The following is a 549,238-nucleotide window of genomic DNA, read 5'->3' as shown; positions in this document are numbered from 1 at the left end:
TAGAAGGGCACACTGGTGGGGCAGCAGGAGGGGATGGCAGAGCACCCCATGCTCTGTTCTGTCAGCAGTGAGGTTCCCCATGCTGTTCATGGCTCCTGTCCTGCTGTGGGCTCTCAGCCTCCCCCTCTGCAGCTGGGACCCGCAGGGACAACTCACCCGGGGCCTGTCACAGGCAGCAAAAGGCACCATGTGGAGGCAGCTGCCTGCGCAGCCATGTGCTGATAGGGAAAGCAGTGCTGAGTGCCCCCACATGCCAGGCTCTGCTGGCAAAGCACACACCAAGGCAGCCTCGGGCAGGTTTTGGGGTATCCCCGGCTGGCTGCCTTCAGCCCGGATAGCACAGCCCTGTTTCGTACGGCCTGCCCGCCTCCCAGCCGCAGGCAGCCTTAGCAAGCTCAGCTCTTCAGAGATTTCAGCTCTCAGTCATTATCAGCTCATTAGGTGATTTCAGCTCTTGGCTTGCCAAGTGCCTTTGGCAGACGCAGGGAGAGAGAGGAGAAGGCTGTGTGAGGTTCCACAGAGGTGTCCTTTACTGGTCTTCTGTGAAGGTCTCAGGGACAGCATCTTCTAAACTGGGCAAAAGTAGCTCTTTATATAGGGCACAGGGGTTTTGGGGATTGTCCTGTAGTAAGGGGCAAAAGGAAAGTGACCTATTGGTCTTACAGAGAGATAAGCAAGGGTCCAAAGGCAGGGAGAGGGGCTTCTAGGGTCCAGTCATCATCTAAGGTCCAGGCATTTCCTATCTTAGGCTGCTGAACACCATGGTGGCCTTGCCCGCCCTGTGCCTGCTGCAACACACAGCAAAGCTTTCCAAACCCAGAGAACACCAAAGCAGAGCTCTCCAGTGTCAGCTTTGTGCCAAACTGAGTCACCTCCCTGTGAGCTTCACGCAGCCCCAGCCTGACTTTATCCACGCTAGATCCCTTTACAAGAGGCAAGGATCTGGCTTCCAGAACACCCAACTAAGAACTTCTGTGCAGGGGGGACAGAGCCCCAGCAGCCTTCCACCCTGCAGAGCAGATATGCTTGCTCCAGGCCCTGAAAGGACTCTGCCCTGCTTTTGACTTGAAAAACGTCTCCTGAGGGGTGGAGGTGGCAGCAGGCACATCTCAGTAACCATCAGCTTTTGCTTCTCATACTTGAATCATCTAGAAGGGTGGCAGCAGGTTCATTACAGTGGAACAACTTCACAGCTCTCTGCAAGTTCCTGCTGAGACACTCCTTGTGGTGGTGCACAGCTCAGGATGCCCAGCAAGTCACAACAACTCCTCTCCTTTCCAGGCCACTCAAGGGCACCTGGAGAACTCATCTTCTGCACAAATTATCCCCACCTCTGACTGTACACGCCACTGCAATGTGAACAGTTAGCTTGCTTTGATTTTATAGCTGGCATAGTAGGCTCTGCAAACATGTTTTAGCAGAGCCACAACACTTCAAGATACCTTCTGTTCCCCATGGATACTTTGCAATTCAGCTTAATGATTACTACAACTTCACATGATAGGATTTTATTTTATTGACACAAGCAGTGCCTTAAGAAGGGGGCCCTCTCAAGCATTCTGATACCAAACCTCTGTTGTGGAGAAGAGAAGAATCTGCTCTTCCTAGCAAAGTAGGATAGCTCACAAGTGGCTGCTTGTGTGCGCTTCTGCCTGGCAGTGGTCAGTACAAAGGTACTTTTCTAAAGGTGTTGGAAGCTTGCCACATATACAAAACACAAGGTGTCAGCTATGCGTATGAGGAAAGAAAGGACAAAAAAATCTCCCAAACTTAGAAAAATACAAATAAAACAAATTAAACAAATAGCTGTCTCCTTGAAACCCAGAACCTGACACAGCTGAGACTTAAACAAATAGCTGTGGCCCTGAAACACAGAACCTTACACAGCTGAGACTTAAACAAATAGCCGTCACCCTGAAATCCAGAACCAGACACAGCTGTAGGGTACAGCACTGGCTGGCATGTTAAGCCCAGACAGCAAGTCCTCTGAGGATAAATTAATCCTGTGCAGAGAACAAGTGAGGGACAGCATATCTTCAAGGCAGTCACATTCTGTCCACACACTTACTATTAACCTTTATTGTCCAATTATCTCACTGGTCTCAGGTCTTAAACCAGCCAAGTACACAAGAGTGTGAAAATCCTGCTCCTCTGGTGTCCCAGAGGCTGCTGTCTGCCTCGATAGCTGAAGCCAACAATGCCACAGCAGAGAACATCCAGCAATTCCGATTTCCACCTCCCACAGCAGATTTACCCTAAAAATGCTAACAAATATCCTCACCTCAAACAGCCCGTGCCTGTTTCCTATTGCACCCAGCAGCCGGTACACAGAGAAACCACACGAGTATGGACAAAGGTATGAATACATTTCTTCCAGGAAATGCACACAGCTTCCCAGATTTACCCTAAAAATGCTAACAAATATCCTCACCTCAAACAGCCCGTGCCTGTTTCCTATTGCACCCAGCAGCCGGTACACAGAGAAACCACACGAGTATGGACAAAGGTATGAATACATTTCTTCCAGGAAATGCACAAGTTGTGTCATCAGCTGTACCGATGCCCACCCTCTGCGCATTTGTTAAATTGGCTCTTGGAACCGCGCACATTTCCCTACCAGCCCGAGGCAATGAACTCCGCATGCAGCTGCACACGGGCACACACAAGCCTGCCTCTCTGCTTTTCCAGCCTCTGTCCCAGCTCCCCCCTGCCCAGCACCTTTCCCACCCCTCAGATCCCTCGCTCAGCCTCCCAGCACCATCCGCAGGGCGTGTCCGCCCCTCGGGGCAGGCACCCCCGCTGAACACGCTCCGGCCACATGGTGCAGCAGCAGCACAACAACGGGGCTGATCTGGTCTCCTTGTGAAACTTCCTTCCTTTATTTCCCCTCCTGACCACTTCTGAGCCCCGATCTCTACGCAATCTGCAATGACCTCAGGTTATTTTGCAAGCTGCCCCTGGAGCAGGACTAAACCCACCTGAGAGAGCAGTCTCTTCCCCTGCTAGCAGAAGCTTCCCTTGCCCCTGTGCTGCCCCAGGATCACCAGAGCCCCCGGTTCCAGCAGCCCCTCTGGTGACAGAGAGCCAAGCTCAGAACTCAGCCCTTCCTCCTCTCCTCTGCAGATCCCTTATCTGGATTCATCAGTGGGGAGCCCAGGAAAGCCCTGAGGGCCTTCTGATGTTATGAAACCTGACCTCTTGCTTTCCTACCTGCTAGGCAGCCACCAATCCAGGACAGGAGCCCTCTCATCCCACCACAGCTTAGGGTGGCCTTTTCTGAGGTTTGGTGAGCATTCTCACCAAAACCTTGAAAACTCAAGGTTTCTCTCTCTCCATGCTCACAACCTTCTGAAAATGACAGAAGAATGTAACCATGTTCACGGGGTCCAAGGATGAGGGAAGAGACGAGGATCTGACTCCATGTTTCAGAAGGCTTGATTTATTATTTTATTATACACATTACATTAAAACTATACTAAAAGAATAGAAGAAAGGATTTCATCAGAAGGCCAGCTAAGAATAGCGAAAGAAAGAACGAATAACAAAGCTTGTGTCTCAGACAGAGTCTGAGCCAGCTGACCGTGATTGGCCATTAATTAGAAACAACCACATGAGACCAATCACAGATGCACCTGTTGCATTCCACAGCAGCAGATAACCATTGTTTACATTTTGTTCCTGAGGCCTCCCAGCTTCTCAGGAGGAAAAATCCTAAGGAAAGGATTTTCCATAAAATATGTCTGTGACAGAAGAGGAAATACATAGATGGATTTGAAATGTGACCCTTCTGCAAACACATGATGAGACTTCTTCATTAGGTCTTACAAATCCTACAGGTGTCATTTTAATTACATTTACTGGTCTGAAGCAATGGATCCTACCACAGTCCCTCAAGCATAACCATGGCAAGTAACACCTTTAATTTAATTTAAATCCCTTGGGGATTACAGGATATGCAGGAATCACATCCACCTGGTCTACCACGCTTCTCGTTGGTCCTGCCATTCATACATCACCATAATTCAGCTGCAGTTTTCCACTCTCTGATGGATGCACAAAAGCTTTTTACTTTGGCAAGTTGTTCCTCAACCTTTTTTTTTTTTTTAGATAATGTGATAAGTATTTCAAATTTAAACTCAGAGCATTTACATTTCTTTCCACATTTCCTTCATTTATGCACATCCATCTGCACCTACAATTATGCTGTGCCTGCCCACAAAGTAGGAAAGCTTTGTTACCAACTTTTGCTGATGTATTCTTGAATGTTTTTATGCTGCCCTATATGAAGGTTTTATATTTAACTACACCTTCCTATTCTTTTTTTGATACATTCTCAGTGTCAACCTTTTCCTCCACCTCCAGATGTAAAGCATCTCTGAAAAGAGCAGGCTGGTACCAGAGGGTGAATGAGTTCCCATGTGTGTAGAAAAGAAGTAAGATATTGAAATGTATGGCTTGAATTCTTCTGTTCAAAAATAGCATACTCAAGGAAACCTAAGATGAGAAAAAAATGTGGATTCAAAAAGTAACCTCAAAACTCTATCTGCTCTTACAATCCCCTATTCCTGTCCTGAGGAAAAAAAATATTTATAAAGACAAAAAATAGTAATACAAACTATGCTCGTGCTACTTTGCAAATGAAGAAGCTGCAGTTTCCACGTGCAGGATACAGCAGGTGAAAGGTGATAAAACACTTTCCAAGCTCAAGGTTTGTCTCTCTGGAGCCAAATTTAGCCCAGCCTGCTAATTCAACTGTGTGTATCATGATTTTGTAAATACATAAGCAGGGAAGGTTTGCATCTAGCAATTCTTGGTTTCTTTCCAAAATATCACTGTGCTGTGAAAATAAAACATCTGTTAAGCCATACATTGAGGCGTTTCCAATGCCACCAAACAGAACAAAACAGAAAGGGGAACATGAGGAAACTTTACAAAGAGATTTAAAGGGAAAAAAAGCACTTTACATGAGAAACATGGTTAAATTTCAGGTGACACATTGAGGAGCTATAGAGGTCACTTGTAATGAAATAAATCATTCAGTTAGCCCTGCCTGCATTAAAAACCTCTGCATGTGGCACTGAAAATATGCTGCTGTCACAGCTGAAAAAAAAAATCTTCCCAAGAGAAAAGGAGAGGCAGATTCTGGGGGGAGGCACAGGGGTAAGTTTAGGCATGTGTTTCATTTCAGTTCTACATGTCAACAAACACTGGGATTTATTAAAAGTCAGAAGCCTTCATTTCTGATTGTGTCAGCCCTTTATTCTTGCTCTTTTCTACATGCCATGTTGGCTTTGGAGGGAGGCTGTGCCTAGCACTCTGCCTCCCCTTCAGCCCTCATTAAAAGGCAGCAGCTTTTTAACATATAATAATTATATACCAAGTATTTTATATGGATCTAGTACCTTAACCATGGTATACATATATTCGAGTTTTACCATGAAAGTATTTTAAATAATAATAATACTTACATGTTAAAACTGCTTTCTGAGCCACAGGACACCACATAAATCCAGGATATCAGATTTATCAGCACTTCATCTAATTAAAGGTTTATGTTTTAGCCTTGCTACAGAGGGTGCTTTTAGTGGCTGATAATAGGGATTCCAGTTATGAAATATACTGAGCCAAATAAAGAGTGAATGTAGTGGACCATGCTTAGCATCCTCTTTGCTGGGTTACTCACCCATGCCCATGGGGGTCTCACTCAGCAAGGTACCTGGAGACTCCTCTTGGCAACAAACCTTTTCCATTTCTAAAACTGCCTGTTTCACCTTCAGTTGGAGAGAAAAGTACAGGCATGAACAGCACCAACTCCTGAAAATGCTGCTTTTTCTTCTGCACCCAGAGCCTCAGTGTCAAGGCTTTACAAGTGAGGATTTCATCAGCAGTCAGCTTTATCACAGCCATTCCCACACCGAAGCCAGCAAAAATCCCCCTACCCTGCCCAGCTTTAAAGAGCAGGATGCAATTGCTCATTTGTGGCTATTTACATGGAACATTACACCTTCAATCCTTCCCCCCCAAGCATGTGTTCCTCTGTGATGTTCATCCTTCAGAATGAACGGGGGATGCTCCTTTATTTGGAATTAACAGCGTGTGGCAGGTCAACACTAACACCTCTGCAAAGATCAGGGCATGGCAAGACATGAAACTGCTGTTCTGTGGCCCCAGGACAGTAAATCCCCTGTGTGCCAGCTGCAGACACCACCCCTGAGGATAACACATCTGACACCAGCCCTTTGCAGGTGGGGACATCGTTATGGCTCAAGGACAATGCAGGAACTCTTTAGGACTTGCTCAAAGAAGACTAATTCAATTTAACTTCAGACCTAGTCTTTCACTAAGTGAAATAAACTTGCTCAAATCTGGCTCTACCAATGCTGGTTTTCAGTCCAATAGCACTGCCAAGATTTATTCTTCTCTACACACCCAGAGTTCATCCCTGCTGGGGAAGGCAGGGCTGGCACTTGACAAACAGCAGTGTTCTACCACACCAACTTCACTGCAAGAAAGCAGCAGTGTCAGTTCTCACCACTGACTTCAGAAAGCCCTAGTCAAACTACTTTATGTTAAGCAAAACACTTTCTGTGTTACGTTTAAAATGAATTGGTTTTCACTAAGAAATCTGCATTTTATAATGCAAAGACATCCAAAGCTGTGAAGATTGTTTATTAAAAAGTATCAGGTGATGAAAAAAAGGCAGGACCTGAGACACAGGCAACTAGAGGCAATTAAAAGAGCATTAGAAAGGACACCTACTAGAACCTAGTAAAGGAAATAACTACCAGAGAAAATGTAAACACAATTATGAAACAAGCAGTTCAATTATTTATCCAACAAAAATCAAAGCAGTTCCTTTCCATGCAAGGAACTTGAGGCATGGGGGACAAATGGAAGCTTCAAAATTAGAGTTAATTATTTTGTCTCTGATAAGAAAGGAGGAAGAAAAAAAACCCTGTGTTTTTCCACAAATCAAAACCAATTGGTTTTAGTCTCCATAACCACAGCAATTGGAAAGCTTAATTGATAGCACTTCTGCCTCACATCACCATTTCCACTGGTTAAAGTGGGACTGAAACAAGCAGAGGAGAGCCAGGTATAACTCAAGTTGTTGAGAAGCCCAGGTCCAAGCTCAGTGTCAGGCTGCAGCAGACACACAGAATCAGTGTACCCCATGATCCTGGGGGCCATTTGTTATTGAAGCAGCAGCCAGGCTCTCAAAAGTCAGAGTACCTGCAGCAGAGATGTCAAATATCTCCTGCCAAAGCACATCAAGTCACCTCCTCACACAGGGAGCTCCTGGTGCAGCTGAACTTCAGTAACAGCAGCAAGTGCTGCCCTGTTTTTCAAACACATTTGTCTGCGAACATGTGCCTCTGTATCAGCATTTCAAATATATCCACTGTCATTAACCCCACAAAAATATTGCCAGGGAAGCAACCCTGCTTAAATACAATGCAATTTTATAAATCATAGGCAATACAAATGCATAGCACTAAACTAGGTGCCTAGACATATTCAAAGACATTTAAAGAGTTTAAGACACTCCTCTACCCCTAAAGTTTCATGTACCTATTTAGAAGAACAGGAAACATTAATGCAACCTTCCTGAGAAAGGCTGCATTAAACCTTCCTGCATTTGAAACCTCTTTGCTATTTTCTTCCTCAGCATCCTCCCAGATGCTTAGGACAGAAAAGCAGGCTCAGCAGCACCTCCTACCCAAACCCAAGATTGTGGCCTCTTAAGGACCCAGCATGGAGAACACTTAGCAGGAACAAACAGGTGCCTCTCTGATGTGCAATCCCCACTTTTTGGTGGGATGGAGGACTAGCAAAGCCTAGCATCACCTCCAGCTGTGAGCACCCTAAAAGAGCATGCCACCCATCTGGCAGCTCCATGGTGCACATACATCACAGCCAAAGAATTCCCATTTTCTTCCCCACTTACACACGCTGCCAGCATCCCAGTGACAGATCAGTGGTGCTATGGCATGGCATGAATTGGTCTGACACATAACAAGTCTACATAGTTGCTGGAGGGAGGGAAACACCACGCTTGAAACACATGTAAAGCTTACTGGGGTTCTGAGAGGCCAGGAAGGCAATAAAGGCCACTTTAATGTCTTGTATCACCTCCTCCCAGTGTTTTTAGCTGCTTTCCTCACCACCAGAAAACCAGGTGTGAAGCCTGGAAAGCACTACCCAGCTCCTGCTCCCAAACACATCACTCACTCCCTACAGTCAGCACTGCAGAACCAAGTCTGGCAGCAGAGCTTGCAGATGACAAGTGGATGGATCATCATGGATCTGAACCACACCCCCACTCCCTGAGGCAGGCAGCTTTCTGCCCTCTGGTATTTAAGACATTTTATGTACGTTGGACTTTGAGAGATCTAGACAGATAACTCCAACAAAACCAGAAGTTACTCCCTAAAGCAGTAAAGGAGGTGCCAGACTTTTTTTATCTTCTCCATTCAATATTGGCTCTCATACTGCCTTTAGTACAACACATTTCTGCAGCCTCAAAAATAGGCTGCAAGACTTAAAAAAAGCTCTCTGAGCAATGAAAGGTCCTCATCTTCTCCTGCAACCGGGCAGCCCTTTGCTGGAAGGATGGATGGGATACGTGAGGAAGGATGGATGCGATATTTGAGGATGATACATGGAGGAATGGCAGGAGGATGTTACTGCCAAGGGCTGGACTCCTGCCCACAAGCCAGTTCCTTCTGGCCACCCAGAGCCACCTGGCCACAGAGACACCAGACTTCCTCCTTCAGAAAGGGAACTCTCCCCAGACACAGAAGTCAGGGATCTGTCATGCCTGCACCCCAGTGCAGAGCAGGAGGCTGCAGAAACCCAGCAGAGATCTTGCACAGGCTGGTCGTGGCTGCCAGGACACCCTGGGGGGACACCATGCCTAAAACTGCTTTAGAGCAAGAGCTGTTGGGTGTTTCCAACAGCAGTGATCTCACTCAGTGCCACAACATCCCACAGAGTTCCGGACCAGGAGAGGATCTGATGACATCTCTTGCACAAGGACATTTCTCATTGCTGCTGAACATCCAATCCAAGCGCAAACTGGAAAAGTACTGGGCTTAAAGTTCACTGAACATTAAACAATTTGATCTGACTTGACCAAGTTTCAGGTTAAAAGTTACTCATTAATTTTATTTAAACAAATCCATGTACCTGCTAAGAGACAAGTTTTTAGGCACTTCAGATGGGAAGTTCACACAGGAGCTGATCTCAGGTGACCCTTCATCTTCCCTTTCCTGCCTTTTCCTGCCAAAAGGATCCTTAACAGCAAAGTACCTCACTCTCCTCTCCACAACCTCCCCTCCAGGTTAACAGGATGGGAACTTGCCTGCTACCATACTGTGTTTTAAGCTTGCACAGGTATCTGAAGTCTTGGATGAAAAATTCCTAGATATCTCCTGACAAGTGGCACACAATTTTTTTCCCCTCCTCATGCTGTATCCCCTGAGGCTAAACTGACAGAGAATCCTCAAGCCCTGGATATGCTGGTTAGAATAACTCCTCATGTAAGAAGAACCACAGCACTTTAATATTAAAGCAAAGAAAAACAGCAGAGCAGCCTAGCAAAGTTGTCATAAACTATTTTAGGATTTTTAATTTGCATTCACTGGTCTATTTGTGTGGGGGTTTTTTTTAGCTTGGGGCTTTTTTCTAATTATTTTTGAAGAACCTGGCCAATTCAGCTGAAGTGGTTCTGTTCCACTGAAACATATACTCTCTCTTGGATTTGTAATGAATACATGTACTTACATATTTACATACATACCCTCCTCTATTTCTGAGTTAAAGAACATTGCATTCATAATACAGTGACATTTCAGAAATAAAAGCTTTTTCATAAGCTGTCCAACACACATATAGGCCAGAGTTGTGTGTTGTCAAGGGAAATTACTTTCACATGGCATTAGCTTTGACTTTTTCTTCCTCACTCTGAAGTAACAAATATAGAAATCACTAGTTAAAATGCATCAGCCTGATTAATATTTTCTGAAGTCTGCCAGAACAGCAATTTAAGGGTATTTTCCCCAAAGTACAAGGCTAAAAATTGTAAACCAGCCCTAGTTCATAGGTTCTTTATCTTGTCTGGATCTCTGTACAGCATTATCTGGAGGCATCTCAAACAGGGGAAGCACCAGCTCTTGCAGCAAACCTCCCATGCCATTTTTGGGAGGTCTTTAAAAGCTGACTGAACATCAGAGCACTTTCAGAGATCTCCGCAGATTACGGCCCTAAGAGGTGAAAAATCATTTGCGTGAGAGCGGGGGGAGCAGAGCAGAAATTCCCCACACACTCATCTGGAGGCGCCGGCTCCTCCCGAGCCTTGGACGCGGCCACGGCGCTGCTGCTGCCCGGGCAGATGAAAGCGCCGGGCTCTGCTCTGCCCGGCCCCGGGCTCTGCTCCCTGCCCTGCCACACGGAGCAGCGGCCCCGGGCTCTGCTCCCATCCCGGCCCCGCCGAGCAGCGGCCCCGGGCTCTGCTCCCATCCCGGCCCCTCCGAGCAGCGGCCCCGGGCTCTGCTCCCTGCCCGGCCCCGCTGAGCAGTGCCGAGCGCCCATCTCCAAGCACGACGTTCGTGAAGAGCCGCGTTCAGAGCCCAGGGATGCACAGGGAGCAGGGAAGAGAGGCAGGAGGTGCTACCCACGAGCACCTCCCTTTTCCTACTGTCCGCATCTCCAGGACTCTCTTGTTCCTCCTGGGAAATCTTCCCCTAAGGACTCTCATGTCCCTTCCAGCATCCACACAGCACAAGGGGATGCCCTAATTTCTGTGGCCTTTCCCCACACTGCAGCCAGAAGCTGCCTTCCTGCCTTGGTGAGATCCTACCTCCACCCTCCACTAACCTTCCTTCTTGGAAGTCCTTCCCTTTTCTTCAGTTTTGGTCAGCTTTTCCCCCCACCTCTCCCAGATCCACTGCATGCAGTGCCTGTTCTGGGCTCATGGCCTCTGCTCACCAATGCATTTCAGAGCTTGTGCACAAGTCCCACAAAAACCTTCAAGTGCAAAGCAGGGTCTGAGATGGGTGTCACCTGCCACAGCACTGACCTCAGAGAGAGGACAGGCCATGGGTACACAGAAAGAGAGTGGGCACCAGTGTGGAGAGAGGTCACAGAGCCACATACACCAACACCCAGCTCCTGACAGAGCTGCCCAACACTGACAGCACTGCTGGGACTCCTCTAAAGCACACATGAAACTGCAGTCAAGCCAAGTAGATGGGTTCACACTGCACTTCAGCACAAGTGGAATTAACTGTGCTGTTAATCCTACACAATACCATTCCATGTGCATCATCCCATTATCCTAAAGAGAAACTATTTCAGTGCATGGTCAAAGGCTTTGTTGCTGGTGTCCACTTGCCTGGACACCCACCTTGGAAAGCCACTCCTAAAGCTGGACACAACACACCAAAACACATCCCATCCTCTCCTCTGCCCATCCGTGTCCAACAAACCCTCTGCTCCAACAGGCAGGCTCTGCCCCTTTCTAAAGCAGGAGGGGGTAGAGGCTCCCACACAGCCCCAGGAGCACTGGGGCATGAAGGGGGCTGTGTGCCTATTTTTTGTTTTACTTCCCTATTTCAAAGGAAAGTCCCTTTTCCACTTCAGATATTAACATATAGAACAATGTAACTGCTGGGAAGGGGCTGGACAGAGATACAGATATTACAGACCAAACATATCACTTTGCTGGTTTTCAAACAGCCATCTCCTCCATCTTGCAAGCCAGGCCTAACCAGGTCTCCCTAGTCTGAAACCAGACTTAGTAACAGAGGGCTGGGTTTGACTGTTTGACAAGGAAGCCTTCTGAGCATTTCAAAAGGGGCTCAAGATTTAGTTCTGGCACAAACAGAAGGTGACTCTTCACTGCTACCAGTGCTTATTAAGAGAAGGAATATCTCCACACAAAAACTATCTGAGCTTGAAAAGTCAGCTTGGCCTTGGGTTTCAGCTGTCCCAACAGCAGGCACTCAATCAAGGCCAGCAGTCCCAGTCCAGGCTCCCTATCTGTGCCTTGCACACGCACGTGGACGTGCCCTGTGCTGCCACAGGCTCAGAGAGGATTGCTGCCATGGCCCCATGAGACCCAACCTCACAGCTCACCTGGCACATCTCAAGTCGTATCTTTCCAGTGGGCAGACCTCCATAGAGGAACAAGGAACAAAACCAGAACTGAAGAACTCTTTGTTTCTGTACAACAACCAAAACAAGAAGTTTTGCAGTGGAGGATTGGCTGACCTGCTTCTTTAATCCTGTATTGTCCACCCAAATCCCACCTAACCAGCAAGAAATCAAGCTGTCTCCAGCTTAGTTTCCTTCTTTCCCCATGAAAAGAACAGCTGCCAGAGTTACCCAAGGCAATGGGCTATGCTTTTTCTTTTCTACTCACCTACCTCCAGCAGAGCATTCCCACTCCTGCCAATGCTCCCTAGGCTCCACACTGCTCTGTCTTAACCTCTGTGCAGATTTTGGCTGCTCCCTGCCCTCTCTGGGATGAGAAGTCCAGCAGGCCCTAGGCAAGCAGCCTGCTGGAACTCCACCACCCTTGCCCAAGTGTTACAGTTTGCAATGCTAAAGGTAACACAACACTTCCACAGGGAAATGTTGCTCAGCCAGAAGGTAAGAAAGGGTGGAGCAGTTTCCATATTGAAGATCAGGTTTTAAGTGGAGGAGAGGACATTAGCATGTTTCCAGCAGAAGAGGAGGTAAGGAGCAACAGCTGGCACTCTTGATACCAGCAAGTTAAATATTTAGAGAAGCAGCTATACAATGAGGTCCTCCCAAAGCTTCTTCACACATGAAACAAGCCATAAACCGAACTTACGTTTGCAGTTATTCTAAAAGTGTTTCCTATCAAATTAGCTTTTCCATGCACGAGAGAAAGAGGGATCAGCATCAGCAACAGTCACTGCAGTGGCTCACATGATGCTCATCATCCTCCAGGGCACAGCCCAAGGACTGCAGTGCTGTGATAAGGGGCAGGCCAGTGGGGAAGAGTGATAGGAGAGGTATTGGCACCACCAGCAGCAGCACTTCAGGCATGATCAGCAGAGGTCAGCTGTAAGGAGGCAGCTCATTACTCTAACCTAGAGCCAAAGGCAATGTCCCCAAAGGGCTTCTAGGGAAAGCTTTACCAAAATGAGCCTCAGGACACATCTCATTCATGTTATGCAAGTCAGAATGAACACTGGATATCAGACTCTTATCTCTCTGGTGCACAACCAATACGTGGCAGCTTCTACAAGGGCTCCCACAAGAAGCAGAATAAATGTCTTATTTTGCTTTAAAGGAGAAATATAGGATATTTGCTAAGGGAGCATCAGGGAACCCTCCCTGTTTTCTTTATCTATCTTCTACTATCCCTCCAGATGGTAACACAAAATAGCCCCAGTGCAAATAGCCATGCCTCAATGTATGTGGCATTGTCACATACATCGCTGACAGCAGCCCTGGGGAAGTGATAAAAGGGACAGGGAACAAAAAAAGATTAAGAGCCATGGTCATCACCTTCATCTCCGGGTTCCTTTGCTATCCACAGAGGTTCCTGTCAGTCCCTTCCAGGCAGCAGCAGATTGCCAGGTGAGAGCTATAGGAGATGCCACCACAGGCAGCACATCTGTGCTCTCCATGCAATTCTTGATGCTCCCATGTCCCTTTTCATTGAGCTCTCCAGCCTAGGAAAGAAATTAGGGTGAAGATGTTAGACAGCCACATCAGACTGATCAGAAACCACTGGACAGGAGGCTACAACTACCAGCCAAGACCATACAGCAAATCAGCAATGGCACAGAAACACCCAGAGCATGCAGATAGTGCTGTGTCCACACCATGTGTGCTGGATAAGGCCAGCAGTCGAGCTGCTGACACCTTGAAACATTACTTGAGTAAAACACCCCACAGAGCCTTGTTCTGAAGGCAAAATCTGCTGGTGAACACCTGCTGGCTGCAGAACTCACCAGAGTCTAATGGCAGGAGCCAGGGTGAACTCATAATGCTGACATCAGGGCAGAAGAACTCACCCTTAGTGCTGGAGCTACAGGTCCCTAAGGAGATCTCAAGAATGCAGCCTGTACAAAAACATGTGCAAAGCTCTTCAAAGATCCCATTGAACCACTCATAATAAAAGCTACTGCCCACCCTGACACAGCAGAGCAGGGATGCACTGCAATTACCTGGTGACCCTTGCTGAAAACACAAAAGAGCCTTTACAGAGTTTATATTCCTAACCTCTCCCCTACTTCTGAAAGAAACTCTGTGTAACTGCAGCACATGTCCTAAAATCCTCTTAACTGAGATATTAATCACAAGACTGTTTAGCAAGCAGGAGCACACGGTCCACTTGATGAAACACTGCCTCCCACAATTATCCTGCCCTGGGCATGTTTCCAGTGCATGGGCATGGCCTGGCACATGCTCCACCTCGAGTCCAGCAGCTCAGCTCTCTGCTCTCAGTAGGGACCCCAAGCACTCACAGCTTTGTGAGAGGTCCCAATGTGTCCATATCCCAAATTCCTGCCAGCTGGAGCCATCCAAAGGACCCTAACCCACAGCAGCACACCATGGCAGGGGAAGCAAAGCAGTGGGAAAAAGGTAAGCTTAGGCTTGACACATTTTGTGCGGTGAAGAAAAGGAGGATGATGGGAGAAAAGAGAGGTAAAAAGCAAGAAAGGAGGAATATATTAAAAAGAGGAGTGCTGCCCATGCAAAGAGACATTGGCACACAATGCCCCACCTCAAGCACTGAGGTTGGTGAAGTTCCCTGCCAGGTGAGAGAGAGTGAAGCTAGAATTATACTTGAGGGTTAGGTCAAAAGGGAAAAACCAAAACCAGCTACCTGCTAGACTGAAAAATAACATTCTTGGTGTCTGCCAGCCTGCAGCAGTACCTCAGCATAGCTGCATCTTGGAGAAGCACTTCACTGAGCAAGAAATGAGGGAATGTGCACAGGCAGACCCCCAGGAGAGCTGTAAGGCAGCCCAGGAAGGCTGGTGAGTAATGGTGAGCCACAGCCCCAGCACTTTCACATGGCAGACTAGGAAGTCGCCAGCCTGCAAGCTCAGCAGGATCCCTTGCTGCAGGCTGTGCTCACACCAGCCTTTGTGGCCTGCAGAAAGGGTGCATTTAAGTGAGGAAAATGATGCAAAGGGGGGATAAAAGGGATGGAGAGAAGCACAGACAACTGAACAAGGCCAGCACACTGGTTATCCAGCCAGGCAGCAGTTCTTCAGGGGCAGCAGCTTTCAAAACATACAACAATCCATCCCTGGCTACCTGCTCCCTGCTGAAGTTCTGCCTTTACAGATGAATGCAAAGTGAGCCCAGAGATGCTACCAGGGCAATGCAATCTCTGCTGTGGCAGAGCCTGGGCAGCCACAGAGCTGTAAGAGGAAGCACAACAGCCAGGCTGGGGCCACGGGAGCTTCCCAGCCATCCACCCACTCCTTCCTGCTAACAGGGCTCAAAAATATTCACCAGCACCTCTGGGAGGCAAAAGGACCAAGGGGACATGTGTCCCTGAGCAAAGCAGGACAGCAGGAGTCCCAGCTCAGAGCACCCCTGAGAGCCCAGCACCTGCCAGGTGTGCACACAGCCTGTGCTGGGTGCTGAGAGCCACAGCTGCAGGGCACCCCTGAGAGCCCAGCACCTGCCAGGTGTGCACACAGCCTGTGCTGGGTGCTGAGAGCCACAGCTGCAGGGTGGGCAGTGTCCCTTGGCAGGGATGGAGCTCTCAGCACCAGTTCTGAAAGCCATGAGCACGAGAGGGATGAGTCCTCCTTGCCTTCTGGTGAAAACACAATTTGAGGAATTCATCAACACAACATTTCTATGTGGCAAGTTTAACCATCAGGAATATAGGCAGATAATTACCAAAAGAGGCAAAAGCTTGAAAGATGACAAGGTAAAGTAGGAGCCTAAAATTATCCCCAGATTCACAACAATGTAAAAGTCTTCATTAATTAATCATTAATTCTTCTTCCCTCCCAAGACAGAGGATCTATTGGAACCATCCTGGAGAGTGCTGCAAATTAAGTACCAGCCCAGAGTTTGTCTGCCTGAAGGCATTTAATACACTCTAGTAACATCCAGGCTCCAATGTAACAGGGCTGTGCACTATCAGCCAGTAATCACCAGACTGTGGGACCAGGAGGAGGAGGAGGCACCAGCTTCCTCTGTCATTCAGCATCCCTCCCACTGGCAGTCAACAGAGACTTATGACTTACCTTTTTTCTATGAGTGAGGAATTATTTCTCCTTCCCACCTTCCCAGCTACAGCTTAACCAACAGCCTGACGGATGCTTTGGCAGAGGAAAACATCCTGCTGTCTGTCATCTTGTAAAATAAATTGTATTTGTTTACTGCTTCCTTGTTAATGCTGATTCATCCCAAAGCTGGAAAAAAGAGTTGCCACCACAACTCTTCCTGAATGCAATAAGCAAAGCCCTGCCTGTCAGGTTAATCACAGCCAAATGGAAAATCATTAAAGCTCTGCAGAGCAGAGCACCAGCCAGGAATGCCCCAGGCCCCCTAGCCGGGAGGCTCAGACGGGGACCAGCATGGCTGGGGGGGGCACAGACACGAACAATGCCACCCCTGGCAGGGACAGCAGTAACCCCTGGTCACATCAGTCAGAGGAGAAAATGTGAGGAACAAGGAAGCCAGGATAGAGCAGGTCTGTCAGACACAGGGGAGCAGGATGTGAAACCCAGACAACATCACAGAGCAGAGGTGGGATGGGATGCTGAGGAGCTTCACACCAGGATGGTCCATGAAGACCACCAAGGCAAGGACTGGAAGGCAGGCTGGGAACAAGCCTGTAGAGAAGCACTGACTGGAGCAAATAAATACCTGCTCTCAGGTCACTGCCAGAGCCCATGGCTCCTTCCCCTGGTTGCTGGTGTCACCAGCCAACAAATCCTGTCTGCAATCCCTCCACAGGGAGGACAATGTTTCATTGTCCATGTTTCATCCCCATGCCTGGGGATGATTCAGGCAGGATAAGCCTGTGTGGTGGACAGCCCAGTTCCCTCCTCTCTCCATAAAATACACAAAAAAACCCTAATCCTGCCCCTCATTTTGTCACAGCATACTCCTCTCACTCAGCAGAAGCACTCAATGCATGACAGCACTGAAATAATGTTTTACCTGGGTGGGGTTTTTCCAGCAGATTTTTTTTTTAAGGTGTAGTGAATAAGGTACAAAAGCCAGATAAGGTCTCAGGAAAGGCAAACCAAAGTTGACAAAAAGTGATTCCTGCTTTGATTCCTTTAGAGCTGATATGAAATCAAACAAACCTTAAAATAAACTTCTCACATCCTTAGTCGCCAGTGGCAGAAGGACAGACCCACGATCAGTTCTGCACATGGGCTGAGCTCTCAGCCACAGAACTGCACTTCATGGACATCAGAAATGGAGAGAATCCCTGGCAGCTTCCCCAAGAAGCACCCAGGACTGGCTGAGTGCCCTGTGGGAGCCTCAGCTCCCCATTTGCAGAGCTGCTTTCCCACAGCTCACCATGAACTGCAGCTGCTCACACGTTTATGAGCAGCACCACGGAGGAGCCATTGGACAGCTCGGGTTTCTGTTCTCGGGGCAGGGCTGAAGCACACAAGCAAAGCACAACCTCAGAGCTGCAAAAAGGAAAATGAAACCCCACCTAACAAGTGCAAATACAGATCAATGATGCACAGTGAGCAAGGCAGCATCAAGCCAAGCAGCAGCTGTGGAACCAAGCAATCAGAACCTGCAGTGCTGAGGTCAGATTTGGGCTCTATAACTTAAAAACTCTCCTGCCTTCTGAGAGCCTGGCTTTGCAACTCCTTCTGTATTTCTAGAGAAAACACAGAAGTCCTCCCACTTTCACTAAAAATCTATTCTCTTTTATTAAAGCAAGTTCTAGGACAAGTCAAGGGCTACTGCAGACCACTGGCAGTTCATTCTGTAAATTGGCAGCTTGTGCTTAAACAGAAGAACAATCATCATCTCAGAGGAGTTGGCTCTGTGCAAACACTGGAACTTCAGCAGCACCACAGAAGAGCAAGAAACCCCAAACCATCCCTTCTGCAGAGGAGAGGCTTGGGAAGCAAGAGCACGGAGAGCAGCAAAGGCACTCGGGCAGTGCCTCAGTCAGGGATCTAAGATGTGATCTTAGATGTGAGACTGATGGGATCACTGCTGCCACACCTCAGCCTCTGCTACCCAGAGCAGGGTAGGAATTGAAAATGCAATTCCTGATTGCTGGCCTGGCCACAGGCCTGGGGAAACACAGGCCCAGTTACCAGGACATTACTGGGATACCCTAGAGAGGAAATCCCTCACTGCTGCACTTTGCTCCCAGAACAGAGAACCTCACCTGCTGCAAGGCAAGCTGAAGCAAGACTTGGTGTCCCTCATGAATCCAGGACAAATGCAGCACAAGGGACACTGCCAAGGCCCACAGCCACAGCCCAAGCAGGAGCCATGGTCATGGAGAAAGGTGACCTGTGCCAGTTATGGCTGAGCCAACCTCTCACCCAGCACAATGCCCCAGCAGGATCCTGTGCCCCCACCTCTCTCACTGCTTTCCTCAAGCACTGCAAATACCAATATTTCCATTTCAAACCCATCTTGCTCAAGATGAACTGAACTTCCTTGAGCCTCCACCCCAAACCAGAGACAGACAATCTCTTTCTCCAGTGAGCAACACCAACTTAGCTTCTCCACAGGCCTTTTTAAGGGGGTAGTTTTGCAGCTCATCTGCTCTGAACCATTACACCTACTTTTTGACATAAACACACAGCTAGTAGTCTCCTGGTAACTGGTTATAAAAAAAAATTCATTAGAGCTACTGATAACACCAACAGCTAAATTCAGTTTTGTGAAAAATAATACGTGCAACAACAGGGAAAAGAGGCAGAATGTATTTGGACATTTGGAGAGTGGGTAGGGGTTTTCACTGTGGTATTTTTGGGTTTGGTTTGGGATTTTTTTTTTCACAAGAGTTTGTTTTCATGAAACCTAAGAGAAAAGCCAAGGATGTGGGAGGGATAAAAGATGCTCAAGAACCAGAGAGACTGAAAGCTGTCTAAGAGATGGCTGCTTAGGAATCTGGCAGGAGCTGAAGGAGGCTCCAAGGAGCAATACCAGAAGGATGAGAAGGCTTCTAGGAGCATGTGCTTAGCCAGGAATTTGGCCACAGGAAATGCTCCAAAACAACTTCAAGACTGTAAGACACTGCATTAAAACACTCCTCTGGGGCAATCTCAGGGGAGGGGAAGCAGGATATGATCACTGTCTCACACAGCCTGAGTTCTTCACTTCAGAAAAAACAGTGCTGGAAAAAGCCAGCCACAAACGCAGCCTGTGGTAACTGAAACCATGGCAGGTGGGCTTAGGGCAGCCACGGTGGCCCACACTCTCCAAAAGTCACCAGCACCATCCTGCAGCCTCCAGCACCAGCTGGCCAAGGACAGCACAAGCACTCAGGGGAATGTGGGGGGCTGGCAACACACTCCCAGCTGCTCCCTCCACTTATGGGGAGCCCTGTAGTAGGAGTCCTTGTAAAATATATGTATTGTGTAAGTGGCTGTGCCCCAATCCTAGTTGTTCTAAATGAGCTCCAGCTGTGATGTCCTTAATTGGGCTGCAGCTGTAGCTAATGAAGATAACTGGGATAAAAGGGGCTGGGCTTTCTGGTCAGGGAGAGCCTTGGAGGAGCCCTGACGAAGCAGCAGGAACAACGCTGCTGAGAAAAACTGCTCGTAAGGTACGGGACTCTAGAAATAATATAACAGCAATACGAATGCAATAGAGCCCTGCCTAGCGTTTAACCACACCCCACGTTTGTTCTCCTCCCGATCAGGGAGCTGCAGCAACCAGGGGAAATCCACGTGGGCAGAATGCGGGCAGGAAGGCCAGAGCTGTCCTGGCAGCAGCGAGGCTGGGCGAGCTCAGCCCCGACCCGCTGCGGCCGAGGCGCTGGCACTGGGACAAGCTGGGACACACAGCGGGGACAGAGCCGGCCCTTCCTGCCCCCAGGAGGCACACACCCCACTCAGGAGGATGTTTCTGCCCTTGGTTCCACCCCACGGGCGGCAGGACGCGACCTTCACGCCCGAGAACACCTCACAGATGTTTACGTGCACAATTAAGCATCTGCAGCATCACCTGCAGGGTTTGACTCGCCGTCCTCACCCAGCGCGAAACCTCGGCTCAGAGGTCACAAAGGAACAGCGGGGGGGGAAAGGCATTTCTGCAATACCTCAGATAAGTGACGCTTCCACAGTGTTGTCTGCATGAAGACAGATGGGAAAAATCAAGGCAAATTAGTGCCAGAAATTAATTTTAAAAGTATGAGTTAATATGCATTGCTGACCTTGGTACACTCCCACATCTGTAGGCATGGTAAGGTTAAATTTCCTTCATTTCCATTCACTTCCAGCATGAATTTAACTAATTTTAATTAAGAGGGCCCAGGCTGAAACTTAGCACCATTTCTGACATCAAATTTTCTAACTATTCCTTAATTAACCTCTCTGAATTTTTCTCCTTAGATTGCAAGCATATGAGTATCTGTCTAATTAAACAATTCATCCATGACTAGCTAATAAATAGTTACCCAACTGCACTCCCCTAATAACAAAGCAAACTTCTTAACCATGGAACACGTAGTTCATTTGAAAGAGATGAGTCTTTTGCAAAGTGATTTACAAAGTGGTAAGAAGTTTTCAAAATTGAGAGGGGAGTGATATCACACTTGAAAATTAATTTGACTGTTACCCCAGGTGCAGACTTTAAGGAGTTCACCTCAATTTTTAAAAACACACTTCTAACCACATTTAAAATTGCTGAGCCACATCCACAGAACCTAAAATAATTGCCACTCCACCCCCACGCTATGTTATAAAAATAATAAAACAGAAGATACAAGTAACAACTGCTCTGAAAATCGGCAGATAAATCTGCAGAAAGTTCCACGGCATCCACAGGGCTCCCGCAGGGCTGTGCTGTGTGGCAAAGCAGCAGCCTGGCAGTGCTCCCTGCTCTCAGCACCGGGAGCTCCGAGGCTCCATCACCTTTTCATACACTCAGCCCACAGGCAGCTGCTCAGGCTGCAGCAGTCAGGACAGCTGCTCTCTAAACAAGCATTAAATTAAATCTGAAGAGCCAAAAACTGCCAATGATCTCTCACTTTGTCCCATCAGCAGACTGAGCCATCACACAAGGCATTCCAGCCCCTGCTCTTCCTTCCTGTCTGCCTGGGGACTCCCATGGCTCTAAAAATACCCTTTCATGTCACAGGCACAAGCAACACTTATTTCTACCAATTCCAGTTTTGCCTTTGGGAATCCCCCTGTCCAACTGAAAGCTGCCCCTGTAGCATCTGTTGGAAGCAAGTCACAACACATCCCTTCCTGGGGAGGAGGTTTCCCTGTTCACAAGGCAGCTCCCCAGGCAGCCACAGACTGCACAGAATAAACATTATCAGCACTGGAACAAATTTGTTAATCAGCCTTGCGGATGATCTTCCCAAGAAAGCAACACACTCTTGGACAGAAGCATTTGTGAAAAGTGCATTGCAAGAATGGCTGTTAATAAGAAACAAGCTTCATACTCACAGACACCATCATCTGGATGACAGCTAAACCCATCCAGCACCTTCCAGACTCTCATAAAACATATAAAGTATTCATCAGACCTGCCTGTGAAATACCAGCCCAGAGGAGCCAGAACACAACTTTTCCATCTTTGCTACATTTCTGCTAATGGACCTCACTCACAAAGTGTCCAATTCCTGACAATTATTTACACTGAAGCTCTGCTGGAGAAGGGCAAATACAAATCTATATAAAAATGTAAGCAACCCAAAAATATAAAGTAACATAGAAGGTTTTGGTTTGGAAGAGATCTTAAAGATCATCTTGTTCCACCCCCTGCCATGGCAGGGACACCCTGCACTATCCCAGGTTGCTCCAAGCCCTGTTCAGCCTGGCCTGGGACACTTCCAGGGATGGGGCAGCCACAGCTTCACTGGGCACCTGTGCCAGGGCCTCACCACCCTCACAGGGAGGAAATTTTCCTAATACCCAATCTGAATTTACTCTCTGCCAGTTCGAAGCCATTCCTCCCTGTCCTGTCCCTCCAGGCTCTTGTAAAAAGTCCCTGTCCCCCTTTCCTGCAGGAAGGGCACAATGAGCTCACCCTGATCCCTTCTCCAGGCTCAACAATCCCAGTTCCCTCACAGGAGAGGTGTCCATCCCTCTAACAACCCTGGTGGCCTCTCCTGGACTTGCTCCAAGAGGCCAATGTCCTTCCTGTGCTGGGGACCCCACACCAGCTGGGTGCAGCCCTCCAGATGGGGTCTCATGAGACCAACAGGGAGATCTTATCTAAACAATTACAATCTTGTACATCAAAATTTTTAATTTCTTTAAGACCCCTTGCAGGCACAGAGAATAGCAGGAACACAGGTCACAAAGATAACCAAGAAATAACACAGTGGTAATCTATCCCTGGACAAAAGTAAAATCTTGTATTTAGGAACAACTAAACTGTGAGGTAAGGAGATAAGAACAAAAACCAACCAAATAAATAAACTTTAACGCAACTTAGTTAACAAAGGATCACACCCAAATTTTCAGTCTTGCAAGGCAATGCAGCTCACAGCATGAAGACATTTTCTCTGAAAAGTTTTTTTATTAATTTATTCATTTAAGATATAAACTAATTGCTTCTGGAATGCTCTGTGCCTCCAGAAGAAAGCAGCTCAGACAGAGCTCTGCTGGCAGCCTTTCCTAAAGATTCTGCCTTACAAACAAACTTAGAACAAAAAAGTCATTACTCTGATGCTGTACATTAAACGTTATTTCAAGGTAAAAGCAGGTCCTTGAGATAACCAGGGGAAAACCAGGACCAGATGCCTTTTAGCCCACAGGAGATCCATTTGACAAAGCTGTCATTGCTGCAGAACTGCCACAGCATTTTCTATTGTCATTCCATCCCAGTGAGGGTCATCACACTGTCCCCACACATTTGGGACTCTGCTGGCACACACAGGGCATTTGCAGAAAATCCACTGAACACAGTCATGTTGACTGGAACCCCTCTGATTTCCTCATCAGCAAACACTGTACCACAAAGACACAAAGGGCAAGCTGCAATGCATACTAAAAAATTAAACACTGCTGTCAACAACTCTTCTTTTTCTGCAAAATGTTACAGCTGAAAATCCAAGCTGCTGCAGCCACTGGAAGCAGAGTGGATGCAATATGAAAGAAGGGAGCATTAGCTTGTTCCCAGGCACAGGCACAAGCTGGGCTGTGTGACAGACATGCCCACCAGTGCCCAGGGGTCAGTGTGGGATGCACAGACAGACAGACAGGCATCCTGTGCTGGGGGCATTGGGGTTCTCCTCAGCAGCACTGAGGTAGCAAGAGCAGCTTTGCTCAGCTCATTTTCAGGAGGTGCCAGCTCCCAGAGCTAACACACATCAGGAGCACAGAAACAGCACAGAGCTCCCTTCTGCCTGCACAGACAGACCATCCCCAGGCACAGGAGTGTGGGGCACGAGGCAGAACAGCAGAGGCCTCCCTGAACTTCAGCACACTGCTGTAAGAAGGTGAGCTACTATGTGCAATGTTTCCAATCTCACAAACAGACCTTTTTATTTTAGCTATTTATAGAAAAAGAAACCGCAAGATGCTGTGCTGCAGCTTTCCACACCAACCTCTGCTTGAGAGCAGAGGCTGTGGCAACTTGTGAGCAACACACCACAAGCAAACCCTGGACACCACCAGATGACTTGGTGGCAGAGCTCTTCATTTCAGAGACACTCCAAGCCAAGCACCCCAGGGAAATGCATGACCTTGCAAATGCTGCAGAGGGACCAGCAAACCCCAGCTGAGCAAAGGCACCTCTTGCAACCTGCTGAGACAAAAAACTACAAGGCAGGCTTCCTCTGTTCTGGTTTCACAGAAGAGCTCCTGGACACCCAGAGAGCCAAATTATGCTCCATACCCAAGATGGTCCTGGTACATGCTGGGAAGCACACACACACACACCAGTACATGGATTTGTCATTGCTTTGAGCATCCCTCAAACCGAAGACTCTACCAGAGTCTGGAGATGAGCTGGAATCATAGTGACAGAAATGGGCTTAAGTGCTGCCTTAAATCAGCCAAATCACTGCTCTGGACTCTCCTTTTCACCATCCTTCACCTCGTTGCTCTGGGAATCAGCAGGAAAACTCATCTGCAAGTGGAGCCAGCAGATGTGCATTCATATTCAGTGCCATCAGTGACCCACAGGGAGGGACTTTACAGAAGCTTTGGGTTCACAGCTCACCAAAGACTGAGCCACAGCACACATTCAGAAAGGTAATAAACCTTCATTTTTACTTACAACATGGAAGTTTTTCCAAGGTTTTTAATCACACAAGTGATTAGAGGATCTGATAACAGTGATCCCTGCTGGCTCGACATCTAAGAGCACTTTACACAGAAAGCATCTCATTTCATCTTCTAGTTTTTTTTAATCAGCACAATTATAATTCAAAGAACATTCAAAGGAACCACTTGTATTTCACACTTCATTGACAAGTTATCCAGTCAAGCAGCACAGACATCAAGCAGATCTGAAGCCACCAGGAATGTCCCTCAAACACAGACATGTCCAGCCACTGGGCCACCTCACACTGGGAAGCAAAGCCTGTCCTTAGTGAAGCAGCTACAGTGAAAGCTGTAATATCTAGGTCAGCGTTCTAAGAAGGGCTGTGACTAAGACAAAGTATCAGATTGATTCATAATGCTCTGTGATTGCTAATCCTGCACAGGATTGTGATTTACATCCCTCTTCCAAAATCTGAGGGCTACAGAAAGGTCTGGATACTTTGAACAAGATCATCAAAACAATTCTGTCAGACCTATTACAGTGATCTTTACAAACGTCGAGTCGAGCACAGGAAAATGCCATTTTCACTGGTGGCTGTGCACAGCACTGAAGCTCTCCTGTGGAAAGGGCTGAGCATCACAACTGCAGCAGCACTTCTGCCCCTCCACACACTGCCAGTGCAGCAGGGGGAGGGTGTGAGGAGAAGCCCTGGCGGGCAAAGAACTTGAGTTCAGTCATGTTCTCCACACCAGCCAGCCTGAAAGGGCAACACAGCCTGGCCCGGAGCAGGACAGGAGCTGGGTGAGATGCGCTGTGCCTGAGGTGCCTGTGAGGGTGTGGGGACACACCCCTGGGGGCAGAGCATGACACAGGACATGAACTCTGAACGCACAGCGATCAGCTCCTCTGCAGCACTGGCTCAAGGACAGCCAAGACACAGAACATGACTGGCTGCATCTGCTCTGCCCTTTGTTAGGCCACCCCTGCACCTCTAATTCCTCTCATGCATTCCCAGCCCTGCAGGAGAGCACTCTGCCAGCAGTCACTGCAAAACAAGCTTTAAGTACTCACCTATTTTGTCCCTAGGAAACTAGGTCTCCATGAACAACAATGCACTGCGTTTCCACTCTGGTTTTAACCAAGTTACAGAGCACACAAAGAGCAGCCACCAGAGTGGGCAGCCTGCTCAAAGCCACATCAACCAATATTTTTGTGTCCAGGAATTCAGTAGATATGATCAGATATTTTCTTTTCTGAAACCTAACCACACATTTGCTGCCAGGAGACACATGCACACTCAGCTGAGGCTGCAGCTCCAGTGACAATGGGGCAGCTCACTGAAGTGAGCACCTCCATTTTCAGGCCATGCACCACTTTGGCAGAGGCACACATTTTGGCAGAGGACCCCACAAAACACAGCTCCTTCCACTGTATTTAGCTTACCTAAGAGAAGCACCCATTCAATGAGAGCAGAAAAGCAGAGGACAGATTTCTCTGGAGCCAAGCTGCAGCCTTGCATGGCTGTCCTGTCCCCAGCACCAACAGGCCACAACCTTGGCACTACAGAGCTGCTCATCCCTGCAGCACCATCACCCAACCAATTTATTTGCTGAACCAGAAGAAAACAGATGATTTGTTTGACTCAGCAGCTGCATCACCTCCAGAGCAGTGGGTGATGAGGTGCCCAGAGCAGACCTGGGGATGGGCTGCCTGCCCCCTGACATCCATCCCCACATGGGCTCACTCCAACCCCCCAGGCCCTCACCCTCCCACAAGAACTGCAGCTAACAGGAAAAGTCTGCCTCATTAGACACTCTTGGCCTCAGTCCCAGGGGCCTTTTGGGGAAGATTTTTCCTGCTAATATTCTTCCTCCTGGGGAAGATTTAGCATCACTCATATCTATATGAGTGCCTCAGGCATTTGGAGCTCCACCTAAACCTTCCCTGATGCAGTGACCCAGGGCACTGTGATGAAACAGGAGGGATGAGCGTTTGAATATTTATATTTTGGACACCAGGAGATGAGGGGGACTTTCCAGGATGCACTACCAAGGTCAGTACAATACTCAGTTTTTGCAGCAAAAGCTGAGGACAGAAAGCTGTCCCTCTCCCCCTCAGTAACCCACCTTATGCACACTTACCCCATTCTGCTGGGGTCTCCTTCCACTCTCCCCTCTGAGAGCAGGAGGATGCAAGGAGCAGCCTTGCACCACAGCATTCCCATTTATTTAAAGTTATCCCAGCTCAGAAAAAGTATTCCAGGTTAGCTACCAGTGTTTAGGCAAGTGCAGTCCTGCGAGTGTGCCACTAAAGGAGGAGTCACACAGAGAAAGTTAGACTCATTCCTCACACATTAATAGGCAGCTCTGGTTTCTCACTCCCTCACAGCCAAGAAAATCTCCTGCTACATCCAGCTGCTCTGCCATGGCACCTTTCCCCTTGCAGATATTTCTGCTTTGACACTGTCAGTGATTAGATCCAGTTGCAGCAAGCAGATATGGAAACAGCATAAAGCAGCAGCAGCTCCCACTCCTTCAGCCCCTGGTCCGCATTCACTGCCCTGATTTACCAGGGGCTCGTAAATGCAGGAACAGAGATTTGCCCTGAAAGACTAATACACGGCAGCACATAAAGCACGCTACACATTATTTATTCTCTCTGCAGCCTGACCTGCTGTGCGCTAGTAGAGACGAATGCAGCTACTTCTAAAATTACTCACAGATTAAATCCCTTGCTAGGACTGGCGGGTCCCTGCGGGCTGACCCAGGCCAGCCGGGATCTGTCAAATTTAGGGAAGGGCGAGCACAAGCCGGAGGCAGGCAGGGGCCGGGGTCTGTCCGCCTCACCTCCCGCCCATCCTCTCTGCTCGGAGCCGCCACCGGGCGGGCTCCGCAGCCACCGGGGACTTCTGTGCTGCCAAAGCGCCGGCGAGGGGGGAGAGCAGGGGGGACAGGCAGCCCGGGCAGCCGCCGCCATACACATCTGGCGCTCTTGGAAGTTTATACTGATGGGTTATAAGCATAAATAATAAGAAATAACAAAAGTTACTCCTCAGCGGAGCTGGCGCTCGTCCGCCCCACGCTGCACGCCAGAGCCCACCTCACGCCACAGCCGAGACCCGCGAGGGCGGCGGGACCGGGCACGGCGGGGCACGGCCCTTGCCGTCCTCCCGCGGCACCTGCGACCCCGCGGCGCCTCAGCCTCGCCCACCGCCGACCCTCGGTGGCTCCTCAGGCACTCACCGCCAGCCCGGTCCCGCTGCCCCTCAGGCACTCACCGCTAGCCCAGCCCGGTCCCGCTGCCCCCTCAGGCACTCACCGCTTGCCCAGCCCGGTCCCGCTGCCCCCTCAGGCACTCACCGCTAGCCCAGCCCGGTCCCGCTGCCCCCTCAGGCACTCACCGCTAGCCCAGCCCGGTCCCGCTGCCCCCTCAGGCACTCACCGCTAGTCCAGCTCGGTCCCGCTGCCCCTCAGTCGCTCGCCGCTAGCCCAGCCCGGTCTCAGTCGCTCACCGCTACCCCAGCCCGGCCCTGCAGGCACCATGGACCCTCAGTCACTCACCGCCAGCCCCGCCTCGCCGACCCTCGGCCGGCCCCTCACTCACGGCCGCCGCCCGCCTTTGTTGCCGCCGCGGCCGAGGTATTTAAGGCGCTGAGCCGAGGAGAGGCGGGGGCCGCCGCGCGGGGGAGGCGCCGCCGCCAGCCCGGCGGGCATGGGGCATCCTCCTCGCCCTCCTCATCCTCCGCCCCTCACGGCACAGCTGCGGGGAGGAGGAGGAGCGGCTGCCCGGGAGCGCCAGCCCCGAGCCCAGCCCCGGCCCGGGGAACGGCGGATGGCAGCCCCAGCTCCATCCGCGGCGCTGGCTCGGGGCCGCACACCCTGCAGCACCCTCGGTGCGAGCCCCGGCCCTGCACTGCCCGACTGTCCCGGGGAGCTGTGTGTGGAAAGAAAACGATCGTGCCCCGTCACGGACACGGCAGAGCCCCGCGCTGGCAGAGCTGCCATCTAACTCCACTGTGGGCTCGTTTCGAGTTTGCACTGCAGATACATCAATAGTTCATTAGCGAGCCGCAGGCAGCCGCCCCAGCACCCATTTCAGTGCTGCCCAGGAGAGCCCTCGGGGCCATGGCTCCTTCAGCGCACTCCTGCACACCCAGGGATGCCCAAACCGTGGAAAATGGGGCGCATGGCTACTGCCTGCCTGCCTGCAGCTGGCTACTGCCTGAAACTGCTTCTGGCCTCTTCTCTGCCAAGCAAAAGCACAAGCAGGGAACAGTGCGTGCAATAGGCTTTGCCAAGCTATGAACTAATCGGGGTGCAGGCAAGGCAACCTGATTATTGTGATCATAAAAGCTCGGACTTAGAGTCATGCAAGCCAGAACAAATGCCCTGCTTAAATTAGTGCCAGTCCCCACTGGGGCTGCAGGACATGGTACCACTGTGCCTAACCAATGCTAACTAGAAAGAGCAAGTAAACTGTTTCTGGGGTTCATCCATGTTTTTCCAATTTGAAAGGAGTCAGCATCTGGTGTGGGGTTATATCCTAAAAGTTTGTGTCCAAAATCAGCATCTCACTGTGCATTACTCCCACCTTGGCTGCAGATGATGTTCCCTTGCACAATGTACCTCTCTCTGCTCCGATGGGACAGAGCAGGGTCTTCACAGGGGCTTTCCAACATCGGAGAACATGAAACACCTGCAAGGATACATAAGGTATTACAAAATAAACCCTCAGAAAATAAACACCCCCCAAACAGCTGTTGCAGCATTGAGGTTCACATTGCAACCCCATGCCCTCCCCAGGTACTCCCCTTACGGCTGGTACCTGTCTGAGCCAGGTGCTGGAGGGAGAGCTGTGCCTTGAGAATTGTGGCTTTCATGCCTCCTGGTGCCTCTCCCTGGCTGCAGAGGGGCTGGATGGGATGTTCCCTGCAAGCTGTTTGATGCACTGCCCGGGAGAATCAGGGAGGCAGAGCCTGCTTGCCTGGACAAGGAGCAGGACTGGGTCTTGGGTGGGTTTACACACCCTGTGCCCTTCAGAGCCCTTGGCTGAGAGTGCTGCTCTTGGAGCATGAGCACTGAGGCTGGGGGTTCACAGCAGGCAGACACTTTCCTGGACAGGCAAAGTGGTTTAGGGCATTTCCTGGCCTTTAAAAGCTAGTTAAGCCTTACATATGTGCTGAACCCGAAGGCAGATGAGTTCCTGTGGCTCTCTTGAGTAGGGAGATGGGCAGCTGGCCAGCCCACACTTACCACTAATTGGGGTATGTTTATGTGGATGTTTACTCAGAAAGGTCTTAGCCCGGGCTGAGATCCTTCACTCAGCATCTTCTCAGTTCTTTTGTACTTAAACCGTGTGGAGGTAGGTATTTGCTGTCAGTGCAAGGGGCTGCACAAAAGCCCCCTGCTCTCCCCTTCAGGTCAGGAACACACAGGGCCTGCTTGCTGTCTCTTCCCTCTACCCACTCTCATCTTGCAGAAGTCCCCTTCTCACAGCTCCTTGTCTCCATCTCAGATTCCCCTTGTGCTGCTGCTTGCAGGAAGAAGCACAATTTAACAATTTCCCCTGCCTGGATAGTACAGAAATCCCCAAACCACTGTAACACTTCCCCAACACACACACACACAAAGTGCTAACCCCCTCCCTTCTTGTTGTAATGGGGTTTCAGACCATGAGGGTACCTGAACAGGGACCACCCATGATGCAGACAGCCCTTCCTCTACCTTTGGAAACTCTTGGAAAATCTGCAGATAACCAAAAGCAACGTGCTGGAGCCCAGGAGCCTCTGGGGGTGAACCTCGCCCACTCACCTTGCCATGCCCCCGGGCAAGCAGCAGCAGGAGACCACAGGGGGAGTGAGGGAGAGCATCCAAATTCCAGAGGGCTGTGCTGAGCTGTGCTGGCTTTTTCAGGCTTATGACTCCTACCTTCCAGCACAGCTTCTTTCTGGAGAACAAAGCTGGCATCAGCATCTTCGTCCAAGTCATTTTTTCCTATGCTGCAGAAGGAGCAGTTCAGGGAAAAGTGCTGGGACTCATAGTCACCCCTGTGGATTTGTCACCCTAAAGAGATGGGCAGAGTCAGAAGAACAGCATATAAAGGTGGCTCTTGTCCTGTCCTAGCCACATCCCAGGCCAGCTCAGGGATTCCTGTACCACCCCCAGCATTGGCAGCTGCTGCTGCTGTGTGCCAGCACTACTGATTTTCTGGGCTATATTTGTGTGACTTCCAGTCATGACTGAATCATTGGGGAAGGAGCACACTTACTTGTGCAGTGCTGGAAACATCACAGCTCAATGAAGTGATTAATATTTATGCTCTGGGCCTGCTAATATTAGAAGCTCGAGAACAATAGATAATGTTTTTATGGGGCTTTTAAATGAAATCTTCCTCAAAGACTCCTTCTTTTACTGAGGGGCCCCTAAAGGTGGGTTTGAGTGGCTTTTACATGAAAAATACTTTGCTGCATCTTCAATTTCTTAGCTCTTTGCTTAAAGCTCTAACAGCTTTATGATAAAAAGGTGCCACCTCCCTGACTGCCTGACCTGACAGTCCTTGAACTTCAGGGAAAGCACACATGCTGGGCAGAGCAGTTCCAGGGAAGTCCCACCCTGTTCAGGATGTGCACAAATACCTTCACCCTGTGCCATGGCAGAAATTTTCTCCAGAAGCTTCTGGCTTCTGCACAGTGAAATCAGCTAACAAAAATTACTGAAATTAATCTTAACACCCCACATTGTCCTTCCTTACTGCCAAAACCTGCATTCTTGACAGAGGTTTGTCTAACCTGGTCTTAAAAACATCTCTGGATGGAGATATGCCAACCTGTATCTTTTCCAGTCCTTATTTATCCTGCAGTTGGAAAGTTTCTCTCAATTTCTTTTCCAAAATATTATTGTAATTTTCCCTTATCCCCAGTGGGAGGCCGATTTATTGCCTTACTCTGTGGTAGTCTTTGATACACTTAAAGGCTTAACTCATCTCCCCCATCCTTCTTCCTCAGGATTAACCAATGCCACTTCATTCCCCCTGCCCTCACAGGTCATGTTTCCAAGTCCTCCAGTCGTCCTTGCTGTCCGTCTCTGATCCTTCCCCAGTCAGGCTTTATCTTTTGACATCTGTCCTGAAGCCTGCCCTGCCCTGAGCAGAGTTTGGAAAGTCTTGCATGTTGTGCGCTGTGGCATTCACATCCTCTGAAAAAATCCCTTCACCTGGGATTTTCTCCTGGGAAGCTGAGAAAAGGAAAGAGAAAGCAATTCTTATCTCATTTGCTTCTCCTGTGTTGTGCTCCTGTGGAATGTGTATGGAGATTGTTTACCCACAGGTGATTGTTCCATTGGATTCTGCTGGGAGTTGCTTTCACTCTTTGGCCAATCAGGGCTGGAAAGAGTCAGGAGTTTTCATTATTATCTTTTTAGCCTTCTGTTACTATCCCTTCTGTATTCTTTAGTATAGTATAGTATTATTTAATATAATATAGTATAATGAAATAATAAATTACCCTTCTGAGAACATGGAGTCAAATGTATCATTCCTGCCTTCGTCGGGGCATTCCCAGCAAATACAACTGTGCAGAAGTGCACTTCTGTTTGAATTCTTCATTTCATTTACTCTTCTCTGAGTGGGAGTGTCGTTAGAGGCTCATGTTCAGCCTGACCAAGGATTTTTGGTAAGATCAGTGCCCTCCAGACCCTGGCCAGGCTCCTCAGGCAGCAGCAGCAGCCAGACCCCTCCTTGAAGAGGGATGTTGTGCAGAGAGAAGCGCTGTGCCACTTGGCTCTCTTGCCTCCTGCACATGCTTTTCCTCCTGGCCCGTTTAGGATCCTTGGATTCTTGCACAGGCAGGATGAGTATTGTTTTGTGAATTCCCTGGGTTGCACTTTGCAGGCAAAAGTGAAGAAAACAAGAGTTGGCCCACGGTGTTTCATCCCTTGGCCTGCTCCAGCCTCCTGGGGCTGAGCGAGGCCGCAGAGCCCATGATTCATTATGCCTGTGTTGTATTTCTCTCTTTGGTTGGGACGTTGCTATTCAATAAAAATATGACACATTTCAGTGTGGCAGAAACAGCACACCCCAGGCAGCGGGAGGAAGGGGAAGGGAGGCTGGATAATCCATGCTGGCACACACACTACAACAATTAGGTAGGTTCAATTGTCTCAGATCTCACTTGCAGACGTTACACATGCAAGTCTACACACAGCCCAAGCTAAAACAGGCAGATCCCATCTTTTGGGCTGGAAAATTCTGTGTCACTGAGTTGCCTCCCATGGAAGAAAGCAATATCTCCCTCTGAGCTAGGATCCTGCCTGCAAATGAACAGGTCACCTCAAATCCCAGCAGCCTGTGGGCCACGGGTTCTTCTCCAATTCTACCAGCACAAGCACAGAGTGTGGATGGCACAGCAGCTCATCCTCCCTTCATCTGTCAGAGGAGGGAGAGGGGGCCAGACCCTGAGCTGGGATGTGGCTCAGCAGGGATGCCCTTGTGCTCAGCTCCCTGTCAGCACAGCCCAGGTTTGCCTCTGTGCACAGCAGCAGGGCAGGGCAGGGGGGAAGGTGTGAGGTTGAGTGCACAGCACACATCAAACACAGCAGTCACTCTTTGCTCTGCCCAAGCACTGCACTGACCAGGCCCTGCTAGGGGGCTGGATTGTTTGCACAGTCCAAGGCCTGGCAGGATGTGGGAATCTTTGCAGAATGAACGAAACCCACTGTGGCAAGTCATGGCAGCTGGGGCTTTCTCAGGTGTGGTTTTTGGTCACAGGGACTGAGCACACTGCTCCTCTGCCTCTGGGCACAGCACAACCCCATGTCTGCTGCTTTATAACCTCCCAGGGCTGTGATTGTTATTTTACAGCAGTGAGGCAGAACAGCAAATGCAGACACAGGTAACCCAGCCCCACTCACCTCCCACCTCCTCCCACGCTGGCACTGGAAGAGGTTGCTCTGAAGCCAGATGATGATGCACAGCAACATGCCAATGAGAAAAATCACACCACTCCCTTTGCTGTTATATTCCAGTCAAGCTAAAAATAAATTGCAGGTAGAATTTTCTTTGTTTTCTTCACACGGTAGAGATGATTGAAGTCTCAACAATGAAGACCTAGAATGATTCCTGCAACCAACACTCATGATTATGTACATTGCTGATGTCTTCAGCCCTTTGAGACTGTGAAGTGGGGAAGAAAATGGCACTGGGAGTTACTTAGGCAAGAAAGGAACTCATATACTTTTAAGCTTAGCAGAATCAGATTACAAGTGACATTTTTTTCCTCAGCCCTGCACATTATCTTGATCACGGTCAGAAAAAAAAGGGAGGCAGCATGTTAACCTTCCTACAAAGGAAATAAGGAAATTCTTTTCTGCAGATCATGGAGGTTACACAACATCAGCAGCTGAACTTGAGGCTCTTGTTATTATGTGGTGGTTTTTCTTGGGAATCATTTACAGAAGTGATACAAAGCTTCCAGCCACTGGAAAGCTGTACACACTTCTGTGAAAAACACATGTTAAAGACAAAAGAAATGCAGGAACTTCCCTTTGGGGCAGTGACAGGTGACCATCTGCAGGCCCCAGGTGAGATATTAACTCCTTCAGTGCTTCCATCCTCCCTTGACTGAGAGAAGGAACAAGAATGCAAACAATGTAGAGGAGCAACATGAAGACACTGAGGTCAGTGAAAGAGAAGTCAAGTCCCAGATGGGAGGGATGAGGAGATGTCTTGATCTTGGGCTGAAATCCTCTTGTAAATCTATGGAGAAAAATGTAATGAATACATCAGGCTCTGTTTCCGTGTAACACATGAAACCCTGGAGAGATGAAGGAGTCAAACTGACATCAAGTAAATGCCTCTATGCCAAAATAAGCAGATATTAAAGTAGCTGTGATGCTATGGGAAGTTTGAACAGAGAAGGAAAGAAGAGTGATGAAAATCCTGTGCCCCCAGGAAGAAGATGATTTCAGAAACAGATAATGAGAACCTTTGCCTTTGAACAGCTCATCTTTAAAACACTACCCCGTAAGTTGACATCGCTCATAAACACACCTTTGGGAAAAGCTTGTGGAAAATGGGAGGTATTTCACAATTGCAGATTTCCCTAAGTGGCTGCTATTCATGAAGAGAGCCATGAGACAACTGTTTTCTTGTGGAGAAGTCTCCATAACATTTACAAGAGGGACTTCTCTCCCTAAGTGAACTGAAGAAATACTATTCTAGAGGTGATAAACTGACTGAAAGTTTAGATTTTTTTTTTTTTTACATCATCTTTGGGAAAGAAAAGATTGTAAGGAGAGGAGTAGTGTCCTGAAGGTTTTGTTCTGATGCTTATCACTCTTTCACTCTTTCTTTTAGTTACTGTTGATATTTTTTTTTATACCCTTTTAAAGTTTTGAGCCTGCTCTGCCTTTTTCCTGGTCCTGCCTCACAGCAGGAAATGGGTGAGTGCATCCTGGTGAGTGCACTGGTGATTGGCCAGCACTGAACCCACTACATATTGCCACAGAAACCTCCAAAGACCAGTCTGCTGACTGGTTAAGTTCAGAATGTGTCACCATGATATTTTCTGAAAAATCCTCTTTGCCCAGGATTTCTTCTCCTGGAAAGCTGAGAAGCCTCAGAGAGGAATGAAAACAAGAATTATCTGATTGCTGCTCCTGTGTTTGCTGCTTTGGGAATGTGGCTTGGACATTGTTTACTAACAGGTGAATGTTTGATTGGTACCATGTGAATTGATTTTAATTAATGGCCAATCACAGTCCAGCTGTGTCAGACTCTGAGTCAGTCACAGGTTTTTATCTGATTGCTGCTCCTGTGTTTGCTGCTTTGGAATATGGCTTGGACATTCACCAACAGGCGAATGTTTGATTGGTTCCATGTGAATTGTTTTTAATTAATGGCCAATCACAGTCAGGTTGTGTCAGACTCTGAGTCTGTCATGAGTTTTTATTATTCATTCTTGTTAAGCCTCCTTTCTCTTTCTTAGTATAGTTTTAGTATAGTATTCATAATATAATAATGTAATGTAATGTAATGTAATATAATAATAAATCAGCCTTCTGAGAATATGGAGTCAGATTCTCATCTCTCACCTCGTCCTGGGGACCCTCACAAACACCCCAAGAATGTAACTGAGACATCTTTAAATTCCTGCCTGCACATCTAAGGCAATGTGGAAGTCCAGTGTCACCTGCCCTGTGAGCCATAACCTGCTGAGGCAGCAGCAGGAGGCAGCTGGGATCTCCCAGGTGAAGCTGGTACAGGCAGAAGGGGATGGGGAGCACTGGGAATTTTGCACTAACACATTTCCTGGAAGCCAGGCTGCTGCAGCCCCAGCAGTGCTCTGGAAGAGGAGGAGGAGGATGTCTTCTTTGGAGCACAGCCAACAGTCTGGGAGGTCAAGAGATGAGCAAGGGAAATTTCCTTGCACAAGAACAGAGTTCCCCAGCCCAGGCTCTTGGGCAAGAGGAGCCTTGTGCAGAGTCTCATTTCTTTCTCTGGATGTTTGGTTTTTTGGGCTGGCAGGAAGAGTGCAGTTGACTGCAGCCAGTCCATGGTCAGTTTTACATTCCTGGGGGTCAGTAGAGGCCAGTGCCCATCCTTGAAAGATTTCCTGCCTGCAGAAGAGCTGCCCTTCCCCCTGCAGATGCAGAGTGCAGCTGTCACAGCCAAGACACCACCATCAGCTGTCCCCAGTCAGACTTTGGTTGAAGACAGTCCCAAAATTTTGCTTTCTTCGTGGCAATCCAGACTCTGAGTAGCTCTGGATTATCCCCCTTGCCAGCTCTGAGAGTGGCAGTTTGCTTCTCTGCAAAGCCAACCCAAATCTGCCTGACTTTGCATTTAAGTGAAGAGCTTCCACAGGCTCTGGTCTCTCACTCTCTGGGGTGTCTGAAGTGTTTGGGTTTGTGTTTTGGCACTTCTGTTTTAATTTTTTTGGGGCTTGTAGGGGTGGGGAAAGGAGTGACGGGGGAGGCAACTGCCTTCCCCATGAATGTGAACTGCACAGTCCTGAAATAGTAACACACCAAACCCCTCTCTTCTCTCCCTCTCCCTCTCCCTCTCCCTCTGCCTCTGCCTCTCCCTCTCCCTCTCCTCTCTTACTGTAATCCATCACAGGTCACAGTGCCCTGAAGTTGGGCAGGGTCTTTCTTTTGTTGTCCAGAGGAATATTCTGAGCCACAAGTTGCTTTTACAGGGATATTATAATTTTGTCCCCTGTGACATGCAGACAATCCACATGGCTCAAAAATCCAATGAGCTTGGTCTGGGGCTGGCTGAGTCATCCTGTTTGATTGTCAGCCTATAGTAATTAGGCTGTGCACAAAAAAAAAAAAACATTTCATTACAAGGCAGTCCAGAGTCAGACCCTGAAAAAAAATTCAGCCACTCTGGTCAGCACCTGCCATTAGTGGTAACAGAACATTTTAATGAAAACCAGAAACTCCAACATGAAAACCACTCAATTCAAAGTGCTTTTATTGATGGAATTTAATAAAAAATATTTTTCTTACATTTGTTAGGAAAAAAACCTCCACCCTAAACAACCAGCAAAAGGTTAGTTAATTGGAAAAATAAATTCAAGAAAACATTTTAAAGTCGTTCTCATCAGGACATCCAACTCCTCAGAATCCTGGACAGATAAAACCTCTCCTACAGAGGTGTTCCAGTCCAGACCAGAATTAAGAAACAGCATGTCCAGACTCCCTGTTTCATACCCTATCTGTTGTATGTTTGTGTGGAGCTGCAGAATTAGGATTATCTGAGCTGAACTCGGCCCAGTAATTCAAATAAACCTTTAAAGATGCACCAAAACTCAGCACACACGGAACAGAGAAAGGTGGCCTCAGCAGAAACTCCCATTTTCAGTGTCCTCTGGTCCATGGAGTGTTTTTGTACCCACCCTGTGACCCCAGCTTGTGCAGGGAGTGCTTTGGGCTGGGCCAGAGATTTTGGGCTGTGCTGACCAGAGGGTGACACTTGTGACAGCTCCTGCCTGGCCCTGGCAAACACACAGAGGTGGGGGCCTTGCACAGGCTGCATGCTCACTTCTGCAGGGTGCTCCCATCTGGCTGGCTCACCACAGCAGGGCTGAAATTAAAGCTTCTCTTAGGCAAAGTCTGAGAAATTCTTGCTTTCCTTCCCTTTTAGTGAACTCGTGATAAGCCAGCTCATGTCCAAGTACACACATCCCCACCTGCTTCTACAAGCACTGCACTATCCCTTCCTCCTGTAAATCAGAACTGTGCTTTGAACTGATGGAAGGGTGGCATTTCTTCCTGCAGTCATCAGATACCTGATGTTGAGCAACCCTGTGCAGGGTAAGAGTAAGGGTAAGGGTAAGGCTTTCCACCACCCCTAGCAGGGAGGCAGCAGGATATTTTTGCCATGTGTCACTCACATTAAAAGTCTGCAATTTCCCCTTGTTTCCCCTGGGTACAGTTTTATTCTCATATACGTACCTGCTCCTTAATACACTCTACACCTTAGGATGCAGAATTCCTCATCCTGAGGTATGCAAAATAAATAACTGCACTTTCAAGTCACAAATGTGCAAGTTCAGGGACACATTTTAAAGCCCTTACCCTGTTGATCCACACTCCTGTGGGCAACAAGCTCCACCCCACAGTCCCAGCAAGATGTTGCTTAACAAAACAATGTGCAGATTCTGCACTTTTAAGATTTCCAGAGAATTGTCTGGGGTAGTGAGAGGTATTTGGTTTCTCATTTTATGACATTTCATTGGAAATTCAAGTGTACTTCCTCCAAATTCTGGAGCCACCCATTCAGGGAATTTTAAGATCAACAAATAAAATCATTTCATGTTCGGTCTTGATGTTGGTTTCCTCAAGAAGTGCAGGAGGAAGTTATTGTAAGGGTGCTGTAAATACTGATTACAGCATGTCCTGTGCCCATGCTTTGAATTCTTGTTTGAGAAAAGACAATAGGGGAGGTATCCAGCAGGATGCAGCTCTCTGCTGTGCTGACTTTTTCAACTGTGTCCAAAATAGGCCCGAAAAGCGCTCACACAGCACCCACTTCAGCAGTGCCTGCAAAAGCACTTTCCAGGAATGACAATGCTTGTGAAGCTTGCTTGCATTGGTAGCATCACAGCGAAATTTACTCCACACGAGCCCTGATGTGACAAACTGGGGACTGGGACCATGCTCACCCTGGGCCCTATAGCTTCATGATTTAATAAAATATCTAGAATTTCTTCTGCTAGAGGCATACCATGGAGGTTGGTAGTCAAGAAAGCTTGTCAGTCTATTGCTATAATTTAATATCAAGATGCACTTTTTGGGGGATGATTTCCAAAATACTTTCAGGGGAAAAGTCTGTCACTGCTCCAGTGCCTGGCCACCACAGCTCCTGTGTGTCAGACCACCCCATGGCCACTGTCACTTGTATGACAAGGATAACTAAAGCTTTCTGTCTTAAAAATTCACAGCAAGATGCTTGTTTTAGAGAAATTGCTGTCTTTCACCATGCTTCTGGTGGGCTCACCCAGCAGCACTAGTATAGGTGACTTCTGATTTCTCATTTCAAAAACAGGAAAGAAAAGGTTGTTAAAAATGACCAGATAATATTGGCTTTAGCATTTATGTATTGTCATTCACCATAAGTATTTAGATATGCTAAAATTACACCTTTTTTAGCTGCTTAAAAATAATATGATATGATATTATATGTGATATATGATATGATACAAAATATAATATAATATAATATAATATAATATAATAATCCATCAGCTTAAGTATGCCCTGTATTGCTCATAGAAATAGTAATGTAATGAATATGATATCTATGTATCACTTATAGAAATAGTGGTGTCATGAACCAACTGTACTATAGACCTTAGCAAAACATAAGTGTCACCATGATATTTCTGAAAAATCCTCTTTGCCCAGGATTTTCTCCTGGGAAGCTGAGAAGCCTCAGAAAACAAATGTAAAGAATAATTATCTGATTGCTTGGAATGTGGTCTGGAGGTTGCTTACTAACAGATGAATGTTTGATTTGTTCCATGTGAATTGTTTTTAATTATTGACCAATCCCAGCCCAGCTGTGTCAGACTCTCTGAGTCAGTCAGGAGATTTTATTATTCATTCTTGTTAAGCCTCCTGATATCTCCTTTCTCTTTCTTTAGTATAGTTTTGGTATATAATTTCTTTTAATATCATATCATATCATATCATATCATAAAATAATAAATCAGCATTCTGAGAGCTTGGAGTTAAATTCTCATCTCTCACCTCATCCTGGGGACCCAACAACATCACAATACATAAGGTGTGAAAAGGATTTTGTGTAATTAAGAGAACAGTGCAAAGCCAGCCATGGACTGACCTCTCCAAGTGATAACAGTGGCACAAGACAGAGAAGACTCAAAGCAGAGCTCATTAACTCCTCTTATCAGAAAAGTGTGAAACAATGGGGATGAAACCACGGGAAGGAATAAAATTTATTGTCTTGATCTCAGGATGTCATGCAGATGAGTCACATGGGAAACCTAAACACAAGGAGTCCTAGCAACATCAAAAGCTCTCAGGAATGTTTGAATAATGTATAAACTAATGAATATGCATGTAACCCCAGCAATGTAACTGTATATAGAGAACATGATTTTAAGTTTTTTGCTGTGCTCTTTGGCCATTCATCAAAAGCACCCCAGCACTGGAAATATTGTCCTTTTTTTATTCTATTATCAAACTTTTAGAAATTCTAAGGAGTGAACTCTGCTTTTCACAAAGTGCAAAATCAGAATGAAAAGCAGCACATCCAGATAGATTTTTAGCCCTACTGTTGGAAGTGGGGCTCCGCTCATGCCGTGCACATGGTGCAGGACAGAACCAGCACTTCCTTGTGAAACTTCAGCAGTGTACCTTGTCAGAGTTGATGCCTTAAGTTTGAGCTTTCTTATTTTTCAGATTCTGCACTGCATTGGTGTGTGACTCTGAACTTCATATGAAGTGTCAGCAGTTCTCCTCACAGCTCAGTCACACAGAACAATCCTTTTCCAGCCCAGAACGAAGGGCACTGCTGCAGCTTCAGGGCCAAAAAGTGTAAACAACAGAGAATTGAGGAGAGCAAACTGGGAGGATGGGACTGTGTGATGATGGTCACAGGGGTTTTCGGATGAGGGAAGAGACAAGGATCGGACTCCATGTTTCAGAAGGCTCGATTTATTATTTTATGATATATATTACATTAAAACTATACTAAAAGAATAGAAGAAAAGGTTTCATTTGAAGGCTAGCTGAGAATAGAATAGCAAAAAATGATAACAAAGGTTTGTGGCTCGGCTCTCTGTCTGAGCCAGCTGACTGTGATTGGCCATTAATTACAAACAAACCAACAATCACAGATGCACCTGTTGCATTCCACAGCAGCAGATAACCATTGTTTACATTTTGTTCCTGAGGCTTCTCAGCTTCTCAGGAGGAAAAATCCTAAAGAAAGGATTTTTCATAAAAGATGTCTGCGACAGGACTGCATAACCTGCAGCTGTAATTGGACAATTAACCCCGACAAGGAAATGGACCAAAACTTATTAAAAGTGTGAAAACTTTTGACCCTGGATCCACCTTGGGTGGAGCCCGGGCCAGGCTCTTGCACTGCCCAAGGTGTGTCCTTTGAAGGCCTTTAAATAAATCCCTACTTTATTCCTTCAACACTGCCTAACCTCTGTTCCAGGCAGCCTCTCCAGGCATCAAAGTAACCAAAATAAAATATTTGAACTCTAGGTTCTACAGGTTACACCTATGGGCCAGGATCCACAAAACCCTTCCCTCTTCCCACTGTCCTGCACAGTGCAGGCTCTGCTGGTCAGATTATACATGTGCCCTGGTGCTGCCACATCCTTTGTGCTTCTGGGACCAGGAGGGACTGCTCCCTGTGCTGTACAGGACTCAAGGGGCACAGCAGAGCTCTGGCTGCAGGGGAGTGCTGTGGAAAGCTGCTGGTGGCAAACCCTGCCCTGCAGGATGCCCACGAGCACCAGAGCATTTTCTAGTACCCCAGAAAGCACCAGAATTACCCTGGGGACCTACAGCCCACTGGGAAGCATGCCGCTGAGGGAGGAGAGAAGGGATTTTATACTGCTGAAGGAAAACATGCAGGATTCTTCTCTGACCTTGAGATTTCAGATAAATAAGGAGTCAGGGTAAATAAAGATGTCACCGGTTGATAAGGCATGTACAGGAATTTCAGACAGTGATTTACACTGACTGCTACACTTAACTGCAAGACTACAGTCACAAGCTGAGCATTTGGGAGGCAGCACTCCTTCCTCCTCAGGCCACCCTGCCCATGCCATTTACTCTGGTTTGCTTTGGAAGTGGTTATATGAGGATGTGAGGGTGCCTCCCAAGCATCCACACAGAACCACCTCAACACCTCTCAGAATACTCAAGGAGCTCAGGTGTGACGGTGTTCACAGGGGTCTGAGGATGAGGGAGGAGATGAGGATTTGACTCTATGTTTCAGTAGGCTTGATTTATTATTTTATGATATATATTACATTAAAACTATACTAAAAGAATAGAAGAAAAGGTTTCATCTCAGAAGGCCAGCTAAGCTAAGAATAGAAAGGAATGAATAACAAAGGCAGCTGTCCCAGACTCTCAGTCCGAGCCAGCTGACTGTGATTGGCCATTAATTAGAAACAACCACATGAGACCAATCCCAGATGCACCTGTTGCATTCCACAGCAGCAGATAATCATTGTTTACATTTTGTCCCTGAGGCCTCCCAGCTTCTCAGGAGGAAAAATCCTAAGGAAAGGATTTTTCATGAAAAGATGTCTGCGACACTCAGGTACAGCCTTCCTGCCTTAGTGGGTACCTGTTCAAAGTGCCTGATCCAAAGAGGGGTCCAGCCCCCAGCCCTGACTGTCCCTGGGCACAGAGGGTTGTTCTCAGAGCACACCCTGGGTCTCCCCAGCTGCCCTGCCTTGGAAAGCATCACCCCTCTTCTCCTGTGCCCTCACTGTGCCAGCTCAGCTCTGCCAGATGTGCCCTATGTGCCCCTCAGCAGCTGACACACCTCTTCAGACAGAGCAGGCATAGCCTGGTGCAGGAGGTTTAAATGCAGTGTGGAAAATAAAAAAAAACAAACAGTCTCCTCTTGGCACTGACTTAAAACTGTCACCTCCTTCCCAGGCTGATGAGGAATACAGAAATCTCCCGCCCTGCACACGTCTGGGAGATTGCTGCTGCTTTCACTGTGATTTCACTGCTTTCCTTCCTCACAAAACTTAAGAGGGAACTTCCTAAGGTTGAGCAAAATGGCAAACATTTTCCATTCCCTGCTCACTTCCTACCCTGTTTCCTTTTCCAGCTGCTGAAGCACAAATACCAGAGGAACTTCAGCCTGTTCCTAAAACAGTCTCTGTCTCACTCACTGCTTTCTGCAAGACTGACCCCAGTTACTTTGATTTTTTTATAGTGCCAACAATAACCCCACTCCTCTACCATCATTTGGTTGGGTAGGATAATATTTTTTCACAGCTGTTATAATTATTTTCTTTCACAAGTTTTAATTGCTGCCTGCTTGACCTGTGCTTTCCTGATATATTTTATTTTTAATGCCCTGGCAATTTTGTTTTTCATGCATTTAGCACCTTGTTCCTATAGGTATTACAGCAGCCTTCTCCTCTTTCTCTTCCCATATTCTCACTTCTAACAAGAAACACTTCAGCCCCCATGCCCACACTGTCTTGCAGGGTGCCTTTCTCATACCTCCAACACTTGGGCTCTTTTGCTCCCATTAGATTCTGAACTCTTGTGACTTGATCCTGTCTCCATGCCACATAACCTTTCCACATGTTATTTTTATACCTGCCTGGCTGGGATCATGGCTTTCTGAAGCATTTCTGGAGCTGCAGGCTCCTCAGCAATGCCTCCCCTGCCCCATGCAGCCTCTTGCCCATGCTTTCCCTGCCAGACAGGCTAAGGGAAGCCAATCTTGGCCTCAGGCAGTCCCATTTCCATCTTTTCCAGGCATGGGCAGAATCCCTGGCACAGTTTCTGTCAATGGCACAGCCAAACCCCTCTCTGTGGGAAGCAGTGACTCTCCAGGCACATGGAAGCACATGGCCAGCTCTTCATGGCCAGCTCTTCATGGCCAGCTCAGGAGCTTGGCATCCTCTGAGCTCCTGCTCTGTGGCATTCGCATTCTCTGAAAAAATTCCTTCGCCCAGGATTTTTCTCCTGGGAAGCTGAGAAATGGAAAGAGAAAAGGAAAACAATTCTTATCTCATTTGCTTCTCCTGTGTTGTGCTCATGTGCAATGTGTTTGGAGATTGTTTACCCACAGGTGATTGTTCCATTGGATTCTGCTGGGAGTTGTTTTCACTCTTTGGCCAATCAGGGCCAGGCTGTGTCAAGGCTCTGGAGAGAGTCAGGAGTTTTCATTATTATCTTTTTAGCATTCAATAATTATTCCTTCTGAATTCTTTAGTGTAGTATAGTATTCTCTAATATAAAATAGTATCATAAAAGAATAAATTAGGCTTCTGAGAACATGGAGTCAGATTCATCATTCCTACCTTCATCGAGGCATTTCCCAGCAAGTACAATAGTGCTCTCCTTCATTTCCTCAGCTGTACAGCACATGAGGAGGTGCACAAGCTTCAGGCCAAGTCCTCTCCTCCTGCTTGAGAGGGCAAAGGCAGCACAGCCTTCCCCAGGGACTTGTGTGGAGACACCCCAAGGCATGGGAAGGGGGGGCAGGATTCCATGCCAGCCCTCACCCCCAGGGCTGTGGTGCCTTCAAGATCTGCTCAGCAATTGACCCTGATCTGGGGGCTGCCATTCCAAGGATGATTTATCTCCTGCCAGGGAGGTGGCTGCTGACTCCACAAGGTGGAGGGAGGCGAGCAGTGATGTGGATCCATGTGCTGCAGGAAATGTCAGAGAACTCACAATGCTCAGTGAACAAATGCTCCCCCCCAATCCTCCCAGGATGTCTGCAGGAGCACAGGGCCCCCAGGGGCAAGGCCTGCCCTCCAAAGGTAGCGCTGTGATTAACTGTCTAATTAAAGAAGGCTGCAGAGCATCTGCCCTTGCAGCCTGGCCAGCTCAGAACACAGGGAACACAGCCCTCCCCTCTCCTGCACCCTTTATACTTTTTCTAAGAATTCTAAGGGTCATCAAATCTATTTGCTTAGAATTTCCCCATGCCAGAGAAGATGATCAAATAGATGTTTCTTAACACTGAATGAAAGAAAAGCTCAGAGCAAGCTGGTTCCTCCAGTCTCCAGGGGTGTCCTTCAGGGTGCACAGCAGCCACTCCCTGGATGCCAGCACCCTGAGGTGTGCTGCCCCAGCCCAGGCTCTGCCCCTCCACGTGCCCATCAGTGCCCATGAGACTGTTCACTGTGCTCTCTGCCTCTTCTGGAGCTTTATCCTCCCATCTGTTTGTGCTCAGACAAGACACTGACTGCAAATCCCAAACCCCACAGCCCTAAATGGGGTTTATCCTTGCTCCCCCCAGCCCACCTCTCTGGCATCTCTTCTTTTCAAATACAACCTCACAGTCAGATGCGGCTGGAGAACCTTTTACACAATGCAGTGGGAAGGGGAAGCTGTGAACTGAGAAAAGATCTTGCAGAAATGACCTTCACAAAGGAAGATGACTTCTGCAATACTTACAACAACACAGGAAGGAAAGCCTCACTAAGATAAGAACAAATAACTCTTCACTTTCTCAATGGCCAACTGAGCTCTAAAAATAACTTTTGCCTCTTAACATTTCTGGTTTCCACGGCTGCAGGGTGCATCCCCCACTGACTTCTGGCAGCAGATTTGGCCCTGATTTACTGCAGGGTTGGTGAAGCTAAATGTCCCCAAGGGGAGGATGTGTGGCCACCAGCCTTTGCCATGCAGCAGGAGGATGAGCACCAGAGCCCTCACTATTGAATTTGCTGGCAACCCCTGAGGAGGGGAGAGAATGATGCATCTGACTCCATCTTATCAGAAGGCTAATTAATTACTTTATTATACTATATTATTCTACACTATATTACATTATATTACATTACATCTAAACTGAATCTGCCAAGCACTCAACCCTGCACAGAACTGTCACAGACATATTTTATGAAAAATCCTTTTGTTAGGATTTTTTCTCCTGAGAAGCTGAGAGGCCTCAGAGGAAAAGGAAAATAATAATTATCTGCTGCTGTGGAATGCAACAGGTGCATCTTTGATTGATCTCATGTGGTTGTTTTTAATTAATGGCCGATCACAGTCAGCTGGCTCAGACTCTCTGGTCAGTCATAGGATTTTATTATCATTCCATTCCTTTCCTTTGAAACCTTCTGATGAAATCCTTTCTTCTATTCTTTTAGTATAGTTTTAATATATCATTTTCTTTTAATATAATATATATCATAAAATAATAAATCAGCCTTCTGAAACATGGAGTCAAGATTCTCATCTCTTCTCTCATCCTGAGACCCGTGTGACCACCGCCACATAGAACTGCCCAGAATCTGGTGACTGTCACCCAACAGTCCTAACACACACACACACACACACACACACACACACACACACACATACACCTGGCCCTGACAGGCCAAGGAACCAAAACACCATCAGTGTGGGTAAACAATCTCCACACTGCATTCTGCTTTCGCACAAACACAGGCACAGCAAATGATAAGAATTGTTTTGGGGAAGATTTGTGCCTTGATTTTCCCTGTGAAGGGAAATGTGGGGCTACACCCCTGCATGTGTCTGGCTGGGCAGAGGGAGCTGGCCTGGGCAGCACCTTCCTTGGAGGAGAAGTGGAGCTTTCCCCAGGCTGCTGTGAGTGTGCTGGCAAAGGGCCACCTGCAGCCCTGGCCCCATTCTGTCACATGTGAATATTCACCCCCAGGAGCAGGGCCAGGCTCAGCACACATCCCTGGGCACTGAGCTGCAGGAGGAGCTGAGGGTTGCAGCCCATCTGAAAAGGGCTGGGACTGCAAATGGCAGAAGGCTGCAGCTGAAAGGTGCTCTGGGTTTAGAGCAGTTGTTATTTCAGCAGCTGCAAACAAAGAGACACCTTTCCCTACAACTTTCCCTTTCAAACTGAGAGAAATCTTTCCCTACGTTATATTAGTGACTTGTCCAAATCACATTGCAAAGTGCTTCCTAGAGATCACAATGCTGCAGGGGACAAAAGGAGAGGTTCTAATCACAGAACATGGCAACAGGTGGGAAAAGCAGGTATGGAATGTGGAAGAGAGTAGCTATAAAATCTAAAATACCTCAGCCTCCCCAAAATACTTGTGACAGTTGAAAAAGATTCAAGCAGAAACTTCAGCTTTTCAAGGAGGCAAAGGGAGCTGAAAGGGGAGATGAATGAAAGCCACATTTCTTATTGAATATGTCTAAATCAGAGGCAAGAGCTTCGCTCAAAAGTTAAATGGAGAAGAATAAGCAGGTTATTGTAGTGTGCCACAGAGATTTTAAAGATACTGCATTCATAGATCAAACTTTGAAAAATGTTGGATTTAAGAGAAACACCAGGAGCAGGAAACTTGTAAGCTTTTATGTACAGCACAAAAGCAACCAAATTATATGTTCTCCTCTGGAAGACAGGGGAATTCTTCACTCAGAGTAAAATGGGCTCAGAAATTTAAAAGAAGAGATTGCCAGAATATTCCTCCTCAAACACAGAATCCCCCAGCTAGAACAGGGCTGTGTGCACAGCACAAGAAGGAGGGGGGGCTGCATGGCTGGCTGGGGAGGAAGAGAAATATCACAGCAGACCACAGGAAAGCAGAGAAATATCACAGCATGGAAACCACAGGAACCTGCCAAAGGGGGCAGAAATAGGAGCTCTGAGAAAACACTTCCTGCAAAATCCACACCAAGCAAAAAGGCAGGAGGCAGTCAGAAGGAGCATGGAGATGGTGGGAATAAAGAGAGGCCAGAGCAGAGCCAACCTGTGAGCAGAGATGCCACGTGTGCAAGGTGCTGGTATAACCTGAGGGAATGGTTAAAATATTCATCTCAAAGAAAAGTGAGAGAGACAACAGAGTTGACTCCTGTTCTATGAAAAATCAAAGGCTGACAATGCTTGCCTGTGCTGAGAGCTAAACCAGTGTGCAGAGCAGACATTTCCCTATGCTTACTGTGAGAGGTTATATTGGTGGTGAGGCAGGCAGCAGGTGCTTTTCCACACTGGAGGCCTCAGCTGATTTCCTCCAGGGGTAAAAACAACCAACCTCATCCCACCCTGAGATCTCTCTGTGTTCTTAGGAAGGCACTGCTTTAGGAAACAGCCATTTGGGCTACACCCTGTGCCCCAGCCCTTCCACAGGCAGGAGGGACACCGTAAACCTTATAGTAATATAAGCAATACACTGATGTGCTGATAAGCAATAGAAAAACACTACCAGAAGCTTCTGAAAGACTGCTTCTGGTTTAAAAGCCAACAGCAGCATCTTAACAACCCTCTTAGAGAACAGAGTAACTGAGTGAGGACCTTCTCAGCATGCAGAAGGCCTCCACCATAGCCCTGTCACTGGCCGTGCAGGTTGGTTGATGCTGCCATCTGACACTAGCAGTGGAATGTCACCATGATATTTTCTGAAAAATCCTCTTTGCCCAGGATTTTCTCCTGGGAAGCTGAGAAGCCTCAGAGAGGAATGAAAACAAGAATTATCTGATTGCTGCTCCTGTGTTTGCTGCTTTGGAATGTGGCTTGGACATTGTTCGCCAACAGGTGAATGTTTGATTGGTTCCATGTGAATTGTTTTTAATTAATGATCAATCATAGTCCAGCTGTGTCAGACTCTGAGTCAGCTGAGTTTTTATTATTCATTTTTGTTAAGCCTCCTGATGTATCCTTTCTCTTTCTATAGCATAATAATATAATGTAATGCAATGTAATGTAATATATAATATGATATAATATAATATGATATAATATAATATGATATAATATAATATAATATAATATAATATAATATAATATAATATATAATTTAATGTAATGTAATACAATATAATATAATATAATATAATATAATATAATATAATATAAATATCAACCTTCTAAGAACAAGCACTCAGATTCTCATCTCTCACCTCGTCCTGGGGACCCTCACAAACACCACAGTGAAAAATAATATTCCAGTGCTGCCGTGTTCCGAACTGGCTGCAAATATCAAACTGAATGTGCAGAAGGTGATGAAAAGGCAAACGCTGCCCAAAGAGTGTCAGAAACAAGAGTAACAAAGCTGGGTAAAGTTATCAGGACAGGGACAGAAGAATATTTCTTTTGGGCAATGCAACATGGTCAATGCTTCTCTTTGATAAGCATGTATGAAACCTTCCTGCAGGTGACAAAGCTGCTCTGGGAAGCAGGAGAGCCAAAGCTTTGGACATATATGGCCCAGGAAAACACTGTGTCCCAGGTGAGGTGGTGGAAGTGTGTTGGGAGAAGAAGAGAACTTTGTGGTTAATTTAATTGTATTTATTCCTCTTCAAAAATCAGGTAATGTCATTATTGGAGAAATGCTTTGGCAACATTCTTGGGGCTACATTTATCTCTATTTCAGAGCATCAGAAACTCTGCATTTTGGAGTCTATGCAGTGCAGCCACAGCATTTTGCAGTCATTCCCTGTCCCAGAGGGAAGGGCTGGTATAATACCTTGTACTCCCAAACTGGCAAATGCTATCAAGGTAGCAAATGCTTTGCCAGGATGGTGGCAGGGTGTGCTGGGAAATGTAATGACATTTTTAATTGAACCATAAAGACACGCTGTGTGAGCAGCAGGCACCAGGGGACACACGCAGAGATGCTGCTTTCCTGCTTTCCAGACACAATTACAGAAAATGACCAAGGCATGAAGTCAGGTATTTTCAGAGGTGTCAGGAAAGGCACCATGCACTGAGGGGAGAGTGGGAGACAAAAGAACCCAGAAACAAAAGCGATGCAGTGGGAGATGCCAGAGCCACTGAGCACAAAAGCACCCAGATTATCTGTGGCACACATGCTCATCACAAACCCCCGTGGCAGAGCTGGGAGCAATTATTTCTGGTTCGGCTGCATACAAATATTTGCAGAGAGAAAGCCAAGACACAACAAACAAACAAACAGTGGGGTTCGGGGGCTGGATTTTGCCCCATGCTGCTGCACATGCCCCCAGAAGCCCAGCAGGGACAGGGATGGCACTGGCACGTCTGGGCACAAGTGACACCTGCATTTTGGGAAGGCAGAGCAGAGCTGCACAGCCACACAGGGCAGGTGAGGTCTCAGTGCCCACCAGCAGTCCCCTCCAACGACACTGGTGGAAGTTTGCCAAGGGTTTCCCTGCTGAGAGAGCCAGTGGGATGCAAAGGGCCTGGGGTCAGTGGGCACTGGTGCCTGCCCTGCTGGGGGAAAATGAGGGAGTGCCATTTCTGCCTCCAGTTTGCAGCTTTGATCAAGCACAGGAATGGCTTGTGCCATTATAGGAATTAAATTACTTTTTAGCTGAGCCACTTGCCCACTGCAGTCCCAGACTGCAGGCCCTGGGGTGTTTCTCATGAAGAATACCTGTATCATACCTCATCTGGATTCTCTGCATTTCCTTACTCTTTCCTCTTTGGCTGTGGGGAAAAAAGGCCCTTTCTCACTCCTCTCCTCCTGCCAGACACTCTCTCTGATGTCCCCACCTCCACCACGAGCCAGCAGTGCGCTTCACAGGCAGAGCCTTGTGGATGCAGGCACATGAAAAGGAAAAATCTAAAGCACTGGGGGGAATTTTCCATGAGGTGGATATGGGTATCATGAGGTGGATATGTGCAGCTGCCTGGAAAAAGAAAGCATTTAAGCTGTTTCTTTTTTGTTTTCTCTCTTTGCTATTCAGAGAACCTCTGTGTCATCTGAGCAGAGACACAGCAGGGAGCTGCTGCTTGCTTTGCCAAAGCAATGAGAAGGAATAGCCTTTGTTAAAGACACCACCCTCACAGGGATTATAAATACAAAGGAGATGAAATTATCCAGTTGAACCCAATCCACAGAAAACACTGCAGTGAGGAGCAGGAGGGAGGGGAGAGCCTGGCTGTGGGCACTGGGCCAGGCAGGGACATACGAATCACATTAAAAACCCCTAAAGGAGTACCAGGAAATGTGTTTTATATAGGAGCACTTTCACTCCCACCTGCCTGTCCAGCCCTACAGCTTTTGCAGGAGAGACTCCAGTGATGCCAAGGTGGCAGGACCAGAGCCCAGCACACCAGGGCACCCGAGGCTCACAGGCAGGGTACCCATCCTGCCAGGGGGACAGCCAGGGCACAGCAGGAGCAGGAGGCTGGGTGCAGGGGCAGCAGGGCTCAGGACATCTGGTTTTCCTGTGGCTTTGGTGTCCAGGTCTCTCGGGGTCTTTCAGGTCGCTGAGACCCCAAGACTGTTAAAAGTCTCTTTTCCCAGCCTGGCACTTGAAGAAGGAGTCAGAGCTCTTCATTTCTCGGTCTAAAGGTTGTTTATTGTATCTTATCTATAAAAAATTTCCTCCTGCCTTGCCCAGGTCCATCCAGCAGGACAGTTCCAGGCACTTTGCCTGCCCCCAGGGCAGTGTTATGTCTTTATACTAAAAACTAGGTTTACAATGTTTACAGTTACTTTCCAATATCTATCACCTATGTTAGACAGTGAGCTTCTACTCCAAACCAATCTGTCAGTGCCACCATCACAGCAGAAGATGGAGGCCAAGAAGAAGAAGAAGGAGAAAGGCTGGACATGCCCAGTTCCCTCCATCTTGCCTCCTGAACCCCCATACCAAAAACCCCAAAATCTACTTTTCCACCCTGTGATAACTTCATTATTATTCCACCTAAACTATTGTGGCTTGCTGATCTTCATCTAAGGTTGGTAATTTGCTCCATGGGTCATAATCAAACCCACAGGGGCATTCTGGGCTCTGTGCCAGGGCTTCTGAGCCCCCTGGCAGGGTTCTGGCCATCCTGGACAGCCAGAGGGATGTTCTGGGTTCCCACACAGGTCCCCCAGGACTGCCATGTGAGCATGGAAGCTGCCTCCGGCCCAGGGGAACAGCAGGAAGGGTCTCATGGCTGCTGTGTGCCCAGAACCCATGTTCTGCCAGGTCCCTGGCATCCAACCATGACTGAGCTCCAGCAGAGGGGCACTGGCACAAACCAGCACGGGTTTTGTGTGTGTGTTTGTACAGGATTTTCAAACATCAGGTCATAGCTCTGCCCAGGCCAAGCTGCAAGCATGAAGGAGCAAGCTCTCACCAGGCTGCTGACCATAGCCTGAGTGTGTCCTGTCAGTCCTCCAGAGCTCCTGCAGCTCCTCACATCTGCTGGGACAGGGTGTTGGGGCCCCCAGTCTGCTCCCAGCTGCCAGATCTGCTTGTCCAGCTCACTCCTGGCAGCCACAAGGCAAGGTGCTGCAGCCACAAGGCTGCTGGGTATGGCAGCTGCCACCTGAGCTGCCAGACTGCCTTCCAAAGGTGCCTTCCAAAGCCAGGATCATATAAAATGGGATGGCTGAGTGAACCACCATAGTTTTTCATGTGGAAGAGAGGCAAAGTGGAGGCAAAGTCATTTGACTGCAGAAAAAACCCCACAATTTACTGCTAAAACCAGTGACAGTGTGGCTTTGACTGCTCAAGTCAGGAGAACAAGTGCTTATAAAAATGAATAATTGAAGATACTTTATTAGTCCTACAGTAAACACAAACACCTCCTGGAAAGCACAAAGAAATGCCCTATCAAAAGTGCCACAGATGTGTCATTCTCTGTGACTTCCCAAAGACCACTTTGGGATGATTTATGCCCAAAGTAAAAACACAGGGTGATAATTTTTTAATAGATTTATAGTTTATTTCTATAAAAACATGCATCACTGAGAGTGAGCAATGATATTCCACTTTCTAGACAATGCAAGATTCCTAATGCCTTTAATTAATCACATCCTCATTTCTAAGTGAATAGATTTTGCAGATGAGAGAAACAAGCAAACTGGTATCCCTTAGCACCTCAGTGGTGTTTTCAAAGGTTATTGAATTTGAGCACAGACTCTCAGGAAGGCAGGCAGGAACTGATGTGAGAACACAGTGCCTCAGTCTCACTGGCAGCTGGATGAGAACACAGGAGAGTCCAGCACTGGGAAAAGAGCCCCAGGCCCCACAGGCCAGTGCCAAAGCCACCCCATGGCACATGGCACATCCCTCATCTGCAAGAGGCAGGCAGTCAGCTAGTGCAGATATAGCCTGAGGAAATGGTTAAAATAATCATCTCAAAGAAAAGTGAGAGAGACAACAGGGCTGGCTCCTAATGCCCAGCAGATCCACAGCTGGGGCTGGGGATCCATAACTGAGTGAATGGAAAATCCCTTGTGGCCAAAAACTCCTTGCACAATGCACAGCCAAGTGTGACAGGAAGGAGTGATGACCCCTGTGGGCTCCTGACTTCCACCCCTGTGCTGGGGTGACCACGGGCATGGAGGGCACAGGGCTGGCACCAGGCAGGGCCTCCAAACACTGCAGGTGAGGGCTGTGGTTTGTGGAGCCATGAGGAGCCCTGCCTGCTCCATGGCTGTTCCCTGTCTGCTCCCCGTGCCCTCCCTGTGCCCTCCCTGTGCCATGTCTGGGGGAAAGGAACAGAGAGAAGAAAGGAAAATCCCCTTGTGAGGAGTCCTGGCCCCAGCTGGCTGCTGTGTGTAGGGCTGGGGACACCCTGACACCCCAGTGCCAAGAGTTCCAGCATGCCAGGGCTCCTTGCTGCCTGCACTGGGCCCCAGCATGGAGACACCAGCTCCCCTTAGGTTCTGCTAAACCACTTGGGGTTTTGGGGATCCACGTGCTCCCTCTGCCATCAGACCCAGAGCAAACACACTCTTCTGGTTTGTGCAGTGCCCCCGGACACCCCAAAAGCACTGAGACACCCCAGACTGAGAGCAGCAGGTGTGGAGTCCAAAAGAAGAGACATGTTCAGTGATGGGAAGTGGTGAAAAGGGGAGATGATGCAATTTCTGTCCCTCAGCAGCCAAAAGTGAAGAAAAACAGGGGACTGGGAGCCCCTCTCTTTAAGAGCCCCTACCTCTTAAAAAAGGACAGAAGTGTGATGCAGTCTGGGAAGACCATGGAAATCGTGCTGGGATTACCTCCACCAAATTGCACAAATGTTGCAAAGCTCCAGAAAACTTCAATTCTCTTCTTCCACTTTGTTTCCAGCTGGCTGGGGTCATGTCTCCCTCACCCCCTACTGCTCACCCACCTGCAGAGAGAGGGCCTGGCTGTCCCCGAGGGTCCCGGGGCTGTCCCCGAGCTCGGGGGCTCTTTGTGGCCATCCCCGCTCGGGCATCTCCGGCCGGGCGTGCGGAGCCAGGGCACGGAGCTCCATCTATTGTCCGAGCAGCGGAGGGGCTGCCTCGGATCGCTCCTCTGGGTGAAGGAAATGCGCTTCTCCTTGCCTCAGTGACTCAGAAACGCTCTCATCATAAACAATTCCGGGGCTCTGTAAGAATGCGGTGCTGCTGAGGCTGCGTGGGGAGCTGCTGGCCCTGCCTGCGCTGAGCTGCTCTCGGGTAGCTGTTTGATAATCGCTGCCCTGAGATGCGCAGGATGTCTCTGCTTTGGCCCACACAATTGAAGAACGAGTCTGGACTCTTCACTTTTCGGTCTTGAGGTTGTTTATTAACTCTTATCTATAAAATTTTCTTTCTACCCAGCGGAGATCTGCTCAGCAGGGCAGCCACAAGCACTGTGACCGCCCCCGAGGTGGTGTTGTCTTTTTATACTACAAACTACATATAACATAGTTACACTTAATTCCCAATACCTATCACCTATGTTAGACAGTGCACTTCTACTCTAAACCAACCCCAAAGTGCCAGCATCACTGCAGAAAATGGAGGAGGAGGAGGAGAAGAAGGAGAAGGAGAAGGAGAAGGAGAAGGAGAAGGAGAAGGAGAAGGAGAAGGAGAAGGAGAAGGAGGAGGAGAAGGAGAAGAAGAGGAAGAGGAAGAGGAAGAGGAAGAAGAAGAAGAAGAAGAAGAAGAAGAAGAAGAAGAAGAAGAAGAAGAAAGGCTGGACACGCCCAAGTTCCTCCATCTTGTCCCCATAGCCCCCATACCAAAAGTCCTAAAATCTACATTTTCACCCTGTGATCATTTTGTTATTACACCATTCAAACCTGTGTGACTTTCATGTCCTAATACAAAGCTGGCATCTTGTTCCAGGGGTCAAAATCAAATTCCCAAGTGTTGTGGGCCGCATGCCAGGGTCTCCGAGCCCCCCAGCGGGGTCCTCAGCAACTCTGGACACCCGGAGGGATGCATTGAATTCCGACAAGCTGCTCATTTGAACGGGCAAGTGGCAACCTCATTAACAGTCGCTCATTAACAGCTCAGCCAGGCTGAGGTGCGCCCTCAGGTGCCTGGCGGAAGATGCCATCCCTGCAGGGGTGAAAGCTGGGGGGGTTTGGAGGGGAGGTGCTCACAGGGGTGACCCACACACGGAGGACTGAGCTCATTCTGCTCCCTGCACAGCTCCTTCCAGCCCAGAGGGAGCCCCGGACAAGCCCGGGCTGTGCTGGAAGTAATAAAGCACTGGAATGCTCTTCCCAGGGAGGTGGTAGAATCACCATCTCTGGATGTGTTTAACAAAAGCTGGACATGGCACTGGGTGCTCTAGTCTAGTTGAGGTGTTAGAGCATAGGTTGGACTGGATGATCTTAGAGGTCTCTTCCAACCTCATTATTCTGTGATTCTGTGTTTCTGTGGTTCTGTGATTCTGTGAAAGCAGCCAGTGCCTGGCTCAGTGGAGCAGAGGGGAGCTGGATGCCATCATGCAGAACCCCCTGGTTGCCCTGGCCAGCGTGGGGAGGCCAAAGCAGCACCCTGAGCTCAGAGAGCACAAACGAGCCCTGGGAACAGCTGTGACTCAATAACAGGAGCTCTGGGCAGTATTTACGGGGCTCTGCTTCCTGGACAAAACGTCTCAATATCCCTTTGTCATGAGAACTCTTGCTGTGCCAAGATCCCTCGCCTCACTGGGAGCCAAGCAGGGCTCCCCTGAGGCTAGGGAAGTTTGTTGGCAAGGGCCAAGAAGAGAAACGCGCCATTGCTCAAGCCTGGCAGGGAGCTGCTCTGTCCGAGCTGCCCATCAGAGGGAGGAAAAGAGCCCGTTTGTCTGTGTGAAATGGACCAGGAAAGGAGGAGCTGGCCCCGAGCAAAGGCAGAGCGTGGCAGTGGGTGCCATGTCCTCAGCCAGGGCCCGGGGCCCCCAGACCACCCAGTGCAGTGTGTCCCCTTGTCCCAAGACCCAAGGGCTGGCTCAGCATCCCTGGATGACAGTCCAGGAGAATCCAGCACTGGGAGAAGAGCCCCAGGCCCCACAGACCAGTGCCAAAGCCACGCCATGGCACATGGCACATCCCTCACCTGCAACAGGCAGGGAGTCAGCTAATGCCCAGCAGATCCACAGCTGGGGCTGGGGATCCATCCCTCAGTGAATGGAAAAACCCTTGTGGCCAAAAACTCTTCTGCTGGCCTTGCACAATGCACAGCAAAATGTGATGGGAAGAAGTCATGGCCCCCGTGGGCTCCTGACTTCCAGAGGCCTCCTGTCCCCCACCCGTCATCACTGCCATGGCCTCGGGTGAGCAGCCACCCTGGGCCTGTGTCACAGGCATCTTTCATGAAAAATCCTTTCCTTAGGATTTTTCCTCCTGAGAAGCTGACAGGCCTCAGGAACAAAATGTAAACAATGGTTATCTGCTGCTGTGGAATGCAACAGGTGCATCTGGGATTGGTCTCATGTGGTTGTTTCTAATTAATGGCCAATCACAGTCAGCTGGCTCGGACTCTCTGTCTGAGACAGAAGCTTTGTTATCATTCATTCCTTTCTATTCTTAGCTAACCTTCTGATGAAACCTTTTCTTCTATTCTTTTAGTATAGTTTTAGTATAACATATATCATAAAATAATAAATCAAGCCTTCTGAAACACAGAGTCAACATTCTCGTCTCTTCCCTCATCCAAGAACCCCTGTGAACACCATCACAGACCTGTGCCACCTCCCCACACTCATGGAGAAAAACCCAGGGGGAGCATCAGGGCCATGAGTTTGTAACTCATGGGAATTACAAACCCGTGAGGTGTGACAGGAAAGGCTGTGCCACACGGCATGGCCATGGCCCTTGTGCCTCCCTGCTGGCACTGCTGGAGACATGGATGGCCCAGGTGCACCCACCCAGAGCCAGACTCATGGAGAAGGGCTGAGCAGGCCCTGAGGGCACACAGGAGCGGGCTGCCAGCCTCGGCCCGGGCACAGGGAGAGCTCCATTGACAATTAGCCACTAGAGGGAAGTGCAAGGCTGTACAGGGATGGGGAGGATGCCTGGGACCGCGGGCAGTCGCGGTTTGGGGATGGCAGCTCAGGCCATTTCACTGCTTTCTGTGCGGAGCTGCCCCCTCAGCCCTCGTCGCTGTCCTGCCCCAGTGCCCATGAGGCGGTGGCAATGTGAAAAATGCATGTATTTTATGATTGGCTTTTCGCAAATATTAAAATGAATATTATATGTGTTATGTCAGAAAATTATGCTGTATTAATTTTCTTAAGTGGTGTGTTAAATATAGTTTAAGGTTATAACAAAATGTTAAAATAGAAACTATGCTATATAGGATACTTTCTTTAAAGAAAGGACTCGCAGCGAGATAGCAGTCACAGGACATTTAAATATTTCAGAGAGAGAATTTATTGCTCTCTTATCAGAAGAAATGAACTTCTCCCTACCTTGCTCAGCCATGACGATGCCATCAGGATTAAGAGGAAGAAGCTGACCCGCCCAGACAGAATCCTGTGTTTGAATGGAATTTATGCATCATATATGAGGTTATGAATATGCAACAGGCTGTTGTTTTTAAGGGTTAATCGTCTGTTAATGTGGGTCCCCTCTCAGGCTTATGTTGCCCAGAAAAAGGTACCCAGACTGTCCATAACTCTTTGTTTCTATTGTCTCATATTGTCCTAATCCAGATTGTCCAAATTATTATCACTCTAATTATATTACTATTTTTATAGCCATTTTATTACTATTAAACTTTTAAACTTTTAAAAACCAAGTGATTGGTGTTTTTCACAGCAGGAAGGGTTGGCCACAGCAGGGTCTGGCTGGCCACAGCAGTGGGCCTCGTCCCCAGGCTGCCCGTGGTGCCCTGGGCCGGAGCCAGCATTGCCCCTGGCATGGAGATGTGCACCCTGGCATGGAGATGTGCACCCTGGCACAGAGGCCGTGGTCTCTCCAGACAGCACCAGAATAGCAGGAGCAGCCTGCAAGGCCGCCTGCCAGACAGCATCAACAGTTTGGGCCATTTTTAGCAAAGTGGGGAATGTGTTGTTTCTGGGACATGCGGTATCCAGGGCCAGAGGGAAGATGAGGGGATGACCTGGCATCCCTGGGGACAGTGAGTGGGAGCACAGGGCTCACACAGATCCCAGTGGAGGAGCGCAGCTCTGGAGAGGAAGAGCAGGGACAGCCAGGGGGATGAGGGTTCCCATGGAACTGGGCTCCACCGTGGTGCTGGTTTGATCCTGCTGGGACAGGACAGTGTGGGCAGCTGAGGGCTCCTGGCCCAGCCCCATGGCACAGACCCTGCCAACAGGGCCTGCACTGTCACCAACCTCCCTCCGAGGCAGCTGTCCCAGCCTCCCTGCGACCAAGGCAGCTACAGGGGTCTGACAGAGCACAGCTGATAATGAGCCTCTGCTCTATTTTATTCCTGTTTATAGATGGCTAAATATAACCTTGTGCTTATATTTAATTCTTACTGAAAGATGCGAGCCACAATCCATCAAGTCAGTTGTGGGTTTTTCATATTGGCTGGCTTGCATCAGGTCCAAGAGAGGGAACATCCAGGCATGTTGGGAAGGATGAAAGTTTGACAAGAAAGTCTCACAGATATGTATACTTGGCAGAAAGATTTTTAAATGTAGAGCCTGATGAAGGAATAGAGATGGAAGCAAGTTTTGATATAGAAGAAAAGAATTGCTGAGCCAGTTTTCTTGGCTAACCAAGGAGGCAAAGGGTGTGTCAGTTAGAAGGGTTTTTATGACTTAGAGCAAAAGATAAACCCACCCAAAACAAGATGTTTTTACCAAACAGAAAGATAGCACTGACAAACAAGTCACCAAATGTTGCAAGTAGAAAAAAGGTCTCAGAATTTTCCATTGCAAGAAAACTGAAGAACAACTTGTAACTTAAACTGTAATGTACTAACTTTTAGTGACTGGAGAATAGTAACATGAATATGGTAATTATAGTAGTTATGGCAGGCTATAGATAATAGTTAAGGTATAGATTGGTTCTACTGTATTAAGATGCTCAGCAAAGAAAAGTCTATAATGCATTGTGACCAAAACCAAAGGGTCTCCAGGCCTGCCTGCAGCTGGAGCTGACAGCTGTAGGCACAGCTCTGTCACCCACCACCTGGGCTGCTGTAACTCTTGGATACAATAAACTGCATTTTGGATACAATAAACTGCATTTTGGAAAGTTGCCTGGAGTCCCACATCCCTCATTTAGGCTCTTACACAGGCTCAGCACAAGGCCTGTAGCCAAGGTAGGTACTGGCAGTGGGTCCCACACAGGAGGGCTGGTGACCACAGAGCAAAGCAGAGAATGCATTGCAGGACTTGTGAGCAGCAGCTTCCTCTGTGCCAAAACACCCTCAGTCCATCCAGAGTGCTGTCCCTGAGCACTGCAGCTGTGGGCACTGCCAGGACAGCCCACATTTGGTGCCAGGCTTTGCTTGTCCCCAGGCAGAGCCAAAGGCATTTGATTTGTTCTCCTATCACAAAGCCAGAAGCAGCTTTCTGCATTGTACAAGATCTCCCTCTGCAGCAGGAACAGGAGCCAGCACCAACCTGCAAACCAAGTATGCAACACAACAAAACTGCAAGCAGGTGTGCCAGGGGTTGTATCTGCTGGTTGTACCCCCAGAGATAAACTTGCACCTCTCTTCTGGGAGGTTGGGTAATGTTTGGGAAGATGTTTGATGGACCACTGAAAAATTTATCACTGTGCTACTTCCCTGACAACTGAATTGAAAGACCATGAGGTAATTGCAGCACTACCTGTAAAACACCTCATGTCCAATCCTCAGCTCCTGGCAGCCTAACAAATATCCCAGTGATACATTTTGGGGTTCAAGCCAAAAGTTGACTGGGGAAGCAGCCTTGTCTTGCTCCCACCTGGGGCAGGGGCAGCTGAAAACCTCTCACTCCACAGCAAAAGCAGGTCCAATTTCAGTTCCAAGGCCTTGCTCCTCCATTCGTTGCTCAGGAGACTTTGACAGAAACATTGGCATTGCATGCACACAAATGCACATGGCCCTAGATAATCACATTTATAACAAAACACATCCAACTAGAGTACTATAGTATTTTATTGGGGTTGCATGAGAGGTTGCTTTAAGTCTCAACATTGCATGCAATACCCACAATCCAACAAAAACTACAAATATTCTTCAAACGCTGGACTTAGGGCTTGACCAGAACAAGGCAGGCAGTTGTCCTGTGGCTCCTCCCTTCTGCACCTTCTCCTCAGGCTTTAGCATTCACTCATGCTGACTTCCAGCTCTCCATATAAAAAGTTATTTATGTGCTCATTTATCCATCTTTTTAGTCCCTCCCAATAGCCAGGTCTTGAAAACAACTCAGCAATTCAGAATGCTGCCATGCCAGTACTGGCATTCACTCAGATGAGTTTCCCCTCTCACAATCACACCAGCTGTGCATGCCCAGTTCCAACACCACACAATCTTTTCCTGGTATGATTTTGGGAACTCAGGTTTGCCAAGGTGCCACCTAGCTAACTTTGAACTGCCCCACAGCAGCTGCAGAGGAAGGAGAAAGATACAGGGAGAAAGAGATTTGGTTTTGGCCTAAAGCCAAAAAGCTTGATAGGTGGAAAGCCATCCTAGGGCTGTAATTACTCCAGTCATTTACAATAGTGCTGGCACAAGCTTAGGTGCCTTAAAAAGGAACTTTCCCCCAGTGCTGCCCTCCCCCTGGGGCAGCTTTGCCCTTCTTTGGTGTGGCAGCAGCCTCCAGCCTCCAGGAATGGTTCTTGCAGTTTAAAAGGAGAAGCTCAAACTTATTCCACAATAATTCATTTCCTAGCACACTGAAAGCCCCACGTGTGTGCATTGCTGTGAGCTGGACACACTTTCTCCAGCAGCCACTAAAGCATTTCCCAATTTGCAGAGAGCAGCCGGCACAGCCCTGGCTGAGCAGGCTCTCCCACAGGCTCTCCAGCAAACCACTGCTCCTCCAGTTCCTGTCCAATTCCCAAAGCCATCTTTTCCCTGTAAGGCCATCTTCCCAAGCTATCCCAGTGGATTATATATCTGTTCCAAAACTTAAGTTATGTCCAGGAAAAATTAATGGGAAAACCCAAGTTTTAGGTCAGCATGCGCAATAGCAAAGGGAGCTGCAGTGTCTGAGCTGACAGCTCCCTGTGCCCTCAGTTTAGCAATGCAATAGCCAGACTTCACTCTCTAAACAGACTGCAGCAAGCCAACCAGGACTCAAAGCAGCTGGTAAGCATGATTTTTTTTTTCCTCCCTCCTTACTAAGTTCACGAGTTTCTCTTCTTTTGTGCTGAATTGGACAGACTTTTCTGTTTGCAAAAGGTTTTCTTTCTCAGAGTTATTCTCGTAATAGCCAGACAGTATTTTAAACCAAGAATAGCTGATCTCCATTAGATTCATACTCCCCTTTTTGGAAACACTATTTAGAGAACAGAACTCCTAAATCAAAAAGTATTCAACAACAGTGAGAAACTGCATGGCTGTAACAGTGAATATTGCACTGGCACCTTTCGATTCACCTCTTTCCTCAAAGACTCCAGGGAAGATTGGGTTTGTCCAAATCTCCCAGAGTGGCGCCAGTTCCTCACCAGAAACCTGCACCACCCACATTTAAGGTGTGAGCCCTCTGGAACATCAGCAAAAATTACACTATGAGAATTACAAAAAGAAAAACTTTTGACGTAAGCCAAAGCCCTGGTTAATACCCTTTGGTAAATACCCTTTCCCTTGAGGGAAATTCTCCAGTGGGGAAACAGATGGACTTTTAAGTCTGTTTTGTGCAGAAGGATGTGGGGACTTGGAGTATATAATTTTTGATATGGTGCAATCTGAAATTTAAATTCTGAATTATTATGTAGCCCTTAGGAATGGCATTGTTCTCACAGATGCTACAGTGGTTTCTGCTGATAAATGAATAAGCTTCATGTAACAGATATGTGCCTTTAATACAGCAGCTGCCAAGGCGATCCCTGAAAGCCACCAGCAGCACAGAGCTCATCTATTTCTTGTTGATCTGTTTCTTGTCCAAAAGGTACGACTGACATTCAAATATAGCAGATTATGTCATGTTAAACTGATGCTAAGCATCAGATGGAAAACCAGAAGGAAATGGGACAGACCAAGTAAAGAGATGTCACTTCTAAACCAGAGCTTAAGCTCAGATCTGGTAGACACAGCTTAAAACTTCCCCTTTGTAAGATATACTTATGCCAGAGAACTGCTTGGCTTCTCGAGCACAGAAATCACCTGAGCTTGAGTTAGACTGTGGGGATAGAAGATGTTCTTTCCTTGCAATCACAGCACTTTTCTCCTGCGCAAGGAGGGCACTGAGTGTGTGATGTGTGCTCTGATGCTGGGGAGGGCATGGCTCTGAGCAGGCTGGCCAGGCAGCCCCCAGAAAAGCTTCTGCAGCCCTGCTTTGGCCCCTCACACCTGCACTGCTGGTGGCCTTACAGGAGGGGTTCTTTTGCACCAGGAGAAGACCTGGATGTGGGGCACATCGCTAAAGTTGAGTTCTAGGCAGGGCACCAGAAAGCAGAACTAACCCCAGCAAAATCACCAAAACGCAGCTCAAGAAACACAATTTTGAGCCACATTTCTATGGGTCACCACCATGCTTTAGCACAGTTAGGTGTCCCCAGCAGCCTGTGCTGGTTTGGAGGGGTAGTGCATGAGCTGGAGGGGACCCAGGCAGGGGGGACAAGGGTCCCACTAGGGCATGGCAAGGTGTGATCACTGTGCACACCTTGCTTAGCAAACCAAGCCACTTTCAGGATTTACAGACATCAGCTTCACTGCTCCATGCTGGTCCCTGGGCAATCACTACCTCCCTTGCTGCAAGGGGATGTTTCTTTTCCCAAAGTACAGGGCCACAGGAGCACTGCCTAAGGGGCTCAGGCTATGCCCACTGCACCTCACAGCACCCTCAGCCCCAAAACTGCCCCCAAGGCAGGACACTGCCATCTCAGAGTGCTGGGTGGCTGCTGGAGCCTGGCTGGGTGGGCACAGATTTGGGAGTTTCCTGATTTTAGGTGTTATGCACTGCCCACAAAAGCCATTAAAGAGAGCTTTTAATTTTGTTTTTTTCAAAGCCCCTTCAATATCTTCAATATAAATACTTTTTTTGCAAGAATAACTGAAATCATGGCAACCTCTTTGTTACTGTTGTGGTTTAACCCCAGCTTGCAACTGAGCCCCACAGAGCCACTCGCTCACCCCTGCTACAGCAGAATGGGAGAAAGAGAATTGCACTGGTAAAAGTGAGAACACTCATGGGGAGAGATGAGAACAAATTGAAATAAAATAGTAACAATAACAATAAGAAATTGTAATGGAAAGGAAAATAACAAAGAGAGAAAGACAAGTGGTGCAAATGAAGACAGATGCTCAGCACCAACTCACTGATAACTGGCCAGCCCCCGAGGAGCAGCCTGGGGCCAGCCTTACCCCTGGTTTAGAGCTGAGCATGATGCCATGGTTTGGAATATCCCTTGGCTCAGCTGGGCTCAGTTGTCCTGGCTGTGTCCCCTCCCAACTCCTTGTGCACCCCCAGGCTCCTCACTGGTGGCGTGAGGAGCAGAAAAAGCCTTGATGCACTTGAAAGCACTGCTCAGCAATAACAAAACCACCCCTGTGGCATCAGCCCTGTGTTCAGCACAAATCCAAAACACAACACATGGACAAAGAAAATTAACTCTGCCCCAGCTAAAACCAGCACATTTCTTCAGCTCCTTTTGAAGCAATTACACCAGAGCTAATAAGACATTATTTAAAATATGACGTTTGAATAGCTTGCCCAGGAAAAGCAACCCTGCAAAGAAATTGCTCCAAAATATTATTTTTCTTGAAAATTACAGAGCTAAGGGACTCTAATTGCCATGCTGTTGCTCACTTTTTATTGCCTATTATGCCACTTACAATGCTCCTAACAGGATACCTTTACTGTTCCAGAGTATAAACCCTGCCCAGGGAGCAGTATCACACAACAATGGTCATTTTAAAATTATTTTGTGTTCTAAAAGCCTGACTCAAAGCCCACCAGGGGCTGGGAGCATAGGACAAAGCCAGGCTGGCTGCAGGGTGTCACCACCAACCTGGTTTTGGGCAGCTGCATTAATTGCTCTGACCAGCAAAGCAGCCAGATTAAAGAGAAATGCAACCCTACAGTGCCTAAACACTGCACAATTTGTCTTCCCATAATCAAAAAACAATTCAGATGGAAAAAAACCTCCAGTATCACAATTTCAAATTGTGGCTCAGGGAGGCTGGGAAGCCTGGCTGTGGTTTCTGTTCATGTTAGATAGATCCAGATGAGCAGGGTGTATGTGCAGTGAGAACCCACCCCTGCCTGGGAGGCTGTGGAGGGTTTGAGACAACTCTGCCAGCCCCGTGCCTCCCATCAGCTGCTCACTCACCCAGGCAGGAGCCAGGGCTTTTTGTGGCTAATTGAGCAGAGCTTTGCAAGGAGATCTGCCGCAGATACCCTGGCATGTGCTGTGCTGGGTGCTGAAACATCTGTGCCTTGCACAGAGCCCGAGAGGGCTGGGGGGGTAGCTGGTCGTTGCTCCTCTCTGCTCTGGCTGAGCCCCAGGGGCCCATCTTGGCTCATGGAGCTCACACCAGCAGCACAAACTGCTTTCCTTCAGATGGACCGACTGAAATTTAGTCTTCTGCGCCTCTCTGTTATTTGGGGGAGGTGGGAAGAGTGTTCACTTTTTTTCTCTATTAACTTTTAAAGTTAACAAAGCAATTATCCACATCAGGAACCAGCAATGAGGGGCCTGGCAGGGTTCCTGCTGTGCTCGTGGCTGCTGCTGCTGGCCCCCCACTCCACAGGGGTGGCTGCCCAGGAGACCCCCCAGCCTGACCCCAAAATGCCGTGTGCCAACTGGATGGGAGGAGCACCCGGCTACCCTGGCCACAACGGTGCCCCCGGCCGGGATGGGAAGGATGGAAGAGATGGACTCAAGGGAGATAAAGGAGATGAAGGTTGGTGAGGAGCAGGTGGTATGTCATTGCTCAAGTCCCAGTCCCTGTCCCAACAGGTTCCATGTCTGGTAGGTCCTGATCTTTATCCATATGGCTTTTGATTATCTCTTGGGGTGGACATTCCCAAGTCAAAGAGTTTGGTGTGGGTTTTTCTCCAGTTAATGATGTTTTTTCTGATGTGCTGCTCTCAGCAGCTCTGCACACAGCCACGGTGGTGGGTGAGCAGGGTTTCCACTCTCTGCCTCAGCCCCTGGGGCCTCTTGAGATCCCTGAGCCCTTCCTCAGCTCAGTGCTGAGCAGGGCTCACACCACAGCCCCCTCTGCACTTCAGCAGCAGCTTCCAACACAGTGCAAGCGCAATTCCCAATTTCCACTCTGTCCCGCAGGTCCTGCAGGTCCCAAAGGTGAACCAGGCCCAGTAGGGAGCCGAGGCTTTCCCGGACCTCCTGGATCTCCTGGAATTCCTGGAATCCCAGGGCAGAAGGGCAAAGATGCTTTTGTGCAGCGCTCTGCCTTCAGCGTGGGGCTGACGGAGCACAGCCCGGCCCCCAACGTTCCCATCCGCTTCAGCAAGATCTTCTACAACGAGCAGGGCCACTACGACCCCAGCACGGGCAAGTTCCTCTGCAACGTGCCTGGCACCTACTTCTTCTCCTACCACCTCACTGTGTACCTGTCAGACGTCAAGGTCAGCCTCTACAGGAAGGACAAGGCCGTCATCTTCACCTACGACCAGTTCCAGAACAACAACGTGGACCAAGCCAGCGGCTCCGTCCTGCTGCACCTCAGCTCCGGGGACGAGGTCTGGCTCCAGGTGTACGGGAATGGGGACAAGAATGGGGTCTATGCTGACAACCTCAATGATTCCACCTTCATGGGCTTCCTCCTGTACCCCGACCCAGATACCTACTGAAGTAGGGGGTGCTGTGTGGAAAAGGAGGAGGTGGCTTAGCCCCAGACGTGTCCTGGGGCACTGGCGCTATAGCTCTAATGTATTTACCAAAAAAATTGCCTTTTGCCAAGAGGGGACCCTTTCTCCTGTGAAATCACTGAGGTCATACTAATACTTCCATGGAACCAAGAGTTCACTCCTACCTCTGCTCTTGCTTTCCTGTGGAAACCTCAGCCCACAGTCAGATACCACTCCTGTCATGTCATGAAAAACTCTCAACATGGCTTAACCTTCCTTTAAATTTAGAAGTGAGAAGAGAAAAATTGGTTGCATTTAAGTGTGACATTCTAAATTTCTCTTTTTTAGCCACCTAAATCCATTTAAACCAATTGTAGAAATTTTACTTTTCAGCTGGAACAGATGGCTCAATTTTTTGTAACTCCCACTTCTTAGGGCCTTTGACTTCCACTCCTGGTTTGTTGTCTCCCTTTTTTCAGCCTAGATCTTTGAATGTATTCAGGTTATTAACATCCACTGATTTTAATCCTTTGATTTTATTTTTATGTTTATTCCCTATTGTTATCTCTAATGCAGACAGCAGGCTGCTTTAGGGCAGGGATCTTCTCTTGGGGTTTATCTGAGAAGCCTTTTGAGCACCAGTGAGGCCACACAACAAAAGCAGCCCATTGACTGTGTGGTTTTGGGGGTTCTGAGGTGATCACAAAGATCCTGTCCCATCTCCCCTCTACACAGCTCCCAGGTGCAGGCAGAAGTTGAGATCTATCAGCTGTGTGTGTCCTTTTCCAGGCTCTAAGTGTGCCACAAGCCATGGTTTGCCCACCAGCTGGGCACAGCTTTGGGTGGTGTTGAAGGATCCCATGTGGAGTGGGCTCCTGGGATGAACACCCCCATCCCTGCCCCAGCTTTGGGCAAAGTTACCTGCATGCAGAAGAGTGTTAGGGCTGGAATTAGTGTCAATCCCATCAAACTGCTCCCCAAGGAGCTTGCTTGACTTTTAGCTAAAAGAGGATTTGATGATTTCTCAGATACATTCAAAGAGAACTCCTGCTACTGAGCTTCAGAGCCAGCTAACACAGAGCAGAGCTAATGCAGTATCACAAGCACAAAACGGCTTTAAGAGCTTCAGCTGAAATTACTTGCAACATCATTTTCCACACTCCAGTGAATTACCACACTGCAAATAAAAAACAATAAAAAGCTCTCTCAATGAGAATGTCTCCACTTTTTTGTGTGTGTATTGTTGGGAAGGGCTTGAAGAAGGGGATATACTCCTAGCCTCACCAGGCAACCCAGGAAATCCTTTTTTTATTTTTTTTTTCAGCAAGATGGGGACACCATAGGCTGGCAAACACAGGGCTATCCCCCTTTTGCTTTCTCAAGAAACTCCACACTCTGAATTTCATCAAGGCTTCAGCATCTCACCACCTTACACTGTATTGCATTCTTTTGGGGTAAAATGAGCTCTGGTTTTCACACTTTTTCCCAACCAAATTCCCTGAATCCAGCCTAAATGGCCATCCAGAGCCAGGGCCTCTGGTGGCCCTGAAGGCTCCAAGCACTCAATTTAGAAAGGGTGAAACTGGTGCTCAATCTGGTCATGCTAAATTCAGTCAGCTGGGAAAAACCCTGCTCTTATTGTGGGAATTTATTGGGAGGGAACAGGGCAAAGGTTAACAAAGCCAGAAATCCATTAAAAAAAAAGAGATTTAAAAATGCAGCATTTGCTGGATCAAATGGTGTAAGAGGCTTAAATTGAAAGGAGCAAGTCAGAGCTCTTGCACTGTTTTTCTCAAATGTTTTCAGATGGATCTTCAGAAGGCAGGGAAAATTGAATCAGCCAGAGTACTAAGAGGCATTTGGGATAAACATTAGGAGGCTATACAAGTTTAAAGACCAGTTCCCAAGAGGGAGCCAGAACAAATTATTGCTTTCTTTGCTGCCATGCAGCAGGAGCAAACATGCTTACAGCTTTATCCACAACACCAGTACTCAGGCTCAGACCTTGGGAAAAATGTTAAAGAAAGTCATTAAGGCAGTTCCATGTAGTGACTCTTCCCCCCTTCTCACAGACACAAACACTGAACTGCAGCTTCACCAATGCCAGGAGAGTGCCTGTACTGCCCCTGTATGTCCCAGCCTGGCACCTCAAAGCCCAGCAAACAGCAGCCCAAGGCAAACACCCACCATGGAAACAGGGCTCAAAGCCCTCCCTTCAGGGACTGGGACTGTTTTAAGAAGCCTTTCACCTCAAATCTCTGTAAGATTCTTGCTCAGCTCAGACCAGCACTTTCCCAGCAGGCACCAGATTCCAGTTTAAGCCACCTCCCATCTCTCCTAGAAGGCAACTGCTCGCAGCAGAGACTCAGTCCATCCAGGAAGCAAGCACAGACACAGGACAGGCAGAGAAGCACCTCTGCCCCCCTGCAGCCCCACAGCTCCCTTTGCCCCCTGTCCCTGCCTCCTGAGGGGTCTGCATGGGGGTCTCAGCCAGCCCAAATGTTCTGACAAGCTTTGGGAGCAGCAGCTGAGCATGGCCACCCATCACCCCGGGGATCCTGATGGACCAGCAGCTCCAAGTTCCTGCATGTGGGGTGGAGATCAGACCTGCACCTCGCCAGCTCTGCCACCTCAGGGGCACATGGCCAGGCTGAGCATGGGCAGGGAGCTGCAGGGCACCGTGCTGGCCTTGGGCTGCCTTCAAGGAAGAACTGCAGGTGGGGTTTGGGGGATAATGAGGTGTTGGAACCCAGCACATCCCTCTGGGTGTCCAGAGCTGCCAGGACCCTGCCAGGGGGCTCAGAGACCCTGGCACACAGCCCAGAACACCTGTGGGTTTGATTATGACCCATGGAGCAAATTACCAGCTTTGTATGGAGACCTGAAAGCCACAGAGGTTTAAGTAGTGTAAAAATAAAATTATCACTGGGTGAAGGGGTAGATTTTGGGGTTTTTAGAATAGGGGTTCTGGGAACAAGATGGAGGGACTTGTCCAGACTTTCTTCTTCTCTACCTCCATCTTCTGCTGTGATGGTGGCACTTTGGGATTGGTTTAGAGTAGAAGCTCACTGTCTAACATATGTGATAGGTATTGGAAAGTAATTGTAAATATGTTATCTGTAGTTTGTAGTATAAAGAGATAACACCGCCCCGGGGGCAGGCAGAGTGCCTCTGTCTGTCCTGCTGAGCGGACCTCGGCTGGACAGGAGAAAAATTTTTACAGATAAGATCCAATAAACAACTCTGAGACTGAGAACTGAAGAGCTGTGAGTCATTCTTCGAACGTGCAGCCCCAAACAGAGACTGTTCATGTGTCTCGGGGCTGCAATAAACTGCAGAACTCCTGAGAATGAGGTCCTGGGGGATGGGCACAGGGGAGTTCCTAAGGAATCCAGCCTTCTTCCACTATGGAGTTGTGGTTTTACTCTCACTCCATGCTTCCTAAACCCATGGGAGGGGAAAACCTGGCCAGCACAGGCACATCTCCAAGGCCTGGGCTGGCTCCTGAGGATCACCCTGCATTGAACACACAATTATCTTGTAACAAAAGAGCAAACACGACACTGGCATGCTGAGAGGGCACTGAATCACCTGCTCTCCAACAAATTTAAATGGTTTAGTTTGTGGTTTTTAATCAATCCTGACAGCAGACGCCTTGTACAAAGTTATGTCTCACTATTTACTGCCTCTCTGGCAGGTTTAAAAGGATGCTTTTCCCTTTAGAAGCTAATGTACTCTAAGAGGCAGAAAGCAAGAACATTCCCCAATGAAAGATTGAAGTCACTGCATTAACAATTAGGGAGAAATAACATGAAAAGCTGAAGACAGCTGGAGACAGCTAGAGAGACTGACCAGTCTCATCCAGCAGGGAAACCATCTGTGAAACCATCCACAGCCCTTTCAAACACAATTATAGGCTGGTCCTAATTGTACTTCAACCCCATGTAATCACTTGTGCCAGTAGTTAATTGGAATACAAATAACAGATGCACTAAACCATGAAGAGCTACAAGAAAAAGATAAATTGCTTGCAAGACTTGCATTGCTGAAGTATAAACTCACTAGAGGGTTTTCATCATGGAAGCAGGCAGAGGGATTAGGATCAAGTCTGACATTTGGCTAATCAGCCACTCTTCTTCCATACAAGAAATGCCATCAGATTTAGAGTCTCTAAAATACTGTGCAGGAAACCAGAGTGTGCCCAGGCTGCCACGTTTCTCTGACTGTGTTTGTGCTGGGTGTAGGTACCTGATGGAAAGACTCAGTCTCCATAGGACTGCAAATCAGCAAACCCATCCTTAGGTCATCCTGGGATGATCAGCCCAGCTCTTTGAGAACACTGGGAAACTTCCTTCCATGGAGGTGCACTTCATTACCCTCCAGCCAATCCAGGGGAAAGGAAAGGTTTATTCCCAGTGAAATGGAAGCATTCTATGTCAGTATCTACAGTAGGAGTCCTAGTAAAATATCTGTATTTTATTTGAATATCTGTATATAAGCCTTGCCCTGATAAGCCCTGGTTGTTTTGGATAGGCTGCAGCTGTGATGTCCTTAATTGGGCTGCAGCTGTAGCTAATGAAGATAACTGGGATAAAAGGGGCTGGGCTTGGCCAGTCAGGGAGAATCTAGCAGGGGCCCTTACTAAGAAGCAGCAACAAGCAGAAGAAGAAGTCAATGTTGTGAAGAACTGCCTCCAAGAAGTATCACCCAGAAGGTAGGGGATGTTAGAAATATGATTGTAACAGTATGGGATGCTAGAAATATAGTAACAACAATATGATAACAACAAGTATCTATTTCTTCCTGCGGATATTCCCACCCTTGAGGCAATCTGTGGAATCCCTCTCATAAAAGCAGGGAGGGAAGCAGGGAGATGACACTTGAAGGCAATCTCTAATTCCTTTCTGGAGTCAGGCAGGGAAGGACAGGGGGTATGTTCACACCCAGCTCCCTCTGAAAACTTGAGCATCTGTGAAAGTGGAGCTCTGCCTGCAGAGGACAGCACAGCTTCTCTGCTCCTTGACAGGGATTTCCAGAGAAGCCATTCTAGTTCTGTCTCGTGTTTTGGCAAGTGTTAAAGGCCAAGGTGGATCTGCCATCCTGGATGAGGCACAGCACAGGGAAGGTGATTCCACAGCACAGCACCTGTACCCCAGCCATGCAGAGGCAGCTCCAGAGCAGCAGGAGACCAGGAGGGCACAGCTCAGGGAGCTGCACTGGGAGCTGAGCATGCCCTGCATAGGAAGCTCTGCTCTATGACAGAACAGAGCCACTTGTGACAGTGTTCACAGGGGTTTTCAGGATGAGGGAAGAGATGTAGATCTGACTCCATATTTCAGAAGGCTTGATTTATCATTTTATGATATACATATATGAAATTATAACTATAGTAAAAAGAATAAAAGGAAAAGTTTCGTCTCAGAAGGCTAGCTAAGCTAAGAATAGAAAGGAATGAATGATAACAAAAGCAGCTGGCTTGGACAGAGAGAGAGCGCCAGCTCTGCTGTGGCTGGTCACTAAATCCAAACATCCACACGAGACCAATCCCAGATGCACCTGTTGCATTCCACAGCAGCAGATAACCATTGTTTACATTCTGTTCTTGAGGCCTCTCAGCTTCTCAGGAGGAAAAATCCTAAGAAAGGATTTTTCATAAAAAGGTGTCTGCGACAGCCGCTGTCCTGTGGCAGGAGTCCCCTCTCAAGTGTCCTCACCAAAGCATCCCCAGCTGGGACTCCCTTGGCGGGGCAGCTCCTGTCAGCACCAGGGATGCTTTGGGTCCCTTGCCCTGTCACCCACCTCATACACAGCATTCTCAGCTGTGCATCTGTTTATTCACAATATTCCAGGAGGCTTTACATTTAAATGAGTTCATACAAGGATTACCTAAACCTTTTTTCATAGATAAGCAAGCAGCATTCAAAAAATTTGTGAATTTTAAAAGGTTTAAAAGACACTGCTCCTGTCTCCCTCTGCTCTAAACTCCTTATAAGAGCTTGAATAAAAGGTTTGTAACATGGGTCAGGATTCTTACCCTGCTGCTTGGCAAAGGCCAACTAGAACAAATACAAAAGGCAAACTCAAAAAATAAATAAACTTGAAAGCAAAAACATAGAAGCAAATATTTGTGCTCAAAGCCATCCCTGCTGCCAAGGACTGACTTGCATTGTGCTTTTCCAAAATATCCCTGATGTGACACTGGCATTCCAGCCCCATCACCAACAGGGATTTCAGGGAACAGGGCTGCATTGTCTGTCATCTGCCCAGCACGTTCTCTTGTGCTCAACAACTGCACATTGAGAGCAGGAAGATGCCTGCCAGCTTCTCAACACCCCAGGGAAGCAGGAAGAACTCCACTTATTCATCTAAATGAATTCCTTCTTTATCAAGAAAAAATACCTTCCACTTCAATTACTGAAATAAAATATTAAAAGGAAAACTTTTCATTCCCTGGAAGTTAGCAAAAAGCCACCAAGGAAATCCACTATTGCCACACTAGGTCTGAGCTTGCCTGTTCCTGCTCATATGAAGGGCAGTGGAACCCTGGATACTGAACTGGAAACCAGCTCAGAAGCAGCACTGCAGCAGAAATATTATGCACAGATGACAGCCAGTTTCCTTTAGCATGGCAACTTTCCCCCACAATGAGTGGATTCTTTTCAGCTCAAAATAGATTGCACATTTTATTTCCAAAGAATGTACTGGGACAGTTTGCAGCTCCCTGAAGACAGAGCTGGGCCCTGTTGAGAGTATGGAAGGGAACAGGCTGACATTTAAGTGTTTTAAAGGAATTGCTTTTCATGTGGCTACACCCTTCTAAGGCATTTCAGCACTTAGGACCTCGTCCTGCCAAGTCTCAGCTTTATGGATTTATGGATTGCCAGCTGTCCCACTGCAGTCACTGGGACAATTCACAAAACTATTCAGACTAGAGCCTTTACTTGGACATTGAAACACTCAGCAGTACCCAGCAGCTTATAAATGAATACACACCAGCCTGAATGTGTGCATATTGCTGTTCAAACAGCCTTTTCCCCAAGAAACACTTCCTATGAGAGGTGTCAATCTCCACAGAAGGGACAGGAATCAAAGCTCAAGAAATGAATTGGCCAAGGCAGTGAAATGCTGTTTACATCAATTTTTATTAGATTATTAGAAATAAACACAAGATTTTGACATCTTGTGTTTATTTCCTGACAAAAAGCTGATTGCCCCAGACTAATTGGACCAAAAGCCTTGACAAATGTGAACACAGCAGCAATGTGAAGCTGAAGGGCATTTTGTTCCTCATCTACCACTGTTCCAGCAGGGACCCAAACAAACCACAGCTCCTGCTGGAAGTTTAACACACTGACAGCCCTCTTTGGAGAGATGATGTGATGCACACCCTCAGTCTCACTGTGCAGGAGGGATCTGCACCCTGCAGACAGCTCCAGGATGCATTTTTGGTAATATCCCAGCTCTGTTCCTTTCATTTCATCCCAGCCCAGGAGACCCACACAGGTACCAGACTGAAGGACTGGGAATGCCCAGAACCCCCAGGAGCTACAGCCAGAGCAGCACAATCTGCACACCCAGGCAGTTCATGGGATTCCAGTTTTCCACAGCTTGAGGACTTTGATGAACTCAAACACTTTTAAACACTGCACAGATGAAGTTCCCTCAGACAGACACACACACCACACCTCCCAGGGGCCAGCAGTACTATTAATGCTGCTTTTCTGTGTGAAACCCTGAGTTTCTGGAAATCTTCACAAAAAGGTGTGTTAGCTCTACCTACCTTGAGTGGATAGTTACATCCTACCAGGATGAAAGCTGCTGGACCCAGTTCCACAGAAAGAATTCCATGTTTTGATCAGGTGAGATGTTACAAAACCAGAATCACTCACCATTGGCACCTTCAAACCAATGTTCACTGAGGTTTCAGACATCTTTCAAGGAGAGAACACCATCCCTACTGAAGAGCAGCTGTTCAAGGTGGGTTTGTATCAAATTAAAGCTCAAGTTTCTTACAACTTAGGGAAGCAAATGAAAAACAAAGAAGCATCTACAAAATATTGACAAGGATGTATTCCAAAACCAACCATATTGAGGAATCAGCAAAAGTAGATAAAAGAGCAGAGGAGGAGAGTTGCTTCTTGAGTTTTATTTCATCTTTTGCACCTGCCCAAAATGCTCCATTTCCTGGTAGCAACTCATTTCTCAAAACATAGTTTGGAGAAAGCACAGCACTGTCACTACATTTCTCTTCACAGAGAAAAGCAAGGCACAATTCTTCCCAAGAATATTTCTGGGTTTCACATGCTCTGAACCTCAGCGAAAGGAAAAACAATTCTTATCATTTGCTGTGCCTGTGTTTGTGCCAAAGCAGAATGCAGTGTGGAGATTGTTCACCCACAGTGATGGGGTTTTGTTCCCTTGGCCTGTCAGGGCCAGGTGTGTGTGTGTGTGTGTGTGTCAGGGCTGTTGGTGACAGTCACAAGATTCTGTGTGTCCAGGGTTGAGTGCTTGGCAGGTTCAGTTTTAGATGCATAGAATGATATAGTATAATAAACTAATTAATTAGCCTTCTGATATCAATGGAGTCAGATGCATCATTCCTCCTCCATCAGGGCCCTCACAGCATTGCTGTACTCCTGCAGGCACAGTGCCTCAAAGCAGAATTTCCCAAGATCCATCAAGGTGTTCAAAAAAGAAGAAAACTCCATAAAAAATATCCCAGGTCTGCTTCCCTGTCTACTCATGATGAACAATATGGAGATTGTTTACCCACAGTGATGGGGTTTTGGTTCCTTGGCCTGTCAGGGCCAGGTGTGTAGCCCCTATTTCTCTTCACAGAGAAAAGCAAGGCGCAATTCTTCCCAAGAATATTCTTACCTCATTTGCTGTGCCTGTGTTTGTGCCAAGGCAGAATGCAATATGGAGATTGTTTACCCACAGTTATGGGGTTCTGTTTCCTTGGCCTGTCAGGGCCAGGTGTGTGTGTGTGTGTCAGGACTGTTGGTGACAGTCACAGATTCTGGGCAGTTCTGAGCTGTGGAGTGCTCGGCAGATTCAGTTTAGATGTAATGCAACATAGTGTAATATAATATAGAATAATATAGAATAATAAAGTAATTAATGAGCCTTCTGATATCAGTGGAGTCAGATGCATCATTCTCTCCCCTCGTGGGGGCTGCCTGTAAATTCCATACAGCAGAGAGCCCCAGACAGCCCAAGCCCGTTTGCCACCACTGAAATTGTTTTACCCCGGTCTCAATGAGGAAAACTGGAAAGCCCAGGCTGTCAGCAAGCACTAAAAGGGAAAGGCCAGTGCCTGAGCAAGGCTGTTCCTCCAGGGACACAGCACAGTCAGGCACCAAGCAGAGAGGATGTCAGAGTGCTGATTTACAGCACACTGCATGATGAAACACAGGCTCTGCAGAAATCCACAGCAGCACAACCAAAAGACACCTAAATCCCACGGGGTTTATTGTGCTTCCTTTTTTAAACTCACTGGCTGGAAGAGTTACTGTTGGATTTAAGATTTCCTTTTTGAAGGCAAACTAAAGAAATAAAAATGTGCCAGAGGGATGAAAGGGTTTCACTGCAGGCAACATTTAAGTAGTGTGAAGTGTTTAAAGGAAGATCAGTCACAGTATTTAGTCTGTGATCAATTTATAGAATACAGATTGCATTTGAGATTGGACAGGATTACACTCTTGACTCTGAAAAAACCACACTAAAAACTCACCTGTTCCTTTCATTCTGGGATTCAGTTTGGTCACTGAAGGGTAAGAATGAAACATTTTTATGTTCTGAAAAGCTTATGTCAAAATCTGAACAGTATTTCAACAGCCTGGTACCTACACAGTGTACCTCTAAGCACAAATAAGTGCATTAGCCTCTGCAAGAAAAGAAAATTTTACTGTTTCTTTTTCCATCAAGTACAATTTCAAGAATGAAATTATATTTTTAAATCCAAGCATTCTCCTAATCTGGGGTCAGAACATTTCTTTGCTTAACATGTCAAGGTGAAGTTACTTTTTCTTTTTTTCTGTGTTCCTTACATTTAAAGTGAAGTACTGATGGAAGCTCTCTGTCTTGAAACAAAAGACAACCCACACTCTTCTCAGTGTGACCAACAAGTGAATTGGACTATTCAGAACAAGCAACCATCTGATCCTGAGACAATCGTTTACTGTGGGATGAACAAAACTTTCCTGGGCAGCATGTACCCTACTGCATACCTTTCATGTAATATCCAAAAGCAACAATGAATTATTTAATGCCAAAGTATTCACTCTAAGGGAGCTCAGAAGACAGCAATTTCTACTTTTATAAGTCAGAGAGATCCGTGTTTCTTCAGTATTTTATTCAATATCATCAGCAAATAAAATTTCCAGGGAAATCTACACACAGCTTCCTAGAAATAACAGTGCATACTTCCCTCCTCAGTTATCTTTACCCATCTGGTTTTCATATTCCCCAAGCAGGTTATTCAGGCTTCCTTCCCCTCTGTGAGTTTCCCATTTTGGTTTATTTAATAAATAATGGACTGCAGGGGTGATCTTAGAGAAAACTCCACATCTCAGCTCTGCTGCACAACCAAGTTCACTGGATGTCATCGTCATCAAAGAGATCTTCAAAATCTAGTCAGGAAAACAAGACAAAAATGAACCTCAGAGGTTTCAGTGCTACAAATGCACATGCAAGTACAGTACTTTGCTCCTTGGATCAAGGACAGAAATAAAGGTGAATTCAAAGAATGAGAGTTACTGCACCATCAGTTATTAGAAATGTAGCATCAGGGTGATGATTTTGCAGACTAATGAACTGGGAGTTGTGTTAAAAAGCCCCTCCTCAGAAACATTTAATTGCTCAAAAACACTTAATTGTTTTGTATTAAAAACCCCTTCCTCAAAAAAATTTAATTGCTTTAAATAACATTTTTGTCTCAGAACACATGTCCCAGTAGTGAAATGGTTCCAGTCACATTTGGAATTACTCCTAACTACTCAGCCTTGCATCCCCTTTGTATACTGAACATAAACTAATCACCTGAGTGAACACAGTCTTTATTCTTACAGAAGCCAATTTACAATGAACGGAGGCTGAATCCTCATTTAGAAGAGCCCTAAATACCAATGGAACACAATTTCACAGTGGGATGGTAGAAATAGATGGAAACAGCTACTCCTGGATATGCTGGCTCCAACAGACAGCTGAGAGCAGAACTGCCTTCCACTCCTGTGTCCTAAGCCTTGAGCAAAATGAAAAATGTACTTTATTTTGGAATCAACACCACATTGTAATACTAACAACTGCCGCTGCAAAATTAAATAACATATAAAGCATTTAATAACATATAAAACTCACTGTTGCAATGTCTAAATGCACTTCTTCAGAAGCATAAAAACCCCTTTAGCCACCAGGTGCAGCACAGTGCTGTATATTCCACCCCTACGTGGAATATATGTAGCTGCTCTCCCTCAAAGCAGTTGTAAATACTTACACAGAGGCTGAGAGAGCTGGGATTGTCCAGCCTGGAAAAGAGAAGCTCCAGGATGGCCTTTTAGCACCTGAGGAGCCTCCAAGGAATGACAGACTATTGACACGGGCCTGGAGTGGCAGCACAAGGGGGAATGGCTTCAAACTGACAGCATGGAGGTTCAGGGAATTGATAAAAAAAATCTTCCCTGTGAGGGGCGGTGAGGCACGAATTGTCCAGAGAACCCCACATTTTTACTCGGATTTACACTGTTTAACATAAGCTACTTGTTACACGAACGGACCAAGGTATTTTTCCTTGTAGCCTAACACACTAAACTCCCCGGAGAGGAACACCCCGCTCCCAGAGAAGGGGTCAGGCCCAGCTTTAGCGAGCACAGGCAGCAGAGCCAGGGCAGAGAAGCCGGGCGAGGCTCGCTGAGGCAGCCCGGGATCAGGGCGCTCCTTACCGTTGAAGAAGTCGGCGTGCACCGCTTTCTCGTTGGCGGCCAGGTCCATCAGCAGCCCCGTGCTTCCCCCTGCCTGCGAAAGCGGCCGCTGAGCGCCCCCGCCCCGCGGCACCACGGCCGCGGCACCGGAGTGCCCGCCTCACCTCATCCAGGTCCACGTACGGGCCGGCGCCCTCAGGGAACATCTCGTCCACCGCCGGCTTCATGGCGGCCCCTCCGCGCCGTCACTTCCGCCGCAGCACAGCGCCGTGCGCAATGGCCGCCCCCGAGCGGGGCCGCGCCGTCGCCATGGCGACCAGCAATGGGGGCCGCCATCTTGCTCACCCCGCCCCCTGTCGCCATGGCGACCAGCAATGGAGGCCGCCATCTTGCTTACCCCACCCTGTCGCCACGGCGACCAGCAATGGAAACCGCTATCTTGCTGCCCCATGCCTCCGTCGCCACAGCGACCAGCAATGGAGGCCGCCATCTTGCTCTCCACGCCCTGTGGCCATGGCGACCAGCAATGGAAGCCGCCATCTTGCTCCCTCACACCCTGTGGCCATTGCTCACCCACGCCCTGTGGCCATGGTGACCAGTGATTGAGGCCGCCGTCTTACTCCCTCATGCCCTGTGGCCATGGTGGCCAGCAATGGAGGCCGCCATCTTGCTGCCCTCACGCCCTGTGGCCATGGTGACCAGCAATAGAGGCCACCATCTTGCTCCCCCGTGCCTCCGTCGCCATGGCGACCAGTGATTGAGGCCTCCATCTTGCTCCCCCACGCCCTGTGGCCATGGCAACCAGCAATGAGGTCGCCATCTTGCTCTCCCATGCCTTGTTGCTGTGGCGATGGCAGGCCCTGTGCCCCTTCAGGCCTCAGTGAGGCCTCAGCTTGCAAATGAGGTGAGTGTGACTGATACTGGCAGCCCCTCCAGCCCCCAAACTGGGTGCACTGGTTGAATAACTCCTGTACACATGTACTCCTCTGCACAGAGAGCAGTCTCCTGAGATGAAGCTGAGAGCATCAGCTGTTAAAAAAAAAGCTCCCAAAGCCATGCAGCAGAATGAACGAGTTTATTGTGTCACACATAAGCATAAATTGTAAAAAAGGGATTAATTTAAAGCCTGAAATGCTGCATGTGGCTTCAATGTCACTTAGTGGCTAAGGCACAGTGCAGCTGTATTTGCTGGCAGTCAGGTGTTCACGCAAACACCTTTACAAGAAATGGTAAAAAAGAGACTTACTGAAGCCATAAAATGCTGCACATGACTGTGGTGTCACAAAGCAGGTGAGGGCAGCCCAGGTGTGTTCAGTGGCAGAGAGGAGCTCACCAAACACCTGGGCAGCAGCTCTGGCAAAGCTGAGTGAGGCTCTCAGTGCTCATGGTCACGCACGTGGTAGCCAAGGTGGCTCCCAAAAGGGAACTGGGCAAAGAAGGCTCTGGCCATGTCATTGATCCTGTTGTAGGCTCCCAAGGTCCGGAAATATTCCACATAGGACCAGAAATCATTGGATGAGAAGGGCCAGTAGGGCAAGGCTGCAGCATCCTGGTAGGGATCTAAAGAACCCAACCAAAACAAAATATTGCATATTACTATAATACGAAGCACTTTTGTTGAGAGGTTGGGCTTGGAACCACCATGGTTTGGGGTTGTGAGTTCCCTTTGGGGGCTGGTGTGCTCCTCTGGCAGGAGGGAGGCAAGGAGAGCCATTGACCCCTCTCTGTGACCCACTCTGCAGAAAATGGAGCCGGTATTCCCTGCTCCAGATGCACCAGGAGTGACAGACTGGGACAAGATGGGGAGCAGGAAGGAAGGGACACATCCACATTTACACCAACTCAAGAATTCATCAGGCTGGTTTCATTTCTAGAACGCTGCTGGTTATTTCAAAGCAAGCAGCGATTGCAATCAAAAGCCATTACTCCTCATTCCACGTAATTTGCTTTGCCCCATAGAAAAATATAAGGAATAAGGCACCACCCTCTATGTTGTGCCCCTGCAGCTGGGCACACTGCCCACAGAACTCCCAGGACTGGGGCCATACTGCCCTGACACTGCCTGGAACTGCAGAGCTGTGCCTCTCCTCAGGGCACTGTAGGAAACGAGCCACAGGGATGGAGAGGAAAGCCTTTGCCACTTGGGGGACAGCTGCTGCATTTGGGCCTACTCTAGCAGCACCAGAATGTGATACAGACATTGAAACAAGATTAACAATTCAGCAGCAAAATAAAATCAGTTCTGAAAACACAAGAACCGACCACCCTGGGCCCAAATGTGGGCAAACAGAGAAGCATATATAAAATGTAAACAGCAGCTGAGAGCACAGTCACTAATGTCGTTCAGTGCAGTGAAGCTAAACACAGTATTTTATTTTGATTTGAGGCCCATTTAGATGAATGAAAGTCTTTGCACTCAGCTTGGGGCCAGGGTCTTCAGTAGGAATTAAGAGCCTTCAACAATCCTGTTGTCAGACTTTAATTTTACTGAGTAAAGTTTGCAGCGTGCAGGCACAGATGGCACATAACAAACCAAATGAACCAGCCAAATGCTGTCTGCAGAGAAGAACCCACTGTTTATACCAGCTGACCTCAGATTCACTTTGCAGGCTGCTGCTTGGCCCAGTGTGAAAGAAAACAATAATTGCTGGTAATGAGAGCAACAGGACACTGCCTGAACAGGGTTCTAATTCTAGATTGATGCAGCCTCTCCTGAATGCTGCAAAAGTTGCCACAAAAATATTTGCTGTACACAAACACAGATGATATAGTAAAAGATTTTAGAGATGATATATTAAAAAGTTTTATTTCTAAAGAAATAGAATGGAGCATAGGGAAAAAAAGGTTTGAATGATAAGTAATCATATTAGACTTTATTGTGTATTTGTTCTGTTCACATCTGTTATAGTGCTTTCTGCATATTTGTGAACTGGAGATGCTGCTGGCAGTGCTTGGTTATTGCAGATACTTCTCTGCAACTCTGTTTTCAGACAGAATTCTGTCTGAAAAGCCAAAAAAAGGTTAAATGATAGAATCATCAGTAAGCCAGTGCAAACATCATTAGGGTGTTGAGGGTTTTTTTAATCAAAGGCAAACACTAATCCAATGGACTAATCACACAAAGTGACATGAACCACAGGGTAGCTGTGCTAAGGGACTTATTCCAACATTTCTCTAATTGGATTTGTGGCAATTTGTAAATTTTAAGCTTTTTGTCATGAAAGCTGGTATCTCTTGCCAAAAAGCAGATACACATACAGCAATATGGTTCAGGACAGACCAAATTCTCAGATGTCCTATACATATCTAAGTCTGGTACATTCCAGTTAGGATTTTGTACAACAGAATTAGTGACTTGACTGTAATCCCTTTTCATTTTAAGACTGGATATTAGCTCTGTTATTATACATTAATATGTTACCACCTTTTAATAAATTTAAAAGGAATTTTTAAAATTCACGATTCTTTTTTTCACTAGAACTAAGCGAAAGCTTTTCCTCTGTCCACTGAGGTTAATAAGCATTCCTGCCAAAGTCATTGCTGGGCATCGAGTCTGGGAGTTACAAATTACTCCCCTAAGTATTAGTGACACAAAGGAAATAAAAAACCATTAGGAATTACCATCTCCATCCTGGATGGATCGGGCATCTGTAAGTAAAGAGGAAACACATCAGTACCAGCTCCTGCACAGAAAGACTTTCTGTTAACCAAACATTTTCCATGTATAACTAGAAGATCACAAGTCTTTTAATGCCCACATTGGCCCCTCAGTGTAGCCAAAGGATTTTTGTTTCTTGAACAACAGAGCAATGAATTCCCTGTTTGCAATCAGTCACTGCTACAAACCACCTCAGTCTGGCTGTTAGAACTCACAGCCTGAACAGATGGGATTAAAATGTCAGCAACACTAAATAGAAGATACTGTATTTGTAATAAAATATTTCTGGGGGCTTGAAAAAAATAAACAAGAATAAATTTGGTAGTAATCTTACCTGTTAGCATGTTCATCAGCATACAGAAGATAAAGAAGCCAGTAAATGTCATCTTGTCTGCAAGAAACTGCTTGTGTTTCTGAAAAGTAATTTGTACAATCGAGGATTATTACAAGAGATTAATAATTATGCAAACTCAATTATTTCTTGTTTTAATAGAAGAATACATTCCAAAATAGATTGTAGTTACAAATTTGGGCATGAAAAAATCCAATCATATTTTTTATAGCTTCTGAAGTGCAACACAGAGCATTAAAAACCATCAGTTGTGAAATGTGTATTGATATTTTGGTTTTAGATGGCATAAATCCAAAAGGTGCCTCTGAATCGACATGAAATCAACTGTCTTTGGAAATGTTTGATTTTGTGGTTAATTTAATTTCACTTTGGAAATTACCTCTCTGTTTCTTTTCTTTTCTTCTTCTTCTTTTTGCAGCTCTGAGTCAGCTACAAAACTCCAAAAGGGTTTTTATTGCTGTAAAATAGCAGTGCTTTGTAAGGAAGGGTGGGGGGAAACGTCACTGAGTTACTACACCAATCTGATTTTGTTTTCTTCAGATATTTTAACTGCTCACATTTGCATTATATTTCAGCACTGCCCATGGAAGAGACAGTGGACAGTTTCTGAGAGGAAATCAGAATTAACTTGGGCAATAACATTTGGTTTTGGAAGATAGAGGGAAAAAATACAGAAGCAAATTCAGTGAGTATTACAGTTTCTGCCCTCCTGATTTCTTTCTGCCCCTTCAGACAAATAGATTTTTTAAAATGTTAGCTGAGCAAATTGCTAAAAGGATATTGAGTTCCCTCTCCAACTCAGCCATAAACCCCAGAAATACTTGACAGTGCTTTATATTCTTACTTAGGATCCTTAAAATCTAGACCTTAAAATGTACCAGGCAGTGAGTGGCCACTGAAATCAATTGGGTTACAGAGAGTAAAGAAGGAGGTCCCTGAGGAGCACAGCCATGCTGATGGTGCCAGTGCCTTCAGAGGGTCGATAGGGTGCACTGAAATGCATTTTCACATTATACCCATTTCCTGGAAGGATTCCTCTCCCACACCCAGCAGGTGCTTCGGGCTCCAGCCTGTGCAGGTTGCTGTATAGATCCAGCACTTTGAGAAACATGAAGGGGAGAGAAGATTTGGAGAATATTCAGTTGTCACATACACCTGACTGATTTTCACCTAGCACACAAGCCCTGATGGCAGCGGGTGTGGTCAGGGACTAAGGTGCAGCAGAAAGTGTTCTGTGACTCTCAGGCAGGTTGGGCATCTCCATGCTTCTCAACAATGTGGCAGTTCAGGTCATCTGGCCAAACCTCCAACTTGTGAGATTCACATTCTCTGAACCTGAGAGAAGCAGTGAAAGAAGCAGAAAAAAGAATGATCAAAACAGTTCTTAGCTCATTTGCTGTGCCTGTGTTTGTGCCAAAGCAGAATGCAATATAGAAATTTTGAAATATTATAGATATATATATGTGTATATATATATACACTATATATATACACACTATATATATATACACACTATATATATATATATATATATACACACACACTATATATATATACACACTATATATATATTTTTTTTTTTTGTTTACCCAAAGTGATGATGTTTTGTTTCCTTGGCCTATCAGGGCCAGGTGTGTGCAGACTGTGGGTCAGCAGACAGTCACAAGATTCTGAGCAGTTAAGTGCTTAGCAGATTCAATTTAGATGTAATATAATATAAAATAATACAGTATAATAAAGTAATTAATTAGCCTTCTTGTAAGACAGAGTCCTCCTCCTCATTCCTCCCGGACATTGAACAAAATATCACTGATACCATCAATTTGCACATATTGCCTCTCTTGAGAGGAGCTCCTGAGAAACCAGTGCAGAGCTCACTGTGCACCTTCATGCTGTGAGATCTGACTGTACACATGCTGATCTGAGCTGCACTCTCTTGCTGGGCATTTTCAGTTGCCTTTATGATCTACAAAAGCATTTCTCTGTGTCACTTCTAGGTACCTGCATTTCCCAACTCTGGGCATGACTCCTGACATCAGTGCCTTGGCTGTACCACATCACCCATCTGCCACAGGAGCACAGGGGAAATCTGTGCACTCACAAAGCCCTGGAGCACAGAGAGCCAGGTGAGTGGCCTTGCAGGAGGACCCAGCTTGGCTGGAGTTTGTTCCTATCTACACACAGAGTTAGATAGTTTTGCCAAGAATTAATCCAAGATGTTCTGAGTATAGGGAAAAATGGGTGCTTTGTGCACACTAGGCTGTGCCAAGTCTTGTGGAGAGTGAAAAGAAAAATATTATGAAAGCAGAAGCAATTCCATCTTTGAAAGGCTTTAATCCTCCTGCTTAGTAGGTATTTCCTGGGCCTGTAGCAGGGCTCCCTACATAAGCCATGTTCTTGCAGCAACTCACCCCCTCACCAGGGCTGCAGCAGCTGCGGTGGGAAAAGGCACTTCCTTGGAGTTCTGTGCATCCATGTACCTGTGTGCACCCAGCAGTGCTCCCTGCAGAGCCCAGCTTTCCCTTTCACTGCCTAGTCTGTATATCCTGCTCCAATAAAACCCAGAAGCACTGAGGTGTGCTGATACACACACAAAGCAGTCATCAGCTGCAATTGAATAATTGCCATAAAGCTGCTTTTGTGCACATCCATCAGCAGCTCTTTTTTTGGCTGGTGACAAACCAGGTGTAGTTCCAAGTGGGAGGTGAGATAACGTGTTTTGGATGATGACAAAGGAGAATAATGATGCTCCTGATGCAGCCACATCCTGCTGTTCTCCTTTTGAGATATTAACAGCATTGTAGGAGAATGATAAAGTCCCAGAGATTATCAGATTCAGAGTTCATCTGATCACAAAATGATCTGCAACAACACTGGATGATCTTGGGAAGATTCCCATAGCTATTGGGCTGACACACACCTTTACACCTACCTCCTTTGCACCTTCTTATTCTGTCTTTTGAAGCTTGGAGTTACTTCCAGAGCCAGGAGGATTGCTGATCTGACATTGTGTGTCAGTCTTCTAACAATTACACACTTGCAACTTAATTCAAATCAAAATTTTCCCCTTGCTAGTGCACATATGAATAAATTCTCAGGGTTTCCATGCTAAAGCAGACCCAGGAAATGATAAAAAGAGGATATGACTTAGCATTGAAAGCAACTTGCATCACAGGTTACAACCTCTTCTATCAACACTTCTGTTGCTGTACATTACTGCTTGTCCCAACTGAGTCTGTTTAAAACACAATGTTGGACTAGAGAAAAACTGAGGAGTTCTCATCAGCTGATTGAAGGACTGTGTCTGGTGGGTTCAGTGTGCCAAACAGTGCAGTGTGTTCCTGGCTGGTCCCAGAACACATGGTGCTCTGACTTGCAGGTTTTCTAGCCTGCAAGCACATTCATTTAATCATATTTTCCTCCCTTTTCTTTCTCTAGGAGCACTTTTCCTTTTTTCAAACTCAGCACAGAGGGCAATTTAAATAACAGGACTGAGTGTCCAGCACAAGTGCTGGCCTGGATCAGTTAGCAGAGCCCTCTGCTAATAGCTGCTGCCCTGCAGGCTTCTTCACTGCTGAGCAGTAATTGGAGATGCCATGGTGCCCACAAATGCAAATCCTGCTCAGCAGCAGGCACATTTCAGCAGACACTACAGCACTTAACAGGGCAGCTGCTTAATGAGTTCAGTGTCTTAATTTCTACTTATTTTGGAAAGAAATTTCCTGTTCTCCTTTTTCAGAACAGCCCATTAGCTCAAAAAGCTGCTATTCCTGCTGACAAGAAGTTCTTCAGGTTCTGTACTCTAAAGTTTGCATACAGTTTTTAGCCAAGGCCATTCACTCAGAAAAGCTTTGCTACACGATAGAAAGGGCTGTTGTTTTTCCCTACCCCAATCAATATGTACTTTCTGTAGATGGCTCTCAATGCCAGAAAATCCCACACAGAGCCGTGCCAGAGACAGAAATCAATGGGAGCACAGAGGACATTCCCCTGGGGAATAGGGGAATGCAGTTTGGGCAGCACAGGTGTTTGTGTGGCTCAGTGGGGAGCAGTGCTGGAGTGCTAGCCTGCCTTCAGATGGGCTGGTGCTACCAGGGCTGTTTGACCAGAGCCAGCCCCTGTGGAGCAATCCAGCTCCCCTTGTCGATTCACTTGAAACAAAGATAAAGGAATACATAAAAGCAAGTTTATGGATGCCTTTCTTTTCTCAATAGCTATGTTAGACTGCTATCACACACACAAAAATCTATAATGCTCCAGGCACTGAAAAAAAAAACCTGCTTAAAAAGCCAGAATCTTTCTTATTTAATCAATAGACAAAAGCAAGTGCATGCAGAGCTCCATAGGAACTTATCTAAAAACTAAACAGGACTAATAGATGCATCTGAAGTGCTCTGCCCTTGAGCTGAGCAGACAAAATGTTCTCCACAGGGCTACAGCATTTCTGTACATCAGAAACAACTAATGACAGTGATATATTGACCACCCCTAAAAACAACAAGCAACAAATGTTTGATTATTTCCTCCAGCAATTTGTCCAAATAATACAGGTCAAGAGGAGATTCCTGTGACTAGAATATGCTTTGCTCAGACAGGTGTACGGAAGTACCAAGAAGCCAAGTAACAAAGTGACCAGTAAATGTAAAATGAGGTACTTGTGTAAATTTCTCCCACTTTCAAGGCATGTGGTTTCTGACCATTTCCACTCAAACTAGATTTGGAGCTACCAAAGAGACGTTTGGTATAATGTTCTTTAATGCTCAGTCATAGACAAAAAGACAAATCAAATAAGAGGACAGGAAACAAAACCCATAACGCATCACTTTGCCATTGTGCCAGTTAGTCCCATTTTGAATATTGCCTGCATTTTTGGTCTCACATAACAGAATGTCATGACTGAACAAGACAAAGGAGACAAAGAAGACTGTAAGGGGAATTAGCAGACATGGACCAGCTAAAGCAGACTGAGACTCTTCAGGCCAGCAAAAGGATGACAAGACCTTGATTTCTACCAAGAGATACCAAATTAGTCTGGCAACAGCTTATTCAAAACAAAAGGTAGTGGGGTTTGATACAGCTGTGGAATGTCTTGTCATGATGTATTATCAATTACACAGAGTCCTGGCTGCAGTGCCTGAGCCTGGCCTGGCAGCAGAGCTGCTCTGCACTTTTGCTCTATCTCACTGCTCTGACACCCTCTGCTGCTGGGCCAGGTGAGCTCCCAGGCTGAGCCTGGGCTTGATCTTACAGTCACTTTTACTGAAATATGACATATTTCCAGTTCTTGTGAACAGACAGTTTTCCTGCCAGAAAGTGGTTTGATCATCCTGATACTCATAGCCCCTGGAAACAATTGAGGGGAGACATAGCAGATGGATTTGGATATTGCAAAGCCATTAACAGAATAACTGCAGTGCAATTAGAGATAGCTCAGTGAAAATGAACCACTTGCAGAAGTACTAGAGCTAATTGGGAAGGTCAGAGTTACAAACCCAAGTTAAGGAGTAGCTCTGCACTTAATCACACTGACGAGCCAACAAGTAAATGAAACAAGTAAAATGATAGGTTGAAATAAAGACATTTATTTCACGTTATCATTTTAAGCTCTATCTGAAGGAAGGTTATATTTGTACACACAAATGAGCTGCCAGGGTTCACACGCATCAGGCAGTGCTGCATGCAGCAGCAGGTACTGAGAGCAAAGGAGGGGAGCAATCCTGCAGGCATCAGGGCTAGTGCAGCTTGGCTCCCAAGGAGCTGCTCCTGCCAGGTATCCCAGTGCCACTCCCCAGGAGGATCCTCAGCTCTCCCCCATTGCTACTTTGCCCTCCCAGGGCAGCACTGCCAGCTTCAAGCACCAGCTTTGGCTTTCTCTAGGGTCCATGCAGCATTGCTGGCACACCACAGCAGTCTGGTGCTCCTGCTCACCAGTCAAGGAGATGTTCATGAGCCAGCAAAGACCAGCAGCAGGCTGACTGCTCCCCTCCTATCCCCCCTGACACCAACAATCTTTTTCTACCATCCATCTACAAATTCTCATGTGTGTGATACCGTTCACAGGGGTCTTAGGATGAGGGAAGAGATGAGGATCTGACTCCATGTTTCAGAAGGCTTGATTTATTATTTTATGATATATATTACATTAAAACTATACTAAAAGAATAGAAGGAAAGGTTTCATCTCAGAAGGCTGGCTAAGCTAAGAATAGAAAGGAAAAGAATGATAACAAAGGCAGTTGCCTCAGACTCTCTGTCTGAGCCAGCTGACTGTGATTGGCCATTAATTAGAAACAACCACATGAGACCAATCACAGATGCACCTGTTGCATTCCACAGCAGCAGATAACCATTGTTTACATTTTGTTCCTGAGGCCTGTCAGCTTCTCAGGAGGAAAAAATCTTAAGGAAAGATTTTTAATGAAAAGATGTCTGTGACACATGTGAATGACAGGAACCTCACACCCCGCCTGCCACCAAACTGGGTTAGCATTTGGTAACATTTCAAGCTGTTTTTGCTATAGGCAAAATGGAGTATCAGAGCCAACAAGGCCACTTGGTTTCCTGCATGCTGTTTGCTCAGGAGACACAGTTGGCAGTGCCCATCAGCACCACAGAAGGTTCATGCAGTGAGGAGCACTGGCTGCCAAGCAATCCTGCTGCAGGGAGAGTGAGAGGCAGCAGCAGCAGCTGTATTCCAGCAGCAAGGGAACCAGGACACCCTTTCTGCACCCACATTAGGCCTAAGCTCATCCAAGGCACCTTTTTGGGTAAATTGGTCAGTTTTGTGCTTTAGCCTTACTCAGCTATTCAGCACAGCCACAGATGACTGGACTCAGGAGAGAATGTAATAAACTGGTCACAAACTGACAGGTTTATTCAAGAACTCTCAAGAGAGGATATATTTTTCCCATTGCCATTAAGGTTAGATGTATCATAGCAATAACCTCCACCATTTTGAAATATACTCACAATTTTTTCAGATTGATTGAACGCTCCAGCTACACTTAAGCTATTAAGCCAACAGCAGATGTTTATTGTTTTCATTTCATAGAGATGTTTCTTTAAAGAAAAGTGCATTAAATATTTCATTACCAAAGTTAAGATTTCAGTAGGATAAATAGAAGCTTCTTTACACCCAGGGTCTTTTCTTCCCTTTGATTCATATGCCAAGGCTGCTTCAATATCACCAGTTATACCTGTCCACAAGCAGCTCTGCCCTAGGGACAATAAAATTGATTAACCAGATTGATGAAGAGATGAGCTTGATTACAAAAAATCCATCGCAAACGTGAGCAAGCTGCCAGTGTCTTTGTGACCAGCAATCAATGAGATCTGTTAGTGGCTGTAGCATTGCAGACCAAAAGCCACACAGGCCTTGCTACAAGCAGAGCAGGTTAGCAAACCCAAGGAACATCACATGTGGGTCTGGAAAGAATTGTTCGGTTTATTCACCTTACAAAGTTTTGCTGCTTTAAAGACTGACAGGGTGAAGATAATCAGTCACCATCCCAAAATAAAACAGCACCTGTTGTGGTGTTGTGAGGGTCCCCAGGATGAGGTGAGAGATGAGAATTGACTCCAAGTTCTCAAAAAGCTGATTTATTATATTATGATATATATTATATTAAAAGAGAATGATATACTTAAGAAAGAGAAAGGAGACATCAGAAGGCTAGACAAGAATGAATAATAAAAACCTGTGATAGACTAGAGTCCGACACAGTGGCTGTGATTGGTCATTAAGTAAAAACAATTCACATGGAACCAATCAAAGAGGCACCTGTTGGTTAGCAACCTCCAAACCACATTCCAAGCAATCAGAAAATTATTGTTTGCATTTCTTTTCTGAGGTTTCTCAGCTTCTCAGGAGAAAAATCCTGGTAAAGGGATTTTTCAGAAAATATCATGGTGACAAGCACCTAGTTTTTCTGGGTAGCAGTGGTCAGTACTGACACTGCAGCTGGAGAGCAAACCCTACACAGCTCTAGGAGCTTGTAAATCATGGTTACTCAGATTATTGCCTTATACCCTGAAGGCAGAGATTACCCTTATATGTTAGTGGCCTTACCAAGCAACGTTGCAGAGATTATGTTTGATGTTCTAGTTTGGACTGATGTGCTAAACTCCAGTGCAGTTGAACAAGACTGAACCTGTTATATCAGGACCAAATAAATTAAACGTTAAAACAGCATTATTGACTCTCAAATTCCTTGATGCATACAGTTAATCATAGGGAGTCAGGGAACAACATTCAGTGGGGCACAGAGCCCGCACGGAGCGGGGACAGAGCCAGGTGCTCCGGGACAGGAGCGAGCCCGGCCCGGGGCTGCAGTGCGGGGCTGCGGCTCCCTCTGCTGTCCCGGGATACGGCTCACACACCGGGATGCTCACACATCGAGAGGGATGCTTACACACACACCCAGAGGGGGCTGTTCACACACACCGAGGTGCTCGCATAGCGGGACGGCAGAGCCTGCTCGGGTTTAGCACGCTTGCAATTTGAGGTCAAACTTCAGCTGCTGTCGCAGACATCTTTTATGAAAAACCCTTTCCTTAGGATTTTTCCTCCTGAGAAGCTGGGAGGCCTCAGGAACAAAATGTAAACAATGGTTATCTGCTGCTGTGGAATGCAACAGATGCATCTGGGATTGGTCTCATGTGGTTGTTTCTAATTAATGGCCAGTCACAGTCAGCTGGCTCAGACTCTATCTGAGACAGAGGCCTTTGTTACCATTCTTTCTTTTTCTATACTTAGCTAGCCTTCTGATGAAACCCTTTCTTCTATTCTTTTAGTATAGTTTTAATATAATATATATCATAAAATAATAAATCAAGCCTTCTGAAACATGGAGTCAGATCCTCATCTCTTCCCTCATCCTCAGACCCCTGTGAACACTGTCACAAGCTGCAGCAGGGGATTGTCACTATAGGACACGAAACAACGTGAGTGCACACACTGCTGTTCTCAAGGTGAAAAAAAGCAAAGTTATTTTCTAACATTTATAGATTTCTAAAAGTGACAGTGGATTGGAGGGTGAAAGTGCCACCTCTCCAATGACACTGGACAAACTAACAGTCTATCAAATTTCTCTTCTTCCATAAAAGAATGCAAAACAATAAGTTATTTACAGAAAGTGTGTGAGGAAGTTTCTTACAAGAATGTAAACATCACAAGGTTTAGAAAAGCTTAAAAAATCAGGGAGACAGGAGATAGATAAAAAGCAGGACCAAAGGCACAAAGGTGAAAACCCCATTTCAGCAGACTTGAAGGATATATCATTTTCTTCCATTACAAAATGGAACCAGGAGCAGCTTAAATCCTCTATGCACACAGCACTCACCTTTATGGCATCAAGGGGGAGGGAAAAACCCCTGCCACATTCCCAACCCTCTGCTCCCCCCAGTTAGGATCCATCAGCCCTTACAGGAAAGCAGCACTCACAGCAGCCTGCAATGGATTAGGGCCTTGAACATACAAGCAGGAGCCATAAAACAAAACCACTCATCACTGTAGCAGAGCCAAAGACTGACATCCCCACAAAAGAGAGTCGAGGATCTGTGACCCTGGGCTGAGCTTAAATGATTCCTGGGACCATGGGCAGGGCATGGCAGGAGGCTGCAGGGGAAGCTGCTGGAGGCCTTTAGAGTGTATTGGTGTTCTCAGACCCCAGCAAAATGTTTAGTTAAAGGGAAAACTGCTGACATTTTTGTAAAGAAGATAACAGATGAGTTAGGAGAAGAATGGTGAGGGCAATGTTCCTTTCCGACTCATGCTGAACAAGGTGCCAGAATACCCCTCACCCTTTGTATAAAATGTCCCTGCTCATTATGCAGCTTTCCTTTTGCTTAGCCTAAGGGCAGAGACTTTTCATTTTCTTCTGCAGTCCCCAGTGTCCTTCCTCCCCTCATTATCAAAAATTCCTGTGTGGGAGATAGCAAAGCCTCATCACCTTCTCCCTGCCTGAGCCAGCACAATTCCTAATCCCTCTCAAACTGCAAGGAAAGCCAGAGCCTGACACACATAATCCACTGCTGACCTTGCCCAAACCCTGCAGACATGATTAACCATGATTAACTATCCCCACCACACACCCCTCCCTCAGTCACAGAGCCAGAACTGCTCCACAGGCTGCTCCCACCCCTGTCCCTTTGCCAGCAGCTCAGAAATGTCAGCCCACCCTCACATCAGGGCTTTTGCCTTGAGTCAGGCGCACCTCTCCTCCATTTTCTTGTTCTCAAATGCTTTTTAATGCTTTTAGCATCATGCTGATGATTAGATGCCCATTTTCATCCTCGTGACACAGGAGGACCAGCAACACAGACTATAAATCCTTCAACATTAAATATTTTTCACTCTGTGTGTGAACTTGTTTACATTGGGTTTTTTTTATTTCTCATCTGGAAGAGGCACAGCTGTTATTTTTGTATAAACTCTGAGGCAGATAATAGTTTACATATTGCTTATTAAAAAAGAAGAAAAGGCAAATGTGGGTACATCACATTCTGCAGGGTTAGATGTTAAAGTTTATGGATAGTCACATTTTCTGGAGAAATCCCTTTGCCCGGGATTTCTTTCCTGGGAAGCTGAGAAGCCTCAGAGAAAAAGGAAAACAATAATTATCTGATTTGCTTCTCCTGTGTTTTGCTCATGTGGAATGTGTTTGGAGATTGTTTGCCTCTTGGGTTTGTTGTTGCTGAAATGGTTCCCAAGGTATTTTTCCCAGCCCTGTGACCAAAGAAGAAGTCGAGATTTTTCAGCTCTGCTTTTCAAGGTTGTTTATTCTCTCTTATCTATTCCATTCCTTCTCTGACCTGCTGAGATCTCTCCAGCAGGTCGGGTTGAGGCACAGTCCCTGCCCTTGGGGTGGTGTTGGCTTTTTATACTAAAAACTACATGTACTTTATTGACAGTAATTTTCCAATACCTATCACCTATGTTAGACAGTCTGTCTCTACCCTAAACCAATCCACCATCACAACAGAAGATGGAAGACAAGAAGAAGGAGAAGAAGGACAAGACATGCCCAGATTCCTCCATCTTGCCTCTTGAACCCCCATTCTAAAAACCCCAAAATTCTACTTTTTCACCCTGTGACAAATTCACTATCATTCTACTCAAACCCTTGTGGCTTGTAAATCTTCACACAAGGTTGGTAATTGTTTCCATGGGCTAAAATAGAAGGCACAGGTGTTTTTGTCTCTGTACCAAGGTCTCTGAGCCCCTGCCAGGGTCTCGAGCCCTCCAGGGCAGCCAGAGGGATGTCCTGGGTCCTGACATTTACCCACAGGTGATTGTTCCATTGGGTTCTGCTGTGAGTTGTTTTTCACTCTTTGGCCAATCAGGGCCAAGCTGTGTCAGGACTCTGGAGACAGTCAGGAGTTTTCATTATTATCTTTTTAGCATTCTGTAAGTATCCTTCCTGTATTCTTTAGTATAGTTTAGTTTAGTATTCTTAATTATAATATAGTATAATAAAGTAATAAATGAGCCTTCTGAGAACATGGAGTCAGATTCATCAATCCTCCCTGCCATGGGGCACCACAAAAATACAACAGCTCCCTGTGTAAACTTTGGTTTCATTGACACAGCAGTGCCTTTCCTCTGAAGCCCCAGAGATGTTGTAGAGATACAGGGGCTCAGTGTCCCTGGGCTGCCTCTGACCGTGCTCCAGCACAGCCCTCAGCACGTGCTTATCTCTGAACAAAGGCAGGGGGACTTGCTGAAACTGGTGGGCAAGAACATAGCTCAGAGTGCTCTGCTGGACTGGGGCCAGAGCCCAGAGTTAGTGAGCATGGAGCCAGAATTAACTCAGGCTCATTGCTCTGAGAGCTGCCTGAAACAGGGAAATTCCCTTCTGTGGGAGATTCTGTTGTTTGAATTTTTTTTGGCAAAGGGTAATGCTAATACGTGAGTGTGGTTTTTAAATAAGATAACAGCCTTTTTTTAAAGCTTTAAAATAGAAATTATTTAAATGTGCTCTCCCTCCTTCCCATTACCTGCAGCCTTCTTGTCATCCTTAACAAAAGATTAAAAAGAAATAACAGGAGTGTTACAATGGAAATAACAGGTTTAATGTAAAACCCTTGACTATCCTTATCTGTTCTGAAGCTGTAAAAGTAAGCCAAGATTTCGTCAACATATTATCCCTTTCAGGCCCTGTGTTTACATCACGAGGAACTCAGAAGATGATTTATGGAGGATAAAGAGGACTAAAAGGCAGCCTTGCTGAGAGCAGGGGTGGGGTGTTGATAGGTCCCCAGGATGAGGTGAGAGATGAGAATTCGACTCCAAATTCTCAGAAGGCCGATTATTATATTATATATTATATTATATTATATTATATTATATTATATTATATTATATTATATTATGAGAAAGGAGACATCAGAAGGCTAGAAAGGAATTAATAATAAAAAGCTGTAACTGACCAGAGTCCTGACACAGCAGAACAGGGATTGGTCATTAATTAGAAACAATTCACATGAAACCAATCAAAGATGCACCTGTTGGTAAACAATCTCCAGACCACATTCCAAGCAATCAGATAATATTGTTTGCATTTCTTTTCTGAGACTTCTCAGCTTCTCAGGAGAAAAATCCTGGTGAAGGGATTTTTCATAAAATATCATGGTGACACAGGGGAGACATTTCTGAGGGTACAGGAGTGTGTGATGACAGCAAGGAGGAAATGCCCTCACAGACACAGTAGTGAGGAGGGCACAGCTGCCAGAACCAGCACAGGGGGGACCCAGGGGTCTCCCCATTGAAGTATGGCCATAAATTTTCATTAATTCTGCAAACAGCTCCACAGTGGTGCAAAGCCAGGCAGAAAAGGTGTGGAGTACTTAGCTCTGGGTAACAAAGCAGGCAACAGCTAATCCTGGCAAGGCCTAAACACATTCACATGCCTGATTGCCCAGGGATGAGGCACTGGGAGGTTTTAATTAAGTACATGCTGTAATGTCTACTGAATGATGGCTTCTGGCAGGATTTAAGCCAGAAATTCAGATCTCCAATGTCTTCACCCTGTGTGACATCAGGTAACTTATCCAGATGATTGGTTTTAAGCCTTTGCAACAACTCCATTCCTTTCAGCTGGATTGCTCCTGCCTGCCAGCCCCTTGCAGGCAGCTGTGCCAAGCTGCAGCTAGGGGGGCTGGTGAAGATGGCACTAGGAAAGAAAAAACCAAAATTCAAATGAGCCCCAAGAGAGCCAGGCTCTGCTTTGAGTTCTATCCCAGCTTTCCTGGGTAACCACAGGCAGTTCATGCTATTGCTCCTAGCACTCAATTTGCATCAGTGTATGTGCTGCAAGATGAGGAACATGGCAGAAGAGTAATGAATTGTTATTAATAATGCAAGCAAGGGCAGAGCTGTGGCATTCACATTCTCTGAAAAATCCCTTTGCCCAGGATTTTCTCCTGGGAAGCTAAGACACCTCAGAGAAAAGGAAAACAATTCTGATCTCATTTGCTTCTCCTGTGTTGTGCTCATGTGCAATGTGTTTGGAGATTGTTTACCCACAGGTGATTGTTCCATTGGATTCTGCTGGGAGTTGTTTTCACTCTTTGGCCAGTCAGGGCCAAGCTGTGTCAGGGCTCTGGAAAGAGTCAGGAGTTTTCAATATTATCTTTTTAGCATTCTGTAAGTATCCTTTCTGTATTCTTTAGTATATTTTAGTATAGTTTTCTTCAATATAACATAGTATAATAAAATAACGAATTAGCCTTCTGAGAACATGGAGTCAGATTCATCATTCCTGCCATGGGGGTCCCTGCAAATTCAGAGCCAGCAGTAACTCAGAATGGTGGGATTACTCTCGACCTCATTCTGATGTGGATGGAGCTCTGTGCTAGCCTGCAGCAAGCACACAAGATTATTTTTAAGGTACTTTTGTTTTGCTTTGGGTCAAGGGTTGATGGTGTACTGAGAGGAGTTTCTCTCAAGTTCTGCAAGGGCAAGGGAAAGCAACCATGAACGTGATAAAAGGCCAGACAAGGACTAAGCCCCTTGCTGGCTTCAAACACAAACACATCCTTATAAAAATAAGGCCATTTCCTTGTAACTGGAGCATGCAGGAAGTTTGTTTTTATAAGTAGAAAACAGAACCTGTTCTTAATGAGGAACACTTGTCCATGACCAAACATCTTGTCAACAATGGTAATTCTTTCAAGTTCCTCTTTGCTTATGACATCCCAAAAGAATTATCTTCTAAGAAATATGATCAAAAAGTCCATAAAACCCAAACAAGGAATTTACTGGACAAGATTCTAAGAGCAGGAAATAGGGAAAAAAAATGAAAGCATAGTTAAAAAAGAAACCTACCATAAATGCTACTGAGCCATAGCAGCAAAAAGTGCTGTATTGCTGCTTACATCAATTACTTAGGGAAGGCTGGGAAACCCTTCCCAACAGGAACACAGATGTCTTTCATTATCTGGTTCAGCCATTGAGGAAGGCTGAACAGCCCAGTGACTGCTGGTGTCCTCCTGATGGTGATGTGACCAAATTGGGAAATGTGCAAGCCCAGTCTGAACTGTGTCCATGCCAAACACAGAGAGGAACAGTCACAGCTTCTGGGCAGGCTTGGGAGCTGTAGCTTTTCATCCTGGAAAGGTGCACACTGAAAATTCAAAGCACAAGCAGTAATTCAAGGCAGGGAAGGGTGCAGGGCAGAGTCTGTGCTGCCATCCCTTCAGTCTTCATCCCCTTGAGGAATGGTGCAGCTGGTTTTCTGTGCCACATCTGTGGAGCACAGAGCACCCACAGCTCACTGTGTTAGTGAGGTGAACCTCAGGGCTTTTTCTAAAATCTGTGACTTATGGGTGAAAGCTATAGAGCAAAAGAAAAATCATCACATGGGTGAGTGAAATTGGTAAAGGGCAGGGTACTATCAGAAATAATTTATATGATTGATTCTCAAGATTCAACACATTGCTCTTCTATTCTCTTAGAAATCCTTTTCAGACCTGCAGAAAAAGGGTAATCACTAATGCCAAACTCCTTTTCAGACCTGCAGAAAAAGGGCAATCTCTAATGCCAAACCAGTGGCTGCGCAGAGAGAGGTCTCTAGTTTGCTGCCACTGTATAACCAGTTACATTTGGTGATGTGCACTCAGGATTTATCACCTTCTTATTTTTGCTACTCCCTCCTCTCTCATTCCCTGCAAGGAAGGACAGACAGAAGTCCTGTTTATTCTGAAGCAAAAACATTTGCCATTAACTTTGCCAAGGGCAGGATTTTGCCCACTGTATGGCTCCAGTGCTTAATTCCATGTGTGTGTGACCTGGCCAGTGCCCCAAGGCACACTTTTACCAACAGGAGCACCACCAATGCCACACTTATTTGCTGAAGTAATTCAAATTTACTCCATAATGCAATTCAGGGAGAGAAAGATAACACAGGTTGAAGGCTGCAGCAACTTGATTCAGTTCAGCTCCAAAAATGACAGATAGCCCCATCTGACTTGGAATTCTATGGAACGTGCAGTTCTTTGAGTATTACACTGCACAGGCTCATTATTATTTCATGAGCTAGCTGGCCACAGTGTCACTGTGGATAAACAAACATGGGAAAATCACTCTGACCGCTTCTCAGAATCTTCTGCTGCAAAACATTTGTGAATGTAAATATCAAGGGTGGGAAAAGCTCAAAGTCTCTGACCCCCATTTCCAAGATCTGGCATCTTGTGAGAATTGGTTACACAGTGAGAAATTTGAAACCTTGACAACTTGGCTTCAAAAGTATATTTTTTAATATACATCATTGTCCTGTCACTAATTAGGAGAGAGAGAAGCCTCTTCTCAAAACACAGTTCAGGACTAAAAAGAACCTCTGTAACCATGGGGAATTGTGGACCAAAATACTGCTTTGATTTAAATAGTAATAAGTGTAATATTAAAATATAGAATAGGCATTTCTATCTTTAGACATCTCCCTGGATCTAGGATAGGGCTTATTCCTGTCCATGTATTTATGCAGAACTTACACTTATTTCTCTGGTTTCACCTAAATTGCTGTGTTCTGCTCCTCTTTCTTTAAAACTTTATGCTTCACTTCGTTATTGAGCTGCTTTGGGGTGTAAAAGGTGTATATAGCTGAATAAAAATCAAATATTTTATAGCTTTGGTTCTGCTTAAAAAAAACTGAGAGCAACAGAGAGTTCTACATTTCATCAGCACCCGGCAATCTGCTCCAGACCTCAGCCAGTCTGGAGCACAGGTCTCTGTGGTGAGGCTCTCCTGGGAAGGAGCAGTGACACCCTCTGTGTGTCACCTTCTTGGGAAAGGCACTTTTAACACATGCCACAGTCACCGATCCAGCACTGAAGGACATTTTGAAAGCTGCCAAACTGTGCTGCATTTCCTTGCTTTCACTGACAGTCTTGGCTGTGCCCTGCCCATGTGGGACACTCAAAGGTCCTGCCTGGAGGAAAGAATTTTCTATCATCAGGTGTGGTCTGATCTTGGCAAGGAAGGAAGGGAAAGAAAGAGAGAAAGAGAGAGGAAGGAAGGAAGGAAGGAAAGAAGGAAGGAAGGAAGGAAGGAAGGAAGGAAGGAAGGAAGGAAGGAAGGAAGGAAGGAAGGAAGGAAGGAAGGAAGGAAGGAAGGACATTAAAAAAGAGAAATTACATCAAAAACTGATGCATAGAACTGTTCATGATTAATCAGTCTTTGCAGAATTGGGAGCACTGGGCGATGCCAGCTACCATGTAGATTTTAGCCATTGTACTCTCCAGCCTCTGGATCTACTGTGCTTGTATGGGATGGGCTGGGGAGAAAAGGAGCAAAATGCTGAACAGCTGGGACCAGACCATGCTGAGAAAATGTCCCCTGTTCCCTGCTCAGGAATGTTTTGTAGATGACAATATTCAGGAGTAAACTGAGCCCACAGAGGAGCACAGCTGTGACTGTGTTCACAGGGGTCTGAGGATGAGGGAAGAGATGAGGATCTGACTCCATGTTTCAGAAGGCTGATTTATTATTTTATGATATATCTTATATTAAAAATATACTAAAAGAAAAGAAGAAAGGATTTCATCAGAAGAAAGGATTTCATCATTTTATCTGTGTCATACACTGCTGTGTGTGACACAGATAACTCATTGCACAGTGATGGAGCCAAAGGAAACAGCATCTGCCCGGCCTGCCCTCCTCTGTGCTATTGGACACTCCTTTGTTCACACTGGTACAGACTGAAACCAGATAGACTGAAAAACAAAAGCCTGTGCATGGCTGTGTGTAGCCATGATATTTTCTGAAAAATCCTTTCCTTAGGATTTTTCCTCCTGAGAAGCTGAGAATCCTCAGGAACAAAATGTAAACAATGATTATCTGCTGCTGTGGAATGCAACAGGTGCATCTGTGATTGGCTCATGTGGTTGTTTCTAATTAATGGCCAATCACAGTCAGCTGGCTCAGACTCTCTGTCCCAGAAACAAGCCTTTGTTATCATTCTTTCTTTTTCTATTCTTAGCCAGCCTTCTGATGAAATCCTTTCTCCTATTCTTTTAGTGTAGTTTTAATGTAATATATATAATAAAATAATAAATCAGCCTTCTGAAACATGGATTCGGATCCTCATCTCTTCCCTCATCCTCAGACCCCTGTGAACACGATCACACAAATGGAATTAAACCTGCTGCTCCATGGTGGTACAGAAGGAGTTCTGCACAAAAAAGTCCCTCTGCTGTCTGTGACCATCAGCCCCAGGAAAATGCTGCATTTTTACCCTCTGCAAGATCTCACCCTGTGGCTGCCAGGTACCCCCTGCTCTGAGGGCTGTTTGGAAAGGTCACAGCCAGAACCTTCTCTTCACCTGCCTCTCCAGAATGGGGTGGGTGTCCAGAGCATCCTCACTGGGCTCACCATGCCCGGCATTTGCTCCTGCTGAACTCAAGGTGCTCGTGAAATATTTTCCCTTTCCACTTTCAGTCAAAAGGCTGGCTGAGACCCAGTTCACCACCTGGGAAATGGGAAGTAGCCAGCACTCTGTTTCTGGGGATGGAGAGAAAACAGCCTTTGAAGCAGGAGCTGTGTTTGAAAGTCTTTCTGGCTCTAATTGACACAACAGGGTCCAGGCCTTGCTTGTAATATTTCTCCCCAGTCAAATTCAGAGTCAGAATAAATGCAATTAAATAATTAAGCTGTGATTTTGGCTCCACTGACACAGCAAGAAAATTGAGATGCCCAACAGATTGTTTGAAAGCTGTTAATTTTGCATAATCTCAAAGTGGCACATTTTTCTGTACAGGTATCTCAGGAATACATGTTTTTGCAAGAATGTGGCTCAGCATTTCTGTTCCCTTCTATGTTAATCACATCAAACTGGTATCTGAATAATAAAGCAAATCCCCCACAGGGTAAATCTGATGTATGAGAATTTGGATTTGGCTGACCTGGAAATATCTCCGTCATGGATTTCACAAGCTGCAGTGTCAGAACAGGGCAGAGATAATTGTGCCTCAGACTAAAGAGCAAGGAGGACAAGCACCCATGAGATGGTGAGGATGAAAATAAACATCCCTCTGTCACCAGAACAGCCCCACTGAGGGGTGCTGATTTTGAACAGGCGAAGGAAATCAGCCTGGTTGTGTATCAGTTCTCCTTGTGACCACAAAGCTGCTCTCTGGGAAGCCTCCTGCTCCCTGGCCCCCCAGCTGGGGCTGGAGAAGCCCCAAGGGCAGCCCAGAATATTCACAGAATCACAGAATGACCGGGTTGGGAGAGACCTTGAAGATCATTGAGTCCAGCCCCAACAGCTCAACTCACCCCTGGCACCCAGTGCCACATCCAGGCTTTGTTAAACACACCCAGGGATGGGGACTCCACCACCTCCCTGGGCAGCCAGTCCAGAGCTTTATCAGCTCTTTGGTGCCCTGAGCAAACACCCCTGCCCATCCCTGCAGTGTGCCTGTGCCACTGGAGGGGTCCTGGAGCACACAGGGCTGGGAGCACAGAGCTGTGAGATCTGTCCAGCCCCACTGCACAGGGTGCCACTGGCACCCCCTGCCCCTCCACAGCACCATACAAGTGACAATTGAGTTAATTTTGGTGATCCTGCCTTGCCTGCTTCCCCCAGAGCAGGCTGAGACTGCAGCTGGCACCCCAGAATTAGGCTGAGCCACAAGGCTGCTCAAATTACAAACCCCACTTCTCTAATCCTTGCTTTGGGGCTGTTATAGCTTTGTTTTTCCAGTGTCCAATCCTCATTAAGACACTAACTAAGAGCAGGCGAGGCTGCAGGTGTAGCTGCTCAGGTGTCTCCATCCCCACTGATGCCTCCCCAAGCCCTCAAACGAGGGGCAGGAGCACAAGGATCCTCTCTGCTGCTGCTCTCTGCTCCTGTGAGGAGCCTTTGCTGTGCTGGGTTCTGCTGAGGAGGGATTTCCTCAAAGGGAAAGCCCTTGATCCCTCCAGGGCCAGAAACTTCAACTCCTGTCTTGTGGCTTTGATCCGAGTCTATCTGGGATACAAACAGGTATTTTCCACATGCTGATTTTAGTGGAATGAGCAGAACGAAAGGAGGAATCCATTTGTTATGTGGGAGTGCTTTAAGGAAGGAATTTTCTGGGTGTTTCAGAGTTTTCTGTTGAATCTTTTGTTTTAAAAACCAACCAAACAAAAAGATAAATGAATGTCACTGCTATTTGTGGTAACTTCAGCCTCCACTTTGCAGGAGGGATATACTGAGAAACTAGTGGGACAATTAATCACTGTATGAAGGAACCTAAAGAGGTGGTTCCCTTCAATACTTCCAGGGCAGCTGGCTTCAGTTCCTGCTGGAAAAAGCTGCCTGAGAGGAGCTGGAGGCAGGGGGGTTAAAAGGACAGGCTGCAGTGGGCACTGAGCACAGGTGAAGATGTGAGCCTGCACTCCTGGGGAAGCAGGGGGTTGGTTTTATCCCGGTGGTCATAGCAGGCTGTTCCCCAGAGTAAACTGACTGACATTTTCAATTTAAAATTCTGTGGTTAAATTAATGAAGTTAAGGTTTTGATTGTGGAGATTTATTCCCTCTACGAGATGGGCACTGTAGTCATTTTAAGGTTATTTGCCTTCAATTAGGGGCAAAATAAAAATATAAAGGAGAATTTGCAGCTGGAGAAGGGAAGATGAGAATGCAGAGACTTTAACTGGACACTGGACATTTCTAGAGAAAAACACTTCTGTGGAGAAGTTGTGTTCACTGGGAACTGTGTCCTAAAGGAATTTCAGTGTATTTTGTAGGTCTCAGGGTAGCAGGTATGTGCATGTTTCTGCTCCTTGCAGAGCTCAGCCCTGCTGGCCCAGTGGGCACTGGAATACAAAGGGAGACATTGGGTGTGAAACCACCCAAGAGCTACACCATAGGAACACTCAGAGCTGCTTTTGGGAGGATCAGCAACTCTCTAAAGAACCCATCTGGGTCTGGGCAAAGGCCCTGTTGGTTTAATAATCTCTAATGAAACACAAGGGGTATGTTTGCCATTAAATTGTGAGACTTTGTGCAGTTGATGACTTTCAACGCTTGACACCTTTTTGTTTGGACATATGAGAGTTAATGCAAACCTCATGTACCACCTACCTGCATTCCAGCCTGGCTTGGTTTCCAGGGTGGGAAAGGGCTCCCTTAGAAGTTGTTAAGCTCGGGGACATAAGTATGGAAACAAACATTTTTTTGGTGGGGACTAATGGAGTGACTCCTATTGCAGAAGCCTGCAATAAAAATATGGGAGGTCTGGCATTCTGTGTTCCTAGAATTTGGCAGGCACTCTCCTTGCAATATTTTAACCCTTCACTGAGGTGTGGCCCCTGCGGCTTTGCCCTGGTTAATGGATATTTTCTAAAAAGTCTCTCTGGCTGTGCTGATCAAGGTAGGTGCTCCTGAAGCACACAATGAGGGTCCCAAAAGGAGCAAATCTCCTCTGCTGGGTCTCTCAGATGGCACCTCCTGCCCTGCTCCCCACCTCTCAGCAAGGGTGTCCCTTTCTCCTTCCATCACAAGGTGTGGATTTCCTATTTTTTAAATTTTCCCTTGATTTCTCTTCCAGAGTGGTATGGTGTGCTGAGGGGAGGGAAGACCAGCTGAATTCAGCTGGATGTCACCTGAAGACTGTCCGAATGTTGAAGTTTTCTCATTCTGCCTTGACAGTAAGTCCTCCTTGAGGAGCACCAGGCCACGCTGGCAGGAACGTGAGGGCTGCCAAGTTCCCCTCAGTCCCTTGGACCTTCCCAGACCTTGGGCTTGGAGACAACTCCCCAGGGTGGGAAAGTGGTACAGGTAGCCCTAGAAATGGCCATCTCAGGGCAGGGAGCCTGGTGAATCATGGAATGCTTTGGGTTGGAAGGAACCTTAATGACCATCATGTTCCAACTCCCTGTCCTGGGCAGGGACACCTTCCTCTAGACCAGGTTGATCAGAGCCACATCCAGCCTGGTCTTGCACACTTCCAGGGATCCAGGGGCAGCCATACCTTCAGGAAACCTGTGCCAGATCCTCACCACCCTCACAGTAAAGAACTTCCTAATATGTATTGAATACATATTCAATATATATGAGCCCAGTACTGGGCCCTTGTTGATTTTTTGGTGTTATTCCCTATATTCTGACCCAGAGGAGTGGAACGTTGAGGGTGCTTTTTTAGACTCTGTATTTCAAGTGTATCCAAGCCTACCAAGCTTTCACAAGGGGAGTGAGGCTCCTGCTCCTACAGAGCCCTGTGCAGCCCAGCCATGCTGCTGCTCTGTGCCCATGATGTTCCCAAACTGGCATTTCCCAGGGAAACTGGGCAATGAGGAAGGTGCAGGAGTGATGAGCATGACTGAGCCACCAAGGGCTGAGGACTGACTGTGTTTGCACTGTTCCATTCAAGCCTGTTCAGCTGGAGAGCTGATAAAGCACATTGGTCTCAGGAAAGAAAAATGTCACAGACATGTTTTATGAAAAATCCTTTCCTTAGGATTTTCCCTCCTGAGAAGCTGGGAGGCCTCAGCTGTCAAAATGTAAACAAGGATTATCTGTTGCTGTGGAATGCAACAGGTGCATCTGGGATTGGTCTCATGTGGTTGTTTCTAATTAATGGCCAATCACAGTCAGCTGGCTCAGACTCTATCTGAGCCACAAACCTTTGTTATCATTCTTTCTTTTTCTATTCCTTGTGAGCTTTCTGATGAAATTCTTTCTTCTTTTAGTATAGTTTTAATATAATATATATCATAAAATAATTAAAAAAAAAATCAAGCCTTCTGAAACATGGAGTCAGATCCTCATCTCTTCCCTCATCCTCAGACCCCTGTGAACACTGTCACAGAAAAAAAGGACCTGGCAAGGGGCTAGTTAATGCAAAAAGCACCAAGGAATGAGCCTGGAATACAAAACACAAGTTAGAAATGGAAAACTCCCCCAAAGCTTGTCCTGTGCACAACTCCCCATCATTCCCTCTCTCATCTCTGGCTCCTGGGGAGCAGGGCTGCTTTCCCTAGAGCACACTGGCAGGGCAAGGTGGTCCTGGAGGCCAAGGCTGTCATGGCTGGGCCTGAGTGAGGTGGGTTTGGAAGGAGAAATGTTGCTAAAGCTGTTGAGTGAGCTCATGAGGAGGTGGCTGGAATGTTTTAAGCTCCTGGGTTCACTGCCTGCCACCTCCTGTTTGCACAGCACTTTCCAGGGGAAGGGAATCCTCCAGGCTGAGCCCTGGTGGTGGTGGTGATGCCTGGAACCCCAGTCTGGGGTATTTGCTGGGTGCCCAGGACAAAGGAGGAATTGATGAATCTGACTCCATGTTCTCATAAGGCTAATTTATTATTTTATGATATTACTATATTATATTAAAGGATGCAGACAGAAGGCTACGAAGAATTTTAATGAAAACCTGTGACTCCTTCCAGAGTCCCAACACAGCCTGGCTGTGATTGGTCATTGAATAAAAGCAATTCACATGAAACCAACCAAACAACCACCTGTTGGATAAACAATCTCCAGACCACATTCTAAAGCAGCAAAACACAGGAGAAGCAAATGAGATATTATTGTTTCCCTTTTTATCTGAGGCTTCTCAGCTTTCCAGGAGAATAATTCTGGGCAAAGGGATTTTTCCAGAAAATATCACAGTGACACCAGTCCAGCAGGGAAAGCAGGACAGCAGCCTTGGGCACAGAGAGGCCTGGCCTGTGAGCTCACACAGGCTTTGGAGGAGCTACAGATGAACCCTGGCCATAAACATGTGTGGGAGTGTTCTTCCCTAAGCTGCACTGGAAGCTGATTAAGTTATGGAACAAGAATTTCTCTTTCAAAACTTGCTTTGCAGCTTCCAAATAGCTCTATGGAACCTGGGGCTGCAGTGCCTTCTGTGACCATTATTATTATTATTATTATTATTATTATTATCATATTATTGTGAGCACCTTTGATTGTGACAGCAAGCTCAATTATTTAATTATGGGTTCCTGATAACCTTGAATTCTGTATGTGTCCTCATGACTTTTTATTCATGAGCACATTTGAAGACTATTTTGTGCTAGTGATCTGGAATAAGAGTCCTTTTTTTCAACAACTACATGAGAGCTCTCTTGAAAATTCTCACTTGAAGTTCTGTTTGTGATTGCTTGTGTTAGTTGTGGTTGTAAGACAGAAAATATACAGTTTGAGAGCTAATGTGTAATTAATGTTCATATAATTAATACTGAAGGGACTAGTAAGTAGGCCAGTTCTAAAATTCTGCTAGTTTAAAAGAGTTGGAGATACACGTTTGTGTGGAGATGCAATGTTTGTGTATTAAATTGACTTCTATTTATAGACAGGAGGCAATGCACTTTTGGTTTAAATACCAAAGTTCTGTGTCTGTGAGCTGCTCCTGGGCTGTCTTGACCAGGATTTTACCAATCCTGCACAAATATTCAGTGACACTGCAATGTTCTTTATTGTAACCAGTAAATTGTTATTAAACCAGAGAAATAAATGTAAGTTCTGCATAAATACATGGACAGGAATAAGCCCTATCTTAGATCCAGGGAGATGACTAAAGATATTATATATAATATATTATTAGTATATTAATATTATATATTAAAATGTATTCTATATTTTAATATTTCACTTATTACTGTTTAAATCAAAGCAGCATTTTGGTCCACAATTCCCCATGGTTACAGAGGTTCTTTTTTTTTCCACCAGAGAATGATTCTTTCTGAAGGAACATGTAATCTCTGGTTTTAAATCTATCACTTGCACCTACATGTCCTAGAAGTAGTGAGCTAGTTCAGGGAGTTAACTCCCAATTCCAGGAAAAATTACCCAGGTCTCTTTAAGATAAATTCCGAGGAAAAAAAAATATAGATATTTGTGGTATTTGTTGAGGAGAAGTTCTAAAATAAATGACGGGCTTTTTACTAATCAGAAGTGCTTCACAAAAGTGTTTCAATTTTCTTTTTATAAGGTTAGGAAATTTGTAATCCAAATGAAGCTGTCTGTTCCTGTGGGAAGCTTGTTTCCCCAAGCGTGTTTATCTAAGGAAATCTATCGTTACTGTGTCAGTACCTGGTGCTCATCTGCTATAAAATTCCACATTCACGTGCACCATTTATTTACCTCATTTCCACACAGCGCTGACAGTACACTGAGCTATCCCACTGTCGGGATGTGGGCAGGATTTACCAGGTGCCAGGAGAGGGCACCAGACAGCAGTGACAGTGCCCGTGTCCTGCTGTGTGCGGCCACCCCTGCTGGGCACCTCGGCAGGGGATGGCGGGGCTGGGGTGCCCTTCCCCGGGATGGCAGGGATGGCAGGGCTGGGGTGCCCCTTCCCCAGGGTGGCAGGGATGGCAGGGCTGGGGTGCCCCTTCCCCAGGGTGGCAGGGATGGCAGGGCTGGGGTGCCCCTTCCCCGGGGTGGCAGGGCAGGGATGCCCTGTAGGATTGACGGGGATGGATGGACAGAGAGCAGAGATCTCTGCCGCCAGGTCGTGGAACTTGGGGTTTATTGCCAAGGGCCTGGGTGCAGGGCCCTGCTGGCATTTGGGGTTTATTGCAAAGGGCCTGGGTGCAGGGCCCTGCTGGCATTTGGGGTTTATTGCAAAGGGCCTGGGTGCAGGGCCCTGCTGGCATTTGGGGTTTATTGCAAAGGGCCTGGGTGCAGGGCCCTGCTGGGATTTGGGGTTTATTGCAAAGGGCCTGGGTGCAGGGCCCTGCTGGGATTTGGGGTTTATTGCAAAGGGCCTGGGTGCAGGGCCCTGCTGGGATTTGGGGTTTATTGCAAAGGGCCTGGGTGCAGGGCCCTGCTGGGATTTGGGGTTTATTGCAAAGGGCCTGGGTGCAGGGCCCTGCTGGGATTTGGGGTTTATTGCAAAGGGCCTGGGTGCAGGGCCCTGCTGGGATTTGGGGTTTATTGCAAAGGGCCTGGGTGCAGGGCCATGGTGGGAGCTGCAGCCACAGCTCAGAGCAGGCCTGAGAGAAGAGAGGGGGAGAGAGGATGAGAGGGTAGGAAGGGAAGAGTGTAAAAGGCAAGAGGTAAGAGCTAAGACAGCGAAGTTCCCGTTACAATTCCATAAATCCTCTGTGTTGAATATTCTGATTCTCACTAACCAATCTAGTACAAGATACAAATCCTATAGCATTTCCATACAGCCTATAAGAATCACTACATCACCATACTGTGCTACATTTTAAACCCTAAAAACTCCTCTTTGGGCCCCTTCTGCCAAGCTGGCAGGGTCTACTCTGACGCTTGGACCTGCCTGCAGGCAGAGGGTGTTGTTCCATCAAAAGGGGATTACCTTCAATCTGGCCATGCTATTGTTTTCCCGTTGTTCAGTAACTGAGGGATCTCAAAGCTTGCTTTCATTTCAATCTCACTTACAATTTCTGTATTCTCAAAATCTTTTGCCAGGCAATCATATTTATAAGGCTTTTCTGTTTCATCTTCCCCAACAATGCCCCTTCCCCGGGATGGCAGGGGCAGGACAGGGGTGACCCTCCTGGGATGGCAGCTCTTGGTGCAGGGTGACCCTGCCTGTGCCCAGTGCTTGTGGGTTCTGTTAGAGCTGCCACACCCAGGCCTTTGGGCACAGGGGTTTGTCTGGGTAGGGGTTTGGGAATGGGGTTTGTTTATGTGGGATTTTGGGCATGGGAGTTTATGTGGGGAACTTTTGGGAATGGGGGTTTGTCTCTGGGGGTTTTGGGAATGGGGTTTGTTTACATGGATTTTGGGCATGGGGGTTTGTTTGTGTGAGGGGGTTTGGGCATGGGGGCTCATCTGTGTGGGCTTTTGGGAATGGGATTTTTTTATATGGGTTTTGGGCATGGGGGTTTGTGTGGGGTTTGTTTCTGTGGGGGCTTTTGGGTATGGGGGTTTGTTGGGCGTGGGAGTTTGTTGGGCATGGGGGTTTGTCTGTTTGGGCTTTGGAGCATGGGGGTTTGTGTGGGGTTTTGGGAATGAGGGCTTGTGTGGGGTTGGTTTCTGTGGGGTTTTGGTCATGGGGGTTTGGGAATGGGGTTTGTCTGTGTGGGGTTTGGGACATGGGGGTTTGTCTCTGTGGGATTTGTCTTTGTAGGGTTTAGGGCATGGAGGTTTATGTGGGGGACTTGGAAATGGAGTTTTGGGCATGGGGTTTGTGTGTGTGTGGCTTTTGGGAATGGGATTTGTGTGGGGTTTTGGGCACAGGGGTTTGTCTGGGCATGGGGTTTGTTTATTTGTGGGCTTTTGGGCATGGGGATTTGTCTGTGTGGGGTTTGTGGGGTTTTGGGCATGGGGGTTTATGTGGGGAACTTGTGGAAATGGAGTTTTGGACATGAGGGTTTGTTGATGTGGCCTTTTGGGCATGGAGTTTGTCTGTGGAGGTTTTGTGTGGGATTTTGGGAATGGGGGTTTGTGTGGGGATTTGGGCATGGGGGTAGCTCTGTATGGGGTTTTGGGCATGGGGTTTCTTTGTGTGGGGTTTTGGGAATGAGGGTTTATGTGGGGAACTTTTGGGAATGGGGTTTTGGGCATGGGGGTTGCTCTGTATGGGGTTTCGGGAATGGGGTTTGTTCATGTGGGGGTTTTGGGAATGGGGTTTGTTAGTGTGGAGGGATTTGGGGCATGGGGGTTTGTCCATGAAGGAATGATCCAAGTCTGACCCTTCGCAGGAAGCTGAGGCAGTTAGGAGCTGAGCTCTTGCAGCCACAGGCCCTGTGTCCCTGTGTCCTGTTGGGCCCCACTCAGTGCCAGGCTGGGGCACAGCTGAGCATGGGAGATGTTGGCAGGTGAACCCTCCTGCCTAGGGAGTGCAGGAGTGCCCGGGGCCAGGGAAGGGTGACCCAGGATGTGTCCCCAGGGCCTGGTCTGGGGGACATCCCTGCCTGTGCTCTCCCATCTCCCTGCTCTCTCCTGAGGCTGCTCTTTGCTGCTTTGCCTTAATTAAGTGGATGAGAGCTTGGTGGACTTTTCCTGTAATCCAGTCAATGGCTTTTTGAATAAAATAGAGTATCTCTTTAGAACCCTATGAATAATTAAACTGTAATTCTGATCCTCTGTTAATGGAAAATAAATGTCTACAGAGACATGTCACAGTGGAGCCCTAATTATTGTACCTAGAGAATACTTACAGATGACTTTTTTCCACACCTATATAGAAACACATTAATAATATTTAGGCTGAAATACAGAATTTGACTGCCCCTGGTTTCCTCTAATTCTTTAGAATGAACTATTAGCTCCTATTATTGGCTACACATCCACTCTCCAGAAGCTTTAACAAACTGAATGTATCAGGATTTCATAACATGGTTATCATCCCTTCCCTAATTTACTCTGATCCTGTGCCTTCATGGATTCTTTGACTCTCTTGACTTCACTGGGAATTGAGGAGAGCCAGCTCTTCAAAGAGTTGGCCTCACAGCTAATTTGCATCCTGAAATTGGCATTTCTATTAAATTACAAAAAAGGCTGTCTTGGTGAGACCTGTAAAAGTTCCTGCACCATGAGCAGAGCTCTGATTCTGCTGCAGGGCTGAGATCTGACTTTGGGAGCTGATCTAAAAACACTTCTATGTAGACACTCTTACTCAGAGCTTTCAAATTCTGACACTGATTGCCAGCTACCTAAATTTCCTATTGGACATGTGGTTTTCTTTTTCTAAATACTTAGTTTGAAATTCTCTTTTATCCAATATATTACCTTCCTCATCACTTTGGGTGTGACCTGTGTCTAAGCTGCCTGCTTTGCTTCCTGGAACAGGCCCCTTTCACGTGTCACTGAGGGGTCTGAGTATTCCACAAGCTTCCAGAAACGGGTTACTCATTCACTTGGGGATGGATAAGGTCATCACTGCCTGAATCAAACTCCCATCATGTCAAACCAAGTCTGGGGAGCAGCCCAGTGGAGGCTGGTGAAGGCTGGCTGTTGCAGACATCTTTTATGAAAAATCCTTTCCTTAGGATTTTTCCTCCTGAGAAGCTGGGAGGCCTCAGGAACAAAATGTAAACAATGATTATCTGCTGCTGTGGAATGCAACAGGTGCATCTGTGATTGGTCTTGTGTGGTTGTTGCTAATTAATGGCCAATCAAGGCCCAGATGGTTTGCACAGAGAGCTGAGCCACAAACTTTTGTTATCATTCCTTCCTATTCTATTCTTAGCTAGCCTTCTGATGAGATCCTTTCTTCTATTCTTTTACTATAGTTTTAATGTAATATATATCATAAAATAATAAATCAAGCCTTCTGAAACATGGAGTCAGATCCTCATCTCTTCCCTCAAACAAAAACCCCTGTGAACACAGTCACAGCTGCCTTGGGTGGCATTCTCTTGCTCTCTCTGTTCTGGAGCAGGTCTGGAAATGGGAGCTGGAAGAAACCCTTGGCTGAGCTGGAGTTTTCTGTGCCTGCAGAGCTCCACTCTCCTGTCCTCAGAGTCTTTTGTTGGGTGTTTTTGCTGCTTCAAGTAGTGGCACAACATTTATTAACATGTTTCTGTAAAGATTTTTGTACCAGCAGGATTATTTTGATGGTCTTTGCTTTGCTTTTATCCAAAATAGGTGAAGAAGTTTCAAGCTGTTGGATAATTATTCCCAAAATTAAGTGTGTGTATCAGGCTTAATTGTTATTCTTGAAAGCACCAAGCAGCTGAAAAGAAAACTTCAGCCCACAAACTCTATTTTTGCCAGCTTGGGAGCCAAAAGCAATGGTACCATTGCCCCAGCCTTTGCTGTGAGCATCCTTTTCAGTCTAAAACAGGGTTGTGCACTCACAACTTTAATATATCAGGATGGAAGGGTCTCTGTTTTCTGTCCTTAAACTAACAGGTGCTCCCTGACAGCTTCCCTGTCCTGTCCCTCCCCAGCCTCTTCTGTGGTCTGGAATTTGTGCAGCAGCTTCAGCCAGCAAAGGCTGAGAACAGCCCTTGCCTAGATTTTTCTTGCATGGCGCTGATAAAGTATTCCTGGCCACAAGTTGTGTGAAATACTGCAGAGCACCTGCAGGAGGGAATTAAGTCACCCCTCCTGAGTTGTGGTTCTTCAATTAATCTTTACACTGGGCACATACATCAATAGCACACAGTTCATACAGGGTGACAACAATGCTAAGAAATGATAAGAAAATTAGGACTGAGGCTGGACTGAATTTTTATAAGGAAGCATAAAGGCAGGCATGAATATTTACTTGTTTTCTTTTGTATTGTGCCTGACCTTGGCCCAAGTTCTGAAAGTCTCCATGAGAGCTGAGATGGTCTTGTCAAACCCAAAGATCAGCTTTTGCCAAAGAGTTTGGGAAGGATTTTTGTTCCCTGTCACCTGTCTCAATTTTCTGCAACAGCTCCTGGTTTCTTTCATAATATTTTCCTGACTTTTATTTGCCACAGGGTCCTCAAGGCACCAGATGCTAATCCTGCCTCTGGTCCCAGTTCTCATCTGCAGGGCTGAAGCAGTGCAGGAGGTGCAGATGTGGGGGGCTGCAGGCTCTGGGGGTCTCTGAGTGTGAGGGAAGAGCTGTGGCATTTAATCTTGATAGATCCAAGACTGGAAAGGATGTCTGTGTTCAGCAAAGGCTCTGCACTCCCTGCTCAGAGTGACAAAATTAAGACTCTTTAATTAACCTGGCTGTTCTCCTTACTGCAGATATCAGGCAAGAGCCCTTTCTATCCACTAAGGGTAGGGGTGACAATGCTCCTGCTGCTGCAAGGGGATAGTCAGCCCTAGTGGCACCCTGGGGTGTCCTGGAGGATGATTCAGCCTCTCTCAGAACTGTGAGGGCTCTCCTGGATTTTGCTGCCCAGCCCCTGAGCTGCTGAAGGACTGGGGAACAGCTTTATCTGGCTCTGCTGTGCTCAGTTGTTTTCTGAAAAATCCTTTCCTTAAGATTTTTCCTCCTGAGAAGCTGGGAGGCCTCAGGAACAACATGTAAACAATGGTTATCTGCTGCTGTGGAATGCAACACAGGTGCATCTGGGATTGGTCTCATGTGGTTGTTTCTAATTAATGGCCGATCACAGTCAGCTGGCTCAGACTCTCTGTCAGAGACAGAAGCTTTGTTATCATTCCTTTCTATTCTTAGCTTAGCTAGCCTTCTGATGAGAAGCTTTTCTTCTATTCTTTTAGTATAGTTTTAATGTAATATATATCATAAAATAATAAATCAGCCTTCTGAAACACGGAGTCAGATCCTTGTCTCTTCCCTCATCCAAAAACCCCTGTGAACACGGTCACACTCAGTACGTTTTGTCTTGATTTTTGGGCAGGTTTTAACCTGGAGTACTCCAAATGATTGCCTTATGCCACCTCAGTGTGAGGATGGGATTATGCTGAGCAGTTGGGAGGAAGGTCAATCGGCAGGAGTGCCTTCCCTGTTTGTGCTTCCAGATAATCCAGGATCACCTATGTGTTTTAGCTCACAAACCCCTGTTTGTGGTTCCAGATTATCCAGGATCACCTCCCCTGCTTGGCTCTGGTGCTGTTTCAGTGGACACAGGTTTAGGAGGAGTTCATTACCTATCCCTCAACCTTCTTGCACCAGCAGAGCTTGGTGTGGTGAGGAAAGAGCTCGGCAGGTGAAGAGCAGAGCACATAGGCAGCAAATCAGAATAGCGGTGACCTGAGCTGCAAGGGCTCCTGCTGTAGTACCAGTCACACTGTGCCTTCTGCATGTTGGCTTTTGAGGAATATGTGTAACTCACTGGGGTTTGTCTGTCCTTTCCAATAAACTTTCTGTGCTTTCAGGCTCTGTGGCAGCATTAATTCCTCACTGACTCCATGGAAGCGCCTCCCTGTAAAATGGCCATATGCTGTCTGATTATCCAGACTACCTATGGAACTCCCACATGTTTTCTTCCAGCCTGGTAGCTTATTGCTCTTCCTTCTGCTGGGCTAATAATGCCACTTTAATGCCCATATTAATCTTTTTTTTTTCCTCTGCAAGTGTCACTGTTCCCTATTCTCACTTTTTTTTTCATGTGAAATGCTCCATTAACTGTGACGGTGTTCACAGGGGTCTGAGGATGAGGGAAGAGATGAGGATCTGACTCCATGTTTCGAAAGGCTTGATTTATTATTTTATTATATATTTTACATTAAAACTATACTAAAAGAATAGAAGAAAAGGATTTCATCAGAAGGCTAGCTAAGAATAGAAAAAGAAGGAATGGTAACAAAGGTTTTGTGGCTTGGACAGAGAGTCTGAGCCAGCTGACTGATTGGCCAATAATTAGAAACAACCACGAGACTAATCCCAGATGCACCTGTTGCATTTCACAGCAGCAGATAACCATTGTTTACATTTTGTTCCTGAGGCCTCCCAGCTTCTCAGGAGGAAAAATCTTAAGGAAAGGATTTTTCATAAAAGATGTCTGTGACAATTAAGTCCTTCCTTTCACCATCAAAATCCTTTCTCAAACACTTCTTTTTTGCCACTAATGCTGAATCCATGCTCCCCCTTTATGCACAGGGATGGCCACTGGGTCAAACCATGCCATTGTCATTGAGAAGCACCAGACCTGCCTCTCCTGCTCTGGGCTGTTCCTAGGGCTGCATTCCCACTGGTGGCTTCCTCCCAGTGTGCCCATTCCATGCAGGGCAGGAGCTCTGTGTCCCTTGTGTGATGTGCTGTGGCACTGCTGCTCTGCTCCTTAAGAGGACAGAGCCACTGACTTCAGTGGATTGTGTCACTGCAGAGCAAGAGCACTTCTGTTGCATGCTTTGGTATCCACATCTCTTGTTCTGACACCAGAAACTTGTTGGAAACTGGATGTTTTGAGAGAGTGAGGAAAAGGTGGAGAATGGCTGGAGAAAAGAGAAGGTTGTAAAGCTGGTGGTTGAATTATCTCATGTTGCTTCATGGGCACTTGAGAATGTTATTTTTACTGCAAGCTCCGAGGGGAAGCTGTGACTGAATTGTGCTAAATCAGCATCCCTGAACACTGTCCTTGTGAGCCAGGCCCAGTTTTGCCTTGGCTACCTGTGATTGACCCAGGGCTGCTCTGTGGCTGGAGAGCCCTTCCCTGGGGGAATCCATAAAATCAGAGGGTTTTGGGAAAGCTGCAAAAGGCAGAGAGACAGCAGAACTGTGATTGGAGGTAAGCAGCAGCCATGAGATTGGTCAGCAGAAAAATTATGTAAAATGTAGAAAAGCAAAGACAAATAGAACAATGGTCTGTGGATTAATGCTTGTCTAGAATAACTCCCTAAGCTACAGAAAAGTTTATCTAGCAAGATATTAGGAAGATTAAAGCTTAATAATGGAGCTCTGTGCATTGTGTTTTAAGGCTCTCAAGCATGTATTGTATTTGAAATAAGCAAGCATTGTTTAACCAAAGGTACCTGTGCTTATGGTGATTGGATAGAACTACTGTCAATGTGCTTTTGCTTTGTGTGCTTGGTCAAAAAACTTTTAAAGTCAGTTTTAACATTAAGTTCTGTGTCTGCTGCCTGGGATGTGAGCTGCTGGCATCTTCCCATTGTCATAACCATGTAATGAGACTGATGCTGGAAAATCAAACAGCTCAAGGCACATTCCACAGCAGTCCTGTCCTGTTGGTGATTTGTACAGAGCCCCTGGCCAGTGATATTCCCCTGTGTTAGTGCAGGGTGAGTTACTGGGCAGCCACCACCCAGGGACAGCTGCTGAAGGCTGAGGGGTATCTGGGGCTATTTTCAGATAAATATTGTCTGCACTGTCACTTTTGTCTTTGAGAGCCTGACTGAGAAACCAATTTTTCTGCAGTTGGTTGAAAATCACATTGCATCAAACAAATAAATGTTCTGGCTGTGCTCATTGCTGTCCTGGGGGAGGGAAGTCAATTAGGCAATACTAAAATAAATGTGGGCTACTCTGACCAAGCTGGCATGAAACAAGAGCTGCCCAGGTCTGGGTGTGTCACACAGAGCACTGCAGGCACTCGAGGTGGGGATGGACAGGCTAAAGCTGAGCTCTGAGCTCATCCAAAGGCAGATTCCATGTCCTGCCCAGGGCAGGCAGCTCTGCCAGCCTGCAGCGTGCATGCAGGCTGTCTGCAGCCTTGCTGGAAGAGTATTTTAAGTATGTTGCCCTTGGTTTTAGTTTCATGGATAATTTTAGAAAGCATATGCCTGGGTCTCTAATTTCCAAATTACTGCTGCTGTTCCACGTGTCAGATGGTTCTGCTCTTTCGTGACAAAATTTTCTCATCATCACCAGCGACACTCAATCCTTTTGCTCCAATGTTGCTACTTTTAGTTCCTTGGGGGCTGCAGAGCTGGCTGTGATGCCTGATGTGCCCGTGGTGGGGGAGGCAGAGGGACCAGAGGCACTTTTGGGGTACTTTTGTGTCTTTTGTTATGGCATGGCAATATCCATACCTCAGGATTCTGAAGGAGTGGAGTGTGGTATTTGCTGGATCCCCAGGAGGAAGGAGGAATTGAGAGTCTGACTCCATGTTCTCAGAAGGCATTATATTATATTACATTACATTACATTATATTATATCACATTTATTATATATTACATCACATTTATTATATATTATATAATCTATACTAAAACTATGCTAAAGAACAGAGAAAGGATACTTACAGAAGGCTTAACAAGAGACCAATGAAAAACTCCTGACTCTCTCCAGAGTCTGACACAGCTGGACAGTGATTGGTCATTGAGTCAAATCAATTCACATGAAACCAATCAAACAACCACATGTTAGATAAACAATCTCCAACCACATTCCAAAGCAGCAAAACACAGGAGAAGCACATGAGATAATATTGTTTTCATTTTTCTCTGAGGCTTCTCAGCTTCCCAGAAGAATCCTGGCAAAGGGATTTTTCAGAATATATGACAGCGATAGGGAAGAGCCATCCAAACACAACCAAGTGAGAGGTCTTAAGATGCTTTTCAGTCTTGCAGACTGAAATGATTTGGTTTGGTAGCTGCTTCCCAGTTCATCCTGACAATGCCTGGGCTTGGCTCCTAGGGTATGTAGCCATTTCCCCAGAAATGTGATTTTCCACACCCTTTTCTGTGGCTGTGTGACATCCTGCAACTAGAGCACAACTGTGGCTGGTCTGCAGAAAGGATAAAAGCTAAATGGAGAGATGGGGAAAGAAAACCAGGAGTGAAAATCTCCAGAGCTGGACATGGAAGAGCAGCTGACTTTAGGCCAGGCAGGCCTGTGAAACCACACAGAAGCAGGTGGAATGGTGAGATCTCAGAGCAGAAGGGGCTGTGCTGAGGTGGATGAAGGTTACCTTGAGAGCTTCTGTTGCCCCTGGAGTGCAGGATTGGGGGATGCCATCTCCCGAGTGCTCACCCTGTGCCTGGCTGCACCTTCTGCCACAGAACACTTTACCTGAGCCTGAGCTAAGGGGGTGCAGGGGCGGCTGGAAGCTGCAGGGAGAAGGGGTGAGAGTATGGAAGGGGAGTTTGAGCCTTGCCTCCTACCTGTGCTCACCCTGGGTTGTGTGGAAGGCAGTCAGCACCATCTGCTATTTGCACATCCAATATTTCCATCAGTTCTGCTCAGTGCCCACAGTCCTGGGCTCCCATTAAGGAATTTTGACTGCAAATTGTTCAGTGCCAAGAGCCAAATATCACTTCAAAAGTTCTGAAAGTTGCCGCTAGCTGGCTGAGATGGAGGTCTGGAGTGCATTATCTTAGGTGCAGAGTCTGTTTTGTATAGCCAGTAAAAGCACCTCATCTCCCTGTTTCATTGTGAGAATAATTTGCTTGGATGCAAGAGCTGAGCACTGGAAGAAGCCATAAAGAAATATTTTTTTCTTTAGTGCCTGCTTTTGAAGAGGAGCAGAAGGGGAAGTTCTGGTCATAGGAGATGAAATGTAATATTGTCATTTTTTTGTGTCTTGAATGAGATGGGGAACTTCTGGAGAAAAATAAGATGTGATCATGTAATTAGGCTGTATCATCATACAGACTTTTCAGGAAGCAACACAAAAGCTCAGCAGATCTCTGAACTGTTGAACACCTGGCTTTGCAACCTTGCTGAAATGTTGTTAATATAGATAGGTGTGATATAATACCTCAGACTGAAATAGCTCTAGTTGCTAGGATTGACCTTTTCATTACTTGTTCAGCATCCCAGCACCAGTTTCATGTGTTACTTCTATAAAAAGATTAAATCAGAGTGAAGAAGCAGTATCCAGAAGGATTTTAAGTACTTGTTGATAGGGACTTCAGTGCTTCTGAAAAATACTTTTCGCCTTTTTGCAAATGCCATGGTGGGATGTTCTGGCATTATAGAATGATTAGGGCAGTTAATTGCAGTAACCCACATTGCACTCATTTAAGAACCTGTTGTAAGCCCACACTGATACCAAAGTTTGCTGGAAATTTAAATACTTTGTGGTCAGATATGTGAAGAAAGCTGTGGAATGAGGGGTGTCCCAGCATGGCTGTGCTGTTCAGCTGGGCTTTAGAAGAGGGTTTGTATGGGAACACAGTATGGGTAAATGAAGGTGGTACACAATGTAATCTTATCCCCCAACAAGTTGCAGCTGAACCAATTACTAAAGATTAGGAGCCGGCCTGATGTTAACAGGCCATACCTGTAGCCAGTAAGAACAGTGGTATAACAGAGTGGATTGGTGGGATCTGGAGTCAGATGGTTGCTGCAAGGACCAGGAACAGTCAGTGCTTAGAGGAGCTGTCGATGAGAAACCTTGAGGATGTACGAGGCTCTGGTGACATGGAATCCTTGCACTATAATGATAATAGAACTCTTGATATATGAGACAACAAATGGTGACCCTGACATGATTTGGGACTAGACCATATAACCCTGTGGATTTGGGGAAAACAGGATCTGACCATGTAACCCTGTGGATTTGGGGAAACAGGATTTGACCATATAACCCTGTGGATTCGGAGAAACAGGATTTGAGTACTAAACTACTGGCAAAATATATCAATTACAGCTACTGGTGTTTGTCAAATATGAATATAAAAGACCTTGAAGATAAGTGCTTTGTAAACTAAGACAAGCTATAAAACTGAACTAATATTTAGAAATATATATCTGTACTATAATATGCTGTTTTAACACCTGTATAACTCTTAGTTCTAAATGAAATGTACAAATATGTCCTAATTTATTTGAATATGTACTTCTGGAAATGCTGCAACTCTGGTTAAAAGAAAAAGGGGGAATGGTAGGGGGACACAGTATGGGTAAATGAAGGTGGTACACAATGTAATCTTATCCCCCAACAAGTTGCAGCTGAACCAATTACTAAAGATTAGGAGCAGGCCTGATGTTAACAGGCCACACCTGTAGCCAATAAGAAAAGTGGCAAAAAGAGTGGATTGGTGGGATCTGGAGTCAGATGGCTGCTGCAAGGACCAGGGACAGGCAGTGCTTAGAGGAGTTGACCATGAGAAACATCGACAAGGTGTGAAACTCTGGTGATATGGAATCCTTGCACTGTAATGATAAGAGAACTCTTGATATATAAGACAACAAATGGTGACCCTGACATGATTCGGGACTAAACTATATTGCCCTTTGGAATTGGGACTAAACCATATAACCCTGTGGAGTCGGGGAAACAGGATTTTAATACTAAACTATTGGCAAAATATATCAATTACAGCTACTGGTGTTTGTTAAATATGAGTGCAAAAGGCTTTGAAATAAGTACTTTGTAAACTAAGAAAAGCTATAAAACTGAACTAACATTTAGAAATATATATCTGTACTATAATATGCTGTTTTAACACCTGTATAACTCTTAGTTCTAAATGAAATGTACAAATATGTAATAATGTTAATTTATTTGAATATGTACTTCTGGAAATGCTGCAACTCTGGTTAAAAGAAAAAGGGGGAATGGTAGGGGGACACAGTATGGGTAAATGAAGGTGGTATAGAATGTAATCTTAACCCCCAATGAGCTGCAGCTGAACCAATTACTAAAGATTAGGAGCAGGCCTGATGTTAACAGGCCACACCTGTAGCCAATAAGAACAGAGGTATAAAAGAGTGGATTGGTGGGAACTGGAGTCAGATGGTCACTGCAAGGACCAGGAACAGTCAGTGCTTAGAGGAGTTACCCATGAGAAACATCAAGGAGGTGTGAAACTGAGGATGTGGAATCCTTGCACTACAATGATAATAGAACTCTTGATATATAAGACAACAAGGGTTTATGGATGTTCTGTTGCTGAGCACTCTGCCTGTGTACCAGCCATGGGTGCTGCAGGAATTTCCTGAGCTGGAGCAGAAGGAAGGGGTGGCCTGGGTTGGGGACACAGGGTCACAGCAAGGTCTGATGCTCAATTCACAGCAATGGGTCCCTTCCTGGGGAAGAAAAGCCTGGTAGTTGGTGACTGCATCTCTAGAACCAGTCCTTAGGGAAGGAAATGTTGGATTCATTGGGTCCTTCCTTGAATACTCACTGTGGTCTGGGGTTGTGAAAGCCCTAAAGCTTGAAAGAAGATTGTTGCAAGGTGAAGTTTCCACTCTTGTTTTTTAAAGTATATTGAAAGTAGGCTTCAAAAATGTCTGGTGCCTTCATATGTGTAGTATGATCCTCCTCATCATTACAGGGGAAAGTTTGTCGTTTTTCAAAGAAACAATGTGAGATGATAATATTTTAATTGCAGGGAGCTCATTGTTTTCACTGTCTTCACTAGTTACCTTTGAAATTCTGTGTTGCAATCTGATGCAGGTCTCATTCTCATGATGTGCCTACAATTTCCAGAGCCCCACTCCTCCCATACCTTGATATCTCATAGCTGTTCTTGAGTCTCACAGTGCTTTTATACCTGCAAAAGGTGTACTGGGTTTAATCTGTGGCTTAGGCTTGGCACTACTTGGTTAACTGTTGGATTTGATAACCTTAAAGGTCTTTTCCAAACCTAAATAATTCTATGATTCTGCCTGAAGGAGGACAACAGAACCCAGCCAATGAACTTCTCTGTTGTTGTGCAGGCTTGCAGTTCTCGAGGTCCTAGATTTGTGATAACAGATTTACTACAGAAAGAAGTTGTTCTGTTTGCAATTCCTTCTTAATTTGGGTTTGCTGAGACACTCTTGTATAAGCTCATCCTGGCTTTTTGTGGCTATAAATAATGCTTGGCATTGTAGCTGGCATAGGAAGGACATTGCAGCAGGGAAGATGTCACACTGGCTTCTCTGCCAAGACGTGATTTTTAGGAAAAAACAGCAGGAACAGAACATTCAGTGGCCCTTAATTGTGACTTGAGAAAGTGCAGATGTTGGGAAGAACTTTTGGAGGAATGTTTTTATATTAGTTCTGCACAGCATGAGCTGCATCTGAACTACTGAAAACTGAGTTTTTGTAAACTAGACTCAGTTCTTCATGTTTTACTGTCCCAGTTAGATTTTTATGCCAGTATGGCACATCTGAAAGCCTTTCAGACCTCCAGACCTGAGTGCTCTTTGCACAGATAAGCCCCAAACACCTCACAGAGCTGGCTTGTCCTCTTCTGTCCACCAGCTGTGAAACATGGCAATGGAGAAGGACTGGGGAGCCCTCACCCCTCTGGTGTCTTTTCCCAGGGTGAAAATGCTGCCAAGAGCTTCCTTTGCAGGAATGTGTGATACAACTGTTGGGAGTTGGGCCTTACAGGCTTCAGCATTTGCATGGCTGTGTTGAGGGAAATTATGTGGGTCACTGAAAACACCGTTTTTTGTGCTCATTTGCTACTAATATTTGAAGTTCTGGAATTCAAAACAAAATTTTTCCTAGTTTTGAAATGGTCTGTGTGGTGTGCAGCTGACCACCTGGAGAGCAGAAGTTCAGTGCATCAACAGAAAGAGGGGTTTCTTCTTTTCAGAGTGATAAATATTTACCAGTCAGCACATCTGACAGGCTTTTAGTAGTAAATATCACTTGAAACCAACTGCTGGAATCCCTGACTGTAATAACAGAAGGGAATGAATGGAAAAGGGAATTCACATTCCAAATCCTTCCAGAGTAAGTTATTAAAAATAACAAATTTGAAGTAGGACTAGGAATAGGCTTATCAGCACCTGGAGAATGATGAATTTCATGATTGCTAAAAGCTGTTTGTGCTGTTTTAAGTCATGTTAGTGTCTGGCACATGCTGACCTTGGAAGTGGCCAGTAATCCCAATAAATACTGGGAGGAAGCTGACTCAGTTCCTTGGGTGTAAAAACCTGGGAATGTCAGCCCTGCACAGTTTTGACAGCTATCACATGCTGCCTTCTCTGACTTTACTCCCCACTGCCCTATTTTTCTTCCTTCTGTCACCCTCATGTGGACATTTATGTGCAGAAATGGTAACAGATAATTTCTATGGTTTTCCAATGGAATAACTGCAGATCCTATTGGAGACAAGAAAATCCTGTCTGAAGGAGTGGCTGGGAGACAATTCCTGAGCTCAGCCCTGGGCTCAGCTCAGACTTTCTGAGCAATCTGGAGGCCAAGTGTTTAATCTGTCTGTTCCCCACCCATAAGCTCAGGCTAATAATGCCTCCTCTAGACACTCAGGGGGAGGGATCTGGGGGCCTTGGTTTGAGCTGGGAAACCCCTGAGCTGCAGGAAAAGCAGCAAAACAAGATTAACAGGGAAGCACATTGTTTCTGCCACAGACTTTGACAGGGCAAAGCTTTGGCCCATTTTGGGGGACAGGAGGAGTGAAGGCAAGAGCAAATGCACTCACAAAATCTCCTTTTTTAGCTCTAGTCAGTTTGGCATCAGCTCTATCTGCTTTACCTTTGCAGGTGGGGTCTCCTGCTTGAGCTGGTTCATCACAGAGGAGCTCTTTGGAGCTGCTCCTGTGTCAGGGTGACTGCACTGCAGAGCATCCAGCTGAGACAGGCTCCAGGGACCAAAACCAGTGTGGAAATAACCACATTAATGCCTGCATCTGGTCTGGACCAGGACATGTTCTGGTTACTGTTCAGCATCCTGCAGCTCCAGCACTTCATCAAGCTGGAGCCAAGCTGGCCCATGCTTTAGAATGTCAGATGTGCAATTTCAGTTTGGGATTTATGTACCTAAAAATCCTAATTTTAGGCTGTGGCTTCCTGCACAGCAGAGTAGAAGGATTTCTGCCCCAGGACTCTTGAATGCTATGCTAGCTCTGTTTGCTGTAGGATAGAGATGCAGAATATGATTATGCATTTATATTTTGATCATGCTAAAGACCCACATGTTTAATGCTGTATAAATGTACTGAAAACAATGATCTCAAAGTCAAAATGAGAATAAAACAGGCAACAAAACAAAAATTAAGTGATAGGGGAAAAAAAATTAAGGAAATATTCTTACTTTGATAAGATCACTGACTGCAGTACATTTTGCACTGCTGCCAACTGAGGGTTTCTGACTGGTGCTTGCTCGTGGAATTTAATAGCAAGAGTACTCCTAGTTAAGATAAGTGTCTGTGAGAATCACTTGAATCCTCACACCCCTTGGTTCTCAGATTGTCTGTGCTTCCTTTCTAGCAATTGCCACTCATTATGTCCCAAGTGCAAATTGCCACAGCATGTTTTCTGCAGTTTGACGTAATGAGGAAAGAATTCAGATAGCACGGATACCTCATCATTTTGCACTGATTGTTAGTGGGAACCAACAAAATCAGACACAGCTTTTCTGTATTAAGTGTACAAACAATCCATGGGATCAAACCCACTGACTTCAGGCGTGTCAGATTTCATGATTGAGTCCATGTTTCTGGGACAAACAGCGAACAGGGTTGAGAATTTTGGAGAGCCCTGTTCTAAAGGGGCATTGAAAGGGGGACTGAGCCTTTTGGGAATCCCTTCTGCCGTGCTCTCTGCTTCCAGCTCTCCTGGGGAAAAGGTGCTGGGAAGAGAAAGTTTCACAGAAATCTTTTATGAAATATCCTTTCCTTAGAATTTTTCCTCATGAGAAGCTGAAAGGCCTCAGGAACAAAATGGAAACAATGGTTATCTGCTGCTGTGGAATGCAACAGGTGCATCTGGGATTGGTCTCATGTGGCTGTTTCTAATTAATGGACAATCACAGTCAGCTGGCTCGGGCAGAGATTCCAAGCCACAAACCTTTGTTATCATTACTTCCTATTCTATTCTTAGCCAGCCTTCTGATGAAACCTTTTCTTCTATTCTTTTAGTATAGTTTTAATATAATATATATCATAAAATAATAAATCAAGCCTTCTGAAACATGGAGTCAGATCCTCGTCTCTTCCCTCATCCTCAGCCCCCTGTGAACACTGTCACAAGGAAACCTCTCCCAGCACAAGAAACTGCCGAGCTCCAAAGAGCTAACACAGAAACAAAGCTTTTATTCGGGCGATACGCTGTGTAATTCTGACAGGAGGCATGAGATGGGGCTCTTTTAGCCCAATCGGCCCCAATTCCGCATCCCTGGATGGGGCAGCGCCGTGCCCGGAGGATGCTCTCGGCTGGGTGTGCCGTGTCCCAGCTCCCAGCGCTGCTTTGGGCAGGTTCAGCTCTGACTGAGCCTTCTGTGCAAACCCAGGGCACCACAGGGAATATTCCTGTGTCTGCTCTGGGTGCCCTGACCCCCAGGGCAGCACTGACTCTGACCCTCATCCATGGAGAAAGGTTCCCAGACTTCAAGACAGACTGGAACCCACAAAAGTGTGAAATAGATTATAAAGAGCAGTGCAGGTGCATCACTGGGTGAGAAATTGAGGATTTGGTGTTTTTAGTGTGTTGTGGATGGCAGCAAGATGGAGGGCAGAGGGTGCTGTCCTGGGTTTCTTCTTCAGCTTCTTCTTCCTCCTTCTCCATGGGTTTGGGTGGCATTTTGTAATTGGGCAGAACAGTCTGCACTGGGGGCTCTGTGGGATCAGTTATTGGGTTAAAAGGGAAAATAATCCAGGTGTCAGCTCTTAATTGGATAGTTTAGTCTTAGGAGACCTTGTACCAAGAGATTGTTGGCCATTTTGTGCCTTCTAATGCAAAGCTGCTGAACTCACAGCAGTGAGACTGTTTTACTGACAAGGAATAATAAACACCTGAGTCTGAACATGAAACTACTGCCTGGAGTGCCTGCAATGCAGAGCCAGAGGAACCCACAGCTGGGACCCCACTCCTTTCCCCTGGGCAGGAGCCCAGAAAAGGGTGTGGAATTTGCAGAAAGGGCTTTTCTTGTCTCCCACTGCTCCTGTGCATGGTGAGCCTCAGGGCACAGATTTCACCCTCAGCACCATGCCCCAGAATTCCCCAATCCCAGAATCCCCAAAATTCCCAAATCCTGGAATTCCCCAGCCCAAATATTCCCAAATCCTGAAATTCCCAGAATTCTCACATCCTCGAATTCCCAAATCCAGGAATTCCCATATCCCAAAAATCAGGATCCCAAAGATTTCTGGGAATTCCCAATTCCCCAATCCCTAAATTCCCAATTATTCCCAGAATTCCCCATCCCAAATATTCCTGAAATTCCCAAATCCTGCAATTCCCAAATTCTGGAATTCTCGATTCCAAATATTCCCAAATCCCAGAATTTCCCAGCCCAAATATTCCCAAAATTTCTAAAACCAGGAATTCCCAAATTCTGGAATTCCTAATCCCAAATATTCCTAAAATTCCAGAATTCAGGAATTCCCAAATCCCAGAAATCAGGATCCCAATATTCCCAGGAATCCCCAAATCCTGGAATTTCCCATCCAAAAGTTCCCAAATACTGGAATTCCCCAATCCCAGAATTCCCCAGCCTCAAAATTCACAAAATTCCTAAATCCCAGAATTCCTGATCCCAAATATTCTCAGGAATTTGTAGGGCCGGTGAGTTTTCCAAGGGAAATCTTCTTGTTCTTTTGGCAGATTCGTGTCCACACAGCCAGGAAAAGGTTAAAAGCACATTCAGCTGGTGTTCAGCATCTTTAAACTGTCATTTCTTCTTTTTGAAATGTACAAAATGCAGCTTTAAATAAATCCTCATTCTTCCACACCGTGTGTTCTTAGATGCAAACAAGCTGAACTTTCTCCCCAGGTATTGTGTGCCTCTAAAAAAAGGCTGAAATGAGAGAATCCTGTGACCTGAAACACCTAATTTAGGCACTGTGGGACTCTGCCATCCAATAATCTCATTGCTCCAGAGCTCAGAAATAATTTTTTTTAAAAATTGCATTAAAATAGCAGATGTTAAAAATATGCAGTTAGTGAGAGGGAAAGCTGCCCTCCCCCTTCCCAGAGGCACAGAATAATAGATAACATTAACACAGCATCTGAGTCTGCCTTTTGCAGCTGAACATCTCATGGTATCTGGACTAAATGATGATAAAGAAGCCAAATTGAATGTGGCTTGGAAGATTTTGTCTGCATCTGTAATTCATCTCCTGATTCCTTTTCTCTGTGAGGGAGAGGCACAGTGAGTGCTGTAACGAGCACCAGGCACTGCAGGTTGGATTTAGCCCTAACATGGATCCTCTGCGGGCACAGGAGTTGCACAATGAGAATGTGCCAGGTCCCTGTTATATGTAGATTAGCAGCTAATTATGCTAATTGCATTCCCAGTTGAAGTTCAGGATGGGTCAGTGCTGTTTGTTACTAAATATCACTCATTGAGACAAAGAAGTGTGAGGTCTGAGAGGCACCTGCAGAGATTTTTAGAGGATACTCTGAAATTGCTTCCACTTGATGGCTCCTGTTCTTTGCCTTGCTCAAGGAGTGAGCTAACACAGAGTTTACTGCAGGAACTGAAGATGTCCAGATATTCCTTTCTTTCTTTTCTGCTGGGCAGTTCATGTGTGTGTGTAAAAAAACTCCTCCAAACTATAGTGCCTCCAAAATAAATTGGGGTGGCCTTGTAGCTTTGGGTGTTTTGAAGTGTGGTCATTAACCCATATGAGTTGGGCAGCCACAACTTGTCCTCTGTGTATAAAAAACAGAAGAGGAGGGCAAGGCTGTCTCTAAAACTCTTGGAATGTAAATGTTGTGTAGAAGGGAGGTTTGGGTGAGAGGAAATGCCGGATTGAAAACAGGAGGAGACTCTGGAAACTGGAGAATTTGCTGTCTTGGCTTATAGCTTGGGACATGGGAATTCCAGGCTTCTGTCATGGGCATGAGTCATGCTCAAGTATGTGTGGTTACAGCAGAGAAAAGATGCAGACGGCTGCAGAAAATAATGTTTATACAATGCTCACTTAAAAATGTGTTCTTTTCAGTTGTTACATTGCTCAGTGCATTAGGGCTGAGAAACCTGAACATGCTTCAGGGTTTCTTCCCAAATATGAACTGATGGCTCCATATGAACTCAGGGTCTGTTCTTCATGTTCTTCATGCAAAAAACCCAGGGGTTTTTGCGGTTGGCTGCTCTTGCAAGAAGCTGGAGCACTGCACTTCTGGAGAGACCACAGGGAAGAGCAGATTCCTGTTCTGCCACTCCAGCCATGCAATGGAAATGAAGGGAAAATCCATCCTGTGGTTCTTTGTAGTGCACTTTGGGACATGGGATGTGCTGCCAGTTGTATGCCAGTACACAGGGCACTTCTGCCTCTGTAGAACCCAGAATCTTCCTGAAACTGGTTACTGAGTGTGTTTGGGATAGTGGTAGGGTTACCCCAATAACCCAGAAGTGCAGCATTCTCATTGCACTAATCTGCTTTCCCTCTTAAAATATTATTAAATAAAATGTTGTTATAAAAGTTTTTATAAGTTGAAGCCCTAGATATTTTCTGGAGCTCCTCTCTGACTTAGTTGCACTGTCAGAGGTAAAATTTCTGTCTGTAGTAGAAATCTTCCTAAGAAGCCTATTTTAATCGTTCTTTGCCAAGTACAAGCACATTTATCCACAGCTGCTATGATAACTCCTAAATGAAAGTAAAACTGACACGTTTGTGCTGGAAATCTGGGCTGCTCTTGCTGGATGCATGCTAGGGATCAGATGTGGAACAGCTGCCTGGTTTATAGCTTTTTCTAAAGGTGGATTTTCAGTGAAGTAATGCACAGTTCATCTTTCAGTGTAACTCTGTCACTACAGAGCTGCAGGACCTCCAGTGCAGGAGGAGATTCCATCTCTGAGCTGAGGGAGGGCCAAGGCAGTGCAGCGTGTTCCTAGAAGCTGTATTCAGGTTAGGTTAGTGATTAATTTTCAAATTTGATTGATTTTCCCTCTCTAGAGAAGAGGAGGGTATTGTTTGTGGGGTTTGGCTGTGGTCACTGAAGAGCCTGAAGAGCACAAAGCCCATGAGCAAAAACTGCTTGGGCAGGGGATTTGGTGCAATGGATGTGAAATGAAAATGAGGTGCTTTATAGATTGCCCCTTTGTGGTGGGGTACAGTCCTGATGGACTGGTAAAATCACAGGACAGCTCATTCTGAGCTTAGCCAAAACTGTATTTTATTATGCCATGAAGAGTGGTAGTGACCTCCAAATTCCCTTTTGGGATGCTGATGTAGATCTACTCTGACCTCAGAATCCCATAAACCTGAGAAGGTTAAATATTGTGTTGCATTATCCTTTAAAATGAGGATGAAAACAATTCATGTTTATGTGCTCAAAAATGGTTGTCAAACAATGCTCACTAGAACATGAACTTTCTTACCAGTTGCTGCCTTTGGTCTGGTAACCACTGGAATTATCCACAGACACCCAACTCAACCTGGCACAAAGTACTGCTTCTTTTCACAGAGAAAAATTCTCCTACTTGTTCCCGTAGAGTGTAAAAGATTTAAAATTGCATTTCCTCCTAGTGTTATATTTAGACTGTAGGGTGAGAAATTATTTCAGTCCTTTAGGATTCTGGTTGTACAGAAAGCTATAGTTATAAAGTGAATTACATGCAAAAAAGATCTTGTGAATGTGACAGGTAAATGACAGTTCTTGGGTCAAGAAATGAGAATATTCTGGTGTTCCTAGTGGCAGTTCTCTGCATGGTGGTTTATAGATCAAAGCTGCCCTGAGATGGGTCTGCTGGGCTGTAATTAGGACTGGAACAGAAGGGCTGCTCAATAAAGAAGGTAATTTAGGTAGCTCATACAAAAGGTGGGAGGAAAGAAGCAAAATAACCTTGTTTTGCAAATAAGCTCTGAAATTGAGCAAGGACCCCCAAGCATAACAAGAAGGATCAGAGCCACTGGGTTCCCTCCTCAGTGAGCAGTGCTGCAGCCACGTTTCCAGTCTCATCTCTGAGGGCTGTTTTCAGATGAGCCCCTTGAGGGAAGTTGTCTGTGACTTTAGCCTAAAATAAGAATAAATTTAGTGAATGATATGAAGCTGACTTTTTTTTTTTACCTGCACTTAGCACCTTGGGTTTTGCTCCTGTAAACTCTTCCCTGATAAACTGTAGGGAATGATTTAGAAACTTGACCACCATTTATTGCAATGGCAATAAATCTCATATGTAGCTTCCAAAATACACCTCCAAGGGCAATAAACTCACCCTGCTGCTAAAGCCTGTTACCCCACTGCACCCAGGACAGGTTCCAGGCCAGTAATTGATTGTTTAAAGTCACTGACAATTTGTCCAGGCTCAAGTCCCTTTCTGAAGCTCTTGCTGAGTGGTGAGGGCATGGAGCACGTGTTCCTCCACCTGTTTGGGGGACTTGGAAATCACCAGAGGGGTTTGTACAGACAGGTCAGGCTTGATACCGGTGAGATTTACTGGGGCTGAGCATTTCCTTTGTTTTTTTCCTAATCCCAAAGTGTGTCTTAATGCTGGTCAGTGAGACTGAAGTGCCTCAATCTGCTGAGGTTTGGCTCCATGTGTGTAACACAAAATACAGCCCTGGGTGAGCCCTAAGGAGACTCCAATTGCTGTTTGTGATGCCACGTGTAAAGAATTAGTAACAACAGTTAATCAGGAAAAATAATCTTAACAAATAAGGAGGTTTCAGTCTTGCATCTGTTACCTATAAATGTTTCATTCTTCTGGTTTATTGTGTGTTTGCTATCAGGCAATGGAATGAGAAAGGGAGGATATCAGACATTGGCTTGTGTGATGGTTCCAGAAATAATAAGATGACTCAAGTAAACATTTTTGCACTCAAGTGTTATCAAAAGATCTTCCAATTAGCAGTGTGTGCAGGCTAAGTTTTCTGAAGTTTTTATTGCCAATTATTTATGAAGCAAGTAGGACAAAATGTTCTTAGGAGCTCTCATCTTCTCTATCCACTCTGTAGGCTTGCGTTCTTGCCGCTTTGCATTTTTTCCTTCTTGCTCCTAGAAACTGGAGGCATTTTCTGAGGTATCCAGCACAAGCTTTAAAAACTGAAGCCAGGCTTCCCTAAGGAAAATTCCCACCCAGAGCTGGTCCAGCTGCACTTGCTTTAGAACCCGTCAGGACACTTTTTCTCAGGAAGGGAGGACAACATTGCCAAGGATATTTGCAATCCTTAAAAAAAGATTTACTGTGGTTCCAGCAAGCAAACACCTGGTTACAGCGTGGTTGCATTTGTCTCAAGGCAAATTGAAGCAAAGGGGACACTGCAAGCATAAAACCAAGAACTATAAAACCTATTGCTGAAAATAAGGTGAGAAGGGAGTAAGTTACAAATTACCAGACAAAGAATAGCTTACAAATTCCAAAGAATCTAAAATTAAGTGAAAGCTCAATAAATATAAATGCAGAAGCTATTGTGTTTTACTCCAGGCGAGAAATTTGTCTTGATATCAAATTATTGTGTACTTCATATGAAAGCAACCAAATGACATTAACCTTTGGGATGTTAATAATTTCCTTGGCTCTGTGAGAGTTTTAAGCTATCAGGAAGGTACTCCCTAAGAGAAGTTTACCATTTTCAGGTAGATTGGCATCCCCAGAGGAATAATAAGATATAATTTTGGAAACAATTCCATTTTTGTTGTGTTATCAGTGCAGTCAGAGCACCAAAAGAGTTTGCAGCATAACTGCTATGGTTTGATGTTGGTGTAATGCTAGTGCTCCTATGAAAATATATTTTGCCTAGTGTTTGCTGTGGGATGGGACCAGAAATAGAGCAAAGCAGGCTCAAGCTTATAAATAAAGAAAAAAAACTTTATTAACCTACAACTATATGTTAAAAGGAAGACACACATAACTTAGAATGAAAACTCTCCAAAAGATTTCTCTTCCCTCCACTCAATTTGTAATACAGCACAGTGAGACAAAACCTTGGATTTTCAATCAAGTTACTATCTCTCAAATAATCATTTGGCAGTTCATCAAGGAGAGAGGAGTCCCTCTTATACCATAGGTTTCCCCTGGAAATACAGTTGAACCTTTTGTAGTTTTATGTCACACATAAGAGAACATCTGCCATTGTGACATGTTCCTTCCTTCCATGTGTCTTCCTCACTGAAGACAGAGGGCACCACCACCCTCCTCATCCATCTCTGTTCTTGCCACTCCTTCATATAACATCACTGCACTCTCTTGGCTCCAAGCCTTTGCCTACCCCCAAATGCAGTCTTTGTGTTACAGAAAAAAAAATGGTTCTGTCTATGGCTATGCAAGAAAAGTCCAGCTAAAGGCCACTCCATCATCTCCTCCTACCTAGGATTCTTCCTTTTGAAATTCCTTATTCTTCCAACTATGAAATTACCATGAATGTCCCAGTTCAGAGAGCTGCTTTCAGTGCCTGCTCTGCCCCAGCCCCTGAGCACCTGCTGCTGCCTGGTGGGGAGCAAATGCACCTGAGCTGGAGCTGAAAGCAGGATTGTGCTGGGAGCCCTGGGCTCCCTTTGGCTCCAAATCCTCAAAAGCCAGGGCAGCTCTCTGCAGAGACATCTATACCATGCACCAGGGCCCACGTCCACTGAGGAAAGGAGATTTAAGGTGAGTAGACCTGTTTTGGTGTGGTTTGATGAATTCCACATCAGCTCCTGCATTACACTGGAGTCTTTAACGCAACCTGGAATGGTTGTGGGGCTCTCTCTGAGATGAAGCTCCAAAAGTGTTGACACAGCAGGTAGAGCCCAAACTGCTCTGAAGCTTAGAGCTTTAGAGATAACAGGTTTATCAAGGAAAGGCTGAAGGCACTGCAAGTGTCTCCACTTTTGACTCTGAGCTCTCCACTCTTGTTTTTATCTCTGTTCTGATGGAATCTTTTGCTTCCTTGGTGTGCAGCCTTTCCCCCACCCTTACCTTGCCATCTATTCCCCTGCCACTGTTGATATTTATGTTGAAGTCCTGATGTCTCCACCAGGAGACTCCAAGGGCTTGGATATGTCAGAGAAAAATATTTTCTGAAATGATTATCATTTCTGAAATGATAGGTGTGTTGTAGTTTCTTGGCTGAAAGATCTGACTCACAGGCTTGGCTCTCTCCCAGGATTACAGCATCCTAAATTGGGATCCCACTGAGTCAGGTGCTCTCTGTTTCAGCTCTTCTGATTCCTTTCATACAGCAACAAGCTCTCAGTATCTGAGAGGGCTTTCAGATGTGACTCAAAGATGCTCCTTTGGGTTTTTAATAGTGTGGCTTTTACTGACCAGTTTCCTGGGAAGAAAACACTGAAGGGTTTTTCCTTTGGTTTGTAGGGAAAAAAGTATGTGTCCAAAAGTTAGTGAGTGATTTGCTCTTGATACACCTTTTAAAATTATGTTATCTGTCAGCAGTAGTGGTAAGCATTTATCTGATGCTGACAGTATCTACTTGAATGTATGGAAAGTGTCTTAGACCTGTTACAGGACCAAGCTTAGGTCTTAATTTTAAAGTAAATTATCACCATTAAAACACCTAGAAGGGCAGGAGGGTGTGAGGTGGAACCCTGTTCTTCATAAACTTCGTGTAAGTTCAATTATGCTTCAGAATGAATTGAAAATTACTGTGAGGTGTTTCTTGTGGGAAACATGAAGGATTTTGAGTGTCCCAAAGAAAACATAATTTGCTTCCAGTAGGAAAGCTTTAACTTAAACCCACCAAGTGATACCAGGAAACAGAACTTGTAGGTGTGCACACCTTAAGAGCTGGGTCTGAGCCTTGTGGAGATGGGGTAGAAATGAGGTGGTTTGGGCACGTGCTGGGAAGTGAGACCATAACAAAGCCCAGCCCTTGGTCCCAGCTCCGGCAGCGAGCCCAGGCCCTGATCTCAGCACTGGGGTTGTTCTGTGGCACGTCCAGTGCCCTCCTGCCAGGGCTCTCCTTTTCCCATGCTCACCTGAGGGTCCTGGCTCTGCCCATGTCCCTTGGAACAAATGTCACTGACATATTTTCTGAAAAATCCCTTCGCCAGGATTTCTTCTCCTGGGAAGCTTTAGCTTCTCCATGTTCTTCTCCTTTGGAATGTGATTTGGAGAATTGTTTACCCAGCATGTGAATTGTTTTTAATTAATGACCAATCCCAGTCCAGCTGTGTCGGGACTCTGGTCTGTCATGAGTTTTTTATTGTCATTTCTTTGCCAGCCTTCTGATGTCTCCTTTCTCTTTCTTTAGTGTAATTTTAGTATATAATTTTATTTTAATATATTATATTATAGTATATTATAGTATATTATAGTATATTATAGTATTTTATATTTATAATATTATATGTTATATTATATATAATACATTATATACTATATATTATATAATACATATTTTATATTATATATTATATTTTGTATAATATATAATATAAATACATTATTTTAAGATATATTATTATATATTAATATATTAAATAACATAATTATATTAAATATATTAATGATATTTATATATTAATAATATTTTACATAATATATATTATAATAATGTTATTATCAATATAATATATTAATATATTATATAATCTATTAATAATATATATTATATTATATATTAATATTATATATTATATATTGTATAATGCATTAAAATAAATTTTTAGATTAATATATTATACAATATAATAAATCAGCCTTCTGAGAACCTGGAGTCAATTCTCATCTCTCACCTTGTCCTGGGACCCACAACAACACTACAACAATTAATAACCACAGAACAAGCCCTGCTGTTCCTCTGGGCAATCCCAATGTTGATCATACTTTGGAAAATGCATTCTCAGAAGTTGCTCTAGTGAAATTTGAAAGGAGAGTTGTGGCTAAAAATAAGCTTTGTTTTTAAAGAGATGAGGGGTTTTGTAATTTAGTTGTATGGTTCCTGGTCTATAAGAACTAGGTATAGACCTCCAGGATTTTGGGTTTTCCTTCAGAATTGGGATTTATGTGTTTGGAGCAAGCTGCCCAATGTACACAGAAATCCCTTGCTGAAATTTCTGTGAGTGAATAATTGTGTGAGGGAGAATCTGAGACAACATTCTGCTGCAAGCTGAGATATTGCTTAATGCATCTGCTCTGGTTTGGGGTTATTACTGGGCTTTCTCTGTGTGCTCCAAAACCCAACAAATTCTGCTGACAAAGCACAGTTGTTCTCTGTACAACATCACAGGAGAAGCTGCCAAATAAACCTTGTGCCAACCTATTTGATGCAACCAGTTGGGGAGTCATGTTTATTGAGCAAAAGTTATAAGCAAAATTGGGTTCTCCATAATTTTTTTTCCTTCTATTTAATTTCCAAGTTTAGCAGATGCATTTCCTTTAAACATGGAAGGTACCAGATGATAAAATCCTAGTTAAAATCTGAGGAGCTTTTTTATTTTTAGAATTAGTTTCCTCTAGAGCAGAGGAAACAGCACAAATGAGAGTGGATGAATAACATTTTCCAGCATGTTCATCATCCTTTTTCTCCCTCGATGGGAGTTGCTTCCTGTCACTTTATAGAACAGCTCCTCACACAATTCCTTTTAATAATGAGTAGCCAAATTGTTGCAGGCAGCCGGCATATTGCAGTTTCACTCACTGAGTATTCCCCACCATTCCACTTGGACCTTTTAGATTTATTCATTTATCAGCTAAATCAAAATGTCATTGGCTGTTCCGGTGGATTTGCTTGTTAGGTCAGACTCTAGAACTAAATATTTGTCTTTCAACTTGTTGGCAGTGGGCAGAGGGGTTTTAGTAAAGATCCAGGGGTCTGAGTGCCTGATTGCCCACCTATCATCACATATTTTGTTTCTACCTGATGACATGCCCATCATGAGCACAAAAGCTGGGTTGTAGGGTATTGTAGTGATTTTCTATATGGTTTAAAACTGTATTGTAGTGATTTTCTATGTGGCTTATAACTGTTACTTCATCTGCAAAGGCAATTATTTGAGGCTTTCCCTTATTTTAATGTCTCCTTTTTTAGTAAGGAAGCACACGCAAAGTAGAGAAGCCAAAATAATACAAATTCTCAGAAGCCCTAAGCATTATTTAATTTTCTTGTTACCTCTAACCTTTCCTTGATAGGCTTCTGTTTTATTTGGACACTGAGATCTGAAAATGCAGTTTTTAAGGTAGAGCTGTATTCTGGTGATGCCTCAAGGAGCTGGAGCAGAGGCTGGAAGGAGTTCAGAGCAATAAAGTGCAGATTTATTGATATTTACTGAGGTGCCTTCAGAGGCCTCACCCTGGCAGTACCAGAGGCACAGTCCTGGCTCTGCCCTGGGGGCTCCAAGGTGGGAGCAAAGGAGGGATTGGTCATGAGATCTCACATTTTTATAGGTTTTAGCCCATTTGCATGCAGGAGTTAACTGCCCAATTAAGAGCTTCAAATGATGAAGTTTCACCCTCCTCTTCTCACATTGCTCATGCTTTGAGCCTGAAGTTTCAGGAGATTGTCCTTGAGTCCCCAGTTGGAATAGGATTGTTTTGTCTCCAGCACCCTGTGCAAAGATCCCAGTGACACTTAAATAAAGCTAAGAGCTGGACACCAAAACAGAACAGAAACACTTAAATCCCAAGGTATCACTGATCTCTTACCTGCTTGCCTTAGGATGGATCTGGATTCCTGACAGAGGAGCTGGGTGTCTGCAGGTGGGAATCCCATGAGATCAATCAGGGCTGGCATTTTGCTGATACCTCACCTGAAAAGTGAGTGCATGATGAAAACTTGCAGCTGTTTGTAGAGCAGATCAGCAGCGTAGAAGCATGAGTGAGCTCTGCCATGTCATGGTGTTAGAGGGAAATTTCACTAAAGCAGATTTGGGGAGGAAGGTTGTTGCAGAAAATGGGTGGGAAACAGTGATAAGTTTAATATCAGCGTTATGAAGAGGATGGAGCAGGCAGAATGTGAGCAGGTTCTTCATCATCCCATGGTATGGATGTGTGAAGAGGCCATGTGACACAAAGTTAGCTTTGCCAATTTGAGATCTTGCCTTTTTCTGTAATGAAATGGTTACCTGCTCCTCTGTCCTTGTGCTGATGGTGTTTCTAACCATTTGCTCATTATGTGCTTATTCAGTCTGCACTAATCATTTGGGTTTTCTTCAAGTAATCTCCTCCTTTACCCATTAGCAAGTTGTTCTCCCTATTTATATTTTGAGTGGTGTTTTACTCAGATAAGTTCCATTAGTTAGCTGATGGCTTTGAGCCAACACAGGTAATGGGGTGAAGATAAGGAAACAGATTCATAAAGCCATTGGAGCAGCTAAATATGGGTAAATTCCTCCCAGGGATTTGCACAGCTTAACAAAGCAGGCTGTTTTTCAGTGAGACAAATATTAGCACGTTCAGGTGGCTTTTATAAAATCCATTCAGCATTTACCTGGATATTTAAGTTCTTTAAATACCTCTGCAAATCTGGGCTTCATCCTGCTAGATCCTAGAGATGTGTTTACTTCCAGATCAGGAGGGAATCTGTCCAGTCTTTGTGGATAACCTATATTTACAGAATATATACATACATACATACATACATACATATAAATATATATAAATAAATATATATATATATTTGTGAGTGTTTTGAATCCAGACCTCAGTAATTTCTACCCATACACAGAGTTCATGGCTGTAACCTATTTATTATTTATCCTTCTTGTGTCCATACATGCAGATTGCAGTTCTCAGTTTTGACATATAAAACCTCCAGCATCTAAATTCAAATACCTTTGATTTATATCTGTGACAAGCTGAGTTTGACCATGACTTGGTGCAAGAAAGAGATTCTGGAAGTTTTATTGATAGCACATAAACATTACTGTTTCCTTGATCTGTATGAGAGATGTTGACACATCCATTTTAAATGGTGGCATTTGCACTGGATTATGTGGTTTTGTTCTGTGTCAAAAGTGGAGTTTTATTTTTGACTTCTAAGATACAGGCAGTTTTTCTCTCTGTAGCCCATGTAACCTTAGTCTTGTTTGAGATAAAAGAATTTCCCATTTTTTTCACCTATGGCTCATTGATTGCACTGGAATTGCACCCAAGATTAATGTCTAAAGTTTGGGATAGTTGTTTTCCTAAATTGGACTGCTGAACTTGTGGGAAATTTAAACCCCTCAGTGTGGGACACAGCAGAACAATTAACCCATGTGGTACATTCAGATTGAGATCACTGCCATGATCTCATCCTGCATGTACCTTTGGGTGTTTGGGTGTCAGCAAGAAGGGTGAAGAGAAGAGGAATAGCTTTGGCATCAGAAAGGAGTTTGTTTTCCTCTTGCTGAGGGTTCTGCAATGTGGAGAACCCTCCAGCTCCTTCCTCTGTCACAAAAGGCAGGTGTGAGTGACACCAAGCCTCTTCAGAAGCCATCAGCTCATCCTGATCTCAGCTGGCACAAATTTATAATCTGCCTGCCTCACCAGCTGTGGCATCCTGCTCCAGGAGCGCTTGTTCTGGCTGATTTGTCACATGGAAGGGAATTTGTGAGGGCAGGACAAGGAGCAATAGGAGCACACTGCTCTTCTGGTTATTCTCAGCCTTAATGGTTGTCTTGGTTTGGAAAGCCAGGAGTCTGCTAAGGAAGGCAGGAGCCTCCCCTGAAATGGAGAATGTAAACCCTCCCCACCCCTCCCAATTGCTATCAATTTTAAATTAAGGGGCTCTCAGGCAAAAGTATGGGAGAAGAAAATAACAGTTCTTTAATAGGGAAAAGGAAAAAAAATAAAAGGATAAAATAAACAATGCAGTACACTAGAACAGCACTGCCAGAGTCAGAACCCAGCCTGACACCCTGTGGGTCAGGGTGTTGGTGGCAGTCCCATTGGAATTGTGGCTCAGCCCTCCTGCAGTGTCAGGGGTGGTTCTGCTGGAGCAGGGATCCTGTAGAGAAGGATGTATTCTTCCTCTGAAGATCCAGTGGAAGGAGAGGCAGCTGCTGTTCCTCTGGGGAATCCAGTGGAGAAGCCGTGCTGGTGTCTCAAAACCTCTGGATTATATCTGGGTAGCAATGCTTGGCTCCTCCCCCTGGGCTCACATCTCCCAATGGGATGCTGCAGTTCTTATCAGCCATGCAGTGACATTCAATAGCTGTTATCAGCAACGTCCCCTCCTGAGGGAGGTGTGAATGTGGTCACTCAAAGAGAGAGATAAAGCAAACTGCCCACTTGACAAAGGTAATCTCCCATACAGATGGTAATGGAAAACATCTTGCATTGCAATCTGGAACACAGGTCTGACCATGGCTACTTCTAAAAGCCCACTCTGAAATTCTCAGCTTTGTGGTGGGCTGGGTGAGCCTGCTTTCTTGGAAGTCGTAAATAAGCCAGGATTGGCAGACAAGCAGAACAATTCTTGCCAACTGAATGGCATTTTAGTGCTTCCCTTATCCTCCTTCCCTGATCTCAGACCTCTATTGCTGCTTCTCAGCCTCTTCTCTCATTCTTCAGCCACTTTTCTCAGCTGTTTTTGTGGTTGTGGTAGTCCCCAGTGGCTTTTCCTGTTAGAAACTTTGGGGATTTATGTCCTGGTTCCTGCCGAAAGCATTTGTAGGTACCTAAGGGTTTGGTTTGTGTATTGGATATTCACTGCTGCAGGTGCAGTCTGAGCAGGCATCTGTGCTGCCTGTTTGTTTTTAATTGTAGTTTTTGTTTCATTGACTTCAGAAATAAGGGGAGGTGGTGTTTGTATCTGGCCATCCAGGCTGACTTGTTAGAGGGAGGCACAGGACATTTCCTTGTGCAGGAGGGAGCCAGGCTTGAGGCTGTGCATGTGCCAGCCCCCTGTGCCACCCTGTGCTCAGAGCTGTTTAGTGACTTTAGGGCACTGTGTCTCCTCATTTCTCCTGAGTGTGTGGCATCCATCAGCAGTGAAGGATGCAGTGCCAGGTCCTTTCCTCACCTGGGATCCTGCCAGAGCTCTGGTGCTGCTGGGTCACATCCATGTTGTGAGCTTGGAGATCCTCACCTCCAAGTCCTCATGCTGAGGACCCGGCCCTTGCTTTTATCATCTGCCAAAGTGCTAGAGCATAGCTGGGAGCTCTTACAGATGAATCTCTTTCACTTTTCTCTTTGGTTGTTAAATTTTATTTACCTCAGTCCTACAGGAACAGTGATGAGACCAAGGTCAGGGCACACCAACATCTGTTACCTTTCTATCTTGTCCCCTGAAGATCAGATTCATTTGATGTCTCCTCCACCCTCCTCCAGTTGAACAGTTTAAAGCTGGTTTGTGCTGTCAGCAGCTAATTAATAGAATATTTCACTGAGAATAGCAGCAACCCATCTGGGTTGCAGACCCTGTAGCTGAAGTATTGGAAAACTTTACAGATAGCTTTACAAAGCTGCTTTCTCTCTGTTTGGTGAAGAAATGGATAGTATTGGGGCTGCCAGGGAGAGGGTCCATTGCCATGCATTTTAACTTCAGCAGGTGGCAAAATAAATGTGTTGAGCAATCAGTCCTTGCCTGTTCACATGGCCACAGAATCTGTGAGCAGCTTTTGAAGTTCAGGCTCTTCACACTGTGCTCAGGTCAGCACAAGGTGCTCTCAGTCTGGTTCATTCATGCTTGTGAACACCAGGGAATTCTTGTTTAGTGATTCCTGTCCCTGCTGCCAGCCCTGAAACCCAGAGCCATCCCATGTCCCTGTGCTCAGTGGGGTGCAGCCAAGGGAGCATTTAAACATTAAACATCATAGCAGAGAGGGTCTCAGAAGGACTGCAGCAGTCACAGTGGCATTTAAGAAAAAAAGAAAGACTTTTACAATCTTTGCTTCATGTGAAAAAATTTTAAAATCACATATCTCTTATATCTTATTATATCTTATCTTCTATCTTATCTTGTATCTTATCTTATATCTTTAAAAAAGCTTATATCTCCTTATATCTGCTGCAGTCAAGGGAGCACTTAGACATACAACATCACAGCACAGAGGGTCTCAGAATGAGTGCAGCAATCACAGTAGCATTTCAGAAAAAAAGACAGACTTTAAACAATCTTAGCTTCATGTTAAAAATTAAAAAAGAATCTTATATCGCCTTACATATTATCTTACATCTTATATCTTAAAAAAATCTTGTATCTACTTATATCTGCTGCAGCCAAGGGAGCATTTAAACATTAAACATCATAGTACAGAGGGTCTCAGAATGAGTGCAGCAATCACAGTGGCATTTCAGAAAAAAGGCAGACTTTAAACAATCTTTGCTTCATGTGAAAATTAAAAAAAAAAAAATCTTATAGCTCCTTATTTTGCACTCTCTTTTTACCTGAAAGTAGCCTGTGCAAGGTATGATGTTGAACTGTGCAATTAGGATCTGTGGAAAGTTCACTCTCTTGATCAAGGGGTTAAGGAACAAGTGCTGCATTACGTGGAGAAGCAATTCATGTTTGTGTCAGCTCTTCAGAGAACCTCACAAAAACTCAATTATTGTATTTGGGTTCCCCCCAGATGGAGGAAGGCAGGAATGATGAATCTGACTCCATGTTCTCAGAAGGCTAATTTATTATTTTATAATACTATATTATATTAAAGAATACTAAACTATACTAAAGAATACAGAAGGGATACTTACAGAATGCTAAAAAGGTAATAATGAAAACTCCTGACTCTTTCCAGAGCCCCAGCACAGCTTGGCCCTGACTGGCCAAAGAGTGAAAACAACTCACAGCAGAATCCAATGGAACAATCACCTGTGGGTGAACAATCTCCAAACACATTCCACATGAGCACAACACAGGAGAAGCAAATAAGATCAGAATTGTTTTCCTTTTCTCTGAGGCTCCTCAGCTTCCCAGGAGAAAAATCCTGGCTGAAGGCCTTTTTCAGAAAATGTGAATATGACATTCAATACCTTCTTGCTAAAAAAATTGACTCTCTTCTTCCCTTTGATCTGTTTTGATGCATTCTAATATAAAGGATTAATTTGAAAAGACATTCAAAGCTCACCTGGATGTGTCCCTGTGCTCTAGGTGACTTGCCTTGGCAGGGAGCTGGGCTGGATAATCTCCAGAGGTCCCTTCCAACCCTAATGATTCTGTGACTGTGAAATAGCTCAATATTTCTGGAAACTCTCTTTAGACAAACGTTGAAAGGGATGATGTCTCAGAAAGTGTTATTTCAATTTGCAGGGCTGAGCATCTTTCTCACACTGGACAGTAACACAGTTACTCAGGTATGTAACACAGAGATTTTATAGCCTAAAATATTTATGGCTGGAGGCATTTTATTCCTATTTTTAAATTACCACCAAGGCCCAGAGAGACCTTCAGCGTGGTGATCTGTAGCAGAACTAAAAACCAAGATGAACTCCAGCCTGTTCCTGCTCCTTAAAGTTTCAAGTCCTTTACACTTAACATTAGATATCCTTTGTAAGTGTTTAGGTATGAGGGGCAGTCTGACAGTTTTTGGCTTCTTTTTTCTACCTCTGTTGAGGTCAGGATTGAAGGAACTCAAAGTGGTAGTTTGCATTCAGACTCAGGTGTTTATTATTTCTTATCAATGTTTCAGCCTCACAGCAGTGAGTTCTGCAGTTCTTCACTAACAAGGCACAAAATGGCCAACTATCTCTTGTTACAAGGCCTTTTAAGGCTAAACCATCCAATTAAGAACTGAAACCTAAATTAGTTTCACTTTTAGCCCAATAACCAATCACTCAAAGTTTGCAATGTGAACTTTTCTGTCCAATTACACAAAACCATCCAAACCCATGGAGAAGAAGGTAAAGAAGGAGGAGCAGCCTCCACCCTGAAACCTCCATCTGGGTTTATAGATATTACTGTATTCCAAACCTTTAAACTCTAAGTTTTCCGGCCTATGATATCACACACTTCTATTCAAACTCCACACCCACAATCCCAGTTCTATCATTCCATTTTGGAAGCTTCTCCATGGCCTCAGGTGAAATGCAGTGCTCTCCAAGAGCAGACCTTGCAGATGCTGCCTCTGTGCAACCCCTGGGAGCCCTGCCTGTGCCTTTCCCCAAGCCCAACCCACATGGGATGGCAGCAGCCCAGCCCTGAGGACATTTTGCAGCCAGGCTGCTCACAGAACATCCTTTCCTTACGACAGAAAAGGAGAACACCAGTTCCTTAGCATTATTTATATAATAGCATTAATTCTCCTATTTAAATATGGGCTAGCCTGTTAATGGGGAGGGAGTCATAAAGTTCTTATCTTTTTGTAGTGTAGAGCTTTAAGGCACTCTTTGTTGATGGTTGCTTGAGGGCCCACAGTATAATTAGGAAATCAATATTTATCCACTTGTAGAGATTGCATTCTTTTTTAAAGGATAGCATGGCATCCAACACACTTCATGTATGAACCAATTTTAGGTCATAAAAAAGTTTTTTTTCTTTAAATTAATCATTAGGACCAGCAGTCCCATTAGTGACTGAACAGTTCTCTGTGTTTTGGCAGAAGGGGGATTGTTTTTAGGCTTTCTTGTACAGCCTCAGGCTTCCTAGAAGCTGGTTTTGTGGGTTATCTTCCTGATGCTGATCGTGTGGGTGCTATTGATTATCTGAGACGAGTTCAGAGCCCTTTGTCCCAGGCACTGAACTCTGAGGGCCAGGAACAGAGCTTGTGCTGCAAAGTTTGGTGAGAAAGGAGCAGAATAAAACCTGTTATCTGTCAGTCTCAGTTCACAAACAGGCAAAAAGTCCCACAGAGCTGAAGGCAGTGCTGCTCTGTGATGATACCTGGTTTCTCTAACCACTAAAATTCTCATTGAGGTCTGTACAGATGGGATTTAAAAGGGTTAAACTAAAACAACACTTGAATGTATGTCACAGCAGAAGATACTTTTTACCCTTATAGTCTGTTCCTTGATTCTCTTTGAATGGGCCCTCAGGTCTGCTGCTGTGCCACAGAGTGCAGATCTCTTATATTCCAGGCTTGGATGTTAGTTTTGGTACTTCAGTTTTGTGTTTTGGCACATGGGACTGATAATCTTCAGCTGAAATAGTTGGCAGTGAGTGCTAATGGTGATTAACTTGTACTGATTAATGTCCTACCAAATAACAAATAAAAGGGATTTTTTTCCCCCCAGATTATTCTAAGGCTCCTGTTTAGGCCATATTGTGTAGGTTCTGCTCATTTAGGATCTTTCTAGGATGAATTTCCAGGTCAGTCTTATCTGTTCTGAGCCACATTGGGTCATGTTAACACTGCCTCCCCAGGGCCTCCTCACTCACACAAATGCATTTCTTTGTTTTACTCTTGCTACTGATTCTTTGCTGCTGAAATGAGTTGCAGCTGCTTTGCTCCTTTCTAAAACTATGATCTGCCTTGCCTTGTGCCATCATTCTAGTGGAAGAAATATTCAAACCACTCTGACTAGGTTTGCTATGAGTCTGCAGCATTTTTACACTTTACCACCTCTTCCTATGGCTCAGCATGAGAGGAATTTGGGGTCTTCAATTCCTGTTTGCTGGGACAAGCTGGGTTCTCCCCTTTTGCCTTCAGGCCCTTGCCCTGCACTTTGGTTTTGGAGCACATCAACTCAGCAGCCATTTGAAGGATCTTCCAGCTGCCACAGATTGAAACCATTTCCTTGCTTTCCCTTCTGTTTCTTCCTATACTTTTACCTGTGTTCATCCTAATTTTTCTGGTGGAAGTAACATAGATATGCTGAAAGTTATATTTTTCTTTCTGATACCTCCCCTTTCCTCTGCCCGCTCCTCTGTCCTTTGACAAAAGAAGTTCTAAAAAGATCAGTCTCCAATAGTAAATAAAGACCAGGGTATCTTGGTAATTCTTCACTATCTGTATGTATTGAGGTGATGGTGGGAGATTTTATGTGATTTTTTTTTCCCCCATGGTGAGTTTTGGATCATGGGTGACTTTCAGCCCACAAAAACACAGCATGGTGAGCACAATGTACCCTGCTTGACTTTCAGCTCATATTTTTGCCCTCCCCACTGTGACACACACATCTTATTCTTTGCCAAACAAAGAACATTTTGCACTTAAGATGAAAATAAGTGAAATGGCAATGGCAGGATGCCCAAACTTGCTGTTTCTGCTTTTTGTGCAATAACAGTGCACAGTGGCATTTTGGAGTCTGATGGGAACAATAGCAAAGCTCTGTGCAGGAGAATTGCATGTGGTTAAATGATCAAAGAGGAAAGAAACTGATTATGCAAACCTGGAACAAATATAAAGGGGATGTTTTTTATTACAAGGTCAAAGTAATTAAATGCTCAGTTAGAACAGCCTTTGTCATTCACTTAAGTAATAGCTCCTCACTCAGATTCATCCTCAGTGTCCTCTCTGCCTGCTGCTCTAAGGTGACTTATGAGCAATGAGGCATCTCTTTATTTAAAGCATTTCTGGAGAAGTGCTTGTGGCCAAGGGTTTTGCCTGCAGCTCTTCCAGCTGTCCTTGGAGCACCTCGGTGCCTCCAGGGCTGGGGTGAGAAAGCTCTGGGTGACAGCCCTGATGTGGCCCCAGGCACAAGTGGGGACACCCAGGAGTGCCCTTGGGTCAGTCTGGGAGCCTTGCTTGGGAAAATGGGGAAGCAGCAGCTGGATGGGAAATGCTGGGCAGGGCCGTGGTGTGGTTGTGTGCCACCCTGTGTGTGTGTGTGTGTCACCCTGTGTGTGTGTGCCACCCTGTGTGTGTGTGCGCCACCCTGTGTGTGTGCCACCCTATGTGTGTTCCCCCCTGTTCTAGTTTCTGGGGGACTGGCACAAGCCTGGCAAGAAATGGAATGAAAGGATTTGTGTGGGAACCCAGGGCACCACAGGGAATATTCCTGTGTCTGCTCTGGGTGCCCTGACCCCCAGGGCAGCACTGACTCTGACCCTCATCCATGGAGAAAGTTTCCCAGACTTCAAGACAGACTGGAACCCACAAAAGTGTGAAATAGATTATAGAGAGCAGTGCAGGTGCATCACTGGGTGAGAAATTGAGGGTTTGGGGTTTTTAGTGTGTTGTGGATGGCAGCAAGATGGAGGGCAGAGGGTGCTGTCCTGGGCTTCTTCTTCAGCTTCTTCTTCCTCCTTCTCCATGGGTTTGGGTGGCATTTTGTAATTGGGCAGAACAGTCTGCACTGTGGGCTCTGTGGGATCAGTTATTGGGTTAAAAGGGAAAATAATCCAGGTGTCAGTTCTTAATTGGATAGTTTAGTCTTAGGAGACCTTGTACCAAGAGATTGTTGGCCATTTTGTGCCTTCTAATGCAAAGCTGCTGAACTCACAGCAGTGAGACTGTTTTACTGATAAGGAATAATGAACACCTGAGTGCCAACATGAAACTGCTGTCTGGAGTGCCTGCAATGCAGACCCAGAGAAACCCACAACTGGGACCCCAGCAGATTTGGGGTTTGTCAGGGACTGGCCTTGAAATAAGCTTAGAGACTGAGCTGTACAGAGATGGGCTCTGTCTCAGAGCTCTGAGTACCAGAACTGGCTTCACAAATCCTTTACACAGAGGGGCTTGGGGAGACACTGCTCCAAACTCAGGTGTGCAAGCACTCCCAACATGCTAATCCAGGTTATTCAGGGCCACCTATGCAGTCTCTCTGGGATATGGGATGATCACACCTTTGGTTTAGTTTATTTCCATCAATACTTCTTATGATTCAAAAATCAATGAACTTTAACTAAAGACTTCTATGAAGTCTGATTTTCAAAGCTGAAAATTAAAAAAAAACCAAAACAAAACAACTTGAAAAGAACCTCTGTTAAATACTTCAATCTTCATATGAAAGTTTAGGATATAATACAGAAAACAAGTGGGTTTGAACTGAAGAAACCTCAGGTTCTGGTTTCTTCTGCAAGCAAAATAATTTCCTAAGATTAGCAAAAAGGCTTTCACCAAACCACTATAACATTTTTTAGGAGAAGTTTAATCATTCAAAAGTAAAAACCCTCTTACCCACTGCAGTTCTCTTCGGTGTTTATCTTGAATTTAATGAGAATTTTGCTATGTGAAGCAGCAGTAAATCTGAGTTGCTTTTATCTTACATGACAGAACTAAACCCCTCTCTTATAGTCCAATGTAATGATGATCTTCCGATCTACCTTTCAACAGCTTTCTGTTCAAAAGGAAATGCTCAGGAAAATGCTTATTTGGGGCCTTTAGCAATTCCATGTGTTGATTCATTTGAGTTTGACTTCTAGCCTATTTTCCTTTTGAAGTTATACCTTTGATTCTTTAATTTATTTTTTTTTTTTTTTACTCTTAAGTGTGATCACATTCCTGTCACTTAGAACTTCAGAAAATTTCATGAGGTTTTCTACTCCTTATGACAAAGAGGAAGCCATCAAAACTGCAGAAACATGACTCTGGGAAATTTGGGTTTAATGGAGTTCTTTAGTTTGCCTGATACCCTATTTTTGACAGGACACCTCTGGCTTTGCACATTAAGGAGCTTTGGTGCTAATAGTGATAAAGAACAGTTTGATCCCTTTTGTAGAGATGAACAGGGCTGAGTTTTCCTGGTATGCTCTAATTCTCCCGAGGGCATTACAGTAATCCTCAGTTTGTCACTTGTCTGTGCTGCAGTCCCTCCCTGGGGGACCCTGGCTGCATTGTGCATCTGGGTTTGCTGCAGAGGAGAGGAATGCACAGCCACTCAGCTGGGGGGACACAGCTCAGGTGGCCTTGGCAGGAGCCTGAGCAGCATTTCCAGCTCACCTTCAGAGCAGCTGGTGCTGATGCCTTAAGGTTTGGCTTTTATATTTTCCAAATTCAGCCCTGCATTGGTGTGTGACTCTGAACTCCATATAAAGTGTCAGCAGTTCTCCCCACAGCTCAGTCACACAGAACAATCCTTTTCCAGCCCAGAACCAAGGACACTGCTGCAGCTTCAGGGCCAAAAAGTGTAAAAAACAGACAACAGATGGGAGCAAACTGGGAGGGTGGGACTGCATAACCTGGAGCTGGAATTGGACAATTAACTCCAATATGGAAAAGGACCAAAACTTATAAAAGTGTGAAAACTTGTGACCCTAGATCCATCTTGGGTGTAGCCATGGCTGGGCTCTTGCACTGCCCAAGGTGTATCCTCTGAAGGCCTTTAAATAGATAAATAAATAAATCCCTACTTTATTCCTTTAACACTGTCCACCCTCTGCTACAGGCAGCCTCTCAAGGCATCAGTGGAAACTCCCTTGATATCATGCAATAAATGTTTATTTTTGGCTGCTTTAGGTTTAGCTTTCATATTTTTCAGATTCTGTACTGCATTAGTATATAATTCTGAACTTCATATAAAGTATTGGCAAGTTCTTCTCACAGCTCAGTCACACAGAACAATCCTTTTCCAGCCCAGAACCAAGGGCACCATTGTAGCTTCAGGCCCAAAAAGTGCAAACAACAGAGAATTGAGGAGAGCAGACTGGGAGGATGGGACTGCATAACCTGGAGCTGGAACTGGACAATTGACCCCAACATGGAAATGGACCAAAACATATAAAAGTGTGGGAACTTGTGACCCATGGTCCATCTTGGGTCCATCTTGGGTGTAGCCATGGCTGGGCTCTTGCACTGCCCAAGGTGTATCCTCTGAAGGCCTTTAAATAAATAAATAAATCCCTGCTTTATTCCTTTAACACTGTCCAGCCTCTGTTTCAGGCAGCCTCTCAAGGCATCGGTGGAAACTCCCTTGATATCATGCATAAATGTTAATTTTTGGTTGCATTGTGCATCTGGGTTTCCTGTAGAGGAGATGAATGCACAACCACTCAGCTGAGGGGGACACAGCTCATGTGGCCCAGAGTTTGACAGGAGCCTGAGCAGCATTTCCAGCCCACCTTCAGAGCAGCCAGTGGAAACTACCTTGATATCATGCAAAAAAATATTGCCGTTGATTTTTTTCACTTAGGTCTTGCTCAAGGAGGAATTTTTTCTGATTCTGTTGGGTTGCAGGTGTGTTAGTCTATAAAAGCAGGACAAGGACCATGCTCAGTGCTGCTGTCCTTTAGATTAGAACAGGTATCAGCTGCCTGTGCTGTCTTGCTTGTTGGCAACCCTGTGGTCTCTGTCCCTGGTTGGACACAGGCTGCATCTCTGCTGATCATCCTCCTGGGAGGGCTGTGGGTACCAAGTGTGTGAGCTGAGCTCCAAGTTTGAGCTCCCAAGTTTTTTATTTGAGCTGAGCTCCAAGTGTGTGATCTGAGCTGGCAGGGAGGGAGGTGCTTTGTGTGCTCCCATCCTTGTCCCTTTACCATGGAGCTGTGGTGGCAGCAACACCATGGCAGGGGGATCCTCCTACTGAAGGATCTCTGAGGGCTGTAAGAGTTTGACAAAAAAACACCTCAAAAAGCATAAACAAGCCTGTGGGTGGGTGACTGCAGCTCACTTTATCACAGCCTGAAAGTGAACCTTGCTCAGATCGCAGGTGGATTCCTCGACCTGGCTGCCTTGTGTTGGTGGCCTCATTGCTGGCTCCCTGAGGAACAGCTGGAGCTTGGAAAGGCTCTGCCAGGGCAGCAGTGTGAGGAGATGTGTGTCCTTCCACCCAGTGACTCTGGGCTGGAGCCTCTCTGGTGCCAAGCTCTGCTAAAGGCTGCCCAACCCCTGGCAGTGGGGCTCCCATGGGAGGGGGTGCCCAGGGATTAGATGGAGACATGGGATATTTCCACAGCCCCTGCACCCACTGCTCTCTGTAGCGCCATGTCCCAATCCTACACAGGATTATAACAATTCTGGTGTAAAGAACAAATTTCTGGAGCACGTATGCCAAATTTTAGCCTGAAGCTCATTTTTACAGCCAAGTTATAATTCTTGAAAGTAAGGATTTGTAATAACAACACTGGTACTGTCTTGAAGCCCAGCAATGCTGCTGCTGCTGTGGTGTAGTTTGAAAAAATAACAGTGTGTGGACTAGCTTGTGTTAATTACTCTTAAACCTGTTAGCGTGTTATGCCTGGCAAACCCTGAGAAGCTTAGCTCTCTGTCACAGGAATGGTGTTCAGTTTGGGGTTTACTTTTTTATCAAATGCAAACAAAGAAAAGATTAGACACTTTAATGATTTCATGGTTTAAAATCTCTGTGCTAGAAACAACCTAATTAAATTCCTGACATCATCAGTTTTGTTAGTAAATAGTAACCATGGATGCAGAAGAGTCTTGCATGTCATTACATTCAGCAGAGGGTTTCAATACAAGAGCCATTGGATGTGGTGTGGAAGTGGAAAAACAAAGGGAAAGTATGGGACACATTTTTTTTTCCTCTCATTGATCCAGAACACAGTCCTGGAAGAATATCTGTCATTAATTAGCAGGGCTTTAATGTAGGGCAGTAGGCCATAGGTTTCCTCTAGTGAATTTTGTAAATGGCAGCACATTGCCCAAGACAGAGGAGACAGAATATATAAAAACTATCAGAACTGCAGGGAATCACTAATTGAGCAGTGTAGCTAAAGCAAGTGCATATTTTACACTGACTTATGATGGTGTTTGTGGATGTCTCTGTCTCAGGAACAATCCAGTACAGATGAATAAATCATTTACTGCACCTGTCTTAATGTGGTTTAATAATAAAAAAAAAAAAATCTAGATTTACTTGGGTAAGTGGTGACAATGCATGTTTAAGCAGGGGTGAATTAGCATGCAGACAGCAAACGTGGGCAGAAGGGAAACAGACTTTCTCATAAAGGAGCTGATTAGAATTACTCAATGCCACTCTTTCTTTAGCAGGAGATGTACTAGTTAGCACTTCATTTCAATACCAACAACAAACAAATGATGTTCAGTTACCAGGGTTTGGCATAACACTGGTGTCTTCAAAGGGACTGAGGCTGATTCAATGAAGTTAGAACAGAGTTTGGTTTGGACTGGTGAATAAATTGGTCCAGTGTGTCTGAAAGCTGCTGTGAGGGCATTTGCCCACTCTGCAGACCTGGGGGTTTATGCTCAGCCTTGCAAGCAGCAGAAATGGTCCCACAGCCACTAACAGGCTCCTCAATGACATACATGCAGCTGTCAGACAGACTGTAATTTTTATGTTAGTAAACAAGCTCACCTTATCAACAAAGGTGCACTGCAGATTGATTTGACAATCACAAGTGAAAATAATACAAAACCCAGAGCACAGCCCTGTTCCGATCTGGCTTATTTTTCATCAGTTTCAAAAGGGGGATTTTCCTTTAAAACAGTGGCCCAGGGCTGATCATCTGTTCCTTGATGGAAGTGTCAGGTGAGCTTCAGGCACAGCTGCAGAGGGATGTTCCTCCTTCCTGCACTCTGTGCAGCTCCTGTTAAGTGGCAGAGCCTCTTTTCTCCTGAGGAAAACTGGGTGATCTGCAGTGGACTGTGTGACTTGGGAAGGAAATTCCCATGGCTTTTAGTGGGAAGGGTCAGAGGCTGCTCTGGGATTCCTTGCACACAAGGCAGTTTTCAAAAGACTGTTCACGTCTCTCCCTTTACTGGTGGGTGGAGTCAAAGAACACTTCATGAGCAAGGATGGCTTAGAAATTCAGCCTTTTTCATATGAGAAAGGGTTTACAGAAACTGTCATTGTTTAGGAGTGTTTTAACTGTCAGTGAATGGGAGAAAAAGACAAAGAGGAAAAAAAAATAGTTTGTGGCTTTGACAGGGAGATATGGTGGGGGATAAAGAGGCCTGCACTGGAAGCTGCTATCAATCAGAGCTTACCTAGCACATAACACAGCTCAGGAGACCTCTTAAATGTGGAACTTTGTGCAATAAATCTATTCCTGCAACATGTTTATTCCTTTATTACATTTGTGGGAAGAGGAGATTTCACTGCATATTCTGTATAGTGATGCATAAAATCCATATTTATAATCCTGCTGTATATATTCCACATGTTTCATCACCAGGATATTAATTTGTTATATGGATTTGTTCTTTGCAGCCAGGCCCTCTTTTAATGAGAAATTTCAGTGTCCTTGGAGAAATTATGAAAAAAAACCCCCAATAGTTCTTTTTTTTTTCTGATTTATTTGTATATCATGTGCTTTACATCATCTTGGTGCCCACAAAAGGACTTACTAAATCTAATGGGGAAATTACATAGCTGTATTGGTACCTTAGCACATTGTTAGGCTGATTTAATTTGAAATTAATGGTTAACACTTGAGAACTGTCTTTTTATAAGCAGAAATTCTGGTCTTTTTCTAACATGTGTTTACTATATCAGAATGCCTTTCATCAGCCAATTGGAATAACTCTTATGAATGGAGGTTTCTTTTCTTATACATCATTTTCATTTCATTAGTTATAGTGTTTTGTCATCTGGAGAGAGGCTTTGGCTTCAGAAAGGAAAAAAATTGCTTTGTTTTAACTACCAAAAAAGTGAAAAGAAGCAAATAGAAACCAGAGACATTCTCTAAAAATGGGAAATGCTCAAGAATTCATGCATAGCATCTAGCCAGAGATACCGATGCTTATTTTTTCTTTAACTGGGCAAAAATCTGCTTTCTTGTAAAAATACTAAGTAGCAGTAAAATACCATGTTTAAAATGTGAAGTTTGTAGTACCAAGAGCTTTGGCTCTAGTCCAGTTCTGCTTTTGCTGTACAGACCCTGGCATTCAGCTGGCAGTGCAGGGGATTGATGGCTGAGGTTCCTGCACAGAGAAATTACCCTCCCAAAAATGATCTGATCCAAAAGATTCCTTAGGAAGTGTTGAGGGGTAAATGCATCCTCCAGGTGCTGCCATAGCTGATGGAGGACTGTGCTCCTCTGAAGATACAAGGTTTTACAGCTTGATTTCTTTTTTCTCCATAGGAAATACTTTGAGCTGGCTTTGCCTTTAACAGCAAGTTTTATGTTTCTATTTGAAGTTTTACCTCCTCTGGAGATTTGCCCCAACTTGCTGAAATCTTACAACTTCTGAAATTCACATTTTCTGTGAAATTCCTGCCCTTTTTCAGGTGGAATTCTAAATTAGTGGCAGTGCCTTTTCCAGCAGGTGTCTCCTCACAGAGAGAGGCTCCCTCTGAGGAGGGCAGCACCCTGAGCACCAGGGGCAGCCCTTGGTGCCCATTTCTGCCAGCTAATTGCAATTGCCTGGCCCTTGCTGCCACCTCCAAGCCCCCTGCGCTCTGCCAAAGCAGAAATTATGAAAAAAACCTCCAGGTTTTCTTTTACTTGCAGTCAGACAGAAAGGGCCAGAGATTGTTCTGGCAGGTTCAGTGAACTGCCCTGTCCTTGCAGCAGGGGAATGCAGATTTATCCTGGTGTAACAAGGGGCACAGGAGGGAGTTGTTTGTGTGATTTCTCTGTTCCAGCTGTGGAAATCCTGATTGCCAATGTCTGTACATATTGATCTTCCCTTTGGCATGAAACAAGGATTGGGAAAAAAGTGTCTTTCCAAAAAGGAAATAAAATGAGGAAAAATTATTCAGTGCAGGCAGCTTGACATAAAGAATGCTTTTTGTACTTTTCTTTTTGTACTTTTCCTATGAAGGAATGTAGCACCTAAAAAATGCTTCATGCCTATTTTCTCATGGGTGAACTGAGGTATCAATAGAGTGGAATTTTCCTAATAAAAGAAATTCTTCAATCAGAAGCATTTGGATTGGGCATGATTGTAGCTCCCTGAATTTTTAGCCTGGGGATTAAAAAATACATTTAGGTTTTTCAAGAGTTTCTAGGAGGGGGCTTGAAAGCCTGGACTGATCAGAATCAGGAGGATCTCAAATGCCTAGAAGGAGCATGTCTGCCATGAACATCAGTTAGTAGGGTGGATTATCTCCCATTCCTCTTTCCAGCAAGATGTTTCCCTGGAGAACATTTTCAGGATATTTTTGGCTGTTCTCCTTTCTTCAAAAGCACTGGTACTAAGGAGAAAAAAAAGGAAAAAATAAAAGGCAAAAGCCCTACTGATGAGGTACAGAAAGGAGGATCCCTTCTGGCCACAAGCTTGGCATGGTATTGAAAATAGTGGGAAAAATAGAACAAAAAGGAATTTGTCAAGTTCCTGTTGCCAGTTGTGGGAAGGGTTTTCTGTTGCATTAGGAACAGAGTCTCTCTGAGTCAAATAGCAACCTCTGATGTGTTATTGCAACCAGATGCTCCTAGATGCTGCCAAGTTGGGCAGGTTTCCCTCTTGTATCACCTCTGTGTAAGCATCTGCTCTCAGCTCCTCTGAATGAATTTGCTGAATGAAGAAAAGTCCATAGGAAGATTCCTGGTGGTGGAGTGCCATGTAACTTGAAATAACTCTGACCCTGGCAACAATAGGTCAACAAAAATATGAAAAAACCCCTTGGGTTGCTGTCTCCTGTAGTTCAGAGCTCGTTCCTGTAAAGTAGATTGGATATCTCAGAGGTGGGGCTGTCTCCTCTCCCGTGCTGAGCCATGACAGATCATAGCAGGCTTGCCAAAAAGATGTTTTGCTGTCACAGCTCACCTGTGGATCCCTGTGTGCACAGTGGTAGTGATTCAGAACAGCTAATTAGACAATTAATTACTGCCTTGCTGAGGCAGCCACCTCAGGCTTTTGAGGAATTGCATCAGCTTTTTGCATTTGCTCTGTTTGGAAGAGGGACTGGGAATTGGCCCAGAGAGAAATCCCAACTGGCTTAGGGCTGTAAGTGTCAAAGGTGGATTACCCAAAATGTTGGCCCTAAGACAAAGACAAGAGCAGTTGTCTTTCCTCAGGAGGAAATGAAACCTAACAGCCTGCATGAGTCATGCATTTTTAGCACATCAGCTTTCACTCCATTGCCAGAAAATGCACTAAATACATGCGATTGTATGTGTCTGAAGTGAAGGCATATTTCAAAGCTCTGGCAGTGGCAGCGCTAACACGCTGGGCTGTCGATGCCATTGCTCTCCAGCACCTCCCAATTCCTGCTTGGCTCTTCCTTGAGCATTGTCCTCTCTCTCACATGTTAGTAAGAAACATCCTCTGACCATCAGCAGAGAGATGTTCAGTTCTGCCTTGAATGGGGTCAAAAAGAGCCAGGTGTCCACTTCCAGCAGTTTGGATTTGCTGTCTCCCTGTCACCACCTTTACCAAGAGCTCCCTCCTGTGCTTCCTGGGCTGAATGCTGCTGTGCATGAGATTTCTGGATACTTACAACTCACAGGAGCATTTCCCCCTTTGACTTTGGTGACCAACCATTTTCTGTATGACTTCTGTATCAACATGCTCACCAGTCCTGCCCAGACTCACAAGGAGCCAATACCTCCTGTCATCACCATTTCCTGGTGAAAGTTTGAGTGCTGATGTTGAGTTGGTGAGCATGGCATGGATAATGGAGAAAGGAGAGAACTGATTGTATCAGGCAGCTTGGAAAATTCATCTAGCCAAGTAAAACCAAAATTTTACCAAAATTCAAATTTACCAAAATTCATTTTGGGTAGCGAAACACTCCTGGTTAAAACTTGGGTCAAGCTTTTGCTCTCAACTAGCATCTTTGTTGGAGTCATTAACTTGGTGTCTTTTAAATCCAAGCTGCCCTCCCCCATTAGATGACACAAAGGAAATTACAAAAGATCGATTTCACGCCGTAAGCTTGACCTTTTTTTAAACACAAACCATGCAGACTCATAGCTGGATCATCATATTGTTTCAAACAACATTGCAAAATAAAAAGCTTGCTGATTCATTCTAAATAATTCTAATATTAAAGATTCTGTACACAGAAAATAGACTTCTGCATAAAAAAAATAAAACCAGAAACAAAAACAAACAAAAAAAAAAAAAAAAAAAAAGAAAAAAAAACAGCCACCAGAAGGAATACTAAGGAAGATTGTCTATTAGTCAATTAAGGCAAATCTCCTTTTTATTCTCAGTGTGTGCCCTTGGAAAATATCCCCACAGTGTGAGATGATTGCCTTGTTTTGTTAATTATTGTATTGTTAATTATGGCCTTGCAAGAGGCAGGTTCAGGTGGGCATTGGTGCAGATGAGCTGCTTGTGAGCTCCTCAGCCTCATGTATTTGGTGAGCCTGGAACAGGGAAGCTGTATCCATGCATCACACACTTACCTACAGAACAACACATGAGGAATAGCTTTAATACATGAGAAATTGGTTTAAGCTTGGAATATTCTTTGTCTGTGCTGGCACAAACAGTGTATAAAGGCTGATTAATAGAGGTTCTACAGAGCCTTATGCCTCTTGCCTGGAGTGCAGATATCAGAGTGTAAAATCTGGCAGAGAGGGCCATGGAATGGATTTGTAATGGTCTCTGAAGGGTCTGGGGCTCCATAAGCCAGTTAATGGATTGCACACAGCCATATGCAGCACTCCCATTTCTTATGGCTATAATGGAATAATAGTTTTCATTTAATAACCAACCCAAGTATAATTCAATACAAAGACATATTATATTCCATTTCAGCAAATGAAGCATGCCACAGCTTAAGTGGTATATCAAAGCTAAAAAAAACCCCTGCTCATACTCTGTGTTTTCCTTCACAAAGAAGCTTGCCACATATCAACATCTTTAAGGGCAAATTCTGGTTGTGAGTATATACCTGGTCCTGGTATTCAGTTTATTGATGACTTTTAAGGCTTTGTTTTGGATAGATCAATGCCCCTAAGTCATAGTTTAAAGGGCTAAATTCTTGCACGCTGATTTCAGCCATTGAGCAGAGCTGTGGTTAATCCATTGTTTGATGGAAGGTTTAGAAACCCTATTAAGAAAACATTGACACCCTCAGCTCCAGGCTGAGGTCCTCCCAGTGAGCTGGAAGTGCTGACTTGGAGGGCAAAGATTCTGCAGAAGGTGGGTGTGATCCTCAGGAGTCCCAGCACGTCCCCAGCCCTTTTCTCTGCATGCCCAGAGATGGAATTGTTCAGCAGCACCAGGCCACAGCAGACCTGTCCCAAGGCTCCCTGGGGCCACAGGAGCTCTGCACTGGTTTTGAGGAGTTTTGGATCATACACACCCAGTTTGCCACAGGTAGAAAATCCTGATTCATTCAACTCTCCCACTGTGTGAAGAACTTGGGATAACGCACCTTGGGGTCCACATTTGTCCCAGATTGACTGTGCAAGGCAGAAACCCACCTATAACCAGCCCTGGATTTGGTTTAGAAGAAAGAAAATGAGCAGTGTGGAATAGGTAGTGCTATCAGCACTGAGTAATCTGTACTTCAAAGTCAAACAAAGCTTGCCTGTTACTTTGTGAAATACGGGTGGGATTTATCCTCAGTTCTGTCACTAAAAATTGCCTGTAAGGAATCTCAGCAGTCAGCGAGAATAGATGGCTCAGAACCCAGCTATGGCTCTAGGGACCATCACAAATCTCAGGATGTCTCCCAAGTGCTTGATTTGTGCAGATGATGCTCTGATTTAGCAGAAAGTTGCATAAAAACTCGTGTCGCCAGCAGCCTCCATTTGCGTCATAGATGCAGAGGCTCGAGAGAGTACATTATTCCAGCAAATGTCAGCATTAATTTATCCTTGCTCAGGGCTCATCTGCCTTTTCCTGCAGTCTCTTGGAGAAGAGAGATTACAGCCACGTGCATGAAGAATTTGGTGTCCGGCAGACGAGGCCAGGAGCTGCTCAGGAGAGCAGTGGGTGCTGAGGGAGGGGTGCCAGAGCTTGGCCCCAAACAGAGCAGCTCTGTCACTGCTTGTTCCACCCTCTGTTTGTGAAAGCACCACGAAACTCATGGCATTAAGAAGCTGCAGTGATGTGTCCCCAGAGGAGCTGCAATAGAAATTGCTGATCTGCTGGCAAGAGCCAGGGAAAAAGTTTGAACTGAAATTGGTGAGCATTAAGGGTTGTTCCCACAGCAGGACTGGAGCTAAAGGGGTTGAACGTCCCTGTTTTACTCAGGTGAAGAATTGCAGCAATTGATGTGCTACTCATGAGCAAAACCAACTAGGAAAAGTTGGCACTCACACCCAGGGTTTAACTGAGCTGTTGCATCCAGGTTCTGTCCCTTTGAAAAGCACTTTTCAGCTCCAGGATTACTTGTTGCATTATATCTACACGTCAGTGTATGGTGTGATGGGAAAGCAGCAAAAGGTGATTTTCAATATTTAAACAAAGGAAACCAGTGGTTAAATATAGTTTTTAAAATACACAGTGGTATGTGTAGCAGATATCATAGACTAAAATGTAACCCAGTGTGCTTACTCTTTATTTTTCTGATTCTGTATCACACTTGCTCAGTTTGCAAAGGTGCTGAGTGTTTGCACTTACAATGATCCTACAGAAGAAGTTATGCCAGAGACTTCCCCAAATCCACCATCTCCAGCTCCTGCTCTGAGGGACACCTCTACAAGTCCATTTGCAGTGAATGCACTGGGCAGTTTCTGAACCAAAAAGAAACAGTGAGACTTGTTGCCAGCACTGTGACACCAGGAGGCTTTTCACAGTTTTCCTGAAGTGTGGACTTCCACTCCAGAATCCTCCTGTCGGAAATGTTTATCACAAAGTCTTGTGCAGTGAGATCTTTAGCAAGAGTGTCTGTCTAAAACTGACAACAGTGAGTGCCAATTAGAAAAAGCTCTTCACAACGTGTATTTTTTATGAATAGCATATTTTAACCAAATGTGCTTCAGACAGCACAGGCAAACTTCCCAGGCATATTTCAGCAGTGACTTGTGCCTGTTCTGCTCTTGCTGATCCAGTCTCTAGGCTATCAAGCTGCTGTTGCCCTCCATAATGAAATGGACTAGGAGTATATGATGAATTTAACATCTGGAAGTTGGACTTGGTGAAATGTGGTGCTTTTTTCATGTCTCTCACTTTGTACTTCTCTCCACTGCAGATTGCACTGATAAATGATGGTCTGTCTCCATGTTTTTAGCACAGTCCTGCCCTCCAGCCCATCATACACCCTGTGGGTCTCTATGCAGACTGTGGATGACTTGGGCTGAGTGACTTTGCAGGGGCTCCTGTCCAAAAGTGCCAGGCAAGCTGAAAATCTGAAGGATGTCTGCAGAGCCACTGTCTGTCTCCTTTGAGCACCACCTGACCTCTGGAATGGGCTTGAGCAGGAGTCTTGACACTTGGGATGGGTTTGGGCAGGATTTGACTTCAGGGAATGAGGCGAGTTTGCGGCTGTTAAATTTAATTCTGAAGGCATGTTCTTAGGCTGGAAAATATAATTACACAGCATCTGGTCCTCTAGAGTACATTTTCTATAGCAACAAAAGTTATCTTCAGGACCTACTCCAGCTCCCTACTGGTTGCTGGTGCCAGTGATGCTGTGTGATGCTGGTGCCAGTGATGCTGACTGGAGCATGCTGTGGTTAAGGGCAGGTGCTGTGTGCTGGCTGTGTGCTGAACTTCACCAGGGTTCCTCTTGGATCTCCTGGGGTGATTCCCACCACCAAACCACAGGGAAAGGAGTGATTGTTGTGCCAGGGCAGCAGGAGGGAATGCCAAAGGCTGACTCTGCCCTAGACACCTGTCCTAGCACCCTTTGCAGATGAGCTGGGGGAAGCAGGTGAGTTGGAGTGCTGCAGGTGATGTCAAAGTGCCATGCTGTGCATCATGGTGGCAACCAGCCTGCTTTTGTCACACTGCATGAAGGGCTGTGCTTTTTCATTAGGCTCAACCTGTGTCATGAGAAATCCAGAGCACTCTCCTCCTCCCCTGTTTCCTGTTCTCCTGACAGACATAATCCCCCTGTGCTGCTGCAGTCCCTCGTGAACTTGTGCCTGGCCCTGTTTGCCCTATTTAACCCTGGGTTTTTACCCTTCACAGCCTCCCATGAAGGAGGAGGTGCTGCCACTCTGTAATCCAGCACACAGAGACCTTCACTCTGCACACACGAGGCTGAACAGGTCTGTGCACACACCAGTGGCAGTGGAGCAGCAGAAAGGCTCTTGGTGTGCACAAATTCTCATTAAAGAGGTTTAATTTACCCCTGAGTGGGAAAGAGAACAATGCTGCTGTACAGTACAGTGGTTCTGAGCCATGAAGTTTTGCTGCAAAGCTGAGCACATACACAAACATTCTGAGGACAGAAAGCTGGTGGGAATGGTAATGTGAGATGTCAAAGGAGTTTGTTTATTTTGATAAACTAGTTGATATTCTAGGATGCTTTTTCTCGTGTTGAAAAAGTGTCAGTCTTAGTGAGGAACTTTGCTATTGATGACCTTTCATGTAAAGTTGCAAGGCAGAAAGCAAAGATAAACAACTTGAACAATACAATTAAGGCAAACCCAGAATTCAGTCAATGAGAGACATCAGTTTTAAGTAAATCATCCCATGGAAACAGAGCTGTTTGAAAATGCAGTGGCATCGCTTACAGTACAGTGGGCAATTAGTTTTAATTAACTTCAAATTCTGACACATAGTTAAAAATCAGCTCTTCTGAGTGCCCAGCTAGAAAAGTGGAAGTTGGGGCATTTTGTTCTGCTTGAAAAAGCTATTACAAATATTATAATGATGCTATTCATACTTCTATTATAAATTTTATGTGATCATTTAAATTTTTTATGAAATAGTAGTTTTGGAAGATGATCTTGTTCCATACCATAAGCTTTTGAATAAGGGCACTATTTTCTCAGAAGAATAAATTGAAGTTTTAGAAGCAGTTTTGAATTCAATGACAATGTCTGTTAACAAAGTCCAACATGTCGTGGTCTTTACCTGTCAGGGAGGAACCAGGCAGGAGTTCTTGTAAAGCTATCAGAAATTACAGGCAGCAAACATGTTGTGATCTTTACCTGTCAGGGAGGAAAAAGCCAGGAGTTGTTGTAAGGTTATCAGAAATTATAGGCAGCTTTTGATGCTTATTTTAAAGTTAAATTCAGCACTTTAAATGTGATGTGTGTCTCACTATGGAAGCCCCAAGTAGATATTTTGTGGGAGGTGAACTGCTCAGAGAAGCATGAATGCCCTGTCACAGCCTGTCCGCACATCCCTCTTCCCTGGGTATCCAGTCTGACTTTTTCAATATGAAACTTATTTCCCTCATTAGTATTTTGAAGTAAGCAAAGCCAGAGCTAGATGCTTCTGCTGGTGTTATGCAGCTTTTACTCCTTGAGTAATCTTGTTGATTTCCCTTGGGCTGTGTGGCAGCTTCTCACATGAGAAAGTTCAGAATACTCTAGCTTGTCCCAGTTAAATCAATTTGTATGCTGAGCCATGCAGGTGAGGGCAAAGAGTATATTCATTTTCTCAGCTGCTCAGTGACCAGGATGCTTGGGGAAGAATTCAGACAGAAAGAGCTGGTATTGCTGAGATGGGAAGGCTGATACCACGCAGTCACCTTCCCATGGTGTTCCTCTTGGGTTGTATCGCTCATCAGCCCTGGGAGGTGCTGTTTTTCTGAGTCATTAAAATCTGTGCCTTTTCCTCCTTCACATTTCCAGTGAGATTTTGAGATAACTATTTCTCAGGGCAGGTTTCTATAACCAAAAAGCTGCTGCTCTAGGAGTTTAGGCTGATGTTCTCAGCTCACAGCAGTCTCTGGGGGCCAGGATGGGACTTGGAACACATCTAGAGAGGGAGAACTCTGAAATGCTGTACACGGTGTAATCTCTAAATAAGCACAGCAGGTCTGATCTCTGCCACAGGAGATAAGTCAAGGGGCTGAAGGATTTTTGGTCTGATACAAAATAATTGTTCTCACACTCTTGAAGCACTGGAAAAAGATGAAAAAGTGGAAATGTCTTCAGAATTGTCTATAGGATGTTTTCTCTCAACTAGTGGCTGTCCTGACTTGCTGAGTTGTCACATCAATTGTATTTTTTCCATAGATCTTTGATTAGTTGGTGGTCTAATAATTTTTGTCAAAATAGTGTTATGGTACAGTTAATGGCCATGCTTTTCAGGTATGATGGGGTTTTTTCAGGGGAAAAATAACCACTAATGCACTTCTAAGGTGTGCATTTCAATAGGTCTGGTAAAGTGAAAAATATCCCTGAAATAATGAGGCAGCACAGGAATACTGCATTCTGACCATCAAAAAGGGCTGCTCACATTTTTCTGTGTGGAGTACATGCAGCATGGGAAACAATTCATGGTGTGGCAGCATGACCATTCTCTTTGTGCTCAGTACTGGGGGGGAAGGAGAAGAGAAGAAAATGGGATCTCTAAGCAAAAAAAAAAAAAGGTAGGCAAAGACTGGTAATTTTTCTAATAGGTTCATATGTTCATCATTTAACAGGATGAGAAAATTTTGAGTAAAATCACCAGAAATAATTTTCTAGCAGTGCTTTTTAGTCCTGGCATATTTATGAATATTTCATGCATGACTTTTTTACTATTAAGATCTATATTTAAAATTTCATACTCAGCTTTAAAGTTTGCTCTGACTTCAGAAAATAAATTTAACTTTCTTAAAAGGAGAAACACCAGAAAATTATAAAACCCTGAGAAAGGAAACTAGTCTTAATTAAAGATGGAGGGTTTTACACTTCTTTTGAGGATGATTAAAATTAAAAATGAAAATCAGCGTGTCATTTGACATAAATAGGTTCCTTAATTTTACTTCTGCCCACTGAGCTCTTCAGGTGCTTCAGTGAAACATGTACCTTGAAGAATTGGACCTCCAGAGATAAACTAAGGCTGTGCAGACTGGACTGCTGGCTTTCCTGGCATGGCTGAGACACAAACAACTCTTTCCTTGGGAAGCCAAGTTGGCAAGAGCAGCCCTCGTGCCCATTAAGTCCCATTGGTGGAAAGTCCAGTTGGAGATTGAGCTTATTTTAACCATAAGGGAATTAGTCCAGCTTCCATTTAAATCACTGGCACAGCTCCAGCTATATTCAGCCAGAGAAGGGCTGAGGCAGCAGGCACACAAAACCCCGTTTCTAAGCCTGATCCCAGCTTTTCTTACACATCCAAAGCTCATGCTGAGTGCTGTGGTCACTTTAGCAGGATTAGGCTGAGCAGATTGTTTGGGCAGATTTATGTGGCCATTCATTGTAAGAAGTACTGATACAGTTCTCAGTGGTGTACAGTTGATAAATATTCATTTGTTAAAATACAAGGCACCTGTTGACAAGGTAAACTGTGATTGTTCCAAGCAAATTGCTCAAGTGTGGCAGAATGTCATGTACAATAATTGGCTAAAGAGCTCTGGTGTTATCTGCAGCCTGCTCCAGCACAGCCCTCAGGCGTGTGCTTGCCATTAAGCACCTGCCCACCTCCACTCCAGCCACTCTGACTGCCCTGCTGTGTGTGTGTTTTGGAGAAATGGGGGCTGAATTCCATGGAGCCCACTGCATCCTGCCTGTGGTGAGTGTTCCCAGCCCTCTGGGAAGCCAAACACCATGCTGGGTTTGAGGATCCCTTTGTAGGGACAGAGCCCTGGAGCCCCTGTCACTTTTCCCTTGCTGGGTTTAAGCAGCAATCTTGGATGCTCAGTGGTGCCAGAAGGTTCTCATTTGTCACCTAAGCAGTGTCAGGAGGTGTGACAGGTTAGTGTCACCCCCGGGATGCAAAGGGTGTAATTACCTGTGGGCTGTGTGCATGCACATCACCTGGGGCAGCTCAGGTGATAACAGCTATCTCATTGTTACACCTCATTGTCATGGATAGAATCAGTGGCAAAACCACACACCTGAGCAGTGTGTGGAGGGATCTACTTTTATTCTTTTGGAAGAGGGGAAAAAAATTAAGTTCCAGCCTGAAACACACCATCTTTATTTAATGCTTCTCAGTATAGATATCACAAAATCACAAGAAATGTAAATGTTTCCTTATGCAATGAAGTAACCAGTATTACATGTATGGACATTCCACTTCACTGAGTTTTCTGCTGGGCACAGGAATAATTCTGGTTCCTTAGCAGGATTTTGAGGCAGGGAGGGGAGCTGGAGATGATGTAATGGGCTGTCCTCTGCTAACAATATGAGGGCCACTTACAAATAAGTGACATAACTTAAAAAGACAGGTGATGAAAAGAACACCCATCATACAAAGACGAGGCACTAAAATCATGTTAGGAAAGAACTAGGGATTTGAATTTGCCACCCACTGAAAACAATAGCAAAACCCCCACTGAATTAAATGCCTCAAGCCCTTGCACAGGACTGATCCGATGCTATTCATAGAATAATGTATGTGCCAAATAATGCTGTTATTTGTCAAGTAAATTATTTGTCAGATCCATCATCCTGCCGTTTCTTTTCTGGCAGAACTCCCACTGAAGTCAAATGGAGGTATTGTCTGAATAAAGTCTTTTAGGATTGGGCCTGAGGTTAAACAAAATGCAACTGGGGGCAACTTGTTATAACATCTTCCTTGGGTTCACAAACCCACACGATGGACAATAGTTTGGCAATAGCTGGGGTACTGTGCCTTATGATGCTGATTTGTTCTGTCACTGATGCTGAATATTCCCTCATCTCTCTTTAACCTACCTGTTGGCACCTTGATTTGTTCACTTGTGTGTGTGTGTGTAACTTCAGCCTTGCTGGCTGTATAACCTGTCTCTGTGTCCATGGGCTCTGCACTTTTGGTGTGCTGGCTTGCTCCATCATGTCCTGGGCTCTTGTGTGACCTTGGAAAGCTGCAGGATGAGCTGGGGACTGCAGCTCTAAACTGGGTGAGCAGAGGGCTTTCAAGGTGACTTGTTCTCTACTTTTGAATTAAGAAGCCTGATTATACGGCTGGTCTGTTCTTCCAGTTTGTTTTTTCTTTTAGTTTATAAGTTAAATGGTCTACATCAAATTGCTTGTGGTTTTTATTCCCCCCAAAAAAGGGCAAATTAATCTCTTGTTGTCTTGATAGGAACAAAGTTAATACAAGTAAATTGCTTAAAGGATTTGTGCTTCTAGCTATTAAAATACAACTTCGGCAACTTCAGCACTCGAGTTCAGCCTCTCATTACGACCTATGGGAATGTATAATGGTTAAATTAGCTGCAGGTGGGCTCCCCTGCTGCTCCAGAAGCACATTAGAAGCATCTTGAGGGTTGCAAGTAACCTTCAAGAAATCAGACATAACGGCCCCAAACAATAGTCATTCTTGTAGCTGGTAACGTGCTCCATATGCCTGAGAGGTACTGTGCAAATGGGACTCTTTGTGGGAGACTGCTTGGGTCTGGCTTCTCTGGAAATTGAATGTTTTTGTGAAATGGAAAATGTTCATAGGTGTTGAGCATAGCTCTCAAACGTGTGGTAAAGCAGCTGACACCGGAGCTTGCTGAGGGCAGTGGAAAGATCGCAGATCACCTCTCTGACGGTGGTGCGATCCCCAGGAGGGGGCTATGTCCCCCGAGCCACACAGGATGGAACGGCTGCCGGCTTCGGTACAAATGAGCAATTGATACCTGCATTTGGTGTATAAAGATGCGTTTCCTGGGGCAAAGTTTCTATTCTCTGCAGGGACACTTGGCTGGAGTTAACACTTGTCTCACGAAGACCGTTCCGTGTCATCTGCTAGGAATTTCAGGATCGAAGCACACCGTGAACGAGTATGCAACCTGCAGTGCTCGGGGCTTTATTTCTCCTGCTCCGTTTGCTCCCGTACCTGTTCTGAGCAGCCCAACGCCGAGAGCGCGCATCTCCTTTCTCCGGGCACCGCCGGTCCCTCGCCCTGCCCTGGTCGGCTCTGCAGGGACCGCAGCGATGCTCAGCGCAAACTTCAGTGCGGCCGTCCCGCGGGGCCGGTCCCGGCCAAGGCTGCCCGCCCCGCGCCCCATACCCCGCCGGGGCTGCCGGGGCTCCCGGCCCGCTGCCGGCCCTGCCCCCGCCGCGCTCGGGGGGCGGTGGCGCCCCTCGGGCCCCGCTGGGAGGGGCGGGGAGGGGCGGCGGCCGCTCCCGCCGAGGAGGAGCGCGGGCGGCGGGCGGGGGCAGCGCTGCCGCCGCCGGGACCGGCTGAGGGCCCGCGCCCCGCAGCGCTCGGGCCGCCCGCGGCCGTGGCCGGGGTGCGAGATGGCCGCCGGCGGGAGCCGCGCCGTCCTGGGGCTGTGGCTGCTGGCGGCGGGGCTGTGCGGCGCGGTGGCGGCGGGCAGGTCCCCCAGCTGCCACGAAGTGCGGACGGCGTTCCAGCTGCGGCAGATCGGGCCCCTCAAGCTGGTCCCCGACGTGCCCACGGCCGGTCAGTACCGGGGTACTCGCGGGTGGACGCTCCGCCGCGGGAGGGTTGCGGGGCGGGGGCCGGGTTCGCCTCGGCCGCGCTCGCCTCAGCCGGGGTCCCGCGGTGCCGCTGCCTCCCTGCGGGCTGGGGAGCGGCAGCGAGCGCCCCGGGCACGCCGCTGGCTGAAAGAACTCAGCATTTCCCGGGAAGGAAGAGCGGCAGGACTGCTGCTCCTGCACCGTGCAGGTGGTGCTACACACCGGTGCCCACCGCCAGCCGCGGGGCTCCATCCCGCGATCGCACCGCTGCCATCCCCGAGCTGAGTGCCGGGGCAGAGCGCTCCCCGCGGCAAGGCTCCCTTGGCAGGAGGCAGGCAGTGCCGGGCAGATTTTGGCAGGTTTGTTTTGTCGGACAGTTTTTGGCAGGTTTGTTTTGCCCGGTAGTTTTTGGCAGGTTTGTTTTGCCGGCCAGGTGTGGGGTCATCAGACGGGGGGTGAATTCACTGTAATTCTGACACGGGAATTCAGAATTCACTGTAAGTTCTGTCCCGGGAAGAGTTATCTTGCGGATGAATTCGGGAGCGCTGTCATAGGGAAAGGCAGAGATGACACCTTGGAGGGATACAGCCAGCAGAACTTGGCTTTTGCTTAGTTAAGCAGTAAGTCTGCCGCACTTGGGAAAGTTGATGAGCAGAGTGTTGTTCCGTTTTGCCTTTTCAGAGTTCGGCAACAATGCCTGGCAGCACTGAAAGAGGAAAGTAACACACAGATAATAAGAATAGACTTTTTTATTGCATATTCTACTACTAACCTGGTAAGGGGATGAAGCACTTCGTAATTAAACTCTTGTGAATGTATCATATATCTAGATAATGAAGTCACATTCCTCACTTTTACATGTTTTCCAATCTAAATAGTTCAGTGAATCTGTTTAAAGGCAATGTTTGCAGGCATTGAAATACAAAAGAGAATATCAATCTCCTAACACAATTCCTAGCTATGTCATGCCACTGCAATTGCTTAGAGTTTGTGTGGTGGTACAAGTTTCAATTTGGGTTGTTGTTTTACTATTTTTACTTTTTTTTGAGAGCAGTTCTGTTCAAACCCTGTGGAGTTTGATGGAAAGACTCCTTGTCTTAGATGAGTTTTGGATGTGTTTTCTGGCACGGGTTTCTGTCTTGGGGATTACATTTGATAGGCCATTGGGCTGATCTCGTGTGGCTGTAATCGACTGCAGAGTGCTGGTGATCTTCACTTTGCATGAGGTAGTTGAGATGACACTGGGGTGTAGAGTTACCTGTGGAGGAGGAATCATTTGTCATTTTCTGGCAAGAAGAGATTTGCCGGAATGGCATTTTGAAGCCTGGTTTTATTGTTCTGTGCTGATAGAGGCATCAGATGGTGGTTGTTCTGGAGAGGCAAAACAAGGCTTTTCATCTATTGTGATGGATGCTTAACCCTCTCTCCTGAGCTCTTCCTGGAAGAAGTTCCTCCAGCTTTAAATTGAGGGATTTACATTATCTATAAAACTCTAGTGCTGTAGAGGAAACTTTCTCAAAAAGTTGCGTGCTTTCAGAAGGAAGGTACAGGTCCTGTGATGCTGAAGAGAATCACAGAATCATGGAATGGTTTGGGTTGGGAAGGACTTTAAAGCTCATTTAGTTCCAACCCTACTGCTGTGGACAGGTTTCACTGTCTTCTTGTGTCCTATCCAACCTCCCTGTTGAACAACAAGCTCCCAGAAAAGAAATGGCAAGAGACAAGGTGAGGGAGGGTAATAATGCTTTTAAATTTTAGCTCATAAAGATTTCCTTTGAAGAGGCTTGGAGCAGAGCTGAGAACAAGTGGTGCATATTGATCTTCCCTGTTGCTTGAGTATCACTCTGCTGCACCAAAGCTGGCGTGCTTTGATGATCCCTGCTGGGCACTAATGCCTCCTGTCTTGTGCCCGCTTTTAATTAAACCCTGAAGTGTTTCCCAGCATCTTCCTGGGCAGCTGTTATCAGCGAGTATATCTTAATACACACACATTTCTCCTGACACTGGGGCTCATTTTATGATGCATTTTCATGCCACACAAAGGTTGAAGCACATCCCCTGGAGATGCTGGGTGTCAGCTAAAGTGGGAGAGTGGTGGGCAGCTGGGGAGCAGCGTGCTGGGCTGAACTGAGCCCTGGGTGCAGTGCCAGGAGCTTTTATTTCTGCTCATTTCTGCTCACATGGGCCAGACCTGCCCTGCCCTGGGTGCTCCTCAGTCACCTGCATGTTGGTTTGGGCTTTTCTCTCAAAAAAATGAAACTTCTGCAGTCCTGCTGTGTGTGTATTAGATATTTTTAGTCACCAAAGTGTTGAAAGCCCTTGGCTAATCTCAAGCCAGTATTTATAGGCTAATACAACAAATCTGGCAGAGGTTAAAGTCTTAATGATTATTGGGATCTTTTCCTTCAGGAAAACCAGCAGCTCAGTCAGGGAGAGAGGCCCAACCCAGTGCCTGGGGAGGGATGGACAGACAGACAGGTGTAAATTTTTTTGTCTGCTCTTATGGGTGGTGCCCATTTCACCTGGAATCAAATGGAATGCTTGGGGGAATCGGTAGGCTGGCCCCTCCTGTGGCATTAGCTGTGCTGGAGCTGTCAGCTGGTGGATCTGGGATATAACCTCATAGGGACTGGTGGGTTGGAGGCTGCTGCCTTGTGCTCACCTGGTCTGCAGCCAGGTTCCTGGGATTGCTGAGTGCTGGGAGAGGGCTGGCAGCATGGCCTGAACTGAGGTGGGGAGTTTGGGCAGGACCTGCCAGCCTCCTGGGTAAAATGTAGGGGCAAGGGAAGGAGGAAGACTCCTAAGGAAAGGAAAAAAAAAAGGGCTTTTGCTCTTAAGGTGTGATGTGAATCTGCCTGAAAATCTTTACCTGAACGAGCTCTTAGACATGAGCAGGAGTTTTCTTTTAAATTTCCCTTCCACAGCTTCCCCCAAAAGACTTGAGATATTTTTCCACTTTAAATCTAGTCCATGGATGAGTGCAGGGCTAAGGACATGTTTGGGTATGGGGTGGGTAAGACACCCAAGCTGCAAACAGCACATCTGCTTGGTCTGTCTGTGAGACTCCCTTCTCTGGTGGAATCTGTGCTTCTCTCTGGTACCTTTTTTTGGTACAAATGGAATGTTTCAAGGGTAATTTGCTGCCAATGGCAAAGATTACCCAAAGAATCACAAGAGGACTTTTATTGTATTTGCAGGGAACCCCGTGGCAGGAAGGAATGATGAATCTGACTCCATGTTCTCAGAAGGCTAATTCATTATTTTAATATACTGTGGGTATCTTAAAAAGGTAAAGTCAGGTAAAGGTACTCCTGCCTTGGCTGTGATCCGCAGGAAGGGCTTTTTGTGCCTTCCCCAGACTGAGCAATGAGGTAATGTGTCCCTGATCGTGTACTTTGATGATCACAGACTGAGCTGGGATGTTTCTGTGGGAGCTCCTTGGTTGACATTTTGATGAGAGAGGATTCTAAGCAGCCTCCAGGGGTGCAGGGCTGTGTTAATCCTGCCAGGGCACTAAGCCTGTGGTTCCAGGCAGTCTGGATGGCTCCAGCCTGACGCGTGCTGCCCCGTCTGGAATGGCTCCCGGGCGGGGGCTGCAGTGTGGCCGTGCTGCCCTGCCAGCCCTGGCTTGTGTTACAGCCCCCAGTGAGCCCTGGCACGGGCTGGGAGGAGTTCTGGACACTCCCAGGTTTTCCTGGGACATGGTGCCTGCCTGTCACTGCTCTCCAAGTTCTTGGGACAACTGGATGAACCCAAGTGCAGTCTGTGATGTGATGTGACCACAGTCGGGCAGTGAATGGTAGCACAACCAGAATAAAAGTCTGTCACATTCACATTTTCTGAAAAATCCCTTCACCCAGGATTTTTCTCCTGGGAAGCTGAGAAGCCTCAGAGAAAAAGGAAAACAATTCTTATCTCATTTGCTTCTCCTGTGTTGTGCTCATGTGGAATGTGTTTGGAGATTGTTTACCCACAGGTGATTGTTCCATTGGATTCTGCTGTGAGTTGTTTTCACTCTTTGGCCAATCAGGGCCAAGCTGTGTCTGGAAAGAGTCAAAAGTTTTCATTATTATCTTTTTAGCCTTCTATAAGTATATTTTCTGTATTCTTTAGTATAGTTTAGTATAGCATTCTTTAATACAATATAGTATTATAAAATAATGAATTAGCCTTCTGAGAACATGGAGTCAGCTGCATCATTCCTTCCTTTGATGGGGCACCCTGCAAATACAATAAAAGTCCTCTTGTGATTCTTTGGGTAATCATGTAAGCAACCACAAGAACATCCTGCATTCACATATGCTCAGTTCTCCTTCTGGCTGGTTGACCAGTGTCTGAGCATGCAAAAACTCCAGTCTGTAAACATATGGTAAGTAAGAGTGAAGAACGGGGCTGGTTTCTAGTAAGCATGGAAAATATGTCATTTGTGAAAGAATTTTAGGAACTCTTTACCTTATACATAATCATCTTGTAGAAAATTACCAAAGGGATGATTGGCTTTATCTTGTTGTACTACTGGTTTATAAAGAGTGAAGAAGATGCCCAGGCTGTGCTCTGGAACTTGCTTCTGAAGGGCAGGTTTTGTTCTAGTAAAAGCTGCTTCATTTTCTGGTGTCATCCTGCACCTTAAATCAGCAGGAGTGTTCATTTCTGTGTATATATTGAATGTCCCATTGTAGAGCTGGACATGCATTAACAATTTATACATTAAAACTGTTTCACTTTCTGAATAATGACAGACAAGTCCTAGATTCCCAGCAGAAGCCCCTTGCTGTGTGTGGTGCTTGCATTAGACTGGATCTCTTCCCACCTCAGTCTGTGGCACAGCTCCCATGTGTGTTGAGAAAGGAGCCTGAGCTGGATCCCCATTTTGTACATGTCCAAGAATATCTATTAAATTGCCCATTTTCTTATGAAGTGGGTCATGCCAGGCTTTATTCTCCTGTTTTTCTTTTATTCCTGCTCAGCTGTTCTGCCTCCCTAATGAGAGCAGCGAGGTTCCCGAGGTGAAGGTGTAGTGCAGGAAGGCATTTTGCTCACAGTAACGTTCTGTCAGTGTCTGCTCTGTGTCAGGGGAGATGTGGACTTGCTGTATTGGCTCTGGGCTTTTACCCCATCAGAATGAGAGACTAAAATCCTCTTGGATATTCTGTCCACCTGCACATGTGGTTTGTGGGACTGCCTTCAGCAGGGTGGGTGAAGGGTCTGTCAGAGAGGAAACATTGCTGGGTGAGCACAGTTCTGTTTATGCAGAGAAACTTTATAGGATGGTTACAATTGTAAAAAAAGGCACAAAAAATAGTCCTGTTTCCATGAGGTTCCTGTTTCTTTTTGGCAAACCTAATTGTTACCCAAGTTTGAGATGTCCTTGGCATTACGTTGCAGCTTGTTAAGTGGAAGGTGTTTTTCCTGTTACACTTGGTATTTGCTTATTTATGAACACACAGAGTCTTCTTGGTGATTTACATCACAGAGGGAGTGGGCTAGTCCAATGTGAGGGTGATTCTGTGCCCATCTTTGTTGCTTTCTGAGAACAGTTGTGCCTCAGTTTCCCTGTCTACAGGCTATATGATGACGTATTGCTGTGAGTGCCTTTATTGCTGAATACCCACCATGAAAAGGTGATAGATTGCAGCTAGAAAAGTTATCACCGAGCTACACCTTCTCTTCAGGCTGACTTTAACTTAATTCTTTCCTTAGGTGAGGAAAAAGGCTAGGAGTTACACTGGTTTCTGAGCTGGAAGCTGAACCTGAGAGCTGTCTTTCCTTCACTTCTCTCTCCCAGCCAGGGGCTGTGGTCTGTGCCTGCTGAAATAGCTGTTCTGAGCAGAAGGAAAGCTTTGCTTTTGCAGCCTGCAGCTCCTCTGGAGTAAGGATCCTTCCTTCATTAATCTTTTCAGGGTTTTATAGCACTCTTCAGGCTCAGGCTGTCACCAGAAGTGTTAACCTGAAGCTGGTCATGCCTGTGGGTACAGGCAAGGTCTCACCAGCAGTAACATCTTTTTCCCCCTTCTTTTCCCATGTCTTAAATTTCTGTTTGACACAGGACCAGCTGCCCACTCTGTAATGCCCTCTTGGGAGTAATCTATAGGCAGAAAAAATGTGTTTAAACTTCCTTAATGCCTCATAAAGATGGAATTGCTGTTCCACTGCCAGATGGAAACCTGTAGTTTTCATATCCACGAGCCCCAGGATCATTGTCCTTGGTGGCTTGCATGAGCATTTGGTCCAGGTGAGAAGAAAAATGACTTAGTTACTCAGATCAGCCTTTCCTGTAAATGTCTTGGGAAGGTATCCAAGAGGCAGCAGAGAACCTGCTCTCCCCCAGCACACAATCTTCTTGTCAGACTGAGTCAAGTATTGCTGCAATTCACATGGTCTATTCATTCTCTGAGAAATCTCTGCTGAAAAGAGAGTGTAATTATTTTTATTTTTAATGGTCTGCTCAAGATCTGGTGATTCTGGAGTTGAACTGGACCTTGGGATGGCAAAAAAGCTTAGTAGGAAATGACTCATGCTAAAATACTGGTGGCTCCCAAAAGCTGCCTCTGGAATGCCTTATGTGCCACTGAAGTTTTGCTCCCAAATTGTTATGAGAAAATAATAGAAAAATAATATTCCCACACCCCTATGGTAGTGTGGCAGGTCTGAGCAGACAGCTCTGAACCAAAGGGCAGTGCTGATGAAAAGGCACTAATGTGGTGAGTGGAAACAAAGTTGGCACGATAATTGCTATATAAATCAATAAAATAAATACATCAAAATAAAGAAGAGCTTTCATAAGGATTAATAGTGAAAAATGTCATAGCCTGAGGATCTGTAAAAAGCAAGGATATGTGTAAAATGCACCCTGGGTGGTGAAATGGTTTTGCTTTTAAATGGTATAAAACCAGTTCCAAATACTGTAAAGTCTTTGTAATTGAATCTTTGTCCCATGAAAGCATAAAATGACAGGATAAAGTGGCATATGTTTAATAATAGTTCAGATGCATACTCATCACATACCAGTTTAGAGCATAGCTTTTACTTCTAGGGGAAAATAAAAATTTTGATGGATCAGAGTCAATTCTCAGACAGCAGCCAGGCCTGTGACAAAATTTATATGGAGTGTATCAATCTATTGATTAGGTATCAGCATTTAAAGTGATAGCTTCATCCTCATACCCATGAAGATATATTTAAAGGTGTTTGCTTTGTTCGCATACAAGGAACCTCTGAGCAGCACAAGTGGGTGAAAGAAAGCATCTAGCTGATATTTAATGATTTATCCTAAGGATAGAATAAGACAGGGAGGCAAGCCTGTTTAAATCTTCCACAAAGCAGTGAGATTTAGTGTTTTGAGGCAGTATATTATTTGATGGCAAAACACAAAATATTTCTGTTTGGATGCACAAAAGTAACCAGAGCTTCAAGCTAAGAGCTGGGTGCACAGGATTCCATAGCACAGATGGATGAGGATAAGGTTTTGTGGTTTTCCCCAAGGTTTTTTCCCTCTTTTGTGTCTTTGCTGACTCAGTGATCTGTAGATTCAGGTGTGCTGGTGCCTGAGCCTGGTCTGGACAGGGAGCTGCCTGTGCTGTGTGTGGAGTAGCCATAGCAGGACTGTGCCAGCCTGCTCTGACACTTTTACGGCTGTGTTTTTTCCCTTCCAGCAGATAAATATCCTTTATGGTGATGCTGATGATGGCAGGATGAGCCCTTTGTGCCTGAGCTGCTGCAGCAGCACCGCTCTGTCAGACCACCCTGCAGAGGAACCTAAAAACAAAGTTTAGCCTCCCTGTTTCAGGATGTGGAGTGAAGCTCAGGTGGCTCTGCTAATTCCATTCCATTCAGCACTGACTCCAGTGCTGGTGTCTGGTGGCAGGAGAAGCTCCACAGCTCGGTGAGGTGGCAGCCACAGGAGCCCTCTGGGCCAGCAGTGCTCACTTCTGTCCAAGGTGCTGCCCAAGGGCTGACCCTGGCAGTCTGCAGATGAGTTCTATGGATTCCTTGCCTGTCCTGGACCCTCCTGGGGCTGTGTGCCATTGTACAGCACCAAGCAGCTCAGCAGAGTCGCACAAATGATTTAGGATGGAGCAATCACAACCTTGCCTTTTCTTACTGAGGCACGCTATGCATGCACTTCCAGCAGAATAAATCTATCTATTTTAGTCTTTTCAGTACATCACTTTTAAAGGAGAGTTATTAATTGCCTTCTTAGTGTATTCATACGTGCATGGATAATGAGTAAAGTTTTAACTTGTGAAATTTCACAGCACAAGCTGGAAGAATACAGAAAGAAATTAAGACAATGGAGGAATTTTGAGTATCACAGATGATACTATTGCATTTATTTTGTGGACTCAGAAGTCTCAGGAGGGTGTCATTGATACATATCCTCAGGTTCTGGCTTGCATTTTGATGGCTAAAATACAGAAATAAAGATCAAGTGTAGCCAGATAATTGCACAGGAATTTCAGACCTGCAGAGGACAGAATTATTCCCCTAGAAGTTGTCTTTCCACTCTTTTCTTTTGAAATGCAATTCTCAGCCTACTTTATGTGATTCTGTGCCATATTCTGCCTTTCTCTGCTCTTTCTGAGTGTCTATTAATACTGATGGCCAGCATATATATGTACTTAAATTAAATATAGAGATTTTTTTGGTCTTCTGGTGGCTCTCCTTGCTTCCTGGGGTCATGGTCTGTGCCTCTGCAGAGTTCTCCCATCCCGTGGTGGATGTGCCAGGGCTCTGGAGCCCATCCCTCTGACAAAGAGCTGTCGCCTCCTGCAGAAACAAATGAGAGACAAATTTCAGAGAGCTGCAGTGGCAAACCTGACAATATCAGATAGGTCATGGTAGCTTTGTTTGGCTGCTAGTTAAATTGGATAGTTGGGCACATCCCTAGATGTTAATGGTTAAATGTATTCATTGTCCCAACAAGGCCCCTATTCATAAGGGGAGCATTCTGTGCTCGTTATGCATGCATAATTCCCATTAATGCTCCTAGGGGTTAAGGGTGTGGAGTGAGGGGGGAAATGAAGCTGATGTTTACACATCCATGTTTGCACTCAGAGGAGAGGTTTTGTAACACAGGAGAAACTGATTGTGTGTCCCCAGATCCCTTATCTTCAAGGAAAACTTGAAATCTTTGCTTTAAAGAGGGAGTGAGAATGGGGGAGAAAGTGACACTTGCATGAGCACCTCCTCCCGTGCACACCATGCTTTGTCAATGATCAGAAATATCACACCACTGCCGTTATTGTAGAAGCTTTTAAAAGTACCAAAGTGCTTGGAAATTCAGGGTATCAAAACAATGAATCTTTAATTTTTGGCAAAAAAAACATTTGCAAACTTTTGACTCAACATTAATCAGGGTGATGAGATTTTCTGATTTATTGTACAAAATGGGTGTTTCCATAGAAAACTTTCAGATTAAGATTCCTCACTCTTAGGTGCACATCAAAGTCGTGTAAAAGCCATAAAGAAGCTCAGCCCTGCCTAAGAAAGCCTTTCAAGTTCCAGCAAGTGCTTGAACTGCTGAAGGTTTTGAAGTGCTCTAATCTCTGACATGGGTGACGTGCTAGGCTAGCACTTTTTTGTTTTGTCACAAATCATCCATGCACGTAGTGCAAAGGGACCCTGACAAAGTCATTTCACTTTTGAAAAAGGGCTGCTTTTTTTTCCCCTACCATTATGTCTCCCATTCACATCTACATGTTTGCTTCCACTTTGTTCAGGTCTAAGTGGCAGGGCATTTGCATAGTCTTCCCTTTGTTCTCGGTAAATATGGAGTAAAATGAGCAAGATCCGTGCTGTGAAATTAAAGCTCTACTCTTGAGAGATCTTAAGGGCCAAATCCTCACAAAAGCTGCAGCAGCATAGTGCCAAAGGAGCTGGTGTCCAGGAACAGCTTGCTCTGGGTGTTTGTGCTAGGAAATGGGAATAAAGGGAGACTAATCTGTTGAAAACTGGATGTAATTAGAAAAATACACTGCCGAGAGCTGCTGAAAGATTCTAATAACAGAAAACAGTACTGAAAGAGAACTGAAGTGATCATCTGGTCCATTCCCTCTGCTTGTGGCCAGAATAAACTGTTTAAATCAGTGAGAGAAGATCACAGCCTTTTTTGTCTGTTTGTTCCAGTGCTTAATTACCCCACTGCAGAGGCTTTTTCCTAATGCAAAACCTAGCTCTTCCTTGCTACAATACAGCATTATCCTGTTCTTAGGGCCTTCCTCTTTGCAGTAACACTCACATGACATCTGCTCTGGTTTGTTCTGCTCTGAAACGATGCTCTGTGCTTTTGCACTGCTCCCAGAGCAATAAGCTTGTTGGTGTAAATGAATCTAAACTAAATTTGGGTCCCGTGCACCTGCAGTGAATGAACTGAATTCCAGATGTGGTGACTCATTAAGGATTATAACTTGCTATTTGAGCCCTAAGAATAGGTTTCTTCCTCCTTTACAGGTTTGAGTATTGTGAAGAAGGAGCAAACAGAGTGTGAGGATATAAAATTCCGTGATCAGGAAGGCAAAATAAACAAATTCACAGATTTGCCATGTAGTGGAAGATGGAAGCATGGAGAAAAATCAGTTCTCAAGTGATCAAACTTAAAACAGCAGTCGAGTTGCAGGACTGCTAGTGGGGAACTGCATTGTTGTGGAAAGGCAGCATGGAAGAGCAACCTGAAGCCATGTGGAGCATTTGCTCCTAGTTTAAATAAAACATTCACCCTAGATTTTGCTGGTGGTAGGCAGTTCACTGCACTGCAGGTGTGTAGATGAGGTGGCAATTGGGCTGCTGAAATCAGAAGACATTGATCAAAATTTTAAGGCTTGCAAATAGACATGGGATTTCCGGAGCAAGTCTGAATATATCTTAATTTTTCAGGTTGAGGGGAGCTCTGGTCCTTAACACTCTGTTTATCAGTGTTTCCCTGTTTGGAGGTGTTAATTCTTGAGCAGTGTTTTGTTGTTACTGATGTGGGGAAGTTATTCTTCGTGGCTGAGAAAGGCTCAAAGATGAGGGTTGTGACAGTGTTCACAGGGGTCTGAGGATGAGGGAACAGATGAGGATCTGACTCCATGTTTCAGAAGGCTTGATTTATTATTTTATGATATATATTATATTAAAACTATACTAAAAGAATAGAAGAAAGGATTTCATCAGAAGGCTGGCTAAGAATAGAAAAAGAAGGAATGTTAACAAAGGCTTGTGTCTGGGACAGAGAGTCCGAGCCAGCTGACTGTGATTGGCCATTAATTAGAAACAACCACATGAGGCCAATCCCAGATGCACCTGTTGCATTCCACAGCAGCAGATAACCATTGTTTACATTTTGTTCCTGAGGCCTCCCAGCTTCTCAGGAGGAAAAATCCTAAGGAAAGGATTTTTCATGAAAAGATGTCTGTGACAGAGGGTAAAGTTTGCATCCCCAGGTGGATTTGGTCTTGCTCCAAAGGGAGGGATTAGATCCCTCTATTCCAGTCCTGTGTAGCCATCCCTGGCATGCTGCCCAAATTCAGATCATTCTCTAGTGCTCCAGCTCAGAGCTTGTGTCTGTCCTTCTCAAAGCATGTCTGTCTGTCTGTCTGCAGAATGCTGCATGGCTGGGCTTTACATGGCTTGTCCTGGAGTCTCTCAGAGGGTGAAATCATGGAATGGTTTGGGTTGGAAGGGATCCTAAAGTTCATCTTGTTCCAACCCAGGAACACTTTCCACAAGACCAGGTTGCTCCAAGCCCTGTCCAGCCTGGCTTTGAACGCTTCCAAGGATGGAACATCCATAACTTCTCTGGGTAACCTGTGCCAGGGCCTCACCACCCTCACAGCAGAGAATTTCTAATATCAAATCTATGACTCTGAGTTTGAATCTGCTCTCCTTGTGCTGTCACTCCATGCTCTTGGCAATAATTCCATTTGTTTTGGTGGGTTCCTCTCAGTTACTGGAAGGCTGTAATTAGATCAACCTGAACCGTTCCCTTCTGCAGGGACAACTGCAGTTCCCTCAGGCTGTCATTGTAGGAGAGGTGCTCCATCCCTCTGATCCAATCTCAAACATTAATGTCCTGTCCTCCTGCTCCATTGTCTTTCCATAAGGAAACACAAAAAAGTGGGAATTGGAAGGCTGGAGTGATGTTTTTAGAAGTAGGGGCTTGTTAAGTGATATTTGGGGAGCAGCATCCAGGTGTTGCAGACATCTTTTCATGAAAAATCCTTTCCTTAGGATTTTTCCTCCTGAGAAGCTGACAGGCCTCAGGAACAAAATGTAAACAGTGGTTATCTGCTGCTGTGGAATGCAACAGGTGCATCTGGGATTGGTCTCATGTGGTTGTTTCTAATTAATGGCAAATCACAGTCAGCTGGCTCAGAGAGTCTGGGACAGCTGCCTTTATTATCATTCTTTCCTTTCTATTCTTAGTTTAGCTAGCCTTCTGATGAGAACTTTTTCTTCTATTCTTTTAGTATAGTTTTAATGTAATATATATCATAAAATAATAAATCAAGCCTTCTGAAACATGGAGTCAGATCCTCATCTCTTCCCTCATCCTCAGACCCCTGTGAACACGGTCACACCAAGGGGTTTACATGGTTGCCCTATGATGGTGGTGAAAATACTCCCTCCCTGCAGCTCCCAACAAGATCCAGCTTTGAGAACTGCAGTCCTCCTTCTCTTTTTACATGGGTGGTTAAAAGGGGTGGTGTAATGAGGGTGAAGGCAAGAGAACAAAGTATATGTAGAAAAACCACTGGCTTCCCAAAACAGACTAGAGCTTTAAAAAAAGGAATTGAAAGCACAGCTCTCAGAGAAAGGCTTTTAGACTTCTTCTCTGAGAAGACTTGGCTTTAATCTCCTAATCTGAGTTTTGAAGTTTGGGAAAAAATATATCTGTTACCATTTGGAGCAGCCCAAAGTTGTATTTGGCTAAAGCATTACATTTTCAGTTTCAAGCTGCAATAATCAAATTTACTCTTTCTAATCTGGTTTACCTTAGATATGTCAGGAAATCTAAACATTTGCATTCCCCAAGAAGCAGCTGTGGTTTGGCTGTACCTGCTCGGGATCTAAAGCTGACTGGGAGCTTCCCCCTTGTTGTAACAGACCCGCTGTGCCTTCCCTGATAGAAACGAACCCCAGCTGGGATGAAAAGTGTCAGTGTCATTTGTTGGCAAGGCTCTTGGCTTCCACTTGGAAAGTTTGTTCTAAGTCACTATCCCAGGTGCCAAAGCATGAGCTGAGCAGCAAGGGCTGTGCCAGCCTGGCTGCTGTGTCTCTGTGGCTGCCATCCCCTGCCTGCCCCTGGCTTTTCCAAAGGGGGTTTGAGCAGAGCCAGCACTGCCTGCCCCCATCCTGCTGTGCCACCAGGGCTGTGCTGGCCACCCCAGAGCTCCAGGAGTGCTGGTGGTTCTGGGTGGAGCAGCACAAGGGAGAAGGGAGGGATAATCAGTTCAGTGTGCTGTGGAGGTGCCTTGTTGGAGTGATGTCAGGGAGAAACATGATTTCTTAATTTAAATAACAGGTGCACAGGGTCCAAATCAAAAGCAGGTCTCAGGAAAGCACTGAACATGCACATAGCAGAGGGCACTCTCCACTAAGAATTGCTTACTGCTCTAAGCAAACTAATGGAAGAGATTTTCCTTTTTTCCATGTCTGAAACAAAGTGTGGAGCCCAAGGTCAAATGTGCATTTTAGTATTCCTCTTTTCCATGTCTGAAACAAAGTGTGGAGCCGAAGGTCAAACGTGCATTTTAGTGTTGCCACATGGAGGAGCCCATCAGGGGTTTCTACACTTGGTTGTTTGTGGCCTCAGCTTGAAGGCTTTTAGAGCATCTTCCTGCCTCCCCTCAGCCTTTGGGAAGCAGCATCTGTTTCAGAATCATTATCCTGGCTCAAGGAGCCCCAGAAAGATCCAGGTTTTCCTGGTGAACACGCTGCTGGGGTCCTGGAGAGGCTGGTGTGAAATGTGTCCTGTGCAGTGAGCTTGGCTGCTTTCCTGCTTAGGGGTGTGATTGGCGCCCAGAAATCAGGGCATAGCCCCTTCAAGTGAGATTTCACTGAGGACTGTCTGTATTTCTCCAGTTCTTTGTTCCTTATGAGCTCCTGGTACAATCAGAACATCCTCCATGGTCCAGGCAGACAAAACAAAGTAATGCCAAAGCAAATGAGAAAGGGCAGAAGAGCAGTCCCATCCTAAGCACTGCCAGGTGGTTAAGGGGTAATACTGCTGTGGCATTAATTTCATGGGGGTCTGATGAACTTTGCTTGTGGATCCTCACTGCTTTGGACCCATGAATGCTGTCACCAACTCCATTATGTGCTTGGGGTTTTGGCTGCTTGACCTTCCACTGGTTTTCATTGAATGCATGTAGCTAAAAATCACAAGCACTTGTCTGAAATGAAATGTAAGTTACTCTAAGGTAATTAAAGCATTTCTAAATCACAACTCTTTTTAGGTTCATTTTTCTCTAAATTTTAATTTTGATTTTTTCTTACTAAGGGCAGGTTTTCTTGGGTTTCCTGGCTGTGATCCCTGTTCCAGGATCTACTCAAGAGTTTGACCCAATGCTCAGTGGGTACAGAGCTCTGTTAAGTCTCAAACTGCTTGAATCCCCACATGAAGTCCAGCACAGAGCTGTCTCTGACTGTATTTTGTTGTATTTTGTATGACTTGATGCCACTGGGTGTCTCCATTGACATCAGGGGATGCTGAACCAACCTCTCTGATATTATTACCTTTCCTTTTTTGTGCACACGTGGTCTGGGGTGGGAAAAGTGATCATCAGAACAGGCTCCTGGTGTGTTGTATGTGACCTGTGGGGCTGCCAGCTGGTTCCTCTGCGTGTTTGTGCGGAGTGAGGGTTCCTCTGCAGTGACTGTCACTTGTGCTGGGCTCTTCCCTGTCTCTCCTGCTCTGGGATGGACCCCAGTGCTTGTGGGTCCAGTTTGTGACAAATTCCAGCAGTGACAGCAGCGGCATTGTGTGCATGAGGAGGAACCACAAGGAGGGAAGGAGGTGCAGAGACCTTGTGATGCTGGAGCCTTGCTGCAGCCTGTTTTAATTAATTACTGTGTCATGGGGGATGAAGTTGAAGAATTGGCCCTGGTGAGGGGTGTCTTGTCTAGTAAGCAGTTGCTTAGTTATGGTTCAGTTCTTCCTTTTGTGTAAATAGAATCAAGAGTGCAGGGTGCTTTCCTTAAAATTCTTGGGTATTTCACCTGGGTTTTTATAGTTTTCCTCTTTCTTCTCCCTAAAAATAAATAAAGTGAGAATGGGATCCTAAAGAAATATGTTCAAATGGTGGTAAAAACTGATCTAAATCAGCCATTTCTCATTCTGAAGTCATACACAAAAATGAAGTTACAGACTTACAGGAAAAGCTCATTGAAAGCGTTAGGATTTAGTTGTTAAATTAATACTTAGGCAAGACTAGTATGTATTTTTAAGGAAGAGAAAATAGTTGTCTGAGCACTTGGCTTCATGTATGGCTTTCAAGAGATGGCAAAACCAGAAATACTCAAATTTTGGGAGGGAAGGGAGTATTGAGGAGTTGCTATTCCTCTCCTTTTAGATACTGTTTGTGCAATTTCCCTTTCTGAGGCTCAGATGTCTAATAGTCCCTTGGCTCCTTTAGATTTATCTTTGCTTTTGTTTCTTCTTCCAGTCTGACCTTCTTACGGGTTTTTATGTTGACAGATAAAATGAAGAAGAATAGGAAATACATTTCATTGTGACCCTGTCAATATCTTCGAAATTTTCTGTGCTTTGCCACCTTATATGGATCTTACCACAGCAGGTAAAGCATATTAGGAAGTAGTTCCTATGAAAAAGTTGGGAAAACAGTTGCTAACATTTGAATTGTTGTTAGGGTTGGAAGTTGAGATGAATGAGGTGATTCACACCTCTCATAAATAATTTTATGTCCTCCCTGTAGGACTAGATAGGCAGCCTGTGTGATTGCATTCAGAAGGTGTTTTTTCCCTAAATGTACAGAGCTGGAAACCTGCTTCCTTCATTTAAACACAGTTCAGTTTTGTTGTAAGCTGTGTTCCACTAGAGGCTTCCCAGCTCTTGTGGTTTCAGTGTCTCATTCTTCAGGTAAGGCAGGGTACTGTGGCACTGAATGCTGTCCCCTCTGGAGAGCAGGAATGCAGCTGGTGGTTCATTGTTGTCCTTGCATGACGTGGAGTAGGAAGATTTACTAGACATGGAGTAGGAAGATTTACCAGACTCCTCTATAAAATGTTTTGTATGCATTTAAGACTTTTTTTTTTTGTTGTTGGTGGAGAAAATGTATAGGATTTACTGCTTGAGATGTGATGAGACATAATGAAAGATGATTCATAATATACTCTAAATTAATGAAAGTTCTTGTAATTTTTCTCTCACCTCTGCATTCAGTTCCATGTGTTGTCCCAGGAGAATGGAGGAAGGAGTTGGCATTGCAGTAAATGTAGAAACCCCCTTGCTGAAATCCACTGGTCTCTACCAGCCTGAGTTGTTTTATAATGTACTTTTTGTACATCAGTCTTCATGCTTCTGTGTCAATTCTAGGAGAAAAAAGGATGTTTGGGAGCCCAGAACATCCCTCTGGCTGTCCAGGACGGCCAGGACCCTGCCAGGGGGCTCAGAGGCCCTGGCACAGAGCCCAAAACACCTGTGGGTTTGATTATGACCCATGGAGCAAATTACCCACCTCAGATGAAGATCTGCAAGTCACAACAGTTTAGGTAGAATAATAGTGAAGTTATCACGGGGTGGAAAAGTAGATTTTGGGGTTTTGGTATGGGGGTTCAGGAGGCAAGATGGAGGGAACTGGGCGTGTCCAGCCTTTCTCCTTCTTCTTCTGCTTGGCCTCCATCTTCTGCTGTGGTGGTGGCACTGACAGATTGGTTGGGAGTAGAAGCTCAGTGTCTAACACAGGTGATAGGTATTGGAAAGTAATTATAAATATTGTACATGTAGTTTTTAGTATAAAGACATAACACTGCCCTGGGGCAGGCAGAGTGCCTGGAACTGTCCTGCTGGATGGACCTCAGCAGTGCAGGAGAAAGAATTTTATAGATAAGATACAATAAACAACCTTGAGAGTGAGAAATGAAGAGCTCTGACTGCTTCTTCAAGTGCTGGGCTGGGAAAAGAGACTTTGGAACTTTTCTTGGGGTCACTCTGACAAGTAAGAGATCCCAACAAGGATGGATCCTTGAGAGTGTAAATCTTTTGAATTTGCATACAGTGTGTAGTTAGCAAGCTCTTTAGCAGTCAGTGTCCTGCTGCCTGCCCCCCAGATAGATCCACATTCAGAGAATATCTCCCTTAGCACTGGGCTCATGGGAAGATATTAAATGTAGTCAGCATTAAAGAATTTATCACCCACCTGAAGAAGTGCCAGGCATGGAGGAGTGGCCAAGGGCAGTCCCTGGGCATGGCAGGCAGTGCTTGCCTGCTGCTCCTGCATGTACCAAGCTGAGTCTTTGCTCAGTTAACAGCTTGGAGTGAAATTCTGTGAGTTTTGTGCCTTCCTACTGAAATTTTGCTGGTTCTGAGGTTAGGGCTGGTGTGGGCAAGACCAGAGGGAGGGGGCAGTGAACTGTGGAATTAATCACACTTTGTTCCTTCAGGACTCTGATTACCATAGATATATTTTCCAACACCCTACTGACAACCTGACTGTTCTGGGAAACACTGGAAAATCTCCAATTGTAGATGCTTTGTAGATGTGTTACAGGTCTTTTTATTCCTGTGTGTGAGTTCCATCCCCTGCTCCTCCTGCCAGAGGTCTGGTAGCAGGCACAAGGCAAGGAGCAGTGACCACAGCTGCCTGCTCAGCTCTCTGCCTGCAGCCTCCTGGGAACAGCCAGACTCTCTGAGGAACAGCCTGGAAAACTGAGCATGAGGGACATGAGGAGATCTCTCCCTGCACAGCTGCACCTCCCTGCAGAAAAACTGTGGCCCATGGGCTGGAAATGTGTCCAGCTGCTCCAGGTGTCCCACAGGTGTGCAAAGGATTGGAGAAGGCAGGGAGAAGGGAGCTGAGGGGCCAGGGAGGATCAATAGATTGTGACAGTGTTCACAGGGATCCAGGATGGGGGAAGAGACAAGGATCTGACTCCATGTTTCAGAAGGCTGATTTATTATGTTATGATATATATTACATTAAAACTATAGCAAAAGAATAGGAGAAAGGATTTCATCAGAAGGCTGGCTAAGAATAGAAAAAGAAGGAATGATAACAAAGGTTTGTGGCTCGGGTTCTCTGTCCAAGCCAGCTGACTGTGATTGGCCATTAATTAGAAACAACCACATGAGCCAATCACAGATGCACCTGTTGCATTCCACAGCAGCAGATAACCATTGTTTATATTTTGTTCCTGAGGTCTCTCAGCTTCTCAGGAGGAAAAATCCTAAGGAAAGGATTTTTCAGAAAATATCATGGCTACAGATAAATGGGAATCTTGTCTGAGGAGAGTGAAGAGAGGGACATGGAGGAGTGAAGGGAATGCCTGATTTATGCCTCTGATATTTTTGTAGGCTCCAGTGAGTGCAGGGCCATTCAGTTTAGGGAACTTAGATGCTTTTTTTGCTCACTGAGTCCAGGCACAAGGCAGGTTCTGTGGGGCACAAGCCATGGTGAAAATCCTGCCAGGCAGTGACCCATAGGGTAAGGCAGAAGGTGCTATAGAAATGACACCGAAAATCAGAGTACAAGAGCAGTGAGAACCAGGCAAACAGCAGAGGGAAAAGGAAAAAAACAAAATGCATCTAGCACCAGGCGTAACAGCATTTCAGTGTGCAGATGCTGCCCTAAGAGCTGTGTGTTTGGAAGAGTTCCTGCTCTGGAAGCTGCTCAGGGCTGGTGCCTGATGGTCTCCAGCTGTCCTGCAGGCTGTGGCACTTGCTGATGCTGCAGCTCTCTGGAGTCTGACATCCAGTGCTTCTTGCTGTCCCACAGTGCTTCTTGCTTCCCACCACCCTTAGATGTGCATGTTTTAATTCCAGTGCCATCAAGTTCTTCCTTTTTGTGGAGTGTTATACTTTTTTTTTTTCACATCTACTCAGGAACTCTTGAGCAAATGGATGCTGTTTGACTTGACAAAGTTGGAAGCAGCTACACTTGCTGGTAGTCATGTTGTAGGTTATCTAAGCTGTGCTTGATGAAACTTGAGGTGTTTGCCTTTGACCCTTGATTGTTTCAGCTGGAATAGCACATCTGGTCACAGCCTTAGTCATGGTCCAGTGTATTTCAAAACAACATTTCAAAGTATTTCAAAGTCTACTGATCCAATGAAATAGTATCTCTGTTAATGTACATTATGAAAGGAGGGATGGGGGAAAGGAAATTTTCATAACTTGTGTTTTCCAAACTGCACTTGTAAGGCTTCATGCTGGATGTATGCATGTTGCCAAGTTGCATGTAGGTGGATGGGACAAATTTGGGCTCTACTTTGGTATTTCATGAGCTTCTTCCTTTCAAGGGACCTTTGAATGTGCTGTTTGTCTGTGTGATCTTTATATTAAAGCTGATAGTAGGAATATTTTAACAAAACAGAGGAAAGAGATTGGAAAGTTCTTTCTGCCTAGTCAGAAAATGAGTGTGGGAGGGTCTGGCTCCAGTGTACCTGAGGCAGGAAGAACAGACACCTCAGTTTGGCTTAGACTCTGCTCCCTGGAGCTGACCTGGCTTTTACTGCTAGCCCAGAGAGCAGGTTTATTGAATTAGCTGCTATTTTATGTCCCAGAGCACAGATGCCTTGGCTTGTTGATTTTTGTGCTAATTCCTGGCACTACTTCAAGCGTTATAACTACCATATCTGACACACTGACAGATAAAATAGCAGCTGTTTGGCAATGCGCATGGTGAGTTGATGAGTTGAAGATCCTTTGCTTGTCTTTGTGTCATCATGATACTTTCTGAAAAATCCTCTTTGCCCAGGATTTTCTCCTGGGAAGCTGAGAAGCCTCAGAGAGGAATGAAAACAATAATTTTCTGATTGCTGCTCCTGTGTTTGCTGCTTTGGAATGTGGCTTGGACATTGTTCACCAAGAGGTGAATGTTTGATTGGTTCCATGTGAATTGTTTTTAATTAATGATCAATCACAGTCCAGCTGTGTCAGACTCTCTGAGTCAGTCAGGAGTTTTTATTATTCATTCTTGTTAAACATTCTCATGTATCCTTTCTCTTTCTTTAGTATAGTTTTAATATAATATAATATAATATAATATAATATAATATAATATAATATAATCTCCTGAAATCATGGAGTCAAATTCTCATCTCTCACCTCATTCTGGGGACCCTCACAAACACCACATCTTTGTATTTGCAAACATTTTATGGCTTGTGGTGGGCCTGAGCTGTGGTGTAAGGCTGGGCTTCCTGCTAGGTGAGCATGCCCATTGGGTGAATTTCTTGGCAGCAGCCTTGCAGGTGAAGGTGGAGATGGTTTTAGCACTGCTGGGGCACAGGAGCTGCATGGAAAAACAACCTCACAAACTTGGGGCAGCCCACAGTGGCTGGATTCCCTTTTCTTGATGTGGCTGTGCTGGTGTGGGCTCTATTCATGCCCCAAGTCGTTGCAGGGAGAGCCCTTGTTGGAAATTGCTCCTTTTTCTTTCGACTTGGCCTCCTCCCCGAATTAGTTTGTGTTTAATTGCTGAATTCTCCCCAAGCTGAGGCAGCAGCTATAGCAGAGAGATGAGTCTCAAGGAGGATGAAGTGTTGGCTCCTGTTCAGCTGGGCCAGACACAATGCAATGCCCTTCTGGCACCTTTCTCTGTGGTACTGAGGCATAATCAGTCTTGGAGCCTTTGAAGATATTTGTACAACATTAAAATTTTGGGCTTTGGACTAAAGCTTTGTTTGGAAACACTGTTGAAATGTTTGTCAAGATACAAAGGCAAAAGCTGTTAGAAGAAAGATTGCACTGAGCTCACCCTCTGACCGTGCTTGCTCAGGACTCCTCTCTGCAGTGGAAATTAGAGGCTCAGCTTGTTTGAAGAAAATAAATCAGCCTGTCTTTGAAAAAATTGGTGCAGCTAGATCAGTTAATGTGTGTTAAATTTGGCTTTCTGGTTTCAGAGTATGGCTTTTACAGTGTGTGCAGCATTTTAAGGACACAGCTGTTAAACTACATGGTCAGCTAACAAAATGAATATATATTCAGCTTTTGGAAGAAGTTAATTTTTTTTTGCTAAACAGGCCTCTCTGCTTTTGGGAAATAATACTGACTCATACTGATAATACTGATTCATACCGAATCTAAGACTCTGGGACCCTAGTTTTAATGGCCAGAGTCTTAGATTTTATTTGTACCAAACTTCAAAATGAAGTCCCAGGCTTTTTGATTCAAACCAAAAAAGTTCTCCAAACAACACACAAAATACTGCACAGCTGATTCTGATAGAGCTGGCCACATGGATGTCAGGTAGGATACATAGTTTTCTGTGCATTTAGCACCTAAAGTAATTTATAATTGTGACAGGGCAGTGTCTGAAGGTGATGCCTTTGGCATGTATTAATTGCTTTGGGGTTGCACACTAGTTTTCATCAGGGATCACTGATGCATTCCAAAACACACATGCTTTACACTCAGGTGCTTTTTTTCCTACACTTCTGAATGAGACTGTTTTTCAAAGTGGAGCAAAATACTTTATCCTGTTTTTTATAATAACAATAAGGGTTTAAAGTCTGTAGTTTTTCTCACTTTAAAAAATAAGCCAGGCCACATTTTTAACCAGTACTCAAGGGAAAAAGACTTGGATGGAAAAATAATGTACATAATCAGCAGAGTAATCCTTACATCTGATCTGAAGCAGAAAATTAATTTGTTTTAGGAAAGCTATAATAAACCCTTTGAATTGAAGCCGAGGCATGTAGAGTTGAAAGTGTTCTGCCCTGTCAGTAAGTTAATGCATAAGAAAATGAAATAGAGAGGTGCCTTGGATGCAGGTGCTTTGCATCTGTGGCACAAAGTTAGTCTAGCAGGGGGCTCCTATCATGGAACACGTGGGAATAGAGAGCTGGGTTTGTTCAGTTGGGGGAAAATAAAGGTTAAAGGAGGCTGTGCTGCCTTTTGGGAGAAAACAGAGAAAGTGGAGTCAGCTTCTTGGAGGTACAGGGCTGTGTGCTGAAAAAAACCAGGTGTGAGTTGGAACATGGGAAATTATCTTCAGATAGAAGTTTTTAATTTACTTATTTTACCATGAGTGTAGTCAAATACTGAAACAGGTTCTGAGTGGTTGTGGTATTGTTCATCTTTATAGGTGCTTGAAACTTGACTGCATGAAGCTCTTCTGTAGTTAGATCTGCTTTAAGGGGGAGGCTGAGGTAGAGGCTCCTCCCAAATTAGCTAGGAAATGAGGGGCAGCTTGGGAAAAGCTGATAACACAAGTCCTCGATGGAAATTAGCAGGGTGAAATCCTGAAATGATGCTGTTGGTAACTTTCAGGAACGGTGCTTTCTCTCTGGTGTATTGAAGGCTTTGTTCCTTAAAGAAGGGAGGAGTTTGCCCTTGGGGCTGGTGGGCAGCTCACTCTGGGGTGCTCAGCCACCCCTCTGTCCCTGCTCCTCCCCTCTTCCCACTGGAGAGGGTATTCTTCATCAAGATGAAAGAGATGAGGTAAGCTAAAATTAGTATCTGAGTTATTAGAGACATTAAGACATTACTAATGAGTTCTAATTTAATCTCAGCACCCAGGCACGTATAGCAGTGAAGCCTTTTATTAGGTTTCTATAATTGTGTTAAAAGTGATACCCTGAGGCTAATGCTGGAGCAAATGGAATTGCCAGGCTTCGTGCATGGCAGCTCTGACCTGACGGTGCTGTGAGGGAGTGGGGCTTGCTCTTTGCTGGGCGTTCAGTGCTCTGTGTTTTACATCAGGCTCCTGAACTGTCAGGGGCTTAGTGCTGTTTCTATTTAGGAGCGCCTTCTGTGTCGTTTTGGCTCTGGACCAGCAAATCCCAGTGCTCAGGCTCCTGGAGCATTCATGGGGGAAATATCTGGGTGGGGAAGCCCAGGAGTGCAGTTCCAGCTGAGATATCAGTATCCTTAAAGCTTTCTGGAGGAGAAGCAGGTTCCTGTGTGCCTCAGGTCAGAGGGCAGTGCTGGGGCAGCTCTGGTAGCCATGGGTTGCCTCCTAGCCAGGGCCAGCACAGAGCTCCTGCCATTTCAAACCCTTCCTGATACAGATCTGAACTTTGCAGAGCCCTGTTAAACAAAACTGCAGAGGGCTGATGTGGGAAACAACTGCTCACTTTTAAAAATTTTATTAAACTACAGTAGAGGACTAAATAAGGAAAAATTACAGCGCTGGGAGCCCCCTGTGACTACTGGCCACGTGGCTCATCTACAGAATGGATGCTCTGCCTTTTATATCTTTAGTCCCTCTTAAGGTTTTGTCAGTCAGCTCTTTCTGTGCCATCCATTGGTGGAGATTCTTGACTGGAGGTCAGGAGTTGTTCTGCTGCCCCTCCTGGTACCAAGCCAGCCTCCTCTGAATGTCTTGACTTCTAAGGCAAGGGGGGAAAGAGGACTATGGAATGACATCTCACAATAACAATACTATACATCTACATAATATTTATCTCTTAATTGTGAGAGCCAGCTATTACATTGCTTATCTATAAGCAGAAACGCTCTGGGTGTCTGTTGTCATTATAGTGCAAGAGTTCTATTGTTATTACATTACAAGGGTTCCATATTGCTAGAGCTTCTCCTCAATGTTTCTTGTAGGCAGCTCCTCTGGGCACTGACTCTTCCTTGTCGTCACAGCAGTCACTGACTCCAGTTCCCACCAATCCACTCTTTTGTAACACTCTTCTGACTGGCTACAGCTGTGGCCTGTTAACATCAGGCCTGCTCCTAATCCTTAATAATTAACCCAGCTGCAACTCTTTAGGGGGTAAGATTACTTCCTATACTACCTTTATTTACTTGTATTCTATCCTTCTACAGGTGTCAGCATCCCAGTCCTGCAGATGCTGAGTGACATTTCCAGCCCCTGTGCTCGGACACTCTTTGTGTCTGACCGAGTTGCTCTGCAGTTTCTCTGTATTTCAATTTCACTGGTGCTTTGCTGGTGCCAGCTCTGAGCTGTGGTCCCTCCCTGTCCCCCAGTTCCTGTGACAGGACAAACGTGTTCAGGGTGTGAACTGGACCAGGGAGCCCATCCAAGTTAAAATTAGCCCATCCAAGGAGCTCATTCCAGCCTGGGACCAGCGTGCCCAGCCGGTGACGAGCGCAGCCCTCCTGCTGCTGTTCCTGGCAGGGCCTTCAGTGGGGCTTGGGGCTTCACACTGTCCTTGTTTCCCATTTTTGAGATTAGATTGAAATGTGAAACAAATCCAACTCCAAAATGGTACCTGACTCAGCTCAGTCTGTGGCAACTTCGATCTTTGTTTGCAAACTTGTATAAAAATGTAGTGAATTGAAATATTTTACTTTGGTTTTGACCTTCTTGACATAAATTAGCTGCACTTTCAAATGAGAGTGGCTATAAACTGGAAGCAATGTTTTTGAGTCAAGTGAGATGTTTTAGCTAGCTTGTTTTTATTTTTTTTAATTGAAGCTCCTCTTTGTGGGTTGGTCTCAGTGAGCTGCTGACTGGAGCTGACTCTGAGCAGAGCCTGGTCCTTTGGGGGTGCCTGCTGATTTCTGAGTGCATCCTTGTGTTTTTGATCCCTGTCAGTTCTGCATTGCTGTGCATGAACCTACAAGGTGTGCATTACCCCAGGTGTGAGGGGCAGTGCAGGTGGTGGTTCATTGATCTTTCCATCCCAAGGCCTGCTCTGGGTTCTCTGCAGTGGCCTGGATGTTTCTAGAAACCCTCAGGAGGAATTGTGGCTCTCTGGAGAATTGGGGTGGTTCTCATGCACGTGTGCCCTCCAGCCCTGTTGGGGCTGTGTGGGAAGGGGGTGCCAGTGGTGTTTGGGAACAGAGACCCCCTTGGGCACAGGGAGGGGCAGTGTGGGACACACCAGCTCCAGTGAAATGACCCACACAGCCAGTGCTGGGGTGGCACTGGGGAGCTTGGCCGCCTGTGTGCCACTGGTGTTCCTGGCAAAGGCTGTCACCTTCCCAGAGCCTGAGGGATGGGAGGGAGGTGGACACTGTGAACCCCTTCCCTCAGGGCCTCTGTTTCTGCCTCAAGGTGGAGAGGAGGAAGGGAAGGAAGCCCCTCACACACTGTCACACTTAAAACTGTGTGACTCTTTGGGCTCTGGTATTTATGTGTGCTCCTGCTTTGGGGTGTGCTTGATTAACAGTCTCCTGCTTTCCCCCCCCCCCCTTCTAAAAATGTGTGTTTGTGGAGTTTCAGAAAATACTCACCTGCAGTGTGTACCAGATCCTTTCTGGCATCTGCAAGTCCCGAGGTGTAGACCAAACAGACCCTGAATGTGTCCATCACAACTCGTTGATGTAGGTTCCTTTACCAAGGATACTAAACTTACTGAAACACATACAAAGATGGAATGATTAAAAAAACTAAAAAACATAAAAACATTCTACACGAATGAAGTTTTAATCAGTCTTCAACTTTCTCTGTTGTTGCAAAGTGAGAGTGATTGCAGTGCCTTTAATTTTATTTTGGTGAGCTGCCTAGGCACTCAGAGATTTTTAAAGGAGGTTCCCCTAGTGTAAGAGGTGAATAGGTGATTCCTTGAGGCACACTAGGACTGAGTATTGGATCCTGATTTGAGGCAAGGTTGTCACTCACACGTTCAAGTTTTGATACCTTTAGTGCAGGGTGTATGGTGGAAATACTCCCCCTTTGATGGTGCATCTTTGTAGCTATGATATTTTCTGAAAAATCCTTTCCTTAGGATTTTTTCCTCCTGAGAAGCTGGGAGGCCTCAGGAACAAAATGCAAACAATGGTTATCTGCTGCTGTGGAATGCAACAGGTGCATCTGGGATTTGTCTCATGTGGTTGTTTCTAATTAATGGCCAGTCACAGTCAGCTGGCTCAGACTCTCTGTGCCAGACACAAGCCTTTATTATTCATTCCTTCTTTTTCTATTCTTAGCCAGCCTTCTGATGGAATCCTTTCTTCTATTCTTTTAGTACAGCTTAAATGTAATACATACAATAAAATAATAAATCAAGCCTTCTGAAACATGGAGTCAGATCCTCATCTCTTCCCTCATCCTCAGACCTCTGTGAACACCATCACACATCTTCATGATGATGATTCTGTTGTGCCCCTGACTGTGTTCAGGTGACTTTTGTGCCCAGTGTTCTTAAGGGCGTAAAATAACTTATCAGCTGATAATTTCATGTTACTCAAATGAAATAATCACAACTTTGTGTCCTTGTGACAACAGCTGAGTTTCACGTTGTTACTCCTCGTGGGTTTTGTCTTGTTTCAAAATTTCAAATGTGGTGGTTCTGACATTAAGATGCATTGCTTTTATGATGTAAGTTCAGAGGTTTTCTAATTTTTGTGTTTTTCTTGTTTGCTTTAAGAGTCAGATTTACAGATCTGCCAACACAGGGCACCAACATGTTGCACCAAAAAGATGGAAGAAAGTTACCAGGCAGCTGTTCGGAGGGAGAGGGCTCAGAGCATCCAGGCCCTGAACTTTGAGCTGAAGTACATGATTGTTGGTCACATCACAGCTTTTCAAGGTAGGAAATTTGGAATAGTTTATAACAGTATTCTCTGCAAGCCAAAGGAAAGCTCTTATTTTTGTTTTTCATTCCTCTTGCATTGCATGCTCTTGTCACTGCCTTATGGTTTGCTTCCCAGTTCTTTGATGGTTGTGCTTTTGGATAAAGGTGATGGCACTTAATCTTGACTGGTATGTTAAGCATCTTCCTAAAGCTAATTAGGAACAGATTTAAGGGGTTTCTGGGGTTAGTGTGGATTTTTTAAGGCATTTTTAAGTGTCTTTTCAGTGCTTGCTGGTCATGCTTTTTGATATTCTCTTGTGTTGCTAAACCATTTACAGGTGTAGAACATTAAATGAAGATGCATTTGTTTGTGGATGCTGAAAAATGAGTGCTCTATCTGATATGTCAATGAGAATACAGCTCTTGCTTCATGACAAAATGCAAGATTCCTTGCTCTAACAGACATATCAGACTATTTAGCTCCTTCATGCAGGTGGTTATTGCACTGTTACAGGGAGAAAAATGCTTGGGGAGAACTCTGCGCTGTAGTGCTGGGTACTGTAGGCTTTTCTCTAGAAGGGCATTTAACCATAGGCTGTGAACTTTAAACTTATGGGAGCTGAGTGATTAAATCAGTCAGTGAGTGGTGAATGCAGCTTACTGACCTCTGTGGGCGTAATTATGTGCTTAATTTTAACTCTGCTTTGCTGTGTTCAGTGCTGAGCACCCTCATGGAATGGGCTCTGAAATGAAGCCTGTAGTTCTTAAAATACCAAGTGCTGAGGCCTGGGTGATTAAGATCTATTGTTAGAAGGCAGGTTTTATCAGTAGTATCTTTTTTGGTCTGGTTTCTCCCATTTGAGTGAAAATACTATAAATAAAAGATGTGACTGACAGTTAATAAGAGACAGCATATTATCAAAAATTGACAATAAGTGATGGTGGAAGTCTGAAATAGACATGAAGGGGCAAGAGAAAAATTTTATTCTTTTGTTTTTTTAATATCATTCCTTTTTTATCCACAAATGAGAAATGGCATTTTTTGGTTTATTTTACAATTAATTTTTGAAATTTTTGATATCCCCTGTCACTAAAGAATTGGCTTGGAGGGCACTTCAGAGGAGCACTGCAGTGAAAGAGTGCCTGTTGGCATTGTTAAATGCTGGTTATTCATTCAAGCAATCTTTCAGCATTATGATTGAATAAAGGTAAGGTCAGAATAGATTAACCTAGCAGCCCCTTTGGGTCAAGCCAGAGGCTTTATTGTCCCTTGCAGATGAAGCCTTTTGATGGAATGAAAGCAGTAGTTAGACATTTCACACAGTTTAAATTTACAAGCATTTTCTGGAAGTGGGTAAATAGGTTGTTTGTTGTGGCTTGCTGTGGCTGGCCTTCTGTCTGCGTTAGGTGGGAACACTTGAAAAATGTAACTTTGCTGGCTTGCACTGGGAGCTGCTTTTGTTCTTTGGTTTTGTCCCAGGTGTCAGGGAAAAGCCTCTCTCTTTATCTTGTGCTGGATAAACATTCTGTTGCTAAGAGTGGTGCTGTGCGAGACATTTACTGAGAGAGGAGATCTTTGCATTGAATTAACTCTGTCCTTCTGGTCTGTTTTTACTTGTTGCTGTTTTGAATGATAAAGTGAGTGTGCCAACAGCACATTTTACAGCCTGAGAAAAGGAAACCTTGATTTTTAGAAGCTTTCAGATGCTTTTTAGATTTCATGTTTTTTTTGCAGCAGGGAGAACTGACTCAGACTTACTGCAAAACAGCACTTTATTCATTTGTGTGCAGTGGTTTTTACTTGTACAATTTTCATGCACAATTTACTTTTATATATACACATTTTTAGTACTGTTAGTTTAGTCAAAGCAAAGCAGTAGTTAGCCTTGCTGTCTGCTTCTGAGGAAATCTCAGCTGCTTTTTATGCACTTTAAGCAGACAATACTGATCATATTACACCAATGCTGATGAAATAATTTTCAAGATTACTGTGGTGTAAGAGATGTATTTTCAGTAGTCCATCACTGAGAACATAGTGGTGGCAGTTAAATTTCATTGGGAAAAAGAGACAACTTTTTTGGAAGGGGAGACACCCAAAGAAACTTTTTTTAAGTTATCATCTCCTTATATTCTTTCAAAGAAGTCACAAGACAGTTCTGGGGACATTTAAGTGCCACAAGTATTAACAATAAGGAGCTTTCTCAGGGGAGTAGGAGTTTTGTTATGAATTTGGTAAATATTCCCTCTACACTGCCTTGGCACTGCAGTTGGCTGCGGGTATTTTGGACTTGAAGAGATACTGTTTGGGGTTTTCTTCTTGAAAGTGAAAATGTTATTTAAGTAGCTTTGCCCACAGTTGAAATAAGACAATTTTCACAGGTGGATTTAGTTGTGCAGGATAATTAGTCTGTAAGACCTGATTAAATATATCACAGCTGTGGGCAGGCTTGCTGTATTTGGGCTAGTGCCCAATCCATTTATATGGACAACTTCAGCACTAAGGTTGTCCCACTACTTTTCCCCTTTAAAGTTTCCAATGTTACCAAGTGTTTTTGCTCGTTTTACTAAATCTAGCTCCTGCTTGGATGGGTTTTGCTTGAATGCCTGTCTCAGGTATAGCACTGATCTGAGTGGGAAGAGCCCCACTGGCACCAAGTGCAGTGAGAAATGCCCTCCCCATGAGAAGCAGGACGGAGGAAAGGAAGGGCCAGCTGGCTGCTTGGGAGGCACAGCATCACAATCAGCTCCTGCAAAACCATACAGGACACAAAATCTGGGGCTCTGGCAGCTTGAATGCAAGCAGGGCCCCTGGGAGGGTTTCATGGAAAGCTGATGCATTTCCTTTCTCGTCGTGTTCTGGTCCATGGTGTAGCCTCGAGGTCACAGCCATGGGTTTAGTTCCTGCACAGATGTGTGACTGCTCCAAATGGAATCACAGGCAAGGAGGAGGAAGGGCATGAGATGAGTGAGTGATCCAGGCTGTAATAGGAGCAGTGTAACAGAGGGGAATGTGCCTGTTGTGATGATCCTCCCTGTCAGCCTCTGGCTCTGCACAGCTGGCTTTGTTGTGGGTGCATTTTGGAGCAGGTCACTTTGTCCCACCCAGAAATGTGCCTGCCTGTCTGTGCTCCTGTGGCTGCACCTGAAATGCCCAGCAGAACTATTTAAATGAATGATGAAATAGGACACTTTCATTTTGTATCTCATTTCCCTGTGATAACCAGAAAATTCTTTTCTGAACTTACTGTTTCCTTTTCACAGTTATTTTAGGCTTGCCTGTAAAGAAATGCATTGGTTTAGATGGATGTCTTTGTGGGGATGGTACCTGTTATTTGGCAGAGTCATCCATCCCTGCCCCAATTTCCTCATGCAGCCCCTGCACCCCTTGGGGTCACTGCCAGGTGTGGCAAGTGCTTCATTGTTAATGGATTAGGGGCAGTGTGGGTGTGCAGGCTGAAAGTTGCTGTCAGAAGAGGTATGGACAGTCTGTCAGGAAAGCTTTGTTGTGCTCAGACAGCAGAGAGAACCTGGCCTCCCTTTCTGTGTCCTTTATGGAGTGCTAACAGGTGCCACATAAGGACCCACAGACAGCTTGGCTCTGCTCCTGTCATCCTGTGCTGAGGCTAATTTGAGGTAATGAGAATCCAAACACTGATAATTTATTTGTTCTGCTGATGGTCTCTGCACAGAGGCAGAACAAGATACTTTTAAACCTACATCACTTTTCAGTCACCAAATTAGCAGCTGTCAGAGATAGAGTGAAAAACTTTGAGCTCAACAGTTTAAAAGAATTACTGTTCTCTGCACTTGTAGGCAATATTGTTCACTTAATCTCTGAAGAGAAAGCTTCCATGAACAAAGCTTGTTGGTCATAAAGCACTAATTTGTCTTGCTTTTCTGAAATAACATTTATCTGACCTTGAGGGTCAGGTGCTGGGACCAGTTCCAGTGTTCTCCCAGCTACAGGAGGGAGGGTGAGCTTTGGAGCTCTGTTCTTCTCACTCCTAACCCACAGGGTTTGGCAAAGCTGTGCTCACCTTCTACAGAATGGGAAGGTGCTGGTTGGGAAAGCACCTTGCTGCAGTTTCTGATAGCTGCAGGTGCCTTGACCTTGCAGTGCATGCACATTGGTCTGCCCTGTTGCCATCTGATCCAGGCAGGAAGCTTGGGAAGGACATGAATGACAGAAAGGGAAGCTTGTTGTGGCAGTCCAGGACTTCTGGTTGTCAGTAAAATGCCTGAAAGCTAATGCCTTGTTTATCCACAAAGTCCTAAAGCGCAAAGATTTTCCTCTGAAAGCCTCCATGGGGAATGGGGATGACTGGATGGTTTCAGGGCATCTTGGGATGGATAACAGCAGTGGGCCCATTAATCAACTCATCCAAACTCTCCCAGAAAGGAATAATACACTACAGAGCACTCAGGGCTGTGTGGAGTCAAAAGCATTTTCTGTTTTCATTTGGCTCTGTTGCAGTGATCCTGCTGCTCATTTTTACTGAATTTAGGAATATCAGCTTGAAATAGGGGTGTCTGGTTAGTGGTGTTGAAGTGCAATGACATTTACAAAACAAAGACTTGGCTGTAGAAGTGCACTCTGGTTTGAAGTAAATTACTGCATCAAGTGTAGCCACAATGCTGACATGGATGCAGTCCAGAATCGATGAGCTGTTCAGAAAAAGGCCAACCATCACCAGCAGAAACCTGCCAGAGCTCACCAGCAGTGCTTCTGGTTCCTGTTATTTACTGCTGGATTACAGAAATGCAGAAATGTTGTTTCCTAAGTAGGTTTTTGTAATCCTGCACTGCTTGGTTATTCACTCAGCCAAGTTGTTCCCCACCCCTTCCCACGTGTGTTGTGCTCTGCTGACATTTGAGCTGGAAGTTAGAGTCTCACAGTAGGGAGTTCTGCAGTCTTTCATTAACAAGGCACAAAATGTCCAGTGACAAAATACCATCCAGAAGAAGGTGAAGAAGAAGGACCAGTCTCTGCCCTAAAACCTCCATCTTGCACCATATATATTACTATATTCTAAAACCTCAAACTTTAAGTTTTCCACCTTGTGATATCACACACTTCTATTCAGACTCCCAGTTCTGCCATTCCATTTTGGAAGCTTCTCCATGGCCTCAGGTCAAATGCAGTGTTCTCCTGGGAGTCAGAGTCTGTCAGCACAAAAAGTCTAAAATTCTCAGCATCCAGGACTCAAGCAGGCCAGGATGCAGAGTTTGGTTTTGCTCTAGGCAAAAATGATTTCCACCAGAGGAAGAGCATTCCTGTTCCAGGGCCCCAGTGGATCTGTGTCCTCCAGTAGCAGTGAGAGTTGTGCATGCATGCAAGGCTGGAAAATCCTTTCCCAGCTGTGAGCTGCCTGCTGTGGAGCACTGCTGGCTGCTTTTGGGGGTGCAAAACCCTGAGTTCATCCCAGTGACCAAGCCAGGCTCAGCTCAGCTGCTGCTGGTTCTTGTTGAGATGCAGACACAGCACTGCACTGGGTACTCCTGACCGACCTCAGGCACTTGTGGAATACCTCAGTGTTGGTGTTTTGGTGCTGCAGACAGGCAGAGGGAGGAGCAGAGAGGGGAAGATGTGTTTCCTGAGGTGGAACATCATATACCATAGGGTATCTCTAAAAAAGTATTTTCTAGAGACCTTGGAGAGGAAGGAATTTTGTCTTGCTGTAGTCTCCTGAGGTGTTTGCTGCAGGAGTGAGAGATGCTCCTTTTGTCCTTGATCTTGGCATGGTTGGGCTGCTTTGCCCTAAATGATGGCATGGGCAGTAAATGAGCAGGGAAATCTATCAGAAATATGGACATGCTTCCCTCTTTCCCTGGAAATTGATAATTCCAGAGCTTGCCAAGTCAAGGCCAAGATGTACCGATTATCCATTGTTGAGCTCAGTGTCCCTTAATTCCCTTCTTCCCAGGTTATCTCTTGGTTGCCACAGCAGAATTGGCAATGTTGACTGTGTGCTGATGCTGTTTAATTGTGCTTCAGGTCTCCTGCTCTAAACACACGGCTTACTTGTTCCATGGTGTCCATGGATCCTGAAATTTTACCATTACAAATCTATTATTGTCTATAAGATTTTATCTTCTATTCTTCTTTTGCCTATAAGATTTTATCTTGAAAGCCCAGGGCTTTGCTAAGATTTCAGTCTTTGCATGTGGAGTGGTGGAAGGGGGTGTTAAATTCTTTCCTGTAATTGTCCTTCTCTCAGCAAAATTAAAGGTTTGCAATGTGCTGTTCCCTAATGCTCTCACCTTTTATCTTCTGAACCTGCAAAATTAAAAGAAAATCTTGGTGGGGGCCAGGGACTGTGAGTAAATATTAACATTACATTGTGAATGGAGATTATTGAACTCTCTGTGCAGCTTATGTGTTCTGTCTCTAAATTTTCTGAATGGTGTGAGGTGGTATTTTCTTTTTGGCTAAAAGACTACCTGTGGTGCTTTGGAGTAATACCTTTTCAGAAGTTGTGTGTACATTTTTGTCAGGATTCTAGATTCAGATTGATGCTTTCATGCTGTACATTATTGAAAGAATAAATATGTTTCTTACTTGGTGTCAACAATACAATATTGTTCTATTTTTCATAGAAATTGAAATCACTGGGATCTACTATCCATGAATAGTTCGAGAAATTTACTTTATTTCTGTGTACAGGTTAAAAATTAAATAGGCAAAAGCTCCAAATAAAAGCTTTAAATAAAATTTACCTTTAAAATTTTCCTGTAGTGCCTATTAAACATAAAATGAGCTTGTGCAGAAGTTAATTCCAGCCTCTTATGCCCTTTAAGACTCTGTGCTTCCAGATTCCTCCCATACTGTTTGATTTGCTGTAGGGTACATTACAAAAAACAAGTATCTGATGGTTTTGTATGGCTTTCACTGTTTTTTCAAGGTTATTTAAATTGTACAGAAAAAATAATTTCCCTAATCAAACTACTGATCCCATGCTATGTTTCCTTGATAGTGCTCCCCTCCTGCATCTAAAGCACACCGTTCATCCTGTATTTTCCACTGTCACCCATGCTGCGGCTCACCTGGGATCTAAATGTCAGGTACTGTCACTGGCCAGTAATTCCAGCCTTTTCTCCCAGTATAAAAATTCAAATGGGAACAGTTTTGGCTTTTCCTGTGCTCCCTTTCATGTTAGAGATGTATGAGCTGTAAAGATTCTCTGTGCCTTCACTGCCAGGATTCATCCACCTGTGATTCTGGTGTTTAATCAGCATCTCTGACTCCTCTGCAATGTAAATACCTGTTGGTCTTGGTAATTTCTGTGTGATTCTAATTGCATTAATGTATCCCTTGGCTGCTGCTTGTCATTTGGGCAGCTTGTTAGGAAAAAAATCACAAGTCTCTAAAAGAAAACAGGAAAAATCAGAGGAATAATGGAGGATATAAAAAAATCCTGATGACTTTATGCTTTCAAATCAAGTGGAAAAATAAATGAAAACCGAGGAAGGATGCTTAATTCTAGCTGTAGAATGGAAATCACTGTCCTGCAAACCAAATTCAGTAATGATCACTTCCACATAAGTATAGGGTAACTACAGCTGGTGACTGTATTGTTAATAGTGGATTTCTCCTTAAACATAGGAAAACCCTCCATTAAGTCTTACCTATTAGACTGAAATCACCTTTTATCCAGTGTAGGAGCGACAGGGGTTGCATGGTCAGGACGGATGGAGCCCAGAGATCTCTGCAGCCAGGTCAGGAACTTGAGGTTTTTTGCAAAGGGCCTGGGTGCAGGGCCCTGCTGGGATTTGGGGTTTATTGCAAAGGGCCTGGGTGCAGGGCCCTGCTGGGATTTGGGTTTATTGCAAAGGGCCTGGGTGCAGGGCCCTGCTGGCATTTGGGGTTTATTGCAAAGGGCCTGGGTGCAGGGCCCTGCTGGCATTTGGGGTTTATTGCAAAGGGCCTGGGTGCAGGGCCCTGCTGGGATTTGGGGTTTATTGCAAAGGGCCTGGGTGCAGGGCCCTGCTGGGATTTGGGGTTTATTGCAAAGGGCCTGGGTGCAGGGCCCTGCTGGGATTTGGGGTTTATTGCAAAGGGCCTGGGTGCAGGGCCCTGCTGAGATTTGGGGTTCATTGCAAAGGGCCTGGGTGCAGGGCCCTGCTGGGATTTGGGGTTTATTGCAAAGGGCCTGGGTGCAGGGCCCTGCTGGCATTTGGGGTTTATTGCAAAGGGCCTGGGTGCAGGGCCCTGCTGGGATTTGGGGTTTATTGCAAAGGGCCTGGGTGCAGGGCCCTGCTGAGATTTGGGGTTCATTGCAAAGGGCCTGGGTGCAGGGCCCTGCTGGGAGCTGCAGCCACAGCTCAGAGCAGGCCTGAGAGAAGAGAGGGGGAGAGAGGATGAGAGGGTAAGAGAGCAAAAGCATAAGAGAGTAAAAGGGGTAAGAGAGTGAAGTCCCTATTCCAATACAATAAATCATCTTTTGTGTTGAATACTCTGATTCTCACTAACCAATCTAGTACAATATACAAATCCTATACCATTTACATACAGCCTATACGAATTACCACATTACCATACTGTGTTACATTTTAAACCCTAAAAACTCCTCTTTGGGCCCCTTCTGCCAAGCTGGCAGGGTCTGCTCTGACCCTTGGGCCTGTCTGCAAGCAGAGGGTGTTGTTCCATCAAAAGGGGATTACCTTCAGCTGGCCACACCATTGTTTTCCCATTGTACAGTAACTAAGGGATCTCAAAGCTTGCTTTCATTTCAATCTCACTTAAAGTTTCTATATTCTCAAAATCTTTTGCTAGGATCTCAAAGCTTGCTTTCATTTCAATCTCACTTAAAGTTTCTATATTCTCAAAATCTTTTGCTAGGCAATCATATTGATAAGGCTTTCCTGTTTCATCTTCCCCAACATCCCAGTGGCAATGAGCAGTCACCCTTGGCAGTGCCCAGCACTGTGAGCAGCTCACTGCTACAACAGTTCCTGAGTGCAACTTTGCTTTGTGAAATGCTGCAGTTCTTCCTGAGGAGTGCACCTGCAGAGCTGAGCTTGTGGATAACTGGAGAATATTGCCAGAAGCTGACACTGGAAATCATTATACACTTATCAGTGTTGAAGTTTTTGGCTGGTTACTGGGATTGCAGTGCTTTGACTGCTAAGCAGAAGTGCTGTATTGTTTAGATATCTTTGTAACATTCAATTTATTAAACACAGATTTTATGGAACTCTTTGAAAGGAGGCTTTGAAAGGACAGGATGATTCCATGCAAAGTGATGAGAGAAATAGACATTAAATACATTTAAAAGGAAACAGCAAATCATCCAGATAAGATATCATCCATTTAGCCTTGATAATCATCGTGTAAACTTTCTTCCTGAGCTTGTCTGCCTGTAGCTGCCATTTGATGCCTGGAATGTCAGCAATTTGGGGCAGGGACAGTCTCTTCATCCTCTATTTATAGCTGCTTTTCAGGCAGTGTGGGTAGGGCATCTTGGTGCTACAACAAGAAATCTAATGAACATACACACACATATCTATCATGTGATCATGTATTTGGTTATCTCCCATTCCTGTCCATATTTCACCTGTTGGTGTTTGTATTTGTCTTTTTCTTCCTCTTTGTTCTCTCCAGTGCCTTGTCAGGCTGTTGATTGTATTTTCAGAGTACAAAAACGTGGTGGAACTGTAGACCAGCAAACTAATGAGATGTTAGATGAGATAGAAACCACAAAGATGGCTGGAAACAAAGTGTTCATTCATTAAAAAGAAAATCCCAAAAAGCCTGCAAAAGCAAAGTGAGCAAATGAATCTGAGGGCTTGGTTACCTGGTATCTCCTCTAGTGTCCTTTCTTCTGGAGTTGCACACCTAGTTCACAACCTTGTTGTGAAATTTCTGTTGTCTCCTTCCTGTGCTCTAGAAGGTGGGTGGTTTTCTCCCTTTGTTTCCCTTTTGTTCTCATGGGAGTTTCCATCAGGAAATTCCCATCGTGACTGCCCAGTTTGGTTTCACCCAGTCCCTCAGCCCAGGGCTCTGCTGCTGGCTCTGGGAGTGCTTCAGGAAACTTCTGACATCCAATTGTTCCCCCTGCAATCGAGGCTCAGATTCTTGCTTGCCAAAGTTAGGCTGACATTTTGAAAAATAAGTGGGTGAGGACCTGAGAAAAGAATGTGTCCTGACAAATTTCTGAATAGGAGTGGAAGTGTATGAACATCCTGCACAAAGGATTTATTTTTTGTTTTTTACTTTTATTCCAAAGTGGTTTTTGGACTGAAAGACCACTGACTGTCAGTTTTGGGGTATTTCAATGATAATTCAGCTTTTTATTACACATCCTTCTCTCCCAAAGATGAGCAGTTGTTAAAAATTCCTTTTGTTGTTTTATTAGCCCTTTTCTTGTGAATTTGAAAACAGGAGAGGCATTTTCTTAGGCCATTTCTGGATCCAAAATTGTAGATGTTTTTTGAGCCAAGAGTATTGATACTGCAATATTGTAAATGCTGGGCAGTTCAACAAAAATATGAGTAAAACCCTTATAGATAACTGGGTGCAAAAGGATGGAAATTCTTAATTTTCACCATTGCATTTTCAGACTTAAAAAGGAAATTACTGGGACTGCAAGCTTAAGAAATCAGAATCACAAAGCAAGTGTGTTCAGGGGGGCACAGGAGATAGAAATGGATTCCAGTCTCAGCTCTGTGCCCCAGTGATGGTGGCATTTCAGTTTGTAGTGTACCAGCTGCAGACTCAGTGGATGAATATTGTGCTCAAAAAATTAATTTTTTTTTTTAGGTTTACATGTACACTGCCACTGAGGTTTTTTTGGCCTTGGTTTAGAAGGCAAAGGTAGAATGACTTAGATTATTTTGGGATTTTTAGCCGAATTGATGAATCTATTTCTGCTTTTAGAGTAATTTGAATGTGTGCCTTTTAGTAATGTTGAGTAATACAATGCATTACTGATCTAAACTGTTAGGTGTGTCTAGTTGTGAAAAAAGAGAATAAAGTTTTCTTTTCACACAGTTACTGGCATAAAGTGACTCGTTGCTGTTGTGGGGTATTTTATTGATAGGTTAGGGCTGCACATAGAGCCCTAAGTCCCTGTGGGTAGATCCACAAGAGGCAGGAGCACAGACAGATGCAGGGTGTGCAAAACCCACAGGGTTGTGCTTTTCAGTGTAAGAGAGAGTGTTCTGAGCTATGCTGGGGTTTTTAGATCAGATTTCAGAATTCGTGTTGGACCTTAGCTCACAATTTCCTCGACACTCTGCAGTGTCCTGGCTTTCCTGGTCACCCACCAGCTGAGAGCTTTGGAGTTGGCAGGCTTGGAGGAGACTTCAGTTTAAAAAGAGATGTACTTGATTTTAAATTACTTCAGACAAAACATGTTCAAAAGTTTTTAGAATTTTAGCAGACTTTGGAGGTAAGGAAACAAACCCTGCTGGTGTGTTTCTCTTGTGATTATGTCCTTTTTTTTCGTGATTTTTTTTTTGGTGATTGCCCCATGGCAAGGGTGTTAGAGGTGCTTTGGAGCAGCCCTGTGTACACTAGTGTGGGGAGAGTGGCATTTCTAAGGAAATACCAGTTATCCAAGTAGCTGCTGTGCTATAACCATGTAGAGGTGTCTGCTCAAATCCATGGTATGTCAACACAATTCTCACTAAAAGTGACTTTTCCATATGATTTTTAATGGACATGGCTTTCCATCTGTCCTCAGAAATATCAGTGAAATGACATGTGCAGCATATCAGATTTGAAGTCAATTGAAGTAATTAAGTGGATTCTTGGTCCTGTGCCTTTTTCATGGACATCTGTTTGGATTGCATTTCTCCACTTCAGACCTTGCAGATGGAGTGTAAATATTCTGGAAGCTGCTATTGGATTGTGCCTTTTGTTTGCTGTTTTCCTGAGACTTAATAAAGTACTGAATCTCTTAATTGTCACCAGCCTGACAAAAAGCTCAAGACATTTTCTCTACATTCAGATTTGGGGATTAGGAAAATTTGTGTTATAAATAAAATGTGCTGCATTATTTCCTATCCATTTCAGTGGGAAAAGGATTGATGCTGCTTCCTAGAGGCTTTGAGGCTTCTCATTGAAATTGAAACTTAATATTTGAAGTTTTATTTCTTTACATTATCAGTAAAAAAAAAAAAAGAAAAAGAAAAAAGGAATCTAAAATATTTAATTTAATTCTTACTACTTTTTATACCCTTTAAAATTTTAAACCTACTTTACCTTTCTCCTAATCCTATCTCACAACAATAAATGAAATAAATACATTAATAGTTAACCAGCACTAAAGCCCACTATGCTCATCAACACATTCATTAAAAAAATCTCAAAATTAAAATCTAAAATTAACGAACCAAAACCACTCCACTCTCCCCCTGTTCTTCAGGCATGGTGTGGAGGAGCTCTGGGCTTTGGAGTGAATCTGAGTGAAAGCAATGTAAGAATAGGACATGGAATTAAGGAATTCATGGGTCCTCTCTTCCATGCATACTCCCAGATCCTTCCCTCAGTCCTACAGGCCTGTTCATAACAATTTAAGGGTGTTTTTTCTCTGATGTGAGAGGATCCAACAGTTTTTTCCTGCTGAAAATAACTTCATCTGCTCTGAATCTTTTCGGTGGAAAGAGAAAGGCTTGAGATTGGCTCTCTTCATTTTGCTGTATTGAGACTTGTGTCTTTGTACCATCCTAAAATTAGATGTTTTACATTTGGAAGGTAAGTATTGATGCAAACCTTCATGGATTCATAACAGAAAGAAGATCTTTAATAGTTCTTACTCTTTTTGCCATGACTGTTTTGCAGCTGTGTAACTTTTTTTCTGATTTGTTCTCTCAAATGCTTGTGAGAGCTTCCTTCAGCCTCTTTTAGATTGCTGTGGGAAAGAGGTGTGTCTGTCGGGGATATAATAATTATTTTACCATTTCTGTTATTGCTTTTGTAGGATTTCATAGCATTTATTGTAAACAGAAGGCTGTGGACAGGAGTAGATGCTTTTCATAACAATCCATTGTGTGTCTCTGCTACCAGGATTTTAGAGATGCACATGTGGAAACATGGAACTTGTAGATCTCTTTTTGTCCCTTTTAGCTGTGTTCTGAGAAGGCTTCTTGGTAGTATCTGCATTTTTCATGCATGACCAAGGGTTGCTGGAATATTTGAAGCCCTGTGCCCCATGGCACCTTGTGCAGAGCTCACTGCTCTGGGAACCTTTCCTCATTCCTTCTCTCCATGACCAGGCTTAGCTCGTCCCAGCCCAGCTGCAGGGTCCTGTTCCACCCAAGAGCAGTGCTCATACAGCTGGCTAGGCAGGAATTTTGGGTGGATAAATAGCATTCTGAGAAATAACAGCTGACCAGCAGACAGAAAGCAGTTATCCAAGCTAGAATGTCTTTTCTACATGCATTTAATCACTTCCTCATGTGTGATATCCTCCTTTTCTCTCTCAGCAGTTTTGGGCCAGGTGGTTGTGTGAAAGCCCTAACAGAAAACATGGCCCAATCTCTCTGGAATACCTTCCTTCTGTTCCTACCTGTGCAGATTGCTCTAAGGAGAACTTCTGACATGTGGCAAAGAGCTGATTTTTATGTTTTCCTGTGGACTAGAAGTCAAAACTCAGGGCTGTTTCTGCATCTCACTCAGCAGGAAATTATCTAGATGCCAGTCATATAGGTGTGCAATTAACATTAAATATGAGAAATTTTTATATTTTAAAAGCACAGAGATGTGTGGGTCTCTGAAATGCTCTTACAGACTGCAAAATCTGAGGCACTTATTTTCAGAGTGAATGGGGTGAAAAGAAGCTGTTGGGGTTTGGCAGGACTCCTCCTGTAGCATATTGCATCCTTCCTTCTTCACTAAATTTGGCAGAAAAGGAGCACATGGTAGTTGTAAACATGAGGTATAAAATGCTGGAACACTGCAGATAAAATAATGGCTCACAGAATGGGGAGTAGGTCTAAAGGTACAAATATAAATATCTAAATTTAAGGAATAGTTTTATTTTTTTTAATGCTTTAAACTTAACACTCCAGAGATACTAACTTCTTCAAGTATAGTCAGCTGGGAAAAAATGGTCAGAAAATGTGAAAGCCACCAAATTTATTGCCAAAAAAGTTAATGTTTGGGGACACTAACAAATGAACATGAAATTAAAGAAACAGCAGACCATCTCCAGAAGGGAGAATCCTTTTAACCCAGACTGCTCTTCTGTTGATTGTTTGGGATTAGTTATGGATATGTCAGTCTTCATGTATGTAACTAATTTCAGTACCCTTGGGGATAATGGAAGAGTGCATCTGTGCACTGGGAGTAAAGGGAATTTCAGTGATTCAGAAGTGTTTCCTTGAGAAGTTCCTGCTGCAGCCACTGCTGTCCTGGAGTCACTGTCAGGATTGATGTGGCAGTGGCTGATATTTATAATTCTCATGAAGGTGAGAGCTCTCAGGCATGCAGGTTCTGTCCCTGAGCATGAAGCTACTGAGCAGAGCTGGCAGATATTAGGAGGATATAGCACCAGTGAGTGATGAAGCAGCTCTCACCACGTTGAATATTGTTTTTTACCTGCAAACACAGGAATGAGAAAGTCTTCTCTGATTTAAATGTATGTAGTCTTTACAAAACAGAATGTAGCATTCACCTTGGCTGTGGTCCAGAAGGAGTTAAAAACCCTGATAATCTTTGCACTGATTTAATTGAGCTTGGGCCCTGGCTCCAAGGACAGAATGAAACTGAAGCTTTTCAATTATGATGCCAAAGAAAAGGGAAGGGTTCTGTTTCCCCAGTGAAGATTACTTTATTGGGATGTGCCATGGAATATGTGGCAAATGAGTGAACTGCAATGGGTATGAGCCAGCTTGAACTCATTACTGAAATCCTCCTCCTGGCAACCTGCAAAAATGGATTCCTGAGAGAAGGATCATTCATTGGGTCCTGCTGGGGGACAGGAGAAAGTCAGGAAGTGCCAAAAGAACATATGAGATATAGAAAATGTAAAGTAATATATACATATGCATAGAGAGGCAGGCACTTCTCTTTTTTATTTGGATTTAATAATACAATTTATGGAGATTAGTCCTGCAGAGAACGTAAATGTATAAAGAACCAAGACCCACTGTAGTTAATTTTTGTTGAAAACAAAATTACTCTTATAACCTCCTAATGTTTTAGTTTACATGCTAAATGTAGCAGCAGAAATACTCTTTCACCACCACCTCCCTCCAGATTTTGAGACTGTTTATCACATCTACCTCACTCTTGCTGCTTCTGTATGTGATGGCAAAATTTGAATTAGATGGGGGAAAAAGACCAATGCTTTGATACTCAAATGTGCAGAGTAACTTCTGCAAAGGGTATGAGAGAAGGTTGGGGGTCAAACAAAACAGAGATATTTTGTTTCACTAGCCATGCCAATACAGTGGGGAAGGAAAATAGAATTTTCAGTCTGAGACCTTCAGAGTTCGGTGGCTGAAGAATTTCTGTGTCCAGAGTATCAAATCATGTCATAACAGATGCCATCCTTCCCTATTAGCCTTTCATTTTCCAATATCCTCAGCCAGCCTTCCTTCCAGCAAAGCTGGTGCAGTTCCACACCAGTTCTGTTTTGGGCATCTGTGGCTGTTGTGCCCACACCTGACATTCCTCTCACCCTGCTGAGCAGTTTGCTTCTGCAGCAGGTGAGTCTGGAGCTGGGGGCTTGGTTTAAAGGGAAGAAAAGTCCCTTCATTTCAGTCTGTCCTTCTGGCAGGGAGCAGCTCTGTGTGTGTGGATCCTGTAGGTCAGTCACTCACTTTCCTGCACGCCTTAACCATGTGCATGTGGGACTTGATAGCATGAGCTGTCATTTCTTCTGAGTGCATAATTCATAGTGGAGGGGAGCTTTTTAGTGAGTCAGGTATGCTTTATTATGTAATTTCAGTGGTCTGAATCAGAATTTGTTGTAATTTTTTGCCTTGTAATCTAGACATTTTTCTAATGGGCTATGAGATTTGTCATCTCTTTTTTTTTTAAGTATTCACCAAACCTCCTCCCTCCCTTTTTTTTTTCCTAAGTGTGTTCATTAGGTCAGAGCAGCAAGACTAGCCCCAACAATGATTTTACTTTTGCAGAAAGGAATACCCAACAATTCAAGGACAAATAAGACAAGTAGAAAAAGCTGTATAAAAAGAAATACGTACCTGCACATCTACCCACTGCAGGCTTAGAAATAACGTGCTGATGAATAACAAAGATAAAATAAGGCTGGGGATGGCAAAGCTTCAAGGAAAATGCAAAGAACTAATGAAGGTTTCAAAGATCTTTAAGTTATCTCTCTGTATCAGAAGACTGATTCTCCTCATGGCTCCTTGCAGGTGGAGTAAGTTGAGTGAAGGCTTTCAAGTTGCACCAGGTGTATCTGGTGTAAATCACAGCAGCATGAGACCCACGGTGATTTATCTTGTGATGGCAGAGACAAATCTTATCTGAAGATTCCTGGTTCTGTAAAGGATGAAGCGTTCATTTTCCTGTCATCACTCAAGGCAATAGATAGTTTTATCTAATTTTATAATCTGTCTGAACAGAGCAGTTTTGAGGCTATAAACATTATTTAAGGATGTGCTTTCTTGTATTTCTGAAACCGTCATCAAGGTCTTATCCTCAAGCAGACATCTTTTCTATAGGTCTGCTTTTGATCTTATTTTATGACTGATGGGCTTTATAGCAAGTTTTAGTGAGTTTTTATTTCAAGATCAATAAAACTGAAATACTAAAAGCAAAGTGCAGGCTTCCAGCCCACCCACTCTTCCCCTCACACACTGTGACACACCTTTTGGGACTGCTGTCATATCAAGTGCCGCCAGGCCATGTGCTGGGTTTGGTGACGCAGCACAAGGCCCTGTTTAAGCAGGAATCAGAATGGAGCTGTTCTGGCACTGAATGTTGCTTAAAAATTTGTGTGGTGAGATTACACCCTGACAGGTGTGTCTGCTAGGGAAGGCAGGAGCCTCCCCTGATATGGAAATGTAAACCCCTTCCCTATGAATTATTATAACTTTGAAATTAAGGGGCTCTCAGGCAAAGATATGAGAATGGGAATAACAGTTCTGTACTAGGGAAGAAAATAAAAAATAAACAATGCAGTAATACAAAACAACCCCTACAGAGTCAAAGTAGGGAGAAAGCTGCTCCTCTGGCAATGCAGGGGGCAAAGGCTGCTGTGCTGTGCCAGGCTCAGATTGGATCCAGGTAGGAATGCTTGGCTCCTCCCCTGGGCGGAGCATCTCCCCATGGGATGCTGGGATTGGATCAGCCCTGCAGGGACACTCAGTGGCCATGGGCAGCAGAGATCTCCTGGAGGGAGGGTTGGCTGGGGGAGAGATAAAGGAAAAACTGCCCCATGGACAGCAGAGAGCTGCCCCAGCTCTGACAGATGGGGATAGAACACACACCCATAGATAAATCTTTCAACCTAAGGCAGGCACTCAGTGTCTGCAGCGCATCACCTGAAGGTGCTTGGGGTCTTCCAGCCTAGGAGGGCTGTGCTGCACAGTCCAGTCTGTCTGAAAAAGAATCTGAACACTCAATATATTGTTCTGTCAGATAAGTTTCTGGAAGCCTCAGGACAGCTCCTCATTCTCATCTTCCTTCCACAGCCATTTGCTGTGGCTCACTGGCTGCTCAAGTGAGGGTCAGCCCTGGATTCATGTGCTTTAAAGACAGACAGACACATGGTTAGGTTCTTTATTGGCTTGGGACCAAAGAACTCAGCATTCTGGAGATCAAACATTTTGATTTCATACAAGTTTTATTGGTCTGCCAGGATATGAGTTTCGACAGCCTGAGGGCTCGTGAGTGAAGGAACTCAAGTCTATTTACACGCTAACCTTTGAATTTCTCAGATTCGCATGCGTGACAATTTGTTTAAATAAAAAATTGGATATAAAAATGGAATTAAGCCTTTATGATGACCTTTAGAGTAATTTGGACGCATTCTCATCTTGGCTTGCTATTTAAAACTGATGCAGTTGTTGATCCGTGATTTGGGAAATGAAATTTTATTTGTGTTGAGCTGTAAGTAAGAAAAGCCTTTTTCTTGTTAGTATTTGGATGCTATTTGTGGTTGGTTGTTTTTGTTTCCAGTGTAGTTTATAAGCATAGAGAACTGTGGATGTGTTCATTCTTTTATTTTCAAATTTGGACTCAGTTTAGATTCTGCCTTTGGCTTTATCTCAGGCTGTGCACGTTGCATGAGAGAGGAGGACCTGGGCATTTTAGTTATTAAAGAGTTTTACTCTTCAATTTTAAAAAAAACTAATTAATCTTTTAAATATACATACAGTATAAAACAAAGTTCCAAATATTTTTCATCCCACTTTTTTGTGATAACCTTTTAATCTTTTTGGGTTAAATTGTGTTAATTAAAGCATGAATCTATAGGTAGTGTTTTAGAAGTGGCAATTACAGAGAAGTAACATGCATATCCTTTACAGTGGAAAGCCATGTGAAAACCTCAGCTGTACGGTCTTTTTTTTTTGTTTTGTTTTCAAAAAACTTGTAACTCAGAACAAGTCCCAGAATGTATTTCAGATGTATTCTGAGTTAGGACAGTGAGCAGTCAACATAAAATTATAGATCAAGTTGAAATGTATGCAAGGGTCGGTCACGCTAAACCTTTCCCAAAAGAATAATAATAAAAGAAAAAGTGGGAGAACCACTTACATTCTACTTAAAATCTATTTTGAAAATGTAAGCAATAATACTGCCACCAGCAAATCTGAACCGTTATAATCTGCTGACCCAAAAGACTGTGCCGTATTATTTCCTTTCGTTTTCACCAGAAGATTTCCATATGCAACATCTTTACTTTTGAGGTCTGAGCCACGAGCTTGTGTGATCTGTTAAATAGCTGGAAAAGCACACTGAGATAAGGCACATGAACATTGTGTCGTGTGGACACTATTGCTTATAAACTGAGGAACAGAATTCATCAAAACTCTGTGTGCGTATCTTTGGCTGGTGCCAGGGAGAATTTTAAAAAAAGAAATTGCCCTCCTCCTATTTTTTAATGGAAAATGATTTTGTTTTTTTTCCAATCAGCATTCTTGAAGTGTGGCATTCCTTTCTAAAAGAACTCATTCAGCACATCAGAGGGGCTCTGGGAGTTCCCTGCTGTCCCTGTGTGGGATTAGAGTGTTTCTATTTACAATTCATCAACTTGATTCAAATCAGAGCCAGACTGAATCTTAACTCTGTGGATGTTCTTCAGCATCTCTGACTAAACAGATCTGTTTTTCCCTGGAACAGAACCCGTGTGCTTGGCAGTTACACCTGCAGTCAAAAGACTCCTGTTGATAATGTTAGAATTCCAGAGAAATAGAGCTAAAAATCCCACCTAGATCAGCATTAGCAGCACTTGGCACTCGTTGCATTTTCAAATCAAAATGCTCTGTTGGGACATCAAAAGTCATGTGCCTGGTGCCTTGTTAGTGAGAAAACCCAGCCCAAAACATCAACATACAGGCACATGTCAGTGTCTCAAACTAACCTTGGATAGCTTCTCACTGTAGGCAGCAGAATCTCCTGGTGAAAAATAACATTTATTAACTACTTTCCCAGTCATATTATTTATTAAATCCACATTGAACATGTTTGCCAGTAGAATTAAAATGGTTTTGGCTACACGGCATAACAATGAGCTATTCCAAAAAAAAATTTAAAGAAAAAGGCAAAAAAATGCTACTTGTATTAAAAGAAGCCAGATGCTGACTTCATGTATTCTGGGTAGAGAAACCCCATGTAAATTCCATGCTCTTCAATGATTCCCCTTAGTGAAATTATATCTAGTGTTTTGATCCAGTGCAATTTTTAATGCACTAACATCTCTTGGCTCGAGAGGCTCTTTATTCTTTCCAGACCAATAAATCTGGGACTGTTGCACTAGGTTGGTTTTAGTGTTTTTTGGCAGAACAGTAACTCATGTTGCCTGTTGATGATTTCTTTGAGTTTTTTAGTACTTTCTGACATATTCTCTTCAATCAGTACATCTTCTAACAAAAGAAAGTGATGTCTTTTTTTTTTGCTTTTCTAAATTTTGAAGTGTATTTTCAAATCAAACTATTTTAACTGTTTAGGTCCCAGTGAAAAAGAAAAGATAAGCAATAATTGTTACTACTATTATATTATACTTTATATATAAAATACTAAATATACTATATATAACATGGAATACTATATATAATATGGAATACTATATATAATATGGTATACTGTATATAATATAGTATACTATATATAATATAGTATACTATATATATTATATTATATTATATTATATTATATTATATTATATTATATTATATTAATTTTTTACTATATGATATTATTACTATTAACTTCCAGGGCTTTAAATACAGGTAGGACAAATGTGTTATGGCCATGATTTAAATCTGTCAGCAGAGTCCTTGTAGGCTCTGATTCTGCACATATACAAACTCTTGAAGGCAGAATTGGAAGCACACAGGTAAGACCTCAGGAACAGGATTTAGAGCCATGTCTGCTCTTATTGGTGTCTACTCCAGTCCCAATTTCCAGTTTTTCCTCTAAACTTGATAAAGTTATTGGATGGCAGTGGACAGAGTTGGGTTTTGCACTTTTTCCTCTGGGATATCTTGAAATAAAGGTGTCAAGGAATCATCTAAGGAATACTCAGACAGAAATCTGCTCAGAAATGCTCAGAGGATTGTTGAAGAGCTTTACCTCTCCCAGGTTTTCCACATGCCATGTCAGTGATGTGCATCTTTAGTGTCAGTCTTCCAGGCCAAATTCCATGGTAGTGAAAAATTGAGCTTTCCAGCAGTAGAGGAGATTTTGGCTGTGTGTTTTCAATTGTGTATGCAGAGGATAGACTGTCAGGAGGGCAGTTAGAATGGCATGGAGCACTCAGGATTTGTTTCATCTGCAAGTGGCTGCTCACAGCAGCGTTATGGGACAGAGGAAGGATTGCATGCCACTTTGAGTCTGCAGGGAAAGAGGAGGAAATCCCAGGTCTCCCTAGTGAAGTTTTGGAGGAAAAAGGTGAAATCATGTTTCTGAAGGTGAACAGTCACTGGTAGGTGATGTCTTTTAGAAAAAGTTGCTGAGCAAAGAGGAGCTTGGGCTCTGTGGGGATTGAGGGCATTGCAGTTTGTAGGAAAGGGAAGGATTTTTCTACTGCAGATGTAGAGGACTGTGGAGCAGAAAAATACAGGCTGGAAAGATTCAGTGTGAGTGTTAATGATGTCCCTGAAAAGGAACCCAGCAGGAATCCCATTCTCCTCATTCAGAAACTCCTTATTCAAGAGTCAAAGCTACTGGCAAGGAGATTTTGGAGGAAAGGTGCTGACTTCTGAAGCTTGGGATTTGGATAGGAGTCTAAAGGATTTAGGCTCTTTTCTCTTAGTAGGAGCAGCTTAGCAGGTAGCCTGGTGAGCACTCCACCTTGATTTCAAGTGACACAATTTAATTTCATCCTCAAAAGGTATTTCTGTGCATATGGAGGAGAGAATATTGCCAGGAGCTTGTTTGGGACAAGCACTGCAGTGCAGCCCAGAGGTACCAGAGAAGCAAATTTGTCAAGGTCAAGGTGCCCCAAATCAAACCAGGATTTTCTTATGAATCTTTGTCATGAGAAATTTTTTGTTTGACTTTGATTTTCATAATGATAATATCATAAAGTCTGGACTGCAGTGTTGGTTTTTGTGGATCTTGTTTTTCACCTTCCTTTTAAGAGGGCTCAGAAGTTTTGATACAGAAAAAGGAAATCAAGTGTTCCTATTGTTATGATCTCATGACTCTAAAACCAAGGTCAATCCCTATTGGAAAAAGGGAATTTTCAAAATTCTTTTGTGTAGTAGAAGTTATATTGTAGCAGTTAATGCTCGAGCTGTCAGTGTGGCCAAATGCATGTGATGATTCAAGGATTATTCTGTATTCTGTGTGTCTTGCAGAGCGTGATTTATAACGGGCAATACTTTTTCTAAAAAAAAAGAGTTCATTTTTCAGTGTAATTTTTCTTGTTTCTGTAAAACTCAGATGTGTGCAGTGGTTCTAAATGGACCAGCACTCCCCTGCAGCATGACTATTTTCCCTGCTCCCAACCTTCCATATTTCTGTTTTAATAGCCTATAGAAATTGAACTGTTCTCCACTTTACACATCATTTACTTTATGCAGTGAATCACTCAAAGCAGGAAAACTGAAAAGTAATGAGCCATTCACATGATTTTTACTGAAATTAAGATTTCAATACTGTGCTGTTAGTTTCTTGTGATAGGAAGTTGAATGCTTTTCTGATCAGAACAATAATCTTAAGAACAAAGTGTCCAGAGAAGGGAGGGGAGCTGGGGAAGGGGCTGGAGCACCAGGGGCAGCTGAGGGAGCTGGGGGGGCTCAGCCTGAAGAAAAAGAGGCTTGGGGGGACATCCTTGCTCTCCACAAGTCCCTGAGAGGAGGCTGGTGATGATGGAGTGAGGTGGGGTCGGTCTCTTCTCCCAGGTAAAAAGGGACAAGAAGAAATGGCCTCAAGTTATGCCAGAGGAGGCTTGGATTGGATATTGGGGAACATTTAATTAATTGTCAAGCATTGGAACAGGCAGGGCAGAGGAGTCCCCACCCGTGGAGGGATTTTGAAGCCATGGATGTGGTGCTTGGGGACCCTTGGGGACATGGTTCACTGGTGGAGCTGGCAGTGCTGGGTTAATGGTTGGACTCAATGGCCTTAAAGGTCATTTCCAGCCTAAATAATTGCATGATTGTAGGGAGTTCCAAGCCCCAGGTACACATGTAGATGCTAAAGCAATGCACTGCCCTTCTTCCCAGCAGGAAAGTGTGGCTGGCTTGCTGAAGGACAGCTATCACAGACATCTTTTATGGAAAAGCCTTTCCTTAGGATCTTTCCTCCTGAGAAGCTGAGAGGCCTCAGGAACAAAATGTAAACAATGGTTATCTGCTGCTATGGAATGCAACAGGTGCATCTGGGATTGGTCTATTTTAGATGTTTGTAATTAATGGCCAATCACAGCCCAGCTGGCTTGGACAGAGAGCCAAGCCACAAACCTTTATCATTCTTTGCTATTCTATTCTTAGCTGGCCTTGTGATGAAATCCTTTCTTCTATTCTTATAGTATAGCTTTAATGTAATATATATTATAAAACAATCAATCAAGCCTTCTGAAACATGGAGTCAGATCCTCGTCTCTTCCCTCCTCCTCAGACCCCTGTGAACACCGTCACAGACAGGAGAGAGCTCCCTCAGCAGCCTCTTGTTAAAAAACTTTGAACATTTTGGAGGAGCAAGCTGGACTTTCAGCCGTACATAATTACAGGTTAGCAAATATATTTAAAGAAATTCGTGAAGGCTCTGATGGAAAAAAACTTCTGGTTCTTGCCTCTTCATATGAAAGCAGGGCCAGGGCAGAAGTGTCACTAGAGATTGCTGGCTGTTGAATTGGGTGCATTTGGAAAATTGTTGAGAATCATGGTCTGTGACCAAGTCCCACAGAGTGCTGATCAAGTGCAGAGATTTTACAAAGAAGATGTATGCTGTGTGATAATATAGTATACAGGTAATTCCTGTAGCCTTTAAAGGATAAATAGGTTTTTTTAAAATCTATAGGAAAAGATGAAAATGGCTCTAGATTGATACACCTAGGTTGAAGCTGACTCCATCACTAGTGGAGTTCAGGTGTTTTCTGCCTAGTTCACTCATACAGAACCTGCTCTTCCTGCCTTGGAGAATGGCCTTCCATATCAATGAGAAATTTCCAGCCCAGGGAATGAAGCCTAAGGTGGGAGATTGACTCAGTAATTATGCACATGGAACTCTTCATTGCTCCACAGAGCCAGAATCTGAGAGAGCATTCATGTTACACTGCAGGTGTCAGGGCTTGCAGCTATGCTGGCAGAAGGGATGAAAGTTCACATTTTCACTTGTCCAGAGGATTGATTTTCATGTAAGTTGTCCTCCACAAGACATATCCTAGTTGAGAGAACTGCCAATTTCAGACAAGGATGTGTGTATTGGTATGAGAGCAGTTCTGAGCACACTGAGTGTCAGATACTGCTTTATTTTCAGAACAGTGTAAGGGAATTAGGAGAAATAGGAATAATTAATGTTTTTTTTTCTTTTTGCAAAATGTAGATTGAAATTTTAAGTGCTTAGTATTTTGTGTTCAGTTATTCCAAATTCATATTATAGTGGTAAACGAAAGTAAAACAATCTTTATTTTCCTTTTGGAAGAGATTATTTGACTGCTTTTGGGTGCTAGAGATGTGTCCTAGTGACCAGAAGTCTGTTCCTTTGTGCATTCTGACCTCTGTGGGTGTAAATTGCAGTTCTTCCTGCAGAAGCTGTGATAATACTCCTGTAGTTGAATTAAAGGCAAACCTTCATAAAGTGGTTTAAGTCCTGGACCAAGAAGCATTTATTTGTTATTTGTCCCCACTGGTAGGCCTTCCAAACCCCAGTTTTGTATTTGTGGAATTGTGAAGAGCATTTTTTTTCCACTATTTAGTCTTGCTCTGACATCAGCTTCAGCCCAGTCATAGGAAGATGTGTAAGTGTTCCCTGAAATCCCAAACAATGTACAGTGGAAAAAGTTCATTGCTTTCTTTTTGAAAATGAGAAGACCCCTATGCATAGAAATGTGTGGAATGAATATTTTTCTAGTCATGAAGAGGATGGGTCATTAAATTATGTTTATTTCTTAAAAATGGATTAATTTCTGGAATAAGTGCGATATGAACCATGCTCTAGTGTTCAAACAAATGCAAACAAATTTAGCATCACTAATCTCAGTAATTTTGTGTCATGTACTTAATTCTTGAGTATTTGCATCATTTGGGCCTTTTGAAAGAATCTTTCACATCACTAGGGAAGCCTAACCTTGTTGTTTCTCTTCACAAGGTTTAAATTGGAATATCTGATATGATATATTCCCATCCTTAACATTTGCTTTTAAAATGACCATTTAATGTTGCTGATGCTCGTGACCAAAGAGCACAAGTTTTTTTTGTTGGAATATATTTGGGTGAAAGGTAACTTTTATGTTACTAAGCTGGAATCTGTTCCTCAGATGAATGATAATATGAAATATGCACAGGTTTTGATAAATTTGTCAAAGCAAAGGAATTTCTTTAATGTTATATGAAAGCAGAAACAAATGTATAAAAGCCAAATCTTAAATATTTATTATATCTTTTCAATTTTGATGAAGTAGCTTTAATCTATTGGATAGAGTGCAGACCTCTCAGAATTTGGAGTGAAGCTGACATATTGATATATGATAAAAGATAACAGGAGGTGGATATCTCCTGATAGAAGAGAACAGGAGGTGGGTACTTGGCCTTGCCCTGTCAGGAGCTGTGAGCAGCACCTGCAGTGGGAAGCGCTGGCATGGAGGAGGTACACTAAATATCTCTGTGTGCTGTAATGAAAAAAATCTCCAGAATGAATTTGGGCTTGCTGGATATGTGTAATGAATGAACAGGTTATTTTTCAGGGTTTATTTAGGCTCTCATATTCAGGAAGATGGGAAATGTTGTACTTTCTCCTGTTACTTAGACCCTGTGTGGGATTATGCAGGCACTTTATGTAGATCTGTTGACCTCTGCTGAGCTCCTTGTAAAGAATGGCAACAAATTTTTTCAGACACAAAGCTGTGTTTGTAAAGGTAATGCAAAGAATGAAATGCTGTGAGAGTTAAAGAAATTAGAGTGAGATATGCATGTAATGGCCAGCAGCCAGTCCTTTTATAATCACAGTTATGCTGAGTGAGTTCTTTGAAATAATCTGCAGAGGGCTGATGGCTCAACCCCTTTTACTTCTGGGAAGTATTGGTGTCTTTTGGTACTGTTCATTTATCAGAGGAATCATTCATACAGCATCAGATTCCATGATCTTCCACACATTCACATGAATTCCAGCTTTGTGATAGAAATGTGTTGTAAATGTAATGCCCTGGATCTGGGTTGTTTAGCAGAATGGATTGCAAACCCCCCTGACCAGTTCAGGTTAAGGTAAGGTTGTGGGTGAGTAATTTGGTTTTGGTATTTATTAAAAATGAGACTGAAATTAATTTTAAATAAATGCATTCCTGTGTTTATATTGTTGAGGTGATACAAGTGCAGACCTACATCACAGAAATCAAATTCATTCTGTCTCCATGTGGAGATGATGCAGTGCTTGATTCATTAGTGGCAAGGTGCTGCTGTTGGTACCTTTTTGAGATAGCTTTGCACATTTCTCGTCCTGGATCCATGTACAGAGGATGTGCAGGAATTCCATGGGCTGAGCAGTGTCAGATCTGCCACTGGCACCTTTGAAAATGTTAGGCTGAGAGATTTTGGGGGTTTTTTGCTGTTTTGGTTTTGTTTGTTTGGTTTGGTTTTCCTGTACAGACACAGACTCAGCAATTGAGGAAGGAGGAAAAAAATAATAAAAAAAGGGAGCAGCTGTACTTTAGCGTCAGTGTTTAGAGACAGGGAGTGCTCCATGGGAATGGATCTTCAACTGGAGGCTCCTGTGATTCACCAGCAGCTTGTCCTGGGTCCCTCAGCCCTGCTGTCACTGTCACGCAGCCTGCTGTCACCTCAAGTGGGGGCCACAGAACCCAGCCCCACTCCCTCCTTCAAATAACTGACTTAAAATTGTAAAGGGATATTTTCATGGCAAGTAGCTGAGGAGCTAGAGAGCACAAAGACACTGTCAGTGAGACTAAAGAATTGCTTCAGGCAGGAAGCCATGGTGGGTGCTTTTTTAATGAAAAAGATGTAAGAAAAAGGAAGTTATCTCAGTCAAAATCACCTTTGCTAAATACTGGAGGGCTTAGTGACAGGTATAAATTATTATTAAAGTAGATATTATTGAAATTAACTCCAGCTTTTGTGATATAGAGGTAATTTCAGAGGAAGCTTGTCTCTGTAAAGCCTTGGATTTAATCTCTAGTCATTATCTGAAGACCTGTGATTTATGTAGAGTAATGCACTCAGGTAAAGGATCTTAAACAATACAGTGTGGTGTAAGTTTTTACTTATTTTGAATTGTGTGCTGAAATTTGGTTTTTAAAAAAATGTATTCCCCAAACATCTCTCATGTATCTAGAGATGGCATAGGCTAAAAGCAGAGACAGAATATTCCCAGGGTCCTGAAAGACCAGAATCTGCTTAATTTAAAAAATATTTCCGTCAGGTCCCAAGAGATCATTTGCATTCTCAAAATTAAATGCAAGCTTTTATTTATAGACTAAAATTAAATACAAACTTACATATAATTTGACACAAGCTAAAGCAAAAATGAAGATAAATCAGTCTGTCCTGGTACAGTGAACTCTTTTTCCTTTAAATGATTCACTGCAAGTTGTACATGCAGCTTACTTGAGGGAGCCTTCAGTACTTACAGTAGCTCAGTAGGAGATGGTTGTGTACATATGGGTTTGATAAATGGGCAAGAATTAACAAACATTCATCCCACAGTATCTGTTCTTCATAATTCCTATCCGTGAGACTGAGGCCATGGTGGGACTGGGGTTCAAACATTCAAGGGATTCCCAGGAAAACAAACACTGCTTCCTCCTCCAAGTGTTCTCATCACAGCATTGTTTTCCAGCCCTCTGTTGTGTTCCAGCACAGCAGATGTTTAACAAAAGGACTCAAAGTGTTATTTTTCACCGGTGATACCCTGCAAAGAGCAAGGTCCTTTTGGAAGATCTTGTCTTAAACCATTTAATCTGTTACAAATCCACGTGTGAATGTGTCTGATATCCAGGATTTCTGATGAAAATTCAGCCTTTCAGAAGGACTTTTGTCAAGTCTTGATTGAATCAAGTCAATTACTGTTCCAGCATCTAGTTGAGTTTCACATTTGACCTACGTGAGTTTTTCTAAGAGGGTTTGCACTCATAAAATCTTCATGTCTCTAATAAAAGACGAGCCAGGAGCCTCATTAATATTATTGCCATGACCACAAGGCAGATTCTCAGGCAAAGCAGCTCCCATCCAACAGCCCCTGCTTACTTTGGAGCCAGCATTCTTTTCTGAAATGCTCAGTATGATCATGAAAGGCAGGCTGGTAGGATCTGCACTCTGCGGTCTTGAGGAATTTCCTGAATCAATATAGTAGGTATGAAAATTTATTTTAGATGTAAAAACTTGTCTTGAAAATGCATTTTCATTTCAGTTGTGACAGTTTAATCTAAAAATATGTCCAATGACATTTTCCCCAGTGTTTAGAAACTACACTTTTTTTACATGTTGAACTGAAGTAGTAATTTTTAAAAGCAGAAGATTTAATGCCATTTTAATGCCTGTAATTCTATCCCAGTTACTGCTTTATTATGAAACATGCTTTTGTGTGTGGAGGTGAGTGAAATACTTGCTTTTTAACGCTTGTAGGATAAGGGCCTCTGAATTCTGATTATTGTCAGCTTTTGATTATTCCAGGTGGTGAAAGGGTAAGTTTATAACCCAGAGAGGACAGATTATTCAAAACACATGTAGCTGGGGTTGTGAGAACATCCATGGAGGGTGCAATGGGGAGAGGAGAGGTCAGTGACACTTGCCTGCAGTTCAGAGATCTCTCAGCTTGGCGTGACCTGATCAAGTCAGTCTGGCAGCACAGTGACAAAATAAATGCAGCTGTATTGCTTCCAGACACAAACTGTCTCCTGCTGGGTGAACTTGGGTGTCATTCTGCTGCTGGCACCAGGGAGTTGCAACCTTGAGGAGCCACAAAGGGATGATTGAAGACCAGTTTTTTTCTTTTGTAGAAGCTTAAAAGCTTTATGGAGGTAGCTCATCATCAGCTCCAGGGTGAAATAGAAATTAGTTCTTTGCAACAGCTGAACGTGATTTGCCAGCCCACCAGTTTCCTAATGAGTCTTTTGCAAAGCTTCAAAATAATTTAAAGTTCTGCAAGTATCAGTTGATTGAAATCAGCATTTTAAGTCATTTGTGTTAAATATCTGTTCCAGCTAGGGCATGAAGGCATTTGAGCTGCAGCACTTGGTTTACACAGGTCCCTGATTCCCAGAGATGGGGTAAAATTCTCCTTTCCAGGCAGCCTGCAGAGCTGGGGTGCTGCACACAGGCAGGAGGAATGGGAATGGGTATTCCCTTGTGAAATGGGAATGTGAAGTCCCTTGTGGAATGGGAATGGGCATTCCCTTGTGAAATGGGAATGGGCATTCCCTTGGGGAATGGGAATGTGAAGTCCCTTGTGGAATGGGAATGGGCATTCCCTTGTGGAATGGGAATGGACATTCCCTTGTGAAATGGGAATGGGCATTCCCTTGTGAAATGGGAATGTGCAGTCTCTTGTGGAATGGGAATGGGCATTCCCTTGTGGAATGGGAATGGGCATTCCCTTGTGAAATGGAAATGGGCATTCCCTTGGAGGAGGAACTGTGGAGCTGCAGCTTCCAGCATGTTCTCCCAGCTGGAGTCAGCAGCACTGCTGCTGTGCAGGGCCTTTCCTGCTTCTTTCATCAAGAAGGTTTTTAAGTTGTGAGTTTTAGATACTGTTTTGGGAGAAATACCTGAATCTTTCAACTTTATGACTGTGCTGACAGGAGTTTAGTTTCTTTTAGGTCTTTTCTTTTTGCAGTAGAGTTTTGCCAAAGTTCAGTTCTGCATGCATGGATTAAATTTAGTGCTGTCTTGTCTATTTTACCCCCTATAAGAAAATCTGCTCTGGTTTGGCAGTTACTGCTGCCCTGTGTTTCTGTGCTGTTCTCTTCCTTTCTGCTTCCACATCTCTGTGAATCTCCTGCACTGTTTTTCCTATTATTTCTGTCCTGTACCAGCTCCAGCTCAGCCCACAGTCCTGTGTTAGGGACAGAGGGTTCTGCTCATGGTGCAGGTACCCAGACACTGTCACAGGCTCCAGCTTCACCGCTGCAGACCTTGGAGAGGAGCAGAAACTCAATGTCTTGAAGCCTTTGTGTCAGGCTGTGTGTAGATGTGGTAATTGTGCTCTTCAGTGCTGGCAAGGTTCTCCTTTATTGCCTTGGAGGCTGGGAATGATGGAGAAATGGTTAGAGACTGGAAAATAAGGGTGGTGGCACAAAACCCATATATTCACAGCAATTCTTCTGAAACTTTTGATGGGGTTTGATGAATGTTCAAAATCAGCTGAAGTAACTGTGGAGTTGGTGTCTTCAGTTGATGCATGTCCCATTATTTCTGTTTAAGGTGTGATTTGGTGCAGTCTTTGCCATATCCTGTGAACTTGGTCCAGGCTGTCAGCCTCCTTTCAAACACCTACCAGCAGAGCCATGTGCTGGTGAGATTGCTGCCCCCAGAGTGAACAGCAGTTCATTATATTGGTTTTCAAGTAAAGGCTGAGTATCAGCAGTGCCACTAAATAGTACTGCAGGGTCCTGTGCCTGTTGTCACGTTGTCCATGGGATAATGTGACAGTGTTCAGTGAGGAGCCCCAGATGAGCAGGGTGTCACAAGGGGAGGGATCACGTAGCTGCTCATGGCATGAGCTCAGTGTGTGACACGGGTTTGGGGCCACAAAGGCATTCTTTCACACAGACCATCTGCTCTATTTCCTCAACTCTGCATTCTCACAGTGCCCTGAACCAACCAAAAACCCAACGTGGAAGTCAAGTCCTAGTGCACAGAGAGGGAAGCAATGCAGAGCTCAGGAGCTGTGAGTTTCTGGGCTCAGCTGATGCTTCAGGTTTAGCTTTTATATTTTTCAGATTCTGGACTGCTTTAGTGTGTATTTCTGAGCTTCATGTGAGGGGATGGTGAGAGAGTAGGGAGACAAAACAATTCCTGCTCCAGCTGGGCACCAAGAACAAATGATCCAAATCTCAGCCCCAGAGCACAAACACCGTGGGCTGGAGAGAGAAAAACAAGCAGGGTGGGACTGCATGGGCTAAAGCTGGAATGGGACAATGAACTGCAAGGTGCAAATGGAGCAGAACTGATCACAGTGACAGACCCCGTGCCCGGTCATGCATTTTGTGCCCATTTTGGTTCACCTTGGGTGCAGCCCTGGCTGGGCTCTGGTGCTGCCCAAGGTGCATCCATGGAGGCCTTTTAACAAATTCCTGCTTTATTCTTTAGCTCTGTCTGATCTCTGTTCTAGGCCAGCCTTCACAAGGCATCTCACCTGAGCAGTGTGGGTCACAGCCAGAGTGGCCGAGTTTGGAGGAGGGGCTGCTGCACTGGGTGTCCCCAGGCGTCCCCACAAAACCCTCCTTGTTTCACAGCAGCCCCTGGAGTGGGTGCCCAGAGCCAGCCCCTCACCTGGTGCAGATCAGCCTTGCACCCCAGAAATCACTGCTGCCACTGAGATCTGCACCCAGGCTCTCAGTGTTCACATTTTGTCCTGTAATTAGGCAGAAAAAATACCCTTCTATGAATCCTTATCTCATCATCTTTGCTAAGGCTGCAGCAGAATTAATTGTGTATTACTGATGTAATTAGCTTAATTAGATGATTGGTTTTGTTTATGTTGTACTTCAGAAACAGTACAGATGAAAAATGTTTTTAAACTTGGCATGCTTCCAGTACATTTTATTTAACTTTCTCAGCTTTCAAAATCTCCCCCTTTTCCATCTAAGAACTACTATTTTTCTGTCTTTAAACCTTTTATTTACAACCTGCATTAAGTGTGTGTTAAATTGGGGTCTTTATTACTACTAATGTTGATCTTCCATTGTAAACCCTTAGGAAATCCAAGTTGCATTTTTAACCCTTTTTCAAGCTATCAACGTGCAACTCTCCAGACACCTGTGAATGAAAGAGTTTTATTAAGTAACCTATAAGAACCGTTGTAGAAGCCTCTAGGTCATTTGTTAAAGATTTGCTGTGCTTGTTGTTGGTGATGGGAAGGAGTGATATGATGCTGAGAAGTGCTGGAGGAGGAAATTAAAAGTTTATTGTTATGTGGTTCTGGTGGAAATGGGTCATGTGGGGGTCTAAGATCTATTTGAAATGAAGCACTCTGACCAAGGTGATTTTTTTTTACATAATGCTTCAGCTTTTCTCCCTGTTAGGGAGGAAAATTATATAACTATATTAAAAAACTGTATAAAAGTACATAAACTATATTATTCTATATTATCTATAGAAGAGACAGACTGTATTTACACAATACAGAGATTGCCCAGATAAAACCCAGTAACCACAAGAAATACAAAGAGTAATGGGTTCCCAGAACATTAATTTGGCAGTATTTCATAGCACCTGAAATGTGTTTTATCAGCTTTATGATGTGAGCAGGAATATATGGTGCTCTGCTTCAGATATTCAACATTCCTGTTGCTTACCTGGAGCTGGGTGGAGCTGCACAGCCCTGATCTCAGTGCTATTTAAATGTTCTTCTCTGGCATAATCAGACTGGGATTAATTATTAAATGTGAAGTTTTTAAAATGGGCCTAAGGGAGTTAAGTCCTCATTTCATTGTTCAACTTTTAAATAATCCCAGCAGAAAAGCCTAGCTATTTCTCTTTTCCCAAATTCTCTCAAAAACTATGGATTCAGTTGCAGACTAGCATCTCTTTAAAGGGTTTGCAGCTCCTTTTGCTTGACACTCACTTTACACACAAGGTCCTAATCAAAACATTTTGTTTGATTAGCAGGAAATAAAACACCTTTTCTATTGTATGCATTTGTACAACTGAAATCAAGAGAAAAATGTGCCTGGGAATGAAGAAATGGTGGCAGGGAGAGTGGAATGATAGGGTCAGGATGAAATGGGTCATGACTCTCATTGCCAAACTGATAATGCAAGATAAATGAAGGAAAAATCTAATTCCTGGACTAGAAATGAGTGGAGTTAGAGAAGGGTTGGGTTTTCTATGCTTCATGAAGCAAGGGGAGGAAAGCAAGGTGCAAGTGTAAGTGGTGCAGTTCAAATGAACATTTATCACATGCATTAGGAAGGTCCTGTATCCCCTATCCAGTTTCCAGGTAACTTTTGTTCCCAGTTTGCAGAAGCCCTGTCAGTTATTGCACAATCTGTGTCAGAGCAGGGGTGTCAGTCCCTGAGGCTCCTTGGCCTGGCTCTGGTACCTCAGTGGGCACCACAGAGCAGAGAGGGAGCAAAGAATTCCCTTTTCCACTCAGCCAGCCTCCCCTGGCTCAGCTACTGCCATTTACACCCCCAGCCTCTTTTCCTGAGGAGATCAGATCCATTTTCCTCTCACCAAACCCATCACAGGTGGTTTTGTGAATCCAGCACTGTCCTGAGGAAGGGACAATCCAGTTTGGGACTGGTTGAGAGAATTCCCCCCAGGAGTCCCTTCTGGTGGATGTGGATTTGTTTTATTGTTGGGTTCTTCCTCCCAGGACTCATAAACAGGTCAGCCACAGATGGGAGGGAGGTCCTTTTCTTCTTCATGGGTTTTTTGGGGTTAAAGACCCCTTGGAATTGGAGGAACCGTCTGGTCTGAGGAGTTTCCCAGCAAGTATCAGTAGATAATGTGAGGATGCCCACTGGGCAATTCTAAAAATATAGAACTATATATTAGTTAGTGGGATATAACTATATATTAGTTATATAGCTGGGAGAGATGATTAATTGCAGTTGCCTCCTGTTTCTCAGATAGGTTTTGATGCAAAATTAAAGCCAACAAACATTGCCAAGTCCTTTAAACCAGAATGATTATGGTTTTCCAAAATGATGGTTTACCATTTTTCATGGAGGACCAAGGAGGGAATGAGCGTTCTTTCCCAAAAAAAACCAAAAAACCAAACCCAGAAACAAACAAACAAAACCAAACAAAAACCAAAAATCCTTGCAAAGCCTTAAAGTAATTTAGTATAGCTTGTAAAGGGGAAGGAAAAGGGTGGGATACTTGAAATAAATATGGTAAACATTATATACATCCAATATATAATGGTTGGATTCGTCCAAATGGATTCATCTGGCTAATAATCCAGCGGTAATTAGAAAAGATTATATATTTGTTTGGACCCATTCATGGATTAACCTGGCCATCTGAGGTTGATCAAATTGCACATTGTTCTTCTAATTGGTCCTTTCTAGTTCCATAACAGATGGACACTATTCTCCTTAATTAGAACATAATCTTTTAGTTACCATTTCAAAGTATCAGCTGAGCTTCCTCTAACAAGAAACCATGAAAATTGAAAATTATACAAGATGTGCTTTTGAAAAGGGTTAGTGAAATCTTTATGTACTTCATGAGAATTGAAGTTCTTTTGGGAAATGATTCTCCCAGAATGATGATTCTTTCTCTGAGATCATTCCTTTTCTGTTGAGGGTATTTAGAAGTTATGCTGGCTCCCTAATTTAGTCTGGTTCTCTAGTGTGAAAAATACACCAGTTAATGCAATTTCAGTATTTCAGTTGGGAATGCTTGTAAATCTCAATACTTTAGAGCATCTTCTCTAGTCTTTGGGTAGTAAAATTGTGGTTTTGGACTGGTTAGCCTCTTTCCTCAGGGGCTGTGCCCAGAAGTGTGCCCTTTTCTCTCCCTGGATCATGTGGGCTTCCTCTCCAGGTTCTTGGCTTGGTGTGGCCCTGAGTTTCCCTGACTTCTTTTTGTCTTTCCTGTGGTGTTCAGGCCCCTGTTGTTGTTCCTGCTTTCATCATTGCTGCAGACCTTGGCCCCCAAGGGTATGAAGTCAGTGGGTGAAATTCCTGGGAATGTCCGTCATGCTGTGTCAGGAGGTGGGGAAGGGAATGGAGCAGTGTTTCCAAGTATCCTTGTTTCTTTGCAGAGTTTTGTCACCCTCAATGTGGGAACATTTGGTAGCTGCTTTGAGGTACTGTCTGCTTGTAGTTTTGGAAAGGTAATTTCCCTAATGAGATTTTTATCATAGCCTAAAAATAAATTCTTAAAAAAATCCTTAATTTCTGTGCCTGTTCAACAGTGAGTAACTCCCAGTAGTACCAGTCAGCATTGTGTGCACACAGGGCACAGTTTTCATTTTCATGACAGTGAATTGACATCCTGGGACCAGTTCTTTAAGTCATAACTCTGCTTTTACTCAATCGTCATTCACAAGAGCTTGACTAATTTCAGTTGGGAATGAATGACTGGCTGTGCATTAAGTAAAAACTGGCTGAGCACTGCTGGGATGAAGCCTCTGGGATTAGCAGAAGCTTGTAAATGGCAGTTGTGTCTCATTAACTTGGTAATTTTTAAGCTTTTCTCACTCCTGACAATTCTCTAGTGCAGGTGTAGGTTTTTGAATAGTGAACATGAAGGCATCTGGTAATAGACTTTTTCTTATTTAAACTTCTGGACTCCTGAAATGGGTTCATCAATTCTCCTCTCTTGCCCTCTTTCCAGTGTTCTGTGGATCTATAGAAACTCCTGCTGTAGACAGATATGTCTGGGGGATTTCCATTTGTGCTGTTCTAAGGGGTAGAAGTCACATCACATTTCTGGAGCAGGTTTTCTGTGCAGGACAGAGCTTTACCTGCCTCCTGTGGCAGAATTTCTGTATGAGAGCAGGGGACAGCATGGAAGCAACAGTTTAATGCATCATCAAGGGCATTCAGAGATCCTGGACCATTTCTGGGCAGGATTTGTCATTCTGGGGCTGTGCTGTGGCTCTCCTGTGTTGTGTGGAGTTTGTGTGTGCTTTACCCCTTCTCCATGGGTGCAGTCCCTGTGTCGTTCTGCTTGCAATAAACTGATGGTGTTCAGCCTAAAGAAGCCAGGTTTGTTTCACTCAAGTAGGTGTGTATTTCTTATATTCAGGAGAGATAGCCTGGAGTTCCAACTTCAGATTCCCTAATTCGTCATTGGGGTGGTCAGTGCTTTAAACCTCTCAGGTGGCACAATGGAAGCCAGCTATTTCCACAAAGGAATTTCAACTTGCATATACATATAAATATGTATTTTTCTGCCATCAGACTGGCTTAGTGACTTTTAGCCCATCATTTAACAGTTTTTAACCGTTGGTTGCTTTTTGCTTTTTTAAAATTTGTCTAAAGAGATGCTTATTGAGAATGTCTTAAATGATTCTTATTTGCAGGTACAATTTATGAAACGTAATGGTTAAAGGTGGGTGAGGTGAAAACAAACATCCCACAGCCAGGGTGCTCTATTCTGCCTGGGGCTGGTCCTTAGGATAAATGCTTGAGAAAGGCTTGGAGCAGCTGCTCTGGAGGTTCCCTGCTCGGGCAGCCTGGGCACACAGGGCTGGATCCAGGAGTGGAGGCACCCAGTGCATCCAGCAGCTGCTCCTGGCTGCCACCATGGCATTTGTGCTGCCACCATAGCATCTGTGCTGCCGCCATGGCAATTGTGCTGCCACCATAGCATCTGTGCTGCCACCATGGCAATTGTGCTGCCACCATAGCATCTGTGCTGCCGCCATGGCAATTGTGCTGCTTGCACGGCAGGTTTCTGTAAAAAGAAGTCACTTCCAGAAATAGGAATGTGTAAGAGAAGTGATAAATTGCCTTAAGGTTTTTGTCAAAATATTTTTCAATGAACAGTGCCATGCAAATCAACATGTGAAAGTGGTTTTTATCCTGCTGAACATGTTAATGAACATAAGTGTTTGCAAAACTAAAGTAACTTCTGCTGAATGTTTTGAGCTTTGTCATTGAGGATGCAGAAATGTTAGTGAGAAATTGAAATACCCAAACAAAAGGCAACAGCAGCCACTCAGTTTTCTGAGGAGGAAAAAAGCAACTGGGATTTTAAAGCTAGTTCAGTTTTACTTGGTACTGGGAGAAAGGAGCTGAACTTTTTGCTGCTCCTGGTTTACCAGCTGAAGCGAAGTACAAGATCTGTGTAGTGGTTTAATTTCAATTTTTCATTCTCTGCTTTCCTTCCTACTTGCATCTCAAGTGCTGAGGAGGAAATTAAATCCTGAGATTGAAGTAATAACTGAACAACAGTGGATTTGTACAGAAGAAACTATATGACCATAGGGAAAAGAACCTTAATTGAAGCGATGCTGTTTCTGGATTTCTCTGCGATACCTATGATGAATCTTTCATTTTTCACATTTTGTTTTACTCTGTTATTCTTTTGTGGCAGCAGGTTAATTGCTAGCCTGTCAGTAGAAAAATATCTCACCTGTCAGGAAGCTGGTGGTAGGGGAATAAGGCTGCAGAAAAAATAAGGGAAAGCTCAGAGTACAGTTTCAAATCTATACAGTAGCAAATTCCAGTTAAATTACAGAATTTTTGGAAGCATTTTAGGAGAAATTGATCTCAGGTTTTATATCTTAAGTCTGTGCTGTTCAGTCCAAACCGTGGTGGTACTCACAAACGCATTCAGTTGTGTGCACGTGGGTGCTCCTCTGGGCTCAATAAGGCTAAGTATAAATAAATTAGGATTGTTTAATTTCTTAATCAATTCTTATTGGCTTAATTTCTTAATTGCTTGATTATGATTGCTTTTTATGGTACAGTTTGCGACTGTATAATGTAGGTGTTTATAGAAGGCAAACACTGCGAACTCAAAAGTTGTTTATTAACTTTGTGCGCCAGACAAACAATCAGCATTGAGTGTGAGGAATTTTGCTCTAAAGCAGAAAGAGACCTGAGCTGAGAGATGAAAAAGATGTGTTTTACCCCAATTTTAAATAAATGCAAACCCCATTGACCTCAAGGCATGACTTGTGTATCAAAGGAAATGCAGAGAGATAAAGGAAATGTGGAGGTAAATCAGAGATGTGGGAAGAGCTCTGCAGGCTTTGCTTTGTGCCAGCACAGATAACAGACACCTCATAAAACACTCACTCCTATTCACTGTGGCCAGAGCAGAATTTCACACTTGCCCTCAAAAAAACATCTTTCCTTCTGTGGCGTTGGAGTCAGATTTCCAGTGAATCAAGTGCAGATGTGGCCATGCTGCTGGAGTCTCTGGGAATGCTCCCTGAGTGGGATCTGCTGCTTTTGGTGGGGTTGGATAATGGGAAAGGATCTGTGGCCTTATTCCTGAATCAGATTCTGCTCTTTGAAGAGACAAACGGTTCTCTTCAGTTGATTTTAGGTGATAGCTTATTCCATGCTGATGCTTGCTCCTCTTTTCTTTTTAGAATGTTTTCTATATAACGCTTCATATTTTCCTACCATTAAAAAAACCCCCTTTTTCAGCTAAGCAGTACTACTTTATTTATTTGGTGTATTACTTTATTTATCAGAAAATTAATATAGACTAAAATTAAATTAGTTTATTTATCAGAAAATTAATTTAGTTTTGTGGGTTTTGAATGAAGATTTTAAGGAATGCCTCAAAAAGGAAAATAAAATATTTTTAAAGGCATTTCCATTTTTTCCCCCAAAGCCAGTTACGCTTTTTTATCAGTTTCTGAGAATTATGATAATGCTTGAACTCTGAGGCTCCAAGTTAACACTATTCCTGTGTTTGCAGACAAATTTCCTCTTGCTAGAATCCTGAATATTTTGGGAAATGTCATTTATTACAAATGTCTAGGCCAGTTGCACAGCATGACTTTAGAAATGTCTGATGTTTTTTGGTAGGTTGAGCCCTCGTGCTGAGCAGAGCAGCACTAATGCAGAGTTCCCCAGGTTGTTACACAGAGCACAGGGACACAGCTCCAGGCACGTGCGTGCAGCTCAGAGCTGCAACTCATCAGTGCTTCTCAGCAGCTCAAGCACAGGGGTGTGGGGAGAAATCTGGACAAATCTGTAACTCTTACATTCAAACTTAAAAGAGGAGGAGGAAATGTCTGGAGGAATGATGCTCCAGCCTCTGATTTCAGTGATCTCTGAACTGGACACTTCAAAGAAGTTGAAGCTTGGTTCTTTTTACTGGTGTGATGGGTTTTCTGTTGGTGGTGGCGTGTGTTCCTTTTTTTTTATTCTTCCTGTTTCTTTTTAAATATAGAAATCTGTATTCAGCAGCTGGTCTGTCCTCAGAAAAAGGAGAGAATATTACCCACAGGAAATGTGGCCGTCATACTCCAGGAATGTTTAGGTTTAGGCTGATACTCCAGGAACGCCTCTCTGCAGAGTGGCCCCTGCCAGAAGGGAGACTGCCATGGTGGGCAGCGGCTAAAAGACACACAGAAGGAGAGGCTGGGTGGGACACCCGCAGTTAAATGTCCTTGATCTTCCTGAAAGCAGTTATGATTGGTCAGTAGTTATGATTGTACTGTGCAGTGTGTACAGTATGTAGGCTGATGGCTGGATAAAGCCAGAGAAGTTATTTGAAATGTTGATTAAGAGGTTTCTCATGTAGTATTAATAATCTAATAATTAATGAAAAACTGCAGAATTACCTGGAGTTGTTTTCTCTAAGCCACCTAAGCAAATGCAGTTTTCAGGGACCCTTGCTGACAGGTCCATTCCAGAATTTCTGAGCAGTTTCTCCCCGGTGTGGAGGTGTCAGGCAGCAAATGCAGCTGTGAGCTGCTCAGGCGCTGGGCAGTGCAGGTGCTGCTGCTGCTCCCTGCTTGCAGAAGTGTCCCTGAGCAGCAGCAATGGCAGCTTTTCCTGGGAAAGCCATTTCAGCTTTTCTCCTGGCCCACCAAGGGCTGGCCTGGCACTGTTCCACTGCTGCAGGCAGCACAGGCATTTTGTGTTTGCTGATAGGTGTGACAGTCCTTCAGTAGGAGCTCCTTCCTCTCTCTGGTACAACGTGGGAAGTCTTTATTCCTCACTGTACAGCTTTGTCATGCTTGTGTTTAGCAGGCAGCTGTATTTGTTTTTTATGTGCAACACTAAGTTGTTGGAAAATATTTTTTTTTTCAGAGGTGGCTGTAAAATGGACAGTATTTCATGCCTTTATGTCTTTGTATTTACTGTAGATGTGCTGCCTTTCCCTCCTACATTTTACTACATAAGCGTGACTGAAATAGGCAGTACCTCTTTAAGATATTTAGAAAGAGCCACTACTTTTGTCTTTGTTCAGTAAAATTGTAGATCTATTAAATATTCTTCATTGATGGTAAAAAAATACAATTTTGATATAAATGAAAATTTACTATTTGCTTGGGTCTTGAAGATCTTTATTTCAATCTTTTTGCATGATATAAAAGTGTGATGTTTGTGAGGGTCCCCAGGACAAGGTGAGAGATAATAATCTGATTCCAAGTTCTCAGAAGGCTGATATATTACATTACATTACATTACATTGCATTACATTACATTACAATACATCATATCATATTATATTATATTGCTATACTAAAACTATACTAAACTACGGAGAAAGGATACATCAGAAGGCTAGAAAAGAAAGAATAATAAAACCCGTGACAGACTCAGAGTCTGACACAGCTGATGGTGATTGGTCATTAATTAAATCAATTCACATGGAACCAATCAAACATTCACCTGTTGGCGAACAATGTCCAAGCCACATTCCAAAGCAGCAAACACAGGAGCAGCAATCAGATAATTCTTGTTTTCATTCCTCTCTGAGGCTTCTCAGCTTCCCAGGAGAAAATCCTGGGCAAAGAGGATTTTTCAGAAAATATCATGGTGACATAAAAGTTTTTTTATGTGCTGATCAATGAATTCCAAAGTGCTTTCTAAAGCAAATGCATGCTTAAAAGATAGCATGGTAAATTACATGTATATTTATTTACAAGTTTCATATAAAAGCTTTAATCCCCAATAAGTGCATTTCAGCCTACTTGCAGCTATTTACAGCTCAGTTGGGTAAGCAGTGTGAACTTGCTGCTTTTTATTGTATGTGTAATTTCTGTGTTGTTCAGTAGCTGAACACAAAGGAATGTGAAATGACAAAATTCTGGTAGGAAAAGACTTGTGGAGGTCATCTGGCTGTAGGAAGAATTGTCTGGAGAGAGGGATTAGCAGAGTTGAGAAAACTGTTCCAAAGTTTGCAACAGAGATGAAAGAAGTCTGTGGTATAAGGAGATAGGGAATCAGAGTGGGAGGGAGCCTGATGGATGGTCTGCAAAAGTGGAGGGGATTAATTCATAGAGGCTGAAGGAGGCAAATCCATGGAGGATACTGAAGATGTGAGAGGAATGATTTATTGCAGTTTAATTTTGGCATTAATCTGTGGAGGAAGTGATTGATTGAGGCAGACCCCTGAAACCAACCATGCAGGGCTGGGGGACAAATTTCAATACTATTTGTTGGAGGAGGATTTTCCTCTCAGAGCTGCCCTGCTGAAAGGAATGGGATGGTTTCTGTGGCAAGAAAATCAGTCTCTAATTAATTTTTAACTTTATGCTGTCAGGTTAGTTGAAATGGAAAGCAAGTCCCAGATGCCTGAGAACTCTGGGCTGAGATGTCTGCCAGCATCTCAGGAAATGAAGTTTTTTCAAGTTGTATTTGTCACTTACATGCAAACTTGTAAGATCTTGATGGCAATCCTTGCCCAGAAGTTTTAATAAGCAGTATTTCCAGAGACACTGTGCTTTTCAGAGCCTAGGGCACTTGGAGAGTTTTGCTATCTGAACGTTTGCACAAATACATGTAGCTAAAACAACCCACTGCTTATCCATGTGATATGGACAGATTTTGGAGATGCCACTGCTGTATTTCATTGAGGTACCAATATTACCTGCTACCTTTATTGCTTCAGCTGAAGAGTAGGTCTGGTTTATGGAGACTTGCATTTAAACCTGCAGGAAATTCATGCTCACAGAGGAGTTTTACAGTTGAAGTCCAATGTAGGTTATACAGAGACAGGAAAACTTAATGACTGACATTCTTGGGGTCCCCTCTTGATTACTAGAACAATGTGAACATTGTTTAAATATATGGCTGTGATTAAGTATAGAAATTAAAATCTTGGTTTAGGCATGGTAGCTACTTAAGCACCCCAGAGCCTGTCAGTGCAAATAGGAACAGCACCCTCTGAGAAAAGGAGCAGAAAGGCAAATGAATCCATATGCTTAAACACAGAGTTCAGGAGGTTATTTGAGCAAAAGGAATGGCTGTCAGAAACTGGAAATCCAACACTAGTGAATCCTAAAGACAGGGGTACAGACCAAAGTGGACACTGTGAGAATGAAACTGAAGAGCCTGAAAGGGAATTTGAAGAGCAAAGAGTCAAAGACATAAAAACAAACAACAAGAAATTCTTGTGGTATGTTAAAGACAGGAAGGGCTGTGAGAGATGGGGCAGGTCCCCAGGGCACACTGCCCTGTACCCTGGAGCTGTCAGTGCAGGCCTTCATCCTCTCTGTGTGAGGCAGCTGAGGGAGGGCAGCCTGCAGAGCTGGAGCTGCATCCCGCTCTGCTTTGTGTCCCCAAAGTCCCTGCCATCCCAGCCCAGCTAACCACCAGATCCAGAAATCATTTCTGAGTACTCCCTGGATATTTCTGTGATATTTAAGCAGCGTTCAGTGACATCGAATGTCAGATTTTGAGGAGCAGTGGGTGTACATTTTTGCATCCCTCAAGGGCCTGCTGTAATACCAGGCATAAGAAGATGTAGATGGATGTGTATCTTGGCCAGTGGGACAGGCTGCTTGGCTTTTGTTCTCTGTCTGTCTGGTCAGGTATTGTAGAGAAATTTATAATGTTCCTGAGCCTGCTTGAAGAACCAGCATTGCCCAAAGTATATTAAACAACTTCAAATTTCGTAAGGCTTGTAAATACTGGTTAGTTCTGTCCTGTTCAGAGTCAGGTCAAGGGCTCCTATGAATTTCACCTTTGCTGAGTGCTCTGCTCCTTTCGTTATGTTCAAACTCCCCAAGTGACAAATCTCCAACACTTTGTCTCTGAAGAAAACCAGTCCTCAAGGTCATATCCTCTAAATCTGGAAACCCCTTCACCTGATGCCACTTTTACTGTAATGGTTTGTGTCTCTTGCTCAGTGTGTGTTTGCTAAATTATTGTTTGGTGTGCTGTCTCTAGCTGTGCCTCACTAAATTACAGTGCAGGCTTGTTAGCATCAGTGAGTTTTCATTTAAGGGAAGCTTTGACAGTGTTAAATTGGGAAGCTCTTGGTTCTTACAGAGCTTCCTTCCATCAGGATGGGATAAAAAATGGGTTAGGGAGTGGTATTTCCACAAGGTGGGAGAATTTTTGGTCAAAAAGTTGGTTCAGAGCTGTGCCAGGTGAGATCTAGGCTGGGCATTTTGCATTTCTTTAGCAAAGAGGGTGGCCTGGATTGGGATCTGGAGGGTGCTCAGTGCCCCAAGCCTGTCAGTGATTGAAGAGGTGTTTGGACAGTGCCCTATCAAGATAATAGAACCTGATCAGCCCTAAATTGGTCAGGCAGCTGGACTAGATGTAGTCATGGTAGGTCCTCTCTCACTGAAATATTTTATTCTATTACAGAGAGCTGGTTCCTAACATTTCCCAGAATAAACTAATCAAGTCAGTATTTTTTTTCATAATCTTGTGAAGAGTATCATTATACTAGATTGATCTGAAAGACAAAAGGAAACTCTTCCACGAGCTGACCTTTGTGGAACAAGAAGGCAGGAGATTTGTCAGAGGAGCAGAAATGGCCTTACAGAATTCAAATTATTCTGCAGAGTTTAAGGCCCCTTTTTGCAAATCCACTTTCTTGGCAGCAAACTGAAGTGAGCACTGAAGTTCTGTGGGGATTTGTGGATCAGGAACAGCCCTGCACAACTAAGATAAACCTGGCCTATGTAAAAATGCTTTTTTGAGCAGGGTCTGAAATGCAGAAATGTGCTTTTCTTCAGGGCCCAGAATTTCTTAGGAGTTATTTGTTACCCTCTTGTTTTTAGCCTGCCAGTAATTTCCTTTTTGGTTGGGTGGTTGTTCCTCTCTCGGCTTCTTTCCGTGCTTCTGAAGGGTTTGATCCCATTTCCAGGGTTACACAGATAAAGTTTCATGCCAAAGGGTCTCTTTTAAAATAAGCAATCAGTTCTAGGGCTTCAGAGAGTAGAATTCAAACAGTGGGAGGTGTCTATTAAATTTAAAAAGACAGAAAAAAGAGGGAGAATTTACTTGTTCATGAAAATAGCTGAATCTTGACATTTCTCCCGAAACAAAACAAAAAAAATTGCTGTCAGAATATTTCATAGCTACTCTCCCACCACAACCAGCTTTTAAAAACTTCAGATTTACTTTTTAAATCTGACTAGGTTTGTCAGATTTGTGATGATTTGTCAGAAATGTGATACCTAAATGAGCAAGGTACAAAAAATTATTTATTTTTATTGATTCCATGTGACCTTGAAATGAAGATAAGCATTTTAAGAAGATAAATCCTTCTTAAACTTTGCCTTCTAGTTAAGCATCTGTTTGCTCCCTGTATTAAGTATTCTTAATACAGTGTAAATTATGCAAATTAAGGACAGCACTCAGTGATTAAAATTAACGGAGTTTATAGGATGGAAAGCAAGAGTGACCATACTGTGAAACTCTTTGTCTAGAATTAACTTTTTCATCTTAATGAAAGAATAAAAGTAATGGATTGGCTTTGGTGTGTTGAAAACCCCTGGTATTGAAAAGGCAGGACTGTAATGAGAATTAAGAGAGGCTGGGGCTTGTCAAAGCTTATGGCACCTTAATGTAGATCATAGTTTTGGTGCTTTAGTGCTGAAAACTTCTTTGCTGAACTTCCTGTGAAGCTCCTGGAGAGGGAAGCTCTGAATTGGAATTCAGGAGAGCATTCCATTTTATTGCTGCAGTCAATCTCAGCGTACTCATTCGTGCTGGAATTCTGCTGGAGCAGAATGCCTAATTTGCTTTCATTACCAGATTGATTTATCTGCAGCCTTTTTTTTTCATTAGGTTGTTGAGTCAAAGATTGCAAAACTTTAGGCAGAACTATAAAAGCTGCAGGTATTTGAGAGGTTTTTACAATTGCATATTAAAACTTCAGCGTGACAGATGTGATGGATGCTTTGGCCCTCAATTTCAAGTATAATATTTCTGCACTTGAGTTCCCATCACTAATGACCCATGTTTAACCAGAAACCCTCAGTAATTCACAAAATAACCCTAAGCAACAGAGGAAGCAATGCAGTGATTACTTTGATAACACAATGTGAGAAAGTAGGAGGAGGAAACAAATGCATTCCCACAAAAATCTGCCCTTGAACTCTTCTGGGATGCCAGTCCTGAGAGAACTGGCACATGCAGTGGCTAAGCCACTACCCATCATATTAGAGAAATTTTGGCAGTCTGGTAAAGTTCCCACTGACTGGAAAAGGAGAAACTTTTTTAGAAAGGAAAACAAGGAAGACCTGAGGAGCTGCAGGCCAGCCATCTCACCTCAAAGTCAGGGCATGAAGAAGCAATCACGAGGTTGCAACGTGCAACTTGTTGAATATAAGCAAATTCTGTGATCTGGTGAACCCTGCTCATCTGAAAATGTGTCTGGGTACGTGTGGCAGTGTTGAAATACAGTGTCACAGTGGTTTTATTTTGATCAAGGACTGTGTAGTTTTCTGCACATAAATTTCATGTCTTTGGTGTGGTGGTGACTTGCCCTGTAAAATGTCTGTGATTAGAATAAACTTACCTTTGTGTATTTTCTAAGGAAGGAATTTCAGGAGAAAAATAGGTGTTCTGATTGATTAGTGCTAAGGGGTCTCATGTGCCTTCCCTCAGGAATAGCTGGAGCTCGTTCTCCACACACATCTGCTCAGCTATCAAATCACCAGCACATGTACTGCTGCCAGCTCTGACCCATGTGTTGAACACATGCCAGTCACTTTACTTGAAGGAATTTGGCAGATAAATTGAGGGGAAACTATTCACCATAAAGAAATATGTGTTCTGTTTTTATAGGATTATTTTAGCTATTGATCCACCTTTAATTTTTTCCATCGAGTGAGCTTTTGTCAGCATGGGAAATTTTAAAAAGCAACACCCTGAATATTTTCCTAAATTGACAGTGATTTGGGTTCAGTCTCCATTAAATCAGTCATGGAAGTCTTGTCCAGTGGTTTTTTTCTATAGTCTAGTGAAATTCTTTGTTCAGAGTGGAACAAAAGTCCATGGACAAGGTCAGATTCCCCAAGCAAACACGTCCTTTCAATTACCTTACAGTGTTGTGGTATCAAATATGTCTTCAGAGTAATCTACAAGAGGACACTGCCAAAAATAGATGCTGCAGGAGTGGTTTCTGTTTTTCAAGCTTTGCATGCCATTGTCTTTTGTGTCTTTTCTCCAAGGGCAATACCCCTGCCTTTAATCTTAGATGAGTTCAGTGGTTTTGGGGGTGCTGCTGAGGAGCCCAGTGGCTCTGACCCAGCTGGTCTGTGCCACCATGCCAAAGGGTGTTTCCTGCTCAGATCTGGATGAGGATGCTTTGTGCTGGTCTGTCGCTGGTTTTTGCAGGTAGGAGTTGTCCAAGGCCCTGCAAAACACAAGAGCCAATTAATTAAAATGGTTGCAGAAGATGACTTGTACAAAAGAGCCTCTGCACCAATCTTAGCTATGGTACTTCCATGTTTTCCTTAGTTTGCTTTGCCAAGGCTCCTCTAGAAGCTGGAGAGGAAGGCTGGGTGAAGTGAAAATGAAGTCAGTGTTGGTCAATCCAGAATGAGGAGAAGCAGCAGCAAGGTTGTGTGGGTCCTGCTTTTGGACACATTGGAAGTATACCGTGGTTGTGCAGGGCTGAGGGAGCTGAGGCTGCTCAGCCTGGAGAAAAGGAGACTCAGAGGTGACCTCATCACTCTCTGCAGCTCCTGAAAGGTGGCTGTAGTCAGATGGGGTTGGTCTCTTTTTCCAGGCAACAGCTGACAGAAATTTAGGGAAATTTGGGTTGGCTGTTAGGAAAAAGTTTTTTCCTGGTTCTTGGCTTCTTTGTCTGCCTCTGTCAAGGTCGGGATTGAAGGCACTTGAGACGATAGCTCATGTTTAGGCTTAGATGTTTATTTTTTCCCATCTATGTTACAGTCTTTCACTAACAAGGCACAAAATGGCTGTCTTTCTTTACAAGGTCTTTTAAGGCTAAACCATCCCACTAAAAAATGACACCTATATTTTTAACCCAATAACCCATCTCTCAAAGTCTGCAATGTGGACTTTTCTGTCCAATTACAAGACACCACCCAAACCCCCTGGAGAAGAAGGTGAAGAAGAACAACCAGCCACCGCTCTAAAACCTCCATCTTGCCCCACATATTGCTATATTCTAAAACCTTAAACTCTAAGTTTTCTACCCTGTGATATCACACACTCCTATTCAAACTCCACACCCACAATCCCAGTGCTATCAGTCAATTTTGGAAGCTTCTCCATGGCCTGAGGTCAAATGCAGTGTTCTCTTGTGAGTCTGTGCCCTCCAGCACAGAAAGTTTAAAATTCTCAGCCTCCAGGATTCCAACAGTTTTTTACTGAAAAAGTGATAAAGTTGTGGAACGGCTGCCCAGGGAGGTGGTGGAATCACCATCCCTGGGTGTGTTTACCAAAGCCTGGATGTGGCACTGGGTGCCAGGGGTGAGTTGGCTGGGTTGGAGTCGATGATATAGAAGGTCTTTTCAGCCTGGTGGTTCTGGGAGAGCCCTGCTGCTGTTCCTGGGCAGTTGAAGGATGTGCCCACACACACAGGGAGCAGTGCCCGGGCCAGCTGGCACGGCTGGGCTGCTTTAGAGTTGTTAATAAATACAGATTTAATTTAGATATTTAAAACTTCTAGTCTTATTTATGACCTTACTCCTTAACGGAACTTGGACATAATTTCTTGTATTTCTATGTTAGTGCCTAAACAAAAACATGAGAAATAAGCCATGTCCCCCCATATTTCATTTTTGTTAAACTAACCTGTCTCTTGTATCTGTTTTTTGCTTAGATTTTTAGAAATAGATCTTAATGGACCACCTAACTAATTCAGCTGGAAATCATGAAATAGTTCATGACCTTATGAAACAAACATATTAGTTTTCCTACTGCCAGTTGAACTCCTTAATCAAAGGGTCGAGAAAATTCTCTCTAGAGACCCCTGTATCGTTGCTTTTCTGTTAATGAAAAGATTCCCAGAAGAATGAAAAGTCTTCTGCATCTTCCTGCTTTCTCCTGATTAACTCATAAGATGGATTTTTGGTTCTTTCTTCTCAACTACTGCAAATCTTATACTATTTTGTACTCTCTTTTCTCAATAGTATTTAATACATCAGATATATACAAATAAATACCTCAATTTCTTGGTATGCCAGAGTTACTGGTGACTCTGAAGCGTATTTCTGTAGGAAACATGAACCTGCAGTGCAGCAGTGTTCCAGAGACAAGTTTTAGTGTGTCCTGGGTACCCTGGTCACATCTGGATTCTAAAGATAGTTTTGTATTTTATATTTCACAGATAAGTCCCAGTGCTCGGTGCCTCAGGAATCATTGGTGCCACTGTGCAAGTCAAGCAGCTCATACCTTTTGGGACTAGCTAAAAACAGAGGCCAGATAAAATTAAGGGAATAAAAAGCAATTTTATTTATGGAAGGGCCTTCAGGTACATTTAGGGCAGACAAAGCCCCCCAGGGGCTACCCCCAAAAATGGACCATGGCTCACAGTTTTGCACTTTTATAAGTTTTGTCCATTTGCATATTGGGGGTTAATCTGCCAATTCCAGCTTCAGGTAATGAAGCCATGTACGCCAAATCTGCTTCCCCCAGCTCACTTTGATTTCCATGTCTTGGGGCTTGAATCAATGAGGTGTCCTCGATTGCCAGGCCTGGAGAGGAATTATAGTGTCTGCCCAAAATGGGAAAGCAGCAGCTCACACTGTGTGTGGAGTTTATGGAGTTCAGAGTTATACGCTGAGGAACTGCAGGATTACAAAAATATGAAAAATAGCAAAGCTAAAATGCTGAGGCATCCCAGCAGAGAGCAGAGTGTGTGCAGTGCTGTGGCAGGGCTGGCTGGGCCCTGGCCAAGCCCCATTGTGTCCCTGTGCAGTGTCTGAGCTCCCAGGGACCACCAACGTTAAATGCTCTCTCTCTCTCCAGCATGGCATCTGCTCTCCCTGGTATTAGTGCCTGGCACGGGGCACTCTTGGCACAGCTTTTACCTTCTCCATGGTTTTCAGTTGCAGGAAGGCTGCAGAAGCAATTTTTGGCCTTTTTTTTTGTCTAGTATTTATCTGAATAGTCCCTCTCCTCAGGCAGTGTAAACCAGCAATGTCAACCAGCAGTATCTCTACACAGCCACATTTTACTTGTACATGAGCTGTGTCCACAGTTGCATTTTGGATTTTCTGGCCACAGCCCTCTTGCTTGCTTGCTCCTGGATATTTGTCTGTGCGTATGCCTTACACATGTTGTCATTTAAATGTTGTTCTCACCCTTACCTAGGCACAGGTTCCAGTTAAGAGAATTTTTTGCTCCACAAAGGGCCCAGAGTATTTGGAGTGCCATGATAAAGGATGTGCTGCCTCAGGCACTCCAGCCAGCCCATACAGCAGGCATGAATGTGCAGAGATTTCTGGAAACTACACTAAATAGTTCATTCCAAAGGTCCTTTTGATAAGAGTAGTTTGGGAAGTCCAAGGAGAAGAGATTCCCTTTTGTTCTGTCCAGCAGTCTGGGGGAAGAGATTACCTGAAAGTTGTAATCCTAGAGATTGCAATATGGGCATTATTTTCATTTATCAGCTGCCCCTGTGCTGTCATGTGTAGTGCAGTGATTCTCAGCTCTGGAAAACCGCTTAACATGTGGCAAAATAAACACTCTGGAACCCCAGGAAGAACAAGGTAAGGGTTTTGCACCATCTCCCAGTGGCAGTGGCATTTTTGGGTGCCAGAGTGTGACACGTGTCATCCCCAGGAGCAGTGTCACCCCTCAGCTCACCCCAGAATCAGACATGAGATGGTACCTGAGCTCCACCCTTCGCTGGGTGCTTGGGTACCAACCCTGTCAGCTTTGAGAAGTGTGCAGTTATAGCTGAATAAACCACTGTGTGTTGAAAATGGGAACACAGAGTGTGCAGGCCTTTGGTCCTGGAGGTTCTGCTCACTCCAAGGAACCACAGGCGTCTACTCCAAAGAGTCCAAACTGAGGCCAGTCCATTTTTTAGAGCCAGCATTCATCCTGTCTAGGACCATGCAAATCTTGGATTGCTAGGCCAACATACTTTTTAGAGCTGTGTTTTTATAACAGTGCTAAAATTTGTAAAAAATCCAACCCCACCCCACAGCAAGACACTCTTTCAAAGCCACCAGGGGTTTACCTCATCCCCTGAGCCATGGTTCATTGCTAAGAAAATACTGCTCAAGCTGTTTCTTTTAACCAGAAAGCTTTATTTTATGAGGAATATGTGGTCTTCTGAGCTGATGGTGCATCTTTGCAACAGTGCATAAAACAAAACTGGATGCTTTTTTTGTGTGGCAGAAACTTTATTGGTTAGGCTAATTAGATCAGTCCTAATGTAAGCAATGTAGACTGTTCCCAGGGGTCTGCCTTGAAAGAAAGTGATGGTTCCAGAGTTGTCATTCAGAGCTGCTTTGCAAGAGCTTTGTGCTGGAATCCATCCTGGGAGTTCTGTGCTGTGACTTCTGTAGCTGTGACTTCTGTCATCACTGTCCCTGTAAGTGGCTGATCAGATAAATCAGATAACTCTGGCTGTTGAACCTCCAGATAACTTCACATGTTGTGTGACCAGCTGGCTGCCTACAGATACACAACTGCTTGTGGCTTTCCCCTCATGGATCGTGAGAAGTGTTTTTATAAATCACTTGTCCTTGGGAAGCCAGTGAAGGGCACAGAGGATGGTGTTGAAGCACAGCTGTGGCTCTTTCCTCGCTTATCTTGGTGCAAATCCTGTTAAAACTGTGGATTGATATTATTAAGTAACAGCTGACAGATTTGAACTTGGCAGATAAGGATTTTATGAATCATGCTTAGGAGTTTCTCTTTTGATGAGAGGGAAATCAGAGCGATAGCCACGGCTCTGTGCCGCATCCAGCCATTCTCCTCAGGGCTTTCCCTGCTCTTCTGGATCATCTCACCATGCTGCTGCTAGGTGTCCATCAGCCTGCTGCTGCACAAACACTCCCAGAGCACTCCTTGCTTTATTTATCTGTCAGCAGAAGCCCAGCAGTGTCACAAAAGGTTAATTCCACATTTGGGCTCCAGCTTTCTGCCAGCCAACTGACTCGGCTTTACTTGAGACTGCTCACTTGGAAAAAAAGCCATTTTACCCCATCATTACAGTGTATAAGATAATGTACAACTGTGCTGAAATCAAGTACACAGAAATAATAAACAGCTAAATTTAATTACCAGCTCATTCATTGTGTTCACAAAAAAGTTTGAAGGTGAAATATGAAATGCACAGTTGAAGTCAAGCCAGCAAATTGTAACTGATTCTGTGCAGTGTAACAACTTAATTATTTTCTAGAAACTCTTCCATGTAGTGTTTTCTTTAAAAAGGGCAGTATTGCTTTGGGGCAGCAGAGTGTAAAGCTGTCTCTGGTCTGTTTTTGGCCAATAGTTTTGCAGGTAGTTGTAACTTGTTAAGCATTGCTGGCTTGGAAAGGATGAAGAAATTATGAAGCCAAGGCCATTAAGTGTGAAGAATATGTGCACTCTGGTTTCCTCTTCCAGCAGTTTGGATACATTCCCCAGCACAGCCTACAGGAACCATTATTTGTGATTTCATGGCAAACTGACCAGAGCAGAACAAATGATTGTGGTTATTGCTGGCCCATTCTGCTGTTATTAAGCCATCTCCTGGGCTTGTGCATCCGCTGCCTGTTTTTCCTTTGCCTCACCAGCCTCTGAAGCAGTCAGTCTCCTTTAAACCTGGTGTTATTTCTGTTTTTGATAGAATAAAATAATAATAATATCAGAATAACCCAAAGTTAGTGTACAGCAGTGTCACCAAAATGAGCTACATTTTCACCCCTCTTCTCCCTGTATAAGAATGTATAATAAGCTCCTTAAATTTACAAAAAAGTAGAAGAAGAAATAGTAAAAGAAAGAAATGTCCTGTAGGACTGTGTCATGGAGCAAAGGGTGTGGGTTTGCTGGCTGGGGCAGCAGTCTGAGGGGGGTGGTTATTTCATTTATATTGCAAAGCTGTGCCAAGGCTGCCCGAATAGATTTGTGCATATAAAAGAAGCAAGACTAATCTTCATCCCAAGACAGATGGTCCTTCAACAGTGTGTTTCCTGTAGCTGCTCTTGGAAGTCAATCTTCCAGCAGAACATTTGGAAATGGCTTTTCCCAAGTGCCATGACTTTGCCCACATTCCCAAATTCCAGCAGGGATCAGCTGCTCTGACACTCACATTGCATGAGGCAAACCCCTGTCCCAGCTCCCAGCACTGAAGGAAAGGCCAGGAAGGGAATTGTTCTTATGCTCCCAAACTCTCACTTCTAGAACTTTTTATAGCCCTTACAACTTCTCATAAGTTTTTAAAAGTTAAAAACAGTATTGAATTACACTCGGGATCAAGCAGTAGCTTAAAGGAGGTAACAGTGGCCTGTAAATAATTCTGCTCATTGATTCCTGGTTAATGAGCAGTGTCCATAGCTCTTGGGTGTGAACAGAGGGGGCACAGACTTCTTTCCACCTTGGGCAGAAGTTTCTGTCAGCAGCTATACAGCAGGGTATTTATCTGATGTTGTCAATGTAGACAAGAGGAGACTGTTAAATAAAGACCTCACTCCAATGCACAGTAATGGAAAGCTGCTTTTTTTCCCATCTGGTCTATATTGTGGAGGACTGGTGAACTCTAAAGACTGTCAAGGTCAGCAAATTCAAACTTCTTTTCCCCCCCTCTTGCCAAAACTGACGTTGCTTGCTTACTTCGGAAACTGTTTTGGCCCTGCCGTGTTAAAAGCAGCTTCAGGTGGTGAGTAGGCAGCAGTTGATGCTTCTGAGCACTTCCAGGGTTTTCTCTGGCCCAAAATGGTTTTGGAGCAAGGTTGCTGTGTTTCCTGCAAGTGATGATGATGTGGCAGCCAGGATGTGGTAGACATCATTCTATCACTAGACATGTTTATTAAGATGTGTTTATTAACATGTAATTTCTCATCAGCTTCAACAGGAGCAACTGTGTTTATGTATAGGGAGGCTGCCATTCTAAAACCAGCAAGGTACATAGGAAAGTAGGATATCAATAGAACCTTGGCCCTGTGTTCTGCAGGAGGATAAATAAGGAAGATAAGTAGGAAACTTCGAAGGCTTGGAAATTTTGCCCCTAGCAAAATGTCACAGAATTGAAATTAAGCTGGAAGTTACATGGAGTTGTTTACAAAAGCAGTTGAATGAATGAATGAATGGATTTTGAGTTCTGTCTTTGCAAACACAATTTCCTTTGCACTTACATCCTTTTTTAAAATAATCTGAAAAAAACTCAAACCCAACTCTTGTTCATCTCATTTAATGATGGTTTTTAAGCACTCTTTATTCATATTCTTTTAAACTTGTTTAGAAATCATCATACACCCAAAAGCAGAGCAATGAATTTTATTATTTGTGTGCTATGTATGTCTGGGTGTGATTTTTCTGCTTTCTACATTGTTCTCTCCGTAGCACATTGCAAACAGTTTGTACTTAAATTCTACTGCTGCAAAATATTAATATGTTGTTCTTTATTTTGGCAAGCTGTAAAGATGCAGAAATCTTAATGGACGTGAAAGCATGAAAAGGAAGCCATTTTTCAACCAAGTGTAGCTTTCATTCATTCTGGAACTCTGTGATAAATGCAAGATGTTGAAAGGAAAGGAGCCAAATATTAGTGTGGTCCTGAGAGACCAAACAAATAATGGAGCTACTTAAATTTGTCATTCTTCTTTTGTCATTACAGTCAAAATCTAAAATGTACACAGATATTATTTCTGTATAGAGTCTGTATAGATAGTTCTGGACTTTGAACATTGTTAAATCTTTTCGTGATGCTTATAATGTAAAAGTTTCCTTTTTTTCTTTTGGAGTGGCACACAGAGGTCTGGTCTGGTGGCAGTGGTGACTTCCCTTTCACACAGGCATGTTGTGGTTTGCAGTGAGTGTTAGGACTCTGGGTTCAGGCATTAATATCTAAGCCTCAGCTACTCTGGGGCAGAAATAATCCTCTGTGGGCAGAGGTGTCTGGTGTTTAGGTTGCCTTTGTTTTGGTGAAATTGTTTCCATGCTAATATTTCTGTGCTGGATCTCTGGAGAGAAAAGAATGTAGGTTTGGGGTAAATCATAATCCAGCAAGGTGGATGTTGCTTAACCTTGCCTAATGCTCTCCATCTGAACCTCACTGCTGCTTACAGAATAAAGGATCTCAATAGTTTGTGAAAGTTTAATCTCAATAGTTTGTGGAAATCTTGCAGGAGTGAGGAAAGCAAATGAACCTGCTCTAAGCATGGCTATCATATGTCAGTTCAGATTTTCTTGGAAAGCTCCTATCTGTGTGTGTTCCTGAGACCACATCTGCTGCTTCCGTGCTCTGTAAGAATCCAGGGCTCATGAGACGAGGGCAGCCCTGAATGCAGGCTCTGACACCAGCTCTGTGCACTGCACTGAATCCTCTGCTCACACCTTTCCTTGAGCTTGTGTTGCTGTTTGTCTCAGAGCCTGACGAAAATAAACACACCCAGGAAGATTTTTGTGGCAAAGAGTGGCAAATAGATGTGTGGCACTTCTGCACCTTTGGTTCTTGTCTGGAGTAATAGGGTGCAGGAGGAGAGGTGGACACAAACTTGGAGAGCTGTTGCACTTCATTAGACTAAGATAGAGGTGACAGCAGTTATAAAACTCAAGCAGCTATTCCTGCTGAAAGGAAGTCATGCAAGTTGGTGAATGTGGTGTTTGTGTGACCTGAGAAACTTAATATCTACCTGGTTTTCCCCAAACAGACCCCCAGGTGGTGGGAAAATAGAGGAGATATTTGGAGAATGCTGGTACCCCAGCCCTGAGCAGATTGACACATTCCCCCTGCATTTGTTTCTCCCTGTGGCACGATTCTTCAGCAGAAACATTTCCATCCTTGCAGCATTTTGTGACGTGCAGCGGATTTAAACCAGCATTAAATCCCACTGAAGAAGTTAGCAGTGTTACAGTTCAGAAGCTGGTGTGAGATAAGTCAGGAATTTTTGTGATTCTCATTGCAGGAGAGATTTGAGGTGTAGCTGCTGGCGGAGGAGAAGGGAAGTGTGCTCTGTGTCAGGGTGGGTGTGTTTCTGTCTTGCTCCAAACCAAGCTGTGCCATGCTCGGGATAAACAAGCACTAATGCTGTACCTGCAAAGCAATGTTTGTCCATCTGTGTGTGAATCAAGGCTTTAAACAAACTGAAAGAGTTTAAAAGTTTAGCTAAATTATGTAGGGGGGTTAGAAACAATTCAGAGCATAGCAGGAAGAGCAGAAATAATAAGGGATAGTTAATTATTAGCAGATAAAGTAGTTAAGGCTAGGGTTATATATCACCTGCCTGTCTTTATGTGTTTAAAAAAGCAGGATGGGATGAAGATTTAATTGTGAAAAAGAAGAGGACCGTGGCTGCACCTGGGCCCCAAAACTTGGGCTATAGCCAAGGGGTCCAAAGCCTGCCAACAAGACAGAAGTAAAAAGTCACTGTGACCTCAGCAGACCCCCATTCCAGAACCCACTGCCTCATTCCAGAACCCACCGACCCATTTCAGAACTCACAGTCCCATTCCAGAACCTACTGTCCCATTCCAGAACCCACTGTCCCATTTCAAACCCACTGTCCCATTCCAGAACCCACTGCCCCATTCACAAACCCACCGACCCATTCCAGAACCCACTGTCCCATTCCAGAACCCACTGCCCCATTCCAGAACCCACCACCCCATTTCAAACCCACTGTCCCAGTCCAGAACCCACCATACCACTTCAAACCCACTGTCCCATTTCAGAACCCACCCATTTCAAACCCACCACCCCAATTCAATCAGGAGACTGCGCAGGCGTAAATGGAACTTTGGACTCATTTAAATACATTTTAATAGAAAGCAGGGATAGGTGGGGTTATGTAATGAATATGTATTAGGCATTTTGGGTGATTATATGGGTATGTAAGACTTATTAGATAAATAGAGAGCTGGTGCCTATGATGTTTTGCACATGCCTTTGGGAAATTATTCTCCTTGTGCCCAGCAGTGTCAGTAAACATACCCCTTTCTGACTTTAACTAGTTGGGGAGTTTTGTTCCACACTTCATGTGTGTGTTTCTCTGGTTCAGGGCAAATTTTGGAGAGACCCCCAAAAGGCTCCTCTAGGAAAGCAGATTCATTTGGCCTCTCCCCCCACCGGTTTGGGAAAAAATACCTCCTTGGAGAAAAGTGGAAAAACCCTGTTTATTAAACAATAAAACCTAAACAATATTAAACAATAGAACCCCCTGCTGCTCCAAAAGAGATGACAAACTGAGACAGTCCCTCCCTGGGTTGCAGCTCAGCTCACTCAGGCTCTGGTCAGTCCCTCAGTGCTGGAAGTGTCGCAGGCCAGGCCCGGCCCTGTGGCCACGGTGCAGCTGCCGGTGCTGCCCTGGGTGTTCATCCAGAGCAGGTTAAACAGGGCCAAAGAAAAGGGAAAAACCACAGTCCAGGGAACTTCTCTGCCTCAGCTAGCTAAACTAACTAAAGCAAAGGAGAGCTCTGTCCTGCTGTCTGTCCATCCACAGACAGCACAGTCCAGGAGCAGGAATGTGGAGGAGTGAGTGCAGTGTCTGAAAACAAACTGAGCTTCTTCTCTCCCCCCTTCACTCTCTGCAACAAGTCCTTGTGAAAAACGCCAATCACTTGTTTTTAAATTTTAAAAGTTTAATAGTAATAAAATGGTTATAAAAAGAGTAATACAATTAGGGTAATAATAATTTGGACAATATGAATTACAACAATAGAAACAAAGAGTTATGGATGTCTGGGTACCTTTTTCTGGGGCAGCACAAGCCCGAAAAAGGACACCCATTAACAGAGATTAACCCTTAAAAACAATAACCTGTTGCATATTCATACACCTCATACATGATGCATGAATTCCATTCAAACACAGGATTCTGTCTGGTCAGTGTCAGCTTCTTCCTCTGAATCCTGATGGCGCCCTCGAGGCAGGAAGAAGTTCATTTCTTCTGATAATAGAGCAATAAATTCTCTTTCTCTGAAAGATTCAGATGTCATGTGGCTGCTATGTTGCTGTGAGTCCTTTCTTTAAAAAAAAGTCTCCTACATAGCATAGTTTCTATTTTAACATTTTTTATAACCTAAAACTATATTTAACACAGTACTTAAGAGAATTAATACAGCATTACTTTCTAACACAACACATATAATATTCATTTTAATATTTGCGAAAAGCCAGTCATAAAATACACATTTTTCACATCCTAAAGGTAAAAACTTCTTATTCAGCATAAACAGAACAGACAATTGGGGATAAAAGCATCATGTAGTCAAGCCAGGACAGTGTGTCAGAGTGAGCATCATCCAGTTTGGGTGCATTGAGGGCTGGTAGCAGCTGGAGCCCAGCACAGGGAATGCTTGCGGATGCTGCTATGGGAGCAGCAAGCCCAGCATGGATTTTGAGCTGGGCTTGTCCCCACAGCTCATTCCATGACCCCAGCAGGAGAGATGGGAACTTCCAGGGGTGAGCTGGGTTTGAGCAGCTGTGCTGGAGTCAAGTGACTTTTGACAAGGCCTGTGCCACAAACCATTGACAAACAGTTGGTGAATTTTTCATGCCTTGGGGAAATACCTTCCATTGATATCTTTCATTGGGTTCAGCCTGATTTGTGGAAGGCACAGTAAAAGCAAATTTTTCTTTGTCTTGCTCAGCCAATGGAATAGTGAAGAAACAATCATTCAAATCAATGAAAACTATTTGCTATTCCTGTGGAATCACTGTAGGTGTAGGAAGGCCTGGTTGTAAAGCTCCCATTGTTTCCATTACAGCATTTATCTGCTGTAAATCTTGTAAAAGTCTCCATTTTCCCGATTTCTTTTTCATTACAAAAACAGAGATATTCCAGGGGCTGAATGATTCCTCAATATGTCCCACTTGCAAATGTTCTGTGACTAATTCTTGCAGGGCAGTAAGGTGCAAGCATATCTGCGTTAATTACACGTATTAATTGCATTAGCTCTGAGGAATTAGTACCAAACTGAGCCCCTTTCCATTGGAAATCTTGCAGAACCTTCCAGGCAAAGATGTGATGACTATCATCCGTGAGCACACGGTTTGAACAAAATTCTCCCCATGGAAGGTGATGCAGCCTTTCATTAAGTAGTCACCAGTTTGGGCGCTCAAAATTCAAAACTAATTGTCATTTCACTTTTCCTGTAGTCCTAAATCAAACAGGGATTTTTCAGCAGCATGGGAACAAACCTTGCTTTCCACCTTCCTATTTGTTTTAATACAAGTGGAAGACAAAAAACTTCTAAATTTGATATTTTCATCAAGTGTTGGATTATTTCAGTTAAGGCTTATTTCTGTTCAGAATTGATATATTTGCAATATATTCCGTGCTGCTGGGTAGGGTTGTGTTGAAGCCAAAGGCAGTGAAAGATGATCAAATAATTCTCCCAGTGTATCTTTAGGCATAGAATTCAGCTTTTTGTGAGTTCATAACTGCCTGAAGTTTGCTGTATTTTACAGCATAGATGAGAAGCTGGTCTTGCAGAAATGATTAGAAACTTAGTACAAAGTACCACACAAAGAGCACTAAAAAGAAGATAATTCATCACCTCAGCAGCTCCTGCCCTATACAGCCACAACTCAAGCCATCCATTGTTGCCAAATTTGACTGAATGAAGTCCCTTTAAACAATTTCTGATTTAAAGGCCTAAGAACAGTAATTTGATTGTCTCAAACAACTCTTAATGCCTTAAAAATGGAAAAAGACCTGCATATTTCCTTCTGAAATGTAATTACTCTCAGGCACAAGTCACGTTTCGTGTCTGACCAGTGGTTATAAGGAAGCAATGATGCCTTACAGGGGTTTGCAGCATTTCTATAATCCCAGGCAGTATTTTTGTGCCATGTTTTTGGTGTGAGGGCTCTTCTTGCAGGAGGAATGAAGCTATTTGTTACCACATTTTTTCCCTTATGCCATGAAAAATAAATGTCATTATTATATATCATGATTTCACGCTTGTCTCAGAATAATGTAGAGTTTTATTTAATAGAATGCAGAATTTTCACAGTTAAGAGGTTTGAAAATAAAATACTACATGGTTTCTAGCCTGCAACTTAGTATCCCAGGAATCTGCTGAAATCTCTTTTTTTCGGATGTATGCTGCCAATGGATGGTTTGCTGTGTGTTTCACTGAGGCTTTTCTTTTCTTGGGAAAATAATGACACTAGCACATTGATAAATGAATTTCATTTAGATTTCAGGTAAGGAGAGTGATGCCTGCAGTTGTGCCTTCATGGATATAGCAGATAAAGGAAAAGTGTGAGATTGGTGGCATTGTAGACAGCAATCCCTGCTCCCATAATTTAATGATAAGCTGAATATATGTAAGGTACCATGCATAGGGAGGAAACTTAAACACCTCTTTTTATGTTTTGCAATATTTCTATTGAGTTTTTAGTATGATAAAAACAATGTTTTGGTTTCCTTTAGAAATAAACATATAGAGGTGATGTGGCAAACAAAAACCTCCTTTAACAGTGTGCAGTTGTGACAGTGTTCACAGGGGTCCAAGGATGAGGGAAGAGATGAGGATCTGACTCCATGTTTCAGAAGGCAGATTTATTATCTTATGAAATATATTATATTAAAACTATACTAAAAGAATAGAAGAAAGGATTTCATCAGAAGGCTGGCTAAGAATAGAAAAGGAAAGAATGATCACAAAGGTTTGTGTCTCTGACAGAGAGTCCGAGCCAGCTGACCGTGATTGGCCATTAATTAGAAACAACCACATGAGACCATCACAGATGCACCTGCTGCATTCCACAGCAGCAGATAACCATTGGTTACATTTTGTTCCTGAGGCCTCCCAGCTTCTCAGGAGGAAAAATCCTAAGGAAAGGATTTTTCATAAAAGATGTCTGTGACACGCAGTAGCACACAACAAACCACAGTTTAGGTTGTGTCAAGATTCCTATCCTGGATCTAATTTTCAGAATTGTTGTCAGCTGCTTCAGTCTGACAGTTGGCAAGGTGTTTCCCTGCCAAGAATGTACTGTCACCTCTTTCAAGTGGAGTGTATCTGCTTCCTTAATTTCTGGGATTTTATAAGCCCTTCCAAGCTATTAGCTGCTGCAATCCCAGCGTGAGTGCTGAAGGGATTTTTTGCAGCATGTGTGTGCAAAATGCTGCTGCTGGCTGTCCGGTGACATGTGCTGTGTTACCATTGTAGTTAAAGCACACTTTGTGCTAAAAGGGATTGTAATGCAATCCTAGCAGGAGTCAGCTGCCCAGGGAGCTGTCCCAGGGATGGCACAGTGCAGGCTTTGCTGCAGAACCTTGCCAGGCTGTGCTAATCTGCAGCTGTGTATCGTGGGGCTGATCTCTGGGTGATTTGGGGCTGTGCTGCAGAGCAGGGAATCACACAGCCACGTTGCCATGAATGGAGAGGAGGATTAGACCAAACCCCATTATCTGGGCAGGCCTCGGGAGGAATGGAGTGACAGATCTGCCTCGCCTGGAGCTGCGTGCCACCCAGAGGAGTGCAAGGATGATTTATGTCAGAGGCTTTTTGTTGGAGAGCTTCCAAAGAAAGCACTGGGAATGGTGTGGATTACTGTCTTCTGTGTCATTAAAAATAATCTGGAAAACTGATCCTTTCCTTGCCCTGGCCATGAATTCTAGCACCCCAGTCAGTAGTTTGGGTGTATAATACTTGCCATGTGCCATTTGAAATGTGTTAACTATGGAACTCCTTAAATATTATTTTTTTTCTTAGGCCACTCAGAAATGGTGTAATTAAAGGAGATAATGTTTTCCTGATTTGTTTATTTCACTTTGGCTTTGGGTCATAGTGGACATGATGTCAAGTCCTCCCCAACCACTGGCTGGTGTCCAGACATGGCCAGTGTTAATGGAGAGAGAATTTATTCACACAGCAATATTCTTTTCCTTCCTTTTGGAGTTGTACTTTGCAAGAAGTGCCTCTCAACTACCTACTCAAGAATTGTGAAACAAAACCTTCAGCTTCTGTGTGTATCCAGTTGCCTCACAATTGAGCTGAGGGATGCTTTGGAAGTGTACCCAGCTGAACTGCCCAAATGCAGTGTGAGTTCTAAAAACCACCTTACACAGCCCTGGACTGTGCTCCAGCTCTGGCCTGGAATCTGTGTGAGTCCTTGGTGGATCAGGGTCTGGCTAGTGAGAACAGACTCATCTATTTTTTTAAGAAAAACAATTGTTTGTTAAGTATTGCCTTCATTATACACAGGGTCCCTTCAATCACATTACTGCTGAAAGCTGTATTACTTCCTATTGCATTGATATTGCAGATTCCATGTAACTATTGATGCTCCTGTTCAGGACAGTGTTAGTCCTGTGATTGAGGTTTCAGGTGACTGCCATTAACCTCTGGTTCTTTCTCTCCCCTGCCCCCTTTTAGAGGCCTTTGAGTCTTTGCTTCGCTTTGCTGAGAACCGCACGAGTTCCCTGTTTGAGACAGCTTACAGACCTATGGCAAAAGAAGCAGCAGAGCCCGTTAAGGAGCTTTTTACAGACATCTCTCTCTACATTCTGGGTGCAGAGACCACGGTGGAAAGCGCAGTTCTGCGGTTCTTTGACAGCCTCTTTCCTCTGGTGTACAGCCGGCTCATAAACCCAGGAATTACAGATCTGTCAGAGGACTACACCGAGTGTCTGCGGCTCACTAGGCAAGACATCAATCCTTTTGGACGCTACTCTAAAAACATGGTGACAGAGCTGTCCAGATCTCTGTGGGCCAGCAGGATGCTGAGCCAGGCGCTGAGCCTGGGCATCGAGGTGATCAACAGCACGGAGCACGCGGCGCTGAGCAAGGAGTGCAGCCGGGCCCTGGTGAGGATGCAGTACTGCCCGCACTGCCAGGGGCTCACCCTCATCAGGCCCTGCGTGGGGTACTGCCTCAATGTCATGAGGGGCTGCCTGGCCAGCGTGGCAGAGCTGGATGCTCAGTGGAGGGAGTTCATCTCCACGCTGGAATATCTCACCAATGAAATGGCTGCCTCGCACGAGCTGGAAACGGCCCTGGCGGGCATCTGGAGCTCCATCAACGAGGCCATCCTGCACGCACAGCTCAATGGACCACAGCTCTCTGCCACAGTAAGTGCTCCCTCATTACTGGTCATTCACATTTATCAGTTCCCTCCTTCTGTGGATAGACATTTAAACAAGTTGGTGTTGTCTTTGCAGCAGTTTTTAGTGTTTAACTAGATCCGAGTCTAATAATCCATGCAGACTTTACAGAGAATTATGGTGGGGGTCAGTAGAGTCTGCTTCGAAATGAAGGGGTTGGAGGGATTTGTTTCTTTGGGGAGGAACCCAGTAAAGCAGAGAGCTTTACTTTACAATTCATAAAATTGTAAAGTATTTTATGAAAAATCCTTTCCTTAGGATGTTTCCTCCTGAGAAGCTGAGAGGCCTCAGAAACAAAATGTAAACATTGATTATCTGCTGCTGTGGAATGCAACAGGTGCATCTGTGATTGGTCTCATGTGGTTGTTTCTAATTAATGGCCAATCACAGTCAGCTGGCTTGGACACAGAGCCCAAGCCACAAACTTTTGTTACCATTCCTTTATTTTCTATTCTTAGCTAGCCTTCTGATGAAATCCTTTCTTCTATTCTTTAGTATAGTTTTAATATAATATATATCATAAAATAATAAATCAAGCCTTCTGAAACATGGAATCAGATCCTCATCTCTTCCCCAATCCAGGAACCCTTGTGAACACCATCACACTCTGCCTTGTCTGCACAGTTTTCCAAACAAAAATTGATGCTGGATATCAATCAGCTGTTATCCTGGCATGTAATTGTAGCATGTGAGGACATCCCACTGGATTTTGTATAAGGGCCTACAAAAGCAAGCTTTAAAATAAAGACAAAAGTATTGATTTTCACAATTTTGTTTTCTGAACAAAAATTGATACTGGATATCAATCAGGTGTTATCCTGGCATGTAATTGTAGCATGTGGGGACATCCCATAGGATTTGCTGTAAAGGCTTGAAAAGTGAGCTTTTAAATAAAGGCAAAAGAATTGACTTTGACAATTTTACAGTCCCTTTTACTTTTGTGTTGACTGAGACATCAGGAAGGGAGTACAGGTCTGTAATAAGCACACCTATCATACAGAAGTTGGGAAAGGAGCGTGAAAACATTCAGACTTATTTGGCAGCATCTACATAAGTAAAGGATAAAAATGCACTTGAATAGGAAACAGCTTTGTGAGTGGTGTAGATTAAGGGAAAAGAACTAGGATGGTAGAACTGTCACATAAATAATAGCAGCATATGACAGGCAGGTGTTCTCTCAAGGTGTTGGAGATTAGGCTAGAAATTACTGAAATGACTGATAATGCAGCTGCCTATGTCTGTATGAAGTTAACACAACTGTCAGTGGTAAAAATTTAGCAGTGTGGCCTTAAGTAGGGTATAAAGACTAATCTAAAAAATTCAGGTAGGTCTGCCTGTCTTTAAAGGAATTCTTGGAGAGAGCAGAGATGGAAATGCACAAATTTAAATATGTAATTTCTGTGTAGAACTTTGGTCACCACATCGTGTAAGAGAGAAGGTAGTCTAGAGATTCCACAGAAAGAAGCTGTTGCAGAGTCTAGTCTAAACAAAGGAAGGTTTTTTAATAGGAGAAAAATGCTTCTATGTTTGCAGCCTTCCAAAATCCCTAATATTGCAGCTCCCTTCACTGTAGAACACCTCACAGAGCCATACCTAGAGTCAGTATACCACATAAATTATAAAAAACCCCAACTACTTGCTGTAATCTGATAGAATTTCATATTGCCTCAGTTTCCCTTTCCTTTTCATGAATGGCAAACTTGCTAATTTATCTGACATTCAGAGATTAACATGGAAAACCTTTATGAAATTTTTCCAGGTTCTTGGGTAGGATAGTGGGCACTGGAGCCTGCAGGTGCTGCAGGTCTGCATTGTGCTAAAGTCTGTTGGTGGTGTCACAAAGTTCCCCATGGAGGAGTGTTAAATTTAGAACATGTTGGGTACAACGTTCCTGCCTCTGCCCCTGTTTTCACTCTGGAATTGTTTTTAAATGAGTCTAGAAGGGAACCAGAAATCAAAATACACCATTACTGTTTTTATCTGACTATAGATGAATACCTCTAAAATCATTGTAGAGCTTCATTGCTGATTTCATGGACAGAATGCTAAAACACAACTCTGCATTGCCTTTATCAGCCTCATAATTAATGTGCTTTTGCTAAGCTTACTGGGGTACAATTCATGGTCCAGGTGAATATTGGATAATCATGGGTGAACTCAATGAGTGTATTGCTTTTAGGTGATTTGGAAGTAGCATTCTCTCTCAAGTGTCTTTCAAGCTCCAGACTCTCTTTAAAGATTATTCAAATAATTTTATTTGGGGCCTTCTTAGTTCCCTAGAAATACCTTTAAACATTTGCCTTCTTCCGTTTGGAGTAAGTTCAGAGAATGCAGCTGTGTTTGAAATTCCATTAATTCTTTTTCCCCTGAAGTTATCTTTGCTTTCGGTCACTGGCAGAACCTCCATGTGCAGAAGAAGGTGCTGTTGTGTGCTGTTCTAGGGGCTGCTCAGTAGGATGGCAAAGGATGTTTGAAAATAAAAGCTATGCCTCAGTGTGTTACCCTCAATCCTTTCAGATGCCTGCAGAGTAAGATGATATTTAGAAGATAAAGCATGTTTCACTATTTGAACAAGCATTCATCTGATACTGGTTTAAAATTTTCCTGATTAGTTGCAGAGGATAACCATTATTTAGAAAATTGAGCCTAATTAGGCTTTATTTTCTCCTCTGAAGCAGCGGAAAGGAGTTCAGTGCTCAGGTCCAGGATTTCCTGCTGGAGATGGCTTCTGGGAATCCAGGCTGTGATTCTCAATTACACTGGGGCCATTTGATGTGTACCCAGTGTTTTAGTCATGGTTTTACTTTCAGGATTCTTTGTTTTCCCCAGAAAAGTTTCATTCTCTTTGCCTTTCCTAAGTGTTTGGGGACCTTTTTTTGCTTGTGCACTTTACTCCCCAGCTTCTGCAAAAGTGGAAATGTTCAGCTTAGGTAGTTTCCATTACAAATGCAGTAATTGGTTTCATTTGATTATAATGGAAAACTCATCCAGGAAAGCAGAGCACTCCTAGTGATCTTCATTTATCCCGAGGCAGCCTTAATTAATGTGCCTGCCCTTTTAGGAAACATTTTACATTTTTAATAGACAATATGGCTAAAAATTAGGGTTCTTTTTTTCTGTTGTTGCCTGCGTGGATGGTAATGAATAATGGAAAGTTAGATTATGTTTTCTTTAAAATGGGGAAGGGCTGAAATAAACCAATAAAGCACTTAGGATACTTTGCTCAAATGAGGTGCAGTCAATTGATATTAAATCTAAAACTAAAAATCCTATTTGTATGAGGCGTGCACAACTTCAGGAGAGTGGCCTCTGCTGATCTTGTCCATTAAAGCCAAGAGAATTGCCTGATTTGCTGGGATAGCAAGTGTGAGAGGTCACCTTTAAGATATTGGTAATCTCTGCTCAGATTCCTGGGGATGTGCCATGCCATTTGTTCAATGATGCTGGCTTGCATCCAGCTTACTTAGCCTAATGCAGGCCAGCCCGGGTCTGCAGCACCAGCAATCAGCATCATTGCTTTCATCTGCTCAATCTAATTGTCCTTCCTCCTGCCAGCAGCCCTGGCTGCCTCGTGGTGCCAGCCACACACACCAACTTGCCTTACCCTTAGCATCTTCCGCTTTGTTTGTTTCTTTTTCTGCCTTTGTGTTTTAAAGCTGGTCTCCTTTTTCATGTGTTCAGTTTCTGTATTGCTGTATGAGCTCTGTATTTACACATCATTGCTGATGTTAATTTTGTTTTTTATTCAGAGTGAAAGTAAACTGCTCTCTAGTGAAATAAAGAGAGGAGGGGGAGGAGAGGCAGTTCTGAAGTGCTTGTGGTGCAGGTGTATCAGCAGGTGGGGTAACAAACAGTGCCCACACCCCTGGCGCCACATCCCACTGAGCTGTTCCATGGTCCTGCAGGGCCAGCAGGGACTGCAGTCCTATTCCAGCAGGAGTGTCTGTGGTGGAAACATAGTGAGGATTTCTGTTGGATCACAAATGGCTGGAATCTGACCAGTCCCTCCAGCTCCAGGTCTGTGCGCTTCACTCTGGGCCTCCAGTGAGGCTTGGCCATCCTGTCCCCACAGTGCCACTACACCCATGACTACAAGGGATGGCTTTCCTGCTGGACCAGTGGGCGCTCAGGAGTTGCTGCCCTGCCCAGGCACAGATTTCCTCTGATTTTCTTTGATTTCCTCTGATTTCCTTTTCCTTTCCCCTTCCCTTTCCCCTTCCCTCTTCCCTTCCCTTCCCTTCCCTTCCCTTCCCTTCCCTTCCCTTCCCTTCCCTTCCCTTCCCTTCCCTTCCCTTCCCTTGATTTTCCATTCCATTCTCCTTTCCTTCAGATTTCCTTTGCCAGTTCATGGCTCCAGAGGTTCCCCTCTCCTGTCCCTGGATCAGAATCCTTTTGCCTGTGGTGGGAGTGCAAAGGGATGGGAAATGCAAAGTGGGGTGTGCTAGCAGAATATTTGGAATGTGGGAAGGCACATCTGGTAATTCTCTGTGTTCTAGCTGCAAGGAGTTCATAAACATAAAGTATTTATCTTGTTGCTAATGTTCTAATGGCTGAGAAAGCATTAAATGAGGAGAATGTAAAAAGCCACAGACCTGCTGTTTTTAGGATGGATAACTGTTAGGCAAGAGCAAAGTCCAGCATATTGTGTTTTGTGGTTTTAGCAGTAATAAAAGCAAAAGCTAATAAAAGGCTTGATAGGGATTATAAAACCAAGATATGATCCGAGATTAAGCACTAGGAGAAAGCAGAAGGATGTGCCTCAAGGCAGTTAATTTCTTGGAGACAAGCTCAGCAATTAATGTGATAACAGTGATATAAAAAGTGATAGAAGAATAAACTTTGGGAGGAGGAGCAGCTAGAGGCAGGAAAAATACAGAAAAGGATGTTTAAGATGCAAGATGCATGGAATTGCAAGAGTGTCAGGAAGCACAGAAATAATGATTGTGATCCAAATTGGATCAAAATCAATGACAACCTTTCTATGACATCAAGGAGAAAGATGGATAGTATTGAGAAAAGATCCACTAAATACCATTTGTATTTTAAAGGGTCTGATTTCAGGTTGTAATGAAAGAGACTTTCTGATGCCTATTTTTGGCAGATCATTTGAGTGTTGTTTCCTAAAAGTTCATGTGTCTCAGAAGAAATGCAAGAAAGGCACGAGAAGGTGAAAGCTTCTAGCAAGGTCTGCTGTCCTTGCTGACAGAGAAAATGCAGACAAAGGATTTGGGCTTTCCATGCCTGTGCAGTTGGGGGTGTCACTGGGACCTGGGAGGCAAATTACACAGAATTACCAGCAAATTAGAGCTTAGGGCAGTGAAAGAAAGACCAAAGACAAAATACAGGTAGATAGATGGTTGTTCTTGGTGGATCAGTCTCCTCCCATCAGTGGGTTTAAATGTTGCATTTAAGCAGAACAGATGATCCCTGCTGAGAAGCAGCATATGGGACCTTTGCACTGAACAAGCAAATATATAGATTTCTTCTAGATTCAGTTTAAGGACAGAAGGGGGCATCTGCCAGTGGAAAAACACACTTGGGGTATCCTGGAATGCCTGTGTTACTGCAGTGGCCTTGAGCCAGAACTTACAGGAGAGGGACCTTTGGGGAAAACAAATATAAAATCTTACTATAAATTTTCTGGTAAAAATTCAGCAGTGTCTGGAAGGCTTACAGAAAATAACTCAGGTGTCTTAAATTATGAGGAATGCAGAAATAAAAAAGACCCAAGATCTGTTTAATGGTCACCTTTAGGGAAAGAAAAGCTCAGAGAAAAGAGTGTCAAATTTGCAGCAGCAGGAGGCTGATGCACAGTAACCTTACAAATCTGAAAAGGAAGTGGCAGTACTATGAACAAAATAACTTTGTGCTGAGTGAGTTCACAGCAACAAAGAGTTTCTGCCAGCCAGTAATGAACTGCTTGATTAATGACATTGAATGGTATCATAAAACACTCCTGGAGACTTTGGAGAACACTCAGGGCTGAACTCAGGTGCTTCCTTCCTGCAAGTTTTCCAATTCAAATGATCAACACCAGCTGTCAATAAGTATGAAAACTGTACTTAGCAGAGGTTAAAGCAGTATATTCAATTCCTTGTGGTTAGATTGCAGAAAACAACTGTAAAAAGGGACAGGGAAAGTTATTTTAAATGACATTTTGCTTTTTCTAAGCACTTAGCAGGAAACCTCCTCTGAAAACAGAAACTGGAGGAGCCCTCAGCTGTGATGAGGTTTCTGTTCAAGATCTCCAAACAGCCCTGTCTGATTTAGCAGCACTTCTTGCAGTCCTTTCATATCTGGTTCTCATGAACCCAGGTTATGTGAATGTACATCAGGTTCAAGTCCTTTGTGAATCCTGGGGCAGGAGGAAAACTTGTAAAAGCCAGGGGAATTGCCCTCAGGTCACACCTTGCAGTGACCTTTTCCTGTGGGAAAGGGAAGGGGATGGCTTTCACCGTGCTGTAAACGTGCAAAAACAAGTCTGCATTAAATTTCTGTTTTATTTCTCTTGGGCTTTATACTCATTAAGATACTGCTCTCATGCTTTGGTCAGTCATGGGTGAATTTTTAAAAAGCAGCAGTGGAGCTATATCTCTGGAATCAACTGAATTTCATGGAGTGTAAGCATCTAATTCTTGCAGTCAGCTTTGTAAGTCTTGCCACGTGCAATTTGCTTGATTTAAAAGCATTTTGACACTTGAGTACTGTAGAAGTATTTCTGGAAATAATAATCTAAATTGTTTAATGCCTTTGCCTTATTTCCATCTGTTCCAGAAGTCCTCTGCAGAATTAGAGCTCATGTAGCCTTGAACAGCTCCCTGGGGGGATCCAAGGAGCTTTCTGGCCCCTGTTGGGTAATGACAGTTCTCTTCCATGCAGGTGTTTGATGCCACAGAGTAGCCTGATTTCTTGGGGGTAAGGATCCTCTCATCGGTAGCAATGGAACTGCTTGAAATTAAGTATTTATTTCAAAATGGAGTAGGGTACATTGAAATACATATTTCCAAAAGTCTGTTATCAAGTGGAGCAGGAATAAAGAAACACCATGTAATTACAATTGTGTTAGTTCTGAGAATATTTGCTGGGTGTTATCCAGCTGTCATGTTGTTTGACTAAACATGTAGCTAAGAATTGGATTTGACATAAATTGTGCAGCCTTCAGTTGCTTTTGCAGGAGTGATGATGCATTTGCAGGGATGTGTCTCTCCCTTCACAAGGAAAGCCCAGCTTGCCTCCCCACTGGCTGCTGACTTGCTGATAGTGCTTAACCACACTATTAATGACTCATTAGTCTGTAGGAGGTAAAAAGCTCTTTTCTGCCTGCTGGAGCAGCACTCAAGTTCTACTTTTCATTCCCTAAATCTTGGATTTTGTGTAAGTATGTAACCTAAAAGGCTCATGTTAAACATTGATATCAATGCAATTGATGGATGTAGCTTTTTACCTGCTGTTGGTCTGGGACCAGCTTTATCTGTGATTTATCATTTGTGGTTAAGGTTTTGGGACTATTTGTGTTTGTGTGACAATTTTTCCTGTTTACAGTCAAGGTACACTTGTTTGATACTTGTGTCAAAGTGTTTGTTGAAAGTGTGTCAGGTATTTGTGTGTGTTTGTGGGGTCCCAGAAATGCTCTTAGCTGAGTGTTTTCTGGAGATGTGCATGCTTCAAACCAGGTGAAATGGTGCATAATTTGGGTGTTTCTTCTCCAGTGCATGTGCTAATGAATGCTGTAGGGCCAGATGTAGAGAGTAAGGACAGCAGGTTAATGATGAGTAGAAAGAAATAGTACCCTGCTTTCAGAGCAAGAGGCCTAAACAGTGCTGCAAAAAATGAATTAAAAAAAAAATTTCACTTTGTATTAAGGCTACTACCTGTATTTAGGTAAAATAATTCTGTGGTGGTAAATCCCTGAACTTTGCATTTTATTACTTCATTGTTGTTTTCTTTAGGCTTAAAAACAATGATACCTGATTGATGTTGCTGCTAAATACATCCTTCAAAGCGCATGGCTGAGGGAGCAATGTCCCTGAGCATTGCAGGGCTGCCCAGCCTGTCCCTCTGGGATGGTCAGTGCTGTCAGGACCAGCACAAGCACCCACAAGCACTTGTGCACACACTGACACTCACAGGCCCCTGCTTTTCTTCGCTCCTTCTAAGCTGTGTCTTTTTAATGTGGGTGATCAGCTCAGCCCTGAAAGTGCAGCAGCAGTTTTTATTCAATAAGAATGAGCTCATGAATTCTGCTGTGGACTTGAGTTTAGTTTTTCTCAGGGCTGTTTGCATGATATGGCCACTTTTTCTCAAAACAGCTGCTTTGCTTCACTTTGTTTTACAAACCCAGGCTCTGGGATTTTTCAGCACCACATTATGGTTCCTAGGGAATTAGATGCTGGGAACTTTAGCAGCAAGTATAATTAAAAGTAAACCCCAGAGTCATCAGGTGTTTGAAACATGGTGAGAATGGTGCTGGTTTTCCCCCCCAAAGCTGAAAATGCTCCAGGATACCTCCATGGAAATGTGTGTGTCCTGTTTGACTTTAGCTTGGTGCTGCAGCAGAGGAGGATGTGCCCAGGGCAGGAGATGAGCTCCAGAACACAGGGCCTGTCAGAGCCATAATCATAAAGCTGCCAGGAGAGCAGAGCTGTAATTTCCCAGAGCCAGGGCTGTCACTGAGCACTCTCTATCTTCCCTGCAATGAGAGGCTGGTGTCAGCACTTCAGCATTATTAGAGCTGAAAGATGAAGGATGTAAATATGGTCAGAGTCCAGGATTCTGCTTGAAGCACAGCACTGAGCAAGGCAATCAATGGGTGGGATAATATTTATGGAAATGATGATACTCAGGATGACAGATGATGTGCTTAGTGTTTCAACGAGAGTTGTGTACACTTTATTCATTGTTTCTACTTCTTTCTTTTTTATTCTGTGCACTTACTGTGAGCCTCCCCAGATTATGGAAGTCATCTGCTGAAATTGAGTGTTATTTTCTATTATGAAATCAATTTAAACTACAAAAGAGAAATTAGATGTGCAGGTTCTTTTTATGAACCTGACTTTCTGTATTGTGGTTTGTTAAATATGATGGATTTTGTAGCTGCAACGCTTTAGAATTTTGGCACTTCTGTTTGTTGTGGTTGATTTTTGGTCTTATAAATTAACAAGGCATGGAACAATGAAGTTGGAGTGTTGCTGGGTTGGGGTCCAGTCCCTGGTAAAAAATGCAGCTCGAGCATATTGGCAGCGAGGCTGCTTGTTATTCATTGTGGGGCGTCTGGCTATGGGAGTGTTAGATGTTTGACAGCATTGAATAGATTCCAGTCAGCCATACAAACTACCTCCACTGGAGTGGAAAGGACCATAAAATTGTTTTAGCAACAGCTAATTCTCCTGAGTCTTTTACGGCTTTTTTCCCCTTATTTTTTCTTTAACCGTTTGGTTGCCAGCAGAGGATTTGCCAAGTCGAACAATAAATTTTCCCAGATTAATTTCATTTTTAAGATAGTTCAGAAAGCTTTTCATTGATTTTGCATTTAGCATAGTTTAGATTTTGGGGGAAAAATGATCAAAAACCCCAAACACACACCAGCCGTCTAAATTGTACCTTGAACAGTGTTACATTTTATTGAATATAAAAACTGAACTATAAAGTTACTTCTAGCACTGTATTTTCTATCAATAACTTGCAGTCCTGTTTTTATCAACGAGGCATTTGGGGGGCTAATCTATTAACTGTAGATCTTAATTCCATTCCCTGCTCACCTCTGTGAGGGGCTGCAGTGCCAAACAATCTCAGTGGTGCTTCAAGTTCTTTTACAAACAGCTTGGGGCATTGTGCAATCTCCAGCTGAAGTTGTGTGATAATTCTTCTGCCTTTACTTCTTTACTTCGAATTCCTTTCTTTTTTTTTTTTTTTTTTTTTTTTGATCCTAAGTAGGTTTTGGTACAGCCTTAGAAAGTCCACATGTCTCTCTAGGCTTGAAGTTTTTAAAAGGAATGCAGGTCTTCTCTAAATGCAGGTACAAGAAGTCTACCATTTATAATTCCATTTTCCCTTATATAAGCTGTGCCCACTTCTCTGGTTTATGTAGATATGGATGGACTGGAGAAAAATTCAGTGAAGGCTTTGTATAGATGGACTAGAAGACTGAAAAATAAGTGGAGCTGTGGACATTAGTGTGTGAAAGAACATAGAAATGTGTTCTTGTGTTCTTACCTGTCAATATTTGATGTTACCAGTGCTGGCTGCCTCCCAGTGTGCCGCAGCTCAGTTAGGTTAACATTAATTGGAAAAATTGAGGAAAAATGACCGATACCAGTATTTGGTGTTTCAGGAGAAATGCTGTAATGCTTCCTAGCTATGCTAAATGAACCTGGGCACAGCTTGGAAACTGGAGCCTGGTTGGTGGCTCATGGAGTGTGTGCCCTTCTGTGCCAGATAACCTCAAAGGCCCTGGTGATTTTATTGTGTTTCTCTAGGCTTTTATTAATTGTAGTGAAGCTTTACTTTTTTTTTTTATTCTTCTAGTCCATCTATACAAAACCTTCACTGAATTTTCCTCCAGTCCACCCATGTCTATATAAACCAGAGAAGTGGGCACAGTTTGTATGAGGGGAATGGAATTATAAGTGGGAAATGGAATTATAAATGGTAGTTACTGGACTTGTTGTACAGCATTTATAGAAAAACTGCATTTCCTTTTAGAAACTTTAAGCCTAGAGAGAGATGTGGCTGTTCTAAGGCTGCACAAATGTTTTCTGCAGCAGACAGATGTTTTCTGCAGCCATTGGGCCAAGTGGAGCCAGTGTCTGCCCTGATCAGCTCAGAGGGACTCTGCTCAGAGCAACATTTGCCATTTATATAGAAAGATATACACATTTGGTTGTCTGTGACATCAAGCATGTGTTGGCTTCTATGTCACTAACTGGAGATAGTATAAAATTATATATATATATCAGGATATATTATATATATCCTGATTTTTCAGTGTTCAGGCTCTGATTTTTCAGAGCCTGAACATTCTGGCAATGTGTTACACCTGAGTTACTGGCAGTCACTGACACAACTTCCAAAGCTGATTTTTACAATGCTGAGAGCCTGTTTCCTTACCTGAAGTGTATATTGGTGCCTCTGATCTCTGTTTCTTTGCAAACCTGCTCTGCTCTGCACTATCTCCTGTAGTTGTTTTCTGAGAGATCAAACAGTTTTAATCCTCTGTAATGAAATTGTGTTGCTTTTATTACAGCCCCATAGCTCATGAGCTTGTGAGCCATGGCAACACATGAATCCTCATTTTCCCAGAGGTGAGCCTCCTTGTTGCAGAGCTCCCTAGGGGGCATTTACTACTAGAAATATTAATAACGATTGGAGGATAGGGGAAAGAGGAAAAAATACAGTAATTTCTACATTTTCTGTGTCAAGCATTCAGGTCTGTGCTCTGTTCTCTGGAGCTGGGGTGGATCAGGAGTGCAGTTTGAAGGATGAGCCCTGGTGTGCTGGACTGGCAGGAGCAGCAGGAAATTGGATGTACAGAGTGAGGATTGAGGGGCAGGTGGAAAAGGAGATTGGGGCATTTCTGCCCATCACTGTGCCCTTACAGAGGGATCCTTGTTTGTTTCCATGGGATCACAGTGCAAGTACTCAGAGATGTGCACAAATATATATATAAACACCTATATAGATATATCTGTCTGTCTATCTATCTATCTATCTATCTATCTATCTATTACTTATTTTTTTATATAAATATAGAGAGAGTTTGAAAGGTCTGTTGGCTCTTTTTAGAGAGATGTCCATGCTTTGTCCCCTGTTTTCATTCTTTGTCCATAATTTCTGTTAAAAACTTCACTTAGTAAGACAGGTTGTTTTGACTCACTGCTGTACTTGGTGTATGGAGTTGACCCTTGGCTCTCATTCCTAATATGGTCTCTATATTATAATTGCATTATTTCTCCTGTTTTTTTTCCAGTGAATGAGTGTGACACAGATGAGAATTTGAGGAGAAAGCTCAAACTCAAGGAACAGATCTTTTATGGAACAGAAGATTGCAGGAAGAAGTTAAACTAGGCAAATTCTCAGGAATTGTACATTATACCTTTATTTATGACAGGAATTTGTCATTTGTGTTCTGAACTGCTGGACACTGGCAGAAGGGAAGAGAGGCACATACAAAGAACTGAAACAGGGACTTGAGGTAACAGAAAAGTTACACTATTCATAGTTAGAATGAGACAGGCAGTGGTTTTGAGAGAATCTTGTTTGTGTGGAAAGAAAAAAGAGCTAACCCAGGAGAAAGAGATGTAGAAGAATATGGAGGCAAAGCAGTCAGAAAGGAATGTAAGAAATTGAGACAAAAGACATGGAAAAGAGCTGGAAAAAAAAAATTATGGACACTCCCACCTCCCAGTATTTGAAGACTCTGGAGTGCTGGTGAGGACCTATCAGCATCAATATTGTCTGTCTTCCCCTTAGACTGTCCTGCTTTGCTAATCCTACCATTTCAAGCTGGTTTTAGCCATCTTTTGCCTGTGCTGGAGGGGGCTTGGCTGGACTAACCAGTGTGTGAGTTCTGCAGAGCACCCAGCCTGACCTTCTCAGGTGTTTCCTTCCCTGCTGCTGATACCTGGGGAGGGACAGGAGTGTGTGAGTGACACAAACTCCCTTCCACACCCACACTGCAGCACATCTTCAGGGCTTTTGTTCAGTTTCTCTTGCTCCTCTCCCTTTAATTGGTCCTGTGGGTTTTACAAAAAAAGGCACTTTGTGTTTTGCTGGGGTTTTTGTGAGGTATGTGATGCATTACTCTGCAAGCTTTAATCATTAAGTATGTATAATCTGTACTTCTCCTTGTCTGAGCTTGCCCAGGATATGCCCTCAGCTGTGGGGCTTCATCCCTGATGCAATGATGAATCCTTCTTGCAGGATTTGAGCTGCTCCATTGGTAGACTCTGAATTTTGATATGAGCTTAATTCTTAATGATGCTTAGTTGAAGTGACATTTATGATTATCTGACAGTAAAAAAGAATGGCTTGTTCATTATAGTTAACTATGAAAATGTGTAACCAGTCCATGGTTCTGTTTTGAGACTACATGTAGTGACCCAGGGTTTCCAATTCATAAGACCTGATACACTTTAAAAAGTCTTTTCATGTTCCTCCCTAGTGCATCTGAACCCATGAAAATGTTTCATCACTTCTTTACAGTATTCTGTAGTAAAAATACCATTTTTTGACATCAGACTCCAAACAAGTTGTTTTTGTCCCATCATTACTTTGTGCACTAATGGGTGAGACTTAAAATATTATCTTGTCATGGCAAGGTCTGAGCGGTTCCAGTTTTCCTTGTGCACACTGTCTGTTTGTAAAATGCTTTATGAAAGAGAACAAGTCTGTGCCTCACTGGTTTGCTGCCAAAGACCTCATGACCACTTTTGCTTTGGAGCATCTAAATTTTCTTGAGCCAAGCCATAAGACCATAAATTCTTTTCCACTTTTGCTCTATTTTTCCATATTTTTTTTATAATTTATTTCTTAAATTTTTGATGAGAATTTCTCCAAGGAAGTGCACTTACTCAAACAGCAGAAGGGAAACAAAGATTTTAAAATCTGCTTGTATTTCATAGCCTTCAAAGCTGTGTGGCCTTGCAGGGTTTGTGGGACTGAGCTCAGTCCTGTTCTGTTTCCCACCTGAGCCTCTTCAGCCATTGCTGCCACCTGGGGAAGGTGTTACAGAAATGAATTTCCCACAAAGTTCCTGAACCCAAACTATCTTTTGCTTTAGTTTTGGAAGCTGATTATCTTTGGGTATAAAAGTTTAGGGTTATTTTAGGGTCATTTCTCACCAACACGTTGGTCATGATTAGGAAAATAATCTCTCTTTTTGAGTGATTCGAGTGGTTTTGCTCAAGTGTTTTCTTCTGAAATCTTTTGCCAAGTACTCCCTTGTTTCTCTTTCTCTTTCATCTTAGAGTTTTAGATTTTTAAAATACACAGAGAAAAATTAGGTTCTGAAAGCATAAACAATCCAATGCTGTGTTACTTGGACTTGGCATTATTTAATTTACTTTTTCATCTGCATACTGTCTGTTCTGTCACAGATTGCTTGGGGGAGCCCCACTTTCACTTATCCCTGTGCTGCTTTGCTTGTCCCTTGCAGAGTTAGGGACTAATAAACTGAGCATACTTCATAGAGTTCCCTTTTCAGTAGAAAGTGTCTTCAACATATATGGCAATCAGGCCACTGTACTTGAGGTTAACCCCCAGCCCTCTCTGAGCTCAATCCTGAAAAATAAACAAAACTCTGGGAAAAGAGGTTTCCTTGGCAGAAGCCTTGAGCTAACATTATGGATATAAAAACACAGTTCTGCAAGAAACTAAGCAGCCTGGCCCCAGTCCCATAAAGCACTTAAGCCCAGGCTTCGTTTTCAAGTGAGCAGGAGATAGAGTGGCAGCTGGAAATGCTGAACTGCCACTCCCTGACCCTGCATGTGCAGCAGGAATTGGGTTCCCCACTCAGCTGTGCCCCAGCCAGGGCTGATCCTCCATGCCCAGCTGGGATGGCAGCTCCCAGGGGAAATAGGTGGGACTGCAGCTCCAGGTGGGATAGGTGTGATGGCAGCTCCAGGTCAGATGGCAGCTCCAGGTGGAATGGCAGCTCCCAGTTGAGATGGTGGCTCCAGGTGGGATGGCAGTTCCATGTGGGATGGCATCTCTCAGGTAAGATGACAGCTCCATGTAGGATGGCAGCTGCAGGTGGGATGCCAGCTAGAGGTGAGATGGCAGCTCCAGGTGGGATGGCAGCTCCAGGTGGGATGGCAGCTCCAGGTGCCAGCACTGGGCTTCCTGGGAATGGGCTCCTGGGCAGTGTCAGGTGGTGCTGCCAGAGCCTGGTGCTTGCACGGGCTGGGCAGAACTGCAGAGCTCCCTGATCTCCCGTGGGGGAGAGGAAGGAAGAGGGGTGGAAAGGGAGATCCCAGCCTAGAGTGAGTCCCTGTGAGGGCTCTGTGTGCCCAGCCTGTCCCTGTGAGGGCCCTGTGAGGACTCTGTGCCCAGTCTGTTCCTGTGAGGGCTCTGTGCCCAGTCTATCCCTGTGAGTGCCCTGTGAGGACCTTGTCCCCAGTCTGTCCCTGTGAGGGCTCTGTGCCCAGCCTGTCCCTGTGAGGGCTCTATGCCCGGCCTGTCCCTGTGAGTGCCCTGTGAGGGCTGTGTGCCCAGCCTGTCCCTGTGAGGGCTCTATGCCCGGCCTGTCCCTGTGAGTGCCCTGTGAGGGCTGTGTGCCCAGCCTGTCCCTGTGAGGGCTCTGTGCCCAGCCTGTCCCTGTGAGTGCCCTGTGAGGGCTCTGTGCCCAGCCTGTCCCTGTGAGGGCTCTGTGCCCAGCCTGTCCCTGTGAATCCCTGTGAGGGCTCTGTGCCCAGCCTGTCCCTGTGAGTGCCCTGTGAGGGCTGTGTGCCCAGCCTGTCCCTGTGAGGGCTCTGTGCCCAGCCTGTCCCTGTGAGTGCCCTGTGAGGGCTCTGTGCCCAGCCTGTCCCTGTGAGGGCTCTGTGCCCATCCTGTCCCTGTGAGGGCTCTGTGCCCGGCCTGTCCCTGTGAGGGCTCTGTGCCCGGCCTGTCCCTGTGAGTGCCCTGTGAGGGCTCTGTGCCCAGCCTGTCCCTGTGAGGCCTCTGTGCCCAGCCTGTCCCTGTGAGTGCCCTGTGAGGGCTCTGTGCCCAGCCTGTCCCTGTGAGGCCTCTGTGCCCAGCCTGTCCCTGTGAGTGCCCTGTGAGGGCTCTGTGCCCGGCCTGTCCCTGTGAGGGCTCTGTGCCCGGCCTGTCCCTGTGAGTGCCCTGTGAGGGCTGTGTGCTCAGCCTGTCCCTGTGAGGGCTCTGTGCCCAGCCTGTCCCTGTGAGTGCCCTGTGAGGGCTCTGTGCCCAGCCTGTCCCTGTGACGGCTCTGTGCCCGGCCTGTCCCTGTGAGTGCCCTGTGAGGGCTCTGTGCCCAGCCTGTCCCTGTGAGGGCTCTGTGCCCAGCCTGCAGTGAATCCCCTGTGAGGACCTTGTGCCCATCCTGTCCCTGTGAGGACCTTGTCCCCATCCTGTCCCCTTTCCTGAGGCAGGCTGCTGCTTTCAGCCCTGTGCCCAGGAGCTGTGCTGCCCAGGAGGAGCAGACATGCAATCAAAGGGGCTCCTCTGCAAGGGGAAGGGAACATCCCAGGGCTGCTCTGTCACTCAGCTGTCAGCCATCCTGGCATTTTCATGATCAGTTAGTCTCTGCAGATGCTTTGTGGCTTGGCTAACAAAGAATTTTTTCTTCTTGACCAGATTCCCCAGTGCTGCTCCTACAGTTCATGATTTTACCGAGATGATTTTTTGATACTTTGGAAATGTAATACACAGCATTGAATGAAAAGAGAAACCATAAACACAATTTTATCATGTGCTTTTTTTTCAGTTTAAGATTGTGATAAAGCTTCATTCTTGATGCATCCCCAGTGTCTGCTTAATAAGGTTTTCTAATTTTATATGCTGGTTTTGTGTGCTTTTCCTTCAGGGACTGTGGGTTGCTTTTTTTGGATTGCAGGGTACTTGTGCATATGTTTTATGATTTTATAGGCATTTATGATGTTTAGTGAGCAAGCACTAATATTTTTTGTGTGTGTAGTGTAAGTTACAGGTACTTATTCCTTAAGAATATTGCTTTTCTGTAAAGTGAAGTGAGTACTGTAGTCATCAGTCTTTCTTTGCTCTCTTTAGTGTGTTTCTGTGTATCACCAGTGCTGACTTATTAGGATCTTTCTTCTTTCTGAAACTGATTTGCTGTCAGAATCTTGCTATTCTGATGGCATTGATAACTAATGGAAATCAGTCTTCTGGTCTTTATTTTTGGACCCTGGTATCAGTTGGTGTTACACTTTGAGATGACATTCCCTTTATTTTTGCATTGATGAGTATTCACAAAGTGGAGGTGACAAAGTTAAGGCCACACATTCCTGTGTTCTGCAAAAACTCCTGATTGGCTTTCCACAAAACCACAAAACTTCCTTATTTTGAACCAGATTGGAAGTGAATTACCTAAAAGGCACCAAGCCTTCAAAAGTGTATTTTTATTTTATTTTTTTTTGAGGTGGCTGCTGGTGGCAGAAAGTTGCAGAGAAAATGAGTGGAACAAAAGGTTAGTTCTGATTCAATAGACATGGCTGGCATCGCAAGCAGCCTCACCTCCCACCCAGCATAGCAATGAGCAGGCAGCTTGGTGAGAAAGTTCAAACTGCACAAGATTATCCTCTCACAAATAAATTCTTTTAACACCCCTGTTGAAAAGGGTAAGATTATACCTCTGAGGAGAAGTACCTCTCTGAAGAAGTGCTTATGCCACTTGCAGCTTTTGGAAACTCTCAAATCTTTCTGAGTAAAAGTAACAAACTTCTCTTCCTTTAATGAGATACACATTTTCTGTCAAGAACAGACCTATTAATTGTGAATTACTTAGGGACCTAATACTCTTTGGAGGAAAAAAATACTGAGATTTGCATAGCAAAATATTCCCTTTTTATTGCTGTGCTTTTTTAGTGCCTGAAAGTTTCTTCAGCTTCCAAGCCATAGCACATTTTTATATTTCAGCTCATTTGCTTGTTATGTGGGTGCACTTTGCATTCTTTTGATACAAAGCATTGAGTTGCAGTGCCATCCACATTCAAAATTATGGACTGGGAATATCCAAATCCAGGCTGTCCCAGTAACTTCTTCACTATTCCAGTGTAAATACAGAAGCTCCCTAAATGCCTACTGAACATAGGCAAGGTCATACTCATAGGGTTTATTGGAAGTGGATATGTAAAAAATTTGGTTAACTGAAAGTATTTTGATCTGTTTCAAACACATCATCTAAAGAAAGCAGTAAGGGTTAAATGTGACAGTGATGATGATATGCCCAAAGTGTATGTATTGAATTTAAGTGCAAATTTGGAAATTGATGTGATGTTATTTACAACTATTAAACTGCAATAAGGTCCCATTTCTGCTCCAGGTAACGAATCAAAAGTGAAGTATGGTGAACCCCAGTGGTAGGAGCCATGGTGGATGTGTTTTCTGGGACATTTTGGTGATGTGACATCAAACATACATATTTTTATGTGTAACTGATCAGTTTGATGTTTGTGACTTTTCTAAATTCACTTTGCAAAACAGATGTTATGTCCATTTACTTGAGGCAATTGAAATTTTTTGAATGTGAAGATATTTCAAGCCCCTCTTATATTTTAAAATAAGAACTAAAATTTTTAAAGCTCTGCAATTTTTCATCTTTTTTTGTCCAGACAAACATAAAATGTTTCCAATAAAGCATGCTGACATGGTTGTTATTGTGCTCTTGCACTTTTTTTTCCTGGAAATTTTCTTGCTCGCTGCTTTAATAAAATTTGCAATCTTTTGATTCCAACGTCAGTTTCTTGACAAGGTTTTATTTTCTTTATTATTTTTAGGTTTTATTTAGTAAGTAGGTCCTGATGCTGACATGAGAGTAAAATGTCTATAATAAGCTATGGGAAAACATGGAAAAATGAGAAAGAAAGTGAGATTTTCTGTGCCATTTCACCTGAGCTGTATGGTCTCCATGTGCTTGCCAGGGTTGGAGGGGGAGCTTGTGTCTGTCAGATGTTGCTGCCATCAGTGGAACTGAGCTCTGGTGCTTTGCTGTGTGAAGTTTTTGCTGGATGTGGTAAAAGCAGTGCTGTCCTGAACTTCTGGAAAATTTTATCTTCATGTGGGTTGCAGGGAGAGAATATTTTGACCACTGTATAAAAGCCTGGGTGCTGCTAAATGTTCCCTAGCGAGCCCCATTTCCTTCTAAAAACATCACTGCAGCCTTCCAGTTGCCTCTTTTTTGTGTTTCCTTGTGGAAGGACAGTGGAGCAGGAACACAGGACATTATGGTTTGGTGTCACCATATTTTCTGAAAAATCCTCTTTGCCCAGGATTTTCTCCTGGGAAGCTGAGAGGCCTCAGAAAATAATTAAAGCAATAATTATCTGATTGCTTGGGAATGGGGTATGGAGGTTTCTCTCCAACAGGTGCATCTTTGATTGGTTCCATGTGAATTGTCTTTAATTAATGACCAATCACCATCATCTGTGTCAGACTCTGAGGAGTCAGTCATGAGCTTTCATTATCATTCTTGTTTAGCCTTCTGATGTCTCCTTTCTCTATAGTTTAGTATAATTTTAGTATAGCATTTCTTTTAATATAATATGATATAATATAATATCATAAAATAATAAATCAGCCTTCTGAGAACATGGAGTCAAATTCTCATCTCTCACCTCGTCCTGGGGACCTCACAACACCGTAGTTTGGAGTTTGATTAGAGGGATGGAGACCTTAAAGGTTATCTTGTTCCACCCCCTGCCATGGGCAGGGACACCCTGCACTATCCCAGGTTGCTCCAAGCCCTCTTCATCCCAGGTGTCTGCACCTGATCTGTCTACATGAGTTGGGATTGATATAACTCCAGAATTTCAGATTTCTCTTTTCCACCCATTAAGCATGAATTTCACTGCTCAGCCTTCCCTGACACCCTGACCTGCTGAAGGACCTGCTGGCCTCTGACTGTCACAAGGCCCAGCTCTCAAGGGTCACAAAATATGAATGCTTTGGGTTGGAAGGGACCTTAAAGATCATCTTGTTCCAACCCCTGCCATGGGCAGGGACACCCTGCACTATCCCAGGTTGCTCCAAGCCCTGTTCAGCCTGGCCTGGGACACTTCCAGGGATGGGGCATCCACAGCTTCTCTGGGCACCTGTGCCAGGGCCTCATCTGAAGAATGTCTTCTAATATCCAATCTGAATTTACTCTCTGCCAGTTTGAACGCCTTCCTGTGAGGGAAGGTTGAGAGAATTGGGATTGTTGAGCCTGGAGAAGGGATCAGGGTGAGCTCATTGTGCCCTTCCAGTGCCTGAAGGGAGCCTGCAGGAAAGGGGGACAGGGACTTTTTACAAGAGCCTGGAGGGACAGGACAGGGAGGAATGGCTTCAGACTGGCAGAGAGTAAATTCAGATTGGGTATTAGGAAAATTTCCTCCCTGTGAGGGTGGTGAGGCCCTGGCACAGGTGCCCAGAGAAGCTGTGGCTGCCTCATCCCTGGAAGTGTCCCAGGCCAGGCTGAATAGGGCTTGGAGCAACCTGGGATAGTGCAGGGTGTCCCTGCCATGGCAGGGGGCTGGAAAAAGATGATCTTTAAGATCTCTTCCAAACCAAAGCATTCATTTTTTGTGAAGCCAGCAGGTCCTTCAGCAAGGCAGGGTGTCAGGGAAGGCTGAGCAGTGAAATTCATGCTTAATGGGTGGAAAAGAGAAATCTGAAATTGTGGACTTTTATCAGTTCCAACTCCTGTGGCCAGATCAGGTGCAGACACTTGGGATTGTGAGGGGGTAGGCAGCTGTTGGAGCTGCAGGATTCACTCCTGAGGATTACACACAAATAAAACTCCATTTCTTCTCTTGTCCTCTGTGTGCCATGCCTGTCATGGAACAACTTTATGAGTAACTTGGTTACCCAAAACCCTTGAGAATTACTCCTGCAGAAAGCAATGAAAGCTTATCTTTGTGCTGGGAGGCATTTTCAGGAGTGGAGCATGTGGACTCTATTGGGTTTTGATTTTTTTCCCCAGGATACATGGAATTCTTTTCCTACTGTCTCCATTTGATGGCATTTCAGATTTATGGATAGATTCTAAAAATTATCTTCTACTCTTTAGGTATGGTTAATATTTCCTTATTTTGGCAGCGGTTATGGGCTGATTTTAGGCTGAAGAAAACATCTGCCTTTTCACTTTAGAGTGTTTTCTGAGACATGCACATGCTACAAGGAAATTAAAACAAAGTGAGAAAGGTTTTTATAGGAATGGCTTTTTTAGGATGTGGGTTATTTTTTAAGATATTCAGGTTTTAAAGGTAAATGAATATGGGATAGAAAACTTATTTTTGACTACCGTGAAATTAATTTTTCAAGTTTTTGCTGTCATCCTGCCAAGTGCAAAGGAAACAATACATACACATGGTTTATAGTTTTATCAACAAAACCATGGCAAGTCTGAAAGTTATTCAGTTCACAGTGCTGCAGAACCCTGTTTTTTTGTGTCTCTTGAATTTCCATAGAACCTTGTAGATTTGGGGATAGAGGGGTCAGATTTCCAAATAGATGGTATTTCAAAGTTTATTTGATTAGGGCATTTCCACTGTGACATGGATATCTTTTGTTGGGTAATTCAGTCACAAGTGGAAGTGAATTCTATACATCTTGTTAATTTTGCCCTCTGGCTTGCTGTGCTGGAATAAGTCTTTTTCATATGTTTGTTAATAGAAGTGATTTCTTCTCCTGTGTATCTTTCATCTGTATTATATTTTTTTAATGGAACAAATCTTTTTCATACAGAAAAATTCCACTTAGGGATCCATCTTGTTTTGCTCTTCAGATTAACTCCTAGAAAAATTAATTAGCTGTCTTTTTTCCATATGATTATTTGACTTTGAGGGTTGCCATCAGAGCAGCAGGGGGAACTTCATGAACCTTAGCAATGTCTGTAGGCCCTGTTACACACAGAATTGCAGCTACCAGAGTGAATAAATTTATTTGGTGGTATAATCCTTCACCAATGGAAATAGCAGTGGTTCTGAGTCGTCAGGCAAACATTTATAAAATTAGATTGGTTTAACTGGATGCCAGCAGTAGCTACTGTGCTGTGCTTCATACTGGAGTTGAATATACAGAATGCCAGTGAAGTTTGAAAATCTAAAAGAAAATAGCCAAAAGCAGCACGTGTTCAGATGAGGAATTTGGTCATGCATGTTTTCCAGCAGCTGTTTTTATTTTAGGTTTAATTTAAAATACATTCAGCTTAATTCCATGTTCAGAATCATCAAAGCCTACCAAAAATCCACAGATTTTCTTTCACAGAGATCATTATCAAGTTCTGAGCAATTGTATGTTTATTACTTTCATATTTTGCATTTCTGGGGTTTCGTGTACTACCCAAGGGCATGGTCTAGCTCAAAGAATAACAGGAATCAGCATGCTTTTCATATACCCTTTTTCATTATTACAGGCATTCTATATTAAGGCCTGTTTTAGTAACAAGCCAGTTTTACTTTTTAACCTCCCATGTGTTTTATTAGGTTGCTGAGATTTTAATTTTTTATTTTTAATGGTTATGAAAAGAAAATTAGTTCAGTCTTCATTCCCATTCATGCTATTGCAGACAAGACAATTTTATATAAAGGTAGCAAAAAATGTCTGCTACAAGCACTGCCCAAATTACATTTCTTATATTAAGTAATCTCAACCCAAGACATCTGAGATTTGGGCTGAAACATCTGGAATTCAGGAGAGTTTTCTCTCCCTCATAGTTCAGTTTTCTCTCTCTGTCTCATTCTGGTGACAGGTTTTGTCATGTCTGGTTTTGCCAATCAGAAAAAAGTGGGACTAACATCTTTTTACAGTTTTTGCTTAGGGAAACAAATATCAGCCTGCTGTTTGCTGGTGTTTGTTAAACTGTGGCTGAAGGGTTTGGATCAGCTGCTTGACATAGACAAGTTATTATTCCATTTATCCTGGATGTATATTGAGTAGTGAAAGTGGTTGTATTTACAGGACTCTCAAGATGCTTTCAGCAGATTTTAATAACCAGTTCCAATTAGCACAAAACCAGGCCAAACTGGCCCCCAAGTGTACAAGATTGTACAAGTAAGTGTTTTGTCTGGATCTAATAATGTTGTCTTGCAAAAGTCTAAAATTGAAAATAAAATTGTAACTATGGTAGATTATGTGGTAATTAACTGACCCCCAGGTATGTATCTATTCCCCAGCTTTATTTTTTTTTTTCTCCAACCAAATGATGACTTTTATTCTCACTGCTCCACCATCCTCTTGCTTCAAGAAATTGCTCCTAAACAAGACCTTCAGTTCTATCCCAGTAGAGGCTGAAAATTTAGCATTTGAAAATTTAACATATCGGAGAATATACCCCAGGCAAGATCAAAACCTTGATGGATATTTTAAGGGATTTTTGTCGTCATCCCACTTAAATGAGGAGGCCTCATGAGAGGATGAAAGCTGAGTGAGCTGTGGGCACCAGGCTGTGAGGATGTATTAAAAGGACCAGTTGTCACTGTCATATTTTCTGGAAAAATCTCTTTGCCCAGGATTCTTCTTCTGGGAAGCTGAGAAGCCTCAGAGAAAAATGAAAACAATAATTATCTGATTGCTTCTCCTTTGTTTTGCAGCTTTGGAATGTGGTTGGAGATTGTTTATCCAACATGTGCATGTTTGGTTGGTTTCATGTGAATTGTTTTGACTTAATGACCAATCACAGCCAGCTGTGTCAGGACTCTGGAGAGAGTAATGAATTTTAATTAGTATCTTGTTAAGCCTTCTGTCTGCAGCATCCTTTCTCTATTCTTTAGTACAGTTTTAGTATACAATTCATAATATGATATGATATATGATATAATATAATATAATATAATATAATATAATAGCGTTCTAAGAACATGGAGTCAGATTCTCAATTCCTCCTTCGTCCATGGGACCCTGAAAATACCACAACCAGTGGCTTCATTTAGCTTCAGTTTGAGCCAGTAGTGCTCAAGACACTGGTGAAAAAGGGAAATTAAACTCTTTTCTGCTGCATTGAAGGAAGTAAAGAAATAGAGGTTATTAATGAAAAATCCAGTGCATGTTTTGAAAAGCAGATGAGCACAGACCACGTAGCTGAAATCAACTGCTTCCAGTTCCTGTTTTGGGCAAGTGAAGCAGTGAATGAAACAAGTTTGCATATTCAGGGCAGTTTAATTACAGCCCTGAACAATAAGCTGGGTTGCAGTGGTGGCTGCCAACTGCTGTTGCTATGCTGGGCTGCTGGGTGGTCTGGGCCATGAGCTGGGAGCATCATGCCTGGATTGTCTGCACATTCACTCTGCAGGGCAGCCCTGGACCCAGTGGGTGTTTGTGAGACCAGCTCTGCAGATCTGTGGCCCAAATCCACAAGTTAGAGACAGGCAAGTGTCTAAACATGCAGGCAGCTTGCCAAAGCTGTGCCGCTCAGAATGTGATTTAATTGTCAAAGAAGGAAATTGGTTGTCAGGAGTTGGTCAGTTCCAGGCCTGCCTATGTGGATTCTTCTCAGAGTTTTTGTTAATCTCACTTCTTTAGCATCCTTGTCTGAAGAAATGGGGATAAAAATAAAAAGTTGCTGCTTGCCTTGAGCTGAGGGCTGTAAGGTGGGAAGGGTGCAGTGCTGATAAATGCCATTAAAGACTGGAAGTGAACAGAAGTGTAGTGGTCTCATGGAGCATGGCATTGTGCTGGGAATGCTGCACTGTGGTGTTTGCTAGGCAGACAAGTCTTGGCAGGGAACTTTCACTGTGCTTTTAGATGTCAGGACCCAGGACATCCCTCTGGCTGTCATGAGCAGTCAAGACCCCTTCCAGGGGTCTCAGAGACCCTGGCACAGAGCCCAAAATGCCTGTGAGTTTGATTATGACCCATGGAGCAAGTTACCAACCTTAGATGAAGATCTGCAAGCCAGGACAAATTAAGTAGAATAATAATGAAATTACCATGGGGTGGAAAAGTAGATTTTAGGTTGTCTGGTATGGGGGTTCAGGAGGCAAGATGGAGGGAACTGGGCATGTCCAGCCTTTCTCCTTCTTCTTTTTGGCCTCCATCTTCTGCTGCGATGGTGGCACTGACAGATTGGTTTGGAGTAGAAGCTCAGTGTCTAACACAGGTGATAGGTATTGGAAAGTAATTGTAAACATTGTACATGTAGTTTTTAGTATAAAGACATAACACTGCCCTGGGGCAGGGAGAGTGCCTGGAACTGTCCTGCTGGACGGACCTGGGCAGGGCAGGAGAAAGAATTTTATAGATGAGATACAATAAACAACCTTGAGAGTGAGAAATGAAGAGCTCTGACTCCTTCTTCAAGTGCTGGGCTGGGAAAAGAGACTTTGGAACTTTTCTCGGGGTCACTTCGTCCAGCTAGAGATCCCAACATATAGATAGTGTTTTGTTTATTTTTTTTATTTTTGTTCATGAGCTTTCTGAATTTTACTAAGTTATTTTCCCCGCTGCAGTTCAGATTGCTTTTTCTTCTCTTTGGAAGTGCTTAGAACTGGTGTTGAACAACAGCAATTTGACTGCACCAAATTCCCATTGGTCTGGGGAGTTCTCTTGCCTCCAGCTTTTATCTGGTATTTTATCCTGTTGCAGTGGCTCAGACACTCAATGTGCTGTAAGGAAGGGCAGCCCTGTGTGCCTTCCAGAGGTAGGAAACAAAAGGACTGAATCCTAATATTCCACTGTTGATTTCAGCAGGGGTGAGGTGAATCTTTAGAAAATTACTTAATCATGAGAGAAAATGTAGAGGTTTGTGGATACTTCTGTACCTTTTGTTGTCTTCTGGTTTGGGTGCTTGCTTGGTTTGCGTCCCTTCCTGAGATTTCTTGTGCTGCAATTAAGGATCCACGCATCCAGCAGGAACATCCAGATTTTAAATTCCCTGCTCTTAAATGTCTTTTGGAATGTCATCTAGTCCAACCTCCATACTCCATGCTGTATGTGAATGCTCAGGACTGGACACAGTTCTGGGGTGGCACTGCCAGTGCTGGAGAGAAGGGAAGATCATCACTTGTAAAATACTCTGGCTATCTTTAGCCTTCACCTGTAGGGCTGGCTCAGTTAGGGTTTGCTGATCCCCAATCCAGTGCCCTTTTGGGACATCTTTTCCGTGCAAATTCAGGCTCTGTGCTGAGAACCCAGATTTTCTGTCAGTTTTCTGTGTGCATTCAGTGGGCTGAATGTTCCACACATGTTCACCCTGCTGCTTTTGATGTGATCTGATGCCTGATGTGCTGCTTTACTGCATGGTTGATAAAGCATGATTTATTCTTGAAAATGTTGCTGGCATTAATTCTGCCTGTAGTCAGAGCTGGTAACTCCTTTCCAGTCAGTCACTGGTGGAAGGTTTTTATGAAATGAATGCAATTACTGATACTGGAGTGACTGTAACTCACTGTTGACTCCACTCTATGTCCCTTCTTGAATTTGTCTCTCTTTCAGAAAAACATAACATTGTAAAAGGAGACCTACTTTGGATTGTGATGCGTTTTTAAAAGTAATAATGTGAAGTTTTCACTACCTTCCAGCTCAAAAACATCCGGTCTGACTTCCTTCATGTTCTTTGAGATTGTATAGAAAGTCTGAGGAATCTCAAGTTAAAAGAAAGGCTATTTTTTTTTGGTCTTGATAAAGAACTTCATCAGAAATGGACCGGAGAGGTACATGAATGCATCTCACAAATTTCAATGTGACATCAGTGGGGAAATCATTCCTAGGCTTGTGAATAATGACAAAACTCCTTGTCTATCTATAAAAATACATAAAATGGTTTAAAGTAAATCCTTCTGTTGATTTTGTTTTAAGAAAGCGTGAATCACAAATAAGCTTTAGAATTAAAAAGACCTGACAACCATAAATGAAGAGTTGTGGTCTTGGATGCTACTCTTAAGCATCTTTATTCCTTGTTTTCAGGCTGGTCTGTGCTCCAGCACAGATCTGGCACGTGGGGCCATTCCTGCACCTGAGCACAGCCAGGATGAATCCAGGCTCAGAGGTTTCTTGGGAGTATGTTTCCTTTATTTAACAAGTGGCTTATAATTTCAAAACAAGATGCCCTCACTAGTAAATTTGTTGTTGTCTTGCTGGAAAGATCTCTGTTCTGATGTCCAAAGATACAGTCTGAAAGGTCTGATCTGAGCTTTGGACTTAAACTGTGAACAGAGGTTTTAGCTGCAGAAATGCTCAGCCAGTGAAGTGACATGACTGGTTTAATAGTCCAAACAGACCCACATTTTTATTAATCACTGTAGTTGGTTTAGGGCAAATCTGGGAGAAAACCTCCAAAGGGGCCCCTCCAGAAAGCAAACGCACACAGCCACTTCCCTCAATCGGGTTGGGAAGGTTTCCTTGGAGAGAAGTGGAAAGAACCTGTTTATTTACAGGTACAGCACCCCCCAGCAAACAGAATGAACAATACCAGGTGCCACCACTCTGTCACTGCTCTGAAGAGATGACAAATTCAGAAAGTCTCTCTGGGGGTGGTCGCTCTGTTCTCAGTCCCTCCTGTGCTGGGGCAGCTGCTGCAGCCACAAGGTGCAAACTCTCGGTGTCCCCAGGCCCCAGTCTGGAGCAGGCTGGAGTGGGTCCAAAAAAGGGAAAGGAGAAAGAGTCCAGGGAAAATCAGACTGCTTAGCTAAACTAACTAATGAGCAGAAGCAAGAGCAAGAGCAACAGCAACAGCAAAGCAAAAAGCAAAGCAAAAAGCAAAAGCAGCACCATGTACTGCCCTGTGTGTCCCACCAGCTGTGAGGGAGCTGCTGATAGCAAAACCAAAACAAAACATTCACTCTTCTGAGGCAGAGTGGAAATTTTCCAAGGTAGAAATCCATTTTGATTTAGGTGAAATGTACATTTTTGAGTTGAGTTTGTAGTTAGAAAACTTAGCTATTTAGCCTGACTGCAAAGCCTAGGTTCAGAGAAACTGCTTCAGTGAAAGACAGGGATAAGGGGGGAGAGACAGAGGGAGATAGAGAGAGACAGAGAGACTGCTGTGAGAGCAGGTCAACCTGACCTAGGAATTCTTTCTGATAAAGAAGAACTAGAGCAAATGTTGCAAAATTCGTAAAAATAAATATGTATAAACCTATCGTTAATTGTATGCATATGTATTTGAAAGAAAGATAAAAAGAGAACTGAAGTTCCCAGAGGCACGCATGTCGTTTTAGGAAAACAATTCCCACGTGCGTCCAGTGCTGTAATAAACATACCAGCTTTACAACTTTCAGAAAAGTTGTAGAGTTTTGATTATCTCTGCAAAACTCTTCAGAGCCAGTCTTGAAGGCACAGAACATGATATCCAGCATAAACAGAACAATGACTGGGGATACAAGCATCACAACATTACCCCAGGACATTAGTGAATGATCAGAGCATCCATCCTTTCCCCACGAGTACAAGGGCAATCTGCCTGCCACACACATTTAGAAATCAGAAACCTGGTGATGCAGGTGAGGCTCAGGTGTCACAGACATGTTTTATGAAAAATTCTTTGCTTAGCATTTTTTCTCCTGAGAAGCTGGAGGCCTCAGGAACAAAATTTAAACAATGATTATCTGCTGCTGTGGAATGCAACAGGTGCATCTGTGATTGGTCTCATGTGGTTGTTTCTAATTAATGGCCAATCACAGTCAGCTGGCTCAGACTCTCAGACACAAGCTTTTATCATTCTTCTTCTTGCTTGCTAGCCTTCTGATGAAATCCTTTCTTCTATTCTTTTAGTATAGTTTTAGTATATCATTTACATTTAATATAATATATATCATAAAACAATAAATCAAGCCTTCTGAAACATGGAGTCAGATCCTCGTCTCTTCCCCCATCCTGGGACCCCTGTGAGCACCACCACACCCAGGTGTGATGATTCAGGCCCCCAGGGGTGGCTGCAGGTTTTCCCTTGTGCAGGGTCCTGCTCCTCTTTGCTGGTGAACCTCCTAAGGCCCTAAGGCAAAGGAGCACAAAAGTGGCTGTTTTGGTACCCATTGTAAGCAAAACACCTCTGTGGTATTTGTGGGTCTCCAGGAGGAGGAAGGAAAAATTTGACTCCATGTTTTTAGAAGGTTAATTTATTATCATATCATATCATATCATATCATATCATATCATATCATGCTATATTAAAACTATACTAAAAAATAGAGAAAAAATACTTACAGAAAGCTTAACAAGATACTAATGAAAAACTCATAACCTTCCAGAACCTCAACACAGCTGGCTGTGATTAGTCATTAAGTTAAAACAATTCACATGTTAAATAAACAATCTCCAACTACATTCCAAAGCAGCAGAACACCAAAGAAGCAAATAAAATAATATTATTTTCATTTTTCTCTGAAGCTTCTCAGCTTCCCAGGAGAAGAAATCCTGGCAAAAGAATTTTTCAGAAAATATGACAGTGACACACCTCTACTGCATGAGGAGTGATTTCCTTGGGAGACAGGAGAGAAGTCTGAGAATTTGCTTATTAATTTGATGTACTTGTCTCAATGTGAAAAATGTCTTCTAAGTATTTTTATAAAAGGGGTGCTGCCTAATTGCTACGGGTCTTGGATAGTTACTGAATTCTTCAGTCATCTAAAGTCACTTATTTGTGTTCAGGAAAAAAGGAGTGGGAGAATATGTTTATTTTGACAGCAGCTGTCAGCAAATAGGGGAGTAAAATGCAATTAAAATTATATATCTTATGAAAAAAGAATTGAATGTGTTTATCAGTCTTTTCTAATTATTATATTAGTTAAATTTATGGAAGCAAAATGGAAGGGTATTCTTTCTCTGTAGATGTTGACATTATTTTTGACATGTTGATTTAATGATTGCATAAACTTACAGTATTATTTTGTCTAAGAGGGCAATGTGAAAGTATATAATGACCCGCTGACTTCCTACATATTTTTGTTAGGCAGCTTCCATAATGTTGTTTGGAGAAAGCTCCGGCATTTTCCCTGTCCAATGAAATGCTTACAGTAATGATGAACAAAAAATAATAATCACAGAAGGATTTCAAATTTCTGCTGGAAATGGATGATTTTTTCTGCTCTTGATTGCTATTTTGGCAAATGTTTTCAGGGTGGATTTATAAGTGCTCTTATAAATACATGGGAGAGGCATGACTTCATGTATCTTAAATGCTGGTTTACATTTGCACCATCAGCCACTCCTAAGAGGAATGCTCTTATCCCTCTTTCATGCATATGTACATATGTAATAACCAATATTTGTTATATGTATTATAACATATTTAATTATCCCCTGAACATACTCAGGTGTCAGTTTAAAATAACAGAAGCAGTTTATCACAAGGGATTTGGAGTAAACTCTTTCACTTAGAGAATGTTTCCCCCATTTATTTTCCTGAAACTTGGTTCTTAGGATGTCTCTACCTGCAGAGAAAGGGAAGATTTTGATCAGGAGCTGTCAGACCTGTAAGTCTGACATCTATTTTTTCTCTATGTTGCTGTTTCTTGCCTTCTTTTGGATATCCTCTATAATGCCAGCCACTAATGAAAACTGCTAAGAAGCAATTCTGCTTGCATTCTGTAAAGCCTGGAGACAAAACACTTCACTGAGAGCTGTCTGTTGTACCAAAGAACCTGTTAGGATGTTTGTTTTGTGTGTCTGGGCTTGTGCCTGAATGCCTGAGTGGTGATGGCCACCTACAAAAGTGTGTTAACCTGAAAATGAAGCTGAATTGCAGGTTCAGAGAGCTGTGTGACTGAGTTACCCACAGATCAAATCTGGCTCAGTTTCCTGGTAATTCACTGCAAATTGTTATTTGTTCATAGATGAGAAATGAGTGTCAGTCACCTCAGCCAGTTATTTGAAATCATCATTGCTACAATTCTGGTGTAATTACAGCTGCAATAAGTATGACTAGAGCAACATGAGACTCCAGGTGGCTCAGACTTAGGGTCTGTCCTACCCAGCTGTATTTGGCAATGCCAAAAGAAGGTGCCAGAAGAGGGAGAAACACTCTCTCTCTCAGTAACCTCCTCTGCATGTTGGTCCCTGATGTCCTGGGCCATCCTGTGAATTCTGCTGAGGAAAGGGGACTGACTGTGCTGGGGTGGGGATCAAACTGGCTGCATTAGGGAAAAGGGGGCTGGAAAGGGGTCTTGTCTTGGGGAGCTCTTGGGCATCATCAGCAGGCCAGGTATTCCTCATGAACATAGCCAAAATTAATTTGAGAAAGCCATGGCTCATCTATAGGGACTAGATGGGTGGCACACTCATTTTTGACTAAAGATGTATAGGGAGGTACCTGAGCCTAAGGAATGATGGGAATTTTTGGAATTGTCTGAATCCTGGGTATGATCCCTGCTGCCTGTCAGCCCTCCCCTGCAGCTCTCACTGACTGGGCTGGGCTCAAACTGAGCCTGAGTAATCCAGGGTCTGGGTTTGAACAGACAGGGGTCTGCTTGGGAAGGCAGGAGCCTCCCCTGATTTGGAAAATGTAAACACCCTCCCTCTGAATTATTATAATTTTGAAATTAAGGGGCTCTCAGGCAAAGATATGGGAATAGGAATAGCAGTTCTTTATTAGGAAAATTGAAAATACAAAACACTGCCAGAGTCAGAACAAGTGACCATGTTCACAGAGGTCTTAGGATGAGGGAAGAGATGAGGATCTGACTCCATGTTTCAGAAGGCTTGATTTATTATTTTATGATATTTATTATATTAAAGCTATACTAAAAGAATAGAAGAAAGGCTGGCCAAGAATAGAAAAAAAAGCAATGAATAACAAAGTCTTATGACTGAACAGAGTCTGAGCCAGCTGACTGTGATTGGCCATTAATTAGAAACAACCACATGAGACCAATCCCAGATGCACCTGTTGCATTCCACAGCAGCAGATAATCATTGTTTACATGTTGTTCCTGAGGCCTCCCAGCTTCTCAGCAGGAAAAACCCTAAGGAAAGGATTTTTCATAAAAGATGTCTGTGACAAGAATATGCCCTGCCCCCTGTGTGCCAGGGCGGTGTCCCAGCCCCATCCCATGGGGGCTCAGCCCTCCTGCAGTGCCAGCTGTGGCTCTGCTGCAGCAGGGATCCTGCACAAGGGGGGAGTTTTCCTCTGCAGCTCCAGGGCTGCTGCAGATGGGCCTGGGCTCCCTCTGGCCATGCAGGGCAGCAGAAAGCTGCTCCTCTGGCAATGCAGGGGGCAAAGGCTGCTGTGCTGGGCCAGGCTCAGATTGGATCCAGGTAGGAATGCTTGGCTCCTCCCCTGGGCGGGGCATCTCCCCATGGGATGCTGGGATTGGATCAGCCCTGCAGGGACACTCAGTGGCCATGGACAGCAGAGATCTCCTGGAGGGAGGGTTGGCTGTGGGAGAGATAAAGAAACAACTGCCCCAGGGACAGCAGAGAGCTGCCCCAGCTCTGACAGATGGGGATAGAACACACACACCCAGCTGCGCCTTTCAGCCTTGTACTTGGTTATTGAACCTTTGAAAAGCAAACTGGGAAGAGTTTTTCTTTGTTACATTTTAAGCTTGCAGTGATAAAAGAAATTCCAGGAATATTTGGATAATTGTTTTCCCTTAAGAATGGGTATAAATAGTAAACACAATACAAGGCAATATCATTTTGATATACTGTAATGAATTTGAAAAGTGATTAAAAGGAAATTTGGATAAAATCTTTTAATTGATTATGCTATGTTGTCTTCAAAGTCACTTAATTTTTTTGAGCTCTTAAAGTGGCTCACTTGGATTGGCTCCCAATGGAATTTTCTTTTCATGCTAGATTATTGTAATTAATTATAAAATTGAGCTTAACCTTTGTAGGTTGTCAATATCTGAAGACAAATGTCACAAGTAACAAAGGCCAGGGAAGATTAGTTCTGAGTCTAGGGAGGATTGTGGAGGAAAAGGGGAGATATCATTTGACCTCTCAGGTGCTGCTGGTATTTTGTTTTGGCTTTTTAAATAATAACCACTTCTCTTTTCAGGTGGGTAAATATATATACAGTTAGACTGAAAATGTTTTGAAAACATCCTGACAAAATGGACAAAGTTACTGACTTGTGTGTGCTTAAAAGACTCTACCTCTTGAGATGCACTGTGTATAGTTTGATACACTGAGCAGAAATGTGCAATTTTAAAAGCCAGTGAGAACAGAAAATACTAGCACTGTAATTTATGGTAAGAGTTTGTTAGATACAAACTGGGTAGAATTCTTGAAATGCCTGGTGGCCATGTAAAGTATTTATTTTATATTTTTGCAGGAATTTTTTCCTGTTCTCCCTGTGAACAAGGGCTCTGTGTGTGCATTCAGATGCAGCTTTGTGGCATGCCCAGCACAGGTTATCTCACCACTCTTTGTTAATGGTGTTACAGAACAACACTCCACATCCTCACCATTTATACTTTTATCTGGGGTAGATTTAATTTGAAAAACTGCTGCAGAATTTCTCCACTCCCAGTGCCCAGTGTTGGTACCTCATAGGATCTGTTCTGCCACAGACAGAACACACAGAACTTTATTTATTTTTTTTTTAATATATTTTTTTAGGATTCAAGTTCTGTGGCTGAATTCTTTGGTGTCCAGCTGTGAAGTCTGACAGAAGGTTTTTCTCCCCCTGAGGAATTCATAGCACAATTGTCCTTGGAGGAATCTCTACTATCTAAGAGTCAGTTTCTCTAACTGCTGGATTTCAGAAGATTTGTAGGAAATTATTTTAAATTGGACTATTCAGTAGATTCAAGATGAGAGAGAAGGGAATGCTTCTCTCATGAGTGAAAGCCAACATATTCCTGTAGGAAAATGAACGAATAATCCCTTAGTTTGCTTATGTACTGCTGAACTCTGCTACCAGCAAAATGCTCCTAATAGGAAACATATTCTAAAAGGGAGAGAATATTTTTAAAAAGACAAAATCAGAGGTTATTTGCTCTCTTGTCTGATTTTTTTCAGTAAGATAGAGGCAGTGGCAATGAACCATGAGCCCTGACTTGCATTTTATCATATGAGCTCCCACTTGGTGTTGGAGCACTGGAAATCAATGTTTTACAGCAATGCTTTGGTAGCAGGTCACAGCCACCCCAAGGAGAGGATTCTGTGTTTCCAGAGTAAACTCTGGTTGATGCTTGGACAGCATAAAATCACAAGTGATACTGGTTGGTTTCTTTTCCTCTGGGTGATGGAGTGATGCAAGGACATCTCTGACCCTGAGCAGTGAGAGCTCCTGGTGAACGTGCAGGTCTGAAAACTCCGACCTGATTTCCCCATAATTCAGCCATTCTCACTCCCTCACTTAACTTTGTGCAAACCCAGGGCACACAGGGAATATTCCTGTGTCTGCTCTGGGTGCCCTGACCCCCAGGGCAGCACTGACTCTGACCCTCATCCATGGAGAAAGTTTCCCAGACTTCAAGACAGACTGGAACCCACAAAAGTGTGAAATAGATTATAGAGAGCAGTGCAGGTGCATCACTGGGTGAGAAATTGAGGTTTTGGGGTTTTTAGTGAGTTGTGGATGGCAGCAAGATGGAGGGCACAGGGTGCTGTCCTGGGTTTCTTCTTCAGCTTCTTCTTCCTCCTTCTCCATGGGTTTGGGTGGCATTTTGTAATTGGGCAGAACAGTCTGCACTGTGGGCTCTGTGGGATCAGTTATTGGGTTAAAAGGGAAAATAATCCAGGTGTCAGCTCTTAATTGGACAGTTTAGTCTTAAGAGACCTTGTACCAAGAGATTGTTGGCCATTTTGTGCCTTCTAATGCAAAGCTGCTGAACTCACAGCAGTGAGACTGTTTTACTGACAAGGAATAATGAACACCTGAGTCCCAACATGAAACTGCTGTCTGGAGTGCCTGCAATGCAGAGCCAGAGGAACCCACAGCTGGGACCCCCGCATCACTTCAAACTTGGCATTTGGAACCTGGGTTAGACCAAACTCCAGTCCTGCTTTGGAGGGTGTTTGTGGCACTTGTGGGGCACAGCAGGGCTGGGGATGTAATTTGGCAGAGGGGGTCTACAGAGCTGGACTGGAGACAAATCCTGGCACAGAAACCTGCAGGAAAATGCGTTGTGGTGCTGGGTCCCCAGGATGAGGTGAGAGATGAGAATTTGACTCCAGATTCTCAGAATGCTGATTTATTATGATATGATATTAGAAATGCTATACTAAAACTATACTAAAGAAAGAGAAAGGAGACATCAGAAGGCTTAACAAGAATGAATTATAAAAACCTCTGACTGACTCAGAGTCTGACACAGCTGGCTGTGATTGGTCATTAATTAAAAACAATTCACATGGAACCAATTAGAGATTCACCTCTTGGTGAGCAACCTCCAAACCACATCCCACACAATCAGATAATATTATTTATATTTCTTTTCTGAGGTTTCTCAGCTTCTCAGGAGAAAAATCCTGGTGAAGGGATTTTTCAGAAAATATCATGGGGACACAAACGTGTCAGCATTTTAATAATAACAACTCAAAGCCCATCACTGAGAAAATCTTGTACTTTAAAACACTAATCTTCCCATTACAAACTCAAAGAAAATTACTGTTCTGGACTAGTGAAAAGGTCTCCTGCTTTAGAGAGATAAGATTCTCTTGGTACCCAGAAGGGCGTGACATTTTTTCCCATGTTTGATTATATCAAATATATTAAATTTGACCTCAGTGTTTAAGGTTACTCAAACTGTAAGAGTTCAAGAAGATTCTGGATGAGAATTTTTCCATTTATTTTGTTAAGCCTCTGTAATAATTGTAAATAGTCATTCTTTTAAAGAACAAATAATAAGAGGTCAAAAAATGTGTATATATGATTCTGCTTTTCATTACCAAGAAAAATTCACAGCATAAAAAAATGTAGCTAGGGCAGGAAAAACAGATATTTAAGAGGAATAATTGCTGTGTAAGAAAAAAGCTTTAATATGAATAAAAATGTTAGAATTGTGAAACATGATTGATAATTCAAAAATTAATGAGGCAGGGGGAATACCAGTTTTCAGCTGTAGATGTTCACTGTTAGAAGATAGTGCTTAAATATCATGGCAGAGAGAAGAAGAATGACATGAGAGTCCTGCCATTGATGAGGGATGATTTTCTGTCATTTTGTAATTTAAGATTGGCAGACTTATTTTAAGTTTAAAAAGTGAAGAAATGGGCTCAGTCATTTTTTATGTTGATTCCTGATTATTCCTAGTCCTACACCTTGAAATTAGGATAAGAAAAAATAACTAATTTAAAATAAAATTTAAATAAATTGAATTTTTAAATTAATTAGTTTTAAATTAGTTAATTTAAAAATTAATTAGTAATTTGACATTCCCGTCCCTGTTTCCGGCTGCACTGAATTTCCTGTGGATGGTGGTTGATTCAGGAGTTCAACTTGGAATGGGAGGAAAACTCTGTGGCCCTCACTGTTAACACACAGGGAACTTGTGGCAGGAGATTTTAGATGTTGCAGTTCCAGAAAACACCTTTTTGGGTTTTTTTTTATGGTGTGCCTCAATGCTTTTCAATTTACACAACACCACCTTATTTTTTATAAATGACCCATCTGGAAGTTGAGATGGTTTTTCATACATGAGTGTTCTCATTTGTGCCATCAGCTTTGTGACTGCTCAAATCAGCTGGTAAAATTCAGGCTTTTCTGTTGGTTTATTCTGCAGAGAAATACACATGATGGTGAGATGTGAAAGTTAGCCCACATTAAAAAAATAAATCAAAGTCAGATTTCTGTTTAACTCATTCAGAATCTGGAACAGATACGGGAACAGGGATAACCCCCAAGAGGGGCTGCTGGGACTGCCTGGCCTGGCACCAGGTGGGCTGAGAATGGCACTGTGTGACAAAAGAACTGTGGTTTGCCCTTTTATTTTACAACTTTATTCTTAATGGAGTAGAACTGGTTAAAATTTTCCACTAAGAAATATTTTTTTTCCATCTAATATGTGTGGTTTTGTTTGATATGCTGGAAACTGTTACTACTGCTTAAAAAGCAAGCCCTGAAGCAGAGGTTTGGCGTAGGAAATACTGAAACCTGGGCAATCTAAAGAGTAATTTCTGTAGTATCAAAAATTCCAGTCAAAACAAATTTGGTGTTTTCAGTCAGATGCCTAAACTGTTGATTCACAACAGAAATGATGACTTCAGTATCTTTGTATCTTCTTTCAGGAAAAACAAGAAACTTGGGAGTTCTCCATTGGTCATGTATATGAGAACCACATTGCTTTTGCAAGCCACTCTGATTTGAGTTGGTAAAAACCGTCTCACATGCATAGTGACAAGATTTGAGGTGTATGTAATTTGAAGACATGAACTTTAGTGCCATGATGAAATCTGAGATGGATTTTGCAGAGAGCTTTGCTGGGAATTGGGATCTGTGTGCTGCAGGGGACCTGGGCAGCATGGAGTGCAGGGCAGAAAGCATCCTGTGCAGGAATGTGCTCCAGCTGTGTTATACCCTCTGTCCACTCTAAAGGGTTCAAAAGGCTTTTTTGTTTGGTATTTTCATTTGCACAGAGTGGTTTTTTTCCTTTTCCTAAGTTTGGAAGGGACTGAAATGGACTATTTGATTTCCCAAAGTTGTGTTTTAAACCAATACTGTGCTAGTCTCTGGTGTGACCAGAGCAGTGTACACAGTGCCTGGTGTTGAGTGAGGCAGCTGCTCCCACCCTGCTGCTGGACATGTGTCAGGATTAATCCAGTATATTCCATTCAGCTGCTGCAGTTTGAGCTTCTTCACAGCATATTATACTGGTCTAGGCTGGAAATCAAACAGCTAAAGCTGACTGTCACTGTCACGCCTACAGAACTTCCAGTTCTGCACATTGTTTGTTATCTCAGAGGAGGATGTCTTAGCTTCACATAGCTGTGGTGCTCCTGGAAGAAATGGGCTGAGAAATGGGCAGGGAAAATGTCCTGTGCTGATGCTGACATCTGTGTGATAGTGGTACAAAGGGACAGAAAAGTTACCCGAAGTCACCTGTGTGTTGTGGGTCCCCAGGATGAGGTGAGAGATGAGAATTGACTCCAAGTTCTCAGAAGGCTGATCTATTATTTTGTGATTATGATATGATATGATATGATATGATATGAAAAGAAAAGAAAATTATATACTAAAACTATACTAAAGAAAGAGAAAGGAGACATCAGAAAGCTTATCAAGAATGAATAATAAAAACCCGTGACTGAGTCAGAGTCTGACACAGCTGGACTGGGATTGATCATTAATTAAAAACAATTCACATGCTGGGTAAACAGTTCTAAAATCACATTCCAGAGCAGCAAAACATGGAGAAGCTGAGGCTTCTGATCTTGCCAGGAGAAGAAATCCTGGCAAAGGGATTTTTCAGAAAAAATCATGGTGACACCTGTGGGTGAAACACTGAGCAGACTCATGAGGGTTCTAGGGCTGCAGGAAAGGGCACAGAGCAGTCAGAATCCATCTCACCCTGGCTGGTTACTGTGGGACCTTGAGGAAGGGGTACCAAGCCCAGGGCTGTGTGGGATAATGGATTTTGTGATTCAGGTCATTGGTGGTACCATGCCCAGAGCAGGATTCCCTCTGTGGTCTCTTTGTGTTTGCTTGCGCATTTGTGTGGGTAAAACATCACAGGGTAAATCATATCTGTGGATTAGAAAGGGAAGGGACTTGTCTTCCTCCTGTCACTTAAAGCTGTTACAGCAAATAAATGTGTCAGGATACATGAGCAGTGTCAGATCCACAGTGCAGAAAGGATAAACACAGTTTGCTTTCTCCTGAACTGATACTAAATCCCTGGGGAGGCTTCAGGAGGGGCAGTGAGGACTGAGTGATGTTACGTGGCCTGGTTACAGGCTGGAAGAATTGGTTATCTGCTGATTACAAGCCCTTTAAACTCTGGATAGACTCTGCTTTTCATGCATGGGGCAGATGTTCCACCAAAATCTGTGTACCTTTGAGCTCCAGGTATGTTTCTAAATCAAAGTTTAGTTTGCCAATACTTCATCAGTCACTACTTCAGCATTTCCAAGTGTGCTGTAGTGCAGGTAACCACTGGGAAATCCATGGCTACTGACTTTCTGCTGTTCTTTGCCCTGCCATAGAATTTGGTCCTTCTTTTGCAAGGCACTTGTTCCCAGCTGCTGGAAGGAAGAATCCTTTCACAATATCTCGTGCAGTGAACACAGACTGCAGGGAACAGGCAGACTTTCGTGGGGTTGGAAATCCTTTTTTTTCACTCACATTCTGTTTCACTTTGCCTCCCTTTCTCACAGGTTGATAAAGTGTGTGGACAGCCCAAACAGCAAGAGGGGAACCTGTCATCAGCCAGTATTGTGCCAGTGAAGGAGGTGACTGGAACCCAGACATTTGTGATGGCCCACATCAGCCTGAACAACAGGAGAAGGTAACCCTAGGCTGCAATTGCTTTGAAACAAACCCTCAGCTCATCATTTGTGCTATTCTTGGCACTGCTCAAGGCAAAGCCACAGCTCTGTCACCTCCTCTGTGTGCTGTCCAGCCACAGTCACACAGGTGACACCATGGGTCACATTGTGGGTCTGTCCAAGAAAGGCCAGGCTTGGTATCATTGCTTAACACCAAGGTGTTTGTTATTTCCAGAACCTTTCAGTGGAAATGGTGAAAGCTTTTCCTCTTAACACTGAGGTGTTTGTTATTTCCAGAACCTTTCAGTGAAAATGGTGAAAGCTTTTCCTCAACAAAGTCTGAGGAAACTGTTTCCACAGCTGAGTGCTTAAAATGTACCTGCCCAGGTCTGTAAGGACATGAGCTTACCCAGGGGCAGAAGGGGGAAGGAGGAAGGGGTGAAAAGGAAAAATTCATTGCCCTGACACCAAGTCAGTCCCTGCTTGCCCTGGACTGGGCAGGAGTGGAATCTCCTTGATTTGTTGCTGAATAACAAAGATCTGAAGGAGTTTTTTAGGCTTCTTGTGACCTTCTTGGCTCCTGTTCTTCATGTGAGACACCCACATCTGAGCCCTGCCACTGGGCTGGACAGGAGTGTCCCTCCTCCTACATCTCCTGAGTTCTTCTCTCGCTTTACCTTGTGTAGCTCCTTCTGTACATTCTAGGAGAGGATTTTTCCACAATCCCACTCACAATACATGAGTACATGTCAGAGCAAGCTGCCCATAAACTCCCAGTGCCTGTTTGTGGCTGGCCCCTTGTCCTCTGTAAAGAGCAGAGTTAATCTGGAACAAGCCCCATCAGGGGAGTTGTGCTGGGCTTTCCTCTGTCCAAAAGCAGCATTAAACTGCCCAGGCAGCCTCTGTGTATCTCTGTTGGGCGAGTGGATGACTTGAGCAATGTTAAAATTGTAAAATGTTAACATTTCCACAGTCTGCGTTCTCGTGTTTCAGTTGTGAACATGAGATTTTTATCCATTTCTGGTTTAATTCTCAGCTTGCATGAATGGAACAAAGACTGTTTTAAGAGATAAAAGTAATAACAGCAAGCAAAGTGTTTTGAGTGATAGTGATAATTTTTTATTCTTTTGTAATTGAAAGGCAAGCCATGACAGTTTGTGCTAGTGCTTGGAGTTAATCAATTTTTACCATGCAAATCAGAAAAAGGGAGCATTACAGATATTAAATTAATAACTTCAGCAACAAAAATCCAAAGAACAGTTGTAGTACAATTTTTGAAATAGGCTTTTAACAGCACTGAGCCCTGGGCCATCTTCTGTGTAACTCACTGACTTGGCTGGGGCTTAACACTGGCAGCCCAAAAGCCAGAACTGCCAACCTGTCAACAGGTGATCTCTTAAAAAGTTGCAGATTTGTGTCTTCAGTGGCATGAAAGCTGCTCTTTCTCACCTGATGATCTGCTTGCTCCCCTTCCCCACCATCCAGAATTATTTGGATATTGACCTTTTAAAATTGAAGGCTTGTAGATGGAAAAGAAAATAATGTTCTCTAAATTAGAAAGTTTGCTAGAATTGGTCTGAAAATTAATTTATCCAAAAAATCTAAACTAAGTCCCTGATTATATAATTAGCATGAAAAATTACTGAATTACAGTGTTGATAGGTATTGTGGAGAGCCTGTGCACCAAAAATGAATGATGGAAATATGCCATAAATAGTAAGTAAGAATAGGAAAATCTGAAGCTATTCTCCACAACTTCCTATAAAACACATTGCCTGAAGCTTGTACTTCTGCTTCTTGGAAACAATTGTGAAACTATAGACTGAAAGACACAGTGGTTGGCTGCATCACTGTGTTGTTCATTCTCCATCAGTTAATCACATATGACATCAATAAAAAATCAATTTAAGCTAATAAAAATCTGTAATACATGGGTTAAATAATTTCTGCAGTGCGTTGTGTAAAATGCACTTGGAGTGACAGAAAATTGCTACAGGGGAACCAGATGATGAGAGTAATTACATGAATGTATGGTGAGGCCACTCCTTGTGGTGGTGCTGGGAAAGGGAGAGCAGTAATGTCAGCTCTGTCAGTTCAGGTGCAGGACCAGGGTGGTTTGTGCTAGCACTGAGTCTGTCTGTGGGTCTGGCTGAGGGACATCCTTCCAAATGATCCTGTAATTCCAGGGGAGGCTGGGGCTGACTGCAGCCTTTTAGGGTAAGGAGGAGAAAGAGAAGGAATGAGCCAACACTCCCCAAGTGAACAGAAAAGCTGTGGCTCCTTCCCTTGTGTGTCAGAGCATTCCTGAGCTCAGAAAGAACCTCTGTGGAGGAGAAACACAACCAAGTGTCCTCTCCTGTGTAGTGCAGAACCTGCTCAAGGTGCCCTCAGAACCCCAGTGCCAGACAGCTGCAGGTGGGTGTTTGCTCCAGGGGTGCTGGGTCTCTGCTAGGCCATGGGAACCATCAGGATCCTTTTCCTGGAGCTGGAGAACCTCTAGTTTCAGCTGAGGAGCAGAGCCAGGGCTGCTGCTGCAGGACAAGTGAGGTTCTTCAATGCTGTCCCTTGGCCTGAGCTGTTCTTCAGTGGGATCTGTTTGGGATCTGGCTGCAGCCAGCCCTCCTCACTCTGCTGCAAGGTCTGCACACAGCAACTGGATCCTCTTTTGCAGCAGTTGAACCCTTTTCTTCTCCTCTGACTCTCATGGGTTCCTGGGAGATTTCCCATCTCTCTTGATTTTACTCTGCATTCCATTCCTGCATATTTTTTGTTATGCATCACTTAAGTGTCAGGGACAATAATGAAAGAAGCTGAAACTTGAATAAATGTTGCATGATCTTGCAAGAAACCATTTCCTATGATTAAACTGGCAAGCATAAAATTGATTATTGTTTTTTTACCATTACACAATCGTAGTTAGGGATTAACTGAAACTGGCAGCGTTGCTGCTGGAGTAATTTTTTTAATGTGGAGGTTACTATAACATGTAATAGAGATGACAAGAAAATTGAAACCATATGATGGTGCAGGGAATGGAAATGGCATGTAGAGAATCTCAGTAAATTGGAATGTTATTGCTGAGTTCAGCACAAAGAGCTGTTCTGGTCAGGGTCTGGTCTCCCAGCAAAGCTGAATACCTGCCTTTAGCATCTCTGCTCCGTGGGACATTTCAAACCACTAAACACTGCTTACAGAGCTGTATATCAAACATCTTCAACAAAGAACTACAACATATTAGGTCCCTGAGTGGAGAAAGAAGGCTTTGAAATTTTATTTTGTTGGGATTTCTTTATGCCATGAATTTGCAGATCTTTTGAATCAACAGTTTAGGAATTCCTTTGGGAATGTTTAGAGTCAATGATATCTATTTCATTTAAAATAAACTATCTGTTGGGTCAGACATCACATGATTTTATTAACATTTGAGTAATAAAGTGCTAGTACAAACCAGATTATTAATGTCAGATGCACATGAACTTTGGCCAGGGCTGAAGTTTCAGTTGATACAGATTTTCCCTGTTACAAATTTTCATTTGTTTGAGTGGCTGTGTTGGAATTCCTGCAGGCAGGTGCCACTCCCCTGGTGGCCAGGGCAGGTCCCTGCTGTCCTGTGGCCACTCCTGCCATCAGTGCCATAGCTGAGATGGCAGAGCTGCATCCTCTTGTGTCCTCAGGCTGCTCTCTCCACTAAGAACACGAAATAATCACCAGGGTTGTTGCCACAGTTCTTCCTCCACTGTAGCCTGTAAGTCTGTGTCTCCAGTTTTGCAGAGTTGGGTGGTTTTTTCAGTGATGCAATCCCAGAACAGCAAAAAATACCTGTATTTATATTATTTATTACCAGGCAGTAAATTGCTCATTGTACCAGAACATGAATGCTACTGGTTTGTATCCCCCTCCCCATGGTTCCCATCCTAAACTGTTTGCCATTGTTTTCTTGTACGGTTTCATGTATTTACAGCCCTTCCATTTGGTATCAGTTACACTTAATTTAAGTACCACTGAATTTATTTTCAGCTTTCTGCTGCGTGCACTGCATTTGTAATTCTGCTCTTACTTGAAAATGATTGTGACAAATAGTCTCTGTTGTACTTTTTCCCCAGTATTGAATTGACATTTTTGATTGCATGTATACTTGTCAAAAGTCTCATGATAATTTTCCTCCTTATTTATTTTCTTATATTGTCCTATGCATGTGCTTGATGACCTTTCCTTCAAATAATTTTTGCTTTTCTCTTTTGTTTTTCATTTCTTTTCCTCATTTGCCTGAATTCCTGCTTCTCCCCTACTCCCCAACCTCTCCTGATTGATGCCTATTCTCCCTGGCCTATTCCAGTTCTCTGCCTCTGAAAGCTTCAAAGAATGACAAATCAAGAAGTTTGAAAAAAATCTCTCGGTAAGAATGAAAACAAGGTGACATCCTTTGTTGTTGTCTCTACACCTAGCTCACCTCCATCTGTAATCTGGGAGCTGGAACACTTTTGATTTTTTACATTGTGGGGCACTGGGAAACTCTACATTTTCCCCCCTAGTGTGTTCAGTTTTATAATGATGAAAAATCAATATTTTCACTCAGACTGAGATTCAGAACAGAGAATTCTGCATTTGCTAAGACACTGCTTTGAAATGTCAGAGCCCCACTCTGCTGAGGAGGCAAAGGAGTTTAAAGCTCTGGGGGTGAGCTGAGTAAGGCAAGCTTCAGGCTCCTAAAAGGGTGCTGGTTTCCTCTTTCAAAGAAGACTCTGATTTAGAACCTGTAAAATCTTTGGCATCTGTGCTTCCTCTTGGAACTGATCCTCTTAGGTTGTTCTGGCTGGGCCTGGCTTTGCTCTAGGAATACTCAGAGCTCATATTTGTAAGTATGGTACTCAAGAGGTAGAAATGTTGATTACCTCTTTGTAATCCCCTAAATTCCTGCTTTTTTCTTTGCTTTAAATCCCAGCTTTCCTGCTCTATGAGGCCCAGTTAGTTTCTTAGGAGCATGAGATGACTGATTTATCTAGAGCAGGATTTCATCACAGAAGGTAAATGGGATGGTTAAACACTTTTGAGATGGTATAAAGAAGGTATAAAGGTAGCTGTGGGGAGAGATGGCAGGGATAGATATATCCCAGTGGGGCTGGATGTTGTTTGAAGCACCTGCTGCTGCTGAGGAGAGATAAATCCTGGTTAGAGACTCAGCCTGCTTTGTGCTGAGCTCCATCCAGCTGTACCCAGGCTCCTCTCCAGTGTTTGAAACCCTGCAAACCAGGAGAGATAAATCCTGCCTGCTTTGTGCTGAGCTCCATCCAGCTCCATCCTGCTCTTCTCCAGTGTTTGAAACCCTGCAAACCAGGAGCAATCATTTGGGCTCCCCAGGGCAGCTCTGAGACAGGCACAGAGCTCAGGGATGGCTCCAGCTCAGTCTGTGTCCTGAACCTTGTAACACAACAAACAGGAGCTTCTAAAGCAGTGCAGCAGGTAATTCCTCATGGGGCTGAATTAACATTTGCTATTTTAGTTTGTTTTTATGGCTACCTCAGCCAGGTATATGTTATAGGTATAATCAGATTGTAAAAGAGGCAGAAATTTGGCCTCAAGGCATTTTTCTGTGCACACTGTCTGCACTGGCCATGCCTTTTATGATGATGTTTTCTCAGTGTTTTTTAATCTGTTTACAAAGAGTAGGTGTAGCCTTTTTTCAGTTTTAGTGAGAGGCACATTAACACCACGTGTTAAAAGCACCCTTTAGGTGAGTAATCATCTGTATTGACACCAGACTAAGTAAAAATGGATCTATGAGGAGTAAAAATACACTAGAAGTAGAAATTAATTCAGATTACTTATTTTCTAAAGCCTTGATGTGATTGAGGGTTGGGCTGACAGGGGGTTTAAGTGAGTGCTGAGTTTGTTGTTGTGTTGTTAAATGTGCTCTTCCTGCCTTGCAGAGAGTTCATCAGTTACATGAAGAGGTCCAGAACCTTTTATGCCTCCATAGCAGAAAGGCTTTGTGATGGAGACCTGGTGATGAGAGACAGCTCAACCTGCTGGAATGGAGAGGATGTTGTGGAAAGGTAAAGCTCTAAGTAAAAATTTGCTGGCATTGTGTAGTGGTTTTGGTTAACCAATGAGAGATTTCACCAATTTTTAGATTTGCCAGCCAATGCACCAATGACTGTGGTGGCTTCAGTGCTGGCCAATCACTTCCTGCTGGAGACAGGATTAGGAGAAAGGCAAAGAAGGCTCAAAACTTTAAAATGGTATAAGAAAATTTTATTAAAAGTTGTTGGGATTCAGGACATTCCTCTGGCTGCCCTGGGTGATTCAAGACCCTGGCAAGGGGCTCAGAGACCCTGGCACAGAGTCAAAAACACCTGTGCCTTTGATTTAGCCCATGGAAACAATTACCAGCTTTGTGTGAAGAGTTACACACCACAAGGGTTTGAGTAGAATGATAGTGAATTTGTCACAGGGTGAAAAAGTAGAATTTTGGGGATTTAGAATGGGGGTTCAAGAGGCAAGATGGAGGAATCTGGGTGTGTCCTGTCCTTCTTCTTGTCCTGCATCTTCTGCTGTGATGGTCAAAAACAGCAACTAAAATTTTAAAAAAAAGTATTAAGAATCAAAACAAACCCTTCAGAACACTTCTCCTCCCTCCACAACTTCCCTGAATTCCTCCCATGCAAAACCAGGACAAATGGTGAAAAAATATCTCTCCACATCCTTCTGATAGGTCAGCAGCATTCTAAGGCATTGTTGGAGGTGCTCTGCAGGGTGAAAAGACCTTTCCAGTTTCCCAGCTAATTTTTTTCTCCTCTGTATTTTATCAGTGCCTTTCCCATCACCCTTCAGACTCTAAACTGGAATGTACACTTGCATTTCCACGAGCTAAACTTGTTGCTGTCATTTCTTTTATTCTGTATAACATGAGGCTACATCACCCTGAGGAGAAAAGAGATGTTTAGAACAAAATTCTATCTTTACTATCACTGTCAAAGTATACATCAGTTTTTGCAGTGAGAGCTGCTTGGAAGTGTGCCAGTGAGTGTTCTCCAAAAATTTCTTTTTTTCAAAACAGAGAAGTTCTATGGGATTGTGTTGGCTTTCACTGATGTTTCTTTTTGAAGTGGATTTTGTGGTCTGTAGCAATTACAAAAGATAAAGTTCTAGTGTTCTGTTTTCTTGCTTTAAAGCAGTTTTCATGGTCACAAGTTGGTTTGTAGGAACTTCCTGAACAATTCCAACATGGAGCAAAGATGTGACCCTCACTGTCAGTGCCATTCATGGGGGTTCTGACTCCCACACAGCTCTGCTCTCTTGTGTAAAAAACTTCAGCTTAATTATGTCTGAGCTCTTTGGAGATAAATGCATGTCTAACACATCCAAAAATAGTATTTCAATATATTGAAATTAATTCTAGGGCATATGTTTTAATATTTTGGCAATAAAGCAATCTTCCAAATATTGATGTGTAGTGATTGCAATACAGGTTGAAATTTTTACTGTAAAAGTAATGGAGAGGAAACAGGAAGAATATCAGTATTTCTAATCAATGTTTCCATATCAGAATCTCTTTTGCTTGTGGCATGTTGCTGCATGCACAGTTAACTTTTAGAACAAACAGCTTTCTGGCCAAAAAAACCCAAGAAAAGCCAAACAAACCCAAATATTTTCTGTATCAGTTTCCTGAGGAAGAAAAAAAAAAGTTAGTTTTAATTTTTATCTTATTTTGTTTTATAAAAGCCCAAACCACTCAAATTGCTGATGCATATGTTTTAGAAAGTCATGAAGGGGAAAGCTGTTGTTACTTTGCCAGTCTGTAACTTTCCCAGAGCTGGAGACACATGAAAAGAAATCAAGTTTGAAAGGAATGGGAAGCAGGGAAAAGACTAACAAGATCCTTCATATGTTGAATTACAAAGGAAAAATAAAGCAAAAAGGAAATCTAAACAGCCTACCCCCAAAGATGACAGCAGCGAAAACCCCAGCCCCACCACCAAACCTGGATATGTGTCTGTAGTTAACATATTAAATGGGCAAAATGGAAAGCTAAAAGGTTAAATTCATGTGTTTAATCAGACAGCTATAGATAGCCAGATAAATATTATAATTTATATAAAATAAAAGTTTTATAATTATATTATATTTTATTTATTTATGATTTTAATATCATGTCTATATAATTTTTATATTAAAATTTAAATATACATTTAAATTGTAAAAATTTATATTAAGTTCTATATATATTTATATAATTTTAATATAATATTTATAGTATATATAATTATATTATATAATATTATATACAGTATATGATTAATATAATATTTAATACATATTATGTATTTTATACTATATATTATATATTATATTATTATATAAGAATAAATAATTAATTATATAATAATTGATAATTGGTAATTATATATTATGTCTTTATTATATATTATATGTATAATGTAATAAGTATTTTATATACATGTGTATGTATATATATGTATATATATGTATATATATGTATATATATGTGTGTGTGTATATATATGTATATATATGCTGGCACATTCTGCTCCTTTCATCACCTGTTTTATAGGCTGGGTTTGGCACAGCTGGGCTTGGCACAGCCCTCCCCACATGGCACTTGAACCTGTCCTGCTGATTCCTGAAGATTAATTCCTCTCTGCTCTTCCTCCCCTCCCAGGGCATTAAATAGCAGCAGTAGTAACCAGCTCTGAACTGCACACTGAGCCTTTTTATTGCCTGTGGCTCAGCACATGGATCACCCCCATGGGTCTGCTGAGCTCCAGTCTGGGGTCACTGGGTCTCTGGGGCTGCTGCAGTTCTGTCTCCTCCACCCTCCTTGATTTTCACACTGCTGCTGAAGCTTTATTTATTTATTCTTTATTTATGCTCTGTGCTAGCTGGCGCACCAGCTCTTTAGGAAAAACAAACTCGAGCTTTAAAAACAATTTGACACACAAATGCAGCCTGAAACAATATGAAATTATTACTCAGAAATGAGTAATAATTCATTCAGTTGGTAGAGAGGGCACTTGAGGTCTGATAAACAGGGTTAGAGTTGTACCTTTTAATTTTAGTTTAGTTCTTTGGATTTGGTTTCTCTTTTGGACTTTAGTGCTTTGGGTTTTGTTGTGTTTAAATCATTGTGTTTGCAGGAAAAAGAACTTTGAGCTGCCAGTTAAATACACCATAAAAAGAGATTCCTACTGGTTTGAGACTCTGCCTCTGGCCTGCTCTTCAGAGAACAGGAAGAGATGGCTTTGCTAGGAATCCTCCAGTGTCAGTTCAGGACAAAATTAGAAATACTTGCACTGGGAGTACTTTCTTTCTCTTAATTGCTCTTTTGAGCATCTTGTTCCTGAAGCAAGACTTCATGTAAGAAATCATCCATGCACTAATGAATGGTCTCAGCGTAATGATTGTTGGGCTACAGCCATTTCTAACTTGGATCCTGCACAGAATTGTTGGATCAGAGGATCAAAGTTCGATTTATGTGGAGTGAAGAAAGAAAAACTGTTCTGAAAATCACTGTGGGGGATTCTGTGTTTGTTGCCTCTCCATTTCTAGAGGAAATTTTCTGAGTTTCCAAATGAAGTGGTCTTTTTCTTAATGCCAGTTAGCTTGATCTGAAATATCATTGTTGATGTAGAAGCAGAAATATTCTGCTGGTCAGACACAGCTTCCCATTGCTCAGGTATCTCTTCAGGTGTGCATGGGTGGATTTTAGCTACAATGGGTTGCTTTGAATGTGGCACACTTCAGGCTGGTATTGCAGAAATATTTGAGACATGGTGAAGTCTTCATTCCCCTTTCTCCATATCTGCTGTGGTTTTGTAGTGCTTGAGGAGTTCAAGGGTATAAATACACAGTCCTGTCACTGCAGAGTGCAGGTTTGATGTGCAGTACCCTGTCACAGACATGTTTTATGAAAAATCTTTTCCTTAGGATTTTTCCTCCTGAGAAGCTGGGAGGCCTCAGGAACAAAATGTAAACAATGATTATCTGCTGCTGTGGAATGCAACAGGTGCATCTGTGATTGAGTCATGTTGGATGTTTCTAATTAATGGCCAGTCACAGTCAGCTGGCTCGGACTCTCTGGCCGTGACACAAGCCTTTGTTATTCATTCTTTCTTTTTCTTTTGTTAGCTAGCCTTCTGATGAAACCTTTTCTTCTATTCTTTTAGTATAGTTTTAATGTAATATATATCACAAAGTAATAAATCAAGCCTTCTGAAATATGGAGTCAGATCCTCGTCTCTTCCCTTGTCCAAGAACCCCTGTGAACACGGTCACAGTACCCTGATTTTTCTGGGGGACAGGGAAGGAGATATTTTACAGCAACTGTTTTTGCACTTGGAGTCCCTTTTGCAGCAAACTTGGACATGTAAATGGTTCTTAAACCAAGTTACCTAGAACAGAAAATAAGGATGTTTTGTAACAGCTAGTAGGGACCCACACTTCTTTTCCTTCCTTTTCTCCTTCATTCCTCACCTTGGTTTTTTTTTGGATTTTTTCACTGAGAGGGGGGATTATGGGACACATGTCCATGAACTTGAACAGATCTTGTCATGGGTTGTTAGGCTCTCAGGGCCTGTGAGAGCTGGCTGAGGAAGGAAGTGGCAAATCAGAGTGACTTTTTCTCAAAATGTGTTCCTTCAGAGACTCTCAGTTTTTATGAGTTTAGCACTTTCATTGTCCCCTTTCTCATTTCCTTAGGCTCTAGCAAGCAGCCATCTGGATATGGAAAACAGAGACAGTCATTTAGCCTCAGCTTGCTTAAAGCATATTTAACTTCTGTTGTTCTCATGCCATAAGTGTAAACAATTTCTGGAGATCTCCTTGTGACTGTAAACTGCAAAATGCTGTCTCTGTTTTTGCAGCATTTTTAAGGTTTTAGGGTATTTTCCAGGACTTGGGATGTTCTGTTGGTTTTTGTTCCTTTCTTCCTCACCACAAATTTCAAAAAGGTCGAGGCAGGTCCTCACCATGACCCATGTTGGAAAAAAGGTGTGAAGAAAAGTGACAGGAGTCAGTGATGTTTGTACATGGTATCTAACCCACAGATACTTGTGTCAGACCATTTGCCTGGATTTCATCTTTGTAAGATAAACTGATAAATCTGTATGATTAAGAACTTTGTTTTTGTTGGTGGGGATGTGGGGCTTGTTTGTTTTGTGGTTTTTTAAAATGCAGTTATCAAGGAAAGACAATTTTAAGGATTCCAGTCCTGGAAACTATCAAGAGATTGATCTCAGTGTAGATATTTCATTAAATGTAATTATGTGCCAGCTATTGGGAGAAAATGTAACCCCAGAAGGAGCAATGTGTTGGATTCTCCAGCCCCAGCTCCAGATGAGCAGTGAATGTGAGTCAGGAAGGAACTTTTGTATGAAGATACAGTGAGAGCCAGGAGAGCTGTGATACCACAGAATAGAGCCCAGGAAGCCTGATGGAAGGCATGAGGAGCTCATCTTGGCAAGGTTTGATGGAATGATTTGTGTCCTCCTGGCCTGGAGTGCTCAGGAGTTTGGGTGACAGATCCTGGTGGGCAGCAGATCCTGTGTCACTGTGATATTTTCTGAAAAATCCCTTTGTCAGGATTTCTTCTCCTGGCAAGATGAGCAGCCTCAGCTTCTCCATGTTTTGCTCCTCTTGAATGTGGTCTGGAAATTGTTTATCCAAACATGTGAATTGTTTTTAATTATTGGCCAATCACAGCCAGCTGTGTTGAACTCTCTGAGTCTGTTACGGGTTTTTATTATTCATTATTGTTAAACCTTCTGATGTCTCTTTTTCTTTAGTATAGTTTTAGTGTATCATTTATTTTAATATAACATAATAAAATAATATATTAGCCTTCTGAGAACTTGGAGTCAAATTCTCATCTCTCACCTCATCCTGGGAACCCTCACAGCCCCACAGTCCTGGTGCTCAGACTGGCTTTGGGTCACTGAGGAGCTCTGCTGGCACTTTCAGCCAACCTTCTGCAGCACAGGATTAACTTCCAATACGTTGGTGGTTCTCTCTAAAGATGGATTTTTTTCCACTTTCTGTTTTCAAATTGCACTTTAGGTTGTGTTCTGTGCATGCTATAGTTACAAATTTCACTGAGATTTAGTGAAATTCTCTGGATTGACTCATGGAGACCCCACTGCTGGTTAGGAATGACCTGATTGTTTGGAACAGTCCTCCTGCTGTGAAATCACTCTCTCATCTTCCTTGCAGTGAGAGACTTTCTTCTTTTTAGTTAATACTTTAGTTACAGTGATATATCCAGGCAATTGGAATGGATGGGTTGGGTCGGTAGTTGAAAAGCATTTCTGTTAATGCAAATGGACATTTAACTTGCAAAGGCATTTTTTTGACACTGAAAAACCCACCATTTTCTTTCAGTTTAAGAGACTTGAACACAAATAATTAATTCTTGATTTCAGCATTTCTTCAGATTTGGTACCTACTCAGTGTCTGCTTTACTCCTTTTAGCAGAATTCATGAAAGAATAAATCTTGTCATCCAACCACCCGCTTGCTCCAGTGGGACAGTATTTTGCAGATGCAATGTAACAATGACAAATTTGATATTATCATAGTGAGAAAGGAAAGTTTGGAATATTTTTTATTGCATAAAGTAATGTGCATGTACTCTTTCTTTTGTATGTTTTTTATTATTCAGAAGGAAAGAACAGCCCTTATTTAGTCAGAAAACTGAAACTTTCCAATTAAAATACTACAGTATTAAAATAGTGGTGCTCCAATCATTTAAGCTCTTCTAACATGAACAATCTAGACATGGTTAAAGTCTAAGGAAAATCTCCAAGATAAAGTTTATTTTATTGAGCAGAGTTCAACAGAGTGACTTTTTACCTTTCCTCTTAGGAAAGGTCACACTCCAAGCCCTGTTGAAAAGATAGAAAGTGAAACTCTTATCTGATCCTTCAGTCTGTCTTAGCCAGTGATTCTTCCTGGAGGGAAGCAAAATTCATTTTCTTTCAATTGCAATGGGTATGCAATACAGCAATGCAAACAAGAAGGATAAATCCTATCAAGGCCTGGAGATATTGGGCTGGAAATGCATTCTGCAGAATCCCAGTTAAATGAGATATCAATGAGAGTGTTTTTAATGCTGATACACTTAATCCTTTCTCCTAAAACTGTAGGGCAGGGTTGGAACTGTGGTGCCTTTGTCTGTTGGATAAAAAGGATTCCCATATGATGTTTGGATTTTGGTATTTTTCAGGACATTCTATTTCAAGTTGAAATTGGAGACTTAAAAGTGGAGGTGTATTTTTAAAAAGTAAAGTGAATTGGAAGTGAATTTTCTCATTTTCCTTTCTTCATCCTGTGTCCCAGCAGTGATGAAAACAGCATTTTCATCAGTCAGTAGACTCTGTGAAATGAGCAGGTCAATGGAAAAAAAATCCATTAAATTCTGTGGACTTTGAAGCAGGAATCCATCGGTGTTGTAACACAGCATATCAAATAATAAATTTTACATTTTTCAAACAGAAGAGAATTATGTGAGGAAGGTGTTGCTGAGATAAATCTGTGGTTGCTTAAATGCAGATCTTTTAGTGGAAATGTAAAAAAAATTCTGCATAGTTCTCCAGCCTTCCTCCCGCCTTGGAATCTTTTTGTGAAATAATTTAGATATATGTTGAAATATATATCTATATCTACATCCACACACACACACACACACACATATATATATAGAGAGAGAGAGTGGTGCAAGCTTCTCTGTAACAGTTCTTGCTTTCCTGACAGATATTTTTTGAGACAGAGAAATAGGAATGAGTGTATAGATATATTTATATAAATAAATAAATAAATAAATATATATATATATATATATATATATATATATATGTACACACACACACACCCCTGGCATTTTGATGCAGGTTTTACTGTGCTAGCAGGATGATCTTGCTGTAAATTGTCATGAAGTTAAATTAGGCCTTAGGGTTGGTTTTATTTGTCTTACAGGTACTCTGTATCCAAAGGGTGGAGGTGCAATCTGTTTCTGCTGCTCTCAAAGCCTTAAGTGCCAAAAGACACAAAATAATCTCCTTTTTGCTGGTTTGTATTCCTTGCTGGCAAAGTATCTTTGGTGTAGTGTGATGTGTGTGTGATTTAACACATCCAGCTGCACACAGCTTCTTAGAGAAATTTCTGTGGCAAGGTGGAGTTGATTCCAGAGTTGGAGCTGGAATCAGGGAGAGGCATTTTTATTTTTTTTAGCTGGTTTTCACTGGAAACATGTTGATTCATCGAAATGGGGAAAAAAAATAACCTGGATTTTGGCTTGGAAGGCTGAAGAGTGTCCTAGGTTGCCAGCAAAGCTTTTGTGCTGTGGGGAGATTGTCACTCTGTGCTGCTGGAGCTGCTCTGGCTGTGAGGGATAAAATGAAGGATAACATAAACCATTTCCCACCCTATTGTATTTGTGGGGTTCCCCAGATGAAGGAAGGATTGATGAATCTGACTCCATGTTCTCAGAAGCTAATTTATTACTTTATTATACTATATTATATTAAAGAATGCTATACTACACTAAAGAATACAGAAAGGATACTTACAGAATGCTAAAAAGATAATAATGAAAACTCCTGACTCTTTCCAGAGCCCTGACACAGCTTGGCCCTGATTGGCCAAAGAGTGAAAACAACTCCCAGCAGAATCCAATGGAACAATCACCTGTGGGCAAACAATCTCCAAACACATTCCACATGAGCACAGCACAGGAGAAGCAAATGAGATCAGAATTGTCTTCCTTTTCTCTGGGGCTTCTCAGCTTCCCAGGAGAACAATCCTGGGTGAAGGGATTTTTCAGAAAATGTGACAGTGACACCAGCCCACTGAAGGGTGCTCAGTGTGCAGCTCTGCACTTGGGGCTGGCTGGGCTGTAAATCTCACCTTTGGTAAGGAAGGATGTGGACTGGGCTGACCTTGTTCTCCAGTGTGAAAGGTTTTGTGTTTTCCCAACACAGAGCAGGTAAATCTCTGAAATGCTGATATTTGTGGAAGAAGAAGCCCTACCAAAGTGACTTCCCAGTGGCACAGGTTTATCTCAGAGTATTTGCTGGCTTCAGGAAGGTTCAGAGCCATGCCTGTGCTTAGAGGCCTCCATCAGATGAGTAGACACAAAGCTTGATACACGTTAAGTGTCATTTAAAAGTAGTTTAATTTGTACATTGTTTATCCCACAGCCTCTCCATATTATTGCTCCAAACCCCTCTGGCTGGCTCTGTCCCTGCCTGGTGTGTACTATCACTGACCTCCCCAATAATGCTTTTTAAAATGAGCTTTTCTGTGCTGGGAGCTGGTGGTTTACACACAGCCACAGAAACAGCCAGTGGATTGATAGGAATAAAGAAAATTAAGAGCTTTGGTGAAAAGTTTTGCCTTGCTCAGCTGGTGAGTCAAGCCTGAACCTCCCCTGTGTGGGAAATGAATTTGTGAAGAATTCTTCAAGTTTGATAGAAAGTTTAGATACAAATACACTTATATACATACATTTACATAGAAATACATAAACAAAAGTTTACGTACATACATTTACATAGAAATACATAAACAAAAGTTTACATACATACATTTACATACAAATATGGGGTAATTTTAGATGATTGGTGTTAAGGTATTTATAGTGTGCTGTGGCAAAGTTGATAGGCCAAGAAGTGTTTATAATGCATTATAATTAGGAAATAGTTGGTTTTTGATTGTGATGGTGTGAGCTGTATTGTCTCACCCTTCACATGAGACTGAAAATGGAATAAAAGTTTTTAAAACACCTCTCAGTTACCTCATCTCTGGGTCAGAAAAGGGCTTAATCCAACACCCTGCTCTGTCCAGACAGCCTCTTGCCAGCTCAGTTGAGTGCTGTGATCATATTTTCAAAGTATTTTCTCACCCACAGTGCAACCAGAGATCTTGGCCCAATAAGATCCATTAATAACCCAGCAGCTCTTTACATTGATCAGTTAACAAACAGAAATGGCACCCAGCCTGTCAAAGTGATTGCTGCAAATATTTCACAACTTAGGAACTGTCTGGCTCATCTCTGTGTTATTCAGAGTAAAAAAATTACAAATATCTGAAATTATCAGCAGCGGTTTTTTTTCCCATGTGCTAGATTTAAATTAATTTCTTACAGTGCTTAAGTAGGGAATGTTATGTCTTTCTCAGTTCTATGCTGCATTTATTTCCTTCTTGACTTGCATTTGTGTTTCTTTGAGTCTTTGCTTTACTTGGTGTGGAAATAATTCTGTTTGTAGAGGTGTTCCTGGCAGCCCTGCTCACTTGGGCTTTGATTTGATGAGAGGGGGGAACTGGGGTCTGCAAACATCTCAGTGTCTTTATTGGCAGCACTCACTGGAGAAACATCTGAAATGCTCCTGAAAGCTGCTGCTGGAAAAGCAAATTTGAGCAGGATGAAAACTTTTCAAAGCTGGCTTTTAAAACCAACAAAACCCCCCAACTGTCTTATTTTCTGGGCCAAAAGACACCAGATGAGCTTTCCTGAATATGAAAGAAGTCTCAAGACTGATAAATTTACTTCATTCTTTGAGCAGAATGTTGTCAAGTAGAACAGTTTATTGCTTTGTAAACTCTTCTGACATTAATGTTGTCCTTTAATTAGAATAAATACAATTAAACATTGAAGTGCATGTTTGATAGATGTGAAAAATCAGAAGTCTTTTTTAAGGAAAAATAGTCCAACATTGCAGATATTTTAGGAGGCTCTGATGAACTTCATGACCTGAAGAGACAGAGCTGGTGATCAAGGCCCATCTCTGACTCACCTGTGATTTTTTACTTATTGAAATATTGCCATTTCAAAGCATATTTTAAATAAACAGTGAATAGTTGAAACTCTTGACTGAACCAAGGAGTTAAATTTGCCTTTCAGCTCATGGATTCACCCTTGGACAAATTAATTTTACAGTGAATAATATAATGTGGCTGTGGTCTGGATTGTGACCTCATCATTTTCCCAGGGTCATTTTTCAGATAATAATTAAGTTATTTATAAACATTTATTTATTTATTTACAGATAATATTTATCTATAAATACTAAGTTATTATTTCTGTTCATACCCAGCACTTGGCAGTTTACTTCCATTGAAGAATTTGGGGCATGATTTGAACAATATGTTTGTGGAAACTTAATGTAAAAAAGGCAAATCATCATTTCTGGTTTTAATAAGTGCACTATTTCCACACACAGACATTTAAAGCAAGTTATGTATTCCTTGCCCAGCTGTGGGAGTCCTTTCAAATTCCTTGCACTAAACTGCTTGGGACAAACACTGTAATTTAACTTGAAAAATACAATGTTCAGTGTTAACCTCTAACCTTGGCAGGCTCTTTGTCTAAAATCAGAATTTCACCTGGTTTATTTCAGGAATATAGAAATAGACTTGAGTTTTGAGACTCAGGATCAGCAGGCTTATTCTCAGGAAATGCATTTAAAATGTAATCCTTGAAGCACTGAGGAAATTCAGTGTATGTGTGAGATTTTGAGTGCACATCAGGAGGTTGAGTTTCACTAAGGAGAGCCAGCAGACCTTCCAGTATCTTAAATATCTGTGGTGGATTCGTGATGGGGAGTCTTCATCAGCTAATTGGAAAATGCTTTGGCTAAAGCAAGACCAAAAGGGATAAACTGCTGCAAAAGCACCTGGGGCCAAAGCAAAAGCAACTGCAGTTTTATTTTCTGGTTTTGCAGAGGCAGGACAGGCAAGCACAGTTAGTGGGATGTAGCACACTGCCATGGTTGCTGCAGGATTTTTCACATCTCCTCAACCTCCTTCCAATGTGTGCAGGAGAAGAAATGCCACCAAAACCTTTACAGAGTCAAAAGTAAAAAAACAAGGAACAACTGGATCTACTGGTGCTCCAATGCCAGCTTCTCTTTGGGTGTATTTGCAATACCTGGAATACAGAACTGACATCCTTAAAGTTGTTTTATTTTGAATAGAGCTGTGCCATTTTAAACCCAGAGACAGATTTGATCCATGATAATTGATTCAATCTCGTGGTCACATCCCTTGGGGACAGGCTGCTCTGTGGGAAGGCTTGGGTAGCTGCACTCCCTGGCAACCTAAAAAAAGCTTTTAAATAGATTTCAAAGTAGCACAGCATGCTCTAAAATCCCAGGTGAGGTGCACAGACTAAATGTCTTCTACAAAACCTTGTGCTGATGCCCTGTCTGTTGCCTTGGCTCAGCTCAGTGTTATTCCCTGGTAATGCAGCAGAAAAGTGAGTATCATCTAATATTCAGTACTTTTAATTTTAAAGCACGTTTGGGCAGCTGCCTGTGAGAGTTCCCATCAGAATGTAAGGTGAGCTAGAACTAAACTGAGAAGAATGGAGACTTCTGTGTAGGGTTACCCTGGCAGGGATAGATTTACAGAAATTCAGCTAAATTCAAGCTCTCATCTGTTTCCCTGGCATGGCTGGCTCCCTGTGGGGATATTCTGACACCTTTTATTGAAGGTTGGGGCTGGGTGAGTTTATTTGCAGCTGGACTGGAAGGAGAGAGGATTGAGGTCTCTGCTGGGTGGTGTCAGACAGCTCACCCAAGATGTTTGAGTGTGTTTTGCAGAGACAAACAAAACTCTACAACTTTGTGGAAGTTGTAAAGCTGGTATGTTTATTACAGTGTTGGACACGTGTGGAGATTACTATTTTTAAAAGACGTGCACTTTTGGGAACTTTGGATTTTTTTAAATTTTCTTTTTAAATACATATATATGCCATTTCACAATAAGTTCATACATATTTATTTTTATAACTTTTGCAGGATATTTGTTGCTAATTCTTCTTTATCAGAAAAAATTTTTAGGTCAGGTTGACTTATTCTTATAGCAGCGTCTCTGTTTCTTTCCTTTTCTTTGTCTTTAGGCTGAAGCACAGCTTTGTTTGGAGCTTAGGCTTTTTATGAGAACAGGCAATCAGACTAAACAGCTATGTTTCAAACTACAGACATAACTCAAAGATGTATATTTCACTTAAATAAAAATGGATTTCTACTCTGGAAAATTTCTACTCCGTCTCAAGTGGGTGGTACAAACCTTTCTCTTTAAGGAGAACTTAACTACAGGGAAAAGACAATAAAAGGCAAGTTGTAGTTCAGAGGTTTCTGTGGCAAATTAAGAGTGGAGATCATGGCAAACAGTAGATCCTGTGCTGTGCTGAGGTGTGACTCTGCCCAGCAGCCTGTCTGAACATCTCCATGGTTTGGGTGTGAGGACCCAGCTCCAGCAATCCCTCCAAGAGTTTGCTAGGCTGCCTTGCACCTCTGTGATGTTCTTGGGAACGTAGCTCAAATGTGCAAAACAGAGCTGGAGCTGCCCCACACCTGCAGAAAGCACAGGGCGCGTGTCAGAGCTGTGCTGCTGTGACAGCCCTGAGCTCAGAGCTGGCAGCCAGGACTTGGGGAGCCTGCAGGCAGGGTTTGATAACCTGAATGTTGCTGTGAAGGGCCACTGATGTCCTGTCATTGATGTGTTGGGGTTAAAAAGTTGAATTCTGTCTTATTGCAGAGTAGGTGACGCCTGCTGGGGCTCTGCAGAGGTGTAGCTGCTGTCCTTGGTGTCATGCAGGCAGAGCTGGAGAAGACCAGACCTTTCTGAGGGGACAGAGTGCCCTGATGCTCAGGGTGTTTGCTTCCCAGCATGGTAATTCCAGAAGCACAGCCCTCCTGAAAGGCTGAGGGGCTGCAGGAACAGCCAAGAGTTCTCTTACCTGGAGGAATGAGTTCTTCTGTCACTAAAAGTCTTTGCAAAGACTGATCTTTCTAAGCCTGATTTCTAAGTTGTGTTTCAGTTTTGTGTGACTCCTTGTCGCAGACATCTTTCATGAAAAATCCTTTCCTTAGGATTTTTCCTCCTGAGAAGCTGACAGGCCTCAGGAACAAAATGTAAACAATGGTTATCTGTTGCTGTGGAATGCAACAGGTGCATCTGTGATTGGTCTCGTGTGGTTGTTTGTAATTAATGGCCAATCACAGTCAGCTGGCTCGGACTCTGTCTGAGTCACAAGCCTTTGTTATACTTCCTTATTATTCTATTCTTAGCCAGCCTTCTGATGAAATCCTTTCTTCTATTCTTTTAGTATAGTTTTAATATAATATATATCACAAAATAATAAATCAAGCCTTCTGAAACGTGGAGTCAGATCCTCATCTCTTCCCTCATCCTCAGACCCCTGTGAACACCGTCACAACCTCTGACAATCTCTGGTTGGTTTGGGGAAGGGAATTCTCTCCCATCCTGCCTTAAACATCTGTCAGGAGCAGGCCAGGGTGCATTGCAAGTGAAAACTGAAAACTCTGCACTCCTGAGAGAAAGCACCATGTTCCTGTTGGTGCCAGCTCCTCCTGCAGCCCTTCCAGCTGAGCACTCCTGACAAAAAGGGTCCATGGAGCAATGTCTGTGCTGAGTTCAGAATGTGCTGGGGATGCCCTGGTGTCCCTGCCTGGCACCCCCTGGCTGGTGCTGCCTCCTCATCACCAGCACAGGAGTTGGGCATATAAAAAAAACATAGTTCTCTGATGGAAGTGAATGTTTAAAACTTCCTGCTGTACTAATTTCAGCTATGTGGAACTAATGTAGTTTTTGCTGATCAAAACCACAGGAAAAATGCTTTCTGGTTGATTCTGTAGGGCTGGTCTGGCTCATAGTTTTCATCCTGAAGATAAAGAACTACTCAAGTGACTTTTAATTTTTTTTTTCATTAGATAACTAGAGTCCTACAGTTGAGAATTCAGGTTTAATTACAAACTGTATTGGGCTGTTAGCTGTGCTTTAATCCCTTCCATTTTAATTCTTGCAAATCCATCTAATAATGTAGTCTCTTGAGTTTCTTTGTTATGCCTTTATTAGCAATGAGTTCTCTCTAGAAAGCCTTTTCATTAGATTTCAAAATAGCACAGCATGCTCTAAAATTGCAGGTGAGGTACGACAGACTAAATGTCTTCTACAAAACCCTCTGCTGATTCCTTGTCTGTTGCCTTGGCTTAGCTCTGTGTTATTCCCTGGTAGTGCAGCAGAAAAGTGAGTATCATCTAACATTCAGTACTTTTAATTTTGAAGCATATTTGGGTAACTGCCCATGAGATTTTCCATCAGAATGTATGGTGAGAAACAGACTGGATGCAGAACTGCTGTGGGTTTTTTCCATGGCTCTGACCCAAGGTTCAGAGAAAATGCTGCTGAGCTTCTGTCAGCCCCAGTGGGTTGTGCTGCTTGGTGTGGAAGCCACATCACGGGTGATGTCCAGCAACTCGTGGGTCCAGAATGTGTCAGCTGCCATGGGATCACCTGCACAGGGCACAAAAGGAAATTTAAAACAAAAGGAAATTTAAACCAAACCATAAAACCATGAAGAAGGTAGTAGCATTGTTGAAAAAAGGTAGAAAGCAAAGTGAGGATGGATATGTTTGTAACTGAATTTTCTTCCTGGGGCTCTTCCTCTGCAGGTGGAGGGCTGCTAAATCAGATCCTCTTCTGCTGCCACCAGAGGGCTTGGGCTATGAAATTTAATTCCTGGTTCTTTGCTGATAGACAGAACACTTGGAAAACTTTGCCAGCCCCTCCTAAGTGGCCTCCCTTGCAGCATTCCCTGTCAGCATCCCATTTGTTCCCCTGGGGCAGATGTTTGCTCTGCTGTCACTTCCATGGGTCAGCCCTGCCAGGAGTGACAGGAGGAAAACTGCAGCTGCTGGAATGCTGAAAAACTCTGGGAACTGCTGCTGGAGCTGCCCATGGGGCAGCCTGGGAAAAGTTGCCTTTGACAAGAAATGGAGTGCAGGAACAGGCAAAGGTGTGTGCAGACATTTGGGTTTCTCCAGTGCTGTTGCACTGTGAAGAGCATTCTGCAGCTGTAAGATTGCCTTGGTTTGAACAGACAGGTGTGTGCTAAGGAGGGCAGAAGCCTCCCCTGAAATGGAAAATGCAATCCCCCTCCCTCTGAATTATTATAATTTTGAAATTAAGAGGCTCTCCGGCAAAGATACGGGAATAGGAATAACAGTTCTTTCTAACTAGGAAAATTAAAAATACAAAACCAATAGTACAAACAAAACCAAACCCCTGCCAGAGTCAGAGCAGTCCCTGCCCCCTGTGTGCCAGGGCGGTGTCCCAGCCCCATGCCATGGGGGCTCAGCCCTCCTGCAGTGCCAGCTGTGGCTCTGCTGCAGCAGGGATCCTGCACAAGGGGGGAGTTTTCCTCTGCAGCTCCAGGGCTGCTGCAGATGGGCCTGGGCTCCCTCTGGCCATGCAGGGCAGCAGAAAGCTGCTCCTCTGGCAATGCAGGGGGCAAAGGCTGCTGTGCTGTGCCAGGCTCAGATTGGATCCAGGTAGGAATGCTTGGCTCCTCCCCTGGGCGGAGCATCTCCCCATGGGATGCTGGGATTGGATCAGCCCTGCAGGGACACTCAGTGGCCATGGACAGCAGAGATCTCCTGCAGGGAGGGTTGGCTGTGGGAGAGAGAAAGAAAGAACTGCCCCAGGGACAGCAGAGAACTGCCCCAGCTCTGACAGGTGGGGATAGAATACACATCTCAGCCACTTCTTGCAAGCCAGGACAAAGCTGATGGTGAAGAATGGAAGGTGAGCGTTAAAGCTCTCCTCACACCTTTGGAGTGCAGCTGCTGCTGGGTGTTGCAGCCATGGAAGCAGTGGGTTTAATGTTTTACAGCCTTTCATAAGTCATGCTGGAATCAGCACTGAGCACAGCTGATGCTGACATACCTAAAATTGAAATGGGAACTGAATTAAGTTGAATAGATGTAAAAAGTAAAAAAATAGAAACTGATGTAATGTGCATTTTTCTACATACATATTAAATACATCTGAATCAGGCAAGTTCTTTGGAAAATTAATGTCTGGAGAATTCCAAGTGCATTGATTTAGTAAATTTTATAGAATGACCACACACTGAGATTTGGCAAAGGACCTAAACCACCTTAGTGCCTGCAAAGAACGGCTGATTGCAAGCAGACTTGGAACATAATGAAGTTCCTTTTTAATAGGAAGGGGGTTTTGGGTTGCATCTTCACAGGCTGATGAGAATTATTTACAGAGTTAATAGAAGTTCTCTATATAAGGGTCTGAGTTAGGTAATATAACTTGATCCAGCTTAAAAATAAAACTGCATTCAGTTTGTATGACAACTTGTGTGTCTGTGGTTTCTAAGCATTTGCAGAAAATTCTGTGTGTAAACCAGAGCTTTTTAATTAATCAGGATGCTCACATTGTGTTAATAATGCTTTTCTGAGCTTTTCTGTGTGGCAGGGTTAATAGCTATGAAGTCTGAGTGTTCCCAAAGTAGCAGTGTGTGTGTCAGCAGTGCTGGATGCTGTTAGCTGTCCATTCATAAAACATGTCAAGTGGTTCAGGTCACTGCTTGTCAGAAGAGTGAGAAAGGCTTTATTGAAATAATTTAGGTGAACCTTTTTAGATTGTTAAAGTGTTTAAATGATCACACACTGAACATATCTTAAATTATCAACAATGCCATGGAAAAACAAAGATTGGTTATTGGACACCTTCTCATTATAAATCTTCTGTTTGTTAAAAATACCATTAGCATTTACTTCCATCACCTTTTTTGCAATAAGATCTGTTAAGTAGCAGTGAGGTTTCAACCCAAGCTTGACCTGGGGTAACTCACACAGATTTTGGGGAAGGCTGTTCCCATGTTCCTTAAGCAGAGTTTTTTGGGAGCACTGTCCATTGTAGTCTCTGTCCCTTCAGCTGCTGCAGCTTCTGTGTCAGTGGAGCTGCACCATCTCATACCAGCAGAAAATTGAATTGTTTCAGTACATGATTGCTGTTATGTAGTAGCTGTTTGTTTTGACAGATGTTGTTTTAGTTTCCTGTCTACCGAGTATTCAAAAATTTGTACTTCACTACAAACTAATGCCATAGGCTGCTTCATTTTATTAACTAGGCATGAAGAGGTTCAGAAATTAAACTAAGACTCTACATTTTTATTTTAGCTTATTTTCCAGTATCTAATTGAAAAAAAAATGGAATAATCAAATATTTTTTCTTTGCAACTCATTCTTCATAAACCTTGAAGTCAGAGTTCTGAATCTTTGCAGAATTTTGCTTTGACTCTGTGTCATCTCATAATGGCAGTTTCTGAATTTCCTGCCTCTGTTCATGAAGAGAGAAACTCAGAAAAAAGCAGCATGGCTGCTTTTTAGAGCAAATTATACCTCTGGAATGATAGCTGAAGAGAATAATGAGTCTTCACCTTCTCAGCCCTCCTAGCCTGCACACAGGATACAACAAAGTTGCTCGGGAAGTTTTGAGTCTGCTGTAATTAACTGAACAATTCAGAGTGTGCTTGTGAGTGCCTGCTGTCTGACAGTTCTTGTCTGGAGCTCTGCTTACTCCACCTGTGAGCTTTGGGAAAGGTTAAATTTATTCTCAACAGCAGCAACTTTGTGTTTCCTGCAGTTTATGGCAATGGAGCTGCATCTCTCAGAAGCTTTTCCCAGTCTGGGGCCAGGATTGTGCAGGTTGGTAGCAGAGCTCCAGATGAAATTCCTTTCTGCATTTGGGTTTTGAACAACAGGTGAAGGCAGAGGTTGTGTTCTCATTGGGGCTGGCATGATCATCCCTGGGTGAAAGGACAGGTCTGACAGGGCCAGGATTTACTGGGCTCATTTCTGACGCTCTGATCCTCAAAGGCTGTGTCCACAACAGTGTTTACTCTTGTTTTTTAACCAGCACTGGGTTTCAGAGCCACCTCAGTCTGTGCTTTCTTGCTGCTGCCTTTCTTTTGTGAAATATGATTAAAATGCTGTGTGATCTCTCTCTGGAGATAATTCAGTGCATAAAACCAAAAGAAAACAAAAAGCCCCTGAGCTCTCTTGATGGGTCAATGATGTGTCATTACTGCTGGTTTCCTCTTTTTAAAAATCGCTCTGTTTTGTCTGATGGGACAAACTGGAAGTGTCAGGGCTGGCACATGAGGTAAAAATCTACCTTAGTAACAGAATTCAAACACCATTCTTGATCATCTGTAGTAATAAATTGCCTGAGTCTAATTTATTAGCTGCTGTCAACACATATGCATGAGCATGTGTGAATGCACAGCCTGGTCCTGAGGCTGCTCAGGGCAGTAATTACAGAAATGCTGTCATTAATGGGAGGAATGTGCTGAACCCCAGAAAGGACATGGGTGTGCTGAGCCCAGCCAGGGACATGGTGTGGTCAGTGACAAGCAAATAAGCTGGGACCATGGACTGGGAACAAAGCAAAGAGGGCCCTGAAGGCTCCCTGTGTTCCATGGAGGTGGAGAGAACAGAGCAGGAAGGTGCAGAGCAGCAGGGACAGCTCAGGGCAGTGAGGATGGCAGAGCTGGGAGGAAGGCACTGCACAGCACAGCTCCAGGCAGATGTAAGGTCTGGTTTTCATTCTCTGAAAAATCCCTTCACCCAGGATTTTTCTCCTGGGAAGCTGAGAAGCCTCAGAGAAAAGGAAAACAATTCTGATCTCATTTGCTTCTCCTGAGTTGTGCTCATGTGCAATGTGTTTGGAGATTGTTCACCCACAGGTGATTGTTCCATTGGATTCTGCTGGGAGTTGTTTTCACTCTTTGGCCAATCAGGGCCAAGCTGTGTCAGGGCTCTGGAGAGAGTCAGGAGTTTTCATTATTATCTTTCTAGCATTCTGTAAGTATCCTTTCTGTATTTATTAGTATAGTATGGTATTCTTTAATATAATATAGTATCATAAAATAATAAATGAGCCTTCTGAGAACATGGAGTCAGATGCATCATTCCTGCCTTTGTTGAGGCATTCCCAGCAAATACAACAGTAAGGGAGCTTGGGGATGTGTGGATAAAGTTGGTGATGCTGCTCTGTGTGAGAGAAAATAGTTCAGAGAGGCAAGAATGGGCCCAGGGCAAAGGCAGTGACTGAGGCAGGCAGGGTCAGCTCTGGCTGTGTGCAGGCTGAGGACACAAGGACATGTCTTGGGCAGCTGGACAGAGTGAGGGCACTGAGGGCTCTGGCTGCTCTCTCAAAGGCCTCACCATAGAGAGAGAAGTTTTTTAAGTGTAAAAGGTTGTTGGCAAAGGCCTGTAAGAGCGTGTAGACTGCAGAGTGTGAAATCTAGTCTGGGACTCAGATGTCAGTCCACTGGAGAGCCAAACTGCTGGAGCAGTTTATTGAGAGGAGTAAGGAGGGTCAACTAAGCCATATTGTTTTAATAGGAGCCATTTTAAGCATGACTAAAGCCTGGAGCTTGGGGCTCAGGAGCTCAGTTTCCATCGTGTGTGCTTGAAGGAGTGCTGCCATCTGACAGAGCCTCCATTATACAGCCGATGGAGGAGAGCAGGGATTCCTGAGTTACACTGGAGTGGTGTTGTGAGGTCCCCAGGACGAAGTGGGAAATAAGGATTTGACTCCATGCTCTCAGAAGGAACATAATATAATATAATATAATATAATATAATATAATATAATATAATATACGAAAACTATACTAAAGAAAGAGAAAAGATACATCAAGAGCCTTGACAAGAATGAATAATAAAAACCTGTGACTGATGCACAGAGTATGACACAGCTGGACTGGGATTGGTCTTTAATTAAAAACAATTCACATGGAACCAATCAAACATTCACCTGGTGGTAAACAATCTCCAGACCACATTCCAAAACAATCAGATAATTCTTGTTTTCATTCTTTTCTGAGGCCTCTCAGCTTCCCAGGAGAAGAATTTCAGACAATATCATGGTGACACTCTGGTGGGACAGAAACCCTCATCTCATCCACTCTCCTTGTTTCTTGTGCACATCCTGGAAAGGAAGGAGGAATGTGAGGCAAACCCCCCAGGATGTCACTGGCCATTGCTGTAGGAAGTGTAATAACCAGGAAGTTTTCCCTGGAAGCCTTTTCTCCCCAGCCCTGCTGTGCTCAGGTTTATTCTCTGTTCATGACTCTTTCAGCAGCTCTGTGTGGTTAATTGGCCCTCGAGGTCTTTTATTTTTCCGTTGCTCAAAGGACAATAAAGCTGAACATTTCTGTAGATTCTTGTGCTGCAAGGCACCTCTAGCTGCTCCTGCTGAGTGTTCCCTGTCCCAGCCAGGGCTCCTGAATCTCACCCTTTGCTGCCCTGGGCTGATGGAAGAGAAACCATTGAAAGAAATGCTCTTCCCCTCTTTCCCCTAGCACAGATTTACTTCCTGTGGGAGCTGCTGACTGTAGATCACAAATAGCCTGTTAAAATGATCAATGGTTTCCCTTATTGAAATGAAAATCTGGTTATAGGATGAAGTGTGGGTTTGTCAGATTTACTATGGTGATAACCCACAGAAGTGTTTAAGAGATGGTTGCACCAATTCATTTTCTTTTATAGCATAACCTTGTGCAAGTTGACAGTTCCCATGGTTTCACATTGCTCAACATTAGTTCCCCTGGAAAAAAACCCAAAACCAACTTGTCTTGTTTTTTTCATAGTGAACAAGGTATTGTTGTGTGAATTGAAATCCAAACAGATAAAGAAATTTGAATTTAAAAGGAGTTTCAACAAAATACTGACAAAAGGGAAGGAGGAAACAGGATATTTTGCAGAAACAAGCTAACCTGTAGATCTACACTAGAGTAAATTCCTTGGAGCAGCCCAGGTGTGCTTGCAGTGCCAGGGCTGTGACAGAAGAGGGGCAATGGTGTCCAGGCAAATTGGAAAGGGTGCACTGTGTTTGTCTGCACTGGATGCTTTTCCTGGAAGGAAATAGCTGCCGGAAAATGATCTTTTATATATCTCGTGCAGAAAAGTGATTGTTGATACAGTTTACGTGAAAGGAGCAATCCCAAGCAAGCAGAGTGATCAGTGTGGGCAGGAACCCCCCTTGGCTGTGCTGTAATTGCAGGGCACGGTTTGGGAACGAGCTGTACCCTGGGTTTGTTGGGCTGGCTCTGCTGTTCTGGGTCCCTGTGGATGTTTCCACCTCTGCCTTTTCCCCAAGAGCCATTCCTGGCACTGCAGAACCCAGGGCTGGGCAGCCTTCAGCTAAATTCAGGATAAATTTGATGCCTCCTCATTGATCTGCTGTTGTCAAAAGGTGAATTGCACTGCTGAGCCAGGCTGCAAAGGTATAAAGCTTCAGGCTGCTTTCAGGTAGATTAGGTTTTGATAATCGTTAGGGTTAAAGGTGTCATTTTAAAAAAGAAAAACATTTCTTAATGGAAAACTTGCTATGGGCACCGTGTGGTGTATATTTTGGATATAAAAGTATCTGAGAAATTGGTTTAATGTTTCAGTAACGCTGGGTGGACTAATTATGAGAGGATACTTAAAATCCTTTAGAAAGTCAGCCTTGTAATCTATTTATAGATTTATCCTCTTGGGTTTCATGGTACGTCATCTTAATGTATTAGCTACTAATTCAAATTCAAGAGTTGCCTAAAGCACAATAGAAATTGTAACACTCTGCTTGTCCTTTTCTTTCTCTAGTCTTTCTAAGGAGATAAAGTACAGGGAGTTATGTTGGTAGATGTAGCAAGTACATAGCATTGGGGTACAGATCTGTTAAATAGTGTTTGGTATTATTAATGAATAAATTTAGAATTTACTAAATTATAACATTATGTCATATTAAAATATGATATTATATTTTTGAGTTTATAAACTATTAATCAATTAAAATTTTTAATGATAATATTTATTATAATAGTCTTTATGATAATATTTATGATGTTAATAATGATAATAATTTAATTATTATCATAATATAATATAGTAGGATATAATATAATGTAATATAATATAATATAATATAATATAATATAATATAATATATAATTTTATATATTATAGTATATAATAAAATAATAATAATAATGGCTATGGTTATGGTTGTAGGTAGTAGAAATCAGCCTTGTTATTAGCACACTAATTGTGTGTTTTAATGCCTGGCCGTGTGTGTAGGAGATGCTGATTGTTTGGTAGCACTGCACAGGAGGGGCTGGAGCTTTGTGCCATTGCAGTGACCCTGCTCTGGGGGAGAACAGCTCCTGGGGTGTTTGATTTGCAATAACTCTCTCTGTCCTGGGGCTCTGCCCTTAGAAAGAAGCTTTTGAGCCTGAAATCAGACTTTTAGTAGAAAAGTAGGAATACCACTGAAAAACCCAGGTGTTACTTTGCTGTAGCCATTGGAATTGCTGTTGGAGGTTCAGAGTGCTGTAAAAAACACAAATGACATGCAGGGATGGGTGGAACAATTTCTGTGAGCAGGATTAAGTGCTGCTGTGCAGAGGAGGTTGTTTTGTTGTTCAGAAGATGCTGTTCATCTCCCCTTGAGTGGCTGCAGAGCCTGCAGCTCTCTGTGGGCAGAGCAGTGCCTGTGTGTGTGTGTTGGGAATGACTCTCTTGGTCTCTGCATGGTGCCAGTATATGTGATATAACCCAGGATATTCCTGTGTTAACCCCGCTATTTGAGAGTTTAATTCAATGTCCTGTTCCTCCACAATCACCCTGAGACTGTGTAAAAACCAAATTTCCTCCTTTTACTGGCCATTCATGGATTTTATTGACTTTAATCATAGCACTCACAGCTATCTATTTCCCACATTGAAGAACCATAATATGTTTAGCCTGTCCTAGGATTCCAGCTACCCCACATCTTTAAACTATTTATTGCCATTTTTATACCTCTCTGTTCTCTAGCAGTGTCTTATTTGAGGTGGGATAACTGGAATTCCATGGAGTGTCCAAGACACAGCTATACTGTAGCTTTGAAGTGATAAAAATAATTTAAAAAAACTATATGGGAGGGAAAAAAAGGGGGAAAGAAATCTAAGAAAGAAAATTTAAGAATAAATCATGTTTGTCCTTTCTGATAGTGGCTGAACAGTGAGCTGATGTTCCCAAACTGACCATAACAATCCTGTGCTCTGTCCTGAGCAGTGTGGCTGAGGGTGTCCCCTCAATGTGCTGGGATTTAGGGCAGCTATTCTCTGTCTCCATCTGGTGATGTCCAACTTCATCCCTCCGTTCTTCTGCCCAGTCACTCAATGTCATGAAATTCTGTGATTTTCCACACACTGAAGAAAGTTTTGTTATTGGTAAATTCTGCTACTTCAGTGGAGTTTAACTCTGAACGTGTTCTTGAGCTGGTTCTGAAGAGGAGGCCAGAGCCTGTCTCAGTGTCATATTTCTGCCATGTTCTTTTGCAAGAATAATGAACTGTGAAATTGGTAAATTTGAATATGGTGTCACTTCAGGGAGTTTTGCTGGGTTTTTTTTGTGGTTACAAACTGGTATCAGTGCCAGTGTCCCCAGATTGAACTGATGCCTCTCCTCAGTGGGGACAGGTAACTCAAGATTTTACTCCCTCACTCAAAACACTTACATGAGCATGGTTTTCACAGCTGACTTAACAAAAAGCCAGAAGAACACAAAAATTTGCTTCTAATGCTTTCAGTTCTCTGAGCAGCTCTGTTCCCTTCCATTCTGCAAGGAATTCTGTGCTGACAGCTTGGCTGACTTCCTCTCTGTAGTTTACCTGCCTGTATATAGATTTAGATTTCCTCTCTCTTTGTCTGCAGGCACATAAACACATGTGCACCTCCCTTGGTCAGTAGTTGTTTTGTTGACAAAATCAGCAAGTTCTGCCCTTAAAATGCTGGTTCTTACTCAGCTGGTGGGACCAGCTCAGCCCCTGCAGTGCCCTGTGCAGCTCCACCAGCTCAGGCTGGACCCACCTGTGGCAGAGCTTTTGGGCTCTGTGTGGCACAGCACCTTCAGTACAGCCCCCCACCCTCCTTTTGAGCTGTTGGGTGGGGTTGTGACATGAAAAACTGTCTTAGCCAGAAAAGGGAAGAATATTTCCTTTCTACAGCTCTTAAAGGTTGATTTAATCTGTCTTGTAGTGCAGTAGTTGTGAGGGTATCATAACAGCACTGACCATTTGGAATATATTACAGACCTCAGCACACTTACCCACAGGCATTTAAGCAGACATGAACAACCAACTTGAAAATCACTGAATTTCAAGTAATGCTTTGTTAACTCTGGACTTTGAAAATAGGCATACATCCTCCCACCTCGCTTTTTTTCCCCCTCAGAGAACTGTAAAATACAGCATTCAATGTTTCCAAAGCTGAATTCTCTTAAAATTTAATTGAGGAAACTGTGATCCCATAAAAAAATAAAAAAATTCCTGCCTTACTTGGTCATTAAAACCCAATTTTATACATCTGGAAAGTGCTGTTCATTTCTTGTGTTCCACAAAATTAGCATGTCAGCTGAATGGAAAGGAAAACATGGGATGACACATTCTGCCAGTTCCGTTTATCCTGAGCTGCTTGTATCAAATAGAAAGAAAAACCCAACACAGAACATGTAGGAACACAAGGAACACAGAAATCCCAGACCACTGAGTTTATCCAAACTGCATTTGTTCCTGCAGTCTGTTCTGGTGAAGATCAGGTTTCCCAGCAAAGGGGAATCCTCTCTCCATCCCATTCCCTGGAATTGTGGCTATTTGCACATAAATCCCTTCCCATGACCTGTTGGACAGGTGGGTGATGAATTGGAGGCATTGCCATAAATACATCACCATTGGGCTTGGACCTTTGGTGATGTTTTGTGGCACCTCCTTGGTTGTAGGATTTGTTCATAATACAAATGGAGTGAGCCCCAAGCAGTGTCTGCACTGTGGTTATTGGGTTGTGTTCCAAAGAGTGATGCTTGTTCTCTTCTGCTCACAGAGATCCTGGTGAAAATATCAGGGAGCTTCCTAAAAGGAAAGCCACTGGGAGGATGAATTGTGGGAGATAAAAGAGGATCAGAGAGGGCTGTGTTTAGTGCCTGTGTGCTGGGGCTGGGTGGGACTCACAGTCCATGAGCTTTTGGCATCTTTCAGGGTGCAGCAGCAGTGGGAGATCCTCATGCAGAAGTTTAATGCTGTTAGAGAGAAGCTCCCAGTGCTCATCCGCCTCTGAGGCACAGAGCATCCTGTGCTTGTACCAGGCAGGTCCCAAACCAGACCCAGAGCCCAGAAAATGGCACTGAAATATTAGAATTGGAGGCAAGATGTGAAGCGAATGCAGCTTCTCCACAGAAAAGGAGCAAGCAGCAAAAGAAGATGATGGGGTGGCTGGTTCTGCTGGTTCTGCAGTCTGTGGTTCCAGATTTAGGGCACTCGAAACAGTAAAGGAATCAGAGTCAAGGAATTCCAGTCTGGTGTCATTCATGGTGCGTTTTCTACTGAATATGGCCTTTATGCTTCTGTCCTGTCACTGGTGGGCATTTGGGAGTGGAAAGATTTCTTTTGTGTTCCTGATGTTGCCATGACCTAACTACCACCTTGTCAGATAACTTAACTCTCATCTCTGTCTCTCATCCCCAGAACTTGACCTGCAGGGTTTTTTTCCCCAGCACATGTTTATCCTGTGCTTTATCAGGACAGCCATGATCTGCTCATTGCAGAAGGGATACATTGCTGCTATTAGAATTGACAACAACACTTACAGGGGGTGTTACCTAAAAATCCCCAATCCACACTGGAACACTCACTCAGCTGCTCAGAACACTGCTGTTTGCTCTGCTTGCTGTTTCTAGTTTCAAACTTGATTCATATGGCTTTAGTATAAATCTTTTCAGATGTCTTTGCTGTTATATTATTGCATCCTTGTGAAATTCACAAATTTGGTGTGTATAAAACCATTTAGCTTTCTATTAAGGGTATGGAATTTAATAAACATACAGATTAAAACTCAGTCAGTTCTGAAAATGGAAGAAATTTATGAGAGAAAATATTTGAAGCAGTATTTTATTACATTTGTTGGGAGAAAAAACTTCCCCAGAAGAAACAACAGTATTTAGAAGTGCACACATTCTCCTTTTCCTGATTTTCCTTGTTGTCTCTGTTGGTGTATTGTTTTTTTTCGGTAGTGCAGCTGACAGAAAAGAAATCAAAGGAGTTTTTTCTGTCGTTTCAGTATGAGTGAGCAGAAATTATTGCCTATGCAATTTTCTGCAAGCTTGATTAAATTGGGGTTGTGGCTACCAAGAAGCCAGAGAGAACTAAGAGTGGAGGGTCTCACACCAACCCCAATGAGTCTGTCATTTGGGAATCTTTCAGCAGAGGAAAAAAGCTCCTTTTTTTGCTGAGTTGGACACACATCCATGGGTAAAGCATGTTTTTAGTCTAAAAGAGTAGGCAAAATACTGCAAATGCATCAAATGTCCCAGAATGTGTAATCTGACAGTGTTGGCCAGCAGTTGGTGTGTGAGGTGAAATGGCATTCATCTGAAAGCAGATTTTAAAAAATGTCTGCACACTTCTGCATCTGTGAAAAGTTAGGGGAAATGAAACAGTTTTGTAAAGTAATCTGAACTTTCCCTTCCAGAAAATATCCTTCTACTATTACATGCTTCTGAAGGCAGGCAGCTGGCAGCATCCCTGCCCACAAAGCTGGTGTTGTACACAGCTGGCATTGCACATTTTGCCTGCTCTTTGAGACTAGAAACATGCTTTACCCATAAAAGCGTGTCCAACTAACACAGCAGAATAAAAGGAGCTCCTTTTCCACTGCTGTTTTTCCTCTGCCACCCCTGGCAAGGCTTGCTCTGACTTAGCAGTGCAGAAATGTTATTTATAGACCGCAGGAGTCATCGGAGATGAGTAATTCTATTTCATCCCTTTTTTATGAAGAATGAACGTGGAGCTTGCAGAGCAATCCAAGGCTGAGCATTTTCTCTGGCACAGGGCTGGTGCTGACCCTGGGCTTGGCAGCCAGGGCTTGTAGCCTTGGGCAGCTTGTGGGAATATCAGTTTCTCAGGAAAATGGGAGGGTGTTCTGTTTGCCTTAGAGATGCACTTTGAAGTACAACCAAATAGTCTTGATTCAGTTCTCATTAAGTGCAGGGTGACACTCAGAGCAGGGACGTGGCTGGCCTAAGGTGGAACATGCAGAAATTCCTGCTCCACCATATGCTTTTAATCCATACTGACACTTTTCTTAGATTGAGGCTGCACTGAAAGAAGGCTGCTGTCAATGAACAGCTGACATTGGATTTTTAATAAGATGAAAAATCTGCTTTGGGGGGAAAAAAATCAAAAGAAATGGTAATTTCTGGGGCATAAAAAAAAGTTTCCTGATATGAATTGTCAAAATGAGCTACAGATCTTTTTGTGAGATTGTTTCCATTAGATTTGGGCTGATAGCATTTATTGGACACCCTGTCTGGAAAGGGATCAAATGAACTCCAGCTCCCATCTTCCCTCCAGACCAGAAGCCAAGATTTCCCAGAGCAGAGGTGTTCCAAACTATCCTCAGACAAAGCAATACTTGGCATTTCCCTCACTCAGGAGTTGACAAATAGAAACTTTGAGAAGGCAGTGCTGGGAAACATCCTCGTTTTGACCAACTTTATTTGTTTAAAAGCAACTAACCCAACAATCAAAATCACCAACAAATCAAACCAAAGAAAACAACAAAAGTGTGTGTGAGTTTTAAGGACATTGCAAAAACTTGGCTATTTTCTTTTTAATTATAATCTGGTGTTTTATTAATGCTTGTGCATATAGTAGAGTTAAGCTTTTTAATAAAAGTACGCTTCAGGCCAAATCATATTTTATCAAAAATCTTTTATGCATTATATTAGACACTAATGATATGCCAGATCCAAAAAGGAAATAACTGTTCCTGTTCTTCAGGAGGGAAGTGAGAACTGATGGGAAAGGCTGACACATATCTTTGCTCCTGGTGGGAATTTCTGTGGAATGTGCCAACCAAAAGGGAAACTGGAGAGGGAATGAGGTGTGTGTGGGGTCTGCCATGCACTGACCCTGCAGAGAGGGGCTGCCCAGGCTCCCTGGGAGCCAGAGGAGCTGGAATCTTGGGATTTGCAGCCTCCTCCTTGCTGTGGGCAGGAGCAGCACCATGGCCCCTTCTCGGGCTGCTGTCCTCAGAGCCTCTCCAGCCATCCCTGGATGCCTTCAGCTTCAGCTTTTGTGTTTTCAGATCCTGTGCTGCATCAGTGCATCACTCCAAACTCCATACAGAGTGTGAGTTACTGTCCTCACATTTTGGTCAGACACAACAATCCCTCTGGGCCTGAGAACCAAGGACACCCCACAGCCTCAGGACCCAAAAAGTATAAACAAAAGTGAATTGGGCGAAAAAACTGGGGGTAAATGACTTCATTAGCTGAAGCTGTAATTGCAGAATTAACCCCTGATATGTAAATGGACCAAACTTAAATTGTCTGAAAAACTGGTGCCCATTGTCCCGCTCGGGTGTAGCCCCTGGGAGGCTGTGACTGCTCAGGGTGTGTCTGTCAAAGACCTTTAATAAATACCTGCTTTTATTCTCTTAACTTTATGTAGCTTCTGTTCTTGGTGGCCACTCCAAGGCATCCCCTTCTCCTGCTGAGCCCCACACAGGGAGGAGCTGCAGTGCTTCTGGAGCAGCTCAGTCTGTGCTCATCCTCCTTTTAGGGTTTCCATATAGGGCTCCCGCTCCCTGTCCCATTGCTCCTGGGCAGGACATGATCCCTTGGCAGAGCAGAATTTGGCACTCTGGAGATGTCAATGCTTGATTTGTGAGCCCGTCCTCTTGGTTCCTCCAGCACAGGTTTGTTCCAGGAGCCACTGAGGGAATGGATGGAACCAAATGTGTTTGTCCAGGAGCTCATGCTGCTCCCTTCCTGTGAAGGGATTTAGGAATCCATTGCCAGGAAGACATGCTAGAAACCTGTAGTGACCTGCGGGACCTGTCTGCCTTCATTTTGTGCCATGCAAGGCCAGCTTTCCTGTCTCAAACACTGTAGCATCATTCTGCTGTCCTCAATTGGATGTTGCCTCAATTCCCCTTTCCTAATTTTAGCAGCTTATCTGAGGGCAGTGATTTAGGAGCCTGTTGGCCACGGTCTCTGTTTGCTGTCAGCACAGAGCATCAGGCACTTGGAGGGGGTGATTCAGCTCTGCAGTTGGGCTCTGCTGCCTGCCAAAAATGCCTCCTCCCCTGAATGAGGGGCCAGGCTCAGTTTTCTGCTGGCTCCATCCCACCCTGCCATATGCCTGCTCCTGCAGGGGAAGAGGAGTCCCCTGTTCTGGCTAACTGGAGCATTGCCTTCCTCTGAGATATCTGCCTTTACTTTTGCCTTTTTTAGCTGTGTGTGAAAATGGATATTTAAATACAAGGTACCATGAGAAAAACATTCCATTCCTTTTTTGCTTGTAGCTGCTTTTGGTTCTGTTAGAAACAAGAAATAGTTAAGAAGAGAATAGTTAATAAGTGTGTATATATATATATATATATATTCTTATATATGTTCTTATATATATAAGAATATATATATTCTTATAAACATATTCTTATGTATATATATTTTATATATATATATATATAAGAATAGTTAATGAGTAACAAGAAATAGTTAAAAATGAATGAAACAAGAAAACCTCTCTCCAAAGCCCCCCAAATAATCATAAAACCCCCTCAACAACACACAAAACCAATTCCTCATTTTTCCATCTGTACTGGATATTTTCCTTTTAAAGCTGGATTATTCTTTGCCTTCCATATATTGGCTCGCCAGGTGAGCAAGGCACGTTTTATGTTGTTACCTTTGTACGCAAAGACAGAAATGGATATTCCTCAGCAGTTCCAGCAGGATTTTCAGAACATGGAACCTTCCTGAATATGGCAGTTAATACTGAGACTTTCAGGCATCTTTTTTGTGTGCCATACAGTCAGACTATGCCTTAATATAATTTACAAATCTGTTGTGTGTTTAAGAAAAAAAAAATCCCTTTTTTTAAAGGTTGCTTATTTGATAAAACATTTATCCACACCACTTTTGTATTTTCTTTGTTTCCTTTTTCCTCTTTTTCTAATTTCCTTTCTTTCATCAGGGTCCAATGTGCTCTTTGCTTCCAGTCTGTGTAAAAGTTGTGTCATCTGGAGGGGAACACATACTTTCAACATGTACTGTCAATATTGGGTAATATTGTTATTGTTGTCAGCAACATCTTAGGGCCACTTGCGCCAGAATCAAGTGCCCTTTCAGTAAACTTTGGCGTCAATTTACATTTTCCAGCTTGCTTCTGCTGGAAAATGCAAAATAAGGAGGAGAAGTTAGAAAAATACTGCTAGAAATGTTTGGCCTCTGCAATTACTTCATGATTTTTCCTTTTATATTGTTTGCCTTTCCTCCCCCTAAAGTCTGGGCTGTTTATAAACCCCAATTTTAGAGTCTCTATTTCCACTCAGGGAAATGGCCTCACATTAGCAGGCCCACTCAAGAGTGACCTGAAGAGAAAGACCTACACCAAATTGCTATTTATGTTTAATTACCATTTATGTTTAATTGCCATTATGTTTAATCTGTGATGTTTTGCAAATCTCATGGAGTAGTGCTTTCAAAGAGTCAGTACCATTGAGAGGATGGTGATGTTTTCACAGATATTCCCTAACTTAAATGATGAGAAATCAGTGAATTGATGGAGTTAAATGAGAACAGTTTTTCATTGCCGCCCATTTTATCTGATCTCACATGCAGAGAGTTCTGCAGTCTTGGGTTGCAAACCACATTCTGGTGCTCAATTCCAAACCAAAAACTGTTTCCAGGCACTCTTTAGTTAAAATCTTTGGCATTCTCTGTTGATAGTGTTGCAGGTTACACTCGAGGGGTGTTTGGGAATTTCTGTTCCTGTGAGAGAGGATTTGAGGGCAGAGATTCTGAGCCCTGCACCCCATCAGAACCAGCCATGCTGGAGCCCATTGCGCTGCCAGGAGCAGCAGAACCTTCTCAGTCTCACAAGCTGGGCACAAATTCAGAAAGCATTGCCTTCTGCTGGGTCTGAAAGTTTTGGTGTTTTGTTTCCAGTGTTGGGTTCAGCTGTTATGAGAGAGGAAAGCAGAAATAGATGATTCTTTACAGTATCAAACCACAACTTTCAGGAGAAAATGTTCCAAAGAATGAGAGATTCGGGCTTTATTGGGTGTGTTTTAAGAAGCCACATATGTTATGACCTAAATAATTCCATTTTGCTGAATTTTATGCTGGAAATGTGTTTTCATTTGTGAATGTGAAGGAGAGAAACAAAAGCTTCAAGAAACAAGAAACACTAAAATGATTTCTGGTTTAGGTTATTTTGCATTCACTAATTTTCTGAAAGATGTCAAAGCATTGCTTTGTCCATCCATCTGCTGGTAGAATACTCTCACCTGGTTTACTGTCACCTGGTTTACATCTGTTTCAGCAGAGTTTGAAAAGATTCTATTATTTGTGAACTGGAAAGCAGAGAGGACTCTTACTCTGCAACTGAAATGTTAAAAATAAATCTTTGTAACATAATGTTAGAACTGCTTTCTAGATCTCACAAGTAAGAATTGCTTAGCCCTCACAGCCTAAATATTATTTTCCGTGGCCCAAAACAAGAGCTGTAAATCAATGGTGCCCTGCTCACTTCAGAACAGAGATGTTGATTTATTTGCTTGGCAAGGTGACCTCATTAGCCCAGCTGAGCAGAGGTCAGGTGCCACAAAGATTGGAATCAAGAGCAGGTTTTTTCAGTAGGAACTTTATGTGGCTTTTCTTCAGGAACATCAGAACCTTAAATCCTGATTGTATGGACTTTTCTGGGGCAGGCAGGGTGTTCTGGGACATGTTTGGGAAGCCAGAAAAATCTCTTCAGTCATATCAAGCTCCTATTTGTTATACCATTCACTTTAGGGTGAAAGGTTGTGGAGTTTGCTTTTGGTTTTCTCTCACAGAAAATTTGCCAAGGAGACTGTATAAATGCTTGTCTACTTCTGGGCCATAGTCAAGGATGACCTGAAGTTCACTGTTAATCTGCTTTTCTTAAAATTCAGCAGTTAGAGGCTAGTGATGGGAGGGGGCTTGGAGCTGGATGTTCTTTAAGGTTCCTTTTGACCCCATTCTGTGATTCTATGTAAGAATGAATTGATGTGAGGTAAATTGGTCAGGACCTAGTGCTTTTCTAGTTTATTCTGTTTATCATCATGCAGTGCAGTGTCTGTGGCTCCCTAGGGTTCAGCTGTGCTGAGGGGAGAGGCCCCTGGGCAGCAGGAGGGCACCCATTGCCTCCTTTCTGTCTCTGCACTGAGATTCAGCCCCACCTTTTCCCTTTCCACCCTTTCCACGGGGATTTCTTGGCAAATAGTCCCTGGTGCTGTGTTGTTCAGATTATTTTTTTGTGGATCCTCCCTGATGGATAAAAACTCCTGTAAAAAGTGTGGATGTTTGTCACAGACATCTTTTATGGAAAATCCTTTCCTCAGGATTTTTCCTCCTGAGAAGCTGACAGGCCTCAGGAACAAAATGCAAACAATGATTATCTGCTGCTGTGGAATGCAACAGGTGCATCTGTGATTGGCCTCATGTGGTTGTTTCTAATTAATGGCCAATCACAGTCCAGCTGGCTCAGACTCTCTGTCTGAGACACAAACCTTTGTTATCATTCCTTCTTTTTCTATTCTTAGCCAGCCTTCTGATGAAATCCTTTCTTCTATTCTTTTAGTATAGTTTTAATATAATATATATCATAAAATAATAAATCAAGCCTTCTGAAACATGGAGTCAGATCTTCATCTCTTCCCTCATCCTCAGACCCCTGTGAACACTGTCACAGACATGCTTCAGTGAGTGACTTGTTTTAGATGAATGGTTTGATTGATGATCTTCAGGGCCTTTTCCCCCCTCAGTATTTCCCTGATTCTCTGGGGTTTTTGGGTGGAATATCTGATGCCCAGCTGTGGATTATGAGTTGCTGGTGGGGCATCAGAGGAGCCAGGGCAGGCACAGTGCACTGACCTCACCCTTTCCATCTCCTGGTTTCCATTTCCTCAGTTTCCATTCCCAGTTCCTCGTGAGCTCAGGAAATGTGGAAATGGGGAATTTCAGTAAGGGAGCCAAGCAGTACAAAATAAAACAAACTGCACCACCAGAGCCTTTGCCCACCCCTGTGACAGTGTTCACGGGGGTTTTCAGGTGAGGGAAGAGACAAGAATGTTGACTCCATGTTCAGAAGGCTTGATTTATTTTTTTATTATATATATTACATTAAAACTGTACTAAAAAGAATAGAAGGAAAAGTTTCATCTCAAAAGGCTAGCTATGCTAAGAATAGAAAAAAAAAGAATGATAACAAAGGCAGCTGCCTCAGACTCTCTGTCTGAGCTGGCTGACTGTGTTTGGCCATTAATTAGCAACAACCACATGAGACCAATCCCAGATGCACCTGTTGCATTCCACAGCAGCAGATAATCATTGGTTACATGTTGTTCCTGAGGCCTGTCAGCTTCTCAGGAGGAAAAAATCTTAAGGAAAGATTTTTAATGAAAAGATGTCTGTGACACACCCCACCCTAAAGTCCACAAAGGACTGAAACCCTTCTCCATCAGAGCTCCCAAAGTACACACCTGGAATGGGAACAGCACGAGTTGGAGACGCTCTTTGTGCTGTTCCTCACACCTTCCACCCTTGTGCAAGGCTTTTCACAGGCTCTGAGCATGGCTGTGACCCCTCCACCAGGCTCCCTGGAGGAATCCTCCCTCCCTGTTACCTAACAGTTCATAAGGAATGGTTGGTTAACCAGGAATTTTACCCCACACTTCACATCCAGGAACAGATTGGAAACCGCTATGGCCATAATAGGAGGGAGAGGCTTGGAATTTGATGGAATGCATGGTAATAAAAAGCAAAGCAATTGTCACATGAGTTTTGGCTTGAATCATGACAAGAAGCAGATGTGTGGCATGCCTTTTCCTTCACTTGTATGCAGGCCAAATGGTGCAAAATTCTTAAATATTCTCTGCTTTTTGTTGCAATTTAATCTTCTCCTGAATAAACTGAACATGACAGTGAGCCCATCCAGAGCAGTTGCACAGTTTGACATTCCTGTGACTTTTCAGAAAGTGCTTGATTTACATTTATTTTGAAGGAAAGTAGGGGAAGGATTATATCCATCCTGTGTTGAAAAGATAAGTATGTTTTCAGGTTAGAAACCATAAAAAGCACACTTGCTGTTTACAATAATGACTATATTTTAGCAGCTCAGAGACTCTGAGCTCTCTTGCACAACTCTCAGCTTGATTTTTTTGGTGCGTTTCAATGCATGAAGTCTGCTGGAAAATCCAGGTTTCGTAAAGCTGGATTTTGCAGTGTAAATCTGGGTTTTGCAGTGAGTGCAGTATGAAGGTTGTGGGTGTGCACACACACCTGTGGGTGGGACAGAGCTGCGTGGAGGATGGGATCCTGGGGATTTTCAGACAAATCCCAGTGAGTGCAGATTCCCACTGCTGCATTAATGTGTCATCCTGGTCTGAGTCTTCCCAAGCTCTGTGCCAGGGAGTTCTGCAGGCTGTTTGTGTGTGGTGAGGTTCACTTCCAGTCCAGTCCTGTGATAAACAGGGTGTGGGGCTTGTTCTCCTGCCAAAACCTGCCTGTCCTTTCTGCACAGAGTCAAGCGATGGTGAGGCCAGCCCTCAGTCCTTAACAAACTTTGTAGATAGCCCACAGTTTAGACAACTGAGCCCATTAACTGGAGGAACTTCTTTAACCAAATAAAGCTGGGCAATAAACTTGGAAACATTTTCAAGATGCCTCTTTTGAGATAGTTGTGTAAAAGATGCTCTGTTTTAAATGTCCAAAAGAGACTTGTAAAATGGCTCTAATGCTGCAAAGTGTTTGTGAGATTAAATTGCACTTCAAAAGAGAGCAGCCTTTCTGCAAACACAGTGTGTGCAATTGCCACTGCTTTCAATGCATTTCTGACTTTCCTAGGCAATGAAAGTAAACTGTGGCTCTCCCCATCCTCTGGCTTCAGTGATTGCTTGAGATTCAAAAAGCAGTGCAGAGATCAGCTGAGCTTCTTGTGTGCAGGGATTTGGTTAAAAAGGGAAAATCTCACATCAGGAGGAAGGGAAATGTCACTAAATATTGTAATGTTTGACTGGGAGTGGTCCAGCTAAAACTGGATCAGGAAAGGTTACCAGAATCCTTCATCCCTTTAACCTTTCTCTCTGTGCCCTTTTGTTGATAATAGCAATAATATAACAAGATGGTTTTCAGTCACCTGTTAAGGGATCCTCACCACTGTGTAAAGCCACAGTGAGGACTGGATTTTAGCACAGGCAGTGACAAAATCAGATTTATGAGAACTGTTCTAAATGCTGCTCATCCAAGCACACCTGGAAGCAGGAGATTGGCTCTGGCTCTTGCTGGGACGTGTCTCAGCTGCTCACATAACTCTGAGAGATGCTAAAGAATCCTTAACATGTGCTAAATGTTCTTAGTGTTCATGTTTTAGTAAGATTAGTGATTTGAAGCTTTTCTACCGAACACCATGAAATGGTATTTCAGATAGAAGACTTGCTTTAATCAAATTATCAAGCTGAACAGAAGTTTTCAGAGACCCCAGTTGTGTTAAATTCAGCCTTACTGGGGGATGTGGACATCCTGTGACACTTACATGTGGAGACTAGAGCTGGTTTCTTCTCTTGAGTTCATTAATACCTGTTGTAACTTCTTTTTCTGGTCAAAGTGACCTAATTCTTCAGACAATTCAGGAGAAGAAATTTAAAAAAAATCAAAACTACACCACCTTAAGGCATTTTATATTGTACAATGTTGTCTTCTTGCTGTTGTATAAGATTCTTCCATCCTGATTTTGTCCATTAAAAAGTATCCCAGCCTCCATAAACAATTCCAAGAAAATGAGGAGCATGAGCAGAATTTACTACACACAGCATAGTTGTGGATATCATCAGTTACATATACCAGAATTCTATTACTGAGGAGAGCAAAGATACAAATTCAGGATTTGCTGAATGGTTCCATTTGAGCTGTGTAAAGGTTTTTGAAGTTTTGAGGAGACATTGCTTGCCTTTGGGGGAATTAAAATCTTTTAATTGCTCAAGGCCACACTGTTTTTCTGTCTTTTTTTCTTTTAAGGGATGAATTTTTGTAGGTATAACTGAATGCGACTGAAATTCTTAATGTAGGGCACTCAAACAGGATCTCCTGGTCAGGTGAGAAATCCTGTAGGAATAACAAAATCCATTCAGCAGTTATTTAAAGTAAGCACGAGATTTGTTAATTGCATTCCCCACAGAAATGGTAATCAGGATTTCTTATTCCTTGGTCACAGAAATACTGAAATCATAGCTTGTTTTGTGAGAAGCTGTAAGAATAATTGTCTGAAAAAATCTCCCTGGAAAAGAAAAGATTACAGGTTAGCGCTGTACTTGTCAGCTCAGCAATCCCAGCAGAGCCAGCAGGGCTGAGAGGGATGTGGAGATCAGGCAGGCAGCAATATTTCACACTGATGGGAGATGTGTGTTTGGTGTTAAAGTATTCAAACCTGAGTGGTGTGAATGTGCTGCCCTAAAACTAGAAACTCTTGGATGGTGGGAGCTGTTTGGGAGGGTACTTACAAAGTTTAGATTGCTTTTCCCCACTTTATTCCCACCACACATTGCACTTTAATATTGTTCAGATGGCTTTGGGTTGGATGTGTTTTTCTGCAGGATGTGCACAATTTTTTAGTGGTTTTTTCGCCTTTTTTTTTTTTTTTTTTTTTTTAATGGGGCTAAAAATGCCACTACTGAAAAAAACCCAAAGCCCTAAACCTAAAAGCAGCTTATTTGATGAATAAGAGCAATCTGTAAATTCCTGAGGTTTTTGCAGAGGGGGCAAGTGCTGACCTGAATTTTTGTGCCATGCCTTCCCCCTGTGCCTTACCCAGAGGATGGATGGAGCTGGGAGCTCCTGGGGCATGTGGGGAGTGCTCTTTGTGCTTCAGTCACCCTCCAGGCTGTCAGAAGAGAAGAGAAGAGAAGAGAAGAGAAGAGAAGAGAAGAGAAGAGAAGAGAAGAGAAGAGAAGAGAAGAGAGAAGAGAAGAGAGACTGCTGAGTACCTCTCAGAAATCCTTCCATTTTTATCCTAAATACCTTTAATTCTTCACCTGAGACGCTGCCTTAAAGAATTGACCACACATAGAACAACGTTTCCCTCTTACCTAGAATGCTGGTTTATATGAAAATAAAAGGCTTTGTCATGCTTTTTTTATTTTTTGGGGCAAGCAGTCAGCTGGGTAAATACGCAGTATGAGATGATAGCAACCCAATAAGGTTGTAATTATAGATATGCAAGATTATTTCTCAAGTTTGTTCTCACTTGCCTTGTTCTCGGTGTGAATTGTTCCAGAATTTCTGTCTGAAGTTTCCAGCGTTTAACAGCTCTGGCTGTTTAATAATAATGATCACTAATTAAACAAACACAAGTTGTCCTCTTCCACGTGGAAAAGTCAGTGCTGCTTTTTCCCTGTTCCCTTGGATTTATCACAAAATGTAAAAGCAGAGTGTGCACAGAGGGTGCAGCTCCCTGAGTCCCATTTGAGGGTTCTGAAGGAGCAGCTCCCTTCAGATGGAGCCTGTGGGCTCTGAGCTTTGCTGCTGAATCAGAAATTGCTGATTTCCTGTGTTGCTGTGGTGGTGGGAAATGCAGGGATCCCCTTCCACATCTCCCATCTGACACCCTGGCAGGCCAGCTCCTGCTCCTGCTGCTTGATGCACATTCCACTTGTCTCCCAGAGGAATGGGAGACTAATATCTTGTCAGTGCTTTGATTTATGATGAATTGTTAAAGGAGCACATTTTCTGCAGTAACATAAGATTTGGGAGTGGAAGTATAAATTACTGTATTGTTTGCTCTGACACAAATAGCTGCTTTGGCTTCAGGGAGTTTTATCTTGCTGTGTTTAAGTCTCTTAATGATACTAGCAGGTACTTTTTCCTGCAGAAGATTTATTGCTTTCCAGTGAAGAAAGGGATGACAAAAGTATTGAAAAAACCCCAAGACAAACAGAAACCTCTCTCCTGTTTTTGCTCTGGGGCTTCCTACCTTTTTTCCTGGACATCTGTGTGGAACTGTTGCTGCAGCAGCTACAAGCTGTGCTGGTGCAGTTTTACACACAAGTTACCTTTAAAATTATTTAAAGTAATTATTTTTTCGTTTGTTTAATTGATGACTTTGCTTCTTTTTTTTTTTTTTTTTTCGTTTTACGACAAGCATTATTTTAATTGCCAGAACTTTCTTTTTCCACTTTCACATGCATGGGGAGGAGAAAGAACAGTGGGGCTGTGTACTGGGGGTTGAAATGCTCTAAAACTTCTGGGCATAAATTTCAGATTGCTGTTTCCTTCATGTCTGTTAGGTCACATTTTCCCCTGCCTTGGCAGTGTGAACTGTGTGTCAGAGCCTCACAGCCTTAGCAGCCCCAGCAGGCACCCACAGAGGCACAGGCTGGTGATGGTGCTGATGGAGGTGACAAATGAGACTGTGGCACTTGGCCTGTTCACGTGGCACTGGGCTCCAAGGAGTTGTGACAATTAAGATTTAAGAACAGCACTGAAGAATTAAATTCCATCTTGCAGGAAGGCTCTCTGAAGGTACATGTGTGCTGGCTGGAAAAAAAAGTACTGAGGGATTTTATAGCAAATGTGAAGATGAATCCAATTGGCTCTTCCCAAAGGGACAGCATCATTTTGATAAACTAATTAGCAGTGACAGACTCTGTCCTCAGGGACACTCTTAACCAAGTCCTGGATCGTTTCTTTGAGTCAGCCCCAGAAAATGTCTGGCTGTCAGCTCCATCCTGATTGCTGCCAATCAGCAAATTTCCTTCCAATGAATTAATTCCGGGCACACCCTGTTGGCTTGGCTGTTCTCTTTCAGACTTGGAGTGACAAACACCTACAGCTTCACAGGGACATCTTTGCTGCTTCTCCAGCCCACTGCAATGCTGGCTGGGATGGATGCAGCCCTTACAAGGATTTTCCCATTTACCTGCAAACTCCTGACTGTTTTGTCATTCCTGCAGGGCTCTTAATTATCTGATCTTTCATGAGGAAAAAAAAATTACTCTTTAATGTATAAGATTTTTCTTGGGGTTTTTTTTTTTGGGATAGGCATGGGGGTTTTTTTGTTGGTTTTGTTTTTAGTTTTTTTTTTTTAATCTCAAAGGAAACGAAGAAGTCCTTAAAGTGTTGATGTGAGAGAAGTTACTTCTCACTTTTGCTGACCATCTGTTTGCTTCCCTGTGTAATTCTCAGTTTTAGATACGGCTCAAAATGTGGGTTTATGTAATTCCATGCTTAGAAAGGCTTTGGTTAGTTTTGCATGCAGAAAGGTGTTTGTAGGGTTTTTTGACTTTCCTCATGGTTCTGAAGGCAGAACATCAAATAGCTCAGAGGTACAGAGAGCAGGGCTGGGTATTCTTTGCACCAATGATTGCAAAATAAACATAAGCAGTGGAGATGTCTGTCTGCTTCCTCCCCTGGAAATGCACCCGAGGTAAAGGAGAGGAAAGGTGAACGTGTTGGGTTTCTTCCACAGAGCTGCCTGTGACTGGGATGTGTTCTAAGATGAGACAGCATCTAAAAAAACCCTAAAAAAACCAACCAACAAACAAAAATGCCCCCCTAGAATATTCTGTACCCCAAACATGAGGGGAAAAAGGAAATGTGCTGCTACATCTCTGTCTCCTTGTGTACAGTCAAGGCCTTCCATGGCTGGAAGTGCTGTGAGCCACTGGCACAGCTTGCTCTGGAGTGACAGCCTGCAGAAAGTGCTCTGTGTTTTTCAGAAAGACAACCTGTGTGGGTTTTTAGGGAGTTTATACCAAGAAGGAATGGAAAGATTGCTATCCCTTATGCCCTGTGAGGCCAGGAGCTCTCCTGTGCAGCCCACCTGGGAATTTCACCTACACACACAGAAAACAGTTTTCATGTGATGTGGAGCAGGTATGACAGCAATTCCATGGTTTTGCAGAACCTTTTAAGGTGCCTCACTGATATTGTCCCATTCTTCCAGGCTGTTTGATGATCCTTTTTCATTATACAGCAGCAGAGAGTCCCCCTCAGTGAAATCTAGCAAGTGACAGCAGTAACACGTTAGCAACTGCCAATATCAGTAAAGTAAGGTTCCTCAGACTAGTATTTCTATATAAAATATATAAACACATTTGCACACACCTTCCCTGGAACCCTTACTTTGAAATGACTGCTTCCCTGACCCAGCAGGCAAGGCAGGCTCTCCACAGCCCTTGAAGACGGATATGAGAACATTTCCCAAAGCGCCACTTAATGAGCTGTAAAATGTTTTTTATTTACCAAATCCCAGCAACCCAACCACAGCCTGAACGATATAACCAGCTCCCTGCTCCCTAGAGCTTTGAAGCTTTTGCTGTACATAGAAAACAGGGTTTTGAGAGAGCATTCTTCACCCTCTGCTCTCTTGGGGCTGAGTCTTTCCCCTTTTCCCCCCAAGCCCAAGTAGCTGTGCTGTTGTGTGTGGGGCCCTGCCACACTGGAGAGAAAAGGCTTTTCCTCCCTAACTGGAGATTGTTACCATGATCCTGAGTCTTCAGCAGCCCTGATTCCTGAGGGACATTAATGAGAAGGATTCCTGTTACATGCATGCTTTGTCTGTGCCAAACACAACAATGGTGAGGGAGGAATGCCAGGCATTCTTGGATCAGTGTGAGCTTTGGTTCTCAGAGAGCTCAGTTCTTGTCCCAGTTGCACCAGTCATGATTAGCAATAGCTGCAGTGAGGTTCAGCAGACAGGTTTTCACAGCTGTAAATGAGTATCTCCCCTGGCAGGCACACACTGATGTGCTGGCAGAAAGGCTGAGGCTCCTCAGATGGAAACTGAGGCAGCTCCTGTAGTTTCAGAATGGATCATCCTGTCCCACATGTGTAAGCTTGGAGGGAGCAGTGAGTGAGTCCAGGGATGGCTCTGGGTTGTGATTCCATGCAGGAATTCCTGGGGGAGCAGTGAGTATGTGTGAGCAGTGTCCCAGATGTTCCCTCACTGTGACCCAAGTGAGAGCCTGAGGGGCAGTGAGGCTGGTGGAGTGTGAGGATAAAATATTCTCTTGTTGTGATTTAACTTGGAAAGGAGGCTGATAGTCCTTTTGAAAGTTGCTTGCCATTCGTAGAATTGAAGAAAATAGGTTGGCAGAGGACCCAAAAAACCCCAAGTGCTACTCAGTATAGTATTTTCTGCAAATTTAATGCATTTGGTACCAAGGACTTTTCTCATCTTTACCTCCAGCTTCTACAAGCTTCTATTGAAGTTTGAGCCTTTTTTTTTTTTTTGGCTGTTTTGAGAGTTGATGATGCACGTGTCTTTTCTAATATTCCAGCAGGAGCATCAAGGTAGGAGAAACAATACAAGCCCCAGCATTGCATTAGTGTAAGTGATGATGGAGTCAGTCATCCATAATTCATGGATATGACCTTTTGCTCAAAACACAGAGTGTTGTGAAATGCTGCTGGGCTGCCCATCACTCTCACTGTTGTCATCACTGAATGACTGCAAAGCAATGCAGAAGCCATACTGATAACATATTCTTCAGCTCTGCTTCTTTCCCTCCCCTTGTATACATATTTTTGCCATAGTTGTTTTTAAACATATTTTGGAATTCTGGTCGTATTGGATAAAATTTCTCAAACTGCTCATGTGGTTTTAGATCCTGTTAGGAGGGTGACAGCCAGGGCCTGATGGTGACACCCAGCAGGGCGAGCACAGAGCTGAGCAGGGCTGGGGGGTGGAATTTGAGGGCTGTGGAGCTTGGCCTTGTAGAGAAAAGGCAGAAGAGAGGGTGGGGAGGTGGTGGTGACTCCCCTGAGTCAAAGAGGCTCCCCCAAACCATCAAGGCTTGCATTTCTTCCTTCTTATGAGAAGAAGAAGAAGGAGGAGAAGGAGGAGAAGAAGAGGAGAAGAATGAGAAGGAGAAAAAGGGGGAGGAGAAGAAAGAGGAGGAGGAGGAGGAGAAGAAGAAGGAGGAGGAGGAGAAGAAGAAGGAGGAGGAGAAGAAGAAGGAGGAGAAGAAGAAGGAGAAGGAGAAGGACAAGGACAAGGACAAGGACAAGAAGGAGGAGGAGAAGAAGGAAGAGGAGGAGAAGAAGAAGAAGAAAGAAGAAGAAGAAGAACAAGAACAAGAAGAACAAGAAGAAAAAGAAGAAAAAGAAGAAGAAGAACAAGATACAAGAAGAACAGGAATAAGAAGAACAAGAAGAAGAAGAAAGAAGGAAGAAGAAAGAAGAAGACAGAAGAAGGAGGGTGTGGCAAGTCTGATGTTTAAAGTGTGGATCTGAGGAAATGTAGGAGTTAAGATACAGTTCCTGCTCACAACCATGACTTAGTCTCCCTTTGTCCCAATTTCTTGTCAGTTGAACAAGGGTAACAACCCTGCTTTTCTCCCAGTTTGGATTTCTATTTCCATCTAAACCATTTCAGGCAAAATTAAGTGGAAAAAAATTTCCATGGGAGCCACCCAGAACCCCTTCTTCTCCGGTTGAGGAGGGTTGCAGGTGGGGCAGCCAGGAGACCATTACTGGAGCAGCTCTTGCCTGTACCCTTGCTGGTTGGTTTTGTTCAGGTGCTTCCAGTTGCCCCAGAGTTACACAGCTCTGCCAGGACTGGGTAACAGAGAATTGCCTTCTAACTCAGAGGTGCCTTTGAGGTGTGTGCTTCTCCATGCCAGCACACCAGACCATTAGTGTGCTCCAGTAATTCCAGCTCTGGCCCCTCAGTTTGGGAAGGACCTTGGGACACTGAGCACATCCAGAGGGGACAGCGAGGCTGCAGAGGGGCTGGGAACACAAACCCTGAGAGGAACCCCTGAGGGAGCTGGGGGTGCCCAGCCTGCAGAAAAGGAGACTCAGGGCTGCCCCCATCACTCTGCACAGCTCCTGAAAGGGGCCTGTGCTCAGCTGGGGCTGGGCTCTGTCTGCAGCAGCACTGACACAGCCAGAGCACACAGCCTCAAGCTGTGCCAAGGGAAATACAGGCTGGATATTGGGAAAAAGTTTTTTACAGAAAGAGTGGACTTTTCTGTCCAATTACAAAACACCACCCAAGCCCATGGAGAGGAAGGTGAAGAAGAACAACCAGCCACCGCTCTAAAACCTCCATCTTGCCCCACATATTGCTATATTCTAAAATCTTAAACTCTAAGTTTTCCACCCTGTGATATTACACACTCCTATTCAAACTCCACACCCACAATCCCAGTGCTATCAGTCAATTTTGGAAGCTTCTCCATGGCCTGAGGTAAGATACAGTGTTCTCTTGTGAGTCTGTGCCCTCCAGCACAGAAAGTTTAAAATTCTCAGCACTCAGGATTCCAACAGTTTTTCACAGAAAGAGTGATAAAGTTCTGGAATGTTCTGCCTTGGGAGGTGGTGCAGTCCCCATCCCTGGGTGTGTTTAACAAAGCCTGGATGTGGCACTGGGTGCCAGGGTTGAGTTGAGCTGTTGGGGCTGGGTTGGACTCGATGATCTTGAAGGTCTCTCCCAACCTGGTCATTCTGTGAATTCTGTGAATTGCTGCTTCTCAGGAATGCTGAAATTGTTACCCCTATTCAGGTGACTTTTTTCAGGGCAAAGAGATGCCTTCTTCCTAGAGGTTGAATTAGCAGTTCTGTCCATCTGGAGGTGCTCATTGCGTCCCCTTCCTCCTTGCCATGAGTTAATTTTCCTCCAGTGCATTCTCAGGTTTGGGTTGCTCATGCTGTCTGGTTTGAGCTCTGCCACCTCAATCAGGGTTTAGTGTTTCCAAACCCTCACTGCAGCACCTTGGCTTTGGGAAGGGGCTGCAGGAATGCCCTCAGGAGGATTTGCTGAATTCTCAGGGACCCCGTGGTGCCCCCATCCCTGTCCAGCCCATCCTCTGCCCAGCCTTTCAGCTGTTCTGCACCAAGAGCCCATGGACACTTGGCTTTTGCATCGCTGGTGGTCTCCATCTCTGTGCTGCAGGATGTTTTCTCAAGGAGAAGAAGAATGTTAAAATTCTCACTTCTGCTCTGTTCCTAAATAACAAAAATTTTCCTTACACGACTTCAGTGCAGCTTTCAAACAATATTGGTATTTCTTGGGGGAAAGGAAGGAAAAGGTCAACTCCCCATCACCTACACCAGCAGAAAATCTGCACAAGGTGCAGCCACAGGTTTTTAATTACACATTTGCCTGCTTTGGAGGAGCATAAATGATTACACATGGTGCAAGGTGATGGATAAGTGAGATACAGTTCAGCTACATCTCTTACAGAAAGCCTCTCAGGATTTATTGGTGCCAGTTCAGAAGTTCATACCTTGGGTGCCTGGGGAGGTTGGGGTGTTTAAGCATCGTGGTGAGGGCACAGGGAGTACACTTGACCTGGGTCACTCCCTGGAAGCTGTGGCCCATTCAAACAAGCCCAGGTCCCTTTGCTTTCCCACAAATGCTGAGAATAGGTGGAAAGGTGACAAACTCTTACTATTTATGGTACTCTTTATTCCAGTTCAGCAGCTCAGCCACCATTTTCCCTCCCAAGACCTTTTCCCATAATACTTCCTCCCATAAATACTTTCTCAGCACCATCCTGATTCTCACCTTTTCTTTAGTATCTGCTTTTCTCATCCAAGGCCTACCCTAATTTTTTCATTCTTCAGTGGACAAGGAAAGAATTTGGCAGAACTTGCTGTCAGCTTTTTCCTGTGCCTGTTGCTTCCAAGAAATGTGCAGTGTTCACCCATAGCATGAGTACAGAATGTGTGGGAGGAGGAGCTCAGGTGCCTGCACCGAGTCAGAAAAGGGCTCCAGTGAAGGAAAGGAGGCTTCCAGAAAAAAGGGAGAATTGTCCGTCTTCCAGGAGAGCAGCAGTCTGGAGAGAAGCTGCCCTATACCCCTTTTTTTCGGTAAATACCCCTCTCAGTTCTGCTGTCTCTTGTTCAGAGTAAAGAAGTGACCAAGGTTGGGTGTGACAGGCACATGAGCAGCACCTGAACCCCTTCCATCACACCCCCTCTCTGCTGGCTCATCCCTTTTCCTCCTCCCCACAGCTCTCAGAAGAATTTTGCAGCTCACAAATAAATGATTGAAGCTTTCAGGCTGGGACCAGTCAGGTGAGAACACTTTTTGGACAGGTCTACAAGGACTAAGCCATCTCTTTTCATAAAAGTCATTTCATTGAATAGTAGGTGCACTGATTGAGGACTTGGTTGCTCTCTCATTTGCATGTACTTGGGATGGTGCTTTACTAACAATAAAATAATCAATTTCTTAATCCAAAATGTTCATGGAATTAGCACATTAGCACAGCCCTGCCCCTCCATGTTGGCACTTCCATCTTTTTACTGGTTTTCCTGTGTAAAATCTCTGTTCATTGATCAGTACAAGCAAATTCTCTCATTTCAAATCATTTGTCAAGCCTAAAAAGGCTGAAAATGTTCTTGTGCTGATGCAGCTTTGCCCTCAAAGGTTGGGTTTCACACACTATTCCTTAACCTGGCCTGAAGACACCAAAATGTTTAATCAGACATTTCAGAAGGAGAAATCCTGAAACAGTCTCACAATTATTAAATGTTTGGAACAAATGTGTGTTCAAAACCTGAGCAGAACTAGCCAGGCATTTACAAGGATCCCAGCTGAATTGGTTTTTTTCCCCTGCAGTTAAATATTATTATTAAAAAAGCCTTTTCTTCTTCTTTTTATTGGCATTGTTTCCTGTAGAAACAAGGTGCCTGCAGTCACACACTGTTCTCCTCTGCTCTTAACTTCTCAGTTTTTGGAGAACTTCAGTGAAATTTGAACTAATCTAAGCCCATTTGATGGAAGGGAAGAGCTCTCAACAATATTGCTACAAGAACAGCAAGCACAGAGAAACCAAATTAATATTTCCATTCATTAAAAAGCTGTAAGGTGAGTGCAGCTTTATTAAACATGAAAAAATCCTCAGAGGAAAGACTTTGACTCACAGAACTACCTGTGTGTGTAGCAAGAACACTGAAATATTTAGTCACAATATTCATAAATGGAGTGTGAGGCAGCAAGTGGCAAGGCTGGGACAGTCTGGATGCAAATTCTGGAGTGCGGAGGTTCCTGAGATCTTTAACCAGTGAATTGTTACAGAGGTGAGCACTGAGTGTCACTGATGGGTTTGGAAATTCTACCCTAAGTTGTTTAAAGAGAGGAAACAGTAGAAAAGGGATTCATGTGAAGAATTCATGTATAAACTACTATCCTTGATTTTGATTTAATGACCAAAAGATTTTGTCTAATGTGAGTGTTTGCTTGCATGAGAGATCACTTTCAGTTGACAGCCCTTTGCAATTCATTATCCAATAAATATCTTTTTATAGGACATTTCTATGGAAAACAGAAACTCTTGTTGGTAAGGGACTCTCAATTTCTCCTCAGTCTGGCAGAGGGGAAATCAACATTTGCAGTGGCCTGACAGTTCCAAGCCCAGTCCAGAACACTTCATCACTTTTCATTCCCTTTGAGGGATGTCGGAGATGTGGCATTTGGGCTCTGACTCCAGCCAGTAGCAAAACTGGGAGATTTCTGGTTCCTTTTTACATGTTTCTGCTTTGGGTGTAACATCCTTCATGGTGCAAGAAAAGGGGGCTGAAATCTTGCTGTGTTTATTTTACTTGTGTGTATCCAAAAGGCAGGACAGTTCTTAGCTCAGCATTAGAAATTCTGTTTCTCTGTAAAAAGGTCAACAGAAAGAGGTGATATTTGCACACTCAAAAAAATAAATTGCTACCTAGGGTTCCCTTGTGTTTAATGTTTTTCTCTTATGGGTGATAAAGCTGGATTGAACACACCAGCCTAAGCTGTTCTGCCTCCTGTTATTTCCACATTGTTTTATCTTTCTGCTTTTAATTCCTAGAAATTTTAGGGGGTTTCCTTCATGCCTCAAAGGTCAAACTTCTACACCAAGTACAACAACCTTTCCCTGAGCCATTACACTGCTCTAAAGCACCCCCATCACATCCCTGTGGTGGGAGCCAAGACCCAGGGCTTGTTTCCTCTCTCTCCTCTGCAAGGAGACTGATTTTGATCTCCCACACAGCCTTTTATTTTTCAGCCTCATTCCTTCTGACTGGATTTTGACCAGAGCTGAGCTAACAGTTTTGAAGCGCACAATTCTCTCAGTGTAATCAAGATCCATGGAACTTGTGGTTTGATTTTTCTGTGTGTCATGCCCTAAAGGAATTCTTTTCCCCAAGAAAAGATCTTTCCCTTTTAATAGCACTTGGCTTTTCTAGATGACTTTTCAAGCTGCACAGATCACACCAGAATGAAGGCAGCACTATTGTTCTGGTTCCTGGTGTGCCATTGTAAAAACTCCTTTTTTTCCCCCCCTGCATATTAAAGGCACCTTTTGCCAAACTTTATTTCTTAAAGATGTAGGGGGAAAAAAAATCAAAATGCAAGAATCAGGAGTATTTTATTGACTGTAAATATGTGCAGCTCTGGGGTGGGAGAGGTTTTCCACTTCTTTTAACAGCAGGTAGGTACATGGAGGTGTTTCTAAATGAGTGTTATTTAGGTTTTCAGGAAGGGTCACCTTTGTGAAGAATGTGAGAGGAATATCTCATTGAGAGGAATATCTCACCTAACATGTGGTAAATAAAGGATGCCTTGAGAGCCACTGTTTGGGTGGGTCAGAGCTGGGCAGTGCCACTCAGCTTTTCTCAGATTTGGGATGCAGGAGCTTCACAAACCTGGCCAGGGATGAGATTCTTGGTGGGGATATTCCCTGGAAAAGCCATCCAGGCTCTGTGCATGCTGTTCCCCCTCTCCAGGGAGGGGACAGATGGTGGCTGGGACTGTGTCACCTCTGCAGCCCTTGCTGGAGCTCTTGGGGAAATCCGTGGAGAGGAAGGGGCTGTCCATGGACAGGACTCCATGGGAGGGCACAGCCACTGTCCTCATTGTCCTCATTGTTCTTATTTGGCTCCTCCATCCCCTCAGTCTCCACCAACAGGAGGAATGGCACAAAATTTGGTGTAATAGCCCACACTGAGCAGTAGTTGTGTGGTAGTGTGGATCCAATTTGGCAGAATTACTGGGATCTTTTCTTATCCTGTTTCCGAACAAGCCCATTTCCCTGTGCCACTGCCCTGAGCTCATCCTGAGAGCACTAATGGGGATCTGCCAGCAGTGCCCTTTCTGCCTTTGGTATCCTGCAAAAATACATTGGATTTAATTTATTTGGTTAGGACATCTGCTTTTTGTCTGCTATAACCACATCTGGTCAAAGCAACGTGCACGATATTTATGTGGCTGCAGCAATTTCACCCTGGTTCTGAGGTTGCAGAATTTTGCTCATTTAGGAATAAATGCTCAGAATTCTTTTCTAGCACTTCTGTGGAATGGCTTTTGTTCAGGTTACCTTGATAGACACTCAGACACCGCATGCCAAGAACTGGCTTTCAACATGACTCAGACTTGTTCTTTGGCAGCCTTATTTAATTACAGATCCATCCTGAAACTTGCTTTGGCCCCACTGGAGGAGTCATTTGTGAAGGCAGCAGCAGCAGCAGCTCTGGAGGATTTAATGACATTGTGAAGAGGTGTTCATTTATTTCCAGGGTGAGGCTTGGCCTCGAGTGATCCTTCTGAGACTCTGATCTCAGCCTGGGAATATTTCTCTCAGTTCTTTGCAGATTCCAGGAGTCAGCATTGATGTTTGATCCTGTGTCAGCCTGCCCCACTGACAAGCAGGCATTGATGCATTTTCCCCTCTGCAGTTCTGTTTTCCAGCCCCTCTGACACCCAGGGCTGGGGATCAAGGCCCTTGCAGAGCTTGGCCTGTGACTCTTTGGGGTACAATAAATACAGCCCTTGCAGGCAGCCAGCCTGCAGCAACCAGGGACTGTGCTTCCTCATAAATAATATTAATATTTTGAAATGCTACCACCTTCTGGCAGCTGGAGGAGAGGATATTCAGACTTTTCTCAGTGAAAAACATTACAATGTCCTACGTTACGAGGGAGATGAACTGGTGTGAACTTGGAATTTTATTTTGACATTTACTTCTGGCGTTAACTTTGAATTTTACATTCCATATCTGAATCATAGAATATTTTGAGTTGGAAAGGACCCCAAGGATCACTGAGTCCAACTCCTGGCCCTGCACAGGTCACCCCAGTGTCTGAGAGCATTGTCCAAACGCTTCTGGAACTCAGACAGCTTTGGTGCTGTGCCCACTGCCCTGGGGAGCCTGTTCAGTACCCAACCACCCTCCGGGTGAAGAATCTTTTCCTGATATCCAACCTAATCCTCTCCTGAGGTCATTTTCCTCTGGAGTTCTGCTCTCAAAGGTCTATTGATCTGGATTTCCAGCGTGTTCCATCAGAGAAAATGTCATGTGCTTGTTCTCCTTTATTTTCAAGGTCAGACATTGGTTTCACTGGTGTCATTGGGAAGAGCCATTCCTTCCATGCACCCCCTTTTCCATTGCCCCCTCCAGTATTGGCATAGAATTTTGTAAATATAAGCTGAACAAAGCATTAACAGGATATAATCTCACTATTTTTACCCACCTTTGAGGCTAACAGTTTAGATTTTGGTACTTAAACATTGGTTTAGGTCCCTTGAGTGGATCCTCAGTGTGTGTCTGACAGGTCAGAGATTGGGATTGGGATTGCATTTGTTTGTAGTGCAGAAGGAAATGGGAGATGTTCTCCTCATGCAGATACAGCCAGTGGATTCCCAAAAGGTGCTGTGTGGCATTCACATTCTCTGAAAAATCCCTTCAGCCAGGATTTTTCTCCTGGGAAGCTGAGAAGCCTCAGAGAAAAGGAAAACAATTCTGATCTCATTTGCTTCTCCTGTGTTGTGCTCATGTGGAATGTGTTTGGAGATTGTTCACCCACAGGTGATTGTTCCATTGGATTCTGCTGGGAGTTGTTTTCACTCTTTGGCCAATCAGGGCCAAGCTATGTCAGGGCTCTGGAAAGAGTCAGGAGTTTTCATTATTATCTTTTTAGCATTCTGTAAGTGTCCTTTCTGTATTCTTTAGTATAGTACAGTATAATAAAATAATACTATATTATTTTAATTATTTTAATTAATTATAATTATATACTATACTAAAATAATACCAATATATTAATAATTAATTAATTAATAATACATTAGTATTATTTTAGTATAGTATATAATACTTTAGTATTCTTTAATATAATACAATATTATAAAACAATAAATTAGCCTTCTGAGAACATGGAGTCAGACCCATCATTCCTGTCTTTGTTGGGACATTCCCTGCACATATAGCAGTGCTGCTGTTCCTGCAGGGGCTTTGGGACACACACAGGCTCCCTTCCTCCACAGGGGCCTGGCATCAGCTGGGTTGTCCTGGCACAGCTGCACCTCTCTGCTCTGGGAGACAGTGGGAGAAATTCTTCCCCCTTGGTCATTTATTTCAGTCTGAAGTGCAAAGGTATTAGATAATCAAGCTTCAGGAAAGGGGAGGTTTCTGTGTCTCAGGTACTGATCCTGTGGCCAGAGAGAAGTCCACTTACTGGGTTCACATAAAAACTCACAGCCGGCAGTTCTTGCTTTATGGGGAGAAATTGGTATGTGTTACATATTTGTTTGGACTTGAGGGTTTATTCTGTGTATTTGGGGTTTTTTCCCCCTGAAAAACATTTCTTGTATAACAAAACAAGAAGTTAAATTTTTACATTCCTGGTTTTTATGTCTTCTGCTCTGGACAGCCTTACAGAAATAGGTGTTCATTTTTTGATCAGGCATCTCTGTAACTAATCAATTTCTACACTACTTTTGGATTTTTTTATGCTAAGCAAGAAGGCAAATCAAAACCCTGTACTTCATACCTAGCAGTTACAGGGTTCTGCACAAAAGGCTGCAGCATTGGGTAAGTGCCACCTGAGTTTCTAAGGAGGTGTTTGAAATACAGGGGCAGCCATGTAAAATGGGGGGAGAATCCAGACTGTGATCTGCCTGCAGTAGCTCGTTTTTATTGTATTACAATCCAGTAGCAAAGAAATTTAACTTTAAACATTGTGATCACTTTTTTATTTTATCTTGTTTAAATGGTGAATATAATCATGTCTTCATCAATGTAGATATTTCCATGCTGCTGAGGTATAAAGATGGTGAATGTTTTCTAAGAAGGAGTTTGAATAATGGCATTTCAATGCTGTGATTATGCTGACTCCATGAAAGGTGCAGGTCCCTGTGTAGGTAATTAACAACTAAAGAAAAAGATGCACTCCAGGAAACTAATTATCTTTATTTCTATGTGGCAGTGATTAATTTATAGCTGAACAGATGCTAAACAATGTTTAACTGCAGTAAATTCTGTCTTGAGCTGACAGGCCCAGCAAAGGAGACAAACAGAAGACAAGCTTATTAAGAGAGGGGTTGAATTCCATTTGAATTCCAGGGTGTGAATTTGGGAGTCACAGGACTGGCACCTATGATTGTTGCACAGGTTACAGCCTAAGGGTCATTCTTTATTTGCTCTGCTTTTAAATTAAAACTGGCCCATTTGCATTTTGTTGTTCTACACAGGCAAAGCACCCAGGAGATGTGGGAGCAAGTGGCAGTTCAGTGTTGAGAGGAAAACTGAAAAATAATTGTAAAAGTTCCCAGCATTAGGGATCCTTGAACAAACCTGGGTGCACAGAGTCTGTTTGCCATCCTGAGCATCTGGCAGCTTTCTGGCTTTTCTTCCCTGAGTTTTGAGTGGACCAAGAAAAGAATTATTCCTTTGAGCTCTCCATACCTTAGAACGTTTTTCTCTCAACTTTCTAAGTCCAGAAGGAAAGGAGGAGTGGAATATAGTGGAATATAGCATTTCCCCACTTCACAAGTCCTGCCTTTTTTATTTTATTTCATTTTTTTTTAACTTTCCCAGGGGAGGATATAATGGAGTTGAAAACCCATCACTCCTTTAGAGCCCCCTTGATTGGATTTGTGTCCTCAATGCTTCCTCACACAGAACTGGGGCTCACATTCACAAGATTATTTCAGATTTGGCCTGTGACTGCAAATTTCAGGAAGAAATGTTATTGATGTCCCGCAGAGTGTAAGAATTTGTGAGAACACACCTGGAGAAGGGGCACCTGTAGATCTGTTGTCCTCAGCTGCTGTTTCACTGGAATTTCATGTGAGAAAGGCAGAAGAAGTCAAAGCAGGTTTGATTTTGCTGTCATCCCTTGCAGTCACCTGACTGTGTCAGTCTCCTGCCTTACTCAGTTGGGATTAATTATTAATGATGCAATTAATGGGGTAATTCCCAGCAATCAGAGGCAGTCCTTTTGCACAGGAGCTGCTCTCTGCCTGTGGTTGCTGGTGCAGGTGTGACAAGGCAGCTGCTGCTCTTGTCTCTGGTGCTGAGCTGTCCTGCTCTGCCAGTGTGGGCAACACAGGACAGGGAGAAACAGGAAAATAAGGTGGGATGAGAGAGGTCAGCTAACCCTGAGAGTGGGAAAAGCTGCTCAGGGTCACAGAGAGCAGGTGGAAATTCAAGGTTGTGTGGGCTTTGTCCAGCTGAGGTCTCTGGGGCTGTGCTGATATTCTCATTATTTGACCACATTTGGGAGCAGGACCACAGAGGTGCCCATTCAGAGATCTATTCAAACAGCAGCAGAACTGAGCGTGGCCCCAAATGCAGCTTGATTTGAGCAGAATGTGCCTGAAGCTGGGCTCCCTCTGACCTGCTGTGTTGTATCTGGATGGGGACACAGGAGATGAGGCTTTGTGTTACCTGCTGGGAGCCCAGAGCTCCTCAGGAGGGGCTGCACACCTGAGAAACAAAGGAGAGAAACCAAGGAGTGCAGTGTGAGCTGTGCTGGGATAAAGGATTATTCCATGCAGTAATTTGATGGGCACTGAGTGCTGGGTGAGTGCCTGGAACAGAGCAAAGGGCAGAATGTCACCCACAGTCATCACTGTGCTATGGAAATCAGCTGAGCTGCTGGCTGGGAGGAGGCAGCTCTGACATGGGGCAGGTGGAGGGGGGGCTGCTGCCCCTGGGGAGCTCCAGAGGTAGAAAAGAGGAGACAGGTCCTTCATAGTCTGCAGCTCACACAGATGAAATAGAAACATCTCTGGAACCACTGTGTGTAAACTGATTTATTGTCTGATTTATTGGGGTGCTTTAATGTCCAGCAGAGTTATGAATTTTAGTTCTGAAGCTTGTGTTTTAGAACTGTTCTTGAAGAATCCCTCATGAGGGGTGAGAGGTCAGAGATGCACTGGGTTTTAGTGAATTATGTTCTCCCGGGGGTATCTGGGGTTTTGTCTCTTATTAAGAATCTGAGTGAGCTCATTTTGGTGAAGAGAGGTTGTTTCTTGCTAAGAGAGCATTTGATGCACTGGATGTAATACACTACATACAGAATAAATATCCAACATCCAGAGAATTTAATGTTGTTACTGTAAGGCATTTAGTGTGGTGGTTTCCTGCTAAACTTGATGAGTTCAGCAAGATTGGAGGATGGGCTTGAGCATTCATTGGAAAATTTTTCAGTGGAAAAGCTCCTTTTAGAATAGTCTGAAATTGCTTAATGATTGTTGCATAGGTTACAGCCTAAGGGTCATTCTTTATTTGCTCTGCTTTTAAATTAAAACTGGCCCATTTGCATTTTGTTGTTCTACACAGGCAAAATACTCAGGAGATGTGGGAGCAAGTGGCAGTTCAGTGTTGAGAGGAAAACTGAAATATAATTGTAAAAATTCCCAACAAAGACATTCACCCATAACCCCCTCCTTCTTTTTTAATAAAACCTTGTCTCTGCCCCTGGGACAAAGGGGAGGCTTATTCTTCTTTTGATAGATTGCTTTTTAGGGTTTGTCCATATGTGAGATTGCATTATTGAGCCAGCAGACCAGTTGCTAGCAGTTCTCCACTTCATCACTGCCTGCAATTATCAGCAGATAGCACAAAAAGTAACAGTGCAGAGGAGCTCATAAAAGGGCCAGGAATAACAGGAGGGATGGCTGAAGAAAATTAGTGAGAGCAAAAAAATTCCATTTGCTGGCAGTCTCCTGGTGGTCTTGGTGCTTTTTATGCACTGTGATTCTTTGGTCAGTTTGTGCAGAGTGTGGCTGTGCCACTGCCCAGGGTAGAGCAGCAGGACACCAAGCACAGGGTGACACCACTGAGACACCCCTGGGTGCCTGTCCCAGCACACAGGACTGCATTTTGGGATTCACAGAATAACCAGGCTGGAAGAGACCTTCAAGATGATTGAGTCCAACCCAGCCCCAACACCTCACCTGTGGGGCACCATTCTGGGGACAAGGACACCACAGATGCTGTTTAGATTTGTTTTCTGGTACAGGAAGGTGGCACAGTCACTGTTGGTGTGTTCCACAGGCAGTGATTTGGTGTAGGCTTGTCACAGTTTAGGTGGAGACAATACAGAGTGTGGTGTTGGGTCCTCAGGATGAGGTGAGAGATGAGAATTTGACTTCAAGTCCTCAGACGGCTGATTTATTATGCTATGAAATTATAAGAAATGATACACTAAAACTATACTAAAGAAAGAGAAAGGAGACATCAGAAGGCTGAATAAGAATGATCATGAAAGCTCATGACTGACTCAGAGACTGACACAGCTGATGGTGATTGGTCATTAATTAAAAACAATTCACGTGTTTGGATAAACAATCTCCAGACCACATTCCAGAGCAGCAAAACAGGGAGAAGCTGAGGCTTCTCATCTTGCCAGGAGAGGAAATCCTGGCAAAGGGATTTTTCAGAAAATATCAGGGTAACAACAGAGCCACACAGTCCATTTTCAGAAGGCTTCAAACTGGTTTTATTCTAGCATGCATGCTTTTTATACATTCCTACAGAACTCACAAGTCCACACTTTACTCATTGGTCAGGAAAGACAAAATGCTCATTGGAATGGGCAGTTGCAGATTTCTCTTATTTATCTGTCATGGTTTGATGCTGGCACAATGCCAGTGCCCCCATGAAAATACATTCTCCCTGGTGTCTGCTGTGAGATCGGGCCAGGAATAGAGCAAAGCAGGCTCCAGCTTAGGAATACAGGGGAAAAAACTTTATTAACTTACAATATATAAAAGAAGCACACAGAACTCAGGATGAAAACCTTCCAAAAACATTCCTCCTCCCCTCAACAAATTCCCAACACATCACAGTAAGACAAAACCTTGGATTCTCAATTCAGTTACCACCCCTCAGATCACCAACTCTCAGTCCATCACCACCCTTCAGATAATCGATTCTCAGTTCATCAAGGAGAGAGGAGTCCCTCTTGTGCCATAGGCTTCCCCTGGAAACACAGTTGAGACCTCTTGTGTTTCCATGTCACACGTGGCACTGCCCGGAGATCATTTGCCACCTTGACACCTTCCTTCCATGCCCAGTGCTCTCAGCTTCTAGGGTTCCCCTTTTAAGGATGCTTTGCCCAGTTCCAAAAAGAGCACAGTCTCTCACTTTTGGGATACCTGTCCCACCCCAAATTCACCCCCTGGGGCTGAGGGGGTCTCAAGAACAGAGATCTTCTCTTCTACTGAAGATTGAGGGCACCACCACCCTCCTCATCCGTCGTCTCTGTTCATGCACTCCTTCACATAACATCACTGCACTCTCTGGGCTCCAAGCCATTGCCTGCCCCTAAATGCAGTCTCTGTGTCCCAGGAAAAATGGTTCTGTCCATGGCTATACAAGAAAAATCCAGCCAAAGGCCATTCCATCATCGCCTCCCACCAAGATTCTTCTCAACTTCTCTCGTGGCCCATTTCTCCTTATCTCATCCCTATCTCTCTTCTCATCCAACTCCAGGAGGATCAGCATTTGTAAGGTTTCCATCATCCAAGAAAAGGGTTCAAAATCTCAGGCTCTGCCTGTCCAGAACTCCCATGGCTGCCCTGCCAGGCACCTGCTCACTGCACCCTCCCCTTCTCCTTCTCAGCCTGATTCCATTTCACCAGGATATCTCCCCAGCTGTCACTGATGCAACACCTTGTAGGATATTAGCCAAAGGATGGCTGTTTTGTCACAGAGACCCTGGCACTCGAAGCAGACCTGAATCACTAGTTTCAGGTGAATCTTTAGTTTATTCAGAAGAACTGGCAGCTGTGTTCCCAGCTACCTGCTCCGTTGTCCCAGGGCTTACTGGCAGAAAGAAGAGGGCACAGAGCAACCTGTTTGCACCTTCTTGAAATATTGGCTTCAAGGTCTCATCAACTTAAAACCTTGTGCTTTCTCATCACTTGTTCACATTAATAATCTTTGTGAGATTATAAATGGCTGTGAGAGCCAGGTGCAGCCACCACTTCTCTGCAAAAAGCCAGGCCAGTCCTGCCTCTCCAGAGAAAAGGATTATGTGAGTTTCAAGGATGCAGAGCTGCATGCCTTGCATGGAATAGTATAAAAAAGAAGAGCCAAGGCTGTGGCATTCGTTTTCAAGGTGGCACAGGCCCTCTCTCTCTCCCCTGGTGGGGGTGTGGCTCCCTGATGTCTCTCAGTTCTCCTCCACCCTTCCATCCTGCAGGGCCTTCACCTCCTCTCTGTCCAAGGCCCCGGCCTACCTCACCCAGCCCATGGCTTCCCCTCCTTCAACAGTCTGACCTCTTTCACCCACAGAACCCAAGAGAGCTTCCCCTGGGAGTTCTCTGCTTTTAACCCCCTGTGTTCTCAGAAGTATACCCATGTCCTCAGTGGCTACACCAGGTGCCAATATTCAAATCTGAGCACCCATTGGTTTGACCACAGCATCTCAAAAAACTCGCTTCCTCTCAAACCGGGACATTATCCTTTTTTCTTTCTCGGTTTCTATGTCAATGACCTTAGTAGGAAATTCTTTCAGGGTGAACATGGATCCTCTTATCAAACTCCTCTCTGGCTCACAGAAGTGACTGTGAAACCTCTTCCATGTAGGGTTGGTGTCATTTTCCTTTTCAGACTGAAGGCACTACAGTGCAGTGACAGGCAGAAATATGCAAATGTGTTAAAAATGTCTAAAAGCACCTGCTCTGTGGCTAAAAATATCAAATTAGGGCCAGTATGCAAATCTGAAGGTAAGCTATTAGACTTGGTGTGGAAAGGTGCAGTGTCTGCCCAGTTTCAGGTTTAATGTTAATTTTCATTGCTTTCCTCAAATCCACCATGAAAGCCTTTTGCATTGTGCTGAGAATATATTTCTTACACAGTACTTATGGTGGTAATTCCTGCCAGCCGAGGATTTATAATCAGGCTTTGAAAAATGTATTCTTTAAAGTAAGAAGAATAAAAAAGATTTTTCCATCTACTCTTTAAAGTAAGAAGAATAAAAAAGATTTTTCCATCTACTCAGTTCCTGGTGCACACTAGTGAAGCTGTGTAGTCTAATCCAAGGAGCTGATGAAATAAAAGGGAGATAACAATAGATTAACTTTGATTTGTTAGACTGTATTACATGTTTATCTCCCAGAAACACACACTCTGGAGCTGAACTTTCACAAGTTTAATTTTAGTTTGTGTGTCCAGGCCATCTAATGGTCAGCCTTTTGCTGTGCTCTTTTTAGAAAGCACAGGCACTTGATCATGTTTTTAAATTTTTTTATCAAAAAACAAATGTCTGAAAACTGGCACACATCTTCAACAGAAGAGATAAACCTGCTCCCCAAACAGTAGTTCTTTTTAATTCACAGATGTGCCAGCTCAATCAACAACATCAATAACAAAATAAAAAAATCACAGTTATGGAGTTCTTCATGATGAGGTTTTGAGAATTTAGTTTTCATTTAGTATTGAACAAGAGAGCAGACAGAAAATTTTAACCAATTATTTTATGCAACTTTATTTTTCTGTAGCTTTGTAAGCACTTCTGTTTTCTTTCTTCTCCTTCTCTACTTTGCTGTGGAAAATAAGGAAGGAGAAGAATTCTTTTTTAAACCTAAAAACTCTTACGTTTTTGAAATACATCCTCTGATCTTTTCTTGCTGAAATATGTCCTCTGATCTTTTCTTGCTTGTGTAAAGTGAGTGTAAAAAATGCACTCCAGTTGTGAGGGCAGAATGAGCATTGGGAAGAGAGGTGGCACTGGGAGCTAAGACATTCTTCCTTATGTTGCTCAAGGGGGTAAGAGGAGTTTGCTGGTTATATTTAAATATTCAAATCTGCACACTGACCAGATTTCTTGAAGCTTGTAGCAGTGAGGATACATCAAACTATTTTTGCAGTGTCTTGTGTCCCATGCTGACCACATCCCCCAAGGAATGGTTGTGCTTCGGAGCTGGGGCTGCCTGCTCCTGATCCTTCCTGGGAGCAGCATGTGGGAGCACAGAAACATTCACATTCCAGGTGCTTTCCCACCAAGGACCAGAGGCTCAGGTCACACATCCCAGGGAAGGGTGGAGAAAGAGGTTAAATCAATCAGGTGTAGCCAGGTGTGTCACTGTCATGTTTTCTGATCAATCTGAAAATTTTCTTCTCCTGGGAAGCTGAGAAGCCTCAGAGAAAATGAAAACAATAATTATCTGATTGCTTCTCCTGTGTTTTGCTGCTTTGGAATGTGGTTGGAGATTGTTTATCCAACAGGTGGTTGTTGGTTGGTTTCATGTGAATTGTTTTTACTTAATGACCACTTATGGTCCAGCTGTGTTGGACTCTGGAGAGAGTCCCAAGTTTTTCATTATTATCTTGTTAAGCCTTCTGTAAGTATCCTTTCTCTGTTCTTTAGTATAGTTTCAGTATAGCATTCTTTAATATAATATCATAAAATAATAAATTAGCCTTCTAAGAACATGGAGTCAGATTCATCATTTTCTTCCTGCCACGGGGGACCCCAAGAAAATGCCACACAGGTGCCCTCCTGATCAATGCAAGTCTGACTGTCTGGGTTTTTACAGCAGCAGAATTAGGCTAGAATTAAATTACTTTGAAGAAACACAACAAATTTGGTTTAAAGGACAACGGGGAGCAGCAGCTTCGTGTGCAGTAGATCAGGACCTCACAGAAGCTGCTTTGATTTGCTGAGGCTGAGGAAGATGGGTGGGAGGGAACCCAATTCTGCAAATACAGGGCAGCCTTTGGGTGGTTGCTTTTGCCCTTTTTCTTTGTTTCTGTACACAAAATGTGCCACCACAGGCACAGCTTAGGTGCAAATACACGTGTAAGTGCTGGGGGGTGGAGCAGGGTGTGACCCTGGTGGGGGCTGTGTCTTTACAGGATCTGCTGTGTGGGGACAGATTCCATCCCTGAGGTCACAGAAATTTGGCAAACACTGCATGGGAAAGCTGGGAGGAAAAGCTCATGGGATGTCCCTGTTCCACAATCAGTGAGTGGGACGCTCAAGCAGTTGGTAGTTGCAGTTAGGAAAGGTCACAGGGGACCTCGAGGTAGAAACAGAGTTCCAGGGAGCACAGGAATAAAAATCCTGGTTTATAAACAAGATTTTATCAGGCGGTCTTGGTGCTGGGTTTTTGTTGGCACACACAGAAGTTTGATAAAGTTAACTCTGTTAGTATATTTAGATTTCTGTAGGGCATTTGACATAGTGCCAGGCAGCATTGTGAGTAAAACCATGTGTGATTATTAAATCCATATTGCCCATATCCACTGGATTAAGACTGCCTGAAAGATCACCAAAAACCTCCAAATTGGAAATGAGGAATACTCATCTAATGAAGCTGCTTAATTTGTGCTCATTCCATGGGGATCTGCATTCAGCCCAGTGCAAATCAGTACCTGTGTCTGGGAAAGAAATGTAAAATCATTGTCATAGAAAATGATGGGAAAATTAAGGAAATTATTAAAACAAAACAAAATAAACCCTCAAAACCTAGGAGGATATTCATTATGCTGGGAGCCCCTGGTTCAGAAAGCAGGGCAGGAGAGTGGAATCAATCTCAGGAAAAACAGATTTACAGCAGAGCTGTGCTTGAAGGCCAGAAAAACATCAGACCACAGACTTCTAATAAACACAGCTCTTTCATATTTCAATATAAATGCAATTGCTGAAGCCTGATTCCTCTTTGGTTGTAAGGTGAGAAGCATTTCATCTTGATATAATCTCTGGTGCAAGGGAAATTCTTGATACACATCTTTAAGATGTATCTTATATGTGCATTAGTTTGGTTTTTAAGCACTGTCACCTTTAAGTGGTTTTTATTTGTGTGTGGTTTATAAGCTAAACTCAGTTACAGGCACAGATTTTCCATATGAGAAAAACAGAAATACTTCAAAGTAGGGGAACTTTGCTTGAAGAAACACTTTCCTGTTGGTGAAATTGGTGATTGCATTTCTTGGAGCTCTCAGGTGTCAGCATTAGTTACCCACAGTGGAGCTAATGGAGCCAACCAGTATTTTCCTTATCAATTCACAGATGAGCTGTTACTCCAGAGTAAAAGAATAAATGTGGAATGGGGGGTTAGAAAGAAGCCTTGAAGCAGTCTGATTTCTTATTGACACAGTTATTGCCTGTCAGAACTCAGTGCATCCCTCTGGGTGTCCAGAGTTGCCGAGGACCCTGCCAGGGGGCTCAGAGACCCTGGCACACAGCCCAGAACACCTGGGGATTTGATTATGACCCTTCCAATGAATTGCCAACTTTGTATGAGGACATGAAAGTCACACAGGTTTGAACGGTGTAATAATAAAGTATTCACAGGGTGAAAATGTAGATTTTAGGATTTTTGGTATGGGGGTTATGAGGACAAGATGGAGGAATCAGGGCATGTCCAGCCTTTCTTCTTCTTGTTCTCCATTTTCTGCAGTGATGCTGGCACTTTGGGATTGGTTTAGAGTAGAAGTGCACTGTCTAACACCAGGTGATGGGTATTGGGAATTAAGTGTAAATATGTTATACGTAGTTTGTAGTATAAAAGGACAACACAGAGTGCCTGTGGCTGCCCTGCTGAGCAGATCTCGGCTGGGTAGAAAGAAAATTTTATAGATAAGAGTTAATAAACAACCTCAAGACCAAAAAGTGAAGAGTCCAGACTCGTTCAATTGTGTGGGCCAAAGCAGAGACATCCTGCACATCTCAGGGCAGCGATTATCAGCCAAAACCTGAGAATTGCCTGTGGTGGTGTCTGTCTTTAAAGCACCAGACTGGCTCAGGCTGGAGCTGGCACTTGGTTTCAGAGGTTATTTCTTGTAGCACTGCATGCCTCAGGTTATGTGGATTTAGGGAGGAAATACTCATTGAAAAACGTGTCACAAGCAGTGTTCTGGTCAGAAGGGAGGAATCCATGAGGAGTGAATGTGGATCCTGCATTTTGCATCTCACATGGATCACATGCATTAGGCTGCAGCTGCATTTGGATGTGGCAGTGGCATTATGAAATATTCATATTTTTGTGAGCTGAGCACAAGTACAAACCCCTTGTTCTCACCTTCCCTCGGTGTTTCTCCCAGTCAGGGGCTGTGTGGGATGTTAAACCCTTGTTTGGAGCCAGGGTCTGTTCCTGCATTCTTGGATCCACTCTCCCAATCTCCCCCAGCCGAGGCTGGAAATGAAACCCCGATTATTCTGATGGTGATTTGGCTGCGTGGCACAAGAGGGAGCTCCAGGTTCAAATTGCTGCTGAATATTCATAGATTGTACAGAACATCCCCAGCCAGGCTCTGGTTTAAATTGCTCAGTGTATTAGACTTAACTATAAAATTACAATTTCAAGAATGTAACAGTTTAATGGAACTGAAACTACTTGATTTTTTCCATTAGAATCCATACAAACTGGCTTTTTCCTCTCTGCTGAGTTCATACAGTAATTCACAAAGAGCTGCTTTTTGGTAAACCTGCTCAGCTCTAACAATGATGTACAGAATGCAGTGTGAGAACTTCAGGAGTGATCACTCCACGAGCTTTGGCCGGGAGCTGAACTGGAGCAGGGATGCCGTGCCACCAACTTGTGATGGGAGTGCTGGTACTGATCACTCTGCAGCAATAACGTGCTGCTGTTATTCAAAATTACATTAAATGGAACCGCTCTTCCTCACCAGTTGTGATTGGCATGTCAGATGAGCACAAGGAAGTGACAGAAAATTACTGCACTGCCTTTCCAATTAGAACTGAGAAGTCTTGAGCTTCTTTCCTGCCCCAAATCAGTGTTCAGTGCTAATTGTCAGTGTCCTTCCCTCACAGCAGTGTGCAGTACTGTTCATGGTGACTCCAGGAATGTCACAGACATCCAGGGCACACACCTGGGACTGGGACTGGTGCTCTGCCACAAAAGCTAGAAGTGGCTTTTTTTGATATTGCCAAGCTTAAAAGTTGGGGGTTTTTTCCTTTTTTTTCTTTTTTTTTTTAAATTTTTTTTTTTTTATCAGAAATTGCTGTTTGTTTGCTTTGTAAGGAAATGTGGTAATCCACTCCTTTGATACAAAACCATGGCCAAGGCCAGGAGTTTGCTAGAGAATTACAGCTGTGGGTGTAATTTCAGTCACCAGGTGCTTTGGGTCTCTCCCCTGTAACTCCTAGAAGACATCCCAGCCTTCTGAACCTTGGGATCTGCCTCATGACACCTTTCTTGTTGGGGAGAAATTCCTTCTGTGTCTTGTTTTTGGGACAGCCAGTGAAAGGTATAGCAGCATGAGTAGGGTGTAAAGGACAATATATATTTAGGGAGGAAAGGTGTGAATTGAAAGCTTGGGGCTACAAGCTGGCATCCTGGCTCAAAAAAATAAAATACCTTTTGTTGGCTTTACAGTGCAAGTTAAAAGTCAGGCAGTTGCCAGAGGCAGGAATTGAGGGCTAAATGTGCTGGGGAGCTGATCTTCCCTGGCAATTCCAATGTGCCTCCTGCAGTTGGGAGAAATTACAAATGAGGCAGATTAGAGCTGCTGGAGACTAAGCAAGTAAAGCTGCAGGAATAATTGAAGCAGCAGTTCTGCCTTCCCCATCTCCCTGAAAAGCACAGAGTGGGGAAAGGTTTGTTTAATTCTGTATTGGATTTAACTCTGCCATTGCATTTCCAATTTCCTCTGTACTTGAAGAGGTCTGTGGAAGGAGCAGTGAATTTACCTTCTCTTTGTAGAAATAAAATGTGGGGGCAGTTTATGGCACACTGGGCTCTAATTATCACTGAATAATGAGGTTGCCAATAAAAGGTTTTTCATTTCCATTCCTACAGCATACAGCTGTGAGATTAATCCCTGCCCCTTACTGGAGGAGCAGCTCTGGTGCTCCTGAGATCCTGCTTGTGAGCCCAGGTCCCTTCTGGGGGTGCCCAGAGCCTTTGCAGGGCACATGGGCTGGGCTGGAGCCCTGCTCTGGCACAGCTTGGGGCTGCATTTTCATGTCAGTGCTGGGCTGGCTAACCTGGAGGAAACACAGGGCAGGCTTTCAGTGAGGCAAGTGGAAACTGGTTTTATGGTTAAAATGCTTCCTCTGCATTAAAAAAAATAAAAAAAAAAAAGGCATGGAGCAGGTACAGAGATGGTGTGATCACTCTGAGTCACAGAGACCCTGCAGGGGATGCTCAGCCTCTGTTGTGTCCTGTAGCCACCAAAACTCTGTGACACTGTCCCTGCTGTGCCATCCATGTGTGTGACAGATGTTGCTCCTTCCCTGCAGGGACAACTGCTGCTCCAAGAGCTGCTTTTTAAATTTCCTTCTCTTACAGAGGTTTTTTTCAGCAGTCACAAGAAGTTGCCCAACAGCCCAATAACCTGGGGGTCCCTGAAGCACAGCAAAGTGCTGGCCCTGTCCTGGGCTGGAGGGGTTCTGTGGCTGTGGCAGTGTCACTGCAGGCTGGTCACAGCTCCAGCCATGCTGCTCTGCCCAAGCTCACCATCAGATTGTGATGGGACAGGAATTAAGCAGCTTTCTGTGGGATAGCTGAGGTAAGCAGGACTTACCTGTTGGCTTTCAGCTGTTTCCTTACACTAGTTACTTTCTTTTCAGTCTTCTTTTCTCCTTTGATTGATTCACAGAAGTTTAAGAGAGGAATAAGACGTGGGATTCTCATTCCCTTCTAAGGCCTCCATGTGCTAAGTGAAGTGAAAAACCAGGATGGAAAATGTGCAGAAATTTGCTGTGCCTCCTCAGCAAGGCAGTCCTGCCACTGCTCCCCCTCTGCTCTAGGGCTGGGCTGGGACACCTGGCTGGGCTTTGGGCATTCAGCAGAGAGCCTGGGCTGCCCCTGAGAGCAGCCTGTGCTGCTAAAGGTCAGTGATGCCTCTCAGAAACACAGCCCAGACCCCTCAGTTCCCCACTAACCTGCCTGGGGAGCTGTGAGCATCACAGCATCACCCTCCAGCTTCTGTGGGTGGGCTCTCCATCAGGGGCTGGTTGGATGTGGCATTCACATTCTCTGAAAAATCCCTTCGCCCAGGATTTTCTCCTGGGAAGCTGAGAAGCCCCAGAGAAAAGGAAGACAATTCAGATCTCATTTGCTTCTCCTGTGTTGTGCTCCTGTGGAATGTGTTTGGAGATTGTTTGCCCACAGGTGATTGTTCCATTGGATCCTGCTGTGAGTTGTTTTCACTCTTTGGCCAATCAGGGCCAAGCTGTGTCAGGACTCTGGAAAGAGTCAGGAGTTTTCATTATTATCTTTTTAGCATTCTGTAAGTATCCTTTCTGTATTCTTTAGTATAGTATTCTTTAATATAATATAGTGCCATAAAATAATAAATTAGCCTTCTGAGAACATGGAGTCAGTCAGATGCATCATTCCTGCCTTTGTCAGGGCTTCCCTGCTAATACAACATTTGCACTGATGGATGTGGTGTGTCTGTCTGTCTGTCTGCATGCTGCAAACAATGCCCAGCTTACATCCAGGACTATTCCCCATGGATCTGTGCACACACACACGACCAGAACTGAGGTTTCCAGCCCATGAGTGTGGGAACCCCCCTGTGCAAGGGCAGAGAGCTTTGTGAAGGGGAAGTGCCAGCTGGGAGCCAATTCCCTGGCACTGGGGTGGCACAAGGGCAGAGGAGTGCAGGTCCCAGCTGTGCCCAGAGCTGCAGCTCCTTTGGCTGCATCCCCATGGTGTGACCCACCTGCGGTGCTCTCACTGATGCCTTGTGCAGGCTGACCTAGAACAGAGACCAGACAGAGCTAAAGAATAAAGCAGGGATTTATTAAAAGGCCTCCAGGGATCCACTTTGGGCAGCACAAGAGCCCAGCCAGGGCTGCACCCAAGATGAACCAAAATGGGCACAAAATGCACAACTGGGCACGGGGTCTGTCACTGTGATCAGTTCTGCTCCATTTGCACCTTGCAGTTCATTGTCCCATTCCAGCTTTAGCCCATCCAGTCCCACCCTGCTTGTTTTTCTCTCTCCAGCCCACGGTGTTTGTGCTCTTGGCCTGAGATTTGGATCATTTGTCCTTGGTGCCCAGCTGGAGCAGGAATTGTTTTGTCTCCCTGCTCTGTGCACAGAGCTCGCCATCCCCTGATATGAACCCAGACCCACACACTAAAGCACCACAAAATCTGAAAAATAGAAACGCTAAACCTGAGGCATGATCACATTGGCTCTTAGTTCTGCTTCTACAAGTTCCAGGCTCATCCCTTGTAGAGCAGTGGCATTAAGCCACAGGCTTTGATTGCCTAACAAATTTGGCCTGTGCTGGGCTAATCATCCAGTAATTTGTAATAATTTTACCTTATCTTTTTATGTGGATCATATATTGCTCTATTCAAGGCGAAAACCAGTAAAACACTGATTAAATGTTTTTTTTCCTCATGCAATTTGCTGTGTTTGCACCACTTGCCAAGGGGAGAGCTGTCATTAGAGTTTCAGATGCTTTTCCAAAATAAATGAGAGACCATTATTGCTGAGCATTACTGTCTGCATGGAGGAGAGTCATTTTTGGTAGTATTTAGTCTCATGCCAAGGCAAGATCCAAACAGAAACTTTTAAGTGTATGCAAAACTAGACAGACACATTGGAATATCCTGTACACCTCAGGGATTCATGAACTCTTAGTTTAGACACTGAGAGTGAAAATCAGGTGAAATAGTTTACTTTTTGCCAAATGGATCCTTATTTTTTGATTTTTTGCCACAGTAAAAAGAGATGATTCATCTAAAATGCAAGCAATAAACTATTTCCTCACCCCTGCACCTCTTTTGATTAATTTTAATCGAATTAAAAAACCTTTTATCATTTATCAATTGTTCTTTAAATGCAATCTCAAAGTAGAGGATTGACAAGTTTAACAAATGTCTGCAGAAAATACTTTGCCATTCCCTACAGGCAACTCTTGTCTTGTTTTAATGACTTCAAACCAGCTTGGTTCCTAGCTTGTTAACCTGGTTGTTCTGTTGAAAGATTTTCTGTGCACTGGTAGGACATGACAGTCAATACTTGCTCCTCCTGCCTTTGTCCAGCATAATTTTCAAAGCCTGTGGATTTGTGCATGGAGTGATTTCTCCCTGGAAATCTGACATAATTGTCCATCACCAGTGTCCTTGTGCTATGCTGGCCATCATATCCAAAAGAGAATTAAGTATCCAGCATTAGCTGTGCAGGCTTGGAGGGTTTTCCCCCACTGAAAAGCAGCTGTAATATTTGTGCTGTTCACAATGACTAATGCCATTTCCATCTGCATTCAGCAGTACCAGCCCAGTCCTCTGTAAGTTCTTCAGATACCTCCAGCATGGATGAGGCTGCAGACAACAGGAGTCTGTTCAGATCCTATTGTAAATGTTGAAATGTCACATGCTTTCCTTTTTTTGTCCCATCGTTACATCATTTATTCTTCTATTATTTGTTTTCTCCTTGGTCCTTGCTGTTAATCATGGCAGTATTTTTAGCACGCACATAACAAGTGGTGCTTTGTTAGCCCATAGTTGTGCCACAACAAACTGCCTGCTATTCTCTCATTCCTTTTGTCTTGTGTTCAAAATTACTTTGGTTCTCTGTGTTCTCTAATACTGTACACATCTTAAAAAAGAAAAAGGAAAAAAGAGACTTCCTGTCTCATTTTTTTTTTCTCCTTTTTCCCCCCTGATTTTTTGGCAGAAAAGCAAAGCCTCTTGCTTTTTTTGTCTCCCTGTATCTGCAGGCCTTTCCTGATGGCTGAGTTTGTCCTTCCCATGCTGAGGGGTGTCAGCCCCACTGTGTGTGGGGGGCAAAGCCTCTCAGCATCTCAGCAAACACTTGAAAACCACACAGGTCAGGGCAGCTGTGAGCTTGAGCAGAGAGCTCTGTCTGCTCAGCCAGGGCAGCCACTTGAAGCTCTCAGCTCCTTTTTTAACTGGGCTGGTCCCACTCAAGCCTCAAGTGTTTCCTGATGTCCCCATAGAGGATCAGGAGCTGCTGGATGGCTCCTGAGCTCTGAGCCTTGTCCTGGAAAGTGGGACAGAGTTTGGTTCCTTGTCCATTGGAATCCTCCAAGTGTGAATTTACATTTTGTAGGCCCAGATGATCAGTGGGAATCAGGGTCCTTTTAGGATCTCTGCTTAAGGCACTGTCACTTCATCCCCTGAATATAAACTGGGAAGAGCAGAAGTATGGCTGTTATTGCTATTACAGAATTATCTGTCACTGCTAAACAGGTTATTTGTGATTATGCTTACATGCCAAAAAAGGGCTTTCTGTAGGGCCATCCCTGCAACCTGACCTTTTCTGTTGTGTGCAGCACTGTGTCCTGTCAGGCTTGGGTTTTTCTCTGTTATGTCTTTAATTCTATTTATTTTTCTCTTTTCAGCTGTCTACCCCTTTTAGCTAACCAGTAAACCATGCATTTTTGTGAGTGTGCTACATAATGTGTGTGAATTGCAGATGGTTTGAGTTTTCGTGGCCTTGGTGAGCCTCCTGATCTGCCCTGTGCTTGCTTGCTTGGGGATTTCATACTGAGCATTCTCATTTTGTCTGCATCCAACACGGAGGGTTGCAGCTCTTGCAGGAGTTTGAGGGAAGGGAATCTCTGCAACAGAAATCAAAACTTGAGAGGAGAAACCAGCCACTAACTTGCAACTATGTCAGAAGTGGCTCCTCTTCCCATTTGCTATAGTGTACTTTAAAAGTAACTATCAAAAATAAGATTGTGCATCCCCTGACTGAACTGGCAGCTTGGGTTTTCAAGAAGAGGACATTTGTAGCAAGGGGAAAGGGATTCCCTGCCCTTATTTTTCTTCTTAGCTCTTCTTCTGAACAATACTTTGTGGTGCATGCATTTGTGTGTATTAAATGTGTTTCCCTCAACAATGTGGTTTTGCTGTTGTTAGTCCTGCAGTGAACTTGTGTGAATTTGTGTTGCTGTTTGTCTCTCTGTGGCAGCAAAGTATAAAATCTTGAACTCAGGATTGTGACCTTTCTGCAAAATCAAGGGGAAGAGGTGCTAAATTGCAGAAGGGAACAGTTTTAACCAGACATAAATCTCCAGCAGTATTAGCAGAAAAATTGAACAGTATCGGTCAAATAAATTGATTTTTGTATAAATATTTTCTGTTCCAGCTGTGTGATGACAGGAAAATCTTTCTACATTTGACCTCTGTTCTAGTGCAGTTATTTTGTGAGAAGTACCAAACACTGGAGCAAGGAAAACAATACTTTGTGTTTAACAATAAAAACATGAATAGGGGCTGCTCAGTTTACAACATTTCTCTAAAGCTCTTCAACCTTGACCTGGGTAAACATTTGTCTTGGACAGGGGCAAAGGCATTCTGCTCTCCATAACTGGACCCTACTTGCCCTTTACTACTACTGACATTTTCTGCAGTGTTTTCAGGAGGAATAAATACAGTGATTTTTGCTACATACTGAAATACTGCATCAAATATTGAGGTAGGTAAAAGCTAGAACAAATTAAAGTGCTGCTATAACAGTGCTTTAAGCCATGAAGGCACTGGAGAGGTGGTTGCTGAGCCCACGCCCTGTGGTACCAGGGTGGCAGAGGCTTTGGTGAGCCTGGAGGAGTGAGCAGGGCTCCAGGCTGAGCCCAGTCAGTGCCTGGAGCTGTGGGAAATCCATTTCCCATATTCAGCCATCCCCAGTGGCTCCAGGCTGAGCCCAGTCAGTGCCTGGAGCTGTGGAAAATCCATTTCCCACATTCAGCCATCCCCAGTGGCTCAGGATTTGCTGAGTGCACTTGTTTTACTCTTAGGGGGACAATAAGTGTGAGTTGTCCTGCTCCATGTCAGGTGAAATAAACAGGGCAGGAGACCTTTCTCCTTTTTAATGCCTTTATTAAAAGTGATCAGCTCGGGTGGGGAGAACCGACGGGACTGCACTCACATGGCCACTGTTCCCAGGATTGACTTGGAGGAGGAGAAGGAGAAAGAGGAGTGCAGCTTCATCCACTGGTCTGTGGGCAGAGCTGGGGGTTCCATCCTCATGAGGCCATCAGGAGATTCCTTGATTTTCAGTTCAACATTTGAGGTTCTCTGTCTAGCCCTCATCTTTTAGGTTAGGGTGAGGGGTAAAAAAGGCCTTGGTGGCTACTGGATTCTGTTCCTCACATCTAGACACTGCTTTGATTCATCAATTTTGTGTTGGTTCACTGTTTTTAGGGGATTTTGGCTAGGTTTGGTGAGGGGTCCCTCCCGTTACAAGCTGGATCTGATGTCATTTGCTGCCAACTCGATGTCCCTTCACCATCCGAGTGCCATCTTCCAGGAAGCAGCAGGGTGTCACTGACAAAAGGGGGAATTCTTAACCATCAATGACAGGTAGTTAACGAAACTGACCAGTGATTGCAATAACAAACAGTTAGAACCCCACCCTGGCAGCAACTGGCCCAACCTGTGAACTCTGCAACCTTTTAAACACATGGGCAGCTGTTCTACTCATAACATCAAGCAGTTGCAAATGGAACAAATTGAGTGAAATGTGTAGGTCTGCTGGTGGCTTCTGCAGTACAAAACAGGCAGCTTCTACAGTAAAATACAGATTCCTCTACCAAGAATAAAACCTGGGGGCTTGGAAATGATGATTTCAGCTTCCTGTCTTGCTGGTGGAGAAGATGAAGCAAAAGGGAAGGACTTTAGGACCCCTTGAGGCAGGAGACTTGGAGCTCTTGATCTCTTTCTGTACAGCACTGAGATCGCCTGATTACTTTTCCTTCTGTAAAATTTAGCACCACCATCTTTGTGATGGAATTTTTACCCTGGAAATAGGAATAACTTGGAGCTCTGTACCTTGCACTAGTAAGGTGATAGGTAAATAACTTTTCCATCTGAGACTCCAGGACCAAACACCTGCTCTGAGGTGTTAAGGGTGCGCAGAAGCAGAGACAGATAAGAATTGCAGTGAATATACTGCACAAATAGATAGGAAAAACTGTGTAAGGGAATGAAATCTGGCCAGAGCCAGGGGGATCAGCAAGGGCTTGGAGGGCAGAGTTCAGCCCCTGAGCTGAGTTCATCCAGAGCTGCACTTCATGTACTCATTACTGGCAGCTGCTCTCTAATCCCCCACGTGTATCCACGTGGCTTCTGAGGAAAGCTGCAATTTTGACCTCAGTATTAATCTATTCCTGTTTTGTTTTGTTTTGCTTTTAATGAGCCACAGGCAAGGCCTTCTCCCTGTTACATATGTGGATAGCGTGCAAATTAGGACATTTTCCATTTTGCTTCATAAAAATTCCTATGCTGGGATCACAGAATATCCTTTTGTATAGCTGTGGTCATCTGTCAAGGCTAATTGTTAAGTGTCTGCAACCAGGGTTTTCAGAAAAGCAATTGGATTCTTGCTGCTTTGGCCTGTCTAAAATCCTGTCAAGCAAATAATGTGAACCCTTGCTCCATGCTCATTCTCTCTCCTCTGCTTAGTTTGGTTTTTTGTTTTTATTTGCTTTCTGCTATTATTTTTTTCTTGTAAGAGTTCAAGTCCTCTCCTCTCCTGAGAGTGTACTTGGTGCTGAGTCAGTGCTGTTTTCCACCAGTGTTTTCCCTCTGGCAGGTTCACAATTTGGGCATCCCCATTTGCTGTGCCAGCCCCCAAGAGGGGCAGCATCACTTCCTCCCTCAGGGTTTATCCTGGCTCTGCTCTGTTCTGTACTTGAGTGTGGTTGTGTTCACAGGGGTGCCAGGACAAGGGAAGAGATGAGAATCTTGACTCCATGTTTCAGAAGGCTGATTTATTATTTCATTATATATATTATATTGAAAGAAAATGATGTATTAAAATTACACTAAAGAATAGAAGAAAGGATTTTATCAGAAGGTTAGTAAGGAATAGAAAGGAATGATACTAAAATCCTGTGACTGATTAGAGAGTTTGACAGCTGGACTGTGATTGGCCATTAATTAAAATAAACTACATGAGGTTAATCAAAGATGCACCTGTTGCATTCCACAGCAGCAGATAACCATTGTTTACATTTTGTTTCTGAGGCCTCTCAGCTTCTCAGGAGAAAAGTCTTAGCAAAAGGATTTTTCATAAAATATGTCTGTGACACTCAAGGAAGGTTCTCTCCTGGCCTGGGAATTGTTGAGGAAAAGGTGCTTCAGATGAGCTTTACTTTTCCCTTAGGAATGGCATCAGATGTTACTTTGATAAGTTTATGTTTTTTGTTTACTGTTCTATTTTCTGTTCTGTTTCTCGAGTCATTATAGTGGGGAATGCTCTTTATGCCTCCAGTTCCCAGTTAGGTTATCAGCTTTGAGTTTGTATCATTTTCCTTGCTCATTCCATTCCCTGTGATGGGTATAGAGGTTTGTGTTTGTGTGTTTGTGCCATTTGTGTGGCCTGAAGAGTTTATTTCACTTGAAACCAAAGGGCTTTCCTACCTGATGGTATTCCAGGCAAGTACTTTCTTTCCCTTGACATAATAAAGATTGTCCAATTAACTTCTGCAAATTTCTGTGCTGTGCCTTGAGGTAACTTTTCCTAGCTGTAGGAAAAGTTACCTCAATGAAGGCTATTCCACCAACAATCTGGAATAATATTTTTTTGCAATACCCTTCAAGCATTTACAATATTCTGTGAAGCTCCAGTCAGCACGTTTTCAGCATGATTTTAAACAAACTGATGAACACATCTTTTTGGAGGCTGACATCTCTTGCATGTACACTCTCTTGTTGGTTTTCACTGATTTTCAGGGTGTTCATGGGCTGGCATCATCCAGTCACTCAAAGCCATCTGGTAACTTAGTTTTGAAGCTGCAGTCTTAAAACTGTCTTTATAATCTAGACTACAGGAGCTCTTTTTCAGCCCTGTAGAAGTGGAGGAAGACCATTTGAAATGCTATTTGGCTTTGTGATTTTCCTTTTCTAATTATCCCATTAGCACACTGCATTTGTCTCATCGTTTTCCATAATTGCTAATAAATAAGATTATTTGTGAAACTTCCACTGGAGCCCATTAGAATAGTTCTGGCAGAGATGAAATCCTCATCGTGTCAGTTCTGCTTCACAAAATCTTCAGGGCAGCTAAAACTCATTATGTGCCAGACTTGAGCTTTCTTGTAATCTGTTGGCAGTTATTTAATATTTCAAAATGAACTCTTTCCATAGGTATTTTTCAAAGGAGAAACATTTCTCTCAGAGAATGTTGCAGCAGTTGTGCTCAGCTGATTGTGTAGAATACATGAAATCCTTTTGTTTTCCTTTGTGCATCCGGATTTTACCCTGGTGACTGCAGCTCCTCCAGCAGAATTGTACTCTGGTGTAAATGCCATGGTTCTTTCCTCAAAAACCAGCCATGGATGCTGATTGTGTGCCAGTAAACTTAGCAAGATGTGTTATTTTTAATTTTTTCCTTATTTTTTTCAATAAAGTGTTTATTTTGGCAGCTGAGTTCCTTAGAGAGCAGTTCTGGCCATGGGTTGCTCATCCCTCTTTGGAGCTCTCTCAGCCATGTGCTGCTCAGTGAGTGAGACCAGATTTAGGCTGCTGCAGAAATGACAGAATGTGTGACTGGGGAGGTTTGTGTGAGCAGTGCCATTGTGGGAGCTGCTCAGGGATGAGCACAGCCTGTTGGTCGCAGCGTGGGTCATTTTTAGTGCCAGGGCTCAGGAGAGGGTGGGCTCACCCCTCTGCAGTTCATTGTGTGCAGCAGCTCAGGGAAAGCTGAGCTTGAGGGGTGTCCTGCTCTGCCTGGCTTTTCCTCACGGAGAATTGTGTTCAAACTCAGCAGCTGCTCAGGAAAACAACATTTTCTTTCCTTCCTTGGAGTTCCCCATGGGTGACAAGCAGCTGTGATAACCAGGGGAAGGATTTGTGTTTGCCATGTGCTCTGCTTTACTGTGTGAAGGAGTGGGCAGAGGGGTCAGTCAGATCAAAGCTGATAATCCTGATCAATTATGTCACATTCTGCAGCTTATCTCACTGTTTTTACTAGTTGGTGCACGTTTCTGTGTTCTCTGAATTGGGAAGAAAACAAGGATTGCAGAGCCCTGTAGGTCAGAGGGTCGCATGCTCCGGGGGCTGCATCTGAAAACTGCAAAGGGAAATGTCCAAAACTTATAAATTTGGGGACACCACTGACTGCTGCAGATCATCAGTGGATTCACACAATCGAATTTCAGGCAAACCATTCCAGCCCAGGGGTCAAATTATGAATAAATACAAGACAAAACACACCATCTGGTGAACCATGCCTGATGTGACTGAATTCATTTTCCAGGGGATCTCAAGGCTGGTTAAGTGGCTTCTCCATGTTTCCCATTGCTCCTCAGTAAATGGCACATTAAGAACTCTTCCCTTGCCTCTCCCCATCACCTTTAACCCCTGAGTCACTCAGGGTGGGTGCTGGCTGCTCTGCTCTGTGCTCAGGGTTGTGCTGGAGCAAACAGGCTGCTGCACCCTGGCAAGAACTGGTGTATTTGACTTTGAGAAAACTGTAGTACCTTGCTTTCTTTTCATATTAGGAATTTAAAAAGACACGTTTCAGAAAAGCATCTGTCTTTTTGAAATGATTTTTTTATTTAGATATCTTAATTTATCTTTTTTTTATTGATGAAATAAAATATGCCTTCAGCTGAAATGCAGTCTGTATGTAAACAGATTTCACTTTTTATCTTTTTTTAAACTTGAGATGAGCTTTACCTAAGATCTAAAAAATTGATACTGTTTTCTGAAATACTGAAAAGCTGGGTTTGGAAGGCTGCTGGGTTTTTTTTTTTATAATTTGCTTTTGGTTTTTTTTTAAAGTATCATAGCTTAGCCTGATCAATCAATGGAATAACATTGGCCTGAGGCTTGAGGTGTGGATGAAAATTCTGTCTGCGGGAGCTGTTCCTGGGCTCCAGGGTAACAGTTATGTTCAGGAGTGCTCCAGTGACAATATTTTAATCCAGCTTTCCTGGACATTCCTGCTGACATTTCTGGGTTTAGTTGGAATAAAGTACTAGAGCTGTAACCAGAGTTAACAATTCTATACTACAATATTTCAGTTAAATTGCAGGTTATTAAATAAAGCAAGCCAATTCCTGATCTTACTTAATGTACATTTCCAGTAATTCAGGATCTGATGTCAACAACAAAAAATGGTTTAGATAGTGCAAAGGAGTAAAATAATCAGATTATATTTCAGGAAATGTATAGTGTTTATTTCAAAGCATTTTAAGGTGGTACAGAGGTAGTAGAAGGCTCTGCAGGGTGGTGCTTTGGGTCAGATGGACAAAAGGGCTGTTCCTGGTGAGGCTTTGGCTCTTGGCTGGGATGGGCTGGGGGATTGCTCCCTTCTTGCTGGGTGTGCAGTTCTGCAGTTCTGTGCCCTGCGTCCTCCTCCTCCTCCTCAGGAGCTGGAGCCCCTCTCCTCTGAAATCACCCTCTCCTCTGAAATCACCCTCTCCTCTGAAATCATCATCTCCTCTGAAATCACCCTCTCCTCTGAAATCACCCTCTCCTCTGAAATCATCATCTCCTCTGAAATCACCCTCTCCTCTGAAATCACCCTCTTCTCTGAAATCACCATCTCCTCTGATATAACCCTCTCCTTATTGCTCTGAGCCACCCCAAGCTCAGGGTTCTTGTAGCAGGGATCTCCCAGGGAGAGCACACAGGACAGCACAGCTTGGAATCCATTTTTATAAAATTAATCACACTCTGTACATCATCAGGACAGCAGCATCTAAGCAGAAATATTTTGTCATCTGCCACTCTTTTTTTTTTCATAATTTCTGTTGGTACAAGGGCTAAAACAGGTATTATGGGAAAACCCAAGAGCTGCCTTTGTACCCTGCAAGTCTTTTGCCTCCTTTCCAACCAGCTTTTTACCCCATTCACGGGGCAGATCCCATCTGTTTCACACTCTGGTTGCTTTTCTGCTTTTCCACTTGGTCAGACTGTTGTATTCACAGGGGCCCCCGATGAGGGGAGAGAATGATGCATCTGACTCCATCTTATCAGAAGGCTAATTAATTACTTCATTATACTGTATTATTCTATACTATATTACATTATATTACATTACATCTAAACTGAATCTGCCAAGCACTCAGCCCTGCACACACTGCACAGGTGGCTGTCACCCAACAGTCCTGACACACACACACACCTGGCCCTGACAGGCCAAGGGAACAAAACCCCATCACTGTGGGTGAACAATCTCCACACTGCATTCTGCCTTGGCACAAACACAGGCACAGCAAATGAGAAGAATTGTGTTTTCTTTCTCTGATGTTCAGAGAATGTGAAACCCAGAAATATTCTTGGGAAGAATTGTGCCTTGCTTTTCTCTGTGAAGAGAAATGTGGTGACACCAGACCAGAGCTGGGCCACCTCTGATGTGCTGCTGGTGGCACCAGGGAGGTGAAGGAGCTGAAGAAGAATTAACACAGATTCCATGCAGTCTGTGACACGTGGAGTTTAGTCAAGCTACGTGATGAATATAACTGTGAGCAATCTGGACAACAGCAATATCTGTGCATAATGCACGCTTATCTCCAGAGCTTTAAAGAGGGAGTTCTTAATCATGGGTGGAACTTCAAGGATAAGAGAGCCCCTTTGTCTCCATGGGCTGTGAACTCACTCCCTTCAAATGGTCCTGCTCTCCTGGTGATGTGTGTGTGGAAGGGAGGATTTAGCAGGAAAGGATAGGATAGCAGGGTTTGAAGGGAGGATTTAGCAGGATTTAAAGGATAGGAGAGCCCCTGTCTCCATGGGCTGTGAACTCACTCACTCCCTCCCTCCCTCCCTCCCTCCCTCCAAATGGCCCTGTTCTCCTGGTGATGATGTGTAGAAGGGAGGATTTAGCTGCTAGTATGAGCTGCCTGAGCCTGGCTTTGCCCATTTTGGTCCCTTTGAGGGCTCTGGCATTGCTGCTGCTGCTGTCTCTGCATTCTCCATGTCTGTGCAAACTCCATGCACTGCTGTAGGTCTGTAATTGCACTCAGGGACAGTTAATGGAGCCTGGTGATTCATGGGGGAAAAAACAATGTCGTTTGCCAAAAAACACCCCAGCCAACCCACAGGTTTCTTTACGCTGGGTTGTAGTGATGGTGATGTAAGCCTGCAGAGAAATTCCAACAGCTCTAACCAGGGGCTGAATGCAGAGCAGTCAGGAGCAGTGAAAAGGAAAACCCTTGCATTTTGCTGATGTGGATGAGTTTCTGGTCCGACAAAGCAGCACACACAGGGCATCCCCAAACAGACTGGAGGTGGCCAGAAGCTGACCCATTAAATTAAATTTCTCCTGTTTTACAACGAGATGATCTCAGGAAGCTGTGTCACATGTCCCTGTGCTTCCACAGTGGGTCACCATGAGTTTGTTTTCACATGATGAACTGTGTTGAGCATTCAAATAATATGATTTGTGAATAAAGGTAAAGGCAGGTAAGATGCAGCAGGGTTGTAATATTGTCCAAATGCATTGATGTGGATTTTTACACTCCACACCACCCTTGGCTTCACAGTAATAGTTCAGCTGAGCTCTTCCTGGGGACACAGGTCCAGCTGGGTCTGCTTCTAAGATCTGAGCCCTGCCATCATTTTGGGAGTGTTATTGCATTGGAAAGCTTATCCTTCAGATTAGTTTACACATCTATGAGTTATTGCCAAGAAAAAATAGAACATTGTCTTTAAAAGGCTCACTGAACAAAAAAATACCATCTCAGTGCAAAAGATTTTCCTTAACCATTTGTCCAGTCAATACTGTCTAGCTATTAAGTCAAAACATGATTTTTCTCAATTCTCTGTTCTAAACAATCTTTTTCTTTTTTTTTTTTTCCTGAGAAGTGACATTTATTGAGTTTACTGAAAAAGCAGGCCACTCTCAGTTATTTCTTTTTCTAAGCCACACCTTTAGCAGCAGTGTCCTACAGTGTGTTCTCCCAGCAGCTTGCATCAATTTGTTGTTCATTCTAAATGAAACTAAGGTAGGACAAATATATCTAGAGAGCTAGGTCTCCCCCTAGCTCATTCTGTTGCCTTTCTACAATAGAATTTGGGCCTTGTTTTCTACTCAGAAGTGCTGTCCTCAGCTCCAGCACACATTGGTTCACAGTGAAGGGAGAACATCTGGCATTTCCAGGTGTGTGTGGATGATCAAAGTGAAAGATGGAGCAGGGGCTTCCTCTGCACATTTCAGCCCAGAGCAGCAGAGCCAGTGGCTCCCTCACTCTCAGAGATGCCAATTTGAGTCTTTAATGAGATCCTCCCTGGTGTGTGTGGGTCTGGAGAGTTTGGTTTGTGAGCACTTGTCCAGCTCAAAGCTGGTCATGCAAAACATCCCTGATGCCCTTTGTTACAAGTGGGTGCTGCACTCAGGGGTTCATGCAACCCTAAAAATCATAACTCTCAAAAAAAAGGCTGCTCTGTAGCTCTGTGGAACTTAAATTGTATCCAGACAAATGCTGGAGCAAATCTGAAGGAGTCTGGGTGCTTGCAGGCAGCACTGGGCTCAGCAAACACTGATGGATTCAGCTCCTCAGCTGGGGTACAGAATGATCTGTAGAGACCAAAATGCTCTGAAAAAGCAGGACACTCTCAGTTATTTCTTTTTTCTAAGCCACACCTTTAGCAGCAGTGTCCTACAGTGTGTTCTACCCCAAATTTTCCCCATCAGGGTACCCTGGTGGAGCCCCAGCCCAAGCAGGACTTGAAAATACCTTTGTGGGGTGTTCCCAGAAAGGACTGGCATGTCACATTCACATTCTCTGGAAAAATCCCTTCACCCAGGGTTTTTCTCCTGGGAAGCTGAGAAGCCTCAGAGAAAAGGAAAACAATTCAGATCTCATTTGCTTCTCCTGTGTTATGCTCCTGTGGAATGTGTTTGGAGATTGTTCACCCACAGGTGATTGTTCCATTGGATTCTGCTGGGAGTTGTTTTCACTCTTTGGCCAATCAGGGCCAAGCTGTGTCAGGGCTCTGGAGAGAGTCAGGAGTTTTCATTATTATCTTTCTAGCATTCTGTAAGTATCCTTTCTGTATTCTTTAGTACAGTATAGTATTCTTTAATATAATATAGTATAATTAAGTAATAAATTAGTGTAATAAAGTAATAATAGAGTATAATAAAGTAATAAATTAGCCTTCTGAGCACATGGAGTCAGATTCATCATTCCTCCCTGTACCCCACAAATGCAGAACTGGCAGGAGCAGTTCAGTCACCAGCCAGTGAGAGGGATCTGCTGTTCCTCAGGAGAGCAGGGCTTGCTCAGAGGGAATTGCTGTGTGTGTTCCATGCCTGGGGAGGCCCAGCACAGTTGAGGCTCCCTGGAGCTCTGGAGGGCAGCAGCTGCTGCTGTGCTGTGTCCCTAGAGTTTGTCCCCAGTGTCCCCAGCTGCTCTGGCTAGAGAACTCCAATTCACACTTTGATTATGAATCCTTTTCAAATCCCATCCCCCTCGTTGATTGGAATTTGTTTCAATCTGATGAAACATCATTTCTGTCTTAAATGCCCCACGTTTCTGCAATAACCTAAGAGTGAATTTTTGGAGGCTATCAGCTTTGACTGCTGCATGGAAGAACTTGAGAATGTTAGTTACAAAGGTTCAAATATTAAATTATGAATGAAACAAACCTCTCCATGGTTTATGAAATTGCTGTTGGTTCATGACTTGAACAGTTAAAGTGGTAAATGATACTGCTAGGATCTGTGACTTTTATTCTGGTTGGTGTGTTTTAAAACATAAATATTTATAATAAATTTCATTCCCATTTGCAAAACATTTTTTTTCTGTAAGTCCCCTGTAATACGATTCTTGATTCTGATGGATGTGGTTCCACTCACTGATCTGTTCTTTCTTCTGTTTTTCAGTTATACCAGCAGAGTTGTTTCCAATGGACTGAAAGCACAAATTAATAATCCAGAACTGAAAGTCAGAGGATTGGACCCACTCATCAAAAATTTAATTGATAAACTTCAGCACTTTAATCAAGTAAGTAATTTTTCCAAGATAAAACCACTTTATCATGGAGCTGAAGGTAAAATCTCCAGGTGGAGATTCATGTTCGTATTCCATCATCACCTTGCCGGACTGCAGGCCTGAGGCAGCTGTGGTTTGGTTTGGCTAAAGGCAGCTGAGGATCCCATGGTCCCAGCTGGGCTGTGAGCTCCAGGGAGGCAGAATTCCCTGGAAATTGCTCTCTGGCTGCTGTTGGAGCTCTTGCTGCAGTTCCCCTGGAGCCTCCTGGGCTGCAGCTGCCCCTGCTGGGACACTCCTGCCCTGGGACTGCCCTCTGCTTGTGCAGCTTCTGCTCCTCTGGGGGCGATTGAGCCCTTCCTGACCCAGACATGGGGCAGCTGAGAGGTGTTCTAAACACTTTTGTTCCATTTTCAGTCTCATGGGAAGCATGAGACAATACAGATGTTATAATTCACACCATCAGGTCCCAGGACGAGGGAAGAGATGAGGATCTTGTTCCATGTTTCAGAAGGCTGATTTATTATTTTATGATATATATGATATTAAAAGAAAATGATATATTAAAATTACACTAAAGAATAGAAGAAAGGGTTTTTATCAGAGGGAAAGAATGGGATAGAAAGGGATGGAATGAAATTTTGTGACTGACCCGAGAGTCCGAGCCAGCTGACTGTGATTGGCCGTTAATTAGAAACAACCACATGAGACCAATCACAGATGCACCTGTTGCATTCCACAGCAGCAGATAACCATTGTTTACATTTTGTTCCTGAGGCCTCCCAGCTTCTCAGGAGGAAAGATCCTAGCAAATAGATCTTTTTGTCTGTGACACTCTGGGCTTTGCCAAAACTTCACAGAACAATGCCTGGGATGTTTATCTGACTTTCTTTTCTGACCTGTGGCACTCGTGGTGCTGCTGCCATCCCCGGAGCTCAGGGTGGTCCCTGTGCTGCTCTGGGAGCTCCAGCTGGAGCCAGCAGCTTTAACCGGATTGATTTTCATTTAGAGCAGGCATGTTCTGCTGGCAGCCTGCAGGGATGCTCTCAGCAGAGCTGTGGGCACATCAATCTGCTCATCACCTTCCACCATTAGAGTGTGGGGATGGAAATAGTGGGAAACACCCTGGTGGGTGGGTGTGCAGGAGGGAGAATAACCTGCTCAGGTAAAACTGAGGGGTGATGCTCAGTCAGGATCTGGGAGGTTGTTAAGGCTGTGACTGGGAGTCAGGAATTCCTCTACTTGCACCTAAAAAATGCTCCTTACCTCCTTCCCTCTCATCAAGCAAATCTATAAATCCATAATCTAAGCTGTAATTAGTGCTTTTGTTACATCTTGCTAGTCCCTAATATTCTCCTGTTCTGAAGGCTGCAGTTTAGGGATGCTTTGTGTTTGATTTAACTCACCATGGGGGATTACAACAACCAGTCTGGTGCACTGCTTAATATTGCACTGAAATAGGCATTATGTGGTCAGATTGATGAAAAGGATAATTCATTATTTATCTGTCTTTGCATGTTATAAAGTAGAGTGTTAATTTACTTTATAAATATTAGATATATCCATCTGTGTAATAGTGCTCTATAAACACTGACAATTGGAAATAGTTAGAAATAGATTAAATCAAAAGTAGTTGTGTATTGGAAATTCTATTTCTTTGTCTGCTGTAGGAAAATAAAAATCTGCCTGATCTGAGCTGCATACCAATTTTCTTAAATTACATACATTTTAAAAACAGTCTCAGAAAGCACTTTTTAGCCAGCAGAATAAAATCCAGCTCTTGGCTCTAAATTGGAAGTATTGCATTTTGGTACTGGTACCAGTTTCAGGCGAATATCTTCTTTAAGTAAATGTAACTCCCATCAGATTGAGGTGCTTAGCAAGAATGGATTCCAAGGGTGAAGGATTAAACAGAATACTGATTATTGCCCTAAGATGGTTTGTTCTTAAGTACTTAGAATAATATAAAATCCTTTGATCATAATTTTAGTAAGATTTCTTTGGAGATCAAAGCATCAAAGAAGTTGCTAAATATCTGAGGCTTTCACATACAACATCAAACACATGTAGCTGTTTTCTACTTCTTGGATTTTTGTTTCAGTGTGATATTATTGTACAAATAAGAACTGACACTGAAAAGCCAATTAAATCAGGAGCTTAAAGTGACATCAATAGTGTGTGTAGACTGTGGAGTTATACAGAATTCTGTTCCTAATTTTATGGACAAATTGAATTTTTTCATAAGAATATATTTTTGATTTTTTTTTTTTTTTTGTGATATGTAGGGTGAAATGTAAATACTGGTCAAATAAGATGTTGTGTGTGTATCTCCTGAAATATTTGCAGCAGTGTTTGGAGCAGTGGGGAGAGCAAAGCCATGCCCACAATGTGCATCAGAGGTGATTTGGGTGCCTGGGCCCCAGCAACTTCCTACCCCTTCAATAATATTGCTGAGCTACCCAGAGGAAAGCACATCCTTGGGCAGGAGAAGGCTGTGAGATTTTTAGAGGAATAACATTTGAGATTAGATTTTTAGAGGAATAACATTGAGATTTTTAAAGGAATAACATTTCTGTCTCAGGGAAACCTGCTGGGTCTGTCCCTCAGGGATTTCACTTTCTCTCTGGTTTTCAGTGTTTGAAATCAGAATAACCTGCTCTGGATCAGTTTGCTGAGGCTGGGGAGAGCTGTGTTCAAATCAACATTAATTTTCCTAAAGGATTTGCCTTAGCTCAGCAGTTCCTGAGGATTTCTGGAGCAAACCTCATCACTGCTGTCTGTGATGGTTTCTCTTCCTCCTCCTCCTCCCTCTGCCAGGCCAGCAGGGCTTGGCCACTGTGACAGGAGTGGCTCTGGCCAGGCAGGAGCAGCCAAAAATTCCCTCATTCAAACCCCACCCTTTCTTTGCCTTTCCTTTGTGAGCTCCATGTGATGCCCACAAAAATCCAAAAACTCCATTGACCCTGAATCTCATGGATGTGAACAAAACTCTTGTCCTGCTCCTGTTCCAGTGAGTGCTTCCCAGCTCCAGCATGTTCCAAATAATCTGTATGCAAGACATCTTCCAGTCCTGCTGTCATTTAGGCTGAAATGCCACTTTGGTGGAGATTAGAGCAGCTCCTCATTTTTATTTTTTTTTTCATCAGGGACTTAAATCCTCAGCACATCGTTGTTGTTTTTTTTTTTTTTCTAAAATGATTATGCAAATAGCAGGCTATTTTATATCCACTTGGCAAAGCTGGAAGTAAAGTGAAATTCAGAGAATATTATTCAACAATTACTGTTATTTGCATCCCTGACAGATAAGGAGGTTGAAGGGTTTATTGTTAGTGGCTGATTCACATATCAATAGAATTACTGAGCTACAATTTACAGTAACTTCTGGTAATGCAAAACAGATCAAGTGAAGTCTCAGGTTGATGGGAGAAAAAAATCAGCAGAAATAACATCTTTTCCTCCTTCTTTTTTGTGAATAGAGCAGGTGTGAACCACAATTGATGTTGAACACAATAATCCCCCATTGCACCTTTTGGAGTGCTGCTTCTTGCCACAGAATCACACTTAAATGTTTCAATGTTATTCTTCAGCCTAATGCTTTTCATAGTTCAAACTAAACTGGTTCTCAGGCCAAGGTTAAAAATCCTCAAGGATCAATTGCCCTGAGAAGAATTGAGAATGCTGTGAAAAGTGAAAAAGCTGTGACTGTACCTTCACCAGCAGGGAGGTATCAGCATTCTCAAGGGATTACAATATAATAAGCATTATACAGGTTTGACTGATTTGGGTTTTGTCAGCCTAAATCTGCTCCTGACAGGTTTTGTGAATCAGTTTTGTGTTTTGCTCTTGTCAGAGGTGAATGCTCAGGGCATGGCTGGAGTTCAAGGCAGTGCAATAACCCAGTGCAGAAAATGAGAGTGATGTCAAAGCAAATCTTGCTGAATGTGGACCCATGTATATAATTTTTTTTCTCTCTGCCAAAGTCTCATGGATCTGCCAGCTGAACTAAGAAATGCATGTAGCTTAATTCCTTTCAGACTTCCATACAGAGGATTCTGTTAGAGCAGAGTTCAAAGCAACAGCACTGAGGTGTTTCATTCCAATAACATGAGCCAGCCATAATTTAATCTTGAAAGTGAATTTAGTTGAGTTATACAATAGGGAATAATACAATAAATCATTTAAGTAGTACTTAATTTAAAAGTGTGTATTTTTTTAGACATCTATAAAATTTATTACCTCGTAGAGTTTTTATATGAGATATGAGTGGAGACAAGTTGGTTTGATTTTTAGCCAAAGTTGTAGCTGCCTTGGACTGGGATTCAGGATTTTCTGTTCTTGGTTTCATCCATGGAAGGAAAGGCATCACCTGAGGAAGATTCTGCAGCTGTGCTGCTCCTTTCTGAATTCTCCTCCCTGGGAAGGCATTAACAGCCCTCAGCACCTTGGTCTCCCAAAGCAAACAGCAGGGATAATTGAATTAATACCACATTTATTGGCTGATTAATGAATAGCACCAAGACATGCACATACTAGAGGAAAATAAAGAATTAATGTAACCTGAAACAATTATGTTTAGGATCTTGTGAAGGCCAGGAAAGGCCAAATGAACTGCATTGTTTTGGTTTTTTATTTCCTGCCCTGCTCTATAACAATTGTTCACCCTTATAGTCAAATAAACTATCATCTCAGATTACTTCAGCAATTATACAAAGTTTGTTTCTCATCCTGTTTTTTCTTTTCAATATGTTTGTCCTTATTGGATTCATGGGCAGTTTTTCATCTCCCCTGCTAAGTCAAACAGGTCGTTGCTTCCAGATATGGGTGCTGAATGTTCAGCTCTGAGATAAGTTATGATCTTTTTCACAATCCATGTGCAATGAAACAATTCATTCCAATGCTTTAAATAATCCAGTTTACTCAAAGACTGAAAATGATCTTCCTCAGTGTGCTCTCTTCTGTATGGTTTTCTATTTCTTAGGAAATACATATATTTATCTATATAGATGTGAAAGCAGAGCAGCTGGCAGTGGTTTGTCACTGGGCTGTTCCTCTGGAGATGTGGGATCTCCTCATCCAGGGCTGGGCAGCTCCAGGCTGTGGGCAGTGCTTTTCTTCTCTCCAATCCTCCTGGATTTTGAAAAGACAGGTGGTTTGGAAGCTCTAACCTTGGTTCTGCTGTGGCACTAAAACCCCTGTCAAAGCCAGAGGTTTGTCCATGAATCAGAACAGGAGAGTTCTCTCTAGTCCAGTGCACTGAAAAACATCACTGAACATTGTTTCATGGGCAGATGTGTTAAAATTGTAATTTGGTGCTAATTGAGATACCTACCATCCCTGGCTGAAATCAGTGAACTTCTGCTGGTCTGAGGGCTGCAGGTTATTAGTTTGGTATTGTTAAACATAGTGACTTGAGATAGAATTAAATAATTTTAATTAGAATTGAGAAATTACCTTTTAGTACTAGAACCAGCATCAGGATTTCAGTGGAAGCAGTAATGTGAAATACTGGCTCCACTAAAGTAGAATTTAGCATTTTAAAACAAGACAAATGTAAACCTCAGTGTAAATCCAGCATATCTTATTATATGCCAGCAAATATATAATGCTAAAATGGCCCTTTTATTATTCATGTGTTGTGTCTCAGAGTGTGCTGTGCTATTTGTCTTGCAAGCCTTCTCAGGAATTATTTGCCCAGATGGACCATTGCATGTGTTTTGTTTTGCTCGTTGTGGGAAATTAGTCTTAATAAATCCAGATCACATCTTGAATCTCAGAAGTGACTCGAGCCAAGTGGGGGAGAGGAGGGCAGAGCTACTGTTCCCATCCAGAGCTGAGCCAAAGCATTTCACACACACAAAAACATTGCTGGGAGAGTCTTACTGTGAGAAAATAAATCCGGGGTCTGTCCCTGGGGTGGGTGCCCAGTTCTTGCAGCTGCTGAGGGAAACCTGAGCCCTGGGAAGGGTTTGGGATGCTCTGTGGAATTGCTGAGGGGAGGATGGAGCGGGGATGTGCTGGGAGCAGGGCAGGGTGGGAGCTGCAGGGCTGAGTGAGCACCAAGGGCAGGAGCTGTCACTGCATTCCCTTGCTGGGTCTCACAGGGGAGGGCACTCATGGAGCTGGCCTTTTGTTTTGATGGGAATTGATTTTTTATAGACAGAAAGTTAGCAGTCATCGTTGAATTAATTAACTGAAATTACTAATTCATGATTATTTTCTTCTTTTACCTATATTTTTCTGATCACTCCAGTAATTCTGAGTTACATGCATTGGTTAAGTAATTACCATTAGAAGTGAGATCATGGCATTTACTTTTGATCTAATTCCTGAGCTACAATGATGTGCTTATTTTTGGAGGTGGTAAGTTTAGCATAATAGGAAAAGAAAGCAGAGCTTTATTGGTTGATCATTGTTTTCTTTAGGGTAGAGTAAAGGTCTTTAAACAATTGATTGATCATTGTCCAAAAGCAGAGCAAGGTCATTTTCCTCTCTCTCTGTTCTGCTCTGAAGGAAGCAGGCAGGCACAAAAAGCAGGGCAGGGGAGAAGGACCAAGGCCATGAAACCCAAACTTGTTCTGTGAGCCCAAGGGGCTGCACTGCTGGTGCTGAGTGGATTCATCTGCTGAAGGATTCAGCCCCTTCCTGTGGGAAAATGTCCTGGTCTGATGCTGGCACAATGCCAGTGCCCCCATATATAAAATATATTCTCCCCTGTGGCTGCTGCGAGATGGGACCAGAAATGGAGCAAAGCAGGCTCCAATGTGACACTGTTCACAGGGGTTCTTGGAAGAGATGAAGATCTGACTCCATGTTTCAGAAGGCTTGATCTATTATTTTATTATATATATTACATTAAAACTATACTAAAAGAATAGAAGAAAGGATTTCATCAGAAGGCTGGCTAAGAATAGAAAAAGGAATGATGACAAAGGCTTGTGTCTCAGGCAGAGAGTCTGAGCCAGCTGACTGTGATTGGCCATTAATTAGAAACATCCACGTGAGACCAATCACAGATGCACCTGTTGCATTCCACAGCAGCAGATAACCATTGTTTACATTTTGTTCCTGAGGCTGTCAGCTTCTCAGGAGGAAAAATCCTAAGGAAAGGATTTTTCATGAAAAGATGTCTGCGACACTCCAGCTTAGGAATAAAGGAAAAAACTTTATTAACTTACAATATGTAAAAGAGGAACGCAGAGAACTTAGAATGAAAACCTTCCAAAACCATTCCTCCTCATCCCCCCAAATTTCCACCACCACACAAAACAGAACCTTAGATTCTCAATCCAGTTGTTATATCAGATTTGATCCAGGACTCCTGAACAACTGACCAATGTGATCAAGCAGAAGCCATTTATTGTTTACACATATTTATAGATTCTACAAACTACCAAATACACACTGCTTGATTGGTGCCTTTGTCTTGTTCCCTCATTTTCTGCATGCATTTCTCACAATATGTGATTTGTTACAGTCCAGGTGTTTCACAGTCCTCTCCTGCAGTCTTGGTATTCTGTTTTTCAGCCTCTTCTTTCTTAATTGTTAATTATTTTTAGGATAATTAATTATTAAATTAATTACATATTAATTTATCACGATCATTAATCTATCACAATTATTTTCGGATAATTCATTATTAAATTAATTTCATATTAATTTATCACAATTAAAATGTTCCAGTATCCTTGATGAATTCCTGAGGCTTTGATAGCCAACTCAGCAGCAGTGCTGGTGCCCACTATGGCCTAACCCTGCAAATTCATGGCAACAACTTCCAGCTACAGCAAACCATGTGGCTCCAGCAGTAATTTAGGCTGTGTTGCAGCACAGCTTGATGAATTGAGAGCTGGGTGGAAGCCAGCTCAGGTGTCCCTGTGAGCCTGGTTTGGCTGCCCAGTGCCAGCCCTAGGAGCTCCCTGTATCAGCTGGGGAGCAGGGCCTGGAGAGCACCTCCAGCCCTCAGATTTGGGTCACTGAGCTGTGACAGCTTCCTGTGGGATGGTTCTCACCTGCCTGCCCAGGCAAGCACCCTCTGAATCTGTGTGCTCAGTGTGGGGAGTTAAAACCTGGGAATATTTGGTGCCATGTGAGCAGTGATGTCCTTGGAGAGCAGAGGAGCTGATGGTGGCTGTGAGGTGACATTTTCCAAACTTCCCAGTGTGGTGTCTGATGGGGGAACAGGGCCATGAGCAAGGCAGAGGAGTTCTTGCTCCACCCTGCTCTTCTGTCAGTGTCTATTGCCTTACACACTGGAATTTAGAGAGCAAGGCTGGATGCTGGAGAGAGGCCATGCCAGCAAGAGCTTTTCTCTTCTACTGAGGAAAACATTCACAAGTAATTAGTGAACAGGAGGACTAAAGGAAACAATCCTCCTGTTTCAGGCAGAACCACGGCTGTGAAACAGCATTTTTTGTCACTTCAAAGAAATTCAGTCTTAAAACAGGCCTGTTTTGCTTCTGACACTCTGGCACTGGTTTGGTGTTGTGCATAGTACTTGTAAAGGTTTGGGTATCTTATATCTTACCAAACCCATACCTGATGCTAGCTTATGAGACTCTCATTTTCCTCATCTCTTCACAAGCTCCTCTGCCAAGCTGGAATAAAAAAAAAGCAAGATGTGTGTAGGATCAACCTCATTAGTAAAATCAAAAAGCACCAGTCAGACACAGTCACTGCTGCTGCTGCTCTTTCACCCAAAGCAGGATGCAGCTCTGAAATGCCCACAGACCTCCTGGAGCTTCTCTGCAGCCTGTTCCCCAAAGCTCAAAGGGCATCTCAGAGCTGTGGGTGCTGAGCAGGGCTGGGCTGGGCCCCCCTGGTGCAGGGAGTGCCCTCTGCCCCATGACAGAGCTGGGAGCTGTGAGGGTCCCAGCTGTGGGTTTCTCTGGCTCTGCATTGCAGGCACTCCAGACAGCAGTTTCATGTTGGCACTCAGGTGTTTATTATTCCTTGTCAGTAAAACAGTCTCACTGCTGTGAGTTCAGCAGCTTTGCATTAGAAGGCACAAAATGGCCAACAATCTCTTGGTACAAGGTCTTTTAAGACTAAACTATCCAATAAAGAATTGACACCTGGATTATTTTCCCTTTTAACCCAATAACTGATCCCACAGAGCCCCCAGTGCAGACTGTTCTGCCCAATTACAAAATGCCACCCAAACCCATTGAGAAGGAGGAAGAAGAAGCTGAAGAAGAAACCCAGGACAGCACCCTCTGCCCTCCATCTTGCTGCCATCCACAACACACTAAAAACCCCAAACCTCAATTTCTCACCCAGTGATACACCTGCACTGCTCTCTATAATCTATTTCACACTTTTGTGGGTTCCAGTCTATCTTGAAGTCTGGGAAACTTTCTCCATGGATGAGGGTCAGAGTCAGTGCTGCCCTGGGGGTCAGGGCACCCAGAGCAGACACAGGAATATTCCCTGTGTGCCCTGGTATCCCACAGGATCCTTTTGCCATCCTGACCCTGACCTCTCCTCAAGTGCAGCAATTCCTCCTTCTCCAGGGAAACCCTTCTCCCTCAGCAGCATCAGCTCTGTGTGGCTCCCAGCCTGGTTTCTCCTTGCAGAGCTCAGTGCTGCACATTGATCCCACTGATCAGAATTCCATCATTCCCATCACACACCAGAGGCTGAGTTCCCTGCCAGCCTTACCTGCCTGCCACAAGTGAGCACGTAGTGAGCACAGCAGAGAGTGTTGTAGTCTTTTATTAGTAAGGTACAAAATGGCTAATTGTCTCTTGTTGAAAGGTTTTTAAAGTTAAACTATCTAATTAAGAAATGACACTTAAATTATTTTCACTTTTTTTACCTAATAACTAATCACTTGACGTCCACATTGTGGACTTTTCTGTCTAATAATAAAAAATTACCTAAACCTATGAAGAAGAAGGAAGAAGAAGGTGAAGAAGAAGATAAAGAAGAACAACCACTCTAAAACTAGAGTTTTAGAACTACCTAGAACTGAACTCTAGAACTACCACTCTAAAACTTCCATCTTGTCTTCTAAAACTCCAAACTCTAAGTTTTCTACTCTGTGATGTTACACACTTGTAATTAAACTACACACCTGTAATCTCAGCGTTATCAGTCAATTTTGTAATCTTTTCTACAGCTTCAGGTCAAATGCAGTGCTCTCCGGGGGGTCAGAGCCTGTCAGTACAGAAAAATCTAAAATTCTCAGCATCCAGAGCTCCAACACATGAGGTGTGAGAGAGCCATCTCATAGGGAGTATCACTTCTGTTTATAACTGTTTCTTACTTTTTGTCTCCTTGCTTTTGTGTCAGTTCTTGGAGATTTGCAAAGAACATGAGTTCAGCAAATGTGAAAAGGTTTAGTAGGAATTTTACAAACCCTACCATGCTCTCATTTTCACCATTTAGGAGCATATAGATTCGTCTTTACCCTTCTTTTTTGCTGGCCTTTTTTCCCATATTGAAATGTTTTGTTTCTGAAAATGAGCCTCATTTGAGTCAATTTTACAACAATTGAGTTAGTTGCATTATTTAAAGGCACGACAAACGGAGTGTATCACTGATTTCATTGCACTCCAGACAGTCTGTGCAGTTTGCTCCTAACTCAATTCAGCCCTGTTCAGGTACAAGGGCTGAGGAGGAAAACCTAGCAAGGAATAGCTTTGGTCCTAGGAGATTTTGGCACAGTTTTCCATGAACATTGTTGCTAATCCTTGGCTTATTTTCTCTGCTTCTGTCTAGGTTGGGATTGAAGGCACTGGAGATGATATTTTGTGTTCAGATTCAAATGTTTATTATTTCTTATCTATGTTACACTCTTACAAGTCTTGAGTTCTACAGCATTCTACTAACAAAATGGTTACCTTTCTCTACAAGGTCTTTTAAGGGTAAACTGTCCAATTAAGAAATGACACCTAAATTATTTTCAATTTTAACCCAATAACCCATGACCAGCAATGTGGACTTTTTTATCCAATTACACAAAACCACCCAAACCCATGGAGAGGAAGGTAGAGAACAAGGAGCAGCCTCCATCCTAAAGGCTCCATCTTGCCTTATATAGATTACTATATTCTAAACCCTTAAACTCTTGTGACAGTGCTCACAGGGGACTGAAGATGAGGGAAGAGATGAGGATCTGACTCCATGTTTCAGAGGGCTTGATTTATTATTTTATGATGTATATTACATTAAAACTATACTAAAAGAATAGAAGACAAGGTTTTATCACAAGGCTAGCTAAGAATAGAATAGGAAGGAATGATAACAAGGGTTTGTGTCTCAGACAGAGAGTCTGAGCCAGCTGACTGTGATTGGCCATTAATTAGAAACAACCACATGAGACCAATCACAGATGCACCTCTTGCATTCCACAGCAGCAGATAACCATTGTTTGCATTTTGTTCCTGAGGCCTGTCAGCTTCTCAGGAGGAAAAACCCTAAGGAAAGGATTTTTCATAAAATGTGTCTGTGACAAACTCTAAGTTTCCCACCCTGTGATATCACACACTTCTATTCAAACTCCACACCCACAATCCCAGTTCTGTCATTCCATTTTGGAAGCTTCTCCACAGCCTCAGGTCAATGCTGTGTTCTCCTGCCTGGCAGCACAGAAAGTCTGAAATTCTCAGCTGCCAGGGTTCCATCACATTGTTCTATCTGGATAGTTAGGAATGGTAAAAACCAGACCTTCATCAGCTTCTGTACAAGGCCAGGTTCAGCACTGTGTGTGTGGCTCACATGGTGATGCTTAAATGACAAAATGCAGAGACCCCACAGAGCACTGATGGGAATGGCTGGCATGTAATAGTCAGCTGAGATTAAAGGCTTTTTTTTCAAAGTGCATTAGCAATAAAACTATTTTTAGAGGCATATATTTTAATTCTGAGTCTTCTAGCATCTTGTACCAGCATTTAGTAGACTGTAAAGTTAGTACAGAGTAAGTAGTAGATAATTTGAGACTGGAAGGGACAGTCTGGAGACAATCCAGCCTTCTGTTGAAAGCAGGGCTTTAGATTAGGTTATCCAGGCCCTGTAAAACCAGGTCCTGCATCATTCCAGAGGGAGAGATTCCATCTCTTCCCTGGTGCCCCCCTGCTTTGTGTTTGCTTGCTTGCTTATCTCTATGAAAATAAGTATACTACTCCTAAGTGCCTCACTCCTTCCTGTTTATTGTGTTCTCAGGGTCCAGCTTGAATTCAAGGACAATAAATCTTGGGTACAGAATAGGCACTTTATACCTTTATACACTGAAATATGTTCTAGTGTATAAAGCAGGAGTATTTATTTATGTGGCTCAGTGAGACACCTGGAAGTTCCTGCTTCCTACAGGAAAACATCCAAAGGAAATGACAGCCAAGGCAGACAGAGCGTCTCCATCTCTTGTGTGAGGCTGATTCCTGGTGGGACCTGGACTCCTAGCAGCCAGGTGGACATAAATAAGTGGAGAGTGCTGATTAAGCAGCAGCCACCTCATTTCCAGAGCACAGGATTTGCATACCCTGGTTGGCTGGAGGAAAATTTACTGAGCACATGGTGCTGGGAAAGCCTGGAGTGTTACAGGAGGAGCCATTTGCTCATTATTTTGAATAGCAATGAGGTGTGTGCCACAGCTCTGGTGGGTTTGCAGACAGCTCTGCCTCCTGAACACAGATGGGACTTTTACCTTTAATTGTGATTTCATGGTGGAAAATGCTGCTTGAAGATTGGAGCTCTGTAGTCCTGTAAATGTTCAGACCCTCAGTTTCTATGCCCTTAACCACCCCAGGCTTTGGCTGGCTGCAGTGTCTTGCATTGCAAATGTGATTTATTTACTATGCACTGTTCAGTGACACCTCCAATCTATCCTGCTTCCTGGGACTGTATGCATTTTAAATGAGATAATACATTTATTTCACTTGCCTTTTTGCTGCATCTGAAATGAGCCTGTGCCTCAGTACAGTTATGTGGGAGTGGCTCTGTTTGGAGCTGAGTATTCCCAGTCCCAGATGTCATGGATGAACTTTTCATTATGCAGAACAGGGGCCCAGGAGAGCATTCTGGATCCCTTCAGAATTGGGGAGCTGTGGTGTTTGTGAGGGATGAGGTGAGAGATGAGAATGTGACTCCAAGTTCTCAGAAGGCTGATATATTATATTATATTATATTATATTATATTATATTAATAATACCATCATATCATATTATATTATGCTGTATAAAATTATACTAAAGAAAGAGAAAGGATACATCAGGAGGCTTAACAAGAATGAATAAAAAAAACCCGTGACTCACTCAGAGTCTGACACAGCTGGCTGTGATTGGCCATTAATTAAAAACAATTCACATGGAACCAATCAAACATTCCCTTGTTGGCAAACAATGTCCGAGCCACATTCCAAAGCAGCAAACACAGCAGCAGCAATCAGATAATTATTGTTTTCATTCCTCTCTGAGGCTTCTCAGCTTTCCAGCAGAAAATCCTGGGCAAAGGGGATTTTTCAGAAAATATCATGGTGACAGGGAGCCTTGGTGTTGCCTTAACACCAACAGCAAAGTGAGGAATGAGAGGCAGGAATTGCACACCTCCATCACAGCTCCCCCAGGCTGCCTTGGGGCTGTGCAGAGCCCAGGCATCACTCTGGAGGAGAGAGCCATCCTTCGGGCATCCTGTATCACCTGCATCTCAGCCAGGTGGGATGGGGAGTCCCTTATCACCTGCATCTCACACACCTCTGGCTGGTACGCAGAGAAACAAGATCATTTGCTAGGACCTCAAATCCAAGGAAATTTTTGTCCATAGAGAAAACCTGAGGAGACTGGTTGCATCCCAGTGCTTCCCCCAGCCCAGAGGTTTGGGGTGAGTGCTCAGGGAGCCTCCCAGCAGTGCAGGAGGTGCCTGCAGTGGTGCAGGGCAGCAGTGCAGCTCTCTGCCTCTCTCAGCAGCTCAGAGCTCTCAGGAAGTTCACCCAGCAGCCTTGGGGAGTGTTTGCAGAAGGTAACATTGGGGCAGTAAAGCAAACAAGACTCAGCATGTGTAAAGTGCTCAAGCCCAGAATCAGTCTTTACCTGTGTCCATGACTTGGAAGATGTAAATAATTCCACTGGCTGTTCACTCTGTGTGGAATTGCAGCTATGCATGCTCAGAAACAAGTGAGATGCAAGGCCTGTGAGCCTTCTGAAGTTGAGCTCTTGGTGTATTTGTTGCCTTCTTTGAGAGGATAAATCAAAACCCTGAGGCTTTTACCCCATGACCCTTCTCTGTTGCCAACAAAGGGAATTAGGGAGGGTTCTCTGGTGAGGCTCCCAGGAACCTCTGGTCTGTCACAGACATCTTTTATGAAAAATCCTTTCCTTAGGATTTTTCCTCCTGAGAAGCTGGGAGGCCTCAGGAACAAAATGGAAACAATGATTATCTGCTGCTGTGGAATGCAACAGGTGCATCTGGGATTGGTCTCATGTGGTTGTTTCTAATTAATGGCCGATCACAGTCAGCTGGCTCGGACTCTCTGTCTGAGACACAAGCTTTTGTTATTCATTCCTTCTTTTTCTATTCTTAGCCAGCCTTCTGATGAAATCCTTTCTTCTATTCTTTTAGTATAGTTTTAATGAAATATATATAATAAAATAATAAATCAGCCTTCTGAAACATGGAGTCAGGTCTTCATCTCTTCCCTCATCCAAAAACCCCTGTGAGCACTGTCACATAGCTCCTTTACCCCCCAGTTCTCTCTGATGTGCTCCTGCCCAATGTCTGAGTGTGTCAGGCTCACAGGAGTGTGCAAACCGCAGCGCACACACACACACACACACACACAGGGAAAGGTAACAGGATTGAATTGTTTAGGAGCAGCCACAATGTGTCCTCAGTCTTACACAGTTCAGGCACATCTGAAGATGAATTTAGGTTGGCCTCTACATGATTTTAACGTGTGTAACTAAAAGAAAAATACCCTGGTGCACACAATCTGTTGTTTCCAACATTTAGGAAAGGTTTCCAGCTCTAATTTGTTAATTATTCTGATAGGGAAGATTATTCTTCTATGTGATGAGGACTTTTTCACAGTTGTAAAAGTATGTCTAATAACTAATTGAAGTGGATTCAAGTGATAGTCAAATTTGAGCAGAGCTTTTAATAGCCAGAAGCAAATGAGCAGAATGCAGCCTGCTGATAAGGAGGCAGGGAGTGTTTTGAATGCTGCCATATGTCCAGATCCAAGTGATCAGCCTTGCAAACAGAATCAGAAAGTGCTCAGCATCCTTGCAGGGCTGTGTCTTGTTTGCTTTCAGGACCTATAAGAGGAGGCTCTCAGAGCAGTTTTTCAAAGTGACATGTTCATGGGAGTGAACTGGACACAAACAATCTCCTTATTGGGGAGCATAATGAAATATGGCTCGTGCTTGGCTGCAGGAAAATGGGGCTGAGCCATATTTGATGTGGCATCTGAAATAAGAGAATCTAATAATATCAAATGGGTTTCAGAAGGGTAAATGGAAAGCTTGAGGTTTGTCTTAGGCCTTATAATTGGGGCTGGATGAAGTCATAGAGGGGCCAGGGGCTGTGGAGAGCTGCAGGCACTCTGACCCCCCTGATGGAGCTGACCATTCGTGCCAGCCCCTCAAATAAAGGTTTAATGTTAAGGAGCTGTGTTGCATGAAATTCTGGTCTCAAGGGTAATTCTGAGTCATGCAGCACCATACAGAAGTTCCAAGTGAGGTGTATAAAATTAATCACTTCGAGTATTAAAGTTCAATTTTGGACTTCAGTTAGAGTATTTATGAACCATATGAAACAATATTATACTTCCTGATTATAAAGATTATTTTAGTTATTGGTTAGAATATTTTTGAGGGTTTTTTTTTCTAGCTTTGCTAATCACTTCCAAGCACTTGGGAGACTACAAATTGCACACCAGTAACCAGCCATATAGAATACTTTCTGTGTTGGTAATATGATATATTAACTAATAATCCAAACAAAATATAATAAATTGCTACTTAATTCTGAGATGGTCAAGCAGAACTAAATAGATTCCATTACTTTGAAAGTGTGAATAATTTGTTTTGGAAATAAGAAGTTTCTCTTTAGCTTCGAAGTGTAATGGTAAAAGCCAGAAAGTCCTGAGTGCACACTCAGGAAATGGGATTAGCTGGTCATAAACCATCCCAGGCCAGTGGGCAAAGAAAAAACACTTTGCAATTTCAAAGGTATCAAAAGTAAGAAAAAACTACTGAAGTGAATGAAGGAGAAATTATGACATGTAAAAGTCAATTAGAAGAGCTAAATGGTGCAGTGTAAAACCTGTGATAGGTAGGGCCCAGCAAAAAAAGCAAGTGCTTTATTTAATAAGGAGGCAAAAGTAGCTCTGAGCAACATTTGGGTTCCAGGAAGGCTCTGGCATTGCTGGGCTGTGTTCCTTTGGGCAGCCCAAGCTGTCCTGCCTGTCTGCTCCTCCTCATTTGGAGGTGATGCAGCCCAAACACGTTTCCTCAGCTGCTCAGCTCTGCAGGTTTCTCTCCTGCCCATTTCTCCTGTTTCAGGGGTTTGGGGCTGCACTGACAGACATATGGCAGCTTGATTCCTGGGCAAGATTCATGTAAGGAGTGCCTGAGTGATGCTCTCTGAGCATGAGGGGATGCAGGGCACTGTGTTCAGCCTGGGAACTGTGCACAGCACCAGCTGGGACTGGCCTGCTGCTGCTCTGGTTTACTGAGAGCAGTTTTGTGTGTGATTATCAGTTCAGGCAGGGGAAAATGTGAATGTCTGTAATCTGGGGTGAGCTAAAATAGTTCCATATGAGCTGTCAGGCTGGAGTTAAAGTGGTGAAAAGGAGCTAAGTGTGTGCAGTTGCTGTGCTGCCTGCTGTTAGGCTCTGGCAGGTTCACAGAGTTCATATGATCAATACATTTGTTCTTCTGGCTGGTACACAGAGAAACAACAAGATCATTTGCTAGAACCTCAAATCCAAGGAAATTTTGGTCTGTGGAGAAAACCTGAGGAGATTGGTTGCATCCCAGGGCAGATTTCAGCAATATTTTTTATAGGGGATTAGAAAACATCTAAAAAGAGCAAGTCTGGCCTGATCCCCATTATTATTGTGGGTCTGGGTGTCAGAGGATGTAACATCCTCTTACTCCAGGGGATGTGACATCCTCTTACTTCAGGGTGGAGTAAAAATGGCTGTGGACAGACTCTAGAGGATGAGGGAAGGCACTGGTTCTCTCCTACTCTCATTTTTCCCTCTCCCTTGTCATCCCTGCTGCAAATGCAATGTTTAATTTTGCCTGTGCTAAGTGGGTGACAGGAGCAGGGTGGAGCAGAAGCCCCAGTGTGTGAAGCAGCCCATCTGCCTGTGCCTGTGGGGGAGCCTTGCACTCGGATTTGCTTCTCCTGGGAAGAGTCAAGTGGGTGGAGGATGCAGTGTGGCGATGTGGCAGTTCACTGCAAACCCCAGAATCCAGGTCAGTCTCAGCATCCCTCTGTTCTGGTTGGATCAACCACTCAAAGTGGTCAGTAATGTGAATTTAGCAAAGCTGGAAGCTCAGTGTCTGTCAGAGGGAAGAGCAGGAAGAGGGAGATTCAGCAAATTCACAGTTAGTCCCTGGCTTGTGCCTTGGGCGTGGGTTAAACCCTTGACAAGCACAGCTACAAGCACAGAACTGTTCATTGCTGAAGTTAAACCAGCCAAGTTTCTCCCACCATTTTGGAAGCCCCATAAGAGAAGTGGGAGAAGGCAGGGTTAGTCTGGCTCCTGCAGAAAAAAATCGATTTCTTAAAGAACACAAAATCCTGAAAATTCAACATGCTGTATTTTAATTTTCTAGCCTAGGACTAAACAGAAAATTGCAGCATGAGTCCTGACATGAAGGACTGAGGAAGAATTTTGTCTTTTTCCTCAGAGTCCCTCCCTCACCCCAAAGTGCTCATTAGCAACTGCAAGCCCTCAGTGCTTGGGGGCAGCTCAGTCTGTGGTGTGAGGATGCTGTTCCTCACTGTAGCTGTGTACAGAGTCTGGGATGAGACAGAAATCAGATGAAATATCTTCAGCAGCTTGAGCAGGCTCCTATCATATCTGAACCTTGGTGGCTTTCAGAGAGCTGTCACTGTAATCTGCTGGGTTGGCATCTGTGCATGTGTGGGTATGTATGGAAATAGTTGTGAGCATCACAGACTGAAAGCAGCAGAATCAAAAGCTGCTGGCTCAGCTGGATGCTCACATGCCACTGCAAGCCTTGGCAGTGGGTGGTTACCTGTGCCTGCCACACTGACAGGAGATTCTTCTCCCTCTGTGTCTGAAAGAAGACAAGAGGCTGGTTGTCCACAAAATGCATTTTTCTGCCATCTGCTGTGCTCATTTCCCATCCAGAGAGCTCACTCTGGACAGCAGCATCTCCCACTATGAATCCTCCAGGCCCATTGCAGTTCCATGGCTGGTGCTTGATCCTTAAAAAGCCTTTTATCCCTCCCACCCTGCCCTCTGCTCACCTTCCTGTGTAGTTTATTGGTGCCTTGGAGGGGCTACCTAGAACAGAGGTTAAAAGAATTAAGAGAATAAGAGAATTAATTAATTAATTAGGAGAATCTAGACAAGATTCAGAGAATAAAGTGGGTATTTATTAAAGTCCTTCAACAGCCACACCTTGAGCAGTCACAGCCTCACCAGAGGCTGCACCCAAGCTGGACAATGGGCACCAGTTTTTCAGACAATTCTAAGTTTGGTCCATTTACATATCAGGGGTTAATTCTCCAATTACAGCTTCAGCTAATGAAGTCATTTACCCCCAGTTTGCTCCCCCCTGATTCACTTTTGTTTGTGCTTTTTGGGTCCTGAGGCTGTGGGGTGTTCTTGGTTCCCAGGACCAGAGGGATTGTTGTGTCTGACCAAAACGCGAGCTCTGTATGGAGTTTGCAGTGATGCACTGATGCAATACAGGATCTGAAAAATGTAAAAGCTAAAATCCTAAGGCATCATTCAATAACTGTGATTTCAAATTCTAGCCAAGGCAACATCCTCTCTTCAGGCTTTCTATTCTCACTGAGTGTTTAGGCTGGGTGCCACTTTTTGTAGCACTGCTCTAACGTGAGACAAAAGTCTCAGCAGCATCTGATGGTGTTGCTCAGGTATTTGTCAGGGTATTGGAGCTCCTGACTAAGGCAGAGGTCAGAAATGCCTTTCCATGTTTCTAGATTAAAATGTGACTTCCCAAATCTAAATGTGCCGTGGTTATGTAGAACTGCATCTGCAGGGGACACAGGGCTGTGGCAGACAGGTTCTGGCTCAGAGCTGCCCTTTGTGCAGGGACTAGAGAGAGCAAAACCCTCCAGCCCCTCTGGAGCAGCAGCTGAGCTCTGGGTGTTTCTCTGTGAATATTCTAGAATTGATACATCAAGTGCCCTGCACATCCCAGTGGAAAAACCCAGTATAACCAATCTTAAGGCTTTCTAATACAATTCAGTGGGGATTTTCAATCTACAAGCAAGAATTTATGTTGTTGAATGTTTTGGGAGGCCAAGTTTCTGTAACTTTACACTTTCCCCTTGCCAAGTGTGACCTTTACAAGGGTGCAGATCTGAAAAGGATTTTCTGTCCTTGAGATCTATCTTTTTCAGGTCTTTTGGGAGGTTTTTAGAAACACTTATTGTTCTGGATTCTTTTAATTAAAAATGTGTTGAGGGCTGCCCATTAATTCCTTGCTATTCTCTGTTGGCCTGCCCTATCCGATATTCATTGTGCAGTAAGATTGTACCATTTAAATTTGGATCTCTGCAGCATCCCTGGAGCTGGTTCCTCTCCAAAAATGAGAATAATGTGGCTAATTTTGTGTGGAATCTTTAAATACAGGCATCTTGCAGCTCATTATTTTCTTTGAAGATAAAGGTTCCCTTCCATCTCTGCTCAGATTGTGAGGGTATAACTGCAGGCAAACCAGTGCCTTTCAAAGGCTTGGGTGCTTGGGTTGTTTTGTTGGGTTTTTTCCCCCTCACCATTGCAGAAAATGGCAAATTGTTGTTGCTGTTAGAAAGCAGATAATCTTCTCCTATAGCTGCAAGTTCTTTGTGTTCTTGTAGTAACAATAGAAAAAGCTGGGAAGAGGGGAAATGGCTGCAGCAGAAATAACAGGGAAAGTTCACTGGTCCAAATGCTGCTCCCGTGGCATTTCCACGTGTCAGAAGCTCCAGTGTTTCTTCTGGGAACCAGGGCAGAGGCCTGGGAAGGGTTTGCATCAGATGCCCAGACTGGAACAGAGCTTTGGGGAGCTTCCCTTCCCTCCTTGCCTTGTGAGCAATGGGGGAAGCCTGGCAAGTGCAGGGATTGGGGTTTGTCCCCTCTGTGGGGCTGGCACAGGGACAGGGAGGGAACACATTTGGTGCCCTGCTCATCCTCCCAGAAACTCTTGAACCTGGCAGCCATTTCAACCACTGTTCTAGCCTCAAAAAAATAAAATAAAGTGAGACTGTAGAAGTTGAATAGGTGTTTGGAGAGAGAGATCCTGCTCATGCTCTGTAGGGAAGGATGAAAGTTTGACAAGGAAGTCTCACAGGTATGTGTGCTTAGCAGAAAGATTTTTAAATGTGGAGTCTGATGAAGGAATAGAGATGGAAGCAAGTTTTGGTATAGAAGAAAAGAATTGCTGAGCCAGTCTCACTGGATAACCAAGGAGGTAAAGGGTGTGTCAGTTAGAAGGGGTTTTTATGGCTTAGAGCAAAGGATAAACCCACCTCAAACAAGAAGATGTTTTTACCAAACAGAAAGACAGCACAGGCAAACAAGGCAGCAAATGTGGCAAGTAGAAAAAAGGTCTCAGAATTTTCCATTGCAAGAAAACTGAAAAACAACTTCTAGCTTAAACTGTAATGTACTAACTGTTAGTGATTGGAGAACAGTAACATGAATATGGTAATTATAGTAATTATGATAGGCTATAGATAATAGTTAAGGTATAGATTGGTTCTACTGTATTAAGGTGCTCAGCAAAGAAAAGTGTAGAATGCATTGTAACCAAAACCAATGGGCTCCAGGCCGGCCTGCAGCTGGAGCTGACAGCTGTAGGCACAGATCTGTCACCCACCACCTGGGCTGCTGTAACTCTTGGATACAATAAACTGCATTTTGGATACAATAAACTGCATTTTGGAGAGCCCTTGGAGTCCCACATCTCTCATTTAGGCTCTTACAGTGGCGCCCAACGTGGGGCACCATCAGTAAGATGCTCAGGCTGCTCTGCTTCCCACAGAGAACATCTCATTCCACGTTTGCCTGTGTCCAGTTGTGCCTTCCTGTTACACTCAGCAGTTTGGTGAACAAAAAATCTGCCTAAACATGGCTATTTCCTGGGCTGGAGAGTGAGAACAGTTAAACTCCTTACTGCCAAATAAGTGACTCCATGTGCCTCTTGTTACCCTTTCACTTCCTGCTGTCTCTTCTGGGGAAGTGTAAATTGATCTGCAACCCAAAATAGTGAAGATTTGTGTGTTGAGTTTGTGTTTGCATAACTAACACAGTAGTGAGTAAGAATTGTTAAGAGAAAGAGAATTGTTCTCTGTGTATTTTTCAGAGCAGAATTTGAGTTTCTCACGTAGTGTACAGCAGCCTAATGTGTGATCTTGGACAATTGTGAAGTAATGGTTACATGCTGAAAGTTAATTTCATTTCAGAAAGGCCTTGCTGTGCTAAGAACTGGTCATTCCCAGTGTTTCCAGAAAATCTAAATTAACAGCCCTGGAAGGAACCCTCCTCTGGACTTCACCTTTAAGTTTCTGTACTTTTCTGTGGATTGTTCATTTTATTGAATACATTAGACCATAAATTATTATATTGTATAACTGAGGGGTGATGTCATGTATTTGACAGCTGTCAGTCATGTATTGTGCTTTTTGGATGGAATTACTCTGAATTATTAATGTTTCAGATGCCACAGAGCCTCTTCAATGCTTCAAATGCAAGAGAGCTTTGTTAGAAAACTGAAAAACCTAGCTACTGTTTTTCCCATAGATCAACAATGTGGCAATAATTAGCAGTGACAGATGATTACACACTGAAAATGATCTTCAGAAGGCCAAGCCCATGGAAGTGCAGTTCCCAGCTCAAAGGAGATTTGAGGTGTTCAGGCAGGAAAACCAGCAAAGAAACCCAGCAGAAACCCCCTGAGTTACAGCTTGGGATGCTGCAGCTCTCAGCTCCTGCTCAACAAAACAGCTACTGCAGCCTGGAGCTTTTGGGGCAGATTTGTACAAAAAATGGGCAAAATCACAACTTTTTGGAGAAGCCCAAGATGGGGAGAAGGGGAATGAATCTGATGCAGCCTTCAAAGTCTAAGCAAACATTTCTGTTTGCCAGTCACAATGGGATTGTTTCTGTAAGTTCATGTGCCTGGTGTGTGGATAGCCATCCTCCTAAAATCTGATTTACTGGCTTGAGAATAGAAACTCATTCTCTCTCCAGGGTTTTCCTGAGGGAGTTTGTCACTGCAGAGCCAGAGCAAGCCTGGGGTGGGGAACACAACTGTGAGCCTACAGTGCTCCCCCATTGCAGGCTGCCCCAGGGCAGAGGGGCAGGGTTTGCTCTCTGGGGGGTTCAGTGCTGTGGGGAATCCACAGCCCAGGCTGGGAAACTGGGATGGGCTCTGGGAAAATGGCTCTGTGTGGAGGAAAGCAGCACTTGCTCTGCCATGTCTCCCTAACACAGGAATCTGTGGCTGCAGACAGATATCCATGAAGTCAGGGCTGGAAGTAGCTCAGGGCTAAATTAGAAATAAGATCAGGGCATCAGAATGATTTTAATTCCAGGAAACAGCTCAAAAATTGCCCCTTTGCTACACAGTTTATAGGAGATTTCAAGATACCCATTGTAATCACAATTTCACTGGAAGCTGTATGTGTATGACACGTTGCTTCATAACGTGGTCTGTTGAAAAATTCAGAATTCACAGAAGTTGCACTCTGATGCTCTTTTACCATTTTTATGAACATCCCTTTGCATACTTAAATAGAGGCCTGGGATATTGAGTTCCAAACCAAACGCTGATAGTTTGAACTCCCTTGGGTTTAGAAATGCATTTCTTCAAAAAAGAGTTCTTTTGAGTCATGCTGAAGGTCAGAGAAGGGAAGGGAAAGGAAGGGAAGGGAAGGGAAGGGAAGGGAAGGGAAGGGAAGGGAAAGGAAAGGAAAGGAAAGGAAAGGAAAGGAAAGGAAAGGAAAGGAAAGGAAAGGAAAGGAAAGGAAAGGAAAGGAAAGGAAAGGAAAGGAAAGGAAAGGGGAAAGGAAAGGAAAGGAAAGGAAAGGAAAGGAAAGGAAAGGAAAGGAAAGGAAAGGAAAGGAAAGGAAAATGAGAGGAGAGAGAGAGAGAGAGAGAAAGAAAGAAAGAAAGAAAGAAAGAAAGAAAGAAAGAAAGAACGTACGTTAATTATTTCAAGCCTGTAATGACATTGTGGGTGTTGCTGACATTTGACAAGGTTGCCTATTGCAAATTAATGGCAAAGGTAAAGAGTCAGAGGAGATGAAAAAGGGATAGAAAACTGCGTCACAAAAGGAGGCAAAAGGTTACCCATAAAAAAGATGAAAATAAAAAAACAAAAAAACCTTTCCAAGGATGGGGAAAGCTCCAAGTTTTAATGAATGAACTGCCAGAGTTCCGGGAGTTCACATTGCTGAGCATGCCTGGGTTGGGAATGTTGTAGGAGCTGTCCACTGTGTTTGCACCACTGTGCCCTCTGGTAGGAATGTTGTGAAAACAGTTTCCTTCCTGGTGTGCCCATAGCTCTGTTCCTGGCAGTTTTCCAGCAGGGAAATGCCAAGGAAGCAATGTGTTATCTGCATCTCTGTGCTTGGTCCTCCCAAGATTTTCAGCTTCCTTCACATTTTTGGGAATCATGTGGCACTTCCCAGTGGAGCAGGGGTTCTTTTCAGGATGCAGTGGTATTGAAGCCTTGTATCAAAGATTGTATTCATTGTTTGTGCTAAGAAAGGGAAATGCTTCAGAGAAATATATGTTCTGTTAAAAAAAGGGGTTCCTTCCTCATTTTTTGGTTTCTATTGTTTCATTATTCATTCAGTGCCCAGCCTTTGCACTGAGCACTGGATGTGGGAGTGCAAGGAGCCTGCAGTGTCTGTCCCTGTCCCACAGAGAGGAGAACAGCCATGGCACTGAAATGGTGTTTCCTTCCAGCTCTGTGTTCTCTGGGAGAGGGGTGAGGATCAAGAACTCCCTGCTGGCCTTGCCTCAGGAGAGACACATGTCTTACATGATGTTCTGCAAGGTGCTTTTAAATGTATTGTCTTACATAAGGTTCTACAAAGTGCGTAGAATGTATTCTATGGGAGGTGTAAGCTGGTGTGGAAAGGGAGGAGGAGGAAATGCAAAGCCTCTCTTGAAGCAGTTTCACAATTTGAAGGTTGTGCTGTCAATGGTAAATGCTGCTAAATGTAAACAAAGCAGGCTGTGTAATTTTAATTTTGCTAATCCAGAAATAGTTGATCTTCCCCAGTCCCTGAGAAAGGCTGAATAGGTTAGTAAGGAGAGTTCTCATCACCACAGCTCATGATTATTATTACAAAATATTCCATGCTGAGGCTGAGCTGTAACAGCCCATTTCCTAGCAAGGTGATCACATAAGGCTGGGAACTCAATATCCTGACTGTTTTTTTATAAAAGGCCATTTATTTCATCATGGGCATCTCTCTCAGCATTCAGCTGCAGGGAGGCAGCCTTGCAGGAATTGGGGAACTCAAATGGAAGCCAAGGATGATTATCTGTCAGAGATGGAGAAGTTTTCAGGGTGGATCTAGAAGACAAATGAGAATTGAGTTTGAATTACCACCTTGGAGATAAACCCCTGGTGTTCCCAAGGACGTGTCTGTCCTTCACAGCATTTCCTGTGGCGACAGACAGACAGACAGACAGTCCCTTCCTCCTGTGGTGTTCTGGGGGTCAGTCATTGTGCAGGACCAGCCGTGGCATGGAAGGAGAGCTGGAGATGCTCAGGCTGTGCTGCTGCTGGGGCTGCTCAGAGCACCAGCTGTGGGACCTTGAGCAGGGCTGGGCACAGGACTCCTTCAGCACCTCCCACCACGCTGGCATGGGGCTGAACATGCCACAGTCTTGCTGGGAATGGGTAGAAATTGATCCTTTCCTTTCCTTTCCTTTCCTTTCCTTTCCTTTCCTTTCCTTTCCTTTCCTTTCCTTTCCTTTCCTTTCCCCTTTTCCTTTCCCCTCTTCCTTTCCCCTTTTCCTTTCCCCTTTTTTTCCTTTCCCCTTTTCCTCTTCCCATTCCATTTCCTTCCCTCCCTTTTTCCTTTCCCTTCCGTCTCAGTGTTCATGGGCAGAATATTCTAACAAGGCAATAGAGATTTGTAAGGCTCAAACCTGAGCCATATTGAAAGGGAAAAGAGATTTCATGGGAGTTTGAGTGGCTCTGCTCAGGCAAAATGGGTTTTTTCTGAAATTTATCTCCAGGCTCATCAAATACACATTAGTCTTAATGAAGGCTTTTGAAAAAAGTAAGTTGGACAAAAAAAGCTATGATCAAAAAGAAAAAATGGAGATTAAATAGAGAATTAAGAATCATCGTTTTTCACGGGAAGATCATTAGATTGTTTGTTGGAAATGCTGTTGAAGCAAGGGATAAAGTGGTCCTTGAAAAGCACTGCCTTTATTTGTGGGTTAGAAAGCAACAGTGGCATTGTGGTGGAGGAGGAACACTGGACTGGACAGATGAGAGAACATGTTTCATAGAAATCCCCTTTTCTTTGCCAACATTTCTGACCTTACAAAACTCTAAGCTTTCCTGGAAAACTGGGAATTGGAGGAGTAACTGCAGCTCCCTCATTTACAGGGCAGAGTGATTCCTTCTGATTTGAGGGAGGAGACTGTTTGCACTAATTATCCTCTTACAGCATTTTGTAATCCCATTGTTTAAAAATGTTTCTTTTTAAGAATATTTATTTCAAAATACAGATTTTTTTAGAGAAAAGCGTCCTCTGAAAATTAAGCAAACTTTCCACTAGTTCAAGACATATCTTCATCTCACTTTCCTCATAACAATGATAAATTCAGCAACAATTAAAGGTAGAACATATTATTTTTTAATGGTACATGCAGAACAATGCTGTACAATGGCTATTCTGTGTACATGTCATATATTTAACACTGGAATATTTATTTAAAAGGACACACTAAGATTCTTCTCTGCTGTCTATACCTGAAAAAACTGAAGGGCATCTGTCAGGGTAATATAATGGATAGATGGTGATAATTAATTCTTGTTGCAAGAAACAGGCTAAGATGAGGAATTCAAGCAAAAACATCATGATCTCCTTTTTTGTTCCAGGCAGATAAAGTAGAAATAAATGAAGCATATCTTTGAAATGCCATTCAAAACTATTTATTTTGTACAATGTCTGTTTATCAGGTAGAAGCATCTCCCAGCCCCTTGGACAATGGGACTATCTGTTTGCAAATAAATTTTCTTAGCATCAGGAAGATAGATCTCATTCATTATCTAGACAAATATAAATGAAGCTTGATAATGGGAGCTGAATTCGTTATTGCACAGAATCTGTTCTTTAAATGTACTTTTGATTTACTTTTCTCAACTCGGTTTTCTTAAGTAGCTTCAGGAGTGGTAATAAGATTTACAGAATTTTTGTGAATAGTCCAACAGCTGCTTGTTGAATAGTCCAGCAGCTCCCTGCTCACCCAGGCGGTGACTCAGCCTGCAGAGAGGTGTCCAGTGCTGCTGTTGTGTGTGCAGGGAGGAGCAGGAGCTGCCTGAGCCCTCTGGGGCTGCCCTGCAGTGCTCAGAGCTCTGCTGCAGCCCTTTCATGCTGGTTTGGATGGGACCTTGCACTGACAGCTGTCCCACATCAGAGGTTAATTCTTGTGGCAGCCCTTTGCTTCTGCAGAGGCTTCAGCATGGCAGGGAAATTGGTGCTGTCTCTCCTCCCTTCAATCAAGGCTCCTTCCATGCTGGTGGATCCTGGGTGGGGAAGCTCAGCTTGGCACAGCTGTGCCCAGGCAGGCACATCCTGCCTCACACAGGAGAGAGAGCTGCTGAAGCTGTTCCTGATTGCAGTGCAGGAAACACAGAGCCTGGAATTTCACACCCCTTTCAAATCAACACGCTGCAACTGATAATGCAACATTCAGGATGTTTTAGCTGACAGATGAAATTGCAGTGTAGAGCAAAGTGGTGGCACTTGAAATAGGGTGATTGACTCTTCCCCAGCAGAGCCCATGAGCTCCTGGGGTGTTCCAGCTGTGCAGTACCTGCTGGAGGGGTTGTATCAGCTTGTGCTGCTCAGGGTTCTCACTCTCTCTGCTCACAGCAGAACCTGAGTTACTTTACATTTAAATTAGAGGTACCAATAGTGTAGAAGCTTAAACTCAGCAGCTGTGTTCACATGTGCTGCACCTTCACAGGCTTCAGTTGTAATTGTGTTTTTTTAGGAAAAAAATTTTCACTGAAAGAATAATAAAGCACTGGAATGCTCTTCCCAGGGAGGTGGCAGAATCACCATCTCTGGATGTGTTTAAAAAAAGGCTGCACATGAGACTTGGTGCTATAATCTGGGTGAGGTGTTAGAGCATAGGTTGGACTCAATGATCTTAGAGGTCTCTTCCAACCTCATTATTCTGTGATTCTGTGTTTCATGAGGAACCTTAGGACAACACAGCCCAGACAAGTCTGGCCAGAGGAAATGCAGAGCAAAGCTGATCTGTGTGATCTTGGTGATTTCTAATGGCTCTGTCAGATACATCTATCTAAGGTAATTGCATTTCCCATTTAAAGTCTCTGTACAAAGAAGGGTTCTGCTCATTGGTTCTGTTGTTTTCTAGGCCTGGATGGGAGGAAGGGGCTTCATCCCATTCTTTTCAGCAAAGTGATGCCTTGTGAAGGCTGACCTAGAACAGAGATCAGACAGAGCTAAAGAATAAAGCAGGGATTTATTAAAAGGCCTCAATGGATGCACCTTGGGCAGCACCAGAGCCCAGCCAGGGCTGCACCCAAGATGAACCAAAATGGCCCCAAAATGCACGATTGGGCACAGGGTCTGTCACTGTGATCAGTTCTGCTCCATTTGCACCTTGCAGTTCATTGTCCCATTCCAGCTTTAGCCCATCCAGTCCCACCCTGCTTGTTTTTCTCTCTCCAGCCCACGGTGTTTGTGCTCCTGGGCTGAGATTTGGATCATTTGTCCTTGGTGCCCAGCTGGAGCAGGAATTGTTTTGTCTCCCTGCTCTGTGCACAGAGCTCGCCATCCCCTCATGTGAAGCTCAGAAGTGCACACTAAAGCAGCATAGAAACAGAAAAATAAAAAAGCTAAAACCTGAGGCATGAAAAGGACTTAAAATAATCTCAATTTTTATCAGTATCTAGAGGAGGTCTGTAGTATCTACTTAACAGTTAGGGAGATGCTGAAATGCTTCAGTGTTAATTCATGGCCTGATCCAGGTAGCCCTAAAAACCTGCATGGATTTCCAAGGATGTCTGATCCTAGGTGTGTTATCTGACAACAAAATGTAACCCAGCTGTAGCCTGGTTCAAAGAGACTGGGGATGGAAAAGAACACTGTGTGGAGGGGTTTTTAAAGTTAAAATCATGGTCAGTAAAAGGAAACATAGAAAGGTTAGCAGAAGTTCCCTCCAGTGTTTAAAACTGTGATGCTAAACCCTTCCTAATCATCTGAACTTCCTAACAAGGCACAAATGTTTCCTGGGAGCAGGCAGGTTTTCCTACAAGAATTTAATCTGGTTGGAGTTTGTTGCTGATGCTTCCTAACTCTTTCAGCACTTCCATGTTTCAACTTGTCTGCAGATGACCCACACAAAGTTCATCCCCTGCCCAACTCATGAGTGACTTACTGGCTGCCTCTTAAACAGGTCTAATCAGCAGCTTTTTCCTGAGAAGTGTTTCATGTTTCAAATAAATCAGTTCCTGAAACAAGCCCTGATATCTCTGAGGCATGCTCCCTTCATGTCAGCAAGGATCAGCTGCACTTTGCAGGGCTTTGAACTCTCACTTGGATAAAATTGCATTCAGCATTTATCGTTCTTCCACCAGAGTCAAGTTACTTCTTAATTGGGATTTTTTTAATATTGCTTAAATGTTAAGATCAATCTAAATAATGTCAATTACTCCATGTGTAGAACAAGAAAGAAAATTTTGTTGTGTTTACCTCGTATTAATGTTACAAAGTTCATTTTGTTAATATTTGTAATAAATTTTGAACTTGGAATCCTTTACGTGTTTTTATCTAATCTCTTTGATGAGGAGATACAGGTATGCTGTTAAAGGCTGATGTTAGTCCTTTTTAGTGTCCTTCTCTGTTTAGGGTAGAGGAAGAGAAATACCAGAAGAGTTTCAGATCCCTTTGAGTTAGGTTCCTGCTTTGGCATCTCCCTGTGAGGAAGGAGCTTCTCTCTCCCTTGGCTGCATCAGCACCTTCCTCTTCATGAGCATCTCCTGTCTCTTGGGCTTGTGGAGCACCCAAAGGCTCAAATCTTCACTGAAGCTTTAGTATCATTAGGTATTAAAGCATCCTAAACAGGCAGAAGCCATACCAGTTGTGGAAGGAAATGTTCCAAGGGGAATATTTCCTTCCACATGCCAATAAAGACACACACAATGCATGTGTGAAATAGGGGAGCAACGTGCTGGACCAGAGGGTGTGAGGGGGCCAACAGCATTCCCAGATGCTCATGCCCCAGATCCCTCAAATAGCCATTTTTGTGCACTGCTTTTGAGGTTCTCAGGACATGACATTGTGCTCCATGTCAGCACATTCTGGGTTCAGCTGTTCCAAATAGGGCATTTCTCCAGCCAGATTAAAAAAATAATACAGTGTGGGTAATACTGCCTTGCTGTTCTGAAATAAATCGGCCTGAATGCTTCTGTTACAGGTGCCAGTTGCAATGTAAGAGTGCAATATTAGTTATAAAGAGCAGTCCTAATACGCCCTGGCATCTTTTATATAGTCATTTTAATAGATGCTGTTATTGCTGCTGCTGTGTTGTTTTGTGACAGTAACCCTCTCTGAAAGTATCCAGAGTCAATTTTACATTTTGAGAAATAAACCCATTCCTTTTATTGCAGCTGACAGAGTGCTCTGTTCTAAGCTCCAGTTAAACAGAGCTCCTTTAACCCACCTGCAGCAAACAGTGTTTCCTTGCACACATGAGTATTGATTTGGGCAGCCAAGGCAGGATGTAGGTGCTCTGTTTGGGTCAGCAGTGCAGATTTACGTCGTGTTTTGAAGGACTCAGACTCTCCTGGAGTATATTTAATATTTGTTACTGTTCACTGCTACAGCCTGTGCAATTTGCAATGCTTTCTTCGTGGACAGGGTTTCAGGCAGAGCAGCTTGTTACCATTTTGAAGATGCTGGATGCAAATGCTGGTAAAATGTAACCAAAACAGAGTCACTGCAGCCCCAGCTAGGCACATGATGCCATCCAGGGCGTCACTTGGAGGGAAATGGGCACAGAGGTGGCACCAGCAGAGCTGGGGAAATCCCACACAATTCCGCCCTGAGCTGTGCTCAGACCCAGCTATTGATACATGTTCCTGAGATCTGGGAGCTTAAAGAGGAGGAAACTGCAAAAATTAATAACTCAGTTTGTGGAAACAGCCTTCCCTGGGTTTCTCACGATTCTGCTTGGAATTATGGTTGTCACTTTGGGGGCTGGATTAGTGCATGATCAGAAATGCCCCCTCAGTTTTCCTTTCTCTGTCACCATTCCAGTGCTGAATTGTCAAGTGGCTTTTTTCCCTTCCCTCCCAGGGCTGCATGTGTTTAAAAAAATACCGAACACCAATTAATTTGTCTCATTTACATGAAAAAGTGCAAGAAGATGTCTTTTTTCCATAATTAACTATATTTTGCAATTCATTAAAATTCTGCAGCCCTCCACATAATGGAGCCCTATTCACTCCATAGGAGATAAGTGCTTAATTCCAAAAGGGGCAGACGGAGAAGGCAGAAAGGAAGTGGAGGAGGGCAAGATTAGCATTTTCTATATTAGTTATGCATATTCATGAGGGAAAATGAAGCCCTGCCAATTCATGTTGGCTTTAAGTTTATTTTGTGGGGGTATTCACGACACTTCAACAAATGGTTGGTGGGGGTTTTTCCCGGGTTTAATTGAGCAGGAGGGTGGTGACAGGCTTTTTAGTGAACCCAGAGTACATGAGGCATGCAAGGAGCAGACAGAGGTTGTGTGTCAGGGCACAGATTGCTCCTCAGGGCTCTCTTTCTCTCTGCTACCACCATCCACAGAAACCGGGAGAGCAGCATGGGAGCCTGGAGCCTCCAAATGGACCCCAGACCCCTCAAACACTGCTGAATTATCTTTGCACAACAAACAAGTAAATTTAGACTCAGTAACAGGTGCCTACACATTTTTCTCACTTTGGATTAGATCAGCCCATCGTGCAGTTTGTGGTTTTTTCATCAAACAGGAGCATCACTCCTTTCTCTCACAGCCAGCTGCTGGGTGAGCCCTGACAGCTGGACATGACAAAAGTTTGCCCTGCATTTTGCTCTCCACCTCCATCCTGGCTCTGTCTCTCTCTCAGATTTCCCATTAAAGAATTTTTCTTCCATAAATCAGCTCTGCTGTCGGATGAGCCTGCGCTGTGCACGTCAGCTGGTTGAAGTCCCCTTCTGAGGGGGGTGTTCCTTGTTTCCACTGAGTTGGCAGAATGCTTTTCCTCACCCTGGCAGGCCCAGCCCAGGTGGTGCTGAGCATCTGTTCTGCTCTCCCAAACTCCAGAGCAGTTCACAGGCAGAACAAGATGAAACAATAAACTGAGATCTCAGTAGTGCTTCATGAAAACACTGTAGCTGTTTACATGGTTTGCACAATTCACATTTGAAACAAAGTGCCACTAGTAAAGTCCAAGCAATGTGAGATAAAATAATTGTTTGAGTGGCAGGGCTGATGGTAATTGGTGTTAACTTAAAGCCACACTGCACAAAATGCTAACTAACATCTAATGCTGGAGCTCCAACACCAAACTGTGTCTCCAAAAATTGTCTTAATGACTCACTTTGCAATTTTCTGCACAGCATTTAGACAGCATTTCACATTTCAGAATACATCACCCTGCAAATCATGGGGTGTTTTAATCCAGCCCATAATGTGTTGTGCATTTCTAGCTCAGTGTGTTTCTATACCTGCATGTATACCTGTGCAGAGCATGGCTGGAATGAGGGGGAGATGAAAGGAAGAGAAAAAATGAAATCCAGAAAGCTTCAACCAGGTGTAAATGGCAAACTATTTACATCCCTTCAGCTGTGGTGCAGGGGGAGTCTTGAAATCTGGCAGGGGAGAGGGAGTTCCTTTTGACCAAGTCATACAATTTGCTTTGGCTGCTCCCTTAATTTCCCCTCACATCTGTTTTATTTCAGCTGCAGATCAGGAGGTGAGCGAGTGCTATAGACACAACTTTGGGAGCCACTAATTTAATTGAGTTCCCTTTTTATTTTGTTCCCCTGCATCTGAGGTATCTGAATGCCAAAACTTGAAGCAGTAACATAAAAGAGAAATTAAATTTGAAACAATTCTGCTTTTCCTAAAAGCTTACAAGTTCAGACTTTCACCCCAAAATAAATTGTGAAGTTTCTGTCTACCCCACAATTTTGCAGGCACAATCACATGCTGTAAGAGAAGCACAGGTCTCTGTCACTACTACAAAATGTGCAATTTAAACATCCCTGGAGGCATCTGGGTTGAAAAAGATCAATACATAACTAGGAAGGAGCCTGATCTCCAGAGTTCAGATCTGGAAATGAGAAGTTTCCTGAGGAACAGTGCTGCACAAGCACAGTAATTAGAAGCAGGAGCTGCAGGCTGGGTCTGGCTGCCAGCAGCAGCCAGGGCTGCAGGGTTGACTCTGGAGGGGACCAGTGTCTGTCCCACTGTCTGTCCCGCTGTCTGTCCCAGTGTGTCCCTGCTGCTCCCACCTCGTGCCAGCTGCTCCAGAGCCCTTGAGACACCTGCTGCTGCTTTAGTCCTGCAAGTGATGCTTGTTGCTGGGTTGGTTTTGTCCTTTCCCTTCATAATTTGGTCACCTTTTTCATTTTTGTTTATTTATTTTGTGACATACAAACTTTTGGAATGCAATTGCTAAATTGAAAATTTAAAAAGAGTGTGAGCAGGTGAAGTGTGGTCCTGGATGTCAGCATTCTTGTTTAGCTGGTGCTCACTCAGCTGGCTAATCAGTGGAGTTCCCTGCACATGTCCTGAAATCAAATCATCTGCTCAGTTTTGATTGGAGACTGTGAGTGAGACTGTGAGTGAGAAGGACAGAATTTTATATTTTCCCAAATTAGGCTCAGTTTTGCCACCATCACTGTGCTTGGATAAGTCACCTGCTCTCAGGCTTTCAGGTGAAAAACAGCATCTCTTATGTGATAGGGGCATTATGAGGGAAAACCTCCCAGGAGTCATGGAGAGGTGAATCCACAGCAGTGGTGGAGCTGTGAGGCTGTAATGCCAGTTGTGTTCTCAGCACCTAAACTACATCAACTGTAAAACACAATTCCCTCTGCTTTGGGGAAGTTATATTTCCTCTACTGACAGCAAAGTTACTCTTTCCCTGTATAAACCCAGTCATTCCTCTTGGGAATAAGGGAGGATGTGGGGACAGGCAAAGCCCAAACTCTTTCTCCTGCTGCTTCAGTGCCTTCCTTGGCTGGTGATGGAGAATAAAGGGTGATGGTCACCTAAAGGGTGACCCCCCACTTTGCAGGACAGCCAGGCAAAGCAGAGTGACCAGGAATGAAAGCCTTTGCTTTCTTGTACTCCTTACACAACCCAAGGAAAGCCCTGAGCCCCACAGAGCTGGAAGGCACAGCCATTAGCAGCAGAAGATGCACTGAAGAGAAGAGATCCATCTTCATGGCTCCCAGCAGCAGCTCTGCCATCAGGATCTCAGCTCTGAGCTTGCTCAGGCTTCCATGTGCTCTAAACCAAGGATGGATATTGGAACTCTCAGGGCAGAGGGAGCACAGAGAGCCAAGCAGTGAGGATTTGTCACCTGCTTCCCACTGAGGACAGGCCACAGGGAGGGGTGGCAGCAGTGGGGACAGTGGGAACGTTCCCAGGAGCAGGGGAGAGCATCCCTGGCTCCCTGGGCTGCCTGCAGCTCCTCTGTGCTTCCCAGAGCTCGGGGGGCACATTGATTTGGTGCTCACTGGTTAGCTTGAGCATGAAATATTAAATGGGTATTGACTGGCATTGAGGAGTGCATCAGGATTATTGAGCCAACAGTTAAATACTGAATGTTGCAAAAGCAAGCTAATACTTGTACAAGTGACCATTTGACCACTCTAACATTTGCTACGTGTGTTGCTGCTTCCATTTTGGGTATCTTCATTTAAGCATCCAAAGAACACATTCAGGGCAGAACTATTTATATATATATATTTATATTTATATTTATATATTTATACTTTATATTTATATTATTTTATTATATTCATTTTTATGTATTTCATGTATTTATAAAAATTTATATATTTACATTTATGTAATTTTTATACTTATATATAATTATATGTACATATATATAATATATTCAGGAATATATATTTATATATATTATATATAATATATTTGTTATATGTATATTTTATATAAATATAAAAACATGTGTATCTATGTATATATATACATACATGTATATATTTTATATATATTATATATGTATGTGTGTTTTATATATGTATATATTATATATATTTTTCATATTATATGCATCAATATATATACATTAATACATCATTATTACTATTATTATTATTATTATTATTATTATTATTATTATTAACATATATGTAATATGTAAATGTAAGACCTTGCCAAGAAAAGAAAGAGTCAGGCGCTGGGAGGAACATTAGAAGAAGTACAGCAGTCGCTGGTGTGCAAAAAAGTTGTGAATGTGATAACAGTGAGCCCAAAAAGAGACCCTTTTAAGATCTCTCCTAAGATGGAAAATCTTTTCATTTCTGTGTGGGACAGAGATGCTCAGAGTAGATTTGGAGATCTCAGATCCATCCTTTGGGACACCCCTGCTGCCCCATGAGTGTGACAGTGTGGAGGGAGCCAGGATGTCATGAATGCCTCCTCAAGCACTGCTGTGTGCTGGGTTTAAAAGATTGTGCCAGGACTTCCAGAGCTGCAAGGAGCTAAAATCATCTCTCCTGCATGGAATGGATGTTGAGCTTATCCATCTAGTAAATTAGAACATTATTAAGGAAATGATTACACGTGTTTCTATTTAGTTTTCATTCCATTCTCAGCTAGGAAAATTGCATGTTCCTGAAAAACATTTTAAAACACTGTTTGAAAGGACAGGAATATTTTATATTTGTATTGGTTTTTCCAGGGATTTAGTGTTGCTAATGAGAGAGAGCTGGTCCAGAGTTCCACATAAGAAGCTCGTGTGCTGCTCTTACATGAATACTTTAAAATATTTACTTGTAGGGAAAGCACAAGGAATTCCTTAGATCCTGCATCATGTTATGTAGCTCTGCCTGTCTTAGATGCTGAATTCAAGGGTCCTTGTTCAGTCAGATATATTTAATACCCTGGTGATGTATAATACAGATATTATCACAGAGTGGTTTGGGTTGAAAGGGACCTTAAAGATCTTCTCATTCTTGATTTGGGATTTTTTGTTTGCTGTAGATTTTTGTTGTTCTGCAGTTTGTTGCAGTGTTCTGTTCAGGTCATTGTCCTGGTGACATCAAATCTGCCACAATTAACATGTATTATATTTAGAAAAAAGCTACATTTATAGTGTAATAATGCAGATATCATGGGATTTTACCTAACAAAATGCAATTGAGGCCATGGATCTGCATATATAGCTGTGCTTAGTCTGCATGAAGGTCACATGCCAGCATTTTGTTAAATTTAACATTACTGTTACTGCATTTCCAAAAATGTAAGATAACTTTTGTGCTGAAAATTGTGGTTTATATTGGTGACAACATCTGACTTCCATTTAGCTCCCTCCCCAAACATGGCACTGCTGTACCTTTCCCAGCATAGCCGTGGGAAGGGGGTGTCAGCACTTCCCTCCCAGCCTCCATCCCTGAGCAACTCAGAATGCAACTGGAAAATCTCATTCAAAGCAGAAGCTAAAAGGACCAGGTGTTAACACAATTCGAGGGGGTTACTTCTCATCAGCTGTTCTATTTAAGCAGAGCAGCTTTTTGCATGAAATACAATTTTCATTTCTGCATATAGTGATAAAAACAAGCACTGCTTCTTGTATAAGCCTTGCAAAGTCAGTGCAGGGCTGTCCTGAAGTCACCATTGCGGGGGTTTCCTTTCAATGTCTGCCTTGTTTTGGGCAAACTTTTTATGCTGATGGGGGGCTGCTCAGTTCTGAGTAATGAAGAGAGCAAAAGGCAGTGGTTCCATGTTTTCTCCTATTTCCTGACCCCATCTTCTCCCTCTGCTTGTACTGCCCTGCTCTCATGTGTGTGAGAGCTACCTCTGCGTGGCTGGGGTGGGGCTGTGCTGGGAAGAAAAGGGCAAAGGGCTGTCAGCAGCATGGGGAGAGGCAGGTTCACAGAGGATTGCTGCTCCTGGCCCTGCTCAGGACTTGGGAAGGTGCATTGGATGCTTTGAGAAGGCTGACCTAGAACAGAGATCAGACAGAGCTAAAGAAAAAAGCAGGGATTTATTAAAAGGCCTCTATGGCTCCATCTTGGGCAGCACAAGAGCCCAGCCAGGGCTGCACCCAAGGTGAACCAAAATGGGCACAAAATGAACCCAAGATGAACCAAAATGGTCCCAAAATGCACGACCGGGCACGGGGTCTCTCACTTTGATCAGTTCTGCTCCATTTGCACCTTGCAGTTCATTGTCCCATTCCAGCTTTAGCCCATGCAGTCCCACCCTGCTTGTTTTTCTCTCTCCAGCCCACGGTGTTTGTGCTCTTGGGCTGAGATTTGGATCATTTGTCCTTGGTGCCCAGCTGGAGCAGGAATTGTTTTGTCTCCCTGCTCTGTGCACAGAGCTCACCATCCCCTGATATGAACCCAGACCCACACACTAAAGCAGCCCAGAATCTGAAATATATAAAAGCCAAAACCTGAGGCATCATGTTGGATTCATCCCAAAGAGAGGCAGTTCTGCACTCCCAGGGCTCAGCACCCAAAGTCCAGAGGCATCCGCTTGTCTTGAAAGATCTTAGGGAAATTTTGCCATGGTAATTTTGAGTCTTTGCTCATTCTGCACACACAGTTCAAGTGATAGGTGTTCCCCAGTGCTCTGCTGCCACAGCAAGTTTGTCTATAGCATCATTTTGTACTCTCTTTAGGGCAGGAAACCTCATTTCCTTTATTTCTTGCAGCTTTGTGCATATTTATGGATAGACAGTTAATGATTCATAAAGATGAGGCACTTGGCTTCTTTTGAAAATATTATTACCTCTTTTGATAATGAAAATAGCCAAATAAACTATATTTCATGTTGAAAGAAAGATAATTCCTTCCGCTGCCATCCCTTTATCTCAGGTGTGCTCTGTAATTGCAACTGGGAAGAATTTGCCTTAGGAAGATTTCCCATAAATCTAATTAAAATAGGCTTGTATCGTTTTTGAAGCAGTAATTCAGCAGTGCAGATAGTATAAGCACCATATGTCAGATAGCATGGATCCTTTGGAAGTTTAAGATGGAACAGAAAGCTGAGCAGCAGAAATGAAACCCTTTAATGTCTCTTGGAGAAGGCATCATCCTGCAGGACAGTGCAGTAAGTGGACAGTTTGCAGGGTAATTGCAGATCAGTGTGGGAAGCTCCCAGAGGTAGAAATGCTCCTCTCAGCACCATTGATCCAGCCTAACAGTGCTGGTTCTCAGCACAATTAAGTCATAAACTGGAATGTACTCTGCATGTTGGAGCCTGCCTCCAGCTCTCCCTGGCTGGTGGCACACAGGTGCAGAGCAGCTGAGTGTTGGAAAATTCCTGACCACTTATCCCATTACCTCTGCTGCTCCTTGCAGCCCTGAGCAGGGAGGTATTTTCTCCTAAGAAAGCTTTCAGTCTTGCTTTAATACGATATTTTGCACTTAGTATTGAAGTCTGACGAGTGAGTGCTGATTTAGAATTCCTTTCCACTTCCTGCCACAGCCTGCTCCATAAATCAGATGGATGGGACCCCAAATGGGATGAAGAGAAACAGGACTCAGGAGTCACATAATGATGGGCAATGGGGGAATAAGCATCACTGAATCCAGGGCTCATTTTTAATGTTTAGTTACATTCTAATGGAGTCTGGTGGAAATAAAAAATCAGATTAATATTCAGTCAGCAGCTATGAAAGATGTCTCTTTAACTATGTCATAGCTAAAATTTTACTAGCAAAATACGATCCGTGTAAAACTTAGTGACTAGCTAAAGTTTTCCAGCAGTTTAAGTAATGACAGACTGTAATCAAGAGGATGCTGAATGATCTTAAATGAGGAGTGTTCTGGTTCTGCTTAAGAAATAATTTAGTAGCTCAGAGGCTTAGGGTTAGCTTCAAAAAATAGTCAATGCTTTCAGGCCAAAATTTCACACTCCCCAGTAGAGCAGCCCTCTGGAAAATACAGAATGAAAAGAAATAACATGGCACTGTGTGTAGAGATTGTCCTGATGAACAAAACAGGAAATTCAGCAAAATCTTTGCTGGGAAATAGGCTGGCATTAAGAGCTCTGTAAAAATGACCATTCTTTATTTAAATTATTCCCTCAGGTTTGTTTTTTTTGGTGCAAGGAGTGCTCTAAAAATACCTTTTTATCATATGGGGAAGCCAGCAGGTTTGTAGCTGTGTAGGGGCAGATCCTCCCAGGGAAGCAATATAGCCAAACTCACATCAAGAAAGTAGGAGTTGCATTGGGTCTAACTTCCAGATTAATCTGACACTTCAGAAAGAATGAAGTCCCACAGTGAATCAAATGAAGAATCAACTGCATTGAGGGGATGTCTTGTGTTTTACGTGCCTCACTGAGAGACACCACAGCCACCTTTCCCAGGGTGGGGCTGGCACTAGTGACACTCCTGAAATAACAGCATCTTACTATTAACATTCCTGTGTGTTGGTTGAGCTGCAAGGGAAGAAATCAGCCATGTGTGTATGCAGAGGGTTAAAATTGTAAAAATATGCACAGAAGAAGCAGGGGTGAGAAATTCAACATCTTTGCATAAGAGCCTTGAATGAAGTGAATATCCCTCCGGCTCTGGAATCCAGTGCTTTGATTTTCTTGGATCAGGACATTGGTTTCCTGAAGATAACATAGCATAACTACTGCTCTGTGTAGGCAAAACCATCAGGATCAGTTTCTAAAATTAGATTCTCTCTTCATTGAATAGATTAATAAACAATAAGGAAAGAGGAAAGCAACAAGAAAATGAAAGAAACCCCATGTAGTAGCAAATACTAAATCTTCTCAACTGGTTGAGGACTGTTGCGTGATAATTGGCAAAATTATATACAGTGTGATATTTGTGTGCTTTCTTGTCCATCCTCTCTCTCTCTTTCATTCATCAAATTGCCCGCTCAGGCTTCAAATAAATAACTGAAATAGAAAAGCTAAGGCAGATCAGTAAAAACTGAATGAGCCTTTCAGACTCACAAAAGCTTGAAGTGCTGGAATTTTTTTCCGTGAAAGGGCTAAACATTAAGATCATGAACAAATCATGTTGTCCAACTAGTGTGAGCTTCAAACACACAGCTGCATGATCCAGGCAAGTGACATATCTTCAAAGAATAGAGCAGCCTGAGTGATGAAAATCGGCCTGCCAGCCTGCACACATTTACATGAGTGCTTACACTATCAGTCAGGCATTTCCTCTACGCCCCTGGTTTTATTTCATGGCAGCTAGCAGGGATTACAAATGGACACTTTGGGTTGCATTTCCTCCCAGCTCCCAGGCGTGTGCTGGAGCAGGGCTCAGGCACATGCAGGGCTCTCTCCTGTCTCTGTGTGTGCCCTTTGATGGGCTCTTTGCAGGGTCAGCAGGAGCAGATCTGCAGCTGTGCTGTTTAAAGGCTCTCAGGAGTCCTGCAGGAGGCACCCTGGTGTATTTGGGACATGGGGACACAGGAGCTGGTGGCAGCAGGTGCTGCAGAGCCAGCTGGGCCTGCTGCACAGCCCTCATGGAGCTCTGCTGATGCCTTTTTGGGCTGCCTAAAAACAGAGGCCAAACAAAATCAAGGGAATAAAAAGCAGTTCTGTTTATTGAAGGCCCTTCAGGTACATTTAGGGCAGACAAAGCCCCACAGGGGCTACACCCAAAAATGGACCATGGCTCACAGGTTTTCACACTTTTATAACTTTGGGCCATTTGCATATTGGGAGTCAATCTTCCAGCTTCAGGTAATGAAGCCATGTACCCCCAGTTTGCTCCCCCCAACTCACTTTTTTTTCCATCTCTCAGGCCTGAGGCAGTGAGGTGTCCTTGATTGCCAGGCCTGGAGAGGAATTGTTGTGTCTGCACAAAATGGGAAAGCAGCAGCTCACACTGTGTGTGGAGTTTAAACACTAAAGAATTGCAGGACTACAGATACATGAAAAATATACAAGCTAAAATCCCAAGGCATCAATGCCCTGCCATGCTAAACGTGCCCACTGGGAGCTGTGGCCATGGGAGGACTCAGGAATGCAGCAATGTGACAGGCACATGCTCACCTGGAGGTTTCCAAGAGCTGCATTGAGAAAATCCTCATTGGAGGTGTTGGGCTCCAGCCTGCAGTTCCCTCATGGCTCTCAGCTCTACCCAGCATGTCCAGCCCATCCTAGTCTTCAGGGTGCCTGAGTAGGGAGGAATCCCTCAGGCAGCCCTCAATGCTGGGAGAGCAGCAGGTTCCTGAGGAGGAGGAGGAGGCAGCGTGGCTCAGGTTCCTGGAGCCTTGCTGTCACCTGTCTCTGAGAGCCCCCGAGGCTGTCACACCTCCTGCTCTGGCCCATGTCCCACAGTGCTCACCACCAGCTGCAGTTCAGCTCCTCAAGGAGGGAGTCAGCGAATTCCTTTGCCTGTTGTCACCAGCATGATGAACACACTGCCTGAAAGGGCACGGAGCAGTATCACATTTGTGCCACCATCAGGAGCAGAATACTGGGCTGATGAACTCCTCTCTCAACCTGTAGGGCCATTTTTATGGCATCCTGATCGCTTTGATCCCGAGCCAGCTATTCAGCAATTCACTCCGGCTCTGAGGACTTGTAGTACATTATCATACACTTTGAAATTAATGCAGAAAAGATGTGATATTGCAAGTATAAATCAGGAGGTGATAATTCTCTTTTGGAAGGTCATGTTACGTGGGGCTGTGCTTTGCGTCCGGGAAGCCTCTAGCTTGAAAAGTTTGGTGCATTTATTATTTTATGAAGAGCAGATGTTGTTTATCTCCTTTTTGTGCTTGACACCTCCAAGATTCAGAAGGGTTTTTTAAATTTTCTACTTGGGACAAAAACCTAGCTCTGCAAATGTGGCCTTGCACTGCCAGACAGCGATGTGGGGACTTGTTGGGGGGGGGATTTTGCACCTGTGTCTGTGTAGTGCCACATTTTCTTGATCCAGCCCTTCCTTCTGCAGGAGTGCAGAGGACAGAGAGGTCCTTGTGACCCTTGATGTGAATGAGTACAAGGGTCTGGACTGTGGCACTCAGGGTGGACATGGCCAAGCTTAGCTTGTGTGTTCCTGTGGAAGGAAGGGGAGAGAAGAGGAGACTTCGGGACATGGGGAGAGGCCCAGTGAAACTCTCTGCATTGTCTGAATGGTACTTGTAAGAGAGATGGAAAAAATCCTTCTCTCCCTGCCAGAGGCACTGTTAACCTACACAAATTGCAGGAGGTCAGTGCTGTCAGTGGCTGAAGGAGGGCAGGAGGCAGTGGTGACCTGCAGCTCCCTGCCTGCTGCACGACAGGGGTGAGGATAAACCCACCACTGCAAAGATTAATGCTGCAATAAGAGAGCAAATGCTTCTGTAAGTAATTCACACAAGCCATTATGTGTCTTTTGCTTTGTGTTAGTGTCCCCTGAGAGCATTTCCTCCTTAACATCAGCTTTTTTCTTCTCTGATTAACTCTCTTACCTGTCCATGCTATATGGTATGGGCACGTTTTTGGACAAGTATTCGCAGTACGTTTCAGAATTGCTTAAGAGCTTAACTAAATCCTCCAAGCTCTGTGCACAGCCAGTGATGAAATAATCTGCTTAATTGCACAAATAAATGAAGCAGAAGTTTGGTTTAAAGATTAAGGATGTAAATGATAGGAAATAGTAGATAGGTCTGCTAGTCTTTTTCTTTTTAGTGGGTTCTTGCTTCCCCCTCAGCTGTCCATGAGGATCATATTATTTGTTCTAGTATGGCTCAAATTCCAAGTTTATGTCATCCATTTTAATCATTAGGCCTTGCCCAGTACCTCTGCCCAGTGAGATCACTTTAAAGCACTTTAGTGAGGAGTGAGAGTGGGAGTTGTTCCTACATTTTTTTGGTCAGGTCTGCATTTCTCAGTTGCTTCCAAGACTGTGGTGTCCACAGTTCTAACAGTGAGGATGTGATCTAAGAGTACTTCTGTCTCCACTCATCTAATCCTGCCCTAATATCAATAGGAAATTTGGCCTTTGGTAAAGACAGATGTCCTGCTTCAGGGTAGGAGTCTTTCCTGAGGATAAAAGCCTCGATTTTAGCAAAAATGCTGACAGCAGAGGGCTGTGGACAGAAGCCTGATGGCAGAGACACATCTGTAATGCTCCATCCACCTAATGACACTCAAGCTTTGTGGTACAGTTTGCTGAAAATTAGGTGGAATTGCTGTGGTGTTAGCCTGACATTCCTGGCTGATTAAAGCTTAGGAAAATGAGAGCAAGAGTTTATAGCCATAATGGGAATGTGCTGCCCAAATGTTAACAAGAAGCCCAGTAGGAAGTTAGGAGGAAGGATTCCAGTAGACGGTAGACAGTAAGTTGTGCTCCTTTATGTTTTTATGGAGATGTCATTTTGTATACAGAATTATCTCCTTCACATGCATGCCTCTGTCTGTCGTATTAATTTATTCTGGAGAAGCTGGAGCTAACAAGGAAACCATGTCTGAATGTGTTGCTAGAAGACATCAGTTGCCTTTGATGGAAAAAACTGAGTTAAACATAGTGTGCTAAACTGTGAGAAACAAATGTGATGTCTCCACAGAGGAGTGAATGGTTTCCATTAAGCTTGCTAAATCTGTCTTTCTCAGAATACCCAATATAACCTCATACACTCTTGATTTTAACAGGCTTTATTATACTGCACCTCAACTACATAAATATAAAGCTAAAATATCTAAAATATTTAACAGATGTGGAACAGTAGAGAGAGACCTCTATGGCGTACAGTATGGGATTGGTCCAAATTAAATAGTGATCATGGACCATTAAATATTAAGGTCTGTTCTGGAGGTAGATCATTAGTTCTCACCTTCCATTGGCAGTTCTGGCACTTGAACGGGAAATGAAAAAACTCTTGACTAATATGGTCTGTGAAAATGAGTAGCCTGAGAGTGGTTAGTTCTGATCTTGCAGGCTGCACTAACTTCCAGAGAGTTAAACGAGATTAAATCATGCTCCCAGTATCAGGTACACCGCAATTTAGAAGACACTGTACAAAGGGAGTTGTAGTACAAAAAAAGTTAACAAAGGCAGCAAGTCCAGATCAGCACCCCGAGTACTTCCACTCTTTCATAGCTGAATAAAGGGACTGGGAGCAGATGTGAGAAGCAAACTGCAGTGATGGAGGCTTTGCAGGCAGCGAGAGGAGGCAGAATAAAGTGTGTGAGATCAGTAAAAGGGGGAAGAAATAACCCCAGAGTGGTGGGAGAGGGGAATGGAGATATTTGCCTGTGGGAGCACAGCAGGGATAGGATGGATGAGGAGAAGCCCCAGGGTGTTTATCTGGGATGTGTATTACTCATCAGAAGGGTGTGGGAGAAATACAACAGGGAGAAGGGAGACTTCATGAAAATTATAGCAAAATGTGGTTGCTTCAGTCAGTTTCCCCTTCCTTACAAGTGAGCAGTGACTTGGTCTGCTCTATACTAGATGTTTATTTTAAGTATTAGATTACTATGAAGATAATAAAGGCATGATTTATTATTAGTATAAAATCAACATTTATGAAAGCTTTCTGGTCCAATGGTAGTCCCACCCATGTTGTGACCTAAATTCCCATTTTTGATAGAATACTAAGAAGAATTAGGGGGTATAATCAACTATTGCTGCATATTTCCCTGCATCAAGACAATTTAGACACATCTTAAAAATGGGAACTTCTGAGAGAGACCACTAATGTAAAACATCCACTGTCGACACAAAGAAAGGATATATGAAACATATGTTTGCAGCCCATAGTAACAGTTTATTTAGAGGTTATAAACTGCCTTTTTCTAGAAAGCATTAGAGGATGTGTTGAAAGAAAACTCCTGAGCTTCTGGCTAATGAACAGAAGAGAGATAAACAAAACATAATAAAATAGTAAAACACCACCTTACGATGTTGTATCAGTCATCATCATAACTGTTTTCATTCTTTTGTTAATATTGATTCTTTCATTTCCCATTGTTAAACATTTAAATATCAGTGGCTCTAATATCTGACAGAAGACAAAACATTTCTTCATTACAAAGAGACAAGGAAGAGCTGATCAGCAAAGCACACACCGTGCTGAACACCTCACAAATAGATCTGAGAGGCACAACAGATTGCAGCAATTAAACAGTCTCTTAGGCCCTTCAAAACACAGATACCTCAGCTGTGTGCTTCACATTAATCCAACTTCCTTGAAGATTAAATTTGACAAGAAGGTCCTTCATTATGGTTCCATATTGCCATCTCTTTTAACAAAAACCAGCTGAAATGAATAAGAATCAGGACACCGTGTATTTAAATAATCACAACAAAGCTTGCAATGTGTGTTGTCATGGCATAACTGGTGTAAGTCTACATTACCTGGAGTGTAATGTGTCAGATGAAGGGGAGTAAGAGGAAACATGATTTATAAAAATGGGCACAATTAAGCACCATTCCCCTTATTAAAATTGCACTTACTTGTCTGATGTATGCCTACATTGCAGTGGAGAGGTGCTGAGTTCAGATTTAAAAGGAAAAACCCAGCATAGAAATGAAAACAGGAAAAAAACCACCTACCATCTGTATAACAATAAAAGAACAAAAAGCAGGGGGGATATCCTTTTAATTATTATGATTAATCATGTTTATTACAAATGGAATAAGGGACCAGCTAAGAACAGCCCTCTAAGCTGGTAATAAATCCAAAAGAGTAGGCAGTCCCTGCAGAGGTTGCAAATACAGGAGGCCAGGTAAAGCTCTGGGGATGGTGACAGAGAGCACAACAGAGAGCTTTATGGTGGAGGTGGATCTTAACACAATTCCCACAGTGGCTTTTTGCCCACTTTGCTCTCTAAAAAGGCTTGTAGCACTTTTCTCTTTGTGTCCCTGTCAGTGCTGGTGGCTGTGTCTCTGTGTTGAGCCCTGTGACAGCATGGGGAGGGCTGGGGACAGCACTGGGGAGGGGAAATTTTTTGAGGGATCACCTTGAATGAAATCAGTGAGCAGGCTTTGATTTGGTAGTCAGTCATTGAGGACATCAGGGTAATGGGAATGAATAGCCTGGCCTGCCCCATAACTTACCCAGCAGCCAGGAAAAGAGACAGAGGGAGCATTAGTGCTGCTGAGCCTTTCCAGCTGTCCCCGCGGCTGTAATCACAGCTATCGCTGCCGGCCCTACCTGCCTGACAGCAGGAACCCCGGCCGCGGCTTTGAAGTCGAACTAAAGATAGATCCCTTCTTTTTCATGCCTAATTTGGATCAGATGACCAAATACACAGCGGGCTCCTTGCTAGACTTCACGTTACGTTTCAGCAGCTAAATATAGCTGTGTTACCTCAGAAATGCTTCAAAGACCCAGACCAAACAACTCCCCCAGATACAGCGGTGGTGCCGGGGTTCTTTGGGGATGCTGCTCCTTCCCAGCTGGGTTAGAGCCAGCCCCGGTTCGTGTGGCTGCTGCCAGGGCAGGCAGGGCTCAGCACAGCGCCAGGGAAGGAGAGGAAGCCACAGTGCCAGAAGGGCCAATTCTTCATGGTCTCTTCATGCCATCTCTGCCTTTTGAGATTCATGGTTAGGAAAACGCCTAGGGCAGAATCAGGGCTCGGTAATGTGATAGCTCAGGCATCAGGTGAGAAGACAAGGGCAGGGAGTGTGCCTTTGTTTGTTCAGATCATCCTTTTTGCCTCACAAGCAATGGCTCCTCCCAGAGCTGATGTGCACACACCCACCCTGGGGGATCAGAGGTGCGGCTGCCTGAGCTGTGAGGTGGCAGTGCCACAGTTCGTGAGCTCTGAGGTGACAGTGCCACAGTTCGTGAGCTGTGAGGTGGCAGTGCCACAGCTCTGAGCTATGAGGTGACAGTGCCACAGCTCGGGAGCTGTGAGGTGACAGTGCCACAGCTCTGAGCTGTGGGGTGACAATGCCACAGCCCGTCCTTCACTGCACTGCCAGGGCCTTGCCAGGAAGGAAATCTGACAGTGTTTGCTGTCAGGCCTGAAATCCCGGGCCTCTCACCCTCAGCTTTTTGTTTGGAAGGCACAGCTTATCCCAGGCTGGGTTTGTTTTCTATTGCTGTCCTTCAGGTATGGCTCAGGGGGAGCAGAGCAGGATTTGGGGTAGAACCAGCCCTGGGTGCAGTCACACCTCAGCTCCCCCTCAGAGCAGGCCCGAGGCAGCAGGACAGGCACCCCACACGGGGTACAAGGACAGGACAGCAGGACAGACAGTAGGACAGACAGCAGGACAGGTACCCCCACATGGGGTACAAGGACAGGACAGCAGGACAGGCACCCCTACACGGGGTACAAGGACAGGACAGCAGGACAGGTGCCCCACATGGGGTGTTCAATAAACACAATGTAAGTAAGCTGTCCTAAAGCCATCTTACCTTGAAGAACATGAAAATGATATATTATCAAATACACATTAGGCTTCTTGCTATACTTCATGACAGAGACAACTGCTCACTTTGAAAATTTAAAGAGGTTTATTAAACCTTAACAAAAATATAACAAAGGACTACATAAGGAAAAAGCTGCAGCGCTGGGAACTGCCCCTCATGCACACCACATGGCCAATTCCCTGCAAGATGGATGCTGGATGCTCAGTGTTTTACACCCCTGGGGTTGCATCAGCCAGCCCTGGCCCCTCCCAAAGTCTGTCAGGCAGCTCTCCTTTGCCATTTATCAGTGCAAACTGCTTTCTTGTCACTGGATTGGAGCTCAGCTGTTGCCATGCCCACCCCCTGAGCACCCCCAAGCTTTTCCATTCCCAGCTGCCCCATGCAAGGGACACCTGTGCAGCTTCTTTGTACCTGTCCCAGACAGCCCAGGCTGTGTGATGGCAGCAATACAGGGGGAAAGGGAACTGTGGGGAGAGCAGAGGGCATCTAAAGCACAATAACATAACTGTACATCACTAAAGCTTTTCTTAACATTCACACAATAGTTGTATTTTAATTGTGAGAGCCAATCATCTCATTATCCATCTATAACACTTCATGTTACATTTAAGCAGCTAAATGTAGCTGTATTACCTCAGAAATACTCCAAAGACCCAGACCACGGGTCTTTGAATCCACCACAGTGTGGATTTTTTTGTTGCTTTTTTCTGCTAAGGTCAGGATTAAATCATGAGATGGTATTTCTTGTTTGGACTCAGATGTTTATTAGTTCTTATTTATATTATAGTCTTACAAGCTGTAAGTTTTGTAGCACTTTACTAGCAAACTAAAAAATGGAGTTGCATCTCTCTCTATATGGTTTTTTAAGGATGTCTGATTAAGAAATGACACCTAAATAATTTTTACTTTTAACTCAATAACTAACTACTCATGCCTCACAACATGGATTTTTTTTATCTGATTACACAATACTACCTAAACCTAGAAGGAAGAAGGTGAAGAAGAAGATAAAGAAGGTCTAGCCTTCGCCCTAAAACTTCTATTTTGCTTTATACATATTGCTATATTCTAAAACCTTAAACTGTACGTTTTTTACCATGTTATTTACACACTTCTATTCAAAATATACACACATAATTCCAGTTCTGTCATTCAATTTTGGAAGTTTTCTCCAGAGCCTCAGGTCAAATGCAGTGTTCTCTTGGGGGTCAGTGCCTGTCAGCACAGAAAGTCTGAAATTCTCAGCAGCCAGGGCTCCAACAGTACAGAAGCTGTGAGAGAGCAACATGAAAAGGCAGGGCAGCCTTGTTCTGCAGAGGTCTGAGGCAGGGAGGAGACACAGGACTGAAGGGTCCTCACAGCCTTCAGTGTGTGCTGGGCAGAGCTGCTGCAGCCCGCCAGGGATGCTCTCCAGGACAAGAACTTCCACATGTAAAACCTAGTGATGCATTCAGACAGAAGGGACCAAGAGCCCTCGTCGTGCTCAGCTGAATGATCACCACATTTAGGCAGGAAAAAGGATGATGTTCCATGAGAAGGCAAAAAGAAGAGGGGTGGGTCACGAGTAAGCAGTGAAGAGGGACTGGCAAGAAAGATGAAATGCAAATGAAATGGAGGGCATCTTGCTGAGAAGGGGGAAAACAAGATCAGTAGAATGTTTTGTTTTCCACTGACTGTCTTACACTAGTACTTCTCAGGTCATTTTCCTGGACTTTCACCTATTCCAAACTAGGTCTTAACAATAATAGAAGCCAGCTCCAGTCCAGAATTCTCTCTGGTCTTTAGCAGAGCTGACATCTTTTCTTTGCTCCTTTTGAACACTGCTGGAAATTGGGTAAGATCTACAGAGCTGTACAACAGCAGAATCTAATTTAGACCCATCAATGGAGAAAATAGGATGATTGTTTTAATTAAATAAAGAATTAAAATTTTGGTGAAATAAAAAATGGAATGAAGAAATTCAGAAATCTCAGAAGATACATCAGTGAAAATTATTCTATTTGATTAAGTGGGAGCTTAATCACTTGTCAAGAAAACATTCTGAATTAAAAAGTATAAAATAGAAGTGTAAAACACCAGGGCAAGTGATCGTTGCTTGGATGTGGTGCAGTGGCTTAAATAAGTCCTGCAGTAAAGTGCTGTAGCACAAGTCTGCAGCCCTGCTCTGAACATTCCTGTTCTCTCCCAGGAAATATCAGTTCCTTTATATAGTGTGAATGAGAGATAAAGACAGACTTTCAAAGCCACTTTACATCTCTGGTAAATGTGGGCCAGTTCCCAGCCCTGAATTATAGGATATCCAGCATAGGAGGATGCAGTTATCAGTTTCCCCAGTGCACCACGAGAGAGCTTTTGATCTTTGTGATCAGATTATCTTGTTAGTGGCTCTCAAAAGGCAGCAGGAGCAGATGATATTCCACGAAGAGCGATGCATTGACCTTTTTCCACTTACTGTGCCTGTTCTGAGCCTGAACAGAATTTAAACCTGGGAGGGGAAAAGCAAAGCTGCCTCAGACAAAGAGCTCTTCCTGCTCTCCAGAAATTTCACTGCTGGGCTGCCGAGGGCAGTTGGGTGTTTGCCCTCTCGTTGTGTTTTAACCTGGTTTCATAAACAAACACAGCTTATGTAATGTGCTCTGCTGTGTCCCTGCCTCTCAGCTCTGCCACTCCTGCTGGATCTACTCTTTAGCCAATTTTAATCAAATTTAACAGATCCTGGGTTCTGTGAGGAGGGAGACTTGCTGGTAAAAACACAGTGTTGTGAACTCAGTCTTTGTGAGGGCACAGAACCTTCCTGGAAGCTATCAATGAAAAGCCATAGGAAAAACCATAAGAAAAAAAGCTCCAGGGACAGCTGCTGCTTGCAGAAGTTTATTTTCTTCCCTCTTCTTCCCTTTTTAAATAAAAATGATCTAGCAAAAGCATTCAATCATGTCCTCAGATGTTGCCATGAAACCATGGGAGTACAACATCTGGAAAGAGACTCTTTTCTTCTGTCAGGCTTATGCAACATGAAATGCATTTGTCTGTTCTGTTACAACACCATGCTTTCCCAAACAGAAAAAACCTGGGCTGGCCCTTCATGTGGAAGAAACTGGAGCAGCTCCACAGAATTCAGTTTGCTGATTCATAGCAGCACAGGCTCCAATCCTTTAATTTCTCTTTCTTTTCCTACATGTGGCACTTGCTAAATAATACAACATATTTATGATATTCAGGATTTCAGAGAAGCGTGGTGGCCCTGAGACAGTGAGATTATTTTTATGTGTGGCTTTGGGTTGCAGTGTCATTAAAGCTGGTTAGCTTGTGTAATGAATAATTGGTGATTTAGCTCCCAGCATTGATATGTCCTAAATGGATGACAAACATCATTACCCATTTTTTTCCATATTTTCCATACTTCATTCCATGTTGTATTTGAGTGCTTTATTGCTGTGATTTAGTGTGGAGGAGCCTAAGCAGATCCCTGCTTCTGTCATGTTTTAACACGAAATGTCAAATTTGAAGCCTGGGTCTGTTGAGCACTACCAAGAAATGAGAGACTTTGATTGTTCACAAGTCTTTCCAATGAAATGTCAAACTTTTCATAGTATGAAAATGATGTTCCCCAACATCATTTGCTTGAAAACAGATAATTATCCAAGAACATGAAACAGAATTAACATGCACTGGAGCATGTCATGAACATTTCCCTCAGCAAATAACAAAGGTAATTGCTGTCAGAGTACAAAGCAAGGAGAAAGGTTGGCTGTGTTCCTTAGACAATTGAGATTGGCCACTGTTTACTCACTTAGCCCATAAAAACATGCAGCTTAGCAGAAGGGTGCCATTCCTGGGCTGATGGAGTGTGACCAGCCTGCTGATTGTGAGCACTTCTCATTTCACACTTCCCAAGTCTGAGCAGACACAAGGTCCTTGCCTATTATTAGACATCTAAACCCTGATGAGTCAGAGCTCATTTGTAAACCATGTTAAGCCCCAGTAATAATTAATACATTTTTTGAACCACATTTTGACTTCAGGCACAATTAAGAGGCTTCATTCTTAGCCTAGAAGTAAGAATGGACATAATTTGCTAGGTAGACACAATTTTCCCACATAGAAATCAGAGAAGCAAGGAAAAAACCCAATCCTAATTGCTAATGGGGGATAGTTCTGGTTTGGGATTTTACAAATCAGTTTTCTAATATTAGAAACCAGTGGAGTGTAGAGCTACAGGATAGAAATATGGAAGAGACCTCCTGAAATAGCACATGTAGCTCACTGACATCACAGGCAACCCCCCTCACCCATTCATTCAGCCAGGGCTTGCAAATGCTTGAGAATTTTTGTCCCCACCTTCCTCATAGGAGACTGCTTCCAAAACTCATCACTCTGATAGTTAAAATGTTTGTTTCCACCTGTTTTTTTCTATGCTTCTTTTATTCTCAGAGAATGTCTGCATTTAAGGGAAAGGCAAAATACCTTTTACCAGTAATAACCAGATTCTCCCAGTCATCTTTGTGCATGGTCTTCTCAGGCTCTTCGAATGTTTTACTAAATACAAAATAAAATATACTATATTTTATATATATAAAATATTTCATCTATTTAAAATAGTATAATATAGAATATTTATTTAATATAGTATATTGATATATTATTTAATATATAATGTTTTATATATAAAACCATTTTATCTATATAAAATACAGTATATTTTCTATAAGTAGTATATCTTAGTATATTTTATCTATACAAAACTTGGTATTTGAGCCATGCTGTAGTGAATATCATGCACAGAGAGCTGAGGGGTAAGCAAGAGCCCACTGAAAAAACTCAGACATACCTACAGTTTCTGGTCATTTACATTCTTAATCTTTAAATCAAACTTCTGTAGTTTTTATATCATTCTCACTACCTTATGGGTACTCCCAGCAACCCTCTGCCTCTGAAGCTGTTGTATCAAACAGACCCTCTCCCAAATAATGAACTATTTTGAAGGGTAAAAGGTCTTTTGTAAGCAGGTTTTATTTTTGGAAGAAAGTACACTATGTTGTCTAAAGGGGTTTTTTTTCTCCCCAAATGAACTACTTTGAAGAGTCTAAGGTCTTTTGTAAGCAACTACTGCCTATTCCTCACCAATAATTATGTTTATGTTACATTTTTATTACAAAGTATTACAATTTTATTGCAATTGTTTACCTCCTTTTTACCTTAACAAGATGCAGAGAGTCTTCAGTGTAACACGACAGATTTTTTTGCCATATGCTCCATTTTCAAACGACACGTACTGCAGCTTAAAAAGCCAGTTATGCTTTTGGGCAACACTGGGCTACATTTTCTGTCTAAAGGTGAAACTCACACCTGTGGCAGGGACTAACCCAATATCTATGTCTGAGTTAATCATGTTAGATACCAGATCAGAAGGATCACAAAATACCAGAAAGTTGCAGCCCAGACATCAGGGAGAGGTTCTGCTGCTCCCTTGCCCCAATTGACTTGCTGAATTTAGATCAGATTTTCTTTCTTCTCTGTAAACATCTGTTTAAGCACATTTTTAACTGGAATAAGCATTTTTAACTCGTGCTCACTTTACAACTAGTCAGAATTAGTGCTTTTTGGGTGACATTTTACCCAAACTGTTACTAGGAAGCTCTTGCTAGTAGTGTAAGATTCTGTGAGTGCACATTCTTGTTGCTCCTTCACAGTGAAATCAGTAAATATGAGAACATTTGTATCTTGTGTAATTAAATTCAGTGAATATTGAGCTGCTCCTGGTGCTAGCAGTCTCCTAGCTCTCCTTGGATAAGCAGTTGGAAAACAGAAACCATAAACTGCAAAAATAGAAGCATTAATTGTGCAGTGTAACAAAGTGAATCTCTAAAAACCATCTTCAGATTCCTGCTGAAACATTTGTAACCCAACCGGGAAGAAATAAATGCTTTTAGCTCCTCTGCTCTGGGGTATGGATCTGCTGTGGAATGTCCAGGAAATCACAGAGACACAGCCAGGCTGGAGGAAGGACTCAGAGAAGAGATGAAAAGTAGTCAAAGATAAGTGAAAGTGTGGATTTGTAGGTATCCAGTGTGTCAACTGGCAATAAAAATATCATGAAGAGGGTAATGAGTCAATCTGCATAAACAAGGAGAGCAAAAAGGAATCACAGGTGGAGACAGATATGTGCAAATACAAAGCCTCAATGAAAGAGGATGGAAAGTGGAGAAGCTAAGGCTTTAAAATTAGGAGGGAAACACAGAGAAAATAAAGGGATGTTTGCAAGAAGCTTCCACTGAAACCATAAGAATCTAAAGCCATTGTAGGAATACAGATGCTGTTTCTGAAAGCAGTAATTTAGTGATTTGATGTGAATAAAAGCAAGTCAAAACAAATCAAAATACCAATTCCAACAGCTTTTTGGCTGAAAAAAAGATGGATAAAATCAGAAAACAAATCCTGACCTTCCCAGAAGATGTACAACTCCTGCTGGAGATGCTCAGAAATAGTGGGAGGGTTGGTCAAATAATCAACATACTTGGAACAAAATAATCCTAGAATGAAGCAGGAGATGAAGAACAACATGGAAAAGGAATTAGAAGCAGCTGTGTCATTTCCCCTGCCACATGCAGTGATCCCAAGGAAGCTTTCTGTCAGTGTGTCCCTCCTGCTGCTGGATCTGTAAGTCTGTCCTGCTCTACCAGAAATTGGTGCACTTTATGCAAAAGGTGGCTCTGTGGGGAGCTGCAGTGTCCCAAACCAATACAGAGAGGGCAGGGTTATTCTGAGAAACTTGGTGGGAGAACAAATTAGAAAAACCTGAGGAAAAAAATTGCCAAAAATGGAAAACGAACTTTGAAATTCCTTGAGAGGAGATAAACTAAGGCAGAGGGCAAAACAAAGTGTCAGGCCCCACTTTCTGAGTCTAGCACTTAGCATGTTTCCATGTGCCTCAAGAGAGCCTTCTCTTCATATAAAATAAATATATATTGAATATAAAATATACATATTGCATATAATATAAATTATGCAAATTAAAATATATATAAAATAAATATATTGTTTATTTTGCATATTATATATATATTTATATATTCTAGGAGCATGGGTACAGACAATAAATACAAATATCAATGCATGTAAATGTGAGGTGCTTAGGCTGGAGAGAAAACCACAGAACAAAGGAATTTACCAGTGTTGGTCCAGTTCCTGAGCTGAAAAGGTCTGCTCTGGAGGGACGTGGATAAAATTCCAAAGCCATTGTCAGCCCATAAGTGTGCCCCATAAATTATGTATAGCTGTTCATTTAAATTATTGTAATGTGTCCAGGTGACTTGTGAAGCAGGATGTGTCATGAAAGGTTATTGGAAGGATCTGAATAAACAGCAGAAGGAGGGCTGGGGGTGTTGGTTGCTGCAGAAGGTCGGATGTCTGTTCCCTTCTGCTACAAAGGGGATTTTGGAGCTCTTTTGGAGTTACCAATGAGCTGAAAAATCATTTATTTCCACAGTGCTGCTTTTAGGCAGCTGTTCATGGTGATAGCAGGAGAAACCTTCTTGAGCTGTACCAGTTCCTGAAGAAACTAGGAGGGGATAATTCTTCAGGCCTTTTTGGGTTTCTGTGAAACAGAGACAAAGGAAGAACGAACCAAAGAAAATATCTCACAAAATTGAAGCTAAATAAATTTATTTTCCTTACTTACATTGTAATAGATGAGTGCTAGATAATATGAAAAGAAGGGGGAAAAAAGCAACTGCCAAATGCTTTCATAAAGGAGATAAGAGCATATGTGGAGGAAAATGAGCCATAAATGTTATCTCAGAGAGGTCCCACTTGGAATAAGCGTATACATGGCAGTTGTGTCGAAAATTTGTTATGTTGCTATTGTTTTGTGAAATGACAGAACATCTGCTCAGTCACAAGGCACCAGTGAAATGCAGCTTTATGCCTAAAGCAGTATGTCAGTTCCTAACAAAAAATGTATATAACAGGCCAGAAACAAAGGCACATTGTCTTTTCCAGTTGTAGTCATTTCTGACCTAATAATGGTTGAGAAAGGATTTTTTATTTTTATTTTTAAAGAAATGAATGGGAGGATTGAGTCATTTATGACTCTTTTCAAGATGAGGCTTTGTGCATTATTTGTGCATAAGCTGGCAAAACCTTTGTCTCTGCAAGTCATATTTCTGTCACTATTATGTCACTAGAGCACTCTGAAAAAGGCAGCTACTTGTAAGTACCTTGAGAAAAAATCATGTTTAGCTTACAGTTCCTAAAGGCAGTGTAGAATCAGCTGGTTTTTCCTCCCACTGGAAACACCAGAGAGTGATAGGTGTGCTCACATGGGGAGTGGACACAAGCCACATTTCACCTCAGAGCTGAGTCCTCAGAAGGAAAAAGCACTCACAGTGCAATCTGTCATGTAGAAAACTCATTACCAAATCCCTCTGGAACAATTATTCTATGGAATTTCTCTCTGAATATTCCAAGCACACAACTTTTAAGTGGCTTTATTCAAAGAGAATATTTTCATTATTATATAATTATATATATATAATTATTATACATATATTATATAATTACTATATATAATAATATATTATTATATATTATATCATTTATAGATAAATTAATATATATAATCTATATATATTATATAAAATTATATTTAAAATATATCTACATAGATAAATATATATATTTTTATATATTTATAATTTATAGATAAATTAATATATATAATTTATATATAAATTATACATAAAATTATTATATAATTTTATAGATATAATTATATATTTTCATTGTGTTCATTGACTTGGGAAGTCTGAAACTGTGGTGTAAAATATAATTTTTAAAACCTATTTTCTGATAAAATGGGGTTATTATCCTACAGCTTGAAATCATACACATGCATATATGATGCAAATAGACTGATCAATGAAACAGATAGAAATTGGCACTTTTTTCTACAATAGTTTCCATGGAGGGAAGCAGTTATTATTTCATTAAGGTGTGGAAGTATTCAAGTGGAACGTGGCTTCATGAAAAACCACAATAATGAATTTGTATTCTGCCACACCTGTGTTCAGAGGGAGAATTAGGGTTAGAGTCATTGTGGAGAGCTCAGGGATTCTGTGTCAGGGTCTCTTTGAAGCCTCTGAAGTCTGAAGCACTCTTTTATGTGACTGGGAAAGTGTGGGCTACATCATGAAGTATTAACAGGGGAGAAAGACAGGAGCCACTCTCATATGATTTCTTTCTTCTCCAGAAAACCTTATGTCAGCAGAACTTGGGGTTGTTTTAAAGTCACTTAAGGTTGGGACCTTTGCTGGAATAAATAAAATCCATGCAGCAGAGTCATCTGTGTCTGACTCAGAGCTGAATAGTAATATGTGATTTTTGCCTTTCAGCTGAGTCAGATACAGACACTAAAAGCTCCCCACAGAAGCAGTATAGAGCTTCTCAGAAACCCTTCAGAGGTTTATGAACCTGATCCAAAGCTTATTGCAGTTGGGAAAATTCCTGATTTGAGTCAGTTTCCAGTTGGACTGTACAACTCTTATTGATCTATTTATATAACCTTTTCAAGAGGGGAAAAAAAAAATCTTTCACAAAAACCTGAAGACTTAATTTTTAAGCTGTTCAGATTCCAGTATTCCCTGGAATCTTGTGCTTTGTGAAGGTAAAGGCACAGGCTCCAGGGCCCAGAATTATTTAACGAAAGCATCAATTCTGAGCACCAGGACAGGGCACTGCCAGGCAGGAGCTGTTGTGCAGAGTTGCCAGACTGGCTGGATAGCATCATTTGTCAGCTGGCAGGGAAAGAGCCACCAAAATAAGGTGGTTTTTAAGAGCGGCTCTTAAGCAGTGCTAGAAATGCCACATCTGACTCCCATCTCTGCTCCCCAGTGTTAAATAGGGCAAGGCACTCTGCTTCTCCCCACAGCCATCTGGGGAAGCAGGAGGATTTGTGCTTGGTGGCAGTGCCTGGAGAGTCGTTCAAGGTTTCTAACAGAGCTGTGTCTGCCAGGCTGTCTCTGAAGATGACCTGAACCTTCAGCTGAGCTCCAGCTCCTCTGCTGGGGACCTTGCAGTCCCACAGCCACCAAGCACAGCAGATATTCCCTGCCCACACCCAACCCCTGGGACCAGAGAGTCAAAAATTATTATTAATGTCTTCCATTCTGGTCTTCTAAAGCTCCCAGTTCATCCTGATGCAGTCAGTGCTATTTTCACAGAATCACAGAATGATCTAGGTTGGAAAAGACCTTTAAGGTCATCTAGTCCAACCTGTGCCCTAACACCTCCTCACCAACCAAACCATGGCACTGAGTGCCTTGTCCAGGCTTTGTTAAACACCTCCAGGGTGCAGTCTCGGGCCTTTGAGACAGGTTTCTGTTATTCTGTGAAAAAAAGAGACTGGGACATGCTGCCATAAGCTTTGCTATTGAAACACTGATCTCACTGGAGTCCTGTGGCAGTAGCCAAAGGACAGCTTTGCTACTGAATGTGCCTTCCGAATGTGGAAAAGAGAAGGATGCTGGGTCACAGCAGTCACTGAGAAATGGTGACATTGCCTTCTCAACAGGGATGCTTGGTGTGTCTGGAGCTCCTCCCTGAAGGGGCTACACTGTCCCATCTCCTGGAATGAGTTTATTTATAGATAAAGCTTTAGGGATGCTCAGAGTCAGGCTCTGGTCCATCATTCTAGGTGAGTGGTAGCCACAGGACATAAAAGCCCTGTTGTGAAGAGGCTGGGAAAAGGTATCCAAGGTGAAAAGGTGGGTCACACCTGAGCTGATGTGGTCATGGTGAACCTGGATACCAGGGCTCTGGGTCATTTGGTGGCCCCTCTCTGCTGAGAAGCCAAGGAAGGGCAGGATGCACCTTCAGAGGTACAGAGGAGATGCAGATCTGAGCTCCAGCTCCTCTCTTGCTGCAGTGAAGGCACCAGAACCCAGAAATGCTGCAGTGCACCATGCTGGAAAGCTCAGCTTCCTCCTTGGAGCTGGGACCCATTTGGTTCAAGTATTGCTTGTTTTGAGCAGAGGTCAGGATCTGAGCCATGGGCAATGAATGAAATCAGATCTTTGCAGAGGGGGAGTGCCTTAACAGGCAGTAAACATTTCTGCTCTGACTTGCAAACAGTCATTAAAAGCCTTTATTAAATTCTGTGTCTATTCTGTTTGCCACTTAGACATTTCTTTTCATTCTGAAGAATTATAACTAAGAATGGATGAGGCTTTTCTAATATGACCAGGACACAATAAATTTGTGAAAGAACTGAGCTATCTTTCTCCCTCATAGGCAAAAGTTTCCAATTGTTTAACAAAAATGTTGTTTTGTATTGCTGTCACATGGGTTTTCATGGCTGTGAATACCAGGGCTCAACATTAAGCAACTTGTTTATAAAAACCAGACATGCAGTAACAATTAGAGAGTGCTCAACGTGCTTCCCCATCGAGTCCATGCCCTCTCCTCCCACTTGCTGATCTTCCCAGTGCCCTGTGCAGTTATTTGTGTCTTCAGAAGGAGCAAACTGAGCTCTGCAGGGAGAGGGTGCAGAATTTCCTGACTTCTGCCTTGTAGAAGTTGGCATCTGTTGTTCCACAGAACCAGATCTCTGCTCCAAGCATTTGGCAGCACCTGAAGAAGAAGGAGACTGTGACACAAAACTTCCCACTGCAGAGAAACTGCTGCATCCATCACCATCCTTTCAGCACAGTTAATACCGTTGTATTAGCCCTGTGCTCCAGTTCACCCCCAGCTCCCAGAACTGCTCCTTTGTAGTGTTTGAATCTCCAAAGTGTTACATTTCAAAGTACATTTTGCTCAGTACCAAGAATAATCAGTCCTCTGGGATGAAGCAGATCACAAAGCCTGAAATGGATCTGGAGGGCTTTGGGAGGAAGATTCTTGTGCTGAAGGGTATTGGATAGATCCAGTCTGGCAGCACTGCAGAGGCTTTGAGAGCAGTTTTTCCATCTGGTCAGTGCTCCTCAGGTGTGGGGGAAAGGTTCAGGCTTCTCCTGGACCATTCTTGCTTGATGAATATTTGCCTTATAACCCAATTTGTTAGTCTAAGCCATTTGGGTTTGGATTTTTTCTTTCCCCCAGGTAGTGCTGCTTTTGGTGTGACATGCACAGGCTGGGTTTAGATTCACTCCCAAGGAAATGGGATTTTTCATCTTTTGGAACTACCAGAGAGCTGAAAAATCATTTATTTCCACAGTGCTACTAGTAGGCAGCTGTTTGTGGTGACAGCAGGAGAAAGAGTTATCTAAACATCAAAAAGCTGAGTGTTGGGGGGTAAATATGCTGTTAGAGCAACCATGACCTGGTGTGATAGATTGAAATTTATTTTAGAAAAGGTTTTCTTATTCTGTGCTCAGTCCTGGAAACACTCTAATGAACAACTTGCAGTTGGAACAGACATCTTAAAAATCATATCCAGGGCCAAGGTTTCCAAGTGACCAAGCCCATCATGAAAAGTAGCAAATGCCCTCAGCTGTGAAGTTTGTCATGGTCTTCAACTGTAAATCCCTCAAAACAAATACTTGGACAGCTGGCAGGTTGTACCATCATTAACGAGTGTTCCCCAAACTGAGCATGGCAAAGGAAAAGCTGTGTGTTGGAACCCTGGTTACTGAGAATTTCAAACTTTCTGTGCTGCCAGGCACTGACCCCCAGGAGAACACTGCATTGACCTGAGCCTGGGGAGAAGCTTCCAAACTGGAATGACAGAACTGGGACTGTGGCTGTGGAGTTTGAATAGAAATGTGTAATATTTTTTTTTAATTTGTCTCTGAAAATCATAATTAATAATTAATTAATAATTAGAGTTTAAGGGTTTAGAATATAGCAATATATATATATATATAAAGCAAGATAGATGTTTTAGGGCATATGCTGCTCCTTCTTCTTCATCTTCTCCATGGGTTTGGTTGGTTTTGTGTAATTGGATAAAAAATCCCCATTGTGGGCACAGGTAGTTGGTTATTGGGTTAAAAGTAAAAATAATTTAGGTGTCATTTCTTAATTAGACACTTTATCCTTAAAAGGCCTTGTAGAGAAAGAGAGCTAGGACTCCATTTTAGTTTGTTAGAGGGAAGTGCTGTAGAACTCAGAGTTTGTGAGACTGTAAAATAGATAAGAACTAATAAACATCTGAATCCCAACACAAAATTCCATCTCACACATTTAATCCTGATCCTGGCAGAAAAGAAGCAAAGACTCCCCAGCTGCAGGAGCAGCACTCCCTGTGGTGGTATTGGTAGATGTGATATTTTCAATTAAAAGGTTGATAAGTGCCCCTGGTCATCTATGGTGCAGAACATTTGGTTGCATAGTGTGTTATTCCAGAATATTTGAATTGCCAGAAACAGCCTCCAGCTTGAGGAGCTCTCTTGAAAGTGCCTGAGAAAGTGTTTGTTGCTGAATAAACCAGATGGGTGCCAGGGGTAGGAGCTGTGTGAATGCTCTGACCATGGCTGGTTTGTCACTTCTTCCATTTCAGCTGGATGCTGAGAAGGCCAAGCTGAAGCTGGAGAGATGGGGACCCCGGGATGCTGGCAGTGGGGCTGGAAGGAGTGAGGAGATGGAGTCGAGTGGAGACTGTGATGATGAGGATGGCTGCCAAGGATCCGGGGACAGGATGCACACAGCAGGTAAACACAGCTTCTCTAGGCACTTGGGCAGCTTGGAAATCCCTGTGCCACAATTAGGTGGACAGAGCTGAGACTTACAGTGCTTGAATTGCTGTCAAAATCCTACTAAATTCAAAGGATTGGAATCTTAATCTGTGAAGGGCTGCAGTAAAAATAGAATGATACAGACAGTAACCCAATATAATTTAACACTTGGCATGCAGATAAAAGACTTAAATGTGGAGTGAATAATGTCTGCAGTGAAATCTGAATCACAGGAATGCTGAAGAGCCTTCCTGCATAATGTGGGCCCTTCAGATAAATAGACAATTGATGACCTTCTAGAGTATGCTAAGTGTTAACATATAAACATTTATTTATTGCAAAATCATCCTGAAGGATGACCCAGAGTTGGTTCAATGTATATATTCTTGAAGAAAAACCATAAGGAATACTGTGGGGTTTTTCCTTAGTGGTGAGCTGCTGGTAAAATGAAATTTCTTGACAGTCTCAGATATTGCATTCTGCAATATTTATTCATTAAATTACTTGGATAATATGTCATCAAGTGTAGAATCAGCTTCAATATCTAAAACTTCCACCAACATACTGGCAATATGATATGTAGTTAAATTCTTTCAGTAACTTAATAAAAAGTAAATGTTTCTAAATACTTGATATTATTGATTTACCTCATCTCTAAGTTCTGATTCATTTTATCTCACCAAAATATGACTGGTTTAATTTACCATAGTGTAAATATAATGTGGGTTGGATGTGTAAATACATGGAATACAGGTATGAGAGTGCTGAAAACAATGCCCATTGAGATGGCTGGAGCTCAGGTAGGTTTAAACTGCTGCCTGATTCTGCTGAGAAAAACAAATGCTTTTTCCTTGTCCCTTTGCCCTGAGTGGAGAGGGGGAGGAGGTGTCTCATACTCAGGTAAGATTTGCAGATATGCTGTGATCAGCTTGTGGTCAAAACTTGAGCTGTCCCTGATGTGAATATTTGTTCAGGAAAACCAAGCTTAAAGGTGTACTTTGGAATGTGTGCAAAGTGTTAATTGCAGTACCAGCTTATAAATACTTGAATTTTAGTTTGCACTGATGGCCAGTGTGATCAGGGTATCATCACACAGGGACACTGTTTTTAAAAATCATTAACTAATTACAACTGACAGATCAAGCAGAGGTTTTCACCATCTACTCACCAGTATTTTTGAACAAAGGAACTTGGATACAATGTTTTTTTAAAACTCTTTGCCTAACTTTTTAATTGTTTACTCTATTTCATCCATAAGCAAAGAAAAGATTTTTAGAGGTTTTAGGCCCTGGGGATTTAGGAAGATAAATACTGTAATATGATTTCCTCTCTGTGTGGAGAAATAGAAACAAAAGCCAGGTGCTTGGTAGTCTTCAATGAACAACCAAACTATTAATTCACCCTTTGGGGAGGATGTGTATCCATGCTTCCATGGACAATGGCAGAGTTGAAAAATAAGAACTTGAATGCTCTCAAGACTTGACTTTCAGCTGGCTTTAATAATGGAAAGCTACTTGATGTTACTTTTTCTCCTTTTTTGCAATCTATTTAAGTAAAATATTTTATGCTGATATCATCCTGGATTTAAAAGAATTATGTTTATATAACTGTCTGTTTCAGAATTTAGCAGGGTGTATATCCAATTAAAAAGGTAGTTAGAATAAATTTTAGAAAATGGTATTGATTCATAACAGAAGAATAAGTATTTCATTGTGTGACAATAGTAATGCTCTATCATAATTAGCTTTAAAATATTGTACTGTATACAAGCCACTAGCAGTAAATCTCTTTTCCATATCTGGATACAATTAAGAGATAAAATGCAGTAATCTCATTATGGAGCTGCTTTGCTTTAATAGAATGTTAAAGAAAAACAAACATCAGATTAGTTGAATTTCCCCTTGCTGCATGTCTGTGAGATGATGTTGGCAGTTGTACAGCCGGTGAACTTGTATTTCCTACGCTTTAAACTCCTCCAGTCCATCTACTCATTGTTTTGTGGAAGTGGAATATGGCAGCATTGCCTGTTCCCTGCTTGCCTGGAAACTGAGTGGTGAACTGGCTCTAAAGCCAAATCCCAACTGGAGCCCTGGTTTGAAGGGTGGTGAAGCCAGTGGGAATGTCCTCACAGGTGTGGCTGAGACACAAGGAGAGCTGTGAGATGCCACCAAGCTCTTTGGGGCATGGTGGAGCACACAGTCACACAGCAGGACTAAAGGAATGAAAAAGGAATAAAAGCCTCTCCAAACACAAATTTTGTGGCAAAGCAGCCATGCTTGTAACAACAAGCCCATGAAAAACAGAAGAAAATATTTTAATGTCAGCCTCTAAATTGCAGAATTGAGAATGTAGTAAATATGTACTACATCTGTCATTTATTCAAAACTGTATGAAAATTGTATTTACTGCTCTGTGTGTTAAGAGCATTGCAAAAGACTGAGATTGCTTTTAGTGTTTGAAAACCTACTGAATGCTCATTTCTTTCCACCTCCCTGAAAAAAAAAAAAAAAGCCTTTTCCTTACTGCTAAATGACCAAGAATTTAATCAATATATGGGTGACCATCATGAAACATTTCTGTTCATAGCTATTGGTAAAGATCTCCCCAGATAGGATTCCCTGCTGACTTTCCAAACTGCTAACAGAGGGCTGTGCTCCTGGGTTTTGGATTTCAGCCTGTCCTGAGTGGGTGAGGGCTGGTCCTGGGTTTTGGATTTCAGCCTGTCCTGGGTGAGCACAAGATTCCAGCCAGGTCACTGTAACACCCTTTTCCCTCTGTTGGTTTTTATTCCCTTTTGGTTGGGGTTTGCCCTCTCTGTAGTTTGGCTCATCCTGCAATGGACAGTACAGTCCTGTCCATTGTGACTCTACTGTCCATTGCAGGATGTGACAGTTTGTCACCTCTGGCCTTTGATATGCCTGCATATCAATGAATCAATTTATTTTATGTCTATAATTAAGCTACATGGCTGTCTGTTAGCTAGTGCTGGGATTTTGTTTGTGTGTGTTGCAAATAAGCCGTGCTTGACCCATTCACTATTACCTGAAAAGATCAACACTTCTTTCATGATAATGGGCTTAATTATCTATTCTCTATCATGTGTGTTTATCCATGTGATTTTTAAATGAACAAGATAAATTCTCAGGAAACCAGGATTCTCTTCAAATATTATGGATGGTGGAAGATGCTTTATGCTGTGCTGTTCTCACAGGCCTTACCAATTACCCTGAGCATCTCTTCCTGGGGAAAGCTGTGGGAACAGCAGTTTCTCAAGCAGGCCCATGTGTTATTTGTTGGCAAGTCCCAACTTTTTAATGACAACATCTGTGAATCATCTTGGAACAAAGCTTTGCTGGGGGAGATTTAAGAAGAGGAAAGCCAGCCATATAAATCTGGAGCGTGGATGGGGAAGTTGCTCTGTGGTTTGCCCTGCTGCAGTCCTGCAGGTTTCTAGGCAGAAGGGCAAAGCAGCATCTTAGCCTGAGCTTTGCTGAGCCCAGCCTGCTCACAGAACCAGTTCTGATCACAGTGTGAGTTCACCGGTGTCAGTCCTTGTTCTTTAGCCCTTACATGAAGGTGGGGATGCTGGAGAGAGCAGGGAGTGCTCAGTGCCCTGCAGAATTGAGGGAGAGGAATGAGAGTCCTGCTGCTTGTGAAAAGAGAGCAGCAACAGGTTCACATTGCGTCCTGCCTCTGCTGCCTCCTTTTCAGAGGAGAAAAATGTTTGGTAAAAAGTGGGAAGGAAGCTTGTGCTAGGAATTCTAGTTCCCAGCTCTGTGTTGTGATGGGGCCCCACCCAAGCAATGACAGCCAACATTAGGGGTCAGTTCAGGGAAATCATCAGTGATTCACTCCTAAACAAAGGTGGAGGAAATTTTTAGGCCACATGAAGGATTAAACCTGTGTTTAGAGCAAGGCCAAAGGCAGCTGTGTGGAGCTCTGGGCTGTGTGGAGGTTGTGGAGCACTGTGGTGCCAAGGCTGTGCTGACACCACTGTGGGCACAAGTCCATGAGCACACCTGCATGCAGGGACACCCAGGTGTATCCCTATGTCTGAGGCTGGATGTTCCACACAGCCTGTGCAAGGCAGAAAATCATCCCATTCTGTCTTGAGGAGCCTGATGCAACATTGTGCAAAATCCCAGGGAGTGGAGCTGTCCTCTGGTAAAGGAAAATACAGCTTAGTCCATCCTTGAACAGAATAGACAACCCCAAATGTGTGGTGTACTTGAACTTCAGATTCACTTCTCTGAGGTCAGAATCTATGTGTGGCTCAAAAAGCTCAGCCCTCAGGTGGGACAGGTGTTAACCCCACTCTTTCTGACCTGCCTTGAAACTTGAGATTGTTTGGAAATGGAACTATGGAGCTTTCCTTTGGCCTGGCTCACTGCCTTGTTCCACACAGAGCTGGGCTTCTGCTATGTCCCCATCCCAAAAGCAGAGGGTGTCCATGGAATAACAAGTGTCTGACCCTCAGGCACAGCAGATTTTTTACAATAATTCAAATTGTGTCTGTCAGTGCAGGCATTCAATAAAAACACATCCTGGGACATCCCAGCCAGACTTTGACCACGACTGTGGCCTAAATGTGTTTTATTACTGTGATTATTGCCAAATGCTTACCTAATCCCAGGAACAGTTTTATTCTGTACTTCTTCCTAATTCCTTCATGAAGCTCCCTCCCTTGAACAAGAACTTTCACATTTTGGACATCCCAGCTGAACATCCTGCCTCATTGTCACAGATCACTGCCTGGGTGGGAACCTACAACAAATCCACCTGGAACATTCAGATGACATGATTCCAACTCTTGGCTTTCTTCTTGGCTGTGTAGACAATCCCCAGCTTTCTGCTTATCTTTCAGAGTATCTGAAGAGATTATCCTCCTTGTAGATTTGTTATTTAGGGCTTATGAGAAGGATGCATTTTTGCCCCAATATGCCTTTACAAGTGCAGACAAGTAAATTTTCTTTTTTCCTACTGTCTTCTCTCTGATCTGTATCTGCTCTCAACAGCAATGGAAAGTTAATGTGTTTCTCTGACTGCTTATGAATGTTTCCATTATCAGTTTTTTCCTTTTGAATATCAAGATTCTTTAATGCTTTATTATGTTATCATTCTCCCAGCTTGTCAGTCTTTTCTTGGCATCAGTACTACTGTGTGACCTGTCATTTTAATCATCTTCATTTCCATTCCCCGTGTCACAGGCTGCACTTACACTTGTATTTATCCAAATACACAGTTGTACAGCTGCTGATTTTGTAATTATTAGTACAAAACATCAATATTCTGAGATCATAATATCTGCTGGCAGTCAGCCATGCTCATCAGCTTCTCATTGCCACACGTCCTCACAGATGATCCTGGCTCACAGAACTGCTGCATTTTCAGTCTCTGCTATCTTCTGCCTAGAGAAACCTCTCCATCACACCTCCTCCCCATCCTGCTGCCTTGCAGTGCCATTTTTCCACATCCTTTGTTGCTCAAGACATTTTATCTCCAACTCTGTTTTTAGAAAGCCTATAAATTCCTAGATTGCCCTCAGCATAAATGCCTCATTCTGTCCTCAGAACAGCACAGTAACATGTTAAACCCTTAGAGAAGTTTGATTTTCAGGAAAACTCCACCTTATGCTTGCCATTTGGGGTGGTAGAGAGACATGAGCCTCTGTCAAGAGGAGCAGAAGCAAACCCTGCCAGGGTCTCCAGCATGTGTGGGGGACTCTTCAGCATGAGTGGTGGTTCCACAGCTGGCAAATTTCTGGCCATGGCTTTTGTTTTAGGATACAGTTTGGGAAGAGACATGGGAGCAGAGAAAACCAGAGAAACTGAAATAATCCAATTAAAAATTCAGATTTTTGATAATTTATTTGAACTTGGGAAGGTCTGGTCCTGAGATGAGTGACTTTGGTGTCCCACCATTCCCTCCTGGGTGCACCTGGCTGAGGGATTCTCTGGGTGGCAGTGGCATTTCCTGCAGGCTCTGCTCTGTGCTGAGGGGCTTCAGAGGGAAGAGAGTGTTGCAAGGGGAGAGAAAAAGAGAGAAAAAAAAGAGAGAGAGATAGAAGAGGTTTCCTCATCTCTGTCCCTGGGTAAATCTATTTTATAATCTGCCAATACAGGAGTAAGTTATTTTTTTCGTTTAGTATAATTTTAACTGAAATGAACACAAGAATCTTAGAATCATTCCTCAGCCTTCCTCAGCCTCAGCACTGATGTGACAGTTTGAGGTGTAAAGGAATGGGATCTCAGTTCCTTCAGATTCCCACTCCCAGACCTGAGGTGAGAGTTCCCAGCACACCAGGGCTCCTGCTTAGATCCACTCAAGACAGGAGTTTTTGCCAAGTTGTAGAAATGACTTTCTGCACGAGCAGATAAACACATCCCCTGCAGGAATTTCCCCTAATGCTGAGCAGAGCAGTAGCTGGAGGAACAGCAGACTGTGTGCCAGCTCTGTGACTCTCTGAACAGCTTTGGTGCTATCTCTGGTGCCTTCAGAGAGGCAAAATGGGAACGGGGGAAATGCAGTTCTACCATTTCACCAGAGAAATGTAAATTGCAGCACATTTCTGATCATCCTAGCAGCATTTAGACAAAATTAAAAGGTAAAGCATTTTAGTTGCTTAAGGTACCCTAAGCCTTCCAATGCATGTTCTGTAGGAGGAAATTAAACATTGGAGAGATCAGGATAAAGATATTTGGGGCTCAAGTGTTTGCAGTAGTTCTGAATAAGCAGCCATCAGGGACTGCATTGGAAATCACTGAAGGGTAATGAGCTTTTACCAACTTCCTACTTAAAATATTACCAGTAATCTCTGTCCCTTGAACACACTTCTTACAGCAGAACAATTTTCACTGCCCTTGTCAGCAGTATTTTATCTGGTTACTTTCCACAGGAGTAATTCCATGTGTACATCTATTTCTGAGATGGGTTTTGAAAACAGCCCTAAACTGAAAACTCATTGATCTCATTTTTCAGTGAGTTCCCACTCAGCAGCATTTCTCACAGGTATTAATGAAAAGGAATTCTTTTAAACACAAGTGTTACAAAGCTGAATGATCCTAAACAGGACCATAGTCAAACCACAAAGAGCATGAACAGAAAGAAGCACCTTGGTGTTTGATGGCTAAAATATGAGAAAGAGAGGTTTCTAAGAAAAAATGCACTGCTAAACACATGAAGCAGGATATTTTGATTCAGGCTGTGGGAACACTCTGCAGGTGGATACTTTGACCCCACAGTTGTGGTGCTTTTTTCTGGGAATGTCATTTGCAGGCACCCAGAGCTCACAGGTGGAGGATAAAACCAATCCTTCACATGGAGCTTTCGCGAGGTGTGTGGTTTGCATCCTTCTGACAAGAATGCACCTGAGAGCTCCAATATCTTGGTCATGCCACACAGGGATAGGGTAAATGTGAAGGCTGAGGCAGTCTGCCCCCAAAACATCATAAAGCCAAAATTAACGAAGAGGAGTTAACAGTGAAAGGTCCTTCAGATTGCTCCAAAACAGATAACTCATATTGTTTAATGGAAGCTTGTCACCATGATATTTTCTGAAAAATCCCTTTGCCAGGATTTCTTCTCCTGGGAAGTTGAGAAGCCTCAGAGAAAAATGTAAATAATAATTATCGGATTGCTTCTCCTGTGTTTTGCTGCTTTGGAATGTGGTTGGAGATTGTTTATCCAACAGGTGAATGTTTGATTGGTTTCATGTGAATTGTTTTTGATTAATGACCAATCACAGTCCAGCTGTGTCAGGACTCTGGAAGCAGTGATGAGTTTTTATTATTAATTATTGTTAAGCCTTCTGATGTATCCTTTCTCTTTCTTTAGTATAGTTTTAGTATAGTATGATATGATATGATATATAATATAATATAATATAATATAATATAATATAATATAATATAATATATCAGCGTTCTGAGAACATGGAGTCAGATTCTCATCTCTCACCTCGTCCTGGGGACCTTACACACACCACAGATTCTCCCTTTAAAATATCCATGCCATTAGATTAAAACAATCCTGCAAGCCCAAGGCAGATGTTCACCTGCCAGTTGGTTTTGGTGCCACACAAGGGAAGAACACTTACCTGCCCAGAGCCAGGTGACAGGGACATTGTTTCTGCTCCTTGTGCTGCACCTCTGCCACCTTCCCTCCTCACCTTTCTGCAAGGAAGGAAGATACTAAAATCAAACCCTTGTTTCTTCCAAAGGTAAATTCTGCCAGGTTAATTAAGGTAAGGTAATGAATTACTGCACCCTTCAAGGCTTTAAGGAGCCCTCTGTCATCTCTCATTGCACACAACAAGTGCAAGGCAGGTGGTGCAGCTGCTTGGCAGTGGAAATAGAACTGAATGTTACTGACAAATGAAAATACACTTTCTGTTTTTCCCTGCTGACACCTTCCCTTGTTTTATGGTTCAGAAGGAAAGCCTAAGCAGTTGCTGTTCTTATAGAGGAGGAAAAGAACTGCTCTGGTTTGTTTTCCCTCCCTCCCCCTTTTGAACCAGTGTTTCTTGGGGGTGCTTTGTCTTTGCTTTCAGGGAGAAGCTGCCTTGAGCACACCAGGTGCACATTTGGAGGCTTTCTATTCCATGATTGTCCATTTTAAGGTAAAATAACACTCCTTAAAAGAGTTCTGTTGTGCCTGAAGCCAGCAGATATGCCATCAGAATGTCTCAGCTGAGAAATTTAGGATCAAAACAATAGCCTGAAAGCAAGCACAGTTTAGTTTTACAGTAACAGAGAGCACAGCACAACTGCTCTAAACTCGATTTACTACAAAAAGAACAGAACTTCAGGCTAAAGTATGTGACATATCAACAGGATCAAGAATTTATAGGGCTGGATCTGCCTGCCTTGAGATCAAGGTACTTTAAAATAACTTAAGCCAGCTGATGATCTTGCATGTACTTAAATACCTTCCCTGAAAAGTGTTCCAAGATTAAGCACATTATTCCTCAGCAGGTGATTTTGCATCTGGTTTATCCCACAGTGTCTCCTGCCTGCTGGTTTCTAGTAGTGTTTATTTCTGTCCTTTGATCCTGAAAGCAGCCAAGTAATATTTCCCTGAAATCTCCAGTTTGGACAGGACAGCTGACACCTTTCAGAGGCCTGTTAGGGTGTGTTGGGCTGGAACATCACCCAGTAGCCCCAAACTCAGGAACCAGATTTAACTTGGGAAGTTAGAAACCTTTTAGGGTTTCTATGAGGTGCTGAAGTGTGGAGCCTCAATCTCTACAAACAGGGTGAAGTCCTTAAATTATGGATGACTGAGGATCACAGTTCTCAGTGATGGAAAAGTCAGCTGGATTCAAGATCCTACAGCACTTCTAGCACTGCTGCTAGTCTAGTTTCCTCTATTTGCCTCCAGTAATTGCCCCTCATGTTTACTTGTATCAGAAGCTTTTATTTTTCCAAATTGCATTCTATTCCTAGTTCAGGCTCCTAAATATCACAATCAGAAAATGTTTTCTTTCCTTGTCTTCCTGTCTTTTAAGATTTAGACAGATTGTCTGACATTCTTTAGGTTGTCTTCTTTAATCTCCCTATTGTGCTTGTTTTTCTCTGAATGCCTAATAGATTGTCAAGCCAAATTTGAACTATTTCTGAAATAAAAAAACAAAAAGAACCAACCAAACTTTGAATATGACAAAAAGGTGCTTTGAAATTAAGAAAATGGTTTTGGTTTGGGTTTTTCTTTAAATCTCTTGAGGTATTTTGTGTCACATTAGTTAGCTCATCTTCTAAATAAACAATCCTGTTAGGTTTGCAGGTCAGTCTTCACTTCAGTGAGATTCAAGTCCATTTCCTGCTTTAGTGCTTTCTGAAATGATGCACATTCTTGATCCAGGTGTGATCTGCACAACCAAACCTCCCTTGCACCAGCAACCTTCCTGGGCAGCTCCATTGCCCAAAAAGGGTGAGACACACTGGTCTGGTGCCCTTTGGGAGAAACAGAATGAGCATTTTGGAAGAGCTGAAAGCTGTAAGTGGATATTCTGGGGAGCAGACTCCAGCTTTTGAACATGCAGTACCATTTCAGTCCCTGTGCAGACCATAAACTCTCACCAGATGAGGTGGGAATGTTGGACAGTGGTGAGGCAGGTAGCACACAAGGGAACAACTACTCCTTCAGTGTTTATGCAATTTACTTGTGAAAGTCATTGAATATTCCCACCACCACAGCTTTAGCCCACTTACCATGGAATTGCTGCCCACAGTTAGCAGTTAATTCACAGAGAGAAGCAGGACTGGGTCAGTGTGGGCATGAAAACCTCTTGGGATCACTACAAAGTGGAGGGAGACACTGCAATCAGCTGATAGAACAGTTACTTGCACTGAGAACCTTAGAAATTCTCAGCTTTCCAAACTATTTGCCATTGCTCTCCAAATTAAAGAGATTAAAGAGAATTTGCTCCTGCAGCATTGCAAGTGCCTGCTAATAAATCATCATCTGATATTTATAGGCCAGAATTAAGAGTGGTGATTCAGCCACACTGCTGACCATTTGGTAGTGAAGTTCTAATAACCCAATCTGGAGCAGCAGGGGAAGGAATGGCTCTCTGATGTGAAGTCAGACAAGTAATTTCCTATTTAAAATTTGATTAGATAAAATCTTTTGAACATGTGCTTGTAAAGCAACAGCCTGGTTAAATATGTATGGAGCTGCAGCACACTCAGGACACTGCTCCAACAGCACAAAGAACATTTGCAGTAACCTGAACGTGGAGGGGCAAGCACACTGCCCTGGGCTAAACTCCATCAGGATAAATCTCTTACACAATAGAAAAGCAGCAGAGTTGATGGGGGAAAAGCAGTTTTCTTCCTGTTTAAAAACCCACAAATTTGTTTCTCTATCGAAAAGGTTTCATTTTGAAAAATGGAAACATTTGTTGTACATATGCAATTGGAAGAATGTTAATTTCAGGGGATATTTTTTGTAGGTTTTGAACACAAAAGGGAAAATATTGATTCAAGCTGGAATATTTTACCCCCTGCAAATAATATATGGCTTTTAAGATAATAATAATGTATAGCAAGCTTGATATTTTTTGCCAGAAAGTTCTTGATTTAAAGGCATTACATTCTAAAATTCATAAGAAAGAATAAAAAGGCAAGAAAAAAACAAGATGGGGGAGTTTGGGCTGATTCTGACCCAGTAATTATCAGTGGGGATTTTGCTTTTGACTTAAAGAGACAACAGTTTGAGCCAAGAAACAAAGGGTTGGGTTCTGCTGCCCTTCTCCCTCCTGCCCAGCATGGTAACCCTAAGGCTGCTGAAAAGATGCTGCCCATGGTGACCTGCAGCAGTGAGCTTGGCCTGTGCCACAGCACAGAAATTCCATTGCTTCAGGTTAAACAACTGTGACACTGTCTCTTTTTGATATCCTGATTTGTCTGATTTACACAGGTCATGGCCCCTTTTGAAACTCAGCTATTGATAATAAAATATCCTCTCAAAAGTGGGATGCAGCCCCAAATCTGGGATACAGCTCCATTGAAGTTCAACAGAGAATCCATTACAGTAGTTTAGTACAATTGCATCCAGGCAGGAAGATTTTATCACTTATCATAAAAAGTACTTGCAGAACAGTCCTGGGGATTGAAATATTCATGTTATATTCATGCATTAAAAAATTACTATATTTGAAAATGACCAACTACTCATGTTCACTGGAAGTAAGATTTTCTCTTTCTCTCTTCATGGAGCTCTACATTTTTTATTTAAGCCATGGGAACATCATTCCTTTTGTTGAGTCCTTGGTGTGAGAAAAATCTCTGTGTTCCAGCAGTCTGGCCACTACCTGCTGCACTTGTGTTCATTCCATGGACCTTAGGGGATTTTTCTTGGAAGTTCTTTGCCTTATCCTTTGCCTTATCCCTGCCTCTCCAACCACTGTCCCTACAGATTTCATTCCAGCCCTCCAAGGGCTGCACAGGAGCATGGATGCATGCAGGTGCTGCTTGGGTTTTGCTTTTCCAAAGCAGAAGAAAAGCCCTGAGCATCAGCAGAGTCATGAGGCTGTGTTACACTCAAAGCCTCACATTTGAGGAGGCTTTTCTGGTAGCTGCAGAGCAGTTCTGTGGTCGGCACTATCACATGTTTGTGTGTTTTCCCCTCAGACAAGGTGGAATATGGCATTGCCCTGTAAAGAGAGCCAGATAGCTTTTCAGCAACCTCACCTCCTGTGATGCCTTGGGATGACTCCCTAGAGCAGAGGCTGGACAAGATCCAGAGAATAAAGTGGGTATTTATTAAAGCCCTTCAACAGGTTTACCTTGGGCAGCGAAAGCCTCCCAGAGGCTACACCCAAGCTGGACAATGGGCACCAGTTTTTCAGACATTTAAAAGTTTGATCCATCTACATATCAGGGGTTAATTCTCCAATTACAGCTTCAGCTAATGAAGTCATTTACCCCCAGTTTGTTCCCCCAATTCACTTTTGTTTGTACTTTTTGGGGCCTGAGGCTGTGGCGTGTCCTTGGATCTCAGGCCCAGAGGGATTGTTTTGTCTGATCAAAATGTGAAGACAGTTAAATAACACTTTATAGAGAGTTTAGAGTGATGCAGTGATGCAGTACAGGATCTGAAAAATATAAAAGCTGAAATCCTAAGGCATCACTTGCAGTCCAGTCTTTGCCTCCACAGTGTCAGTGGCTGCACATGGAAGAATTCTCTCCTCTCTTTCTCCAGCCCACAGCCACTGGTGTGTATTGTTCCCTGTGGCCTCCTGATCCTGTGGGGTTGGGAATGCAGATTTTCATGGAGCACTGTTGTCGCAGACATCTTTTATGAAAAGTCCTTTCCTTAGGATTTTTCCTCCTGAGAAGCTGACAGGCCTCAGGAACAAAACGCAAACAATGGTTATCTGCTGCTGTAGAATGCAACAGGTGCATCTGGGATTGGCCCATGTGGTTTTTTCTAATTAATGGCCAATCACAGTGAGCTGGCTCGGACAGAGAGTCTGGGACAGCTGCCTTTGTTATCATTCTTTCTATTCTTAGCCAGCCTTCTGATGAGAACTTTTTCTTCTATTCTTTTAGTATAGTTTTAATGTATATATATCATAAAATAATAAATCAAGCCTTCTGAAACATGGAGTCAACATTCTCGTCTCTTCCCTCATCCAAGAACCCCTGTGAACAGTCCCACAGTGTTCCCTGCTCAGCTCCCTTGGTGCTGAGAGGGGATTCCTGCCCTGGTGAGCAGCATGTGAGATTCCTCTGGGAATCCTCCATCCATCCCCGTGTGGTTCTGCCCTGCTCCAGGCATTCTGCTGCATGTGCATCCTCCACACTTGAGTAGGAAGGCACTGGCTGTCTCCAGGCTGCTTTAAGCCTCAACATAAACTCCACATGGATATCATGAACTAAAAAGAGCTTTATAAAAAAAAAATTCACTTTAATCATGTTCCAGAGTCCTGACATGTCCTTGACAGCTTGTCAGTAAATGAAGAAGATGTGTGACACTAATGGGGACACAGCAGTGCTTCATTTGGCTATCACACCCAAATGCATCACTGGGAAATGCCCAGTGGGAGCCTCCCCATTAATCCAAGAAAAGCCCCAAGAAATCAATGTCCATCCATGGGGCTGTAAACCCCCAATCCTTTTCAGTTCCCCCAGCAGCCTGGGCACTGTCAGCTGAACTTCTGCTTTAAAATCACTTTGCATCCTCTTTGTCGAGCACATTTGCATAATCTGTGTCACAACAAAAATTGGAAGTGTGTTGTATCAAAGAAGATTTGAAATGAATTTTTTTAACTACAGATAAATCATAAACTTATTTTTGCAAACTGTATGAAAATGCCTTGCAAACTGTAAAGAAGTCTATTCAAAGGAGCAAATAACCAACCACAGAAAATATTTTTCTGTCTGTATAAATACGCTGAAACCCTATCAATCTGCAGGATACATCAAAAGGCTTTATAAGAAATAAGCAAATTATGAATTCCTAGAGTGCCAATTTTCTTCCACAGATTATGCAAACATTATGTGTGCTTCAAGTAAAGTTGCATTTTATTAAAAATGTAACTCGTGATAAAATAGATGTAACACTTGAATAATGATTTCAAATTTATATTATTCTCACCTTATAAGATAATATTGAAAAAGTGAATTGGGCTAACACAAGTGTATTCATTATGCATGAAATCTCTATTTAGTCTGTAAAGTGCAGAGCAGACAGATAGTGGCCATTTTCTGCTGCTGTAATTACTGTGTCACCATTTGTGAGGCATTTATGTAAAGTACAATGCTTCTGACTAACCATGGACAAATTCTCTGCATCTGGTTAAAAATCAAATCATTGTTTTCCAGTCCTTTGTGTTCTGCTGACACTGGAGTGCAATGTAATCCACCACCACTTACATAATCAAATACCATTCCTTTCTGTAATGTACATTCTTTTTTATGGATCATACACCTTAATAATGTAATTTTTTAAAAGCAGAAGCCTATTATAAAATAGAGATCCTTCTTTACTTGTTCCCTCCTGTTACAAAGAAGGCTTGAACACTGGCACAGGTGTCTCTTTACTCAAGGGTTCTTTCCCCTGTTTAGCAGACAGGTGCCTTGGTTTTTGGTGCAGTAACTTCTCTGTGTTTGCTGTGCTCCCCTGAAAGAGCCTTAAGGTTAAGTCTTTGCAATGATCCTTTCCCCCACTGGTCACAGCTGCAGGGTAAATACCAGCAAGTTGAGAAGGTAAATAGTCAAAAATCCTGCCCTGGTGAGCGTTCAGGTCCTCTGCTCTTTCCACTTCACCCATGTCACACATGTCCGTGATTCCTGGGATTTGTGACATGCTCATAAATCCCCTTCTGAGACAGAAGGACTTCCATTCCCATGCCAGTCTCCTCTTTGGGACTCTCAGTCTGCAGGGTCACACCGAGCCCTGGCAGTGCCATGGCGGAGCTGGGTGGCCGTGGCAGAACCACAGCTGGCAGAGCTGGGTGGTCATGGTAGAATCACATCTGGCAGAGGTGTGTGACCATAGCAGGGCTGTGTGGCTATGGCAGAGCCACAGCTGGCAGAGCTGTCTGGCCATGGCAGAATCACACCTGGCAGAGCCACAGCTGGAAAAGCCACAACTGGCAGAGCTGTATGACCATGGTAGAGCCATGTCTGGCAGAGTCACACTTGGCAGAGCTGTGTGACCATGGCAGAGCCACACCTGGCAAAGCCACGCCTGGTAGAGCTGTGTGGCCATGGTAGAATCACATCTGGTAGAGGCAGAGCTGTGTGGCCATGGCAGAGCTACACCTGGCAAAGCCACAGCTGGGAGAGCCACAGCTGGCAGAGCTACAGTTGGCAGAGCTGTGTGACCATGACAGAGTCCCACTTGGGAGAGTCACATCTGGCAGAGGCACACCTGGCAAAGCTGTGTGACCATGTCAGAGCTGTGTAGCTGTGGCAAGGCTGTGTGGCCATGCCAGAGCTGTGTGGCCATGGCAGAGCCACACCTTGCAGAGCTGTGTGACCATGGCAGATCAGTGGGGTCCCTCTCTGCCTGCCTGGCCTCCCTTGCTGCCCCCACAGCAGCAGCAGCAGCTCACAGCTGTAATCTGTTTTCCCCTGGGGTCTGGTCCAAGTCACTCCTCACAAATGCACCCCGCATTAGCACTGCTCTTGTGGAACGGAAGGCTTTTGTTCTTGGAAAGCATTAAGGTGTTATGAGCTTAAGGAGATTTGTCCTGAAAGGAATTTTGAGAAAATTGCCCAGCATTAATGCCTTAAAATGCCCTTCATCACAAGCAGCATGGCTAAACTCCCAGGCAGTAGGTGGTAATGTAATAATTGATGCATCCCTGGCAAGCTCACACCTTTTTCTTGAAAATGCTGCATTAATACTTCTTTTTAATTCTTCATTGGGCTAAGGTAGTGCAAATGTGTTCATCTGTGCTAAGGAAATCTGGTTGTTACAGGATGTAGATAAATTTATTTTGATTATTGCCTTGGTTTAAGTGAATGCTTTTTAGGAAAAATCCACAAATATTATGAAGTTAAATGACTGATGATTAATAATGCCATGCACCAAGTTTGGCTTATTTTTAACATATTTGTTAGAGTTGGAGACTTCAGTAATGTAGTTTACCAAAGCAAAAGTATCATTTGAAAATGGACAACAGGAAGCATTTTCCAGAAATATAAATTGTGCCTGTAAATTAACAAAGCCTCTACATGAGAATTGGTCAGATACTTTCAGTTTTATTTAGCTACTAAAGCAGCTGTCTGTACAGTAAGGGAACTAAATGGTTGCACTCATCTTTTTTTTTTTTTTGCCTTTTTTTTTTTCAGTTCAGTCTAATAGCTTGTCAAATAGTTTTGGGAGTAAATCTCAGGAAGTGGTGAGGTGCATGTGGTTAGGGCTTTCTTGGGGGCTTCCCTTGAGACAGTTTCTGGAGGAGGAAAACCAATTGGCTGTGCTGGCTGGAAGCAGATTTGGGAGCATGTGTGCATTAATGGCACTCAGAACTTGGAATACTGGCTGAAACATCAAGGGTTAACATCAGGGTGTGGGTAAATTTCTGTTTAATTAAATAAATCACCTTTGAGCTGACTCTAAGGAGAGTTTAGAGTAGCCCTGCTGGAGGTACCAAACACCCATGGCATTTTTAGGTCTGATTCCATGTGGAACTCCCAAGCAGTGGCACACAGGGTTTGTATTCCCTCCAGTGCAGAGAAGTGGGAGCCCCTAACCCCATGATCGTCCCAAAATAACATTCTCCTTCTGCTGTCAACTAGCAAAATCCCTGGAGATCTCCCACAGTCATTGTTTCTCAGAATGTCTCATGGAAATTGCTGAGAAATACGAATAATTAGGAAACAGCTGTGCTAAGTTCTCCTCTTTTTCTAAGCCTCTTCCTCAAATCTTCCCCTTTACTACAGCCAGACATAAAATTCCAGACTCTTAGTATGCAGAATGTTAATACAGCTCCACAGGATCTGTCATCTCAGTTAACATCACCTGCCTTTAGTGTTTCCATCTTTTGAATATGTATTAAAAATATCAGACAAATTTTCAATGCAATGGTTTATTAGCAAAAAAAATAATTGCTGTATGTAATGAAGAATGTACATTGGTACTGTGTGCTCTATTAAAACAAAATTACCTTCAACTTTAAATAATATTTATTTTAAAATTTAAAGCAGGTCATCTTTGAAGATGAACAGACATGGCCCCTTGCCAAAAGAACAATCAGATTTTCTGCTGCAGAATATATAGAAAATCATAACAAACTTAATTACCTGTACCACTGCTAAAGGCCCTTCATATCTTAGCACTCTTGAGATTTAGCAGATTGTATCACATCTTCCTGATTAGCAATTATGACTGAGAAATGAAACATTCTGACTTTTACTGAAATTCTAAAAAAAATGTTTGGTTTTAAAAGAAGACAGTCTCTGAACAGCCTTGATTTTAAAGTGTAATGGCTTACAAGAAGTGTTGAAATTTCTGTGCATTTTCTCAAACTACCTTAATTGTGCCATGTGAATAGATAGCAGCATAGTTTTAATTTTCTCAGATCTCATCTCTTCTGACCTCTCCAGAGGTCACTGTCTCAGCCTGAGGATTTGGGGCACTATTTTTTTTTTTTTTTTTTTTTTAGGTTTTTCCTCACAGAAAACTCAGTACAATGATCCATTTTCACAACAGATAGCAAGAATCCACTCAGTATTCAAAATCTCTTCTTTTTATCTGAAATGTCTGGGTGCTTTTGTCAGATGAGCATGTCTGAAGATCTCAGCAGTGTCAAATGTGAAATTCTTTGAGGGACACGAGGGGAATGCTGCAGCAAGGCGTGGCCTTAAGGTCAGGTGTCCGGCTAGCAGGAGGGCAGCCAACACCCAACTGCAAATGTGGGAGCACCCCTCGGTGTCAGAAGGCTTCGGGCTGTGCTCACAGCGGACGGAATCGCTGCTGGCCAACGAGAGTAAAGAGTCCGGACACTCACTGGGGACTTGTCAGATTTATTGTCAACCAGGGAGTGACAGACACCCAGGTGTTGAATCGAATGTGTCTGCCAGAGAGTGACCTCGAACAAATGGTGCAACAGGATTATAAAGGGGAGGAGGGATCTCAGGGAGGGGTTTACAAAGGACCAATGGGGGAAGGTAGGGGAGTGGACTTAACATAATAGGCACTGGGGAGAAACCAATAGTTACATTATAAGGGAGGGGCCCCAGAGCCACAGCCAATCATAACTCCCAGGTAGAAGAAGATTCTGGAGGCTTGGGAGGAGTGGGGAGTGATTGACTGGGCCCAGGGAGAAGAACAAATTCACATATAACAAAACACAGGGGAGGGTAAATTATATAACAGAGAGGATTGACATAAATTGTGGCGGGAGTAACCAAGGTAACCAAATGACAGACAATACCATGGTGGGAAGAACTGGTGAGGGCAGAACCATTACAGAAAATGGGGGAGTGATACAGAAAATAGGGGAGTAATTAAATAAACTAACAGAACACACTACAACAGAATGCCTGGGATAGGTTACATGGGAGGAAGGCTCTCCTGGCTGAGCCAAGGGAAGGAGCCAGGACAGCCTTTGTTACAGAGTGCTGGGGCTTGGGAAGCAGCTGAGCACTGCAAAGGGCAAGGCTCTCATGGCTGTGAGCTGTGAACTCATATTTCTATTTCTGTTCTTTGTTAACATTCCCTTGGTATTGCTTATGGGTAAAAAGTTTAACACTAATTTTCTGGCACTATCTCAGAAGCTGTTGATGCCTTTGGATTCAGGTATTGGCATTTTTCTAGGCAGAACGGAACATATTCAGTGTATCCTCAGAGTGCCTTTGCTGCTCACCCAGCTCTGGGGGCTCACAGAGCCAGCTGTCCCTGCTCCTCACTGTCCCAGCCCCCTTTGGTGTCCCTCTCCAAGCTCCTGCTTTCCTGGGCTCTGCTATCAGTGTTGCCTTTCCTGCAGCTGTGCCCAGGCTGAGCTCCATGGCTTGGCTCCCTTAAACATTCCTTCCTGGAAGTGCTGCAGCCTGGTCACACCCATCTGAGCACCATAACTCCATTTCAGCCTAATTCTCTGCTAATTCTTTGCAAGCTTTCAGTGTCTATCAGAAATAACTTTCCAACATCCTCCAGACACTTATCTTTTCTCTCAGCTTGAGGGATTCCAGTTTCTGCAGCCTGGAATCCACAAAGGAAATCCCTCTCCCAGCTCCCTGCTGGCTCCAGCTGCAGCCAGACTGGCCAAATGTGGAGCCTGGACAGCAGCAGCTGATCAGGGCAGGAGCCCTCAACTCCTCTGGACTCTGGCTTGCCAACAGGAGCAGTCCCAGGGGCATTCTCTTGGTTTGATTGTGATTTTGGGTGAGAAATGAGATCTCAGTGGTGTGGAGAGAGAACACAGTGCTGATCTGACCATTGTGCAGTGCCTGGGAGTGGGGAGGGCAAGGGCAGCGCTGGCTGTTTGCCTTCCAGTAACTCTAACCCACAGAAAAGCCACTGCAAATGCTTCCATCTCTCTCCTTTACAGCCAGGGCCATTCATGTGCCTGATTTCAGCTGACTGGTGGCTCTAGAGCAGATAAGAACAAGCTTTATTCCTTCTGAGCTTTCTCTTGCACCACACCAGGTTTCCATAGTGTTTCCTGCTGTTGCAGTGGGATCAAAAGGGATTTCCCCTATGCCTACCCATGCAGCTCCCTGCTCTGCAGAGCTGTTGTGTGCCAGGGGCTGGTTCTGCTGCCCCTCACTCTGATCTGAAGGGACAGAGGTGAAGGACAGGGACTGGGGGGCTGTTTTTGTTGACTGGTAACTCTAAGGCAAGTTTGCAGTCAGTCTGCTGCCCACGGTGCTATGGTATCTGCTGATGGCACATCAGAAGTCAGATTATCCTTGCAAACCACCTGCTTTCTGAGCAGCTGGCATTCTGAGCAGAGCCTCTCACTGAGCTGAATCTCTGGCTGGGTCAGGCCTTGCTGGTGCCCATGTGCTCACACACAGCCCCAACCACTCTGAGTGTCTACATCATGTGGGATCCCAGCAATATCCTCCTTTGCCAGTCTTCAGCATGTGCTTATCAGCTGAACTCATGTCTGTTTGCTTTCCCAGCTGCATGTTACAGGCTCAGATTACTCTTGACTTTAAAAATCAACACTTGTTTAATTAAAAGTCATTTTCAAACTGTCACCCAAGTGCCAGATGCAACAACTGGCATCATCCTGTCTCACAGACATCTTTTATGAAAAATCCTTTCGTTAGGATTTTTCCTCCTGAGAAGCTGACAGGCCTCAGGAACAAAATGTAAACAATGGTTATCTGCTACTGTGGAATGCAACAGGTGCATCTGTGATTAGCCCATGTTGGATGTTTGTAATTAACGGTCAATCACAGCCCAGCTGGCTCGGACAGAGAGCCCCAAACCACAAACCTTTGTTATCATTCCTTCTTATTCTATTCTTAGCCAGCCTTCTGATGAGATCCTTTCTTCTATTCTTTTAGTATAGTTTTAATGTAATATATATCATAAAATAATAAATCAAGCCTTCTGAAACATGGAGTCAGATCCTCATCTCTTCCCTCATCCTCAGACCCCTGTGAACACGGTCAACATCCTGCCCCTCATTTCTTCTCTTCTCTCCTCTCTAAAATACCAACAAGAAGAAATTGGCAATATTAAGCCTAGGAAAGAGAAAAAAATAGCCAAAGAAAATTGGCATTTACAGGTATGTCAGCCCAATATATCAACCCACCTTAAAGATCTCATCCCTGCTTCATTTGCCATCATATTCATAAGTGTCACATTTATAGCTCTGTATTATTTGAAGTTGTATTTTTAATGTTGAGGAAACTATTGTAAAATGTATTGCAATACTTAAACATCACTGTGAAAGTGAAAAATGGATTTTTCCATTAAAATATACTCTCTTGTGGAATTATGGCCCTAGTGAAAATGTACTGCCTTTCAGCCTGCTTCTTGGATAGTGTGCTAATATTCTACCTAGATGTATTGTCTGCAGGCACTGGACACAATCCTCTGGGTGTGCAGAAATTAGATAAGGAATAATTCTGTTGTATAATAGCATCCCTTGGGTAGTCTCCTGTGCAATACAGTAAAATTAATTCAGGTTCTCTCCATCGAGCTTATCTGCTGTCCCAGCACTGGGGTGTTCTTCTCCTGCCTTTTACCTGGGCAAAGCTATTTTCTGGCTTCATTCTGTTCAAGTCCAGCATGAGTGATTTACAGAGCATCATCCTGGAGTCAGCCTCTATCATCCCAAGTGTTTTTGCAACAGGTGACTGCTGGGTTAAGTTGAAGAGTTAAAAATAAATGTGCCCAAAGCAGGGTAATCTCTGCCTGGTTTAATATCCTGGAGCACTGCTCAAAGCCTGGATCCCATCCTCAGGAGAGCTTCTGGGCCTGACCTGGCTTGTTTACAGTAACCTGTAATTTAAATAGCCTCTCGCTCATGGGATGGTGTCTGTATCTTTTTAAATGTAAATTACCACTTAGCCTTCTCTTTGAGGGATTTGTGCAGTTAAGGCCTGGTTGGAAGGAGGAGAATTTCTGCTGCTTACTTTGAGCTGAAATGTTCATTGTCCAGTGCTGGAAATTTGATTGACTTTGCCTTTGTTTGCTGAAAATAACTTCAGGCCCTTGCTGGCATGGTTTGTAGCAGAGAAGCCTTCAGCAATACAGTCTGTCTCTTGCTCTAAAATGTTTGGAAGGGCAGAGTACAAATCAGCCCTGTGGTTTCCACCCTTATTCCCCTACAGACACCTTGTGCCCTCAGCCAGGGTTTGTTACAGACTTTGATGTAATCACAGTTAGACCTGGAGTTGTGACTGTTGTGGTTTTCCATCAGAGACATCACCATGGATGGCTGTTTATGGTGCATTTCTGATTTTTAGTCCTCTCCCAAGCAGAACATGGGACATTTGGCCATTTCCATATCCATTTCCTGCTAAGACATTCCAGTTGTGCATATTCACTGGCATAATCACAAATAATCCCAAAGCCACTATGTGACTGTGTAGTCACATGGTGAACCGTGAGGCAGCTTCTCTTCTGCTTTACTGTTCTCTTTTAACAAATCCAGCTGCAGAACATCTGTGTCATGGGCTGTCACATCTGTCACCGAGTCTCAGGTTGCCTTTTGGTATCTCACATTCTGCCCTTACGCTCCTTGGTCCCTAGAATCTAATTTACCATCCCTTTTTCCATTCTTTGCAATATCCCACTTATTCTGGGTGTTCAGCTGGGGTCATGTTTTTTCCTTGGTGCTTCCAGAGGCCCTCAAGAGACACCAAACTGTGAGTTTGTGCAGTGCCATGAACACCTCCCGTGGGTCCTGTGTGTTAAACCCACATTGCAAAGTACAGTCCTGCTTCTTTGGAAGTGTGCAGTGATGAGGAAATGCAATATTCAGAGCTTTGTGGAGGAGAGAATGCTCAGGTCCCTTTAATAGGAATAGGAAAAGCCACTGGGAGTGTGGGGCCTGGGGAAGGGTTCACACAAAGCACTCATTTTGGTACCACTCATCTAAATGAGTTGTACAACTCATCTAAGGGAGTTGTTACAGCTTTTACTGCACTGATGTTTTCTAACTATAGTTATCCTGAAAGTTTTAAGATGAAAGATCATTTTGAATAAAGTGAGTTTGAGTGGGGTGGGTTTTAAAGCAAAAAACTCCCAGAGTTCTTGTGGCCAGTGCTGCCATTTGATCAGCTGAGTGTCCCTCATGTCACTGAGCCCCAGCTGTTCTGATCTCCATCTCCTGTGGCAGATTCTTTCATACAGTGGATTCCCATGGAGATGCACCTTGCTCAGGCAGGGCTTCCCATCAATCTGACACTTCTGCTGCAAGCTGAGGATGATCTGAGTGCTGCAGAGGGCCATATAGACCTTGTGTAGCTGACAGTAAACGATGACAGCCTCTCTTCTCAGCACCAGCAGATATTGTCAATCTTTTGTCCCTTATGTCTGAAAGTTCCTTTGATTCACGTGTGCTCCAGATATTTGGCGTAAAATACCCTGTCTGGTGCAGCTTAGTGTCACGGCCTTATCTGTTTCAGCCTGCTGCAAGCTCAAGAAGAGCATTTTGGCAGGCATCTCTTGCAGGATGCAGTGAGTGGGTGACAGTGGCCTCGTGGCTGTGGGTGGCAGTGTCAGTGCTCCACACAAGGTTTGCTGTGAGCTCTCAGTGTGGCACAGAAGGTAGGACAGAACTGAAGGGTGTTTGACTTCCCCAGTGAATCTGCACTTGTGTACTGGATGGCCACAAGTCCTCTTCTAATATTTGTGGTATTTCCTTCCAAACAAACACAATTTTGTAGTACTTGGATAGTGATCTCTAGCCCACCTACTTACATGGTATCAATTACAGCTCTAGTAGAGCTCCTTATTCTTTCATCCTTTTTTTTCCTCATTGTGCCCCCAAGACTTGTTTTCTTAATTTTACAGCTGGAGAACTGGCATAGGGAGCCAATGGGAAATAGGCCAGTCATTCCACATGAGTTCTGTTTTGCGTTGGTTTTAAGTGAGACTCTTTAAAATATAATTAAAAGCTTTATTGTTCCTTGATTAATATGCTGCTCTGTTTCTACTATAATGCCACATTATCCACAGTGCTCCTCAGCTATTTTGCAAATATTTCTATGCTGTGTTTGTTTTGGCAACTGCTGCCAGATGTTGACTCTATGAAATCTTTCCAGCTTTTTAAAAGCTGCATTGCTTTTCTGTCTAGAAGATGCATCCATGCCAGGATGCTGTGACATGAGGAATTGCACTTTCACCTGGGAGAGCTGTCCTGTGCCCCTGTGTGCCAGGCTGAAGGGATGGGGGGCAGAGCAGGGCTGAGATTTGTGCTGCCAGCATCAGAGCCAGGGTCTCCTGATCCCTGGCTGCCACCCCACTGTGCTGCTGGTCACTGAAGGGTTTTTCTGGGGGGAAGTGATAACCTTCTGGAGGGAGGTGATAAAGGGAGCAGAATGACCAGCTGCACCCACTTCAGAGCCTGATAGGTGATAAATGACCAGCTGCACCCACTTCAGAGCATGATAGGTGATGAGGACTGAAAGAAACTGGGAGGGGGACCCAGGGACTTGAGTGTGTGTTTAGTCCTGAGGAGCTCCAGGTGGAGAAGAGCCTCTGTGGGAGCAGCATGGGTGTGAGCCAGCCTGCTTTGCCCACTCTGCATGGCATTCCTGCAGTTGCAGAAATGCAGAGGGGCAGCAGGGCTGTGCCGGGTTTGCAGGGCTCTGAGAATCCATGTGCTTTGGTTTCAGTTCTACACAATCAACTTCCACAGAAATCCACAGCTCAGGCCAAGTTCTGAGTGATGCTCATTGGCAGCACTCACACAGCCAGATACAAATCTGGGCCAGACCCTGGAGTTCAGGGAATGTATCAAATGTATGACTCCATGCTTCTGAAGCTTTTGGGGAAACAACTGGTCTGTGTTGCATTCTGTGGCTTACATAATCTAGTTCAATGTTCTGTGTGCCAGCTGCAAGTCAGGAGTTATAGCCTCATTTGTTCTGAGTGAAGGATTGTTTCCCCCTGGAAAAGGGAAGGGAAAAACAAGCAGAGACTTCACTTCTTTAGATTTTGGGTTGTTTTTTTCTTTCTTCATAGACCTTTTGCTCTGAGCCTCAAGACAGAGAATCTGTCACAGTATATCTGCTTTCTGTTTGGAGCTGGGCATAGAAGAAATGTCTGAAAGATCTGATATATTGGGCAACCTCAAATATTGATGCCTTTCACAGGCTCCATCATATTTTAAATAACCTGTCTGGAGCTGATGGGAAATCTGAGGTTGCCAGGCAAAACAAATGGGACCAAAGTGTCTCTTCCAGATATGTTCCATGATGGGGCTGTCACTTTTGGGGTTCCAAGGCATGAAGCATGTCCCAGCAATCCTGTGGCTCTCTGACACTACATCAAGCACTTCACTGTTTGCAGTGTTTCTCCCTTATTTCTGCTTTAGGTAATAGAACTTAAGAGTGAAGAAGTCATCTACTGCTCTGTTCATCTGGAACAGCCTTTTCCACTGCATGAAGCATTAGAAAGTATAATTTTATTGTTGTCAATTAGCAGAGCATCCATGCCTCTCTGGTGGGTGCAGGTTGAGCAGTTCTTACTCAACGTCATCATTTGAGACCTTTCTGTGGCTGACAGGCTGTGCCATGCAGTGCTGCAGAGCCCTTTCATGTTAAGAGATCATTGACTGCTGAAATCAGGTATGGAAAAGAGACCATCTAAGGTTTTGCAGGCCATAATTCAGTGAGCAAATACCATAACCCTCATTTTATTAGAACTAGGGGCTGATTAACAGACATCCTGCCATGTACATCTCAACAGAAAAGTAGACTCCACAGACTATGGCAGTCCATGCTTAAGGATGCATTTGAATCCTTACCTGTCCTGTAGGTAATTGCAAATGCTGAAATCCACATGATTTCAGGTTTTAGGCTCATCCCTGTCCCCTCTGAGTTTTATATTGCCAAATTACTCTGGTTTTTTTCTCTAAGTCAAGCTAACATTAATAAACATCAGTTTTTTCCTTTCCTGCAGTGGTTTAAAAAACAAAAACCACAGTACAAAACCTAAAATAATGTTAATCTTTGGCCCTGTGTGTTGTAAGCAATGTTACCTTATTTAAGGGTCCTTTTAAAGATTAGCCTAAACAATTCCCCATTTCCTTTATACACAACCTCCAGTTCTATTATTACCAGTCACTTTTTGTTGTTGTTGTTTAGGAGGAAGCCTTTAAAAACATAACATGTTTAAACAGGTTGTGGTCAAAAGTTTTGGCACTGGCAGGAGCCCCATGTGTGACACTGCGTGTACTCAGGGAGTTTGGAGCTGAGCCCTGCCCTGCTCAGACACCAGGGCAGGGCTGTTCTATCAATGGTGGGAGGAAATTCTGTGTCTGTGAGTACCAGAGGAGTTATCTTCAGAGATTTCATGATCCCTGAGCCTGTCTGTGGCTGGGCACCCTGCACCTTCCTCCCATCCTCTTGGCCACACTGCAGCAGCCCCTGCCACCAGGGCTTGCTCCTCGAGGGTTCTTTATCCAGAGCAGAATTTTTTGTGTTCAGGCCTCTGTAGATGAATGATTTACTCTGGGGGGTTGGAACCTTTAAGGGTTCCTTCCAAGCCAAGCTAGGCTGTGATTCCATGACTTTGGAAGGGAGTGTGCAGAGGAAGCTGGGCTGATTTGTGACACCTGGGTGGCAAGAATTGGTGCATTTCCCCTGCTTTGACTCAGTAGCTGTTTTTCTTGCAGAGCTCCTGAGACCTGAGGAGAGGAAAAAGGATGCCCAGCCGTTTTTTCAGTGTGCTACAAGTTTGCATATGCTGCACATTTTCTTCAAAATTAAGTGCATTCATTTGCAATGTTTCTCTTCCTTAATTAGGTTTACCGATTGCCAGAGTGAAGAAATGTGCTCTTTGGTTTGAGGATGGTTTATGAAAACAGCCTGTGCAATCCATCTCTTGGCATGGGGGCTGCCTCACAGCACTGCTTCCAGCACTCAGCTGCTCTAAAGGAACAGGGCTAAACTCTAATAAAGTATTATTTCTTTTAGCTTTGGATAAGTTCTGGCATCTGAAGGAAGGTTCTTTCTTTCTTATGATGATAATGAGTTGATATCAAAGAGATGCAGAGATAATGTTAGTGTTGTATAAGCCTGGCTTTTGTTGTTGCTGCAGATTTTTTTGCACTCAGACCAACTCAGTTCCTAATCATCCATCCATTTCAGCCATCAGTAAAAGCTCTCTGTAGAGATTCAGTTTAAGAAATAATGATTTCATCAGAAATGAGCAAATATTATTGTATTGGGGAACTACTCTATCAACAAAGCTAGTAGCTTCTAAAGCTGCTTTTCCTGGTTACTATTTTGGGACTTCAGGTTTTTTGAGCATCTGTGGATGTGTTAGGGGTTCTTTAGCTTCCTTCTGAATTACATTTATCCTCTTGCCTGGTTCACAGTGCAGAGTTTCCCTGGGTACTCTCTCAGCTCAGGAGTGGCTCTGTGATGGATGCTGTGGCCAAGGCTTGAGCACAGCTAATCAGGATCTGTTTCCTTATCATGGCCCTGGCAGCAAAGCAGGCTGCTCTTGCCCTCCCTGCAGGCAATCCCAGGTGCTGGGAGCAGGCAGGGGTTGCTGATGTGTCCCCAGGCTCCTTTCTGGCCAATCCAGACAGACAGCTCTAGCTCTGCTGGTTCAGAGGAAACACTGGAAGTCAGAAAGCCCAAAGGAAAAAAGACTGAAGTCAAAGCACAAATCATGAATGGAAGCCAACACTGCTGGTCTTGCTCTTTTGAATTCCTAAATGCAGAACCTTTAGAATGGGGTGGTCATAGTACCAGCATGGATAGGAGCTGTGATGTTTTTCATTGCCCCTGGGGTGCAATGATACCACAATAACAACATAGATGAAAAGCCCCAGTGGCATCCTGTGTACTCTAAGCCAGAGTATCCAAATGTGGTGCCTGGCCCTCAGTCCCTTTACCACCAGCCCAGGGAGAGCTGGCTGCAGTTTAAGTATTGTAAATTCACAGTGAGCCCCATGGCAGGGAAGAACAATGCAGCTGACTCCATGTTGTCAGAAGGTTAATTTATTACTTTATTATACTATATTATATTACAGACTATAATATAAACACTATACTATATAATATAAATACTGTACTATATGTCTTGGTTTGGAAAGACAGATGCCTGCTAAGGAAGGCAGGAGCCTCCCCTGAAATGGAGAATGTAAACCTTCCCCTCTCTCCGAGTTTCTATAAATTTTAAATTAAGGGGCTCTCAGGCAAAAATATGGGAGCAGGAAATAACAGTTCTTTAATAGGGTAGAAAATGAAAGGATAAAATAAACAATGCAGTACACTAGAACAGCACTGACAGAGTCAGAACCCAGCCTGACACCCTGTGGGTCAGGGTGTTGGTGGCAGTCCCATTGGAATTGTGGCTCAGCCCTCCTGCAGTGTCAGGGGTGGTTCTGCTGGAGCAGGGGGGATCTGTAGAGAAGGATGCATTCTTCCCCTAAGATCCAGTGGCAGAGGCAGCTGCTGTTCCTCTGGGGAATCCAGTGGAGAAGCCGTGCTGGTGTTCCAGAATCTCCAGATTATATCCGGGTAGGAATGCTTGGCTCCTCCCTCTGGGCTCACATCTCCCAATGGGATGCTGTAGTTCTTATCAGCCATGCAGTGACATTCAATAGCTCTTATCAGCAGTTGTCCCCTCCTGAGGGAGGAGTGAATGTGGAAGAGATAAGACAAACTGCCTAATGAACAGAAGACAACTGCCATACAGATGGCGATAGAATACATCTTGCCTTTCAATCTGGAACACTATACTATACTAAAGAATACAGGAAGGATGCCTACTGAATGCTAAAAAGATAATCATGAAAACTCCTGACTCTTTCCAGAGCCCTGACACAGCTTGGCCCTGATTGGCCAAAGAGTGAAAACAACTCACAGCAGGATCCAATGGAACAATCACCTGTGGGTAAACAATCTCCAAACACATTCCACATGAGCACAACACAGGAGAAGCAAATGAGATCAGAGTTGTTTTCCTTTTCCCTGAGACCTCTCTTGCTGCCTTTCAGCTTCCCAGGAGAAAAACCCTGAGTGAAGGAATCATGTTCAGAGAATGTGAATGCCACAGTGTAAGTGCTGGATTTGCCCTCTCAGAAGTGTGAGGGGAACAAGGAACTTCCTGATGTCTGAGACCCTGCAGGTGTGAGCAGGCTTGTGCTTTCCACTGTGGAGGAGGAGGTCTAGGAACCTGGAAATAAAAGGATTCTGGATGTCCAGCTGGGTTCTCCGTTAAATGGATGCCACTCTTTTGGACTAAACTTCTCCCAGTACCCAAAAAAGAGCAAAACAAACAAAAAAGCATCAAACAAACAAAAAAAACCACCAACACCAAAACAAAAAAAAAGCCTTGTAATGGGCAAGAAATGGGCAAAAAAGGGTGTTGGCTCAGAGAGCAGGTGGGTTGACCTTTCAGTGCCAGAACCCTTTTCAGTTCCATGAATGAAGAATAAAGAGTTGCACCTGTTTTTTAAGATGCATCTTCTTTAAATTAGGGACAGTGGATGTTTCTGATTGCATCCTCATGCCAGTTGAAATGAAACTAGCAAAGGCATTTTGGGTAGGGTTGGTGTCCTTGTGTGCAGTGCTGGAAGTGGTGTGGGAGCCCTGGCAGTGCTGTGGTGTCAGGACCTGAGCCTGTGCCTGGGCTCTGGGTGGGCAGGGGAGCAGGAGGTGTTGGCTGAGCTCACTGAATACCTGCAGCTGCCCATCTGTGCTCTCCTTGAGGGGCAATGTGTGCAATTATTCCTCACTCCATAGGAGAAATTACCTGAGGAGATGTCTCCTGCCCTTTGGTTATGGAGCTTTCCCTGGAATGCCTCCCTCCAAGAGGGAAAGAGGGATCCTATTGACTTCATTTGTTGGGAGAAGAGTGAAATCCATCCTTAACTTGGCTGGGCTCTGAAAAAAGCCAGATAAACAAACAGTACTTTTATTTTTCCAAGATGTGCCCCAGAGGAGAGAGGGAAAGCTCTGCTGTGTAGGAATGATTTTGAGGCCAGCACAGGTTGGAAGGAGATTATTCCAGTGCATTGACCAGAGGCAAAACCACATCACATTCCACCAGTGCTGAAATTCTGAGTGAAGGAAAGGGGTTTGACAGAAACGGGTTATACCTTCACAGGGACAGTGATACTGCCCTTGTTTAGCCCTTTGTACCTAAGAAATTCAATTATTGCCTGAGATTGCATTTGGTTTTACCAGCTTAGCTCTATTAGCTGAAATTACACATTATGATGTGTATTTGTAAGGCATTAAGTTGCTTCCTGTAATTTAACTCTTTAAATACACTCAAGTACCCAGCAGATATTACCAGGCAAATTCAGTATCAGGGCTGTTCCAACAAGGATATTTGATGTGTATCTTTAACTGGTGGGAAGCACAGCTGCTGTAGTGCTGTGTGTGGAGTGAGGCTTTCCTCAGGGTAGGTTTCAGTCTGCCAGCCATGCCAGGGAGACCCCCTGTGTGAGTGTGACCCAGGGACAGGGGCAGGACTGGGGGGTGGCTGGGAATCTCACAACTGAGGGTCACAGAATCACAAAATTAATGAGGTTGGAAAAGACCTTTTGAGATCGTCTAGTTCAACGCTGCCCTAACACCTCCTCATCAACCAAACCATGGCACTGAGTGCCACATCCAGGCTTTTATTGACACCTCCAGGGATGGTGACTCCCCCCCTCCCTGGGCAGCCACTCCAGTGCCCAGTCACTCCTTCTGTGAAGAATTTTTTTTCTAATGGTCTAATTTATAATATCTAACCCTTGTCTAATTTCCCTTGGTGCAGCCTAAGGCTGTGTCCCCTAATTCTGTCAGTGCTGCCTGGGAGGAGAGACCAGCCCCCCTCATGTCCACAAGCACCTTTTAGGGAGCTGTGGAGAGTGATAAGGTCACCCTGAGCCTCCTTTTCTCCAGGATGTGACCTTGAACATTGGCAACACATGCAGGATTCTGCAGTGGTGTCTGGCCCAGCCTGTGGCACACAGGGACAAAATGCCAGCAGGGTGAGCCCATCCAGCTGAGCTGAAGGCTGCCCTGGTGGCCAGGCACTGACACCTCCCTCATGAACACTTGTGTGTGTGTGCATGCCAGGTGTGAGTGCATTCCAGGTGTGTCTGTGCATTCCAGCTGTGTGTGTGTGTGCATTCCAGGTGTGTCTGTGCATTCCAGCTGTGTGTGTGTGTGTGCACTCCAGGTGTGTGTGTGTGCACTCCAGGTGTGTCCGTGCACTCCAGGTGTGTGTGTCTGTGCACTCCAGGTGTGTGTGTGTGTGCACTCCAGGTGTGTGTGTGTGTGCGCATTCCAGGTGTGTGTGTGCACTCCAGCTGTGTGTGTGTGTGCACTCCAGGTGTGTGTGTGTGTGCATTCCAGGTGTGTGTGTGCATTCCAGGTGTGTCTGTGCACTCCAGCTGTGTGTGTGTGCACTCCAGGTGTGTGTGTGTGTGCATTCCAGGTGTGTGTGTGCATTCCAGGTGTGTGTGTGTGTGCATTCCAGGTGTGTGTGTGCACTCCAGCTGTGTGTGTGTGCACTCCAGGTGTGTGTGTGTGTGTGCATTCCAGGTGTGTGTGTGTGTGTGCATTCCAGGTGTGTGTGTGCATTCCAGGTGTGTCTGTGCACTCCAGGTGTGTGTGTGTGCACTCCAGGTGTGTGTGTGTGCATTCCAGGTGTGTCTGTGCACTCCAGCTGTGTGTGTGCATTCCAGGTGTGTGTGTGTGCACTCCAGGTGTGTGTGTGCATTCCAGGTGTGTGTGTGTGCACTCCAGGTGTGTCCGTGCACTCCAGGTGTGTGTGTCTGTGCACTCCAGGTGTGTGTGTGTGTGCACTCCAGGTGTGTGTGTGTGTGTGCATTCCAGGTGTGTGTGTGCACTCCAGCTGTGTGTGTGTGTGCACTCCAGGTGTGTGTGTGTGTGCATTCCAGGTGTGTGTGTGCATTCCAGGTGTGTCTGTGCACTCCAGCTGTGTGTGTGTGCACTCCAGGTGTGTGTGTGTGTGCATTCCAGGTGTGTGTGTGCATTCCAGGTGTGTGTGTGTGTGCATTCCAGGTGTGTGTGTGCACTCCAGCTGTGTGTGTGTGCACTCCAGGTGTGTGTGTGTGTGTGCATTCCAGGTGTGTGTGTGTGTGTGCATTCCAGGTGTGTGTGTGCATTCCAGGTGTGTCTGTGCACTCCAGGTGTGTGTGTGTGCACTCCAGGTGTGTGTGTGTGCATTCCAGGTGTGTCTGTGCACTCCAGCTGTGTGTGTGCATTCCAGGTGTGTGTGTGTGCACTCCAGGTGTGTGTGTGCATTCCAGGTGTGTGTGTGTGCACTCCAGGTGTGTCCGTGCACTCCAGGTGTGTGTGTCTGTGCACTCCAGGTGTGTGTGTGTGTGCACTCCAGGTGTGTGTGTGTGTGTGCATTCCAGGTGTGTGTGTGCACTCCAGCTGTGTGTGTGTGCACTCCAGGTGTGTGTGTGTGTGCATTCCAGGTGTGTGTGTGCATTCCAGGTGTGTCTGTGCACTCCAGCTGTGTGTGTGTGCACTCCAGGTGTGTGTGTGCATTCCAGGTGTGTGTGTGTGCACTCCAGGTGTGTGTGTGTGCATTCCAGGTGTGTGTGTGTGCACTCCAGGTGTGTGTGTGTGCATTCCAGGTGTGTCTGTGCACTCCAGGTGTGTCTGTGCATTCCAGGTGTGTGTGTGTGCATTCCAGGTGTGTGTGTGCATTCCAGGTGTGTCTGTGCACTCCAGCTGTGTGTGTGTGCACTCCAGGTGTGTGTGTGCATTCCAGGTGTGTGTGTGTGCACTCCAGGTGTGTGTGTGTGCATTCCAGGTGTGTCTGTGCACTCCAGGTGTGTCTGTGCACTCCAGCTGTGTGTGTGTGCACTCCAGGTGTGTGTGTGCATTCCAGGTGTGTGTGTGTGCATTCCAGGTGTGTGTGTGTGCATTCCAGGTGTGTCTGTGCACTCCAGGTGTGTGTGTGTGCATTCCAGGTGTGTGTGTGCATTCCAGGTGTGTGTGTGCACTCCAGATGTGTGTGTGCATTCCAGGTGTGTCTGTGCACTCCAGCTGCGTGTGTGTGCATTCCAGGTGTGTGTGTGCATTCCAGGTGTGTGTGTGTGCATTCCAGGTGTGTCTGTGCACTCCAGGTGTGTGTGTGCATTCCAGGTGTGTGTGTGCATTCCAGGTGTGTGTGTGTGCACTCTAGGTGTGTGTGTGCATTCCAGCTGTGTGTGTCAGGCCAGGGCAGGGCTGTGCCCTCACACTGGGATGTGCAGAGGCCTCTGAGCAGGCTGATTTATTACAGACTGACACCCTTGGCCAGCACAAAGGTGGAGATAGAGCAGATTTGAGAAATAGCATCTCTCTTGCTCAGCCTGGTGTATGAATGGTGGGAAAAGCCTCTCAGGTTTGTCACAATTGGTGTCTTTTCTAATAGCCTGAAGGGTTGAATTACTTACATGTGGGGCTAAAATAGCTCTAAGTGCATTTTTATTGCCTGGCTCTGGAGCTGCCATTTACAGGTTTAACAGCCCTAATGCTTTTAAATGAAAGGAGAAGGAGTGTATGTGGCAGAGTGTTCAAAAATGATATCTGCCTTGTTATTTGGACACAAGTACAGCACTAAAAGTACTGTTCTGTTTTCTACAGAATATTTTTCTTTTGCAGACCCTGGTTTTAAATATCCTACAATGAACCAGTAAACATTGAGAGGCTTTGAATGTGTAAAAAATGCTGTTATATAAATCTTATGGTTAAGAAAATGAAACTGTTCATGTACAACCATCTACTGAAAATATACCAATTTTGTGGGCTATTTTAACACCCAGAGTTAGTTTTCTACTTCTTGTGAAATGAATATTAATTTTGCTTTTTGCTCCTGCCCTCTTGTTTTGGTGTATTTAGGAAACTAAAGTCAGGGAAACAGTGCACTGGGGGAGCAGAAAGTTCCAGGATGTTCTCTGCATGAGAGAGGAGGTGCTAAAATAGCAGAATATTATTTTTTTTTAATTGCTCAAAAAAGGAAAGATTGACTGCTCAACTTCCTCTATATTCTATATATATATATATATATAGAATATAGAGGAATATATATATGTGTGTATATCTATATCTATATACATATACATATATATATAATTAAATGTCTATATATAAATGCCAGAGTACTTCAGCAGAGATAAGGGTGATAATCTCCCTTCTGTAGATGAGGAGAGTGAGGCACGGTGGCTTTCAGTTCTCACAAATTTAATTGTGCAGAGATCCCAGGTCCCTCCCTCTGCATCCCTCATTCCTGGGCTTCTCCTGCAGGGTTTTGGTTGCCCCTCTCAGGGCACGGGGGCTGTGGCAAGAGGCTCTGGCCTTTGTGACTCCAGCATGCAGTGCCTGCTGCAGAGTGCAGTTACTCACAAAAACTCACAAAAACTTGCAGCCGGAGCTTTGGGCAAGTGCCTGTTTTATTTGCTGGAAGTGTCCCAACAAAGACAGGAATGATGAATCTGACTCCATGTTCTCAGAAGGCTAATTCATTATTTCATAGTACTATATTATATTGAAAAATACTATACTATACTAAAGAATATAGAAAGGATACTTACAGAATGCTAAAAAGATAATAATGAAAACTCCTGACTCTCTCCAGAGCCCTGACACAGCTTGGCCCTCATTGGCCAAAGAGTGAAAACAACTCACAGCAGAATCCAATGGAACAATCACCTGTGGGTGAACAATCTCCAAACACATTCCACATGAGCACAACACAGGAGAAGCAAATGAGATACGGCTTGTTTTCCTTTTCCCTGGGACGTCTCTTGCTGCCTTTCAGCTTCCCAGGAGAAAAACCTTGGGTGAAGGAATTTTTTCAGAAAATGTGAATGCTACAAGTGCCCAAAATTATTATTTTCTAAATATAATTAAAAGCATTCGCTGGTCTTTCCTGCAGGTACTTCCTTAAAACTGTCTTCTTTTTAGACACAGAGCATGTTTCATAGCTCTGACAGGTTGGCAGATGCATTGCTTTTAGGCTTTAACTGACCCCCATAAAATCAGTGAATTAGCAAAACCCTGGAAGTCAAAATCAAAAACTTTCTATATCAGATGTTCCATGATGCCTCAGGAGTGGTGTCATGTGCACTTACCTTCTGTCAAGTGCCACCTGGTTCAGATTCTCCCACATTCAGGATGCCATTTCTTTTCCATAGAGAGTTTTTAAAAAGCCTCGTCAAAAAAGGCTTTGAGTAAATGCAGCATCTTATGCAAAATTATTATTTTTGGTGGAAGATGTGGATGGCATGCTGAATCTACAGTGATGAGCTTTCAAGAAGTATCATCTATTTGCCTTGTTCATCCAAGTGTGCTGTGTGTAATTACTGAAAATATTCTTATAGGTCCCTGATTCAGTGTTGTGGCTTGAGGTTTTTGCACTTTTCTTAATATGAAAGAGTATCTTAAAACTGAAATTAGCACTGCACATGCACTGACCAGAGGTGAGCCTAGAACTACCCTACTCTCTGTTAGGAAGGAGGGTTGGAGCAGCAGCAAGCTTTTTTCTCTTGTATCTCCCTTTGCAAGAAGTGATCTGTACTGAGCTGATGTGCTAATCATTCTTCTCTACACTGTAATTCCTAGAGTATTCTAGCCTTTCCCATTTCCTCCAGCAAAACCCTAATCATGATGTATTTTGCTTTCCTCGTAGCCATTAGATGTCTAATTGTTCTTCCTTAAGTCATATTAAATTACCCAGCTGATTACCTGCTGCAGCAGATTGTGTGGATCCTGCACTTTACCCACCACGAGCAGTCCTGTTTCTGCAGCCCTTAAAAGAGAAGATTCTCCCAAACAAGTATCTTGCAGCATTTTCAGATTACCAGTCATTTATTCACTTTCTGTATTTTTTAATGACTGCACATTTTTTATCCTCACTCTCAAAATCCTATTTTCTTAATGACTACACATTTAAACCCCTAGAATTTACTTCCACACTGCATCACTCACAGAGGATGCTCTGCCCGGGAGGTGTTAAGCTGGCCAGAGAAGCAGCTCTTTGAGGCTGCAGTGCAATGGTCACCATTGTCACAGACATCTTTTTATGAAAAATCCTTTCCTTAGGATTTTTCCTCCTGAGAAGCTGGGAGGCCTCAGGAAAAAAATGTAAACAATGGTTATCTGCTGCTGTGGAATGCAACAGGTGCATCTGTGATTGGCCCATGTTGGTTGTTTCTAATTAATGGCCAATCACAGTGAGCTGGTTTGGACAGAGAGTCTGGGACACAAGCCTTTGCTATCATTCTTTCCTATTCTATTCTTAGCTAACCTTCTGATGAAACCTTTTCTTCTATTCTTTTAGTATCGTTTTAATATAATAAATATCATAAAATAATAAATCAATCCTTCTGAAACATGGAGTCAGATCCTCATCTCTTCCCTGATCCGAAAACCCCTGTGAACACGGTCACACACCATCTCCTGACCTTTTCTGGTGCCTGCTCTGCTCTCTTCCCTGATGTTCCTGACCCACTTGGGTCATGTCACACAGCCAGGAAAGAGAATTTTTCATGTTTGTTGAGCCTCAGGGCATATTGCATTTGACACTGTTTTCCATGAGCTTTTGCTGCTTGTTAGGGAGAGACCCTTTGATGGTGAATTTGTAAAATATTCCTTGTAAAGAAGCAGGAGTTCCCTGAAAACTCCCAGGGGATCTAATGTAACCCCCTTGCCATTCAGCACAGAGTTCCTCAGGTGGGTGAGGCAGGTCCAGCAGTGCCTGTTTGCAGCTCCAGTGCTGTGCAGGCTGCAGGTGAGGGGCTGAATGAAGAGATCAGATCTGTGCCTGGAGTGAGGAGGGAATTCATGAGGGGCAGAGCCCACATGGTGAATATTTTATTTGTATCTGCCTGTGCTGAGCAGAGCAGAGCAGATTGGGGTTCTTTTCTGCCCTAAACTCCCAGATCTTACTGTGGCTGTTGCTGAGCAGAGAGGCAGTGCAGAGACAATGAGCTGGGCCAGATTCCTGCCAGTGGAAGTGGTGCTGCCTCTGCAGCTGAGTGGCACCAGATTGTGCTGTCTGAGAAATTCAGTTTTCTTCAGTAATTTTCACAATCTTCTGAAACAGCATTGCTCAGGATCCTTCCCCAAGCCTGTTATTTTCACTGCCTCTTTCTCCCAGTATTTTAAAACCCTTCCTCCCTCTTCAGGACCTGGTCTATAAGTGACCCCCCCAAGCCAAGCTGGCTCAGCCTGTCCTGTGAAGATGTGTGGTGCCCAATGGCTGAAGCACAGCTGAGTTTGACCACCCATGTAAACTCCAGGTTTCTGGTACAGCTGATGAGGGCTCCAGTATTTAATCTTCTCAGCCTAGCCACACCAGCCGGACATCAGAGGTTCCAGCAGCATTCAGTGCCCCAGCTCTTGAGCCAGAAGGATTCCTGTATATCCCTCTGCCTGGAATGCTGCTCCTTGTCCCCACACATTTCAGGGCTCCCATTTTCTCTGAAAGCTTCCTCTCCCTGGAGGAGATGGCAGCTCCACTGCTGGGACTGATGTGTGTGCCAGGCTCTTGCCTCAGGACTTGCAGGTGCTGCAAACTGCCTGAGCAGCAGATGTCACATGGGGCTGGTTCATTCCTTTTTGTGAACTTTCTCTCACTTTATGTGGATGAGATGTACAGTTTGAGTCCCTTATTCTAATAAAATATTCTTTGTGTGTTGTGTGGTGTGTGTTGTGTGTTGTGTGTTGTGTGGTGCTGCAGTTCAGAGGGTAAGCCTAAGGACAGGGCACAGGCAGACAGATCTTGTGCTGAAATCCTGTGTTAGGAACCTGGGTTAGCTACAGGTTCTAGCCCCAGAATTTCAGTCTGTGCAGGTGACAGTTTGGGCTGTAGCACCCTGGAGAAGCAGGATTTAACCTGGAAATGAAGCACTGCTCTTCTCTCATGTAGGTGATGTAGGCTGACTGTGACTGAAGAACAGCTTTGTTCTCTCTTCTGGGGGAAGTGTCAAAGCTGGTTTGCTTTCCATACCTGGTCTTGCTTGCAATTTTAGTTAATTTTGTGTTCTGTAGTACTATTTTTACAGTCAGGAATACATTAGAAAATGCTTGTTTGCCTGGGTGAGGTGTTTTGAAAGTTTATTAGACAACAGAGATTGGTAGGCAATCCATGGTGCTGTAAAAATAGAATCACAAAAGCTATTACAAGGATATAATGTGCAAAGAAATTTCTTTCCTTCAGTTATTAATAGAAAGGTTGAGGTTTATGCCTTTGTGCCGTTGCAAGCCACAGACACTTTCCTCAGCCTGAAGCACGGTTTCAGCCACAGCATGTTTTCATCCACTCATCCACAGCTGAAAAACACCTAAGGAGGAAAAAAGGAGTGGGGGGGAATCCCACTGCTCATTTTAAGTCATTGAGGGCTCAAGCAAACTCAGTGTTTCCTTCCTGCAGCCAGGAAAGGTGCTGCAGAGGGCAGAAGGATATTTTCTTAGCAGCAGCTGCAGGGATGTGTTGGGGAGTCCTGCTGGGGTCAGCACTCACCTCCAGTCCTAATCCCAGGTTGGCCAATTTGAATTCCACAGTTTAATTCCGCAGGTTTGAAGTGCCAGGAGCATGGAGGGTGACTTGCTGAAGTGTCACACAAATCCTTCTTGCAGAAGCTGCCCTGAGGTAGCAGGAGAACAATGCTCCAGCCTGACAGACCTACCCAGCTCCTCTGCTGGGCACTGCCAACCCTCTGGCAAAGCCCAGCGGTGCCAGCCCTGCCCAGGGAATCCTGTGCTCCAGGATTCCTCATTCCTTTGGAGTGTCTGTGGCCTGTGTGCTTTCTGGAGAGGGATTCCTCACTGCCCTGCCTGTCAGGCTGTGCTGGGAGTGCAGGATTTGGTGCTGGCTGTGGAAAGTGCTCCCAGAGCATCCTCCCAGGTCTGTGTTTGCTGGTTCTGCCTGCTCAGAGACGACACATTTCAGAAACTGTTCTGGATCCTTCATAGACCATGAAATGTTTCCATATCAAGTAAAATATATTGTTTATGTTGTTTTAGAAAACATAAGTGGCACTGGTGGTGTGGCTTCCCATGGAAGCTTTGCTGGTTGGATTGGGAGCTGTGACCCCACCAAGCACCTTCTGTCAGAGTAGGGGCAGCTTCAGACCACAGGCAGAGCCTCTGTGCAGCTGCAAGGGACTCCCCCATCCATGGTCAGGAGTTTCTGCATGTTGGAATCCCTTAATGCTCACCATGGGGGTTGTTTATAGATCCAGGGTGTGGTGGATGTGCTTAGGAAAGAGGAAGGAAAGCTTGTGTTCAGTGTTGGGAGCATTCTGTTTATAATTTTAGTTCCTTGCTGAGGTTTCCATGCCCAACACAACAACCATGAATGTCAATTCCTTTGCACAAGAAGCAGTTTTCCCCCTCTTTGCCTGGTGTATTAATTAAGTCAAATTTGTGCCTATTCCTGTAGTATTAAATTCATCTCTTTTCAACAGGAAAATTCATCCATATTCTAGAAATATTTAAGTAGTTTTATTCTGTTATTTTAGTAGATAAGACTGCTTCTCAATAGCAAGAATTCAAGTAGCAACCCAGCTTAGACTAGGTTGCCCTCATAAATTATATCTTCTTAGGAGGAAGAGAAAATCAGAATATAAGAGCTTTATCTGGGGAAAAGGCTAATAATGTCACTAACCTCATGATTTCAAGTTTGGAAATTGTCTTGCAATGTGAAATTTATTAATTTAACATTCATGATATTGTTGGACCATTTAATGAGAAACAACATAATTGATTTTCCATAATGAGCCATCTACTGAAAATATTGACGGGAAAATTGTCTGTTGGCCATCTAAAGAATTTTTTGAAACACAGTTGGGATGCTGTTGAAATAAGGAACTTAACCTCAGAAAGATTTTTTTTTTAAATTTAGAAAATTAGCTGGTATTGCAATTAAATGTGGAAATTAAGAATGGATGAGTTAATATAGGCAGCTCTTTGAATTTCAAGCTTTATATTAGAAGCTCAAATATTTACCACCCCCCACCCTCCCATAATAAGTGTTATTTGAATAAAATCCCATTTTAGTGTTTATTGGTTGGGTTCATTGATGGCAGCCCCTGTGTGTGTTTGGATGCAGTGTCCAGGTCAGGGATCACTGTCCAGGTGATGCCCTTTTGGGCTTACCTAGAAACAGAGGCCAGACAAAATGCAAAGGATAAAAGCTATATTTTTTGAAGGGCCTTCAGGTGCATTAAGGGCAGATGAAGCCCCCCAGGGGCTACACCCAGGGTGGGCAATAGTCATGAGTTTTTTAGACAATTAAAAGTTTTGTCCATTCACATATTATCCACCAATTACAGCTTCAGGTAATGAAGTCATTTACCCCCAGTTTGGTCCCCCCAGTTCACTTTTGTTGACATTTTTGGGGACCTAAGACAGTGAGGTGTCCCTGGGTTTCAGGCCTAGAGAGGAATTGTTTTGCCTGAATAAACCAGGAGAACAGCAGCTGACAGGCTGTGGAGCTTTAGAGTTGCACTCCAAAGCAGTTCAGAATTTGGAAAATATAATAGCTCAAATCCTAAGGCATCACAGTGGTGATGGTCCCCATCCATCCACAGGGCTCAGCCCTTCATCAAAGGGTCACCTGTTGCAGTTCCAGTGTGTGCTGTGACCCACACAGGTTTGGAGACCCCCAAAATCTCACCTGTGTGCCTGGGAACAGGATCATGCTCAGCTGCCTGTGTGGGGAACCAAGGAAGGAGACCCTCAGGAAAAAACAGCTTTATTGCTGATGCTCTGTCCTGTGTGTCACTCTGGACAAAGATAGGATCAGTAGGAAATGCACTTAGATGCCCCCTATCAGTTCCTGTTTAAACCATGTTCCAGAGCTGCTGTCAGCAACACTGCTGCACATCCCAGGCTTCCTCATATTCAGATTCCCATCTCTGTGAAACTACACCTAAATTTGGGTGCTTATTCCTAAACCAGCTTGTAATCTGTGGAACATCCTGGAAAAATTTAGTAGCCAAACTGTACACAGGGTATGAGCCTGGAGAGCCCAGCAGTCTCTGTTACCTTGGTGTGCTGGGTGCTGGGCACAGGACAGGAAGCTTTTCCTGCCCTACAGAGCACCTAAAGTGCATCCCCAGAAGGCAGGAGGACTGTAATAAGGCTAGCAGACTTCAGAAGAGCATTTAGTGCACATTAAGATGCTTTATAGGCATTTAGTGTGCCAGTGGATATTGATGAATAGTCCTGTATAGCCATTAGGAAAGGGAGGGCTCAGTCCTGATGGCTCTCTGACACCTCAGTCCTCTTGGTGCCCAGGCTGCCACTCACACATCCAAGGAGATTCATTTTTCCCCACCAATATAATTTTGAAGCTTGGGCAAGCAGGCTGGAATCTCACTACCTGAGACTTTAAAAATTTAAACATTTCAAGATTAATACTCCTGTTCATTGATTGATTTTGGAAGTATTATACTAAATACCTCTATAATGCACTGGGTTTGTTCCATTATGTTTCATTCATTTGTTGAATTCCATGTTTTATTGCTGCTGAAATTATCTGAAAGGGAATCCTGTGGATATCTTTGGACCAAGCTCCCTGAACTCTGCCACTGGACAGCCACTAGGAAAAGTTGGAAAAAATGCGGCTTTGAAACCCCTTCAGATAACTTCAAGCATTGCTTTAGTATTCTCCAGTATTGCCCATGCAGGCTGGCTTCCCTCCCTGGCACAGCACAACCCTGTCATTCCACTGGATGGGAGCATAAAAGACGATTTCAGGAAAATCATGTTTCTGAAGGAAATATTCAGCACACCAGCCACTAGCACTCTCCAATATTGAGTTTTATGCAGCCTTATTCAGCAGTGGCCTCATGATTTTACTGAAATAAAATGTTCTGGGTAAATTGTTTCATCTTTGAAACAGTTTGCAACTGTTTGCCCTTGGGGGAAAACGAGCGTGTAATTTTCTAGCTATTTTAAACCATGTAAGCACCAAGGAAAATAGTATGATTAATTTATTTTGGAGTATGTTGATTACCTAGCAATTAAAGCTTTATAATATTTTTCTTTATAGAACAACAAAGGCCGGTTTAATGCTTTTACTTTAGTTCAGGCTCATTGGACTGGCTTCATACCTGGTACAGACAGATTAATGCTCTGAAAGCACATGAAGTACCTCTATGCAGCTGAACACGGCCCACTTAGCTCAAAAATATGATGGGTCTTCACAGAAGGAACTTTCATTCATTCACAGCATCTGGTTCCATTACATTCAGCCCAATCAAGCCATGAAATTGAAATAAAATTACTTGTGACAGTGGTGGTGGCAGTGTAACAATGAAAGCAAGGTGGGGGAAAGGAAATACATATGTGGCAGGAGAGGCTCTAAGTGAGGACAAGCTGTGTAAAGTGCCTTTAAATTTTCAAATAAGTGACTGGGTGCGTGGGAAGATGAACTTGGACCTGTTGGAGCTTTCCCAGGTGCTCTTTAGAGCTGAGATGGTGTCTGTGTGACAGGGCAGGGCAGCATGACCCCTTCCTGAACAGCATAACCCTTTCCTGAACAGCATTGTGGGAATCCAGCACATCCCTCTGGCTGTCCAGGATGGCCAGGACCCTGCCAGGGGGCTCAGAGGCCCTGGCACAGAGCCCAAAACACCTGTGGGTTTGATTATGAGCCGTGGAGCAAATCACCAAGCTTAGATGAAGATCAGCAAGCCACAACAGTTTAGGTAGAATAATAGTGAAGTTATCACAGGGTGGAAAAGTAGATTTTGGGGTTTTGGTATGGGGGTTCAGGAGGCAAGATGGAGGGAACTGGGCATGTCCAGCCTTTCTCCTTCTTCTTCTTCTTCTTGGCCTTTATCTTCTGCTGTGATGGTGGCACTGACAGATTGGTTTGGAGTAGAAGCTCACTGCCTAACACAGGTGATAGGTATTGGAAAGTAATTGCAAACATTGTACATGTAGTTTTTAGTATAAAGACATAACACTGCCCTGGGGCAGGCAGAGTGCCTGGAACTGTCCTGCTGGGTGGACCTGGGCAGGGCAGGAGAAAATTTTTTATAGATAAGATACAATAAACAACCTTGAGAGTGAGAAATGAAGAGCTGTGACTCCTTCTTCAAGCACCAGGCTGGGAAAAGAGACTTTTAACAATCTTGGGGTTGCAGTGACCCAGAAAGGCCCCAAGACAGCATAACCCTTTCGTGCACAGCATAACCCTTTCCTGCCCAGCCCCTGCCCCTTTGGGGGTGACAGGGGAGCACCCCTCACCCTGCAGCACCCTCTGTGCTGCACACCCTGCTGCTGCCCAGCTCTGCTCCTTGTGGGTACATCCTGCTGCTGCCACCTTCCTCAGCTGGGTGGGAGCTTGGAGGGAGGGAGGGAGGGAGGATGGCAAAGTGTACAGCAGAGGAAAAGGTGGCTGAAGAATATGGGTATTGTGCAGAACCTGGATTGAATCAGCATGGCAAAAGGGGCTGTGGTTTCTGTCCCAAGGGCTCTGCCACCTCGTGTGTCACCTCTGAGCAGAGACAAGGTGGGCTCTGTGTGTGTGGCTCTGGGGAAGCATCAGGTGTTGCTGCTTTGAGGTCTGTGGTGGTCTCTGCACTCAGTGAAAAACTTGGTGCAGCTTCTAAGCTGTGACAGTGTTCACAGGGATTTTTGCATGAGGGAAGAGATGAGGATCTGACTCCATGTTTCAGAAGGCTTGATTTATTATGTTATGATATATATTACATTGAAACTATACTAAAAGAATAGAAGAAAAGGTTTCATCAGAAGGCTAGTTAAGCTAAGAATAGAATAGGAAAGAATGATAGCAAAGGCTTGTGGCTCAGCTCTCTGTCTGAGCCAGCTGGACTGTGATTGGCCATTAATTAGAAACAACCACACGAGACCAATCCCAGATGCACCTGTTGCATTCCACAGCAGCAGATAACCATTGTTTACATTTTGTTTCTGAGGCCTCCCAGCTTCTCAGGAGGACAAATCCTAAGGAAAGGATATTTCATAAAAGATGTCTGCAACACTAAGCCACCATTATAAGAATCTCCACTCACCACAACTTGCCAATGAACTTTCTGCAGCAGGGTGGGAACATCTGCAAAGTCCCCTGTAAGGCATGAGGCGAGGGCTTGGTGTTCAGTGCAGGCACATCACACAGTTACAAACACAATATCTGGTTTTAAGCATCCAGGTCCACAAGACAAAAGGGATTCCCAGCTCCCCAGGGAGTTGGCACTGAGCACCTCAGGGCTGTGCCTTGTTCTCAGTGTTACAGATAAGCAATGCAATAGCTGGCTCTCACAATTAAGAGATAAATATTATGTAGATGTATAATATTGTTATTGTAAGATGTCATTCCATAGTCCTCTTTCCCCCCTTGTAGTAGCCTTAGTAATCAAGACATTCAGAGGAGGCTGGCTTGGTACCAGGAGGGGCAGCAGAACAACTCCTGAACTATCAAGGTTCAAAAAGTAATCTCCACCAATGGACAGCAGAGAAAGACTTGGCTGACAGAACTTGCAGAGGGACTAAGGATATAAAAGGCAGAACATGCATTTTATAGATGAGCCATGTAGCTGGCAGCCACAGGGGGGGCTCTCAGTGCTGTAATTTTTCCTTATTTAGTCTTTTGTTGTAGTTTTTTGTTAAAGTTTAATAAAATGTTTTAAAAGTGACCAGTCATTTCTCACACTGGTGACGCAGCTCTGAGGGCTGTGCACAGAAGAGCCCTGCTCAGACACACTGTGCCAGCCTCTCCCACCAGAACAGCGTGGGGATCTGGGGGTTTCCCAGGCTGAGCTGCTGTGTCTGTGGCAGGACTGGACTGTGTTTAGGGAAATAGGTGTGAGAAATGATACTCATTTCCAAAAAAATTTTATAAGTTTATTAAACCCTTATCAAAAATACAACAGCAGACTGAATAGAGAAAATATTATAGCACCAGGAGCAGAGGATCTTTACCACCGTGTCCTCACCCACACAATGGAGGTTTCACCTTTTAACCCTTTAGCTTCCCCAAAGTTCTCTTCATTGACTCCTTCAGTGTCCAGTGCTGGAGATCACTCCCTGACCTCTTGACTGGATGTTGCCACAGTAGCAATCCCACCCCCCCAAATGTCCCAAACCCAGGGCACCCCTGAGAACAACACAAGGGAGTAAAACATAACTGTAAGTCTGTAAAACTTCTCTGAACATATATACAGCATATTTGCTTTTTAATTGTGATTGTCAGCCATGGCATACTCATCTGTCACACAGGGATATGCTGAAGGCTGTGGAAACACTTCCCAGCTTACAGGTTCTTAGGTTTCTGTGGTCGAGATGACCCCGAAGGAATTAGAAAGTCTCTTTTTCCCAGCCCTGTGACCGAAAAAGAAGTCAAGATTCATCAGTTCTGCTTTTCAAGGTTGTTTATTTTCTCTTATCTATTACATTCTTTCTCTGACCTGCTGAGATCTGTCCAGCACGTTGGGTTGTGGCACAGTCCCTGCCCTTGGGGTGGTGTTGGCTTTTTATACTAAAAGCTATGTGTACTTTATTGACAACAATTTTCCAATACCTATCACCTATATTAGACAGTCTGACTCTAAACCAATCCAAAAGTGCCACTATCCCAGCAGAAGATGGAGGACAAGAAGAAGGACAGGACACACCCAGATTCCTCCACCTTGCTTCTTGAAGCCCCATTCTAAATCCCCAAAATTCTACTTTTCACCCTGTGATGAATTCACTATCATTCTACTCAAACCCTCGCGGCTTGTAACTCTTCACACAAAGTTGGTAATTGTTTCCATGGGCTAAGATACAAGGCACAGGTGTTTTTGTCTCTGTACCAAGGTCTCTGAGCCCCTGCCAGGGTCTCAAATCACCCAGGGCAGCCAGAGGGATGTCCTGGGTCCCAACAACAGCTGTGGCTGTGTGTCTTGGTTTTGTATGGGAGGTATTTGCAGAAGCAATGTAAAATTTCAAACTACTGGAAAGCTATACATATTTCTGTGGAAAACACATGTTAAAAACAAAAGAAAATAGGAACTTTGTCCTTTTTTTTCTGGTTTGGGAGCAGGTAACAAGGCCTGGCCTTTGTCCCGGGTGGGCCGGGCAGGCTCTCCTGTGGGACCAGGCCCTGTCCCGTGGTGTTTGTGCCCTGCACAGGCTCTCCCCACAGGGCACCTCAGTGCAGTGGCCATGTCCTGTGTCTGAGGGCTCATTTCCAGGTGTTGGTGATGGGGACACAGCCCTGGCAGCCCAGCCAGGCTCTGTGCCCATGGCCCTGAGGCCCTGCAGCCTGCCCGGGTCCCCAGGGGAATCGGGGCTGTGGAGAGAGCTGGTGTGGGAGCTGCTCCCTCCTGCAGTGCTCAGCCTGTTCAGAGAACAAGTACTTCCTTTGATTTCTCTAAATTCCTCATATTGGTTTCTCTGGGTCTGCATTGCAGGCACTCCAGACAGGAGTTTCATGTTGGGACTCAGGTGTTTATTATTCCTTGTCAGTAAAACAGTCTCACTGCTGTGAGTTCAGCAGCTTTGCATTAGAAGGCACAAAATGCCCAACAACCTCTTGGTACAAGGTCTTTTAAGACTAAACTATCCAATTAAGAACTGACACCTGGATTATTTTCCCTTTTAAGCCAATAACTGATCCCACAGAGCCCACAGTGCAGACTGTTCTGCCCAATTACAAAATGCCACCCAAACCCATGGAGAAGGAGGAAGAAGAAGCTGAAGAAGAAACCCAGGACAGCACCCTGTGCCCTCCATCTTGCTCCCATCCACAACACACTAAAAACCCCAAAACCTCAATTTCTCACCCAGTGATACACCTGCACTGCTCTCTATAATCTATTTCACACTTTTGTGGGTTCCAGTCTATCTTGAAGTCTGGGAAACTTTCTCCATGGATGAGGGTCAGAGACAGTGCTGCCCTGGGGATCAGGGAACCCAGAGCAGACGCAGGAATATTCACAGACTTTATTCTGTGCTGTTGCTTTTTTACCTGGCTTCTGAATGTTTCTGTGCTTGTCAGGGAAGGATTTACTGAGCATTAATCCATCTGGGCTCGCACATCCCCACCCCAGCTGGCTGGTTGGGTCTCTGGCACAGCTCTGGAGCGAGGTGGCTCCTGTCTGCTGCAGGGCCTGGGCTGCTCCCATCAAACCTGGGTATTTCCTCCCTCCTTCAAGCATTCTGGAAGCAAGGTGGAAATGTTGGACATTCTACCCATATGTCTGCTGCCCTGTTGGTGAGTCAGGACTTTCCTGAATGTTTTGATAAGTGTAAAAATGATGAAGAGTTGTCAAGGCAGGAGAGGATGCCAGTTTCTGTTCTGTGTTTGGTTTCTCTCTTTGACAGGAGTGTGTTGCTGTTTTGTAGGAATTGTTGGTTTTGGTTTTGTGCTCTTTCTCCCCAGTGTGTTAGAATGCACCAGTTATTTTTCTAGGTTAGTGGGTAAGATCTCATGCAAATTGTTCCTGAAAACAGCTTGCTTTCCTTGTCCATGAATAGTGTGCCTTTTCATGAATATATTTAGCCTTCTCATAAACATGGATAGTTCCTAAAGCCAATGTCTTTCTCTTTACACATCCAAGACTGCCAGAAACCAGTCCAGAGAAAGCAATTTTTATTTACCACAACATTTCTCCAACCTCACTATTTCTGGAGGTGTTTTCAAAGGCAAATGTACAGAAAGCAGCAGCTGTTTTAGTCATACACATGAAAATCAAGTTAGCTGAGGAATGAATTGTGCAACACATTACTTTTACTGTCATACCTGAAATGAGTGATTTAACTGATGACTATAATTTAAATCAAAATATTGCAGGCTTCATTCAGGAAAAGTAGGTGATATTTAAATGAGGAAATAAATCGAGATTGAAACCCGAGACTTTGTTTTCTGATGCTAATTTTGAAAGTACTGAACACAGTTCATCTTGTTGCACACATTGCACAGCACCACTCCCTGAGGCTCCTGGTGTTGTGCTGGGGGCACTGGCTGCTCCTGCCAGGGCTCACCTCAGACCTTCCCAAGCTGTCAGTGCCAGGTGGGTTCTGTGTGGCTGCAGCCCACCATGGTGTGTGTCATTAAACACTTCTTTTCTCACTGAGTAAATCCCTGGGTGGTTACAGAGGCAAGAACAGATCTGCTAACAGGACTGGGGATGAGTGGTGAGGGAGGAGCCCTCTGTGTGTGAACAGCAGCTGGCCAGAAATCCAGCAGGAGCAAGGTGATGCCTTTTGAGGGTACCTAGAAACTGAGGCCAGACAGAATTAATGCAATGAAAAGCAGCTCTGTTTATGGAAGGGCCTTCAGGTACATTCAGGGCAGATGAAACCCCCCAGGGGCTACCCCCAAAAATGGACCATGGGTCACAGGTTTGCACACTTTTATAAGTTTGGTCCATTTGTATATTGGGGGTCAATCTGCCAATTCCAGCTTCAGGTAATGAAGCCATGTACCCCAAGTTTGCTCCCCCAACTCACTTTCCTTTTACATTTCTTGGGGCTTGAATCAATGAGGTGTCCTTGATTGCCAGGCCTGGAGAGGAATTGTTGTGTCTGCCCAAAATGGGAAAGCAGCAGCTCACACTGTGTGTGGAATTTAGAGTTATACACTAAAGAACTGCAGGATTACAAATACATGGAATATATACAAATCCTAAAATCCTAAGGCATCAAAGGTGTACTGCTCTGCTTGAAGGGTTCTCTGACAGGGACATCTCCTCCCTCCTTGCTTAAGGGAGGGTCCCCTTCCTATGCCCAAATTTATTTCTGGTTTTTAACAAATAACATGTTGTGTAAGTTATCTGTCATATCATATTTCTCTGCAATGAGAGGATATTTTGAAAGGCAGGTGCATCAAGTCAAGCTTGTGACAGGTTTCATGGGTATGAGGGCAGCTGGAAGGGCCCAGGGCAGGGGAGGGCAGTGGCTGCCAGGCTGCAGGAGCTGCCAGTGAGGTGGGAATCAGGCACGTGGGAAAGTCACAAATCTGATCTGCTTGTCCCTTTCCTGCTGCTGAATTCCATCTGTGTTCCCTCCTGGGGTGTCAGGAAGTCACCTTGGTTCTTTTAGGCAAAAGGATTTCTTCTCTTCACGTGCACATTTGATGATGGATAGAGAAAATGAGGATGTAATCAATCAGTGGAGTTTGTTATTTTACAAAATGGATTACCTTCAGTCTGCTCTAGTCTGCTCACACTGACAGATGAAGCTGAAGTTCCCTGGCTGCTTCCAGAAGGAGGGAGCCAAGTGTCCTCAGGTTCAGGGTAACTTTAGGCATTTCTGTGCACAGAAATGAACTGGATTCTGAGCTGTGCTGATACCCTGTTCATGCACAGAAGGGAATTTCTCCTCAATAACTGTTTGCCAGTAGAGCAGCTTTTGGGGGAGATTTTCTGGCACAGCTCTCTGAGGATCCTCACCATCAGGCTGGTGCTGAGCTCTCCTCCTGAGCTCTCCTTGTCACCTCCCAACTGGAGAAGGTCCAGTTCTGCAAGACAAAAGGGAGTTTTTAAGAAACCATGGGCAGTCTCTTACTTTTGGACACTTAAGGCTCACTTAGTAGCCTTAACAGTTAGAGATTATTATGCATAGATACAGACTGGCCTATGCATCTGTTAATTATCTTCCCTGGTCCACCAAAATATTTTTCTCAGTCCCATGTAAGTGATATTGATGCTGGAAGGGAGCAGGTGATACAAATCATTGCAGTGCTTGGTTCTTGGTTTAGAGCAGAAGAATGGGCTTCTCTTAAGTGCCTTCTCATTTTAATGTGATACAGCTTTCATAGTGGGAGCTGGTTTTCAGAAAGAAAATCAGTCTGGGGTCCCCAAACTTCAGCTGGCAAGTGTAAATCTCTTGCTCTGTTCCTGAGGAAGAAGCAAAAGCCAGGGTTTTGTGGGAGAAGGTACACAGTTGTCCTGGTTGGTTGTTGCAGTGGAATTAGTTTGGGATCTGGATGCCAGATCTTTCAGGTGCCTCAGCAGGTCCATTTGCAGCTTCCTTTTTGGAAGATGCCATCCCAGGTGTGTTTGGTGTTCACTGACTCCTGATGTGCACAAGTAACAAATGAAAAAAAATATTTCAGTAATGATTTGGGGGTGGTAGGGAGGGAATGGAAAAGTGCTAAGACCCATCTTATCCCAGCTGTGAAGTGTATTTGTAGTCCTTGTTCTCTTCTGGCTCCATTCCATTTGCTACACTAAAAAGGAGGAAGGGGAGGAGGTTGGGCCAGGTTCCCTGGGAAGAGAGGCACAATCCAGTTCCATGTTGGCCCTGCTGCTCCTACCAGGACAGGAATCTTCACTTCCCAGCTCAATATCTTTGGGTTTCAGTGAGGAAAATGCATCTCATCAAAAGAAGATGAAGATTATCTTAAACCAGTGGGAAGAGATTTCAAAACAAAACCCCTCAGAAATGGGATGGAACCTGTGAATCTCTGTGCAGCTTCAAATGCACTGCAGACAAAAGTACCTCTGGGTTCCCTGAGCTCTGAAGAATATCATTAAAGTAAAAGAGATCATTGCTTGAAAAGGAAATTCAAGAGTGGCACAAACCCTTCATAATTTCAAATATGAAGTCTCTTCTGGGAGAGCAGTAACTCAGGGATCCTGGAAGATCAACGAGGTTTTTGTGAACTTGAGGTTTTCCTCTGTGTTTTTGTGTTGGGGTTTGGTGGGGGTTTTTTGTGGGCTCTTTTCTTTTCTAAAAAAAAAAGGCTGCATCCTTCATCCCTTCTCTATAACCCAGAGGTGATTAGAGAGCTCCTGTGGAGCATCAAAGTGCTATACTGAGATGATAGAAAAGTTGTGAACAACCATATCTTAGGAAAAATCTTTGAGCTTTGCCTAAAAAAAAAAAAAGGGAGTAGTAAGGACACATCAGCCAGAGAGGTAAATGTGTGCAGGAGTTTTGTCACCTGAGATTGAAGCTGGACCCTGCACTCCTTAAAATAAATAAATAAGTGAAAGTAGGTTTAATCATTCCCTGGAAGTGAGCTGCCTGCTGGAACAATTAATTCATGAAGCTGCCTTGCAGGCCTGTGGGAGCTGGGCTGGCAGCAGTGATTAATGCTGGCTGCAGGAGGCAGCCCTGGGGAGGGATCACAAATTACTTAACCCTGCCCAAAGGGGCTTTGCCAGGAGCCCCCCACCAACAGGTAACAAGGGGGAAACTGGAATTTAACAGTGATTGAGCAGGAGGGGCAGATGCCTCCTGGGGCAGAGGACAGGCCTTGGATGGGATGGAAGGGCCCATCCATGTCACAGGGCATGTTTTTGTGACTTTTCTAAATAAGTGTACCTGTGCTGTCTGTCCTAGACAGTTGGGATTTTTCTTTTTTTTTTACCTTTATGTGGATTATTGTTACTTAAGATTAACAAACCATATTTTTAATCAATAAGGCAGATCCACAAACTAAATTTTTTTCAATTTAAGAAGTTTAGCAATTACTCCAACTCCCCAGCACATCCATGGGGATACATTCATGGGATCCAAAGGCTCCTGAGCCCTTGCAGCTGGGAAAGCCCTGGGAGAGGAGCACAAGCCCTGGTTTGTGGTGCTGCTGAAATCTTTTGGTGCTTTTTTGGGCTACCTAAAACCAGAGGGCAGACAGAATCAAGGCAATAAAAAGCAGTTCTATTTATTGAAGGGCCTTCAGGTACATTTAGGGCAGACAAAGCCCCACAGGGGCTACACCCAAAAATGGACCATGGCTCACAGGTTTTCACACTTTTATGAGTTTGGTCCATTTGGATATTGGGGGTTAATCTTCCAATTCCAGCTTCAGGTAGTGAAGCCATGTACCCCCAGTTTGCTCCCCCAACTCACTTTTGTTTCCATCTCAGGGCCTGAGGCAGTGAGGTGTCCTTGATTGCCAGGCCTGGAGAGGAATTGTTGTGTCTGCCCAAAATGGGAAAGCAGCAGCTCACACTGTGTGTGGAGTTTGGAGTTATACACTAAAGAACTGCAGGATTACAAATATATGAAAAACATACAAGCTGAAATCCCAAGGCATCAGTTTGTGCTCTGGAAGATCAGAGGTGTGCGTTGCACTGTGTGCAGGAAGGAGCTGATACCAGAGGAGCCCTGGAGGGCAGAAGATGAGTGGCCCCTGGCTTTTTCAGAGAGGAGGCTATGTGGGGTTGGGAGGGGTGTTTGTCTGCCTGGGAGCCTGGCACAGCAGGTCCTGTGTGGAGCAGGGAGAGCCATGGAATTATAACCTTGAGCTGCTGAGAGAAGCATGGCCAGGGCTTGGACAGATGAGCACAGTCACTCAGTTGTCTGAACATTTCACCCAAGGAATTCAATGCCCACTCCCAAGGGGTGCCAGGAGCTTTAGGTCAGAGTTTTGATTTTGCCATGGCTGCCAGCATCCCCACCTCCCTGGGTACATCTCCTTCCCTTGCTACCCAAAGGCTCCAGCTCACTGTAATCTGCCTGGTTAATAAAAGGAATGTTCTCCCAAAAAGGCTGTGCCAGTTCCCCACAGATTCTGACAGGCTGTGCAGCTCCCCAGGGAGTAGGGTGTGATTTGGAAAGGCTTGGGCAGCTCCTGGATTCCCTGTGCAGGGCACAGCAGACAGAAATCAGGCGTTTGAGGGGGAAAAGTGAGCTCTCCAGCACTCCCCAGCCTGTGTGAGGAGAGCTTGGCATGTGTTGTTTGCATGATCAGGTACTTCATATGAAAAGAACAGTTTTCTTTAATTCAAACACTGAGTAATTTGAGGGACCCATCTAGCATTTCAAGTTGATACAGATCTGGTTTTATGTTGGCATTAAACAAGATTAGGTGTAGTTTTATGTTTAATGCATATTTTAAATGTACTGTGATAATGGAGTGCTATACTTTTCAGTCTAACCTGAAGAGAATTGGAGAGTTGATACTGAAATGAGAGGAATGCTTAGTTTTGGTAATTTTTTCTTAAAGCATCAGCAAAATAAAGAGGCTGATGTCTAATGAAGCTGTGTGCCTCTGAATTCATGACAGCTAAAACAATTCTGTTAGCTCACAGATTAGATTAGAACTGTAAAAATGAAATAAAATGTCATCTGGGTAAATGATCTACTACCAAAGGTGTTGAAAAACAATCCTGAGCAGGAATGGCCTAGGCACCAAGTAATGAAATTACGATGACAGATGATAGTTTAATAAGGTGATTGTTATGAGGTGAGCCTGCCATCCTGAGAGCTTCTCAGCAGCACTGACTGCCACGTTTGGAGGGTGGCAGCACAGAGGATTTGCAGTGAAATTTCTGTGTCAGGTCTGTCAGCTTTGCTTCCCATAATCATGTCCCTGTGGACGTGTTAAGCAGCTTCTTCACATTATATACCCTTTTATATATATTTATATATTTTTTTTAATTTACATATATATATATGTTTATGTGTAATATATATTTATATATATTTTCATATATATGTGTATATGTATGTATGTATGTATGAATGTACCCTTTATATATATAATATATAATGTATATTTATATATTTTATATATATGTGCCCTTTATATATATAATATATATTCATATATATTTTCATATATATAATATATATGTGTATATGTATGTATGTATGTATGTATGAATGTACCCTTTATATATATAATATGTAATCTATAATCTATAATATATAATCTATAATATATAATATATATATTTATATATATTATCTATATTATATGTATGTACCCTTTATATACATATAATATATTTTTTAATATACATTCATATCTATAATATATATGTATGTATGTGTGTATACACACCCTTAGTGGGTTCAAATGTTTATTTTCAAGGGCTATAAAACAACCAGGATTATCTCTCCTTTCTAACAGATTAATAGGCTAATGCATAACAATTAAGAGCCAGTCCTGTAACTACTGAGCACATTGAGATCTGGTTCTCAGCATCTGTAGAGACTGGCAGAGTAACACAAGCTGACCAAAAGAATTCCCATTAAATCAGAGAAGCCAGGTGCTTGCTCTGCCCTCAGCAGCAATGAGTTCTCACTCTGCAAACCAGCAAATCTCTCCTCTGAGCTAGGTGAGCTTGCTGCAAGAGGAGGAAAAAGAAGTTGCTGTCCTTCAGGCTGGCAGAAGTGTTTCTTTCCTGACAGAGGTGTTTGGGTTCACAGCCCCAGCCCATTTGCTGGAGGCCCTGCAGAGCCACCAGCCAGCAGAGCACATTAAATACTTGATAACACAATATATCAATACTTGATTACCCAGTATATCAGTACTTGATAAGCCAGGCCAGTGCCTGTGGTCAGGTTAGAGGCAGAATGTGTCCTGCTGCCACTCTGCTGTTGACACTCACTCAGGTGTCATTCCAAAGATGGGCCACAGGGCACAGGAGAGAGGGTGAAAGGCACAAACTTGTCCTTACAATGCAACACTGAGCCCATAATAAGTGTTTTCCTGGGAGAAAGCCAAGCTTTGAAAAACCCAAACAAACCCTAAAGGCCCAAACTGGGTTTGTTTCAGAGTCCCACATGTTTGCTGTCCTTGTGTCTCTGCAGCAGCTGCCTCACCTGGGCAGCAGTGGGGAGCTCGAGGAGGGCACTGCCGGCACCAGACATGGCACAGGAGCTGTGCTTGCAGCGCCTGAGCACATAAATCACTCTCTAAAGAGCAGTTCAGCACTAAAAGACCTTCTTTTCCCACTGAGACAGGACAGGTTGCAGCAGAGGCAGCTCCACTGCCATAAATCAAGCATCAGAGTGGTTTGGGGTTTGCAGTTGCTCTCCTGCCCGCCCAGGGGAAGGTGGGGGTGAGCTGGAGATGTCACAGGAGGTGTAAGTCAGGGGACAGCACGGCTTCACTGCTGAGCTTTGCTCTCACAGCAGAATTAATTTGGATTGTCCTGTTGCCTCTCGTGGTTGGAATTTAGCAGCTGTAACTGTACAACCTTGAACATGAAGGCAAATGTTGGAACCAGTGGGAACAGAATAATTGGTACTGATTTTCATGAGCCCTATTGATCTGAGTGGAGAGTGTATTAGTTGGTATCTCTAACACTTTGTAGTGTTAAAATTCATCAATGCTCATAAATGCCAATATGTAACAACAGGTGCTGCTGTGATGTAGTGAATCATTATGATTTCTATTTAGTAAATCAGTTGCCATCACTGTTAATGTTTAATTTGTAAGTTAGTGCATCACCCAGCAGTACAGGAGGGATGAGGCTGCAAACACATTTTCAGTAAATATGATATAAATACCGTGACTTCTGCTATTCAGTGCAGCCCATATGTTAGCTGTTGATAACTCTGATTTTTCTATAAATACAGCATTGTACCCTGACCTTTAAAGGGATGGGATGGAAAATGGAGAAATTCACCGTGATAAATATCTTTTGAAGGAAAGCAAAAAGGATCTGAATTTAGGATAGAGCAAGGCAAATGGTTACTAGAGATAAGTGTGGGCTTCTCTTAATGAGTTCTTAGGAGTGGACCTGGGTTCAAAGGGAAATTCTGATCTTGAACACATTTGCTCAGGAGCAGTGTTTCTCCTGACAGGAGTGAAAATGCCAAGTCTTGGTGTGTTTTGTTGGGATTCCAGGGGCTCGCAAGGATCTGGTAGCGCTGTCACCCCAAGGTAAGGCTGTCAGAGCTCTGGGGAAGGAGGGCAGCAGGGGCCACCTCAGTCCAAGGGAATTCCTGTAGCAAACTGCCCCCATAGTGCAGCCACCCTTGTCCCAGAGGGGTCACACTGTGCCAGGTTCATAATTCAGTGAGAATTGCCCAGGTAGCCTTGCTTCAGAGGGGTTGCTGGTATTTATAAACCTGCATCCACAGAATCCCCTCCTGAAGCTTGTTGGGACATGGCTGGGGCCATGACAAGGGTGTCAGTGCTGCCTGGATCAGGGGCTGTAAATGAGTGAGCAGTGAGCAAAACTGCTGGAAGCCAGAGCACACCATTCCCCAGCAAGGCCTGTGGGAAGCACTGCCTTGGGAACTCACATCTCAGGCAAAACACCCAAAGGGTTCTTACTTCTGTGTTGGAAAAAATGCACTGAGTGGGTTTTGATCACTGAAAGGTGAGGGATTTTAAAGATGATACCTGAGAAAATGGGGAGACTCCCCCCAGTGTGGCCAAGGTTTTCCTGTCTAATTCAGAACCCTGGCCATCTTCTGAGCTGGATGAATGTCACAGATATATATTATGAAAAATCCTTTCCTTAGGATTTTTTCTCCTGAGAAGCTGAGAAGCCTCAGAGGAAAAGATAAACAATGATTATCTGCTGCTGTGGAATGCAACAGGTGCATCTGTGATTGGTCCATGTTGGTTGTTTTTAATTAATGGCCAATCACAATCAGCTGGCTCGGACTCTCTGGTCAGTCACAAGATTTTATTATCATTCCATTCCTTTCCTTTGAAGCCTTCTGATGAAATCCTTTCTTCTATTCTTTTAGTATAGTTTTAATATATCATTTTCTTTTAATATAATACATATCATAAAATAATAAATCAGCCTTCTGAAACATGGAGTCAAGATTCTCATCTTTCCCCTCGTCCTGGGACCCCTTGTGAACCCCACCACAGGTGAAGAAGAAAGCCCAGCCTGTGCCACAGGGGAAGGGATGCAGAAATCTGGCTGGCAAGGGGCAGAAGTGTTTCCCAGAGGGATAACCCACCCTTCCTCTCAGGCACCTTTGCAGTGCTTTGGGGCAAGTTCAGCCACCAGATAAACTCCGTGCAGCACAGGAGCCCAATGTTAGGAGTGTGGGTTAGGTGCTGGAGCTGGTTTTTGAGAGGTTCAGGGGTGTTTCACCCAAGGCTAGCATAGAAATAAGCAATGTTCAGCCAAACATATTTTGTAAGTTGGAGGGGGAGTCAAACATTTAGCAGACACTGAATCACTTAAGAAGCAGCCAAAATTCAGTTTTCAGAGAGAAATCAAGGGCTGCCAGAACTTCTCCTCAGCTCCATGCTGACTGCCTTATCATTGCTATCCACATTTCTGTAAATTTACAGAGGGTCTGAAGTTTAAATAAGCTCTTTTACTAGTCACTGCCCAGCTTTGGGGCTTTCCACACAGGGAGGTGCCATATCCATTAGTCTTCAGTACAATTTTACTGTAATTCCTGTCATCCTAAATACCCTTCTTCCCCACCCATGAAGAATCTGCCTGGTGTTTGTTAATTCTCTCCAAGTGCAATAAATGGCATGGCAAATAGGCTGGAGTATCTATGTATTTTATTACTAGCTATTTTCAAATTCTGTCAACTTAATCCACAGAAGTTTGTTTATAGTCTTTTGGTTGCATTATTTTCTTCATGCTGAGGTATAAGAAGAGTCCACTATTTGCAAGAATATTCCCCCTTTGAGTTATCTGGGTGGATGCAGCAGAGGTGAAAGGTGCTTCAGCCTTGTTGTTGTTGTTGAGCTGCACAGGGCTCTGGCAGCTCCTCCTACAGTGATGGTTCCCTGAGCTCTCTTCTGCTGACAACACCATTTTGTCTGGGTGATTCATCATTTCCTGCCAGTCACAAACCTTCGGACAAAGGAAACTACTTGAGCAGCGAGCCCCCACCATGCTGGGAGGTGCTCTCCCATTTGGGTTGAGAAGTCCAAAAAAGGGGATTTCCTGCCCTTCAGGAGGGTGTCTCTACCCATGCCTGGCAGTAGCAGGAATGCCAGCATGGCATCCTGGCTCCACTGAGTGGGAGTTTCCTGGTTCATCCCAAAGAAATCCTCTGACCTTTCTTTCCTTTCCATTCTCTGTCCCTCACAGCTGCTTCTCCCAGAGACCCATTGCAGCAAATAATAAAATACTGCTGTCGTTTTGGAAGTGACCTACTTGAAGTGCCCCACATTGCAGCATTTTACCGAGATAAAAAAGTACTCAAACGAAATTAAAACCACCTTCCTCAGGTTGAGATCTTATCACTGAAGAATCACAAAAAAGGGCTGAATTGTCTGATTCTGATCATTTCTGTTAAAAATACTTCTTTGCAGTATGCCTCCTGCTAAGTAAGCCTGCTGAAATAACTGCATGAAACTCAGCTGGGGTGCTGGGGTGGAAATCTCCTGTTTCATTTGCTGCTTTTTCTGCCCTTAAGGCAAAATTCATAACATACAATATGGAAATGCTGGTTCCAGTGACATGTTTTATACCACTATCCAATCTGGTTACAATTTTAATATAAGCATCACATTAGCAAGTGTTTCATCTCCCTAAAATATCTCCCCAGTTTTTTAATTGTAGCTCCTTAAAGCATTCACGACAGTTCACGTATTTATTATTTCTTCTTTCCCCATTCTTTCCACCTCCTGCTACCCTCACCAGCTTGGCAGCGTTTCCTTGGCCCTTTGGTGACCGAACTTTCTCTCACTGGTATGAAATTATAGATCAGCCTGTTTTCTCCCAGTCCACAGGAGGCAGGAAGAAACCTCACATATCATGACTAAGTGACATTTAGCACATTGGGTCTAATCGGTTTCAGCCCTCTTCGAGCAGGCTCTGGTAGATTTAAGAAGTCAACACAGTAGGAAGTGTCTTACCCACAACAATCTGCCTACTCAGAAGCAGCAAGTTGGACTTTATTTAATCTATAGTTCCTTTAAAGTGACAGGGTTGGTAAATGGGATGCTCGTTTGCATCTCTATTTCTGGAAAGCCTCTCGCTGGTTCTGCTCCGCGGCGCGGCGCTGATCCGGGAGCGGGGATGGCAGGGATAATGTTATTACCAGCAACTCACACATCTCCCAGGAACTGCTGTTCCTTGTGCTTTCAGGGGACCCTTAACAATCCCTCCTGCACCCTGGAGGCACCAATCAATACCTGCCTTGCTCTGGCCGGTGTCATCTGCACAGGATATTGGCAGCGTCTCTTGCAGCAGGTGCTCATTAGGAACACCCAAGCTTTCCCTGCTCAGACCTCCATTCACACAGCATTCTGTGCTCTGCATAATTCCTCATGCTTAACGTTTTCCTGCAGAGCAAATGAGCTGGTGGAATCAGGGAAATGTGCTTGTGTGAATTCCCCCTGGGGACCTGGGCTACCCCCAGCTCACATGAGCGTGTGTGGTTCATTGTTCACATGCTCATGTGTGCATGGCCTGCTTTAGAGGGAAAATGTACAACAGATAGCTCAGAGAGGCTGTCCTGAGGGTACAGCATGGGGAGTGCACGATAAGGGATAAGATGGAATGGGAGAGATTGGAGACACGGGTTAAGGGAGGAAAAAAAGGCAACACAATCAAAATCTGATTGTGTTTAACAATTTCCATAGCAGTCATATCCCCCAACAAGTCAGGCCACATGCTGCTCCTAATTATACAGCTTTCAGGCAACAGAGAGCAAGTGCTGAACTCTAACAGTGACAACTCATGTAGTTAGAGGGTTAGAACAATTAAAGGAGTGGGAAAGAGATCTCCAGGTTGCACACTGAACTGGAGAGGGGCTCACAGAGACACTCCCATGGAGAGCACAGGCAGGTGACAAAGGCTCACTGCTGGCAGCAGCCAGGAAGAGCAGAAGGCACGTGAGGAAGCAGAAACAAATGGTGAGAGGCGGGAGGATTCCCTTTGTCAGGCATTGATTGCTGCAGCCATTTGCACTGGGAGCACAGCAGTGCACTGTAAAAAATGTGCAATCATGTTTTCATTACTCAGATTGCTTTTCCCAACAGTGCCTTTGCTAGTGGGGATTACATATCTCAGTGGCTCAGTGTGCATAATGTTAAAATAGTAAACTATAAACTTCAAAAGCCAGGCACAAACTTGGCTCTTCTGGGCCTCTCCTCCCAGTATCTGCCATGTCTGAAGTCATTTGAAGGCTGGAGGAAGAAGTGAACTGCAGGCAGTGTAAAATGCACATCAGCAGGATTAACGTGTTCAGACAGGTTTACCACGTCACATTTGATTCTGTTCAAGTTTAATTTCTGTAATTGAGATGGGTGATCTGTATTCCTTTGTACAGACACCTTTTTTTCTTTATTTACCTATGTTACCCTCAGGTTTTAGTAGCAGTTATAATTTATTCCCATCTGGAGCATGGATGGAAGTGTTGGGAAATACAGGGAGACCAGTAACAATTAATTAGGAAGCCCCATTAGAAAGCTCTTTTAATGATGATCCTTTGTCAGTCTAGCACTTTAATTTTTTCAGTTGACTTGTTATAATTTGTTTTTAACTAGAATATTATGCTGCACTAAATCAAATCACCATACAAAAACCTTATCACAATGATGAAATGATCATTATTAATCAAACATGGTCTTGTGGAGTGTAACCAGGGAATTTTCATTCTTTTTGATTTCTTATTGACAACACCTATTTTGCATAAAAATATTAGCTGATTTTAATTGTGCTTATCCACTCCACAGCTTCATCCTGTGCATTACCTGCAGGTTGCTTACAGTGTAAAAGGAACATTTGTCCCCATGATCTAATCCATGTCTGAGAGCTGAGGCTGTGCTGTGCCACTGGAAGGATGTGTTGTGTATATTATTGATGTCAAAACAAATCTTTATTTGCTGTGGAAAATACAAATGTTTCATCTTATCTGTGGGTATCACAGGAAGCAAGAGGTCCCTCAGTGGCACCAACTGCTCTCTGTGGTTTCTCTCACAATCTCTAATTTCTGCTCTGGTTGCTGTGTGCATCTCCTGCTCTGCGTTGTCTTCTTTCCTGAATAGGAAACAAAATACAAGAACAGTAAAAACCAATCTGTGACTTCTACCTTGAGCAATTAAATATTGTCAAATATATTTTCCATGTGGTTTCACTCATGTCCATGGCTCAGGGGCAGCTGCTCCTCTGGATCTTTCAGGCTCCCTGTGCCTGGGCTGGATGTGCTGCAGTGTTCTGCCCTCCCTGGGACCCTGCCTTTGTTCAAAGTTCTCCTTTGTCTCAGCTCTGCCACCCTGGAGATGCAGCTGAGTTTTGGGGATCCACACTCCAACAAAGCCCACAGTGACCCAGGCACGTTTCTGTGTTGGTTTTCCTAATAGGAGCAGGGCATGAAGAGTGAAAGGGTTTTGAAAAGGCACTTTGCATTTCTGCCTCCCTGTTTACTCCTGTCCCACTCCTCCTTTTCCATTATTTGCACATAACTCTGCCTGGGCACACATGATGAAGTTTGAAGAACTGATCTGGGTTGAAAACTTGCCAGTTCTCCCATCCTGCTTATCACAGTGGCCCACAGGGGTGGGCAGGGATTGTCCATGGGGTACAGGCTCAGAGCACAGGGGACACTCAGTCTGCCCCTGCCCCCAGGAACTTTCACATCTGCCACTTTTATCCAAGAGACACCTTTTGGGGAGCCACCCCTTCGGCTGTGGTGAGGCCTTTTGTTGTGGTTTGGGGGTGGGTTTCAAGGCTATACCTTGGGGAACAGTATAAAATAGGGATGTGGATTCTAGTTCCAATATTTCTTAAGGGACCTTCTGAAAACTGGTTCTTGAGTGCATTTTCCTTTGTTTATCTAATCAGTAGACACCTCTTTGGCCTGCAGTTATTTGTAATGTTCACCTTGAGGGGTCACAGATCACTAAGCCTGGGTCACTGTGTAGCTCAGCCCCATGCCCAAGTGGCTGCAAAGGCTGGGACTGATCCATGGGGCTGTGGGAGCACTGACAATAGGAGTTATGCTTATTACATTGATTCTGCATGGGTTTTGTCCTAGAATGTTTACCATTGCTAGTTTTGATGCTGTTAAAGGTATCTTTCCAGGAGAAGAGTGTGAAAAACAAGTCATGACTTCATTTATTAGGGCTGGGACACTGGTAGTGATGTTGATGGAAGGTGATACTGCCAATACTGTTCACATTGCAGCCCCATCCCAGCCACCAGCACCCTACCTGAGGCTTTCAGCCAGTGCCTGATGACAATCATGCCTTAGGGAAAGGCATTTGTCCTTTTTTTCTGTTCTAGATCGAGAATGAAGCTAAGTTACATTTGTATTTCAGAAACTTAATGTACAGGGTCAAGGCTCAGGAAGTCAAAAAAGAAGCACTTCTGACTTCAGAGCCTGATCCAAATATTTTTTCATATGGAGAGTGTTCAGGCACTATTTTCACATGGAAAGTCCCAAAAGCATTGTCCAGAGAGTTACCAGCATATAGTCAAATGTGAAATCCCTGATGTTCCATAGTGACACATTAAAAACTTGTTCTCACTGCCCAGAGAGAACCTGGTCCCAGTGCTGTAAATATCCCATGATGCAAGGTCTCCCCTCCTCTGAGGTTTAGTTACACTGAAATCATCCAAAACTGCTGCTTTGAGTGGTGACTTCTGCAGATTGCAGGATGGAATCCCATGCTGGAGTGAGGAGCTGCAGAGCCAGCTCAGTGCAGGCAGCAGCAGCACAGGTACCTCAGCAAAGCAGCTGGGTTTGCACCCTCTCTTCCTCATAATAAATGAAGACAGGATGGAATGTGCAAACCAGAAACATGTCCTTGCCAGAAAACTATTAAGTGTAAATTTCAATATGCTCTACCTCTAGATATTAGTGGGACTAATTTGAAAGGGAGATGTGGGAACTGCTAACTTAAGTGAAATTTTTAAAAGAGCAATCAGTGTTTGATCTTCTATTAAATATTTTGCCACTTGTGCTAAGGAAACAGTTGGTAGTTTTTCAAGTAGAAAGTTGCCATTTTGCAGAGGAAAAACACATTTGACTGCGAAATGTGCAGAGATGGTGACAGGAGCAGTCATGGTGGGAGCAGGGTGAAATCTGATCTCCAGTCTAACATGATTAACAAAGTAATTTATTTTTCATACGTGTATATGCAGGGGGATTTGTGGTTCTGTTTCAAAGCTTTGTTTGTGTTTCCAAATGGGGTAGAGAGTAATTTAGTGTAGAAGGATGGAAATGACCTCTGATTGCACCTTACCCTGTTGGTTTATATTCTGGTGCAGCAGTGAGTAACCTGTTAATGTGGTGTATTTCACACCTCATTGCTGGCCATATTAAAAGTTTTTATCCTAATTCCTTAGTAAATATTAATGTACAGTATTCACTAGTATCTGTCTGTTTCATTTACTTTTCCCATTTTTCTTTGTAATTCCTTTTATTCCCTTTATTCTATGGTGATTCTAATCAAAGCCAAATCCAGTTGTTTTAATGATCAGTTTTTATTAGTCCTCCAGGCAAACTGCACTGCAGAGATATGACATTGGAGCCCAGGATTATTATGCCTCTACAGAAATGATTAATTTAAGTGTTTTGCATATTTCAAGAATTCAAAACACAATAAATCAGCAGAGGTTTATTATACTAAGTGATGTATGTAACCTATTAACTATTGTGTTCGTTTTAACTGTTCAGTATTTCTCAAGATTTCCTAAAAATCTTTGTTTATGGTCCTGATCCAAAGGCTGATGTGTACATTGATGTGTAAGCTGACTGATCTTGGCTCCTCAGATATGAGACTGACAATAAAGAAAATTTTAAAAATAATTAAGTTAAATCCAGAATTTCCAGAGACTTCAGCTGGACTAAGATTCTGGCAATTTTGGATTTTCTGAACAATGAGGCTTGGTTAGTTTTTCTCAAATCGGTGAATATAAAAGCTCCAATTGCACAGTTGTTGCTCAGATCTCTGGTGTCAAGAGTGCTGTGGACAAAACCATTTGGACAAGTGGCTCTTACGTCATTCCTGTCACTGCAAAATGCAGGAGCTGTTGTCATGGGTCACAGTGCTGGCCAAACACTGATCCCTCCTCCCAAAACCCAAAAGTTTTTACTCAAGTGAAACCCAGCAGACATGGCTGGCAGCAGGAGAGGCAGAGGGTGAGGACTGCCTTTGTTCCTGAATTGCAGGGCAAGCAGAGCCTGGCCATCCAGTCAGCAATCATCAGGGGTACATTGAATGAGTGTGCTGCATCTCACATGGGCAAACAAAGCTGTTGGGTGAGTCCATCAGATGTGAGCCAAGGCAGGACATGGTGACAGTCCCTCCAGTCTGGCCTGTTTTCCTTAAAATCCCCCTTTGCTCAAAGGTGTTTGACAAGCCATTGTGTCCTGTGCTTACTGCTCCTGGCTGCTGCAGAGAGTGGCTTGTCACAGGCACAGTGGCTGCTCCAAGGGACAGGGATTTGGGACCTGCCTGCCTGTGTGCTTGAGAGGCTGATCTCAAAGGTTTTGTCTTGGTTTGGAAAAGGCAGGAGTCTGCTAAGGAAGGCAGGAGCCTCCCCTGAAATGGAGAATGTAAACCCTCCCCACCCCTCCCAATTGCTATCAATTTTAAATTAAGGGGCTCTCAGGCAAAAATATGGGAGCAGGAAATAACAGTTCTTTAATAGGGAAAAAGAAAAAAATAAAGGATAAAATAAACAATGCAGTACACTAGAACAGTCACTGCCAGAGTCAGAACCCAGCCTGACACCCTGTGGGTCAGGGTGTTGGTGGCAGTCCCATTGGAATTGTGGCTCAGCCCTCCTGCAGTGTCAGGGGTGGTTCTGCTGGAGCAGGGATCCTGTAGAGAAGGGTGGAATCTTCCTCTGAAGATCCAGTGGGAGGAGAGGCAGCTGCTGTTCCTCTGGGGAATCCAGTGGAGAAGCTGTGCTGGTGTTCCAGAATCTCCAGATTATATCTGGGTAGCAATGCTTGGCTCCTCCCTCTGGGCTCACATCTCCCAGTGGGATGCTGCAGTTCTTATCAGCCATGCAGTGACATTCAATAGCTGTTATCAGCAGATGTCCCCTCCCGAGGGAGGTGTGAATGTGGTCACTCAAAGAGAGAGATAAAGCAAACTGCCCACTTGACAAAGGTAATCTGCCATACAGCTGGTAATGGAAAACATCTTACATTGCAATCTTCAACAGGTTTGCTCTTTGAAGTTCCTCTTTCTGTGGCAGATGCTGGAGGTTCATTCTTGACCAGCAGGAGCAGAGTTCTCTCCTGTGTGTGGGATGGAGCAGTGGCAGGGGAGGAGTAAAGGAGACAGCAGGAGAAGCTCGGCTCTGCCAGTCTGAATGCAAACATGCAAGAAAGGCACTGCTTTTTGGCAAGTAGAAGGGGAAAAATGCCTGAGTCGGGGTGTTAGATCTTTCCAAAAGGCCCCAGGAGATGGCAGGAGCCCTGCAGCCACCGCTGGGCTCAGTGCACTCCACAAAGCCTGCAGTGAAGCTGAAGGGAAGTGCAGGGATCCTCTTCCCCAGCCCAGCAAGAGGGAACCAGGGGCAACCCTGCACCTCTGCTCACTGGGAAGGACAGGAAGTCATCAGAAATGAGAGACAACTTCTTGGGAAATTGGACATGAGGATGAAGGACAGCAAGGCATTGAAAGGCACTTTCAATGAACGTGCTGTAAAGGACTTGCAGTCCCTGTGCCCTGTCAGGTAAAGTGTGTGCACACACACAGGTACCATTAGGGACACCGATAGAAATTCTTTCAAATGAAGTTGAAGAAACAAATGAAGTGAAAAAGATTGTGTCTGGCATAAAAAGACTTCAGTTTTACTCCAAGAAGGAAGCAAATGAAGCTTTTGAGTAGTTTTGTACTCAAAAGTAGAAAGGAGTAGGTTTTGGAGAGGCAAAATGATCTAGAAACAACATCTATGACATTGAGGCTTTTTTATTGAATCAAACAACATTTGTTGAATGCTACGGAGAGAGGAAATGAAAAATCAAAAAGCTAATAAAATTACCTTCTATTCTAGGCTTTCTTCAACTTTGGGAGCTAGCCAAAATTTTACTCTGTGGTATAGTGTATCTTTTAAAGAAATACCCATTTATAATTCTAAAATTATCAGGAATTTGTCCAGTGGTTTATTCCTCTGTTATTAAAAGTGTGTGGCTTTTGCCTGCCTAAATTTGTCTGGTTTCATGTTCTGCCTCTGGGACTGCTGCACCTCTGCTAGGATGAAAAGCCTCTTCTTATCAGTGTCCCTTTCCCCAAGTAAGTGTTTACTTGGTGATCAGACATGCCTTAACCTAATCTTTGATAAGCTAAATAAATTGAACTCCTCGAGACTGTCACTGTAAGATGTGTTTCCCCATCCTTAATCAGTCTCAGGACTTAGAGCCATTGGGAATTTATCACGCTCTCCCCTGATGTGTGAACACCAGTGCTGAATGTGGGATTTTGCTGGCTGCAGTGGGAACAGAATTGATTTGGTTTTCCCTGCTCTGTGCCTGAGCCTCTGTGGTCTCTGGAGCCACAAAGCTGCTCAGGGCAGGTCTGGAATTTGCAGGCAGCCCCAACGAGGGGAGAGAATGATGCATCTGACTCCATCTTATCAGAGGGCTAATTAATTCCTTTATTATACTATATTATTCTACACTATATTACATTATGTTACATTATATCTAAACTGAATCTGCCAAGCACTCAGCCCTGCACACACTGCACAGGTGGCTGTCACCCAACAGTCCTGACACACACACACACCTGGCCCTGACAGGCCAAGGAACCAAAACCCCATCACTGTGGGTAAACAATCTCCACATTGCATTCTGCTTTGGCACAAACACAGGCACAGCAAATGAGATAAGGATATTCTTGGGAAGAATTGTGCCTTGCTTTTCCCTGTGAGGAGAAATGTGGGGTACACTCAGGGGCTGCTGGGGTGCTGCAGCCAGGCTGGAGGCTCTGTCCTGCTGCTCCTCAGGTGCCCCAGCACACCCAGGGCCTGCTGAGTGTTTCCCAGGGTCTGTTCTTTGCTATTTGCCTGGGAAATGATGCCCCAGACAGTTCTCAGCTGCTGACCATGGCAGACCATTAACCAGCAGAGATGGGTTTGCCAGCATTGCTGTGCAAGGAGCTCTGCTGATTATATCACAAGATGCTGTTCTAGCCTCCAAACACTAGTTTCACTCAGAGAAGGAAGTGTTTTCTCTGTCAGCAGTTTCTAAAGACTTCTTTTCTTCCTCCTTCATGCTGCTGTGTAGCTGGCCAGAAGGGCTTTGCCCAGCAATGGGCTGAGCTGCCTGAGCAATCCCTGTGCACTGAGTGTGCCATGCTGCTGTGGGAATTCCCGTTACAAAAATCCCTTCCCCACCCACAGAGTGGAAGGAAGGAAGTGATTACATTTGTTTGTTTGGGGGCTTTTTTTGCTGCTTGGTTTGTTTTTCTTCTGTGGGATCAGGGGCTGGGGAAGGAGGAGGGGGCTGGGGCTGGAGGGTCTAGGTTAAAAGGTAATTATTTTTGTAACAGAATTAAAACCTGAAATACATTGAACCGATTTCTAATACAAACAGGATCAGCATTAGCTTTTAAAGGATTGCTATTATCATTTCAAGACTGCAATGTGATTTAAACTGTAATAGATATTGATTTCTATATTAGTGTTCTTGCTCCTTGTATTGCGTTTCTGCTGCCATCTGCTAAAACAGGAATGGCATTTTTCACTTTATTGACTGGACAATGAGTTGGAATATTGTATTCCTGCATTCTCTGGATCACCAGGATGACCACATGCTTACAGAGGCTGGGACAAGGCAGCTGCTGGGACACTTGCATTTTAAAGTTACAGGAACCAATTAGGAAGTGTATATACAAAGAACTCTTAAAGGGCTTCTAAATCACTTATGGAAAGGCAGAAATTTACTCTAAAGAGCATCACAGCTGTTCCACAGGATGCTCAGTTTTTACAAGAAGTAATGACTGCAGTGTCCTGTGCTGTGATCTGAAGCAGCACGGGCAGCATTTCCCAGGCAGTCGGGTTGGCCCCAGCTGAGCTCCCACAAAAGCAGCAGGAATCTCACCCACGTGGGCAGACACAAGGGCTGCCATGGGCTGGTGGCCCACAAAGCTTCCTCCCCAGTTCAGACCAGTATCAGAATAGGAATCTCATTCTCCTCACTGATCCCAGCTTAACCAATTTCAATCTGAGGCGTGTCGTGCCGTCTCCTCTCCTCTCCTCTCCTCTCCTCTCCTCTCCTTTCCTCTCCTCTCCTCTCCTCTCCTCTCCTCTCCTCTCCTCTCCTCTCCTCTCCTCTCCTCTCCTCTCCTCTCCTCTATTTCCCAATTTCCCAATTCTCTTGTTTTTCACTCCTGCCCCATCTGCAGGCACACCTGGGCCACTCTCTGCTGTCCTTTGTCCCTTGCTGTCCTCAGCATCCCTGCTGTGCTGGGACACTGCCCTGCCTGCACACAGAATATGAAATGGTGCTGCTGAGGTGCTCTAAAATGAACTTTATTACAGCACACTGCTCAGAGTTGGAACGCTCTAAAATGAAGTTGCCTCTAGATGATGACTTTTCCCAGAAAACTGATTTTGCCTAATGATAGAGACCGGTGTGAAGCAGTACTTAATTAACATGAATTAAGTTTACTGGGAATAAATTCTGCTAGTGCCAAGTAGTTAAGAGGTGTTTAATAGAACTGAAGTTCTGAGAGTTCATCTTACACTACCTGAAGGTGCCAACCAAAGGTCTGTGTTCTCCAGGGCATTCAGGAGTCCTCTGTCAAGTGTGCAGCTGCACTTTGGTGGACTTAACTCAGGGAGAGCTGCCTAAATTGTTCCATTTCATAAAACAAACTTCTGTAGGAGATTTTTTTTATTCTCCATTTTTTAAGGAAAACATAGAAATTTATTTTTAAATTTAGAATCAGAATATACAAGTGTAAGGATAGTTTAATTTTGCCAGAGATCTGTCTCTGACAAAAAAACCCTTGCAAATGTAAAAGTGACAATTCCCTTGGTATGTTCCATCAGTCTGTATCCTAGGGACTTCCTAGGGTTGCTTCTGTGTTGTGAGAAGCTTTTATTTTAAATTTTTCTCCCTCTTGGAGAGAAATCAGAGTGTGTGGCAAAAGCCTAAAATTGAAGACAGTAAATTTTCCACCTGTCTCCATTTCCTGATCTCTGAATGCTCAATTTTTCAAACTGCAGTTGCATTATTGTGTAAAGACAATTACAAGGGTGAAACATCAGCTTTTCCTAATGAGTGAGACTCACCTTGTTCCTCTTCACCAAGCACTTGGGACAGGAAATAGGAGCTTAGGGAAAGGTACCCCACTTGGAGGAATCAATTCCAGAAAAAAATGAGATATTCCAAAAATATCAGTCATGGGAAGTGTGGAAGCAAGTGAATTAAAATACTACGTACTTAAACACAAAATAAATAAGAATTTGTGTGGGTTTTGGTTGTGTTGTTTTGGTTTTGTTTGGTTTTTTTTGGGTTTTTTTAGTCTAAGAAAGATAAAAATCTTTGTGTAAAAACTCTGATAATTTCCAGGCTGTTGAGAAGGGTCAGGGAGAGGCCATGCCAGGAGCAGCACACCTTGCCCCGTGTGTCAGGAGCTGTGCTGGAAGGAGGGAAGGCAGGCAGGGTGTCTCTGCATCTGCAGGTGGGAACCTGGATGTGAGCCTGAGTTCAGTGCCAGGGGAACAGAGCCCTGGGGCAAACCAGGGATCATCTGCAAACAGCATGAACCCACAGCATGACAAACAGGGTTTTACTGAGTTTGTCACTGGGTTTCTGGGAGACTGGCTCTAAACCTGGCCTCCTTCTATGCTGTGCTTACCTGAAGCAGCCTGACCTATTCCCTGATCAGCTCTAACCATGCTGGTTCAAGTTCCTTCTGCAGTTTCTGTCTTTTTTCATGTCCTTTTTTTGTCCTGACTTATTCTAAAAGCTTTAGTGTACCGAGTCTGAACTTTGCTCACCTTCCACGAGGCTGGCTGCTGCAGTCTGCTGGCATTACCACAGTCCCTCTGGCATTCTCTGAATAAATCCCCTATTTGTTCTTCAGATTAGGAGCAGGTTTTTTAACTCTGTGTTTGCAAAGCTCATAAGCTCGATGGTTTTTTAGCTCAGGACTTGGCCTTGTGGCTACTACTATTAAAGGTTGCTTTGAGCTCTGTGTGGGTAGTAAATAACTTGCCCAGGTTTGCTGGGAAAGCTTCTAATTTATAGGCAAATATGTGAGTAATTCATATTTGGATTTTTGGGCAATTAATTCAAGCTGAGCACAAAGGGAGAGAGCACAGCTGAACTCTACGTGTGCTTTTGCAGCTCACTCTGAACAGATTCTCTGTGACTGTGGTCACAGGGGTTCTCAGGTGAGGGAAGAGATGAGAATGTTGACTCTATGTTCAGAAGGCTTGATTTATTATTTTATGATCTATATAATACATTGTAACTATACTAAAAAGAATGGAAGGAAAAGTTTCATCTCAGAAGGCTGGCTAAGCTAAGAATAGAATGGAATGAATAATAAAGGTTTGTGTCTCGAACAGAGAGTCCAAGCTAACTGAGCTGTGGTTGGCCATTAATTGTAAACATCCGAGATGGGCCAATCCCAGATGCACCTGTTGCATTCCACAGCAGCAGATAACCATTGTTTACATTTTGTTCCTGAAGCCTCTCAGCTTCTCAAGAAGAAAAAATCTTAATGAAAAGATTTTCATGAAAAGATGTCTGCGACAATTCTCCAAACAAGGAATGCTGCTGTGGGATGGGGAGCTGATCACTCCCAACAGCAGGCTCTGGCCCTGAGCTGTGTGTTTTGTGGGCACTGAAGTGAAGTTTTGGGTGTGAACAGTGTGCCACAACAGGGAGAGGGGGTGGCTTTGGATGCTCTCTGCACAGGGCCATGGCAGGGTCTAACACAGCCCAGCTCTCTGATTTCTCAACAGTCCCCAGCAAACAGCTCCACTTCCCCAAACCATGGCAATATCTCCTCAGACCCCTTATGGGGGGCTAGATGAAAATTCATGGAAAACCAGGGTTGCTGTTATAGTAGGGCTTAAATCCTTAACATTCTGAAGATGTTTTTGTGGCCAGTTGCTGTAATAAAACAAAGCCTCCTCTGCATTTGTTCTCCCATGTGCAGGCTGGGCGTGGAGAGACACAGCAAACAGCTCATTTTCCAAAGGCTGCAGGGAAATTTGAGGGCAGGGGATGGATGCCCCTCCTGGGATGCCCAGCCTGAGGTCCCTGCCCTGCAGCAGGGCTGGGCACTGTGTGCTGTGTCCCTGAGCTCCAGTGTGGCTCCTGTTGGGTGGCTGTGCTGAAACAGAGCCTGCAGTTGGGAATGTTTATCATCCCGCTCATAATGAAGCCATTACACTGCAGTCACAGCTCTGAATTGCAGCTAATAGATTTTCATTTTGTTTTCTCAGTTAAGTCATATTTTATAAATGCAGAAATGTGGAGGGAGCAGCTTATCTCAAGTAGACAGTTTCTCTTTAAATGGGCAGCTCAAATGTGCTTTGCATGAAGATTTTTGGAAAGAAAAAAAAGGGATTCTGAAGGAAATCTTTACAGATATTAAATGGCAAACCCAGAGTATCCACTTGCTGAGTACAAGTCTTCTCCCTTTTAGGGATGTGCTAACTTGAAGCTGATGAAGATAAACATTGTTTTCTTTGTGCATGTGTACCTGTGCTTGTGTACTTGAGCTTGTATGCAAAAATTGTATAGTATTGGCTGTGTAATCCTGTGCAATGCATTCTGTGGGGTTCAAAAGATTGGCTTTAGTGGATCTTTCTCAAATCTCTGCATGTGGGGTTTAAAAGATTGGCTTTAATGGATCTTACTTAGATTCTTTTACAGGAAACGAACAAAACTCCATTCCTTGCTTCTCAGCAGACAAATGCATAAGGATGTAGTTTTTCTCTATTTTTTTATCTTTTTCTCTTATTTTGAGCTGAAGTAGAACAGGGTAATCTGGGAAATGACAGCACCAACATGTCGTGTATCTTTGAACTGGGGTGTCCTTCCCGAATTACCCTGAAAAAGTTTTTGGTACAAAGTATCTCAACATATGTCGTACAGGGAACTGGAGGTAAATTCTTTTTTTTTTTTTTTTTTTTAAATCCTGGCTCAAAGGTTCTTAGCAGCATTAAGGCAGCATTACTCGATAGACTGAGGCTAAGCTGCTCTCCCAGTGCTGTCCTGGGCGACTCCTCAGCACTTCCCAACCTCAACACTGAACCCAGCTGTGCAAATCTATGTTTGGGGTGGGTTTTCAAAGGACCTTTCCAGCTGCACACAGGAGTACCCAAGCAAATCTACAGCAGGCTTTTTGCAGCAGTGATAAAATCACAAAGGAAGATCCACCCACAGGGCATTTCAGCCCTGGTTAATTCAGAGGTGCTGGGGTCCAGCTGTGGCAGCAGAGAGCAGGCACAGCATTCCCAGGCATTTTCCCAGGGGAAGGCTGCAAGACGCTGTGAGAAAGCTCAGAGAAAGAATTAAGACAATTCTTATCTCCCCTTGCTGCACCTGTTGCCAGGCTAATGTGGAATGTGTTATGGAGATTTGTTTACCAGAGGGTGCTGCTGTTTGGGTTGGCTCACAAGTGAGGCCAAAACTGTAATGGACAGGCTGGAAGGGGTTACATGTTTCTTAAGAATATAGTACAAGATAGGATAGAGAATAAAGCAGTGGTTCAGCCTTCTGCATGCTGGAGTCAGTGCTGATTTCCCCTGTGTCAGGTGCAATCTCACCCCTGCATGGGCAGGCAGGGAGCCTGGCAGGTCTGTCCCCTTTCCAGAGCCACCGTCCCAGCACGGGCATGGGGCAGGGTCCAGCTCAGCCCTGTGTGCCTGCCCTGGCCCCTGCCCAGCTCTGCCTGCACAGGGCCGCTCTGAATGCTGCTGGCTGCATCAAAAGCTGAAGTGTTTCTGTCACAGCCACCCCTCCTTGGCAACAGTTGGGCCATTGTTGGCCACGCTCTCCTCGCCCTTTTTGTCTCCCTCTACTTCTGTCCCCTCCATTTGCCTTCTGGGCTTTCTCCTCTCACCCCTGTGCTGCCCCTTGTGCTTTCCCAGGGTTTTCTTCCTCAGTTCTTTCTTCTGCCCTCTGCTACTTGTTTCCTTGCTGGAATTCTCTCTGCTGTGTTCCTGCTGCAGGAGGTGAGTTTGGAAAGCACATCTCTCCTTGTCTGGGCTTTGGGCTCCCTGTGCCTTCCCCCATGTGCCACATTTGTGCTCTGTCCACCTTCTCTGCCCTGTTCCCACGGCTGTGTGTCTGCAGGCTGCTGTCTGTCTGTCTGTCTGTCTGTCCCTCCCTCAGTGCCTGCCGCTGGCCCCAGGCTGTCTCCTGCTGACCTTCACCCCAGCCCAGCCCAGACATATAAAACAGAATTAGCCCCCATCACACATTGTGATAAACAAGGTCACGTAAACTGAGCTCTGCACCTACAGTAACATGACCTCAGACCATTAAAATCACATACTTGGGTCTGGTTTAGGATTTGTATATAAATGTTGTACAGAGACACTTTATTAGGGCTTGATGAAGCAAAATCTGGTTTTCCACAGTACAGGGTTTAAGAGAAAGGAATTAGAAGTTCGAGAGGTGGTTGTTGAAATTGCTGAGGAAGTACACCAAGTCAGTGTGTTTATCAGAGCAGTGTTATCTCTGTAAGACTAAATGATGGGAAATACACGCAGTGAAAAATCCCACCTCATGAAAAAATTGATTAATCTCTTAAACTGTTCTTCCAAATGCTTTGTTGGAGCAAGACACACACAAAATCGACCTTTTGAGGATGTTTGTGAGCTTGAGAGCTCTCTAGCTTACCTGAGAGCTTCTGCAGTCACAGACCATTACTTCCCATTGCAGAGCTGCTGAGAGGAAAAGGGCACATGTAGAGTTCAAGCAGACAATATGAAAATAGTGCTGAATGTTTTCAGCAGATTCTTCAACCACAGTTGCATTTCTCTGTATTTGTGATGGTAGAAGCAAACAGCAGGAGCTGCCAGCATGGGCTTGCAGCAGGGCACTGTTTCCTTCCCCAGGCAGCTTGTGGAGTCAGCTGCTGCCCCTGTGCCAGGTTTGTGTCTGAACTCTGAACCACAGCTTTCCAGGGCACTGGAGAGCAGCAGTGAGGGAGGAGGGCTGTGTTAGAGACACTCTGTGGGCATGCCAGGCTTCAGGAATGGATGGGCACAGTCCTGGCAGGTGCCGAGACCCTGCTGGCCATGGAGCCAATGCCTCTGAGGACAATCTGCTTCCAGCCTGCATGCCCTGGCAGGAACATGTGTGACAGCATCAGGCACGCTCAGGGGAGCTGTTCAGCCCCTTTGGGATGTGCTGTGCTGCCCTGAGGGTCTGCTGCTCCACAGTGATGTCCCATGCAGCTGTGACAGGCTCAGGTGGCAGAGAGCAGCCACCTCCTCAGTGACAAGGGAGAGAAAAGTTATCTGTCTGAAAAGAAAGCATGCAAAAGTCCCAGGAATTGTATAGTCACACCCAAGAGAATCCTAAAATCTTTGGTTCAAATCTAAGTGGCAAGAGCCTTTTCCCTGAAGCCAGTAAAGCTGGCTTAAAACAAATAAGAGGTGATTCAGCCCAGAACTGTCCAATTCTTCTTTCCCTTTCCTCATACAACACAGGCACTAGCATTTGCAGGGAGTGCAGTCAAATGCTTTTTATTTCTGTGCAGAAGTTCATCTTGACCATGCAGCTGCAAAATTTAATCATCAGTTTTGCACTTTCCACAGAATTCAGACTTTCTTTGTGCATCTCCATTTTTTTGCTTTAATTCTTCTGTTTCATTAAGAGCAGCTTCCTGAGACTTCAGACATCAGAGCTGATGTCTCTGCTGGTGGCTCTGAATGGCTCTCCAGCACTGGGACAAGCTGTAGGAGATTCCTCTGGAGCTGGCAGAAGCTGATTTGTGGCAGAAATGTCCCAAAATGACCAGAGTGTCCCCATTCAAAGTGTATCTTTCTGATGTTAATAGGATGTAAATATTGGCTTGAGGTGTTTGGTGCAGTAAGAATTTTAATTAAAATATGCTTTCTTCAGCAATGTGGCTTAGATAAAATCAAACTCTTGGACAACTTCAGTACAGAAACATTTCCCACAATATTTGTAAATATGCAGTGGAACTTCATTAATTTATTTTCTTGTTTCCACTACATTAGCAAATCTCTGGGGAAAAAAAAAAAAAAAAGGACAAGTTTTCTTTTGCATTCATTCATTCATTCATTCATGTTTATCATCACTTTGATGTTTTTTACAGCACAGAATCAAATCCATGAGATTTTTTGGTGTATTGATGAATGTTTGCTTCCAGTTGAAAGGTAATTAAGACTTCTCAGCTAGCAGGTCTATTTACATATAGTAAATATGCTGCAGTATTTTCCTGTCAAGGTTTACTATTCTAAAAAACCACAGGATTTTTAAGGCATCAAACTCTCAAAATTTCCTTGAGGCTTATGAAATTGCTAGAAAATGTGATTTTCTTCTTATGAGTTTGATAAAAGCATTGAAGAATCCCACCTCCCTGCATAAGGAATTGCCTTTAACAACAAATACAGACTTTATCCCCTCTTATTATAGAAAAGTAACCTTTTGATCAAATGCTAACATGAAAAATATGGGGGGAGATTCAGTAAGACCTTCATCAGTTATCACCAAACACCAAGAATCTCAGCTCTGCTTTTTCTATTCTATTTTTTAAAGAGGAAAAAGAATAAAAACCTTTCAGTGTCAGTCCCTCAGAATGAATCTCTGCAGAAGGATGTAGGACATACTTAAAGAACTGGGTTGACTTGTCACTGCAGCATCTACACTCACACAGAGATTTCATTCCCTCACCAACCTTGTGAGGGAGATAAATCCCTTCCACAGTGCTGGGAGTGGGATGCAGAAGGGATCAGATTTGCCAGATTGTGATGTCAAGGCCTCACCTGGAGTGCTGTGCCCAGCTCTGGCCCCTCAGTTTGGGAAGGACCTTGGGACACTGAGCACATCCAGAGGGGACAGCGAGGCTGGAGAGGGGCTGGGAATACAAACCCTGAGAGGAGCCCCTGAGGGAGCTGGGGGTGCCCAGCCTGCAGAAAAGGAGACTCAGGGCTGCCCCCATCACCCTGCACAGCTCCTGAAAGGGGCCTGTGCTCAGCTGGGGCTGGGCTCTGTCTGCAGCAGCACTGACACAGCCAGAGCACACAGCCTCGAGCTGCGCCAAGGGAAATTCAGGCTGGATATCAGGGAAAAGGTTTTTACAGAAAGAGTGATAAAGTTCTGGAATGGCTGCCCAGGGAGATGGTGGAGTCCCCATCCCTGGGGGTGTTTAACAAAGCCTGGATGTGGCACTGGGTGAGTTGAGCTGTTGGGGATGGGTTGGACTCCATGATGAAGAGACCTTCAGGTCTCTTCCAACCCAGTGATTCTGTGATTTGCAAGGCTGATATTCTTAATAAGTGCCACTTGGGGATGTTTGTTTGGGGAATTGCTTTGCCTTGAAGTCTGATTTTCTAGCGCAGTGTTTGGGGTACAGGAAATGTTTCTGGGGAGAGCAGGTTTCAGTCCTTTTCCATGTGTTCTGTGGCCTTGCTGGTGACATGTCCATGGTGGGTGACAGCTTCCTTCTACCACAGGTGACATCTTTGGAAGTAGGTCTGTCACACAGCACCCTTTAGATCCTTCACAGCCTGGCTTTTCAGAAGAGGACATCACCCAGAGATAATGCTATTCCAGTTTACAGGACATATTTTCTCATCACCTCTTTACCCAAAGACTGTGAGGGAACAACCAGAGTGCTGTAATTCGTGGAGAATCACAGATAAATCACAACATGGGGAGGGAGCAGTGGGGCTCTCAGCTGCAGCCGCTTGCAGGGCTCCCTGGGGCTGGCAGTGCTGTGTGAGCTGTGCAGGGTGACAGTGACAGTGCCAGCTCTGAGGTGTGTGCTGTGTTGTCCTCTGCACTCCCAGATCTCATCCCAGTGACCCCTGAGCTCTGGGGACACTGTGCCACTGTGAGTTACAGGATCCCAGCACATGGAAAGGGACATGTGAGCACAGGCAGGAAACCATGGGTGTCAAGTCCAGCTCCTGATCAGTTCATTTCTGATGAGTGCTCATCATCCAGGCAGGTTTGCTCTAGGGGGAGATGGCAGATTCAGGACAGAACATAATCCCTGCTATCAAATGGTAATTATGAGAGCAAATACCTGTCTGTACTCATTTTGAGCTGCATGCTGAGCAGGTAACACAGTGCAGGATGTTGCCCAGGGAATACTGAGATCTGCAGGATTTCACAACATCTTTCCCTAAAGGCTGGAGCACTCAGAGGTGCTCTGTCTGCTTTACAGATGTGTTCATTTCTGAGCCAGACCAAGATGAAAATTTTATTTCTGATAGAGATGAATTAGCAATAGAGGTTCTAAACATGGTTGGTTTGAGGATTTTGGGAAACTGAAGCCCACCAAGGTTTCTGAGGGGTACAGCTCCTCACTCTGGGGCACAGCCCAGGATGTTGTCAGGGATATTTTGGTGTCTGCACTTCTCCTCCCCATTATCCCTGTTCTTTTCCTACTTGGCACCCTAGGTTATATTTCAAGAAGGATTAAATGCATTGGAACTTTTACTGGAGGATTCTGAAGGTTTATTTCCCCACAGGCACTCTTTGGAGCTGATAAGTGACTTCTTCAAGAGGGGGAAAAATCTCCTTTCAAGTCTCTTTTATTTGGTTCTATGAGGTTCTGTTACAGGAGCAGGCTCCTCTGCGCTCTCTTTTGTGCTCATGCATAACACAATGTGATACCTATCAGACTGCATAGAAAAGTTGCTGGGTACAAGCAAAAGGTGCCCTCAGCTTTCCTCTCAACAATATTTTTAACTTGGAGCAAGTCACAGGGCCTTATTTCTCCCCAGATTATTCCAGGCAGCTCTCCAGTAAAAATAAGTAATTCGTATTTTGAGACGCCAGAAGTCTCAAGGGGAAGATTTTTCCATGCAGCCTTTCTTTTGATTTAGGCATTGCTCCCCACGTTTTCCTCTCTCTTTGGTTTGCCACTTTGTCACTGAATGAAGTCACCTAGGAGGGAATAATGAGAGGATTATCAAGGGATGGGGTTGGTATCACATCAAGTTCTGTAATTCCTTTGCTTTCAGAGTGCAAAGAAGCACAAAACTGCTGCCTATTTTGGGCTTACCTAGAAACAGAGGCCAGACAAAATGGAAAGCATAGAAGCAGATAAATGTATTTAATGAAGGGCCTTCATTAAGGGCAGATGAAGCCTCCTCAAGATGGACCATGGGTACCAGTTTTTCAGACAGATATAATTTTGGTCTATTTGCATATCAGGGGTTAATCCCTCAATTACAGCTTCAGGTAATGAAGTAATTTACCCCCAGTTTGCTGCCCCCAATTCACTTTTGTTTGTACTTTTTGGGGCCTGGGGCAGTGAGTGTCTGTGATTCCCAGGCCTGGAGAGGAATTGTTGTCAGAATACAATGGGAGAACAGCAGCTGCCAGGCTATGGAGCTTTAGAGTTGCACACTGAAGAATTGCAGGATTACAAATCTATGAAAAATATAACTGCTGAACTCCTAAGGCATCACAGGAGCAGCCCCACTCTGCTTCCTGCACAGAGAGGGAGGAGAAACCCCTCTCTCTGTACTCAGCATCAGTGTGGCACCCACCTCTGCTTCATCCCCACCTGGTTTGGGGGTGACTGATAACCTGGGCTCTGCCAGGGCTGACAGACCCAGCTGCCAAATAACCTGAGCAAAGCAGGCAGCAGCACTGCACTGCTTTGTTCATTTGATTTACACTGGAGCTGCTTTGTAATGACCATAAGTGATTATTTTTACAAGAGGTACATAAACAAGTAAAATTGAGATGACTGCTCTGTGTGCTCCTGCACATTCCTAATGCTGCATTTCTGCATGTACAAATGAATTCCTTCCCTTCCATTCCACTGATTGGTGCCTGAAGGAGCCTGTGGCTGTAGGGTGTGGGCATGGGCAAGGCCATTCCATTTGTTTCCAGAGAGGGGATGTGGATGGGAGCTTTGAGGTTGCTCCTTCTAAAGCCTAACCATCTTTGGTCTTCTAGAGCAGATGATACTCAATATTTTTGTGCATTAATCATTGTTCTCTCCTGTTCTGAGGCAATACAGGTGTAAAGGTTTTACATGCCAGCAGTCCATGAAGGTTCCTTTGTCACCCTGTTCTTCTAAGTTCTTCGAAGCCTTCTCTGTTTACATTTTTGTAATGGCGTTTCTCATGCACTTTTCATGTAAATAATGATTGTTTTGCATTCCTTTCTGGAGGAGGAGAAATTTGATGGGCTGTTGGTTTGACCAGTGTGGCTGGAGAGGTGGCAATTTCATCCTCCAATCCATGGTCACTTTTCAAAGGCTATAAATATTGGAGTTTCGAAATAAACTTTTTACTTTGGACATTTCAGCATGTGCTTGTCATTCATTTTGTGTCCTATTGCAATGTCCCTTTGTGCCAGGACAGCTTTGCCCTCCAGCAGAGCTGCCTGCACAGATCCCCAGCCCAGAAAAAGGCTGAGCTCTGTCCCTGCGCAGGTGTGACAGTGACAGTGCCAGCTGTGCCCTCCCTGCCAGAGAACTTGTGCTGTTCCCTTCAGCACACAGGGAACAAAAAACACTTGAAGCAAATAGCACTTTGACTAGGGGAAGCAATCAGGATGTGCAGAAAGCCAGAAATGTCAGAGGAAAAAGCAAATTGCTTAGAGGTACCTGAGGAAAGAATCTTCATTTCCTTCCAGAAACTTGGGGCATGTGTCTCAAACTGAGACACAGGCAAATAAATATTGGTCACCACAGGAACAGGGACAAAGATGAAGACAGCAGGAAGATTGGACATGCACAGAGTGGCTTTAACATGTTAATTGCATTGTGTACTTGGTCAGGCATGAAGTTCTCTCTACATAATCATTCAGTGTATTTCCAGGATAACAATTTAACAGTGGAGCAGGTGAGATAAAAAGAAAACTCCTGCCTGTCTCAGCCTGTGCAGGCAAGGTTTGATGTGTGTGCTGCATGGGGATCTCCAGATGCTGAGGCAGATGTTGTCATTGGATACCTTTATTTTTTTAGAGGTAGGTTGGATGGCTTTGTAACTTCTCACAGGTGCTGAGAATGTCTGAATTAAATGGATGTTTGTAGTCTATCAAATTGTGCTTCAGGACATGGTACCATTCATTTGCACTGCAGGAAGTATTAAAAAACTCCAAATCACACACCCACACACAGAAACACTGAATTTACTGAACCAGACTTCAGTGTATCACATGTGATAACCTGTATCACATCACATGTGAAACTTGTCACAGGCTGCATGATTTGGGGAAGGCTGTTTCACCTTGCACTGTTTCATGTCTGTTTGCTGCCAGCTTTCTCCACTGTAATTCTGCTTTGGTTCTTCCAGCTTGGACTTCCCAGCATCTCACAAGAGCAGCAGCTGTTGTGTACTTCTGTTATCACATCTGATTATTGCTGTTTATTTTTCAGTCCACAGTTTTTACTTTTGATGCCCATCCTGTTTTTAGCAAGGACAGGCATTCAGTTATGGTACACCCTAGCTAATTACAATAAATGAATGATGCAGATATTCCTGGAGCCCTGGTGTGAGATCGGACTGTACAAACAGAACAAAGACAATCCAATCCCTCATCAGATTATTGTGGGCCAAGAACCACAAGCTACATGTGAGCTACAGGCTGGAAAGCCAGTGTATCACCACCTACAGTTTGATTTTGATTTGCACACACGGTAAATTAGCCTTTAGTAAATGGCCACATTTGGAATGAAGTGACATTTGGCTGCACTGGTTTCTGGACTGAAGATGGAAGTACAGTGCTGACTCTGAAGGCCATTGCAGGTTTCTGCTGTGACACCACCTGGATCATTTTAGCCTCTTCATGTCCGTTATTTCATCTGAAAAATGGGAATGATACCTCCCAGGAGTGCTGCCATACTTGCTGTTTGTAATATCTGTTAAGACTTGAACTAAAGACTTTTTAGGAATGCAAAAAGTTCCTTCTTCCATTGATTATTCTGAAATTACTGTCAAGACAGTCATGCTTTGATTTAAGAACTGCCAGGGTCTCTTGTTACCTGCTCCAGGGGGTCAGGGCCCTTGGCAGCTGCTGGAATGGTTTTCCATCTGCCCAGGTCTCTCTGACACGTGTACTGTGGTGCTGAGTAACTCTATTCATCCCAGCTTATGTCATCTTGGGGCTTTCTTCAGGCCAAACTGAAACACTCCTGCTCACAATGAGTAGTGGCACACTCCATAAAAAGTCTCATTGATTTCAGAAAGGCCTTCACTGATATGTTGTACTATTCATTGTTAACTAAGGGAATAAATATCTCAATCTGTCTCTGTAGAGTGAGAGCAGCAGAAGCTGGAGGATGGGGAGTGGGAATTACAGAGACAAGGAAACCTTTCATTTAAAAAAGATGCAAAGAAAACGTGATTCATCTGAATGTCTTCACTCCAAAGAGAAGCTTTCACTGGCAAATGATAGAATATAGTATAGAGGCTGACATCTGTAGTAAAGCAGAATTTAGAAATCTCATAACAAACAAGAATATAAATTACTTGGCTGTTGCATCATAAATTTTACCTAAACAGTGGAAATTCAGCTGAAGTATGACTTTAACTACTGAAGAATTCCAGGATGTAAAAGATGTGGTGTTTCTGGGAGTGAGGCAGGGGTTTGTTTGAGTTTAGTTGCGTTCATTTTCTGTCACATTTTACAGGCAGTTCCCTCAGAAGTCACAAAATACACTTGCAGCACAGCTTCAGAGCTGTTGAAAAAAACCAGGGGTTTAATTTAGTGGTTTTAAAGGCTACAGAAGGGCACGATAACACCTGAGTCAAAAGTGTATTATACCTGTAAATGTTTGACCTTTGTGGCTCAGAGCCCTGCCAGGACAAAGTATTATACCTGTAAATGTTTGACCTTTGTGGCTCAGAGCCCTGCCAGGACAAACCCAGCTCTGCTGGTACACACACAGGGGCTGAGCAGGGCTGGGCAGGCTGGCAGATGTGATGTAGGAGGATGTAAAGAGTGGAGGAGCCCCCAGCTGCATTTGCAAGCTGCAGTTTAGAAAGGAAAAACACAACTCAGGGTGCAGAAAACAGCTGTACCTTCCCCCCCATCCCAGTGCCATCCCACACTCTTCCACAATCCCATTTTTCCTCCACCCCACAAGAAAGAGCAGAAGTGTTGCTATTTCCACCTGCCCCAAGTGCTGCCGTTAATCTGTGCTGGATCCTGTGTGGGATGGGCTGTGCTGAGCCCCCTGGAACAAGTGGTGCTCATTTATTCCTGTGTGTGCCCCGTCAGAGAGGCATGGGACACTCCTGGAGGTGTTGCTGCTGCTCTGCTGTGGGGATGCTCAGCACTGAAATCTGCTCAGCTCCGCTCCCTGGCCCTGCCACAGCTCCACAGGGGCATTTTCCTGGAGATGCATTTCAAGGTCTTGGTTCTAATGGGAGTTGCAGATCCTTGGTGGGTCTGAAAACAAGACAAATTACTGGGACACGCCCTTGGAATAGCATTTGGATGATGTTTGCCATTGCATATTTCCGATTATTTTTGGCTGTAGAATGATGGAGTAAGCTGATGGAAGTTCAACATTCATAATCTCATGCATGCTTTCTTATTTCCATTGCTGCTGAACCCACAATCCCCAATTAAAGCAGTCATATTTGTAATTTCGGGGGAGTGTTTCCTTTTCAACAGGTAAGCAAAAAGACAGGCATGAATTTTTTACCAGGCTACCTCTGCCTACTCAGCTTTCATTTAAAGCAGACTGTCTCAGAAACAGGAAGAATTAAAGCACTGGTAATTTTCAAATAGGCAGGTAAATCAGAATAAATTTAGTCGTGTTTGTGATTTTGCTGCCTTGAAGTTTTCGTGGAGAGCTGGTAAAGCAGAGAATAGTCTTCAGTACTTTTGTGACTCTAAGCCAAGCTCATCTTTCAGTTACATCAAACTCAGTCCAGTTAATTTTTCCTTGGCACAAGCCATTATTAACAGTACTGAAATAATTCATATTTTCATAACATCATAGAATAGCTTAGGTTGGAAGGGACCTTTGTCAAAGGTCATGTAGTCCAAGCTCCTGCCCCAGTGCTTAGGGACAGGGTTTAGTGTTGGACTTGGCAGTGCTGGGTTAGAGGTTGGACTTCATGATGTTAAGGGTCTTCTCCAGTCTAAACAATTTGATGGCTCTTAAAATGACCAGAAAGTCATTAATTTTTTTTCTCTAGTCAGCAGGTTAAATAGCAAGGCTCCATTGTATTTAATTAGAAGGAAATAGGAAGAAAGAACGTGTTGAGAAAACCCAGGAAGTGAAAAAAATAAATAAAAATCAGGCTCCTGGGTTTAGAGAAGATCAGCAGCTGTTGGGCTTCTGAGGACTTGTGGCCATCATCTCCCACTCAGGGTACAATGCACAGGGTGAGGTGTGCAGCAAGCCCAGCCCAGCAGCAGAGGTTCCAGTGTCCCTGGGCTGTGTGACAGTCCTCACAGGGGTCCCAGGATGAGGGAAGAGACGAGGATCTGACTCCATGTTTCAGAAGGCTTGATTTATTATTTTATTATATGTATTACATTGAAACTATACTAAAAGAATAGAAGAAAAGGTTTTCTCAGAAGGCTAACTAAGAATAGAAAGAAATGAATAACAAAGGTTTGTGTCTCGGACAGAGTCCGAGCCAGCTGACAGTGATTGGCCATTAATTAGAAACAACCACATGAGACCAATCACAGATGCACCTGTTGCATTCCACAGCAGCAGATAACCATTGTTTACATTTTGTTCCTGAGGCCTGTCAGCTTCTCAGGAGGAAAAATCCTAAGGAAAGGGTTTCCATAAAGGTGTCTGTGACAGGGCTGAGGTGGCGGTGACACCCGGCACTCCCGCCACGTGCCCGGCGGGTTCCCCACACAGAACCCTGCGCCTCTCCGGCCTCCAGCCAAGGGCATGGAGCCTTTGAAAAGCAGGATTGTTCTGCAAGGGGTGGCAGCTCCAAGCAGCCATTTGCTGTGGTATGGCCCATCCATCATCTCCCTGTAATCCACGAGCGCTGGGCTCACATCGCACACAGTGCTCTTTTCACTGCTGCGCGGCTGCAGCGCCTGCCAGAGACTGAGGGGGAACTGGCCAGCCTTCAAGATTTCTTCACAAGGACTTCTTAATCAGCTCCCATGCCTCTGTACTCCCAGGGCTGTGTGTCTGGTAATTTGCTGTACTTTATGTACACTCTGTTCATCATACAGATTGGCTTTTTACTTTCTGCAGCAATTCCTCTCACTTTGCCAACACCTTGCCATTTGCAGCTTTAATGCCTATCGATAGCACTTCATCAGCAAGAGCTGCCAGTGTATATTCTTTTTACAAGATGTTCACCCTTGGTTTTTATAGATAGTTACAAATTCAGTCACCAACTGATTGAATACTTTGTTTTCATTTGCTTTTCACGTGGAGTAGATTAATCAAAATGAGTGGATCGTTGGAAGATTGAAAACAGTGATGGAGAAGCTTCTCTAGGATGGATTAGTGTCCCAGGCCAGAGTCAGCTGTGACAAACCCATCCCTGTGTGCCTCATCTGGGGTTTAAAACCTTCACCAGGAGGGGTTCCACAGCGCCCCACAGGCAGCTGCCTGCATAGCCCTGGTGCTGCTCCTCATCCCACTGCCAACACAGTCCCTAATTTGATTTTCCTCTGCCCTGGGATCTTCCCTCCCCAGGCTGAGCCATGGGAACCTGAGCAATCACCTTGTTAGCAAAGCCAGGCCAGAGAAGGCATTTAATACCTCAGTTTTTGAGTGTCCTCTGTCACCCTGAACCATTTATCACATTTCTCCTGGTCTCCCTGTCACTGGTGATGAGCCTTTCCTGTGGCCCTTCACATCCATGCCACTGCCAGTGCAATTGGAGGCTTTGCTCTGCTGTTTGTCACCATGTGCCCCATCCCACCATCCTCTGCCTCTCCTTTTCTTGTCTGGCTGAGCAGAGGGACACCTGACTGAGCTGTGTGGGGACACCTGATTGAGCTGTGTGGGGACACCCCTTCCCTGCCTGCCCATGCTCTGCCACAATAATTGGAGACAGTTAATAAAATTATTTCTCTCTGAGAGGTGTCAGTTTTAAGCAAAACCTGTTACCAAAAAGCATCCCTGTGTAACTGGATAGTGAGAGTAAAGTGCAGAGCAAACTTCAGGCATTTCTCCCAGCCCACTTTCAAACACACATTGATGGAAGGCTTGTAACTCACAAGTCAAGCAATTTGCTTCTAATTTTTTAATGGAAGCTGGTGGGAATGTGGCATGGGGAAGAGATTGTGCATCAGCCCATGGACAAGGAATTGTTCTGCTCCTAAGGGATGTTACTGCAGTAATCCTTGCACAAACAAGGCTTGGTATTTTACAAGGGAACTGTGTTATTAGTTCCATTAAAGGTGCACAGAGCTGCGTGACCACTGTCACTCCACAGCAATTTTTTTCATTTACTATCAATGCCAGAACTAAACTGCCTTTTGATATTCAGTGAGGTGCAACAATTTGTTGCAGAGAAACAGATACAAGATCATATCTTCTCCTGCCTTCTCCCACTCCAGAGCTAGAAATAAATGCTCTGAGTGTTGCAAGGTCTCATCTCACAATACCTTCTGCTCTGTGGAATATCCATGGTGGAACTGAGGGGTTCTTGTGGCTGGGTGACACATCACAGGAGTATTTCTGTTTCCTTGACTTGCTTTCAGCTTTGGAGATGTCAGGAGCCTGCAGTGCTTGAGTGTGCCAGGTCAGGGACAGAGGGATGTCTCAGTGCACATCCCAGACTTGGACACACTCGTTCAGTTGGAGAAGATTCAGTGAAATGATCAGTTCTATCCCTTCTAATTATTCTCAATGGTTCTGATGTAAATCTGTAACTAGAGGGCTGTAGATCTCTGGGGTTTCTAGTTTAGGGTTTGATTGCAGCCTTATGGATGGCTGGTAACTTGGTAACTGTTCTGGATACCAGTAAATGTTGGTGTTTAATTGAATGTTAAAATGTCCACTGTTGTTCTTTGCTGCCCTTTAATTACCATTGTTTATATCTTCCCATTTTTGATTTGACAGCAGTGCACGAGTGCCCCAGTCAAGATCACAACCTTGGCTGCTGTAGGTGCACAGAAATTACTGCCCATGTCCTGAGGAGCCCACACAGGCCAGTACAGAAAAATGCATGGCTGCAAATCATCTTCTGAGCTCCTTTTCTTTTTATAGTGTGTGGTTCAGGGAGCACTTCTCAGCAGCAGGGGTTAGAAAGGCTCTTCCATTCACCTTGCACTGTCTCTGCCTGGCTGGGAAGTTGTTATGTCTGCTTTGTAACACACCAGTCTTTAGGAACCTTTGTTTCAGATATCTAATCTATCTTTAAATTAGGTATTTTTCCTGCCTACCTCAGTTTGCAGTGATTTCTCTATCATCTGGCTCCAGTTTTGTGATCCTCACATGCTATCTCTGAATAAATGCTCTTTGAAGTGATAAAGCAGAAGGATGCCCTGGGTGAGCTGCTTTGATTCAGCTGCTTCAAGCAGGAAGAACACAGTTGAGGTATAAAGGTTAATTTCACTGATCTCAACTCAAGTTAAATAAGAATTTAATGAAGTCCAACAGATGCTCAGTTTACTATTCCTGAAAACCTAGTTTCTCCAAATTTTTTACCCAAGTAAAGTCTGTGATGTTTTTCTTTTCCAGCAAAGGATATATTGCTTGGCCTAGATTTTTGTAGGATGTCAGATGACAGGAATGGGCCTACTAAGCCCAATCTAAGATGTTTAGTGTTCTCTGGGGAAAAAAAAAAATCTGTTTATCCAGTTTTCAGATGAGATAGGGTTCATTTCCATCTTAGTACAGTGCTGTGCTTTGAATTCAGGATGAGAATAATGTTGGTAAGACACTGATGTTTTGATGTTGTTAAGCAGAACTTACCCTGGGTCAAGGCCTTCTGTTTCCCATGCCCTGCCAGTGAGGGACGCAGAGGAAGCAGGACCAGGACACCTGAGCTGAGCTGGAAAAGGGAGATTCCATCCCACATTCCCCGCGCCCAAACTGGGAGGAGCTGGCCAGGAGGCACTGCTCACTGCTTGGGGACAGGCTGGGCATGGCCAGCAGGGCATCACTGACTTCTCTTGGGTTTTATTCCTCTCTCCTCTTCATTACAGCTATTGTAAGGTTTACTGTTTTAGATTTATTTTTATTCTCCTGCCCTCAGAGATGGTGACGGGGACAGATCCAGCAGCTGTGTGGCACTCAGCTGCCTGCTGGGGTTACACCACCACTCTGCTGAGCTGTATGTCTGGCATACAGACATCCACAAAGTAAAATTCAAATTCTTCATTAAAAAGGACAACCCTTCAAAACCCTTGTATACAAGTGTATACCTCAATTCCAGTTGGGATCTTGTGGAGCCCCTCTGCAGCTGTAAATTCAAGGATCTCTTATAACCTGTGGTGTCAGTGATATGTGACTCAAGTAGATTATGACACAGTCGACTTTGACTGCAAATTTCTTCTTAGCAAGATGGAATCTGCATGTGAAATGAGGTTTGCTAGGCCTAGACATCCACAGGCTGGCCCAGCTTGCACAGCAATCCCAGAGATCTTAATTTGCATCAGAGATCTTAATTATTGTCTCCAAACATCAGGCAAGTAATCTGCATTTTGAAGAGTCTCTACCTGGATATTTACATAATTTATGTTGTACCAAGTCCACTGATGTGTATTTGCATAACAGACCAGAGCAGTGCCAACAGATCCATTGCAGCACACGGTGTCAGCTCTCGTGAACTTCCAGTGGGGTTTTCCCTTTATTGCAGCTCCTGTGACAGGAAGAAGTGGCAGTGAGGAAAACATATATAGAAAACATATAACTGAAAATATATATATATATATAAAATATATAACTGATACATCTCAGAGAGGCTGAGGGCCTGCCAAAGCTTCCTTGGCTGGCTGGAAACACTCAGAGGTGAAGCCACCTGCTCAGTCACCTGAGAAGTGTTCTGTGTGTGCTCATGCCAGTTCTGTGCATGGGAGCAGCAAAGATTGTCCTTCATGTTCATCAAAGCCCACTGAATTCCCTGATCTGGGGTCCCCACTGCTCTCCACACACTTCCAGCCACACCCTGATGCTTGCATGCTCTCCAGCTTCCTTGCCCTTGAACACAAGCCCTGTTTCTCACCAGCACCTTGGCATGGTCCCCTGTCATAGACATCTTTTTGTGAAAATCCTTTCTTAGGGTTTTTTTTCCCTTCTGAGAAGCTGAAGCCTCAGAAACAAAATGTAAGCAATGGTTATCTGCTGCTGTGGAATGCATCAGGTGGATTTTTGATTGGCCCATCTTGGATGTTTATAATTAATGGCCAATCAAGGCTGAGTTATCTGGACAGAGTCCGAGACAGCTGCCTTTGTTATCATTCCTTTCTATTCTATTCTTAGCTTAGCTAGCCTTCTGAGATGAAGCTTTTCCTTCTATTCTTTTAGTATAGTTATAATATATATATGATAAAATAATAAATCAAGCCTTCTGAAACATGGAGTCAGATCCTCGTCTCTTCCCTCATCCAAAGACCCCTGTGACCACTGTCACAATCCCCTGGACCCTGCACAGGTGCCTGCAGCAGGACCTTGGCCTTTGTCACCGGTGTCACCTGGGCAGTCAGGCTTGAGCCCATCAGTGCAGAGAGAAGCAGACCTTTGGCTTCCAGTGCAGGGTTTGTCCCTCTCAGAATGGTGTTTTTAAGCATTCTCATGATGGAGACAGTGCCATGAGGGCTAATGGCAGAGATGTTTTTCCTTTTGGCCAAGTGAGAGAACCGTGGCCAAGGTGAAGTTGAGCAGTGTTGTTACCCAAAAAAGGGGATGATTTGTAGCCCTCAGTCTGTTATGTACCAGTGTTGGCAGACTTGTGCAGCTCAGTCTGGTGCTTTTGCTGTAGGTGACTCCATGAGAATTGAGGGAGCAGCTCACATCCTGACAAAAACAGAGCAGGGAAAGGGGTCATTGCCAGCTCCAAACAAGAATTTCCTTCCTTTAATTTGCCCCACAGCCTGAACACTGACAGAACATAGCCTTATGCATACCCTAATGGATGGGGCTTCATTTTGTAAGAGTTTCTATTAGAAAAGTTTATTTTTTACTCTGGTTGTATATCTCCTTTCCGTTTGTGTTGATTTGGGTATTCATCATCCTGCTGACTGTGATAAGGGTTCATCAGTTTCACTGCATGCTGCTAATAAGATAATGCTTTTAAGCCCTTTGGTATTTTCACATGAAACATGTTCTTGCTGCTGCAGCTCCTCAGCAGAGTGATGGCTCTAATCATCCTCCCTGTCAATAACTGCCAGCTGTGATGGAGCTGGGCTGCCTGGATAAACCTGCAATGTGAAATAGAGGATGTGCAGGGCTGAAGAGTTGCCAGTCTAGAGCAGGAGAAAAGACTAATCAAAGCTCCCCATAGCAGAGCTGAAGCAAGCCTAATGCCAGGATGTTTTTCTGTACTGCTCCTGATGTTCAGGCTCAGATGATTAATCCAGGATAATATCTTGCCACAGTTTCTTTTGATTTCAGTTCTGAGCGAAATGAAATACTGGAAAGATTCAATTAAATAAAAATTCCTACTGATTGATATAAGGACTAGAAGTATTGTTTGGCATTACAACTAATCCTTTTTATCATCTAGATAAAAAGCAATCAGATGCTGTGTAGATTGAGGTGATTTCAATGTTTATTCTGTAATTAAACATCAATTATTATTATTATTATATCCTATTTGAACCTCTTTAAGAGATCTTTAGTATAAGGTTCTGTGGCTGCTCAAAAATGACAGAAATACAGGAAGCATTTTAAACCCTCTCTGTTGTCATGTGGTGGCTTCAGAATCTTAAAGCAGGAATTGTATCTGCCCAAGTTTCTAAGGGAGCAATGGGAATAAGTGGAGGAATTTGACTGGCTTTTAATGGATGAGGAATGATGAGAGCAGGGTGAAAAGACCCTTTCAGATATCTTTTAGAGATGCTTGTGATTGTTTTCCTGTGCTGCCATGCTGGAGTTGCTGTGAGTTGTGGCCATTCACTCGGGCCTTTGCTGAGCTGCCTGCAGTGCCTGTGTTGAACTCTCCCTGCTGAGCTCAAAGGGCTCTGCCCTGAGTCCCAGCCCTTGGTGGGAGGGGAGTTGTGCAGGGGCTGATTTTCTCCTGCTCACTCCTTGAGGATGTGGGATCTGCGCATGCTAAAATGTGAGAGGATGGTTTCCTGAGCAGAGAGCAGTCCATGCTCCTGCCCATCACTGCCATCCCCTTGGGGAGGGATGAGCACATCTCATGCAGGGCACAGAGCAGCTCCTATTGTCACTGCTCTCTTGGCTGACACCCTGTTAGTTAATTGATTAGCTCTTTCCAGTGTATTTTGGGCCAGTTTGCTTCCAGGGCAGACCCAGGTATCCAGGCAGAGCCTGCTTCAGGCTGAGATGTCCCTCCCTGCACAGCTGCTCTGAGTGGGCAGTGCAGGAGGGACCTGGGTGCAAGCAGCCCTTGTAAATCACTTTCAGGAAGGCTCTGAGCCCTGCTGCCATCTGTCTGATCTGCCTGGCAGGTTCCTCTCTGCTCCCCTGCACTCGGTGTGGCCCCACAGGCTGGCAGGGTCTGGCTGAGGAGAGCAGACCTGCAGAGCATCCCCACCTCCAGCACAGCTCCCAGGGCTCTGCGTGCAGCCAGCTGCACAAACACAAACCATGGAGGGCACAAACACGAACCATGGAGGGCTGTTGGAGATGGGGAAGGGTCCAGAGAATCCTTCTGCCCCCAGGGCTGGGCAACAGCTGGCTGGGGGCATTGAGAACCTCACTGGTGCATGAACACAGCTTGGGCAGCAGCCTGGCACAGGGAAAGCTGAAATTCCTTGGGATTGGCCTTGCTGCACACAGGTTGTAGCCTACTCAGACCTGACCTTACTCTCAAGCTATGTGGTTGTCTTCTCATGGCATGAAGAAACTGTAAATGCTGCTTAGGTAGACCTGGCAGTGTTTTCAGAATTACTGTTCAGTTCTAGACCTGAGAGGCATGCCTAACTTAAGCAGGTGGGTAACAGTATTTATCTTGGTGCTCCAAGTTCTGTTTAAAGTTAAGCAGCGTTTCAGGGAACTTCCAATCCTGGCTGTAAGTTGAACTTACGCTGCTGACGTATAAGATCATATCCAGGCCTGTTACAAAATGGAGCTCTCTGTGTTTATAGCAGCAGAGCTAAATTAAAATCCTCATTACAAATGTCAATTGCAAATACAATTAGCAGGTTATGAAAAGGTGGGATATTCGTGAAATGTAAATTTTGAAGCCAGAAAAGAAGCAGTTTCTCCTTAAGGGAAAGAGTGCCAATAACACATGCTCCTTTTCTTCACAAGAAATTAAGGAGTGTCTGGGGGAGAGGAGTTGGGATGGCTTTAAATATTTTTGTACTCCCTTCCAAAATAAGTTTATAGTTTCCCCACATACAATTTAATTAAGCCTTCGATTTGACCTTTGTATTGAGCAATAAAAGTTAACTGGGAAAGATGTGGGTAGGAGAGCACAAACAAAGCATGCCCCACGTCAGGCAGTGTGAGAACTGTTTCTGTAACCAAAACTGATGAGATCATCAGGACAAAAGCAAGAGCCAAAGCATTTTCAATTATTACTAATATTTTTCTTCCTCGAGCCAGTTTATATTTTTCTTAATTACAGCTTTGAGCTGTGGCGTGATATTTAGCAGATGCCTTCAGCATTTGGCGTGCCGATCACTTGCACACTCCAGACTGGCAGGGGCACCTAATCTTTGAAGTCTGGAGCTCACATTCATCTCTACCCATAAAGGTCAGCCCTGCATTCCTGCATCCCCCCAAACTGCCATTAAGTTTAATGGGAGTTTGGACATGTGAGGCAGGCGGGATCAGGATCGCTCTCAGTCTCCCTGATAGCACCACTCAGGCATGTACACAGTTCCCAAACTTAGCTAATTAATTGCACCACACAGTGCAGGCAGAAGGCTGTCACAGGGCTTTTGAGTTGTTTCTTTTATTACAAGAAAGTTACAACAAATGTTGCACAGATTTACTGGGAACATCATGTTTTACAGATACTTCCATGCTGTGTTTCAGGATGTCATGTCAGCTGTGCTACACTACATACAAGGTATCTGGCAAACTAAACAAGCATAAACATGCGACCACAAACATGTGCCTAGGACTAGACTAAAAACAGATGTTTCCAGGAAATGTAAAATATGTTTGGCATGTTTTAAGCTTATACTTTCAGCTTGTCTGCATTTGAGTAAGTCCCATATTAATATAAACAACATGACAAAACCTTTTCTTGCAAATGACTGATTGATTAATGGAAGTACTGCTGAATCACATGAGGTTTGTTAGGTTTTATTTCTTCCCAAGGAAAAGATGGATTGTTCCTGCTTGACATTTACCATGGCAGGAGCAGTTCTACGTGCAGGTTTACTTTTAAATCCAGAACTAATACAGGTGTATTGTGGCTCCTGAAAATCCTGCAAGGTTTGCTATGGCCACTGTGTATCAGAAGCCAAACACATACAGGGACAGGTTTCCTTAGAGCAGGACAGCTGAGATAATGTCCTGTTCTCTCTGTGCATGTGTACATTGCACTCAGATGTGTATGGACTAAAAAGTGCTTGGGAAAAGGGGAAGGAGCTGCCATTTCATGTAAGTGTGGCTTCCAGGCACCTGACATCTCTAACTGTCTCATGGCTGTTCCTGCCTTTTCTTTATTGCATTTGAATTAGTTCCTAAAAGTTCCAGCCAGTTTTATTTCTTTCAGAGAGTGGGTATGGCTCTCAGACAGAAGAATTTGCATCCAGAATGTGCAAAACGTGCAGGAAGTAAAGTAGCTCTCTCACTGGTCCACAGGGAATGGCAATCTGCCAAAGATCACATCGAGCTCAATATAGAACTAAAACGTGGAAATAGATAATCTGGTCCCAATTTATGATTATCCCCTCACTCATTCTTTTAAAAAAGAGAAAGTTCTTAAAGAGAGAAATGGAAAGATCTCAGAATCGAACTGGGACACATCAGCTTTCCCCCATAATCTTGTCCCACAGGTCTTCTGGAAAAGCTGGCCTGAACCTAATGCCACTCAGGAATTCAGTGGGGAGAGTGGTTTATGCACTTAAAACTCCTGGAGTTCTTTCTTTGTCTGATTAAAGACTTCTTTTTTCCTCCTAACACCAGGTTTCCATTAAAAGGTACGTGGGGAAAAGGCTTCTCTGGACACCACGTTCTCAGGCTGAAATAGAAAATGGTAGAACAGTACACACAGAGCTGTTCATTGCTCCCTCCTTCTGGCTGCACAAATCAAACATTACACCCACCTTTTACTGACTGGCATCATACAGACCAAAATAACAGGCTCCAGGATTTGGAGAATTGCATCACGAGTTCTCATACTTTAGGAGTTCTCACATTCCCATTTCCACAACATTCCTGTTTCCATTTGTCTGCTGCAGCTGTAACTGGAAATAATTACTGCTGGTCTTAATGTCAAGATAATGGATTATTTGGAAATTGTTGGTACATTTTATGGCGACAGCATTGTTTTGCAATTTCAGAGCTTCTTCCTTTGAATATGTAAAAGTAATTTCAGCTTTTGCTACCCGAGGTGATAAAAAGCTAATAATAACACTGCAGCATCTACTGTAATTTAAGAGCCTGTTCCACCAAGTTGCACCTAGCTTTAATTTCTTATGAAGCTGTCAGCCAAACCCAAGCCTGTGATTGAGGGGAAATTTATCAAGCAACTGAGCTCCAATGTGGAGAGTAACTGCAGGTGCTGACCAGTTCCCTTCAGAGCTGTATTATGGTGTCATTGCATCCATGATGAGCCATTCAAAAGCAAGGCATTATTTTGCTGTCACAGGTGCTGACAGTCTGGCTTTTCAAAGCACAGTGTTTGCATGGAAGTCTAGAAAGAAATGGACAAGAAAAGAGGAGTCTGGATATGGTCTGACTTGATGCAATCAACGTGGGGAGAGCAGAAATAAACAACCTCTGCTTCTTTTGTCTCCCCAAATAGCTGGGTTGAAGGTTCCCTCCAGCAGCCCCAGGTTAAACTGATGGAAGCCTGTCCAGAATCCCCTCGGTGGATTGATGAGCATGGATTCTCTGCTGTCAGTGCCCCACTCCATTAGAAGCCAGGCTGCTGTAATTAACATTTACAGGGCTGCTCTGGCAAATCTCTCTGTTTGTTTTCATTCTGCCTCCCCTCTCAGGGCTGTGCCCCTGCCTGGTGAGAGGATGTGCAGCCTCAGAGGCACGCAGGCTGTTGGCAGTCACGAGTGCAGTGCCTGACGAGCAGAGGTCATCATTTACCATCACAGAGAAAGGGCTGAGCTCAAATCAGATCAAGAGAAGGACAAAAATGGAAGGAGGTTTCTGTTAAGTAGCTGAACTTGTTCATCCCTTGGCAGGACAGTAGGAAAAATGAACAGATTAAAGCAGACCCTGATGATATCACTCACTAGAGAGCAATAGCATGCAAGAACACCAGTAAATAGTTATGACTTCGATAATCCCTAGCAGTAGGAAACTGAAAATGATTTGGCCTAGGAAGGGGGAGCTGACAGCTTGGAGTCAGTATGACTTGAACTTCTGTCTGATTAAATATTTTAATGGCATTTTCTTGCCCCAGAATCTTTACTGTCTCTGACTCAGGTGTACTCACTGAATGCATTTGAAAAGCATAATCAGCCCTCACTATAGGGGAGGTTTCCTGTTCCTAAATTAGCTTTCAGTGGCAGTTTTGGTTCTCCTGCCATCCTGAGCTGGTCTCTCTGAGGAATACTATTGATCCACAGAGGTATTTATGAGTAGCTCGGTGCTGTCAGAGCAGCACGGGCATTCCTGGGCAGCAATCTGTGGTTACAGCTCGGAACTGAAGGTAATCCTGAACACTCAACAGCAAGGTCAAGCCATTTTCATTCTGTGTTTTGTTTATATTGTCAAGATGTGAGTTCAGCAGAGTTAACAGAGATGAGAGTTCAGCTGAGGAGGTGGACTCAATCCCCTGGACTATCTGAGCTGTAATCACGGGGCTGGAGGAGCCGTGAGCCATCTCCAGTGACCCCAGCAGACCCTGTCCTGGGCAGGAGTCCCAAAGGGCTGCTCAGAAAGGCTGCTTGGGCACTCAGCTGCCTTCACTAAGCACCCTCTTTGGCAGGATTTGAATATCCTCACTGAGAGCTGGCTGAGGGAACAGCACAGCCACCACTGCAGAGGCTGGATCAGCACCATGGTGCAGTGACAATAAACAGCTCAGAACAATTTCCATGTGCCAGGCTCCAAAGGCCATCCCCTGTCAGCCTGAGGGGAGCTGGAGTCTCCAGAGGGCTCAGCCACTCCATTTCACACACAGAGAGGGACTGATGGTGGAAGGAAGTTTCTCACAATGGAGAAAGCTTCTAGTGGGCAACCATAAAGCCTTTAAAAGTCAGAAGGTAAACAGGAGAACAACCCAAAGCTGTGGGGTTTGGTGGGTTGGTTTTATGAAGTCATACCTCCGGGGGCTGAATTCATGGGTGCTGAACATCTGGGGTTTGCTCTGTTGAGACTGAAGTTTCATTTCTGTGCTAGTCTTCACACTAACACTTTTTTCTTTCCTAGCATGATCAGTACTTTTTTGCCTTTTGAATGTCAGTAGTAGACTGAACATAACCATCTCTGACTCAGAGGAAAAGATTTAAGGGGAAAAACTCATTTAACTCAGAGTCTCTCAGCCAAAATCGTGGAGTGAGTAAGCAACAGGAACTCTGAGGAAGCTTGAATAAAATGGGAAATCTTTTTACTGCTGAAATTTGTGCCTTAAAAGCCAAATAGAGGATTGAAAAAGATTTTGAACTGAATTGAAAGTTAAGCTATTTTTATTTATTTTTAAGAAAGAGAAAACAAGGCATTATAAATAAAATGCCAATTTTGCACAATTAGATCCCAAATTAGAATTGGCCATGAATAGCATCAGAAGATCCTCTGCTGTGAAGACAGAGAGAGAATTCAGAATGGAGCCCTTCCCCTGGAAAGGATAGAGGCAGAATTTTCTAATGTATTATTTAATGCTTGTTATGTAGTGCATTAAGCAGTGACTGAGAGGAAAGCTTTTAAAAACCAACAGTCTCTCTGATAGCATTAAATCTTAGCCTAGATTTTTGTTAAAGTCAATAGTAAGAAAATAAAAGAATTAATACATTTCAGTCTGCCCGATTTATAGACGCCAATCAAGTTACAATGCTGGACATGGCCAGCTGAAAGAGGGAATGGATTTACCTGAGTGAGGTCTTAATTTAATCAGCTGGCCCCAGAGAGCTGAAGTCAGCAGGCTGGGATGATATAAGAGGCAGCAGAGAAATAGTGCCTTTAGTGCAGCTGCAAAGGAGAGTGACAGTGATGGAAAGGACTCGAGGCAGTGTCAGAACACACCTATTTCCATGATTTATTCTTAATTTACTTTAATGACAGTCTGAAGGTTGTCCATTTTTCTTTAAATGTCCTCAGAATACTGATATTTTCTAAACACTTGGAGCATGCTTTTTCTCCCCCTCCTTTCTGTGAGCTCCACTGCAGGTTGCAATCACAGAGGAGCCCTGCCTGCACTTTGCCACAAGGAATTTCAAGCACAATGTCACAATACCCTTTTCCCAAAGCATGCCTTGCCAGCTGCTGTCCCTTCCCTGCAGTCCCTCTTGAGTCAGGTGTAGGACTCTCACATTCCTCTGGGATTAATGTTGATATTATGATAAAATGGAGGGATTCATTGCATTTCTTTCACAGTTTATTCTGGCAAAAGAACAATGTGTGCTTTCCCAATACAATAGCTCATTTTTAGTATCAAGCGAATTTATTGATGGTTGTTCAGAACTACTGACATGCAGACAATGATCTCAGATTGCATTTACATTTCTGGAATACTTTCCATCTTTCCAGTTTCTGCCAGGAACTTGCTTCTGTGATTCAGAGTTTTCATTTTAAGATTGGACTGCTGTTTCATCTGCATTACAAATCCATGCCTTTTGCTTTCTTTTGTATGTGCACTGCATTCATTAGTAACACAAATCCTTTAGACTTGGACCTGAACATTTATTGTTAATTATAAATTCTCCCAGGTAGGCATTAGTTCTTTCTGAGCACTCAGGTATGCTTTTACAGACTGACTATAAAATCATCATCCCTTCAGCAGATGAAACAGTCTTTGGGTTTGTTTGTTTGTTTTTCCTCCACAATGCCAGTGAGAGGGTTTAAGGGCAATATGGTCTCAGTAATATTTGCAAATGGCTTGGAAATGTCTTCATAACTGAAGATTTATTATTTTCTCCCTGTAAAAAAACAAATCCATGTTTTTGCAATAAAGGGCTACTCCTTTCTTCTGAATCCAATTCTTTATATAAGAATACATGGCATTGCCTCAAAATGCATCTGGAGGGAGAAGCCTTCCAGTGCTTAAAGGAGACTTAAAAAAAGAGGGAGGAAAGTGACCCTTTGCAGAGGCAGACAGTGAAAAGCACGAGAGATAGTGATTTAAAATGAAAAGAGGAGAGATTTAGGTTAGACACCAGGAGAAGTTCAGTACTCAGAGGGTGCTGAGGCCCTGGCACAGGTGCCCAGAGAAGCTGTGGATGCCCCATCCCTGGAAGTGTCCCAGGCCAGGCTGGATGGGGCTTTGGGCAACCTGGGTTAGTGCAGGGTGTCCCTGCCATGGCAGGGGGTGGAACAAGATGATCTTTAAGGTCCCTTCCAACCCAGACCATTCTGGGGTTCTGTTAAGTCAATATCCAATCTCCTGTAGCACCCACCAGCCTGGAGGGGGTTTCACTGTGGTGTGTTACAAATCCACTCAATCCTAACTGCACATTTTAAAGCATCAGCTAGTTCCCAGCCCAGGTGAAACTGAAGGTGCTTTCTGTGGGAGATGAGGTTCTGAGCCCAGCCACTGCAATGCAGAACAGCTGTCACTCTGCTCAGGCTGTGTCTGTGAGCAGCCACCAGGCAGGCAGAGACATGTTGAGCACAACAGAGGGTGCTGAGGACAGAGCAGCCACACTGAGCCCAGCTAAAACATGAGTGCAAGGGCCCCATCAGTCTCCATTCATGTTTCAGTTATTCACAGTGAGTGTACACCACGTTCCAGCAATATTTAAATATGTTCAAGCACCATTTAAAAGATGTGTGATTAATCTCATGTTCACTTTCATGTTTTCAGATGTACTCAAGGACAAGAAAACCCATGCAGAGAAGAGAAATGAACCAAAACCAACCGTGAAAAAGATTGACACCACAACCAGCACAAGCACTGTCAAGTCATCCTCCAAGCACAGTGTGACTGGCACTGGGAGCAGCCCAGCCCTGAGTGCCCCCCTTGCTGTCCTGGCAGCCCTGGCAGCTCTGTGGCACTGTCCCCTGTAGCTGCACTGCCCTGCTGTGCTCCTGCTCACTGTCACTGATACCTGCAGCCTTACCCGACTGGAAACAAATGGAAATGGCTCTCTAGTTGATGTGATTTGTTAGGGTAAATAAGGATTGGAATGCTGGAGTTGGCAGATACCAAGTGTCATCACTTTCAATGGCTGAAGATAGCTGTTGGCAAAGCCCGCCCAAGGTACAGCGAGGATGATCACAAGGGTCTGTGTAGCTCAAGTTATGCGGTAGAAATAACTGAAAACCCAGAAATTGTGTATGTGTGTGTTACTGTTTTTATCAATTTCGTTTGCTAGAATCTGACTGGCCGTTGTTTATTTGTTTAATTTTTCTGGTAAGTTATATGAATGGTCAGTCTTCAAATTCAAGGCAATCCATACTTTGTTTTTTTAAGTGAGCAGCTAACAAGCTGTGCTCCAGTTCACAGAATGACAGAATGTTATGGGGTTGGGATACACCCTAAAGGTTATCAAATCCCAGCCCCCTGCCATGGCAGGGACCCCTCTCACCAACCCAGGTGCCAGGTTGCTCCCATGGAGGGTGAAGTGCTCTCTACCAGCTTGATGGAATTCCTGAGTGGCCAAGAAGATCAAAGCATGCTTGAAACTTCTTTTCACTCTTATTGTTTAGATCGTAGGAAGCAACATAAAAACATATGGTGTGTCTAATATATCAGTATAGTTGCCTTAACTGTGGAAAAAAATAGAACCACTTTGTTTACTGAGAGACATAGATAGTGAGTTTCCCTGCCCCAAAAAATGTCATTACCAGATACTTAAGCATATACTCAAGGCTTATTGGATGAATGTCCAGCAAAGGGAAACATAAATAAACATAATAATGTTTTATCCACCTAAATGCAGCCCTGTACAGAAAAAAAAAAAAAAAAGAAAGAAAAAAAAAGATAATTCAGTTCAAACTTACTTTACCTATGAGATGTTACATAGAAACCAGCTTAAGTTTTTCATAAAGGTCCCAGAAATATAAATTATTGGGAACTCCCATTAGACACTAACTAGATCTTGTGCATTATGGAACTCTGAAATCAACTGTTTCATAAACTGTGTATTATTTAATTACATTTAATGTTTAAAATTTTGTATCACATTAGGTGTAAATGTAAAACATTCTGAAATCTAGATCGTTCTCTGTTATGCTTCATCTTGATTGCTACCCTAGAAAATGTCAAATGTGCATTATATTACAAGGCTATTTTTTTTAAGTCAATGATACATTGATGCATTTTAACTTTTTGGATGAAAAAGTACTATAATAATTTCTAATGGTTAAGAGTTAATGTGTGTTTTCCAACAACTGTTTACAGTGCCATTGAATATATGTATACAAACACAACTGTATGAATACAGTGATTAATATGATAAATATATGAAACATTAGAATTGTTATATTTACTACATTTCATAACTATTACAACTGTTTAATGTCCATTTTCATGTTGTAGACTATTCTTATGTACAGTTTTGTAAGATTTAATGTAAAACACTTGCCTTTGGTTTTTGTAAAACATCTCTTTGATACTTACCCAGTCACTGAGATTACTCAAGAGAAGAGCCCTATGTCTCACTAACCAGCTCCAGGCTTTTTATTGGCAACTTTGGTTACAGAAGCCTGGCTCACAGAAGGTGCCATGGGCCAGGATTACTGCTGGGTGCCACCACACAGGAGGTGACAATGGTACAGAACAAGCAGACAATAAAGTGAACAAAGGCTCACTGCACTTGCACATTTCCAGACAGTATCAGTGAACATGTCTAATTATGTTTGCCAAGTGGGGCTTTAGTTTCATTTCCAGATTTGGTTCCTAGATCATATTTACAACATAAAGGTATGATCAGAATCATGGATGCACCCAGCTACAAAAGCAGTGTCTCTAAAGTGGCAGCAGCTAAATTTTTATTATTAAATTTTATTAATATTCTAAAAGATAATTCAATTTTAATGTTGAAACAAGGAAATGAAATGGAGAAGATACTTACATTAACATCAATTATTTTGTATTTTAACTCTGATTTTTCACAACAGTAAGGATATTAATATCCCTAAGGAGTGCTTCCCAGTCCTGTCAGTGAAAATCAGTTTTCCCACAAGTATTTAAACAGCTGTCCTGTGTTTTCCAGGGTTTGTGAGCTGCACCAGTCTATGGAACCATAATTAAAAATGCTGCTTCTTGTATTCATTTTGGGCGCCCTTTGGAAAAGTGCTGTTTTAGCTGTGCAGGTCCCATCATCTGTGCAGTGGAAGGACTCTGTAATGCCTGGCACTCTTAGAGAATCCTGCCCTGTGATGGCTGAGTCAGACAGGAGCTCTGTGTGCACAAACAGAAAGGTGCCCTGGGTGCTCACAGTCACCCCCTGCCCCACCAAGCACTCTGAATTCACTGGAGCAATCCCTGCCTGATGCTTGTCAGCCTGACTGCTGATTTAGAGTTCTCACACAGTGCTCAGTCATCATTCAGGCACTGAGAGTGTCCATCAGGATTCCTATGGATGAGGTTTCAGGGCTGGGCTCCAGTCCTGCCAGATGTCAGCTGTGCAGTTGGGGGTTTTCAGATTTTTCTCACCTGCAGAGAGGGAACCTGATCAGCCAGAGCCAGGTGTGTTTCTGAGCTCTGCTCTGGAAAAGATTTTAGCGGCAATCTCGCCAGCCGCGTGTTCAGCTGCAGCACAGGGAGCTGCAGAAACCCCACAGGAGGCAAGTATGCAATAATTCACCCAGGGAGATATTTGTTATTGCTAAATGTCATCATTTTGCTAAACAGAAACCTCTGAAAAATCAAGGGTTTGGATTTGGGGATTGGTTGGCGAATATTTGTATTCATCTTTCATGCAAGACAACCCTTTAAAAGTTCCTGTAACAAAACACAACAAGTTCAGATCGTGGGGTGAGATAGAATCAGCTCATTTCATTGGACTCAACCAATGTTTTGATAGACAAAACTTGCTGCAGAATGAGGGAAGAGGGCTCTACATCAATTAATACATTTCATGCAAAAACACTTCTACATTGTAAGAAGAGAACTGGTCAAACCAGCATGAAATCTGTTCACAATGAGCATCAAAAATTGTGCCATTTTAGAGGGCAGTGCAGTTTATTTTTACTGGTGGTTTATGATATTTTTTTTTCCTTCAGGATCAGTTGCATTTACATTTTTACAAAGGAATGTTTGCCATCAGACAAACCATCTATACCAGTAAAGGTAAAACCACTGGCCGTGTCAGATAAAGGAAGCATTCATTTTCAGATTAATTAGACACCTGCTTTACAAAGTCTTAGTTTGTTACCCAGGACACTGTAATTATGATGTAATTACAAAGGTCAAAATTCAAAATACTTTTGGACTTGTCTATGTAATCTCAGTGTAAAATAAGGTACCAGTCTAAGAGCATTGCTGTAGCCATGCCTAACAGTTATGAATTGTATTTAGCCACTGCTTTCTGATTGTTTATTGTTTTGCTATGACTTTCTTTAAATATTTTGTTGTGCCCACATTTGTTAATGCCAGCATTGGAAATTAATTGCTGTCATGCATTTGTGAGTAAAATCAATGTACAATTTTCTGTTGGGAGTGATGCAGGCTTTTTACCAAATCAGACAGAGCTGCCATGGGCACAGTGTCAGTTCTCAGCGTTTCAGTGCTCTCCAGGCTCTGTGTTCCTGTAAGAGGCTCAGGTCTGTGTGTCCCCCGTCCCCTTGCTGGCTGTGGCAGCACCAGGGGAGGGTGAGCAGGGGTGGGCAGAGGCGTGGGTGCCTGCAGGGTGCAGGGCATGGCAGCTCCAGCTGGCTGCTCTGAGCCCTGAGCCCAGTGTGCTCAGCTCATTTCAAGCAGCTTTTACACCTCTCCAAATCATCTCCTGGAGACTGGCCAGGCAAAGAGCAGCAGAGAATCAAGAGACTGCACTTTCAGACAACTTCACAGCCACCTGCTAGGAATTGGACTTTTTTTTGCAGTTTAGATGCTTTACACAGTCTGGCCTCTCTCACTTGTTTCTGGCTTGCACATTGCCAGTGCTGCGCCCTCTCTTCTGGTGCAGCTTCGTTATTGCATAAGGAACTGTGATTCTGATCTCTCAGTAATGAACCTTTTGAGGTAAAAATGTCTGTCAGAGCTTGATAAGGGCACACAAATAATACTGTCCAGCTGCACTGACTTCAGAGGCTGTGTGCGTGGGTATCTGGCTGTGAGATTCACATCTCTCTGATCTCTTCAATCAGATCTCTGTTTAAAATGGCCCCATTCCCTTTTGATACCAAGACTGCAACATACAGAGAAAATTTAAATTTAACTCTCTCATTCTCTATGAGTCTTCCTCATGTTGTCCTAATGGATGTTGTGTACAGACTTGATTTTAATATTAGTCAAGCTTTTTTGCCCATATTTGCTGAGATATTCAGTATTGCACATTATTAGGTTTAAGCAAGGTCTATTCAAGTGAAAGGAGCTGAAACACACATTGAAGTGAGCTACTGAGTAGGACGCAAAATCCAGAAAGTTCCTACATTCCTGAATGGAACTCTTCACATTAAAAAAAGTTTGCAGCCAAAATTTCCTAGCTAGAATGGTGTTAGAGGGGTTCCAGCTTTTTATTGAAAATTGATAAGCAGTCTGCCCACTTTAAAGGGAGATCAGTTGATATACATGCTTTCCTCATGTCTCCTCATGTGGTCAAGTTTAGCTCTGTAGGAGACATTGCCTATCTTGCACATTGGAAGGGCTTAATGTTACAACTAGCCGTAAGTACAAAGCATTTATTTTCATTTATTGCATTTTGCTGCTCTCTGTGCTTCTTGCAATGACATATGGCGTAAGTATCACTGAAAAGTGAAACATCTTCCAGTCAATGTCATTACTGCTCTGACATGTGTTAGTCAAAAAGAACACAAGTTTATCTTTCTCCCATTGCCTCAGAAGTCTAGAATTATTCTCAATACTGAATTCTCTTCTGTGTTATATTGTCACTCTCTACATTTGAATTGTATTAAATATTAAGCCATAAAAAAATAAATGCTGGGTGAGAGATTGTAATAAACAGAGAATAAATTCAGAAAAAGATCCTGCATTTAACATGGAGAATACTCCTAGGAAGGAAATCACCCATGGACTAGAACAATTTCTCGAGTCCCTCTCCCTTCTCCAGGTACCTTCACACACACAGCAGGAAGCCTGCATGCAGGAAGCTGCTACTGCATTCAGCAAAGGGAATTAAAACTATTGCTGCACAGTGATATTTCCAATACCTTGCCTGCAGTGGATGTCCTTTTGCCAGTTGCAAGAGAAGCATTCCAAGTGCACGTGCAGCTGCTCCAGCCCTTGCTCAGGAAGCAGCTGCAGCTGCTGCAGCTTTGAGAAGAGGCTGCTGGACAGAGCATGATGAAAATTTTTTGTGTCACTCCATGTCACTGTCCTTAAAATAGACATTCTGGTCATTAGGCATTCTGGTCATTACCAAATAGACATTCTGGTTTAGGCATTCTGGTCGTTACCAACACTACCAGGATTTGCCCCATGGAAATCCCGTAATACCCTTCCAGGAGAAGAGCACATCAAGGAGAGGCCACTGGTGCTCTCTCAATGTGCTTGAAGTGCTTCATTAAATACCCACTAACAACCACGTTGGTCTCTTTTTTTCCATGTAGAAAGTGCAAAATTATTCTGTTTGCACTTAATCATTTCAATTAATCTTTAGTAAATTACTCAGTACTTTGTAATTATAATATTTGCAGTTAATTTAGTGCCATCTTAAAAATAATTAGTTGTATAATATAAGCAATTAATATTTATTCAGGTTTTTTTCCTCTTGCAGGGGGATATATAAATTGTCCTCAGTGGCCTTTCTGTACACCTAATTAGCACCTGTTTGAATTATTCTACAGGCTATGGACAATTCATTTGAAAAATAAATGGCATTGCTAGTTTTGTGAACTCCTTGCAAATACACAGTTGTAAAAATTACTTTTCAGGGGAATGCAAAAGCACGTTTTCATACATCTTCTGGGTTTATGAGCCAGGCTAGGCTTTTAGGCTATTGCACCTAAAATAGTTACTGACATTTTAAATGCAGTTAAGATGGAGGAAGTCTGATACCACTTTCCCATAATTAACTACAGCATCCCAGATTTGTAGCCTGTTTTATTCAGTAATGAAAAAGGAAAGCAGTAAGACTTCAAGAATATAGATACTAGTGTAATTTTCACATTTCTGTATATGCATATACAGTTCAGGAGTTGAGAGCACTGTGTTAAACTTGTGGAAATTAAACCAGATTGCTTCCATCTTGCAAGAAAGCTTCTAGGTAAATAGTAATTTTCTATTTAAATGCACAAAATACTGAGGAAAATAATTTGATCTTTCTAAAAAGAAGATCTGAAAAAAAAATGTTTACAGTCTCCACGCATACAAAATTGAGAAATCAAAAATAAAGATACTTTTCTGGAGGTGTGAAATGTGGGAAGAGACTTTAAGCTCCTAGAGATCAGTGCAGTTTCCGTGATTTCAGTTTAACAATGTAAATTTACCCTGACATACGTATCCAGCCCAAGAATGGGAATTCCTGCCCATCTTTTTGCAGGTGCAGAAAATCAAGAGCAACTGCAGGGATTACAGAATGTGGTTAACTTTTGCATTGCCCCAGCCACTGATGAGTAACACAAATCAGTAAGACTTGGGATGCCCTGAGTCTGCTGGCATTTTCCCTTTCTAGGGCACAGCAGGGGCCTTTTCCAGCAGCAGCTGGTTCTACACCTTGCAGCTGGGCTATGAGGAGATATTTATCCTGTGAGTATCTCCTAGGGTAGAAATTCTTTCTCACAGAAGGTTCACTGATACTGATCAAGCTTTGAGGCAGATCAAGCCTGATTTTTCTGTTTCATGTTAAAACAGGATCCAAGTCTTGAACTGGTCTCAAAAATTAAGTGAGACTTGTTGGAGAAGACTGATGGGAGCTTTGATGTCTTCAGGGAAGCTTACACAGCAGAGAGCAGGCAGCTGTGCTCTGCCTCAGCTAAGGCTTGTGTGTCTTTGTGCTCAGTTCCAGGTAAAATTATCCAGGAGTCTCCATATTAGCAAAATGACAAATTCCTGAGTTGCTGCAGTTCTATAGGGAAGAAATTCAATTTCTTCTGAACAGAAACAAACATTATTCTACATTGTGCTAAACATCCAGCTTGGAAGGAAACCAAAGCAGGATGTTAGGCCTCACAAAGGTCCCCTGAGTGGGGCTGGGTTTGGTGCAAGGGTCAGATTTTACCTGGCTGTCATGGAAGACCACATCTACCCTTTAGTTCTGTTTTGGGCTGCAGAAAAGCTCAGGATTATGGCTCACAGATGACAAAACATGTGTAGGCAAAAGCTGTAGACAAGTCCACAAAGCAGTCAGGCAGTCAGTGGGGGTCAGTGAAAAATGAGGAGATGCATTTAACTGACTTATTTGAGCTTTTCATTAGGAGTGAACAACAGGGTTGAAACATCCTCCCAAAACACTGCAGCTGCAGATGGGAGCAGGCCTTTGGAGCAGCAATACTGCAGAAAATGTTTTTGTATCCCATTTATTCTATGGAACCCTATTGGAATAAAAATGGAAGCCAGTATGCCAAACCTTGCAATTTGTTGCATAATACAGCTACTTCCTGATCTTTGGTATCAGAACTAACACAGCATGAATGTTTACACTACACTGGGATAGAACTCTAGTAAAATATGTGGTTTGCCATTTAGCTTTTTAAATAACTAGTTTATGGCCTCCTCGTCTGTTTTAGTTCATTTTACTTTACAGGAATTAATAGGCTGCTCTATTTTTATCTTACATTAGTTGTATCTTGGGTATTTTAAGTTCCAAAATAGATTGGTTTTGCCCTAGGCTGTATTCAAGCTCTAATATGTATTTTTATTTCCCAAGCACATGTTTTATTTGTAGTATATCTGCTTATATTTTTATTGCATAAATTTGTCCATTTTCTTCAGTTTGTTTTCAGCATTGAATACAATACAAGCAATTGAAAATTGTTCTCTCACAGTCTGAGAACAATGTCTTAAAAGAAGAGCAAGGCTACTTTGAAAAGTTAAACAGCATGCTTTGTAAAAGACAGTGAACTGTGATTGGGAATAAAAATAAATAATTCACAGCGGGAAATTGTTGCTGTCTATTAAAGTTTCTGTTCTTTCCCTCTGAGTGTTTTTCATCATCAGTGATGTAAGTTACAAACATCATAAAATCTTAAATATATTTTAATCTGTTCAGATGATGCTCTGACTAAAGGATGCATTGAGAACTGCTGAGGAACTCTGTATTTGAGCCATAGTCTGGCAAGGAGAGGTCTGTTTATTCAGCACATAACTGTTATTGTTGTTCTTCCTTTCCTGAAATGAGCACAGTCAGTGTAAAGGTGCCTGCCTGCTCTCCTGGGAGCTCTCAGTGCCCCTGAAGAGATGCAATACCTGCAGTGGTCTCCTGGGTAAGGCCACACACCTCCCACAACAGGTAGGACTTTTCCAAAAAACCTACCATTCCTACATAAACAGTCAGAACTGAGTTCTCTGCTGACAGAGTTCTTGGAATCACTGTGTGCTCTAGTAAAAGCCTTTCCTTTTTCCATGGTTTTGATTAGGAGCACGTTGCTGCTCTATCTTCATCTAGGCCAGTATACAAGGAAAAGGAACTCCCTTCTGTCAGCTTCATGTTCTCATCGCTTGTCAGTTAAAACTTTGCAGTTTTCCTTCATTTGAGGGGGTAAAACAAATCTCTTTTTTTTTTTTTTCAGATGTCTCTTCCTAAAGTGGATCAGCAGAGATCTTTGCTATTACAAGCATTTCTTAAAGCTCATTTCCATGACCTTCTCTTCACTGCTCCATCAAAACAGATGGGTCTTTTCCTGCTTAGAAATTGATGGGAAAGGTTTTCTCTCTTTTACTTCCTGTTCTGGTAATATTGGTTGAAGACTGTACACAGACTACTGAAGCACAACAGTATCATCAACAAAATGTATCTTGATTGTGTTTACGTGACTGTGTGCCTCCTGTTTACCTACCCAATTTTTTCTTAGTCAATTTATTTTTTGATTGCATAATGATTTGCATATTGCTTCCTAAAGCATCCACAACTCCAGCTGTCCCTGATTCTTTCAAAAGGGTTCCTATGTGAGGTCCAGGAATTGCATACAGCTCATCCCACTATGTATGGAGAGTGCTTTTTGCAAATATATTCAGTTTTGACCCAGCTCCAAAGATAATAGCCAACAGCTCTTCTCTGCCTCTGCTAAAGGGATGCTTGTTCTCTGAAGTGCTGCCTCATAAAAGCCTTTTAAGGATTTCACATTCATCCTCTAATTAAGCAGGTGTCTAAATCTGCAAAGCTGCTTCATTCTGAAATCCAACCTGCCTCCACTTGAAAGGATGTTGTTTCTTTTCCCAAAGATGCTTTAAAAGTGCTTCTTTGACACTTCAAATTTGTAAGGTTATTTAAAGGCTTTGCTTCTCACCTGATTCCATATGTATTTTCCAAAAATACTCAGAATACATCAGATCTGATGAGGTGCCTCAAGGACATTCTTTAATAGTGGTGCTGGAGTTCATATCTTGGACTGAAGATCTTTAATTGCAATGAGTAACTGGCTCTTCTGCTTAGCCTAATGACACAGGATCCATTTCATGCTTCTCCCATCAGGAATCTTAATCTTTCCTCTTTAAGTTTTTTTGTTCTTCTTGTTGTTTGGTTTTAGCTATGAGCAATATGTCATTTTGGCTTTGAAACATCAGGAATTGGTCATACCCAAACTCAGGGGGAAAAAAGAATGCATTTGGCCTACCTTGTCTCAGGGGTTCCAAAATGGAACAGCTCCAAACACAACACTGACTTACCAGAATGATGTTTTGCCTTATGATACTGAGAGAGGCACTGTGGCTTCAGTGTAGGAAGTCTTCCTACACTTCAGTTTTACATCTCAAAATAAACAGTCTTTTTTTGGAAAGAACGCCTGTGAAGTCATGATTAACTCAGGAACCCAGCATAAACTACCACCATCCTAAAAGAGCAAACTGAAAATACTTCTGCTTGTGTAAGAAAAAGACAGGTTTTATTTGCATTTATTATGTCCTCAAGGAGACTCAGAGTTAACTTTAGAAGAAATAAGGAATTCCAAAGGAAGAGAAGCCCATGTCCTACACCTACAGGATTATGTCCTACAACGACAGACTACTACTTTGCTATCTTGCATGTTTTCAAGAAAACAACATATGGATGAAAGGGATCTGCCAGAGCAAGCAGAAGGAGATTACACCAGATGTGAGCCCTGTTCGCTAACAGCGGTTGCTCTGTTTTCTTGTGGAGTTTTGGCTCTGCAGCACTGATCCAAGGTAACTCCCAGAACTGAAAACCCCCAGAGGAGACTCCATCCTTATGGGGTTGCCTCCCCTGGTCCCATAGGCATTGTACCCTGCTCCCAGGGGGGTGAGGGCACAGGGTGTCCCACAGCAGGACCCCATGTTCTGCCCCAGGGTTCTCAGGGCTCCCACATCATGCTGCCCTTCCCTTTTTTAAGGTACATGCAGACAATGTTATGGATGCTCCACGGGTAGCCCACAGGGCATGAAGGAAAGGAGAAGAGTTTCTGCTGATGTTCCTCCATCCAGGAGCAGGAAGGAATGAATTATGCCTGAGACACCCCTTCAGTTTCAGAGCTAGCCTTTAAAACCTAAAGGCCTCTTTTCCATATGACTCATTATTTGTTGATGCAGGCAAGTGCTGGGGCAGCAGGAGGCTGCTCCCTTATCCTGTTGCACAAACTGTTACAGTGCCTGCCCTCTGTTCTCTCAGCCACACGTGGGGAGACTTTTCTAGCTGCAAAATCAATATTTTCCATTACAGAGTAACTTGGTGTGCAGAACTAGAAAGTATCTTGGTCCTACTGGGTCTAAAATGTGAACAACCTCAGATCTTTCAGGAATTAGAAACTTCTAAGAGTGGCAGTGGCTTTGCTTTTCCCTGGAAAGCACCCAAGGCACATAAACACACCTGGTATGCACTGCTGTGTTCCTCTGGTGAGTTTAGCACTTGTCTTTCTCAGTTCCACCTTAAATTGGATGTACAGCTCTTGAGACACATTTGGTGCATCAATTTCCTCAGGGAATTTCTTTAATTTAAGGAAAGGTGCAGAGACTCCAATTAACCTCAGACGGAGAGCCCCATAGTTCATTGTCTGTCTGGGAAAATGAACCTCAGGGAATGGCACTCTTACATTGCATGTCAGAACCACAATGAGAGCTCATGTTTTTGGCTCCTACTCTGGCATGTAACCTATTAGAACAGTGTGAACAAACATGTTCATTAACCTCCCAGAGCCTTAAGTTTTTTTCTATGCAAAGAAGAAATTATATTTGCCATGGGTGAAATCTGAAAAATAAAAAAAATCAAAACAAATTAAGAACATCAGCATGTGCTAAGTCACTTCACAGTGCTTACTTCCCTGATCTTTCTTACAGGCAGAACAGGAATTCTTTGGGGTAAATGCACTGGTAAATGCACTGACTTTCTGATGTTACTCACAAGAAAATGTTCCTATCCACAGGCAGGCAAGGAACTGAGAGTAGCAGCTTGTTTTGTCTGAACAGTCAAAAGCACAAGGCTGGTACTTGCCCAGAGCAAAACTAGCTAATAGGAATGTAGCAAAATGAGCTAATAGGAATATGATTCCTCCTGTTGGATGCTCCCTGCAAACTCCTGATCACTCATCCTTGGGCAGAGCAGAACTTACCAATGGGTTCCATCCTTACAGCACATGCAACAGCAGCAAGATTCAAACCTGTTCTGGCTGAAAAACCTCTCTGTCCATGTCACTTGCTTTGCCCCAGTCAACAGCTGCATTCCAGACTGGGATCCCCAAAACTGATCCTAGAGTAAAAGGTGGCCCCAGGATGATGAAGAGCACACCTATAGGGTCATTTTCCCTTCACCTTTTGCCATGCTGGCCGCCAGGAGCCTTCTCCAGCCCTGCTATTACTCAGTACTCAACTCTGCCTCAGAAATGAGGTTTGTCTTGAAGGTGGACAGATCAGCAGGAGTCCTGCACTGTTATCAATTTCCATGTATAGATAACAAGCTGTGCAGAAACACCTCTATGTACCTGCAGGTTTCTTCAGGTCCTTTTGTGAGAAAAGATGGTTCATCTAACAGACTCCAGAGGGCTGGCTCACACAGCCATTTCAAAAGGAAAAAATTTATTAAATATAAAAATAATGCCTCTAAACCAAGTGGAATATTCCTCTCAGTGAAGTTGTTAATTAGACACACCTGAGCCTCCCATGTGTTAGGCAGTCCCTCGGGGTTTGTGTCTGGGCACACCTCTAGCTCCTTGGGCAGCAGAGAGCTGTGGGATCCCACAGGAGGTAAGAGAAGAGACAGTCCTGCTCACTGCTGGGTGTTTTGTTCTCCTGAAAAAGGACACAGAAATCACTTGAGGCCATGCTTTAAGCAGCCAAAAGTACAAACCACCATGGAACCTTTCATACTGGCCAGCTACAGTGGGCATTCCTCTGTGGATACCTGGGCTTGTAGTCCTCAACATATCTGGGACTTATTCTAGGGAAAAATAAAGTATTTCTGCTGGCATTTCTGGGGAGCCAGACTTGGGGCAGGAGGCTGCAGAAAATGTAGAAGTGGATGAATTACAGACTCTGGGTTTGATATAAAAGGGCTTAATTCATCATTTACTGAGATCAAAACAAGGCAGTGATATAATAATTGATTTCAAGGTGCTTCACTTTAATGATGGTACTTTGTGTTGTCACATGAGCAAAGGCCAGTGAACTGTCAGCCCTCATTACTTAGGCAAATGTTCTTTTGTGAACTCCCAAATGACTTCATGGTACATGGTAATGAGTACATGTCTGTAATGGTTATCTTCAAAAATCAATAAGCATAACATTTAGAAAGAAAGCAAATCAGTAAATTGAAGGAATCATAATTAAAAGGTAAAAAAAAAAAAAGAAAAAAAAAAGGCTTAAAAAAACCCCACCATAAAAAGCACAACTCAAAGAGTCCCAGAGAGAAGACCTAAGGAATTGTGCATTCCTGGGTGAACTGGTGGCCCATCTCTGTCTGAAATACTCTGTCTCAGAAAAGAAAACAGAAAAGACAAAGGTACAAGGTAAGTTCAAAAAACTTGCAAACTCATAAAGATTAATGGAATCAGTCATACATGTATATTTCATCTGCCTCCAGGATTTCACTTTATGCTCTGAATTTGGTGCAACAATGGATCCAGGGTCCCCAACACCCTTGTTCCACCCCATGCAGGGCACATTTTCCTGAAGCACTGCAAACCCCTAACCTGGTTTTGATATCCCTTTTG

The 549,238-nt window shown here is 43.8% G+C and overlaps 4 protein-coding genes across 4 annotated transcripts; 2 read left to right on the top strand and 2 right to left on the bottom strand.

The window, feature by feature from the left end:
- The first annotated feature begins 60,881 nt into the window (after positions 1 to 60,881).
- On the top strand, positions 60,882 to 65,624 carry ADIPOQ (adiponectin, C1Q and collagen domain containing). The gene is made up of 3 exons (XM_054282779.1): positions 60,882 to 60,952; positions 64,486 to 64,711; positions 65,098 to 65,624. The coding sequence occupies exons 2-3, from the start codon at positions 64,495 to 64,497 to the stop codon at positions 65,622 to 65,624; spliced, it is 744 nt and encodes a 247-aa protein (XP_054138754.1). The 5' UTR covers positions 60,882 to 60,952; positions 64,486 to 64,494.
- Positions 65,625 to 75,754: 10,130 nt separating this feature from the next.
- COPS9 (COP9 signalosome subunit 9) lies at positions 75,755 to 77,803 on the bottom strand. The gene is made up of 3 exons (XM_054282782.1): positions 77,704 to 77,803; positions 77,561 to 77,633; positions 75,755 to 76,252 (listed from the first exon to the last, which is right to left on the bottom strand). Exons 1-3 carry the CDS (start codon positions 77,764 to 77,766, stop codon positions 76,215 to 76,217), a joined length of 174 nt encoding a protein of 57 aa, XP_054138757.1. The 5' UTR covers positions 77,767 to 77,803; the 3' UTR covers positions 75,755 to 76,214.
- Positions 77,804 to 78,914: 1,111 nt separating this feature from the next.
- OTOS (otospiralin) lies at positions 78,915 to 81,583 on the bottom strand. The gene is made up of 3 exons (XM_054282780.1): positions 81,532 to 81,583; positions 81,161 to 81,187; positions 78,915 to 79,099 (listed from the first exon to the last, which is right to left on the bottom strand). The coding sequence occupies exons 1-3, from the start codon at positions 81,581 to 81,583 to the stop codon at positions 78,915 to 78,917; spliced, it is 264 nt and encodes an 87-aa protein (XP_054138755.1).
- Positions 81,584 to 163,793: 82,210 nt separating this feature from the next.
- LOC128940944 (glypican-5-like) lies at positions 163,794 to 536,360 on the top strand. The gene is made up of 9 exons (XM_054282769.1): positions 163,794 to 163,959; positions 190,422 to 190,583; positions 251,852 to 252,546; positions 291,433 to 291,563; positions 295,880 to 295,939; positions 297,471 to 297,596; positions 377,443 to 377,563; positions 438,007 to 438,157; positions 535,665 to 536,360. Exons 1-9 carry the CDS (start codon positions 163,794 to 163,796, stop codon positions 535,865 to 535,867), a joined length of 1,815 nt encoding a protein of 604 aa, XP_054138744.1. The 3' UTR covers positions 535,868 to 536,360.
- The last annotated feature ends 12,878 nt before the right edge of the window (positions 536,361 to 549,238 follow it).

The sequence above is a fragment of the Melozone crissalis genome, unplaced genomic scaffold (assembly GCF_028551555.1).
Source record: "Melozone crissalis strain CALT ecotype California unplaced genomic scaffold, PUWL_Pcris_2 ptg000034l_1, whole genome shotgun sequence".
NCBI lineage: Eukaryota > Metazoa > Chordata > Aves > Passeriformes > Passerellidae > Melozone > Melozone crissalis.
Note: the sequence above shows the minus strand (reverse complement) of the source record. Positions and strands in the feature narration are given on the sequence as shown.

Excerpts from the sequence above, each read along its gene's own strand:
- ADIPOQ (XM_054282779.1), top strand. The coding sequence starts at position 64,495 with ATGAGGGGCCTGGCAGGGTTCCTGCTGTGCTCGTGGCTGCTGCTGCTG. Across the intron at positions 64,712-65,097 it reads GGGAGATAAAGGAGATGAAG|GTCCTGCAGGTCCCAAAGGT; the intron begins GTTGGTGAGGAG and ends TCTGTCCCGCAG.
- LOC128940944 (XM_054282769.1), top strand. The coding sequence starts at position 163,794 with ATGGCCGCCGGCGGGAGCCGCGCCGTCCTGGGGCTGTGGCTGCTGGCG. Across the intron at positions 190,584-251,851 it reads TCACATCACAGCTTTTCAAG|AGGCCTTTGAGTCTTTGCTT; the intron begins GTAGGAAATTTG and ends GCCCCCTTTTAG. Across the intron at positions 438,158-535,664 it reads GGACAGGATGCACACAGCAG|ATGTACTCAAGGACAAGAAA; the intron begins GTAAACACAGCT and ends TCATGTTTTCAG.
- COPS9 (XM_054282782.1), bottom strand. The coding sequence starts at position 77,766 with ATGAAGCCGGCGGTGGACGAGATGTTCCCTGAGGGCGCCGGCCCGTAC. Across the intron at positions 77,634-77,703 it reads CGTACGTGGACCTGGATGAG|GCAGGGGGAAGCACGGGGCT; the intron begins GTGAGGCGGGCA and ends CCGCTTTCGCAG. Across the intron at positions 76,253-77,560 it reads GCACGCCGACTTCTTCAACG|ATTTTGAAGATCTCTTTGAT; the intron begins GTAAGGAGCGCC and ends TTTCCTGACTAG.
- OTOS (XM_054282780.1), bottom strand. The coding sequence starts at position 81,583 with ATGACATTTACTGGCTTCTTTATCTTCTGTATGCTGATGAACATGCTA. Across the intron at positions 81,188-81,531 it reads GCTGATGAACATGCTAACAG|ATGCCCGATCCATCCAGGAT; the intron begins GTAAGATTACTA and ends CTTTACTTACAG. Across the intron at positions 79,100-81,160 it reads ATCCATCCAGGATGGAGATG|ATCCCTACCAGGATGCTGCA; the intron begins GTAATTCCTAAT and ends TGGGTTCTTTAG.